This window comes from Phyllostomus discolor, chromosome 3 (assembly GCF_004126475.2).
Source record: "Phyllostomus discolor isolate MPI-MPIP mPhyDis1 chromosome 3, mPhyDis1.pri.v3, whole genome shotgun sequence".
Lineage (NCBI taxonomy): Eukaryota > Metazoa > Chordata > Mammalia > Chiroptera > Phyllostomidae > Phyllostomus > Phyllostomus discolor.
This window is the reverse complement of record NC_040905.2, coordinates 43,274,049-43,850,764: the sequence shown is the minus strand read 5'-3', so window position 1 is coordinate 43,850,764 and position 576,716 is coordinate 43,274,049. Positions and strand designations below refer to the sequence as shown.

Here is a 576,716-nt window from a genome sequence, read left to right as displayed (position 1 = left end):
CTGAATTTTAAAAATTAAATGTATAAAAATAAATATAGCTTAAACTGAGTCAGGTGTTGGGGAGGAATGTTATCCCAAATGATTGCCATATTTATAACTCCAAGGAGTTGGCTAATTGAGATAAGAAGCATCAACACCCGTTGATTTCAGGAGGCAAAGGTGTGAAGAGAAATCACTCTGCCTTATAATCAAAAGCAGAAAGTTGTTATTGTAGCTCTACACCATTTCCAAAGACTGTCAATTCACTGCAGAAAATGAAAGTCTGGGCAGAATGGCATTGTTTCTGTGAAAGATCCACTTTGTCTTAGTGGCATCATTTCCAAGGTCATGGGTGAAATTGACAGACAATAGCTGATTTATTTGGGTACTTTGTTCTAGTCACATATTTGTTTAGGAATAAAAAATTAACTTCAGTGAGAACCAGACAGAAATTAAGCATTAGGACAATTTCTGCCCTTTCCCCTTCAGACCTGGGAAAAATTACTGAAGTGCTTTTCCTTTACTTGGTTTTCATCCCCTGAAAACGGGATGGTGATGCTGTGTACCTAATCACAAGGCTGACCAAAATCTCTAGAGGGCTTTTTCAGAGAGACAGTCTCAATGCTTAATGATCAAAACATGGCTCACGGCTGAACTAGACTTTCTCTAAAGTAGAGTGAAACCTCTTATTTCATTATTATTATTTATATTTTCAATTAATTGATGAGTCTTTCAAACTCCTGGCATTTCCTCTGTAGAAAGATTTTGTATGCCAGTTTGGCTGCACACTAACAACACTAATTCCTCTGCCACGTGACTGTCCTAAAAGCATTTGAAACAGCTGTCATGTGTCCTCAAGACTCCTTCTCTCCAGGCTGAGCAAGTCCAGTTCTCTGCAGACCATGCCTTTAAGTGCTCTTGTCGTTTTGGGCTCTCTCAGACGAGTGGGTTTCAGTTAACAAAGTCTTTTCTAAAGGTGAGGTGCTGGGAGCAGAGTATGGGGCTCGCATGGTGGTCTGTCCCTGCAGAGTCTGGCAAGAATTGTTGCTCCTTGGATTCAGCCCACCATGGCTCTTTAAAGACAGCTGGGGCACGAGGCTTGCCCAAAATAACAGCTAGAAAATGAAATTCTGAAGCCCACACAAAATGTGTAGTCACAATGGTGGTATATTCCATGGGTATTTCTTTGTTAGGGTAATCTCAGTTGGATCTTTAGACTAAAAGTAGCTAATAAAATAAGTCACTCAAGTAGTTATTCAATCACAGATCAAGCACTTATCAGGATGAACCCAAAGACATACAAAGGGCCTAAAGCTTGCTTTCTTTCTTTTTACCCTTTTGGATTTTTACATTTTATAAAAAGCTGGGGATCATTTTAAGTGACTTACCTCCCCCTAAGCAGCATTATTTTCATTTTAATAAAGAATACCCTCATAGTTTGTACTGTATGCACCCTCATACTTTATCACCTGTATAGTGAACAACATTAGCAAATATGTGATCATTAAGACACGTACTTTATCTAACCCAGAAAATGAAAATAGAAGTTGACAGTCTCCAATGGAAGAGGATTTGTGGGGATGTTAGTTATGGAAAAGATAATAGTTGGCAAGAAAGGAAAATTACAGCAAAGGGCAAAGATTTAATAGGTTAAAAAATAACTGAAGTTGAATCAGTTATTTTTGGAGGTCACATCAAATCATTGGTGCCTGTTGAACTTGGAGTCCATTGAAACCACAAGTCCTGCCCCAGACAGTGTGGCTCAGTTGAACCGTTGTCTTGTAAACTGAAAAGTTGCAGGTTCAGTTCCTGGTCAGGGCACATGCCTAGTCTGTGAGTTCGGTCCTGGGTGCAGACAATTGATGTTTCCTGTTATGGGCCAGTTTTTTCATATCATGGAAGGTACTTTTTTCTTGGCAAGGAGATTTGAATACATTTAGGACAACTTACTATATATGTTGAATCTTTTTCAAGCTAACTATAATTTTATTTTATAAAGAAAATAGAAGTAAAATGATATCCAAGTGGTTTATAGGGTCTTCCACTCCATAATCTGCATTTTATTTCTTTTAAGCATCTGTCCTATCAGTAAAGCATATTAAATTATTACTTTTCAGTTTTGGGTCTGCTTTTTAAATTGGCATACACACCCTTCCAGTGTGAAATGGATGTAATAATAGAACATATAACTATAAAACCAGTGTCTTAGAAAAACAACAAGTTGAGAGATCGAGCTCCTACTACACTGGATATTTGCAAACTTTAGCATACAGTACAATCTAAATGGAGAGTATGTACCTTTAATTTTTCTGTAATTAAGTGCTGAACAAATAATAGCTAATCTGATTTTTCTACCAAGCTCTTACACTAAGCTGAGTTTGATATAGTAATTTAAAATGTTTCTTTTGCCTCCTCCTGCTTCTTTCCCCAAGATGGTCTCCAGGAAGGATGTCATGATGGCCTTTGTGAAGATGGGATGACTGGTCTCAGGCTGCTTCTCTCTACTGGCTCATTCTTGATTGGCCTCTAAAGTGATGGCTTGAGTACACTTGGCTTTTGACTTTCTGGGTGCTCTGGCAGCCTTCAAAGTTGCTATATATACGACCAGTGAACTTGTGATCTAGTCTTTTGGCTTACATGTGCTCCTAGGAAACATGCCATGTCTCTGTTGATTACTCAACCTTCTTTTAGCTCTCAGAGGAGGCAAACCCTAGGGTTTCTTTCTGTGACTTCTTTGTCCAGGGCCCAAGGCAGAGAGTTCATCCCAGCCTTTGCCCCCAGGGCAGCTTACCCAGCACAGTGGGCCTCATGGTTGGCTCTCAATTCAATATTCATCCCATGGAGGAACTGGGGTTAGCTCATCAGTGCCAAGCAGACCCTCTCACTGTGTTATCGTGCATTTTGACCTCTCCTCCAAGAATTTAACATGGGAACGGAGGGAAGGTAACTTTGCCCTTGGTGTGCCCCTCAATGTCTTTTATACCCCTGTTCCCCCAGGCCAAGGCTCAGAGAAGAGAATCAGGAACAGGTCTCAGTCTTTATTGTTTTGCTTTCTCTCGCTTCTCCCTCTGCCCTCTTTCCAATTTCTCCAAGCCAGGAAAAGGGCTGGCAATTTTTGATTTCCCCAACATTAAGACCTATTTCTAGCTCCAGCTAAGCTATAATGAATGGCAGCTATGAGTATCTCCTCCATGTTGCACTGTTTCTTCTTCTCTGAGCTGAGGCATGCAAAGTTCACTTGTTGATAAAGTGAGGAAAAGACAGAAGACTTTCAACAATTTTGTCTCAAGGCAGCAAATGGCCTGACTTTCAAGGCTATCTATGTTCCTGTTGCTTATTCATGTATATGTAAATATACATTACTATGTGTGTGTGTGTGTATATATATATATATATATATATATATATATGCATGTATGTTTGTATATATTATAACTTGTTTAAAGCTCTATTCCCTTGGCACTATCCTATTGGCGCTTGGATTAGATCCCTCTCCATGTGTCTACTTTGAAGTAGACAATAATAATTACTGTTAGACAAGGAACAGGAAGCTCCAGTATCTTTTCTTTAAGTGATAAACAAATGTATTTTGCTCTCATAAAAATTCGAATGACTCTGCTACTCTTGGGAAATGTATTTTGGATTCTGAGGGTTTACTTCCATAAGCCCCAGCAAAGTGCACTTGACTAAAGGGGAAATGGCTATGGGTCAAGGAAGGATGATAGACTTAGAGTTAGGAGGGCTGGATTCTCAACCATTAAGAGGGTAGTAACTTGCTGGTTGATTCATGCCAGTCATTTGATCACTGCCTGACTTTCTTCACTGTGTTTAAGGGGCACCAGAAATGCTAAGACGGTTAACACTTGCAAAGTAAGATGACACTAGGAAAGGAAGTGACTATGTGCTGCCTATGCTTTGCCCCATCATTTTTCCATACATACTTTGCCAGTTGCTTCTAAAAATATAAATCTGCTGGCCCCACAGTTCTAGAACCATGTGACTGTAATCCAAGTCCTGGACCAAACAGGGTGTGAAAATATTCCTCTCACTATTCTGTCCTCCCAACAATGACACGGTGGGTAGGCAAGGCCAAGATCAAGGGACTGAAACTCCTAGGTGATAAAATAAATTTGTTTCCACAAAATAATAGTAGAATTTGTTTATATATTTACAACATATATACTCCATTTCTTTTTTTTTATTGTTGTTCAAGTACAGTTGTCTCCATTTTCCTGCCACCATTTTCTACTGTCCCTGCTACCTCCACCTCCCACCCTCAATCCTTCCCCGCCTTGGCTTTGTATGTGGGTGTTTTATACATGTTCCTTGATGACCCTTCCCTTTCTTTCCCCTGGTTTTTAAAAATACATTTTATTGATTATGCTATTACAGTTGTCTCATTTTCTTGCCTTTACTCCCCTCTGCCCTACACATCCCTCCCACCTGCATTCCCCTCCTCCCCACCTTAGTTCATTGTCCATAGGTTGTACATATAACTTCTTTGGCTTTTACATTTCCTATACTATTCTTAGCCTCCCCCTGTCTATTTTCTGCCTACCATTTGCGCTACCTATTCCCAGTACCTTTTGCCCCATTCCTCCCCTCACCTTCCCTGCTGATACCCCTCCATGTGATCTCTATTTCTGTGATTTGTCCCTTTTCTAGTTGTTTGCTTAATTTGTTTTTGTTTTTTTTAGGTTTGGTTGCTGATAGTTGTGAGTTTGTTTTCATTTTACTGTTCATATTTTTGATCATCTTCTTTTTCTTAGATAAGTCTCTTTAACATTTCACATAATAAGGGCTTGGGAATGATGAACCCCTTTAACTTAGCCTTATCTGGGAAGTATTTATCTGCCCTTCCATTCTAAATGATAGCTTTGCTGGATAGAGTCATCTGGGATGTAGGTCCTTGCCTTTCCTGACTTGGAATACTTCTTTCCAGCCTCTTTTTGCCTGCAAGGTTTCTTTTGAGAAATCAGCTGAGAGTCTTATGGGAACTCCTTTGTAGGTAACTCTCTCCTTTTCTCTTTCTGCTTTTAAGATTCTCTTCTTATCTTTAATCTTGGCTAAGGTTATTGCAATGTGCCTTGGTGTGTGTTTTCTTGGGTCCAATTTCCTTGGGACTCTCTGAGCTTCCTGGACTTCCTGGAAGTCTATTTCCTTTGCCAGATTGGGAAAGTTCTCCTTCATTATGTTTTCAACTAAGTCTTCGATTTGGATGTTGGAACGTTTAAAGTTTTTCCAGAGGTTCCTGAGCCTCCCCTCATTTTTTTTTTAAATTCTTGTTTCCTTATTCTGTTCTGGTTGAATGTTTATTTCTTCCTTCTGCTCCAAACCATTGATTTGAGCCCTGGTTCCCTTCCTGTTACTGTTGGTTCCCTGTACATTTTCCTTTATTTCACTTTTCATAATCCACTTTTTCTTCTATTTTGTGACCATATACTCAATCAATTCTGTAAGTATCCTGATTACCAGTGTTTTGAACTGCGAGTCTGATAGGTTGGCTATCTCTTCATCACTTAGGTGTATTTTTTCTGGAGCTTTGATTTGTTCTTTCGTTTGGGTCATTTTTTTTTGGTCTGGGCATACCTGTTATGTAGTAAGGAGCAGGTCTTAGATATTCAGCAGGGTGGGGCTACCCACATTTCTGTGTTGTGGCCCTGTATGTGGGGGAGGGGTTTGAGAGGGAACAATGCTTCTTGTTCAGCTCTGGGCAGGCTTTCAGTCACTTCCCCTGCTACCTACAAGCAAATTGGGCCCTTCTGGTGCTGATTCCCAGGTGGGTGGGTTTGTATACATTCTAGTACCCTGTGGGTCCCTCTAATGAACTATCCTGTGAGGCTGGGAGTTTCTACCACCGCCTCACCCTCACAGGCTTTTTGTCAGAGGTTTTGAGGCTTTATTTCCCCACATTGGAACCCTGGGTTGCATGGTCAGTCTCACTCCCAAGTTGTTCCTTCTGGTTTATCTGCACACAAATGTGGGACTGCCAGGTCTGTCCACTGCCACCCAGCTTGCCATGAGTCCTCTCCACCTGGCTGCCCATCTCTACCCCTTCTACCGGTCTGTATGAATGTTTCTTCTTTAACTCTTTGGTTGTCAGACTTCCATACAGTTTGATTTTCTTGTCAGTTCTGGTTGTTTTTTGTTTTTAAATTTGTTGTCCTTTTGGTTGTGTGAAGAAGCACAGTGTATCTACCTACACCTCCATCTTGACCAGAAACACAACTCTTAATCTCTTTCCTTGGTTATCCTCCTGCCTCCTCCCCTCTGGTTACTGTCAGTTTGTTCTTTATTTCAATGTCTCTGGTTACATTTTGCTTGCTTGTTTGTTTTGTTGATTAGGTTCCACTTATAGGTGAGATCATATGGTATTTGTCTTTCATCTCCTGGCTTATTTCACTTAGCATAATGTTCTCCAGTTCCATCTGTGTTGTTGCAAAGAATAGCAGCTCCTTCTTTCTTTCTGGTATGTAGTATTCCACTGTGTAAATGTGCTGTAGTATTTTGATCCATTCATTTACTGATGAGCACTTAGGTTACTTTCAGCATTTGGCTATTATGAATTGTGCTGCTATGAACATTGGGGTGCATAGGTTCTTTTGAATTGGTGTTTCAGGATTTTAAGGGTATAATCCCAGGAAAGGAATTTCTGGGTCAAAAGGCAATTTTATCTTTAGTTTTTTTGAGGAAATATCCAACTGTTTCCCACAGTAGCTGCACCAGTCTGTATTCCCACCAATAATGTCCTAGGGTTCCCTTTTCTCTACAACCTGGACAGCACTTGTTGTTTATTGATTTGTTTATGATGGCCATTCTGACCAGTGTGAAGTGGTATCTAATTATATAGTTTTAATTTGCATCTCTCTGATGGCTAGTGATGTTGAGCATCCTTTTGTATGCCTCTGAGCCCTCTGTATGTCCTTCTTGAAGAAGTGTCTCTTCAGGTCCTTTGCCCATGTTTTAATTGGATTCTTTGTCTTCCTGGAATGGAGTCGTGTGAGTTCTTTATATATTTTGGAGATCAAACCCTTGTCTGAAGTACCATTAGCAAATATATTTTCTCATACAGTTGGTCCCTTTTCACTTTGCTGATGTTTTCTTTAGCTGTGCAGAAGCTTTTTACTTCATTTATTTCTTTTCTATTTTTAAAATTTGGGTCTACATGTAAAGATAGAAAACTAGAAAAAAAGTCCTATCATGTACAAATTATTATTAAGCCTTGGGTCTGTTGAATCACTGCCTCTAACCAGCATTCTGGGTCAGTTCTAGCTCCTGGACCCACCTTCTCTTGAGGCTGGGGGTCTACTTCTCACTGAGAGGGAACACCTGGGCTCCATCCTGGAACTCAGCAACTTTTCAGTTCACTTGAGAACTGGCACAGCCTGAGGCATTCAGGGTACTTGGTGACAGCCCTAAACACCCAAGGAAATGGAATTTCGGGGGCCAGGACATGAATTTTTCTCCTCTCAAAGTGAAAATTTAAGCATTGATTATAACTCCAGGTCACATTAGGCTGAGATAAAATCTTGGGAGCCAATGCAGGTAGCAAAGATATTTCACTTCTAGGTGAAGTCAGGCCACAAACCACAGCTCATGGTAGAATCTGATATGGTAACAGCCCCAATTTCCTCAGCTTCCAATCTTTGCACAGAGATATTATTTGTGGTTAGTGTAAGCCTATTCTTGTATGTCTATGCTCTGCAGTTTTAAAAAATAGTTTGTTTATTTATTTTTAGAGAAAGGGTAAGGGAGGGAGAAAGGAGAGAAACATTGATGTGAGAAACATCGATCAGCTGCCTCTCGCATGCACCCCAAAATGGGGACCTGACTGGAAAGCCAGGCATGTGTCCTGACCAGAAATGGAACCAGAGACCTTTAGGTTTGCAGGATGATGCCCAGCCCACTGAGTCGTACCAGTCTAGCCTGCAGTTTTTGATTGATTGTGGAAAGGAAGAGAAAACTATTAGACAAACAATTTAATATTTTTGAACTTTTGCTTATGTCATTATCCACACTTCTTCCTCTTAGTCATATAAGAAGGCCTTTTCTACTTATTTTCATCTGCAAGCTGGAGATCCAGGAAAGTCAGTGGTGCAGTTCAAAGGCCTACGAGCCAGAGAGCTGATGGTGTAGATTCTAGTCTGGGTCTGAAATCCTGGGAACAAGGAGTATGGAGGACAGGAGAAAATTGCTGTCCCAGCTAACGTGGTAAGCAAGAGAACAAAAGCCTCCTTCCTTTCCCTTTTGTTCTAGTCAGGCCCGCAGTGGATTGGATGATGCTCACCTGCACTGGGGAGGGCAATCTGCTTTACTCAGCCAACCAGCTTAAACACTAATCTCTCCTGAAAATACCCTCAAAGACACACACCAAAATAACGTTTAACCAGCTGTCTGGGCATCCTGGGACCCAATCAAGTTGACATTTAAGATTTATCAACTCACAGGGGGTATATTTGTTTGATTTGAAAGAAAATATTCTCTGTGCAAACCAAATCCTTTTCAAAATTAAGCACCAAATATAATATATCAGCCACCTGGTTTATTTACAGTTTGGCATTATCCACATGTCTGTGAATGGGTGTCTCTTGGTACAAATCCATGAACCCAATAAACTTTCTCAGCTCTCCCTGCTTAATTGATCAATGAATATGTCCTTTGAACACCTTAGCAGCAAGGTTAGGATCTTAAAGCAAAGGTAGTTTCATTTCATCAAGGGCACAGAGAAGAATTAAGGGAAAGAATTCAGTGCCGGGAGGGTCCCCAAGCCTCTTCAGTGATTACTGATCACCGTGCTATCCCTCAGCAGGTGCAGAGCTAAGGGACTTTGATTCTAACAACCCTTGAGTCCCTCTGGGGATAGGAGTCATCCCACTCCCTGGTGCAGAATTCGGGCTCAGTCAGCTTCTCGGGTGAACAAAAGAAGGACTGTGTCAGTGTGCATGGGCTTGACCTGTCCACTCCCACCTGGACTTGCTCCACCTCTTTTTCAGTCTTAAGTCTCAGTAACTTATTTGCTCAAAACAGAAAAAAAGTGGGTATAATTAATTTAATGAGTTAATGATCAAACCTCAAGTGCTATGACATCACTACACACCCTAGTGACAATTTATGGACCTTGAATCCTACTGACCAGCCACTGTCCAGTTGTGAGCAGCATTGACTTGAACCACGTATTCAAGTCTAGGGATTCTTTGCATTTACAGGAACCTAGACTGCAAAATATTTGGTTCTAATGACAGCAAAGAAGATTCAATAGGTTGTGTAATGGTATAGATTTTCCTTTGTTGTGCCTCTTTTTTTAAATTACAAAAGAACTGTTTTAGGCTTAAATTGTGCACCAGCCATTTAGAACACTTAGACGTACTGCATATTTAATGTTCCACTTTACCGATTGCTGAAAGAAATAAATGTGTAACAAAACACTTTGAAAAATGCTTAATTTTTCAACTGTTGATTTAATGTGTAATGGTTCAATAAGGCAATGAATCGCCCTGGTCTATAACTACTGAAAAATAGAAAAATTATTCACACTGGTATGTTGAATCTGTGAATATTAAGTTTGTCAATGTAATTTATGACTCGGCAGGTAATATACCGGTAATTTGCATACTAATTGCTATGGTGGAAGCCAAACGACTTTAATTCAGTAAATTAGTCTGCCTAAGCAGAAGCCAGCAATTGCCTCTGTGTTGGGGAGAGAGAGGAAGCTTGTTTTCGAGAAAATGGAGCTCCGGCCAGGAGGCCTCTCAGAGCTGGAAAGGCCCCCTGCTGGCAGGCAGGCCGCAAGGCTGCAAAGCTTACCTGCCCGGCTGAGAGCCTGGTGGTCTGCTGCTCCTCAGAGCCTAGGCCCAGTGGATTTCCACGAGATTCAATTCAGAAAACAGAAAACCGAGGTCAAAGGAGTTCACTCTGGGTAAAAACAATACATGCTTGTGTGTCCATAACAGAAATAAATACAAATTTGAAGGCAGAAAAACAATTCTTTCCAGTTTCTTAAAAGTGATTCTTTTAATGAGAGGCATATATTCTTTAATTCTTTAAAAAACAGATAAGATGCTCTCTTTAAAAAAAAAAACGAGTATGTCTGGAGAGTTGTAGGAGAATCAAATGACATTTTCAATGCTGTGGGAGCAGAATGCATACAGAAAGATGTTCAGCATCCTCAGTAATAACGAAAGAAAAACAAAGCAAAACACTGAAGTGTAATTTGCTGGCAAATACTAAAAAGATTAAAAGCTTTTATTATTGTAAAGAGTGTGGGGGAAATGAACATAACACATAGCACAAAGTGGGCAGTTTAGTGCTACCTACAAAGTTTTAAAAATGCACATAGGCTTTGATTTACCAATCCCACTTCAAGAAGTATATCCTGTAGAAATAGAAATGTATGGTGTGAACCATATGAAATTACTCTGAGTCAACCATTTTGATATACAAAATACGTACTTTCAAATGATTCAACCCAATACAAGGGAGTTCACTGTAGCATCTTGAAATGATGGCGGCTTGGAAAAAGCCTAAATATTTAGCAGTGGGAGACCGATGAAATCGATAGTGGTGCGTATCTTATGAAGCTCTCAGAAAGCACGAGGTGGAGCTCATCTGCCCGGAAAAGGAGAGGCGACCACAGCATATTAAGTAAACAGACCAGGTTGTGTGACATTAGGCACAATCCCATTTTTGTTTTAAAAAACTGTGTGTGTCTGTATATATTTGCATATAATATCGATATAGAAAAAGACTGGGCAGCTAAAAGTTAACATTCAGAGAGTGGCACTCAGGATAAGATCGGGAGAGAGGGGCATTCTCTTTGGCTTTTTTGTGCTGTCTGCATTTGACTCAGCCAATGTGCCCTTTCTGTAGCTCAGACAAACCCCCAAAAGATAATGAAAATAAAACATGAAAACTGCAGGGGATTTACTCAATTAAAAAGAACACTTTGTGAACTAAGTCAATAGTAATATATTTGCTCTGTGTAGCATGTTTAAGATTTTTACATATTGAGCTTTTTAATAAAGTGGGATGCACCCTTATGTGTATGTAAGTGCATTTTAAGAGTGGGGGTAAAAGTTAGGATAAATATTTTATTAAACGTAGTTTATGTGAATTAAATACGCTCAACAGCTTCTGCAGCACCCAGTACTAAACCTGGTCACTGTGACTGCATTTGCCACAGTCTGTTTCCTAAGCCTGAGGCAGGCTTGTTCTGGGGCTCTTTGGGGGCTTGTTCTGAAAGCCACACAAGAACACGAAAGTCATGAACAAGTGGACGAGACCACTACCTGAAAACACTGTTTTAAACTTTTACCGCATTTTTGGCTACTTACTAGTGCTTTATTGAAGTATAATTTATACACAGGAAACTTTATGAATCTTAAGTATAAAATTTGATGGAGTTTGATAGATATATTCAAGGATATGCTGGTAAGCTGGCTCTCTAGGGGAAAAAAAGCCTGATTTGTAACATTTGTTCATTTTCATAGTTTGAATACCCTGACCATAGCTGATTTCAATCTAGCAGTGGTTTAACACCTGCCTCACAAAATCATTGTAATTATTTAAGAATTGTCTCTCAGGAGTCTGAGGGCCAGACTCAGCCCACTATGTGACCATCACCCAAATAAAAATACAGAACAGTTTCATTATGCCAAAGTTTCCCTCACGGTCCTTTCCAGTTCTGCCAACCCTTACCCTGCCCCAAACAATCACAATTCTGAATTTATTGCCATCAGTTACTTTTAAACCTTATATAAATGGGGCTACAGAGAATATTGTTTGTGGCTACTTTTGCTCAACTAAATATTTTTGAACTTCATCTATGTTGTTGCAAAAGACACACTTTAAAAATTATTGTGTTTTCCTATAAATCTATTATCTCTATCTTTGTATGGGTCTTTGGTACATTACTGAAACAGAATCTGCACTTGAAGACATAGTTTTCCTCCTAGGACTCATGGGCATGGATAACAGTGTGGTGATTGCTGGGAGCGGGGTGTTAGGGGACTGACTAGTAATGGGAAAAATACAATAAAGATTAAAAATTAAGAAAAAAAGACATAGTTTTCCTTCTTCAAAACTCCTCTTTCTCATTTACTCCATCTGGTTGCTCAGTGTGGAATGTTGGCCACACTGCACATACGGTGTGAGAGAAAGCAGGAGATTCTACGATTCTTAATATTTCTACATTTCAGATCTCACATTTTATCAAAATGTGAGCCGAGTAGTAAAAAAATCATGGACTCTCATCAGAAGCTGTTCCCCATTTGGTTTCTCTTTTCATGGTGTGTGAGTGTGTGAGTGTGTGTGGTAAATCTCTGAATATGGTTACAGCAAAGCCTGGCTCTCATAGGATGTGCCAGCCGGGTGCAAACCTGAAAACAACCTGGCTTTGATTCACCAGCTGGGATGTTTTCCATGGCAACACCACAGACTCATCATAAAGCCACTGGATGTCAGAGACTAGGGACGAAGGCCTGTGGTGGCCAAGCAGAGGCACCAGGGGCTGAATGCAGGAACTTCCAAGGTAGAGTGGAGTCTGATGGCCATACTGCTGCACACTGTGTCCGAGATTCTCTAGGAGACTTTACCATTTTGTGGTGTTTTTAGGCCATTTTCTTGAGGTTATCCTAAAGAGTTATTTCTGACTGCTGTAGAACTGCTACTGTTTTTACAAAGAAGGAGGGAAACATGAGATTTTTGAACCAACAGGCATTTCAAATCATCTCTTCCCATTGGAAAAACCCACCTCCCTAAATGCTGATCAGCATTTACTTAAATGTGTCAGTTGGGGCTAGGTGAAAATTGGATGTGGATTTCAGGGAAGAATTTCAGAGCACTTGCATTGATTATGTTTTTATTACAAGTGGAGCTAAACTCTTGGGTTAAAACAAAATGCTACAGACCCAGTACATAGCCTTCCTCTTACCCCCATGACCAGTCTGACCGAGCCTTGAGATCCATGGACCTCGAACATCGGTCCAATGGTTGTCCTAAGTGCCCACGGGAGACAGGCTTTCTGCTGCTTTCTGCTTTCCAGACTTGGCCTGTCTCCTCTGCTCTGGTTTAGCTCCACTTGGATGTCTGGTTGTCCTTTCTTCTCTGCTTGGGGAGGGTGCTTGGCTGTGGCAGGACAGGTTAGACTGTTGAGCCCATGGAGACCCTGGGGGATGGACAACACCATTGCAGCATCTGCACTGAGGACATGACTCTGCAGGCTGCTGCCTGCCAGTGAATACCTGTGTGACACGGATACTAAAGCAGACCCGTTCTAGGTAAACACAGACTCATTTTCCAGACTGCTCTGGGCTCAAGGACTCCCAGAAGGCTGTGCTGAAATTTCCTTGAACTGCATGACAGTCAAGGGTGCTTGCACCCCATCTGCTCCCTCCTTCATTTGGGTTCAGAATTGCATTTTTGTGTTGCTCTCCTAGCTTTTCTCTGGCTCCCTTCCTATTTCTTTCATTGAGGTATTGATAAAACCTTTGCTTGCTTAATTCTTGCTCAATATCTACTTCTCAGAATATCCAGACTAAGACAGGGCACTCTAGCACCTGCGTGGCTACTCAGGGAGGATAGGGAAGGCGGGACTCAGTCACTGTGTGGGCAGTGACCTGCTGACCTATAAGGTCTCCCCCAATGCTGGCATCTGCACCCACTTTTCTGAGTGTCCTGTAGTGCCTGCCCTCCCTGTCTTTGGCCAAGGAGGGGCACCTCAGCAGCAGCAGCGGTCCTGGCTGCTAACCAGCTGATAGGTGACTGTGGAGGAGCATCCCTCAGTACCACCTGGTGTGGTGCCTTGCCCAGCATGTGCTCTCATCTCTTCCTTGTTCATGCCATCTCTGGGGTATGCAGGATGCCCCTAGATATTAAGGCAATCTGGACTTGAGAGAGACAATGGATGTGAGAATTTGGACTGATAGCCTCAGTTTCTCTAAACTCAGCCAGAAGACAAAGGAACTCTTTGCATTCACTGCTCCTTCCAAATGAGCACCACAGAGGACAATAAGAGAATTTGCTGGCCAGGTCAAATTTTAGCAATAAGCAGTCGATGCTGGAGGAGCCAGAGAACAAGAGAGAAGAGACTGAAGCTCTTTGCCTTTCTACAACACTTCTAGCTCTTAAGTTCATCCAATTATTGATAATCTTATAGGAAAGTAGTAGAGCAGAGATCCTAAAGCCAAAGATCTTCCACTCTCAGAGAGTCACTGACTCATTAGGTGCTAAGGATGTAGTCAGAATCAAAGTGGGTAAGGAAAGCTGCTTTCTTTTTGGTGTCCCTGCTCCACCAGAAGTGGTGATTCTGGTCCCTGGGATTCCTCCGGGGTTGGTTTGTTCCAATCTGGCAGGGAAATCCAGTTCCCTCTCCAGTGGGCCAAAAGCCCAGGTCAGTCCAAGGCCTTGCTGGAGACAGTCAGAAGAGAGCCACAGCTGGGTCCAGCTTTTGAGCCCAACCCAACCCAGATTATCCTCTGGGGACTGGGCAGAGTCCTATTAGCATCTGCAAACTGGAGCAGGATTTGGGCCTGGAAAGGGATGGATGATGTTTTCCAGGACTCACACTTGGACCTCAGAACAACCAGGCTATGCTGGATCACCCCAGACTCTCTCAATTTTGAAGTCTCTCTGGCTGTATAAGGAAGAGACTCTCGTGTCCCAGGCCATTGCCTTCCCCTCTCACTAAGGGTTTCATCAGGGCTGAATCTGCACACATGTAAACCACAGCAGAAATGTGCCCAGTGAAACTGTTGGTTTTACTTCATTTTACAAAACAAATAGGCATATTTTTATCAAAATAATGAGTTGAAAGAGGAAACAGAGAAGTTTCCAAATGTGGGGTACAGAGAAGGGTTATAGGTAAACCAGAGCAGCTTGACATGTGCTCAATAAACCATCAGACTTTGAGAGCAAAATTAAACTGTTCTCTGGACCCAATTCACAAGGCAACCCTAAGTACTAGAAACACACAGCTAACAGGAACTGGACACACTAAATTAGCTCCCAGGTGCACAGTCTAAACTATAGGCATACAATTTGAATACCAATTGTCCCTTTGCCAAACCAAAAAAAATAACAAGCCTTATTGGGGAAAATGATCTCATTTCAATTCATGCTGCTCTTGTAATCTTCACAGCCTGCAGAGACTTGACTTATCTACATCTTTCCTCCTCTCTATGTAAAAAAGTTGTTTCTAAAGCCAAACCCCTTGGCAGGGTCCTCGAGGTTGCTCTATTAAGGACCCTGGGACATCAATTAATTATCTCATATCTATTCTTCACACAGTTGCATGCATATGAATTCCACAGGTATATGCTTTTCACTTGGAAAAAAATGGTGAAGAAAGTGGGGTTAGACCTCGGAACAATTTGTTCCATAACCGAGTGAATCATCTCCCATAATGAGCAGTGTTGGCCAGAGCTGGAGCAAACACTGAACAGTCCCATTCATCAATTATTGAAGGGCCCTCTGCCTACCAAGGGTATTCACTAATGCATTGAGGATTGGTTCTCTGCCCTGCTACTTGCTGTCCATCCCAAGGATCTGGACTTGCTCGCCATTCTGACTCAACAATGGTGTGCATTTCTACTGAAGATAAGGGATTTAGTGAAGGAGAATTCTCACAAGAATTTTTCTTTCATTGACTGAGGACCCAGTGCCACATGACGTGAAGTCCTTTTCCGAGGACCAGAATGCAGAGGATGGGTATGCTCTGTGAGCCTATGTTCCAAGAGCCGTTCTTGTCCAGTCAGCAAGTCTGTGTGCTAAGTCTTTGCTGCACAACGTGTAACCTGTAGTGTCTACCTGAGAGCTTGCTGGAAATGCAAGTCTCACCTCCACTTGAGACCTACTGAACCAAAAATCTGCATTTTGATGAAAGTTTGAGAAGCACTGTAGGGAGTGAGAGGGCACTGAATGCTGGGGATACAAGGTGTCCTGATCACTGCCTTCCCAGAGAGTGCAGTTGGGAGGTGGGTGGAAGACTGATACATTGGAGAGAACTTCCATAAGGGGAGGACTAGGGTAGAGGTCTGCACAAAATGCTATAAAACAGAAGAGGTGGTAGTTAATTCCGTCAGGAGTGATGGGAGCCCTGGGACATGATGGCTTGCTCCATCACTGTCACCTTGATGCTTTAGGCTAGGCCTTGTGGTAAGAGTCTCCTAGCCTCCACTTTTTGGGGCCCCTCAAATTCACGACCTAACCTGACCCCTGAATTATCTAGCTAAATACAAGCTGTCCCTCCCCTGACTGAAGCAAAGTATAAACTCCGTAGTTGGCACACAGCCCTTTGTCTGGCATACCCAGACCTTTCCAGAGCCAACTTCTATTATTCTCCAGCCTGTTTCTTTCTGTCCACCCCTCCAGAATTGCCCATCAATACCCTCATATCACTTTCTGTCAGGGCTTCTCTGCCTTTTCAGTGGCTGTTCTGCCTGGACTGCTTTTCCTCCATGTTTATTTGGTGAGCTCTTCATCCTTCAAAGTCTTTCTCTGGCATTATATCTCAGTGAAGACTTTTATGAACTACTCCTAGAGGAAGTTACTAATTTCCTACTTTGCTCTACATCTGCATATTGAGGAGATATTATTTTATCTATTCTATTTGATTCTATAGGAGATTCTATTGTTATTTGCTTAAAGGAAGCTTTACCCTTGGTAGAGCTGTGAATTTATTCTCTGAAGGCTGGAAATATGTTAATTTGAATACCCAGAGTGGCATGTAGAGGGTTCTCAGTATTGTTTTTTGCCTGAACTATAATTTGGAAAATTCTTGAAATCATGAAGATGCTGGGCATATTGCAAGATCTCCAGTTCTTTCAGTCTGGCTTCAGTACAAAGGGAATGAGGGGTGTGGCTATTAACTGGAAAGGGAGGTCAAGCCTAAGTTGCAAAGTCTTTGAACTCTGAGAAATCACGGATATTACAGCAGGAGAGTGATGTGACTAGTCTTTGTTTGGATGTTTGATGGAGAACAGGTAGGATACGGGTGTCCCTGAGGTAGGAAAAACAGGAAGCAGTGAGACCAGGGGAGCTGCTTTTGCCAAAGCCTGGGTAAAGAATGACAGGGGCCTGAAGTAGAACACAGACTGAAAAGAAGGGGAAAGAATTAAGGCTTATCTCTCAGAAAAGTACCATAAAAATGGGCTTAAACAACAACAATTACTGTTCTGCGTGTTTATGGTAAGGCCACTGGCCACTGTGTTATTGGAGGGGTTCACTTTAATAGAGCATAACTTTAAGAAGCTTTGCTGAATTGGATTACACTGTAGTTTTTGAATACTGCAAGAATATTTCATCAACTTGTGTGTGTGTGTGCTATTCACAGAACGATATCTATAGAACAACATCTTTTCAATTTACTCTGCATTGTTAACATTTTCTCTATATATTTTAAGTCTAGACAAACAATAAAATAATAAACCAAGCCCTGAGGTATATCATTTTCTGCTTTCCATGGTGGAAATCCTCCCATCGTGACTGATTTCAAGCTACCAGTGTAACGTCACTGAATGTAGAGTTGGGAAGAGAAGTGCAGTAGCGCCAGCATCCCATAGTATTTCCACTACACTGATGCAATAGACAGCAATCACCCAAAGAACACAGATAATAGCAAAATACTTACATAATGATGAGTTTCGAATATTTATCAGCTCTGTTTTAAATAAAATACATTCAATTATAAGTTCATAGGATTTAATTATTAATAATGGCTGTGTTTAGCAACCAGCCTAAAATTCCAGGAAATTTTATCTTGGCTCTCATGAGCCAGTGTGAGTTGGCTTCAGCTCGCCAGTAGATGTTACAGTATTTAGCGGCTTATCGTACTTTCTTTTACTCTAAGACCCCGCCAGACACTTGATAAATATACACTCCCTGGGATTTCAACACTCTTCTAACGGCAAATTCTTCAGGTGGGGGTCTTAAACTTTGTGCAAGAAAAGATTTTTTCTTTGAGACTGTAAGAGTCACTCCACATTAAGAAAAATGGGAAAGGGTGGTGTTCTAGACTCTGAGACATTTTGAGAAATGTTGTAGGGCTTCTCAGAGACTATAATACGCTGAGTCCACATTTTGAATCTTTCAGAAAAGTATATGATATTCAGTTATATTATTTAGCAGCATATGGTTTAGAAAATGTCGCTAAACCATGAAGGGGCTTGTGATAACACAGCAGCTTCACCACAGCCATCTGCGTACCTCTCCCCCAGCACTTGGAGGCCCCCGAGGCCCTGCGGTGGGGATGGTGGGGATCAGTGCTCCACTCCTGCAGATCCCACACCACACCATGACCCTTGCCCTGCTTTTAGAGATTTGGGGGGCAACCCTATGTGGATCATATGGTTAACGAATCCCTGGGTTACAACCTTTATTATGCTCTCAGGACAGAGGCCTGGATCACACAGGCTCTTAGGTCACTGTGTTTGCTTGGGGACTGCCACATCCTTATCAAGAACCCTTCTTCATCCTAATACTTTAAGGGGAGCGTGTGTAGAGGAAGTGGTAGGGGAGAATGATTTACATCCCCCTGTGCCTCTTAAGCCAGTTTGCTTTCAGATGTATCAGGTCTGTCTGGAAAAAGTCCAACCATTGTTAATATAACATAATGGTTTATACAACATATGTGTAACCTGGCAGCCAAGGAGAGTGGACTGGAATGCATGTGCATGAACAACAATGACTTTACTGTACTAGTCAGTGGGAGTGGTAGATGCCATTGAGTGAGCATGTGTACTGTGTGGCCGCCACATCCAAAATGACTGAGTGAGTAGAGCAATGAATCTGCATTGAATTTTGCACTGAACTTGAACATTCCTCCATGGAAACTATTCAGACGATTCAGAAGGCCGCAGCTACAGGCAACTGGTAATTGTCAGCTTCATCACAACAATGCACCTGCTCATGCATCGTGTCTCATGTAGAGGTTTTTTGGCAAAATGTCAAATCACCCAGGTGACTCAGCCCCCCTACAGCCCAGATTTGGCACCCTGTGACTTCTGTTTTTTTCCCAAAACTAAAATCACCTTTGAAAGGGAAGAGATTTCAGACCATCAGTGAGATTCAGGAAAATATGACAGGGCAGCTGATGGCAACTGGGAGAACTGTGTGAGGTCCCAAGGTGCCTACTTTGAAGGAGACTGAGGCATCATTGTCCTGTGTACAATGTTTTTTATATCTTGTATCTTCTTCAATAAATGTCTCTATTTTTCATCTTACATGGCTGGACACTTTCTGGGCAGACCTCGTATACTTGGCCATTTCCCGGCTCTGCTCTCCATAACGGTGGGAAGGGTGCCATTGCTGAAGAAGAGAGAAGGCCACCAAGCCCCACAAGGCTCCATGTTCCAGTGGCCCTGTTCGCTGGCTCCCAGCTAGGTTTGGTCCTTGGCGGAAGACTGAAGGGAGGGAAGAAGAGAGAAACCAATGTGTTTGTACCTACTTCTGTTTTGACATGTCTCTGGCAGTGGATTCATCTTCTGTATCGCTTTCTTCTCATAGGACCATCCTTTTCTCTTGGCTCCAGCCAGGACCATGTGATTCCCAACCTAGGGTAATGGCTTCCCAACACTGTTTTTCTGGTCTAGAATTGGTAAACACTTTCTACTGTTGCTTCTCTCTGGGTGGCCTCACTCTCTTTTGTTTGGCTTCTTGGCTCTTTCATTACCAGTTATAGCAGACACAGTGGTGCCCTACCCTTATCTTCCAGGTCGGTGATTTTCAAACGTTGTGCTTTGGGAATGTTTCAAACACGCAATACCTAACTGTTTAGTCAGGGGCGCTGACCTCTTTACCCTTAGATTGTCAAATTAAAAAATGACAGCAGCCAACACAACAATAGCTGCCCAGTGTGAATGAATCAAAATTATACCTATAATTTTGGTCAGATCAACAAAAAATATATTTCTTGGTGTGTCACAGAATATTAGTAATTAGTTTATATGTGCCACAAGATGAAAAAAGTTGAAAATCACTGCTCTAGGTGTTTACCTTTACCAGCCAAACACTGTTTCCTGGAACACCTGAGACTGGCTGGCTGAGTCTGGTTCTGGCCAGCGGAGCACACTCAGCCTGGGTTTAGAGCAAGCGGGAGAATTAATGTTCCCAGAAGCAGCCGCAGCTCGGAAGGAGTGTTGATAGGTAAATATCCTAAGGCTGTTCTACACTGGCTCGCAAGGTTCTCTGCAGGATTGAGCACTCGTTCCACAGTGGGAATATGCTCGATAAACCTTTGGGTTGGCTTCATTCTCTTGCCCGTCTATCTAACTTCTCTGCTATTAAGTTTCTGGGACCACCTCCCAGCTAAACTAATTGCATTTGAATCCTTGTCTCTTTGAGGACCCCAATCAAGAAACATGTGTAACCTATTTCCTGCATTAAATTCTCTCTGCTTTAAATACTTGCATGATTTCTGTTTTCTTGGTTAGGTGCCAACTGATACACCTGCTCTCTGACACAGGACCCACCCTTGCCATAGCCCACCTTTCTACCCTGCTGGAAGGGGGAGGGGACCTGAAAGACCACTGTCCCTCAGAGCAGCCCCCAAATGTAGGCCTGGAGCAAATAGTGTAAACCGAGAATCTAACAGGGACAAAGAACCCCCATAATCAGCTTGTATGGCATCATTCAACAACTCTGCAAGGCTGATGGAAGCATTTGAATCTGGCCTATTTGGATTTCAGATTCTTTCAGATACTGTTCTGTGGTGATTCACTCTTCTAGAAGTGAAGCCTTAATGCTCATCTTATTGTTTTTTTTTGGGGGGGATTAAATAGGCCCATGCTAGCTCTCTGGTACGTTGGGCACTTGCCAGAGCATTGAGCTAGCTGCCAGGAGCCTTGTGGTGGGTTGCTCAGAGTCAGGTTACCCAGTGGGCAGACTACTCACAAGGGTATGGCACCATACAGAAAGCCCTGGAAAGGAATCTGTATGTGATATTTCAAATCAAGCATGAAAGCAATGATCAGGAAAAAAACTCAGGATTTTGTTGCCCTTTGTTACATTTGTTGTATGGCCTAGGGCTGTGTTTGTTTTTCATACATCTGTGCATCACATTGTGTGACCATCAGTCCCGTGTAATGATGCCCTGAGAGTTGTGTGGGGTAGCGGCCCTGGGAAGAAACAGGCACGAGCATAGTATTGATGCTGGTGATCTCTATAGATTTCACCCTGGTGTGGGGTCTTTAGTAAACGGGGAAGTAGAAACTAAGACATTACCAGTGACTGCATGGCACCCTGACTCCTAGGAGGTCAAAGGGAGTAAAGATCTGAACAAACAAACAAACACAAAAAACGAAGGTGTTTATTTGAAAAGGAGCCCTCCGGTCAACAGGCAGCAGGCTCGGTGAGGAGTACCCAGGAAAATCACCTGCGTGGGGCGCCAGCATATGGGGAGAGGCTGAAGAGAAGAGAGGGCCTTTGGCTCCCATAGCTCCTTGCAACAGAAGGAAGAGAAAAATAACACAATTAGCATGTTTTTCTCCTTCCAGAAGCAGGCAATCTGCTGTTTGTGCAGAAAGGCCACCGGGAAGGAAGGGATAGAGCATCTGTTCTGAGAAAGTGCTGTTTAAAAATTCAAGAAGTACACAAAGTGAAGAACAAATTCCCCACAGTGTAGGCTACTGGCTCAGCAGCAGGGAGAACAGGAGAGGCACCTGCGGAGAAAGCCTCAGGTTGGCTGGGTCCTGCAGTGGAGCTCTGCTGGCCGTGGGGAGACGGTGTGTCTTTCCTCCTGTGCAGTGGCTCTTGGCAGCGGTCTCTGGCTCTGACATCTAGTAAGGAATGCCCTTTTGCAAGGAGAGAAGTGCCACCCCGCCCCCTACCTCTGTGACCAGCCTCCTCACCCTCACTGACTGGTGCTGTCCATTTTTAGAATGAGCTACAGTACCCACCCTCACACCTCCTCCTCCGTTCTTTACCCAAGGCGCAATGGTAACTGTTTTTGATAGAAAATAAGGTAAGCCCGTGTCTCCAATGGGACGAGGTCACTCTGAATGCCCACCCACACTGCCAAGTCTGAAAAGCCTGCATGTGTCTAGAAGAATCAGGGGCCTCATTTGAAGGCACCAGCAAAACGGCCCACCAGCTGGGCCAAACTACCTGAAGCCCTGAGAATTACACTTGGCCTCTCACCCTCCCTCTCTCAGAGGAAGCAGTGGGCTGCAGAGCAAGGTTTCCTCGCCAGGCACCTCTGGCTGTCTTTGATATTCTCATTCACCACCTGAAAGGCTGTTGGTCAGAAGGCACACAGTGTGACCCAAGGTCTTCCAGGTACCTTTCCGATGGCATGGGTCGTCTTCCTCTGTTAATTTGTGGGCCAATAGATTGTAAGGTGTGTGGAAAGCAGCCATCTGTGCATTCCTTGGGTGATTAGCTTAAGGCTCTTCTCATAGTAGGTCTGGATTGCTATCTAACTTCGTGAATTCTGGCCCTCGGGTCTTGAACCAGTTACAGCAAACCAGCCATGCAAATAAGAACAGAGAATTGGAAAAATCTTTCATTCTGTGTCTCACGGGTCTTGGTCCCTCCTACTCACCTAGCACAGAGGATTATCTTCAGATCTATTTTCTCATAGTAAAACAAGAGTAGTAATAGAACCTTCTTACAAGGATTTAATAAGGTCAGGCACAAAAAACAGCATAGCATCTAATGATTGCTATTATTATTATCATCGTTACTATATTGTTGTTTTAAGATGAAGCATATTTTCTCTAGGAATTCTGTGAGCAAGTTGGGAGGCCCCCGGCTCTCCTCTTGAAAGGGAAGAGGGCACCCTACAAATGTGGCTGTGGCAGAAGGAACCTAGCAGTAGTCACACTGATATTCCATGGGCTCCTGGCAGCCACCTCTCAGTGAGGGAGCACTTGCATTCCACAGCCTGTCTGCAAATCCAGTGGAATCTGCAGGCGCATATCATTCCTTCTCTTATCACCATGGCCAAGCATTGCCAATTCCTTGAAAGAAGCACTGCCTGCAGCCCTGCCTTGGGTTAGGATGGGTACTCCCATTGGCTTTTGGCTTGATTTTTGGTCAAGACAACTCATTCTCAGGTTTTAGGCTGAGGAGACTATTAGCAAATGGTAAAGATTACCAACAAACACTGTGCCCGTAGCTGCACTCTGTGAAGCTGCAGCACCCACAGCCAGCTCTGAGCTTCATGTTGTCTGCAAGCTCGGGAGGAGAGAGGTCAGCCTGCATGACTTTGGTCCTGTGACTCACATTACAAGAAAGGCCTTTGCTGAATCACTACACTATTACTAATGTCGTGTCTTTTAAAATCAAGGGCTAATGTAATAACTGTCATTTGGAGAATGTTTATGTCTGCTACAAAACCCTCACAGGACACAGTATTATTATTGCCGGTGTTAATCTCCTCAGTCCCAGCTTAGTAACAATATCTTACATTTGTAATGTGTTCAGCAAGGTAAGTCATGTTACAAATAAATAAATGAGGTGAGAGATCTGAAGTGACGGTGTGAGGCTGAGCCGAGCCTCACATCCTGACATTCCAGGGACTCAAGCTCCACAGCCCGCCATACTGCCAGACCACACTGGCAAGCATGCTGTTCTGTGTGCAAAGCTCTCTAAGAATTAGGACCAGAAAAAAGCTTTAATCGCCTGTGACCTTGTATTAGCTGATCTTTTCTTTTGGCTTTGGTCTGACAAAACCATATCAGTCTAGGCTTTCGGATTACGAACTCCCCCATCCCTTTGTATTTATTTTTATTTTCTTTCTCTATTTTAATGGTGTGATGGTTTGTGGTTTTTATTTTATGCCATTTTAATCCTTTGGAGAAGTAAATAGAGGATGCATTTTGAGAGAGAAAAATCAATTAGCCACTATGGTTTCACCCAACAGGAAAAAGGACCACAAAACTTTTCCTTTATCCCAGATGTTTGGTTGCTCCACTCTGCTCACTAGGGAAAGGTCTAACCAGGGAAGGATTGCCAGATAAAATACAGAACACCCAGTTAAGTTTGAATTTTATATAAATAATTAATAATCTTTGTACAAATACGTCTCAAATATTGCATGCTATTTTTTATACTAAAAAGTATTCATTGTTTATCTGAAATTCAAATTTAACTGGATGTCCTTTATTTTATCTGCTAAATCTGGTAACCCTAATTCAGAGTGGCAAAGGTCCTAGATATGTAACTTGCTTTTTTGCACCCATGCATAAAATAGCTAAGGATAAAAGTACAAAATTAACACAAGATGATAATAATAGTTAAAATCTCTGGAGATGAGCTAGACACAATTACAATAAAATTTTGATCAACTGGCCCTTGGAAACACTTAGGTTCCCTGGCCAGGAGTTCACTGTCCATGCCCAGAGGTACATGCTCTACTACGGCTGGATCTGACTTAGGCCTAGGATCCTTGAAGACCACATGGACCTGCCTATGGTTTCCCAGGAGCCGTCAAGCAGCACTTGACTGGATCAACCTCTCCACCATGTACCAGTACAAGTTTTGGCAAGTTTTCTCAACCTTTGCTTTGGAATTTTTAAAGCACAAATTTAACTTCTACCTCCATATAAAAGAAGTCAAATTCTTTCTCTGCCCTAGGCATTAAAATGTCTGCCAGTTACTTCTGGGACACCTGGGCATGTTTATAGGAGCTCCCAGAGATCTCACATGTTCCCCCTCCATCCCCAGCCCCCTCATCACAGTCTGCAGCCCTCATTTGTATGAGGGCTGCCTGGCTGCTGCAACAGAGTCAGTGAGGAAAGCAGGTATGGTTGGTGGCTCCCTCTGCCACTGGGCTCCCAAGCCAGGAAAGCCAGGAAATGACCTCAAGATTTCTCATTTCCTCCGATCTCACCATCTTGCTGTGCTCCAGAGGGAAATGGAGAGGATCATCTTTCCCAAACTCTGTCCTACTACTAACACGTGGCTCCAAAGCACTCTGCTTGGGTCTCTTTATGCCATAGAGCATTTCAGCATGATAGCTCCATCTGCCTCTTCCTGAAGTCCTCTCCCTTGGGGCCTGGTGGGGGGACAGACACCTCACGTGTCTCTTTTTCCCTCCAGATAACAGTGTTCAATTCTTCCTCCCTATAACAGTAAAGTCCCCATGCAAATCAGCTCATGATATGGATTAGTCTTAATTATTTTCTAGCAATTTGCTAGCCATACTTAAACTTAAGTTCTGCAAGGATCAGATGCTAAAGCTCTTCTTGGCATGAACCATGTCTAACAAGGGGGCACTAGATGACCTTTGAGCACATTTGATCCCAATGTGCTCAAATCCGTGTTTCAAGGACATTGGTACAATAGTGCCTGTCAGACACTGTTTCCCTTTCTTCTCGAAGCTGCTGTTTTGGGGGACATGAAGTGCCAGATTTTTCAAGTTTCCCTCAACTATACCAGCAGCCAACAAGCAAAGCTGCTGCAGGAGTGATCCTGTGTCGAGAGGCCGAGTGTCCTGCTGAGTCGGAGTGTGTGCTCCCCACTGAAGACAAAGACAACTGGTGGCTAAAACCAGGCCTTTCCAGGGCACTCTACAATGGTCTCTCTTGTCCCTCCTGTGCCCTTCTCTCCCTGCTCTTACACAGGGATAGATAATGACACCAGCAGGACAGTCGAGATATTCCATCCCCATGTGCTAGAGCTGCACTTGAATTCAGCACAGGCGTTCTGGCCTGGCTTTACCCTGCAGGTTTCTTTGCTCCGTGTGACATTTTGACCTAAAGGTACTGAAAAGGATAACCACATGATACACATGTCCTTCCTAAGAAAGGTGCTTCTAATTTTCTCAGCAAGGTTTACTCAAGTGAATCTGCAGCCTCAGTGATAATACATGTGCCTCACTGGTTTGGAAGTCCCTGGGGGACAGGTTCTCCCAAAAGCAGATCCTGAGACAAGGATTTGGGTACAAGTAGTCTTTTTTGGAAATGATCCCAAGAAGCATAGTGAGCGGTTGAAGAAGCAAGTGTGGGAATGGAGGAGAGACAACAGAGGCAGCATTAGTGACATTCCTGCTATGGACTCGAGAACTGTGGCACAGTTCTGTTGGGACAGTCTGTAAAGAGCATACCTCACATCATCCCACATAAGAGCAAGGTATTGATTCACTAATTTCCCCCACTGTGGGCTGAGGGATTCTCTTGTGCATGGGCTGAGCGTATCACACCCAGAGGACACCCTGAGGCACTGAGGGGCTGGACGTCTTTGACCTGGACAGGCACCGTCTGCAGGTGACCTCCAGGATGGGTAGACTACGAGTGGGGCACAAACAGCCTCTGCTGCAGGAGCTCTGTCTTCTTCCTCTCTGCACCCTCAGTGCCTGCACAGTGCCTGGCCACTCACGGGTGTTCAATGAATTTTAGTTGGGCAATCAGATGAATGAATGAGGAGCACATGTGTACAAATATAGTTTAGTGGCTCATCAAATGTTGTTCCATGGTCAAAAGCCATTTGATACCTTTTGAGAACAACTCAAATGTCAATGATAGTGGTCAGTAGTGGGTATGTCAAGATAATCTGCCTTCAGTTTGACCAGAGTAGATGGGGAAGAAAAGCAAGGCCATCAAACTCAAACCAAGAAGGGGAATCTCCCTATAAAATAACTTGGGAATTATAAACTAGATATAAGTAAAAAATATTATTATGACCTCTTTTCCTGGATGTTTCTGGGCATAGGAGACTCAGCACCTCATTGGACCATCCATCTCATTGTTGTGTGGCTTTTTGCCAGTTAGACAAGTCTTGTAATATTGAAGGAAAATTTCCCTCTCGATTGCTCATTGGTTTTTAATGGCTTCAAATTTTGGCTTCATCACTATTAGCAGTGTGGCCATAGTTCAGTGGCTGAAGTTCTGTGTCTTATTTTCTTCACCTGTAAAACACTTATGAAAATTATGTACAACATTGTACGTAAGAGCTGGACTCTGATTTCCAACTGTCTACATTCAAATTCAGGCTCTACCATTTACTAGTTTGACTTAGAATGTGTTTCCTCATTCTCTCTCTGCCTTAGTTTCCTTGTCTGCAAAAGAGGGATAATTATGGTGCCTACCCCACGGAGTTATTGTAAAGCACTTGGTGTCAGTTATTATTTTTTCTCTTAGAGGTGCTATAGTTTATAAACAAGATCACACATGTAAAGTTTATGTAGAGCCCAGTGGCTGATTGGATTTAATAAATATCAGTCACTATTTTTTTACCACAGCATTATTAAAATACCTTGTCAACGATTTCCTTGTTCTACTTCCTCCCTTTTTCAGGCTAAACACCCATATCCCCTGCCATTCATAGCAGAGTTTCCATCTCTATCCACAATCTGACCTGTGCAACTGCAATGCGACCATCATCCTGCCCTCTCCATACACTGACCGTGCAACAAAACATTTCTGTGGTTAAGTAAAGTGTATCCTTCTAATTTTCTTCACAGTCATTCACATATCAATTATTGTCAGAAATGGCATCAAATTTAAACAGTTACAAAAAGACTAGAAAATAAGACTGCACCCTACGGTGTCTTCTGTGTCTGCAGAAACCCAGTGTTTTCTTTTGGTCAAATAGTCTCATTATTTTTGTCCAACAACTACTGCCCCATTGGCCCAATTTCAAAACAAACAATGGAACCTATGTTAGGAACTGATGGAGAGATTGCATACTAGATTGAGACTATGGTTGAATTGTGAGATTATGGGAGAGCAGGAGAGTAACAATAAAAAGAAAAAAGAGGAAGTTTGAGACTCTGGTGAAGGGTCATGATGCAGGGATGATATAAAGGATTCAACTTGAACAAGCTTCTCCTTGCTAATTTCTGGACACCATCATTTATCTGACATTAGCTTTCTTTGAGTTGCCAATCACCAATCACTTCTTAGGATTCCCTTTCTTCAGCTTTTCGATCTCTTTGAGACCTTAGGTCTTTGGGTTTATTAGCTTCAGTCACCATCTTGTGCTCTCACCTGCACATGGCCTCAGGCATCAACCTGGTGCCCCTCCTGTGCCTGTAGTAGCTCTCTCTCCAGTTCTCTCAACTGCCTGCCTCAAGTCTGAACATCCTCCTCTATTCACTTCCTCATTGACATCCATGCCTTTATCTACCATCCATGCTCCAACAACCCCAAAACTGAAATCTGTAGTCCTAGTTTCCCTGTAGTCCTAGTTTCCCTCTTCTCTTTGGTATTGGCCCACACATTTGTAACTTCTAACTAAATATTTTTATCTGGATTTCCTGCTGGTCCCAAAACTCAAAATATCCAACATGAAATTCTTTATTTCTTCCCACTCCCAACTTCTGTATCATGCTATGTTTCCTATTTTGGATAATTACACAACTATTGAAGCCTGTCACCTAAGAATCATTGCCTTTTCCACTTCAGTGAGATCCCACTGATTGTATTTACTGTGTATCTCTTGTATCTGTCTTGTCTTTTCCATGTCCCCTGTCATTGCCATTATTTAGACATTTTCCCACCTGGACCATTCAACAGGTTCCAAAAGATATCCCTGCTCCCCTCATCTCTCCACCTTTTCCACCTTCTAGCCCCATTCTCCAATGAACGTCAGAGTGCTTTTCCTAAGCTGCAGATGTTATTTTCTTTGACTTGGCATTTAAGGCTCTTCATCAGCTGGGTCCTCCTCCAGCTAGACACTCATGCCTAAAAATTAATATTTTATCTGCTCAAATCAACCAATTAAAAATATCTGTTGAACACCTTCTAAGTGCCTAATATTGTGTTAGGTCTTGCAGAGGACATAAAAGATGTTTAGTACATGATCTTTAACTCAAAAGGCTTCAAAACAAATGTAGAAATAATTATTATGTAGTTAAGTGCTTAATTGTGCAGTAGCATAGACTACAAAAGCAAATGAAGTATATTTGCAGGTTGGTTGTCTAAGGTTCATAAAAATCCACAGACGTGTATACATATCAATTATGCATGTGTATATTGCCCCAGTAAGAAGTTTGTAACACAAATTTGCCTTGATAATGCTAGTTATTTATACTGTGAAGGGGGAAGGAGGTCACCTCTATCAGGCAAACAAGCCTTCATTAGTTTGAGTGCTACTTCACAAAACTACTTATTTTATTGCATATTCATCCTATTCTCATTTCAGTAGGAAGGAAAATGAGCTGTGTAATTGAAACCACCCAAAATGGGCCATTGCTTACACTTTTTAGAGGGATAGAATTCAGATAGAATCAACATCAGGTCAAACAGGAAAAGTAAGGAAGAAAAAACACTCATAACTGTGTTATAAACTGCATGTTTGCTTCCCCCTAAAATTCATATTTCATAGACTAAGCCCCAATGTGATGGTATTTGGAGGTGGGGTAATTAGTTCATGAGGGTGGAGCCCACAGGAATGGGATTAGTGCCCTTGCAGGAAGAGACAGGAGAGAGATGATCTCTCTCTGCCACATGAGGATAGGGGAAAGTAAGTTATCCACAAGTCTGGAGTTAGGTCCTCAATAAACACCAGATCTGCTGGCACCTTGGTCCTGGACTTTCCAGTCTCAAGAACTATGAGAAATAAATGTTTGTTGTTTAAGCCACCGTATATGGTATTTTTGTTACAGCAGCCTGAGCTGCTTAAGATAAACTCTTTAGCATAACAACCTAAATCAGTATATTTCCCAGCTTCCAGATAAAGAAATCCAGTGCAAGGCAGAGAACCTCTCAAACGACGAGACCCCTCCACAGGTCTGTCTCTTCGTTATGAAGCCAGGATAGGGCGGCCCATTGTGAAGCTCCCATCTTGTCAAATCCCCATGCAGAGCTCCGCAGGGAGCCACAGCGCCCAGCTTTCTTTCTCCTGAAAATAGATGGAGTCAGCTTTGCAGAAAGGAAACCAATTTAGATGAAACATGGTGCTCATTACTTTCCCTGTGAAAATTGTTCTATGTTGAGATATCAAAAGTCCAGGGAAGTGATATCATCTCTCCTTTTTCCTGCTCATTAACAAAGGAAACTGTGCTAAGAGATTTAAATTATGCTGGAGGGTTTTCCTGAACTTCAGTCCTGGCTCTGCTGTTGTGCGTGCCTAATAAGCCCCTTAAATTCTTGAGTCCAAGGCTCCTGATTCCTTATAAAGCCTCACTGGCAATAAACACATTTTATGTGAAAACATTTCAGGAAGTTTGGGTCCTTGAAAAACACAGGGTACCTCAGACTCCCACTGTGACCCTTTAAAGTGCCCCTCAGCTATTTATATCTGAGGGTCATAATCCCTTGGTGACTTGCCTCTGTGCTGAGTTTATTCTGGAGAGTACCTGCTCACTTGTTTCAGAGCCAGCATGAGCTTTGAAAGGACCTATTGCATTAGCATAGTGTTTTTAACTTTTGAAAATGCTTTCACACACACCATTTCAGTTAATCCTCATAACACCTCTTTGAAATAGGCAGAGTAAGTGTTATTCTTATTCATATTTTATGGATGAGAGAGTCCAGGCTGAGAGTCCAGGAGTGTTTCACATCTTTTAAATCCTACCAACTCCCCAGCTTCTCTCTCTGCTTCCCATAAGGCTCACACTTCACATTTTCAGATCCTTCTTTATCCTCTGTGCCTTCCAGGTTAGTGCCTAACAGCTTAGGTTGGACTTCCCACTCCACCCTGCAGACAAAGGTTTCTCTTGTGCCTTTTAAGTCCTAGCTTTTCTACAAGTATATAGTGCCCGCCTACCTTCCGCCAGGTATTCTACCCATTTTCATCCTTCTTCCCTTCCTTTTTCTCTCTGTAACTATGAAAATCATCTATTTATTCAGCAAATATGCCTTAAGTTCCTCTTTTTGGCAGGACACTATTTGGATCTGTAGTAGTGAAAGTAGCAGTACAAACAGTGGGGACAGCTATTTGCATTTTTAAGTGATGTGTCTTTTATGATTGCTCTGTATTTCTCTACACTTGAAATTTCAGTCTTGGATTGTAAATTGCACAAGAATGGATCCCTGCATTTCAAAATCCCCCCTATTTTGTGCATGAAGAGAGATACTTCCACTGGGCATTTTTGTTTAACTCTGTGATTTCCACAGATATCAGAAGCCAGGACTGGTGGAAAGATAAAAACATAACATAACAGTTTCTTCACAAAGGAAATAGCTGAATAAATGGTGGCAAAGCCAAGATCATTTTAATTATTGAATGGTACATGTTCTTTAGTCACTATTTCTAACACTATACAGATCCTCTTACACCCAGTTGCTGGGTTAATGGAAATTCTCTACTAAGGACCAGCTACCTTTACAAATGCTCATTTGTGCATCTGCTGCATGAAGCCTGTAGTGAAGTGTAAGTTCAAGACCTTCTTAATTCATTACTCTGTAACTTACTGATTCTGAAAGCTATAGGCCCTGTGCCTTGTCATCATTTTTATAAAGCATTCCTCAGGGTAGTGTTCACTGTAAAATATTGAGCTTATTAAGAGTTTTTGGGCCTCTGATTAATTTTCACAGCAAAAGCTATGTTAAGTAAATTAGGTACCAAATAAATCTAAAACGATAGTGGAAAGTCATCAGCTAAATTAAGACTCTGACAGCTCACATAACAAGATGCAGAGCAATGGTAATTAAGAAAAATAATCACCTTTGCTGTTGAGAGCAAAGGTTTGACCCCCCAGTGAAGCTCCCAGGACATCTGTTTTCTAATAGACAAATCTTGCTCTTTTGTTCTGCTGTGAAGGAAGAGAAGGGGCAAAGCCTCTTTTTGTATTCCAATACTCACTACACACTGAGAATTATGTTTAGGAAATAATCTTGCTTGAGGCAGAAGGATAGATTCACAGAATTATCCAGGATCTCTTATAGCCCCACATGTGGCAGGCTCACAACTCTCTTCTCCCTGCTTTCCTGTTTCGAAGGGTCAAGAAAACAAAAAATTCACCTTTCTAGACTTACTACAGTTATGGTCATGTGACTAATGGGATGTGGGTGGGGTTACTGGATATAGGTTCTGGGAAATCTTTTCAAAAGGGACAGATGTGGCTAGCCCAACCAGCCTATCTTTTGCTCCTTTGTTCTTCTGTCTTCTTCCTGCTTGAGGGATAACCAGGAAAACTGGCTGCAGGTGCTTCTAAAGGTATAAAAAGAAGATGGGTTTTTTTGGCTCCTTTCACCTACCATGCTTTGGTTCTTTTATATAATCCTGGAAAATGAAGCAATGACAACAAAGATAAATCCAGACCAAAAGAAAAGGAAGAAGGGAGAGTGAGAAGATGACAAAACTTAACTCTTATGGGTTATGATCTCCTAGGTCACAATCTGTTCGTCATGCCCTTCCACACATACTTTAACTCTCCTTGAGCATTCAAGGAAGCAGACACTGGAAGGTGGAAGAGATGTGGGAAGCAATTGGAGAGGCAGGGATGCCAGGACTCCTGGATGGTAGGGAGAAGCCAGCTGAGGTTTGATCATTTGGGTCTGTTGGAGAACCAGCAGGCATGATGGCACAATGCCCTCTGGTCTCACTCAGCAAGCTGTGAGCTGGGGGACAGGAAGTGGAAAATAACAGCTGTCCACACAAATGGCCATGGCAGGGAATCTCAGGAGACTTGAGCCATCTGATTTCCACCCTGACTGATTGTTCTCATTACGTGGGGTAATTTCATTCCTTTGAAAATCACTGTGAACTTTGGGCTTACAAAAAATGGCATAATCTGTCACTTAAATATGTTGTGTGTAATGGGGAAAATATGAAAAGAGTTTGAAATCTTTTTACCAGTTCTTAACATGAACCATTTAAGATTCAGTTACTGATTAGTGCTGCTTCAGATGAAATGAATGATGTCACTGTCCTCTTTATTCCTCTTTATAATTCAGCCCACAGGAAATAAACACTTAGTTTTCTTAATCTTCCATAGATAGGTCCTATAATGACCTACATAAGCCAACTGCACCTTATGGGAAATATTCTCAAGAGTATAGGAAATAGTACTGGAACAGGGCTTAAAAGACCTGGGTTCAATTCCAGCTCTGCCACTATTTAAAGAACTGATGACACTGGGTGAGTCACTTAACTTCTCTGGGGCCTGAATCACTCATCTGTAAGATAGGAAACTGGATCATCAGATGCTCTCTAACGCCTTCCAGCTCTAACATTTCATGGTTCTATGATTTCCAGACTACCAAATCGCTTAGATTTTCCTCTGTGAGTGCCACACAAGTTGGACACTAGAGGTCACATTTAGATAACCACTCATAACACATCTGCCAGAGCCTGGTAAACATGCCCCATTTCCTTCAATAGATGGCCCTCAGCAGCTAGATGATGATTGGTCTAGTTTATCATGAAAAACATCCTTAAATGGAATTGAGTTGTTTTCCTTTCTGGTCAGCTGAGGATTCTGGGGGAAAGTGAGAAACAGATTTCTCTGAATCAGAACTTTCCCTTTAGGTTAATGCTATTTTCTTTCTTTTCCACAAGACCTAAAGGCAGGCTAATCATTCACTCATGGGCACAGATGAAGTCTTTCTGAAGCTCACATTTTTTTTCCTACTCCAATATTGTTTTTTGGCTGGGTAGGTGGTACCCCCAACCAGATCACTTTAAACATACCAGAATTGTCTTCATGGAAAATCATTTTTGATAGCTTCTCATTGAATGATCAGTATTTCTTCCACAACCTGCTTTCATGGTCTGTTTTGCTTTCGAGACAAGTTACCTAGAGAGAGGGGCTTCTTCCCCAATTTCATTGCCAGAAGGTCTCTGTAATCTTTCTTTATCATGTTCCAATTTAAGCATTCCTCTGTCTAGACTTGGATTGCATTTGCTTCATCTTAACGCTCATCTCTCAGTGGGAAATTAAAGTTATTAATCATCAGGGGAAAGGATAATGTTATAAACCATTTCCATACTTAACAGCAATTATTCTTTGCATTAATATGGCTTGAAAGTTTTCAAAATGTTTTTGCATATATTGTTTTCTTTAAATATCACATGTGTTCCTTACCTCTACCCCCATCTCCTTTTCTAAGAAATAAAACCCAAGAGGGACACAGGAAAGAAGGTACAGCAGAGAAGGCAGCCGGTTTAGCGAGGTGGGTGAGAACTAGTCTTGGCAACCTGGATGAAGTCCCGACTCTGTTTCTTAGTAGCGTATCTTTGGGCATGTCATGCTCACTTTCTGAGCTTGGATTTCCTGATCCGAAAATCTTGGGTATGAATGCCTACTCCATGTATGGGCCAGGCTAAGGTACAGTGTTTGCTCCTGGTCAGGGCTGCTGTGCCAGTACCCTGAGCTATGTGGACAGCCTGGAAGACAATCAGGAGGACCCTTTACTCCTAGAGACAGCAGGAGGACATGGTTCCCCATCTCCTCTCCTTTGGGCCACAAGAGACAGTCCTCTCCTCTTCCCTCTTGGTTTCATTCTCCCAGGAGCCCCCGTGCCTCCACCTTTAATCATCTCGTGGCCCCAAATCCCTCAGATCCAAAAACTCTGGGTGGGAAACTTGACTTGACTTGCAAGCTCTTTGCTTTTTCCCATTGATGCTCTATTCCTGCTGCTGTTTAGTGGTAACTCTTCCAGGGCAGAAAGATGTTTAATTTCCTCCAATCTTTTCTAGACTTTGAATATCCTCTTTTAGAGCAAAACATGGTGGAAAGTATTGGCATTGGAGTCAGGAAGACTTACATTTGGAACCAAGCTCTCTGAGCCACTAGTTGGGCAAGTTATTTGACCTCCCTGAATGCTGGTTTCCTGTCAATGCAAGCTTGGCAGAGTTTGGAAGCTCAGGATGCTTTTCCTGTTGTCCCAGAATTGTGGCTACACCAAAGGTGAGCAAAATAGGCACTAAGTACTCAGCATTCCTAGTTCAATGAATAACTGCTATGCTTGAGAGGAAAAGAAGAGGAACCTCCACTTTGTCTATAGTCCTGGAAGGATACAGGTGTGGATCCCTGTGTCCACATGAAGGAGTGGAAAGAATAATGTAGAGGGCAGAGCTCTGGGGCTGCCAAGTGGGTTACATGACATGGTGCCCAGCTCAGCAGAAGAATCGCAGAGTATGTGTAGGTCCCAAGAGGGATGCAGCTGCCCCTTGGATGCAGCAGAGGGGCTGGCGTGAAGCTAGAGATAACCCTAAGAAAACCAAGGGTCCACACCTTGAGTAGAACAGCCAGCAGCAGAGCCCACCAGGAGTAGGTCAGAGTTTGGTCCAGAGTCTGCAGAGTGGAGAATAAAGTTCTAAGGGGGGAAACCAAAACAAAACAGAAAACAGTGTGAAGAGCAGACTTCACTTACTCTCATCCCAGGACTGAGGAAGAGTTGAGATTGGAATGAAGTTTTAAAATAGGTAAGATTGAGTCTTAAATGCTGTAGTCCCCCTTATTTATGGTTTCGCTTTCTGTCGTCTCAGTTACCTGCGGTCAACCATGGCCCAAAAGTGGTAAATAGAAAATTGCAGTTTCAATTGTGCACTCTTCTGAGCAGCATGATGAAATTTTGTGCTGTCTGGCTCCATCCTGCCTGGGATGTGAGTCGGCCCTGTGTGCAGCCTGTCCAACCTGTGTGCACTCCCTGCTGTGAGTCTCCTAGCAGTCATCTCCGCTATCAGACTGGTTGTCAGAGGAAGAGGGAAAGACCACATACACAATACTTTTATTCCAATATGTTGCTATAAGTATTATATTTTATTACTAGTTATTATTGTTAATGTCTTATTGTGCTTAATTTATAAGTCAAACTTTATTATAGGTATGTACGTATAGAAAACACATAATACACAGAAGACTCAGTACTATTTATAGTTTCAGGCATCAGCTGGGGGTCTTGTAAGGTGTCCCCTGTGGATACGGGGTGACTACTCAATCAAAATGAGATGATTCCAATAACCTTAAGTGGTAAGAGTGTTACAGAAGCTGCCCTAAAATTATTTCTGGACCAACTACTTGATGGGGAAGGAAGATGCCAAAAGAACCTATTTAGGAGTGATGAGAAAAAATTTTAAATATTACATCTTTATGCCCCACTTAACTTCTTAGTAATCCAGTTATATCAGTAATTGGTGTTTTGTTGTTTGGGCGGCTGTTAGATTGTTCCTAGCTGCTGCTTTCCCCACCAGTGAGAATCTATGTTTCAAATATGTCTTCACTATTGCCTTTCCATTTGGTTATCCTACAACTCTCTATGCTTTTTTTTTTAAGCCCTATTTTGACTAATGCATTCTATTTCTACTGCGTCTTAATGAACATTCGAAACATATTTATTCTAAAATTACTTTCAGATTACCCTAATATTTATAGTTCTTTGGGTATAATTTCTCTTACTTTTGCACCAGCTGATCATCTCTGAGCAAACTGCATTTCCTTATTTGCTTTCAGATCATCTGCAGTGGCAATGATCTCCTCCGAGGGTCCTGTGCAGCCTGGGGTTGCAGAGTCAGCCCTGCAGCTCAGTGTTGAGCTCACCTCTGATAGGATTCTAAGAGGTTTGCCAATTTCTCAACTCCATTTCTCTCTATCTCTCTGTCTCTTTCCTGCAAAATCTGGCCACCCAGCTGCACGCAGAGCAGTGTGGGAGTTCTGATTTTTCAAGGCCGATGCTTCTACCAATAACAGGGATTGGCCCTTGTTTCCAAGCCAAGACCTTGAACTACAGAGAAAGATTTCCCCAACAACCAGCTTTGTCTAGGGAGTCAATTCAATTCCCCCCACTTGTGCAGGGACTGTGACCTCTGCTTTCGTCTGCCTTTCCCACATAACCCAGTCTGTACACTGTAAGCAAACCTGACATCAGGCCACAAAACCCCAAAACAAAATCCCTATTCCACTCAGCACCAAGGGGCCCCTCTTCATTTCTGGCACCAAAAGCTTTCTCTTGTTTTTGAACTTCACAAATATTGTTAAAATATTTACCCAAACTTCCCTGGTTAGTGTGGCTCAGTGGGTTGAGCACTGGCCTGTGAAACAAAAGGTCTCCAGTTCAATTCCTGGTCAGGGCATATGCCTGGGTTGCAGGCCAGGTCCCTGGCTGGGGGTGTGCCAGAGGCAACCGATGGATGTATCTCTTGCTGATCAGTGTATCTTCTCCACTCTTTTGGCCTCCTTTCCCCTCTCTCTAAAAATAAATAAATCTTTAAAAAATATTTACCCAAGATTTCTGTGTATTTGCCAGGGAGAGAGCTGAATCCACAGAATATTTTCTCTGTTTCACATTTCTCTAGCTGGGCAAGCTTGGGAAAAACTTTTGTCTATAGATTTTAGGGATCTGGTATCTTTAGAGGGATTTGGAGCAGAGATTACCAGCAGTAGTGACCTCATTTATCCTAGAATGGGTTTGAAATTAGTCTTGACGTATTTATTGTTGTGTTCTATAAGTTCTTGTGGGAATCTGGAAGGGTAGAAAGACAAGAAGTTAGGAGCTGTTTTAAGCATTGGACTGGGGAGATGTAACCTAATTCTAAGGGTAATGTGCTAGCGTCTTCTTGATTTTGGGAGCTATTTCAGTTTTTCAGCCTGCCTGGGTCTTTGAATAAGCTGCTGGAGAAGGAACTCGCAATCTGAAGAATTATGCACCCACCTCACCCTAGCCTGGAATAATCAAAATGAGAAAAATAACAGAAGTGTCTCAGGGCTTTATTTTCCTGTTTTAATCTATGAAAGAGTTGCTCATCCTCAGCACTGTTGACGTTTGGCCCAGATAATTCTTTGTTGTGGTGAACTGAGCTCTGAGTTGTAGGCCGTTGAACAGCTCCTCTGGCCTCCCTCGACCAGACGCCAGTAGCAACCCCCAACCTCAGTTGTGACTACCAAAAAATATCTCCAAAAGTTGCCAGATGTCCCTGTGTGTGCATGGGGCAGGGGCGAGGAGGGGGAATCTACTCTCCCTTCCCTGAGAATCTCTGATCCTTCAGAACAAGGGATTGTCCACCTTATCCAATTGGATCAGTCAGTCATCTGACAAGGTGTACTGAGAGCTCTCCAGGTCGCAGGCCCTGGCCCACCAAATGAACACGTCATACAAGCGGAATCTTACAGAATGTCTTTTGGTGACTGGCTTATTCACTTAGCATAATGTGTTCAAGGTTCATTTATATTCTAGCCTGTATCAGAATTCCTTCCTTTTAAAGACTGAGTAATACATTCCACTGTACACACATACCACATTTGCTTATCCATTCATCCATTGGCAGGCCCATGAGTAGCTTCCACATTTTAGCTGTCGTGAATGACTCCTGTGAGCAGAGTGTGCAAATATTTCTTCAAGACTCTGCTCTCAATTCTTTTTAGTATATACTCAGAAGTGGAATTGCTGGATCAAATGGTAATTCTGTTTTAAATTGTCTGAGGAAACATCATACTGTTTTTCACAGGGATTGTATCTTTTTATATTCCTAAACACAGTGCATAAGGGTTCCAATCTTCACCAAAACTTGTTATTTTCTGTCTTGTTTTTCTTTTATAAAACAAAGTAGTCATCCTAATGGATGTGAGGTGGTATACCTTGCCATATGGATTTTGGACTTGCCATAACTCTGTGAGATGATTCTTTACAGTAAATCTCTTGATAGGTATATATAGATACAAATACAGATATAGATATAGATTATATATAGATATATCCTATTGGTTATGCTTCTCTGGAGAACCCTGGCTGATACAGCTCCCCACAGTGGCACTCTCTGTACAGTAGTCAGAGGGAGCTGCTGCAGGTGAAAACCAGCATGCCACTCCTCTGATGAGAGAAACACCCTGATACCCTTCTGCTTCAAACAGCACAAAAGCCAAGTATTTACATGGCCTGGGAGGCACATTCCTTTTCTAGTGATGATTCCTTCTATTCTCCCTCTGAAGCTGGTTCACGTTAAAGAGTGTTGTTGTAGAGAAAGAGTGGGTTTTGTTGCAGAGGTACATGGACTATACAAAGACAGGAAACAAATGACCTGTCGGAGGCTTAATGGGAGTCAGATTTGGTGAGTTTCTCACTCAGGGACAGAGGCCACCCTTTCTGTCTCTCAGGGGCTCACAGCCTCTCTTTGTTCTCCTTTCTGCCCTACCCCCACATCTATTTTCTTCTCCTCTGTCCTCCTCCGCTTGCTCGTGTTGCCTCCAAGTGGCTGACTCATGCCCCAAGTCACCCAGTCACTCAGCAAGAATTAAATAAAGGCCTGTATGTGGCAGGCCCTGTGGATAAAGCTGTGAGGAAAGCCAACAAACATGTCTTTCTAAAGCTTATGTTAGAGTGTGTGTCATGGGGTGGAGGGTTGGGGGTACAGGGGAGATATAAAAATTAAGAAGGTGAATGTGCAAAGTATATATTATGTCACATGGTTGAAAGTGTTTCAAGAAAATAAAACTGGGAAGAACAGAGAAAATTGGGGGGTGGGGGCGTGATACTGTACCAGGTGGTAAGGGAAGAGCTCAGGGCTCCCTAAGACGACTGTAAGGAAATCTTCTGGAAGGAAAGAAAAGGCAAAGAGAATAGGGTGGCTGGGGAGAGTAGGGGTGAGGTCAGATTGCTGTGGGACAGAGAGCAGGGTAGGAAGGTCCCTGCAGGCCAGGAAGGTTTTGACTTTGACTTTGGGTGAGTTGGGGCATTGTTGGAGGGTTTTGAGCAGAGGAATTCTGTGATCTAATTCACATGTCAACAGGATCACTCAGACCGCTGTGCTGAGAACAGACCACAGGCAGACAAGGACAGAAAAAGGTAGTGCATGCATTTCAAAGGTGACTTCAATAGTCTGCCAGAGTGGTGGGGCAGCCAGGACAGTGTGGAGGCAGCAAGAACCTCCTACTGCGCTAGCATGGTTTGGAAATGGATTCTTTGTAAAGTGTCTATGGAATGGAGGGGCAGAGACCAAAACTTGATCAAAACATGATTAACAGCCCTGACTGGGTGGCTCAGTGGTTTGGGTGTCATCCAGCAAACAGGAAGGTTGCCGGTTTGATTCCCAGTCAGGTGGGTGTATGAAAGGCACTCGATTGATATTTCCCTTGCATATTGATGATTCTCTCTTTCTCCTTCCCTTCCCCTCTTTATGAAAATAAATAAAACCTTTAAAAATGATTAACGTTCTCTTTGAATAATCCCATAGATGGTTGTCATGCCATCTGTGAGCAGATAATCACCAAATTTGATCACTAAAACATCATGTGTCACCCACCTTGCCTGTTTCTTGGGTTATTGGATAGCCTTTGTTCTAAATGGGGGAACTAAATGTTAACAAATTTTGTTCAGTGAATTATTTAATTAGAAAAGAGCTTTTGCATAGCTCACAGGCTTTTATCTGTATTCTGAACTCAGTTGGTGACTCCTTCCAGGAGACCTAAAGTCCTCCTGTTGGTATTAAACAGATTGCACTCACCCTGGTGGATACAAGAGGAAGATTATGCTATAAGGAATTAACCTCTCACAGACCTCACCAGTTATCTAGTTGATGCAAAGTGCCTTGAGGTAATTTTAAAACTTTTTTCCATGTTATCTTAAGAAGATAAATGAAATGAACTGAAATACTGGAAAATTTGTTAAGATAGTTTTTGGATTCTGCAAAGTGAAAAAGTAGGATAACCTCCAAGCACTTCACTTTGGAGGATTCATCCGTGATCCTGGGCCTCACCCTTTTGTGCACAGTAGGGCCTGCAGGGACAGAGGGAGGACAAAGCTCCTCCTGGTGACTCATTATTTTTGTGCCTCTTAAATGGTGAGAGTAAAGCTGCTTCTGCTCAGTGCCTATAAGGAATAGAAGGAATCAGGCCTGGCGCCGACTCCAGACGTCCCAGAAGATACATCTGATTCACAAAGTCACCCCAACATGCCCCAGACTTTGGTGTTTTGGAGGAAAAGGAATAAGGCCTGATCTAGCTTGGGAACCAAGTTAGATCTAGGTTCATCATCCCTGAGCACAGACCAGTGATGGGCAGCATCCGGAAGGAAGCGGCCCACCTGTCCTTGCTAAGGTGCCCATGGTCCCATGTAGAATGGAAGATCAGAAAGTTGCCTCCCTATTGCTCCTTCCCTGACATGTGAATATTAACACTGGGTGCCTAAAAGGCGATTTTTCTTTGGCTTTGTTCTATTCATTACCATGAACATAAGTTGAAAGAATACACAGTCCCATAGGAATCCATGAAGCCACAGTCACTTGGCATGAAATAGAATGTAGGTTGTAAAGATATATAACTTTACCAAACTGAATCTTGAGCAAAAAAACTGTTGCTCACTCTGGGACAAAACAAAGACCCTGGAGATAAGTAAGGAGATTCAGAATGCCCCAGGGCTGACGTGGAGCAAAGCGCTGCCTGGGTCTCTGGTACCCACTGCAGCAAAGAGGCTATCCAGGTCCAGCTCTGGTCCAGTTGGATGGCTGGGTGGGAGACAAGTTCATCCTCACTGACAGCTTGTAAACAGTGTGTGTAAAAGCACTGTTAGCTGAACTGAAGGGACTTGGCCGTGGGGACATGGTCTACACAAAGAAACGCCAAACCAAAAGGCTAAGATGACTATGAAAGGCATATTGGAAACCACTGGGACAATTTCTATGGTAGCTCACTGGTTTGGGTGAGAAGGACAGAAAATGGGAGGAGGAAATCCAGCCTGGGTTCAAGCACTACGGCCTCAAACACAGCTTTTCCTGTTGAGTTAAATAGCCAGACTGAGCCTACGAGGCAGAAGAGAGAAGCTTGACTTTCTCCCAAGTGGCCTGCAGTGGGCTAGGAGGCAGTGGATTTTGTGACCACAGTAAGTACCTAGGATGCTCTAGAACTGATAATAAGGCTTGAAACCAGATTACTCATGCATCACTACCAAGAAGGCGAGATTTGCTGTCCCTAAAGACACAGGCTAAAGATCTCTTTTGTTCTGGGGGCTATATCTGAATGCCCCAAGGTGGTTGTGGTTCCTGGGGCTTGAGGGCCCTTTCCAGCATTGTTTCAGGGTTGGAGTCCCAGGGCTAGAACCAGAAGAGTGCATTTGGACAAGTTCAACCAGCAGAACTGAGGCATGTGTGGGAGCAAACTGGGAATGTCCACGCTGTCCAAAAGATAGAGGAGGCAAGAGCAAAAAAATGTGGGCAGGCAGGTGGAGTGGGACAGCAGGCTGAGCTCCCCAAAGCCTGCCTAAGTGGGCAGGCAGTCTGGTGAAAAACTAGAGGCCAAACAGGCAGTGGGTGCTTAATCCTCACCTGGTAGGGTGAGCTATTAAGGAGAAGCTTTACCAGTGTCAGTGTCTCCTTACTCTCCCCTCAGAAAGGGAGGTCCCACTGTTTCTAAAGGCCAAGTAGCCCTCACATCATGTGCCCAAAGGACACCCCCCAAGCCCCAACCCCACACAGGTGCACACATCTCTGGGAGGAGAGAGAAAGAACTTTCATGTTTTCAGCCCTTTGAGGAAATTCAGACTGGATAGTTCTTCTTGGGGAGTAAGGGTGTTAAGAGGGACAGAGGGTAGGTCTTGAATCTGGGACCTAAAAAGTATCGCTGGGCGAGTTCCCTGACACTGGGAAGATGGAAGAGGAGCAGATGGGGGACTGCAGCATGAGAAAAGGAACTGGATTTGCACTTGATCACCAGACCGACCCTTCTTCCCTTAGGGACACGTTCACTTTCTGCTACGCACGAACTCTTTCTCTGACTTCTCACTGAGCATTCAGGTTCCTCAGTTCAGAACTTAGTGAAATAACCATGATCTCAGGAACACAGAAGCTCATGACAATCTTCACAAACCATCCCTTTGTCTGGACTGCAAGCTCTACTTGTCAAAACCCAAGCATCTAAGTGTCAAAACCCAAGAACCTTTTTCAGGAGTAGCTGTCTTTTGGAATTAAGCCTCTCTTCATAGTTATCTTAAACTGAAGACAGATTCCAGCATGGGAATAAAAGATAGCCCTAGTAAAGCCAAATTCTCACTGGTTAGCACTTTCCAAAGTTCTTTTCCTCTTTTTCCCTTTGCAGTATAAACCTGGGTTTACGTATCATCCAGAAGTATTCTACATTAAATGATGGATTAAGTTTGTTTTCAGCCACAGTGCAAGTGTCTGAAAGTCTTCAGGCTCTCAAACAACTAACTTCTTTCTTTCTGCTATTCATATATGGAAAAAGAAATTTTATTTGATGCTGTTTTGAGTCCTCACCATAAAAATCTGTCATCTCAGTTGACTGACTAAAGTGAAAAACTAAATTGTTTGTTGATTTCCAAAATAAGATTTCTGTTCTGGGTTCCCAATGTTCACATGTGATCACAAGCCTTGTTATGAAATTAAACTCAAAATGCAAGTTCCTGCCCTGACCAGTTCCTGTGCCTCGGTAGGTCGGCCGTCATTTCCCAAAGGAAAAGTTTTCCGGTTCTATTCCTGGTCAGTGTACATGCCTGGATTGTGGGTTCAGTCCCTGATTGGGGCACATGTGAGAGGCAACCAATCAATGTCTCTGTCTTACATTGATGTTTTTTCCCCTTTTTCTACCTCCTTCTCCTCTCTAAAAATAAATATTTTTTAAAAGAAATATTTAAGTGATGTTATCTATAGCTAAAATTACATATTTTATACATTTTAAATTACTGAAAATAATCAATTATAATTTTTTATATTGCTCTGTTCCTGAATATTATAACTCCATGGAACTTGAAATTCACAATTTTTGAATTTCACATTAGCATGAACAAGCTGACCATGTGGTCCAGTTATATGTGAAAGCTGGCCAGAAAACCCAAGGTCACCACTCCTCCCCCATTGTCTTAGACCAGCGGCAGGTGTCCTGTTGGTTTTCACTCATAAGCGTCAAGTACTGAGGAGAATCTTATCAGTTGTCTTTGTACTCAGGTGGTTGCCATGGATGCTACTTTAATTGGCGCTCCATCATTGCATACTCTATGAGCCAGATTTCTTTCTCATTGCCCCTACTTTTGGGGGGTGTCTTCCTCATATTAAGACTTTACTTTAGCTCAACTATTTCTTTCTATGTGTTTAACTATTTCTGAAGTTTTGTTACAGCTTTCCACTGCAGCTTCCAAGGTCATTTGCAATTTGTGTGCTAGTGATTATTACCATTCTACTATAATGCTGGAGTAAAGGCAAAATTGTAATTCATTTTATATTGGCCTTTCTCAACCCTATTCCCCACAACATTAGTTCTTTTAAAAGTTAGCATGTGTCATGAAGAAATGTTCTATGGTTAATATGGTTTGCGTAATGATGGTGATTACTACACATTAGCATTTTAAAGGCTCCAAGCAGTCCTACAATACAGAACTTGCTTAATTTGGCTTAACCCAGCATTTCCCAAATTTATTTGCTGCAAACCCTCACAGACCCCTCTATGCCCCACTACTTTCATGAAGTACAGTTTGGGACATGAATATTCATTAATCTTGGATGGGGTAGACCGTCATAATCCAGACAACACAGATGAAGATGTATTTAGAAGCTCATAGATGAGGATGTATTATGACCCCAACTTCAGCTGAGGGTTGAAGACTATTTTCCCAAGGAAATCACTCTTTCGCTGAGGCCTGAATGGTGAAGGAGACGGCTACCTGCTGGTGGGGCTGGAGAGGGGTGAGGAGCCTTCCCTAGGCCGTGCACACCCTCCTTCTGTCTCAGTGGACTGGCTTCTAGGCTTATAGGTCTGTTCATAAGACAAGAATTCAGAAAAGATTTTATTTCTGACATATGGCCATCCTTTTAATTTCTGGTAACACTGAGATTTCCTTAGAGAGAGAAAAGGAAGGAACAGAGAAACCACTAAAGCTTTTTGGGTAAACAAAAGCCTCATAGGATTAAGAGACAGCTGGGAGGTGGGAGGTGGTAGCTGGAGGCAGTGAGGAGGGAAATGCCAAAGATAACACCCATTTTTATAACAAGACTTGGTTATTTTTACAAATAATTGCACAGATTGTTCAACTATGGTCTATGAAACATAGACTGTCACTCGTCAGTAGTTAAAGGATATTGTATAGTATAAACCTCAAGAGTTTAGCATATTTCCCATCATGCATTTGTTAATTAAATCCTGAAATTATCTACCTTCACCCATGAATGGACTAAACGTGGTGTTTAAAGGATTGAGGCCAGGTGCAGGAGGCATTCACAATTAGGGAAGTGATTATGGGTTTATTTAAAGGCCATAAAGTTGAGAATTTTTTCTTTGATTTTTTTAAAAAAGGTTTTCGGGGAAGATGATCTGAACATTCTTCTCCCTCTGGCAGAAAATATAGTTTTGAGAAATCTGGTATTCACCCTCTTCTAGGTTCCCCTAAATGTAATACAGTACAGTAAGCCAAACCTTACTGCATCATTAAGCAGATGGTGGTGGCTTGTTAGGAGTGGCATGGAGTTTGATGACTGACCAACAGTGCATAACTGATAAATGATTTACTTTAACAGGCACCTCCTGGTCTGTGAGGTCAGATAGTCTGAAATGTAGGAATCTAGCAGACAGAGCCGGAGAGCGAGAAAGAGAGAGAGAGAGAGAGAGAGAGAGAGAGAGAGAGAGAGAGAGAGAGAGAGAGAGAGGTATCAGCATGTATGCAAGAGAAAGTACACAAAATACTTAGACTTGGGTGTGTAAGTAAAATAAATGAATTATCATGAAAGGGTAGGGTCTCCAAGGGTTGAAGCTCAAAGGAGGGGCATAAGACCAAGAGCGCTAGGAAGAGACTGTATAGCTCTCAAACACTGGAAGCCTGCAGAGCAATGTGAGATTTCAACCTGCCTTAATGGTGCACACTCAGTGCCATAGAATTTATCATCTCATAGCAAATTCAGTTCCAGTATACTGCCCCTGAAGGTTCAGGGAGCAGAATCAGAGAAGGTAAAGGGTTGCAGTGCCAGAGGCAGCCCTTAGCCATTGACTTTTCCAGCCCCGTTTTGATCTGTGGGTTGGTGGCATTGTAAAGTCATGACTGTGAGCAGTGAAAACTTGAAGTGGGAATCCTCATAGACTCGCTCTGGGGGAAATAAATATCACTAGTTTGCAGTTGAAGTTGAGAGAATGTCTCTGTGGCTTAACTGTCAATTACAATGTGTTCTTCGGAGTGTAGGTTCTGGAATCAAATGGACTGAACTTTGAGTGCTGACTAAGCCACTTATTAAACGCTGTATCAGTCAGGGTCTGTTCAGGAAAACAGAGCCAGTTACTAGATGCCAGCTACTAGATGAAACTTAACGTGGAGAACTAAGTGCAGGTGGAATGAAAGGGCTAAGAAGCTAAACAGGAGACAGTGAGACCACCCAAAGACTAGAAAAAAGGAAGCTGTTTTCACCCCTAGGCCTGGAGGGTGGAAGGGAGGATGGGAATTCCTGGTGGGAGCTGGGAACATGGAGGAAAGGCACTCTTGTGGGATCTGGGACATGAAGGAGAGGCAGTTATTGCCGGAGATATCAAGTGCAGAGGGAAAAAATATCTTGGCTTCTCCATTTATCCTATTTAATTTCCTGCCAATGAACCTCGTGGTGAGTCAGAAGCCAGTTGGCAAGGGAGCCTGGGAAATATAGTTTGCACAGCCAACAAAGCAGAGGAAGGCTGAGAAATAGATGTGAGAGCAAATAAGCAAATGACCAGCCCAGGAGCTATGTAATCAGCTTCTTAATACTTTGTAGCCTCAGTTTCCCCATTTGTAAAATGGGAATATTATTCCTACCTCTTAGAATTGTCGGGAAGATTAAAATGACTTAACACATGTGTCAGCTGGGTTTTCTTGATTGTAAGAACAGTCTCATTCAAAGGACCTCAAATAATTGGAGTGGAGGAAGGGAGACAATTATTAAAGATCCCAGTGAGACCAAGGAACTAGAGGTCCAAGCCCACGACCAAGCTTCACAGTAACCAATGAGGAGTCAAACCAACAGCCTCTGGGAAGAAGGGCAGGAATGACTGCTGAGCTGGGTCTCCTGCAGGCTGAAGTCAGAAAGACCTTCACCTCCTCTGGATTTCAGTGGTAGGCATTGCAGACTTTCACTTTTCTTTTCTTCATCAATGTCAATTAAAATTTCTCTGTGGGTATGGTTTCCTCTTTTAGCTGTCAGGCGGTATCTTCAGCCGCCACTCTAAAGCGTATTCATTTTGCCGTCTCAGAGTTTCTGCTTCCACACGACTCTCTTGATGGTGATTCATCAGAGACCTTTGCCCCGCTGTGCCTCAGGATCTTTCAGCGCCAGTATTTACTGAAAATTATTTACTTCTCAACACATTTCCTGATCTAATTTCATTGGAACAAGAATCATCTGGGGACAGTTCTTTTACACTTGGTAGAACTTTTTATTCCAGGTCCCCCATAGGAGCCCTATTGCTTGGGTGCCCTGGTCCTCAGTCCAGTGAGCAGCTCTGGAGGGAGCAGAGCAGGGTGATGTGGTTCAAAATGTGGCTTCGAAGCACTGTCCCTTTAGAACGGGCTGTGGGTAGGTAATAGTCTGACGTCTCACATCCATCCCCACCTTCTCTAGGGGCATTTTGGCTCCCATAGCCCCACAGGAGTTAGAACCCCTGGCCACCTCTGCTTACTTATGGTTCAGACCCCAGTGGGTCCCACTTCCATTCTTCCCTCTTCCCATTCTAGCACATAGATATTTATCTTGTTTTGAACATGGCCATGCTTTTTCATTTTCTTTTTTTCTATTTTACAAATCATGGCCATTCTTTGGGAGCAAACTAAGCCTTGGATTTTGAACTTGCAACACCATCTTGACTAGAATTCATGCCAATAATTTCTAAAATATATGACCAGTACAGAGCTGAAAGTTATCAAAATTAAGTTTTTACAAGAAACTCTTTTGATAAGAATGAATGACCAAGTGGAGAAAAAGAGGAAAGAGTTGAAGACAATCTAGCTCACAGATTGAGAGAACATGAAGATGCCGATGTCACTGAAGGCAATTGAAAAATTAGAGTGTTGTGAGGAATATCACTTCAGGCACAGGCAGTTTTGGAGACTGGGATAAATATGGGCTCCTTATCCTAAAATCAATAACCTTCTCACAAAAACAAACCAGAGACAGAAACCCATAAACAACACTAAAATCAATATAAAGTGGGTGAGTGGATATGTGGAGTGACGAAGAGAAAATGAGCTCAAAGACAATTTTAGAATTGAGAGGAGGGTGAGACGTTTCATCTTAAAATCATCAAATCCTATTCACATCTCCCTACCATACACTGGCCAAAAATCACAAAGCAACCACCAACAGCAAAAAATATCAAGAACAGCTGTGGTGGGGGTGTGTGTGGAGGGATCGAGCAAAAAAGAAAAAGAACTCAGGCACATGGACAACAGTGTGGTGATTATGGGGAGGAGGGTGGTGGGTGGACATGGAAGAGGGTATGGGGTAATAAATGGCAATAGAAAAACTACAATTAAAAAAACTATTAGAGAATAAACCAGGATAAGAAATATATGGAACCATGTGAAAAAATGAACTGCATATGGGATTTACTGCTAAGTAAATGGAATTTCTAGGGAGAAAAGAATCACAGCGGTGGATTCCTCAGCGCATCTCAGTTTCTGCAGTGGACGTGGACAGAAAGGAGGGAGAGGCAGGCCTCACCCATTCAGCTCAGTCTCCCCACTTCAGGGTCTCTGCGGGTCCAGAGCAGTGCTCCAGACTGGCTATGAATGAGGATATGGTCCTCCCTCAACTCCCCTATGGCCTGTCAAGGTTTACACCTATTGCTTTCTCCACCAAAGCATTGGGGGCCCTCTCTCTTTCCGGAGTGGGGAATAGGGCAAAGCGAAATGAGAACGATCTGGCCTTGGCAGTGTCAGGGAGACAAAAACCAAAGTTTTCTGAGGATCAGCAAGTACACGGTGGGGCTTTCCCTAGCCCCGTTTCCACAGCTTGTCAGACTTACAGAGTGAACCCAGATTGATTAAGGAGTGAAGTAACTGTCTTCGGGGATGAGCGACTTCCCTCATTGAAAGTATTCTGGCTGGACTTGCTGACTGGAGAAAGGAGGCTCATTTAGTGCTGCCAGAAAAGAAACGTCTTGGCTGACATCTGTGGGGTTGTTGTTGTCTTCAAACCAGACAGAATATTGACTAGCTGCCTCCTGAACTATTGTCCTGGGGCTGAAAAGTAGGTCAGGCCCTGGTGAGTCAGAAGAGGCAAGCCAAAGCGAGTTGAACTGAGCATGGAGGAGTGGAAGGCTAGCTGGAGAGTCAAGAGACCTGGGACCCCTTCAGGGTCCTGAGACCCTCTCACAGTGGCTTGGAATTCTCTTTCCTCTTCAGCAAAAGGGAGGGTTGGATAACATTACTTTCAAAGTCTTTCTGACTCTAATATTCAATCACATAGGTGGGGTGGAGGATGGGGACTCACAGGGCATTGAGAGTGGTTTAGTTGGAAGCCGAAGGGACAATTTGAGTTTAAACATCAAAATGGCAAAAATGGCAAAAAGAAGAAAGCATCTGATTTCTCTCTTCTCAGAAAAATGAGGAGATTTTAGGCCTGACCGCATCAAAGTTTTTTCTTTTTTCTCTCACTCAAAAAACATCACACTATTTTACTTATAATCCCTTTCAGTGACTTTAATATTTCACCAGCTCTGTGTAGCTATTGGTTTTCACATTTAAGTTGGGAGATCTTCATTTAATAATCTTAAAAGCTTAGGAAGCTGGCTAATTGCCGCACTGGGATGTAACCAAAGTTATCGATGTTAAGCGATGTTATCGCTTCACTGTTTTAGACCCATCCCCTCACCTCTTATTCCAAATAGAAGAGTCCAGAGCAAACACCTTTTTAGATTCAAGATGTTAAATTCATTCAGTATTTATTCATCATCTGTTGAGAGCTAGCACTGAGATGCTGGTAACAAAGGATGGAACCAGAAGTGAACCCTGTCTTCACAGTACCTACAGATACGTGTGCGTGTGCGTGTGGAGGGGGCACAGCCTGGAAACAGGAAAGCAGAAGTTTAGTTAGGTAACTGTGTCTTGTGGTGAGAGTTGTGAAGTAGACAAATGCTGAGACATGGGAAAGGGCAGGTGACGTGCCCGCTGTGCTGGGAAAGGGCGAGGGGAGCTCTTCTGAGAGTGGTCAGGGAAGGTCCCTTGGCAGAGATGGCATTTCCTCTGAAACTTGACAAGGGGAAGCAGCCATGCCGGGAGTGCAGGCCTGATTCTAGGCAGAGGGAAAGTGCTGTGGCCTCTGGTGGGGGAGGATGACTAATGGGAGGAATTGCAGGATCCCTGGGGCAGCTGGGAAGATGGATGCATGTTCTCTTTTCATGTGCGGAATTTTCATTTGTAAGATTTAATTTAGCTGTTGAGAACAACTTCCTAGGTTTATATATATGAAACATTAGCAAAGGCTCCTTGAGACGCGTCTGGAACAGCTCAGCAGGCCTCACCTTGCTCAGCATAGGACCCCGAAGAAGTGGGCCTGGTGTGCCGTCTCTTTCAGCGTGAACACCAAACAAATTTGGAATTGGAAAAATCTCCACTTAAAAAAAATCTTTCCATTGACAGGAGCCCAGAGAATGGGAAGTGTATTCAAATGATAATAGTTAACCTTTATTGAACCTGATCTATGCCGGACTCTTTCAGATTGTTTTACATGTTTATTTTAAGACTGCTTCATTTCTGTGAGGTAGGAATCATTGTTACCCCAACTTTACACATCAAGACAGGCACAGAGAGGTCCATATGCTTACCCATGGTCCCTCAGTTTCGGGCCCCAGAACCCCTTTCTTTAACTGCTCAGCCATACTCTAGAAGGGTCAGTTTCACATGAGGACCTCACCTTGCATGACATTAGGAGAGATGGAGTTTTTGCTCTTTCAGGAGCTTTTTAAGAGAATACCACTTTTCCATCTAAGAGTGTGGAAAGAGTTGCTAAGCGTATCATATATACTCAATTAGAATTTCTAGGAATGAAACTCAGGAATCTGCATTTTTAGATTGTTGTCCAGTTAATTCTAAATGTTATCTGCTAATGTTTGAAAAACACAGATGTGGGCATTTACAACTATGGAGCCAAGAGGCCAGACTCTAGATTTTTCCAATAACAGTAATAATAATAATAACAACAACAATAATAATAAATGCGAGTTCTTGAGTGCCTTTTCTGGGCCAGATATATCGGTGTGTTCACATGTGGTTATGTTTGATCTTGATAACTTTGTATGGAGCATATGATTTTACATTTTACAGATAAAGGAATCAACTCAAAGAGATAATAAGTAACTTGTCTGAAGTCACGCAGTGAGTTGCAGAACCGATGTTCAAACTCCATCTGCCTGTTTATGTTCTACAACATCATATACTTGGTATCAATAATTCTGTAGGGTCATTTTCAGAACACAGAGTAACCAGATCAACCTCAAAAATTTTTCTTGTCTCATCTCAAAACATAACCAAATAATTAAATGAAACCTTTCCAGATATAAGTCCTTTGGTAAATTGTTTAGTCTCTCCTTTTCTTATTTGCAAAATGGGAAAAAAATAGTGCTTACCTTATAAATGTGTTGTAAGGATAAAATGAGACAATCTATGTAAAGTGTATAAAGAAGCACCCAGCATTTGGTAAATACTCAATAAATGCCTTTGCTGTTAATAGTACTGCTATTACACTGTCCACCTCGTCCTCAAACGAGTTTCTGCAATTGTTCTGTGATCAGAATTTCTGACAACCAAGATTCATTGCTGGTTTCCTCTTGGTCCTTTTGAACCTTAAAAAGCAAAAACAGAGTCCTCAGATGTTGTCTTTGACTATGCTTTGCAAGACATCCATCATGGCGTAACGTTTCTCAGCTCAGAACCCTCCAACGACCACTAAGGCTCTGGTTGTACATCTGCAAGTTCACCTTCTCATCCTTTTGTCAGATGAATTTCCACTTTTCACTAATCATTAACATCTTCTCCATCCATCCATCTACCGTCCAATATTCATTGAGAACTAGTGCCAGGCACTCCCTATTCCAGGCACTGTAGATGCCACAGTAAATAAAACAAAGATCCTGCCTTTTTGGAGCTTACATTCTAGGGGGGCCAAGAGAGTGCCATAAGCAAACAAATGCAGTATAAAGTAGGTTATGTGCTGATCAGGGGAAGGGTATAAGGAATGCCAGGGATTATAGGATGCAGTTTTACATAGCATTGCCAGGGAAGCCTTCACCAAGAGGGGAATATTTCAGCAAAGGCTTGAAGGCAGTGAGGGAGTAGTCATGCGGATTTCTGGGGGAAGAGTTTCTCAGGGAGAATTTCAGCAAGAGAACAGTCCTTGATGCAGGTATGTTTGAATAGCTGCAGGTGGAGTGCAGGAGAGAGTAATGGCAATGTGATCAAAGGGACCATGTAGGGACTTTTCGGCCACTGTAAAAGTCTTTGGCTTTTACTCTGAGTGAGAAGAGATGCCACTGGAGGGTGAGCTGATAAATATTATGCCATGATGACATTTTCACTCAAAAACATACTAACTCCTCTGTTGATAATAGACTGCACAAGGGCAAGGATTGAGTAGAACAACAATTATGTGACTGTCACAAAAATCCAGGTTCACTTAAGCAGAAAAGAAAATTTTTATTAAAAGGATATTGGGTAGCTGATCAAACATCTGAGGGATCCAAAACTCAGCTCCATCATAGTGTAGAACTGGCCCTGTGATGCCCTCCCACTGCCAGCACCACTCCTCTGTGGTGTAGCCTGCACCCTCCACACCTACTTGCTAGACCCATTGCTTAGTGCCATCACATGTCACTTCTGATCATTGACTGGCCTTCTGATTCTAGGTCTGGAGGTTACCTATGATTGATGGAGCCTAGGTCAAGTAGCTACTACGTCCATGCCCCAGCTACAAGGGCAGCAGGCAAAATGAATACTAACGCCCTTAGCCTCTGTAGTAGGAAGTGGGTGATTCCCACTACAGAGAGTTTGAATGCTCTCAATCAAACTATAGGACAGAGATTCAAAATGGTACCTGGCTAAAAGGAATGACAAGTCAAACACTTCTGTGTTCCTCCTGATCCTTAGCCCTTGCACTTCTGCCTGGTTGTGCACCAAATGGCACTTTGGGGTAAGTCTTCTCATGGTTTTTCCACAATAGCAGCAGCAATGGAATATCGTTGTTCCCATGGTTATCCACACCACACCCCTTTAATGCTGGGAATTCAGGTGTATAATGTGAGTCAGGCTACGAAGTCCCTTCCATACTTTTCCATTGCTCTGTAGCATGTTACCTATTTCATCATTCGAGGCATAGTAGTTGCCTCCCTCTGCTCCTTTCTGATCACTATAATTAACAGCTCAGCATCGTGAATACATGGGGAAATTGAAGAGATATATGAAGTCAGGGATGAGTAATAAACACCCTGGTATTCTCACAGCTGTCAATATTGTGACTTCAATCATTTTGTCATCAGTTAACTCATGTTACTGAATGGACCAAATGTTTGAGAGAAAGAGCATTTAGAATCTGCCATTCCTCATTATATTAGAGAGACTGGACAACCAGGCATTGTGTCACGTCCCTTAAAGACCCCTTCTCTCTGCCACCCATTTTCTACTTAAATTCAATATTAATAGGTACGCACTTGTTGGGAACTGCCCTGCCTGGTTTCGGAAGCAGTACCCCCCCCCCCCGCCCCCCATGGCTAAGGCTGAGGGAATGATCTTGGACCATAAACCACTAAGGAGACAAAGCTTATCTCCCTGGCAGGGGTGCTGCTTCTGCTCTTTTTACTTCACCCTGCCTGGCCCCCAATGTTTGGTCGGTTAGCTAATGATGGGTAAGATTCCCCAAAAAGGAATGATCTAAGATAGGCATGATCACATGGAGGCCCCAGAGAAGGACTTGAGGGGCTATAGAAAAAGGGGTTGATGAACCCTTGCCCTTGGCTTTGACAAAGCCTGAGTCCACATTCTGTCTGCAAGAAGTCTCCTAATCTCTTGGCTTCCTTACTTCCACTGCCTGACTTAAGCCTGAAACAATGACAGAGGGTGGTGCAGCCATGTGCTGGAAAGGGCAAGTTCCCTTGGGCGATCAGGCCTAAGAAAGAATATGTAAAATCCTGTGAAACCTACTTTGTTTAGAACACTCTCAATCAAACAATAAGGGTCCAAGCAAGAAGTGAGTTTGTTCCTCAAAGTTTTAGGACTCTTTAGCTGTCTGACCCTGACTCAAAATAAGCCCTCAGAGTTCTTTGTATGTTATCTATTGTTTGATCCTCACTGCCTGATAATGATTAATGAGATTTACCTGTATTCCTGTGCAAAATGAACCCAATAAAAGTCCATTGAGGAAAAGGCTCTTGGCCCTTCTCCTTTGAGAGACCTGCTACCTTTCCTCCCCAAGCAGATCATACCTTGGTAGACTTATTCTCATCGGTAGTGGCTGGGGGGGCCCTGCAGGTGGAGCCCCCACCACACCCAGTAACCCAGGAAGAATTTATATTACTTTCAAACCCAGAAGCTGAAAAGGCCCAAGGGCTAGTATTCATCCCTATTTGCAAAACTGTTAAAAGTTAATATTTGCTATTAGTTATTAAAGATTGGGAGTGCATTACCGTCTTACATGCTTGTTTGATATTATGCATTCGATTTCTCTCCTTGCTTAAACATTTTGGTTTTATAAGTAAAACCTTGATGAGATTGTAGAAGACAGTTTCTCTGATGAACTAACCTGGGGAGCTATTAAAAATGCCTGTACCTGGACACACTCAAGATCAATTAAATTAGACTCTCCAAGGCCCAGCTTCCCACCCCCTTCATTCTAATATGCAGCTAGGAGCTGAGAACCACTGATCTAGACCTTGGAAGCATTTGGATATTGAATCAAAGAATATCCAGATGGTGGCTCAGCTGGTAACTGAACTTGACTCAGACCAGACATAGGAATGTACCAGATGGTCTAACAATAGTGTAGGCTTTACAGCAGGGAGGGATAAGGTACTAACTCGGGGCTCTGAGGGGGCGAATTGGTGAGTTTGCAAGGAAAGCTTGTCATTCCTGACAAGGGCACATGGTTCTATTCCCCCAAAACAATTTAAAAGCTGAATTTCTCCCAAGGATGGAATGAGCTTAAACACAGGCATGTGGCTGTCTCAAATAAATTAAACAAGATAGAGGAAAATGGGTCAAAGAGGGTGGTCCTTGCCAGAGAGAGACCTACAGGGATGATAATGCAGAGAGCTATCAGGTTGGGCGAGACTTTGGTTTGGATGGCAATGCTGTAAGGGTGGTGTCCTGAGAAGTCTCTCAGATGCAGCAGCAGCAGCAGCAGCAGCAGCAGCAGAAGCCCTAATGAGGCATTGCTGGCCTAGGGTGAGTGGTGTAAACTCTGGGGTCTGTGCCAGCTGCTGCAGCAAGAGGATCTCAGGGAAGCACCTGCTGGTGTAATTTGGGAGACTTTCCTGGCTTCATTCCCTCCAAGCCCAATTCCCCAGCCTTCCTAGGGACTGTGGTCCCTCAGCCTCCCTCAGTAAATCACTGTTGCACTCAAGCCAGCAGAGGTAAGTCCACATTTACAATGAAGGACTCTGAGTGATAGACATATGTTTTTATTTAGTATCCATTCTATTCTATGAGATGAAAGATCTTATTCCTATTTAGTAAAAGGGACCGTGAGAATCAGAGAAGAAGCTTGTCCATGGTTAGACAACCAAAAAAAAAAAAAGCACAAAACCAAAGTCCAATTCCCACATGAATGGCCTCAGAGCCTCTGCCTGTCCCAGACTGGGAAGAGAGCCACAGATGCTGAAAGTGCAGGACTGGATGTCTTTGGCTTGGCATCCTTCCCCGTCATGGTTCAGCCAAGGGAAATGATCTGGAGCTCAAGGTTGCCTAAAATTTGCCAACAAATGTCTCCCTTTAATTGAAGTTGTTCAGAGGATGTGGGCTCTTACTGGATGCTTTTATGCTTTTGTGTTTTCATGCTTTGTGATTTCCTAGCAAAAATCTTTCTGAAAAATTTCTTCCTTTTCAGCATTGAACTTGTAGGAGAAGAGATTTCCCCCATACCTCAGCCAGCATGGGAATGGTCACATGTGCATGGCCTAGGGACCCAGTTTTAGAAGAGCTGGGCAGGCAGTGAGTGTCCAGGAGGGAAGAAATGAGGAGTCACTGTTGGCCCTTCCTGACTGCTGCTCACAGATGCCACTCAGCCGTGACCTCCACGAACAAAGCATTTAGACCCAGAGCCAGGGTAGCCGGAGCAGCTCTGTCCAGTCAACCAACTCTAGCTCCCCTTGGAAAGTTGCTGAACTGAAAAGCTTGAAGAAACCTTAGATATCTCATTTTGCAGTGACAAAACTAGTCCAGAAGGATTTTCCTGAAGTAATGCAATTAGTGGCAGGTGAGAGCCATTGCTTTGGGTTAAGCAAAACGGAAACTGCAGAAGCAATTTATAATCAGAAAGAAAAAGGAAAAAAGGAAAGCTTAAGAAAGAACATACTGCTCTTTTTGTGTTTTACAGTTTAACTGGGGAGACTTACTGAAAGAGGAGAGATGACGTGAACTGTAAATGTGCTGCAGGAATTCAGGATGGAGGGCATCACAAAGGGGCACTGTGGTCCGAACCAGCCTCACAGGAAGTCGGGGGCCGCAAGGAGAGCCTGGAAGCCGGTTCTGGCCAGGGGAGAGCGGACAGAGCAACTTGGAAGTGGGGGAGCCTGCTCTGCCTCCCCACCCTGTGCTAAAACCCTGGGTTCCGGAGAAAAATAAGAAAAGCTGGGGAGATGGTTCTAACTGGTGATCCCCGCTCTCCCAGAGAGTGCAAGCAAGTCCCAGGGTGACTTTGGGCTCCAGGAGGAGCTTTTCTCCATCCTGGCTGCATGAAGTTGGCTCCCAGAGCCCTCTCTACCCGCAGCCTTCGCCACCTGCTGCTGCTTTGCGGGTTCTGCGTGCACCCAGGTGTGGGACTACAGCCCTGCCACCTGGGCCCTGCAGAATGTCCTCCTCAGAACCAGCTCCTGTGCCCTCAAATCCCAGTTTCATCATATATTGCTTGTTTCCTGTCCATGGGACCCGCCACTGCTGTTCATGCTGCAGGGAGGAAAATGGCACGCTTCTTCAATCATGTGGAAAGAGCAGGTACACAGTATAAAATTCAAGAACCGGGCTGTCAAAAGAACAGGAACCAGACAAGAAGAAAACTGCTAAAGTTCCAGAAAGCAGAAGGAGCCTTGCCCTCAGGTCTGTGCTGGGCCTTCTCCCCCGCAGGGCAGAAGGGCTGGAGACCTCATGCTCTCCCAAACCCCACCTTTGCTTTCTAAGAGAGTCTTAGTCGGTTGTCCAAGTTTTGGTTGATTTTGCCTTTTGAAGCTCTCATTAGGAGCGGAAGTCCCTTCCAGGACAGAAAGCTTTATCCACTGGAGTTTTCATTCAATAGTTCCACAAATACTTGCCCAGTGCCTAATACGGGCCAGGCATCGCTCTAATGAACAAACCTAATATTTTTGCCCTCATAGGAATTTACATTCTCATGGAAGAAAGGGAAAATTTTAAAAGTAAATTTTAATTAATTAATTATATGGTAGAGGGTGATTTAAAAACAGAGATTAGGGTAAAGGGGATCAGAGTGTGGAGGGCTCCAATTTAAAATGAGGTGGTTAGCAGACCCTCAGAGGAGCGCGCAATGGAAATGGACCAGCCAGGAATGAGGCCTTGAGCAGATTAGCTGCCTCCCCCTCAGGGCAGCTCCTTCCGCGGGGGTGGGCGGGGGGGAGCTTTGTGTGTGCAGACTCACATAAAGCTGGAGAAGCTTGAAAAGGTACCCTTACTTCTAGAATAAAATGAGAGGTAGAGCATCAATTATTCATATTTTAATTGAGCATTATAGCTCTGACTTTCCCAGCTTCCATTCCTAATCTCCGGAGATCTGGAAAAGGGCGTGACTTTTGAAAATAGGTAGGGAGGTGGGGGAGGGGAAAGATCATCAAGTACAAGGAGTTCTGTGCTCAGATGGGCACAGGGGTCCTGAGGCTGGCTTCTGAGAGGGCTAGTGCCAGGTGAGCCCAGCTGTAGGGGAGGATAGAGCTGTACAGGGCACAAAGTCAAGGCATATTTAATAATCCTAAACTAGATTCTTTATTTGGGTTGTAAAGAGCAGCGAGAATTAAAATAGCTATTACTGAGTGCTTACTATGCTCTGGGCACTGCGCACGGTTTCATAGGTAACCTCTCAGTCTCTGGCTTTTCTTCAACTAGAACATGAAGGGGTTCAGAATAGCCCTCCCCCCACTCCAATGTGCCCCTTTGGCCTGTATATTATTTTGACCTGAAGGCAATCAATATTTACCTCTTCCTTTAAGAATTTAAATGTGGGGCCTTGCTCATAATAACAGTTATCATCAGAAATAACTTTTTTTGAGCTATGTATATGGAGGGCAAACTTCCAGTTACTGAACATCTGCTCTTCCTCTCATTCTGCGGTGACCTTCCTCCTCTTTGAAGCCCCGAGCCACCCTGCCTCATCCTTAGCTCAGAATGCCGTACATGCCTCATTTTCCCTTTCTATCTCTGACCCTTTCATGTACGTGGGATTTCTGAGTCTCTCGTGTGTGGGGGTTCCCATACATAGGTATACAGTAATTAAATGTGGTTATTTTCTCTTGTTAATCTAACCTGTCTTGTAAAGATTTAATTATTAGGCCCACCAAAGAACCTAGGATGGTAGAGGAAAGTTTCTTCTTCCCCCACAAACATCATGTAAGCTCCATGAGAAAGAGAACTTGATTCATTTCACTGCTGTGCCTAGAACAATGCCTGACACATAAATGGCACTCAATGGATAAATGAATGAATGAATGAATGAATGAATGATTGCTGTGGGCCTTACAGTGAGATCCTGAGGAGACTTTAGGTCCCTTATATTCTTTAGAGTATGGCAAATATAGTAATATATCTTTTTGTCCTTATTTTTAACTACTCTACATATGACTCCAGGCCTGGTTAGGGTGATGTTTCTTCTCTTTACTGTGTTTATCTCCTTCTCCCACCCCACGGTGGCTTGGTGGATAGAGGAAGAAAAGGGAGGATGCGGGGGAGGGGGGGAAACTTATCCTGCCATTTATCTATTACCTCATTTAGTTATTTATAACAACCCATTTTACAGCAGAGGAGACTGAGACTTAAAGAATACATGGTTGCCAAGGAACCTTGGACTATTTTGCACTGTTTCTATTGTCCTGCTTACCCCATTTCCAGGGGTAGGAGAGTGTTTAGGGCAGGTCTGTTGCTGTTTCAGGGGATATTTAAAACATGCCAAATCCTTAACAATGAACTCAAAGCAAGAAACTACATTATTTTATTTCTTGGAATGATCAGTGAACTGGGTTGAGTTCACTATTACATAGAGTTGGCTTAGTGTTTGAGGAATATTGGGCCATGAACATAATTCAGGAGCAGGGTTTAGGTTATCACTGTTTTGCCTGTTCACCTCCTCTGAGGTCATCAAGGAACAAGGTCATATTAGAGCCTGTTGTACACTTGGTGCTAAGGATGTCACGGAATGGCAGTGGCATGGCACGGAGTGGGAAATGGCAGCCGGAAGGATGAACTTGCAGTAGAAATCCTCCTCCCCAATCTGACTGCCCTGATGGTTGGCAGTTACTGAGGAGAACAATAAAAAAAAGACACTACTCAAAGAGCTTTGTTTTAATTGTATATACACATGTAAATTAATATGTAAACATATGAGTTCATATAAATACATATAAATATAAATTCATTTGCCTTTTTTTTTTTCATGTAAGGCTAAGACTTTTGCTTTGATCGTAGGTTGGCTGACTAGAGTTCTGTGTTGTCTTTCTGGAATAATCACATTCATGATGATGAATCTACTATTTCCCAGTTTTGGTTTCTTTCAAGTGAATCAGCTTCCAGACAGTTTTCCAGTATGTTCAGTGCAAAAAACTTGTAGATTTTTCATATATTTCCTCGTTTTTCAGAGTTGTCTTTATCACACCTGATTTGAGGCTTTAAGTGTGTATGAAGTTCAACTTTATGAGTCCTTTTAAAGCATTCAAATTAGTTTTTGTAGAAGCATATTTTTAAGTGTATTTTATTGATTATGCTGTTACAGTTGTCCCATTTTTGTCTCCCCTTTATTCTCCTCCACCCTGTACCCCACTCCCACCATCATTCCCGCACCTTAGTTCATGTCCATGGGTCATACATGTAAGTTCTTTGGCTTCTTCATTTCTCATACTATTCTTAACCTCCCCCTGTCTATTTTGTACCTACCACTTATGCTTCTTATTGCCTGTACCTTTCCCTCCCCCCGTTCTGCTGCCTCCCCCTGCCCACTGATAACCCTCCATTTGATCTTCATTTCTGTGATTCTGTTCCTGTTCTAGTTGTTTGCTTAGTTTGTTTTTGCTTTTTTAGGTTCAGTTGTTGGTAGTTGTGAGTTTGTTGTCATTTTACTGTTTGTATTTTTTCTTTGAAACATTTTATTTTATTTTTTAATGTTTAAAGTGTATTTTGTTGATTATGCTGTTACCATTTTTCCAATTTTCCCTCTTTACTCCCTCCCTGAATCCTCCAGCATTCCCTTCTTAGTTCTTGTCTAAGCTCGTACATATAAGTTCTTTGAATTCTGTTTCCTATACCATTCTTAACCTCTCCCCATCTCACTTTATGCCTACCAACTATGCTGCTTATTCCCTGTACCTTCCCTCCATCTTTCCCTCCCTCTCCCCACTGAAAACCTTCCATGTGATCTCCATTTCTCTGATTCTGTTCCTGTTCTAGTTGTTTGCTTACTTTTTGTTGTTTTTCATTTCTTTTTTCTTTTTAGATTCTGTTGTTGATAGTTGGGAGCTTGTTGTCATTTTACTGTTCATAATTTTTGATGTTCTTTTACTTAGATAAGTCTCTAACATTTCATGTAATAAGGGCTTGGTGATGATGAACCCCTTTAACTTGACCTTATCTGGGAAGCAACTTGATTTCCACGGTTTTGAACTCTCCATCAGGTAGGTTTACTATCTCCTCATTGCTTAGCTCATTCTCTGGCACTTTGATCTGTTCTTTCATTTGGGCCATATTTCTTTCTTGGTGCACCTGCCATGTTGTAAGGGGCGAAGCCTTAGGCATTCGCCAGAGTAAGGCAACCCTCTTTGCTGCCTTGTGGTGCTGCCTGTGGGGGAAGGGCCATAGAGGGGACAGTGTGGCTTGTCTGCTCATCTCTAGTGTACTTTTCAACAGACTCTCGTGTGAGACTGGGAGTTTCTCCCACTGCAGCACCCGCCATATTCCACAGTCAGCTCTGAGTCTCAGTTTCCTGTTCGGTCAGTCCCATCTGTTCAGTCCACCTCCTCACCTCAGATTCTTTCAGCCAGCTTCCGCCTCTCGGAGGGTTCTCTCCATCTGCCCATCTGCCCCGTCTCACTCTTCACCAATCTGGTTGGTCTGGTTGACTGTTTCTTTAATACATTGGTTGTCAGATTCCATGCAGTTTGATTTTCTGGCACTCTGGTTGTTTATTGATTTTAGATTGGTTGTTATTCTCCCTTTGGTTGTCAGTGGAAGTGAAGGGTTTCTACCTATGCCTCCATCTTGGCCAGAACTCTTTTTTTTAATGCTGTTCATATTTTTTATCTTATTCCTTTTTTAAAATAAGGCCTTTTAACATTTCTTATAATAAAGGCTCAGTGATGATGAACTCCTTTAACTTGACCTTATCTGGGAAACACTTTATCTGCCCTTCCATTCTAAATGATAGCTTTGTTGGATAGAGTCATCTTGGATGTAGGTCCTTGCCCTTCATGACTTGGAATACTTCTTTCCAGCCCCTTCTTGCCTGCAAGATTTTTTTTGAGAAATAGCTGAGAGTCTTATGGGAACTCCTCTGTAGGTAACTGTCTCCTTTTCTCTTGCTGCTTTTAAGATTCTCTCCTTATCTTTCATCTTGGGTAATGTAATTATGATGTGCCTTGGTGTGTGCTTCCTTGGGTCCAATTTCTTTGGGACTCTCTGAGCTTCCTGGACTTCCTGGAAGTCTATTTCCTTTGTCAGATTGGGGAAGTTCTCCTTCATCATTTTTTCAAATAAGTATTCAATTTCTTGGTCTTCCTCTTGTCTTTCTGGCACGCCTATGATTCAGATGTTGGGACGTTTAAAGTTGTCCCAGAGGTTCCTAAGTCTCTCCTCATTTTTTTTGAATTCTTGTTTCTTCATTCTGTTCTGGTTGAGTGTTTATTTTTTCCCTATGGTCCAAACTGTTGATTTGAGTCCCAGTTTCCTTCCTTTCACTGTTGGTTGGTATATTTCGCTTTACTTCACTTTTTCATAGCCTTCACTTTTTCCTCTATTCTTTGACCATATTCAACCATTTCTGTGAGCATCCTGATTACCAGTGTTTTGAATTGTGCATCTGATAGGTTGGCTCTCTCTTCATTGCTTAGTTCTTTTTCTGGAGTTTTGATCTGTTCTTTCACTTAGGCCATATTTCTTTGTATCAGCGCATCTGTTATGCAGTAAGGGGTGGAGCCTTAGGTATTCACCAGGTCAGGGTAACCCACTTGGCTGCTTTGTGAGGCTGTATGTGGGGGAGGGGTCTGAGAGGGAACAATGCCACTTGCTCAGTTCTCCACCAGCTTTCAGTCACTTCCCCTGCTACCCACAAGCAAATTTGGCTCTTGGGTCTGATTCCCAGGTCGGTGGTTTTGTGTGCTTTCTAGGAGCCTGTGAATCTCTCCAACAAACTCTCTCATGAGGCCGGGAGTTTCTCCTGCTGCCTCAACACCCACAGGTTTTTTTCATTCAGAGGTTTTGAGGCTTTATTTCCCCACAATGGAACCCTGGGTTGCTTGGTCTCTCTTGCTCCCCAGTTGTTCTTCTCTGTTTATCTGCACACAAATGTGGGACTGCCTGCTCCAACAGCTGCAGCCTTACCTGGCCAGGTCCTCCAGCTGCCTCCTTGCCATGAGTTCTCTCCACCCCAGATGCTGGTCTCTACCCTTTCTTGCCTGTCTCCACCCCTCCTACCAGTCTAGATGAATGTTTGTTCTTTAACTCCTTGGTTGTCACACTTCCATACAGTTTGATTTTCTGGCAGTTCTGGTTATTTTTTGTTTTTAATTTTGTTATCCTTTTGGTTGTGAGAGGAGGTAAAGCGTATCTACCTATGCCTCCATCTTGACCAGAAGAGAATTATATTTTTTCTCTTCACATGCTTTGAGTTTACCTAAGGATTAATTAAATTATGCAATTATAATGAAAAACACTCCTGATATAAACAGATAGGGGAGCAACCATATGCTTGGCAGGCTGATCCTTGGCAAGATGAGTGACATAACAGTTCGGGCTGAAGACCCCACAATGGTCTGCAAGTACACACAACTATGAAGAAGCAGTAACTATGATGAAGCAGCTAGAGTTGGCTGAAGGAGGGCTAAGGAGCCTATATGCAGAGAGAAGCAGGGTCTTTGGAAAGTCTATGATCCAGAAAAAGGAGGAAAAGCCAAATTCTTGAGCCACCTTACTTCCTGATAGCATTCCAGTTCTAAGTTATGTTCCAGTACACATGATTCTTTCAGTAACTTCCTTTTTTCCCTGGGATCATGAATGAATCTCTGTTCTTTAAAGTCAAAAAGATGGAAACAGAACAAAGGCCCTTACTAAATACTGTGGATAGGTCATCAGAGATCCGAGGTGTCTAGGGCAGGGGACCAATGCTACAGGTTCCAGTTTGCTCTGCTCTTTGGGCTGTACCACTCATCCTTGGTTGTTCTCTGGGTTTCTCCAAGTCCCTTCTCCTTCCTCTTGGGGTTCTATTTCTTCCTGAATCATCAGAGTTTCTAGGCTTTGCTCCGGCTTCTTTTTTGCCATTTCTCATTTTTCATCACTTTTTTCTGCTCCTTGTATTTTTCTAGCATTTAATTCTTTTTGACTACTAGGTTTTGACACTCTCAATGGTTGGCTTTTATAACCTTGTTAGATCCCTGCTCTCCTTGAGTGTGTGCTATTGTCTGAGGCAGGGAGAAATTGTTGCCTGGCACTTTCTGAACTTTCAAGGTTTTAATCTTCTCTGAGTGCTCACTCCCAGAGGCCTTTAGGGATATTTTCAGGTTTTCAGCTGTTGTGGTGAATAGGGTGTGCCAGAGGTCAGAATAATATCAGTTGACTCTTAATGTGTTGTTGTTGTTGTTGTTGTTGTTGTTATTATTTTGGATGTAAAATCTTGTGTTTGGAATCCTTTGCCTATTTTTTAAATTATTATTTTTTAAGATTTTATTTATTTGTTTTTAGAGAGAGGGGAAAGGAGGGAAAAAGAGAGAGAGAGAGAGAAACATCAATGTATGGTTGCTTCTTGCACACCCTCTACTGGGGATCTGGCCTGCAACCCAGGCATGTGCCCTGTCTGGAAATTGAACCAGTGACCCTTTGGTTTGTGGGCAGGTGCTCAATCCACTGAGACACACCAACCTGGGCTCCTTTGCCTATTTTTTAAATTAGTTAGCATTCTATGATCTCAAACTAGCAGAGCTGTGGGGGGCAAATGAGCCAAGATGTTTGTTGTGCTAAATTCAGGAAACAGTCAACTTGAATTAAAAATTGACCTCAGGTAATGAACAGAAAAAAATGTTGTTAGATAATTAAGAACTGATGATAATGCTGATTCTAACATTAGCTAGAAAATACCAGAACACAGTATAAACAAGCAAAATAGAATAATTCAGAGAGAGAATTTTCAACTTTACGAATGCCAAGTAAGCAAATATCCTATGAGGAAATTTCTTACAGTTCATTTCCTTGAGAGATTGGAAAACCTATTCTTTGTTTCATTGCTAGAGGCACATGGGTCTTTCACATCTGACATAAAGGTGGAACTAAGACTCATAGGTTGGCCTAATAGCATAAGAAAATAAAGTAACCCAACATCTTTAAAACACCACTTTCTCTGCATGGTTTTAGAGAGTGTGGAGTAAACTGGTCCAGGCAGAGCACAGTTTTCTATCTCCTCTTTCTCTTCTCCCACTGAAAAACTAGGAAAACAAACCTCTCACTGAATCCTGGATCTTACTGTGGAGCATTGTTACCCTGGAGTGTAAAAGACTGGGCGCCAAACAAATAAACAATTCAAGAATGGAATCTTTCTGCAAGAAAGCCATGTGAAAGCAAAGCAAAGAAAGCACTGGGAAGAAACATTGAAGGTGGGGCACTTTGTCTTTATTGAGGAGAAAAGATCATCCATCCATCCATCCATCATCCATCCATCTAGATCTAAAATTTAGATGTAATTTTTGCCAAGAGATGTGTATTAACTTGTTTATTTGAAATAATAAAAATAAAAAACAGCATGTCTGAATGAAAGTAAATCGGATTTTGCTAATTAATTTTTAATGAGGATAGCTATTAATTATATGAGCTAAGCTTATAGTTTCAAAGTTTAAAAAATTTTAAAGTATCAAATAATTTAAAATATGGCAGAAATTCCACTCTTTGCATTTATTTAAACTAGTGTTAAAAATTTAGGAAGCTAGCTTTAAAATGTGTGAATGGGTGTAGAGTTTTCCAGAAGAAAAAAATCACCTTGGGGATAACAGAGCGAAGGAATAGAGTATAACTGTCATAACGAATAGTTGAGGGAGTGATGATGTTTGTGTAGCAAAGAGAGGGGGGAATTGTGGAGGGTGTTTCATGCAATTAAACAAAATTTGTGATCACCTTCTTTTGTGCAGAACAAGGCGCTATAGGCACACAGAGGTGAGTCAATGCTGATGACATTGTCATGTCCTTAAGCCAGGTTAATTTTTATTTTTTAAAAACATCTATGCCATATATCACTTTGGAAGGAAGTAGGTGCCCTAATGAAATAAAAACATGGCATTGTAGCTGCTAAAACATTGTGAATCTTGGGAACAAATTATCTTCCTGGTAGAGAGGGTCAGATCATCAATAGACAGTCCTGCATCGAACTTTCAAAAGTTGATCTGGCATGTGCAAGAATGTTCACAGCAACACTATGCATGTGGTCACAAACCAGCCCAGCCCAATGTCCTCTTTAGTGGAATGCGTGTGCAAGTCCTATATATTTAAGCAACAGAATGCTTTATAACAATAAGCACAAGAGTCAACAAACACCAACTCTATACAACACGGTTGAATCTCATAAGCAAGGTGGAGTAACTAAATAACATAAAAGAGTATGTACTTTTTGATAACTTTTTATGCAAGTTCAGGAACAGAAAAATGGATGGCCATGATTAGAAGTGAGTCAGGGTCATGGTTATACCTGAGGAGCCAGTGGCTGAAAGGCACGTGAGGTGCAGGGCTCTAGGTGCTGATCAGGTCCCATCTCTGGATCTGGCTTTGTGTAATGCTCACTATGACTTGTGCCTTTTTCTGTAGTTATGTTACACTTCACAATATTTTAAAAAACAAACAACAAAAGAGAAAAATGAACAAAAAACAGCAGTAGTCTGGTGTTAAATTAGTCCTGGCCTATGTGGACAGCTCTTCCTTGCCTAAATAATTGGATCTGAAGAAAGAAATAGGAATAAAGATGCTTCAGATGGTAGGAGGCCGTTTTGAATAGACTTCAACATTTTGTGTGGATGTTCAGTTTTGTTGTTACTGTTTCTATTCCCTCAGTTGCAAACCGTAGTTTTTCTCCTTCGTCTCCCCACCCCATCACAAGGTTTTTCAGACCTCTGGCCTTTGGTTAAAGTGAAAATCGTGTACCATGTGTGGCTTCCCTGCTGGGTCAGAGGCGTGGCTGTGTTCCATTTCTACCTGTGGTCTCCTCAGCTGCCCTCAGGGCAAACATCCTTCCCTCCACTTTCAGTCCAAATCTGAATGAACCAGGAGAGAATTGGAGAGTGAGCTTCACCAGCTTGAGGGGCCTCATTAGAAATCCGTCCTAATGGAACTAAATGGAACCTAATGGATTCCCTCCTAATGAAACCTAATGGGAGGGACATAGGCACTTTAGCTTCTAGACACCCAGTGGGTGACCAGACAAGGGTTAGAGGATGACTGTTCCTGTGATTGGCAGAGTAGGGAGAGCGGGAGAAGCCTGTCTACCACGGGATGTAGGAGCAGAACAGTTGGCACAGGCAGGGTTGGGAATCCTTTTGAAAAACTGTGGCTGACTTAGTGTCTAAGACCCACACTGCTTCACAGCAGTACTTTGAAAACATGAGAAATCTTCTTCAGTATTTCCAGAGGTGATGTCACCAGATCCCGACTAGATGTCACTCCATCACATCAAAGCCACACAGGTCAGATGGTACATGTCCCCGTCCAGCCTTCTTTGGGTGGGACAGCGGGCTGGGAGAAAACAACACGCCTCAACGTGACAGTCCCCACATTCTGCACACTTAGAAGGGAAATCCTCTGGATTCTGACTGGGCTCCTGGGGCTCAGCCTGGCTTGCCCTGAGGCTGCCACAGGAAGGAAAGCGTGGACAGGCCTTCATGCTGCTGTCACTGACTCTCCAGGTGATCAGAGACTTGTCACTCCTACAAGGGTTTCGTAGCCTCTTTGTTCCTCCACATCCCCTCTCTGTCATTGCTGCTGATGCCACAGCACCCAGGGCAGCTTCCCCCACTTCTGCCTCAGCCACCCACCCCCACCCACCCCCACCCACTCCCACCTGCTTTCACTTTTTATGGTATATTTCAGCCCCATGTACCTGCCTCTCTCTACCCTCACCGTTACTCCAAGCATTGCTCCAATATTGCTGCTCCTTTAAAAGGGTTTCTTCCTGTTCCTTCCCCTCTCTACCGCATTCTCTCATGCTCTTCTCTTGTTTTCTTAGATTTTCATTTTCATTTTCCTTCCCTTGTGTACAAAGGCAGGATATAGAGGAAGGCCAGCAGAGGGCAAAGAGCATCAGAGCTGCAGTGGGAGACACATAACACTTTGGGTTTTGCTACTTGAGTCACGCATGCCAGAAACCCAGTGTTGTCCCAGTACTGGTACCATGGGGAATCTCCCTCCCTCTCTTTCTCTCTCATACACACACACACACACACTCATATCTGAAGGGCTGGATCAGAATGTTTCTTAACTCTGAGTCACTTTAGTAGCTCCTGGCCACACCCCATTTTGGTGAAATGGAGGTATTAACTCAAGGCTGATTTTTCTTTTTACCTTCTGTCCACATTATTGCTGGATCATCTTAGTGCTGAATACTACTATGAATCAATAGTTTTCACTCTACCTCATAAGCTCTTTGTCAAGATTGAGGAAATATATATAGCAAAAAGTTAGTATAGTGCCTCTTTAAATATTGTTTTGCTTTTCTTGTAAATCATTTACCACTGTTTTTAAAACTTCATTGGCAGCCCTGGCTGGCGTAGCTCAGTGAATTGAGCTTGGGCTGTGAACCAAAGCATCGCAGGGTCGATTTCCAATCAGGGCACATGCCTGGGTTGCAGGTCACGGACCCCAGCAACCACACATTGATGTCTCTCAATCTCTCTCTCTCTCTCTCTCTCTCCCCCCACCTTCCCTCTCTAAAAATAAATAAATAAAATCTTTAAAAAAAAACTTCATTGGCTTAGCGCATTTTAAAAGCTCTATTTAGATATAATTTACATATAATAAAATGCACTCAACAGTGTTTCAGAGGTTTAGTTGCTCCATATCCTCACCAATACATAGTAATTTTTCATCCTTTTTATTCTAACCATTCTAGAGGGTATGTGGTTGTATTTCATTAAAGTTTTAATTTGAACTTCCCTGGTGGTCAGCAATGTTGAGCATCTTTTCATGTGCTTACCTGCTATTCATATATCTTTTTTTTGTGAAGGAACTACTCAAATCTTCCCATAATTAACTGATTACTTGTCTTTTTATTATTGAGTTGTATCACTTCTTTATTCTGGTCCTTCATCAGATATGTGTATCGTGCATACTTTCTCCCAGTCTGTGATTTGTCTTTTCATTTTCTTAATAATATTTCCTAAAGAAAATAAAGTTTTGATTCTGATGAATTCCAACTTAATAAATGTTTCTCTTATGGACTGTGTTATATATGTCCTAAGAAATCTTTGCTTGCTACAAGCTTGTGAAGACTCATCTTGTGTTTTATCCTAGTTTTATATGTTTTGCTTTTATATTTAAATCTCTGATCCATTTTGAGTTAATTTTTGTGTATCATATGAGGTTAAGGTTGAGGTTCATATTTTGCCTACCTGATTGTTTTAGCACCACTTTTTGAAAAGATTATTTCCCCCATCAATTTGTCATGGCAGCTTAAAAAAAATCTATGTACCATCTATGTGTGGGCCTGTCTGACCCTCCATCCACCTGTATGCCTATTGTTCCACTGATACCAGCCTTGATTACTGTAGCTTTATAGTAAGTCTTGAAGTAAGGCAGTTAAATTTTCCAGCTGTGTTCTTCCTTTTCAAAATTGTTCTGGCTCACCTAGATTCTTATATTCCTCTTAATTATAGAATCACCTTGTCAATTTCTACAAAAAAAAGGCTGTTGACAGTTTGATAGAAATTTCATTGAATCTATCAATTTGGAGAGAATTTGCACAACAAAGTTGAGTATGCAATATTGAGTATGGCACATCGCTCTATTTATTTGGGTGTTTAATTTTTTTCTTAGCAATGTTTTGTAGATCTCAGTGTAGAGCTGTTGCATATCTTTTTATTTTCAAATCCTCTCTAATATCTGCTGGGTTTTACTTGCTCTTCAGTGCTTTCAGGCAGTGGGTTTTTAATATACTGTCTGGAGTTTCTAGTCATTTGCAGGAGAGTTGATTTAATGGGAGTTTCTCAGACATTGCTGGATGTGGAAGTTGTCCTCCTGGGAGATCCAGTCCCAGCAACAATGCAAGGAAGGTCTGAGAAGAGACATGCTAGTCTTTCTCACAGATCATAGGATAGCTCATGTCTAGGTACGTCTTGAGAATGGCTTTCCCCCTTAGATTTTAGAGAACACCTTACACTGAAACAAGTTAATTTCCTCTCAGAGGCCATTTGCAAGTACTCCTCGCTTAATTGCAGAAGAATGCCCACAGACTCTTCCCACAGGTGAGCCAGGCACAGCCAGCCTTCCGGAACAGCAGTCCCTTAAAAGAGTGTCACCAAAAGCAGACCCGAAAGCTGCCTCTCCTCTGTGCTGTACTGGATCTTTCAGTGGCTGCTACGTTCCCCAGGAAGCCTGTTTTTCTGGGCCCAGTTTTGCTGCCTGATCATTGGTTCACCCTGCTGGCAGAAGCATCCAAACTCACTCTAAGTGGCAGGAATTCAAAGCAGCTCTCCTGCTCAAGGAATGTTGACAGTCATCACAGACATCAGAGAGGGAAAGAAAGGACAAAGCTAATCGAGCCAGCAGAAGCACTGTCTGGGAGCACATGTTCTTCCCAGGATCCCGTATGTAGTTTTGAGGCAGGCTGTCATGTACAACACTATTAGACTGGAAAGAATCCACTCAGTATGCCCTACTGGCATCTTTCCACCCACAATAAACAACATAACACTTCCTCTCCCAACTTTCTCCTCTGCTTCTGCTATCAGAGTATTATTTGCTTTTTAATAAAGGTCAGGTCTCAGGAAATACACAGAGGGACGCCATTGCCATTTCCCACGTGTTACCCCTAGCCCTTCCATGCCTATGACAAAGGAAAGGCCAATCATGATTGCTCTTTGAAGCACATGGCCCCTCAGAGGAGGATGCACAAAATGGGAGTTCTATTAAAAAAGAAGAAATGTCCTGGCTGGTGTAGCTCAGTGGATTGAGCACAGGCTGGGAACCAAAGTGTCCCAGGTTCGATTCCCAGCCAGGGTACATTCCTGGGTTGCAGGCCAGAACCCCCAGCAACCGCACATTGATGTCTCTCTCCCTCTCTCTCTCTCCCTCTCTCTCTCTCTCTCCCTTCCCTCTCTAAAAATAAATAAATAAAATCTAAAAAAAAAAGAAGAAATGTTAACTGAAAACTCAGGTTCAGCTGCCTCCCGCAATGAAACCCAAACTTTCAAGACAGGTGCTGGTGCAAAAGGAGAGTTTTATTCAGTTGGCACATGACCTGGGAGAATGGTGGACTCCCATCTCAAAGGCCATCTTCCCTTCCTGCTCAAGCTCCAGGTTCTTATAGGGATAGGGAGGGGAGGGCATTTATTTCTATCCAATTATTTTGCTAGCTTTTGGTGTCATCCCTATCCATTCATCTTTCTAGCCTTTGGTGGCAAAGCGTAAGGACCTCCCCCAGTACCATCTTGGCCGATAGGGGAGACTCCCAGGGCTCCCTGACTGTCTTGGACGTCAGGGTCTGTGGGGAAGGTGGGCGCTGCTGGACCCCATCTGGAAGCCTGGAGATGCCGCGGCCCTTAGCCCCCTTCTTGACATTGGCTGTGGTGCCCTTGCCGTACATTCAGGGGAGCAGGTTGGAGTCCCCAGACATCCCTGGATCTCAGTGCACCTGCATCCTCTGTGCAGCACCCATGGTCCACCTCTCAGAAGTGGCCAGCCAGGCCACCCTCATCCTGCCCAGCTGCCTGTGCTCTGTCTACAGTAACAGAAGAGTAAAGAATTATTGAGAGATAGTCAACAGCATCAACTTCACCTGGATATTCTTTATTAAACTTATTCAGATATGAATCTGTTTTAAACTTGCAGGGGTGTTCAGCCTGTAGCCCACAGGCTGCATGAGGCCCATGATGGCTATGAATGTGGCCCAATACAAAATCATAAATTTACTCAAAACCTTTCTTGAAAATTTTCATTTATTTATTTTTAGAGAGAGGGGAAGGGAGGGGTAAGAAAGGGAGAGAAACATCAATGTGTGGTTGCCTCTCATGTGGCCCCCACTGGGGGACCTGGCCCACAACCCAGGCATTTGCCCTGACCAGGAATCAAACTGGAGACCCGTTGATTTGCAGCTCATGCTCAATCCATTGAGCTACACCAGCTAGGGGAAAACCTTTTTTTTTTTTTTGCTCATCGGTGTTTGTTAGTGTTTGTGTATTTAATGTATAGCCCAAGACAACTCTCCTTCTTCCAGTGTGGCCCAGAGATGCCAAAAGGCTGGATACCCCTGCAGACCCCATGAAATTTATGATGCCCTTGTTCTCAAACCTGACTGCACACAGCAGGCACCTCGGGAACCTCAGGTTATGCTCAAGGGTGGGCCCCTCCTCCAGAGAGTCCAGTTTAATGGGTCTGGGGCATAGCCTGAACCCTGGGATTTTTACATGCTCTGCAGAGGACTCTAGAAACAGGAAAATTTGACAACTATCATCATAGTCCATTATTATTTTATACATTCCACTTAGAAAAGAGAATTAGAAATGTAGTTGCAATTAAAAGCTAATGTCTATAGCCCCAGACTGATTTTAAAAAACTGGTGTTTTTGAATCTGCTGTAACCAGTATGTCTGGCTGGGTGTACAACCAGGGTTAAAACTCAACTGTAGTGATGAGATAATCACCTAAGCCCTCCCTCCCCTCTGGCCCCCATCCTAACCTGCACTAATTCATGGAAAATCCTACATCCTTCTGTAGGCCTCCCCCTCATTCTAACCTTAAATTGTCTAAGAAAACCCCTGCAACTAATGTCTGAAGAGCCAGTCCTTATTCTAAATAGCCCATGGAGAAAGCAATGCGGATTTTTTTCACCCGTCCAGGAGATGCTCCATCTTTTCCTCCATCTTTTCACTGGAAGCAACAGCAATAGCTTTTCGGTTACTATATAAATAATAAAGTTATACACACCAGGCACCCCCTATGTCTGTTTGTTCACTCTTCCAAACGAAAGGTTTTTGTTGTGTTGCTGTTTGTTTTTACTTCTGTTATGTTAGCCACTTAGATGGAACTTGAGCCAGAAAAGCTTGCTTTTGAAAGTTGTTACTGACTTCTTTGCCTGCCTGGGACTCAGGTCCCTTCTCAACGATCTAAACATCAGGTGACCAGGCACTTAATACCCTGGAAGGTAAAATGGCATTTGTGGCCTAACACAAACAAACAAACAAAAAGTTACTGCTCATCTTATTGGCCTTTATTATGCAGAGGTTCATTAAAGCACTAGGCGGTGGTCCGTAAACAGTTAAAAAAATTATAGGGAGGGGTGTGAAGATGCCTTCTGGGAAGAGGGAGGTACGATGGCCTCTATTTTGAAGCCTGGTGTGGTCCCAACTGAACTACACCAGCAGGAAAAGACACGGAGGGCCCTCTGGGGATAACTCACAGGGAGGAAGGGCAGTCTGGCCCATGACATGGGCCGAGTACCAGGCCTGGATGTCTCTGTGGGCGGAGCTAGTCCTGCTCCATGTGAGGCTCAGGCAACCTTGAATACCACATCCCCAACTCTCCAGGCATAAGGGGCTCAAATGGTTATCTCAGGAGCCCTAGCAGGAGACCCTACCTGGTCCATCTCCAACCCCCAGTGCAGCAGTGAGAGGGACAGTGGTGGGCCCCAGAGCAGCCTTCTGGAGAGCCCTCTGCATCTATAACCACCACCACACATGCCTTTTGACTTCGTGAATGTGCCGTGTCTGAAGAGAGGTATGTGCTGTAAGTGTAAAATGCACACTGGGTTTTGAAGGTTTCATATAAAAAACAGATTGTAAAATATCTTTTTTTATGTTGGTTGCATGTTGAAATGATAATGTTTTGCACATAGTAGTTTAAAAATATGCATTATTGAAATTAACTTATTTTTATGTAGCTACTAAAATGCTAAATGACACATGAGCCTGCATTGTGCCTTGCATCGTATTTCTACTGGACGGTGCTGGTCTGTATGATCACGTTCCTACTCCTGGAGCCATTCAGTACTACCAGTTAGGATGTGTTCATGTTCAAATAACGGCAACCTCAACTCAAAGTGGTATAAATAGTAAAGAAGTGCAGGATCTCACAGAGAGAACTATCAGAGGCTGGAAAGAATCAGAATTGTTAACGCCCCTCTGGCTCATTGATATCACTAGGACCTGACGCTTCTCACTTTTCCGTCCTGCTCTCATCTGACTCAGTTCAAGGTCAATATGTATTTGTGGAAATCCCAAAGGACACCTCCAGACATTTTCAATGTCCAGAGTTGCCTTTTGTTATTTCTTTTATTAAGAGCGGGGACATCTTTTCTAGATGTATCCCCTCTTGCTCTCATGTCCAGTTGTCCAGAATTGGGTCACTGGGTCCGTGCTGAGCTGGTCACTGGCTATGTATTTGGACACTGAGTAGCTTGGAGTGATCTGGAGTGAGACTCTGTTGGGCAGGGAAGAACAGGGACCATGACAGGGGAGATGGCTGTTTGGAACAAATAACCCCTGATGTTCTTGAACAGGCCTTGCGAGGGCCACTCCTGCTGCTATGATGGCAGCTGAGCTGATTCCATTTGAAACACAAAAGAGATGTTATTAATGTCTTATGTCAAGAATGACATAGTGTTTGTATCCCCAAGCTACTGAAACTTAGTGAATAAATAGCTTTACATAAACAGACAAATAAAGCCTCATATCTCAATGTTGGAAATGGAGAGAACACTGGATTCTGATCAAGAGAGTGGACTTTAGTAACACCTGGTTGTGGCACCTGTGGACCTCAGCGGACCCATCTGGATGTCAGCTGGTTAGACTTGTAAATGAATGCCAAGAATTCTGAGTCAAGATGGCAAAGTAATCACATGAATGCTTCTCCCTACTCTAATACAATATAGGAATAGTGATGTCAGTGGAATATAAAACATTAAAAATGCATGTCATACTCAGAATCAAAAGGAAAAAATAGCAAATGTTTGGAAAGTTGAAGTCATGAGACATGTGGAAAGTCAGTTCTGTCAAAGTTCTCTGGACATGGAGGCCAACGGAGTTCTGTGCGTTGTGGCAGACCATGTTTCCTGAGTTAAGCAGGAAGCTGGAACAGCACTTCAGCCTGGGCACTGTGACTGAAATATCTCTACACAGCCACCCACTGGTGGCTGCCATGTGACACTTGCGAGAGGGGCACGGACTGGACCTGGAGGCTCTGTCTGCCACCAGAGCCACAACAGTGCAGCACCCAAGCCTTCCAGTCCAAGGGCCTTTGGCTGCTCAGTCCCTGGTGGCCCTAGGATTCAGGTCACCTTGAGGTCAGCCCCAAGGATCTCGTTTTTAACGAGGCCTGAGGTCTCCAGGTTTCCTTGTTTGTGCAATGTACTCCCGCTGCTCTCATTTGAGCAAACATCCTCAAAATATTTGTCTGATTGTTTGTTTACCAATTATACACACAAGCTACATATTAGTTCATTACAGAAAACAAAACAAAACAAATTTTAAGAATGAAAAAATGTCGTAAATCATACTTTCAGGTTTCCTGCTAATTACGATGACCCCATTCTATCATGAGCTAATAATATCTAGGTTTTCATTGATGACATAGGGTTTAAATCTATATTTCAAAAAGTCTTCTTTGTTTTGCATTTGTTTTTTTCAATTACAGTTGACATTACTATTACATTAGTTTTGGGTATGAAGTGATTCCCCTCAATAAATCCAGTACTCAGCTGGCACTGTACGTATTATTGGCTATATCCCCTGTGCTGTACTTTGTATCCTTGTGACTATTCTGTGACTACCAATTCACACTTCTTAATCCCTTCACTTTTTTCACCCAACCCCCAGCTTCCTTCCATCTGGCAACCACCAGTCTGTTCTCTTTGTCTATTAGTTTTGTTTTTTTAATCAAAAATCCTTCTTGATGGTGGTGTACAGACTTTTAGCAGGCTTCTTTGCAGACCTGACTAGATTATCATTGTTTTTGCTTTGTGATATGCTTAAAGGAGTAGGAACTATGTCAGGTCTGCCATTTTCTTGTTCTTTGCTTGTGTTTGCACTGTTAATACTCTGTATAACTTGTAAAAGTTATTGGCAAAAATAACTTATTTGGCAAATTTCTTTTGGCAAAAATCTTTTAAATCCGTTTGTCCAAATTGTTACTTGGGAAAAATATGAGCTGTATTTCACTGCAATACACTGAAAGCCAATGAAGAATTTATGGTATGAGGGTCAACCATTCCCTGAGGTGAAATTCCCATTTTTCCCTGAGGATAAAATTTCAGCTTGTTTGTGACATGTGGCCGTCTTACATATGGACAAAGAGGGGGCACCAGTATCATTAGGTGTATAAAATGTTGATAAATCTGAATTTCTTATGGGGGGAATGCATATAAATAGCTTTGGAAGTTCTGCCCACCTTTCTCTGGAGACCAGTGAGTTGCATTTTTCATTTGCTAACTCAAATAAATCATTGTGGAAGATTCTGACATGAGTATGAACACTCATTTAAAGAGTATTTCTATTACCTTTAGCTATGGCCTCTCCACATCTAACATATACCATTTCCATAGGCCCCCTCGGGTATCTTGCCCAGTAGCAGAGGCTGAAGAGAATTCAGTTTTATCTCAGCAGAGGGCGTCCCTTCCTTCTAGGAATGTGACAAACCCTCAGCTGAAAGAGGCGGTCTTAAGACCTGGGACCTATGAATAGAGGTCACGGGAAGTGTCTCTCAGTTTATGAGGGTTGAATGAAGCTCCCTCACTCACACATTCTCCAACCTAATGGGCTTTTTTTCCCTGGGGGAGCCGGAGTGCAGAGAACTGCTCAGAATTCCATGGTTAGCTGATGACTAAACCAGCACCTGAACTGAGGCTTCCTCCCCTCAGCCCAGTGCATTCTCTGACATTCCTCACAGCCTTCTGATGTACTCACGTTAAGCAATAGTAAGGCTAACCCATTTCCACTTAGTGTAATTACTGACATATTTGAGATTTAATCTATCATCTTGTCTTATGATTTCAATATGTCTGACCTCTTCTATGATTCTTTTTCTTTTGTTTTCTGACTTCTTTTGGATTAACTAAAGTTATTTATTGTTATTTTTCCCCTTTCTTATTTTGAAAGATTTACACTAACTGTATCTTCTTTTAATAATTACCTTAAAAACTATTTTTTTCTATTAAATTATTATTAATTAGTGTTTAGCCTTGGATTGCTAACTTACCTAAATTTAATATAAACACTGATCTTTATCATTGGCCTATACAATTCAGAAATATAAACTTTAATCCCATTTACCCACAACCCACCTCATTTTCTATTGTCAAAATTTAAAATTGTGTATAACTTTTGAATTCACAAGATACTTTTTTTTGCTCTTTATTTCTTCTTGCATCTCAGACTTTATATCTGGATTGTTTTACTTCATCCTGAAATATGTATGTTAAAATTTCCCAAGCTTTCTCATTAAAAAAGTCTTTATTCATGTTTATTTTATATATATATAATCAATTATACATATATAAATTTACTAGAAATAAAATTCTAACCAAGTATTTGTTTTCTTTCAGTATATTGATGTCATTTTATTGTCCTCTAACATACATTATTAATTTTTAGACATCAGCTGTCAGTTTAATTTTATGTCTTTGAAGGTAATATGTCTTTTTCCCTATGGCTGCTTTTAAGATATAGTATATATACAGTTCAATTTCTTTGTGTTCTTATGATTTTACTGTGATATATATGAGAGTGTTGTATAGCTATACTATATAGAATCTATGGGTTGATATCTTTCATTAGTTCCAAATATTCTCAGATATTATATTTTAAAACATTAACTTTGGATTTCTCTTTTCTTCAAATAAGACTCTCTCTCTCTTTTTCAAACATGGCATATAATTTGTAGCTAGTAATTCCAATAGACATTATCTCCAGTGCTCACGGGCTTATTCAAGTTGTCTGTTGTTTCTACTGGCTCTTGCTCAGTATGTTTTGGTTCCCTATACGACTGATGATTCTTGATAGTATGTCGGACATGGTATTTTAGGCATTATTTGTGAGAATAATTTGAGGCTTGGCATGATAGCATCTTCTTCAAAGGATAATTTTTATTTTCCTCTACAGGACACCTGAGGGGCTACCAGTCTAGATCCATCTCAAACCAAGTTCAAAGCTTGAGGTTCACCGGACCACTCAGATGACATAAAGCTGGAAGGAAATCTTTGCAGGAATTGATTTACTAGTGATTGACCTTACTGGAAGCTGTAACTCTTTGGGAACCCAAAGAGTTTGAATAGAGGTGGTTTACTGGAATCCCCACTTCTGGTGGGTTGCAGGTCTGGCCTTTCACCCACTGACCCCAGGAATTTGTTCGGAGTGCAGCTCACTTTTGCAGCTCTTTCTTTAGGATTGGCAAATGCCCTTAAGGCAAAATCGGGTTTGACTATTAGTTTGTTCTCTGAGTTCTCCTTTTCTTCCTTTTGGTTTTTAAATTCCTTACTACTTTGTTAACATTTTGATGGTGTTAAGAAGATTTTTAAAGATATTTCATCCAGTTCTTTAGGTTTCCTTAGTGGGGAAGTGGTTCAAATTTCCTAATCATCAATTACAAGGAATAGAAGTGACAGGTTATATGTTCATGAAAGGACATTTTCCATAGTTCTCAATTTCTACTTCATGATTATCAATTGTTAGTCCCTATAAAGCACTTTCCATATGTCAAGGAAGTAATATAGCCCACAGAACAAAAATGTAACACTCATCCAATCCTTTTAAAGGACCCAATCTGGTATGATATAAAATAGTTCATAAGATAATTTTAAGTCCTGACTACTTCTGGCTTCTGGGATTTAGTATGTTGAATTTGTACCCTACCAACTCATAAAAACATGATGTGCGATCCCATGATCCATACAATAACCTACATATATAATATCATATCCTACTAAGGGCACTTACTCCTCCTACTAAATGAAAGCTTTTCCCCTTCCTTTGCCTCTTCCAGCTGTTTTCTCTTTGCTCACCTTTTCAATGAGGCCTTCCCTAAACATCCTATTTGAATTGCAAACTCCACTTATCCCACACTTCTTAATCCCCTTTCATCCTTCCCCTCACTCCCTCCACCATCTTACACACTATAAATTATGTATCCCGGCTCTATTTATCACCGCCTCTCTAGTTTTGATAAGTCATCTCAACCTCTAAATTTCTTGGGTTCTCAAGATATAAAATAAGATTAAGAAAAATATCCCACCATTCTTCATATGGATGTTTCACAGATGAATGTGGTGATAGATTAGAAAGTGATTCTAAAAAGCTATTTAAAAAAAAGAACTAAATGAAAATTATAGAACTGAAAGTTATAATACCTAAAAAAAATTACTGGTCGGCTTAACAGTAAAATAGAGAGAACAGGAAAAAATAGTGAACTTTAAAATAGTTCAATATGAGTGATCCAATATGGAAAAAAGAGGGAAGAGAAATTGAAAAAAAATGAGCAGATCCTCAGAAACCTGTGGACAATATCTAAAGGTCTGATGTGTGTTCAATGGGAGTCACCGAAGGAGAAGCGAGGAAAATGGGGCAGGAAAGAATATAAAAAACTGGATGAAAAATTTCCAGCTTTGCAGAAAGAGATAAATGTACAGATTTAGGAAGAACAGCAAACCTCACAGCATAGATTTAAACACACACACACACACACACACACACACACACCCCAAACATCTCAGAGTCAAACTGCTAAAATTAAGTACTAGAGAAAACAATCATCTCAGAGTCAAACTGCTAAAATTAAGTACTAGAGAAAACAATCTCGCCTTTCTTACAGATTCATTCCATACTGATTAAATTATTGCAGCTGAAGTCTGGTGAACTCAAAGCCCTAGGGAAATGTTTTCAATGGAGGAGAAATTGCTGCTTCGCACTACATAGCACACCCTGGACGTGAGGAGCTCATTGACAGTGAGAGTGGGCAAATGGAGGTGGTTGCTGGACCATTTTGGTCGGACAAGGTCTTCTGGAAGAGGCAGGATGCTGTAGGTTCTCTGGAAGACAGAAGGGTTTTTGATACAAATGACTCTAAAATCAGGGAAAGAGAGAAGTGAGATCCTCATGGTAAACTTGAAAATGGCCTGACCAGAAAGTATAGTGCTCCTTGGAGCCAGGGGGATTTTTGAAGTAGAATTAAAGGAAAGAAATTTGGGGAAAATGGGGAAGACCCAGAAGATTTTGATTATTTTGACAGGTCAAATTTTTCTCAGCATGCTTTTCTTCCTTTCTCTCACCATTTAACCTAACCCTTCTAGCGGGGAGGGCTAGGCCTCATGAGCAAGTGCTTTGGCGTAAGAAGGAAGATTCTTTCCCTTCCTTTTCACAAAGAAATTGCAGGGTTCTGGCAGCAGCTACAGAGAAATAGGTTGTGGCTCTGTTTTGGCAAATGCGGCCTCTTTAGTTCATTGGAGATGACTTTAGTGGTTGAAAACAATTAGATAAAATCTCCAGAGGTAAACCCAAAACTTGCTACTTGTAATTATATTTTCCATACTAGAATGAAAATAAGTTACAGTGTTTTTGTTTTTAATGTAAGCCTCTTTTCCGCTTCTTGTTCCCCCTTCCCTGCCCATCACCCTCCATCCCTCACCATCTTTATGCTTCAGGATCGATATCTCCCAGGGAAGGGAGAAGTAAGCACAGTCCCAGAAATAGCTGAAGGCTGGTTGCCTGAGCGGGTTCCAGGGCCCAGCGTCAGGGCCCAGGGCTGAGCACCGACAGGGAAAGGTACAAATGCCAGCAGCATCTCGGCAAGTCTTCCAGGCCTGTCTGCAACTCTTCCTGTAACCAGAGGCCTTTTCCTGTGTTTGAACTCTGCCACCAATGGCTGTCCTACCAAAGGTAAACAGCAGCAGTCTAAGCAAACTACTCTTTTTCCAAAAGAAAGCTTTCAACTTTTCTTTTGGAGAAAGCAGGAGGGGTTTGTTTGGGGATGGGGTGGAGGAGAGGAGGGAGGAGGTGAGACCAGAGGAAACACAAGTGACCCTGAGCCCTGCCCTGTGTGCTTTTTCTTTTCTTCTCTCTTTTTAAAATTTTCACCTCCCCCATTATGTTTGGCTGGCTCCTTTGTACAGGGCGCCTTCTATTCACTGACAGCTGCTTTGAACATCAGTCACACCAGGTCATCTGCCAAGCTGTGCGCCTCAGGTCACATCACTCTGAGGCCTCTGGTTTGTCAGCTTCAAAGTGCCTCACAAATGGTGACTTGCTGCCTTCGGGTTGAATATTAAAAGAAAGGGAAGCCTGGACAGCTTGTGACACCTCTGGAATTAAGGCTGGGAGCTTATTTTGCAGAAGCAGCAATCAGAACCAAAGAGGAGCTGTGAAGACTACTACCAGGCCTTGTGGCCAGTAAGTAGAAGGACGGGGCCGAGTCTGCTCATATCTGGTCCCAAAGGTTCTTCTGGTCCTTGCATGTAAAACTGTGTTTCTTAAGGAGTCTTAGCCTCCTTGAAGGTGTTTCAGAAATGACAATATTTGAGGGGGAATAGGGGAGTGGAAGGGAAAGGAAAACGCCCAGTGAATAGTACTTCACCCTCCTCCTCTAATGGAGCCCCTTATCTTTGGTTTCACTCATTCCTCACTCACTCACTCACTCACTCAATTCATTCATTCATTTATTCATTCACTCATTCAACAAATGCCTATCGAGCAACTTCCATGTGCGAGGTGACTTCCAGACACTGGAGATACAGCAATGAACCAGCAAAGCCTAGATTCCTGTGAAACTTACATTTTGTAGCCTGTATTAGTTTCTGTGTAGGATTATTTTTTTGCAAAATGTTTCTGTTATTGTTTTTTCTTTTAAATAAAATCCAATATTTAGCTATCAAAGGATTAACTGGTATACATCAAGCACTCACAACACTAAGTAGAGATTTTACCTCCACATAAAGCAAATTAGCTACTGATATTCTGACCCCTGGCAATTGAAAATCTGTTAAATAAAGATACCCAAAAAGAGAACTTGCCCCAGAAGCATCACCTCCACTCCCTGACAAGTGTGGGAGAGAAAGAAGAAACAAATCAATTGTATAGGTGGTGAGTTGAACTCATAGTCTGTTACATCCATGCCAGGGGTTATTACCACACTTTCCCCTTGGGTGTTTCGTGTAGGAGAGGTTAGGTGTGGGAATACTCTAAAGCTGACCCCCTTTGGTGGTGGTGTGGAGGTGGGAGTAGCAGTTACCAGCCTCATTGAGTTTCAGGGTCAAACTGTGATTGCTACCTGCAAATACTCCTGCCTGGGATTTTTTCAATTTGAAAATTAAGGTCAAAAGTTGTAAATTAGCAGCTGCCCCAATGCTAATGCATTCATTATTTTATGGGGTCTAACACATTACCCCAAAGTGTAGTGGCTTTTAAAAAGCAAATATTTATTATCTCAGAGAGTCTATGAGTCAGGAGTTCAGGTAGAGCTTAGCTAGGTGGTTTGGCTCCAGGTCAGAATGTGGTGAGGGCTGCTGGCATCGGAAGGCTTGACTGGGCTGGATGAGCCATTATCAAGATGATGCACTCGCAGGGCCATTACTCAGAACTCAGGTTCACATGGCCCTTTCCACGGGTTACTTAAGTGTCATCATGACATGGCAGCTAATTTCCCCCAGAGCAAGCCAACTGAGTGAGAGTGAGCAAGGAGTGAACCTCAGTGCCTTTTGTGACCTGGTCTCCTAAGTCACTCCCTGTTACTTTCACCGTATTCTTCTATTTTTAGGAATAATTCACTAAGTTGAAGTCTTTAGATCTCAAGGGAAGGGGAATAGAGGCTATCTCTCAAGGAGAGGACTATCAAAGAATTTAAAATATGCAGATTTTTTTACATATTAAATTTACTTTTAGACAGAGGAAAGGGAAGGAGAAAGAGAAGGATAGAAACATCAGTGTGTGGTTGCTTCTCATGTGCCCCCTACTGGGGACCTGGCCCACAACCTGGGTATGTGCCCTGACTGGGAATTGAACCAGTGACCCTTTAGTTCATAGGCTGGTGCTCAATCCACTGAGCCACACTAGCCAGAGCTAAAAACATCACATTTAGATTCTCTTTACATATAAAATATATTTTTTCTTGTACAATCTTAAAACAAATTACATTTTATCTGGTAATACTTCACTATGTATTTTTAAAGCAAAGCCACCACATCATTATCATGCCCCCCTCAAATTAATAACAATTCCATGATATCTTTGAAAGACAGTCCTTTTTAATTCTTAAACTTCAAGATACTTCACATTAAAAAATCCAGATTTTTTTCTTATTTTTTACAAAATAAGACAATCTGGTCACCTTAGGCCTCTGTTCTCACATGGTCACAGCCACTTTAAGTAGGACATGGACCCTTCAATTTGCCAGGTGGCCCATCACACTCTCTTGCAGTACACAGGGGGCACTGATTTGTGTTACTGGTTCATCTAGTATTTAATTTTGTCACTGGTCTAGGTACAAAGAAACTGAAAGGTGTGGCATTGGTGTTGAAGAAGGGAAAAGCCTGACCCCCTGTGTGGGCTAGATCCCAAAAGACTGGGAAATGAGACAGACTGGGGATTTTCTTAGTGTTGCGGAAATCTTGGGTCTGGGCATTAGTCAGTATGGCCTTGGAAGATCTGGTGGACATTCCTGAGACAGAATTTGGCACTGAGGGTATACAGCCAGGAGCAGAACCAGCCACCTCTGAGGGGATCACGCATTAGCCAACAGCAGTCCAGGCTCGGGGCTGATTTCCTAGGACTATGAATGTCCCGGGCCGGGCACAACCCAAGGAAGAGGTGAGAGCCAAGAGAAACAGTGATACAGAACTGTTAGATGACTTTCTAAGGAGGGGGAGCCCTAATGCTATTTGATTTCATGTGTAACATTATTTCTTGTCCCTTCTGTCACATATGTGTCTGCCACAGACACATACAATCTTAGGGTGCTTGTGAAGAGCCTGCGAGAAAAAGCCACTCCAGGGGAAGAATGTGAGAGAATGAGCTCTACTGAACTACGAACGTGAACACTGAAGGAGAATGCTTGCCCACCTCAGACCTGGTAATAAACCCACAGTTGCTTTTTAGTATAACTACTGCCATTCCCTAATTTAAAAATGCTCATGTGCTTGTATTAGATATTTGGAGCCCAGAATGCATTTTTTTGTACAGACCACACGTTCCTTGGTGATTATATCCACAGGCCAGTTCTTAAGACCCATAATATGCTGCAACTAAGTTGTAGCACTACCAATCCACCACAGATAACAGACTGTCCTTAGAGAATCTCTGCATGGGATTGAACGGGGAATGCCTGGGGTGCATATTCTTCAACCTTAGTAGTTCCAACACTGAGTTCTATTCCATCCCTCAAATTTAGCACTCCTGGACCAACTTTGAGGATGCGACCAGCTTTTCAGTAATGCACTGAGTATGTAATAGAGGAACACAAACTTTGTTGGCTGAATGTCAAGAAATTTTGGCATGGGTATATACCATAAGACAGTCATAGCAAGGCAAGTAAACCAGGAGGTTGGAGTGGGGCAAAGGCAGGTAGGTACTCAGCTTTGGAGGTTCTGGAATTGGGGATGGGGTGGGGACACGTAAAGATGTTGCCATTCCAAAGTATGAACTTCCATAAGCTAGTGTTTGTGTGCCAGGCACTGCCTATATTCATTCTCCAACAGTCTCCTGTACAACGTATCAGCGTAGCTCTCAAGTGCATCATCCCGTGATCTCTCTAGGCAACTAGCATGTCCACCTGCATCTCCTGATAGCCCTTACTGGCATGATCCGACTTAAGCTAGACTCACAACTCTTCATCTGATTCTGCTCTTGCCCCTCCACAAACCACTTTTTACATAATGATCAAAATCTGCTCTCTGAAATGCAAATCTCATCATGTCCCATTCCTGTGTAAAATCATTCGTGATTCCTCATTCATCTTAGGCTCAAGTTCAGAATCTGAATTTGGACTCCCCAGGCTGCCTCTTGCATAAGCTGCTGCCTCCCCATCATTGCCTGGAACATTCTACTTATTCTCAGGTCCCAGTTTACAGGTCAGTTTTCTTAGGAAGACCTTTTCTGACATTTTGTCCAGATTTGGTATCTTACTATAAGCTCTCTTAACTCCCAGATTTCCTCTTCAGAGCTCAGACCATAATTGCTTAGATCCTCAGGTATCATTTGTTCAACATGTCTCCCCTCTACCAGGCAGTGAAACCCAGAAGCACATTAACCACACCTAGCAAAGGGCCTTCCGGTCCATTAGACTTGGGCACTAAATCATCGCAGAATGAGCCTCTGTGCCGTACACTCTTATCTCCAGTATTACAAAAGGGGTTGTTCTCCAGTTTGAAGGACCGTTTACTGAATTTTTGCTGTGTGATGGGCAGTGTTTGTTCAGAGAGCAGGGCAAGTTAGCTTCATGGTTAAAAATTACTACTCTGAGCCAGAATTCCCTGGGTTTGGAATTTTACTAACTGTGTAATATTGGAGAAGTAGTGTAACTTCTCCAGGCCTCAGTTTCCTCCCCTATGAAGAAGAGGAGGAATAGAGGACGATAGTAGCAGCCACCTCATGAGGCCATGTGAGTATTAAATAAGGCATGCCATGTAGCATGTTTAGAACAGTGCCTGGTACATAGTAAGTATGTGAAAGATGTTAGTATTCTTGCTCTTTACTCCCAATACAATGAAAAATAGGTGTTCTGTTATTACCCCCACTTGTTGAATGAGGAAACTAGATTCATAAAACAGACTTTCTTCAACAACTTGTTTAAACAAATTCCTCACATCATCTTTTCATGCTAAAAAAAAAAAGAGCTGAAAAGGAAGAAAGAAATGAATGTTCTCACGTTTTGAGGGTTGGGACTTGGAGGATATGGGGGTTTGGCAAGGTGAAGAGAATAAATCTAAGAAACAAAGGAAGTGTCACAGCAGCTTCAGGCCCGAGCCTTGGCCATCTTCTCTGCACATTAATATTATGAAACTCAGCCTGCCGTGAGAAGCCCGGAGGAGGGAGGAGAGACCCACTTTCCACAGAATCTGGAAGCGAGATGGAGAGCCGGTGGAGCATGACTCAGAGCCGCAGGAACTAGCATCTCCAGGTTGCAGCCGGAAGTGAGAACGGTGTCTTCCAACTTCTTCCAAAGTGCCTCAGGAACTCTGCCAACATCTCCAAGGGCATCAGCATGTCCTCAGATGAAAGCCATTTGAATTTAAAAATCCATGTGTGCCAGGCATCCCATGTGAGAGCAGATGTGTGCCAGAGGAGGCCAAACAAAAAGGTTGTGAATCACTCACTGCACGGACGATCTTCCTGGAGAGAAGAGAGCCCCGCACCAGACTTGAAAAGACACCTGGCAGGAGCAGGAGTGTTCCCAGCAGCCCCTGTGACACAGCTGCGAACTGGAAACAACCCGCACGTCTGTCTTCAGGAGGGCAGGCGTTCGCTGCGATACAGTCATAGAATGAGAGCGAGTGAACTCCACCTACACTCAACCACAGGAGTGAATCTCACAAACATTGTACTGAGGCAAAGGAAACCAGAACAAAAAGTACAACTGGATGTCATTTGTTATGTAAATTTAATAATAGGTGATTAATACACATATGGGTCAGGCATAGGAGTTAGGACCCTGCGATCCCTGGGGAGAGGTAGTGGCTACAGGGCCATAAGGGATATTCTGTTCTGTTTCTGTTACTCAGATGTGTTCATTTTGGGAAAGGTCACTGGCATAAACACTTACTTTTTTGTACACTGTTCTGAACACATATTTCAGTCCACCCTCTCTCCACCATCCGCCATGATCGGGGGTTAGCTAAGTTCTGGGGTAAACAGGTAGCTCTGGAGTTCTGGGTGATCAGAAGCTGGACAAGTTCCAACTAGGATTCTTCAGAAGTGGGGAGTCATTTTGAGTAGAGCTAATATTTCTGTGGTTCTGAGCCTGGTCACTGCTTTGGTCACACCGAATTTTACACCTTGATGTTTCTGCCTGTCCCCTGATCCAGCGCCAGGGTCTTGCAGCTCACTGTCTCTGCTCAAATGATCTCTAATATCCAATGCAATGTGTGGCTTCCCTGCTGGGTCAGAGGCGTGGCCGTGTTCTATTTCTACCTGTGGTCTCCTCAGCTGCCCTCAGGGCAAACATCCTTCCCTCCACTTTCAGTCCGAATCTGAATGAGCCAGGAGAGAGTTGAAGAGTGAGCTTCACCAGCTTGAGGGGCCTCATTAGAAATCCCTCCTAACGGAACTAAATGGAACCTAATGGATTCCCTCCTAATGAAACCTAGTGGGAGGGACATAGGCACTTTAGCTTCTAGACACCCAGTGGGTGACCAGGCAAGGGTTAGAGGATGACTGTTCCTGTGATTGGCAGAGCAAGGAGAGTGGGAGAAGCCTGTCTACCATGGGATGTAGGAGCAGAACAGCTGGCACAGGCAGGGTTGGGAATCCTTTTGAAAAACCGTGGCTGACTTAGTGTCTACGACCCACGCTGCTTCACAGCAGTATTTTGAAAACATGAGAAATCTTCTTCAGTATTTCCAGAGGTGATGTCGCCAGATCCTGACCAGACGCCACTCCATCACATCAAAGCTGCACAGGTCAGATGGTACATGTCCCCGTCCAGCCTTCTTTGGGTGGGACAGCAGGCTAGGAGAAAACAACACGCCTCAACGTGACAGTCCCCACATTCTGCACACTTAGAAGGGAAATCCTCTGGATTCCGACTGGGCTCCTGGGGCTCAGCCTGGCTTGCCCTGAGGCTGCCGCAGGAAGGAAAGCGTGGACAGGCCTCCATGCTGCTGTCACTGACTCTCCAGGTGATCAGAGACTTGTCACTCCTACAAGGGTTTCGTAGCCTCTTTGTTCCTCCACATCCCCTCTCTGTCACTGCTGCTGATGCCACAGCACCCAGGGCAGCTTCCCCCACTTCTGCCTCAGCCACCCACCCCCACCCACCCCCACCCACTCCCACCTGCTTTCACTTTTTATGGTATATTTCAGCCCCATGTACCTGCCTCTCTCTACCCTCACCGTTACTCCAAGCATTGCCCCAATATTGCTGCTCCTTTAAAAGGGTTTCTTCCTGTTCCTTCCCCTCTCTACCTCATTCTCTCATGCTCCTCTCTTGTTTTCTTAGATTTTCATTTTCATTTTCCTTCCCTTGTGTACAAAGGCAGGATATAGAGGAAGGCCAGCAGAGGGCAAAGAGCACCAGAGCTGCAGCGGGAGACACAGAACACTTTGGGTTTTGCCACTGATGTGCATGACCTTGGGCAAACTGCACAGACTCCTCTCTGGGCGTTGGTTTTCTCATCCGTAGATGGTGTTGGGTCACCCAGGCCAGAAACCCCTGTGCTGTGCCAGTATTGGTGCCACAGGGAATGCAAAGAATAAAACTATCCTGGCTCTTGCAAACTCACTGAGTCACAAAACCTTTATGTTCTCTCTGATACGCAGATCAGATAGATAGATAATTAATGGAGGGAGAAAATTGTTGGGATACAAGAATAATCTTATAGGCCATGGTGCCCAATCAAATTCCTACCAAGAAACTAAGTTGCTCTTTCCTCATTATTACTTTAATTGCTTTTTGTTATCAGGTATAACTCTCCACACCCTTTTTCACAATTGAGCAAAATAAGGAACTACATTAACGCTGGTTTTTATTTTGCTGCCACAAAGGCCCACATAACTACAGGTTCCTGTTCATGGTGCAATGTTCTTAACCAAATGAATGAAGGGCATAAGACACACAGCACGAGTCAGAGAGTTTTAAGCCTTGTTTATTCCTAAGTGCCTGCTCCTAAACGGGCGCATGCCTGCTGCCCACTGAACTGCCAAGTGCCCCTAACTTGATAAAGAACATTCTCTCCATTTTCTCTCTCCTTCTACTCAGCACCCCCACCTCTTTTTTAAAAACCTTGGCAGGCTAATCTAAGACATACACTGTTCCACAGTATGTTGTGAACCTAAGAAGCATTTAAGAATGTAAAGGATAGAATAATATAAACAACCCTTCTGAGAAAACCATGTCCAGCACCAGTGTGGTAAGTTGCCTATAAGAAGTTTTGAACCATCAGCAAAGATGGAAGCTTGGCTTGGTGCACGGCATAAAGGTCAGGGACCGGTGCATGAATGTGCTGTTCGGTCCTGGAAGGATATGGAGGACCTAGGGCCGGGCTGAAGGATGGCAGCAGTGCGGGTGTTGAAAGGCCTAGGAGGGGCCACGCGTCCTGGCCGCCTGGCCACCTCCCGCTCCTACAGCTGCAGGTTTGCCTCCGTTAGCGCCACAGACCCAACTTTCCTTTGCTCGGAGTCGACATGACATGATTTGTTCCCTTTTGGCTGTGTCAGTTCTACAAACCAGATACCAGAGACTGCAGGCTCGGGAGAGCCTGTCTCTCTGGAACACCGTTTGTTTGGACAGGCCAGGCCAGTAAGGCGTTTCATCTCTTTAATGCTCCCAGGGCAGAGAGCATTTTTGAGGAATTCCTTTTTACACAGTTTTTTTTTTGCCCCTTCCAACATTTTGTTTAAGAGAAAATGAGATGTCTATCTTCTGTTTCCTTATTTTTTTTCAGGAAAGCAAAGGGTTGTTGACTTCCTCCCTCTCCCCTCCCTTCCTTCCTTCTTCCCGAAGGTACTCATCTGAGAAAAAGAGAACGAAGTATTGTTCCTGTTCTCTTTCTTAAGTCATTTGAAACACTGTCCCTGTGAGTTCTTTAAGTTCCTTGCAATCTGTACACGAGAGAGAGAGGGAGAGAGAGAGGGAGAGGCACAGAGAGCGGGGGATCAGGTAAAGCACTGGGGCTGCTGCAGCCATCCACTCAGGAGCTGGTAAGTCACCCATGCAATCTTTCTACTTCCACCTCCGTGTGCCTGGGATGGGTACTGCCGCGGGCATCTCCAACAGAAAGACCGTACTGGGTGTAATCCTTAATCACAGGGTATGACTGATGGATGGCCCAGCATTTAAGCTTGTACTTTTTAAAAAAGAGAATACTGATGCATTGCAGAGCTGAGGCTGGCAGATCTGGCAACAGAATTGCACTGGGGCTAAAGAGGCCATTGGGTTAAATCTGAATTTGGCATGGATGGTGTGGCTGGGTTAGCCAGGAGCCACTGGTGTGTGCGATGTGTCCCATTGCACTGGAGAATTCCTCTCTTGCTCAGTGCTCTGTCTTGGGACTCTTATCAGGGTGTCTGCTAAGACTCGTGGTTTGGTCTAGGAATTTGTTACCCGTCGTCTGGATTGAAGTGCCCTTCTCTTGTTCTTTTCTTTCCACTCTTCACTCTCCAAAAGAGAAATGTTAATTTTTGACTGTTATTCTGCATCACTGAGGGAGGAGGGAAGGGAAGAGGAGAAGAGAATGACACTTTGAATTGTACTGCATGTGGGGTGCTTTTGTGTTGAGGCTTCATGGGTGGGTTGAGTGTAAATTTATTGTCTGCTGTCAGTGGAAAATGTTATCTGCCCTACAGAAGAAGGCAAAGATTTGGGGGTATATATCTTTAGTTTCAGAAAACAACATGCAACAGTAATAGGAGGATTGAGATTGATTGCTTGTGTCAGGAGGAGTGAAAAACTAAACTATAGATGTGATTGAGAAATATTCACGAGCCTGGTTTTCCACACACCAATTAGGATGCAGTGAATGAGTCAAGCTTAAAAACATACAACTTGCTTTTAAAAATCTAAGTTTTTCAATTAAATTTGTCAGAAAGGATAATGTTACCATAAACTCATGACGGAAAGCCAGGAGGGAGGCAAGATCACATTGTCAAAGATAGGCTGGCAAGCTCTCTCGGAAAAACTGTGTAAATTTACTAATATTAATAATTTAATTAAAAGAGGTGTTGAATGGGTGAAAGACAAAAACCATACAGAGTTTTAAGATATTCCTTTCTATGAAATTTGCTGATTGAGGTCACCTGGGATGTGAAGAGTTTAATAAAATATCCAGCCTCTCATTTATAAATTAATTTGGCCAGACTGTACATTAACCACAATCAAGTAATTAATCTTTATACAAAATTGAGCCATCATCTTAATAAGAATGAGAAAGCATATGGAAGTGGATTGTTACATAGGTTTTGTTGCATTAGCAGACTTCTGTTCTCTTCTCCTTTTTTCAAGAGACTTTCCTTAGGAGCACTATAAAATGAGTAAGGTGAAAGAGACGTGATTAGTGTTTGCCTGCTTGAGGATGCAAAATCATTGTAATCACAGTTAAAAGTGGTTTCCAGCTCCCCTACCACTGACCCTAGTCACCCATTTCATAGATCTTCTGGTCAAAAGGTAGCAGAAACTGATGGGATTGGGCACTTTGCACCTTTTATCAGCAATCGTGACCCCTGTAGAAAACTCAGGGCTGCGATTTTGACTCGTTTCTTTCAGTTTCACTTTTCCTTGATAATGTATTTAATTTTGTGCCCAATTAAAATGACATCACAGAACACTCTCCAGTTTTGGTTATTGAGTAAAAACATCAGATGCAACACAATATAGAAAAAAAAACCTGACGGCAGAGTCACACCGACCGAAGACGAGGCAGGTAAAGGGCATCTGCCAAGGGCACACGGGGCTGCCCGACTGCCAGCCCGAGCCTTCACTGTGGCCCGAGGCTAAGGAGCTCAGGATGGATATGTACTTTTCTTTTAAAGAAAAAAATGTATGTTCAATATTTCCATTTAAGTTAACTCATTGCCATGAGAGTATTTGATGAGGGCAAAAAGTTTCAGCTGCCCAAAGAAAAAAGCCATTGACTAGTTTAGTCGGGTTAACGCCAAGCTGTCTTCACTCAATTCCAAGGAGTGAGCTGGCTGGCACTGGTGGAAACTTCCAGTGTGCGATTCTTCTCTGGGATCATCCCAGGCTCTTTTGTGATATCACGAGGGGAACTCCAGCTTGGAATGATCCAGAGTTTGACAAACGGGAGATGGTATTAATTAATTTGTGCCCATACTGTACAAATACTCTAACTAAATTATAAATTTGTCATATAAATGTTATGTTAGGATATGTCCTGTTTCTGTGTGCTGGGATGTGACTCAGGCTTCAAAAGGACAGGCTTCGTTGTTATACAGATTTGGGTTTGAAGTCCAGTTTTGTGACTTACTGACTGGGCCTTGTTCCCAGTAATTAACCCCTTTAAGCCTCAGTTTCCCCAAATGTAAAATTGCATCAACATAATATCGTTGTCGTGAAGATTAAATAAGATTATTTATGCAATGCAGTTAACACAATGTGTGGCAATTAGGAGGAGTCCATTGATGTCACTTGTAATTTGTTGAGTCGAATACTTAAAGGTGCTGTGTTTTTTTAATGTAGGGAATAGAATACATCTCTTATAAATTTGTGGCATAATTCTTGATCACTACTATACCAAGAGTCTGTCAGAACAAAAATTATTCCTCATAGCTTTCGAGTTAGGCACACATTGAGTGAGGATATCCTGAGCCCCAAATTCTTGTAAAATAAAGGAATGTAGAGACAAATATTTTGATACTCATCTCCGATAATGGCAGAAATGCCAGATTTAGCCACATTGAAATGCTAGCTGTATTCAGTAGTGCTCCATGCAGGGGAAAGTTTGTCTTGGGATGAAAGTTATCAATTTAGATGAGTGTTCGGAGATACTACAATCATACCGTAGACACTTCATTCTCCCTTTCACCCAGTTTCCCATGCTCCTGAGCTCTGTGTCTTTGGTGACCTTTTTCCTGGCTGTGGAGGGCTGGAGGCACTTTTGTTGGAAACCGTCGTGGCGGTTCCATGAGAACCAGAGAGAAAAGGACTTGAAGTAACGGGTTCTCCCACTACCAAGGGCTAAGTGTACTTGGAGGTCCTGCTCCTCGAACATTTAGTGTGGATCTACGGACCTTCACACCAATAAATGGTGTGGGGGGGGGGGTGTGATCCAACCACTCTTTTCCCCTCACTCTAAACTTCAAAATGTACATGCTAGTTAGTTTGTCAAGTAATAATGGTACTTTAACTTAGGTCTTAATTAAACTTCCCTCTATACTTTCCAAATGCAAAGCACACAACTACCAACAATCACCCAAAATCATCCAAATCACCAGTAACCAAAACCTGTGAAGTTATTTAGTTAGAATAAGAGGCTCTGATACAATTGAAACTTGTTTGGGCAAATTAACATTGGGAGAGCAAACTGAAGCTCAGTTATTATATACTTATATGCAAAAGATGTCTTTTACTGAACCTTAGTGCAACAGAACAAAACCGGACTAGGTGTCAGAACATTTCTCTGCTGTTCTGCCACCCCCTGTATATGAGGCTTGACAGCTTTCTTTGCGTGCTTGGACCTTATAGTTTTCCCACCTATAAAATGATGGGGTTTGACCAAATCAGTGATTCCTAGGGTGGGGCGTGTGTGTGTGTGTGTGTGTGTGTGTGTGACTGTGTATAAGAACTCACCTGTGGGCTTGTTTACACTCTTATTTTCTCCTGCCCACTGCAGTAGAAGATTTATGAGATTCGGACACTGACATCCTGTGACTCTCTTAAACGGATGGTCAGCATCTTGCCCTGTGTTCTTCAGGGTTGCTCTGACAATGAATTAAAATGCATGTTCTAAGAACCATGACTTGAAGTGGAATTCCTATTCAGCTTTGGACATTCTCTTTAAAAATCAGTGTTGAGTACATCGATGATATTCTACAAGAATTACGGAGTAAGGCCTATGCTAGTCAGTCAGGCAGTCTGATGAGATGGATTGACGTTCTATCACCACACGTAAACATAAAAAAGCAGTTCCTGAGACCTAGAAATATTATGATTCTGCATAAACAGCCCTTTTTGATGTATGCACTTCTGTATTATTTGTATCTTATTGTGAGCATACGTTCTTAATCAAAGAAAACACAAATACTGAAATTTTTTGTTCACTTTTTAAAAATGTTAGTGGTGTCAGTCTCATCAGTTTCTTTCAGTTTTGTTTTGTTTTTACCTTTTTACAACATGTGCTGTGCTGAGCCTGTTTTAGAAGTTAGATCCTGTCCCTTGGTTAGTGGTAACATGGAAGGGCGAAAGATTGATAATGGTATTTGAAAAACCAACACTTATCATGTTAAGTCCGCTGTAATTATAAGAAAAATCTGTAACTTACAGAACAAAAATTGCTTTGATTTCCCTGATTTCATTTCTACCTCAATCACTCAATATTTTTCCTCTTACATTTATATGGCCAATTAAGCAAAGCACCAGTAGGTGTGGGCCTCCATCTGACAGGAGCAGAGATGCAACAACCGTGCTGGTGTAGTCTCAGAAACAGCTAGCCAAACACCACATCCGTCTAGAAGAAACAGTGACATTCAGATAAAAGAATAAGAACATGTGTGCATCAGGAGTTATGTGTAACATAGAAGCTCACTAGAAAGCAAACATCATGAGGACAGTGACTTCGTTTGACCACCTGTATGCCCAAAGCCTAGAATAGCACACGGCATATACCAGATTCACACTAAATATTTGTTGAATAAATGATGTCATAAATAAGTGGGCTGTAGAGTAAACATGCTACCTTTATATACTGCCAAATCGGCAGTTAATAAGTAAAAAAGTGAGTCAAACTTTTTGGGCGGTCTGGACAATGCCAAATTGCCAGTCTGGTGTATTTATTCCCCTCTGAATGGGCTGGAATTACAGCTTGTTCCGCCATTACGTGCATGGGGCTGCTACATGTATGTGACCGTGCCATCTTGGAAAGGACGCCACCCACTTGTTCGTGGAGATAAACATTTATCAGATACACAGAAAAGACTGTTGGTTGCATTTTGTTTTTCATTTGTTTTCTGGGCAGATGATGGGTTAGCAGATTGTTTTTGGTGAGAAAGAGAGTGGTCATTTGTTTTTCCTTGACTAAAGGAGCTGTGAGCCAGGATTCAGCCTTGTAGGAAATGCTGAACGCTCCCTGTTTTTTTTTTAGGCAGGGCTGTAAATCCAAGTTAAAGGGATGCCTCTTGGGCTGAGTTTACACAAATACGAATAGGTGAATTCAGGGAGGGAAATGTGATATCCTTGTGGAGCACAATACCCTTTCCTTTATATAATTAGGCCATGGAGACAGCCAAATGAACAAATACTGGACTGAGGCAGTTTTTCACTTATTTGGCAAATTTAAAGTGGTAAGTATAAATACAACAACAACTCTGGGGTCTAAGGTTTCTGTTAGTTGAGGTAGAAATGGAAGAAGCTCTCTCTGTTCACATGGATAAAGCCTGTCCCTTTGGTGCCAAGCACCAGGGCCCACAAAGGCAATTCTGACCCATTCTCCTATTTTCCTTTGATACGTTCAGGCTTCACTTAACCCTCTCCCTAGGATGGCCGCTGATACTAAGTGTGAGAGTGAGATAACCAAAAGAGCACCACCACCTCCAATGGCCACATTTACAGAGGAGTCATTACCAAGTTTGGGGCCTGCTGAGAACTCTACATATGTCATTTCACTTACCCCTCCCATTCTAAGAAGTAGGTGCTTTATAAGCCCCATTTTAGAGATGAAGAAATGCAACCACCTTGTTCAACAGGTACACTAGAAGTGATGTTCAAGGTCACTAAATCTATTTATGTTGCTTGTTTATAGGTTTCTCATTAAGAAGAAAGTGTAATTAATATTTTAAAAAATTAAGTGTCCCTTAAGGCAGTACTCCTCAAAAGTATTCCAAGAACCAAAAGCACAGCATCACCTGTAAGCCTATTAGAATCTCAGGCTCTGCCCCAGACCTCCTGCATCAAAAGCAGCATTTTAAGATGATCTCCATGTGATTCAGGCCTCAACAACACTACTTTAGGCTTTTGTTCTATGTGTACACAGATTGATTTTGGAGTGTCGGTCCCTGTTCCAAAGAGCTACAAGGTTAACTTTGACCTTGACCGAGAACACATTACTCTCTCCTGGATAGTGGTGTTGCTGGACTGCTCTTGAGTCTATTCAGCTCTGAGCAACATTAGTTATGATTTCTGTGATCTCACTCAGCAAGTTAACTCCATCTTGAGGGATACTAATAATCTCAGACAGGAAAGGTCTGGGATATTGTTTTCCAAGTGTGTTCTTAACTCCAAACTTCAGAATCACCTGGGGAGAATTCCTAGGCCTTTCTCCAGATCTAATAAACTTGGGGCAGGGTCCAAGTCTCTGTCTAACCTACAAAATATTGGCTCAGAGTAAGAAAGTCCCAGTAGGGGCAGTGACAGGTATTTTGGGGATATCACCCGAAAAAGATGTTCTGGTTTTTTTTGGCAATTTAAAAAATATTTAAAAGCCACAGTGTAAGAGAGAATACTTCAGAGTCCTTCCAGGAAAAAGATACTCTGCCAGCTTTTTCTTTGAATGCTAATGAATGGGGACAAGAAACCCTGCTACCTGCTTTGTGTCTCTCAGAGAGAAGGGAGAGGGGTCCTGGGTCTCCAGCATCACCACCAAGGAGCAGATGCCAGAGCACACACCTCACTCTCCCCAGTTAGAAAACTCTGCGGAAAGAATCCTTGGAGTTTCCTTTGCACTGGGGACTCACCGTTCTTTCTTGGAACAGAAATCAAGAGGGGGCTATTGTTGGAGGGGTGGAGAAAGGAAGCAGGGCCGGAAGAGAGTGAGGGAGAGGACCGGAATCGCCTATGGTCTGCTTCAGCCTGGACAAAACTGGGCCTCTGCCTGGATGGAGATGATGGTATTCCCTCTTAGTGGAGGCAGGCCCTCTGGCCTTCTTCCACAGGAAGTGAAGGGAGAGGAAAAACTTGAGGTTTTCAGCACTGTTTCAGGGAACTCCCACCACAATGCACCACCACTTCATTTCTTGCTGTTTCTCCAGTTCATGCAGTTTTCTTTCCCACAACACAGTGCAACTTCCTCTTCCCCCATCACCCCCATAGACTTTTTCAGTTTCAAAAAAAATGTACAAAGAGAAGTCTTCCAGCACTATCCTAAAAATATATATGTATATTGAACACTTTTAAGGTGCTAAGGAGCGCTATACTTAATCTACAAAGATGGGGTTTCTGAATTACTAGAACTTTAACTCTCAGGATGAGGAGCATGCAAAAAATTCTACATGGTTACTCCTAGATGTATCGAGAATTCTGACTCCTACAAGGTTTTTAAAGAGATATGGGCATCGTCTTTCTTGAGTGCAGGAGATACCCAATAATGGAGCACGCAAGTTGGCGTCTCCTCCAACATCATCCTCAGCCCCCCTGAAACCCAGTCACTTCCTGGCACAATCACCCATCTATGACTCCATTAAGATGCCCAGAAATGCAGAGTTCCTATCTCTTGGCTGTAGCCACAAGATATGAAAAGTAATGTTAGAGAAAGGGTGGAGAGCCCAGTTTTTTGGAAAAGAAGGTACAGTCCAACACAACATCATTTTGAAGAAAACAATTCCATTTGGTGTGTCTTTACAACCTTTAAGTGCTCATACCATGGCTTACCTTGGCTCCTTTTTGCTCCTTCTGAGCCTCCTAGAAGAGGCATTTTAGCTTCACATATTTAATACATGCAGTTAGGGAGACACTGAACCATGAGCAAATCTTAGCCCAGAAGGATCAGGACATAAAATGCCAAATTTATTTGCTCTTCAACCAAGTGGAGTTGGGGGTAGGAAGAGTTGGTTAACTTAATAAAGTGCTATCTCTTCTGTATGTGGCACATCTGCCTTACACGTGTGTGTATAAACAGACACATACACAGCCTACCCCAAATTATGGCTCTTATGGAAGGAAACCATGAATTAGCACCAAATTGTTTGACTCAAGAACATGATATCTGATTTTCAGTCCCCTGTATTTCCAAACAGATTTACTGTCATAACTATATATTAATTAACAATGTTAAAAAGAGCTTCAATTTTGTTAGCTAATGGCAGTGGGGTAGAACATGAGAGATGATTTAACTATTACTGCAGGCAATTCATAAGCTCTTCATTCACTTGCTGTGTGTTGTTTAGAGAATGTTGCAGGAGAGAAGGCTAAACCTGGATTCAGTTCAGAGGTTTGAGTGTGCTTGTTGACACATAAAAATATGGCAAATCCGTGAATCTAAATGCATATGGACATGTAATATATGATACAAATATCATCGTATATCAAAGGAGAAAGTTGGATTATATAATTATCGATGTTTGGACAACTAATTAGCTATTTGGGAAAAAATAAACTTATATCCCTACTTTATTTTTTAAATTAAAATAAATTCCAGATTAAGGATTTAAAATCTTAAAAATAAAAACATAAAAGTACTAGAAAAATAGACTTATTTTTTTTGATCTTGGAATAGGGGAGTTCTTTCTAGTTTTACCCAGGCTTAGCATTTACTATACATTTTATTCCACTAAAAAAAAAGCTCCTACAGGACCCAACTCAATAAACAAGGTCAAAAGACAAACAAAAAACTGGAGGAAACACTTGTAATGTGTATCACAAAGAACCAAAATGAACAGAATACAAGCCAATGACATGAAACACACATTTCCCATAAAGTAAAATAGTTAGCTCTTAAATGTATAAAATATAAAGACACTCATCCCATTTCATAAAAAATGCAAATTAAATGATGACCCCATTCTTTACCTACTTGATGAAACAAAAGAAGAAACATTTATCAGCATGTATGCTTCCAAGGATCTGAAGGGTACTGTCCTGCATTGAGAGTGTAATGGTGAAACAGTAAAGCTTCCATAGAGATCAACATGTGAATGCTATCAAAATGCAAAACTGGCTCCTCTTTGAATTTATCCTGCAAATATAAGGTGCAAAAAACATATTTGCTACAGCATGACTTCAAAAGAAAAACAAAAGATCAGCCTTAAGATAATTGTCTATTGATTAGGGATCAGTTAAATTAAGCAAGATGCATCTATAAAATGAAACATTATGCAGCCCTAAAAAATAATAAAGGAATAGAATAGAGTCCAGGAATGAACTCTAAGTATATGCTCAACTGATTTTGACAAGTTGCAAAAGTAAAGGAATGACCATCTTTCAAACAAATGGCACCAGAACAAGTGAATATCTATATGCAAAAGGAAAACTGAATTTAGGCTCTTCATACCACGCACATGGATTAACTTGGAGTAGATCATAGACTTAAATGTAAAATTTAGAATTGTAATACTTTAAAAGGAAGTATAGGAGAAAATATTTGTAACCTTGGGTTAGTCAACACTTTCGTGGCTCTGACAAAATACACAAACAATAAATAAATAATTGACAACTTGGACTTCATCTAAATTAAAAACTTTTGTACTTCAAAAAAGGACATCATTATAGAAATGAAAACACAAGCCATAGAGTAGGAGAAAATCTTTGCAAAATAAATCTGATAAACACTTGTTTCCAAAATATATAAAGAACTCTCAACTCAAAATAATAATTAAAAAAACAGTTAAAAACTGGGAAAAAATTATGAGTGGATATCTTAACCAAAGAAGATATACAAATGCCAAATAAGCACATGAAAAGATATGCAATATCAGTAGATCAGGAAAAGGCAAGCCAGAGTCACAATGAGATACCCCTACACATCCAATAAAATGTCTAAAATGAAAAAGACAGAAAATACCAAATGTTGGTGAGGATGTAATGAAACTAGAGCTCTAATACAGAGCTGATGGGAATGTAAAAGGGTACTGCCATTTCGGCAAACAGTTTGGAAATTTCTTAAATAGTTATATGTATATATATCATGCAACATGGCAATTGTACTTCTAGGGTAACTAATCCCCCCAATTAAGTCAAATATCCACATAGACTCTTACATAAATGTTCACAGTACCACTATTCATAAAATCCTCAAATTGGAAGCAATTCAAAGGTCCACCAGTCAGTGAGTGGGTAAACAAAAGGTGGTATATCTATACAACAGAATACTACTCAGCAATAAAAAGAAACTCCTGTCATACACAACTTGTGAGCAAATCTCAAAATCATCATGCTAAGCCCTAGCCAGTATTATTTAGGGAGCCAGATATACAATAAATATTGAATGACTTCATCTATGTGGAATTTTGAAAAGCACAGAATTATGGAGGCAGAATTTTGGTGGTTGCCTGTGGCTCAGGTGGAAGCCGGGAGTGACTGCAAATGAGCATAACAGAACCTTGGGGGATGATAAAATTATTTCAAAATTGGATATTGGTAATGACTTCACAACTGTAGGCATTTTCAAAAAATTATCACACTGACACTTAAAATGCATAAATTTTATATTATATAATTTGACCACAATAAAACTATTAAAAAGTTGAAAAACAATGAGGCAGCCTTACATGTTCAGATAATGGAACAATCTCTAACCTGGATAGTTAAGTGAAAAAGCAAGATACAGCCAGTAGGTAGAATGCTATAATTTTTGTGTTTAAAAAAGAAACCTATTTTTGGCATGCCTATAGAATAAGCAGAAACTTATAGAGTATCTCTAGAAGGACACAATAGATCTGCTAATATGATTTGCCTTTGGGCAGGGGACCAGATGGCTGGGGTGGGGGAAATGTGTGTTAAGGGAAAAATTTTCACTATCCTTTTGTACTCAATCAAAAAGAATAATTGAGAGAGAAGAGAGGGAGAGAGTTGTGAGTTCCACACCGGCTCTGTGATCATGGGCAACTGCCTGAGACTCTATTTCCTGATCTGTAAAATGAAGGGGCTAGACAGTTGATCTTTAAGGATACTTGCGATTTTAATTTCCATACTCTGTGAATTTTGTTAAGGATGATCACCTCACACCTGTTTACATTCCTCTTGTCCTTTCCCTGCCAGCATGTCATCAACTGCCACCTAGAAAGCCACGGCCAGAGGCTTTGTTCTTTCTCACTCATTTGCCTCCCAACTTGTTGGGTCCCCATCCTCATAGCAACATGTAAAACAGGGGCATCCGCCAGGGTGAGGAGGCAGCCCAGAAAGCCTGCTGTGAGGCAGGGGCAAGACTGCACAGAGGTGCAGTTACGACCCATGTTTAGGGGCAACCTGCCGAGGTGTGACCCCGGGGTTGTAATTTCTTCATCTACAGGACAGGTATAAAATCACACCGCCCTCTCAGGCTTTGTTATGAAGCTAAAGAGTGATGATAATTCATGTCATTGCTTAGCACTGTGCCTGGTAATACTCGATAAATGTTACCCCTTTTCATTATTAATCTAACTCCTCCTGCCCATGGGCCCTGGGGCTTTCCTGGAGGCATCTGAGTTATTAAGCTGTGTACTCATTTACATGTGAACCAGGAGTCCTGGCGATGAAATGGCTTTTCTGTTTTCAATCCAACAAACCCAAGAGGACAGACTGGAGTAATTTCTACTGCCAATATCATTGAGGGACACTTCTTCCGAGATTGCATCCCCTGCAGGCAATTACATCCTGAAAATGTGATGGATGCCAGCTGTAGAATTGCAAGATTGTGACATTATGCTGGGGTTGAGCCATTTAAGTTAAATAGTGAGTTTTTTTCTGCATGATAAATGTGACTTGAATTACATTTAAATCAAAATAGCATTAAATATTAATATTAGGACCATTGTATAACTTCCTCTCCATGGTAGCCATTTAATAACTATGAGCTGCAGCTTCAAACCAAACCAAAAACTTCCCATCACCATCTTGTGCACATGCCCATTTCCCTGGCGTATCCTCAGAGCTGCACCGCGAGAGACGCATCTGCTCTGGCACCCTCTGGGGTCCTGAGGCTTCAAGCCTCTCAGCCATTGATAGCAGCCAAAAGACATCTATATTTACTTTTAGTGAGAACTCTTAAGTGAACTGAACTCCCTGTGTAAGGTGGTAGTGAACCCCTTGCGCGTGCACTCCCTGCCTTACAGATGATCAGATCACAGTCTAGAGCTAGATCCCAGAGGCATAGTTGAGTTTAGTGGGTTGCCCTGCTTACTAGTTCTTTCATGTGTGTCTGTCTCTCTAACTACATTGGAAAGGTTTTCACCAGGGTCTGTGTTTTTAACCATGTTTGTAGTCCCCAGGATAAGAGCTGTCCAAGTCCTTTCTGGTCTCACATTAATTCTGAGATCCTCTGAAAAACCTCTTATTATGTCCACTTAGAGGTGAGGAGACTGAGGCTCAGAGGAGAGAGTGAACGCGGCTGAAGCCATACAGCTCTGTGCATGTCCGAGGGTCTGTGGAGCTATGGCAAAGAGCTGGGAAGTCTGCATTTGGATGTAACATGCCTACTGTTCGCATACTGACCAAACAGTGTTTTGAAAATAGGTGATCCTCTGCTTTTCCAATCTGGCTATAGTGTAGTAGTTAGTAAAATATAAATTAATTTAAAGATGTTACTGAATTCAAAACAGCTTTTGGCTATTTTGTATCCTTTATAACTTACTGGAGATTTGCAAAATAAGTTTATTTATTATTATTATTATTGAAATTTACAAAATGAGTCCTCACGCTGAGAAGCCGGGGGACTGTTGCAGCAGACCAAAGCTGGGGTTCACTACTACCTCGTGGGGAGGTGCTTTGAATAATCATGGTCTTCTGGGGGCAATGAACTTTTCCATTCTCAAACTGCTTCCTAGAATAAGTCTGTGTATTTGATAGAAGTCTAGAAAGCATCTGGAAGTATATATCATTATTGTTTAATTTCTTCATTCCAACAGCTATCTACAAAAAAACCCCAAACCCTCCTGGTTCCTTCTTTTATTATCTGTGTGACCTGTGCAATTTGTTTAACCCATTTGTGTCTCTTAGTTTCCTCAGTGGCCAAATGAGGAAAGAGTCGTGCCTACCTCACAGGGATACTGTGGCAGTCATTTGAGTGAGCATAGGAAACAGTCAGCAAATGTCATGTTAGGCACCACTTGCCACTGTTTCTGACACAGAGTTGGGATGTGATAGACATTCTTAGAGTCAGTTAATGAATTAATGAAAATGTGACCTAGGAATCAGGGGCAGTTCTAGACTATGTAATTCTTTATCAACATGTCCTCAGTCACAGGCAGGCTGTTAGGGCAGCTGCTTTTACCCAAATGCCCATTTGGGAATATTCACTCCAGTGAGCTCAAGCTAGAGAGATGATAATGTTTCCACATCTTCTCGTCCAGCAGACTTTACAAGTCTATCAACTGAATGTACTAGATTCATCAAGACATGTGCTTAAGGGATCAGGCAGAAAAGATTTGGGCTTGGAACTGAGGTCAAGTACAGGCCTTAGTCCTCATTAACAACTATAGGAGGAAACAAGGCTAGTAGACCACTAGACAGGCAGAGAGAAGCAATGCTTTCTTGCTACAAACCGAAATGCTGAGGACCACAGTTACAGGAGGGTCAAAGGAAGTTAGAATGACCTTTGATAGCAGGCTCAATGTTTATCTAGCTTAAAATTTCACTTTCAGATCATTCCACAATAGTTTTTTAGCGTCATTACATAAACAACCTTTGAGCCTCATAGAAAGTTTTTTTTCTTCAGTGTTTTCAAAGTGTGGTGTTGCAGGTAGAAGAAGAGTGCTGGTCACTAGTACTCTGGGATGGGCTGCCCCGAGGCTTGCTACTGGCTGGCACAGTTGTTTTAACAAGGTCTCAGGCAGATGGGTCAATGAGAGTTAATCAGCTTCTCAGAACTGGCTTTCCCCCCTCCGCCCCAAGACCAGCCAGTGAAAATGCCGTCAGTTGCTGCTCCTTGACTATCCCTTGCGGATGAGGCCCTGTGCTGGCACCATGGAAACTAAAGGGAAGAAGATCCAGTCCAAGCCTCCCAGAGGTTTCCAGTAATTTAATGGTTATACTGAATGGAGATGAAAGCTTCCCTTGTCACCTCCCTCCACTGGCCCTGTTTCTACCTACTGGGGTCACAGGAAACAAATCCAGCTCATTCAAATGTCAGCTCTTTGAAGTATTTGAACAGGCGCTACCAAGGCCCCAGGCCTCCAACCCGCCTCCTTCATAACACTGCAGATTCCTTCCGCCACCGCCTCAGTGAGACATCCGCAGTTCGTCCCTCTCCACAGGGTTGGCCGGGAATGGCCCCTCTCCCCATCCCAGTGGTTTGGCCAGTGCACAGCAGAGCTGGGCTCTCTGAGGCCCATTCTCAGGGTCACAGAAGCTCTGGGATTCTCCCTCAAAAGGTCCAGATGAAGGGCCCTGGAGTGAAAACAAGGAACTTGGAATAAGAATTACTATTTTAAAAATCATGACTGTTTTAAACTTTATTTTATTGTTGACACTATTACAGATATCCCCCTTTTCCCTCACTTTGCCCACCTCCACCTGGCCCCTGCCCCTTCCCTCTGACCCTCACCACGCCATTGTCTGGGTCTATGGGTTGTGCATGTGTGTTCTTTGGCTACTCCCTTCCCCTTCTTTCAAACTGTCCCCCTCCGCCCTCCCCTCTGACAGCTGTCAGTCGGTTCCATGCATCCATGCCTCAGTTTCTATTTTTGTTTATCAGTTTATTTTGTTCATTGGATGCCAAATATAGTGAGATCATGTGGAGTTCGTCTTTTTCTGACTGGCTTATGGTACTTAGCATAATAATCTCCAGGTCTATCCATGTTGTTGCAAAAGGAATGAGAATTATTGATTTGCCTTATGTTTTTCTATCTCCCCATCCCTAACCTTGTCTTAGATCTCCCTCCTTCCTCTTCACAGCCAGGAGAATATCTTCCTACAAGGGTTGTTAGGGAGCCCAAATACCAGTATACGTACTACATATTTACTGAGTGCCTTTTTTTACATCAGAGGCTTTCTAATTTTTATTTTATGAAATCTTATAATAACCCTGTGAGTTGGGTTATTATTTTTTATTGCCATTTTCTATATGGAAATTGAGGCTCAGAGATTAAAGAACTTGTCCCAGTTGAAGCAACTTCAAAGGTTATATAGTTCTATCTCATCTGTATTCCATTCCTTTTTCCTTCCCTTCTCAAAATTTTCAACAATTTGGAGACCCACAGCTGTAATAAATGCCTTCTAAATTGATTAACTGAGATTTACCCTTTGAGTAAAGCTCAAAGACATGGCCTTCCAGAGTAATTTCAGGTAGGAACTGTTTTTCCTTCAAAGTAAACTTAAACACCCTAAGAAGGTATTGGGCTGGTGGCCTAATTGAATAAGTTGTTAAGTGATTAACTCAAAGTATTTACTCAAAGCAACAGCAGCAGCAGCCCAGCTGGCTTCCCCAAGTCACAGCCTGGATCAGAGGGAGAAAGAGACAGGCCTTTTAAGGGGCCAGTGAGGAAAAAGCTAAAAGCTTGAGGTCCGACCATCTTCATCATTCTTGCTGAAAAGAAAGCCTGGCACTCAGGAGGACAGAGTTCTGCCTCCGTCCAGGACAGATGACCTGCTTGCTACAGGAGAGTCAGAACTGGATCCCCATGGGACACCTGGGCCCGGATCCCAGCTTTATGATAGCAGCACTGTGCCGTGGGGTGGAGTGCTCCCTGTGGTTGGAAATTTTCAGAGTTCATTGGTTTTGCTTTCTGGACAATTTCTTTCATAAGACCCTTAGCTCCTTTCTCTTTTGTGCATTTCAGAGAATCAGGTTCTCTTCTCAACATGGGAATTCCCAAGCCAGGTCCATTGCAGGGGGCTCTCTAATTTTTTAAAAAAGGTATTAGGGAATACTTTAAGAGCTCTTAAAATAAAGTTCATTTTTGTTTTCCTTTCATTGAAAAACTCTGAAGATTAGCATAGCATAGGGCTGATAAGGAAGGGCTGGGAAGGATCACAAAGTAGAGAAATTCAGTGAGGGAGGAAAGACTGACATTGTTTAGCACTTGCTGTGTGCCACGCATATTACCTATTGGGTAACCCATTTTAATCTTCCTCCAGATTGATGAAGTAGTGTATTCATCAGGATAGACTAGCTTATGCTTTAACAACCTCCCTCCTTTTGTATGTTTAACAAACAACCTCCAAGAAAAGAGAGAAAGAAAACACAAGGGTTTATTTCTCGCTTTCCTTACATGCCCATTATAGGCAGCAGCTGTAGCTTTGACTCAGGTCCTCAGGCTCCAGGCTCATAGAACAGCTATTATTGGAAATGCTTGAGGTCGCCATGGCAAAGGGAAAGAAAATTATGTGGAATCATGGATTGCTTCTTGAAGATTCCACAGAGAAATGACACATATCACTTGTACTCACATTTTATTGGCCAAAAAAAGTCTCATGGCCATGTCTGCATATAAAGGGGACAGGGAAATGCAATTCAACCATGTGCCCACAACAGAGATATTTAATAAATAATGTTTAATAAATATTAAGAAATATTTAATAAATATTAAATATTTAACAAATAAAGTGTTATTAGGGCTGAGAAAATGGATGCTTAGGAAAGTCAGGAGGTGGTGGAGTCGGGACTCACAGCCTGATTTTCTGACTTTGTCTCCTGAGCTCTTTGCTCTCCTACAGTGGGTACATTCTACAAGCATGTCACATACATGGTTTTGTACCTTCTTGCCAAATGCTATGCTGAGCTAAAGTGTCCTCGGGGCTGAAGGAGATACATAGGCATGCGTACCTGGGTGAGGACAGGTAAAGCCATATCCTGGTTACTGTGGCTCAGCCTTTTCTTTATTTTACCCATTTCAATTCCCTTTAAAGGTCTTCAACATGAAATCATTATGTAACAGAAGTTTCATCTTTGAACACATGCCAGATTTTTCTTCTTCTTCACAGCCTCAAGTGTGATGGGTTTCCTTGTTTATTGCTTTTATTTGCTGAATAGTAAGAAAAGGGACACTCTGCCCTTGGTTTGGTAAGACTGCTGCCTGGTGGATGTTCAAGGACAGGGAAGAGCATGGTCCAGGTTCCCTCCATTACTAACAGTCCCCAGAAAAAAATTTCTTGCTCAAAGAAACAATAAGGTAACAAGATTGATTCCACTAGTCCTTAGAAAATCAGTCCCAATATTCCTTCTCCCTGGAGCCCAGAGGAAAGACTGTTTTTGTCAGTTCTTCTCAGACTTTGTGCATCTATGTACCCCTACAGGGACAGAAAAATCTAGAAAAGAAATCTTAAGTGGTCTACCAGAAGTGGAATTTCAGACTTTAACCTGTCCTGTTTTTTCTTTTTTCTTTTTTTGCATTCTGCTTCAGAACATATCTATATTTGTTGGCCTTTAAAATATTTTATATTACTCACCACTACTTAAAACTGATAGGTCAAGGAGACACACCAACTTATTCCAAGATTTTTACCCCCATTAGAAACTTGATCTCAAGCCTTCCCCATCCTTTCATAGCACCTGAAAGTGGGTCCCAGGAGGACATAGATAAGGGTCCCTGTGGGTTGGGAGTATGGTGGGTTCCCCTTGGTAGGCAGAGTATCCCAGAAACTGAGAGTGGATGGAAGCAACGAAGAGGAGGAGGAGGGGTAGGGAAGAAGGGAGAAGAACGGGAAATGGTTTCCAGAGACAGTGTGGAGCCAGTACAGCCAAGGGAGCAAGTCACAGTATGGCTTTAAAAAGCACAAAGAAAGAACTCAGAACTAATTTACTGATGAAGGCAGTTGTTATTGGTTATATTTTCCTATCCATTAAAAGAGACAAAGTACTTTGTCCTAAGCACAGCTAGCTATAGCCAAAGGCAAATTGTTTAACCTTCCTTGGTTTTCCAGCCATCAGGCATGAACTCAAGTGCTGCTCAGCTTAATGGAGTGTAAAATTTGCAAAACTCTTTGAAGGCAAAGAGTGCAATTTAAGTATTATGTATTATTAAATAAAATACCCGTTTAGGAAAAGAACTCTCCATTAGCATTATATGAGCCTTAACTAGCAGTCAACACCTGGTAGAGCTGGTTATCAATTTTTTTTTGACAGAAAAGACCCAGGTGTTGATCACTTAAAATAGAAAGTAAGAGAACAAAGAAACATGCCAAGGCAGTAAAAAATGGCATGCACCATTAAGGCATTGGCTTGGTTCAGAGAAAGGTTCCTGAGCTAAAGAAGACCTCCTTTACGGGAATGGAAAAATATAGGGGCAGGAAATTGCTCAGAGGTCTCTGTCTTTTCCTGTGCCCATTCAGAAGCACTATGTGTTGGCTACTGTTTTGGATCAGAATCTCAGTTTTAGAAATAGCCCAAGTTGTGTCCTTGGAAAGGGAGAAGGTTGTGTGGTATATTTGTGTGCAGTGGGGGTGGAAGAGGAGTTAGAGGGAGGATGTTGGAAAGAGCCATTTAGATGCTCTCTGGAGCCAAACTGCTTCCTTGGGCCTCACAGACGGTTATAGAAATGAGATGGGAGACTGAGCAGTTGATCAGAGCTTAGGGAGCCTCAGAGTCCCTGGCACTAGCTCCAAGGTGGAGCCCAGTCTGCCCCCTGACAACACAGGCCAAGTCTGCATGTTCACGCTCGATGGCTGGGCTCAAGCACATCAATTTTTTTAGGTGCATAAGCTGGGTCTTGGTCTTTTCTTTAATAAACATATATGGAGCAACCACCTCCTGGCAGACACTGTATTAGGCCCTGGGAGTGTATCAGGGAACAAAAGACAAAGTGGGGATGGAGAGAAGATAAGGAGTGCTGGGTGAGGAGGAACAGGGTTAGAGTGGCCTCATAGAAAATGTGATATTGAGCAAAAACTTGAAGGAAGAAGAGAGAGAGCTGAATAGGATTCTTGGGGAAGAGCTATCTAAGCAGAGAGAATAGCAGGTGTGAGGCCCTGAGGGGGACAATGCCTGGTGTGAGTGAGGAACCACTAGAGGCCAGAGAGGTTGGAGTAGAGTAAGCAAGGGGGAATGTGGTCAGGTATGAGGTCAGAGGGTTAACTCTCTCATGCAGAGCCTTGTAGGCTATTGGGTAGACTTTGGCTTTTACTCTAAAATAGAAAATCACTGGAGGGTTTTAGTCAGGGGAGTGACAAAATGTCACTTATATTTCAATAAAATCATTTTGACTAGTGTGTTGAATAGGCTAAAGGGAGTCATGTGTGGAAGTAAGGAGAAGAATTAGAAGGCTATTAGGAAGTGATTTTCCATCTAGTTCAGAGAAAAAGCCAAAGTTCCTGGGAGAAAGATGTTGTGGCTTGGACCAAGATAGAGGCAATGGAGGTGGTAAGAAATGGTTGGATTCCGGATAGACAATGAAAACATAACGCATAACATTTTCTTTTTTTTTTTTCAACATTTTTAATTTATTTTTTAATGTTTTTTTAATTTTAATCATTGTTCAAGTACAGTTTTCTCCCTCCACTCCCATTCTAGCCCACCCACCCAACCCTCCCCCCTTCCCCCCATTACCCCCCACCCCTAGTTTTTGTCCATGTGTCCTCCAAATTTGTTCCTGTAAACCCTACCCATTCCCCCCTGAAATTCCCTCTTCTCTCCCCTCTGGTCACTGTCTGACTATCCCCTATTTCAGTGTCTTTGGTTATATTTTGCTAGTTTTTTTTTTCTTTTGTTTTGTTGTTTAGATTCCTGTTAAAGGTGATATCATGTGGTATTTGTCTTTCACTGCCTGGCTTGTTTCGCTTAGCATAATGCTTTCCAGCACGCATAGCATTTTCTAATCCATACCCTGGGTTACTCAGGTGCTCTGTCAAGGGGTATGTCAATGAGCCGTGAAGGAATGCAGAGAGGTGTTCCCTCTCCTCTCAAGAGTATTAAAGGAAGAAGAGGCAAGATTCTTGTTGGTACAAACTGCCTTGCCTTTCTTCCTTTGTCCTTCTTATTAATTGAGGCCCTACTATGTGCCAGGCACTATGCTGGGAGACAATAGTGAATGTTAACTAACAGACTTGCTGCTCTGCTGGAGCAAATAGTCTACAAAGGGAGCCAGGCATTAAGAAATAATCATACAAATAAATGTAAAGTGACCACACTGATATACTCAGAGTGTCAAAATTGGTATATCTGCCCTGGCCAGGAGGTGCTGAGGGAGGGACACTGGAGCAGGGATCTGAATGAATAGGTGTCAACCAGGCGGAGAAGGCAGAGGGAGAAGAATAGTATTCTAGGCAATGGGAATGGCATGTCTGCAGCTTCTGGAGGGAGGGGGAGCATCATATGGATAAGGAACAAGAAGAAGGCCAATATGAGTAAAATGTGGAAAGCTCAGGGAACGTGGGCACGATGCAGCTGGAGAAATGGATGAGGGTCAGGCTATGCTGGGCTTGTGGGCCATGTTCAAATTTTGAACTTCATCCTGAAATCAGTGGGAAAGTATTGGAGGCCTTCAAGCAGGGAAATGGCACAGTCACATGCACTTGTTGAGAAGCTCACTACGGCTGCTTTGAGGGGGAAAGGTGACAAGAGTGCAGTAAGAGTAGTGTGGACGACCACTCATAAGACAAATGCTACAGCTCAGGTGAGATCATGATTGCTCAGACCATAGAGTTGGTGACAATGAACATGGGAGAGACATTTAGTAAGTAGAAGTTGGTTTTGAATTGGCCATGAAGGTTGATGAGTTCAAGAATATTTGCTAATGCTTTGTTTAAAATCCTTGTACAAGTGGATATAAGACTCTACTACTTTCATTTAATCAAGCCACAGAAAAAGAAAATTAATTTTCCTACAAACCTTTAAAATAAGATTTACTGCAGGATGATTTTGTTAGTGTCCAGCTTTACTGGAAAGGGGGAGTGGGAGGAGGACCTCCCTCAGTCCTCTCCAGCCCCACGGCCTGGTTGTATAATAAATTGATGGAATCCTTCATCAACAACAATCTCCAAACCAATTTTGTTCAATAGAAACATAATATAATGCAAGCCACAAATGTGATTTTATATTTTTCAGCAGTTTTATTAAAAAAGTAAAAAGAAACATATGAAATTAATTTAAATGTTAAATTAATTTTAATTTACCCAATAATTAATTTTATTTAACCCAATAAATAAAAAAGATTATTTAAACATGTAATCAATCCAATGAGTGTTAATGGTGTATTTTACGTTTTAAATAAATGTTTGAACTCTGGTGTGCTGTTTATATGCACAGCATGTCTCAGTTCAGATCAGCCAAATCTCCTGTGCTCACAGCCCCTTGTGGCTAGTGAGTGCTCAAGGGGACAGCACAGCTCTAAACCAGCAAAGCAGACACACAGCCCTGTACAAAGCAGTGGAAACATCAGTCCTTCTGTATTTAAAAGATAAGTATACATTAAACAGAGCCTCTTAAATGTTTGACCTCTCACCAAGACTTAGAGGGTAGGCACCCATTTTCACTCCCAAAGGAAGATCACTATTCATGCCCAGATAAAACAGCGTCTACAAAGAGAGAGAACAGTTCTCAGTCTGAGAACGTTTTCCTTTTGCATTTTCATCAGCCAAAGGAGGAATGAGTTTAAGGTACCAACATATGGCACAAATGTTAATTTTAAGGAAAATTTGGCACTCTCAACATGCTAAACCATGCTACTTTCTACACGTGGAACTTGGCTTCAGCATTGGCAATACAGTGCCAGATTTTCTTTAATGTCAGGCATTTTAAGAAACGATTTCTCTGAATTTAAAATTATACACACACAAAAATAAATGGAAATGCTACTAAGATGTTTCTAAATAAAATGAATTTGACCCCTGGGGGGAAACGAGTCAGCAGCTGACCAGAGGCAGCAGTGGACAGTTGGTTGACCATCAAACATCAGGAGAGTGTTATTTTAATTTCCAGGCAACTTATTGGAATTCCATAGCGCACTAACCAGATGATAATCTGCCAAGAATATCCAAATCTGTGGGGTGGAAGGAGCCTTGACAGTTTTCCTTGAGGATTCTTCCTGTCTGTTGACATAACTCACCTACACTACCTAAGTCACATGAGCAGGTGAGAATTACCCAGGGAAAATGATCCCTCCTGTGTCTCAGCATACCACTGCATGGGGCCATCCTCATGGTCAGAATCATCTGGTGAAATATTTTGAGCCCTAGATTTGTTCTTACCAAGTTTCCTTTACTTCAGTTTATTAAATCCACCCCCCAAGTTCAGACTTTACTCTTTCAACTTCATTGACTCATGGTCATCCACACGCTCTTAGGGTTTCTTTTCTGGGTCATCGTACACAGCACAGATAAAGTGCTCATTTCAAGATCACTCTGTCTCGCCTGTGAGTCTGGGTTCAGATTTCCAGTTATTGCAAATCCCCATGACAGGGAGAGATTGAATGGTGTACTTTCCAATGGAATGATAAAACAGTGCAGGGGGAGGAGGAAATTGGGAATGAGTCAGGGCCTTACAGGGACCAGCACAGAGTCAAGGTCACCAGTGGGAAGGTGATATATGAAGTGAGATTCCAGACACTTAGGCTCTAGAACTTTAAAACTCTCATATTCTCCCTGTGCCTCTGTCAGATTGAAACATTAATAAACTCTGAACAACATCATGTCTGAAATCCTCTCCCATGCTCCAAACATTCTACAATTAATTCTCTTCATCTCATGGGGGTTTTGTGGGGACTAAATGTAATAATAGGTATGAGAGGTTTGTGAAAATGTTGAGAATTATCTCAATGTAAGTTACCACAAATATCACAAAATAATTCTCTCAATGAAGCTGGAATTGTTTTTTATTCCTGTTACAAAAATGTTGGCTCAATTTTGGGAGCTTACTTAATTTCAGGTGGAAAAAGTAAGTAAAAAATACATTTAAAGAAATGAGTTCAATTCCCAGTTAGGGTACATGCCCGGGTTGCAGGCCAGGTCCCTAGCTGGGGGTGCATGAGAAGCAACTGATTGATGTATCTCTCACGCATTGATATTTCTCTCCCTTTCTTTCTCCCTCCCTTCCCCTCTCTCTAAAAGTAAATAAATAAAATATACAAAAAAAGAAGTGTGTAGTTTAAGTATAAATTAAGGATACCTTTATGGAAATTAATTTAGCATATGTATATATATTAAGACCTGAAATTTTATATCCTTTGATTTAGTAATCTATTTCTAGAGAATCTAATCTATGGAAATAGAGACTCAACCAAGATTTATATATAAAGTTGTCTACTGCACTATTACTTGTGCATTGCATACAGATGGATAGTAAATAGTGTTATAAAAGAAAGCATTTAGGCTTGAAAGAAACAAACCGAAGTATTAACAGTTGTTTTTGGGGGGCTATTATTATTTTCATTTTCTTCTTTAAACATTTCAGTATTAAAATTTACAAGTGTAATGAATTTATATTATCTAGAGGTCATTAAAAATAAATTGTGAGCCCTGGCTGGCGTAGCTCAGTGGATTGAGCACGGGCCGGGAACCAAAGTGTCCCAGGTTCGATTCCCAGCCAGGGTACATTCCTGGGTTGCAGGCCATAACCCCCAGCAACCGCACATTGATGTCTCTCTCTCTCTCTCTCTCCCTCCCTCCCTTCCCTCTCTAAAAATAAATAAATAAAATCTTTAAAAAAAATAAATAAATTGTGTAGAGTAAGTAGGTCCCCTTAATCTAATTCTGGTGCCGACTCATTTTGCCTTTTGATCCCTTCTTGATCAATAACAGCCACTTTTTCTCAACTGCTTTCCTGACTTCCTCCTTGTCCTGCTCACCACAACGCCGTGTACACAACACAGGACTGTGGCGTTCGGACTCTCAGAACAGGTCCACCAGTATCTTACTTGGCTTTTCCTCACCACCTTATCAATTTGCCACACAATTATTATTCAGTTTAGATCCAGCTATTCCTATACATTTTTACATTGGTTTGGAACATGTCCTTCACACTTTGGTGTTTGTCTCTATTCATGGAATGTCATTTGCATTTGGGTGATTTAGTTTCATGAATGGATTTTCCCCAGTGTGACTTTGCCTTAGATGAGCCTCAGGTCTTGCGTACTTCATACCAGACACTGTTGCAAAGCAGGAACGTGTGGGGCTGCTTCCATCTTCTCCCTAAATATATATACAGCTGCCCCTTGAACAACGCTGGGGTTGGGGGGCCAACATGCCATCCCCGAGCAGTCGCAAACCCACATATGACTTCTGACTCTCCCTAACGTAACTGCTAATAGCCTACTGTTGACTGGAAGCCTCAATGATGACATAAACAGTCAATCGAAATATACTTTGTATGTTAAGTATATTGTATGTGGTATTATTACAATAAAATAAGCTGGAGAACAGAAAATGTTATGAAGAAAATCTTAAGGAAGAGAAAACATATTTACTGTATTTATTGAAAAAACAAATCCATGTATAAGTGGACCAGTGCAGTTCAAGCCTGTGCTGTTCAAGGGGCAGCTGTGCATATTTCTTGCTCCCTTCTTCCAAATTCTCAGAGTTAAAATCTTGGTTATATTTGTATATGCTGTTTTCACAAATTTTAAATCTGACATTCAGTCCAATCCTTGTCTCCATTATCATTCTCTGAATGTCTCAGGCAGGTGCAAGTTTATTGATATAGATATTGCACACACCCATGTACACGTATATATCTTAAATATGCCAGCTATAGTCCTTTATGTTTTGTCAAAACATTTCCATTACTGGTGATTCCATAATAATTGGGTGTCTGGTGTTTCTTGAAACTATCCAAGGAAGTCTTTTTTTTAATCTGTCTTTACAAATTGTTCCTGTGCATTGCCTTCTTACAGCTTTTGGTCTATTTTCCATACTAAGTAGTCACTGGTGTGAATGATTTGTAGAAGCTCTTAGATATCAAATAACACCATCTCTATGTTTTGTGTTGCATTTTTCCAGTTTGTCATTTCCTTTTTGATTTATGTAATTTTTACATACAGAATTTTTTCCCTTATATAATCTAGCTATTCAACTTTCCTACTTTCTAACTTTTAGACAAGGGTTTTGAAAGTTCACAGGTTTAAGGCAAAGATACATAAAAGCCCTCACAACCAAAGAGCTGGAGCTGTGGGCTTTGAACGAAACTGGTGCCGTGTTTCCCACCACACTGTTGAAATGCCTGGGCAGGAGTTAAGTCAAAGAGAAAGGATTTACACTCATCCCAGGAAGAAAAAGCCCTTTTGAAACTAGAAGAACAGAAGTAGGAGAGTCTCTTGGGAGGAAGGTGGGGAGAGATGGCGATGACACTTATATGTGTGTTTATAAGAGTCATTTATGTGACTAGAAATTGGATGACTATTCTGTAACCTTTTCCAAGTTCCTAAGCTTTGGTTTGATTTCAGGGGATTTCTGGGGGCCAATTCCTTCCCAGACTTGGGCAATCTGAATGATTCAGTGGCTGGGGTCCCCTGGGTGCAGGGGAACCCTTTCAGTGGCCAGTAGTGTGGTGAGGAGGTGAAAGGACCTGCCTCACCACAACTGACCAGTTCCCTGACGATGCCAGCACCATACGTGCCTGGAAGTGTTTCATGTTTACAAGTGTCTTTCACATACTCTATCTACTTTGTTTGATTTTTACAGCAGCTGTATGAAGCAAGTGGGGCACACCAAGACTTCTTATTCTCCTTTTTACAGAGTAGGACTAAGTAGGATTTCAAATTTAACTGACTTTTCAAACTCTCTTAGTGATTGAGTTATGAAGCAAGGTGAGGCGTGCAGTCCACTATGAAGGGCAGTATGGCCTAATGGGAGGTGACCAGGCCCATAAATTGGGCACATCTGGGATGAAATGCCTGCTCAGCCACTCTGTGACCTCAGGCAAGTAACTTCCCTTCTGAGCCTCTCTTTCTCGCCAATAAAATGGAATAATGGCACCTGCCTTGCAGGATTGATATAGGGATTGAATATAATGCTCCGTTTTCTTAAATTCTTTGATCCTGTGGTGTGATTTTAGTGTCATCTTGAAACTTGCACCAAAGGAGTGGCATATAAAGACTCTCAGAAGACATGGGAGAGCGGGAAGGGCCCCCGCGCAGGGCCTGGCGCTGAGCGGATGCTGCAAAAACTTAACTGTTCCTCCACCGTGCCAACACACAGACCCCTGAGAGCTAAGATGCACTCAGAGGCTTTCTTCCTTGTATAGTTTATAGCCCACTCATTCAAAAGTCTTTTCCCATCATAACATTTAGTCTGTTGCTAGCACTTAGAAATATGATTCATTAAAAAAAACTCAATTTTACTTACTCAGTAGACCACTGTACAAGTAGGCTCAATGAGTGCTTGCAATAGCTCATATAGAAATGTAACAGATCTTGAAAGGAGATTATTTAAATAAAAGTTTCCAGCAACAAGTCTCAAGAGAGGGCTTAATGCCATGGCTAAGAGTTAGTTAACTACAACCTTAAGGCCAAGTGCAGGCCACTGGTTGTTTTTGTTTGTAAACATTTATTGAAATACAGACACTCCCCTTTGCTTGTCTAGCAACTATAGCTGCTTTCCTTACAGCAGCAGGGTTGAGTAGTTGCCACCGAGACTGTAGGCCTCACAAAACCAAAAATATTTACTCTCTAATTCTGTACCAAGAGTTTGCCAAACCTGGCTAAGAGCTGCTACTTCCAAGCTATGTGACCGTAGACACATCAGTTATAACCATTGTGCCTCAATTCCTTATCTATGAGACAGGGGTAATCATAGTAGTGATTGAAAGAGATAATCCGTTAAAAGCCTTGCAACACAGCTGTCATGGTGACTACTAATGCCATTGATTTATAGCAAAGTCCTTTGATTAAAACACTCAGCCTGACCCAGGGACAAAAACCTGATTGTCCTACCCCAGTTGCAAAGATTCCTCCCTGTGGTTATCAACAGCAGCTAGATCCTTTCCTGCCACGATAGCATTTTCTTTTTTTTAATATATTTTTTAAGATTTTATTTATTTATTTTTAGAGAGGGAAGGGAGGGAGAAAGAGAGAAACATCAATGTGCGGTTGCTGGGGGTCATGGCCTGCAACCCAGGCATGTACCCTGACTGGGAATCAAACCTGCGACACTTTGGTTTGCAGCCCGCACTCAATCCACTGAGCTATGCCAGCCAGGGGATAGCGTTTTCTTAAGCTCAGCCATTTCAATGCAATTCGTTCAGATTCCAGAGTATTACAAGTATACTCTACCTTTCCTATACTCTACACTTAATGCAGACATTTGAATGAGTGTCATCGAATATTTTCCAATAGTCTGTGTACCCTATCTAGGAGAGAGAAAATTGAATGAAGCATTTTGTTGGAATTAAATGTCAAGGGAACCAGCTGCTTCTTTCCAAAAATATGAGCTAGATATTCCAAAAGGTGTGAACCATCAATCAAAGTATAAAGGAGATTTTACATTTTGTTGTTTCTTTTGGGAAAAAAATTTTTAACGAAAACCATACAATGGCATTGAAAGCTATTAAGGAAGCTGAAATAACAGCAGCCTCTTTTACCTCCTAAATATAGTGGGGAATGCTTTCTCTATGTAAAGAAGAAGTCTTATACTATAGTCCAATCAGCATATGGAGGTGATTTCCAAGAGAGAAGTGAAAAGAAAAAAAAAATCCCACAGCTCAACCTTTCAGAAGTATCATAGTCATGCAGGAAGAAAATCTTCTTGCATCCTCTTCCTCATTGTTAAGCATTGTAGGCAGGGCCTTGGGGGAGGTGGAGGCTTGGGAGGAGAAAAAGGGGTGGGGAGGGGTCTCCCGTCTAAGATCCAGATGCACACAAATGGTGCGTTTGTGGCATCCACCCCCCACCAGAGTATAGCATGATCTGTCCAGGCTATACTGGACCCCCAAATCTCTTTGTGGATTACCTGGACCCCCAAATGGCCATTTCCATGGGCCATGCTTCATCAACTCAGCCTTGGGATGGAGGAGAATCTTCTTCTGACCCCCACACCCCATTCCTGGTAGCCTGGGCGAGTAGTGGGAAGACAGCAGTGACTGCAAGTCACAGAGCTTTATCCATCAGAATCCCTTCCCTCCCACCTCATGATCGCTCATGCCCGCCTTAGTGAATAGGTTCTGTCATTTACATTCAACAGAACTTTACTGAACACCTCCCTGAAGTAGCTGTTGACCTCTGTTGGCCATAATAATCACTATAGAGCTGTTAAAATACACCAATACCTAGACCCCCACCCCCAGAGATCCTGATGTAGTGTAGGTCTTGGGAGGCCCCCAGACATCACATTTTGTGTGTGTGTGTGTGTGTGTGTGCGTGTGTGTTTGTGTGTGGTGAGGGGAGTGTGGTATGTGTAAAACTTCTCAAGTGATTCTAATGCACTGATCTATAGTATTCAGGGCATTTTTCTGGAGAATATGGCAATGAATAGCATAGGCAGGGTACCCGGTCTCACAGAGGTCATGATCTAGCAGGTCAAGACAGAGAATGAATGAATGAATGGCCAAGATATGTTGCGATATTTCTACCAGGACAATACGCTCAGGGCTATGAAAGAGAGAGCTGGAAGATGGGGAGATTTCTAACTTTATGTAACTTTAGGTGAACAGTCAGGCCATCAATGTTGTGGGGTCATACTTCCTCTTTGCCCATTAGCTCTGTTATGAACAAGGATGCCTGCTCCTCGTTCACTGTGTTCCCGAAGCCCAGTTTCTACAGGCTGATGGAACGAGGGAGACCCTCTCTGATCAGATAGCCCGGATAATCACTGTAACCAGAAGCTACCTCACAAGGCGTGCCCACTCCCCAGTGTTTCAGTTCTAGAACTCACCCATCCTCTTCCCCTTTGACCTCATTGACCACCTCACTCTGAAGTGATATCCTATTGACAGCAGCATTTATCGAACACAATTTGCTGACTTGTCATAATGCCAATAGTAACAGCAAATTGAACTATACTTACTATGTGCACACACTCTGCAAGTTACGTTATCTCATTTAATCCACTACCAAGGGAGCATTATTGGCCCCATCAATGTGGAAACCAAGACTCCAAAGGTTAAGAGACTTATAATGTAGCTTACCTTTTTAGGCCTTCTAGGTCCCCTCCAACCCAGAGAATATCTTATTTTGTGCTCTCTAGCACACTTCCTCAACTAGGGGCAAGCTGCCTAAGGAAAAGAATTGCACTTTATACATCTTTGCAGGAGTGGCCCTTCTCTCCCCACCCCCATAACCCTTACTTGGGATGGCAATAAACTCATCAGAAATCTGCCTGTGGAGGCAGCTAGGCTGTCACTCCTGAGCCCCTGAACTTCTAGGAAGCCTTCAAGGCCCACAGGCCTCCATGTTGTTGCTCATAAACTTAGGCTCTTTTTATTTCAGCCTCAGGACTGCTCAGTGGGGTTCTTGCCTCTGAGACTCCTCTGATGGCCCCCAAAGCAACTCACAGACATTTATAAATGGTTCCTGTGGGCATTCTCCCCAAGGTCTATCCTATGGAAAATCCAAAATAAACAATTTTTTATGCTTTCTTTCATTTTTTGTTTGTATTACTAATTGAATTTTTTAAAACTGAGATTAAAACACCAAATAAGGAAGTCATTGCAATTCCTAGATTAAGGATCATTATTCTGAAGGCAGATTTGTGCTTTTTAATGTATTAGGAGAAACTAAATTTTTGAAGAGAATTCTCTCCTTTTTTCAGCTTTCTTGAGGTATAATTGACAAATAAAATTGTAAGATATTTAAAGTGTGCAACATGATTTTTTGATACACATATGCATTGTGAAAATATCCCCCCATCTAGTTAACCTACCCATCACCCTACATAATGCCCCCTCCCTGTTTTTGGTAAGAACATTTGAGTTGTACTCTCTCAGCAAATCTCAACTATACAACACTGTTATCAACTACAGTCACCATGTTATACATTAGGTCCTCAGACCTTATTCACCTTAAACTGAAAGTCTGTACCTTTTAACAACCTCTTCCTATTCCCTTCCTTCCCCAGTTCCCAGTAACCACTTCTCTGCTCTCTGTTTCTAAAAGTTTGACTTTTTATTTTAATTCCCATATATAAGTGATACCACAAAGTATTTGTCTTTTTCTATTTGGTTTATTTCACTTAGCATACTGCCCTCAAGTTTCATCCATGTTGTTGCAAATGGCGGGATTTCCTTCCTTTTAAAGACTGAATAATATTCAACGTATACACACACACACACACACACACACACACACACACCACATTTTCTTTATCCATTTATCCACTGATGGACATTTAGGTTGTTCCCACACCTTGGCTATTGTGGAATACTGCTACAATGAACATGAGAGTACAGTATTTCCTTGAGATAATGATCTCATTTCCTTTGCATATATACCCAGAAATGGGATTACTAGATCACATGGCAGTTCTATTTTCAGTTTCTTGAAGAACCTCCATACTGTTTTCCATAGTGGCTATAACTCTATTTTTTTTTTACTGTAGCACACACAGAGAGAATATGGTAATACTTGTGAGTGTGTGTGCATGTAAGTATGTTTATGCTCGAGACAGAGAAAAAAGGTAAGGATATGAATGTAGTTACATCTCAAAGAAGAAAAATTAAGGTAGAAAATTGAGAAGTTACATTAACCTTCATTTCTGAAGTTGGATATCCCTTCCCTGCACTGATGTCCTTTTTGATTTTCAGTTAAGTGCCTAAGGAATAACACAAAACCATCTGCATATAAGTTCTGTGATTATTTCAATTTCATAGAAGAGTGATTAAACCCTCAGAAGTTTAATCAATGGTGGCCTTTCTTTCTTTGCATTCCAAGGAGAACACCATCCTCCAAGGAGGCTTTTGCGCCGGATCTGCTGCTGTGGCCGCCCTGCCCTGGCTCCATGCAGGTGCTGGACAGCAGATCTGTGGCCCCTCACCCAAGCTACACCTTTCAACTGGCTTTTGCTCCCTTCTGAGACAGGGAGAGATGGGCACCAATGAGTCCTACTCTCATAATGTCTTAATGCTGAAAACTCAGCTTTAATGGGATGGAGGTTGATCTCCAATCCCAGTAAATGCTCTAGCAATGTGTGAATCCAACATAATGCTCCAGCAATAAAGAAACTACAGTGATCATGTTTGCTACTGAAAATTTCTCCCCATGGCAAATTAATTCTTACAGATTCTGAACTGCCAACCAATGATATTAACTTACTAGATGGAAATACAGCCTAAATTCACATGTGCTCTTAAAGCCACAGATGAGCCTGTTTTAAAAAGCAGATATAGCAATGCATACTAGCAGAATCGCCGCCAGGCAACGGCCCTGCACCGAGTGTCTCCATGGTGATAGGTATCATGTAAGATGAGGTGGGAGATAGAAGAATGTGAATCCCACATTGAAGGGAGCTTATTCACTGGCTGGGAAAAGAAAACATAACCACCAAATAACCAGAGTGTAGTACAGGGGAAAACAATGTGTTTACTTTTACCCATGGCTCTGCTGATAATGCAATAGGACTCAAGCTAAAAGAGAGATAATTGGGCATAAAACTAGGGAGGGGAGACTTCCAGGAAGAGTGGGATGGATCAATGGAAAATATATCCCTAAAAGCCAGCCAATCTAAGCAAAGGCAAAAAGGCATAAAAAGAATAGTGGAAACTTGGGGATAAGAAGATTTTAGAGACTAGGGGAATTGAACTGGACTTGCTTATGAAGGACTTTGAAAGTCAGGAAGAAGAGTTTATATTTGATTTGCTTTGTGCTTCAGGTGGGTTTATCCACAAGCCCCAGAACTCTGAATACACTTTCTTAACCAAGAAAAGGATTCATTTTCTCAAATAACAAGCAAACCAGCACAAAGTGGGTACAGTAGCTCCATATTGACACGTTCCCTCTTCCCCTCTACCACACCTGTGGGAGGCATTGCCATTAACTGTGTAGCTTCTCAGTTCCAGTATGACAGTGCCACCTCCATCCAGCCTCATATCCACATTCCAGGCAGAAAAAAGAAAGGCAGGAAAGCATACGCGGGTGGTTTCTGCATCAGGAATGCAAAAGCTTTCCCAGAAATTGCTAGTAGTCTTCTGCTTACATCTCCCTGGCCAGAACTGTGTCAAAGGGCAAGCCCTAACTGAAAGGATGTCTGGAGAAGCTAGTGGTTTTGCTGGAACATTGTCACCACAAGCAAAATCAGGGCTCTGTTTCTTAGGGGAGAAGGGGGAACGAATATTGAAGCAACAATTAGCTATCTCCACACTGTGTACAGCAGCAGTCTCTCCACATTATTATTGCAGGTTGCTGAACAGAGTTGTCTTAGAAAAAATGCTGAATTCCTAGAAGATGGATTTGGCATTAGTATTCGAGAGATATGGAAGGAGGGACAAGAAAGATCTGGAAGAGGGGATGGAAACTGGTGAAAGTAATCTAGGGGTGAGGTGGCAGCCAATTGAACTGAAGTTCTAGATATGGGAATGGAAAGAAAGAGAAGCTAATAGTCATTTCCAAGAAACAATCAACCAGATTTTGTAAAAACCATAAAAAATGAGTGGCTGAGGTGGAAGGTGTTGGCAAATGGACCGTTTGGTCTCTCCTTCTTTCCATGGATAACACTAGCATTTGGGGTGAATGGGAGAGAACATACCAGAAAAAAGAAATTGATAAAGGAAAATCCAAGAATCAGAGACATGTTGAAACAATAACAAATCCTGGAGTATAATTACATTTTAACAAATAGGCACCTGAAGCTCATAAAAGGGGTTAGCTAAGTTCAAAGTTAGGGGATTCTGGTATGAATGTGTTCTTTCTTGGGAATCTGAGCATTGCTTTCCAGGGCCATTCTCTAACCACAACACACCAGGACAGCCTCGAGAATACACTTGTGTTTAAAAAGCAAGATAAACCATATTTGAAAAAATTATATTCCTTTTGATGACTAATCCTAAACAAATAAACAAAAAACATTCCGCCTATCTGTTAGAGGGGAACAGAAAGAGAGGCATACAAGGAGAGAATTCCACAGGCTTTTTTGTAGTTGTATCTGCTAGTTATTGTTGAAGAACAGAAAATCATTTTAAGACTAGAAAATTATTATAATTTGAAAACTTATTATTAAAAATGGAAGTAAGTGCCAGTCATTATACATGACATGAAAGACACGGAAAGATTTAGGCTTCCTGCTTTGACATTTTGCGATTCTGTAGTGGCATAAATAGGTTTGCACTTTTATTTTAGACTGAAAGAAACTTTTAAGCAACCCAACTATCTTAGGGCCCTGGGGGAAGACCCAACACTGTCCCCCATCCAACAGTCTCATTCTTAGCTCCCCGGAGTTCCTTGTTGGCACCGGGGAAGGAGCCAAGGAAAACCTCAGGGAGAAGCACAACAGAGGCACTGGATTAGTCATGTTCGCCACGTGTGATTCTGTAATTACCGTGAACCTGCACAGCAAACTCATGTTTATCTGAATTTTCAAGGTTGAAAGAAATTTATTTTTGACTTACACACACCTGGCTTTCCTAATATAGTGTATGAAAGTTGGCCCCGGCTGTCAAGTCACTGAAGTCTCCCTCTGTTCTACAGAACACACTGACAGGGAAGGCGGGGGCCCTGGTTGGGGAAGCGGGAGGTTTTCCTTGCTTGCCTCACTTTCACAGCTATTCCTTCCCCTGTTTTGTGTTGTTTTAACCTAGGTTTTAATGATAAAAATGGAATAAAAGAGAATATCTTGAAAGAAAATATTTTATGTCAGTAAAAGAAATGTCATTCCCACTGTTCTTTCATATTCAGCAAATAACATACCTATTCAAGATTCTTCTATTGTAGCTCTTAGGACATATTTCTCCACATCTGTTTGTCACTTTCTTCTCCCAGGTGGTGAATTTCTTGAAACCAGTGTCTGGATGATTAAACATTATCTTTCTGATCCCCAGCACAGTGCAGGCACAGAGGAGGCACCTGGAGTGGTTTCCCAAGTGAGTGCATTGGGGAGGTTTCTTCTAGTCAGTCTTTTCAGTTGCTTATACTTATGTCCCTGATGATATAAGCCTGGGTCATAATGCTGTGTGCCCAATGTACAAACTATAGTGGACTCTGACAGGGGCATCAAAAGACCCTGGGCAGAGAAATTGAGTTGTCCAAAGAAACGCTTTGAGAGCATTCTTAAAAAGGAGAGAACCCAATACTATTTTTGTCTGAATGTTTGCTGTTTGAAAGCCTACATAGATTTTTAATTTTTTAATAGTATTTGAATAGTTAAGTCAGTCGCAGTGTATGAAAGCATAAGTTGAAAGGCTATACAATTAAGTCTCCATTCAGGGAACTGGTCAACAGGAAAGGCGCCTTCCTATAGATTATGGATTTGGGAACTTGGCTGCCAGGCTCCCAAGCCTTCCTCCCCCAGCCCTACGATATCCCTCACCAGGGGCAACCTGTATTACCAGGTACTTGTATTTTCTTCCAGAGATACCTTATGTGTCCACATGTGTGAGGGAGGGAAAGCAAGTTAGAAAATGGGTATTTGTCAAATAAATTTCCAAGTAATTATTGGGTTCCAACAACATATAGGGCACCAGGCAAGTTTTTGACTTCTTCATCAGATTTTGTTAGAAATATAAGATGCCAGCCCACAAAGAAAGGTCATGAGCAGCACAGGACCCTATCAATGAGTGGAACATTAAGCAAATGTGACAGACTTCAGAGAAGTGAGGGATTTTCTTCCAGCTCTGGTAGAAAGGAAAGTTTTACCTCTAGGTCTCTATAAAGCCTCCAGTAGACAAGGTTCTCTCCACCCCCTGCCCTGTAGAATCTTGAGGCACTTTGGTTGATATATCCAGTGAGAGCTATCAAAGAGCCCTAACCAGTGTGGCTTGGTGGGTTGGGCATTGTCCTGCAAAGCAAAGGCCACCAGTTCAGTTCCTGATCAGGGCAATGCCTGGGGCATGTACAAGAAGCAACTGATTGATGTTTCTTCCTCACTGTCGTGTTTCTCTCCTTCTCTTTCTCCCTGCTTCTGCTCCCTACAAAAAAAAAGAAGAAGAAGTATCAAAGAAAGAAGGCAGTTGGCTGCTCAGGTAGACTTCATGGGATAGCAGTGCCTGGTGGGGTTGCCATGACTCAGAATTTGGTCTGTGGGTTTGGAGATTCATGAGTTCCATTTCATAAGAGCACTCACTTAATCAGGCTTAAGGAATTTTCCTTAAGGGTGATCTATGGACCTGAATATCAATGCCAATCTATTGATTTACAGGAGGTAGGAGTGTATTTTCTAATGACCAGAATGATCTTGTCCACTTATGGTAGACTACTTTATAGATCAAAGAATGTTGGAGAAATTATTGTTTACTGAATGCAACCAGGGCCAAAGATTAGAAGACCTTGAAGGATAGCTTAATGTGCCATCCCTGCCCCACAATATCTTTGCTGAATAGACTACATACAAGAAAAAAAGCTGTCTTCTGCCATTACCTTTTGGATAGAGCATAAATTAATACTATCAATTCATATAACCCAGTTCCCTCTTTATAGGTCACATGCGTATTATTGGATGTGTTCCATAGACATGAACTGATTAGAGGATGAGTCTGGTCACCTTGAGTGTTGGACATTTCCCAAATACTCTCTATTACTCTTTTTACAATGACATACAAAGTATTATTTTTGTAAGTTTCTTTTATATTTTTAAACTTACTTTTAATGCACATACAGTAAAATTCATCCTTTGAGTTGTATGAGTTTTCAAATAGAGAAATGTGTAACCACCACCGCATTCAAGATATAGAACAGTTCTTCACTCCCTCCACTGCAAAAAATACTGCCTTGAGTTTCACTTTCAAAATAGATTCCTTTTACATATGGCTAACCTCTATTATGTGTTGATCCTTACCACTTTTACTTGCAGACACTCACATTGGTCAGATAGTTCTCATTGCATATTTCCTGGCATTATCTACCAATCATGAGGCCCACCAGACCAAATACACTGTCATTCCCAGAGGTGGAGAAAATGAGGCTTTTAATATGCATGTGTGTGTATAGCTGCTTAGCTAGCAGTAGGTATATCAAACTTTACTTGATCTATGAACTTAAAACAAAACAAAAAATTTGACATATATTATAAGGGCATTTCCCCCAATGAAAGTAGGAGAAAAACTCTAACATTCCAGTTGGGCCTCTATCCATAAGAGCTATAGTAGCTCTGAGAGTTGGGAAAGAGAACTGCTAAGTCATATCTACAATTCATTTCCTTCCTTTAAATGGGTCACGAGGACAGAGATAACCCCAACACACTAGCAGCTGCTCCGGTGCTCCAGTAATTGTACTCACTCCTGCTTTCCAGAAACTAGACCTAGGCATTAAGAACTTTCATAAGAGAAATATGCATGGATTTAACCTATGCAAGTGAGTAGCTGAATTTGTTGCTGGTTGTTGAATAAGGCCTCTTTAAAAATATGTATACAAAAATGGTATATAAGTATGCTATTATGGACAATTTAAGCAATGAAAAAATACACATGACTTTAACTCTATTATGTTTTGGTGGCATTTAGGAACTTAATTAAATAAATTATGTGAGTTCAATTGATTATTTCACCTATGAAAATGTCTCATTAATATTTCTGACAACCCAGGGGACTCAATCCATGCCATGGGTTGACAGATTAGCTTTTGTAATAAAATGAGAGGAATTTTGGTTTATAAATTAAATCATATCCACAAGAGCATCCAGAAGGGCTCTGGGGTCTGGCTACCAAGCAACTGGTCACTTCTTCTTGGCTCTACCACTAACCCAGGGGATGCCAGGGCAGGCCATTCTTTGAGAAAATACTTCTCTATGTTCCAGATGCTTAGAGAGACTGTCTATTTCTGCCAATCACAGGAATACAAGACTGAATGATTTTTTTTGCCAAATAGCTGAAGATGAAGAAATCAGCAGTATAGCTACATATATATTAAGACAATTATGTTGAATTATTAGAACATTTAATTCTAAGGCTCAAAGTTTCCTTCTGTTATCACAAATTCAGAAAGAACCAGGTGATACAATAAAATCCCACATCAGAGGAGTCTTAAAACAAGATCCTTGTGTCTCAACAGAGAGGCTGGCAGTCTGTCCACATACTTTCCCATCTTGCCTTCCTGTTGTCCTCCCACAGCTCCCCAAGCTTTGCTGCTCTTAGCACTGTTCCTTGTTCTTAAACTTTTCCTCAACTCTAACCTCTTCCTTTCTTCCATTTTTGTTGAGAGTAGACCACCTAAGTGAAGTGCCATTCTCCCAGATTAAAAGGGAAGCCAGTGTCTCCAATAGTAAAATGTAGCATTTTCCAATGAAACCTTGGAAATATTCAGGGAACAAAGAATATGAGAGATTTCTCCCCCATGAATTTCAGGATGAATAGAAAGGAGATAAATAGGTCTAGCCCTGGCATGCTGACTCACCATGACTCTTCCACTAGCATTTACTGAAATGACCTTCGATTCGAATGAGAACCACAAAATACCAGTAATTTTATCTGGGGAATATTTATATTTTGGTGCAGTAGGTGAATTCCCAATTAAAGGGCATTATTAGAAGCAACCTCCCCCCCCCCCAAACAAATGTAGTTTCATGTTGGTTAGGCCTTCATTTCTATTTGGTCATTATGGTTCAAAGAGGAGATTTTGTTTTTGTTTTTAAAATTATTCAATCACCACTTCCTCATAACTAACTGTTATGGATAATACCTGTTAAAAATACAATAAAAATCATTTTTTTTAAAAAAAAGAAGACATCCTGAGTCCCAGATTCCTCTAACAGATCAGCACAATATTTTCCTCCCCGAACAATTTGTTGCTGACGTAGAGCTTATTGGGTTTGGTGATTGAGTATACATGGAAGAACGCCAGGAACTTAAAACATTCTCTGAACATAGCAATAAAAATGTATGATTATTCTATCTAAGGCCTCTCCTTCCCCACCCCCACGTTAGTACAAAGGGTAAACTGCAACTAACTTCCTAAACATTTCCTTTGGGTGAAAGCATACATAAACCACTCCTGGTTTATGTTTTACATTCTCAGTCCAGGGGTCTTTCTCCCTGCTACTGCCCATTGGACTTTCTGGGCGTCTGTTTTACGACTGCATTGCAGAACCTTGTGGCACTTTAAGGATGGCTCCCTAGCATTAGTGAAGCCAGGAACCAGGGCCTTTCCCCGAATCTGATGGTCTGTTCAGAGAATGATGCCCTTGGAAACCGAGGAGGGTAAGCAACAACACACAACAAAGTGTGTGTATCAAATTCTTCCCCCAACAACTACCTGAGAATTTGTGACTGTGCCTGTGATCTGATTAGTGTCATCCCCAAAGTCACTTGCTATCTGAATAATGTAAGGTAAAATCATACATTTTATTTTTTCCTTAACTATTTTTTGTTGTTATTCTATTGCAGTTGTCCCAATTTTTCCTTTTTTGCCCTCCTCCGCCCATCCCTCCCCCTGCTCCCACAGTTAATTCCCACACTGTTGTCCATGTCCATGAAGTTCCATATGGAGACTTTAAAAACAAGAACCATTCGTTCCTTCACTTATCCCACAGCAGCTCACTGGTCCTCTACTTTGTGCTGGGCACTATGTGCAGGACTGGAAACACAGTGTGAATAAAACAGACCCAGTCCCTGCCCTCACAGTCTAACAGGAGTTGCAAGAGCCAGTGTTGACCCAGCACTGTCCCAGTGCCCGAGTCTTTGGGTTTGCCAAATGGTTCTCCTGTTCCTAGGACGGTGGCATTTGATATTAGATGAAGGGCAATTCTTCAGCTTCCCATAAACTGAATGAAATAGCTCACAGGACCACCCAATCCCTTTTGTCCTCACTTACCAAAGCCATTTGTTATTAATAAAGGTTCAGAGATATTATCTTCATAATAGGAAACAGAGCCATAGAGAAGGAATGAGGGGTATCTGCACACTGAATAAAGAGAATCACCCTGGCCTAACCTGCTGGCCTCACTGAGTGTGGGTCACATTCACTACTATGACAAGACTAACTCAGGGTAGATGGGAAAAGCCTTGGTTTTGAACTTGCAAAGCAGAAGCCCAGATGCCAGTTGATAGTGAAAAGAGCTTCAGTTTGGAAAACAGAGACCGTGTCAGTCAGCATCGTCCATGGATCGTCACCTCAGCCATCCACTCCTGTCCACTCTTTCTTACCCCTCAAGAGACCGCACTGTTCAGTTTCACATATACACTCTAATATTTTAGAGTCTTCATCAACCCAATGGGGATAGCCCAACCCTCATGTCATAGATGACATTAGGTCCTCCCCCAAAACGTGCTCAGTTCCCACAGCTGTAACACAAAGCCTGTGTTCCAACCCAGACCCTCAGGCTCCAAACCAACGTGCTTCCCACTATTCAGCAGCTGTGTACTTTTATAATTCTAGTTCTTCTTTCTTTTTGCCTATTGTTTCAGCATGTCCTAATGGGAAACTATCCTACAAACTACTGGTTTTCTGGGAGCAGTTAGATCATTGACCAGGGAGGGCCTGCAGCTCCCCTGCAGCTGCCCTGCCCTGTCCGAGTAGATCAGTGCTGCCCCCAAACCTCTTCTGCTTCCCATAGGAATCTCATAACTGTCACGGATGTCTGCAGACCTCCTCTCAGAAATAGAGGGGAGTACGTGGGTGGCACACTTGGAGGCTTTCTGGGTGTCAATGAATAGTTTTGCAGAGGCTGCTCAGAGTGTCAAACTGGCTGATTTCAAGATAAATTACCCCCTGAGGAAGACATCTTTTCCCTGCTCTTCCCTTTAACACTCCTCATCCCCAATATGGATTTGTTTTTTGGGTGCTTTTCTTTTATCCCCTGTGGCTTGGCCTTGGTACCCTGTGCTCAGAAGACAGGAACATTGATAAGTAGCAACAATGCTAGCTGATTTACCTCTTAAGTGGGCCAAGAGTTAACAGATCTAGCTTCTCAGCCTCTGTAGGGATTGGCCGTGCTCCTTAAGATTTTTATGCAGAAAGGGGCTGCTATTGTAAGATCTGGGGAAATGTCCATGGATGGATCCCAGTGCTTTTTTTAAACCTCCTGTGTTAATAACTACTAATTTAGGGTTGAGATATATATGCACAAGTTAAAAACTGGGGGAAATTTCTTATTATACTGAAATAGGGAGGAAATTAAAATGTACATATGTAAAGTCTCCAGGTTTGGGGGACATATTCTGCCATTTGTGTTAAAAAAAACATATTACTTCTGTTCAACAATCTTTCTTTGCTTTACTAGGTCAATGGTGATAAAATAAAAATGCAGACACTTAAATAAGTATGCTTTTGAAATGACCATTATATTATGTCACTCCTAATATAGTAAGATGAGTCAACTAGTAGACAATGTCACAACTAAAAACAAAAATGCTAAACAAAGGTGACAATCATGTGTATCAACTGAAATACCTTCAGTTTCAAAATTAGTGATCACATTCCTTTCCAATTAAGTAGCTTTCCAGTATAAGATACAAAACATAAAGATACCAGACATCATTAACCACACGTTTTCAAATACCTCCTTAACAAACAATACACAAAAAATTCAATAAGTTCTGGCCCATGTTCTGACATTTATACTGGAGAGCTTAATTTTCCAGTCAAGCTCTCTAATATAAAGTAAGAATCAACTGACTCTTTTAACCAGATCTGAATAAAACAAACAGGATCCATTTGCATTGGGATGGGCTCTACTTTGGTCTGCCATAGTCACTAGTAGCCTGGAAGAGTTCTCTCCGGTCTGAGCAGCCTTTTTACAAATAGGGTCTTATCTCCAAAGAGGGTATAAATCCAACTGTGGCCAAAATGAAATTCCGGAAAAAGGAGCTGCCATTTCCCCTCCATTTTAATAGGACACATTAGCCTAGTCCGAAAGTGAATTATGTCTATAGATGCAACAAATTCTTGGGGCAGGCCAGAACTTCTATAACGCTGTAGAATTTAGGGCTCATGACTCGCTGAATTGCAAGCCCAGTGACAATCTAGTAAATGTGAAAAATTGCCTGAGAGCTTCTGCCCTTTCTGCGCTGTCCTGGTCCTTTTGATAGTGACAGCACCACTCCCCTCATTTTGATACATCCCCCCCAACACACTCCTAGTCTCATGAAGCCGGGCATTTCGTCCTCCGACTGCACTTGTCCCTTCCTACCAGTGCCTGGGGCTTGAGGCAGCCGTGGTAGAAGGCCTAGCATTTACCTAACAACATCAGAAAGGAGCAGAAGAAGGGTGGGGTGCAGGGCTCGGCCTCCCTCTTGCTGGACACGCAGGCTCTCCCTCTGCATTACTCAGCCTGGAACCTGGGGAAGGAAGACAACACGGGCTGTCCTCCCACTCATATAAACACAGTGATTGATGGATATGATGCTTTAGTTCTCTAACACTTTCACATATCAACTTTAAATGAGGCCTAAATATTCATAAAATAAGGGCAGATAATTTTTCCCTCAATTGGATCATCTGTGCTTAGAATTGGTAATCCAATATAAAAAGTGCCATTTTAAAAAATTGTGCTGCAATTCTCAAACATCTCATAAACACACACATGCGATTTGGGAATATCTAGATACTTATGAAAACTATACTTACCTTACCCAGGACAACAGAAAACCCCTGGGAGTTGTGGACCTTCTCACCCCTGGGCCCTCAACCTATGTTGCTCAGCATGTAGCCATTCCCAAGGAGGGCCCAGGCTCCGAGTTAGTCCAGAACCCTACCCCAGCCCTGTCTCCAGTGACCTGAGGATAGACCTTACACCTGGCCAGGCTGACTGGCTCTGAGGAATCCTCTAATGAGCAAAAATGACCAATCCCTTTAAAACTGAAGAGATGTAGGTAGAAATGGCTCTCACTAGAACTGTGGAGTCAGCTACTTAGATCTTCCCACCAGTATCCAGGTGAGGAGGATAGAAAAATGGCAAGGAGACATGTGAAAGGAAGCAGGCCCCTGGTTTAGACTGTGGCCCCACAACCTCTCCCAGACACGTGTGATGTGGGCAGCCAGGTGGCGGTATCTGGCTCAGCTAAGAAATGTCTGTTCTGCAGGAGTCACCAAAGGCCATGCTTTACTCTGATGCCTGTGTGAAGGGGGAGAGGTGGGCACAGTTTTAGAGACTCACAATCCTGGAATTTCCCCCCGCACCTGCTTCAGGTGTTAGATTAAAATGCACAAATGCCAAGATGACTTTGTCACATTGGGTTACATGCTTTTCTTCATTACATTGATCTCATCTACTTGATATATCCCAGCAGCACACCTTGCTTGGGGTAGATACTCAGAAAACCCAAGATCTGAGTTAATCGTTAAAATCCCCTGTCCAGCGTGTCCTTGAATATCCCCTTCCCCCAACAGCAAGGTCTGCAGATACAGAAATCACTGGAAATCATGGGGAGCCCTTAGAGAAGGAACAACCTTAAAAGACACAGCTACGTCACCATCGGTGCATGTGATTCCCTCTCAGGCTGAAGAGCCGCAGGAGAGCGTGTCCCAGGTCTGACTCGTACATGGAGTGGTTGTGGGACTTGAGTGCGTCACTCATCTCCGTGGGCCTTGGTGCCCTCCACTTAAGTAGGGACAACAGCTCCACGGGTACTCAGGTTTCTTCTTTCCAATCCAGTCTGCCCCCCCAGCCCCCGCCCCAGCCCCTCCCAGCTATGGTTCTGTGGCCTAGGATTTGCTGGAGCCGGGGTGGCACTCCAAGGGGCCAGTGCTCTCCACAACTGTAACCAGGTTTGCAAAGGGGGAAGCGTGCTATTCTGAATAGCTCTAGGATAAATGAGGGTCAGTAGTAAGCAAGCATTACTCTTCATACATTAGTATTGACATCCAGCCAAAAAAACCATAATGGAAAAAAGGATTTTTTTTAAACAATAAGTTTCTTTCTTTTTAAAGGAACATTGCCAAGGATGCAGAAGGAAATGAAGATGATCAAAGATGAGGATGTGCATTTCAGTTTGGGTGTGAAGAGGTCCCCCTCCTTTCCCCACTACCTGCAGCAAGTGGCTTCCCGAGGGAAAGCTCCCCAAAGACACCCCTTTCCAGAAGCTCTCCGGGGGCCTTTTTCCCAGTTCCGGTATGAACCCCCTCCAGGAGACCTTGACGGATTCCCGGGAGTCTTCGAAGGAGGAGGGTCTCGGAAACGGAAGAGCGTGCCCACCAAGATGCCCTATAACCACCCATCTGAAGAAGCTGGTCTTGTCCTCCACTCTGAGGAGAGCAAAACCCACGGCCCCCCGAACTTCCCTCTGCTGTTTCCGCAGCCCCCGCGCCCCAAGTATGACTCGCAGATGATCGACCTGTGCAACGTGGGCTTCCAGTTCTACCGCACCCTGGAGCACATGGGGGGCAAACCCGTGAAGCAGGAGCCCGTGAAGCCCAGTGCCGTGTGGCCCCAGCCGACCGCAGCTCCATTCTTGCCCACGCCCTACTCCTACTACCCCAAAGTCCCCCCGGGCCTCATGTTCCCCTTCTTTATGCCCTCAGCCTCCCCCTTCCCCTTCAGCCGGCACACCTTCATGCCCAAGCAGCCCGCGGACCCGCTGCTGCCCGGGAAGGCCGAGCCCCAGGAGAGCGAAGAGACCAAGCAGAAGGTGGAGAGGGTGGACGTGAACGTGCAGATCGATGACAGCTACTACGTGGACGTGGGCGGGGCGCAGAAGCGCTGGCAGTGCCCCAACTGCGAGAAGTCCTACACCTCCAAGTACAACCTGGTGACTCACATCCTGGGCCACAGCGGGATCAAGCCACACGCATGTACCCGCTGCGGGAAGCTCTTCAAGCAGCTCAGCCACCTGCACACCCACATGCTCACCCACCAGGGCACGAGGCCCCACAAATGCCAGGTGTGCCACAAAGCCTTCACCCAGACCAGCCACCTGAAGCGCCACATGATGCAGCACAGCGAGGTGAAGCCGCACAACTGCCGCGTGTGCGGTCGGGGCTTCGCCTACCCCAGCGAGCTCAAGGCCCACGAGGCCAAGCACGCCAGCGGGCGGGAAAACATCTGCGTGGAGTGCGGCCTCGACTTCCCCACGCTGGCCCAGCTGAAGAGGCACCTCACCACGCACCGCGGGCCCATCCAGTACAACTGCTCCGAGTGCGACAAGACCTTCCAGTACCCGAGCCAGCTGCAGAACCACATGATGAAGCACAAGGACATCCGGCCCTACATCTGCTCCGAGTGCGGCATGGAGTTCGTGCAGCCCCACCACCTCAAGCAGCACTCCCTCACCCACAAGGTACTGCGCGGAGCCTCAGCCTGCGGTGGGGGCTGGGCTGGCGGTGGAGAGAAAGAGGAGAGCCTGGGGACTGGGGCAGGAGGCCTGCCCCGCTGTGCATTTCTGACAGGAGGAGCCGTGTAACCCTGGGCGAGAGGATCCCAGCTCCTGAACCCTGCCATCCTCTCACCTTGAAATGGGCAAGCAAAAGGAGGCTAGCGATCAAGCCCTCTCCCCTCTAGCCCTCTCGAGTCTCAGATAGGCCTAGAAATAACATGGGCCGCTTGGAGAAGAGGGCGGGAAGGATGAAGGAAACAGCTGGTCTTTGTGCTCTTTGCTTCCTAGCTTCCTAGAATTTCTAAAATTCAGTTTCTGGAAACTTCATCCAGGGCACTAGCATGAGTGTGTCATCAGGCTCTATCTACTCAAGACCAGCTCTGTGTCTGAGATATGTTAATCAGAGCCTTTTTCTAGAGAAGTCTCTTGGTCCCTTGCTGCTGAAGCAGTGGCTACCTTTCCGGCTGTTTTCTCCCTCACTGGGAGACCTGCTTCATAGGCGAGTGGCTCTGGAGACACAAAGGCTGCGTCCAGCAGGGTCTGTGCTGCCCCTGGTGGAGCCTCTGCCTGGTTGACTGCCGGGCGGTGTGGTTTGTGTTTAGGAGGCGGGAGAGAGCACCTTCTCTAGCTGGTTGGGTTTTATCTTCCCTCAGGCCAGGTCTTCAAGGAGAAATGCAGGCCCATGGGTCCTTGTTCAGCCTAATTTGTAATCAAAGCCCTGGAATCATTCAGGATCAACTAAAATAAGGGACTTTCCAGTGGTGTCCCTGAAATCGTACCCAGCTGAGCTGTCTTGGAGCTGCTTTGAAGCTTCTGAGAGGGGAGGTTTGCCCTGCTGACCTTTACCCTTACACCTTTGACCTCAAGTGGTTTTCTTGGCAGGAGAGACTTCCAGCAAGTCAGAGTTTCTAAAACATTCTTTAGTTCTTAAGGGTCAGTGGAGGGCTTTGCTCAGCCAAGATACCATTTATGTTCTGCCATGATGGGTTTCGTTTGATGCATAAAGACAAAGTATAGGGCATTTCTGGCTCTGCTGCAGAGATGAGCAATGTGGGTACCTCGTGGGCTCCGCATGCAGCTCCTGCCCTCCATGGGGCACCTGTAGACAGCATCCGGAGAGGAGAGGCCTGCCATGTGAGGGAACCACCAACAAAGAAACCAGCCTGAGTTTCAGCCACCGAGGGGATCATTTGCTGATTTCCTACATGTGTGGAAAAGGAATCAAAAGTGCACTTCAAAAGTGAATTTTCTAGATAGTAGAAAATGAAGTCAAAATGGCAAACAGCCTGGTATCTAAATGAGTCTCATTTAAATTAGGAAACAAAATGCATTTTAATAAAGGATGTCAGTGAATAGCGAGAGGTAGTATTTATTGAACACTTGCTATGTGCCAGCTGCTTTACTTTGCATTTAATTCTCTTCAAAAATGCTAGGAGCTGCTTACAGGTATCATTACTTGAAAATTGCAAATGAGACACTGAGGCATGTGGAGGTCACCCAAGATCTCAGACTCCAGCACCTGAGCTCTTGAACACTATTGACAAGACTTCCCTTTCTTCACCCCCTTCCCTCCCCTCGTCCTTAACAACCCCAGCAGGCTCCCCCTCTGTGGTTTCACTGATCCTTTTAAAGATACGGCAGCCTAGTGTGTTCCCCATAGTTGTGTCCAGGCTCCCATTCATGTGGGTTCTGGGCCAGCCCACATGTGAATTTTACTTGGAATTCTCTAAAGACAGTGACAAGTAGATACCTATTGGTCCCAGCACAACTGGATCATAGTCAAGTATAGAAATGAATTTTTTTAAGAGAGAAGGGAAGGGAAAGGTAGGGAAGGGAAGGAAAGGGAAGGGAAGGGAAAGGTAGGGAAGGGAAGGAAAGGGAAGGGAAGGGAAAGGTAGAGAAGGGAAGGAAAGGGAAGGGAAGGGAAGGGAAGGGAAGGGGAAAGAGAGGGAAAGAAACATCAAAGTGTGGTTGCCTCTTGCATACCCCTTACTGGGGACCTGGCCTGCAACCCAGGCATGTGCCCTGGCTCCATGATAATGAAAAAAATAAACCTCCTAAACTGATAATATCATTTCCTGTATGAAAATCAACATTCTCTTGAGTTCTCATCAATGGACTTGCAGGCAATCGAACCTGCGACACTTTGGTTCACAGGCTGGCACTCAATCCACACCAGCCAGGGCTAAAGAGATTCTTCAGAGCAATGATGCTGAAGTAAATTTTATAACCCATCAAGAAAATAGTTTTCATTAATTTCATAATTTTAAACTCATGGTTTGAATATGCAATGTATTTTTAAAATTCATTTTCTTAGGAGGGTAATAAAATGGAGATCTTCTCATTTGCATAAATCTGTACTCATCTGCAATAATCAAGACTAGAGAGCATTCTAGCTGGGAGAAGTCCCCAGCTTCTTATGGCTCACCCCTTCGGCTAGAGATGAGGAGGCCTTTGCCAGGAAAGGCCACAAGGCTTACCTGGGGCTCTGCAGCCAGTAAGTGTGGCTGGGCAGAGACCTGACTTCACCCTTTAGTGCCATGGGCTCATTCAGCTAAGGACATCAATGCTTAAGTTATTCAAACACTTCTCCGCAAACAGCAAGGAAACTAGAAAATGTCCTTTGGTCCTGCTGTCTAATTCAGAAAACTATCCTTCATCAAATTTCTCTATAAGATTGAAGCTGGCTTAGAAAGGAGGTTCCATACCCAAATCCCACAGAGGCCACTGTGGCCGGAGGGACCCAGGGGACCATCTCAAGAGGTGGTTATCAGGTTGTAATTTATTAAACTGTGGATATGAGTTGTCCTTCTGGGATTTTCAAGTACACTTGATGAGAACTCAAAAGAATGTTGATTTTAATACAGGAAATGATATTATCAGTTTAGGAGGTTTGTTTTTTTTCATTATCATGAAAGCCAGATTATAGACTCATTTGGCATAGCATTGCACTGTGCTCTTACCAAAATCCTGTTAATCCCTGAGAGCCATCACTGTAGAATTAACCCCAGCAGCAGCAGCAGGAGCAACAAAAGCAATAGCTTTCTTTACCTGTAACTTTATGTAGTTTACAGTTTTCAGAAGAAAATAAGATTATGTAATCAACATTTTTCAATCAAATAGCAGTACAAAAAGGTAAGGCCACACCATTTGGAACTAAATATCTATCAGCCAGCTCTTCATGGATTTACATGGCAGAGAGAAAAACAAAGACAACAACCCTGATGAAAGCCCATTACTTGCTAACCACTGCTTTTTGAACCTTGCCTCCCTCCAGGGCGTGAAGGAGCACAAATGTGGGATCTGCGGGCGGGAGTTCACTCTGTTGGCCAACATGAAGAGGCACGTGCTGATCCACACCAACATCCGCGCCTACCAGTGTCACCTCTGCTATAAGAGTTTCGTGCAGAAACAGACCCTCAAGGCACACATGATCGTCCACTCCGATGTGAAGCCTTTCAAATGCAAGGTGGGCAGGGGGCCCTGGGAGAGTGCAAACAGGGAGGCCTCAGAGGGGGTTGTGCAAATGCCCAATGGGGAAGAGTCTTCAGGGAACCTTCTTATAAGTTTCATCAGTGGGGCTACTGAGGCTCAGAGTGGGTCCACGGCCAACCCCAAGTTCATCTGTCGCTCTTTCCTTCTTTCCACCACACCTATGCTCACACTGACCCTCAGCTGTACAGCCAGGGCCCAGGGGATGGAGGCAGCCAGTGGGGGGAGGTCTGAGGGTGGAAGGCCCATTTGGAGAATGAGGTTGTTAAAGGGTGAAGGTGATGTGGTGAGCTCCTGTTCTAGGAAGGAACAATCCATTGTAGCCCTCTTCCCCTTACAAGCCAATAAGTAGAATATAGAATGGAGCTTCTATAGTCTAGCTTCTAGCACTACCCCCACTCCCATCGCACTCCTCCCCTCCTGATACTTGGGCTGAATAATGTACTTTAAGGGTAGGTCTTTCAGAGAGGATGACAGAGATTCTGAAACTAGCCCTCAGACGACCTCAGGAATGCTTGCTTGGGCCAAGGAATAACCGAGCACAGTCATCTGAAGCATTTCTCATTTATTTCTAAGGACTACAGAGCATCTTTGTGAAAATCTCTGTGTCACACTGACTTGGTTGGGTTTTTATTTAGTCAGCTGAGATACTGTGGGAGCTGCAGATGTGTAAAACCCACGGCACTGACTGGTGTCACTCAGAAATGCTCGGCCTTCCCAGGCTGGCCCCCGCCCCCACCCCAGCATTGTTTCCCTTCACTTCTAAAACGAAAAGGAATCTTGCTCACGATTGGGTAGTTTCATTCAAGGAATGTACTGACAAGCATTACCCAGGTCTTGAGGAGAAGGCTGAGGGAAAAGAAGAGAGAAATCACGTATCATTAGAGCCTTACTGTTTGAAATGGAATTTTGCCTTCTCTCTGTTACTGCATGTCTGGTGGGGTCCGAATGATATTCTCAGTAGACCCCTGTTTCTAAGTAGGGTGTCCTGCTTCCAGGGGTGCTCCTGCCCTAATGCCTCTGCTGCATTTCTCCCCACTTGAAGGAACCCCCTGTGAAGCTGACTTCTTTCCTGTCTTGGCCACTCCTGGATGGGGTGAGAGGGGTCAGGAACCAGAGCTTCCCTAGACCTGTGTGGGCATTCTCCGGAGGTAGGGGAGGGAGATTTCCCCCTCCAGCCCTTTTCCTGCCACCCACTTGTGTTTCCCCTCCTTTCCTTCAAGTTCCAGTGGTTTGAAAGTCAATTTATGTCCATCTTGAGTTGAAGGGAGAGGAAGCTGCTTGCAGAACCAGGTGCAAAAGGAAAATGCAAGGCCTCCTTGTTCAAATGTTATGAAGAATTTAAGATGGTAAATGCAAGGCATCATGCCAAACTCAGCACCCTTCTGAGTTTGGCATCCTGTGTGACTGCTCAGGCTGCCCGCACACCCACAAGCCAACTCCTCTCTCCCTCTCTCTCTCTCTCTCTCTCTCTCTCTACCAGGGGTGTCCAACATTTTGGCATCTCTGGGCCGCACTGGAAGAAGAAGAGTTGTCTTGGGCCACACATTAAATACATAAACACTAACAAAAACAAAAAATCTCATAATGTTTTAAGTAAATTTATGGTTTTGTGTTGGGCTGCATTCACAGCCATCCTGGGCCACATGCAGCCAGCGGGGTGCAGGTTGAACACTCTTGTGAGTCTAGACACCTCTTTGATTTCCTACCCACTTCACAGAACCCCTTGAACCCTTCACTTTTAATAGAGCTCTTCCCCCCTGCCAGGGGTTTCCTTTCTTCTGCAATGGAGGCACAAATGGGATCTCTTTTCCACTCTTCATTCCTTGTGTTGAGGTTACTCTTGGACTTTGAGCACATATTATGCTTTTATCTTATCAACTGGTGGTAGAGAACACATAAAATTATTAAAATATGAAGGGAGCCATTGCATAATTAACAGTCCCCTAAAAATTCACACCTGTGTAGTCCAACCAACTTCCACCTCCACTTCATCAATTCAGATTCAGCAGTACTGGTTAAAACAGGCCGAAAATGTCTCTGAAATGGGGGTTCTGTCAGGGGGTGGAGCCAATACAGGCTTGCAGGCTATGTGCAATTTGGGAGCACAGGGGCAGTCCTCTCTCTATATCAAGGGCCTCAGAGAGTCCTGGAGGATTTCTTGGCCTGGAGGTATCTGAGGATTCAGAGGGCTCTCTCAGTGGCCAGAAGACTGTACAGTGGAGTACGTCCTGGGCCCAATAATGTAGCGAGCCAGCCCAGCATGATGTTTCAGGCCTTTCATCATGAACAACTTCCCCCTACTCTGCCTCAATGATGGTGGACCATACGTGGTTCGAAGGGTGTCTGATGGCCAACTTTATGGTTCAGAAACTCAGTTTGACCTCTCCTTGGGTGTGTGTTAGCCTCTGGATGTCTCATCATACCACAAGAGAGGTGCTTATAGCATAAACTGACAGCTCTGAAATGGTGCACAGTTTCTAATCTCCAATGGGAGGTGGGCCTGGCACAGGAATGGGACTGATTTTGCTCAGGGTCACTTCTTCCTGGGGGTAGGCTCTCTCAGTGGGCCACGCTGTGGGTCAGGAGGCTGCCTAGGAGAGTGTATATATCGTTAGAACAGAAATCAGAAATCATGTCTTGGGTGTTAAAGGGTATCTTTATCAAACTTAAGTGGCCCTTCTCCACTCTTAGATGTTCCGGAAACAAGAGCAGGTGTCAATCACTTTGATCAAGAGCTCTCTGTCTCCTGGGAAGTTCCAGGTTCTTCCTCTATTTGTTCCCATCTCCTCACAAAGTGCTACCCTGCTGGGCATCCTTTTCCTGCTGTCACCTTCTTCATTTCAGAGGAATGTGAGAGCATATCTGCCCCAGATGGCACAGTGGATAGGCCATCTTGACATGATGTCCTGTGGAATTTGCTTCTCACCCATGTTGTGATGGAGTTTTGGAAATCTGGCCCTGGGCGGAGCTGGTTGGGAGTTTGGAAGTAGGGAGAAGAATGGAGGGTCCTTTGCTCATCGCTATGCAATCCATAGCCATCAGACAGGAGCGGCTGGCAGGCTACATAGTGAGGGTGGAGGACAGACCCAGGCTACTAAACCAGGCTTTACAGTGGTAACAGGACAGACTTATTCCTTTCGCATGGTTGGCATGGCTGGAAAAATAAAGGCAGGCCTTGCTCCAGCCATACTGAGAGTTAGCTCTGTCTCTTTTACCCCAAACCTTTCAAAAGAAAAAAAAATTCTTTAAGTAACAGATTCTAATTTCTTGGTACTCTCACCACTAAAAATCCTTCCTAAAATAAACCCCTCCCCCTGTTGCAACATGACCTGGTTCTCTACCGCCGCAGCCCATGCTCAATGGAAACAGCTGTCCACAACAAGCAGTAAAGTTCGCTCAATGTGGGATTAAGCATTAACAATAGAATGGAAAATTAGAGGAGGGGAAAGGTTTCCATTCTATGTGTTTTTTTCTTATAAAAAATTACTGCCCTTCTGGGCTCTTCTGCTATTGGCTCGACTTCTGGGCTCCTTGCTTCTTGGAGCCAGCTGGAGCTTCTCCAGGGACCTGCGCCTGTGCACTTAAGCTGTGTTTCTGAAGATGCTTCCCAGATTGTGCGTAAGCATGCAGGGGTGCACTTGGATGTTATCCTTGTAGCTGCCGCACTCCATAAGAGCAAAGAACCAGCTGCCGTCTTTGGGAAACCTGTCCAGGAAAAGCAGCCATCCAGAATTTCCGGGACAAATTCTCCTTTGAGATGGGTGAAGCCGGGAGCTGCCTAAGTTATGAATCACCAGGTCATCTGCAGCCCGGTCTGAAGCGGAGGCCTGAAGGCCTAAGGCAGAGCTGACAGAAGAGGCTGCGATGTCCTTGAAAGGGTCCCCACCACCTCTACCAAACAGGCTCCATCTTCCCCTTCCAGCTCTTAGAAGCTCTACATGTAGAGGAGAAACCACGTGGGACTTTCAGGGGCTCAGTACTTGAGACCAAGGTTCTCAGGCTGGCACTGAGGGGGTTAAAGCAGTGACCAGATAGCAGCCTTTTGGCAGCAAAGCCCTCCTCAGCAGAAGGAAGGATATAGCTGTATGAACTGCCTGCTTAACAATGCCTCACATGTCCCCAGGGGCCCGCCTGCAAATAGATTTCATCTTGCTTTCTCTTGTACTTTTCAAAGCTTCCTGTTTTCTCACGGCCCTTTTGGACAGTTTACAGTCTCTCTCTCCCTCCCTCCCTCTCTCTCCCTTTGAGGAAAGGAACACCCTTCTTACTGAGAGAGAGCGAGAGAGAGAGACAGAGAAAGAGAGAGGAGAATGTAAGGGAAGGGCAGTTCAGCGGAGGCCATTCTCCTGGGCTGCAGGCTGCAGCTCTTTGACCTTTGCTCTCAGAACAGGAAAACACAGGCATCCTGGTGCATCTCAGTCCTCAGGATCAGACCAGGCTGGCTGGCACAAAACAGTGTGGCTCTTCTTGTCTTTGTGGGCCTCTGGCCCCAGCCCAGCAGCTGCCTGCTGCTGTCACCCAGTCTGTGCACATAGCCGACCTGACTTCTCGGTGACTCTAGATGTCAGCATTGTCGCTGGGGCTCATGGGAAGTTGCCCAAGGCGTCTCTAGGCCCTGGACTGGGGAGAGAAGGGAGACCAGGAAGCTGGAATCTGGAACTCCTATGAGAAATAGGGCACCTGCCAGCTGTTTAAAGGGCTAAGGATCAGGGAGCCAGATAATGGGCTATCCCAAACCCTGCGATCTAAGACAAATCTTCTCTTTCCATCAGGCACAACTGCTTCCATTTCTATTATACCTCAACTAACCTGGCAGGTATTTACTCAAAGAGTTCCTCACTTCCTTCAATATCCCCTCCAAATAATTTAGTTTAAAAAGAGAGCACTCTCATCTTCAAAGATCTTTTTATTTCTGGAATATAAAAGAGTCTATGATATACATGATAATGATAGTAATAAAAGCTCTATTTATTGAGCTCTATTTGCAAACCCTTTACATAAATGATCTCATTTGATCTTTATAACAACCTTCATAAGAAACTATTATTAACATCGACATTTTACAGAAGAGAAAATGGAGCCAGTCCTCGATCCCTCTGGGGTCTCACTGTCACCTTTGTGTTCTGCTATCTCAAAAGCTAATGATCCGTGCAACCCGTTTTTAAAGGACAGTTTGAAACATTTGTTCTTATTTTCTATCAAATGTTGAAGTCCATCTACCTCTTAAAAAGTAGGCACAAAAGTGGGCCTCAAAGGAAGAGCTGAGATTTCATGTCCAGCTTACTAATATCCCTCCTTAGAGGAACTGAGAGTTCAAGGGGGTGGGCTGGTTGAGAGGACCACCTGCAGCAGGACTGCTGAGGCCTCACCACCCCAGCAGCCTCCTGCACCAACACCTGCCTGTATTTTCATCTCTGCAGGCCTGGGCGGGAGATGATTCAGCAAGTAGTGACTTGAGCAAGCTCTTAGCCTCCTGTGTCACTGTTTAAGGGGGACTTGACATAGATAGTTGCTTTTCTCAGAGAAAGAAACTAGAGTGTTGGCACTCCATCTCAACCTTTCTTTTTCCTTCCAGTCTAACTCCCCTCCTCTGGTACAGTGAGGATGCTCAGAGCTCATATCTTAAACCCCATCAAGGGCACCATCTTTAGTCAACCCAATCTTCTTCCTCAGGCTCCTCTTCACTAAGTGACTAAGAGGCCTCTTTCTGAACTTCAGAGACACAAAGTGTCTCCATTTACTCATGTGTTGTCGTGTGAGGACAACCTTCTGAGAAAGATGGAGGGGCCACATGTTCTAGGTAATAACCGAAGGGCTTTGTGGAAAGATCAGAGGCCAAGAGGAAGAAGCTAAAGGTACCAACCACTGAGATGTGAATGGTCCCAAGTACCTTGAGGCCTCAGTTAATTGTCTTTATTCTTCTACTATGTGGATTTTGGTTTGCAAGCTAGTGGGGATAGGGTTATACACATTGCAGTGATGAAAGGAAGACAGTGGTGATGGCTGCTTTTTGGAGTTTTTGCATGAGGTTGTGATATTTTCTTGACTTGTTTATTTATTCCCCCAACCAAATACCTAGATATTAAGTATCACCATATGTGTACCCCTTTGCTTCACGTTGAGGTTAGCCATGAAGACAAGGAAGGTACCTTAGCATTTTTGAAGATGGTCTCAGCACCTTTGAGTGCCCCAAACATCTTCCAGAGTTGACATACCTCCATTCAGCCCTGGGAAAGCTCTCCATTGGCTGGCCCAGTAAGACCATAATTTGTGAAGTATAACTCTAGTATATAAAAAGTAAAGTTTACCAACAGCACAGAAATTAGTCTCCTTTACCAGTCACACATCAGATAATATAGTTTACCAGTCATGTCCCACAGTGGATCTTCCTTAAAGCCATAGGCCTCGACTCCAGGGAACAATATCATTTTAATGTTCCAATGTCCCCATGTTCTACTGAAATGTTCCAGAAAGTTCAGTAGTGAATGAATAGAGCCAGAAAACATTAGGCTAGAAAAACATGCACTGGGCTATGATAAAGGATAATAAATGTTGCTTGCCTAAGTCTGAGGGTGATTCTGGAAAATGCCCAGTGGTAGCCATTGTGATGTGTGCACACCCGTGCATGTGAGGTGGAGAGAGGGGTGATAGGGAAGGGAGGTGGCATCTCAGGGCAGGTGAATTGCAGCATCTGCTCTGACCCTAAAGTTACAGCAGCTCCAGCAGCAACAAGCAGTTGATGGTGATCACAACAGTGGTAGTTACCTTGCCTGGAGTCTAAGATGGAATGCAGTATCTAAAGACATTTAATGAAAATACTTTATGCTTATGTCAAACAAAACAAAGGGCTCTCTACACATTCTTCAAAATTAGGTGAAAATTCCGTCTTCTTTATAACACCCTTGTAGACTAGTCCAGCTGCTAATATCTCTCTGTTGGGCTGCAGGATTATGAGACCCATTTGGGTTTGGATTAGTGCAATAGCCCAATCTTCCAGCCTCCAGCTCCTGTCTCCCTATGTATCTCATTGTCTCGGGGGGTGGGAAGAAGAGCTGGATTTTGCTCTCTTCGGATCTTTTGCTGCAGCATCACTCCAAATAGTCAGGAAGCAAATGAAACACACTTTTTCTAAAGTGACCCACTACTGGAAACATCTAATGCAGAACCTTTAGGTTCATAGCTTTTTTTCTTTAGCCAGAATGGAGAACTGCATAAACTAAGCTAATACATGGATCAAAAAGTTGCCAGAACTTTTTCGCACACATGTGCAAAACTAAACACAGGTTGATGATATTTTAATAAATTGTCTCCATTGAAAATAAAAGAAAGCAAGTATCCATCCCACATATAGGGCTCCAGGGGATGTTGGAATTAGACCAATTTCTCAGCCTTTCCCTTCTTGAGTCCACATTTCCAAGTGGTGTGCAGATACTCTGAACACTGTGTGTAGGACACCAGTATGCTGAATTCATACTTGCTTATAAGGAAGTAAAATGGGGAAAGTACTTAAAACTCACAAATGTGAATCATTTAAAAATATACTACCAACCATTCATTAGATTCTACAGGGTCCAGCACAAATAATGCCCCTTTTTATTACAAAAATCTTTTATTACAAAATCATAAGCACATAATTCAGTAGTATAATAGTATCACACTCAACCATATGATATTTTAGGTGAAATGTTCAAATTAAAACTATAAATTATTACACTCATATTAGTACCCTACCAACCACACTCACACAGGCATTACTTCTGCTGGGCCCTGTGTGTTGATTATCTGTGACAAATGTGTAATCCCAGGCTGGCTTGCTCCTACCACCCAGCATGCTTTTGGGCTAATCTCTTAAAGTTGCCATTTGTTGGGTCGACTCCTTCTTCCAAAGCCAGCTCAACTCATACCTCCACAGCTAGCTGAGGAAAACATTGCCGTCATTATTAAAAAAAGTCAATCCGCAATCCCCACCACTGGCCCTGAAAATACCTCTCAGTGAGAAAGGGAAACTGACGTCAGCTTCAAAGGATGCTGCACCCCAAGTCCTCTCTCTGTGTCATCTCTCAGTCCATTGTTGCCCTCATGCTTCTGAGGTGGGGAGAGAAGGAGAACCTTCCTCCCTCCTTTAACAGTCTGGACCAAGTGCAGACACAGAAATCCTCCTTTGTGTTCCTCCCAGCCCAGCTGAGGAGGAGCTGGAGTCTCCAGCCCTGTTCTGCTGAGGCGTAGGGACAACAAGAGCGAGCAAAGCACCTCGGAGCAGCAGCTCCTGCTTCACACTGTCCCCGTCTGCAAGCAGGGCCTTTGAAAAGACCGTCTCTCTTCTGGAAGAAGTTAGAGAGCCACTGCTGTGGTCCATCATGCATTTGCAACTTTAGTAGAAATCAAGAAAAATGACACAGAAAAAAATGAATAAAACCTGTTTACTTTTCGTATACCTGAGATAATATTTCCAATACTTCAGATTTCTACCCGGAGAAAAGATACATTTCTTCTCTTACATGCCTTCTTCTTCCTTTTAACTTTGAAATTCATTCCAATAATTAGCAAACTTAAAAATTAGAAAAGTATTGCCTGATATAGTCTAACAGAAGGGATTGTTGGGATGACGCAATATGATGCAGTGGTTGACCACACAGCCTCTGGTGTCCAAGGACCTGCATTTCTAACCCCCAGCTCCAGCACCCACCAGCTGTGTGCTTTGGCCAGTCCCTTCAGCTTACAACCTCAGTCTGTGCATCTTTAAAACAGAGTGACAACAGCACCCATCTCATAGGACTGATGTCAGAATTAAGTGAGATATTCCATGGCAGACTTAGGAGAGTGCCTTCCATATTGTAAATACTCCATAAATATTAAACAAATAATTACATCCTTATTATTCAAGTGAAGCACACTTTGAACAATTGCTTTTCTCAAATCAGCTTGTCACCTTTTTAAAAGGTTCAAAAGAAGCTTTAATAACTTTGTGATTTTTCCCTTGAGTTTAAATACCCTGTGCCATAGCACCAAGATCTCGAAAATCCATGCCAACCTGTTCCACCCTTGAGCTGGGCCACAATCCAGCCCCTTTTTGACTTCCATGGGGACATATTCTTTGGAAGCAGCTTCAGATGCCCAGACCCAAACAAAGGACCTCACACGGGCCCGGGTGCAGGTGCACATGGGCAGGGCCCCCTGCCTGCAAGTAACCCGTGTTCTCCTTGTCACTGTCTCCGACAGCTGTGCGGGAAGGAATTCAACCGCATGCACAACCTGATGGGCCACATGCACCTGCACTCCGACAGCAAACCCTTCAAGTGCCTCTACTGCCCCAGCAAGTTCACCCTGAAGGGGAACCTGACGCGCCACATGAAAGTCAAACACGGGGTCATGGAGCGGGGCCTCCATTCTCAAGGTAATCGCTCTACCGTGAAGTCCCCAAGCCTGCCGAGGCCAGTGGGTAACAAATGCGAGGTGACCTTGTTTATAGGAGCCTGTATTTTATTCTTACGGTCAAAAAAGAGAGTGCAATTTTCGAGGCTATAGCAGGGTAGCTGGAGCACGCTGTGTTACTATAACAAACAAAATGCTAAGATCTGAATAATAAGTAAAAGTGAATCCTACGTAAGTAAACTGGAACATCGTAATGATGCCAGTCCATACCTTTATTAGTTTTTTGTTCCGGACGCTGCATCAGGAGCCTTGCCCCCTTAAATGTTCACAGCAGCTTCAGGCTGGAGGAACTTCTGTTATCCCTGTTATACAGATGGGGCAACAGAGGCTTCAGGGTGTTAATTTGCCCAAAGTTGCTCAACAGAAAAGTGGCAGAGTCAGAATTTGAACACAGACCGTGCTGACTCTACAGCCTGTATTATACCTACTTTATCGCACAGCTGTTTAAGGTCATGCAGGTTTTCTTTCCTTTCGAACACACAGGTCTGCCGGCTCTGTTGTCAGCAGAAGCGTGTCGGTAGCAGGTGAGGCCTCCTCTCACCTGCTCACAACCAGATATCTCACTCGAGGGCGAGTTTCCTGCTCCCTGGGACTGATCAGCCCGGGATGCAGAGCAGGGGCTCACGTGTCCCTCCCTGGGAGTTTTCACCTCATTTACTTTCTCAGTCCCAGGGCCCTCAGCAGGGAGGAGTTCATGTTCCAGATCTCCCGAATTTGGCAGGTTGCTCCTCAGTCACCTAATCAGGCAGTCGTTCAACAAACAGGCAGTAAGTGGCTCTGTCCAACGCGGTGTGCTCTGAGCTGTGCAGAGAGGGGAGGAAAGAGACCATCTTTTCTTTTTTTAAAAGATGAAAGTGCCTCTATTATTGTTTTATTTTTTCTTATGCTTAAATACATGCTCACTGAAAATAATAAAATAAATACATTAGAAATAAAAGGAAAAAATGTCAAAATCACCTCGTTTATGAGATTTTTGACTTACATCTTTCATTTTTTGAAAGAGACAAAGAAGAGAGAATGAATGAGTTGGGTCTACACTACAAATATATGGAATAAATATGTTTTTGCTTAAAATATATAGAGAATCCTTTTTTATGATTATTAGGTGTCTACATCTTCCACACACTATCATTTTATGGACGTACTATTATTTATTTAAACAAACCTGTCATAGCTCCATTATAAAAATCGTGGTGATGAGCATCCTTATACACAGATTTTGTGCACCTGCCAATTTTCATAATTTAAATTCTCAGTGGTGTAATTGCTAAGTCAGAGCTAGGCTTATTTAAAGCTTTTGGTGCTTGTTGCCAAATTCATCTTAAAGGCGTTAGACTCGTGTAGACTCCATCTGAGGCAGGACCCATCGCCACATCCTTTCTGGGAGTTTCTCTATTTTTAAAATGCGAAATTAAACTACACTAAACGTCCCTGAGAACCGTGCAACCACCCATTTTCAGAGGCTCTTCCTGGGGCCTGACGGCTGCCTTTACTCTCGCAGGTTTTGGAAGGGGGAGACTTGCCCATGCGCAGACGGCAGGAGTCCTGAGGAGCCTGGAGCAAGAGGAACCCTTCGACCTGTCCCAGAAGCGCCGGGCGTTCCTGTCCGATGGGGACAGCGCCCGGGGCAGCTCCTGCCACGAAGAGGAAGATGAGGACAACTGCTATGAGGTGGAGCGGGACAGCCCGGGCCTGGCCCCCCAGAGCAGGCAGCTCTGCGTGCCCCAGGATCTCTCCACCAAGCCCCAGCCGGCGCCCAGGGTGCTCCAGGAAGACTGCGAGGAGGAGGAGAAGGAGGAGGAGGAGAAGGAGGACGTGCAGAGAGAAGACCGCCAGGAGAAGAGCAAGGACAGTCTTGGGATGGAGGGCGGCCAGGAGAGAGATGGCCCCCTCAGAGACGAGTGTCCCCGTCTCAGGGCGCTGCAGAGCGCCCGGCGGGGCGCCTCCTTCTCTGATTACTTGTACTTCAAACACAGAGATGAGAATTTAAAAGAATTACTGGAGAGGAAAATGGAAAAACAAGCAGTGCTTTTAGGTATCTAAGTGGACAGTTTTAGAAGTACATTTGGGAAATGAGAAGTAGGCCGTTCAAATATAGCTTTGCGCATGACTGTCATTTGCTGCAAACTGGCGGGTGGCGCGCATCTTCACAAATGGCTCAAACTAAATGAGCAGGGACCATCCTCAGTGATGTAAATGCCTCTCAGGTCATTCCGGGCCCTTGATTTTTAACACACAGGCAGCGCCTTCTTCAGTGTTACTTTAGGCATCTCCAAGATAATAAGCTGTACATATTCTCCTGGATATCTAGTTGTAAGCTGATACTGACAGAACTGAGAAATTCTATTTTTCCTTGACTAATATACAACACGTGGTAAATTTCTTTCAAGCTGCAAAAATATGGTGCTTGACCTGTTACCTTATTAATGACTGTAGTTGAATGTGTGAAAGTTACAATATTTTTTCCAGATAGATGAAAATATGAGTAATTGTATATATAAAAATTGCCTTTATTAAAAAATCAAAATACCAGAAATGACACAGGAGGGCAGGTTATTAAAAAGGGTGTTCTTTCATGGTCACTGCAGAAATAAGATAAAATTTCAACAGAAAAGAAATAATCTTGACTAAGGAAAGCCCAGCCACACTTAGATTTCTGCCTAGGCCTGCCTTGCTCTGCTCCAGCTACCTTCACTAGGTGTGGCATTGAGAGCACATTTCGGATGACCCGACGGTGCTCAGCCTCGTGTCCTGAGCAGAGCTCCTCCCAGGAGACCTGGCTCAGAGGCCTCCTGCCCCACACAGAAGAGCTGGCTTTTCCTTGGGGCTGGAGCTGGGGGAGTGGGGGAGGACTTCTTCCTGAAATCTCAGGTCTGACTTGTTTGGAGTATTAGAATAACCAGCAGCTACTCACTAGCAGCAGAGAGTCTGGGCTGTTCTCCATGTGCCTGCACATTAGAATCAGCTCAGGGAGCCTCTTTAGAAATACCTAAGCTGAGGCCCCACTGTCTGAGATTCTGAGTGACTTGGTCTAGAGGGGAGCCCAGCATTGGTTAGTTTGTAAATGGCCGCATGGTTCTTCGGTGCAGCCAGGGCTAAGAGAGCCTGACTGGGCTAAGCTAGTCTCACAGAACTCCACCCAGGGTCTCCATAAATGTTTCTGTGTCTGGCTTCAGACTCATTAAGATTGAGAGCAGGAGACCTTGAAATCCTGCCGCTAGCTTAGGCTTGTTACCTGTTCTGTAAGAGCCCCACAGGCGGACACGCGCGCACAGTATAGACACACACTTTCTGTATTACAAGATGATGCCTGTGAGGTTTATGGTCACTTAATATGTTTTAAAATACATAGCCAGCTATAGTGACCAATTATTTCTTCCCAGACACTTGAATCATGATTCCAGCCAGTGACGATGATTATAATGGGTAGGTGGAGCCCAGCAGGTAGGCTTTCTTTGGGCATGAGCACCAGCTTAAGCAGTACAGACAGGATGTCACATACGTGTGGCTGACTGACCGTAAGCAGGAGCCCTCTGGTACTGTGTCTGTGTTTATGTAAAAACTGCCTCTAGGTTGGTAGCTTCAACTCTTCTTTGTAGTGCTAGGTACTGTTGATTATTTTGCTTCCTCTCCTCCCAAAGTCCCCAGCACATTTCTTCAGAAGACCTGGCCCACCTCTGAATGCTGGATGCTGACTTCTTCTCTTGGTCAAGGTGCTTCCCCATTAGCCTCATCCAGTTCTTATCATTCACCCGGCTGCTTTGTCAATTCCTGGTGCATTTCTCCTGCCACTGTGCTTAAAGCTCCTTCCTTCAGTTTCACCACCACAAAGTGCCAAAGCTGCTTGGGTTTCCTATTGCCACTGCACAGGGAGGGTGAAGGGAATATTGTGGTTTCTGCAATTACAAAACCAACTCTGGGCCCAAAACCTGCTTTCCATGCATTACTAATATAGCTCATCAATGCCCTGAAGAAATCACCCAGGAGGCTGAACATGTGACCTGTGAGGTCCCCAGCTCTTAGGGTCCTGTAACATATTCATTCTTTTAGCAGTTATGTGTTGAGGACCTACCATAAGGGTTGCAGACTTCCAGTTTGTTCTGGGCCTGTCTAGCTGGAAAAGGAGCCAGGAAATATGGAATAGCAAGCTCTCGTCCTTTCCAACCAAAATGGATCATGGGGGAACATTTGAGGAACAAGTTAATGTTGAGACAGAAAGAGTGTGGTCTTAAGAGTGGTTTGAAAGCTGTCCATGGAGGAGCCAAGGTCCTACCAGGGCCCTTCCTGGGCTGCAAAGAGAGAAATAGAGACTCTCAGTCCTCATGCCCGTGTCACTGAGTGGCTCAAATGTCATCTGTTTGATATGTTAGCCTTCTAAGTAAAATTTCATTTGGAGGGAGAAAAAGGTCTAGGAAAAGTAATAAAAAGTTGTTATGGGGTACATTCTAAAGCCTGTTTGTAGCTCTTGACTCTGGGTATGAGATATTTAATTAGATCTAACCCCATGGGTAGTATACAGCAACCTTCTGAGAACCAGGGTTACAATGTTGGTTTTGTATGTTGTTGAGTGAGCAGCATCCTGGTTTGCCTGGGACAACCCTAGTTTATGCCTGTTGTCCCAGGGTAATTGCCAGTTGTGTCACCTAAACTCTCCAAAGTGCCCCAGTTTTGGTAGTAAGTTATATGGACAGCTATGCATAAATGCAGAGCTCAGGAAAGGGTTGGCCACCCTGCCTAAAGCGCTCATTAACCTGCATGAAAACTGGAGGGAGAGCCTTTGGGGCCATCCTCAGAGAACTAAGGGATGAAGCCATCCAAGGTTACCAGCACTCCAGGGCCAGGACAGCATGACAGTAATCACATTGTGACACTGAAAATAGGTTACTACCACATGATTTTCAGGCTTTTGACCACTGTCACATTGAACCAACCAACCAACCAGCCAAGTGACATATTTTTCTTTCTCCTTTCAATTCAGGCCTATGACCACCCCTTGTATTGCTGTTCAATTCTTTTATTCTTTAAAAAACATTTCACTCCCCATTGGCCATGAGACTGAGGCTGACTTTTCATAACCCTGCAAGGGTAACTGGTGAATTTCTATTTAAGTAGCTTCCCCAATGTGCATACTATATTTATTAAGCCCTGAAGGCATTTAATAAAATATTAACAGCGTGTTTTGAATCATAATCTTTGTCTGCTTTGCTGGAACAAAAAGTAATGGAGCTAACATTTAAAATTCTTCACATGTTTGGACAACATTACACCAAGTGTTGATTTTGTACAGAGTTCTGGCTTGCTATTTAAAAATTAAAACTCTGAGTGTATAGCAACCCAAGTTGTGAATATTGCTTTCTGCTTCAGTGAAAAAGCAGTTTACCTGAAAAGAGCATGTAACCTATATTTTGTTAATTTAAGCAAATAAAGATATGTTGAAAAAGCTGTGTTAATTATTTGCCAATACCCAAAATTTTGCAAAGAAGCTACCATCGTTAGTGTCTCAGTCCTGCCCCTGCCCTTGCACCCTCTGCCGGGTGACTCCCATTGGCTGGGGCCTCAACCTGGGGATGCAAGCATTGGATTCTCCCTCCTCAAGGTTTCAGAAATTATTATGACCCCCAGCCCATCTGCAGGCAGGTGACATCTTCCTCATCCTCTCCATCCTTCCTATTCAAAACACTCAGGTCTGGAGGGGTGTTATGGGGAAGTGGGAAGTCAGAGGCAGGGTTGCCTTACTCCGCATCAGGTTCTTCACAGAATAAAGTTCAGCCAAGAGGCAGTCTCCACTAGTAGGCAAGAGAACTGCTTCTGGTGCCAGGTTCCTGAATTTGAAGCCCAGCTCTACCACTTCCAACCTTTGGGACCTGAGACCAGTTTATGACCTTCTCAGTGCCTCAGTTTTCTCACTTGTAAAATGGCACTAAGAACAGCATCTTCCTCGCCAGGTTATTGTGTGGGTTAAGTGAGTTAATATATGTGAGACATTTACATGGCTGGCTCACAGTCCATGCTGTGTAAGAAGTTGTCATCAATGAATCGGCCAGAAAACAGAACTCAGGTCTCCTGCCCCAACAAAGAACTCACAAAACTGTGTCAGCTTGGGAAACTGTCCATTTCTGTGGGCACTCCCCTTTTAAACGTTACACACTGTTATATGCTGACAACTGTGCCAGGTGATTTACGCACTCGAGCTCTCTTAAGCCTCACACAACTCTGAGAGGCAAACATCATTATCTCCATGTTACTGATGCAGAAATGGAGGTTCCAGAGAGTGAAATAGCTTGCTTCAGATTATCTAGCTAGTAAGTTCCGCCTTTGCCTTCAAGGCATTTCACCCATAGCGGGCTGAAGTCTCTGGAAGTTGTGCTGAGACAAATGTTGAGTGCAAGGTGCTTATTTGGGGTTGGCATCAAGTTAAAAGAAGGGTGAGAAAAGAAGACTGAGCAAAGAGAGAAGCCAAGCTGTGATGTGGGCCCCACCAGGCCCTGACAGGCAGTTCCATGCAAGGACCACCCCCCCAGAGCTGTGCTGCATTGGGCAGAGGTGTCCAGGCCCTTGCATCCCCGCCAGAAGGGTGTAAGCTCAGAAAGGTGTGACTCTTCAGCAGGGGCAGATTATGGAGGAGCCCGTGGCTGGGGCTGTCTGCTGACTGCCCTCCTCACGGGTCAGTGCAAGCCTTTCCTCAAAGAGAGACTGGGTGACATCTCTGTGTCCGCCCCGGTCTGGCCCTTGTCTCATTTCCATCTGTGTCTTCATGCACAGGCCTGGGGCAGCTCGTCCAGGAGTCTATGGGGCCTCTCTTCAGGAGGGAAAACCTAGCAGACCAGAGTTAGCAGGACAAACTTCAGCCCCCGCTGTGGCAATTAGCCTCAGAGACACAACTGATACTCATTTTCTCCTTTCTCCATTACCTGTCTAGATACCTCTCATCTTGCCAGGTGGTGTGACCTAGGTCCTCATGGCCAAAGGATCTGAGCCCTGGTCATCATCACATTGCTATGGACTCAATGTTTGTGTTCCCCCAAAATTAGGAGTTGAGGCCCTAACTCCTAGTGTAAGAGTATTCAGAGGTGAGGCCTTTGGGGGGTAATTCGGTTTAGATAAAGTTGTGAGGGTGGGGTCCTCATAATGGGATTCATGTTCTTGTGAGTAAAAGGGGAGGTCAGAACTCTCTCTCTGTCTGCTGTGTGAGGACACAGTAAGGAGGCAGGCATCTGAAAACTGGGAAGCAGGCCTCGCCAGACTCCGGACCTGCCGGAACCCTGATCTTGTACTTCCCAACCTCCAGGACCGTGAGATATAAGTGTTTGCTGTCTGAGCCACCCAGTCTCTGGTATTTTGTTGCAGCAGCTCAGACAGACGTGTGCCCTTGTCAGAATGTGGTTGCTATACTGTTCATTTACAGGCACAAGGCGGGGAAGAAGTACCAAGGAAACCCAAGTGGGTTACTGGGTTTGCTCAGACTCCTCCCTGACCCATTGCACAATGACAGCCCTGCCCCTCCTCATGACCAGCAGAACACAGCAGGAGAGAGACCGATGCAAGGCGGGGCTGACATGGAAAGCCACCGAGCAGAGGGTGATGTGATGAGACTGACATTTTCTAAAGCTCATGCTGGCTGTAGTGTGGAGGATGGGTTGGAAGGAAGCCGGGATGATTCGGGGAGACCATTCAGAGGCAATTTTAATAGTCTGTGAGAGATAACATTGGCCTGGATTAAGGTGGTAGCGAAGAAGAAGCTAGAAATGGGTGGTTTAAAATCTGTTTTGGGGGTCCACCTGACTTTTCTACCAGAGGCAAATTTTAATGAGCAGATAAATGCATATATTTCTAAGTACAAAATAAAATCACAATGTAAGGTTCATCTCCTCATACGACAGAGGATGGTTTAGATGTGTATAGCTATCATAAAACTCATGTTCTTTACTTGGTGGTCAGAGAGCGTATTTACCAAGTACATAATGCATGTAGAATTAAGTCCATCTTGGCTTCTCTCAGTTTTGTTCTGGGTTACAACTGGTAAAGGAGTCAACAGTCAAGATTGAAGAGGACCGTGAAGCTTCTCAGACACAGGTCCTGGGACGAAAGAGCAGAAGTGGGAACAAAGGAGCACAGAGTTAGAGACCAAAGAACCAATGGGGAGGGGCTGGAACTCCAAGCCCATAAGGAGAGTCTGCAGAATCCTTTTCATCCCTGAGAGACAGAGAGCATCTCTGGTCCAGCCAGTAAACTAATATATGTTCATGATAATGAACTTGCATGGTCAAAGAACTGTTAGTTAATGTGCACCATGTTTGTTAACTAAATGCACTCCAAGTGCATTTTCACTGTAAACTGTTCAGTTCTCAAAGGGTGACAGTCTGGTGTTCTGGAGAATGTTTATTCGACACACATGTTATTCTGTAACAAGGCAGAGTAGATGGATGTAGTCATACTTTAAGTCCTACAGTGAATTGGCCCATTGGCACTACAGACAGCACCTTGAGAAGAAATCAAAAACAAAACATGTGGAAAGAGCACGTCCCTGCCCTCAAGGAACACACAGTTCTCAGCAGGCCCACGGGGGCTGGCAGGAACATGGCTAATGATGTTTCACATCTCCTTTCTCCTAATCTCCAAAACCTTAAAGCTAAAAACTGTCCTCTCTGTGAAAACCCAGGTGCGAACACAGCCGGTTCCCTGAAGCATTGTGTCATTTCTTTTTCTTTTTTCTTTTTTAACACAGCAGAGCTGAGCCAAAAGTAACTTCCAGTCCCGTTACTAACTTGCGCTACAAGTGGAGGAAGACGTGCTCATTTGATAGCTGGGGAGTGACTCTCAGAGGGTCCCTGGGGACCCAGTATCAGTGGCGCTCACTGCTTCCTCTTCCCTGGATGCAACAATATATTAAGAGAGAGAAAAAAAGGAGGTTGGCTCTTTTCATGATTTTCCTTTTTAATTTTTGTTGAAAATGGAACTGTGTTCTCTTGATCCTTCAAACAAATGGAGGGGAAGTGGAAGCCCAAAAGTTTCTCTTCGGTTCCCCAGAGAGGGGGTCTGTGTTTGTGATGTGATGTGGGAAAAGTCCTGTGTATCTGCTTCATTGTCCCTAAATACCAGAGTGATTTGCGGTAGGAAGTGTGGGATGAATACAATTTCTATGTAAGAGAAAGTGATGGAGCCACAGCCTTTGAATCAAAGATTCAACTGGCCCTTCATCTGTAAGATGTGTTTCCCCTGACCTCCACCCTGCAACTTTATTAGAGGATGAAAGAAACATAAGAACTCTCTCTGAACTTGACCCAAACAAGGAGTCCAGCCAGAAAGCCTTGCTATTCAGAATGCACGTGGGCAGGGAGGGGGAGAGGTGGAGGGTGCTTGGAAGGACAGGCTAGAGATCACGGGCAATGTGCAGGAGGGCTGCTAAAGCTTCTGGCATCATTCCTTATACTGATGTTCGAAATGTGCATTGTGAGTTTTTTCACAGGGCAGATCTTAAAGTGGTCTTTGGAAGGAAAATGGAGAGATACATTAAGAGACATCTAAAAGGATTACCAGGATACTTCTTTCATTTTAGCAATTCATCATATTAAGATGTTGGCAAATAATTTTGTTTCTTCTAGAAAGCAGTATTAATGAAACCGGTCTCCAGCCTGTGAAGGATGAGGGGGTAGATGAGGTAAAATCTATTAATCATTTGTGACTTGCGGAGACTGTGCTATTTGTCATCATTGAAGGACAACTTCCCTTCCAACCTGCTGCAAGTCTAGTGAAGAAAACAGCTTCACTTGGTGTGGCGGCTTCTCCAAGTCAGAAAAATGTTTAAAATCCTGAGCTGTGGTTGTACAAGACTGTACATAGAGCACTGAGTCTCACTCCTGGAAAACCAAGGGAAAAGAAAAGAAATGCAAAACCCCAGTAATAGCAAAGTCATTACAGGAGGAAAAAGAAAAAAAAATCAAAGCAAGGTGATGCAGAGCCTTAGAAACAGATAATTACAATGCTGGCATCCCAGGGGACGTTCAGTAAACAGTCATCAAGTATAATGACGCATCTCTGAGAGGCGAGCTCTGCCAACAGGGGCCAATCCCTTCAGAAGTCACACTAAGCAGACACAGGTGATTTTTGTGGATTTCAAAGAGCTCGCCTTTGCTAAAGCTCTGTGTTCTCCTTACTGCTAATCTCCTTACCTTCCTGAGGGACACTTTACTTTTGATCTCAGGTTTATGTAATTAAATGCTTCATCTTGTTCAGATTAGTCGCTCTCTGAGCCCAGGGCTTGGCCACCAATATGGCATCTCCAGCAAGTTTGTAGACAGATCGGATATAGCCTTGGGAGACTAGGAGAGGGGTGTAAGATTGACACATGAACTTACCAGGAAGATCCTTCACGAGGACCTGTACAAAACGCTGCTGTAAAAAATATGCATCTTTCCATTACAGTCAATTAAAACTCTACAGAGAAGGAGGGGCTTCCGGAAAGGTAGGGTGAAGATCCCAGGGAAACCTCACCCCCAGAAAGACAGCTATGAAACTGGTCAAAACTAGGAAAGGCAATCATCTGAAATCTCTGGAGTGTGACCAAAGGGCTGACAGCCATTTAAGAAATATTTATTCAGTGACATGGACAGAAAACCAGTAGGAGTGATGGAAGGCACGGCAGCATCCATCCCACACGCCCAGACCCATGGTGTGGAAGGTCACAGCAGTGGGCGTGACTGCCCAGTGGCAGCCCCCATCTCCCCAGCTTCCTGCAGAAGACCTCTCTTTGTGGGGGAGGTGGTTGGCCAGGCACTCGGGCAGTTCCTCACCCCAAGCTCCTGCTCAGTAAGGAGGAGCTGAGTGGGGCAGCTGGTGAGGAAAGTCCCTCCTTGAGGCCCGTGTCATGGAAGAGCGATGACAGTGGATTTCCAAGTGGATATTCCATGTGGCAGCTCCCGTCTTCCCCAGTTCCTGGGGAAGGAGAGCTGTTTCAGGCCAGCTGAGCGGCCAGGGAACAGCAGCAGAACCATGCCCCTGACTGTGCTGCAGGGCACCTGTCCTGGGGGCGGGGGCGGCAGCTGGCGGTGGTGTTTGTGCAACACTGTGAATGTACTTAATGCATTCTCAGGTTTTATAATATGTTCTTTTTATTGTGTAAAATATACATAGCATAAATGACCATTTGAACTATCTTGAAGTGTGAAATTCAATGGCATTAAATACATTCATAATGTTGTATGACCACCGCCACTCCAGAAAATTTCCACCATCCCAAACAGAAACTCTGTACCCACTAAGCAAAACTCCCTACTCTCCCCACCCCCTAGTCCCTGGTAGCCTACATTCGACTTTCTGGCTCTATGAATTTGACAGCTCTAGATAACTTAATCTAAATAGAATCACAGTATCTGTTCTCTGTGTCTAGCTTATTTTACTCAGCTTTATGTTTTCAAGGTTCATCCATGTTGTAGCAAGTATCAAAACTGTATTCTTTTTAAAGACTGAAAAATATTCCATCATCTATATCTATATCTATCTATATATATATCGTCTACGTCGCCACACTTCATTTATCCTTTCATCTGCCTTATAAGGAATATTTGGGTTGTTCCTACCTCTTAGCTAATGTTTACAGAGTGATGCTGCTGTAAACATTAGTGTAGAAGTCGCTGTCTGAGTCCTGATTTAATTCTTGTGGGTATATCCCTGAAAGTGCATTGCTGGGTCAAATGGTAACTCTTTGTTTAAATTTTGAGGAACTGCCAACCTGTTCTCCACATCAGAAGCACCAGTTCACGCTCCCACCCACAGTGCACAAAGGCTCCAGTTTCTCCCATTCTCTCCAACACTCGCAATTTTCCATTTTTTGGATAATAGCCATCCTAATGGGTGTTAAGTAGTATCTCTTGATTATAATTTTTAAATTTCTTCAATCTGTTCAGCTATTAATGCTGAGATCCTTACCTAGTTTTATAATCTTTTTTTTCTCATGAATAGAAAAATAGAAAAATAAAAGATGGATTGGAACTTCCTCCTTACAAAGAGCAATTGAATGTCTCAGTGATTTATCTGGGTTTAATTCACATTGTCTTGTACCTTCAAAAGATAAGGACTCAACTTCATTTTTTAAAAGAAGTATGTATCCGTTGTTTTATTCCATTTTACCAGTCCATTGTGGGGGTGATCCTGTTTTCCCTTGACCCCAAGTTGCCAGGTGACCTACTAGCTATAGCAAGCTGGCTATACCCTTGGCTGGCCCTTGTAAAACTTGTACCAAAAAAAAGACTGGGGTTGGTCTTTCCTGGGACTTGTCTGTCCCTGGGAGGGGAGAACCGCCTCTCCCACACAGGGGGCGGTGACGTGAGTGCGGAAGAACTTGTATCCAATCAGGACTCAAATCGCTGGGGACTGTCTATCCCTCGTCCAAGCCTAGATATTTTAAACAGTAAAAACTTAAAAAATGTGAACAACCCAAACCTCCATGAGACTTTGTTTGTTTGTTTGTTTGTTTGTTTGTTTAGAGAGAAACAAAACTAATATGGCCAGTTTAGTACTAATATGAATCATTTAATGATCAAAACCTATACTTAGCCTCAAAACTATAGAACAGGGTTTGTTCATCAAAACCTTGACACTCTTACAGCTAAAAATTCTCCTGTAGTAAACATTTTCCAGCCACTATTTTCCCATTTAAAATTAAAAAGGAAAGGAGACCAAAATCTTTACTCATACATGCAATGACTGTTGACTGAGCACCTGCCGCGTGACTGACACCGGGCCTCGAGGCCGTGCAGATGCTGGGATGAGCGCCGCAGACACAGGCACTGTCCTGAGAGGCCCTGGGGGCCATTATATGAAAAGGCCATTCAGACGAGTAGCTTAATAAGTAACAGTGTGTAAGTAATACAGAAAGTTCCCAAATTATAAGCAGAATAATCACACTCCTACTGAGGCAATGATGATAGCATTCTGCTCATGCAAAATAAGTACGTATAATATTAACAACTATTAACACTATTCCTTAAATGACTGCAGTGGCATTGGTAGAGGTTGCTAATCTAGACAGCTTCCTCTTCAACTAAATTTTAAATGTCTTCCCTGGTGCTAGAAATCCCTTTCCTGGAGCTTTACATGGTACAGTGGAGGAGAACCAGGGTGCTAAGTATTCTAAGAACTATGCAGCATGGTTCCTGCCCTTCTCTGCTTGTTTCTATTTATCTAAGCAACAAAGTTAACACCGATTTTGGCCTCTCATAAGGTACATGGGTTAAGAAGGAAATTTAAGAGTTAAGTCTTTGTGTCGAACTGAAAAAATTTTTAAGTCCTCACATCTTTGTGGTTCAGATCTTTAGAGAACTCCGAAATGTCCCCAAGCTTACACTGTTATCTGTCTAAAGACGTAGGATGGTTTATGAGACCCACCCCCTCATCCTTCACCCCTGGCCAGCTTGTGGAGAATCAACAGAGAGTTCCTCAACAGCAGCCCTGGGGGTGTTTCACCCAACCGTAGGGGCTGGCCTTCCTGGAAGAACCACATCTCCCCTTACATTACTCCAGGCCTCTGTGGGCTTAGGATGCAGGAGTGCTGAGCAGTTCTAGTGAAAGAACACGGTGTCCAAACAGACTCCAGGCGAATCCCGGCTCTGCCACCTGTCAGCTGTGTGACCTTGGACTGACCACCTGACCTTTCTGAGCCAGTTTCCTATCTGTCACATAGAGATGGTACAGGGTGGCAGTGACAAGCACAGGCTCTGGGCTCGGACAGACCTGGGCTCTGGTCATTCCTCCATTTTATACCAGCAACATAACCTGGAAGAAATTATTCTCCCTCTTTAAGCTTGTTTTCTCATCTGCAAAATTGGGAATCACTAGCATTTGCTTCATAGGATTGTGAGGCTTAAAACAAAATAAGCCCTCCATATACATTAGTTCTTATTACGCTGACTACAGTGACCACAAGGGGATGTGCCTGGAGCAGGGCCTGACACATGGGTGACTGACAAATCATGTTGATGTCACTCTGCATTCTCCTGAGCCAACCTGAGCACAAACATGGGGTCGTTAGCGCTGCTCTGAGGGTGAGGGCATAAGACTAGGGCACATTTCTCCACACCTGCACCCGTTTCCTTGCCTTCGAGTTTACTCCAGTCCCCTGGTCTCCCCACACAACAGGTCACTCTTCTGAGTGACAGAGACACATGCCACTCTCTGCCATGTAACCTAATAGGCTACAGGGAGACAGATTCTTGACCAGGGCTGACGGGCATTTGCATTCTCTTCATGGAGCTGCAGGAGAGGCATCTGGAGGGAAGTACCTCTCCAACTGTGACAGACAGTCAAGCAGAATGACAGAGCCAGGTGCACTTACTGATACTCCCATTCCCAGTACCAAATCATAACACGTTATTGCCAACTTCTGAGACAGTCTCAGATTTATGTTGCTCCCAGTACATTAGCAAGGATATCTTTTAACTTTTAAGAGAACATTTTAGTAAGCAGACAGCAAAGGCTTTTAAGATTTTTACTACACAATGCAAACACCTAAATTTTACCCCAGGCCTGTGGGGTGGCATAGAGAGCAGTGTTTTTCAAACTACAGGTAGCAACCCATTAATGGCTCATAAAATCAAGGGGTTGAGACCTGCATTTTTAAAAATAGAATAGACTAAAATAAAAACTATCTGAGAATATTATGCATAATAAGGCTTAGTGCTTTGGGTGATGATAGATAGATAGATAGCAATGTAAATGTTTTCCTTGCTGCTGGTGATGGTCAAAATAGTTTGAAAGCCACTGAAATACTAGATGCACAGAAATAACATGTGCATTTTTTATCAAATAAGTGAAAACGCTCAAGAATAAGACAACTGAGTCATGGCAAAATTATGGATTTCCAGATTAAAATGTTTTTGCATTTAAAGGGGCTTTTTTAGATTCCACATATAAGTGATATCATATAGTATTTGTCTTTCTTTGTTCAACCTATTGCACTTAGCATTACACCCTCTAGGTCCATCCCTGCTTGATTTCACTCTTTTTATGGGATTCATGATCCACTGCATATACGTACCATGACTTCTTTATCCACTCGTGTTTCAATGGACACTTATTCTGCTTCCATGTCTTGGCTTTTGTAAATAATGCTGCAGTGAACATAGGGGTCTATTTATCTTTTCAAGTTAGTGTTTAGATTTCTTTGGATACCCAGAAATGGAGTTGTTGGGTCATATGGTAGTTCTATGTTTAATGTTTTTGAGGAAACTTTGTACTGTTTTCCATAGTAGCTGCAACCAGAAAAAAAAATTCATAGGTACAAAGAACAAGCTGCTGTTTGCTAAAGCGGAGGCTGTTGGGGAAATGGAAGCAAAGGGATGGAGATTAAGAAGTACAAACTTCCAGTTATAAAGTATGTCACGGTAAAATCAGAAGGAGCTTACATATATCTTATTTTAGATAGAACATGAAAGAACTAGGTATCACAGCAGTTTTTAAAATGCTTCCTTGTTGAAGATTCTGTCTTCAAAGGAAGATGGCCGTGAGGAACGAGCCGCTAGCTCCATGACTGGCAGGGGCTCCTGGCAGACGTTCTGAAGGAACATACTGAATAGGATAAGAGTGAATGACATCCCTGAAACTGTGTGCCGGGAGAAACATTCTAAGATAAACCAAAACATCGAATCTTATGAAGGTCACCAGGTATGAAAGAAAGATGAAAGAGTATCAGGAAGTACACAGTCGGTACCCATATAGAAAGGGTTATTAACGTTATTAGGGAGCAATTAATAATTTTCAGGAAGAAATCATGGGATCTGAACAAATATTTATGATTTTCAATGTTTATATAACAAACCTAAAATAGGATTGTTAAAGTAATTCAGTATTTTAATATGAGGTAAATGTTTGTTGATACATCTTTATGAAAGATTTGGGACCACAACAGGAATAGAATCTCAGAGGTATTATTAAAATCGGCACAGAGATTACCTGTATTGCTGGGACTTCCACTCTTCAGGTACCTGCAGGAAGTCTCATCTTCCTCATAACAGAGCATCTCATAAATTTCTAATTCCTGTTGCTAACAACATCTTTTATTAGAAGCAAATGGATCAATAAAGGCAACAACTGCCAATGCTTAATTCTGAGAAAAAGAGGTAGAACTTATTGGTAAAGAAGAAGTGTGGTTGGGAGACAGTACCTAGAGGGCATTTGTTCTTCAGCATTCTGTCATGCATTCATCCTGCTGCAGGTGACTATGCCCTACTTCCCTCTGGAGAGATTACCTCCCCACAGGCCAACCAGGACTCCCTGCCATGTCCCAGCCAAGGGACAGGTGCTGGATTTAGCTAGGCCAATTAGACACACTGTCTTTTCTAGGACTTTTAATCTAAAATAAATTACTCAAAGACAGACTAATTCCTGCTGAGTGAACTCCTGGAGCCAACCTGGTTCCGACAGTTTCAGAGCCTGGTTCTGAATCTTCTTATTAGTCTGTGAGCTTCCTGATAACGCACCCAACAAATTCCATGTTTGTTTAACTTAGCCACAGTCTGTTCTTTCTGCTACTAACTTTATAACCGTATTGAATATAACATTCACACACTATTTATTGAATATAACACTTCATGTCATCCTTGTCATAGCCCAAAGAAAAGCAGAGGGCACAGTGAGGCATCTATCTGAGATTTCAAAAACTCAAAGGAAAGATAGGTATGTTGATATAGCTAGAGTCAATAAAGGGAGAAGTGACTTTAAAAAAATAAATCTGAAAATATAATTTTTTAAAATGATCTTGGGTAAAAGAATTAAGCACGCACACACACACACACAAACACCCTAGTAGACACAGACAACCCCATGGTGATTACCAGAAGGAGGAAGGGTGAAGAGAAAGTAAACAGGGTAGAGGGGGGATAAATGGTGATGGAAGGAGATTTGACTTGGGGCGGTGGACACACAACACAATATACAGATAATGTATTATAGGATTGTACACCTGAAACCTGTATAATTTTATTACCAATGTCAGCCCAATACGTTCAATTAAAAAGAAAAAACTTTTAATGATCTTGGTGTGAAGGAAAAGAGAGAGGAATGTAAAGAAGAAATGATTGACTAGTGGGCCACCAATGAAATCAGATTATAAAAGACCACACACACACATCACGATCAGAGAACAGTGAATTACTAAGGGGAAAAAGGAAGACTGTGTAAGGGTACAAATCACAGCTGGTAAACTGGAGCCAAGAAAAACATAAGCCGTAGCTTATGAAAAAGTGTTGAGGCATCACAATGGTCCTTTGGTAGATATGCACATCACAAAAATGGGCAGGATGGTGTACTGCAGCCGATGTTCTAAGGCTAATGGATGACAGGAGGGAAATAGAACTTCTTCTCAACTTTTATTTTGCTTCATCTTCTTTATGAAAGTGAGAGATCTGCAAACCTGGAAGTGTGGCATAAACATGGTTAGGAGGTGACTGAAGTCCAAGGCAGGAGCCAAGGGAGTGGGAGGACAGGAAGCCTCCATCAGAGACTTCACCCTTCAGGCCTGGGTGGATGCTGCCCCACGGCTCTGAAAACCAACCTAATTAGGTGTAGGGTCACTGCCAGTAATTTGGGGAAGATGAAAAGAGTGGAAAATGCACCTGAAAATTGAAAATGGACAAATGACTATTTCTGAAAAGAGGTAAGATAATATAATATTCAGCTTGGGACTCTACAAATAGCCGACTTAATGTGAAGTCTGGTTGTTTTTAGTGTTCTTCTTTTAGTTTATATTTTATGACATTTTTGGTAATAAACAAGTTATTCACTTTATAATGAATAGAAAAAGACATTTTATAATTAAGAAAAAACAATAAAGAAACTTATTACAAAACAATAATCCTTTGGCAGAAACAATATAAAAGCAAACCAGATGAAAGTTAACCAGAATAACTATAAAGCCCTGTGTCAAAGTTAAAAAAAATTACATAAACATAAAATGAAGAAAGATATTGGTGGTTTGAAAACAGTTTATTTGAAAAAATGTTTGGCAGTCTTGGGACCAAAGTCAATATGTGCCAAAGAAGTAAAAGCAATTATAAGCAGTATGAATAGAATATAAAAGACTGGGATCTGACCACGTTCCAATGTACTGTGGTCAGATCCCACATAGCACTGCATCTAGTCCTGAGCTCCATACACTAGGGTGGGCATGGACACCTTACAGAATGGCTAGAAGGGGTCATCTGAACAGTGAAAGGTTTGATGACCATGTCACCTGAGAACGTATGACCTAACCTGATTGTCCCAGGTCAGAGAAGACTTCAGAAATGACAGCTATCATAGCCACAGCTTGCTCAATAATCGGAGAGGACAGGGTAGAATCCACAGAGCAGATAAACCTACCACGTGACTGGGGACGTCTTTAGCATCTGGAAGGTAGGTGGAGAACAGGAACATCTTGCAGATGACATCCTTGCAGAGGGCCAGGAAAACAAGTAGCGTCTTGGCATCTGAGAGTAGAGAGTGGGGACCCAGTTATTTCTGGTCCTTGGAGCTTTCCATTTCCTGTGGAGTTGGGGTACCAGGCAGGTAACGAAGCAAGAAACTCAAAAATGGGGATCAAAAGAAAGGTTCGGGTAGCACCAACCAATACTTCTAAAAATGTGTCTCTCAGACCAGCAGCACAAGCAGCACCGAAGAACTAGTTAGAAATGCAAATTCTCGGGCCCAAATCAACTGAAATTAGAAACACCCAGCAATCTGTGTTTGAAAAGCCCCTGTGATTCTAACTCATGCTCAACTCGAAGAACCACTGGCTTAGTGATTAAGTCCATGGACTTGAAAGACAGAATTCCTGGGTTTAAATCCCAGCTCTGCCAGTAACTAGCTGTGTGCTCTCAATGTCCTTGTCTATAAAATGAGGATAAAGATAATACCTACCTCATAAGGTAGTTTTGAGAGCTAACTCTCTCTCTCACACACACACACTCGAAGTATTTAGAAAGGTGACTGGCACATGTGTTCACCAACATTGCTCGTATCATGAGTCATTAGAACTCGGGTGTTCTGGTGAAGTAAAACCGACCATCACCTTGCTTGATGCGGGAGCACAGAGGTTTGAATTCAAGGGCCGTTTCACCTGGGTCCCTGACTGGCCTGCAGCGAGGAGTAAGCAGTACTGGCTGTGGAAACCGGGGAATTCAGGGAGCTAGGTGGGTGAGTGTACTAACTGGCTTTAAATGCTTGAATACTCTGATGCTCCATTACTTCTAAAAAGCAAAACTAAGGCTAAACCGTGGACTGTAGAATGTCTGTAAGGTAAGGAAGAACTTCAAACCCTGTTAGAACTGACCAGGAATGGAATGAGCAACCTGCAGAAGAAGCAGCCTCTTCCTGCCACACGTGCACTGTGGTCTCAGACTAAGTGGGCGTTCGCACAGGGTGTCGGGAAACGGATTTCTAACTTGGAAGGGGAGTCGGTGTCTCCACGAATCATTCAACTTTTTAGAATCGAAGAGCACAGATGTTTGAGCATTTAGATTTGCAATAGGCCCTGCCTCCTACCCTTGTGAATGTCGCTTCTATTAGCATAAACATCCCCTTCCCATCTCCACTGTTTTCCTTGATTCACATTTATTTCAGCTTTAAAATCCAGATGTGACCTGATTTTGAGTCTGCAATGAATTAATATGTAATAAGATGAGTTATTGTAATGTTAATTATTGCCTTTTTGTTTGTTTTTTTCCCCCTCTTTACTCTAGACTTTTGGAAAGAAACAAAGGGGATTTTACCCTCCCGGCCCACAAATAAAGGCTAGGCAGTTGGGCCTTTATTCTCATTGTCAAGGGGGAGTTACCCGTGGTTTTACATGGCTCCGTGATGTTCCACGTGTGCGCTTGCAAGCACACACAGACACACAGAAGGAAAGCCGCAGACCCTGGGAAGACAGCTGCAAAGAGACCTTATTTTCAAAGGCCTGAGATGACCCTGCATGGAGAAAAGCTTTTGTGTTTCGAAGGTAAAGGAGGAGACTGTTTCTCACTGGTGTTGCTGGTTTCCAGGATACTAGGAGAGACCAGGACTCATGAGCTCCTTGTGGCACAAGGTCCAACCTGCAGGACTGGATGCCTGCAGAGACCAGGCCCCAAATGCCTCTGCTGGCCTTCGGAGCAGAGCTGGGCCCACATATCCTGACCCCCAGGGGAGGTGGAGACCTGCAGGAGCCTGTCCAGAGTGGCCTCAGGGACAAACAGGGCAGCCCCCAACAACTATGGTGTGCCGCAGAAGGCCAGTGATGGTGAGTGACCACAGCGAACTGAGACCCTGCACACACACACACAAACACACATGCTCACACATCCATACCCACTCTGCACACAAACATGCATGAGCTCATACATGCACAAGCATGCTTTGGAGAACATCTAGGAGGAGCCATTGTCCAGGTACAAGGCAAAGGAAAAGGAAAACATGGAAAATGACAGGTATTAGACTGATGCTGACCCTCCCAAGTAGGATGTTGGGGCCAGAATGTATTGTTGAAGCAGTAGCAGTCTGATACAACTAGTGCATGTTATAAAGTGGTAATATCTTTCCTGAGTACGTAGGAAGAGGCATGACATCCAACATGACAGTGGATTCTGCCTGTCTCTTTTGGAAAACAAGTGTCTGGAAATTATTTCAAAGGTTCAACCAAGTTGCAAAATGCCTCCTATCCGTTATGGTGGTGCTTATGGGACCTTTCTGTCATCACTTTAGTTACATGGGGAAAGGAAATGCAAAGCCACATCCAGTGGTGGGAAGGCAGCCTCTGCCTTCGATTTCCCTGAGCCCCTGAGACTGTGAGCCTAGGGCTGGGTGCCAGGGACGAGCACTGACTCAGTTTCAGCTGTCTGCAATGTGAGCAAGATGCTTCCTTTCTGCAGGTCCTGTAGGCTTTTATTTACTTGCTGCAAGGCTGTCTTTTGGTCTGAAACCTGGATGTGTTCCTGTGTTACTTTACTTTAAATCAGATTAGACACAGACCTAGGAAGCTGCCTTGCCTGAGGAAGGGTAAACTCCAGTATTTCAGGGCCTGAGGCAAGTCTCCTGTTTCTGAGAACACTGCCAGGGGTGGTAACTTTGTGTTATTCTGTGAGAAAATGATTCCCCATCTTACTTTGGAGTTTATGTAATACTGTCTATGCTGGCGTGGTTCATTTCAAAGACGATGCATGTGCACTCACTCTCTCATTGTTAAACACACACAGACACAGGGGACAGCTACTGGGAGCCTTGCACTGGGTGGCACTTGGGGATATGAAACTGAGGAGGAAAGGCCTTCCAAACGCTTGCCACCCAGCAGGCTGAGTCACTAAGCCAGGGAATCTGAGGGCAGAGCCTGTGGGATTCCTCTCTGGGGTTTTGAGCTGCATCTGCTGTATATTCTGAGAACAAATGCCAAAGAGAAGCTTCAGTGTTCAGAAAGAAAATGGACGCTCTGGTCAAAGCAACTCCCACTTTACGTGAGATAGGGCGACCCATCCGTGACAGCCCTCAGGTCCTGAGCGCTCGCTGGTGAGTGTGAGGCGTGTGTCAACAGTGGCTGTCGCCGAGCGATAAAGTTAGAGGGCATTTTAATAATTTTCTGTTTGCTTGTCTGCTTTCCAAATGATATGTATTGCCTTTGAAATCAGACACTGTTACTTGAAACGTTGAATATTACAACTGAAAGTGTTATTTATTACATTTAGATCATCAATACTGGCCTAGGCATTACTTATTATTGTGAGTGTTGGTAGACACTTTCTGGAAAGCACTGGGCAATGTAGCAAGACCTTGAACTTCTGCACACCTGTGCCAGTCCAGGTCCATTTGCCCTCAGGCTACCTCCTCCGCTGCCCCCGGTCTGCTCTGAAGGAAAGAGGGCTGGTCCCTGTGGGGCGCTTGTTTCAGACTCCCTGGTCACCTGGCTTCAGAGGTACTGGTGAGAGCCGGCGGAGGGGGGGGGGGGGGGGGGGGCGGGAGGTGAGGGAAGCAGAAGGCAGGTCCCCCACCGGCCCTTGAGTGGCACATCTGAAAGCCGCTGCTGGGGATTCACTTCCTGCCCAACAGGCCTGCCGTTGTTCTGGATCCCATCACATGCCTGCAAGGGTGGTTGTGACTTTGCCTCAAAACTCTGGGCAACCTCATCACCCCTGTTGGCTCCTCAGCCTCTTCTAGAACCCATGTAATCCATTTTTTTGCATGAATTCCTCATTGTTATAAAAACTTAAGAGTATTGTTTGTTTTCCTGATTGGACTCTAATTGATACTCCATCTGACCCATGACTCACTTCCAGTAACATATCAGAGACAAATAACCACAGAGGGTGACACCAAAGATGTATATGAAAGAATGTTTGTTGTAGTATTATCATTTGGAAAAATTATACACAACATAAATCCCCAATGGGAAGTGTGGATTGAACTGTGTCCCTCAAAAATACATGCTGACTTCCTACCCGCTGCTCCGTGTGAATGTGACCAAATTTGAAAACAGGGTCTTTACAGATGTAATTGAGTTACAGTTAGTCATATTCCACTAGGGTGGGTCCTAATGCAATAGCTGGTGTCTTTATAAGAAAGGGGGGATAGGGACGCAGACACGTGGGAGAGAAGGCCATGTGACAGTGGAGGCAGAGACCGGAGTGGGGCATCTGCGAGCCAGGAAATGCCAGATTGCTGGCAACAACCAGAAACTAGGAGAAGCAAGGAACGATTCTTCCTTTGAGCCTCTGAGGAGACATGGGTGTGGCGGCACCTGGAATGTAGAGTTCTAGCCTTCAGAACAATGAGAGAGTACACGTGTCATCTCCTGTCACCTAATCTGTGGTATTTGTTTCAGTAGCCCTAGGACACCGGTGCATAGTAAGCCAATAATTAGTCAGTGTTTCAAAACAACTAGAATTACCTAAGATAACTGATATACATATATATGTATATGTATATACATGTATATATATAATTTAAATTATATGTATAATCTAAATTATATATAACCTAAATTATAGATATAATCTAAATTATATATATAACCTAAATTATGTTTATATATAATCTAAAACATAACATAAAATAGGTGAGACAGCATGTTTAAAATACATGTTCCTGGGTCACAGAAATTCTGTAGCTATCCCGATGCAGTAAGTCTGCTTAGCAGCCACTCCTATGTTCTAGAAATCTTAGCCATCATCAGGGGGCAGGCTCCTCAGCCACCTCTGGCTGGAGTCAGTCACAGCTGCACCTTAATCTTATTCCCTGAGATGTAATTTAGGTAATCTGGGAGAGAAGGGCAGGGCAGAGAGAAAGAGAGAGAGATCACTTTCCCAAGTAGTCTCAGACTTCAATGGAGCCTTAATTTTCAGCTAATTAACCTGTCAATCTTACTTGGAAGAAATTGGCTTCCTTCCGTCAGAATTGGGAGGGTAGCCCTGAAGCTTGAAGAGGTGTTTCCCAGCTTTCTGTCAATCTTGTATGAGGCTTTTCTGATCCCAGCTCACAGAAGTCAACCCTAGCCAACTTAAACAGGCAGGCAGGTAAGTACGTAAATAAATAAATAAACAAGGAAGCCCAGGAAAATCTGAACAACCAGCCTGAGGGAGGGCTGGGCCCAGGGCAGACTCAGACATCCGCATCAGCAACATTCCAGGCTGCTGTCCTCACTCAGTAGCATACATCCCCGATTACCTGTTCTTCTCACCTCACACTTCCAAATGCCTCAGAGACCAATCTGATTGGCACCACTGAGGTCAGAGAGTCCTGTGGACCTATCAGCTATGGCGAAGAAAGAATGGCCCAGGGTCACGCAGGTTAGACGGGGCAGGGAAAGAGTCTATCCTTGTGAAAAGGGGCCAGTTCTCAGAGCAGGCAAATGAGAGTGGGCGTCGCCCCACAATGCAGCCACTCCCCTGGCTCCCGGTCCCCCCACCCCCACGCCAGCTCCTGCCCTTGGTTCTTCTCTGAGGGCAGGTCTCCATCCTTTTCCTAGGATAGGCCATTTCTGTCTTGTCTTCCCAGTCCACACTCCATTCCAGACCAACCTGTTTCTGAAATGCCTCCTAAGTCCTCTTTCCCCACAGGCCCCACCCACGTGAAACGTGGATTCTCGTTTATCAGCACACTTTCACTTTTCTGTGAATTCCCCTCTCTGGAGGAGGGGGTTCACTTAGAATCAGTGAAATGCTGCTGCTATGTGGGTAAATGACACCAGGAAATCAGAGCCAGTAAGTCCTGCTCTGGGTTATTTTTCTAGGGCAGTGATAGGTCAAGGTGACTCATCCATGCTAGTTCCCCCTGTGACCAATGTCACACATTGAAGAGCAAACTGACTGACCAACTGGGGGAGAGCCTTTGGCAGAGGGCGAAACAGAGCTTTCCTCCACAGAAGGCTAGGCGTCCAGCACAGGGAGTGAGAACTTAACCCAGGCATGACAGCACCACAGCCTGAATGGAAGGGGTTGTCAGTGCTGCAAATGACTTCGGTTAGTCAAGTCAACTCTCCTCCCCCGATCTCTCTCCAAGGGTGCGCTGACCACACTGTTAGAAATCAAAGCAGCTTCCTTGTATACCTTCATACTCTCTGTCTTTGCAGAAAGTACCCCGGCAACCGCATTATCAAACATTAGCTATCACAGCACAGTTAGCTCTTCGAGTCATGGCAAGGTGCCACAGAGCTCAGATATGCTGCCCTCTGGATGAACTAGGGAAAACGCCCAATGGAAATGCTCAGCTTACACTGTGTGCCATTTTGGGGGGCCAGTTACATAATCTCTCTGTGACTGTTTTCTCATCAGTAAGATGGCATAATAATAGTCCTTCCCTTGGGGGATTGTGGAGATGATTAAGTAAGTATTAAAAAAAATTAGAGCAGTTCCTGGCATGTGGTAAGTGCTCAATAAATGGTAGTTATTATAGCCACTTCCTGAGGCCCTCGGGTAATGTTTGGTACACTTTGTCTCTACAAGAGCATCCTGCATTGTAAACGCTAGTTTATAGGTCTGTTCTTGCCACAGACAAGGACTCCAGGTAGGAGCCCCCCACACTTGGATCCCCAGCATCCAAAGGACCAGTCATGCGGGGGCATGAGTGAATGGTTGCTGGAGAACCTGGGGGTGACACCGGGACTGAGGTGTGTTAAAAAGAACTGGGGCCCCAAGTTCCTGTAGCCTGTGTGAGGAGTGAATATGTAAAATGAGGGTTTGCCCAAAGATCATAAAGAGAGAGTAGAGAGGACTAGTCGAGGAGTTTCCTGTGACCTTGGGCTAGCTATTGAACCATTCTTAGCCTCAGTGTCTGCATGCGGAACACAGGGATTGGGCTCACCTCAGAGCACTGTGTGAACTGAATGCAGTAACAAGGGTGAAATGTTTGCATACCATAAGCATAAGTAATAAGGACTCAAGAAAAAAAATAGTTACACAATTCATAGTTTGCTCACCAGAAGTGGTGAGTAGCTCAGTGAGCCAAGCCAACAATACCCCCCAGCAATGCCTCAGACTCTGACCCTGTTTTTACCACCTGACCTTCTAGGTAGTGATTTGGTTCCTCAGGCAGACTCACCTGGAGGAGGGACAGGACTCAGCAGCTCACAGGGCCACTGGGCCCTTTTCAGTGTTATTTAAAATGGGCATTTGTAAGTTTTCTCTGAGAATCCCAGGGAGCTGGCGCAACACCTGGTGACATAAAAGGATGTTTCTGGACCTGCAAAGGTCAAGATCATGGCAGCCCCTCTTGTTCAGCCACCAGCTCAAGTGTATTCAGCAGGGGCACCAGCGCGTCTCCTGCTTCCCCCTCTAGCAGCAAGAGCCCGACACGGGGTGTCAGAGTCAAGTATAATGGAGCTCATGACTGCGGCACTGTTTCACAGAAGGGCAAGTTACACGGCAACACTCTTTTATTCTGGAACCCTCTTTCGGAAGGTACAATGGTGATTCTGAATCAGTTTTATATAAAATATACTGTCAGTGGTTTGAAAGTTATAGCGTTAGGCTTTAAAAACTATAGTATGCTGAAAACCATTTAAAATGTTTAAGTGTATGAACTATCTCTAGGAAGATTTATAATGAACTGATTCCCTCGGGAGCCTGTGGCTAGAGGAGTTGAGTGGTTGGGGGATGGGGTCAGGAGGGAGACTTCATTGCGTGTCCTCTCAAATACTTTATTTTGAACCATGTAAATATATTGCTTGCTCAAAATCTATATTTTAAAAATGTTAAGACATTCAATGAAAGAATCCATTTATGCCACATTTAGTAATTTCCTAAAGTCTTCTATACTTATGGTTAATTTTTGTTCTTGGCCTTATGCAGTTAGTTCAAAAATTGCATTTTAGTCATTCCATTCTTAAGGATATTTATTTTCTAATTCTTATTTTGGTCTTCTGTCACTTGGTTACTGATTTCCACTCACTCTTTTTTAAATCTCAACATTTTTGAAGGGAAATTTTAATTTGAAAGGGAGCAAGTGGCTCAGATGATGTCCAGACAGTGTTTTCTGATGGGGGATGTGGGAAGGTGAGTTAAAAGAAAAAAGGAAAGGGGAACATTTTTTAAAGGTACATTTTCTGTTCCCATTTATTATGAGATCATTCTGATATTTGATTGAACATTTTATTATGGAACTTGCCCTAAATGTTTGGTCATCTAAGTAAAATAAAGAAATGATTCACTTGGATGTTTAGGAGACCCTTTGATTTACAGAAGCCTCTCCTGGCACCACTTGATTCCTGGCATGGAGTGTGGGCGCCACCGGCATCCTGCCTGGAGCCTCAGAGTGAGATGGACAGAGGGCATTTGAGTGAAGGTAAGCACTCTGAGATCTCTCCCCCTTTTCACGGTGCCTGCTGCCTCAAGCTACCCCTTCCCTCCACCACCCAGGGTCCTCCCCACGACACAGACACACACAGACACTCACACCCAGTTCCTCAGGTCTACAGCAAAGGTTGTCACACATAAGTGTGCATCACCATCACTTGCAGGGCTTGTTAAAACCCAGATTTCCACCCTGGCTGATGTGATTCAGTTGGTTGAACATCTTTCTGCAAAGCAAAAGGTTGTTGATTTGATTCCCAATCAGGACAAATACCTAGGTGTGGAGAACAAGACCAATACAATGGCGTTGATCCAGTTAAGATAGGATAAAGTATATAAAACAAAGCAGAGTCACTCATGTCGACCAAGCTAGCTGTCAGTCAGCCATGACACTTGGGTTCAAGAAGGAAACTACCTAAGTTAGAGCAGACAATTCTGGCAAGGAGACACACCTAAGATACCAGCACACGTGATCAAAACAGCCATGTTCGCACAGCAGGACCGCCCACAGACAGGCTTCTGGGGAAGTACCCCATTTGCCATCAGGTGTGCCAAGGCATTTATCAGAGACCCAAAAGGGTGGAGCACACCACTTTCAAGGTATAACTGAGGCAGGCTTCAGGACGCTGCTGAGGCAGCTGAGCTCCACACCCCAGAGTGCTGGTCCATGCCATGCTGACCTCCCTTGGCATCGGCCACCAGAGGCTCTGCCCTGCTGGACTGGGGACTTCACCTGCCCTACTGCCCACCTGGCTCCGGAAGTCCTTCCTTGCAAGAACCTGACAGTTCCCTTGCCCACTGTGCTGTCTCCCAGACCTGTAGGCCGAGGTTCTGGGACTCTAATTCATTATACCCCATCGATTGCTGTGTGTGTTGTATTTCTCTTAGACTGTTAGAGTGTGAGTAGTATATTAATGTATGTTGATGTTCGACTTGAGTGAACCTGCATTCAATAAAAGCTGAGTGAATAGCATAGTTACCTTGTGTGAATCTTGTCTATTCCTTGGTGCCGGGTTGCTCAGTAGGCAGCTTGCAGAACAATTGCCTGGATAACTTACAGGAAAGACTGTATTGCAAATATATGTTCGTGACACTGGGTTGTGGGTTCAGTCCCCAGTTGGGGCATGTGCGAGAGGCAACCAATTGATGTGTCTCCCATTGATGTTTCTCTCCCTCTCTTTCTTCCTTCCTCCCCCTCTCTCTAAACATAAATAAATAAAATATTTAAAAAAAACATTCAGCTTTCCAGACCCCATTGCAGAGTTTCTGATCCAGAAATCTGGGGTGGGGCCCAAGAGTTTGCCCTTCTTACAATTTCCAGGGTGGGGCTAAAGCTGCTGGTCTGAGGCCCACACTTTGAGGGCTTATTTATACATTTCTCTCCTCTGCTCAAGGTTGGGTCTCCGCTTATGGACACTTAGAAAGGATCCATATCTAATTAATGGGTTAATTCCAGTCTAGTGGCAAGAGCTTGGCACCAAGAGCATTCTCTAACCCTCACTCCCTGTCCTGATGTGTAACAGGCTGAAAGGGTTAACCCTGCAGGAGTGCCCAGGATGATAAGCGCAATTACTTCTGTTTGTACAACTCTTCACATTTACACAATTAGTCAGTATACATTATCTTCTGAAGGAGGCCTGAGGATCTACATTGTTAACAAACCGCCAAGGTAATTTTCATGGTACCAATGTTCGAAAGCAACTAATATCTCATTTAGTCCTCACAACAACCTGAAAGATGGCAGGACTCATCAAATTTTATAGATTAGAAACTGGAGCTCAAAGAGGTGACTTGCCACAGTGACACAATCCTAAGCCTCTGGATCATGAACTCAGTTCTTCAATACTAAGATAAAATCTTTAACAGTGGTATTATAGTCACCTGAGACCAGGAAGTGAAGCAGATATTTTTGCTTATAAGACTATTCTTGGCACCAGCTGATTGATACCTGATGGGTGGTTTGCATGGGAATTTGAGAGGCTGACTGATTAGTTCACATTTGATATTGTGGCTCCTGTACCACTAAGGTAAGGAAGGCAGCACCTGATTCGGGTGTCCTGGGGCCTTTCAACTCTGAACGGCTGACTAAGTGCCATCTGGCTTTCTGGAGTAGAGTATTTGTGACCCTGCTGACAGACAAGATTCCCCCCTTACCATTCCTTCTTTTAATGCAGTTGCTCCTAAATGTGATTCTGAAAAAATCTCAACCCAGGTAAAAAAGAATTTTGGCTTGGGCTATTACCATCAGCCAACACGCCACCAGGGGGTTATCTATACTTCAAGAGGAAATCATTTACGTGTAAGCTACCACCTTTCAGCTTCTGCCTAATCTAGAGTGTGCCAGAAACCAAAAGCTGGAGTTGAAATTAACAAAATATTTAGTGGACATCCACATGGCTTCTTATTATAATAGCAAACTTTTATGCAGTTACCTATATTATACTCGCTGTTTAAAAAGCCATCTTCAATTGAGATGGACCTGATTCCTTCTCTGACCTTCTGATCCCAGATCTTCATTTGCTTTTAGAACCACTCTCGCGCTCCTGTCTAAGGAGTGCCCCTCAGGCCAGCATGGGAATTTTCCTTGTACTTATTTACTTTGACAAAAGGATGTTTGAGACACCAACATAACTCTGGATAAGGGCACTGCAACTAGCCAGGAGGCAGATTAATCCCTAGTTGGTAAAGAGTTTGGCAACAGAGAGATGGGTTTCTTATACGTCAGGACATTCTGACCTCCAGGTTGAGGCAATAAAATCATGTAAGTAAAAACAAAAAAAATCCCCATGAACTGTGGCAGGCAAATCCCACTTTCTTATCAAAGAAATATAGTTTATCCCCTTCTGCTTCCACTTAGAAACAGAACATGATTTTTCTTGTTGCTGATATCCCAATAATTCACAGTAAGCCCCACTGGGAACATGATACCCAGAATTCAGCAGTTAGAGCCAGTGCTTAAGGAAAAGAGGTAGAATAGGGTTATTGATATCAGACTGTGAAACTACATTTAAAGGGTTTAAATGTACATTTTCATTCCTTTTATAGGTGAGCCTGAGCCTAGGTGGAAGTGGGCAGTAACGGACTCCCAAGGAACTGGTAAATGTGAAATAGGCCATTTTCCCATTGTAGACATGGCTAATTTGTGGTGTTCACAGGCCATGATGCAATCAAATCAGAAACATTAAACAATTTCTTCAGCCTAGCTAAAGACTCAAAACTAGAGTGTATGAGAGAATGAACACAAAGGTGCCTTCTGGGAATATTCTTATGATCACAAAAACATAAATCCCAAGCCATTATTTTCTTTGCACATTATGAATTTCTCCAATTGGGAATGGAAGTTTTTGAGAGAAATATCAACCAGTTCAGTCATTTGCTGTCCAAACTAGACCTTGTCTGCCAGACGTGGTCAAGGCCATTCACCTTGAGCCATCTCCCTGCAGGCAGGCCATTTCTTTTTCCAGGCAGGTTACATCAGCCTCCAGAATCCTCAGTCAGGAGATTTAAGACAATGGGTGAGCCGAGGCCCTTCTCTATCAGCTTCTGTAGACTTACTTGGTGCTAAATCTGTAGTAATTTGTTCTATAGAATTCTGGGCTTAAACTCCAGACCCAAGTAAACATGATTCATGCAATGATAAGGAAGACAAAATTGGAAAGCCTGGGTGTTGTGGCAACATGAACAATTTATGTGTAATTCATAAGTATAATTAATCGAGTTTGTTAATTTACTCATTTGTCCTTTCCATAAGTATAGGGGTGGGCAAAAGTGGGTTTACAGTTGCTTCTGTGGAAATCATGATAATAACAATAGCTTTATTATCTCTGTGTTTTGTGTACTCATGACTGCAAACCCACTTTTGCCCATCCCGTACATATTAAGCTCCTGATCAGAGGGGCACCGTACAACCCTCAGGGGTGCCATTCACAGATGCTTCCATGCTCTATGTGAAGCTCAGGCACACAAGGGACAGTCCAGCCCTCAGGAGGCTCACGTGCGGTGGGAGAAAGGCACAAAAGGTTAGGCAATTGCAATACAAAGAGAAAGATGGAATGATTGGCAGCAGCAAACCAGGGAGCTCACAGATGGGACACTTATCCCAGCCGTGGGGGGTGGAGGGCAGCTACCTGGAAAGGGCTGCACCTGAGAAGACCCTGAAGGAGCAGACAAGATGTAGCCAAGCGAAGAGGAGTGAGCATAGTCCAGGGTGAGGTACAGCACATGCAGATTCAGAGAGAGGAGGAAGAGAAGGCGCAGTATCCAGAAAAAGCCATTTCAGACAGCTGAGTAGAGAGAGGAACACAGACAGTTGCCAAGAAAAGGAGAGAAGAGAAGGGGAGAGGAAAGGAAGAAAGAAAGGGGGAGGGGAAGACAGGGGAGAGCAGGACAGAAGGGGGGAGAATGTAGCCGGAGCCGAAAGCTGCCTTGTTCTCACTCTTCCTGCGGCTTAGTGACCACATTCCCTGGGTGTCAGCAAGAGACCACACTGTTCCTTACTATCAAGAATAACAGGGGCTGTTGCTAGTCAAGAGCCTGAAATGCAGGTCGGGGATTTTTTAGCATGCAGCTGATTGGCATGTGACTTACAAAAAGTTGTTCCATTGAACTGCCGTTTTAGTTTAGAGCCCCTTGCCTGGATTCAAACAGCTACTCAGGACTGGAGGGGGAACATGTAGCTTTGCCCCTTTCTATTAAGCACTCCCTCTGTTGTCCTGGCTTCGGCCTCCCACCTGAAGAAATGCTTGCTCTGAATTCTCCCTTCTAGTCCCTAGGCTCAACAGTTAAGCATCCATCGATGGGTTGCTGACTTTCCAAAGTTAGATTTCCACCTAACAATATAATATATTGGAGGGGGGAAGAAAAGGCTGTAAAAGAAGTTTAAAAACATAAATAACAAAGTGTTACGTCTTCCTACATATCAACTTTTATCTTCATAATTCCTATGCTTAAAAAATAGTTCAACAAATAATAACTCCTGAACAAGAATAAGAACAAAAAAAGCTTAACCTTATTTTGACAAATTTATCCTCTTCTCGCCACTTGGCCACTTCCTATTCAATTGTCGTCTATTAATTTTTTTCACACCACATTCAGAAACTGGTAAAACAAAGTTACCGAACATAAACATCTCTAGCCCACCTCTTTCTGATAGTTTTGTTCCTCATTTTTCTTCTCACTTCCCCTTAAGGAGGATTTTTCTCTCTTTCCTAAATGGGCCCAAGCCCATAATTAGTCCTGTGAAAGCTTGCACAGGATCCTATTTTCAAACGTTTTCGCATACAAAATGCCTTTAGGGTTTTAATCTCAACATAATGATTTCCAATAACACGGAGGCTATTTTTGAGAGAGAAAAAGAGAGATTACAGGACGCCTAGTTACAAATCAGTAATAAATAGGCTTTCTGAACAGTTGTCAACATAAACAAACAAACAAACAAAAAACCCAGGTTTTCTCTTATGCCCTACTTAGTAAACATCAATGGTCTTAGATTTCTTAGTCATGCCTTCTAATTATAATCATCATCTGTCAATTATTAAAAAAGAAATGTACTACTGAGGTCTTTAATGTTCCTCTTCTCATGTCATGTTTTTTGCAGTCTGCTTAGTATTTTCTTATTACCAACCATTTTTAGTCCATATCCAATCTTTACTTTGCCTCTGTGCAAGATGGATTGTGCCCGAGGGCTTAAAATTGAGCTTCCAGCAATCAAATATCGCCAGTCGTCTTCTTCATGTGCTGGCAGCCCTGGGGGACCCTGTCACCGTCCTGCGGGCGCCCTTCACATTCCCTTCAGTGAGCGTTTCCCATGGTGTGCGAACCACACTCTATCTCTACTTCTCTCTCACAGTTTCAATTCTTAAAACATGCTAATACTGAATCTTTTCTTCATTTCCTCCCAAGAAAAATGAATTCCATTCTAGGAGGTACACTTTTCTCTCAAAATTTTTTTCACCTTGACTCTTACTCTTTTTGCTGTCCCCTTGATAAGACTCTTTCCACCTATGAATCCATCTCGAGTCAGTGTTAACCCTCCCTGCCAGTCCAGCGTGGGCGCGATATAAACTAATTCTCTCTCTTTGAGTCTTTTTCTTCATATCTTAAAAACATCTGAAGAAAATCTTTTCCAATCTGTTAAAAAATGTGATTAAGCAATTGTTACCCCTGAGTGTGGGATTGGGGTAGTTTGGAGATAGAGACGGAGAGGAGAATGGGGATCCCTACACAGGGTCCAGCACAAATAACGCCCCTTTTTGTTACAAAATCATAAGCATGTAATTCTGTAAGATAACAATACCACACTCAAGCACACCATATGACATTTTAAGTGAAATGTTCACATTAAAACTATAAATTATTACACCCATATTATTACTCTACCAAACACACTCAAGCAGGCATTACTTCTGCCAGACCCTGTATTTTATTTTACCTATTTTTATTTAAAGTTTTTAAGATAATAATATATTCTTTTGTAATGAAAAATATTTCTCTCATTCAAAAATATCTTTATAATATTCAGAAGCAAAAGGATTCCCACCTAATGCTTTTTAAACCTGAAATTATGGTTATCATGATTTTCATAACTAAATAGTTATTCGTTGAGAAGAAGAGGGAGCAGAGATAGTGAGAGACTGTGAGCCCCAGAGAGACAGTAGTGTTCAAAGTCAACATCCCCGTGCCTGCGATTCACCTGGGAGCATGTGACTGAGTTCTGTGAGCATCCCGCTGGGAAGGCTGCGCACAGAGAGAGTTTGGGTGAGTCTGACATAAAGCAAGGTAACTTATGCTGACGTGCCTTTAGGAGCTGAGGAACTTCTGATTCAAAACAAAAAGGTGGCTCTCAATTTTTTCTCTGTACAGTTTGGCACACTCAAAAATAACACACACACATACACACACACCAAACAAAGTTCCCATTCCCCTGAGGTTGATCAGTTTAATTAAGTTTCTTCCCAAATGCCCAACACAGCCATTAATGTACACCATAAACAAATCTGCCTGCTGGGGCTAAGCTGCTCGGTGCTCACAACCAGATCTGCAGGCCTAGAGAGTTAAGGGGAAATTAGCCCTGACTGGTATGGTTCAGTGGATTGAGTACTGGCCTGTGAAACAAGAGAGTTAAGGGGAAATTGCCAGTCTCTGAAATACTCTTCTCGGTGATAATGTATTTAACTGTAACTCTTGTGGGTCGTGGTATTTTTCCAGGCCCAGGCGTAGGTTCAGGCCCTTTAAATGATCTGCCTCTCTATTGCCTTCCTGGTTCTCATAACCTTTTTGCAAATCTCCATCCTTTCCAAACTTAATTACAATGTCTGACATGATGTGAAAGGTACTCATCCCCAGCATCACATTCCAAAATACCAACTTTTTCTGGATTTCCTATATAAAGGAGGTTCTATTTACAGAACCAAACCTGTCCTCAGTGTTTTCCACACGTTCATTTTTAAGTACTGGTGTGTGCCTTAAGGTAGTAATTCTTTATTTCTGTTTTCTTACTGTATTCAAAACACCTCTGCTCTTAAGGGACTTTTTTTGGCAGCTCTATCTTATCAACCACCTTAAAATCTCTTCTGACAACTCTCCTCTGGCAAGTACAGCCTCACTTCCATGAAAAGCTTTTCCTCATGGTGGAACCATAAGCAAAAAATAGCCTCAGAGGTTATCTGTGCCGATCCCTTCATTTGACTGATGAGAAAAATTCTTCCTGCTTTTTTCTTTTTTAATGACAGTACTTAGATTTCAACTAATCTCTTCCTCTCCCATTTGTTCTCCTGTATCATTTATCTTTCAACTGGAGTCTAAGATCTCCCACACCTCTAATAACTCAAGATAAAAACAAACAGAAAAAAATATGAGGTTTCTTTCTCCCAGAGAGCCTTTCCTATATTCCACTCTGCAAATCCAATTACTGTACCAATGACATTAAGATCCTGTCTCATACTGTCTCATTAGGTTTACAGCAGGAATGTAGAATTTTACCGTGAATTGCACACTCTTGCCAAACCTAAATATGCTTTGTCTCAGGGGGGTTGAGGGGGAGTAATGTGACAGCTGTAATAGCATAATCAATAAAATATTTTTTAAAGAAGAGGAAAGGGCAAAAAAAATATGCTTTGTCCTTGTGGTAGATTCTAGTGGGTTCTGATTGTGCAACAGACACATTCACAAGCACTACCCCCACAACACACACACAAAGCTGATCCTCGCAGCCCCTTGTGATGTGGAATTATTGTTCCCATATTAACAGAGAAGAAACAAAGACTTTGAGATCAAGTGTCCCAAGGCAATGTAGCTAGTTGGGGGCAGAGCTGAGATGTAAGCTTGAGTTTTCTGACTCCAACTTTTACATACCATTATTTTCCTTATACATTACTGAGTGCTTGGTTTTCCTTCCTCTTTTTGACACCCTACTAACCCACTCAATCCTGTGTCACCAGAAGAGCAATGAGAGAATGATGGAGAAGGAAACACCACTCGTCCCTCCCCTGGCCCAGCTGGGGTCAAAGTCACCAAAAAGCTTTCTGTCTTTGTCTTAGTATCCCTGGAAAAAATCAGTACATTAATTTTTAACCACTTCTTCCCTCCTGCTTTTCCCCCACCCTCTTATTAATATTAATTTAACATTAGGTGTACTGTGAAATTTCTCTACTAGTAAATTTCATGCTGTGTTTTAGGATTTTTCCCTCTTTATTCAACACAACTCATTTTTCTCCATTCTTGAAACAATCTGTTAGAGATTTTGCCTGCCTGAAAACTCTTCCTTATCACTCGTTTGCATCAGTAGAACACTCCTGGGCAGCTTTGAGAATATAGCAAATGGGACAGAGGAGAACGTGTGTTCCCATGAACAACAGCCCCCCAAAGAAGCCAGTCACACCAAAACACAATCCATAAAATAAAAGGATTTCATCAAAACTAAAAACATTTGTGCTTCAAAGGACCATACTAGGAAAATGAAAAGTAAGCCATAGACCAGGAGCAAATATTTACAAATCATGTCTCTAATAAAGAACTTGTATCTAGAATATATAAAAAACTCTCCCAACTCAATAAGAAGACAACTCAATTTAAAAATGAGTAAGTAAATAAAAAATAAATTAAATCTTTAAAAAACAAGTAAGTGATTTAAATGGATATTTTACCAAGGAAGATATATACATATTTCATAAACATATGGAAAGATGCTTTATGTCATTACTCACCAGAGAAATGCAAATTGAAACAACAACGAGTTATCTTTTCACCCTCACTAGAACAGCTAACATCAAGACAGACAAGGACAAGTGTTAGGGAAGACGGGGAGAAATGGGAGCCTTACACATTGCTGATGGGTACATAAAATCGGAGAGCCACTTAAGACAATGATTTTATACTTTCTTAAAAAGTTAAACATAAATTCATCCCAGCAATTCCAGCAATTCCACTCTGAAGAGTCTACACAAGAGAAATAAAACCACACTTCTGCACAAAGACTTGCACAGAATGTTCCGTGCAGTGTCATTCATAATCACCAAGCATTATGCCAACTAAAAAAAGCCAGATGTACAGAAGAGTACAAATTATATCCCATTTATATGAAATCTACAGAGACATAAATTTGATTAGTGCCCGAGGTTGAAGGTGGAGTGGAGATTTACTGCAAAACAAAAGCGTAAGAGAACTTTTGAAACAATGGAGAAATTCTAAAACTCAGTGTGGTGATGGCTACACAACAGCCAATTGGTTAAAATAATTGAACACTTACAGTGGGTAAATTTTATGGTGTGTAAATTAAAGGATCATTGTTTTCATTTCAAATTTGCTGAGTTTTTATCTTTAGCTTTATTGACAGTTAAATCAATAAGCCCACCCTACATTGTCATGCATTTATTCATTTCTGGGAAAACTCTAGCATCACATAGGAGAGCATATGCAAACACATTACATTGTCTCTTGGCACCATTTACCTTGTTTGGCAACTGAGCAACATAAACTACAAATAGACTTTAAAGGGTGTGTTGATTTCCCTTAGAGGGTATAGCAAATTTTGACAATGTTAGTTAGTGTCTTCAAAATCTAACATTGAATAAACAGACACATTTGCAAGGCTGACTCTTAAACCAGAAAGAATGGTTTCACTTTGCTTAGTCAGTGTAAAGATTTGAAAACAAGTGGTGAAAAGGAGCCACATATTTTGCCTTTATTAAGGTCAACTTTTTAAAATCAAAATCTGGGTCCTCTGTTATCCATCTAATTGGGCTGCTTCCTACAAAGAGAGCATTAACGTATTCTGGTTTCATGTTGGGAGAAACTCAAGAATGTCGCTCTGTGTCCTCACCCATTCACACACATGGCCGCTTTAGAGCTATGCTATTCTAGGAATGAGAATTAAAGGACCAGAGTAGCTGAAGAAACCAGAGTAGAAGTGCCTAATGGACAGAATCTCCCTGTTTTGGTTTTCATGAACTGGAATGAAACAATCATTAATTTTACATGGGTTAGAACTGGGCTCTGGCTTCGCACCTGGGGCAGTTTACCCGTGAGGTACAAAATGTGCTTTAATCTGTTAAGGTAAGAAGTAGCGTGACCCTTTGCAACACTAAGATAACCATGAAAAATGAAAGAAATTAGGTTGCGATTCATTAAATGACTCTAATTGAAATGCTATAGTTTGCATGGATTCTCTGAGCGCTCACAAACCTGAATCCTCCGTATGTCTGCACAGGCCATTGGTGCATTTGGAAATGAAAAGGCTCTGATAGGAGTGTCTCTAGAAGCACAGCCAGCTAGCTGCCAAGAGACTCACAATAAAATATTTACCTTGATAATTTAGTAGGACTTGGGTATCAATCTTAAAACTAGAAATTTTATCAATCCATTGCTTGATGATTGACTGATATTTAGCAGACACCAAGAATAGACACCCTCCTCAGGGACAGATGCACATTAACCAGGCTCACAGGGACTGATACACACGAACCAGAATGCCAGTCCATGAATTTACTGCGAACCATCAAGTCATCCCGAAGACTGGAAGACTTGTATTAGCAAAGGAATGTGTCCCACTCTCACTTCCAGCGATGGGCTGCCAACTTATCCAAAAGTGAGGATGTTATCCTAACACTGGCAGTTAATCGATCCTAAGAAACATCTCTCCACTAAAGAGAAGAGGATGCCCTTTCACCCATCAGAGGGACAGTTTGCCATGGAAATGGAAACATTTTAGGCTGTTGGGCCAAGAGCCTCACCCCCTGTGCTGAACTGGGATAGGTGTCAGCCTGCTCTCCCACTCTCCTTTGTCTTTGTTTCCATGGAGACCCATCCAGCTCCCACTGGTGTACTCAGCTAGGTACAGTCATCTCTTCAGGGCATGTGGGTTATCTCTACTATGTAACATGATGTATTGGTTTTGGAGGCTAATTTATAATTGACATATTGAACGAGAACAATTCTTAGGATACACTCATGAAGCAGCTTGCTCTTTTGTCTCCACCAGCTGCTTAAATCCACTCTGGGCTAGTTCTTCTCCAGTCCCTGAAAGAAATCTCAAACAATCCTATGATGTTTCTGTTCACTCTCTGGAAATAAAAAATAGTAATTTGTGGTCTCAATTCAGTAAACAAAATATCTAGCTTTATATATCGTGAAAATTATAAGTATGGCTTAAAATTGAGAGTTGTGTCTCCTTCTACCTAGTGACAGTGAGACAGTGGAGGGGCCTTAGCTGGTTTCTCACTATGTGTGTTGCCTCAGGCTGCCATAACAAAGTATCATGGACTGGGTAGTTCAAACAACAGAAATTGATTTCTCACAGCTCTGTAGGCCAGTAAGTCCAAGATCAAGGTGCTGGTCAATTCAGTTCTTAGTGGAGACTCTTCCTGGCTTGCCGGCAGACACCTTCTTGCTGTGTCCACACAAGGTAGAGGAGGAATCTCTCTGGTGCCTCTTCTGAAAAGGCCACTAATCCCATTGGATCAGAACTCCACCCTTATGACCTCCTGTAACCTTAATTCCCTCCTTCGGCTACACTGGAGGTTGTGGCTTCAGTATATGAATTTGGGGAGACACAATTCAGTCCACGGCACTCACTTTCATCACCTTATATTCTTTCCCCCTTCCCCTCTTATACATAGTTCTTGGCCCATGAATAGGGGAAGAGATTTAAAGAAGCAGGACCGTTTATACTTGTCTGAGCTGGTGTGAGCCTTCAGCGCACTCCCCATCCCTGGCTGAGTGTAAACTTGATTCCTTTTTTTAGAAGAAATGTCTGTCAATTCTTGGGGGACCTCCTAGATATAGTTGCTACACTCTCCTTCTGCTCCATGCCTCCATGCTTATGGCTCTTTCCTCAGTCCCTAAGCATTCCAGGGCTAGCCTCCAGCCACTCCTGCTGTAGCCCCTGCTCCCCTTTGGATACCTACCTGCACAGACGTGAGTGAGCCCCACACAGATCTCTCAGGAGTGTGGGCCATTTTGTCCATTGGAGACCCTCGGGCTTCCTTTTACTTTCTTCCTCTGAATCCCAGACTCTGGGAGAACAGGCCAGCCATGATAGTACCCAGATTGCCTTTGCTCCTGGTAGTCAGAACGTCTCTCATTTTCAGATTGCTCAGGCAGGGATCAGAACATGTTCCCCCTCCTTCCTCCCAAATTGCATAGGACACATTTCTAGTTCTCTGAATAGATCCCTGAAGGTCTTCTCTCTTGACCTCAGGGAAGAGGGAATCACCCCCGACCCCTCCCCAGTCCTCCCTTCTACAGCAGATGTGAAGAATTGGTCCTTAGCATCAATTCCAACTGCTTCCCTGTGTGCTCTCTGGCACTACTATGAGGGAAGAAAGAACTTTGCTCTACCCTTCAAAGTTCTTTCAGCTGCTCTAATAACTAAATCTACATGAGAGAGTAACAAGAGAAAATAACCATAGTTACTTATGTATAGACAAGTGAGAAGCCCACATATGTGAGAGGGTCAGAGATCCTGCCTACATGAGAGGTTCAGGGACAGAGTTAGAATGAGGCCTGTACGGCATTCTGAGCTAAGGATGAGGTAAGGGGCCTTGGGGCTTCAGAGGGGAGGAAGGTCACTGCAGGATGATAAAAAGAGCAGATGTTCAGTAATTAGATGTTTGCCCTGCTCTATAGATAGGTCATAGTCATTTCTGGTGATAACTCTTATTATGGGCAAGGCCCCTAATTTAAATTCTTCTAGGTAGTTAAGGGGCGGAGGGAGGGGGAGGAGCAGAAATTTCTCTTGAGCCCACAAAGTCTTGGTTGCCTTTAACTCAGAATAATCCTTATACCACAGAAGCACATCTTAGGGTGACTTGTTCTGAACCCTTACACTACAAAACTGAAAATAATCACTTTTCAGGTTTCCTTGCAGTTAGGGTCTTGGATGCAAATTGGTTCTGCCAACTGATGGCACTTGAACAAGATCTGAAAGGAAGAATAGAGAAGGAGGGCGGGGAGAAGGTTTGTCCCACTGCATTCAAGGCCACGGAGATGCAGATGGGACTTCTCTGCACCCGTGACCCAGTGTCCAACAGTTATTTTCATGGACAATAAGAAGCACTTGCATCAGTGATGACAGAGGTTTCCTTATCTCTGGCCCACAGCTCTGGTGGTAGGATCTTGGCATCTACAGTGCTGGGTTGTGGTCTCTCGACTGCTCACCTCTGGATGGTGGCCAGAGCAGCAACTCCCCGGGGGCCCCTGCAGCGGTCCTGCTCTGAAAGTCATTTCCTCAGGCCTGAAATCTACTCCTCCAGCCCTTCTAACATTTTCTAAACCCAAAATTCCTTCATTCTGATGAAAATATCTAAGTGGTTCACTGTTTCCCAATGCTGCTCCCTGACCGATCGATACACCTCCCCTTAGGAAAGGGAGTGGGGAATGACAGTCACTGGCACATACACAGCCAGCCTGGAATCCCCACCTTCCCTCCTCTGTCCACTCCCCTAGGGCAGTGCCCACACTCAGCCCTAGCAGAGCCCTTCGCAGAGACCCTGTGTCCTGGTCCAATGGGAAGGACCCAGTGCATGTAAAATAACATACTTCCCTCACAATGAAGATAATGTCTCCATTTACATATATTTACATATTCAAGAATTTATCTAGTATGTTATTTATTTGACAAGTGACAATGTCATTTTCCCACCCTTAAAGCACTGACCAAATCCCTTGACTCTTGGTTGGCCTGGGCTCATGAACAGGGTGGACGGATGTCAGAATTTGGGAAGAGCAACTTCTCTTTCCGATACTCACTCCACCAACTAACATTGCCCCCAAAGAGGTGGTTCTTTGGCTCAGGTTTTGTTCAATGCCCTGACAAACTGCAGATAGCTCGGTCATCCTGACAGGTGAGCCTATGCTCCAGTCCCAAGTTCATCCTAACTGTCCTCAGAGCAAGTTTTGATGAGGCGGGAGCAGAAAGAACATGAGGATGTGGCCAGCAGTTTAAGGGAAGGAGTGTGTGGCCTGGGAGAGGGTATCTCTTCCTTTGTTTCCTCAAAATACCTCATATAAAGTACGAGAAATATAGTTTGAGGTGAATAAGTAACTTTCTCTTAATACTATTATTTAGAATATAAATAAAAACATCTTTTGGAAACTTTGCTGTTTGACTTGCTTTATACCATATTCAAGCAAAAAATGATTTGCTTGCCCTACAGATGCAATTTCAAGATTAGGCTCTAGCCCTGCCCCCTACTCAGACTGCTGTCCCTAAGTCCCTCTGCTGTAGAAATTCTGGAGTTTTCACTGTGGTTCAGGGCATTAGAGAGGAGAGGAGGCCCTTCAAGGTGGGAGAGGCTAGAGGATGGGGGCATGGGGCTCCAGATGAGGTTGGGGCCTCCTTTGCAATTTTGCCTGATGGTGCACACACCATTTCTGGAGCCTCTATCGTTGACATGTTTCATCTCCAAAATAACCACATGAAAAATCCCTCCCCTCCCAAAACTTGCATCATACCTTTTTATTCCGATCTGAGTCATGGCAATGTTCTTTGAGTCCTCTGCCAGGATTTAATCAAAGCTTTACAATGTCCTTCCTACATGAATATTTTCTGGCTTCTTCCTGCAATTTTACTTTGGCAACAGAACACCCTTTTGAAAAAGTGGCTCCAGGGTCCTGGGCCTTCCAATGAGCTCCCCACAGTTCCTCACACTCTCCTGTGTCCCCCCTCTTCACTGCAGTGGTGGGGGAGGGGGGTAGGTGGGGTGGGGTCCCAAGGTCACCACCTCCCTCTGTCCCTTCTTCCCTTCCTGCTGTGTCACTTCCCTGCCCCCTTCCTTACATTCTTTTCTCCACTCAAATCTTCTCCCCCTCCCAGTGCCCTTCCAATCCCCAGGGAACAGTGCCACTCCCTGGGTCCCGGGCTGAGAAGCAGGCAGATGGCTCAGTGTCTTACAGCCTTAGGCGAGTTCCCTGATGTCTCCTAATGCCTCAGTTTTCTGTCAATGAAAACAGTTCTCAGTTCATATCCATAGTTGGTTTAAAGCATCTGGATGAAAATTATACCACAGCCTCAGTACATTCTACCCTTACCTAGAAAGAATCCTTCCGCTACATAGAAACTTTCTTTTATTTTTATTTTATTTTCAATTAAGGTATAGTTGACATACAATATTATATTAGGTTCAGGTGTACAGCCTAGGGAGTCAACATTTATATGCCTCATGAAGTGATCACCACAATAAGTCAAATAACCCTGTTGCTACTATGCAAAGTTATTACACTACTATTGGCTCTATTCCCTAGTATGTACTTGCTCCCCATGACTTGTTTTATAACTGGAATCTGTACCTCTTAATTTCTTTCAGCGTTTTTGCCCATTCCTACCCCCTACAAAATTTTTCTTATTTAAAAGTAGCTTTCTAAATGTTCACCAACAGGATACTGGTAAAATAATGGTGTATCCCTAAAAAAGCAGGAGGTGCCTTTTAAAATACAGTGTCTGGAGAGTAAAGAAAACCATTTGCAGAGTAACCTTCCAGTATCGTCTCTGTTTTTAAATACATGTGCTGCCTGCTTTGTGTTAGTGTCATGTTATTGATCAAGCATAAGTTTGTGTGTGGTTAGAAACAATCTGCAAGGATAAGGGCCACACATAGCAGTGGCTGCTTTGGGAGGAAGAGGGGGTATGGGGCATGGGGAAGGGGCTATTCGCTTTTGATGTCTATTCTTCTGAAGCATTTGAAATTTTTACAAGTATTTCTTCAATAATTAAATGGCCACAATTTCAAAAAAATTGGAAAATATCTTCTATAGCCTGGAATAGAGCTTTAATAATAGATGTAAAATCTTATAAAATAAATGGTCATAAAATAAGCATTTTGTCCCCATTCACAAAATGCCATTTGTTCTTAAAAAATAAATTCATTATTTGACTGCTCTGCTCTGTGGAAAAGTGAGAGCTGAGCTGCCCCCAGTTTTGGGCTCTGCCCCCAGGTAGCAGCCTCCCTTCTAGTCTTCCGACCCCTCCCCACACAAACGTTTCAGTCACCCTAGGAAGCCACAGACTGCGGCACTCCACATGAAGGAATGGCGTTTAAAGCTGGGGGAAACAGAGGTAGTGAGTTGTCCTTTCTTTTATTAGGTTCAAATCAAAGAATGCTGTTTTTATATGATTGATTTATTACTCAGAGTATGGGCCCAAATTCTACCTCATAGACTGTAGACTGATTTTACCAAGTTATTTATTTCAAGCCTGTTGTAGTTGCTACCAAGCAATTTAGATGTGACCTGAAGTTGACTATGGTGGGCTTTTACTGATCTTATGTCACCAGATAGATAAAGCCCTGTCACTCTGAACCTGTCCACTAATGAAACTTTGTGAACTTGTTTGTAGCTAGGGTGAAGCAGGAACTACCAAAGCAGCAAGACATGCACATATGCGTGCTTGATCTTCATTCATTATACCCTACCAGGATAACCTGCTACATCTTTAATAATAGAGCCCCTCTGAACCCAATGCCCCAAGGAGGAAGTTAGTAAGAACAACTTGGGAGTGATTTCCTCCTTCTTCCCTCATTCTCTCGTCCAGCCTATTTTAAGACAGCTCTACATAAACAGGCCTGATGCCTGCATGACTCAGCCCCTGTTAATCATGGAAAACAGGAGCTCGTTTGGCAGGAGAATCAGCCACCATCACGGGCTCCTGTGCCTGTGGCTGATGTGGGTGCTCTCTCCTGCCCAGGCGTGAGGATGCAATGAAAATGACATGTCAGTCCTATGTATTTATGTGGAAATTGAACAGTAATTGTGCAATAATGTCAGTCTTTCTTGGGGACAACATCAACATTAAAACACTCAATTTTCATCATTGTTAAAAACTGTATTTAACTATCCAATATCTTTACGTATGCATTTTCAGATCTACACCACCTTTCTTCATAAGGGCACCACTGCCACGAGCCCTGGAGAAGCCCGCTGTCATTGGACTGCTGCAATGCCTCCTACTGGTCTTCCTTCTTCTGTTCTGGCCCTGCTGTGACCTGATCTCTCCATACAATAATCACTGAAAAATGACAATCAAGTCCAACCCCTGCCTGGTAATATACCCTTCAATGGCTCACCACTCTACATGGAATAAAACCAAACTTCTTCATGCTCTGGATCCCAGCTTCCTCTTGACCTTGGTTTAGGGTGTCCTCTCTACATTCCAGCCGTGCTGCCTTTCCCACACTTCCAAGACCACAGCAGCCTGGTCCTGCCTCAGCGCTTTACACTGCTCACCTCTGCCCACACAACCCCATCCCTCCACTTCTTCCCTTGACTTCTCTGTCTGCAACTCAATGTCTCTTCAAGGTGCCTCCCATGACCCACTTTCCAAAGTTGTCCCTCCTTATTCTCCTTTCCAGCTACCTATTTGTATTCTTTTAGTACTCATTATGCTCTATAATTACTTGTTCATTGTCTTCCTCTCTGCCACACTGTTGACTGTGGGGGTGGACCATTAGAACTTGCATTGTGAATGCTTTGTCCAGGGACCAGCCAAAGTCTCAAGGGGTTTGGGCAGCTGACAAAGATTCTTTGCTTGGCCAAACTTTAGTCAGCCTCCTGAAGCTTTTCCTGGGCTCCTCTGTGTACTTCTCTGTAAAATCCAGTTTCAGCAAGAATCCATCTAAGTCACTTTAACCGGAAAAATCCCACTCTCAACCAGGTGATGTCTAATCACCCTGACTGATCTTTAGCAAAGGTTCCTGTGTTAGGTCAGTTTGGCCAGAACTCCTGGTATTTCCTCTAAGTAATTTTTCATCCACTGACCCCTCACCATGCTGTATTCAGAGCTGAGCTTAATCTCTCTCCTTCACTGCAAAATCCCATTGTAGTGGTCCCTATACCTATTGAGGTGGTGCTGAGTAAAGTATGCTTCACCATCCTTAACAAGTGTCACTGAATATATTTTTCTTTCACAGAGCCCACGTTATAAACCTCTACCATACCATCAGTGTGAGTCATCACTAGCAAAATTTATTTAAAATTCTTGTCAACATCAAGTTCATTTTATTGAACAGTTTCTCAACATTAGTTTAAATCTGTTAACTCTTCTCTGGTTAAAATCTGTAAGTACAATTTTTTAAGTCAACATTATAGAAATAGGGTAAAGATCAGGGAGAAGTTTGATGGGACAGAATCCAGAAGCATGACTCAGCTCTCCCAAATCAAATCTTTTCACAATGACCTTACTGTTTTATTTGAAACAATGAAAATTACATGATCACTGGCATATCTTTACTCAAAAACAGTAAGGAAAATATTTAACCTCCTCTCAAAAGCCTCTGTGTCAATGCCTCCTTCCATTCATGTGTATAATCAGTATGATTTTTAAAAAAATATATTTTATTGATTATGCTAATACAGTTGTCCCATTTTCCCCCCTTCACTCCCCTCTGCCCTGTGCACCCCTTCTCACCCACATGCCCTCCCCTTAGCTCATGTCCATGGGTGATACATGTAAGTTTTGGGGCTTCTACATTTCCTACACTATTCTTACCCTCCCCCTGTCTATTTTCTACTTACCCTTTATGCTACTTATTCTCTGTACCTTTACCCCTTCTCTCCTCCTCCCACTGCCCTGTTGATAACCCTCCATGTATCTCCATTTCTATGGTTCTGTTCCTGTTCTAGTTGTTTGCTTAGTTTGCTTCTGTTTTTGTTTTAGGTGTGGTTGTTAATAATTGTGAGTTTGCTGTCCTTTTACTATACATGTTTTTTCTTTACCTTCTTTTCTTAGATAAGTCCCTTTAACATTTCATAAAATAAGGACTTGGTGATAATGAACTCCTTTAATTTGACCTTATCTGAGAAGCACTTTTTCTGCCTATCCATTCTAAATGAAAGCTTTGCTGGATAGAGCAATCTTGGATGTAGGTCCTCGCCTTTCATGACTTGGAATATTTCTTTCCAGCCCCTTCTTGACTGTAAGGTCTCTTTTGAGAAATCAGCTGACAGTCTTATGGGAACTTCTTTGTAAGTAACTGTCTCCTTTTCTCTTGCTGCTTTTAAGAGTCTCTCCTTATCTTTAATCTTGAGTAATGTAATTATGATGTGTGTTGGTGTGTTCCTCCTTGGGTCCAACTTCTTTGGGACTCCCTAAGCTTCTTGGACTTCCTAGAAGTCTATTTCCTTTGCCAGATTGGGGAAGTTTTTCTTCATTATTTGTTCAAATAAGTTTTCAATTTATTGCTCTTCCTCTTCTCCTTCTGGTATCCCTATAATTCGGATGTTGGAATGTTTAAAGATGTCATGGAGGTTCCTAAGCCTCTCCTCATTTTTCAAAATTCTTGTTTCTTCATTATTTTCTGGTTGGATGTTTCTTCCTTCCTTCTGGTCCACATAGTTGATTTGAGTGCCAGTTTCCTTCACATCATTATTGGTTCCCTGTACATTTTCCTTTATTCCACTTAGCATAACCTTCATTTTTTCATCTAACTTGTGACCAAATTCAACCATTTCTGTGACCACCCTGATTACCAATGTTTTGAATTGTGCATCTGATGGGTTGGCTATGTCTTTGTCACTTAGTTGTATTTTTTTTCTGGAGCTTTGATCTGTTCTTTTATTTGGGCATTTTTTTTTTGTCTCCACACATCTGTTACTAGTAGGGGCAGAGCCTTAGGTGTTTAGCAGGATGGGTAACCCACATTGCTGTGTTGTGGCACACTATGTGGGGGAGGGGTCCAAGAGGGAACAATGGTGGTTGCTCCACTCTCTGCTGGATTTCAGTCACTTCCCCTGCTTCCCACAAACAAAGTGGGCCCTTCTGGTGCTGATTGCTGGGTGGGTGGGTTTGTGTACATTCTGGAACCCTGTGGGTCTCTCCAACAAGCTCTCCTGTAAGGCTGGGAGTTTCTCCCGCTGCCTCCTTAACCCCTACAGGTATTTTCAATCAGAGGTTTTGAGGCTTTATTTCCCCACGCTGGATACCTGGGTTGCAAGGTCTGTTTTGCTCCCCAGTTGTTCCTCCTGATTTATCTGCATGTGAATGTGTGACTGCTTGCTCCAGAATCCGCCACCTTGCTGGGTCCGCCAGCCCCACAAGTCCTCTCTGACTGGCTACCCATCTCTGCCCCTCCTACTGGTCTGGGTGAGTACTTCTTCTTTAACTCCTTGGTTGTCAAACTTCCATACAGTTGATTTTCTGTCCATTCTGGTTGTTTTCTGTTTTTAAATTGTTGTTGTCTTTCTTTTGGTTGTGCGAGGAGGCACAGTGTATCTACCTATGCCTCCATCTTGACCAGAAGTCTCAGTATGATTTTTTTATATGTTCATACAAATAAAGGCATTAAAACAACCAGAGTTTAAATTTCTTTAGTTTTCAACAACAAAATTTTTGGTTTATTTGTGGAAATTTAGGCAAAGTCACAGACAAGAATTATCATTATTTCATGGGAACTTAAATTCAAAATACAAAAAAATAAGCATGAGGCTACTACATGACATCCATCACATTTTTACATAGTTATATGGTTTTGAAACAAAACAGCTATGGTTTTTGCCACTGACAAAAACAGAAGGATAGCAGTTTGGAGTTATCACAAAAATTTAACAATGGAACTGCTTTATGACCCAGAATTTCCACTTCTGGGAATATATTCAAAGAAATATGACACACGAAACACTAATTCAAAAGGTTATGTGCACCCCTATGTTCATTGCAGCACTATTTATAATAGCTTAGATTTGGAAGCAGCCCAAGTGCCAATCAATCGATGAGTGGATAAAAAAGCTGTGTAACACAGTGGAATACTACTCAGTTGTAAAAAAAGAAGAAAATCTTACCTTTCAAGACAGCATAGATGGACCTAGAGAGTATTATGCTAAGTAAAATAAAACAGTCAGAGAAAGATAAGTACCATATGATTTTATTTATACATGGAATCTAATGAGCATAATATACTAACAAACAAAATAGAAACAGCCTCATAGGTACAGAGAACAGACCAACAGCTGTCAGATGGGAGGGGCATTGGGGACTGGATGAAAAAAGTAAAGGGATTAAGAAAAAAACAGACCTGGCTGGTGTGGCTCAGGGGACTGAGTGCTGGCTTGTGAACCAAAGGGTCACCAGTTCTATTCCCAGTCAGGACACATGCCTGGGTTGTGGGCCAGGTCCCCAGTTGACAGTGTGCAACAAGCAAACATACATCAATGTTTCTCTCCCTCCCTTTCTCCCTTCCTTCCCCTCTCTCTAAGAATAAAGAAATAAAATCTTAAAAAAAAAAAAACCTTACAGACACAGAGAATAGCATGGTAATTACCAGAGGAAAAGGGGAGCAGGGGGAGGTAGAGAGGGTACAGTGGAGACAAATGGTGATGAAGAAGACTTGACTTGAGGTGGTAAACACACAATACAATAACAATACAATATACACATGATGTATTACAGAATTATACAACCTGAAACCCATATAATTTTATTCACTAATATCACCCCAATAAATTCAATTATAGACAAATAAATAAAGGCTAATGAATACAACGGTCTGTTGTGAATCTCATATAACTAACCAGTTGTACTGACATATGTTTACTGAGCTCTTCTTATGACCTTAGGAAGTCTATACCAATTCCCAGCCTTCAAGGCTGGGAATCCCAACCACATCCCAGGATACCCCTCAGTCGCACACAAATGAAGATGGTTGATCATCTGAGTGCTGAAAAAAGCATGAGCTGAGGTGGAACAGTGGCAGTGGACAGACTGGAGAGGCACCTAGGACATGAGTTGACAAAGTCTGGAGACTCATGAATGGAGGGTGGGAAGGTCAGCAAGTGGTAGAGACAACAACATTACAGATGAGCTTTCTGTATCTGGAGTGGTATGAACTAACACAAACACCATACATTACTGCAGAACTCAAACTATCACCCAGATGTTCTAATACTTAAGGTTTTTCAAATATACTATATTTCTTTGATTTGTATAAGATCAGTTAAATGATGGAACTTTGTTTTAGTTTATAATTAACAAAAGGGTATTCTTTGAAATTGGGGGAGATGGTTTGTTGGGTTTGATAATCTTAACAAAAATAAAAAGTGTAGGTTTCTGCCAAAGTTGTTTTTCTGTTTGGTTGGTTCTCTAAGAGTTTGGGCAACAACTAAAGCTTCAGCTTTCATTCCATGGGACTAAAAATACCCAAGACTCCTAACCTGAAATTTGGAAGTAAGCACCATCTTACTGGCAAATCACTAGCAAAGCGTCTCCTCCTTTTCCCGTCTGTCTCACTCCCTCTGGCCTACATTTTCCTGGGAGACTTTAGGTTTCCTGGGATTTTTTTGTCCGCATATGGGTAATATCTATTTGTAACTGGAGGAATTTATAAGGCACAGAAAGTAGCGATAGCTGTAGGGCAAGAGGTAAGATCCGATCACTTTATATTTTAGTCGTATTCTTTCCATTTATAGTGTTTTTCTTTAATTATAAAATAATAAAACATTATTTTCATACTTAGAAAATCAAACATGTAGTAAAGTATGATGCAGAAGGAGGAAATACCCTGACATGTTGGCTTCAGAAATATCCACATTAATGTTTTGGTGTAACTCTTCCAGATTTGTACACTAACACAGAATTAAATTAGGAATTAACCAGGTAATGAGCCAAGGGCCAGGGTTGCAGGCAGAGGGAGAGCATGTGCTCCTGAGAGGACCCAGGACAAGTTAGAGAAGCTGGACACTCAGTATGGCGCTAGAGCAGCACATCAGGTGGGTGTGGCGAGATGTGCAAGAGGGAGGGAGGCAGGGACCTCGTAGAGTGCTGGGTGGGCACCTGTGCAACCTTGGAAAGACATGGATGACACTGCGCATTCTCTTCCAAAACTTTTTTCAATTGTTTCCCACCTCAATACATTTAGATCTAACTCATTCTTTCAAAAACAGCTACGTATTACTATAGTATTCAGGTGAACAAAGTTTTTTTTAGTCAATCCATTGATATGAATAGTTTCCAACTTTCACTATTAAGAGCTAATGAACATTCACTATTAAAAGCTAAAAAACAGTCTTTTTAGAAAAAAATAGGTTTTACTTATTTATTTTTAGAGAGATGGGAAGGGAGGGAGAAAGAGAAGGAGAGGAACATCGATGTGAGACAGAACATTATTAAGTAAATATCCATAGATTTTTGGATAGCTTAATTTTTAGGACTGATATTGCTAGGTCAATGGCTATATATATTTAAAATTTTGCATTTTCTATTGTATACAAGATTGGCTATTTCCTTACACCCTTAGCAGCACTGGATGCTATTTATTTGTTGCTAATTCAACGGGCAAAAAAATTGTCATTTTATATTTTATTTTAATTATTATTGAGAGTGAAAATCTTTCTTATCTTTCTTGCTTATAGGTATTTACTTTGTGAATTACCAGTTCACACTCATTATATCTGATTACTTTAGATTAACTGCCTCTCTGGGCCAATACAAAGGTGGCTGTAGAGTTTTGTGCTATCATTTGTAGCTAGAGCACTTGTCGTGTTGGTGAAACAATGACAGTCAATGGTCCTTGGTATCTTCAGGTCATTTGTGACTCTCTGTTTTTACTGAAATTGCAGGGTGCTAATTTTTTTTTATTACTAGCCATATCTGTTCCTGGCCTTCTTCTGTTCACCTCTACCTCCTTAATCTGTGGACCCCAACACTCCTAATTTTCACCAGTCAATTTAATCTTTTTAAGAGGAGACATTTAAAATGACCTTGAGGAATGCTTTGGGCTCCATGCCTTCATTTTCTACTAATGGATTTATGGTTTTCTGGGAAGGAGACACATTTCCTTTTCCATATGGCCTGTGTTCTCATTGAAGCTTCACAGCCCTCCAGCAGCAACCCGGAAGACTTGTGCCACAGGGAACCTGAATTGGTCCAGCTGTTCTCACTGGCATTGGACTGAACCATACCAGAGTTCCCTCCAAACATTCCTTTTTAGAAAGAATAAGGTTTTACTTATTTATTTTTATAGAGATGAGAAGGGGGGCAGAAAGAGAAGGAGAGAGGAACATTGATGTGAGAGAGAAACATCGAGTGATTACCTCTTGTACGTGCCACCTCCGACAGGGAACCCAACCTGCAACCCTGGTGTGTGCCCTGACCAGGAATCAACTAGTGACCTTTTGCTTTGCAGGATGACGTCCAACCAGCTGAGCCACACTGGTCAGCCTCCCCATCCCCACAAACATTCTCTATGCTTAGTCTATAGCTGCACAAAATGAAAGAATCAGTTCTCCTAAGAATTGCTGCACAGATTGCTGTCTGGATCATCAGGGTAGGACAAAAAAAGATAAAGAATTTTAAATACAGATGTAAGGAGACATTGGAATCATGGGTTGGGGATATTTAGAAATCATAGAATCATGAAATTTGGAGTGAAAATGCCATTTTGATGAGGTACAAACCAACTCCTTTGTTTTATGGGTGAGGCCTAGAGGGGTCTCATGTGCTGCTCAAGCTAGCCCAACCAGTGAGGGGCAGAGAGGAAATGCAGGTGTCCTGACTCCTGGTCTGGAGTCTTTCTTTTCCTTGTAAGCTGCCTCCTTTCTCATCTAATGGGAAGAAGACATTCACTAAAAAGATTAATACATTATTAATTCCAGAAGTGATCATCTATCACAAGAGAGGAAACTGCATCTCAAAGAGATGAAGGGACTTGCTTGGGGTCACAGGGCCAGTAGGTGTACCATCCATCAAAGGACACAGGTGGCACATTTTCTCATTTCGAAAGTGGGCTCTCTCTATCAGGTCACCATGGCATCCTGTGCCAGGATGGTCTGAATCCTCAAGGCAGGCAGGAATACTTTTGAGGTGTCAGATCATGGTGGCTGCCCTCAGAAGTGAATTAATAAGAGGCTACCTCCTGCCAATGCTCTGAGAAAATGGCAGTCGGTCCTTTAAGGTAGCATAAACTTTCCAATTGGCTATAAAATAGTGTTTATATATGCGAGTAAAGTTTAGTTGCTGTACAGGTGTCATCAAGGAACTGGCCGGGTCAGGAATGTAAAGATCACAAGATCCTCTCAGGATGAAGCTCAGATGCCAAGGCACATGGGCCTTGTATTTCATTTAAAAATAATCCTGGCAGTCCTGTTGGTAACACGACTTGTGGACAGTGTGTGTGTCCAGAGTAGGTGTATTTACATTTTCCTAGTAGTAATACATTGCACTGCTTTCCTACTGTCAAAGTCAGATTCTTTGTTTATAATGAATACCAATCTAAGTTGGTCGAGACAAGGGGATTTCACTGCAGGAACTGAGATAGCTCCGAAGACTGAGGTGGCCTGAGGAACTGGTCACACCCAGGGACCCTCTGCTCCCTCCATCTTTTTCTCGTGGCTTCTTGCTTCTCCTTGTGCTTTTACTCACTTCTGTTCTCCTCTGTCTACTAGCTGGCTATTTCTGCAGATGAGAGGTTTCTGGACTTTCTTGACTCTGGCTTGCTCATGGCTTTTGCTTGCAAAGTCCCTGACTCTCCCTTAGGGAATCCTTATGGCTTCTGCTCTTGTTGCTCTGGTCTCATTCTTTCTGTGTTTCCTACTGGAACTGTGTTCCAGTTCTTGAAAGACGGGGAATCTGATTGGCTCATCTTTTCATTAGGACATAAGACATAGTTACTCTCTAGCCTGTCTGATTTGTTGCCCTTTGGTCAGGTGCCTACTACACCTGCACCAATCAGATGTGCCCAGAGAAGGTTTCCAATACAAGACAAACTACCTGCCAAATTAAGGCGTTGTTGGTGGGCCAATTTCTTTCACAGGGGCTTAGGCATCATAAACACATCTAAGGCGTCATTTTTATTCAAAAAATTATGATTCAAGTATCTTGGAACTCAGTCTGTTCATTGGCATCTTTTGTAAATTTGAGAGAAATTATAAAAATATGTTATTCTGGAACTCTTTCAACTATCTAACAGTGAATCACAGTAATGCTACAATTTCTCATTAGTGAACTGATTGACTCTTTCCCAAGTATTTGGTTCCATTCCCTTGAAATTGAAATTTCAGTGTGTCCCTGGCAGAGAATGGACCCATGCAACTTGGCCCCTGAGCTTTGTCCTGAGAAGATCTTTGATCTTTACATTTCTGGCCTGGCCAGTTCCTTGATGACACCTGCATAACTCCTAAACTTTATTTTCATATATAAACCCTATTTTATGGTCAATTTGATAGAAATTAGTTGATTGAGAAGCTTGGGGAGGTGCACAGGAGTTGAGCAGACATGCAGAACAAAGGAATTCACCTTTACTGAGTATCTACTGTGAAACTGATGTGAACATTCTCATTTTATAGATAAGGAAGCTGAGGTTCAGAGAAGATAAGACATTTGCCCAATGACAAGCAAGCAGGTAGTAGGGCTAGGCTTTAACCCAGATCTACCTAACCCCAAACTCCACCTCGAGTATCAGACATACACTGGAATTGATGGTTGTGAAGGAAAGTGGGAGGAAGAGACTATTGCAGATGAAGAGAATGGGGACATCCCAGGTGAAGGTTTAGAAGTGGGCAAAAAGAAAGCAGTGTGTAGGCTGTTGATTGGAGTGGCAGATTCCTGGTGGGGATAGAGGGAGATGAAATGTCAGTGGCAGCCAGATTCTTGAACAGTATAAAAGCCAGCCTAGGATGTATCTGACATATTTGAAGGCCTTGGGGAGTCACTACAGACAAGGCATGACATGAGCAAGGCAGCTGTTTAGATTAGGAGGATTAGCCTGGAGACAGGTGTCAGAAGATTGGGATAGGAAAAGACTCGAGGTGACTTAGGCACGCAAAGCTGTGCGGGCCCAGTAATCTTAGGGAATGTTTCACAGCTGGCTTCATCGTCTCCGGCAGGGACCCCTTTTCAAGTCCTCCCCCTCCTTGTCTTCTCTGTCACAATCACACACGTGGAGTTGCCAGTCTTCTAGGAGCTGAACTCTGCTTTATAACATCACCTTTGATGCAAAGAAACCCGTCTCGTAATATATCCTATATGAAGTTTCCAAATGTTGCCTTTTAAAAAATTTTTAAAAACAGAACTACTCTGAGGGGTAGTGAGCACTGGGAAGCTGAGACTGTGGTCTAAATTTCCCCTGAAAGTCTTAACCACGGGTGAGATTTTGTATATGTATCAATCATACCATTTCCATCCTCATTCTCTGTTCCTGTCACTCCAAGTGTGAGAAGAGATGGACAACTGAGACAAAGGAGAAGTTCCTGGGACTTTACCTTCTATTTCTCCTTTTTCTCTTCCATAGTAAAATCACCATGACATTACTTGTAAGAAGTTGCAGGCAATTTGGTTAGGGCACTCATGGATTTGTCCTGGGAAGAGTAAACTCCAGTAAATTTTACTGTCTTCTCTGTGTTTTTCAGCTACTGAGGCTGATTGTGTAACTCAGGCATGCCAGTAACATAAATAATGTTGGCCAAGAAACATGTCTTTTTGTCACTGGATATTGAATATCAAGTTCGGAGGTGAGCTAGTCAGTTTTATTGGTAAGAAACTAAAGAGGGGGGAGTTTCATGCCTAAACCTTGAGGAAGTCAGTAATAATATAGGTAGAAACCCAGCAGGTAAAAAACGGTGACAGGCCAACCTGCCTTTTATCTGCGCCCCAGGCTACACTCGGAGCCACTCTTTTCTGACATGGCTGACTTCGTAAAACAAACTTGCAACCTTGACGAAACAGGGAATAGGTCCTTTGTACAAACATTAAACTGGTGTTTTCACCCACCCAGTGAAATATGAATGACTTTTTTAAAAAGCCCTTAATTCATTGGATGCCCTAAATGTGGAACCCACCACGCTGGAGGTGACCACAGAGTAATTTCTTCTTTGGTCTAGGGACAGAGAATTTGCACGCTGTCAGGGCCACAGTCCACACTGAGACAGCTGAGTTGCTAAAATACCAGACTTTGTTTGCCATTCTTCAGGCATACCCTCTGCCCAGCAGTTTCTCTGCTGACTGCTGCAGTCCACTCACTGAGACCCCCAGTGCTTAAAGCAGAGGCCATTCGATGTTTCACACCATAAGATGCCCGTGGATTCCTGAAAAGGCCACATGCTCTGGGGACTGTGTGGATGTGAAAGTAGGCCCTGGCTAGCAGGTCATGGGCTTTGCTGTCCGGCACGGACCAGGCCAGTACCGGCAAAGCCTTCGAGTGGTCGGGCAGCGAAGACCATCATGTCCTCCTGTGATCCCATCACAGCTGGATGGGATGAGTGGATAAAGGTTTAGGTGGCAATTATGAGAAACAGTGCATATGCACCAGAATGGAGTGGGTCAGTGAAAGCTCTGTGCACAGTCCTGCCGGCATCTAATCCGGGGTGGGTCTTGGTGGTCTCATCTGTATATGTTTGTATCTCTCAGAATTCTGGGATCGGGGCAGCCTGGCCACAGTAGAGCTAATGACCACAGGCTTTAAGCCCCCGGGAGGATAGAAGGAACTTTAGGGTTCTCGAACAAAGAGAGGAGGCTGTGTCTGTGTCAGCCTCTCTGCCATAAGAGGAAGTGCCCCAGGCGGGCAGATAACTCTCTGAGTTGGAGGAGGGACAAAGCTCATATTCCCCATCTGAGACTCACATTTTGCAGAGTCCAAGAATGCTTCTGAGTACAACAAAGAGCTGTATCTTCCTGCTGGAGCACTAGTAAATTCTTACATCAAGGCTGCCTCATGGGGACTTAAAGTTTGTGGTCACTCAAGAGTCAGACAGTTCAAGGTTATTGGACAGATAACCTTGTATTTGTTTGGGATGGAGGCTTGGGTACAACCCTTTAGTTTTGAGAGAAAGCAAGCAAAGCAGGAACTGCAGGAGAGCTGGGGATGATGGTAAAGAATGAAAGCATTTGTTGAGAAGTGGAATGCTCCAGAAGCAGTGGCAAATACTCTAGGGAGGTACTAGGGACCACTGGGAAAGGGAGGGGCCTGGGGGTTTAGCATTGCAGTAACATAACCGTGTGGGAGCTCAGAGCCAAGTACCTCCGTGCCCATCATCCAAACTTTGACTGTTGCCAGGGCCTGTGTGGCCTGGAAAAAACAAAGGTTTCTCTCAATACTTAGTCAAATATTGGCAACTTTTAAAATGTCACTATGTTTATTAACATTTTGTGGTGTGAAAGGCTTGGGAAGGCGAATACAAACAAGGGATTGGTCTGGTGGTGTGCGAGCCACTGGAGGCCCGAGACAGAGAGGGGAGTCTGAGATTCGCTCTTGGGGTCAGAATTGTCTGGCTGTTTGGAGGGATGACTTACACGCCTGACACAGTGAAGTAACATTAACATATCTCATTCAGTGTCCAGTAGCATTCTCGGAAAGTTCGTTGATGTGACAAATAACACCAAAGGGACCTTCTCACCTTCCTCAGGTCAGTTGCTGAGAATGTCTACCTTAGTTACCTCCTCAGTTTCGGGAAAGGGGTGTCCCGATTTGGTCAAACCCAGGCTTCCTACCTCGCGGCTCCTGCAAACTGAGATTAGTCAAGAACAAGAATTGACCAAGTATCTATTGATATTTATACAATTATTTATATAATAAAACCATATTATTTACTTACTGTTCTGTAGTTAATTACCCCCAAACTTAGAAGCTTAAAACAACAATGACTATTTATCTCGTTACAGTTTCTGTAGATCAGGAATCCGGGAGTGGCTTACCTGGGTGTTTCTGGCTCATGATCTCTGATCAGGTTGCAGGTACCTGAAAGCTTGTTTGAGGCTGGAAGATCAGTTTGCAAGGTGCAGTGCTCACAAGGACAGCAACTTGATGCTGGCTGTTGGCAGAAACCCTTGTCCCTCACCGTGTGGATTTGTCCAGAGGCCTGCTTGGGCGCCCGCCTGACGTGGTGTCTAGCTGCCCTAGAGCAAGTGGTTCAAGCAAGAGGGAGCAAGCCGAAGCCTCCATAATCTGTATGATCTAGTCCCATAAGTCACATTCTGTCATTTCTCTCATATCTTTTTGTCACATAGCCATCTCTACCCAGTGTGAGAGGGGACCACACAAGGGTGGAAATACCAGAGGAGGGAGTCGCTGGGGGCCATCTTGGAGGCTGGCTACCACAAAGAGCTGCCATCTATTGTGAGATTCCAGTGAGAAAGTCACCTTCCAAGCACTTTTCATATGATAACCTTCAAGGTTATTGTTCTCTCATTACCCTCATGTTAAAGATGGGGAAACGGAGTCTTTAGGAGAGTTAATGACTTTCCCAAGGGTTTTCCAGGCCCATCTTGCCCTTGATTTGTGCCCTTAAGGAATAAAGTTCATGCCGTCTTTTTCATTCAGCACACAGGCAGGTCAGGCCTACTATGAGACAGGCACTGTGTTAGGACCTGGAAATGCAAGAACAGCAAGGCCCCGGCCTGAGGACATGGAGGAGCTACTGGCACAGAGATAGCACTGTGCTGAAGATTTGGTGGCACTCACCAAAGGAGCGATCAGTTCATCGTGGGGTGGGAGCAGGTGGATGGTTCACCAGAGCCTTCTTGCAGGTGTGATGCTTGACTTAAGTGTTAAAACAGATCAGGCACATTCTCAATTGTTAATACATCACCACCTTCAGGCCTGGGGAGTTCACCTGATTCCTGCAGAGCATGACCACCTTCATCTCCTAGCTTTGGGCTTTGTTTGGTGAAGCCACAATGCACTTTACAATATGGCCTCCTGACTGGGGTCTGGAATCTGGAGACTCGGATTCTCTCCTTGTTTTCTCACTAACCCTCCATAAGACCTCAGACAAATTTTTAATGTGCATATGCCTTGGTTCTAGTTTCCATTGAATGAGGACAAGCAATCTTTCCTTACATTATAGAGGAGGGAAGGTGTTTGTAAACATCAAACAAGGTAAAAGATCTAAAATGCTACTGAAAATTTCAAAGCTCTGCTTTCAAAGTGATCTGAGCTGGTTCTTTGCACATATGTTACCTCTGCCACCTGAATTGTCACCTCATTTTCATAATGTTCATTTAGCCAAGGAGAAGAAGAATCAGCAGCTCTTGAGGATGTTTGATGCACTAGGCTACTGTTGTTAAAGTTCAGAGATGCTCCAATCATCCACCTGGTGTTATGCTCCTGAGAAAGTTGGATGATGGGGATGAAGAGAAAGAAGTATAATATTTGGGACCAGGACATCATCCATGTTTTGTGCAGCTCTTTCAGGATGAATATCGACACTTTATCGGCACATGACACTTTATGACTCTCATTGTTGGCATGCATTTCATTCTTTGAGAAGCCAAGCATTCTTTTGTGGTGCGATCATCCTGTGGTTTATTATTATTATTGCACAAGCAAATGAGCAATATTTTCCTGTGAATGGTTCGTTCATGTCTATCTAAACCACAGCCTGCAGTTCCCCTAAAAAAGAGAAGAATGCAGAATACCCTGAAAGGGATGCTTATTGGGTAGACTTCTAGATAGAGGTTACCACTAGCTTCCTATACAAACCATGGGCCTCATCCTCATCATAGATCAACAGACTAGCTATTTCAGATGAATAAAAAGTCCCCTGCGAATACTGATCATTTCATGTACACATGAATCTGGTGATGTTATTCATATGCTATTGATCTCTTTTAGAATCAAGTCACTTTCATCATTCTTCTCTGTTTCTTCTCTCACCTGGAGCCTTGCAAAGCCAAGCTTATACCCTTAGGTTCGCCTTTCTTACCTAGATGGACCTTTTCCACCTACACAGGAATGTCATACCAATGCAATGTCCTGACAATATCTGCACATCAAAATATGTGGGCAAACCCACTTCGGTATACATCAGTTCTGAAAACATTTTCTCTCTTCTTCCCAAGGAGGCCCAACTAATTCTGGGGTGAAATTTAGTAACCCTGGACTGGGAAGTGAAGATCACCTTGTTCTCTGGAAAGTGAAAGAGGAATTGAAGCAAGGAAGCTAAGACTCTTCATGTAGTTCCAGAATATCTACTTTCTTTTATTACCATGCGTGTTCAAAGCCTCATTTCCTGGTACCTTTTTAAAAATATGAATTTAAATGCTTTACTGTGGTTAGGAGGCATGTAAGTATCAAGCTCCCACCATCTTCTTCAGGAACAACTATTTAAAAAAAATAGCACACAGTGTTATGAGTTTTAATGCAGGAATAGATTCACATAACCACCCCCTCCGTCTGGATACATAAGAGTTTCCTCACCCCCCAAATTCCCCTGCTGCCCCTTTGCAGTCACGCTGCCCCCATTCCAACCCTTGTAACCTCTCACCTGCTTTCAGTACAGTTCTGCCTTTTCCAGCCCATTGTCTAAATGGGGCCAGACAACCTGTACCTTTCTAAAATTGTCTTCTGTCCCTCAGCATCCTTGTACCACTGAGATTTGTTCATGTTGTTACATTTGTCAATAGCTTATTCTCTTTTATTGGTGAGTAGGATTCTGTGGTCCGGGTACATATTTAATTTTACATTTATCAGTGTAACACAGGCCCCGTGAGTCCCAGAAAGAAACGGCATTTGGGTAATCAAGTGAACAGGTAGCCAAGGTTCACTCTTCAAATTCCACGGTTACTTGTCATAATCCCATTGGGTGATCAGGAGATGAAAAGAAGGAGGCAGTTTTATTCCCAGAGGCTCCATAACCCAGGCTTCCAGACGTCACTCTACCCAGCATTCACAGCTTGTTGACACATTTCATTTCACATTGCCCAGTGTGCTTTACAGGCACTGTCTGGTGCAGTGGTTATCAGGAGGGGTGCAGTGCCCCTCTGTGAACAGCTGATGATGTCTAGAGACATTTTTGGTGCCACACTTGGGGAGTGATACTGGCATCTAGTGGGTAGAGGCCAGGGATGCTACTAAACCTCCTATAAGGCCCTGGACACCTCCACAACACAGAATTATCTGGTCCACGTTGTCAGCAGAATGAGGTTGAGAAACCTTGTTCTAGTGTTTCTGAGACATCCCTTCAAAACTCACACTTAGTGTGTTTTGTATGGGGCTGAAGACAGCGGCAGAAAAGGGACAACCTTTTCATGAAAAAAACATTATTTTCCTCCAAATTTTAAATGACAACCAAAGGTGAGATGAGGGAATTGACTATTCAAACTCGTGAAGAAATTGTTCAAACCCTTCAAACAACTCTCCTGTTCCAGACAACTTGCAGCTCCAGAGAGAACTGTGGTTACCTACCTCTGGCCGGGCACGTTCCACTGTCTGCCTGCGAGCTCTTCCCGCATCCCTGCACTTGAAGAGCTCACCCTTGCCGGCCACCGTCTTTGGATGCCTTGGTCAGGTGACCCTTCTTATGGCTCCCACAACCCCTGGCACCCACGTGACATTCCTCCTAGTGCCTTTGAATTTATTGGTCTCTCATCATTATGGTGTCCTCTGCAGAGTCCAATGCCTGGCACAAGTTGGTGCTCAATTATTGTTGAATTAAGAAAAGAATTTTCTAGATACATTTGGATATTCATTCATCCAGGTGTTCAATCATTTAATAAATATTTACCAAGTCCCGACTGAGTGCCAGGCAGAATTCTGAGTGCGAGATACAGGAATGAGCAGAGACAACGAACCTACCCCCGCAGGACTTACATTCTAGAACAGGGTTGGCATGCTCTTTCTCCAAAGGGCCAGATAATACATATTTTTGGGTTTGTTGACCACACAGTCTCTATGGCAACTACTTAACTCTACAGTTGTCCTGAGAAGGCAGCCTAAAACAGTATGTTACCCAATAAAATTTTATTTATAAAACAGCAGCAAGTATGATTTGGCTCTCAGGCTGTAGCTTGCCAACCCTTGTTCTAAAGAGAAGACAAACAATGCAAATATATAAAATTCAAATAGTAAGGCAGGATAAGAGAGGAGGGAGGTGCAGTTTAGATTAGGTGGCCAGGGAAGGCCTCAGGGAGGAGATGGCATTTGATCAGATATATCTGAATGAAGTGAGGCGGCAAGCCAGGGGAACAGCCAATGCAAAGGGATGTGCTGGGGTGTTCAGGGAACGGCGAAAAGGCTCACACAGCAGGTATGGTACAAGTAAAGGAAGAGCATGTGAGCTGAGGCCGGAGGGAGCTCAGCTACATCACTCTGCAGACTTTGGAGCTGATTCTCTGTGAAACAGGAAGCCCTTGGAGGTTTTGCGGGAGACATGCTCCGAGGTTTTACCATCAAGCTGAAGGAGACGGGGAGACTTCACAGCCCCCACTGATCCACACAGTGGGTCTGGGTGAATTAGGAAAAGATGCTTCCTTTAAGTAGCCTTGATTTTAGCCTCCACTCAGGCCCTCTTCCAAATGCCCTTGGTTGGTACAACTCATACCGCTGTACACCGTGGTTGGTCCTTGGTCTTCAGGGCTGCTGAGGTTATTTAAGAAACTCCAAATCAAATGATGGTCTCGAGACTTTCTAGGAGCTTGATATATTTGGTATGCAAATTAATATCAGAATGGTCAAAGTTTCTGGGCTCCAGCTCAGTTGTTCCGAGCAAACAAGCAGGTGCCCACTCCTAGGGGTGCTCCTTGAAAGTAGTTGCAGCCAATTCCTGAGATCTTTCACCACTGGGACACGCACTTCTTCATTTTGAGGTGCTCCAGAGCAGTGTAGATGAAGAAACTAGGGCAAAGAGTAAGCAGCAGAGGTACCTCTCCAAGTTATGGAAACTCCTGTAAAAGGAACCTTGTGGTGATAATGATGGTTTTCATTTCCTATTCTTTGTTGAACTACAGGTTGCCAGGAAAGCCTTGTCACACGTAGGCATGCAGGTTAAATTTCTCAAAATCTGAGCCACAAGTGCCTAGTAGCTGCGGGGAATGTGAAACAAAGCCTTGTGCAGGGCTGCTGGGCTGCTGTCGTGGTCAGCAGGTCCATTTTTTTGGCAACTTGATGTGGTTTTATTGGATCTAAATGGAACAAATCCAGGCATGCACTCAAGGTTTGTTAGTCAGTCTTCCTTTTTTCTTATTATTTTGGACAGGAAATCTAGTAGACAAAGTGGAGAAACAGAAGGCATTTTCATCATCACCTTTAAATACCAATGATAGGAGACTCCAGGAGCTTCCAACATAACTCTAGACAAAGTCACCATGGACCAGCATCCTTTACTTTCCTGTGTGTTTTCTGAGGTTTTGACACCAAGAGTGAAGCTGTGCTTTCCAAACAGAGCGGATTCTGCCTAAGTGTTGTCAGCTGAGCCATCGTGAGCATCGTGGTTCATTCTGTTCCCGTTGTTGTATTAAGTAGACAATCTTCCCTGACTTCCAGGCACAGTCTTTGACTTTTCACCCCAAGGTTGGATTGAGCATATTCTACTCATTCATTTATCAATTTGTAAGAATGGGAAAATAAGATAAACTTAAAAATAAATACTTCTCTCCTAGTTGCTATGGACAAACACAATTTGGTTGCTTCAAATTAAAACAATAAAGATAAAAGTGATGGTGTAATATTATTTATTTTGCAGTAAATAGCATCTTCCAAGCTCTCACAGAGGATGAGGGATGTAATCCCATAGCTGGGCTTTAAGTCTAGATCTGAAGTTCATGGTTGTTAGGAGGTAGCTGAGTGTCAGGTCTGGAAATATTGAACTGCAAAACACATATTTTTAATGTGGCCTCTGTTTTCTAGGCAAAGTGGGTACTTGCTAAATATTCTCTGTTGCACAAACTGAAAAAGTAGAAGTGTACCTTGTGTTGCAGTAAAAGACAGTGTTAGTTGGTTGATCTTGCCATGCCCTACTTGGAGAGAACTAACTCATGTCAGGATGCTGGGCCTGGAGACATATTTGGGGAGCAAATGGGCAACTCCCAGTGGTCTTGTTACTGTCTACAGAGTATAGCTCAAGGGCATGTGGTGAAAAAAAATGGCTTTTGACCTGACTGATGTGGCTCAATGGGTTGGGCTTAAACCAAAAGTTTGCTAGTTGAATTCCCTGGTCAGGTCACATGTCTGGGTGGTAGGTCAGGTCCCTGGCTGGATGCATGTAAGAGGCAACAGATCAATGTTTCTCTCCCTCGGTTTCTCCCTCCCTTCCCCTCTCTCTAAATAAATAAACAAATAAAATGGAAAGAAAGAAAGAAAGAAAGAAAGAAAGAAAGAAAGAAAGAAAGAAAGAAAGAAAGGAGGAAAGAAAGAAAATAAATGGGTTTTTAGTCGTATTGCTTGGTTTTCTCACTTGGCTTATACACATCTCCTCCGTGGAAATGAGATTTCATGCCAGGGGAAGACAGGACTAAAAGCGAACCTCTGGTTTCTCCTGGGTTCCAGTAAGCAGCCTCCACTCTGAGTCAGTGAGTGAAAGAGTGAGAACACAGGAAGCCAAACTCCGTCACCAAAGAGCCCAAAAAAGGGACCTAAAAGACTTTTTTTCAAAGAGAGAAGCATTAACAAAATGATAGGGAAGATACAAAATAGAACAGAGAAAGAAGAAAGAGGAAGTAGTAGAATTCACCGTAGAAAAAAAACTAAGACATCAATTTAATGAAATGTAAACAGAAGGCAATTATACCCAACCTACAGTATGTTTGCCAAAATTATACCTCAGAGACACTCGTATCACCTGTTTGTCTCGGAATCTTTAAAATGGAGTCAGGGGTAAGGGGATTGAGAAGTACAAGTAGGTAGTTACAGAATAGCCATGGGGATGTGAAGCACAGTATAGGAAATGGAATAGCCAAAGAACTTATATGCATCGCCCAAGGACATGAACAATGTTGGGGGATATGCCTGAGGGTGTGGGGGTGCGGAGTGGAAGGGAACAAGGGGGGGAATCAGGACAACTGTAACAGCTTAATAAAATATAAAAATAAATAAAAATGAATAAATATAAGAGTCAGGAGATTAGCTACTTACCAGCCGCAGTGCTGTGCTGGTTATCTCTGTTCCATTCCGTATCCATCCAGGTGCCTGGCACATAAAAGGATTTCAACAGAGTGAACTCATCAGTAAGTAATTCATGTCACGTCTACACTGGCAAAGTGAAACGTGGAACTGAAAGGAGAAAGAGAGATTTAAATTAAAAAGACCCAAATAGTCCATATGAATAAGAAGATTTATTATACTTTCAGCCAGTACCATGGTCCACTGAGTTCAATATTTTGCCTCTGAGGGAGTAACAAAGGCTATGGAAGGCCCGGGACAAGGGATCCAGAGCAGCTATTCAGTCCGGCTGGTTGGCCGATGAACTGCTCACTTCTCCACACTGTCAAGACAGATCCTGCATGAGTGAGCCTCATGCCACTGATTCTTTTACCTGCAATGCATAACGTCGGGCACAGTGGGCCCCTCGCCCCCTCCCACCCCGGTGCAGCACAGTAGAACTCCACCTTCACACAGCTCCTCCGCCTCTGTCTGACAGCTTAATGGAAACGGAGACTCAGTTCTGGCCACTTGACTCCAGACTCCTAGAGGAATCCTGCAGGAATTTGACTAAGTGGCCACCAGCAGGTGTTTATTTTTTTGTTTATTTTTGTTTCTTCTTTTTTTGTGAGCTAAATTGAAGAAAGTATGAGGAGAATCTCATCTACTATAGGATTTTTCCCCCGAGCTTTTTTTTTTTTTTTAGTATCTTTATCTCTGAGCTGCTGTGCCCAAGATGGATTTGGGCCACATTTAGAGTAATTAACAGTTTGTTTCTTTTACCCCCACCAGTTGTGGCAGGATGTCCAGTCACACAGAACCTCCTCCAGGTGTTTCTGGTGATTCCCGAGAGTTATCTATTGAATTCTCTAGACCCGTTGTCTTGAGCAAGGGCATCTGCCATTGCCCTCAGGGCTTAGGTCTCTGTCAGAGACCTCTCACCAGAATCCCAACCCAAACCCATTATAATAATTAGGATTCTGTGAAGCCTCAATGGATATTAAAGGTTCGTGATCATGGAAAGTCGATCATTGACCTATTCCTAGAAATGGGCAGGGACAAGCACACCAGGACACTGGAGTCCCCCTCATGTAAGACAGTCCCCAGCCTGAGCACCTTCCCGAGGATGGCAGGCAAGGAGAGGCTGCTACCAGCTGATGGGTTTGAGTAGGATAGGAAGACGACAGAAATAATGAACAGCTCAAGTCCTGTTCACTTCTCCCGCATGACAATGTGATTTTAGAAAACGAGGACAAACAATTCATTGTGGGATTTCTTCTTACTGTAGGGGGAAACTCTTCCCCAGGTGAGACCAAGGACCACCCTTTTTCTTTCATAGAGACTTGAGTTGGATGTTTTCTCATGAAACATCCACCTAGCTATGCACGTGCACACTTATATTGGTTAGTATCTGCAGAGGATCATCCTCACCGGTTCCTCGCTCTTCCAAAAGCATCCTTTTGAAGCTGGATAATTCTTAATCTGACTGAAGGAAATATTCTGTATCTTCCCTGAAGCCTATCTATAGCTACCTTTCCTGTGGACCTCTGTTCTCTCTCAGTTCCAGAAATGGAAGGTGCTTCTGAAAAGTAGCACCTTTTAAAAATAGTGACTCTGGGCGCCCTCTGCTGGGTACTCTAAGTTCTTCAGCTGTATGCTAGTGACAGAGCAAAGCATACAGCCAGCCAGGAATTATTGGAAACAAACATATACACACATTTATGTATGTGTGCATGGCTGTGCAACATGCATATGTATGTATGTATGTGTGTATACATGCATATTTTAACCGTTTTTGTTCAGAGACCCCTTTGGAGAAAGGAGTAGAGGAGATGATCCCGCAGAGCATTTCCCAGGCAAGGCTGCAGGGACTCCCAGGGCATCGTCCTCCGGAGCTGATGGAACCGCTGTTGAAAGGAGACCTCCTCTCCCCAGGCAGCCAGCCAGGGAATGTTTCAGTTGCATGGCAGTGATTAGCAGTCAAGCTTAGGGTTCTTTATTTCCCTCTGGGCCTTCTCTCCCCAACCCCACCTTTAATCACTGTGACAATGCTGCTTCTGAGGCCCTTGAAGGTCACAGCTCTCAGAAGGGTCGACTGAGCAAAGCTGGCAAATGGGTGGGGTACGCAATGCAGCAGTGTTTTGATCTTTCATTAACAGCTTGGAAGTTTCACCGGGAACCCTGGTGCTCTCCCTCTACTTCACTGCTTCCTCCCCAAACCACTCTGACTCAGATTAACTGAATGCTTGGAAATAATGGGGGGTCGGGCGGGTGACAATTGGGAGAGGGGGATTCTGGGCCTCCTTCTCAGACATCCCACTTCTCTGGGTCTTTACTCTGTCATTCATAAAACTGGGATAAAAAGAATGACCAGTTTATGAAACCCTTGGGAAGTCCTTAAAAGCATATCATGGCAGACTACACATATTAACTAATCTGCCATTAATTAATTCACTCTTACGACAAATACTAAAGCCCCATTATAGGTATAATATGCTACACAGGCACTCTGGGGTCATGTAAACAAAAGTAGACTACTTCGGCCTTCAGGGGACATGATGTGAATAGGGGGAAAACTTCTGGACCAGCACGAGGCAACGCGTGGGTCATGTCAAAGTCACTGACGTGCATGGTTGCTGCTATGAGGCCAGGAAAGGCCCTCCTCTAACTGTGAGTGTGAGCGTGCGTGAGCTCACCACTTGCTATCTTTGCCACAGGGTGGTGTGAGTATCACCCGGGGTTTATTACTTATCCTGTTGTGATCACATGGTCGTTTGCACAGCCACTTACTTAATCTCTGCTCCTCCCACACAGTGCAGGCTCCAAAAGGACTGAGCATTTTTCAATCCTTTTGTTTTGACTCCATATTAACAAATAAAAAATATTTCAATCAGAATTACACCAACATCAATTCTTGTTCCTTAGATATTTTTTAAAGTAATGACATTAAAGTCAATTTTGTTCCTTGATCCATTTTTTATGCAAGATTTCCTTTAAAAAATTTATTTTCATTTTCTGAAATCTTTCCATTGAAATCAGTTCACAATGATTTGCTTCAGCACATATTTTTAATGTATAATGCCTATTAAGTTTGACTAATCATAGCTTCTGCCACTGCAATTTTTTAAATGGATATTTTTATACTGAGTTTCCTTTTCCCAAATCTGTAGATAGAAACATTATAGTCTGAATCTTGGGTTACTTCTGTCAAGACCCACTATTTTGCCCTCTGGAGCCTCAGTTTACATGTGTGTGTATTTGCCGGGAGATGCGGCCGCAGCCTCACTGAGGCCCGGCCATCAGTTGCCAGGAATACGTGGTGAGGAAGCCCCTGAGGCGCCTGCAGTCCCAGGCATCACCTGACCGCACCCACATGAGAGAGACCCTGTGTAAGGACTGCCTGGCTGAGCCCAGTCAACTCTGCAGAGAACGAGAAATAATAAAATGATTGGTGTGGCGTCAAGCCACCAAATTCTGGAGTGTTTCTGACACAGCAACAGATAACCAGGACCCCGCCTGTCCTGATATCACCTAATTAAAGAGATATGTGTTTGTCTTTTTTTCATACTGTGCTGTACTCACCAGGCCGACTTTTGGATTCTGGAGCAGTAGAGATATACAAGTGAGGGCGATCTACACAGGCACAGAGAGCTGGGGAATGAGATATCCCGTCCACCGGAATGTTCTCAGTAGCAGAGTAGGCACAATACATGCCTCAGGCAAACTACTGAAGAGTAAATAGAGGCTTTAGGCAAATTATTGAATGCAAAGAAACACCACTTTTCAAAGAAAGAATAAAATGCTAACAATATAATGAACAAACTTCTTCTTTGACAATTTTTTTTAGCCTTTGGAACCGCCTATTATTTTGGGGAGAATGTCACACACATCAGTTACATCTGTCCTAGGCTGCCCCTCAGCAGGACGGCTGGTGCAGGTCATGCAGCCCAGTTCTCAGTTGGCGGAGCGCTGGGTGCCCACGGCTCAGGGCAGCAGGACTCGGTCACTGCTATTTCTCACTCCCAAAACTCTCCTCTGTCTTGTTGCTAATGAATGGTTGTTGGCTCTAACAACCAGGGCCACATCCACTCAGGGCGTGACAGCATTACTGTGTGCTCTTTGTGCACAGTGGGGAAGAGAAATGATGAGCGGGGGCACAGGAAGTGTGCCCTGTTATTCCCGAAGACTTTGAAGGTGGAGAGATCTTTTTCTTTTTTTTTTTTTTTTTGCAAAACACAACATGCAAGATGCAATTAAGAGTCTGTGAAGGCAAAGAATTTTCTTTAAAGGGGGAGACTAATGTTTCACAGAGCATAAGCCAAGAAGTTCTGATATTTCTGAGCAGGAGGAAGAACTCATTTGTTTATGTAATTCCTCAACAAGGTGCAACATTCCAAATGTTACTGACAACTACAGCAATAGTTAACATTCACACAGCACTTACTCTGCACCACGCGCAGTCCTGCTTGCTTTAACTCACTCCATCCTCACGCCAAGCCTAGGAGGCGGGTACTACTATTATGCCCATTTAACAAGTGATAGAACCCAGGTGAGCCCATGCCACACAGCAGGTTGGAAACGCCCTGAACACTCTGCCTCCGAAGAGCTTCTCCCTGTTCTTCTCTGCAGAGACAGAATGCAGATAATGGGAAGGGTACGAGACTAGAAGTCCGAATCTGAATTCCAGCTCCTCCTCAAACTACCCCAATTTGGACAAGCCATTTCCTCAACCTGAAAGATGAGGGAGTTAAATTAGAGGGCTCAGAAGATTCCTCCTCCAATAAAATGTCTGACTCTATGAACAACTCTTGCCTCAAAATAACAATAAAGTTCAAGTTGGCACTGAAGAGTCTGCAGCACGCTGGGGAGGCAGCCGAGAGGCTGGAGCACCACCCAGGGCTTCAGAAACACAGGGCACAACCCTCCAGGGGCTGTGTCTCGAACCGTAAGTAACGGGTATCAGTGTGAGAAAGCTCTGACCTGCCATCATGACGCATTCATTTTTACCAGAAAATAAAACATTCAAAGAAAGAAAAAAAGAAAACCCATTAACAAACAAAAATTTATGACCCACATAGGGAACAAAGCAATGCAGAGAACATTATGTGGTTTTCACTGGCACTTTTATTTTGAAAAGCACATGGTTTGCCCATGACCAGAACAGTAATCATTTAAATGCTGGCTCATTTACCAGTTCTGAGAGCTAAATTCTGGTTTTGTTTGTGCTGCTAAGAAAACACAACACAATCCCAAGAAGTTTGGGGAACCTGTTTTATTTTTCTTATTTTTTGAGAAAATGTGGCCCTACTGAACCTTGAATGAAAATTTCAAATCAACATGCAGATTCACATAGGCACTGCTATCTTGCGGGTGGAAAAGCGAGGGCTCAAGTATCTTCTTTGGGGCTGCAGTAAGTGACGAGAGAAACAGAGGGAAGACCCTGGGCCATTCCCCAGCATCGCCACAGCACAGGGGCTCAGACCATCTGAAGTCATCGAGCAGCCACTCCCCTGAAAGGGGGTTGGGGGTGACCACTTACAGTGCAATTCCTTCCACCACGGCTTACCGGAAACTCTGGTACCAGCAGCCGGACTGGACACTGTGACCATGTTCCCTCAAGGACCCTCTGCAGTTTACCAGCGCCAGCCTACTTTCTGAGGGAGCTGAGCTTTCTGCTTGCCTCTACCTAGACCTTCAAAGTGGCACAATGCATTAACTTCTCGGGTCAGCCTGCCAGCACTCAATGAACACGGAGATTAGGAGGAGACCAAGTGGTAGTGCAGTGTCCACTGGAGTTTGGTGCCTGATTTCTTAAGACGCTGCAGAAACTCACTGGAAGCAGCCCCGTCCAACTCAGACCCACCCCCTGGGGGGCTTGGACCCAGGGTTACTCAGCCCACAGGGACTGGCTGAGTGGCTGGAAGGTCCTATGGCTGGCTGTCCTCTTGTTGGACAGAACCACGTGGGACTTCAGGTCCTTGGGGGTGTGGCAGAGCAGAGCATCCAAACTGTAAGTGGTGACCTGGCCATTTACGTGCAGTTTCCCATAGAGCTCGTCAAATCTGGCCAGAAGGGCCGGCACATCCTTCAGTTTTCCCCTCACTTTGGCCAGCTGGAAAATAAAAGAAAAGCAAATCATTATACCTATGCAGGATTTCTCCCTTGTTCTTTCTACCCTCCAGGAGGCAGGGACATACATGTGTAGAAATGCACAGTGTACACCTAACGTGGTAAAAACCAGGGTACTGGGGCACACGGAGGTGTGACTAGTGATAAAGGATCCCACAAGCCACACACAAAATTCAAAATTAGTCCTTGAAAATCTTACCTAATATCTTTTTTTTTAATGCTCACCCAAGGACATTTTTTCATTGCTTTTAGAGAAAGGAAGGGAGAGAAGAATGGAGAGAAAGATCAACTGGTTGCCTCCCACATGGGCCTAGACCAGGGACTCAAGCTGCGAACTTTCCGCTACGGGATGACGCTGCAAACGACTGAGCCACGCTGGCCAGGGCCTAATATGTTATGAAAGGGGATGTGAGTGGCACACCCTGGATAATGACACATGCCAGGAAAAGGAGCTCAAACAGCAACAGACCAACTTTGGCCAATTTAATGACCAGAGCAAGAGGCAGGGCCAAATTATGTAGGGCTTTATTACAACACATAATAAGGTTGTTTGTTTTCAGAGATTGGAAATCTTTTTTTAAAAAAATGTTTTGTTTTAGGTTAGGAACACTTTCCATTCTGGCATTTTTCAGAGTGTATTTGAGGGGACAACGAATGCATCTTCCATCTTGAGACGGGCTGAATGTGCAGATTCTCGTAATGATGGGTGAGGCCCTGTCCCTGTTAACTAGCGTCCTGTCAGCCATCAAGTTTTGGTAATGGCAGAACATAAGTATGAGGGACTCCGTACTCCAGAGTCCACGCAGCTCCACGGGCCACTTGCTTCTCCTCACATCCTCTTCTCTGGCTAGGTTTCCTCTTCCCTCTCACGGCAATCATCCCTTGCATGCCGGCGCTGGTGTCAGGCATGGTAAGTTCTTTTGGAATTTACTCTAAAAGCCATCAGAGGGTCCACACTGGGGCGTGATCTGGTCTCGGTATACAGAGCTGTGTGGAGACGTGGCGGATACGAGTCTGCCCCGGAGGCCCCACCGCCGCCCCAGTGAGGGGATGATGGATGGCTACGACTGGGAAGTATACAGAAAAGATGGATCGGCAGAGGTACATAAGATGTACTTTAGATTTAAACTTTTAAGGATTCATGTTGAAGGGGTGCAGGAAAGGGGAGGCATCAAAGACATCTTCCCAGCTCGGGCTTTGTAACTTGGTTAAGGGTGATGTTGTGACTGCGATGGGGAGGAAGAGAGGACCGGACCTGGAGAGGGGACACCAAGAGCCCTGGTACAGACATGATTCCGGTGCCTGTGAAACAGGGAAGTGGACGTGCCAAGAGGCTGTTGGATATTATAAGGAAGAAACATGGAGGATAGGCCCAGACCAGAGGTATAAATATCAGAGTCACGAGAATATGAATGGCATTTATTTTCCAAAAGTGGGTGAGCTCTAAATTAGAACATGAAGCTACTTTCTGAACAAAAATCAGCATTCTGCATAGTTCAATCCTTATTACAATAGAACCTAACAATGTTTCTCAATGAGATTTAATTGTAATCAAAGTCCCTAACTACCCTTTGGTCACCTTCTAATACCTCATAACCCTACTAGTTACCTGCACACCTTCTGTTCAAACATGGGCTCCCCAGTGAACTGTCAATAAAAAGTTTAAGCACTTCTTAATGTTCTCAAAAAGGACAGCTTGTTCAGTCCTCATGTTCAAGGTAAAGTGACTTACTGTGCAGCACGTGGTTTCCAAAAGAAGTGAAGCAAGCATGCCAAGCTGGAGGTATTCATATCTTTGCTCCAGCTGCATGTGTGACACCAGTCCCCCTAACACCACTACAAAAAGTATTACATGGTATCATTAGGACCATGCTACAATTTCAGCAGAAAAGAGATCATACCACATTGTTTGCTATTTCAGTTTTAAGAAAGAAGTCAGTGAATAAACAGCTGTTTGAGTGGTTTCAGTCCTAGCATTGCAGAAAATAACAATTCTCTCTATTCCTCTAGCGGCATACCACCTTATCTCCACACGTGAGACATGGTTAATAACTGCTGGTATAAACACTAAATACAGCAGTTGTGAACTGCAGGGCTTTACAATGCAAGACTCTACATGCAGGCTCATGGACATATTCAGAGCTGGCTCAAAAGCTACCTTACAGGATCGCTTCATTTCACAATAAGCAGCTCCCTGGGTGTCTCACAGCAACCAGGGAGACAGGCCGAGCTGGAGGGCGAGCTTCCTACATCAGTCTTACAGCTTCAGGGGGTGCATTTCAGATAAAAGCAACCAGCATTTTTCAGTGTGCAGTTTGTCTGGATGACAGGTTCTTCAGTCGTAAAGTTGGAAAACATATCGACAGACCAGATCTGAGGGATGGCTGGTTAACGTGTGTCTGTACTGCACATGCATGCACACGACTGTGTACTTGAAAACCTGTTCGAATTTCCAGGGCTGCTGCTTTTCTATCATGTTCCAAAAGGATCTCAGCAGGTCATAACCTACACAGACCTAAGACCTCAAACACAGGGAAGCTTTAAATTGAGTCAGATCCAGTTAGTGTTCTGTTCCCTTTAACAGCAGGAGGAAGCCTTTGGGTGGAAGTGAGGAAACAGAGTAGGACTGGGAGGCAACAGAGGGGAGAGCAGCCACCTGCCCTCTGCTGTGGTCCCGCCGTCTCAGACACCAGGTGAGACCAGCACTATGAAAGGCAAGGGAAGGAAGGAGAAAAGCAGAGTGGGAGGACCACCAATAGGCCCCTTCGTGGTCAAAATGACAGCACCAACCAGTTTCATTACTAACGATATCCTTACACTTTTTTTCTTATGCTCTATACTACTAGCAATGTACAAATTACCCAATTTCAAATAATTTATAATTCCTCTTTGTGTGCTTCAAGGTGACACATAGGTTCATTTGTTTCATTTTGCTTTCAATTTTTCTTTCTTTGTTTTTATTTAATTTTGGTTTAGATTTGCAAAGCATTTATACAGTTCCATTAGTTGATTTATCAGGAGCTAAAACAACAATTCTAATGACAGAAGCTTTAGTATGGTCTAATAACTGGAGTTAAGTGTTCCTATCTAAACTCCTGTTGGTCTTTTCTTTTGTTTAAATAGGGGAGTTTTTTTTTTTAAAGACGAGAGATACTACAGCCTATTGTTTGCTGATGGGAATGATCCCCAGGGAAAGGGATGCTAATGATGCTCCCAAGAGAGGGAGACACCTTCTGGACCAACGCCCTGGAGTGGGTCAGAGGGGACTTGCTCCAGGACACAGGCGGGGAGCAGGGCTGAGCAGGCAAGGAGCAGCCAGAAGGCAGCTGAGGGGCTGTGCCTCTCTCGGATTGCTTCCGCTCCCTCCATGACACAGGAAGCGAGATCACTGACTGAGAGTGAGGAATGGCGAGAAGGCACTGGAGGCTTGAGGAAAAAGGAAAAAGGAAGAGACAGCCAGGGCCCGTGAAAACAGTCTGGGGAAAAGACTAACAAAGGGAAGAAGTTTTGCTAGCATTTTAGAGGATATTTTGTGTTTGAAGGGAAAAAAATCTTTGCACCCACACAGAGAAAGCTTACAACAGGAACAAAGAGAGTTTGCAAATTCGACCATCTCTCTAAGGAGGTGGCCTTTTAAAAGAGTGCCCTTCCCCTTTAAATGATTTCTGTAGCAGCCACACACTCACCACTTCTTCTGAGAATTTAAGTTTTTTCACAAATCTTGACAAATTTCCCTCTGCGGTATCCTTTAGTATCTCCATCACGGTTTCCAGCATATTCGACTGGATATGGATCATAAGCTGAATAGAAAGAAGACACAGAAAAACAAGTCTGAGCCAGCTTTCAACTGAGAAGTGTACCAGAAGATAAGCCTAAATGTATAGGCACCTACTCCATTTTCATGCTATGTCCTAATTCGTTTGCTTGCACAAGTTCAAAAAAATCCTTCAAACGTATGCTTGCCAACCCAAAGCTTGTTCGCCCATGGCAAATCGAAATGCCACTACTGCAGCGCTTGTGTAAGAACAGAACATGGACTTTGGGCTGGGTTTCCAGCACTGGCAATTATTAGCTCTGTGACTCTGGCAGTACTTAATCTCTTTCATTTTTTTTTTAAAGTGAGGGAAATACCTCTACATTTCATATTTTGAATTATTGTGAAAATTAAATAAAATACCAGCACATGGGAGGCACTCAGTGAACACTACAGTTCCTTCCTCCTTATTGCCTCTAGATTCAGAGGCTATGACAATCAGATGATCTCATAAAATGGGCTCTAGGGTAAATACACCTTTACCTTTTTTATTTATTAGTATTTTGGTTAAGAAATTTCAGGCACATAGGTTGTTGCAGGTACCTGTGGGAGCTGGTTAAAGTCTTAGTGAAGCACTTCTATTTAGACTGCTGCTGTTAGGGAACTTTCAAAACTGGGTACTGTACTTAGCACTCAACATGACTTTACTAACCACTTCCCATCAGACGGAACAACACAAGGAAAAAAGAACACATTTTTCCCCTCATCACCAATGTGCACTAGTACAATTTCAAAACATACAAAAAAGTTTAAATAAGATAACTCAGAATTTACCAACTAATGTTACCCATTGTTTATAATTTCATAATATCTTCCAAATGTATTAATTTTCCCCAAAGTTTGATTCTTTTTGTCAATTATTATACGATGAACATTTTCTTGTAACATTAAAAAGAAATCTTAGAAAAAAGAGAATATCTCTTTTCTAATGATGAATGCATAGCAATCCATCATATAAATAAAATAATGCATCAAATAAATACCATCCTTTGCCATATTGATAAATGTGCACACATTTTTTAAAGATAAATTCAATTTCTTAGACTTAATTCCCAGAAGTAAAATAACAAACTCAAAGGGTGTGAACATTTTTAAGGTTCTCGATCCTTAAAAAAGGTAGTTTTATTGGAAGAGATATTTCTTTTATACACCAAACCAGCTAAGTTCTCTCAACAGTCCATTTCATAACATGTTATGTTTGCTGAGCAGTTGGCTAGGATGGAGGGTGATCTCTGGTCCTGCAGAACAGACCGAACCGATCCCAAGCAGACTGATCCCAGGGCCCCACCAACATTCAGTACTCTAAAGCACAGGCCAAATCACAGGCATACCCACTGCGGGGAGACCCCTCCACAGGTTCCCAGGTTTGGGCAGAAGCGCTGACAGCCTTTATTCCAACTTTCTCAAGGATATCTGTACAACCAACAGCCTGGGAAGCGAGACTCAGTGCCTCATCCAGAGCAAAGGGCAGGAAAGCTTACTGCCCATTACAAGAGATTTGGGTTCCCCCAGATCATCTTAAAATGTAAGCCCCTGTGCATGCAAGAGGCATACAGATCTCTTCACGTCATCCTATGGGAATCTCAGGAACTAGTGCAAAACTGCTAATACTCTGGCTACTGCTATTGCTGTGAGTAATAAACTATCCTTCATTCCTTGATGTCCTGTATCTCTACCAGTATCCATGAAATGTGTTAGTTTGGAAGTAGGGTAAAATCTCTGATCTAAACAGTTCTTAACATCCTTGTTTAAAAAAAAGTTTGGATGGCAGTGGACAGTCCTACTGAAGTCAAGGACAAGTCTACTTTTGTTAAATGCAACATCCCCAGTGGCTGGCACCTTGTAGACCTTCAACAATAATGAAAGAGAGGGGAGCACAGCAATTTTCAAGGATAAACCTCCTGGAGCTCCATGTTAAAAACTATTAATGATGTGCTCCTGGAAGATTTCAGTTTTTCTTCCTAAGTTTTCTCAACTTCTCTCCTTGCCTCCAGCAACTATCTCTGATTCAGTAGGGATTTCAAGACTACGGTCAATGCCTTATGAATATACTGATGAGGAGCAATATAGATGAGGCAGTTACTGATTAAAGGCAAAGAGAAAATTTAAAGCTAGGAGCTTGTCTCAAACTGATGTCTCAGGGTGCAATTAAGAAAAGCTAAATTAGGGTACTGCACATTGCTTTAATCTCACAGCTTTCAAACAAAAGGCTAGGAAAACTGAATTAGCAAGGAGCAGGGGGAATTTTTGGTAAGAAAAACTATTAATAGAACACATACTTCCTACCCCTCTGATTTTCTGAGGCCTCAGGAAATGCTGACAAATCATCGGATACCTCCAAACAAAAAAGAAACCCTAAACATGCTAGAAACTTGCATTTTTGGCTTTTATTTTCTTTTAAAGTTGTTGCATATTTGAAACAGAACATCACAGTGTGGAAGAGACTGCTAGTTTTCTAAACAACGTCCATTCTCCCCTTCTTTCTTTGATAACAGGACTCCCGAATTTTAACTGATGCTATCCATGTGGAACTCGGAGGCTCTGCTTGTCAGGTTCCTTTGCAAACAGGTGAGGCTAGGGGATTAAGTTCTGGCCGATAACATATAAGACAGTTGGGAAAGCATCCTTAAAGGGTGCTAAATTCTGGCCAGATACTCACTTGGCTGGAGTGTTATCCCGATACGCCAAGGTTGTGGGTTTGATCTCCAGTCAGCATGTGTACCAGAAGCAACAAATGAATGTGTAAACAGGTGGAACAACAAATTAATATTTCTCTCTCTCTCTCAAATCAGTAAATGAAAAAAATTTTAAGGTGCTCAGTTCTTTGCCCTCTCCATTCTTCCTACTTCTTGCTGGAATAGCAATACAATCAATAGACGGGAGTTGCGTGCTTGGGATGCTGGTGTGGAAATACGGAAAGAAGATGGGTCCTTGAAGGTACCATGGAATGCCACACCAGACCTAGACTGACTGTCTCTGTTCTCTACGTGAGAGAAAAAGGAAGCCTCTAATTCATACAGACTCTTGTGGTTTTGGAGTCTACATTGCTCCCACACAAATGCAATTCTTTTCTTTCTTTTTTAGCCTCACTCTAGGATATGCTTATTGATTTTTTAGAGAAAGGGGAAGAGATGGATAGAGAGCGGGAGAGAAACATTGGTGCAAGAAACATCGATCGGTTGCCTCTTGGATTCACCCCAACTGGGGACCAAACCTGCAACCTAGGCATGTGCCCTGACTGGGAAATGAACCCACAACCTTCCAGTTTTTGGATGATGCTCCAACCAAGTCACATCAGCCAGGACTCAAATGCAATTTTTAACTTATACATACAGGTGAGACGCTGCCACAATGGGATTTAGAAGAAATGAGTCCTTCCTCCTTTCTGACTTGTGCAGCCTCAGAGTCTTTCCAGCATGAGCTAGAACTTTAGGGTGACCTTATGGGTAGTAGAAAAGGGCATTAAAACATTCAATTTTGTCAAGAAATAAATGATAAAAGAAGCAAAACCAAACACTTGTCAATTCCCTTGAAAGGTAATTCAATTCCAAAATGAGTCTCCATTTGGAGCCTGCCAGACTTCTAGAGAAATTATTAGAAATAAAATAGAATCAGTGGATAGTCACCCCGAGTTAGGGTCTGATACTTTCAGACATATTCGGAAGTAGAAATTGATCCTTTGATATTAAACAACATGGCTAAAGAGGGGGCCATAGCTGTTTGGAGATTGATGGGTTTAAATTTAGAGTAAAAGGGCAGAGTCAACATGCATGTGCTTTGATGAGATCATTTGCTAGCTCAGTGCAGTGTTTAACATGTATTAGCTGGAAAATGGGAGGCCAGACCCTCTGGGTCATATTGGCAGCAGGAGCAATTTCAGTGAAAAGGAAATTGTGGGGGAATAATTGGGTAAGTGCAAATTCTAATTCTCAACAGGAAAAGATTTATTTTTTTAAAGTATTTATTAATTTTTCAAGTAGATCAGGAAAAAACTTCATTTATTCCTGCAGTACTGACTGAACAGACTCTCTACTCAGCCTACTTGTCAGGTTTCCATTTCTCACAAATGAACAAAATGCCCGTAGGGATTCCCAGTAGATGACTCAGCCTTGGAAAGGCGAGGGCCTATTACATTACATTTTTTCGCCCATTACATTTTTAAAAACCTGTTCTAATAACAGAGACCCAGAACCTGAAAGATTATTAAACCTGAGAATGGTAACCCTCTCTTTTTCATCATTCCTGAGGGAGAAGAAGCTGGCCTAGGCTGAAATATGAGACATTTAGATTGGACATTGGGAAGAATTTCCTAAGTAAGAATTTTTAAACAGTAAAACTATCTTTAACTTTCCTGACAATGGATAATTCTGTGACCCAGTTCACGGAGAGGATGATTCATACTCAAGATCAGCTCCAGGTTCCTGACATAGTCCTTGCCTGATTCATGCCCACTCCGCCACGGTTACCAGCTGCCCTTCCTTCCCAGCTCCCAGGGGAAAGGAGCTGGCCTGGCTGCCTGACCCGGAAGCACTCTTCTCACCGTGCTCTGGATTTCTCCTCCCACTGTGAGGGGCAGCTCCACTCTCAGAAGCTCATGTTTTATTTCCACCAAAGCACTTTCTCATTTAGAAAAAAAATCATTATGACATTCTCATAACAACTGTTAGAGCCAAGGATTGAAAGAGACGAGGAATCTAAATTCACAGGCACAGAATATGTGCACTATGGCAGAGTCCATTTTTGACATCCAGTCCTGCGTCCTTTTCATTATCCAGGAGGAGCAGCTAGTCCCTGTCCTGGAGAAGAGACACAATCCTTATCCCTGTAGGTCTGCAGTGATGAGGAAACTCTGGGCTTTGCAGTCAAACAGATTTCTTTGTGTAAAAACCACTCTGCTATTTAATGACCTGCAAGAACTCGGGTAATTTACTTACCCTTTGAATCTTCATCTTCACATCTATGATATGGAGACATATTGTTCTGACAGTGTTATATAAAGTGAACCAACAAACACAAAGTATCTAGCATGGTACCGTAACTAAACTATATTAAAATCCTGCCAGTCTCACTCCCTTTAGAGTCTCACCATCAATCCTTATAGACTGACCCCACAACTTCACTTCAACTCTAGGAGAAGCCACTTATACTCCATGTAAAACCCCCCTCACCACTCACCTGTATCTCTTCCCTATGATGCTCTGAACCACTTGGAATCCTAGTAATTCTACTTCTGTCCAATCATGAGATGAGTGCATCTGCAGGCCACACTCTCTCTCAGGAGCAGATGCACACTTGGGATCCCCAGAGCTTCCACATCCAGTAGGGAGCACAGAAGTTACCAGATGTATGGCAGTTGCTGAAAGACGAGGGCCCCTAGTCTGTTTGGCTTGCTGGTGCTGCTGGCTCAAATGACCTGAACTCCTGGACTCGGGACCTTTGCCACCTTGGCCTCCCAGACCTGCTTGAGCCTATGTATGAGCTTTTCAGGCTGACCCACCCACTCTCACCTACAGTTTCTGCCTAGGTGCCCAGTCCTGGGACAGGAAGGGATAGGTGACTCTGCTCTCTGGGGCAGATGGTAGGCTGGCAGTGCAAGAATGGAAATAGGTAACATTTACTGAACAAGCACTTAACCACATCAGGCACTGTTTTATGCACCATAGTTATAGTGACTCCATGAGTTAAGTAGCATGAAATGAGATGCAATCAGCACACAGGTTTCTCGTGAGTCTTAATGAAGAGACTGGAGGGCCTACCTCCCTTCTCTCTACAGCTACCACCTTCTGCAGCCATGTGTTATACCTGGAGCATTTATTTGCATCTCATATTTGAGCATATCTACATGTCCCACCTATTTGTAAACTGCTGGAAGCACAGGCTGTGCTGACTCCTCTCAGGGGGCTACACTGTAACTTTCACACAGAGCTCAATAGATGAGTAAATTGAATGCCCTTGGGAGATCAAAAGTCATTGTACAGACAAAAAACCCTGGGCATGATTTTAGTACATTTTAAGCCTTTCTTTAAACCACAAAGAAGTCACTTACATTTAAATTAGTGCAGATTATGTTTTCTGGCTTCATGATTTGAGAAAAAATGGATGCAGCTTTTCCCACCTGGTTCTGGAAAGAAGAAAAACAAGTCATACCCTACATCATATGAACACTACTCTGCTATCATGAAGACCACTTACACATGTCAGAATATTCCTGTTTGTGGTACACTGGGGTTTTGAGGTACACAGAGACAAAAAGTATTTTGGCAATCAAGAATGAATATTCTATTAAATGTGTCCTATAGTGTCACGTTACTAAATGTTTTCACGCATTGCCTGAGTTCCAGTTTTTCAGAGGGAGGCCGAAAGTTGACATCTCCCCATCTCCTACTGGAATGAGCAAAAGGAGGGAAGGAAAGAAAGAAGGAAGGGAAGGAGGGGGAGAGGAAGACAGAGAAAGAAAAGAAAGAGAGAGAGAGAGAAGGGAGGGAGGGGGGAGGGAGGGAGGAAAGAGAGAGAGAAAATGAACCAAACACCTTTGACACAACCAGAGACAGCAGAAACCTCAACCACAGAAGAGGGAGCAACGCTGCAGCCGGGGCACAGGCCAGTCCTGGAGAAGGCCATGCCAGGAGAACACCGCTGCCTGTCTCAGCAAGAGCCTGAAAAATACTTCTCCCAGGTGAGGGGCACAGCCTGAAGTGCAAAACATAAACTCCTGTCTACAGTGATGGTAACAGAACTCAGAACTAGTAATGAGAAGTTCTCTAGATCCTCTTGGTGGCCAAGGTGAAGTTAATCAAGGATTTACGCAGATAAGCCATACTTGCAGGAAGCAGTGTGTCACTATGGCAGCAGCACAGATTTTTTTTAAATGAAAACCAATCCCATGCCTATTTCCAATGGCCAGGGAGAAATAAAGCCTATGCATATTTGTAAAGTATTACACATTTTCTTAGGATATCCTGAGAGGGGCCCTTCCAGAGGGGGGTGCTCCAGGGTTCCAGCTTTGACAGTCCTTCACTGAGATGTGCAGGGGGTGGTCTTGTCTTCTCTCTGGGCCTCAGCTGCTCCCACATGCCCAGTGAGGGGGGAGGGGGAGAGATAACTAAAGTCTTCTAAATAAGAGCATTGGGGTCCATCTGTGAACTATATGATGGACCCCATTTCTACAACAGGCTCACTGCAGGAGTCCTCAGTCACCTGTGGTGAATTCAGCGTTGGAGAGCATTACATTAAACTGTTCTGAGAACGTAACACAGGAAACAATTCACATGAAAATTTCATTTTAATTACTTCGAGAAACTTCTCTCAGAGGGCAGCTTCCCTCACTGATTCTCTGCAGGCTCTTGGCCTGCCCCTTCTAAATAAACAGCAAGGCATGTTATGTCCTTAGCCGGAAGTGGAAACATTCTTTGGAGGCAGAGGAACAGATGCAGGTTGCCATGGCACCAAAGGCATCGGTCTCTTCGTGGAGACATTTTCTTTATGATATAGTCAGGAGAGAACAATACGCAAATAAAAGCAAGAGATGAAAGTGGTGACCTCCGGCCGGCCCCAGCTCACCGACGTGCACCCCAGGCCCTCACCTGGTTCAGAGCGAGAGCCACAGCAAAACATGACGCTCTCCTGGAGAGGACTTCTCCTCTGATTAGAGCTTCTTCCCTCAGCGCAGTGCAGATTTTAAAAGACTCAGGGCTATTCTAGAAGGAGGCAGGATCAATCAGTAAATGCATGCTATGAAGCTTTGTGTTGAATAAAGTGATTAATAGGGCTCCGTATTTCGGATTTCCTATTCCAAGAATTTCCCAGAGCATACCCCAAGCCTACTGAATGATTCAGAACCATATAGGAACTATTTGCATACAGATCAGGTTCTGTATATGTTAGCAGCTCAAGTCTAAATTAACTTTATTTTTAAAGCTCTTTGTCCATTTTCTGACTAGGGGCGATTTCAGCAGCAAACACACAGACCTCCCTGTGTCTGGGTGGGCTGGTTTCTAGACACAAGTCCGGTCAGGTGCAAGTATTAATATAAAGACTCAGCCTGCTACCACTGTATTAAATAACAGAGTAAAGCTCAGCAATGTGGGGAAACGTTTCCTGAGGAGATTTCCAGTGTGCAAGTACCCACGTAAGTCAAGTCTCTGAAAACACCAACACTAATTTGAACACTAATCATGAAAGAATTCCAGAAAACGGAAACCTTAAAAAAGAAAACCCTCCAAGACTGTGAGTGGCACGCACACCCACAGATAGCCCTGGTGGAAGTGAACCCGCCCCTTCGCTCACGCTGTAGGTGGGTGAGGTTTATGAGCGCTGAGCCAGCTTTGTGTCCACATGTATCTGTCATGCCGCCACTCAGACTCAGATCCTACAGCAGAACCTGAACGTGACGAGAGGACAGTTCCCAGAACTGGCCTGGGACTCAGAATGGCTGACCAGTTCAATTTCTCAACTCGATTTCCCTGAGTGAAACAAGCTACTCTTGGACACAATCCAGGGAAGAACAGTCCTCCGGCTCTCCCTAAGTGGTAGAACTAAATTCTCTCCTCTTCAGCATAGACTCAGGGAGGTCTCTCTAAGAAGGTGGGAAAACTGGGTGTCACAATGCTGAATAGCTGACACTCCAGTTTGGGGTTTTGCTGGCCTTCCGTGTCACAGAACCACAGAGGGTGCGCTCGGAGAGGAGCACCGAATAATCCAGGGATCGGCGAATTCTAACCCTGAGGCCAAATCCAGCCCACAGCTGACATGGTTTCTACCCTTTTAAAGGTTGGTAAAAACACAAAGAGTATGTGACTGAGATCACATGTGGGCCCCAAAGCCTGAAATATTTACTATCTGGTCTTTTTATAGAAAAAGTTTGCTGACCCTGAATCTAACCCCCTCATTTCACAAATGAGGAAAATGGCCAGTTTAAAGCCAGTTAATGCTGAGGTTGAGACTAGACTCCAAGTTTTTCAATTCCCACATTAGTTTTCTTTCCACTGTAACCCAGCTTCCCCTCTTGTTTTGGAAAATTGGTACTGCTACACTTTTTAGGGAAGTATTTCAATGCCCATGTTCTTCTACCTTGCTTGGTGTTCCCTTTGTTTTCAGCATTAAAAGGTGTTTTAAGTTTCCAGAGTTTAAATGGCTTGAATGACTGTTATGTATGAGACCTTGGTCACTGTACTATTTAATCACTTGTTCATTCATTAAATCATGCAAAAATAGTTTCTCTGTGCCAGAAACAATCCTGATACAGTAATGGCACAGGGACTTGTAAGTCATGCTCTCCTCAAAGAGTTCATTTTAAAGGCACGTACATCTGCTGAAGACTGGTCGTGCCCAGGCACTCTGCCAGGTGCGGGCCTGCCAGGAGGCCTCCCAGAGCCTGCCTACACTCTGGTGGGGGGATGAGCCATGCATGTACGCAGGATAAATTCAGGCAATGTCACAAGTGCCACATATGTGAACCAGACAGAGTGCAGTCAAGGGATGCTGGAGAAAACCCCAACTTAGGTGAACACAGAAAAACTGGGAGAGGAGGACAAAGCAGCCCTGGAGTTTGCCAATGAAGGAGCCACGGTTTCCATGGGAGAGGCCCACAGAGCAGACCAACCCAGTGGAGTCTGGCAGGAGCCTGCTAGCAAGACCACTAGAAAGCAGTCTGAACCCAGCACACTGTTTCTGGTTCTATCTATGCGATTGCCAGGGAAGGATGACAGATGATAAGCTTGCTTTTTCCATGATAAAACTGTCTGACATGGCTAACGTGAGTTTTCTAAAAATGGAGACATTTACAATGGAGATGTCTGCACCAGATGGAAAACAGACTTCTGAGGAACTGAATTTTATTGCAGAGAAAAAAAAATCCTCTTTCAAACACTATCCACAATGCTCAAAAGATTAATAGGAGATAGTCTTACCAGTTTGTAGCAAATTGCAAAAGCAAGGACATAGGTATCTTTGCTGAACTTCACATCTTGGTTTTTCATCTCAATCAACACTTCCAATGCACCTGCCAAAAGTCAGGAGTGGGCAGGCAGTGTTGAATGCAGGCGAGTGAATTCGGAGCCTTCTACCGCTCATCCCCAGAGTTCTAATCCACGCCATGCACTCAAAAGTGTATTTAGCACAGTAAAAGCTATTTGTCAAAGTCATTTAGCAATGAACTAAATTTCAAAGTTAATGATCAGGTCACACAGGAAGAACTAATATTTAGAAAGTTGTTACAATTTTGGTATAAGCAAAATCTGAGGAGTTCACTTGGGGCACGACATATGATGAAACAATGCTTCACACTCGAAGCAGCGGGCCTCCCTGACTCAGGTGCTCACCAGGGGCGGACGGATCACTTCCGCCTGGCCCGCTGTGTTTCTGACTGCTATGCCAGCAAACAGAGCGGAATTTTTCAGCTAACACAAATTGCAATACTTACTTTTATATTTCCCTTTGATGAATAACATATCCATCAAAATATTAAATGATGTAGAGTCCGAGAAGAAACCTCGTAAATGCTAATAAAGAAAAACAATACAGTTTGGTTAAAATTAAAACTCAAGGGATTATTGTTCTACTGCATCTTATCAGTCCGGGACTTATTTTTGTGTGGATCTTATTCAATTGACCTCCTGAGTTCTCTAATATATCTCAGATATACCACGGATTTCTTTTTCAAAAAAATTAAAATACTGCCTACTCCCTTGGGTGTTATGCCTTTGGCAATGCATGCACTCAGCAAGAGGCAAGAGGAACAGTAAGAGATCTCTGGGTTTCCGAAATGCAGTGAAAAAATATCTTCATGAAATGGGGTTTTGCTATGCTTGAGAGAAAAGAAACAAGCCAATGAACCCCGCTGCTGGGACCTGGGTGCAGCATGTTAACAGGGAATGGCAGCTGGAAGAATAGTTGAGGACTAAGGCAGAAAGTCTGAAGTAACTGTGATTTTCTTTTAGGAAACAAGTAATACAAAATTGATTATTCATTTTTCAAATAATTCACTTTAATAATCATTACTTAGTGAATAATAATTCATTAAAACATTTTAAAAATGTTCTTGTATCATTTTGTTTTTTAACATTATACTCACGGACATGATTTATTACAGTAAAACTTTCATTTTCTTTTAACTATAACATTAACACATGCTTACTATAAAACAAACAATACAAAATATATAAAGGAAAAAGTGAGAATTTCCTATAATTTTACAGGAATTTTAGATACTGTGTATCCCCTAAAGATACATAATGTCTGTCCTTCCAGGTTTTTAATACATACATACTGAAAGGTAAATGTGTACATATATCTTTTCTTTTAGAAAAACACAGGCTCAAACTAGCCCGTGCTGTTCTGGAACCCCCTTTCCTCTGCTTGCTAACACACTGTGGCCGTCTTTCTGATGCACAGGTTTCCTTAGCCAAGGGGCAGCCGAGAGCCAAGGGCTCCATGTGGACAGTACCCTTGACATGGAAACCAGCAAGAGGCAGGAGGACAACTTTGTTATGGCAGCCCCCCAAATTCTAAAGTGTCCCAGGTGGCCAGCTCCAACCCCCAAATTTAACCAATGTTTCTGGCCATGGATAAAATTATAGTGTCTCAGAGTCCTAGCTTCCTCATCTGTAAAATGCAAAAAATACTAGTAGCTGGCTCACCAGGGCCATTGTGAGAAACAAATGAAATGAAACATATAAAGTACTTAAGCTGAGACACAGTAAATATTCAATAACTAATTTAAAAATAATTATTGCTATTACTGTTTTTAGGAAAAGGAAATTCAAGCATGTGAAAGCATTTTGAAAATCGAAAGGCACTTTACAATGTAGCCTTCAACCAGAAGTAAAAATAAGAAAACAGGAGAAAAGCACAGGGGAAGCACGGGAAAGGCAGTTTGAACAGCGCCTGTCTCACACTGTCCCCCCAGTACAAACTCCTCAAAAGCGAGGATGTCAGTCCCAGGGGGACACACAGCCAAGGCAGGAAGGTACCTTGTAATCTGTACCTGCCCCTCTTCCACACCTGGTCTACACTTCTGTATAAAGACATTCTTTGTGGGAACTGACTCCCAAGAAACCTTAAAAATGTGAAGAGCTCATCCATGCAGCGCAGCAGCTTTTCTCTAACAAGATGAGCACAGGGACATGCCTCTCCTTACATTATAAAAACACCTTCCCAGACCTGGCTGGCGTAGCTCAGTGGATTGAGCACAGGCTGCGAACCAAAGTGTCGCAGGTTTGATTCCTGGCCAGGGTACATGCCTGGGTTGCAGGCCATAACCCCCAGCAACCGCACATTGATGTTTCTCTCTCTCTCTCTCTCCCCCTCCCTTCCCTCTCTAAAAATAAATAAATAAAATCTTTAAAAATAAAAAAACACCTTCCCCTCGGCACAGGAAATCAGGTTGGTAGGGAGGGCCATCAGGATACAATCACCTGGTCTCTGATGAGCTCCACTGCAGAGCCCTCAAGATCCAACTCGTAGCACAGTCTCATGAAGAGTGGTCCAAACTTGTATTCCCCCAAAGTGACGTTTCTGTTCTCTGCATGGTACCTGGTAATCAAAGTGATCCAGTGAGCCAAATGGTGGGACACAGAGAAAGGGCAGACAGACCATGCCATGCACTCTGCCAGGTGCTGGGGGCCCAGTAAAGAATGGGGTACTCTCGTAGTTTGGAGGGGAAGTCTGGAGAGCTGAAGATAATCAGAGGAACCCTGGAGTACAGAAATACACCAGGTATTTAAATAAGCAAGTAAACAGAGGAGGCTTGTAGGAGGCCCTCTCATCCTGCAAAATCAAAGAGAGGAAAGTATACATTATAATCATCTCCATTTACCGAGACCCAGTTAGGACTGACTGAGAGTGAGCACACCCTATGTCAGGGAACACCAGGGGTCTTGCACCTGTAAGTCCCGCAGAACGCGCTGTCTCTGTATTGCATTCCAGAATGCTGGGCCCTACCTAGAGAGGAACAAAGGAAAGGGGTGGGGTGATGCTCTGTCCCCATCATGGCTGGCTTCATCTGCACCTAGGGTAGCAGATAACCAAGAGGTGCATTTTAGAGTTTATACCAACCACTCTGTTTTCCTCAGCTTGGAAAGGCATATGCAACTACAATCACCTAGATGAACAAGTTAAATGCTGGTTTGAAATTTTAGTTTTCGGAAAAGGAAAATTTCAAAGAGAGTGACATCTTATTTGTGGCTTGAGATTTCTTCCAGGGGCCAGTCTGTCAGTCAGAACTGCAAAACTGCAAAGTGCCAGCATCATTTTACTTTCAATAGCCAACTCTCCGCGCTTTAGACCCTAAGAAGACAATCTGGTAACAAAACAAGGACTTCATGATTACATGTAAATGAGAGTTTAGAAAGACTCATTCCTTATGTGAATAAATCCCAAATACTATGGGGACAAGTTCCAACTTTAAAAAACAGAATACTTTTTAACCTGCTGAAGTCACTGAGGAGAGCACAGGAGTGTAATGAACAGAGTCCATCCTAAACATATGCGCTGCCCACTAGAACGGAGACACCTACTTTTAAACATCCATTTCAAATTCCAATTATAGAAGCTATAAAAAATATTCACAGCTTCATTACAACTGCTATGAATTAAGTTATTATACCAAAACATCAAGTTGTTACCTCTTAAATATACAGTCAAACCTCACCATTTCTCAAACATCTCAGTTCTCGAACATTTTGGTTCTCTACCGGAACCCAGTTGTTCACAGAAGAATGTCTCAGTTGTTAAACAAAACTTTGGGTCTCAGTTCTCAACCCAACACCCCTTTCATGCTGATACTCGTGTGATCAGTCACAAGTCTCTTGGGTGACAGACAAAAGAGATTCGGGTTGAGAACAAATCTCTTCTCAATCAGTTTTCTAGAACAAATGAAGTTCAAGAACCGAGGTTCCACTATATATAATTTTTGTCAATCACACTTCAATAAAACTAGAAAAAACTAAGTTATTAAAAGGTAATATAGCATAGTAAATAAGGATTTTTAGACTCTCCCTCCAAACTAACAGTTTAAATCACAAGTCTCCTGCTTATTAACAGTGTAACCAAGAGCAAACTAATTACCAGTAACCACTGCACGCTGCAGTTTCTGTATCTGTGCATGGAGGTAAGAGGAGAACAGACTCTTTGTGAGGACTGAATGAGGTGACATCCCAGCACACAGCCAGTTTTCCACATATGTTAGTGCTTACAAAATGTAAGAATGCTGAGGAAAGCATCTTTAGAAGTCAATGTATTTCAGTAAACAGACTCATGAGAAACTTATGCCAGATTAAAAACAAAACAAAGCAAAAGACTTTCCAATTTAAATAACATTCGCACTAATTAAAACTCCTAGAAAGCCACAGAAATAATAATCACCTTCTTGACAAGAAACGTTCCAGTCAGAGGGTGTAAATCAGTGTGGTCAAGGTTAGGATGGGATTAAGTTGCCCCTTATTTCTGGCTCAATAAAGACTATTTCAGCTCACTACTCTCCTTCCCCAGCCACAGGCTACCTATCTCAGGAAGAGAGGGAACAGGCTGGTGACACCCTGGCCAGCCCAGCTGTCCAGCTGTCCACGAGCAGAGAGAAGGGCAGCAAGTGAGCAGAGAGCTATTAGCATCAAAAGGAACGATGAGTCATACTTTGAATGTTTAGGGGAAAAATAGTGAAGGAGTGTTCAAAATTTTATCCTGATTCATAACGCTTTTTTTTTTTTAAAGATTTTATTTATTTATTTTTAGGGAAGGAAGGGAGGGGGAGAGAGAGAAATAGAGATAGATATGTGCGGTTGCTGGGGGTTATGGCCTGCAACCCAGGAATGTACCCTGGCTGGGAATCGAACCTGGGACACTTTGGTTCCCAGCCCACGCTCAATCCACTGAGCTATGCCAGCCAGGGCTCATAACGCTTTTAAACATCTGATAGCTTTGGGTAGTAAAGCAGGCCAGAGGGTCTTAAATGATTCAACTTCATGAAACTGAAATAACAGAATTAGGTTTACTGACACAGTGTGACTGTAAATCAGTGTAACTCTTTTGGAAAATAACCTGGCAGTTTATATTGACAAGTTTCAAAAGGTTCATACCCTCTGAACCCAAAAAGGAAATAGAGTAAGTTTTATGCATAGAGTTGCTCGTCACAGTATTATGTATACTTGTGAAAAGTTAGAAATCACTTAGCCTGAAAAGTTAGAAATCATTTAGCCACTCAACAACAAGGGCACAGTTAAATGTTCATTAGCCCTGGCTGGTGTGGCTCAGTGGATTAAGCATGGGCTTCAGAACCAAAGCGTTGCCAGTTCAATTCCCAGTCAGGGCACATGCCTGGGTTGCAGGTCAGGTCCCCAGTGGGGGGTGTGCTAGAGGCAACCACATTGATGTTTCTCTCCTTTCTTACTCCCTCCCTTCTCCTCTCTCTAAAAATAAATAAATAAAATCTTTAAAAATGTTCATTAAAATATAATTCCTAAGTGTATGATTAACAAGCAAAAACATTTATTCTATACTACTAATTAGAAAACAAGAAAATATCATTATACAATATATACTGTAATAATTATAACTGTGTAAAGACAAACTCGATCAAATCATAAAATCTTTGCATGAAAATGGTAAGGATGTATATTCAATCTGCAGTTGGGAATCTGCAATGCTAATTTATAATCTGTGATGTTAACTTTTAAATTAAGTTACATGAGAATTTTCGGCGCCCTTAACCCCTATAAGGGTAAACAGTGTATCAAAATATCAACATCGGTTTCTTAGAAGTGGTAGATAGGCCCCAAAGATGACCACCATCAAGTCCTTCCCTCCCTGTTTGTGCACGCCACTCCAACCATCCAGAGTGGAAGCCTTCCTCCTCCCCGTGAATCTGGGCTGGCAGGGTCATTGGCCTTGACCACGAGGGCCAATTCTGGGCAGCTCCACAAGGCCTGCAGCTTCCACCTGGGCTGTGGGCTGGTGCAGCTTAGGCTAGACTCGTGAATGGTGAGATACTGCAAGGAGAGAAAGGGCCACATGGAGGGGCACTGAGCAATCAGAAATGCAGGTGATGCCTTCTTGGACCTTCCGGCTCAGCCCAGTGACCTGTAGATGAGCAAGTGATGTTAGTGGACACAAAGAAAGAACCTCCCAGCTGAGACAGGCCTCGATTCCTGACCCACAGAATTGTGAGAAATAATAAGTAATGCTTGTTTTGAGCATCTGAGTTTTGGTGTGGTTTGGCATGCAACAACAGACATTTGAAACAGCGCAACTTGCAATATGTTTGTTCTACTTTCTTGGCATTTTTCAAATTTTCAATGCATTTTCTGTAACTGTTTTTTATTTTCCTTTTTAAAAAATAACAATTTTTTATATTATAAAATTATTAGTGTCTACTATACAAATTGGAGAAATCAGAAAAGTACACATTTAAACAAACAAAAAATACAGAATGTGTAATTCCCAGAGACCCGCAGTTACCTTCTGACATATATTCTTCCATTATTCTATATATGAATACCTTGTATTTCTCTATAAACATACAATATAAATGCAGGTCCATGTACAGAAATATATCTTTAAAGGATGGTGAAAAGAAGCAATGAACTTAATTTCCAAAATGAAGCCGGCTGATTTTCTCCCAGGGAAGTGAAACCTTTGCTGGGTTTCCTAACAGCAGACTATGACTTTACGCACGTTCCTTCTGACGTGTAAAGCCCTGACAATGGGTCAGACATGACAGAACATGACAGGCTTAAGCCTGGAGGAGGGAGACTAGTTAGGAATCCCCTGCAGTGATGCAAGTGACAGACGCTGAGGCCTGAACTAAGACACTTGGAACAGGGCAGAGAGAGGAAGGCGAGAGATGAAAGACACCAGGGAAGTGGAAGCAGTCGAGGTCTTATCCTGCCAGGGAGGAAAGAAAACGCGATTAGAGGAAAGAGTCTCCCTGGTATCTGTACTGAGCGAATGGCCCATACGACAGAAAACACAACAAGAGAAAGAAATTTGTGTAAGTTCAATGTGAAGTCCTAGGGAACATGTGAGTGGAGTTACTGCATAGCTGGTGAGTTCTTGGGGGAATGGACTATCTGTGTTTCTACCCTGGCACCTGGCATGCAGCGGGAACCCAACAAATGTTTGCTGAAAGAATGGAGATCAATGTCTAGAGCTCAGGGCAGTCATCTGGACAAAAGGCTCGGCAGTCATCAGTGTACAGGCAACAGCCGAAACCGTGGAAGCAGATAAGATTGCTCAGGAAACAGAACAGAGTGAGAAGGGACAACGGCTGGCCGGATTCTGAGGAAATGCCTCACCTGTAAATGACATTTTTAGCCAGTTCCACATCATCCCGGGACTCACACAAATGAAGTAAGGTTCTCAACTCCTCCTTCAAGATGAGCTTGTTCTGGGTCAATTTCTCTTCCAAGTGTCTCAGATAGGTTTCTGGAAGAAAGCACAGTGGAATGGCCATCACTAGGCTGACTGGGGCTGTCCGAGCCTGACCTCAGGGAGCAGGGGAAGCCTGAACCTGGCCCGCGGCAAAGGGGCACTGGAGAGGCTCATGACCACCCAGCTCCCTTCACGGGCTGGCCCCCTTGGCACAGAGTCAGAGATACATGACACAAAGCATCTGTGTCATGGGGGACAAGCCCAGGCCCCAATCAAGACTTTCTCATGCAGAGTCTCTGAGGATAGGAGCAAAAGAATATGTATTTCTGACTACCTGGGTAATCTTCATGCACACAAAAAATTGGAGAATATCCCAGAGGTTTAGCCCAAAGAACTGTATTACAGGTGACTCCGGAGGGGAAAAAAAAGAAAGAAAGAAAATGTAACCAAGGTATCCAAATCATCAACTAGCAGAGCACCTAGCACTAAAACTGAAAGGAAAATGGGAACTGAAGATGGGTTTGCCCACGGTGGCTGACTCACATGACTCAGAAATAGTTTATGTCTCTTTCATTTGGTCCAGCTTTACCTCTCCCTCATTCTTCTTGGTTTCTCTCTACTGTTGCTGGAAAGTATGCCACGAGACTACATAATGCACAGGGGACAAATAAAAAACAGTCACTCTACCTTGGCTGGGTAGCTCAGCTGGTCAGAGAATTGTCCCCAATATGCCAAGGGTGCGAGTTCAATCCCCAGTCAGGGCACATATAAGAATCAACCAATGAATGCATAAATAAGAGGAACAACAAATTGATGTTTTTCTCTTTCTCTTTCACTATCTCTCTCTCAAATCAATTAAAAAACAACAACAACAACCAGTCACTCTTTTCAAGGTGATCATACTCTATCGCTGTCCCTTGTCTTATGTCTGATCAACTGTGGGGACAAACGCCCTTCCATAGCTTCTTAGCATTAGGAAGGGACTGTATTCCCAAAAGAATGTGGGGTGAGATGCAAGGCAGGCAGTAAGCAAGCACCTGCTCTCCAGAAGGCACAGCTGTTCTCAGGAACAGAATGGCCAAGAAAAGTCTACAGGATTTGCTCCAAGGCCCAGAGCTTTAAAGGAACGCTGCGTAGAGGGTGGCACAGCATACATTAAAAATGCATGATCTGGAAGCTGAGGCAGACACTACCCTAGATTTACAACAAAAGAAGGCCCACTAGGTTCAAGATACTGTAGTAGACTCTCCAATCTTTACTTGCAGAACCACATAATTTAATGGTTAGTTTCAGAGAGAGAAGGAACTGGGATGAAATCTAGGCTCTGCCAGTTGCATGCTATCGGGAGACCCTCCTCTGTAGACCAGAGTCCTCATGTGTAAAGTGAGGACCATGACACCTACCTGAGGGTATCCCAAGATGACTGATGTACATAACACATTAGCACAGAACCTGGCATAGAGCAACTGCCAGTTAATCACAGACATTATTGTTCTTATTTTCATTCCTTCTGACACCTCTTAGACTTAAGAGGATTTGTTCTATTAAATATTTCAAAATAATTCCCAATATAAAAGATTTTAATGGGATGACTTTACAACTTCATCCTTCTTAATAAACTTTTAGAATCCAAAATTTCAACAGATATAATTTGTATTTTAAAACTAATCCACGAAGATGTAAGTGCTTATCACATATTCATACTCAGAGGTATGATTCCTGCTCTGAAAGAGCATAAAGTCTATTTAAGAAGAAACGATGTATTTATAGAAAGCTATTTGAACACAGTGATGGAGTAGATGGCACATGACTGACTATTAACATAACATTAGAGAAGGGAAAATCAGAGTGGCAGGAACAGGCCAGGCCTGGTGGGAGGGGAGAGGTACCAGAGAGGAAGGAAGGGGCTGGATGGAGTTGGAGAAACTGCAAAGTGGGGGGCATTCTAGGTACCAGCATGAATAACAGCACAGAATCTGCGGCAGGGGGAGGTGGTGAGGAGAGAACTGTGACTAGATGAACAGGAAATCACACTGGATTCCAGAAAAGGTAATGTCCATTATGGAAGAGCTAGGAAGCCAAGGGTAAGTTTGTATGATGTCACACAGAAGGCAGTAGTACGTACCATTGTAGGTTTTTACAAGGATGAAAGGTGGACAGGATTTTATAAATACCAAAGCTAACAATGCAGTACACTGGCACTCATTATATTAGCTGTCTTTCAGAACATATGCACAAATATCACAGCCTTAGAAAGACTATGACAATTGGAAAGCACAACTAGAAAATGATATGGAGCCCTAATGTTGCAACCCCACATAGCTCCAAAAGACCTTGTGTAAAAGAAAAAGACTGAAGCAAAATCTAGATTGAGTCTACTAAACTGGAGATTAATATATTCTCTCCCCCACATTTAAGGCTTATTTTCTTGTTCTGCAGGTGAGATTAGTCAACAAAGTGATTAGCAGAGCAGCCAGGGAAGACATTTCTGGAGGGCTGGACCCTGAGTGAAGAGAAGCGAGAAGGGTTAATGAGGTGTTCATAAACATTTGATAACAGAGGAAGGAGAGCTGAAACAGTCAATAAAAGCAAATAAAAGAGTTATTAAGAAAGAGGAGAGTCTTGCTGTGCTTATAAAGAAATTTGAAGGACTGGGAAAAACTCAATGTACAGGAGAGAGAGAATGAATGCAATGAGATTTCCCAGATGCTGAAAGGGAACAGGACCTACATGGTATTGTTGTAATTTTTGCTTTTTATAATAAAAAATTCCAAACATACCTGAAAGTAGAGAGAACAGTATACTGGAACCCCCACCCCCAACATCCAGCCTCAACAATTGTCAATATTTTGCTAATTTTTAAAAGACATCTTTGTTTTGGCCTATTGACTTTTCTAGGACAGGGTGGAAACTATGGAAATACATCACCATACACAGCACTGTTTTGTTTCATTTCATTTCACTTATATGCATATTTGTATGTGAATAGTGAAAATTTAAAATAAAATGTATTTTTTTTATTAAAGGTTGCATCAAAAAGTTTGAATGCCAGTCATCTGGAGCAATTCTCAGACTTTATTGTGCGTAAGAATTGTATGGGGCCTGAGGTTTAGTATTTCTATCCACCCTAACCCCCCGGTTGCTGCTGACCCTTGAACCTTTGAGTGGCATGGATCAGGGGAGGACTGGTTGTAGTATTTCTCTGGGATCCTGGGTGAAGGGACAAGAGGACAGTTGTAGGCCCTGCAGGTGAAGAATGAGATGAACAGCACATTTAAGGGCAGACTAGGAAATTAAAAATAAATCATCTCAACTTTTCCTGAGACATACCTCACTAGAAAAGAGACTGAACAGGGGTAGAGACAGAGGAAACTTAAATGACAGAACAATGAATGGATTAGCAAAATACGTTCAATTACCTTTGGTGCCAGGAAGACTGTGTGCAATAGCCACCTTCTTATGCTGAAATTCTCTTAATTTCACAATATTATCTGTAAGTAGATATCTTTTAGCTAAAAATTAGAGAAAGAAAAAGAATAAAATCATTTTGACTGTTTTATACTTAGTAAATAACCTGAGTAGAGCTTGTCTCTCATAACTGATCTTATCTTCATTCAGTATAAATACTCCATCTAGATAGGTACAAATATACCAGCCACCCTAGTCAGAAAAAAGCCTCCAACTACCAGAAAATGCAAATCCTCAGCAAGACATTATGTTGTGTGCGTAAATGAAGCTAGTGATTGTGTGTGGGGATGGGTTGCCAGGAACCTGGGATTTGAAAGACACAGACATTCACCATCTGGTTAAGAGATGATAAGGGAATTTTTAAACAAACTAAAGGCTATTGTTTATGCAGAATAGGAATATCTAGTTTTGGTATACGTAGGTAGAAGCACAGTGTAGTGGAAAAAGCTAGAGTGTGACCATTGGAATTCCCAGTTCTGTCACTTGTCAAATGAGGAGTATTGCCTCTCAGATATGGCTTAGCAGTATCCTCAAAACATATCAGGAATCACTGATCACAACTTAGTAAAGATGGGTTTGGGGGACATCATAATTTCTTTACTTTGCTGGGCTGTGGAGTGGAGCGTGACCAAAGCACCATCCACTAAGAGCTCTGGGTACTGCAACAAGGTAACAATAAAAATTGCTATGTGGAAAGCCAGTCCAGAGGAGTTACAGTGGGACTCTATGAAAGGTTGCCTGTTGTCAAGTCTCTTCCCTACCACTTCCCTTTGACCTTAAAGAAATGAGGTCTGATTTGCTGTTCCCTCCTCTGTAAACAGAGAAAAGATTGGTACTCCATCACTTGGTGTCGTGACGAGAAAAGGGATGTGTGTAAATGCATTAGAATAATGCCTGATACAAAATGTTACGTATTTTATTACCACTCATCAGCATTCTGAACTTCAATCATCTTCATAAAGATATTAATGGATAATCTTACAAACGAAGAAATCTGTTCAAGGTCTTTCAGATTGTTAGCTGCAGAGCTGGGCTGCAGCTCCCAAACTGCGGGACACTACAACCAAAGGGGGAAGGGGTGTTTTTGGACAGCAACGTTGCCCCATCCAAGGGAATATACAGCCCCAAGGTCAAGACCCCAGCCCGGCTTCTCTGGTTCTCAGGTACGTGGTTGTCCACGGCACTCAGGGGCCACCGCTGCACCCACGCGCAGCCGGAGGGCAAAGGCAAGCTGGGCTGCTCCAGGCCAGTAAGTACCTGCGGCGCAGTTATTTCTCTAAAGTGATGTCTGCTGAGGAAAAAAGGTCCCTTCTTCCCCATCCCTCCCTCCTTCACGGCGCGAGGCCGCGGATACCTCCGAGAGGGCAGCGGCAGCAGCTGGAGCCTGAACCTCCCACCCTCGGATACACCAAAGACCGCAGAGCCTGCAACACGGCTAGCTGCGACAGCCGAAACGCAGCAGCCATTCCGTCCCGGGCCGCACCAACTGCGGAGCCGGGGGCGCGGAGAGCCAGCCCAACTGGAACTCCACCTCTTCCTCTGCCCTTCCCCCCCCCCCGACCGGTGTTCTCCTTGGTATGCTCCAAGATGGCGGCCCCCATGGTGCGGCGCGGGTTCCTGCTGGCGGGGAAAGTGCCTCTGCCTCGTCTTTCACTGGCAGGTTGGTGGCTGGCTGCTGCCTTTATTGAGTTGCTTCATTAGATCCCTGAACTCTGTCCCTTGAGTGAAGGGGGCGATGAGCTTTCAACAGGAGAGGAGATGCTTCTCGGATCTAGTTGCCAGAGAAAACACTTGGGGTGTTTGATAACACAGTAAGGGGAGAGAAGATCTCTGACCCATCTCCTTTTGTAAATAATGTCTGCCCATCTAAAGGTATAAAGAGCAGAGCAAGTCCAGGCGTGGGCGTTTTTACGTATGATTTGTGTTAGGGTGATTGTCTTTTCCGACTCTGAAAAGCTCAAATGTGTCCACTTCTGGGGCTGTGAGTATTTTCTCCCTCCGGAGGCTTCCTTGGAGGAGCGTCGTAAGCGTTCTCCTCCACACCTAACAGTTGGCCAGAACCATTGGTCTTCACTTGGTGGAAGAGTTTTTCAGTGTACTAATCTCATTGTACCTGATGACCTTGGACACATTTTTTGACCTTCCTTTGCTCCAGTTTTGTACCTATAGACAAGGAACGCTAATAATTACTTCTAAAGTAATTTGATTATCTCAGTGAATGGCAGCCTACTCAAACCTGTTTAATGATCTGTTGATAAAGACATGGGGAAAAAGTTCTTACATTTCCAGAAGCTAAATCGACAAGTATATATGATTATTTTATTAAAATGCAATAATCACAATTGATGTTCCCAATGCCTTTTATCTCCTCTTTCCAACGTTCTTCCTCTAGCCCCTATAAAAAAGCAACACATACACTCTTGCTGACACTTTTTTAGGAACAGCCATTAAACATCAAATGGAATTACAGAGTTGGTCACCAGAAGTTTTCTGAGGATTAACTGATTGACCTAGCTGGTGAAAATACTTTCTGCCACATGTTAGGTAAAGTGGTATGCACAGTACCTGGCACCTCAGTAAGAATTAGTTGTAGCTATTTACAAGCATGTTTAGTTATGGTTGGTAAATGTTTTGATTTAAATAAGACCTTAGATTGTCTATTAGGGAGGATGTTGTGGTTGCCTAGAATGTTTGGGACAGTCATTCCAACAAGGGAATGGAGATTAGGTAAAAGTGAATTGAGAGAATTTTGGTCTTAGTTTGAACTGGTGAACTTGTGGTAGGTTGTACACCTGTGCTATTACATTTAGTAGCTACTAGCTGTATATGGCTATTTAAAGTAGTGAAGATTAAATGAAATTTGAAGTTCAGTTTCTTGGTTACACCAGCTACATTTTAAGTGCTCAGGAGACACCTGGGGCTAGTTGCTACTTTGTTGGACAGCTCAGAATTGAACATTTCCATCATTATATCAATAGAAAGGTATATTGAACAAGCACTGGGTTAGATCATAGATGAAAGGAGCCTTGCAATTAGGAAATGAAGGCTGTAAGGCAAGTAATACAAATCAGTAGGATAGTGCATTATGGACCACTCAGGATTTGAAAATGCTAAGGATCTTGACTTTAAGTCATCAGAACATCTGGAAACATAAGACAAGAGGAAAAAATAGTCTACTTTGTACAAACTCGGGACAAATCAATATTTGAAACACTTTGATGTTTCTATTGATTCTCCGTAATTACATCAGAGCCAAAGGAAAATTTATTGAGATGAACCAAAAAATGACTTCATGATATGAAGAGGCTAGAGGAAGGAAACTTAACTGGGCACCTACTACACAGGAGATGTTAGGCTAAACACTTAGTACTGCGTGTGCATTCATTTCAATTGTGGTACAAGGTAGGCATTATTTCCTCATTTTACATGTGGAGAAAGAGGCTCAAGACCTGGTGTAACTTGCCTGTATTTATCAGCAAGGCTAGGATTCAAACTTAGATTTTGTGATTCTAAAGTCCATCTGAGTCCACAATCACACTGCTTCCCTTTGGAATCGCTGGGTTGTATGCAACTTCATGTTTATATTTTAAGGAATTGCCGAACTTTTCCAAAGTGGCTGCGCTATTTTACATTTTCGTTGGACATGTATGAAGGTTCCAGTTTCTCTACATTTATATCAATGGCTATAATCGAATACTAATGGCTTATTACCCAATTATAGTCATCCCAGTGGGTGTAAAGTAGCATTTCAATGTATTTGGCATTTCTCTAATAGCAAATGATACTAAACATCTTTCCATGCACTTGCTGGTCATTCATGTGTATGTATATGTTTGTGTGTGTACATCCTTTTGTTTTTTGAGAAACAGTTGCTCAAATCCTTTGTCCATTTTAATTTGAATTATTTGTCTTTTTAAATTTTGAGTAGGAAGAGCCTTGGCTGGTGTGGCTCACTGGATTGAGTGCCGACCTGCAAACCAAAAGGCCACTGGTTCGATTCCCAGTCAGGGCACATGCCTGGGTTGCAGGCCAGATCCCCAGTTGAGGACGCCCAAGCAGGAACCACACATTGATGCTTTTCTCCCTCTTTCTCCTTCCCTTCCCTTCTGTCTAAAAATAAATGAATAAAATCTGTTTAAAAAATAATACATTTTGAGTAGGAAGAGTTATTTATACATTTAGAATACAAGTCCCTTATCAGATAAATGATTTGCAAATGTTTTTTCTTTCTGTGAATTTCCCTTTCACTTTCTGGATAGTGTCCTTTGAAGCACAAAATTTTTTAATTTTGATTAAATGGCCATTTATTCTTTCTCATTCATTCTTTGAACTCATGTTTATTGAGCACTGTCATATGCCAATCATTGTGTCAGGGGCTGGTAAAACAGCTGTGCCATCTTGTGAGTTACCTCAAATTTGGCGTATTGGGTTTCTCTTATTTATCCCTCTGCTGCTGGTGTACTGGGTAAGTTATTGCTGTGCGCTTTATGTGAAATACAGGTAAACGTGCCAGTCTAAGTCAGATGGAAATGTTTTGAGAATGAACAAATGATTATGAAACATTCGATTAATGAGTTAAGCAATAGTTCAGCCAGATTTTCAGTTTTGCGCATCTTCTGCTTGTTAGACGATGAATGCATCTTGTCAGGAACTGAATTGTTAACTGTGCAGCCTTGGTTATAGTAGCATGTTAGAATCTTTGAATAATTTAGTAAACTGAACGTACTACAATGATGTTAATAAGACAGACATGTAAACTGAACCTGCTGTGAAATCGTGAGTGTTGAGATACTATCCTTTTCCTCAGGCAAACGATGCCTCCTTTCTGCAGCGTATGTAGACAGCCACAAATGGGAAGCAAGAGAAAAAGAAGATTGTCACCTCGGTAGGTACCTACGTGTCATTTTCAGTCCATATGTTCGTGATCATATAGTCACATATTCACATGATGCTTTTATGATAATCCAATTCAGATAAGTACATTTGGGTCTTAAAAACAATTAGACTTTTGTTTCACATCAGGCAGAATCATTTTTGCTATCCTTCTGGGGTTTTTGGGTTTTGTTTTGGTTTTTTTTTGCCTTGATGAGTAGTCTTCCTAAATTTTGTAAACAATTCTTTTTTTCCTGTTTTTATTGTATAGTCAAGTTAGTTACCCTGCAGCCTGTTTCTGTTTCACATTATCTGCAAAGAAAAATATATTTTATACTTTTATCTTTTTTTATTGTCATTTCTTAACTTCAGAAAGCGTTTTGACTCTTCTCTGTTTCATTGCCAGGTGACAGGTGGATTTGAAAGCAGTGGTATAATCCCATATGAACCATTTAAGAAAAATAGTTGGCTAACTTCTCATGCAGTAGGATCCTAATTATAGGCCCCTGTTCCCTATATTACATGGTTAGCAGCCATTCTTTTATAAACTAACAAGGCCTAAAAGAAACCACTGACCCTATGAACATTTTATAGAAATGTACATGCTACATATAGATAATATTATTTCATTTTAAGATTTTTTTATTGTTATTCTATAACAGTTGTCCAAATTTTTCCCCCTTTGCCCTGCTCCACCCATCCTACCCCCCACTCCCACAGTCCATCCCCACACTGCTGTCCATGTCTGTGGGTCATTCATACACGTTCTTTTAACTTGTCCCTTCCCCTTCTTTCCACCATTATTCCCCTCTCCCCTATATAATATTATTTTATACACATAATATCATTTTGAATAAGTCAGGTGATTAGTGACAGTTTTATGGGAATAATGTAATTTTTGGATCAGTTCCAGTGTTGATCTAATATTTTCCCCAAATTTCTTTCTCTGCTTTTTTGGGGCTTATGCTAAATAAGAAGAAAGTCCCCCTGTGTTTATTGATTCTTCCAATAGCTGCGGGGTGGTGGAGTGGGATCCTGTTATAGCTACTTATAATAGCTACCTTGGGAGCGGCGGAGGGTGGGGTGGGAGTGTTCAAAGAACTCATTTTCTCCCTGACTGTGATTGCAGGAGCACATTAAAGTTGGTCTGTGAGACCTGAAATTGGGTATATGGGCAGGGCCCAGCCGAAACAGCTATGGAGAGTGGGAAGATAGTAACTATGTGTTTGCACTGATGATGCAGAATCACTGTGAACAGCAGATAGAAACGCACATGAATACAGATTTGGCGTACTAGCAAAATCAAGTACCATTTGGTATTATCGTGACATTATCATAAGTGACACAGTTTTATTTACAAAATGGTCAACAACTCTTGGTAAAGTTCTAAACGAATCAAAGTGCTGTCTTCTTTCCTCAGTTTACCTATTACTTACATTTATGGAAAATTCGTCCCCCCCAGAGTATTTTGTTTTTATATGTAAAGTTGAGTTAGTTTTGTTAATTAGAGACAAGTATTCTTTTAATAGTGTGAATGTCTGCCATGTCATACATGGCTTAGTATGTGGACCAAATATTTTAACTTTTATTTGGAAATAATTGGAAATTTACAAAAAATTATGAGAATAATACTAAGAGCACCTTATACCCTTAACCGAGATTTATTTTTCATCACCATTTTGACCCCTTTGTTTTTGCTTTCTCATTCTCTGTATGTGCACATTTTTTTAACCTTTTAAGTTTTTTTTTTCATATATTATATATAGGCCTTTATCCTGAATGCTTTAGTATATATTATCTGACTTTTTTTTAAAAGAAGCCAGTCCCTTTTTTTAATAGGATATTCTTCTTTTTGGGTTTGTCTGAGATATCATGATTAGATTCAATATGTGCTTTCCCAGTCAGAATATTGTCAGTGACATTTCATCCTTCTCTGGGCACCTCTAGAGACACCTGTTGCCCATCTGCCTTCACTGGCGATGTTAACCTTGACCACCCAGTCAAGTGTGTCTGTTTTCCCACTGGAGAGTTACTATTTTTCTCGTTATGACTAATAGACATTCAGTGGGGAGATATTTTAATATGTAAATATCCTGTTTATCAAAAGCTTCCCCCTAGATTTAGCATCCATTGAGGCATCTTACCTGAATCAGTCTTGACTATGACAGTTGCAAAATGATGGTCTTCCAACTCTGTTAATACATCCACATTTACTAGTTAGTACTCAGTATTTTAACTATAAGCAAGAACCCTCCCTTTTATCCCATTTCTTTGAACTATATTTATCTGTGCACTATTGATATGGTCTTCTGGATTGTGGATTTCCCTTGTTTTGGGGTTTTTTTACCCATGTTTTGGGCCATTCATTACCAATGAAGCATGGATAATGATTCATTACCATCCTTAATTATTTGGGTGATCAAATTGTCTCATATTTGGCTAGTAGGAGCCCTTTCAAGCCAACTCCCAATGTTCCAGGCTTATCCTGTACCTTTCCTGCTCTAGCCCTGGAATTAACTATTTCTCCAAGGAGTCCTAATTCCTTTCAGTAGGGAATGGTATTAGATGCCAAGATCTATGTGCTAGATGTCCTCTTATCACTGTGAGGCTTTTGCTTGTCCCATTCAGTGGACAGAGCTAGGAAAATATGTGTCCATATATACACAAATAGACAGATGTGCACATCCATGCATATATGCATGTATGTGTATATTTTACAAATAACAAGTTCATGCTAAAACCACTGATTCCAGTGCATCCCCACAGGTTCTTCCTTGCTTTCCCCTAGTCCATATTTGTGTCTCCTTTCCATACTGAAAACTCTGCTCCCCAAGCACTCCCCAACTCTGCTCCCTGCTCCAGCAGGGACCATGTTTTGAAGTGCTGGATAGTCTCCACCTTGCAGGTTACCGTATTTTTCAGACTATAAGATGCACCCCCAAATTTGGGGGGAAAGTGTGGTGCATCTTATAGTCTGAATGTAGCTTACGTGGCTCGCTTTTGGGGGGGGTGGCAGTGAAGCCAGGTCACAGGTTATTAAATATTTTACCACAATTTTGCCTCAAAAATTTTTTTTCTATTTTCCTCCTCTAAATCCTAGATGCATCTTATAGTCTTAAAAATACGGTACTTAATTTTCCTTTCTTCTGCCCATAAAGTGCCAGTAATGCCCCACTGACTGTCAAAAATATCCCTGTATATTCTAAAATGCCCTCTAGGGCCATTAATACTCCTTTTGGAAACACTTTTGTAGTGATGAAACCAACATGAGCTCAGTTATATTGCAAAGCTTGTTATATACAAATTAAAAGAAAAGTGCTATGGCAGTACAGAGAAGAGAATGAAGAATTTCGGGTAAGCTATTGTTAACACTGTCTTAGGTATGAAGGGAAGATTAGTAAATGATACCATTATTGTATTTGGCACCTCGGATGGAGTATAGGCAGCTGTCTTTTATTCTGGGACCGATATAGGGGAACATTCTCATGGATTCCTGAATAAGAAAAAGCTGTTTGCTAAAGAATGAGCATAATAATCTGCAACAAATTAAGTTTATGGGGGTAATCATCTCCTTGTCTGTTAAGATTAGCGTACTTGGAAAAGCAGTACCAGCTACCATTTATCAAATACTACCTGACCTAGAATACCCTTTGTACCCCGGGAATCCTTACCCAGTCAGAATAAATTTTCCTCGCCCTCTGTTCTCACAACACTTGGTTATGCGGTGTGATGTGGTGAAGAGTCTGCACCTGTGGGATCACATTTAGGTGTGAACCCCAGCTTTGCCAATTTTCCAAAATTATGTCACTTAACCTCTGTTCCTTTACCGATAAATTAGGGATGATGGTAATGCCTGCCTCAGCTAATACCCTGACATAGGGCAGGTGCTCCAGAAATAAGTGGAAAGAACAAGCCCTAGCCCCTTGATTTTACCTCTATATAAAACGTAGGGGTGAGTAAGGTTTTGAAACTCGAACTGGTTGGAAGGAAAAAATGCTATTTGAGACTATTTTTCTTCCTTACTCTGTAATAGAAGGTGATTAAAACATACATTCACTTCTACGAGCTATTACTACGTTTTCCCTAAGTCACAATTGAGTGGGTTGGAATATTGGCCCTGAGGGGTGAGGGCAGCGCGCAGCCTGGGAGGAGCGTGGTCAGAGCTGCTGCGGCCAGCGGAGGATCAGGCAGTAGGTGGCAGTGCGGCCTCTTCGGAGACGGCTGCGCAGCCGGAGCAGCCGGCTTTGGATCCGAACCTTTTCCCGAAGCCTTTCCGAAGCCGCCTCGTGCGTGTGCGTAGGGGGCTGCCCTCAAGCACGTGGAGTGCTGTGATTGGGCGTGGTGATCTGGTACAGGCTCGCTGATTGGGGAAGGCTCGATGATTGGGGGGGAGACGATGTGAAGCTTTTACTCCACGTGTCCCCATTGGAGGGCGCTGCGTGGAGTGGAGCTCGGTGGGGAGGGAAGAGGTGTGGGGCTGGGGCTCGGTCTGCATCTGCATCTTCCATTGGTTTGAGTGATTTCCTCCGTCCGAATACTGTGAAGGAGACGGTCTGGGTTCCCTCAGCTAGGCATGCAGCTATGGTGACTCCCCTCTTCAGTCTCATCATAGCCTTCAGGAAGAGCTGATGGGGATCTGTCCAGCTCGCAGTATGAAGGTAGTTTCTTACCAAGGAGATCTTGATTAACACCAGGAGTGCTATTTAGAGTAGGGTACCTGCACTGCAGTCTAGGGGGCTGCAAACAGGCCATGAATGCAATGCAGGTCCTCGGATAAGAATCAAAAGACAGCCTATGTTAACTAGTTATGTGCTGGTTCTGTGTAAAGCATATCACGCGCATCATTCCATTTAATGCTGAACAACCAGTGAAGGCAGCTGCTTTTATTCCCCTTCAGAGATGAAACGCCACATTCTGACATGTGTTTGGGGCCATACTGTATTCTATTGCTTTTCCACTCAAAAATCCCTTTCTCAGTGATTGCTGTAGTACCTGCAGTTCCACCATGGAGTCCTCCCTTGCATCGAAGCTGTGGATTTCTTGCTTTAAAAACAAAACAGAACATATTTTTATTGCAGTATAATATATACTGAAAAGTGCACAAGTCATAATATGTGGATTGATAAGTTACCACAAAGTGAATAAACCTGTGTAGGATAGAACATTCATTCCTAACAACCCCGGAAGCCCTTATTGCAGCCCTCGTCCTCCCCTTCAAAGGCAACCCTTATCCTGATTTATAATGCCATAGGTTAATTTTTTAATGCTTTTAGTGGCAAATCTAAAACATATACAAAAGAAGAGTGGTATGAGGAATCCCCTTTACTCATCACCTGGCTTCACCCGTTCTCAGCCATGGCCAATCTTTACTTCCTCTCCACTTTTCATTCCCCCATCCTGAGCCTTTTGGCAAATCCCAGGTAGCATGTCATTTCAGCCATAAGTAATTTATTATATTTTAATAAATTTACTTTTGTATACCTCTAAAAGATAAGGTTATTTTTAATACCACCATCACACCTAAAATATTGGTAATTGTTTAAATATGAAATATCCAGTCAGTGTTCACATTTCCCTGATACTCCCATAATTTTTTTTAATGGTTTGATTGAATCAGGATGCACATAAGGTCTATCCAGTGCAGTTGGCTGTGTTGTTGACCCCTCCCTTCTCCTGCCTGTTTTAAAGTCTTTTTTTATAGAAATATGCAAAAGTAGAAGGAGTAGTATAATGAGCCCCATTTACTGTCTCCCAGCTTTAGCAGTTATCAATTCCCTGCCAGTCTTATAACCAAATGCAGGTCTGGCTGCTTGCCCTGTGAAAGCCAGTACTCTAGAGGCAGGTGCTGATGTAAAGGAAGGTGGTTTATTTGCAGATGCCGGCCATCCAGAAGGTGGGGGACTCGAGTCTCAAAGCCCATCTTCTGGAAGATGGGGGCTCATGTCACAAAGTCCATCTTCACCTCTCTTTGGAGGCAGCAGTTGTTTTATGAAGAGGGAAAGGGGAACAGAACAAAGAGATCAAGGGAGGGGGTTAAAGAGTTCTCTATGTGCAGAATAGCACAGTCCATTCTGATAAGGCAGGTGATGGTCTAATGTGCGTCATCCTGGTTTAGTCATGCTGGCTTCACGTCATCCTGGATCCCAGGTTAAAGGTCAGCAAATTTCCCAGAACTGGGATGCTTGAAGATGGGAGTTTTTATCTTTTGAAACTAGTTCCTAGGATTCTTATACAAACATTCTGTTCATTTATAAGCCACATACTAGTCAGTGTCAGCACTTACAGAAACAATATCAGAAGAATGGGGGGGTTACAGTTTCCCACTGTTACAGTTTTGCTGTTACAGTCTTGTTTCATCAATTCCCTATCCCATCACCAGATTACTTTTTAACAAGTCCTTCTTATCAGATTATTTTATATGTATTTTGATTGATATGTACCTCTAAAAGATACAGGTATCGTTTAGATACAGATATCTACAAGATATTTTTTTTAAAAAATAGCTACAACACCATTCTCATGTCTAAAAATTACTTATCCCTTAACATCATTATATATTATATTAATGTTCACATTTCCCCCAAATATCTTACAAATTTCTTTTTAATTTGTAGTTTGTTGAATGGGATCCAGATAAGGTCCATGCTTGTAATGTGTTGAAAGGTCTCTTTAAGTATCTTTTAATCTGTAGGTTTTCCTCTTTCTTGTAATTTATTTGCTGAATAAAACCAGGCCTGTTGTTCTACATAGGTTCCCACATTCTGAATTTGCTGGTTTATCCTTATGGTAGTTTTAATGTGTTCCTCTGCCTTCCATACACCCTATAAAACTGGCAAAGAGGAGGCTTGATCAGGTTCGAGGTCTCTCTGTTTCTGTTTTTTCTTTGGCGTGAATACTTCCTTCGTGTTGTTTACTTTTGTCAGGAGACACACAGCACGTGGTTGTCCCTTATGTTAACGGTCATTTATGATTGCTGCTTACATCCATTATTTCACTGGGAGGTGCAAAATATCACTGTCTTAATTCTACCATTCCTTCCTCATTTATTACCCAGAAAATTTTTGTAAAAGAATTTCCTTTTATCATCAGTTCAGTTATCCTGAGATACACTTTGTATGAAAGGGACAGTTTTCAGTAATAAGTTGAAAACTGTCCTTACCGCCCTCCAAAGATGATCAATAAGGTTTTTTGTTTTTAAATATCATTATGAATTCATGGATTTAAGTACCCCACTCGTTTTAATCCACTGGGGTCTGTCTGTAGAAACTGAGGTGTTCTTGGGCTTTTTCCAACACAAGTCAGATGATTTTAGGTTTAGACTGTTTCTGTACTGGGGTTGCCTTGGTTGAAATAAACACTGAATTAAATAAAGCATTGCCTCTGAATTCAACTAGGCAGATCTGTTGGGGAGGTACAGGGTGAAAGTTATTAGCATTAGCCAGCTAGCAGCTGTTGATTTTCACTAGGACCCTCAGTGGGTAGGGTTTAGCAGAAACCAGCTGTGGGGAACTGGGTGTGGTTCGGGTAGACGGGCAGGCCTGATGGGGGAGCTCTCTAGGTTCCATGGGAGGAAGTCTGCTTGGGTCACCCTGCTAGGGATACGGGCCCTGGTGACTTGAACTGAATTGGATTCCTGAGCCCTGCTGACCTAAATATTTTATTTCTGATTTTTCAGTTTATAAGTAATCATAAAGTAAGGGACATCTTTGGGTTTTGGTTGCTTCTTGTGTGTGTGTGTTTTAAATTTTTTTAAATTTCATTTATTTATTTTTAGAGAGGGAAGGGAGGAAGAGAGAGGGAGAGGGAGTGGGAGAGAGAGAGGGAGAGGGGGTGGAAGAGAGAGAGAGAGAGAGAGAGAGAGAGAGGGAAAGAGAGAAAGAGAGAAACATCAATGTGTGGTTGCTGGGTGTCATGACCTGCAACCCAGGCATGTACCCTGACTGGGAATCGAACCTGCGACACTTTGGTTCGCAGCCCGCACTCAATCCACTGAGCTATGCCAGCCAGGGCTTTAAATTTTTTTTTTTATAATAGAATGTTTATTTAAAAAGTCACAGAGGTAGAAGAAGTAAGTTATAGAAGGAACGGACTCAAGAAACAAGTTACAGAGGCAAAAGAAGGGCCCTTGGAGCTCAGGAAAGAGAGGGAGACAAGGAAAATGCTCTGGGGAGAAGATGTGGGGAAAGGCATTGGCATGCTCCATCGGGAGATTAATTAATGAATTTAAGAACTCCCTTTCCGAATCCAGAGTGAAGCATACTGTTGACACGTTTGCATTCAGTTTGAATCTGAGCACTGTGGTCATGTCTTACCGATACGTCTTCCCTCAGCCAAGCTTCGATTTGCCGTGGCATCAGATCCTGCTCTTGAAGCTTGACGGAGATTTTGTGACGCCTGCCTTCCTAACCTTGGCAGTTTGGTGTTTGCGTCTCTGTGACCTCTCTTCATCTTCCCGGTTTCATATTTGCTGTCTGCTGGCTGTTCTGGAGATGGCCTCGCTGTGCACATCCTCCTCCTTCAGGCTCATTTTCTCAGTGTGTGTGTGTGTACAAAGCTTGCCTTCACTTTTGTCCTTTACTGGAACTATTTGTTTTAAAGTTTCTGGTGACGTACAGAGAGACAAATAGGAGTTAATCTAAATATCTATATTTCAAAAGGTTCTTAAGTTAGCTTTTTCTCCTTGCTTCTATTACTTCTGTACACTCTCCATGTTACCTGTCCTTGTTTTTCTTTTTAAAGGTGGGACACAAAACCATGTTTCTGCCTGTTTTCCAGATCACTTCTTTTAGGGAGTGCCATAATGTATATGGTCCTTTCTTACATGAATTAGATTAGGTGCACAGATGCTCCTAAGCCCAGAAAGAGCTTACTGTTGACTGAATGGATAACAATGATGTACAGTTACATAGGAATCATGAAAAGCGGAAACCACCTAATAGTTTCTCACCTGAAGTTCTCAGGATTCAGCAGAGGATTCATCTTTGCTTTAATGAACTTCCTCTTTACAGCTTTGACCTAGATAACACCTAGAAAACACTTCTTTTATAAGAGGCTTCTTTCCTACCACATCTCTACTACAGATTTTGTGATCATTAAGGAGATTGCGCCCCTCCCCCCCAAGGATTTTATATACTTTGAAGCTGTGATGCTTTGGTGAACACCAGGTTGAAATGATCTTATGATCTTCCCCCCAAAATGAATTTTTTTATCATTATATAATGACCCACATAATGTATAAAAAAATGCTTTTTACCTTTGAGTCTATTGAGTCTGATACTGATCCAGCTACACCGGTATTCTTTTGGCTGCTGTTTGCCTAGTGTATTTTTTGCATGTTCATTTTCAACTCTTCTGTGTACCTGTGGTTTATAGAGCTAGATTTTGTATTTTTAAGCATCCGACAGTTATCTTTTAACTAGAAAGTGTAGTTTATTTACATTGCCATAATTATTGGCATATTTGGATATACTTCTATCATATTTTGATTCTTCTTTCATATGTTCTTTTGGATTGATTGATTACCTGTGATTTTGTTTTTTACATTTTCCCTTCTACTGGTCTAAAAATGATAGACCCAATTTCTACTCTTTTATAGAAGAATGGTGGATTCTACCATTCTTTAAACGTCTTTCTTGCTCTGTGACTCTGACACGCACATGTAACTTAAAATCCAGTGTTAGTCACACTGTACATCCTTTAATCCAGTCACACATACACCCAGCCATATGTTTTGTCTAATATTGAAGTTTTATCTTTTAAAATACACACTTATAAGACATTTTTAAAAGATTTTATTTATTCATTTCTAGAGAGAGGAGGAGGGAGGGAGAAAGAGAGGGAGAGAAACATCAGTGTGTGGTTCCCTCTCATATTCCCCCTACTGGGGACCTGGCCTGCAACCCAGGCATGTGCCCTGACTAGGAATCAAAACAGTGACACTTTGGTTCACAGGCCGGCACTCAATCCACTGAGCCACACCAGCCAGGGCAAGACATTATTTTAAACAGTCAATTCTCCCTCAGATTTAAACAATTTTATTTACTTATCATTCCTTCTAGTATCTCAAGTCTTCTTGAAAGGATCATTTTCTTCTAAAAAAAAATACTACATCCAAAAAGTTCCTTTAGTAAGTGTGTGTTGCTAATAAATTCTCTCAATTTTTGTTTGTCTAAAAACATCTAACTTTTCCCATAATTTTAAAAGAGAAGATTACTGGATTTGTGAATCTATGAGAGTATATATTCCCAGAATACTATTCTACTGCCTTCTGTTGTTCCTACTAAGAAAACACCCATTGGTGTAGTTGTTTTTCCTTGGTAAGTAATTTATCTTTTTCTTCTGGCTACTTTTAAAATCCCCTTATTTTTCATGATGTGAATCATGTGTATCAAGATATAGGTATAATTTTACTTAATTGACTTGAGATTTTATGTTTCCTGGGTCTGAAAATTTGTATCTTTCATCAGTCCTAAAATTTATGTAGCTATTATCATGTACCACTTTTCTGCATTGTCTGTGTTTAACTTCTTTTAGAAATTCAATTAAAGGTAATTTAGGCTTTATCCTATGTTCTGTTCCTCTTTTATACTCTTCCTCTTGATCTATCTTTGCTGAGTTCCGTGTAATTTCTTTTAGATCTTTTAGTTCACTGACTCTCACCTCACCTGAGTCTAACCTGTTCTTTAATTTACTGACCGAGTTTCTATTTATTTATTTATTTATTTATTTGCAGAATGTTAAGGTTTTATTAACACAGATACAATGTGTACACAATCTGTCTGTTCATTTTCCTTGCTGCACAGCCTGGCATTGGGACTGGTGGCTCTCATGGCCAGTGGGTCTGCTCCATCCACAGTGACTTTGTGGTTCTTCGAGGAGACGTTGTGAGCAATCCCGGCACAGTAGGGTTTGTTGCACATCAGCAGCACTTCAAGCTCCTTGACACTGCGGACCAGGAACTTCCCAGAGCCGCTGGGCAACACGTGCGTGCTTTGTTTTCTTGTTGCTCCCTTATCAGTGCCTCTGGGTTTCTGTCAGTTCCGCTTAATTTTAATTTTGACATAACGGTCAGACTCGTGCCGAATGAGCTTCTTGGTCCTCTTTTTGATGATCTCAGACCCCAGGGTCTGAGGGCAGCCATGGTGCGGAGTAAGAGATGGCTGCCACCTCCATAGGCAGCACCAAGGAAGTCAGTTTATTTTTTTTATAGCTTTGTTGTGGCCTTTACATAAAATAAACCACACACATTTAAAGTATACAGTGTGTTAGGTTTTGACACATGTACATCTGTGTACGTCCGTGGAATCACCACACAATCAAAATAACGGGCACGTGTGCCCCCTGTCACCACCAGGTTTCCTCTTACACCTCTGTAACCCTCCTCTCCTGCTTCCGCCCACCCTCCCAAAGTCCCAGGCAACGCTGATGTGCTTTCTGTCATTGTAGATTAGTGTGCATTTTCTAAAATTTTATGCAATAAAATCATGTTTAAACCACTTTCCACAAAATTCTCAGGTCGGTGTGTCTTGGATTGCATGGAAAGTGTGAATTAGGGCCTCAGAGGTGTGAGGGCTGACTTAGTAGTTTGGAACCTCAGGGGTAGCATCCCAGCTGTTGATCTTCGCCAGGTGCGTTACTTTCTAGTCAGTTCACCTATTCACTGCAAGCGTAGCCCTAGCTGGTCCTGACTTTACTTGAGGGTCTCCGAGACCGTTTGTTATCTCACAGAGACCTTGGTCTTATCCTCTGTCCCCTGTGAGCCAGTAAAACCAAAGCTCTGGGTCCCTGGGGACCTGCAGTGCCCTTGGGTGGCTGCTACCATCCCTGCTCCCTTAGACATTCACGCTTTATGCTTCTGTCTTGCCTCTGGCCTCTGACAATTACATCCGCCTTCTTGAAAGCTCAGAGATATATATATATATTTTTTTAATAACAGCTTTATTGAGATTTATTCACACACCATAAAATACACCCTTTCATATGTACGACTTCATGGTTTTAGAACATTCACAAGCTGTGCAACCAAGCTCAGTCCTATTGGAAAGAAACTTTGGAAATATTTAAGTGTTTTTATAGTAGGAGGAATGTTTTAAAGGACATTTAGTCCCGCCTTATTCCAGAAACAAAATTCCGTTTAATATATTCTTCAAGCTTAGGAGGAATATCCAAGACTTTTTTTGTGTTCCCTCCACGGTGTTTTTCAAATATAACCCCTCTAGGCCATGGATCATGAGCAGCGCCCCACAGTCTCCTGGGGCTTTGTTTAACAATCTCCATCCCTCTGGTGTCACCTCAAACCTACAGAATTAGGATTGCCCTCTGGGCGTGAGGTTAGGAATCTGGAGTTTTAAAGCCCCTCAGATGATTCAAATCCTCAACCAGGTTTATGAAGCATTACACCCCTATATGTGAAATAGTGTAGGGCCCTCAACGTGTATGTCCTTAGATCACCAGTGGTATTGTTTTCTCCAAACAAGAAGGGCATTTTGCACTGGTTTACATGTCATTTTCTGGACATAATCTACATTATCTGTACAGCTTTTGTGTTTTGTTAAATGAAGAATTTTTCAGATCCGTTTTCTGTATAGTCTTTGTCATGTGTACTCCCGAGGAGCTGGATGACAGGCAAGAAAGCATCTTCTCTAGCACATCCCTTTGAATGGAACCTGGGTGCCTGCTGTCCCCTCAGTGAAACATGAAGTGCGCCTTTGACTGTCGAAGCCCACAGTCCAGAAGCCTGTGGCGCTGGCCCTCTGCGGGGCGCAGCTGCCGCAGCTCTCCTGGCCAGCCCTGCTCCATGCAGTCTTCTGCCTCGTTCATCACGCCAGCACTATCATCTGAGGTGATTGGTCACCTATTCTATTTAGCAGCAAACCTTCCTCTGACTTGCAATATGCAGATGTTATTCATCAGAGGCTAGGCCTGCAGCTGTTGCCCTTTTGAGGCCCCAGCTGATTTCACTTGGCTGAAGATGTCTTGGCGTGAAGGCTTAGAATGGAATCTTGAGTTACCACACTGATCCAGCGTTTAGGTCTACATTGTGCCCTAAGTGAAATCCACAAGGAAATGGAGGCCGTTTTAATTAGGCCAGTAGATCCTGATCCACATTTTTTGAAGTTAAAGTTTAAATTTGGAGTAAGGGTACATAATTTTTTATAATGCCTATCATCTCAACACAAGGGCCTCTGTTATGAAGGGATTATAAAGATTTGGTATCATGGAAGTGCTGTTTCATGTTCTGTGAGCAAATAGATGTAACAGTGTTAATTTGCCTTAGAGTGAAGAGGTTTTAGGGACACCTTTGTGTGTTTGTGTGGCTGCGGGGGTGGGGGAGGTGTCTTTACCATTCTTTAATCACTTGGTGTTAATGCCTCTAAGATAGTCATAAGAAAAGCCAATTACTTTTATATCATAGTAAATTTTGGGGATTTTGAAAAGTTGGTTTCCCCTAGTAGCTACGTAATCCTTGAGATCATTACGCCCAAGAAAGGAGAGGTAAAAGGCTAAATACACTGCAGCAGGGGCTTCAACAAATACGTGTCTATTGATTACCTCTGTCTCCTTGTTACTTGATGCTGGTTTCTTCCACTAGGGAGAAAAAACAATAACAACAGAAAAAAAAAACATAAAAAAACCCCTTGGAAATCCAGTTACTTCTTTTTCCTTCCTCCCACTCGTTTCCATTCTTTTCTTCCTCCCTCTCTCCCTTTCTTTCTTATATTATTCATTTCTTTAGGTATTTATTAGGTACCTTTTTATAAAATATTTTATTTTATTTTATTTTTAGAGAGAAAGGAAGGAGAAAGAGAAGGAGAGAAACATCAGTGTGTGGTTGCCTCTCAAGTCCCCCCTACTGGGAACCTGGCCCACAACCCAGGCATGTGCCCTGACTGGGAATCGATCCAGAACCTTTTGGTTCACAGGCTAGCGCTCAATCCACTGAGCCACACCAGTCACTGCTGTTGAGTGCCTTTTATGGAGCTGTTACAGACTGAGAATTTATCACTCAGTCGATTCCTTGCCTTTATGGATTTTACTTATAAGCATGAGAGAGAGAGAGGGAAGGGTGGGAAAGAGGGAGGGAGGGAGGGAGGAAGGGAAGGAAGGGAGGGAGGGAGGGAGCGAGGGAGGAAGGAGAAAAGAAGAGAAGAGAAAAAAGAAAAGAAAAATACACAGACCAGCTTATAGGCATTTGCAAGTCATAGGAAATATTTTGTATTTTATTCTAAGTTTGATAGTGTTACGGGAGAAACTCCCAGAAACTGAGTTCTTCTCGCCGATGCGGTAAAGAATTACAGGCCAGCAAGCCTACAAGCATGCATGCAAAGTTCATTAGCACTAAGTTCTAATAGGAAAGCAAAGCAAAGGTGCTAGAGCAGGGGTGGCAAGAGTAGGGTGGCCAGAGGCTGGATGGCCAGCACCCTGATGGCTAGAGGCAAGGTGGCTAGAAGCCGGGTGGTCAAAAAGGGTAGCCAGGGTCCCCACCACTGGCCAGAGGCTGGCTGGCTAGGGGTCTGTCCCCTGTGGGGCAAGAGAGCCACGAGACCAAGAGAAAAGGCCAGGAGAGGAGGCCAAGAGAGAGTCATTTGATCTGAGGACTTAATATATTTGAGGTGGGGGTGAAGAAGTTACATATTGATTGATGGATAAAGGTGGTGCCAGCTTCCCCAGGGAGATGTGACTACCCAAATGTAGGTGTGAGTGGGGGGTCTGCTAGCCGGAATCCTTATCTTGCTCTACAGTCTGTGTGTTCATTTTGCATAGGTGATGAGAGGCAGGCAATTGACCAAAGTCGTTTTATGGTTTTTTTCTTTGGGTACTGCAGACTCCCTCCCTGCTCCCTTCCAGGCCTCGGGGTAAATACACAGTCTCAAGGTTTTCCTTTTTCCAGCCAGTGGAAGTGATATACACTTTCAAGGGCTCCCCCACACACACTATCATAGTTTCACTTGTTGTTCCAGACGCCTGGCAGCCTTATCGGACCAGGGTCAGGATGACTGGGTCATCATGTGAGCTTTTGCTTCCAGCCTCCTGTGTTAAATTCTTTGTTAGAGTGTAATGTTGAGGTCCCTGCCTTATTTCCCCTCTGGCTGCTCATTCCACCCTAACAACAAGAGGCTATTAGCTGGTTAAGAAAAGAGAATGACAGGATGTGATTTATCTTTTTTTATAATATATTTTATTGATTATGCTATTACAATTGCCCGATTTTCCTCTTTTGCCCCCTTCCATGAGGTACTCCCCATTCCCTCCAGCAATCCCCCCTTAATTCATGTCTGTAGGCCATGCACATAAGTTCTTTGGCTACTCCATTTTCTATACTGTTCTTAACATCCTCCTGTCTATTTTTTCACCCTCTATTTTTTATTGTTCTTCAAGTACCATTGTCTCTGTTTCCTCCTCACCACTCCCACCCATCCAGCCATCCCCACCTCCCACCCTCAATCCTATCCCCCTTTGGCTTTGTCCGTGTATCCTCTATACATGTTCCTTGACAACCCTCCCCACTTTTCCCTCTGTAATCCCCTCCCCCTCCCCTCTGGTTACTGTCAGATTGTTCTCTATTTCAATGTCTCTGGTTATATTTTGCTTATTTGTTTTGTTGATTAGGTTCCACTTACAGGTGAGATCATATGGTATTTGTCTTTCACCACCTGGCTTATTTCACTTAGCATAATGCACTCCAGAGGATGTGATTTATCTTTTAAAAGGCTATGTGGTGAGGTGACTAGTCAGGAGGGGAGAGATGTTGGTGGCCTAGCAGTGGTAGTGGCAAGAAAGAATTATATTTCAAATCTGGAGCATAAAATTTGCTGACAAATGGTTATAGAGTATGAAAAACAATGGGGTCAAAAATAACACCTAGATCTTTGGCCTGAGTGAACCACTGAAGGTAGTAGTTACTTACTGAGATGGGAAAGGCTTGGAGAAAAGCAGGTTCAGAGTGGAAGGCTGGAGAATGAAGAGGACATGTAATGTTTAGTTACCTATTAGACACTCAAATGGAGATGTTACCTTTGCTGTTGGAAATACATGTCTGGAGTTACAGGCAGGAGGCAGGATAAACATGTAAGTGTGGAGTCAGTAATCTATAGATGATGATTAAGGCTCTTGGAGTGTGTGAGTGAAGAGAAGAGTCAACTGTTCAGACTTAGGGTAATCTAACATTTAGGACTCAAGAAGATTCAGGGACCCTACAAAGGAACCCGAGAGAGAGAAAGGAGTATTTCACAAAGGTCAACTATATCAAATGCTCATGAGCAGCCAAGAAAAGAATTTGCCACTGGATTTAACAATGGGGAGGAGGGCACTGGGATTAGCAGTGGTGGGAACCAGAATCTGATGTGAGAGAGTTCAAGTGAGAATGGCACTAAGGAAGCAGTCACCGTTGTATCGGGTATGACTCTTTTGAGTTGTCTTGCTGCTGACAGGGGCAGAGCACAGGAGAATTAGAGGGAGGAGATAGGATGTCAAGGGAGGTTGTTGTTTTTCGGTTTGCTTAATAAAGTTTATCCTTTGTAAAAAAAAAAAAAAAGAAGAACAAGAAGAAGGAAGATTATATGGGCTCCAATGCTAGTAGCCTGGCAGAGTTGGTGGTAGGAGAATGAAGTTCTCCTTTGATTGTGTTTTGTACTCAGAAATAAGACGACACAAAATCAGGAGCTGAGGGTGAGAGTGAGGGGAGGGGGGGGAAGTATGTTGTAAGTTAGAGAAACAATGTAAAGATGTGAAACAATCAATTTGGAAATACATGTTGCCTAGGATTTTAAATATTTTTAGACTGAGATAACAGCATAGTCTCAGGAATACCAAGTATTCGTGTGGATGTTCTACTAAAAGAAACTACAATAGGATTAGTCCAGGCTGAGAATCACTAAGTGTGGCCTGGGTGCCTTCTCTGATTTGTTCAGGGAAAATATAAGTCTTTTGATAAATTCCAATTAAAAAAATTTTTTGAATAACTAATTATTTACCTGGTTCAAAATGCAAAAGGAATTAATATGCAAACAGTGAAGACTACTCTTCCCTTGGCCTCTGACCGCATACTCCTTCCAGTAGAGTCTGTCAGTAATAACACTTTCTTGTGTCTCCTTCCACAGACACTTTATTGATACATTTTTTAAAAACTAAATATGTGCTAGCATTTTAAACATTATCCTTACCACACTTAAATAAATCAGTTTTAAATGTTACTAATATTTTTATCCTCTTTAATTTATACAAAAATAATGTATAGAAAGAGCAAGAAAGTGCATCTGTTCTAATACTGGTTCCATAATGGCGGCAGCCATCTGGCAGGAGTTGTATCTGTTAGGTTTTCCATGGTGAACATGTATATGTAACAAGCTTCTTTTTTCTTCTTTGTCTTCGCAGCTGATCTAGCATCTTTAATGGATAAGACATATGAGAGAAAGTTGCCGGTTAGTTCTTTAACAATAGCACGGGTAAGAAAACTTAAATATATGTATTTTTAAAGAAGAAGGTGGGAGAAAACAAGAAAGGTTCTTTATATAGATGAGGCTGTGCAAGTAAAGAATATCTTTCATAGGAAATATTTTTCCAGAGCATGGTATGTTTTTGTAGTTACTAATAGATATTTTATGATGAAGTAACAAATTTCTTTGACTGAAATAAAAGCTGATTTACCAGATTCTGATGTCAGTGATCATTGTTACATATCTGATTTATTTTAAGTTTTCCGGGATATGGTATTCTGTCATATAATACCATGATTTTTTTTTTGGCTTGTACACCCATCAGAGGAATCATATTTATTTGTTAATAGTGGGAGTTATTTTTGGCTGAGAAAGTCTTTAAAAGAATGTGTGTTAATGCAGAGCAATGGAATAGAGAATAATATTAGGCTAGGAATCAGGAACAGTAAGCGATAGTAACCATTGCTGAACACCTTCTATGCCATCTATTGTACCGGTTTCTTAACATACATTATCTCATATGTTAATTTTTACAGTGCCGTAGGTGACAGCATTATTATCTCCTTTTACATACAAGACTCAGAATGATTGATACATTTCTCAAGTTCACCATGGTCCTAAGTGGAAAAATTGGGATTCAAACCCAGGTCTCTGTGACATTGAAGTTTTTTCCCCTCAAATAAATACCTGAGCTTGTATTTATCGTGAATTAACTTTGTGACATTGGGCAGTTGGGCCCCTCTCACTTTCTCCATTTCCTAAATGAGGACAGTAGTAATCTCCCTTGCAGGGCTGATGCAACACTAAAAGGAGATCTTAGTTGTGAAAGCTCTTTGTAGGAATTAATGGCACCATAAAATTCAATGTTATTGTTAAATCTAGAAGAGGAAAAGGAAAGAAACTATTGTTTTTAGTCTGGGTTCTTTCTATTTCCTGATATTCTCCCTTTAGTAGGGGGAGAGGTTAACTATGTCTAAACTTAACTTTTATGGATTCAAAATGTTCACATTGAAGGGGAATGGAAAAACCATTGGTTCTTCCCTTACATGATGGATAAAATCTCTGTTGTCATAATACCTGATACTGGTTTAGGCAGCTCTGCAGAATTGAAAAAGCTTTCATACACATTTTCTCATTGGAGCCTCAGACCATTGAGGCAGGTGCCTTTATTCTATCTGTGCAGATGGAGCAACTAAGTTCCAGAGGGGCCATGCCATCTGTTTAGGCCACACAGCGAGCCATCAGGAGAGCTAGTCCTCAACCTCAGGTGCCTGTGTTTGCACCATATTTATCCTCCCCTTCATGGGATTTCTCAAACAAGTAAGTCGGAGGCATTTTTAGAAAGTCTGCCCCTTTTTACTGTCCCTCTTTATGAGGTTTTAATTCTACTTACCACATGCATTACCTTCTAAATCTGTCTTTCTGAGTCTCTACTTTAGGGTAGAATCTATCCTTGGAATAGCCCTTTGTGTTTGCTTGTTTGGTTTAGCACTAAGGAGCACACTCACAGATTTTATGGTGCAAAGGGAGACTTAGTTCGTTGACTGGTCCATAGCAGAACCTAAGTGAGAGTAAGAAAAGTGGTTCCAAGATTGAGTTCTCTAATTTAGATTTTCATCTCTTGAGCCGTATTTTTTAGCCATTAGAGTTTTCAACCTTTCAGATACCAGTTTTCGACCTTTAGATACATCTTTTCATGACCAAAGTTGCTCTATACGAAGAAAAAGATAAACCACTGGGTGTTTTTTGTTTGAATTAGCACAAAGAGATTTCAAGGATGGAGTCATACCATGTGAACCTTGTTCCAATAGAATAGGTGTTTGGTCTTTTTTAAGATTATTGTGTGAATTAGGCCCAATATATGGCATAATTTGTATTCAACCAAAAGTTTCTTTTTTTGTCTTTTAGTTTGTGGACAACATTTCATCTCGAGAAGAGATAGATCATGCAGAGTATTACTTGTACAAGTAAGTTTGCCATTTCATTGGGCTATGTACCCTCCTATTTCCTACCTCCTTTTAACACAAAAGGTAGTATGTATTATATATAATTTTCAACACCTGGCTTTTTAAGTATATGTTTTGGAAATTTTTCCCTATATGTATATAGACAGCTTCCTCATTTTTTATATCTACATAATATTCCATACCATGAATATAGTATTTAAATCAGTCCCCTGTTGATGGGTCTTTAGTTGTTTGCTCTCTCTTTTCATATTATAAACAATGTAGTAATTAATAACCTTATACATATGTAATTTTGCACATAAGTCTCATAAGTACTTATGTTTGTAATTTCAGTAACTATTTCCAAATTGCTTTACTTTGCAGTTTTAACCAGTTTATGTTCTCACTGGCAGTATATAAGGGAGGCCCGTTTTTACAGCTCAGCCAATAGGAGTCACACTTTTGGATTTTTTTTGATAATCTGATAGATGAAAAATTATATATTTATCTCTTCTTTTTTATTCAGAGGTAAATATACTCTATATGTACTACTTGGCACCTGTTATTAATTAATACTGTATTTAAAATGTTTCTGTACTACGAGTTACTTCATTCTTTCTCTCAGCTGTGAGCAGCCCTACTGTGAACTGCACACAGATACACCCACCCATGTGCACAAGAAGCATGTTCAGTACAGCACCATCTACAGCAGCAAACGCCTGGGATAACCTCAGACTCTTTAAGTGACTGGCCAAATAAATGATGGCTTATCCTTATAGTTGATATTCCACCTATCAAATACCTGTCTAAATTGTACCTTACAACTAACTTTTTATTGTGTTTCCTTATTGTGATTTTAAAAATCTAATGTATGGTTTGTCCCAATTCTTTGGTTCCAAAAATAGCCTCCGGTTGAAATTTAAAGTGTTTCCAGTAAGCATTGCATTAGAATTTCCCATTTGATCCTACTTTGTTTTGATCAAGAAAGTTTCAATTATGTCCATCTGGGTGCATTTTTAAAAGCTTTTCTTATATTAGTGAAAACTTACTCAATTTTCTTTTATTTCATTTTCAAAATAGTAATGAGACTTTTTTTCCTGTCTGAATTGGGTGAATTCTACCACCTTTTTGCTGTTTTCAGTTTAAATATACATGTCAAGTAGATTAGATTCCATGCTGTAAAGAAACCTTTATTTTAAACCTAAGATTGCCTTTAACAGTGTCCTAAGTTTAAATTCTAGGTCCTGAAGTTGTAACTGTAAGTGCCCTCCTACGCTTCATTAAGATAAACATGAAAGGATCCTTTGATGAGAGCAAGCCTTGACTTCCTTCAGTGGTTCTTTGGCCTTGGTGGGCTCCTTTGATAGTTATTTTTGCCTGTGGCGAAAGGTGTATTTGGACTGGCATCTGCCCAATTCTCATTCTTTTGCTTTATTTACGGCAAATGGAGAAAATAGTTCGAACATCCAAGTAGAAACTATTTCGTAGAATTCTGTCCTGTGGGACACAGTGCCACAGTCTTGGAAGAAATGAGTACTGGTTTTCTTCTGTCCCAAAGTACCTCTGTAACATATCATTGGTTTCAGTGGTTCAGCATTCAGCGCGTGTTCACTGAGCGTCTAGTGGGTGCCCAGCCTCTGTCCGAAGTGCTGGACATACAGTGATGAGTAAGTGATGAATTAAGTGTTAACTGAGAAATGTAAGCCCTACCCCTAAGGTCTTCTGTAAGTAAATCATCACATGATGTCCAGTTTCATATGGCCCAGGGTCTTACAGAAAGTTCCACAAAATCTCTATTTCCTATTTTCGTGTAGATCATACAAAAGACTTTTGTCCATCTTAAATCTGAGCCTCTGTTTAATTTGTCACCCTATCCTTTGCTTAATTAAAACTAATGTTTTAACTGTGGCATCACTTTTTTATTCCTATTCTTTCTTCTCCTTCCATTAAAGAAAATTAGCTCTCTTTTCCTCAGCATATTTTTTAAAGAAAGAAGTATTTTATGACTTCTTAAGATGAATATGATACATATGTAAGACTAAGTGTAACTCCATAAAGCTGCATACAGATGTAGATAATGGAGGTTGGATGGATTCACTCATTAGCTAAGAGTCTCATTCCTGCTTTCCAAGCTCAGAGAATAAATACAAAACACAGTAATGCCTCAGCAAAATGAAAAGTTACAGTTGTGAACCCCAGTCTTGGGGTTTACCTCCATTAGCTGCAATCAGGAGGGTTAATCCTGAAGACACCGAAGGCCTGTGCTGTTTCTACCTGCTAGGTCTTCGGCATGCCATGGTTGCAATGCCAGTGTCTCTACATGGGATGACTTTACACATCTCAGCGTCAGCTTACAATCACAGGTCTAGAATGAAGAGGAAATATAGAGGCTCTTTCTTAATCCTACAACTAGCCGCTTTTTGCTGATCTGCCTTGAGGATTTCTCATTTCCCAGCCAGTACCAGCCTGAGGGTAAGGCCGGCAGCAGGACTTCGGGCTGCCACCTCTGTCATTAGCTCAACTCTTTCCCGCCTTGGTCTGTGGAGATCAGACACTGCACACCCAGTGTAGCTGCAACAAGGTCGTGTCTTCTAGTGATCAAATCTCCCCAGTGATTATGTAAAGAGCATTAGAGCCAAAGAGGTGTGGACACCTTGAGTGATCCTTGGAGAGCGGATTGTGCCTCTGCCATTGTATCAGGTGCTCAGGTAAGCAGTTCCAGGTTCCAGCAATTCAGGATGCTGCTGACATGTGCCAGCTTGTTATCCCATGCTGTCATCCCAGGAGAGCTTTCAGCTTTTGAATCCCCTGAAATCTGAAGGTTTAAAAGTGTAGGGGCTTCAATATTTAACAGTCCCAGGGATCTTTTAAGGAGAGCTGGAAAGGCTGCTTTTCAGACGGCAGGAGGGAGAACAAATATGTAGCCACCTGTTTGGGCCGTTCTGTGCGCTGCTGGCTGGAGCCCACTGCCCTTTGATCCGCTGCGTCCTGCTGCTTCTGAGTAAAGCCTGGAAACTCCAAGAAAAAGGAAATGACCCTTTAAAAAAATTTTATTTATTTATTTTTAAAGAGGGAAGAGAGGGAGAGAGAGAGAGAGAAACACCAATGTGCCGTTGCTGGGGGCCGTGGCCTGCAACCCAGGCATGCGCCCTGACTGGGAATTGAACCTGCAACACTTTGATTCGCAGCCCGTGCTCAATCCACTGAGCTATGCCAGCCAGGTGGAAATGATCCTTTAAACAAAAGAATAATGTGAAGTAAAGATGATTAAGGCAGTTAATAGCAGAAACTATACAGGTTGGCAATTAAAAAAAAACCTGTTAATACTCTACATAGTCTAAAGGGAAAATAAACCAAGAGTAAAAATGATTAAAACTGTAAAAAGGCTAAATGGAAGTAAAATAAACAAAATGTGAAAGCTAAGAGACAAGAAGGCAAGGCATGCTAACAACTGTTAGGCTGCAACAAAATACAGAACATGATTAAAATAAGAGAATAAAAACATGGTAAATAAATAAAACGAGATAAGAAGGACCCGATCCAGGAACTTCATACAATATGTGTAGACATGGCTAGGCGGGTGGGAAAACAGGCCAAGAAGGAAACAGGGAGAGTGCACCTGAAGGGCTTGTATGGGACCAGAGCAGGACGAGAGCACCGTGGAGCAGGAGGGAACTGAAGTGAGGGACTAAGAGGAAATCCCATGTATCTCGTTGTTTGTCTTCTAAGAACCATCATCTTAGCTTCTCCCTCCACAAAATATCCCCTTTTGGGATCGGTCAGCTTGAGGCTGTGTTATTTTATAGTGAGCTTATCTAGAGTATCCCTGTATCATTTTGTGGAATCACTGTTCTGGGCCACCTACTTGATTGTACTGAGCTCAGCACCTCCCAAGCCCATGTGTGCAGAGAAGTGAGCCCTGAGGCAGGCTCTGTGTCTCCCTTTTTAGGAGATAAAACTGCATGTAAAATTGTAGCATCAGTAAAATCCACTATTTCCATGATTATAACAAGCTTTAACAGATCCTTATAAGAATATTCAATTATTACATTAATAGAATGCAAACTCAAGCCATAAAAATTCCATCTTTCCTTGTGGTATCCTCCTCTTCACCAAGGATGTTTGCAAATTACATTGTGAAAGGCTTATTTAGACTTTCAAATCATATTGGGACCACGGCAGTTGAGAGATACATGAAATTAAACATGTTCCTTTTCCTATCAGAGCACCAACAATCAGAACTGGTAATTTAGTCTGCATCATAACAGTCATTCCGAAAGGATAAGTGATAGAAATCTAAACATATGTAGCATATTCTGTCTTAAGAATATAACATTTTTTAAAAAGTGGGCTTTTGGTTTTTAGCTGAATTAACTGTCATGCAGTAAAAAAAGATTGTTGCCGAGCTCCATAGGAAGGTTTCTCTTCCTCAGAATACAGTTCTGTGTTGTCATGGAGAGTGGCATGCCACCCATTAATGAGAGGAAGTCAAGGTTGCTTTGCAGGCTGTGTGCTGCCAATACATTCATCCAGGCTGTGCCTTGGCCTCGGGCATCTTTCATCAGTTGTTCACCTGACCTGGCAGCTACGAGGCATCCCTGGTTGGAGACGGATGGCAGGTCAGGAACAGCTGGGGTGAGGCAGATGGCAGCCTGCGTGTCTCCAGGTCCCAGTTGGCAGCGAGCCTAAAAAGGAAGAACCAAAATAACTTCACTTTAAACAAGCAAAAATATTCTGATGCTTCCTTGGAAGGTGAGCATACTACCCTAAGGGCCTGTATTGTAAGAATGCACATCTGCTTGTAGAGAGAGAGGAGTAAGGGGTTTACTGGGACAAAACAGCATTCATGAGTTGAAGCAGTAATAGTTTTCCTTTGAGGGCATCGAAATTGTTTGTGTGTTACAGCAATGAGAGGAAGTTAAAGTGTTTTCTGTTAGCATATTGCTAGCTCTCATTATGTTTGAACATTATTGGGAAACGAGTAAGAGTCTAAGGGGAGTTAAATGACTCTTAGAGCATTTTTAGAGACTCTAATATTGCCAAGTGCTTTATTTAGCTCTTTGCTGATCCTTACCTTGGGCCTGGGAGAGGTTCTTAGTGTTAATGTGCGCTAGAGAATAGCTGATTGCCAGGGGCATTGTCCTGGCCTTGTCAGAGGCTCAGTGGAGCTTTGTGATGGGAGTTAGAGTGAGAACCCTCAGCTTCCCAGCCTTTAGACTTGGTACTTCTCTCCCTACTGCTCTTGTTTCATCGTGGAGCCCAGCCATGGAAGGCATGTAAGGAGTGTAGGGGGAACCTTCAAGGGTATTTTCCTGGCTTTAATTTTAACATTCCACCTAATTTCCCAGAGTGGTCTCACACCTTGGATAGCTCCTCTCTTTTATTCCTCCAGTGCGATGAATGGGTCTCCTGAAGGTTTTGATCCTAGGAGTCCATAGCAGTCCACGCTGCTGCAAACACCTGTGTACAAGTAGGGACGTATGTTTCTATGAGACGAGGGGAATGGTAAATAAATATCTAGAACTGGAATGGCTGGAACATCCGGTAGTATGTTTTCAAAGCTCTTTTCCAGAGTGGTTATACCCGTTACAATCCCAACAACGGTTTCAGGTCCTCCACGTTTTTGCCAGCACATTTAGCTGTGTTGATAGGGTCTAGTGGTATCTCATTGTGATTTGTGTTTGCATTTGCCAGATGACTAGTGATGTTGAGCATCTTTTCATGTGCTTGTCTGCCACACATGTGTCTCCTCCGGTGAAGTGTCTGTTCACATCTTTTGCCTTTTACTGTTGTTGAGTGCTCAAGTTTTCTTACTGAGTTTTGAGATTTTTTTTTCTAATAGTCATGTTTTTTCATTCAAGTAACAGTGTTTTTCAAAGTGGTTTTTATTTTTGATGGAAGTATAGTTTGTCAGTTTTTTTCTTTTATGGATTGTGCTTTTGATGACAACAAAGGCATTGTTGCCTAACACAACATCACATGGATTTTTCTCCTATGTTTTGTTTTAGAAGTGTCATAGTTTTACTTTTCAGTTGGAACTGTGATCCATTCTGAATTGCTGGTTTTTACAGTATGAGGTAAAGATCAAAGTTAATTCTGTAGCATAAGAATTCCTAGTTGTATCAGCACCATTTGTTGAAAAGAATATTCTTTCTGCACTGAATTCCCTTTGAGTCTCTGTCAATAATCAGTTGTTCATATACCATTTGTGAGTCTATTTTTGGTCTGTTTTGTTTAGTCTCTCACTCAACCTTACTGACTTAAATGGTGGAATTGAAGTTTCAGCCGCATTAACTGTGAATATTGAAAGAAAAAACTAATAGATGTTACCAGACATGGGACTTAAAAGGATTTGAGAGCTTAATTAGATGGATTTTAATAACTGCACAACCCTTTGTGGACTAAACCTAGAAATCTCCTACAGTTTCATATAAACTGATATATCCCAAGTCGTTTTTTCCACAGTATAAAGTCCTTTGATCCAAAAGTCCTTTTACTGGCTATTGTCATGTCTGTGAAATCACGACAAAGGTAATAGGAATTATAGTTGTAGAGCAGAGAGAAAGGCATAAGTAAATATATTGTCTTGTATTTCCTAAAGAGACCAGTAGGGTTTTGAAGATAATTAAGAGATCTTCTCAGGAGCTGGTGCACTGTTTAAGGGACAGATGAGTAGAGAAACAGAAGCTTCAAGAAGAGGTTTGTGGGGACAGAAATTTCCGTTGTTTGCTTCCTCGGTTTTGAGGCCCCTGGCAAATCAATCCCAGAGTCGTTCCAGATGCTGTGTGTCTAGGCAGGAGGACGCTGGAGGAACAAGAAGTGTTTGATGTGGCTGCTGTTATTCCCAAGATAGATTTCAGTTTTGTTTTTCTTTACCAGACAGATTTGATGCTTTTGAGGTCTCTTCTGTCTTTCTCATAGCAATGCTGATTTTAAGACAAATGGAATCACAAATCACATGGCTAGTAATGAGCAAGGCTGGGACTCAAACCCAGTCCTCCATTCCAGACCATTAAAGCACATGGACAGCGTGGTTGTTACCCACTGGCTGTCACACAGCCCAGTGACGATGCTGCCAGGAGGCGAAACTCAAGTTGGTCCTTAGTCTTCATTAATAAAAAAAGCCTGGGCAGAATTTTGATAGAACCCAAAACTATTTGTTAAAATGAGAATTGTGTGTGTCTCGTACATGTAGGTTACTGGAGCCCTCTGTTTGCTGCCTTAGCAGATAATCACAGTGGGCACGTGGGGCCTCTTACACAGTCTCCAGCTGGATGGGCTGCTGTTCCCAGAATGTTCCCCCAAGCCCCCCCCCCCTTCGCCCTGCCATCTTCTTCTGACAGAATATAACCTGTCTTGTGAGACCAGTCCCAAATCCTGCTACGTCCATGAACTTGCACGATTTTCACTGTTTGAATGTGCTCTCTCTGACCCCCTTCTACAGAATTTTCTTTAATCTAGTCAGGGGTGCTTACTTTGTTGTGTTTTTTGACTAATCAAAAATATGTGATTCTTTTTTTATTTTTTATTTGATAAGCAGTATATTACAGTAGATAAGGGTATGGCCAATGGAGCCAGTCTGCCTAGATTTGAATCCTAGATGTATCTTTATTAGCTATATGGTTAAGTTACTTGTATTCTCTACCCCTCAGTTTCCTCACTCATATATTTGGGGGTTGAAATCGTGCCTGTGCTTTGGGATAGTAATGTACAAAGAAATGAATACTCAAGGCCCTTAGAATAGTCTGGGGACAAAGAAGGACAATGCTCAATAAATTTTAGCTTTAATGTTGGCTGTACTAGATGGAACATCTTGAAAAACAAGGACTATTCCTTCCCATATTTCTCTTCTTAGGGAAAATGTACTTTAAGCTCCAGTTTTGATTTCTAAGACATGATAGTCAGTCCCCAGTTGTCTCCCCCACCCCCACCCCCACCCCAAGGGCATGAAGGTACAAAGATGGTCAGGACTCGGGACAGGGAAGAATAGGTGTTCATGAACACTAGCAGCTCAGCACCCTGATGAAAAGAATGTCATGTTTTAGAGGAAGCTGCCTGGCCCTAATCAACCGTCTCCTAAGTGTACTCGTGTTACTAGGCTTCCAGCAGCCAGAAACCAGAAGGGGGCAGCAGAAAGTCATCTGCTTCCCTTCTGTGGAGAGAAAGAACAGAAAGAAGGCCATTCCCACTTAGAAACAATCGGCACCAAAATGAATTTCTGATAAGATGTTACTGAATCAGTAATCAAACTGTAAACCAGATGCAAAAAGAGAGGTCTGCTGCAAGGACTGGGAGCATGACAGGAAAACATTTAAACAGTTGAAATGGAAATGGAGGGACTGCTGTCAGGGATTTTAGCTCCGCTGTCTAAAGTGCGCAAGAACAGTTTAGAATGTCTAAAGATGTTTAGTGTTACTGCCATTCCCCATTATTTATTTTAACTTATTGGTTTATTCCCTGCTACAGAAATTAAGAATTTCTATTTGTGTTGCCTATTGTTATATAAAAAACTGAGCTCTTAATGGCCCTGCAGGATAGGTTAAAACATACAAATTTTCCCATATTTAAAAAATTACTTTTTACTTATGAAAAAAAAGTACCACATGCTTTTTTTTTCAACTTGTAAAGGAAACATCACTCACTTTTTAGTGTTTCCTGCCAGCTTTTTTACTACATATTTCCATTTTATTTGTTTTAAACCATTTGACTCTAACTCTCAGATTTCATCTATAAATGCAATGCAATTCCAACCAAAATCTCAGCAGAATTTTTTGTGGAATCTGAGAAGATGACTGTAAAATTCAAATGAAAGAGTAAATGGCCAAGAATAACGAAGCCGGTTTTGAGAAGACTAAGATAAAGTGATTGGTTTACCAGACAGATAACAAGACTTAGAAAGCTGCAATAAATAAAATAAGATGTTGGCTCAGACAAACAGATGCGTGGAACGGAACAGAGAGCCCAGGAATGGCTCTGCACATGTACGGGAGCTCAGGTGCTCTACACAGATATGGAGGGGGAAAGAGTGGATGAGTCCATAAATGGTGTGTGGACAACTCATTATATACATGGAAAAAGTTCCTCAAACACACATGCACATTTTTAAAAGTAGATTAAACACTTATATGGAAGAAGCAAAACATAAAACTTTTAGAAATATAGGAGAGTATTTACATTTGTATGACATGTAAAGGTTTTTTTGAACAAGATACAAACATAACTAACTGATAAAAGATTGATAAATTTTGATGCATTACAATGAAAAGTATACCACAAAAGACACCATCAACAAATTGAAAGACAAGCCATTGACAAGGGAAACATTTGCCTTACATCTAACTGGCAAAGGTTAGTATCTAGACTATATCTATGGATCAATAAGGTAAGAAGAGAATCCAATAGAAAAATGGGTAGAGGACCTATTAACTCACAGAATAAAAAAACAGAGTGGCCATAAATATGTGAAAAGATGTTCTCCTTAGTGATCAGTTAAGTGGCAGTTTAAAATGCTACATATGTTCCCATTGATCAGAAACAAAAATGAAAGTCTTGACAGTCATAATTATGGCAAAGAAGAGGAGCAAGGGGAGCTTGGATTTAACTGCTGGTGGGAGTTGAAGGTTGTGTAGCCACCGGGAGGAACGGCATGGCAAGATGAAACAAAAGTGGGGATGGGCCTGGCGTTCTACTCAGTAGTGTCCTCCTAGATGGATACCTTGAAGAAACTCTGGCATGTACAAGGAATAAGTTATAAGAATAAGAATATTCCTTGTTACATTGTTTATGATAATAATGAACTGGAAGCACCTTTCCTGTTTGCCAACAGGAAGACAGACCAAGTGTGATGGACTCGTACAATGGAATGCCGTACAGCAGCAAGAAAGCGTGAACGAACTGCAGCTGTGCACACCAGCGCAGTGACCTCAAAATCATGATGAGGGGGAAAGAAGCGTGGGGAAGGATCGCTGTGCAGAATGATACCGTTTGTGTAGTTTGAAAATATGTGCAGTTCAGGCTTATATAGATACACATATAAAGTGTGAAAGCATAAAAACACGCCCAAGAATAATAAACAAAACATTCAGGGTATTATTTACCTGTGAAAAACTGGGGTAGGAATAGCATCAGGAGACGCACAAAGCGGGGCTTCAACTGTATTTATGGTTTTCTTGGTTAAAAAAGAAAAAGTCTGAAATAAGTGTGACAGGTTTTAGAATTTGATGAAGGTAGCAGTTGCGTACGTGAGTATTTTGTTCTCGGTGCTTTCCTGAGTGTTTGAATACTTTATACTGTTCTAATCTCTTTTATCATAGCAGAGAAAAAAAAACTTGTTTCCACATTTGTTAAAATACTTATTTGAACAGGTTTGAGGCCATTTCCTTCTCACAACCTTCTTGAAAAGTCCTGAGGTAAGACTGGCCACACTGCCGTCAAAGTCCACTTTGGCGAGAAAAACAGGGTGATGGGTTTGGGCCGGATGACTCCCCCTGTCTAGGTCTCAGGCCTGATACGGCTGTTTTCTGTGTTGGACCAGACACACCAGCTGACAAACGAAAAGCCATTCGCAGTTCACAGGCTGTGCAGAAACAGGCCACAGGCCAGACAGCGCCCTTCAGCCCTAGTGATCTCTCCCCTCACCTACTTCCCTTTTCTTAACCTGTTTGGAGGGAAAACTCCCAGTGTGTCTTCTCACTCATCCTTACTACTTTGTTTGGTTTTGAAGGGGAAAAAACCCAAAGACTGAAGAAGCTTCAACTCCCAGACTATCTGATTTTGCGACCTGTGGCTTGAGGAGGAACAATGAGTCGGTGGCTCTTTTGTATCCCCACATGGACATGAATAGAGTCATCGTCAGCCCTGGAGCAGGCCGTGCAGCATGTGTTCCTTTTTCTCGCAGGTTCCAGAATAAGACAGGGGACCCTGTTAGCTGGTAGACACCTAACTCACAGGAATATATTTGGTTGATACTGATAATCGGACTTTTCATTTAGGTATTTCTCTTACATAACCGCTATACAATGATTAAAGGCAGAACATTTAACTGTAATACAATACTATAATCTTATGCACAGTCTGTATTCAGATTTTGTCAGTTGCCTAATTAATGTTCTTTATGGACATTTTTTTTCGTGGTCTAGGGTCCAAACCAGGATCGCATGTTATTTTCAGTTGTCATATCTCTTTAATCTCCTTTAATTTGGAAACTGCCCCACAGCCTGTGTTTCTTGATTTTGACGTTTTTCAAGAGTGCAGGCCAGTTACTCTGTGGAACGTCCCCCAGAGTGGTCGGTCTCTCTGGTGTTCCCCAGGAAGGAGGGAGTCTGTGGGCAGGAGTGCCGCAGAAGTGATGCGGTGTTCCTCCCAGTGCGTCAGCATCAGAAGGTGCGTGTTGATAGTTGGTTCCTATGTTGGCAGTGTTAATTGTGACTGCCTTGTTAAGGTGGTATCTAAAAGATTTGCTCACTATAAATTTACTGTTTCCCCTTACAGTTAGTGAGTAATGTGTGGGGAGGTACTTTAAGATTATGAAATATTATTTCTTAACAAACTTTCACCCACTATTATTGGCATTTGATGATTTTTCCAACTGCATCATTCCCTCTGTATTTTAGTTAGCGTTCTACTGTAAGAAAGAACTTGTCCTTTTTCCTCTTTTATTTATTTATACATTCATTTCTACCATAAGGACTCATGATTTTATTTTATTCTATTCAGTAAGTTATCATATCACTCTAATGCTCAAAGTGTCCCGGATTTGATCAGTGGAGAACCTGACTCTTGCATTGTTTTGATATGCCCCCATCATCCTTCAAGCATGTTCTTATTCTCCAGCACAAAGATGTGTTTGAGTCTCACTTTATCTGCCCCAGCCCTGGAATCAGCCATTTTTTCAAAGAGCCCTGGTTCTTTTTAGAGGAGAATGGTAGTCAGAAGTCAAAATCTGCATGTCACTGTGCTTATTGCTATTGGAGTGTCACTGTTCCCAGGCTTTCTCTGTGGGCAGAGCTAGAAAATCTATCTGTCTGTCCTTCATTTATTCACCCATATATATGAGGGGGACCCCAAAAACCCAGAATTATTTTCTGGAGGGCAATGCCCTTGCAGTACAGGCTTCCCCACTAGGTGTTTAGGAAACCCTTTGTACCGTGTACCAGCTGGTGGTGTTGTGAGAGGCTGCATGGAGCTTCAGTAAACTTTTTTGAAGACTTTCAACGCATTTGCCCATGGCATGACGGGTGATTAACGAGTGTACCTGCCCACACTACGCTGAGTGTTCAGCACTTTTCGACCAAAAATCAGTGTGACCCTCATGCCGCACCCTCCCCATTCACCTGATCTCACCCAGGCAATTTTTTTCTTTCTCTGGATGAAAATGTCCTCAAAGGTAAATGTTGGAGCAGTGAAAAAAATGCCTTGATAGGAGTATTGCATCAAATGGAGAGTACTTTGAAGGTGATTGAAGTTTAAACATGTGAGAATAAATACACAATTCTTTATTAAAAAATTCTGGGCGTTTTGGATTCCCCCATCGTATATTTTACCAGGGGTGTCAAACTGATTTTCCCCGGGGACCACATCAGCCTCACAGTTGCCTTCAAAGGGCCGAATGTAATTTTAGGACTGTATGCATGTAACTACTCCTTAACTGTTAAGCAAGAGCTCAGCGCTGCTGCCGGGTAGAAACGAGGTGCCTGCCGGATAAAACGAGGTGGAGGGCCGGATTCAGCCCATAGGCCTTGTGTTTGCCACCTCTTCTAAACCATCTTCCTGGTGCCTCCTATTTCAGTCTAATGCTTCAGGTTTCATTTTAGTTTTAACTGGTCCCTTATTTTGTAATCCTTTCTCTGAGGGTAAGAAATCTGATTCCCATTCTTTTCATATATCTGTTTTGTAGATATTTTCTCCTAATATATGGCTATTCTATTTTGTATGTTTTGATGAGTAGTTTTTAATTTTGATGAAATCTAATTTACCTATTTTATAATTTATGGTTCTGTGTCCTAAGTAGTTATTGCCTGCCCCTTGGTCACAGATACTCCTCTGTTTTCCTCTTTAAAACTTTATCATTTTAGATTTTATGTCTCAGTTTAATTTTATATCTCAAACCAATTCTTGTATATGGTGTAAGTGTTGATATTCATTTTTTTCTATATGGATGTTTTCTTTATTTTTTTCCATTGATCTGCCTTTCTTAATGTCGATACCACAGTCTTAATTACTGTAAGTCTTGAAGCCAGATACTGTAAGTCCTTCAATTTTGTTCATTTTCAATATTGTTCTAGCTACCTTAGGTCCTTTACCTTTACATACATATTTTAGAATCAGATTATTAATTTCTATTAACTAGAAATTGCCCCTAATTTTGATTGGGATTTTGTTAAATCTAGAGATTAGTTCAAGAATCAGCATCTTAATTGGGTGTTAATAATGATGATGTCATAAAATATTGAGTCTTCTGGCCTGGTCGCATGGGGCAGTTGGTTGGAGCATCATCCCACACACCAGAGCCTCACCGGTTTGATTCCTAGTCAGGGAAGCAACCAGCCAATGGTTCTCTCTCACATTCCTCTCTCTCCCTCTCTCTCTCTCTCTTTCCTTTTCTCCCCCACCCCTTCCTCTCTCTCTAAAATCAACAGAAACATGTCCTTGGGTAAGGATAAAAAATTAAAAATAAAATATTTTTTTTAAATGGAGTCTTCTAACCCATGAACATGGTTTAACTTTTTTTCAGGTTTTCTTTACTTTCTCCCAGCAGTGTTTTATAAATTTCAGTGTAGGCTTCTTGCAAGTCTTTTGTAAATTTATTGTGAGTATTTTATGGTTCTTGAAGTTATTTTTCAAAATTTTATTTTCCAGTTGTTTCTACTAGAAATGCAACTGATTTTTATATCTTGTGCCTGTCTTGTGAGATTTTGATTAACTCATTTATTAGTTCTAAAAGCTGTTTATAAATTCTTTAGTGTTTTCTGTATATCTAATTATGTTGTCTGTGAATAGAAATGCATTTATATCTTCCTTTCCAAGTTTTAAGCCTTTTAGTTTCTTTTTCTTGCCTTATCACAGTAATTGGGACCTCCAATATAGTGTTGAATAGAAGTAGTGGGAGCAGATATCCTTGTTTTTTTCCCAGTCTTAGGGGGAAAGTGTCTAATATTTCACCATTAAGAATGATGTTAGCTGTGGGTTTTTCTTAGATGATCTTTATTAGGCTGAGGAAGTTCCCTTTTATTCATAGTTTGCTGAGTTTTTATGGTGAATGGTTGCTAAATTTTTGCTAAATACTTTTTCTACGAATGGAGAGATGATCATGTGAGTTTTTCCACCTTTATTCTGTTATTTTAATAAATTTCTTTGATTGGTTTTCAAGTATTAATTCAGCCTTGTGTTCTTGGTCCCAAGAACGTACTATCCTAATGTGTTCTTAAAGTTAATTTGTTAATATTTGTTAGAGATATTTATATTTATGTTGTCAGTAATATTGGTCTCCAAATTTCTTTGCTTATAACGTTTTTGTGTGGTTTGGGCATCAGGATCATGTTATGTCATAAAACATATTGGAAACTGTTCGCTCTTTTATTTCTGAAATTTTACAGATTTATATTATATCTTCAGTGTTCGTTAGCATTTACCAGTGAAGTCATCTGGGCCTAGAGTTTTTTTAGAAGATTTTTAAATTACAAGTTAATATTTTAGAACAGATAAGTGGCTTCTCAAAGTAGTTTTGTTTTGTATATTTTATTATTCATGAGATTAACATGTTCTGAAATGCTTAAGAGTCACACTTTGGTGAACTTTCTTTTATTCTTTCTGCTGGATTGTTGGTCTTTCTCTTACTGGTTTGTAGAGCCTCTCTTAATCTTTAGAAAATAACCTTGAATTGATAAATATTTTTCTTATTTCTTTTTTTTAATTACTTTGGCTTATGGTAGTTTTGCTATATAAACATTTTTATTTTTTATGTAACTCAATTTGTCAGTCTCTTTTTTTTAAGGCTTTTGTATTGGATTAAGAATGACATTCTCCATCCCAAGAAATTTTCCCGTATTGTCCTCCAGTGAATGTATGCTTTCATGTTTAACATGAAAGTATACAATTTATCTGGAGTTTACTTTGGTTTAATGTGAGGTACAGATTCCTAAGTACACGTGCTCCTGTAAAATCATTAAACAAATAGCTATTCAGTTATCCTAATGCCATTTATTGAATAATCCATCTTCTGCCTACTGATATGACAGGCTTGCTGCCTTATCATATGCTAATTTCTTGCTTGTGTTTGGGTCTGTCTTCTGAACTTCCTGCTCTGCTGATCTGGTTTTTCACTCAGTGGCATCATACTTGTTTTAGTTACCATAGCTGTCTACTATGTTTTATCTGAGGAAAAAGGCCACAATTCTGTCTACCTTTTTGCTCAACCATTTCTGTGTTTATTTCATTAATTGTTAGAAGTATTATCCAGCCCTGACTGGTATAGCTCAGTGGGTTGGGCATCGTCCTGCAAACTGAAAGGTCACTGGTTCAATTCCCAGTCAGGGCACATGCCTGAGTTGTGGTCCCCAGTCAGGGTGCGTGCAAGAGGCAACCAATTGATGTTTCTCTCCCTCTCTTTCTCCCTCCCTTCTCCTCTCTCTAAAAATAAATAAATAAGATCTTTTAAAAAGAGAAGAAGAAATATTTTCCAATATCTTATTTAAATATACATTCCCTCCTCTCTTCCTAGAGGGAATGCCAAAGTGATAGTTGAAAGTCTCAGATGTGTGACCAGGATCTCAAATAGCCTTTAGGGCATCTTTGTGCAATAAGGAAAAAACTGCGTTTTCTAGACAAATAAATTAGGGGGAAAGTAGTATTTTCTGAAAGATGCAAACCTATACCTGATTATACAGTTACTAGGGCTGAATTTAATCCCTAGTCACACATTCAGGCAGTGCTCAGAATGAACCACTTTCCCAAGAAGACCTGTTTGAAATGGTCTTGAATTGGAGCACACCGTACAAACAATGCAGGTCAGTGAAAGAATTACCAGAAAAGCCAGATGCCCATTCCTTCCTTTGCCCCCGCCTTCCCGTTGGAGCTGCTAGCCCCAGAGCTGCTAATTACATCATTCAGCAATGTGCTTCCTTAAGTGGAAGTACAAATGGCTGTTCACACTAATTCCCTGCCTTTGGGAATGCTTAGTCAGATTGGAGTGAGTGAACAAAGCCCTCAGAAGTCCAGGGATTGGAATGGCATTGTGGGTCATCAATATAAAAGTTAAACAGTAATAACTACTGTATCTATACAAAAATGCATTGTCATGTCATTTTTGTTTATCATCCTGCAAAACTGAAAGGACAGATATTGTTTTGCCCTCTTTTGTAGATTAAGGAAGTAAGCCAGAGAGGAAGATTTCCAAGGCCAAATAGCCAGTGACAACAGAAGGCCTTAGGTCTTCTGAGGTTCAGAGTTCTTCCTCCAAGGCTGAAAGAACACGTTTCCCATAATCATCCAGTCTCACAAAATCATTGTCAGCCCCACAAGCATCCAGGTCGGTTAAATTTAAATCATCATGAAATTGTGGTGATGTGTTTCATCCTCCTCAAAGTATATGCTCATATTTCTGGCATGTTCATATCCTCTTCCCTTAGTGGTGCCAAAACACTGTACTTCCTATCCGGAAACACTCATGCTGCAAAAATAATAGCATCTTTTCAAGGACAAAGGCAAAAGTTGCCTAGTATTTGTTTTGACTTGTGAATGGAGGTCTATAACACTCTGGGCATTTAGGGTATTGAAAGACAGTGATTTTGAGAGTAAGGTTGTATTGTGATACAGTCCTATGGCAAATTAAGTTTGTCATGTTTATCATCCCAAAATTGTATTATATTTTAAGGAGTTGACTTTTATGTTGTTTTATTTAGGGCAATCTTTCCCTAACATAGAAACAAAGTTAGCTTTCAGCTCAGGATACAATACAGATTTGAAACTAAGCAGAGAAACTGCTGGGGCTGATTCTGGTGCCCGTGTTTATTGAGGTTGGGAGTCACTGTGCAAGTGTTGTAGTTTTTAATGCCTTCAGATTCTTTTTTCTTTTTTCTCTTTGCATTTCTAAGTATTACCTGTCTTTGCAGATAGTAATCATTGGACTGTACTGTTAGATCTTCTTGGCAACATATTTTATAGTATTTCACATAGTTCACCTGGATATTTGTTTAGAAAGCAACATCTGAGCACACATTTTTATTTTTTAAAGATCTTGATATCTTATTACTGCACGATAGTACAGATTCTTTTTAATTTGTTTTGATATTGACATATTTGGCAGCAGTAAATTTGATTTTGACTGTGGGCATTTTGACTTGGACTAAAATGTATTTCTGGAAAACCGCCAATCTAAGGTGAACTTTTTAAGGATAATGATGATATCTTACTTGATTTTGTATTCCCAGCATTCAGCCATGCCTGTAACATATCTGAGCCTCAGTGAGTCTTTGCTGAATGAATGATAGAAGTCTATAAGCAAATTAATGTTAATTAAAATTCTTAGTGCATATCCATTATCTTCCTCTGTTCATACATTGTTTGGACCTGTTTTCTAAGGAAGTTTCAAATAAATCTCATTGCAAAGCAGAGTTACCAGTCTGGGGGAGTGGGGTTGGCAGTGAGCCACAGACTGGAATTGGAAGTTCCATGTGGTGCCACCAAAATGAGTGTAGTGTGATATGGGGCATGTCACTTAGCCCTGCTGACCTCAGACAGCCTTGCTATCCTTTCTCACCTTTCAAACAACAACAGAAGTTGTGTACGAATCACTCAGCTCATACGTGTAGAAATGCTCTAGAAAGGTTAAAGTGTCTTATATGTGCAGAGGGCTGTGCTCTTTGGAAGGCCTTCCCATGAGCCCCACTTCGGGGAGGCTTGGAGGCCCTTTTGCCATAAAATAAACATGATTTCTGCTTTGTGAAAAGATTCATAAACCTAATGGTGACACATAGTACATGCCTGGCTCCCTCTCTATTTCTGCTTCTCTTGTAATTCAGTAACATTTTCCTTGTCATTTCTGTCTGTGACTAGGAACTGAGGTGGCAGCAGGTGCATAGAGCATGTGAAACACACCGTGCCTCTCTGGGGACTTCACTTACAGTCAGACCCATGCTGCGGGAAGGCTGCTGCCGAACCCCTGGGCTGAGATGAGGCCGTCGTGTGGGCCCTACAGGGAGTGATCCTCGAAGGGAGCTGATGCAGACACCCATTCCATAGCACGTTAGGAGTGGGATCAGACAAGGAAGCTGTGGGTCTTAGAGGTGGCAGGAGGCCGTGTGGGTATCTCATTTTCTAGGCTCGGTGTCTTTTGGAGAACAAAGGAACTGCTGCACAGGTAGATAGGTATATGTACCCTTCTAAATTGCAGCCTCTTTCTTCCTGATTTACTTTTTTTAAAAGATTTTATATTTATTTTCTTTTTAGAGAGGGAGAGAAACATCGATGTAAGAGAGAAACATCGATTGGTTGCCTCTCGTATGCGCCATGACCTCAAATCAAACCAGTGACCTTTTACTTTGTGGGACGACACCCCACCCACTGGTCAGGGCCATGATTTACTTCTAATACCCCAGCAGCTTTGGTTTATGTTTTATCTACTCTACCAGGGCCTGTTATTTCTCCCTCCATATTCAGGTATCTACCCCCTCTCTGTCCTGTGGAATGTCATCCTAGGTCAAGGTCTAACCTATTTTCTGTTTTTGTCTCTAGTGTCCTTGTTCAAATTATGTTTATAGCAAAACTTCAAAGAAGAAAAAATATCATTAACAAATATCAAATCAGAATCCTCTTTTATTTCAAAAGTCTAATCACTAGTTTAAAATAAGGCATTTGGTCTTATTTTAATGCAGTAGATCTACTAGAAGTCACGTTCTTGGTTTTCACAACAGAACCAGGCTCCTTCTTCAGTCAGGACACTAGACATTGCTTTTGTTTTCCAAGTTATATTCATGGTTTCTTGTATTTACAAGGCCCAGTTGTAAAATAGAAATGTGAACATCATCATTCACTTATTTTAAAACTCTTTGACATGTCTGTCCGAGTCAACTTTCTTTATGGAGGTGATAAAGCAGTGTGACTCACATGTACTGACAGTTATTAGTAGGTCCACTATCATTTACTAGATTAGAAGTTAGAGGAGCAATAAAATGATTACCCGGCCTCCCCATCCCCTAAAGCTCAGTCCTGTTCTGATGCCATATATTTCAAGGATAGCCCAGGCTGTTTATATAATTTGGTTCCAACTTAAATTTCTAGCCAGATACTACTAATCTCTAACATAAACCCTGCATTTATGGGCTTATCTCTCCTGACTCATTCAGTTTTGCTCAACAAATTTTAGTTGAATTTCCTCTATAAAGAAGGCCCTGCTCTTGCCCTGGGGATTAATTTCTTTCCCATAAAAAGTCTGCCAAATTTTAAGTGCTCAGACTCTATGATGCCATTTCAGGTCACTCCAGCCAGCACTGGCCCCTTGACTCACACTTAGTTCGAGTCGCTGAGGTTACATTGGTCACATGTAGCCTGCCTTTGTGATATTATCAGTTTGTGAAATTATCTGCATTCTGAGTAAACCTTGTTTCATAAAACAAGATAATTAGCAAAGGACATTTAAAATGAATTCTCAATTATCAATAATAGAAAGATAAACATTAAATAGAAAAAAATTAAAAGGGCAATTCTAGAAACAAAGAAGGCAAGTAGACCATAAACATGAAAAGATGTTTAGCCATACCACTAAATGGAATATGCAAATAAATAACCAAATGAAATGCTTTTTGCTCATCATGTTGAGGAAGACTAAAAGTTTATCACTACCCATTCTCAGGGCAACAGACATTCTCAGCAAACTGGTAGGAATTTAAATTAGTGCTTTTTTGAAAGAATTTATTCTGAGGAGAAACAAAGATGTTCAGGAGGTCTGATAGTAGAATTCAGAGCACAGATTTTTCTGGATTGGGTGATCTTAGTGATAAGTACATAGGTCAAGAAAACTAGTAATTTGTTTATACCAGTGAAGGTGCCCATCATTAGGGTTAGTTAAATCACTAGAGGATTAGTTAAATAAACAATGGAAGACTAGCTCTGGGTGGTTAGAATTCAAGTGGTTTTTCCTTTTCTGTACTTTTCTATAATGGTTACATTTACAGGAAAATTATATGTATATCAGAAGAGATAGCTGGCAATTTAAAAAAGGGGGGTTTCAAAGGATGTTTGTAAACAAGCTCCTGGGGGGACTTGGATTTCTTAACTGGGTAGAATAGAGACTAGCAGGTGGTCGGGAGGTCTGGTGGTAGAGTTCAGAGCATGGAGTTTCCAGGTGATCCTAGTGATCTTAAGTGGTATTAGACCGTTGGAGATGAAGAATATAGAAAGTCTAAGAACCGTGGTTGAGGAAAGGAGGATAGGAGCTAGAGTAGAGTCTAGGAAGCAGTTGAATATATGGGTCTGAGCTTTGGGAGATACTTGGGCTGGAGAGGTGGATTCAATAGTTAACCTGCAACTAAGCTTTTTTATTACCTACATGTCCACCCAGGGTCTTTAATCATTGAAATCATAAAGACAGACTGGTTCATATTTAGCCTGGATCATGGAAAGCACAAAATTTGTTGACTCCTTTTGTTTGATAAGCCTCTAAAAAGTCAGAGAATATAGTAGGCTTCTTTGTATCACACATTAGACATCAGTGCATTATGGAACAGCAGGTCCCTCCACTTTGATGCATGGGCTTTCCTGGCAGCTTCTCTGATTGGAGATCTCTGATGTCAACTCTCTTTGTCATGTACTCTTCTTGATCTTTGAAGTTCTCTCCAGGTCTTGACCAAATCCTTGGGTGAATAATCAGTGCATTGAACTACTTTATAGAATCACGAAATCCTATCGGAAGTGAGACAGCCATTTCTAAAATCTCTTTACTACCACCACTCCAATTCATACATCATAAATAACAACAGTGAACTATCACTTCATTTGGGATGTCCTAAAAATTCAATTCTTATTCTTTCTCTCCCACATAGCCTGGAATATGAAATTTTGGTCTTCTGAAACAGACCACCCATAAAATCCATGCACATGAATTTCCATGGGAACAATGGAGCTCCCACAAGGCCAGGTTTCATTGACTCAGGCTTGTGGGTGAGTGTAGCGGGCATATACCCGTCAATTTCTCCCTAGCAGCCCGTAGTGAGAGGAGAGAAGAAGACTTGTCAGCCCGGGAGGGAAAAAGCCTGCAGTCATCTTAGTGTGGGGAGAAAAATACAGTCTAAGCATTGTGGACCTCCAAAGGCCAGGTTATATAGATTCATAGTCTATTTGAGCTGTTCAAATTACTCTTATTTACAGAGATGGAAATGATATCAGAGAATTAATGAAAGACTTTCCCTAAGGAACACAGCTATTTATAATAGGGTACAGTTCTATAAAATTCCCACCAAAAGTCATTACAATTATTTTAAAAATTGGCAGTGGGGGAAGGAATCAAAGCTGAACCTTCAGGTACCTGGGGCACTTTATGGGTGGCTTTCCTTTCCACATACAGTGATATGCAGAGGACATGTCGCGCAGCCACTGAACTTATTCTTACATTTGTATCTTAGGAAATCTTTTTTTTCTTTTTATTTTAAATTTTATTTTAATCATTGTTCAAGTACAGTTTTCTCCCTTTTATTCCCAATCCAGCCCACCCTCCCAACCCTCCCCACTTCCCTCCCATTACCATCCTCTCCCTAGTTTTTGTCCAGGTGTCCTTTAAATTTGTTCCTGTAAGCCCTTCCCATTGTCCCCTGAAATTCCCTCTTCTCTCCCTTGTGGTCACTGTCAGCCTGTCCTCTATTTCAGTGTCTTTGGTTATATTTTGCTGGTTTCTTTGTTTTGTTGTTTAGGTTCCTGTTAAAGGTGAGATCATATGGTATTTGTCTTTCACTGCCTGGCTTGTTTCGCTTAGCATAATGCTTTCCAGCTCCATCCAAGCTGTTGTAAAGGGTAGGAGCTCCTTCTTTCTTTCTGCTGCATAGAATTCCATTGTGTAAATGTACTATAGTTTTTTGATCCATTCATTTACTGATGGGCATCTAGGTTGCTTCCAGCATCTAGCTATTGTAAATTGTGCTGCTATGAACATTGGGATGCATAGGTTCTTTTGGATTGGTGTTTTAGTATTCTTAGGATAAAGTCCCAGCAGTGGAATTGCTGGGTCAAAAGGCAGATCCATTTTCAGTTTTCTGAGGAAGTTCCATACTGCTTTCCATAGTGGTTGTACCAGTCTGCAGTCCCACCAGCAGTGCACTAGGGTCCCCTTTTCTCCACAACCTCTCCAACACTTGTTGTTTGTTGCTTTGTTTATGATGGCCATTCTGACCAGTGTGAAGTGGTATCTCATTGTGGTTTTAATTTGCATCTGTCTGATAGCTAGCGATATTGAACATCGTTTCATGTGTCTTTGGATTTTCTGTATGTCCTCCTTGGAGAAGTGTCTGTTCAAGTCCTTTGCCCATTTTTTAATTGGATTCCTTGTCTTCTTAGAGTGTAGTCATGTAAGTTCTATATATATTTTGGAGATTAAACCCTTGTCTGAGGTATCATTGGCAAATATGTTTTCCCATACAGTTGGTCCTCTTTTAATTTTGATACTGTTTTCTTTAGCTGTGCAGAAGCTTTTAATTTTGATGAGGTCCCATTTGTTCATTCTTTCCTTTATGTCCCTCGCTGTAGGGGACAAGTCAGTAAAAAAGTTTCTGCATTAAATATCTGAGATTTTTCTACCTACGTTCTCCTCTAGGACCTTAATGGTGTCACGGTTTATATTTAAGTCTTTTATCCACCTTGAATTTATTTTTGTATAAGGTGTAAGTTGGTGCTCGAGTTTCATTTTTTTTGCACGTGGCTGTCCAGTTCTCCCAACACCATTTGTTGAAGAGGCTATTTTTACTCCATTTTATGTTGCTGCCTCCTTTGTCAAATATTAATTGACCATAGAGATTTGGGTTTATTTCTGGGTTCTCTGTTCTGTTCCATTGGTCCATGTGCCTGTTTTTATGCCAGTACCAGGCTATTTTGATTACAGTGGCCTTGTAGTATAGTTTAGTGTCAGGTATTGTGATCCTTCCTACTTTACTCTTCTTTCTCAAAATTGCAGCAGTTATTTGGGGTTGTTTATGATTCCATGTAAATTTTTGAAGTGTTTGTTCTGTCTGTGAAATACACCATTGGTACTTTAATAGGAATTGTATTGAATGTGTAAATTGCTTTGAGTAGCATGGACATTTTGATGATATTAATTCTTCCAATCCATGAACACGTTATATGTTTCCATTTGTTTGTGTCTTTCTTGATTTCTTTCCTGAGTGTTATGTAGTTTTCTAAATATAGGCCTTTTACCTCTTTGGTTAGGTTTATTCCTAGATATTTTATTTTTCTTTTTGCTATTTCAAATGGGATTTTTTCCTTGATTTCTGCTTCTGCTGTTTCATTGTTGGTGTACAAAAATGCCTTTGATTTCTGGATATTGACTTTGTATCCCGCTGTTTTGCCAAATTCATTTATTAGGTCAAGCAGTTTTTTTGTGGAGTCTATAGGATTTTCTGTGTACACTATCATGTCATCTGCAAACAGTGACACTTTTGTTTCCTCCTTTCCGATTTGGATGCCCTTTATTTCTTTTTCCTGTCTGATCGCTGTGGCTAAAACTTCCAGTACTATATTGAATAGAAGTGGTGAAAGTGGACAGCCTTGTCTTGTTCCTGATCTTAGTGGAAAAGATCTTAATTTTTGCCCATTGAGTATGATGTTGGCTGTAGGTCTCTCATATATGGCCTTTATTATGTTGAGGAATGCTCCCTCTAAGGAAATCTTCTTAGGGACTGCCCTGAATCCTGAGCTTACCAAGAATGGTGTGTCTCCTTGTCCTGCACAAGAACACAGCACAGAGAGCATCCTCTAAGAACAGCAGTATCCTCTGATGGTCAGTGGAGGAATGCATTAGGCTTTAAGGAATCTCATAATGTTTCCATCTTATTCTTGTGATCTGATAGCGAAGCATGAGTCAGCATAGAGGCACTGACTGCAGAACTGGTAGACATTTTATGAGGGAATGATCATAACAGACTTACTGTTTTGAGGATCACTCAGGCAAAAGCCTAAAACCAGAGCACATGGAGTAACTCCCACTCCTCGGTGAGGCTTCTTTCCGAACCGCCCCCACTCCGCCTCGCCCCTGTGTTTCACCCGCTGCAGTGCCAAGTGACGTTGGATAGCTGGGGGAAAAGAACGAGGGCGACATGTTAGGGCTCAGATAGTATAATTTACATAATGAAATTTTGAAGGAGCTCTTGGCCAAGTTTGCATAAGCATTCCAAGCTCACTTTTTTATACTGAAGAAAGTGAAGGGGCTGAGTGGATAATCGAAGAGTCTCTTTCCAGCTCTAGAATATTCCGATAATAGGATGCCTTGCCACTGAGTCAGCATGGTTCTTTCTCTCACCTATGCCTCCTCTTAAATTTTATTTTACTCATTCTTCTGTAAATACCTTCAGGTATGTAAATTTTTGTAATAGCTGTAGTTCTGCTTCTTAAATATGAGGTGCATTTTATCCATTTAATAGCATTTCCTATGTGAATGTATGTATAAATCTGTAAGGGAATAAAATAATTCATTATGCATGGAAATATATCAGATAGACACAGATACGCATGTCTGTGATATCCTTCAATGCATGTAGTCCTTGGGGAGATACCATAACCACTGGTGACATTTGATTGTCATTAGTAAGTAATAGTGGAAACTCTAGGGCTCATGTACCTTACTAACCATTTTTTATAACACTTTATTCCAGGATCAGAAGAGAAATGACAAAGACTTTAATACAGTATGATTTGAACCAAATGATTTTATCTCTCACTTCTGAAAGGCAAGGTTTTCTAGCCAAATGCCCTCTGCTAAGAGGGTAATCTCAATTAGAATAGTACCTCCCATTCGTTGTTGATACCTGATTAGAACTTGAAGAGCTGTCAGGTTTTGGTAGAAAGTTAATAAAGACTGCCCCTAAAATCACCTTTTGTAGTATCAGGCAGTATAGCTAGCTCAGTGATCAAGAGCTCTGGAGTCAGACTACCTGGATTCAAATCCTGGCTTTGTTTTATCTTAACTGTGTGAACTTGGGAAAGTTATTCAATCCTTTGATGTTCAGTTTCCTCATCTATAAAGTGGGGATAATAATAACTTACCTTATGTATAGTTGTTCTCATACGTAAAGGAACACTATCGTTAGAAAGTGGTTTATTCCAGTGACTAGAATAATGTAAGAGTTGAAAAAAAATGTTGGGCACTGATTTCGTCATTGAATACATCGACTGTGGGTTGTCATCTGCAGTTGCCTAAAGCAAAAAGAATTGTTCAGGTAATCGCTCAGTGAGTGTGTACATCGGGGCTAGCTGGACACTGACTTAATATATAGACTCTTAGCCCTTTTCCACATCCGCTATCCTTATTTCTGTATATTGAATATATATAAAAATGTATCACTTTTATTGTTTTTTTTCTTTTTTAAGAATTAAATTTATTGGAGTAGCATTGGATGACATAGAAGTTTCAGGTGCACAGCTTTATAAAACACCATCTGTATATTGCGCTGTGTGCTCATCCCCAAAGTCTAATCTCCTTCCATCACCGTATAGGGTGTGGCAAAGTAGGTTTACAGTTGTAAGTATGCAAAACAAAGCTCATTCTTGTATTATTATGTATTAATTACTGTGTTATTTTCCATACGAACAAGTATAAACCTACTGTTGCCCCAACCTGAATTTGACCCCCTTTAACCCCTTAATTCTCCCCCATTCCCCTTCTCTCTGATGCTCATACTGTTGTCTGTGTGTATGAGTTTATTTGTTCAGTTGTTGCTCTGTTTTATATTCCACATGTGAGTAAAATTATATGGTTCTCATTATTTTCCGTCTGCCTGATTTCACTTAGCTTAATGTTCTCAAGATCCACCTATGTTATCACAATTGGCAATATTTTTAAATACTTAAAAAAGCAAGCTGTTTAGTAAGTGTCCCTTTTATAAGCATTCATTCACTTATTCATAGAAATATAGTTAGTACAAGTATTGCTAATAATTTAGCCTTTCCTGTGGTTGCATGGGATTCTAGAAAATTCTAGAAATGATCAAAATCTGTGGTTACTATAGCAATAGCTCACTCTCTCTTTGCACTTCTCTCTCTCTTCCCTATCTTAACACAGGATCCTAAACAAACAGTTAGTAGTGGTTAGTTTGAGTCCACATTTCCTTCCAACACGAGAAAAATGGTTACATGTTTTTCATAGATATTTCATTCACTTGGGGACCCCTTTTGGTCATGTGGCTGCTGTCAGGTGCTTTCTCCAGGTTGTCTGAAGGAAGGGCTGAGGGCTCCATTTGGGTTGGGGCTGGAATGGGGCTTCCTCTTTTGGGGGTACCAGTGGTGGATAAGTGATGACACAAGAGGGTTTTTGGCTGCTCAGGGGGTGCAGAGATTGCAGGTTGGGATAGCAGCTTGCTCATCAGCCAGTGCATCGCCTTTGTTGTTCTTTTCCTTTATTTCCTGGGCTTGAGTAGGTAGCATGACCTACATAGATACTAATACCTATACCCTTCCTCTGGAATTCTTTCCCAAGCCTAGACAGAGCCATGAGCTTTGCAGCTTCTCATTTGGGTGGTCCAGTTCATCTTCAGTAGATGTCCATTCTCCTTAGCTGTTGACTCCAATCAGGGGCTGGTGGACACTGAACAGACAGAGGACTCGGGCATAAACTCTGTTGTGTCGTAACTGCCTTGCCAAGCTTACGGAAACCAGACCAAGGGCAGAAAAGCACTAATGGATAAAATAACTCCTCATTAGGTCACCTCGCAACTCCCTCCTCCCTGTCTGGACCTTCTTCTATCATAAGAAAGATCAGAAACCCTGCTACCAGTCATCAGACTGCCTGGCACACCCTGCTCCGTTTGGCCTTGAGCTGTTGTGATTGTGAAAAGCCTCTCTGTTGTTCCCTCTGCTCCACCATCCAGCTCCCCATTTGAGATCACCTCTAGAGGAATGAGGGGCATGGGACTCTTTGTCCTCTGAATGACCCTGTCCTTCTCACTCTGTCCCATCCCAGGTGGCCAGTGGCAGTCATATTTGCTGCATGCATGTGCCCAGCACCATGCAGGTCACATCCCATGTGGAGGGAAATAGTCCTGAGCTCACATTGAACTCAGTGACCCTTTGCCTGTGGCTGCTGCCAGCTGCTCTGTCCAGGCTGTCTGAAAGTGCTGTGTGCTGACCGTTGTACAAGCAGTTCACATGTCCTATCGCCTTAGTCCTCATGCCAGCCCAGGGTGTACCATAGGAAGTGGGTACCACTTTTATTCCCATTTTACAGATTGGGACCCTGGGGTTCTACTATCAGTTTCCTGGGGCTATACAGTAGGAATGATGCCTGCTGCTAACAAGTAGATAGACTGTAACAATAATGTTACTTGTTTGTGTGCATATTTCTACTCTGGTTGGTTCCAAAAGGGATTAAAAATTGTCAGAATACTTGCCTAATTCTCCTCCGATTTCCATGAGTTACCCACTGCTGAAGATACCATCTGTCACCTCTATTTTATAGATGACAAAACTCATTCTCACGCCGACTTAACCAAGTCTGTGAGTCAGGGCTGGGTTCCCATCAAAGGCAGAGAAGCCAACACTGCTGGGGACTCCCCTGGTGGCCGTGCTGATACATTTCCACAGTAAAGGTGGCCTCGGAGCCGCTGCACATCTGAGACAGCAGTTAACTTTTGTTTCTGCCGCCCCTGGAGAAGTAGGCATCACTGTGTGCAGCCCAGGTCGCTATCGGACAGGCCCTTAGATGCAGGAGTAAAAGGCATGTGCGCCTTAATTAAAGGATCCAACACAGGACACATCTCCAGTAATCCAGGTATAAAAACATGTGTGAGTGAGGGACACCAACTTTTCTCCGCTGGAAAGCAGAAGGAGGCGGGAGCAGCTTTGTTTACTCTGTAACATTTTATTTCTTAAATGTATCCAAAGAGAACAAACAAACAAAAAGACAGATTATTGGGAAGAGGAAAGAAAAGTTGAAATCACTTTTCTATTGAGAGCCAATTTTTTAAAATATCGTGCCAGCATATTATGAAAGTCAGTCAATGTTATATAAATGAGGGATTGCATATGATGCTTCTGAATTAATCTCTAAGCTTGTTTTAGACACCCACAAAAATACTTGGTTTTGATAATCCAAATCTAACCTCATTGAAGGCAAGGAGTGTGTGTTTGTCTCTGTTGCTCAGTGCCCAGCACGTTGTCTTGGTTCAGAGCGGGTTGATGAAGGACTGCACGCAGAGCAGCTCTGCCCTCAGCAATACTCCCTTCTGTTTCTGCATGATTCCCTGTAGGTACCGGAGTGGAGTTATTCTCTCTAGTTTAACACCCAGTTTTTCCTTCATGTCATTCTATGTTTAAAAAAATTTTTTTTAGCTAGCTCCCTTGCTTTTTTTGCCTAAAGTGATTGAAAAAGTGTTCCTGTTCACTTGCATGCATTGTAGCAGCCACATACACATGCATGGACAGCCTACAGCTACTGCAGTTGGGATTCCACTTGATTGCACTCATAAAGGACGGGCTTCTGCTCTCTCCAGCTCAGTGAGTTGTGCAGCATATGAGCTAATGATGTTTAGAAGCTAGGGGAGGGGCAGTGTTTTCATGGCTTGTTTCCTCTCCCACAAAGTGCAGTCATCACCGGGCTGACGAGCAGCAGGCCCAGCCCTTTGCTGGGTGCGGTCTCTGCACCCGTGGCTCACAGTGGCAACAGCAGAGGCTTCAGCAGTGATACTTGGCTTCCCCGGTGTTCAGACTTCTTCAGTTAAGCCTGTCTGGGGTATTTTTTACTATTATCCATCAATGCTTTACATATATAATAAAATAAAAGGGAGAGGGAGGGTGGAAGCAGAGGAAAGACTGTGCTTTGCTGAGGAGCACTCCCCTCTCCCTGTGACTCAGACTTAGAAAAGCAGAGGGGCTTTGGAAGGCTGCTGCAGTCACATTGAGGCAGGCAGCTCTCCTGGCACTTTCAGACATTTAAAATTTTTTTCTCATGCAGTAAAAGATGTTTTTCAAATTGTTCATGCTCTCCTTCTGGGCCAGCCTAGGCGCTCTTGTTTAGCTGTAGCACGGCAGTTTATGGAAGGTTTGCCAGCAGAACAGGTGAACCTGGACCTTTGTATTTGGTATTTTACTAAAGAACTGGCTCTTTCCTGCTTAAAATTCATAATCATTCTTTCTTATGATCGTTAACATATAAGAGGGAATTGTCCCTGACCTTCCAATGGCTTAAAATTTGCGTTTGGTCACTCTAGAGGGTTTTTTAGCATATTTGTTTGTACAATTTCAAATATTCAGGTTTTTATAAGTTTGGTTTTGGTATGGAAGGAGTTGGCTTGAGCTAAATAGAGGAACTGCTTATTAAATGCAGTTATCATAATTTTTATGATTTGGCAGAACAAGAAAGAAAGGTCACCTTAATTTTTTCTACCTTCATGTATAAATAAGGGTTTTTGGTAAGTGGTAAATCAAAGCTTCCTGAAAAACAACTGGACAAATCTAAATCTCAATTTTTAAATGTATTTCCTTTTTAGCTACAAAAAGTTGATTGTATCCTTTTATGGTTCCAGAAACTGGCACATAATTTCCTAGTGTCCCCATGTTCACCCCTATCTCATGCCTCCTTTTTCTTAAGGGTTCAGCTGTCGCTGCCCTAGGCCTTGCCAGATAACAAGGGTTTCATACCAAAAATAAGTAAAGTGTGGTGGGGAACTGTTGGGTGATTGTGATAGCTTGCACTGATTTACTTAAGGAGTAGAAGACAGCAGCAACATATAAAACAATTTGTGTTATATAAGAAAGTTAATTTGGATGGGTGACTTTTAGATATAAATTGAATACAATGAAGTATTCATTTGAGTGGAAAATACTTTAAAATTTTATTTCCTACAAAATTTGATCTCCAGTTTAAATCTACTCTGGGACTTGAGTTTAACTTTAGCGATTGTATCATTTCATCTTGAAATTTTAGATGCCAGTTGGCAGGGTCTGCTCATCCCGTAGAAATCTATGTTCACCGCCCAAACTGGGCACAGTGACGCTCGCCTGGTAGGGGAACAGAGGATGGGGGAACACAGCAGAGTAAGCTGTTGGCTGACTGGTCACTTGTTTACCTTTGAGTCTCTATTCACTTATTTGTTTCACTGCCTTTTTTCTGGTTCAGCTGAGATGTGTAAATAACTGATGTTTTAATGAGTGGAGGAGGCTTTCTGTTCTTTAGGGTCATTAAACTTGCAGCTGGAAGTTTCGGGGTCCGGTGTAGTCCACAGTTCTGCTGTATAGTTTGGCCCATATCATATGTTTTCAAAAACAGTATAACTGGGCAACCAGTTCGCTTGGTGGTGAGACAAGCAGCTTCGCACCCATTGTCTTACATTCTTCCTGCGTTTGTGTTAACTGACTGACCCCTGTGGACATCCCAGTTCGTGATCCAGGTAATCCTGTCTCTTCATTTTACAGTTACAGGAACCGAACCCCTGGAGGACTGAGTGACTTTCCAAAGTCAAACAGCACATTCAGGATAGTTCAGAACTGTTGCACAGCCTGAGTGTTTTTCCCTGAATTCTGCTTCTTAGTTTGGGAGAGATGTTATTTCTTTTTCAGCATATCAGAGATCTTGGTCAGACTACAGGGATGCTTTTTAAAGATGCCTTACAAATAAGATAAAAGAAGTGAGAGGCAGTGGTGGGACAGTAAGAGTAAAGAGTCTAGCTTAGGTCCTGTTGCTAACTGCTTATCTTGGGCAAATCATTTATCTCGCTGGACACTAATGTTCCTCATCTATAAAGTAAAGGGATTAGACTAGACAATTTCACATCACCCAGTACAGGGCTTGGCAAATAGTGACTTTTCAATAAATATTTCAATAAGCAGTGGATGTTGAAGGTGCCTACCAACACTAAATTATAGAATCTTTAATTCTGTGTAAACTTTCTTCATCCCCCATCCTCAATTTACTTGATGCAGAGGGCTCTCAAGGTCACTTCCAGTCTTGAGAGAAGCCTAAGTGTTGTGATTTAGAACTTGTTAGGGGAGTTCTTTGGACCCGTAGACTCTGTCCTCATCTTTTTGGTTTCACTGTCCTATCAGTTTGTCTGTTCCCTGAACTTACTGTCCTGCAGAATCCATGCATCCCTTTGTGTGTGATGGGAAGGAGGCAGCAGGGGGGAGTAGTGAGGAGGTAGCTGTCCATAGTGACCACATCCCCTTGCACATCCTCTGCCATCTCTGCTCTCCTCCTTCCTGGTACAGAGACAGCATCTCCTCCCGGCTTCACCCATTCACAGGCAGGATGATACTTCAAAACCAAGTGGATCACTGTTTCAAATATAAATAATACCCATGAACTTCAATACACAGGGGTAGGCCTAAGTAGGTTAAATTTCCAGCCATCATTACCTAATAGATAAATTATAAATAAGGATAAATCATAAATGATAATAATAATACAAATAAAAATACAATAATAAATATAAATAATAATACAAGAATAAACTGTGTTTCACATGCTCACAACTCTAAACCTACTTTGGTCCATCCCTGCACAATACTGGCATTCATGCAGTCTTAGTAGTCCTGGTCACTGTCACCATTCATCAGGTGGCTACTATTGTAGGACACAGAAAGACAGAAAACGTGTCTCCTGCCTTGTGAGAGCTTAAAGGCTTAACAGAGGAGTTTGTAGAGTTACAGAAAGTAGACACAAACTTGGGTTGTATAATTGAAACTAAGTACAGTCTTACCTTTTGCTATAAACAGAGAATCCTTAGGAATTCAACTTCTCCATGAATTAGAGAATCAGAATGTTTAAAACACTGAGATGCATTATTAAAGGGAAAAAAGTCTGATTCTTAAAAAATACAGATTAGTGCTGAGCTTCTCTTTCCTCAAAAAAATCCTTACAGAAATCCATAATCTCACACACAAACCCATAAATCTGCTCAGACCCAGCTCAATTCTCCTGCTTTTATACTGCTGTGCTTCACCCCGGGGCCAGGCGTCTTTGCCTGCTTGTTTCTTTTTTGGCAGACTTAATCCTGACAACTTCACTAAGCCTAGAATATACTCCAGAAATTCTGATTTCTAGTCTTTTGTTTTCCTCCTTTTTTCTTTCTGACCTTTCTTTTCCTCATAACTGTTCAGATAGACAGCTTCCTGGTGATTAACCCGTCTTAGTCACTATATTACTCATGGTTTTGTAGACATGTTATCTGAAGTTCCTAGCCAAAAGTTTAGAAGACACCAGGAAATGTTTGTATCTTATTGAAACTGGTTTTTCACTGTGCATAGACTTCCTACACAAAACCAGAAGTATTTTTCTTATTTCTGCCCAAACTAAGCAGTTCCCACAACTTTATGTTCTTTTATAAATAAGACTGGTTCCCAAATCCAATTTTTCTTGACTTCCTGCTCTTCCTAGCTAAAGGCTCCCTTTTTTAAAACTTGACAAAAATATAGTCATTAGAAAATGATATCATCAAAATTTTATTTTATTTGTGGTAGGTAGGAACAACTAGTAATTGATGAAAGCAGATGAAAACAGAATTTCCAACAGGATGCAAAAGACTTCATTATCTTTATAGTGGGTGGCAGTGATTGAATCAGATTCTGGTTTAAATCATCACGTGACACCCGCTTTGGTTCTGTTCATGATGCACTCAGACCTTTTAATGATTACATACTTTCCTTCATTGATGAGATTCCCAGTTCACATTATAGGCTTTGGAGCCAGCTGTAATTTTATTTCATTTTGTTTTGTTTTATTTTGTTTTATTGTTTTTTAATTCCCACCTGAGGATATGTTTATTGATTTTAGAGAAAGAAGAAGAGAGAGGGGGGAGAGAGAGTGAGAGAGGGAGACAAACAGACAAACATTGATGTGAGAAACATTGATCAGTTGCCTCCCGCATGTGCCCCAACCAGGGATTGAACCTGCAACCTAGATGTGTGCCCTGACCAGGTATAGAACCCACATCTTTTTGGTGTATGGGACAAGGTTCCAACCAACTGATCCACCCAGCCAGGGCTGGAGCCAGCTGTATTTTCTTCTTGGCATTCTTTCTTTCCTCCTTCTACCCATTTACTCATCTCTCCACGTCTGCCTGGCTCAGGGACTGAGGTCACCATCTGTAAAGCCTGTTGCCACAGGATACAGAATTCGAATTCACTAGGGGGAGGGAAAGCTGCATGTGCATGTGTCAGGGTGGTGGCTCTCATGAGCAGATAAACGTTGTGGAAAGCTTGCTCATTCATACGGAAGAGCCGGTGCTGCCGCTAAATGGTGGAGCAGATGAGCTCCAGGCTCTGGCATCTGTGCATCGGCCCTGCTCAGCCAGGAGTGCTTCTGTCCGTCACTCTGAGAGAGCTGATGAGCATTGCCACTTTTGCCTTCCACAGCAACCTTTATTTGAATCCCATGGAGGAAAAGCTCGATCCCACTTATTTCTTTAATGAGAGGATGAAATGTGTCACAAATAGGAAATCCCATGTGACTAACACACAGTAAACTGCCCTCTATGTAATCGTAGCAAGTCTCTGGTGTTTTTCCCTTCACTCTTGACTTCTTTTATGTAACAGCTCTTCCCTCCTGAGATATCTCGAAGGCATCAAAGACTTTTGCCCCCTTGTCAGTTTTGTAGCCTGTGATTCTGCTCTACTTCCTTCCTGTCGACATCAATCTTGAATGAGCAGCCGTGCAGGCAGGTGCCCTGAAGAGTTGAATGTAGCCTGAGTTTTGAGGAGAGGCAGCTTCTCAGTTCCTGCCATTTCACCGGGCATGGTTTGGCTTCCTCGGGAGGTTCTGTCTTCACCTGGCAATCCCACTTAGCACCGTGGACAGAGACCCCTTCAGCCCTTGGTACCCAGCTTTTGGAACTCGAGCTAGGACTTGAGAGCGTACTCCTTCTTTCCTCCTTTTGGAGACACTCCTTCCTCCAAGAAATACTAGTGTCTTTAAAATTGTTGTAAGTTTACTTGTATTGTATAAGCCGGGAGCTCAGAATGCCTCTTGCCCTCATGAGCACAAACAGTGTTGGGGTTACTTGGGTTGCGTTTATCTTTTCCCCACACACAAGGTTTGCCTAGCGTGGCAGCCTGCTGGCCCAGACAATAATAACGCTCTGTCGAGGAGAGCAAACAGCTGATGGCATGGGGCACAGAGGGGACTCCTACGTGGCTGCCTGTAATTTGGCAGGCCGGTGGTCAGAGCAGGCGAGAACAAAGGCCAGTCTGTTTGCAGGCAAATTGGAAAGCCAGTATGTGAGTTGTGTTCTTGTCTCTTTGCCTTTCTCCTGGCTGGAAGGGCAAATGCTGGTCCAGCAGTCTGCAGAATCATTCCAGGCAAGACCCATTCCTGAGACTTACCTGTCTGTCATGTTACCCCTGGCAGTTCTGAAAAGGGCCCAAGTTTATGTGTCTGAACTTCAAAAATCACTGATGGAGGAATTCTTTCCAGACTCACCATCTGAAAGTGGGCCCTACCATCTCAGTATTTTGAGTTGTTTATTTTCTAAATAGCTACTCCCATACATTGTGTCCTAATTTCTTTTTAAACTGATGGGGGTTTATTTGCTGCCTGGCTGAGAAATTCAGGGATTTCATGCTGGGCAGCATATTTCATAATGTATGCCCCATAACCTTCTTATTCCTAAACCAATTTAATGTTGCCACTGGACTGAGAATGTTCTGGTCGTGGTTGTGTGTCTGGATTATCAGGTTTAGAGAGCAGAGATCATCCCCAGCAGCCCTCCCTGTTCCAGGATGGAAGACAGAGCAGACTTACCAACGACCCCTGTGCGTCTGTGGACACATCTCTCAAAGGGCCGCTGTGCAGTGGTTTTCTTGGACGTGGGAAGCCTTGAGTAACTGTCACTTTAGGCTTCCGAAAAATAGAGGGTGAGAAGAAAAGACTTTCTTTCTGTGTGTTGAAGTTAGCCTCTCAGAAGGTTAGCAAATGTCTTTAAACAGATTTTAATTGAATCTCTGAAGCTCTGTAGCTAGGTCCTTTCAGACTTTGTTACTCTTGTTCCAAGCCTAAAAATGGTCACGAATGAGAGAAAAGGGTGCCTGGTTGGAAATGGTCATAGTGCTCTTATGTTAAAGTCCATCAGAAAGAAAAGTCCTAATTGTCGTGGTCATCGGAGACATCCTAATGCAGACAATTAGATTATAAATGAGGAATTAGGTTTAAAATAATCTTGGGTAAAGGAAGTAATTGACATTTTTATTGTGTTCTGTGTTTAAAAGGAAAAATGTACAGAACCTAGCACCAAAAACACCTCTTGGCAACTAGCAGTGCCCTTTTAGCATTTATTATTCCACCTTGTGAAACTGTTAAACTTTGTATACTTCATTTTTGTAGTGAGATTTTAAATGCCCCAAACAGGGAATTTACATTTCTTCCTACAATAGACGGTAGCAGAATGATCAGTACATTATAGCATCTAACACACGTGTTGATTAAAGCTCTGTTTTTATTGCTGAAAACCTGCCATGGGCCTTGCATCAGCACGTCAGGCACTGAGGGTCGGTGCCGATCACATCACAACAGTCCTGCCCGGGCCGGCCCACCCGGGGAGGCTGCAGGCTCAGGAGGAAGCATCTCTATCACTCAGGCAGTACACCTGGCATGCCACGACTTTTTTTCTTTAAAAACTAAAGTTAACTTTTTATTGGCCAATACACTTTAGATCTCAGATTTTTCAGAGTACTAGGAGAGGAGCCCAGATGGCTCAGCAATTGATATAAAAATGTGAGGGGATGCATGAAATAATAAAAGACATGTTTTGTTTGACTTCTGTGCAGAGGGTCTCATTAGATCTGGTACCTAGGGCCCTGGTACAACGCCCTTCTGGGGCCAGGTCACTCTCAACCTGAACTTAATTTGACCAGTTTCTACCTTTATGCCTTTAAAGGGGTTAATTCTGCAGAGAAAGACAGTGAAACAGACATTTTCTAGCCAAATCTAAGATATTCAAAAGACTGGAGAGGGCCAGGTGATTCCAAATCCATGAAAAATCTTCAGGTTTTATTTTTGCCAAATCTCTAACCAAAGCACTAATAAATAGCCTAAATTAAATACTACTTCTCACTTTTCCTCTCTTCCTCTGCTCGCTCTTTGGCAAGAGAGCCTGTTCAGCAGGAAACGTTCCCAGCAGCAGATGGCAGGGCGTAGCAGGTGGCAGATAGCATAAGCAGCCTCTGGAAAACTGATACAAGCCCACAGCCCGACTCAAATCTGGCGCAAAATCCTTGTGCTCCAAGTTTTCGTCTTGCCTTTTTGTTTTTAAGAAAACAATTTGATTTTTGTAGGGCCCAGAGGTTTACCTAATTCTGTCAGGTTAAAGAATAAGTGGGCACGTTAGCGGACACATGATGTTTGAGGACCCATCCCAATCAGAACAGGCAAACAGAGAGCGGGCTGCTGAGCCCTGTGTACCGTCTGCTCCCACTGGGGCTCGTGGCCGGGACTGCTGGCAGCAAGAAGCAGCGCTCAGACCCAGCGTGTGACCAGTGTGTGCAAACTCAAGGCAAGCTTAGTATTGCGAATTCCTTTCTTTGTGGCAACAGTGTTACCATATGCGCATTAGCTGGGACTGCCTTTTAAAACCCCACAGGGGGCGGTGGGAAGCCAGAGGTGAGGCCGAGGAGCTAGAATAGAGCCATGAAGAAGGCAAGCGGGGCTGTGGATCCTGAAGACCTGAAGAGCCTGAATGTTAAATTCTGCTTAATTTTTATAACTTTTTCCTCTTTTTTTTCTCTCGGTTCAGTGAAAGGTATCCCAGTCTCTCCTGAGCACCACAAGAAATGTCAATATAACACAGAGCTAATTTCCCTATAGAGTTGCTATTCTGTTCTGTTGTTCTCTGCTTCATCTGTGTTGTTGTGAACTCCCGAGGTGTCAGCTTCAGCTTCACACCTCTCTTCTGCTGGAGTATGAATTCACATAACACCGTGGTTAGTATTTCTTCCAAATCGTTTTTCATAAACCTCATATGAAAACAGGATGTTGATTTAGGGGGTATTAAATAAGGAATACAATTTTTATATTTTTGTTTGTTACTTACTATTTTGCCTTCTCTTTCCCACTTTAGGCTTGATAATTAATGAGCTTTATCCTCCCATTTTTGTAGACTGTTGACTGTTACAACTTCGGTCACATGGACTGCACACCTGTAAATACCTAGGAGAAGTACCTGCTGGTGAAAGACAGAACTTGGCATTGACATTTAAGAGTTAACACCGGTTTTCTCTTTTCTTATGTTTTATTTAGATTCCGACACAGCCCCAACTGCTGGTACCTGAGAGACTGGACTGTCCACACCTGGATCAGGCAGTGCCTAAAATACGGCGCACAGGACAAAGCTCTGTATACCCTTGTGAATAAGGTGAGTGCTGTCCTGGCATTTGCAGCCTGTTCCTTTGAGTCTAGATGATACAATGTTTGAACCTGTTACAGTACAGCAAAAATAGTACAAGAAATGACTGAGTTGGGACTGTGGATCCTGTTATTTAAAAATAACTTTTTAAAATTATTTACCCTCAGGTAGCCTTTTGAGAATGGGGCGGGGTGCAAATTAACCAACGGGTTAAAAGTAAAAATTCCCGTGGCTGCCGCTGTTCCCAGTGTAAGGACACAGAAGCGAATGGGCAGAAGCTCAGGCGGTCCAGCCGCGAGGACTCCACATGGGCGCTCGTTCATTCCTGACCCAGAGCCTGCGGTTCCATGCCAGGTCCCCTTGGTGACGTGTAGGGGGATAGTCGAGACCCTAGTATTCAGACTCCCTTACACATTTTTATTTTATTTATTTTTTAAAATGTCTTTTTAAAAATTTTTTAAGATTTTATTTCTTTTTAGAGAGGGAAGGGAGGGAGAAAGAGAGAGAGAGAAACATCAATGTACGGTTGCTGGGGGGCCGTGGCCTGCAACCCAGGCATGTGCCCCGACTGGGAATCGAACCTGCAATGCTTTGGTTCGCAGCCCACACTCAATCCACTGAGCTATGCCAGCCAGGGCCCCTTACACATTTTTAGAAAGACCTATTCCTGGTCACGCAAAGCATATCTCCCAAATGCGCTGGCTCCTCCCCTCAAGCGATAAAGTACAAAATAAGCAAAAGTTTAGCACATTGTTGTTGTGAGTCTTAAGCTACAACACTGTTAGGACCTATAAAAAGAGTTTAACAATATTTCCATAAAAATGCATTATTCCTAGTATCATTGGACCTTTGTTGAAACTCAAAAGGAGATACTACAAATGGTTGTACATTTTTTTAAAGGAAATACTAATTTTGTTTGGGGGAGCTTTTTTCCTCACGTGAGCTGGGCCCAGTTCAACTTAATATATGTTGCAGACCGTTTGTATGTGAGGCATTGCCTTGGGTATGGCATTGTCCACAAAAACTAGCAGTATCTTATCCTTACCTTCAAGAAACTTATAACATAACAGGCAGATAAGCAGGGTCACTGATAAATCTAATATTAGGCTCCAGGGGAAGGAATAGATTGAATCCTGCCCTCTTTGGTGTGATGACAGATTATACCAAAAGAAGAAGATGCCTGTGAAAACAAAGCAAGAAGGGTCTGGAAAGGAAGAAAAGTTTGTCTCACTTTCTGCTATTCCTGCTTTTTTGTGGAAAGCACCCTGGGCAGGAGTCCGAAACCCAGGCCGTAGTCCCGTAAACTTCACTAGTTAATTGTAACTGGGGGCGAACAGTCGACCCTTCTGGGTCTTAGTTCTGCCAACTCCGAGTCAAGGGAGTGGCACCAAGTTGGTGGTTTCCAACCCTGCTGCCCGCTAGAAGGACAGAAGTGGCTTTTAAAATGTATGATGCACCCCCAAGATTTTCATTTCATGGATCCTTCTGGAACCCAGGCATTAGTATTTTTAATGGGTTTTTAATTTTTGTAATAGAATTTTTTAGAGCAGTTTTAGGTTCACAGCAAAATTGAGAAGGTACAGAGATGTCTTGTCTGCTCCCCGGCTCCACACTGCACAGCTTCCCCCGTGTCCACATCCCCTACTAGAGCAGTGCGTTTGTTGCCATTGATGACCTGCATGGACACATGGTAGCCACCCAAAGTCCACAGTTGATATCAGGGTCATTCTTGGTGCCGTACGTTCTCTGGGTTTGGACGAGTGTATGACGTGTATCTACTATCACAACACCATATGGAGGAGTTTTACCGCATTTAAAATCCTCCGTGTTCTGCTATACATCCCCCGCATTGGTATCCTTTTAAGGCTCCCACGTGCCTTCTGATTTGCAGCCTGAGCTGAGACTCACTGGCTAGTTGATTTCTAAGGCTCCTTCCAGCTATAGTGATGTATCATTCTAAAACATTTTATTTCACCCTGCCCCCATGATTAATGCTAATTTGGATGACAGTTTTGAGAAATGCAGATGCCACCCATGAGCTCCAACCTTTCAAATAATGGCTTACTAATGTTTTTCCATTTCAGCACACCTGAGACATCTCACACAGCCTCCAACAACAGTGGCTCAGCTTGGCAGTGACTCACTGCTGGGGTGGGGTTGGGGGTGGGGGCATTGGTTAGGAGCATCTAGGTGTCCCAAGAGGATACAAGAGGATGGTGTAGTGTGAAAAATGTCCTCAGGCAATTCTGGTGTTTGGTGGGGGAAGAATGGAGCAGTGTGGAGGATGGTGCATAGGCCTACTGACGTAAGAATTTAAAACAAACAAAAATATAACCACAGTTTAGATCATTATTAGTCAGCCTTGACTGAATGAAAATCACCTGGGCAGCTCACTAAAACTCCAGGGTTCTGTGCCTCATTCCTAGAGATGTTTGTTCTATATGTCTGAGGCTTAAGAATCTGCCCTGTTAAGTACATGTCCAGAAAATCCTGGTGCCGATGCTGAGTAGTCCACGTTTGAAGAAATCTGGGTTCTCAGATATTCAGCTGCTGGTGAACAGAACGTCTGAGGAGATTGATGAGTAATATTTTATTGGCCTGTTTCTTGGGTCTTTAAAAACCAGAGAGACAACAAAGGGGGTGCTGGTACAGATGTGGCAGAAAGGGGGCCCTTGTGCACTGGGTGGAGATGCCTCAAGAACTTAAAAATAAAACTGTGATGTGATCCAGTTGTCCACTCCACTTCTGGATGTCCGAAGGAAATGAAATCACTGTCTCAGAGATACCTGCAGACCCGTGTTCATTGCAGCATTATTCACAAAGCCAAGACATGGAAACAACCTAAGTGTCTATTAACTAATGAATGGATTTTTTTAAAAGTGTGGTCTGTATACACAATGGAATATTATGAAACTATAAAAAAGGAGATTCTGCCATTTGTTACAACTTAGATGAAATTTAAGAGCATTATGCTAAGTCAAATAAGTCAATCAAAGAAAGACAAATACCCCATGATGTCACTTACATGTAGAATCTAAAAAAACAAACTGAAAAATGAAGCATAGAATGGTGGGTGTTGGGGCTGGGGGTTGCAAGAAACGGGGAGGTGATGGCCAGAGTGGACAAACATTCAGTTGTAAGATGGTAAGTTCAGAGGGTCTGATGGCCGACATGGTGACTGCAGTTAACAGCTCTCTCCTGTGTAATGTGTGTGACGGGGGTGTTAGCCAACCTTGTCATGTAATCACTTCTTCCTATAACATGTACTAAATGATCCCGTTACACAATGTTAGATGCCAATTATATCAGTGGAGTTGAGGAAAAAACCATCCAAGGACCAAAAAATGCTGCATGCATAAGAAGATAATGTGTGCTTTCTTCTGAGAGTCCTTTTCTTTTAAATGACACAAATTTGTTATCTTAGATTTCTGGACGTTAGAAGTATGAAACATTTCAACAAGCTAAAGTCAACATAGTGGCAGGGATATGTTTCTTTAGGAAGCTTTTGGGGAGAATCTATTTCCTTGACTTTTTAACATGGGAGTCCATTTTTTTATGTGGATATTCATACCTTAGATTAGAAAAAGAATCTCTGAACCCATGGAGTAGGGGAGTGGGTAGGTATTTATTTCTTGCGCTTTGATGTGTTAGAATTGAGTTTGTTTCACACATCAGTGGTCTTATATCAGACCCCTCCTCACAACTTCCTCCCCCACCAGCAGTTCCAGTTACCAAAACTTCCGAGTCACAGCGTCTGTTTCACTGTCACAGATGCTGTGAAATGACAGGCAAATACTGTAAAGCTAATGGTGGCAAGCTCTGTCCTGAATAATACATAGGCATACATTATAAATCAAAGTGGAGATTTTTCTCTTATTTTCCTTTTATTTCCATTTTCATTGCAGGTTCAATATGGAATTTTTCCAGATAACTTTACATTCAATTTGCTGATGGATTATTTCATAAAGAAAGACAATTACAAAGGTAAGAAACCAAACCCAGGTCCACTGATAATGGGGTTTCAGCCCCCAGAAAGAAGTAAATGTGGTCACTTTCCCTTTTATGTTTCTTAGTGACATCTCCTCACATCACTCAGAAATAGATTTGCAGTTGATTTACCATGCCACTTGGCCAGAGAGGAAAATTATGCCCAGGTTTTTCCCTCTGAGTTTCTCAAGTTTATTTGTTTGTGTCTTTTTAGGCAAAGGACAGTGAATTTAGTTAAGCAAAAAACCCTGCCTGAGCTTCTGTGGCTAGTTAAGATAATGGTAATGCTGTTTTTAGCTTACCCCCTTTTTTGACAGCATTTGCTACCTTTATTTTATTTAAATCAGACTTGTTGTATTATGTAAAATATAAAACCATAAAATCAGTTGACTTCTCCTGGAAAGAGCAGTACCCTCATTATGAAGGAACATCATTTTCCCTTCCTATAATTTTGTTAGTTCATCTGTAAGCAAGTGGATCCGTGATCTCTGAGATCTCTTTACCCCCAGATCCTTCAACCCTGTGAAATTAGTTTAAAGTGGCTTCTAACCTCAGCTACAGTAAGGGAGGCCGAGGAAGCTGGTGACTGCAGCTGACCCTGCAGAGCAGCAGGCGGGAGCCTGCCAGGCCCCAGTGGACAGGGAGTGCAGTGGAGCATCCTTGTGCTTGTGGCTGTGTGGGCACTCAGACAGGAAGGAGGAGGCTTTGCCGTTGTGTAAAGACACGCACTGGCTTTCTATGTCCACCGTTTCGCCAGGCTGGTCCCCAAGACCCCCGAGGGAGCCACGCCTATGTTAGGGCAGCTGCTACCTCAGGACCGTGAATGTGGACTGGGGTCACTTAGGAACTCTGGGCGTTTTCTGTTACCGTGTCTCCCAAATCCCTGATTCAGTCTTCTGCTTCATCTAGTCTGCTGTGGATTCCTTCTAATGTATTTGCTCATTTCAGATATCGTACTCTTCATTTCTGTTTTTTTTTATGGTTTCAATGTCCTTTTTTATGCCTACTATCTCTTTGTTGAAGTTCTCACTGAGTTCATTCATCCTTTCTTTAAGTTCCTTGAGCACCCTTAAAACCATAGTTTTGAACTCTGCATCTGGTATATTGCTTGCCTCTATTTTGTTTAGTTAAAAACATGGAATCCTTCACAGATTTGCATGTCACCGCGCACAGGGGCCACGCTAATCTCTGTCTCATTCCAGTGGTAGTGTATGTGCTGCTGAAGCGAGCACCGGTGGTCCCTTATGCGTCTTTGCTGTCTGGAATCCTGTCTTGGGGCTCCATCCTGCATGCCAGCGCCCTGAGCCTTCTCCACTGCATCAGCAGTCAGTGATTGGGCGGGGGATTGGCCACTTCTGCCCTTAGTGCGGGTGCCCGCTCCTTTCTTCTCTCTGGATCTCCGCTTCAATCTTCTCTCTCACAGGCTCACAGTTGCTCACTGCCAAGGGGGTGTTTACTGCATATTATTTTTCGAAATGTTAATTGTCCCTTGTTGTCCATTTCTTACTCAGTTTTAAACATGCACTTCCTGAATTCAATTGAAAGATAATTTGCTTTCACATAATCTAATTTTCATAATCTATTCTCTGAGCATCAGATGTAAGAATCTGCATTACTATATCACTGGAAAATTATGTCTTCTTCCCTTACTCTCTCTAAAAGGTATGCTGGGAGGATCAAAGCAGATTTTTTTTTTCGGAATGCAGAGTAAATAATACTGAATTTTTTAAAGAAAGTTTTGGTAAAGATGATTAACATTTATGGCAAAACTTAGAAAATAATATATCTTTATTGCTGTTAGGATAGGAAATATCAAAGTACATAAATGATTGTGGAGGAAAATTGAATTAGTTATACAGGCCAATCTAATTTTACTTCCCAAGATGACTGAAATACGGAATATAAATAATGAATGACAAAGTCATTTTAATATCTTTTTCATGTGTAAATTTTAGATTCAGTAGTAAACAGTTGCCAAAACTAAGTTTGTTAAAAGTTGTATTTGTAGCTTTAATTTTTTTTTAATATTGGTTTATTTAGCGTGTTTTCTCTTTATATATCTTCCAGGTTATTACTTTGCTACTGACTAGATGACTTCCTGGTCTGTTTGTCTGTCTCAGTTTCCCTATTTGTAAAGAGAATATGGGAATTCTTGCCTGTGGCCTCATTGCAAACCATGACTGGTACAAAACCAGGAACAGCTGCAGATCACTGCTAGCTCTTGCAATCATGAGTGTAAGCAAAGAGTGGTTAACACAACAACTCAGTCAAAAATATTTGTGCCTGTTACATGCAGCCACCACATTTTTCACCAACATTCTGTTACAACAAATATTATGAAAAGGAGATTGACCCTGGCCAGTGTGGACCAGTTGGATGGAGCATTGTCGCATGTACTGAAAGTTCACAGGTTCAATTCCCAGTTAGGGCACATGGTTAGGTTGCTGGTTCAGTCCCCAGTCGGGGCATTTACAAGCGGCAACCCATCAACATCTCTCTCTCACATTGATGTTTCTCTCCCTCTCTCTGTCTCCCTCTCTCTAAAAAGTCAATAAAAGAATGAGTATTTTTTAAAAAGAAATCAAAAAGGACATTGTTTGAACTTGATTTTCTTGGCTTCTGTTTCTTCCGTGGAATAGTGAGGGACACTAAAGCTTGCTCCAGGTCTGACCTCCGATGACCAGTGTTCGTGTGGAAACAGATACATTGTGTATGACACCCAGGTGCTTGTAATTTATGAGCAAGTGTTTTCTTTTCCCTTCATTCAAGTCTTTTAAACTGAGCTCAATTGTCTTTTTTATGTTCATTAGTTTTTTCTTGTCTTTGAAATGACACCTAGGATTTAAGATTGCCTCTAGCGTTTGTCCTCTTTTGCCCCAACAAGAAAGCACGAGAACACGGAAGGGCGCAGGCAGCCCAGCCATGCTCTGCTTGTCAGGGTAACCTGGAGCGTACAGGGGCTGGTGGAAGGAAGGCCTGCTCAGGTGTGGTTGGTCGGGTGATACTGTGGGTGTAATAACTATTGTTTTAATCTGAACATTTCACCTAAAATGTCATATGGTGTGCTTGAGTGTGATGTTGTTATGTTACAGAGTTACATGCTTATGACTTTGTAACAAAAGATTTTGTAATAAAAAAGGGGTTGTACGTCTGCCTTTATATCTGCTTGTATATCTGCCTTTCTTCTATGTGTCTTAGCTCTGCCACCTGATAGACATGATGCCTCCGGTCTGCTTCTCAGCTTATGAGGCATTTTCATGTTATCTTGTCGGACTGTCCCACAGTCTTTTGAAGTAGATGGGACACAGGTGTGGTGCCATGCGGGAGAGGAGACTGGGTGACACTGCGTGGTCTACTCGGTGCCCCTGAGGGCAGTGGTGCCGTCGCACCTGGTGTAGTAAGTACACAGATGTGCAGCAGAAGCCAAAGGCTTGGGAAGAACAAGGACCAGAGCCCACATTTCTTTACTTCTTACTTCTGCTTATTTTTCCATCACCCCCAATTTTTATGAGTGTTTATAGTTAAACACAGACACAGTGATGTTACCTGCAGCTAATTTGTTCTCATTTGTACTTTGATCTTCCTGCCAGATGCGTTATCCGTGGTCTTTGAGGTCATGATGCAAGAAGCCTTCGAAGTGCCTTCCACCCAACTCCTCTCCCTGCACGTCTTACACCACTGCCTGGCGAAGAAGGCAGACTTCACTGTAAGTGACCCACCCTAGGCAGTCCCGAGGGCCTGAGGAAAAGCAAGTGGTGGGTGCTCAGGAGGGATGAGGCGGCCAGAGGATGCCCCGGCTGTCAGAACCTGGAAGGAGCTGTCTGATGTCCGGCTCCATGGCCATGGCCACCCAGAATGAATGTCCACTCTGTACGCTGTAGTTGCTGGTCTCTGACAGAGTGGCCTTGGATGTCCTCCACTCACAGGAATCCCAAGTGAATGTGCTTGTGCGCAGTTTAAAACTTGAGCCGGTTCCAGTCCTCCTCAGACCTGCAGAAAAGGGTAACTGATAGTGAGAGCCGGACGTGGCATATCAAAGAAGCGATTAGGTGCTGACTTAGACCGCAGCCTTGGGTATTAAATACCAGTTACTTAATTTATGTCAGTGTTTTCCTAAGGTTACTCCGGGTCAATCCAGAATACCGGGTTTTGGCGTTATCCCTTAGGTTAGGTACTTAGTCATTACTTATTGCTGTCCTAAGAATAACAACAGTGATAACAACTATAACTAATATTGAAAGAGCATTTACTTCGTACCAGGCTGTGTTCTTGGTATTTTAAATTTATTAATGCATTTAATCCTCACAACTCTATACAGACGAGAAGCCTGGGTGGGGCACAGAGATGTCAGTTAATAGCATGAAACCACTTCATGAAGGAAGTCCTGTGCCATTATCTGCCCCTAATTCAAATATAACATTAAAAACATTCCAGTTGGAGTAGAAACTGAAAATGTCATCTAGTCCAGCCTTCATTCTGGAGAGTTTACGGTATGCTTTGCATTTCTGAGGTGAGGGTCACAGCCTGTGCAAACACCGCATTGACTGTCTCACTAAGTCTATATTAAGCACCTATGATGTTCTGTACATGCTCGCACAGGTGAGCACACCTTTCCTGCCTATAGTCTGAGAGGAATAGAGGCATGTAAGAACAGTGGGACACACAGATGCAACATTATGACTATGATGAGCGATGCAAAGATGTTGTCCATGAACAACAGCCTATGTTATAGGGAATTTTTGTTTGTATTTTAAACTTAGGTTAAGAAAGGCTTTCTTAATAAAACAGTTCTGGGGTTAATATTTGAAGGATGAATAGGAATTAACTGACTGAAGAGGGGAAGAAAATCCAAAAAGAGGAAATAACATGTGCGAAAGCCCTGTGGCAGAAAGAACCTGGCAAGCAGAAAGGGGCTGGAAAAAGAAAGATACTCAGTGTAGCTGCAACCGAGGGAATGGTAGGAAGGCCGTCGATGGGATAAGGGTGGAAACTATAGAGCATGCTAATTTAGCTATTTTGTCTTCATCCTAAAACGAGTGGAAAACCATGGAAAAATTTTCAGCTGAGGGGGTAACATCAGATTTGTGTTGTGAAAAGATGCTTCTGGCTATAATGGGCATCACAGATCAGCGTGGGTCCGGCGAAACTGTGGGCAGAGCACTTGGGAGGTGGCCGTGGCTGTCTGTGCAAGAGGTGGCAGTCGTTCAGGGACCCGGGTGTGGGGGAGTTGCACAGCAGCTGGTGAACGTATCCGGGAGGTAGGTAACACGGTGATGCACTAGATGTGGAGCCAGGGGATGGGGTCAGATCTTATCTCCTCAGTCTCTGACTCGTGTGTTACATCTGGACAAAAGGGTTTCCGTGTGTCCACAAAGGAAAGTCTGGAAAAAGAAGAGGTTTTATGGGGAAAATCATTAATTTGTCTCTGAAGAGTTTGCATTTTGAGACAGTCAAGAGATTGCACAAGTGAAATTAGGATCATAATGGAAAAATCTGGGCTGCTAATAAAATGTACACATCCATGTATAAGTGTCTGCAAATAGCCAAAGAGCAATGGGAGAATTAGGGGTGTGGGGCCACAGAATCCACAGGAAGAGAGTGGTCTACATTATAGCCTGCCTCTGAGTAAGTGAGGACTTTTGAAAAAATTGTTAAATCTAGCAACAGGAAGGCACTAAATCGTAACCTTTGTTTATGTAGAATAAGGGGCAGGAAACCAAATTGGAGTGGATTGTGGAGCGAGTTAGAAGTACAGAAGGGATACAGAATAAGCAAGTCTTTTGAGATATCTAGCTGAGAGGTGGAGTGAAGCAGGGGGAAGAAGGGAAATGAGGGTTTGCTTTGTATCAGTTTCAGAGGCAGAAGCATAAAATGGAAAGACCTACAAGAGGACATTGGTGAAATAGCACCTGGCTAGTCCGTACATACAGCAGAAGCTAGAGGCTTAGGACAGATCTAGTATTTAGTAGTGGTTGCATTATTCTCAGACTATTTGAGGGAGGAACTTTCTAAGACATTCATTTATTTTTCTTTTCATCTTTTTCAAAGTCCTTTGGGAGTGTCACCATTCCTGTCGCCATCACCTCCCTGCTGGGCTCCTAGCTCAGAAAGGGTACTGCTTACTTGGCCGTTGGTCCTATTGCATTCTCATGCTATAGATCATTCATTTTTTTTCTTGAAGAAAAGAAAAAATGTTTTGAAGGCTCCTTATTTATTATTCACCAGGCCCCTTTTCATGCAGTTTATGCAGGGGGCCTTAGAGTGATTTGCTTTTGCCAGTGGAATGACCTGGTCCTTAATTACCAGCAATTTCACTTCTCTGTGCTGCAGAAGTGCCTGGAGAGGTTTTGTTTTCCTCCCAAGATCTTTGCTTTTTTCAGACCTTCAAAAATGACACTTTCCTTGCACAAAGGCCATCCCCAGTAAAAAGGTTTGGGTGCCCATTACCACCCAGGTGCCTCACTTACACTGGGCTGCAGCTGTAGCCTGCAGACTGCATTCACTCTCCACATCCTCCCTGACCTCTGAGCATAGAGACGGATCAGTGCAGTGCAGCCTGAGCTTTGTGTGCTGTATTTCCAAGCCGGAGCCAAGGCCCAGGCTCGCGTGGACTCAGGGAGCACCGAGAGGATCACAGCTCTCGTGTCTGGGGAGTTGCCAAGGCCCTCCTCTGGGCCCCGCCTTTCCGGGAAGTCTCTGTCCCTGGTCCCTGCCATTACTGTTCTGCAGCAAGCTGATCCATGCTTGTGGGTTTGCCCCGTTTTTCTCTTGTCTCAAAAGGCTCTAGTTTTATTGAAATGTAATTTTGCACCCTGGGTTGAAAGAAACAATCACTAAGTGTTTCTGATCGCCTAATTTATTTTTGAGAGGCACAAATCTATCTAAAAGCAACCTAATAGTGGTATTTATTTTAACACTGTCAAGTAGGACTCTTATCATCGCCAAAGTGTTTAAAATTCAAAGGCCTGCTCCGTCGTGTCATGGCCACGTGAGTGAGCGCAGGACCATCAGCCTGTCAGGCTTTGGTGGTCCGAGGCAGTGCTGGTCCACGGCACACTCTTCAGTTTTGTTCTGTTTTACTTTCCTGATTATATAAGGGACTCTTATTCATTGTCAGGTTTCTGGAAAATAAAGAAAAGTACGAAGAGGAAAATCAAAGTTACTCGTAATTTCCCTACCCAGAAGTCTATTAACATTTAGGGTATTTCCTTTCTGTATTTTTCACTAAACATAAATACCTTTTACTTAAAAAATTGGGATTATAATATACCTATGGCTTTATTATGTTTCTTTTTTAACTTAATGCTATAACACGTTCTTTTTCTTCCATGTAATTAAAAGTCACACTTTTGCATTAAGTAGTCATTGTGTGTCTGGACTGTGACCTGGTGCATTCTGTTGCAGTGGGAAGAGGAGAGGAACTTCGGTGCGTCCCTGCTTCTCCCAGGCCTGAAGCAGAAGAACTCAGTGGGGCTGAGTTCTCAGTTGTACGGCTATGCACTTCTTGGTAAGCAGAATGATCCTCACAAATTTTGTTTTTCATGGGTAGAACTAATGCATTCTTTACTTCATAATAAAATTAGAGGTTGATTTAAATTGCCTAGTGAAATCCCTATACAGCTTTCATGTTTAGGCACACACACAAAAATAGACTTTGACGGCTTTACAGTTACGACATAAGAAAATAAAGAGGGTCCTAAGACCTGTCCCTGACTTGCAAGCTGAGAACCGGCGCTGGTGGCTGTAGGTTGCACAGCCAGTGTGAGGAAGGGATAGAGAGAGGAAAGTTCTGGCCCTCCTTTGGGAGAACAAGCCAGTAGAATCTTTCCCAGTACCAACAAACAGCTTTCTCTGTCTCTAGATCTGAAGTCCAGGGAGAAATTGAGCGTTAGGTTTGAGGTTCTCTCCTTGGTCTTGTTTTCCAATGAGGGAAGAGAAACTCAGCACAACTGGTGGCACTTTGGGGAAGCAGAGAGGGGCTCGTGGGTGCAGTGTGGCTGTGCCATGCGGGGGGTGGGGGGGTAGCTTTACATTAGTGCCCTGACTGCATTGTAATCAGGCAGGTCAGCAGGACACAGCCTTCTGAGCTGTGGCCTCAGAACCTGGTTGTGTGGACTCTGGGCAAATAACACTCAGTATTAAATATGCCGTTTTTCTGAAGCTTATTAAATGCTTATTATTTCATTACTCTCTTATTCTCTGTCTCAAGTGACAGGCATGTGAGAAAGCACCTTCTCTCAATTAGACATTATTCTGCTTACCTTTGTTTTTTGAAAATCATCAAAGTTATAGAAGTTTGGCTGCATTTGAAGTTGATTCGTACTGATTCTGATATAAACTGACTCAGAAGAATCTCAGAGTTCACCAGACTGACCATCAGACTAACGAAAGAGTCCACCACTCTCTTAAAAATTATGTTCTCCTTATTTGCCATCTACTTTCAATGCTGATTTATGTGTTTTCCCTCAGATTAGCATTCAGGACTATTATACTGCAGGAAGTTGTCCGGGCTAAGAAAACGTACTTAGTTACTCTTGTTTCTGAGCAGAGGCCCCGGTGCACTGGGACGGGCAGCTGCCACATCAGGAGCTCTTCTCTCTCGTTGTGTCACCTGCTGGGCAGTCCCACTCAACCCTGATGGAAGCGGCTTCCCAGAATGTGGCTGCAGTCTTGCCCCAAGCACCTTAAAGGTCTAAAATTAGCTGTCACCTGATAAGCTTTGTCTATTTATGCCCTACTATAGCTCTTCCAAATCCTCCTTCCCAGGAAAGATAAGTGAAGGTGGATTTAAGACCTGGCAGCTCAAGGTGACCTTGCTCATTAGCACAGGGAGGGCTTCTGTGCCACCGGAGTGGAGGCAGCCCCTCCCCCGCCAGAGGACCCTGCCCTCCGGCGTCCACATCTTGAGTTCCAGGGCTGATGGTTTGAGAAACCGGGAGAAACACTCATGTCCTGAGAGGCAAAGGATGATGAAGACTTTGTGCTTGAAGAAAGATAAAGCTCAAGTAAAGAAGGAAAAATAAAAGGAGTTTTTCTTTTTTTCAAACTGACACTCAATGGGATGCTTGGGAGCACTTTGAAAAATGGCCCACGTCCGTTTCTGGCCAGGGCCAGGTGTCCAGTGTTGACAAGACTTCACCGTAGGGAAGCTGTGGGATCTACTTTGCTGAGGAAAATTTTGTTCCTAAAACAAAAATACTATTTTCATTGTTTGACTCACTTCACAAGGGTGTCTCCATATAGAGGCAGATATACCAGCCTCTCTGAACCCCCCTCAGCCCTGTGCTTCAGACATCCTTGTGACAATCCCTGCCAGCGCAGATGGAAAAGAAAAACGAGTTTATAAAAGTGTGTTAAAAAATATGCAGTGGATTTTACCACTTTCCCGTCATCCATCTGAAATGCCACCAGGTTGCTGGGTGGGACCGGGCCCTCAGGACAAAGGCGGAGCGGTCGCTCCCTGCCTGAGAGCTGCCGGGTGCAGGCGCACCTGCGCCTTGGAGTCCTCCGCAGCAGACTCGGGGCGGCGGGGCTGAGCTCCCTCCATCGTTCCTTCCGGCCACAGGGAAGGTGGAGCTGCAGCGCGGGCTGCGGGCCGTGTACCACGACATGCCTCTACTGTGGCGACCGGGCTACCTGGACAGAGCCCTTCAGGTGATGGAGAAGGTGGCCTCCTCCCCGGAAGACGGGAAGCTGTGTGGAGAAGCGGTACGTCCTCGGTCCTGACCCCATGGGGTTCAGCCGTCTCCTGTTTCTCCTAAGTTAGGTTTTAGATCTGTTTTTGTTTTCTTCCCCCGCCCCCTACTCTTTAAAAAAATTTCTGTAGAATCATGTGCTTATCCAGTCGAATGAAAAACCACAAACCTTCTCAATGTTACTGACAAAATGTCCTAGGAAATAAGATTAAGCTGGCTGTGGTCTCTGCTGGTTTTCCTTTCCCCTCCCCCAGGTCCACATGGATAGAGGAAGAAAGGCGTGGAGGTGTGGGTTGGGAGGGGGGCCTCTTTTGTGTCCATCAAGCATAGTTCTTAGATTCCTACCTGGTTGATTAAAAGTAAAATCAAATGCCATTCTACTGATTTATATATAAATCTGAATTTGCTAATTTGTGTCGTTTGTTTCATTCTGAGTTTTTCATGCCGTCGGACAGGGTGTTTCTAATGTGAAATTTCTAATGTGAAATTATAACCATTTCCATTTTCTATAATTTGATAAGACAACTCTTCTCACAACTTTTAGATCCCAGATTTCCTCCCTCTCCCTTCTCCAGCCTGCTCTTCATGATGGGCTTCCAGGGTCACTGGCTGATGAGGCCTTGCCCCCTTTCTGCCCCACAGCTCGACGTGCTGGACCGAGTCCTGAGGGCTCTGACTGCCCCGGCCCCCGAGGCTTCAGAGGAGCAGCCCCGAGAAGGGGAAGACAGCGGGGGCTCCAAGGAGCTGATGGAGCAGCTGGACTTGGAGGAAACCGAACAGTCCAAGCTTCCCCAATACCTGGAACGATTTCAGGTGAGTTGCAGTGGGACGGAGGCCCTCTCGGCTGTGCATTAAACATGCTGCTCTGCCCTAGTGATTGACAGGCGGTGCTTTCATGCATTAATGTCACACACAAAGACATTTAAGACTGACGGAAATTGCATTTTTATTGCTTCACACAGAAAGTGGTCTTAAAAGAAACAAATGGAATTTCTCCATTCTTTTTTGTACTTGAGCTAATGGGCCACAGTTCTGTTCCCTGGGGCAGCATGTCATTACCGCCTCATCCCTGACATGTGCCTGATAGGTGGGTAACGGCTTGCCTGCTCCTGACAGCCACCTGACTCCAACCCTGGGTGGAAAGGATCTGGCGATTTCCCCATCTTGCACTAAGCATGCTTGACAGCCCAGAAATGCAGGTAGAAATTACAAAGCCACGTTTGAGGGTGGTGGAGGTAAGGTGCAGGCACCTGCCTTCGCCCGTCCTGGCGGCTTTGCGATGTGCACTGGGGCCATTAGAAGTGCTCTCTTGCATTACACAGAGGATGGAGACAAGTGTCTGCTGGTTCTTTTCAAAACAGCCCCGGCTCTGCAGCTGCCTTCAGTAGCTGTCAACTATACACCCCAAAGGGCTCTGTGGTCATCAGGGAAGAAGGGCCCTATTCAAGGCTTAAACCCTTGGCCTCTTAAGAGAAAGCAGTGCTGCCTGAAGGAGAACTCTTTGTATGAAGCAGAAAACATTCTGGCCCATGCCAGCTGACCCATCATACCACTTGGGGACAGAGTGTAAATTTCGTCAGTATATTTTACCTTTAAATCTTCTCAGTAATTACATTGAATCAGCTATGGGAAACCTATGACCCGCCCCCCCCCCCCCCCCCCGCTCCCTACCCCACCCCAGCAGAACAGGGATTCTACTGCACTTTTAGCAGCTGTTTCTCCCAGTACTTCTTTCTGTGGGGTCATCACTCAACCTCCCTCTCTCATAATGTGAAAACCGAGAGAGGAAGGGTAATCGGTGTTCCCAAGGCACTCAGAGAATTAGCAGCAGAGCAAGCTACATTCCTGTTCTCTCCTCCTAACTTGGCATAATATCGCAGATTTAGAAAGGCTAAATAAAAAACAAAAAGTTGTCATTTCCCATATTCATATTGACCCAGGCTGTCACACCGTTCCTCAAATGACCACCTCTTTCTCGTTTCTTTTGTATTTAATCTCGGAGAAGAGAAATCTGCACCTACAGTAAATTCTTGGCCCTCACTCTTCCGAAAACACTTTTCTTTTAAAAATCAAGAAAAGACAAGAGGCAAATTTTTATTGGCTGCCAGCTGTGCATGAGACCCCACCGCATTCCTCTGTCCTCACGTAGCTCTGGGTGGCCGATCCCGCTCGCCCACGGCACACGGCACCAAGGCTGAGAGAAGCCAGCCCTTAGGTTTGAACGAGTTGTCGGGCTCAGAGTTGTGCCCTCATTCCAATGTCACAAGCCATCTCCTGGGCTCAGACCGCGTGGATGGTGATTTTCATTTCACATTCCCTTTTCTTTCTGTTGCCTGACATCTGTTAGTCTCAGGCTATTTGTCTGGGGCCCGTTTTGATGACAGACCCGTCACACTATGCCTCTGGCCCCCTGGAAGCCCATGGACCGCCCGCATTCCGCTCCCCACGGGCACAGTCCCCACCCCCTGGGCCGGGGAACCGCCTTTGTCTGTGGGGCAGGGGAAGGGGGCCAGAAGTGGCTCTGTCTGATGATCTCCACCTCCAAGCACTTAAGTAGATTAGCGTTTTTCGTACTTCAGTTCTCCGGGAACACAGTCCAAGCAAACCAAGCTGCCATTTCAGATGGAGCTGTCAGCAGTCAGCTCGCAGAGGCTGACCTTCTGTGCGCACAGCAGGCGGGAGCCCACAGTGGTGCGAGCGCTGACGGCGCTGTTCAGCGTGCCCTTAGAGCGGCGTCCTTGAAATGGTTTCCATCTGCTGAACACGCGTCAGGCAAACACTCATCTCAGTTGTTCTGAAGGGAAAGATGTGGATGGGCTTCCCGTTTTTCAGCTGCTGCTGCCATTTTGTGTGTGTCTCCGAGTTCTTTGTTCTTGGGGTTTGCTGCTTGGTTCAGTGCAAGTCAGGGTGGAAGTGCGATTTGTTAGACATATGTTGTCTTTGTGATTTACAACAAGCAACTACAGGGAATCACAGCATATGGAGTTCCATTTACTGTTTGTAAGTGAAGGGGGGAAATCACACGTAGTGCATCTTAGCAGACCTGCTAGGCTGGAAATGAAAAGGACAAAAGCTAACAGATCTGCCTTTCATCCCAGCAAAGTGCCTTTTCCTACAAGTGGAATATGTCAAGATTTTGCAAGCAACATAATCTGTTTTCCTCTGTAGTCTTCATCCATCTGCCCCCATCCTCTCCCCACACACTCCCTTCTCTTTTTCTGTGCCTTTGTTTCCAACAGGCCTTACATTCTCAACTCCAGGCTCTGGGCAAAGTCGAGTCAGGAAGCCTTCTGACTCTGACCACCCAGCTCGTCAAGGAACAGCTCCCGGCCTGTGAAGCAGAGGACGTCACCGCCTATGAGCAGAAGCTGCAGCAGTGGCATCAGGAGCGGCTGTACCTGATCCAGAGGGAACGGGAGCAGAGGGAGAGGGCGAAGCAGGAGCACCAGGCTCGGAGAGCGGCAAAGGCATCTGCCTGACAGGACCCCGTGGGTCCCAGCCCACCACGGGGACTTCCCTTGCCCCCATCAGGGGACTTATCGTCACCGTGGTGGCAGCCTTGGCTCCTCCATCCGACTTCTCCTTTCCTAAAGCAGGCCACTTGTGCTGTGAAGGCCGGGATGCCCTGTGCATGTAGCCCTGTGACTGCCCATCCATGTAGTTCCAGGGGCTGTGGGACTGTGACAGTGGCTAGTGCTCAGATTGCAGCCACCAGCTGAGTACCTTAAAAGGAGCTCTTGAGGCCCACGGTGGGGCTCCTGAGGGACGGGGCCAATTTCGAATGTTGAAGGTTCCTGATGCCTAGTGATGGTGGTGGGAGAGGCCATGGTTTAAGTATCGGGTCTCAAGCACAGGCTTTTGGATTGTCTCTCTCCCTCTAGCCAAGGCAAATTGTACGTCCTGGGTCTGACCTTGTCTCCCTTCTCTCTAGGGCAAGCAAAGCACTCAGCCTGAGCAGGGTGTGGGTGCCCACTCATCCCCACATTTCCTTCCCCCAAGTCTCACCACCAGACTCAAACTGGGAGAAATGCAGTATAGGCACAAACACAGGACCCACTGGCTTTCACGTGTCAGGAACCTGTAGCGGCATTTTTGGAATGTAAGGACTTTGGAGGAGAAAGCTAACCTCTTTGGCCGGAAGTTTCTCTCCATTGTGTTGGTGGAACTCCCAATGCGTCGTTTCAGCTTCCTCACTTAAGTAGGTCAGTTGGGCCTCCTGCACATGTGCAAGCACACACGGACAACATGAGAGCACATGTTTCAGTCAGAGAAGCTGGGGGGAGCAAGGGGATGGGGCTTCCAGCGCAGAAGAGAGACGGGTAATTACAAGAGTCCCAGGAGGCAGAAAGTTCCTGAAGTTTCTTAGTGAAAGGGGTTGGGGACAGCTCGTGCTTGCTGTGTAATTTTGCCTTTAAGTACAGTGGTGTAATTTTATTCAAGATTCTGTTCTTTTATCAGGAACCTGTGGAAATAAATGTTCTAGGATGTTTTTGATGTATTCATTTTTTTTTCCTTTTACTATGTCCCTTATCCTTTGGGAAAGGGAGAAAGACACGGGGAATCTCGTCGTCACAGTAACCATGGTTTTGAGCAACATGTTTCCCCCTCCTCCTTCCTCCGACCATTGGCTTTGTAGCAGCAGCCACCAGCACTGACCGAGGGCTCCAGCAGCCCCACGCAAGCTTGGAGCCGGGAGCCCCCGTTCTGAGTGAGGACCTGGAACTGTTCCCTGTGTGTGGTCCGGCTGCTGCTGGCCCTCACCCTGCGTGTCGCCCCCGAGTGCCTGCGGTTAATCCAACACGAGCCCTGTACCAGCCAAGCTGAATGTAGCTTAGGGAGAAGGTTGTGACCGAGTCTGTTCTGGCATTTTAGGTTATTAAGGGCAGCAATTTTTCAGCCATTCCCTTACTGTAGCAAGAGGAAGGTACGAGATAAATCACGAGGCACCTTTGGCTCAGGAATAGCCATCACGGATGAAGCATCTAATTAATATTCAGCTCATAATGTCGCCTTCATTTTCCCTCCCAATGCATCTGAATCACGCTACTCCAGTCCTACCGAAAGAGACCACTTCTCCCCTGGGCTGCTGCCCGGCAGGAGCGGTGCTGCGCCCCCTTAGGTTCTTTCTGCACATGGGCCTCGCTCCCTCTCGGGAACTGTCCCCTCTGGGAGCCTTTCCCCTCCAATCTACCACCCTTTCCCCAGGCCCTTCCCTCCTGAGCTATGGGGCATACTTCCACGTTCCTGGATGATAGATCTGAGCAGTTGTCCTTTGTCCTTTTCCTAAATGCCACCTTCTGTATTTCTTCCACATGGATGGAGAAGCTGCTTTCAGTGCCCTGGCCTCTGGAATGACCTTCACTGAACAGAGTACCTTCCCTCTCGCTAACCTTCCGTAGTCAGTGGCCAAACCTCGTATCACTAACCCAAGAGCTTAGAACCTGAAGTCTCATTCTCCCAGTCTCCTCTGACTCTTATCCCACGACTGCTCGACCAGCTTTTCCCTTCAACCCTTAGCCTGTACCCTGTTGCTCACACCTTTGATCTCCAGAATTCAGACCCTCCTTGTGCTCTCACACTGGGCCCCATGGTTGGCCGTCCCACCAATGAGCTCAGTTTCTCACTCTTTACCAAGGCCCCCTTGCCATCCCTGGACCCACCTGTTATGGGGTGGATTATATCCCCCCAAAAAAGATATGTTGAAGCCCTAATCCCCAGTACCTTAGAATTGTTCATTGGAAATAGGGGCCTTACAGAGGTAACCAAATTATATTGGGATTATTCGGATGGGCCCTAACCCAATGTGACTGGTGTCCTTATACAAGGGAAGTTTGGACAGACACACAGGGAAGACAAGGTGAAGACACACAGGGAGAAGAAAACCACATGACCAGTGTGCCCTCCTGCAGACACTTTGGTTTTGGACCTCCAGCCTCCAATGCCATTCTGTTCTCTGAAGCCACCAGTTTGGGGAGCTCTGTTACAGCAACCCCGGGACCCGGTCCATCACCAGTCATTTCTTCCTGTGTGCTTCCGACGACCAAGCTTCCTATGCAAAGCCATAATATCAGGCTAATTGATTCCTCTAAAACTTGCAGCTACCCTCCTCAACTCAACAGTCCTTTTGTTTCTTTCACCGGCTCTCATCTTTACCTCATTCGCCTTTCTGCTCTGCTGAAGCCCCAGACTTTTGCCCCCAGAACTCAATGGGTGTTCCTAACTCCTGCTTTATCAGGAAAACTTGAGCCCTACCATGTGACTGCAGTCCCCCCGTTTCCAGCTCAACAGTTCTCCATCCCTGCCGCATCTCCCCTTCATCCCCCCTTCCAAGTGAGGTGAACCCCTGCCTCCTTCGCAAAGTTAGCTTCTTCATTTGTGACCTGACCCCTGCCCGTCTGCCTATTCCAGAACCAGCAAGCCTTCCCTTCCGCAAGACTTTCTCTTTTACAAACAGAGCCTTTATCCTGCCATCAATCAAGCTACTACCTGTCACTCTCCTTCGCCACCAAACTGCTTTAAAAAGGTATCCTCACTTCCTGGCTCGCTGCTTATTCATTAGACTCTAAAAATGTGGCTTTCACTTCACTGTATCTCAACTGCAGTGACCTTTTTCCCTCTTCTCCATTCGGTATCTCGGCCACCCCCTTGTAAGCAAGGTGACTCCAGCCGACTGTCTGTCTCTGTTCTAGCACTGCTTCTAGGTGCTCACAGCATTCGTTTGGCATATGCTGTGTGCAAGGCACCATCATAAGTGCTGTGGAGTTTACACAGATCCTACTTTCAAATAACTTACATTCCAGTGAGGGAGAGGAGGCAGGCATTTACGCAACTGCCAGTGCACGGCTGAAAAGTATTGGAGGGAGATAGACTGATGTGTATGTTCACAGGAAGAACACGTCAAGCCCAGAGATGCAAAAAGCTCCAATGAAGGGAAATCACCACTTTGTGAATGAGTCACACAGGTCTGTCTCACACTGTCCTGGCTGGAAGCGGCCTTCTCCCCACGGAGTCTGAAGAGATATTACTTTACATTGAATTGAAATGAACAGTTCAGACTGAACCTATTTTGGCTCACAACCCACACCTACCTTGGGGAACAAATGGTAAAAAGGCAGCGTTGTGGAAGAAGAAAAAACAACAATGGGGTTCACATACCTTACTCTCCTCCCCTCCAAGCTGTGTTAGCTTGGCACCAAACTGCACTTGTTTTCATACCTTGCAGCTGGCTGTGGATATAAGATACGTGAGTAGGAAGGTTGCTATAGATTTTACAAGTAGTCGAAGGCCCTAAAAATTAGTTTATTAAATGCTTGTTTTCACTTTGAATGACATAACGTCTAGTGAGTAGAGGCCCAAGACGCTGCTAAACATCTCACAGCGCACAGGAGCATCCCCACAACAAAGAACTATCTGGTCCCAAATGTCGACAGTGCCATGGTTAGAAACCCAAGCCTAGGGTATATGACCGGGGCAGCCAGAGGAATTTTTGCAGTGATGTTGATGAGACACTAGAATAATGCGCATGCAAATGGCTCATTTACAAGTGACATTTATCAAGCCAGAAACATAACATTGGGTTCGTATCTAACTGAATGTGAGTATAAAATTACTGGTGATACAGGGTGGGCCATTATTCTTCCTGAGCAAAGTCCATTATGGAAAAGGGTAAGTGGTGATTTCTATGACTTCACTGTCTGGGGACATGTAACTGGGACCAGGAGTTGGGGCCCAAATGAAGTTGCTATGGTGTGACCTCCAGCAAGTCCGTGGAACCGACGCCGTTGTACCCAGTGATCCGATGGGCCTGCTGGGGTGCGGGAAGGCTGGAGTTTTACGTGGGCTCAGAGGGGTTAGGCTTTAGCAAATCCTAAAAGCAAACTATGTGGTGTGATTGTATTTTCATTAAATGGTTAGAGCCCAACTTTTCAGAGTTCTACTTCAGCTGAACTTTTCAAACTCTGAAAATAAATTTTTAAAAAATCACCCTTTAGAAAATGGGGAAAGGAATTCTTTCCAACATAGTTATGTCAGGAAAATGGCCTTTTATTCTAAATAACAGCTTCTTGGCTTGAAAGTAACCTTTCCTTCCCCGCCCCACCCCCACAACCCCACCCCACCCAATTAATTGATTTGGCCTTTTTGCTGACACTGCAGATGACCCTGAGGATGTTACCACCTTCATGTAACAGGGAGTCCAAACAGAGGACAGGGCAGTGCCCCTGGGACTGTGGCAGTTCCCACTGGGGTCTTTGTTTAACCCAAGACAGCCACTTAGACTGTGTGCTCATTGTGCGTGAATGTTAGGGATTCCAGATCCGCACTGGACATGTTCAGAAAACAGTTTATTCTTGCAAAAAAAGCATCTGCAAATAAGTTCCATTACGGGCTTTAAAAGCAAGGTCAAGGACACGAGGAGTATTTATGATGGTTCTATAAAAGGGACCTTGTATCCTGATACAGGAGAATTTTGCTTGCTCCTCTGGTTCCCATGACACGTCATCTATACAGAGTTCAAGACTGAATCCGCAGAGTGCCCGCTAAAATTTCCTCCAGTGACAGCATGCGGGGCCACTGCTGGGTGTCGATGTTTCCCAGGCTCTGGCTCACAAGCAATCACATGCCCAGCTTGATTACAGAAGTTTTATTTAAAAACTCCTCTTTGTGACTGTCCTTTCGTGCCTAATGTAACACATCCTCCCTAATCCCCACAACAATCCTGCAGGACAGGATTTATTACACTCATTTTTCAGAGTACAAAACTGGGACTTATGTGATTTGCCCAGGGCCACACAATAAGTAGCCGGGACAGTATTTGAACCCAAGTTTGTCTTAATTCCAAACCCATTTTCCAACAACTCCACCCACCGTGTAACCCCTGTGCCAGCCTGAAACTAAGTACCTTGATACATTCATTCGACCAATATTTATTGAACACCTACTACCTGTCAAGAACTGTTAAAATAGTCACTGAGATACAGCAAGGAGGGAAATAGACAAAGATCCCTTCCCTTATGGCATTTACAGATAATAAGTATGTAACAGGACATAAGGTGATGTGTGGTATGGAGACGAAGCATGGAGAGTGCTGGCTAAGTGGTGGAGGTTGCAACTGAAAACAGGGAGCTTAGGGAAGGCCTTGCTGAGAAGACACTTGAACATAGACCCACAGGGGGAAGGTGAAGAATCATGGAGTCGCCTGGGGAAGAGCCACAGCCAGCCCTTTGGCCCCATGTGGAAGCACCTGCAGAGAGTCTGAGGAAATGGCAAGGAGGCCAGTGTGGCGGGAGTGGAGTATGTCCGTCAGGGGGAGAGTTGCAGGAGATGAGGCCAGAGAGACAACGGACAGATGGTACAGGGCCCCTGGCCCCTCGTCGGGGTGGTGGCTTTCATGCTGACTGGGGACCCATTCGGAAGTTTTGAGCACTGGATGGCATGATGTGACCTAACATGTCTACAGGATTAGCCTAGCTGCTCTGTGGAGAATAAATAGGAGGGCAGAGAAGGAAACGTGAAGATCAGTTGGGAGACTGCTGCAGGGATCCAAGAGAAGTGACTGGTAGGACAAAGGCGGGTCACACTGCATGTGAGGGGAAGGGGTTGCCCTGCATATATTTTGAAGGCAGGACCACTGCCTAAAGAAAACAATGTACTTTTTTAAGGTGAGTTTAGTAGATGTAATTAAAATCCTTTGGTGATGATTTCCCACCCTCAGTTTCCACATGTTTGCTTCATACTTCAATTTCTGGAGGAATCAGAAATTGAAAAATACTTCAATTTCTGGCAAATAGTGACTTCTAATGGGACAGGCCCACGACACCCCATGGATTGGAGGCGCAATATAAGATCAAAAGGAGTGCATGCGATAAAGGAATGTTGTTGACTCAGGACAGGCTGCACTGGCCTTTTGAGGCCAAAAGACTACCTCCGAAGACTGCCAGGCCGCATCCTGGGGCTCTACTGAGCACTCCATGGGGACATTTTCTGCAGCCACGCGGAGGGAATCGAGACACCAGGCCTCCCACTCTCCCCGCTGCCATTCTGAGCTCTCTGGGCCCCCGACACGCCAATCATCCTCTCCTCTGAGCTTCCGTGTGAGCTGTTCCCTCTGCCTTGGATTTGCTTTCTGTTCAACACACACACACGCCAGGTCTCAGCGTAGACATCACATCTGGAGCTTTTTCTACGTCACCAAAGCTTACCTTTGACTTTTGGGAGCCCCTGTTACCCCAACTAGGGCAGTACTTGTGTTTCGTTCACCTTTAAGTCCTCACAGTATTGCCCACTGCTGAGTATAGATAGAGGTACAATCATTGGAGACTAAGGAATTCCTCCTTTTTTGAGATACTTTCTTATTTGTAATCAAAATAGCTTTTCTGAAACAACTTTTTTAGTTCTTCAGTGTCAGTCAAATCCACAGAATACTACGTTACTTATATAGAGCGTGTTCTGTTACTGAGCAAGAGACCCCAAGAGAGAAGATATTGGATGTAACCACTGAGTATGATGGCCTTGTAGAGCCCCAGAGAGTCAGCCTTGCGAGGGACCATCCAGTGTTACCATCTATGTAGTCAAATCCTCTCATTTTACAGGTGAGAAAGGAAACTCTAGATGGGGATGAAGTGACAGAGGTCATGCAGCCAGGTGTGGCAGAGCTCAGAGGGACACCTGGTTTGGGGTTCATGTTGTGGTTCATGTAGGAAACCCTTTCAATACCGCCCCTCCAACCACTCTGGTACATGTTATTTTTCTTTTTAAGCAACGTTCATTGTCTCTTTCCCTCACTTCCCAGTTTCTGTCCTAAGACCCCAAAGTCCTCTAGGGCTTCGTTATACAAGATAATGAGGTAGCAGTTAGAGAAATAGTATCAGGACCATCTCCAAGGTTTGCTACTTCTCCTGCACCCCATGGGCGGCAAATCCCAACTCAGTAACACAAAACATAAGACAGCACATACATGAACTTTTGCCACTTTTGTATTTTATTGTGGAACTGAGTTTTTTTTTCTTTTACATCAAATATCCTCAATGGAAGAGGGGATATTGCACACAAATATCATAAAAGCACTACATATTACTTTCACTGGAAACTAATTTTCTACATTAGATATGACTGGATAGGATAGAAGTGATGCAGGATTATAAGACATAATACCATACACAGCTGCAGACTGACACAAACACCATTCAGAACAAGAGAGAGGAGTGGGAGGTGCCTCTCTGCTGGGCTCAAGGCCACTTCTTTCCAGGGCCGGAAAGAGAAGGCTGCATTCAGCGTGGTGAGCGCACTCAGACCTGCTGCAGGGTGTTCTAGAAAAGGCAACCTGGTCTTGATGTCTCATCTCGATGGTTCCTACTTGGGGAGCTCCAAACGAGTGCAGAGAAGCTATTTTTTTTCCCATTTTAGTTTTCGATGTTGCCTTTTAAATCAACTTAAGAAAGTCACAGAATTTTAAAACAGTAAATCATTTTTAATACCAGGTGAATAACCTAATTGCTTTCAAAGAAATGCTCATTCCTAGGCTGCTTTTGGTGTGTTGTTCAGTTGGCTAGAAGAGAAAAGCTTACAGTTCCTTTCAAATGGAAACAGGATCTTTTCTTCTAAATCTGAGCACAAAAAAAAAGTTATTAATCTAACTCACAATATCATCACTGAGCAAGAACCCCCTGTGACTAAGAGAGGCAATTTCAGAATCACAGAACAGCTCCTGAGAGCTGGGATTTGGTAATACAGGAAAAATGGAAGGTGGCAAAATTTCCAATTAGCAAATGATTTAATCTTATTAAGTGAGTACTGAAAAGCTCCTAAACTGCATAAGCTATTGGAGACACTTAAAACATTCATATACACTGGGGAAACCATTCACTATGATATGTAAGGTTAAGAAAAAAAATTTTTTTTAACTCCATGGAAATGGCATTTGGGGGAGGGGGGGTTAGTTAGTCATTGTACCCAGTCCCACCACAAGACTGAGAAAGCATGCACAAGGGTTGGGTTTGAGAAAGGGGGGAGAATTAGTTCAAATTGAAAATGGAGGATAATCTCTAACATTTAGTCTCTGTAGAATTTTGCTTAAGAATACTACCAAAAAGGTCATGATCATGAATGCTATCTTGATGGAATCCCATCACTTAAACAGAGTGTAAATTCTTTCCACTCAGATATTCAATCTACGCAATCGGATTAAGTAACCGGTATGAATACAGCTCCTCGAAGTCTGTGTTAATCTTTAGCTCTCACCATGAATGCACACAGTACGTTGTGATGGCTGTTACTAAACTAATTGTGTGTTTATGGAACTAGTAAAATTAGGTTAGTCACCCAGGTAGAAAAGGTTTCTGGAAGGTCAGGAACAACCTGTAATGCAAATACTGGCTTTCCTGGTATCCTCAGGCTCTGTGGTTGTCACTGAGAACAGTGGATGGGGAAGAGGACTGATATGTTTCATAGGAAAAAGAGCCAGCTGACTAGTAACAGCTTTTGTATATTTTCCCTATTAAATCCAACAGGAAGGAAGGAAGGAAGGAAGGAAGGAAGGAAGGAAGGAAGGAAGAAGAAAAGAAAAGAAGAAAGAAAGAAAGAAGTGGGATTGAATCATTATAATTGAAGACTGGCTATAATTCTCCTAAAATGTTTGCATTTTTTAAAAGCAAAAGAATATACATGTTAAACAAATTGAATTTGAGGAATTGGAGAATAATTTCATCTTCTATCAAGGAAAAATCAACCAGAGGTCTGGATTTGGCAAAAAGACTGGAAATCTGTTTCTCTTCCCATGCATTATGTAGGCTAACTCAACAACCAATCATTAGATAATTATCTTGGGTATCTTAGGTTGTCTAATTAAATAAGTTTGAAGTAGACAAGTTTATACTCAATGAAATTCAATGTTGTCACAATGAGTTTTCATCATGTGATAATTTTTTGTACCCTTAAAGTGTTGTTCTTAAGGACTTGAAAAAATGGAGTAATAAATAAAAGCTGAATTTCTACAGAAACCTAAAAAAATAGAATATTAATTTTTTTAAAATTAAACATTTGAATAATGTAATTCACAGCATTAAATAGACTGCATAGGTCCTCAGTGAAGGGACCCCGAAGAAGCATTGGTTAAACCCTCATAGCAGTTAGCAGTGCAAAACATACACTTTATCAGACAAAAATAAACTAAAATGTTAACTTTGAAATAAATAACTAACACAGAAAATAAAATGAGGTCATTGTTCACTACTCCGTGGATCTTAGAGTCTGCAGGAAACGTGACGTGACAGCACAGCACAGTCGTCACTGAGAAGTTTGCCACATCTGAATGCCGGGTGCACTGGTCTGTGGCTTGCGACTTGACATAAATTTTGAATCATGATCTGGCTTCCCAGATTCATAGTTCAATGATGACAATCATGGGAATGGTATCTGAACTCTACATGATGAACAGTAGGAGTTGGAAATTCATTTTCTTTCAATGTATTATTTTTTTTCCGGGAAAGAAATCCCAAAGCAAATTTTCGCTAGGGTTCTTTGAACTTGACTTGGCCCTTTTACCTCATGGTTGAAGATCTTGAAAGAAGAATGTAGGATATCACTGGGTAATGTACAGGCCTGAAAAAGTAGCCTACCACGCCATTCTCCCGCACTCTCAAATAGCACATACTCAGATTTTTACATTATGGGAATCAAGGGGTGGGAGGTATCAGTCACTATTCCTGGTAGTTATGGGTTTTAATAAATATTATTACTGCATTATCAGACTTCAATCTCACCAGAACTTCAAAAAACATTATTCATTTTTTTGTCTTAGGAAACACTTAAAAAAAAAACTGTCACTTGAAAATTTTCTTTGCATTTTCCTGCAAATGAAAACATTTGTTAAAAAGTTCATCTATGAAAAGTTCTGACAAATCTAAAAAAAAAATTCTTCTGTACACTTGTTCCCATAATTATACTGAAATTAATGGAAAATTTAAAAAAAGCCAATGTAAGACAAAGGAAGCTAAAGACTGTACACTTGCTGCGAACCTCTTCCACCATATGATTCACTGTTTTCCCAGTTCTGATCATAGAAGCCATTTCAATCTTGAACTTGCAGTAGTGAAGAAGCTATGAAAGGCTCAACTCGTTTGGCTGAGGGGCCAGAGGGGCACTGAGGTGGCACTCCGCAGGCATGACCCAGCATCAAACCGTTGCACCGTTCAGGTCGGCTTCCAGCACCCCACACGCGCACACACATGCTCCTGTAACTGGAGTAGCTATAATCCTACATGGATGTTTTATAAACTTGCTGTCTCACATTTAAAAATAATAAGTGCATCAAGAATCTTTGTACATTCAAGTCACTTTCTAAGGCAAATTGTCTACCATATGTACTCCCAACTGCTTTGGTATTTGCTTGTTGATTGGGGTGGACTTGGGTGTTTCCGCATGCAGGTTAATTGACTCAGAGTGGGCTAACTGGGTGCACAGATGCTGGGAGCATGCCTTAGATCAACCTACTTGTGTGTTTGAAGAGTCTGAGAGTTCCGAATGGGGTTCAAACCACTTGTGTGTCCAGCTTACACTCACTATGTTATATGTCAATGTGCGGCCTTCACACTGAGGGTGCTTAATTAAGGCGTGAAAATCTCACACACCCTCATAACAAGTTTTGTTCTTTTTGAGTTCTTCCAGCCAATTTGTTTTAGAAAATGAAGACCTTTTTTGACGACTCAGACTGACACCAGTTGAAAACTTTGCCTGTGTGGACTACAGAATACAGACTGGCTGAGAAGATGCATCCCAAATTATTGTTTCTTTTCTCTTCCTTACCCCACCCTGTTCTCTCCTTTTCTCTCTGGGTATCTCACCAGCGCTCTCTACCATTACATCTCCTTCTTTTGCGTTCGTCTTCCTTTTCATTCTCTCTTTCTCTCTCTCTCCTGTGTTCTCCCTCTTTGTGTGCGCACTCTCTCTGTCTCTCTCTGTCTCTCTTGCTTTCTCTCTCTCTATAAGACAAATGCCTCTACCTAGCAGAAGTCAGTTGGGTTTGCTAGTGCTTGTTTTCCAAATGGTCAGCAGAGATGAACTGGGGTAGGTCATTTTGCAGTAATTTGAACCCTATTGTGGGAATGCTGTTACTTCCCTTAGCAATCAGCAAAAACTGAGAAATGTTAGTGACTCGCACCACCATGACAGAGTATAGCGTTTGGCAGGTGACAGTTCAGCAACTTATTTAGACTAATTGACTTTTTAGAAAAGGTAGTTTCAAATTGAAGAATTTCTGGAAACAAAGTTCGAAGCCTGTGGTGTGGCTGGCCTTGGTCTTTACAGTTCAATCTTGCATGCAGGGAAGGATTCATCTTGCATAACCACAGTGCTGCTGCTTGCCAAGACCATGATGTTGAGGTCTTGCTGTTTCTCGTGGGTCTCCTGGTACCATTCCCTCATCACCTCTGAGTCATGAGTCGGGATCAGAGTCACCTGCAGGGATGGAGAAAACAGCTGTTTAAGGGCAGAGCCAAAAATCAGATTAAAAAAAAAGAACAATAAGGTATTAATTAGACAATTAGAAAGAAGAGTAAAGAATGGAAAATTTATCTTTTCCTCAAGAAATGGACAGGACTTTTCTTCAACTTATAATTTCTAGGAACCAGAACAAAACTGCAAAAAAAAAAAAATCAAGTGTTTTGCAGGGGCAAGTTGAAGACTGGAACCAGAAACAACCAATGACTAGTCAATTGGTTCATCCATATTCACCATCAGTTCAGTCCTTTAGTTTTAACAGAAGTGCCTCAGTTAAGGTGGGATTTCTTGTATTTCCTTTAACACACCTGGTACATTTTGCATCAAGGACACTGCATATTTGACCCAAAGAGCACTGGTTATTAATGCAGCTCACAGCTCTCTAGTGTGTGTAATTCACATTCTGTTCTGAGCACAAAGATTTGTAGCTTTAATTTGTACATGTGGTTAGGGATAGAGGAGCGGGGTGGATGGGCGGGTGGGTACTGGCTTGAATAGTAAAATTCCATCCAGTATTCATTAAGAGTCCCCTGGGGCTTCTTGTGAGATTTCATATGATTAACAAGTCTTTCTAGTTAGTGTTATGCAAGTACAGTTTACTAGGTGACTCTGTGGACAAACAGAACTTAGATAAGCAAAGATCACAGCCCAAGTAATGAGTGGCTGGTGGCCTGTCATGTTTGTGAGTTGGGGACATCCTCTTGGGGACCATCTTCAGCGATGCCCCTCCTGTAGAATTCCACATTGACAGTTAATATGTAAACAGCCATACTGCTAGCTTTGGTCTATTCATGAAACAAAAAGGAGTAAAGGCAATCCCTTAGCAGCTCTCACACAGAAATATGAGAGCTTTCATATTTCATATGCCCTTCCTGCATATTGTCAAGAGTAAGCGTGTACTTTCATTTGTACACATTTATTCTTGATATATTAGCAGGAAGGGCAGGTAATCTTGGGCTGCCTGAGGGTGGTAGAGTGGCTTTCCTCCCAGGTCATGGCTGTTATTAGTACCCAGAATGACATTTTAGGCTATCTCCTGTGTGTGAAATCCACTTTGTCCTCGAGGTATTTCACGTGTGACGGGCCCTCAGGCATCTCATGTGGATGCACAAGCACATCGATGCCTCTGGAAACACAATTCCTGCCCTCCACCTGCAGGCACGGCCCTGGGTGCAGTGCAGATATTGTCCTGGAGCGCTTACCTGCATGTTGCTGCCCCACTGGGCCTTCCCTTCCAACAAGGCATCCAGGACAGCCCGGCTGGGCTCCTCAGCAGCAGGGTCATTCCCACTCACCACGTAGTAGGACGACCTCACTCTCTTGAAAAATTCAACATCAACATTCTTACTATTGCTGTGGTTGGGAATATAGCACAGGTCCAAGTACACAGGGGGGCCGGGAGGCACAGCTGAGGGTTTGGCCGTCTTGGTGGTTCCTGGTCCTTTGGTAAACGAACAAAGGGAAAGCCAGGGTCATAGGAATGCAAAGAGATGCCCAGCTCCAGTACACCTCCCTGCCCATCCACAAGAAGGTCCACAGGACTTGCAAAGGAGAGATGGGGCACTTCCCTCTGGTATGGGGCATTTCACACCAGCGACTGAGAAGATGTAACGTTTGCTGTCTCACCAGGAGAAATGAGAATGGAATGGTTTCCCTCTGTGGACAACCAACCCATGAGGAAATAAGAAGAGTTTCAAGGCCTTTCCAAAAGACGGAACTAGATGACAATAATACTCTTAGTCAACTGCTAATATGCATCTTAATTTGAAAAGTGATGTAAGAAACAGATTTTAAAAGTCAAAAGGAAGCATCTGCACTTGGTACACCATAGTTAAGCGATGTTAATAATCCATGTCAGGGTCTCATTTGAGAGCAATGTTGCTCACAGCTGAGCATTATACCCTAACATTTGATCTAGAAACTGGTTCAGATCTGAACTTCATATGATTTCCAAGGTGTGTGGCACCTTAACCTCATTCACAAACTGATGAAAGGCTGCTTTCTCTCCTCAGCACAGTAGGCTGAAGGTGAAACACCTCTTGCTAGACAAGACTGTATACCAAACTAGAGTGAGAGGAAGGCTCTGAAAGACGGTGCTTTCTCTCTGGCCAATCAGGACATATAAGACTGGAGAAAGGGGCACCTGGTTGCCAAAATCCCTGGTCTAAATTAGAAGAAGCCTGGGCAAAGCAAAGATTCAGAAGACCCCTAAGGTTTCTTGGCACCTTGTTTGGTGAGCTGACTTTCTGACTTGTTCTAGGTGAAGGTTTAAACTTTTTGAAACATTAATAGAACTACTATTCTAAGGCAGTGGTTCTTCACACTGGCTGCATAATGAGAATCCCTAAAACTTATTAGTACTTAATGCTTAATACTGATGCCCAGGCCCCACACCCCAGAGCTTCTGACTTAATGGGGTTGGGGCGGGGGCCTAGGCACCATCATCTTTTAAAAGCACCCCAGACAATTCTAATGTGCAACTGATTTTAGACCACTGCTGTTAAGTCATTTATGATAAAACACCAGCTGGATCCCGTATGCTAAACCCTATTTCTTTCTCCATAGGTTGTTTAAAGACTGGCATCCCAGAGTCCAAACCACCAGTGAACTCCCTCACCTGTCCAGTTTTTGGAGTTTGGGGGATTGATGAGAATCGGCCAAACTGATATTTAGATAATAAATGTTATTATCTAATATTGACTCATAAAATGACTCATTTTACAAGTACGTTAACCAGCCATTTGAATGAACTGAGCTGAAAGCCCTCAGATATCCACGTACAGGCCTCCCAAGAACTCTGACAGTAGAAGCCTGTGAGTTACGTTGTCTTAATCATTAAAAATGCCTGCAATTTTCCCTTATAAACTAAATCACTATCATCAACACCAACTGAGGATCTCTCATACAGAAGCATAAATTGAGGAAACTGCCAGAAGTTAACCCAGCTTTGTTTTAAAAATCAATTAATAGTACAATTCTGTCTTTTGAGAAATGTATTGGAAAAGCATCTTCTAAGTACATTCTAATTAATTCATCTTTATTTATTACTTTGCCTTAAAATTATCTCTTCAAATGACAAAAATGTTTTTAAAAAATCAATTATGTGGGCAAGATGGATAGCAAATTCCAGTTGGTTATTACCTCTTTGAATAAATTTCACATTTTCTCCCAAGTTCCATTAAGTCTAAGCATGAATGCAATTCTTCCATTTGCATGTAAAAAAAGGAAATCTGATGAGGAGCCTTGGCATTGATCTTCCATGTTGCTTACAGTAAAACTTTGCAGTTGTAATACTTAATAAAGTGCACTGAATTTGAGAGTCCCAAGGTTTATCTATCAAATTTTCCCTTATTGAACTTATTATTTTGCTTTATATATTTGAGTCAATTCATATTATTTTATGAACTATAGTCTAAAATCCTGGAATATCTACATAAAGTGAGTAAAATGTATTCATGCAAATTCCTGTGATGGGTTTGAAGAAACAAAATAAATCTGGGCTGTCAGAGACCTGTTCCATCAAAAACCCAGGTACTGCTGAGGATGTGATAAGTCTGGGAATTGGGACCAAAACAGGAATGATCAGGAGCTAGGGATATTGCTCCTGATAGGCGACTACAATCTGAAATAGGATTCTGAGTCTGTTAGTGAGGCTGTGGGTTAAGAGGGGTGTGAGAAGAAGCTTCGATGCCCTTCTCTCAATTTGCTCAGAATACCCACTGGACAACTCAAATTACAGTATTTGTAAGCCAATTAAAAAAAAAAAACACAGAGCATTGCCTTTAATGGGGATGTAGCTCTAGCATGGTAATTTCTTAAAAATTAAAAATGTCATAATTTTTCATTTTAAAATGTTCTAATTTTATTTTTTTTAATTTTATTTAAAAAATGAAATCTAAATTTTTGGCCCTATAGTTGTCATTCCAGGGTTGGCTTGGAACTCTGGCTCTCTCTCCCTAGGCCTCTGGGAGTTCGTGGACTGTGTCACCTGAGCTTCGTTCTAGGGTCAGCATGGCTGAAGCCACTGCCACACAGTCTTCCGAAGGAGCTTGAAACACGCCTCCTTGGTTCTGAAGATTTAGAACACAGCTGCAGTTGCTGTGTTGCTGAATGGGCCCACCCAGGAACCTCATCTGGTGAATCAGAGCTGCTCTGGGCCACATGCTGAGCTATCCCCACGCCTGCGGACAACACTGCACTGAAACGGAAACCTTTTGGCAGAAGAGAATAGTAAAAGGAAGGGAGCGCACCAACTATGCCCTCTCAGCTCCCCGGGGCAAAGTGAAATGGAAACTCAAAGGCTCCAGGTAAAAGCGTAACCACTGTGGATGCCGACCCTGGCACCTACCTGCAGTCGCCGTCTTGACCGATTTGGATGTGGAGGCGTTGGCGGCGTTCTTGGTCTCCTTGTCTTTCTCTTCCCCACGTGCAGCTTTGACCTCGGGTGTGGTGGTGGGTTTTGTTGCTTTTTCCACAGACTCCTTCTTCTTAGGAGAAGCCACTCTGGACACCTTATCTGAGGATTCTTTCAAGCCCCCTGGTTTTGGTGAAGCCGCAGAGGGCTTGGACTTCCCATCGCTCTTTTTGACAGGTGAAGAGGATTTGGTCTTCGTACCTGGCTTTTTGGTTTTAGTCTTCTCTTTCAGGTCTTTCTTCAGAGCTTTGCCCAGGTTCTGCTCAATGGCCAAGGCCTCCGGGTCCATCATGGACACGTCAGGGTGACGTGGAGAAGGGCTGCGGTCTTGCATGGGGGCTGGAGGTGGGTCCATGTGTTTGTAGGTGACAGTTTTGTCTGTGGGGATGGTTTCAGATTCATCTTCAGAGTCGATGTTCGCATCGGCTGTGATGGAGGGGCACTCTTCAGTCTCTGGGGGAACATCGGAGTCAGTCTGCGATGGGGCCGACTCACTGACTGAGGTGGGAGGGGTTTCATCACATTGTCGCCCCTGTGGCTTACCTCCGGGAGGTGGTGGGGCTCCCCCGGACTGGGTGAGGGGCTTCTCGGACTCTTCAGTGGGCTCTTCACTGGCAAACCACTCAAGAGGATTGGGATTGATGAAGGAGGGTGACAGCTCTGTCTTGGGGTGCTTGTATTCACAGGAGGACACAAGGCATAAGTCGACATCCTGGCGAGCCTCTGAGGGGGACTTCTTCTCTGTGGTGTAGCCCTGGTCTGAAGACTCATAGGAATATGTAGACCCCTGGGGGGTTCTAGTGATTTTTTCTGCAGTCTCATAACAGTATGCGGAAGCATCGGGGCTTCGTGTCGTTTTTGTAGAAGTCTCATAGGTGTAACTTTCAGATTCAGGGTAACTGGCAATTTTCTCCGTGGTCTCATAAGAGTAGCTGGAGTCTCCAAGACCGCGGCCACCATCTTCAGAGTCGTCATAGCCATTGCTGATGTCATCTAGCAGTCTTCTAGACCTCTCGGTCTTCTCGTAGCTGTAACCACCCATTTCAGGGGTTCTTATCGTCTTCTCACGTATCTCATATGAGTACCCACCCTCTTCGGGGGTTCGTGTGGTCTTTTCAGTAATTTCATAGGCATAGCCACCATCTTCAGGGGTCTTGGTGGTTTTTTCAATGGTCTCATAGGAGTAGCCACTGTCACACGAGGATTTAGTGGCTCTTTCTGTCTTCTCATAGTAATAGCCACTAACATCCGGGGTTCGGGTGGTTTTCTCATACGACTCATAGTCATAACCTTCTTCTTCTGGGGACCTAGTTGTCTTCTCAGGCTTCTGATAGGCATAGCTAAAGTCACCAGGAGTCTTCCCTCCATTGTCCTTCTCCACACTAGATGTAGTCAAGTCTCTATTCAAGGCTAGATGGTGTTGCATTGTATCAAATAGCATAGAGGCACGGAAGCTGTAGGACTCTGTGGATGCTGCTTCCGCTGGTGGAGGAGCAGAAGTGTGGCAAGCTGCTATGTTCTCTTTGACTGCAGAGGTAGAATCTGAAAAACTGGGTGAATATAAAGGAGAGGTCTCTCTTGGGGTGAGTGGAGAGATATCAGATTTTGGTGACAGTTTCTCTCCTTCCAGACTTCGTACTTTTTCAGAGGTGAGTGAGGCATATAAGGATATATCTCTGGGAGGAACAACATCGGATAGAGTATCTTCTTGGAGAGGAGAAGCTATCTGAGAAGGGGTATGTGCAGAAGAGGTGGATGGGGAGGCCTCGACCTGAGATACTGAGATGAGCTCAGAAAGATCATTATCTTGGGTGTAGGATGGCTCCTCCATGGGTGGTATCTTATGTGATAAACTAGAGTCCTGCATGTCAGAAGGACTGTAGTCAACCTCAGTTGGCCCGTTCTCAGTGATGTGAAGCACACTTGCACCCATCGTAGGGTGGTCTGGAGACTGTCGACTAAAGTCCATAGCAAGGGAGTGCTCAGGGGATTCTTGACCAAATTCAATAGACATCGAGGATTGTTCAGATCTATGATCTTGAACTGGTGTCCTGGATTTGGCTGTTTTAGGGGAGAAGTCTGGTGGAGAAATTGACATTGGTCTTGGGCATTCTTCTTTCGATGGAGACATTTCTGTTTCCTGAAAAGTGGTAGGCGTTTGTACGACAGACACGGAAAGGGAGTCGTCTACCTCTGTGGAATGGGGGGAGCCAACCTCAGCATGCAGAGAAGGAGACACATCATCTGTTGTTGGCTCTGGAAATGAGCTTGTAGCCACAGAAGCTGTCGAGACTGAGGCCACACCCTCCATATGAGAATATGTGTCCTCTGCTACACCTTCGTCAACAGGAGTAGCTGACTTGTCTGAAACAGTTCCTTCGGAGATGGACATCTTCGTGTCTTCTTTAAAAGATCCAAACTGACTGACATCTATTTGTGTAGGAGAAACATCTCCTCCCAATTTCCTTTCATCCAAAGCCAGTCCTGGCTGAGAACTCATGGCTTCGACATCGTCAGTTTTCTTTTGGTGATCAAATCCTTCCTTTATTGGTATAAAGTCTGTGCTTTTCCTTTCCTGTTTGTCTTGGAAAAGACCAGTGGAAGTCATGTCAGAAACTGGGCTTATTTGGTCTGGAAAGCCTTGTTTTCCATCCTTTCCTTCAAAGGGGCTTTCGGTACATCTACCAGGAGCCTTGTCATCGGCACTTAGAAAACTTTCGTATGCAGACTCGGATCCAATTAGGGGAGGGCTCCGTAGAGGAGACAAAACTTTTTCAATAGGAGACTCCGAGTCAGGAACAGGTTCATCCATGGGGCTTACGGAGGCCCTTTCATTCTCATCTTTGGCTTCACTGAATTCAAAGCTTGCTGGAACCGCCGATGATTTTCCGGTGACTTCTGTGGGGAGGTGACTAGACTTCTCTTCAGTGGGAGATTGGTAGTAAGGGGTGTGGCCAGCACTGCCAGTCACAGACTGAGATGGGGACACCACTTCCAGGGTCTTATCCTCAGGACTTGCGCAATGTTCCTCGACTATTTCCTGGGTCACCTCGGGAGACACTGGGGCTGCTTCTGCCTTTTCTGAGACTTTAATCTCATTGGGTGTCAGAGAAAAGTTCACACTGCGTTCACCCAGGGGGGTCTTTTCTATGGGTGATGGTGGAGATGGACTCAGGGACGGGCTCTTGGATGGACTAAGTTTTTCATCTGAAACCGCTGTGACAGTGTCTTTGATCTCCAATGAGGCACTGGCTTTCCTGTCTTTCTCTTCCATGCTGTAAGCATCACGTAACACAGATTTGCTAAATTTGTCTTCCTCCATGGATGAAGGTGGTGAGATGGTGGAGGCTGAAGCATTGTAATCTTTCCCATCAGTGGCATCTGTTTTGGACCCGTCAGACAAGCCATTGAGTGACGTGACAGCAGGTTTGGCGTATTCCTGAGAATACAGTGAAGACTCGTATTTGGTGATGTTTACAAATTCTTGAGATGGGGATTCTGTCTCTTCATTGTTGGTCTCATCACTCATCACATCGCGAGGAGTAGACATCTCATCCATTGGGGTGGGCTCACTGGATATCTCAATGGTAGACTGAGTGTAGCCAGAAGTGGCAGTGAATTCTTCAGGTTGGTCTTCTCGATTCTCCTCATCAGAAGCAGTGGCCTCACTTTCTGAGCCTCCAGGTAAAGTCTCATCATGAATTGAAGATGCAGGTTCCCGGGCAGGAGACTGGGCTCCCAGTTGCTTGGGTGAAGTGGTGAGGAATCCGTACTGATCCTCAGCACCAATGGCCTCTGCAGCCTTGTCGACCACGGCCATCACATAGTCTTCAGCTTCAGCTTTTTCAGGCTCATATTCTTCCTCTCTGGCATCCTCCGCTTTGTCCTCCTCATCACCCTCCTCCTCAGACTGTTCAGTTTCTCTCTCCACTGCCTCATCCATGTCTTCCTCTGCTCGGTCATCGCCACTGGCCACAGACTCCCTCTTCTCCTTGATGTGCACGTCGGCCTCTGCCTTGGCACTTTCCTCGTCCTCCGCGAGGCTGTGCTTGGAGGTGCTCACACATATGTTTTCTTCACCATCCTCTTCTGGCTCCTCAGCCTCCTCAGTTTCTGCCTTCTCTTCATAGTCTCCAGTCTCTGAAGATTCTTCAAAACCTGCTCCTTCGTCTTCAAATTTTTCAATGTCGTCCACCCCCTGCTTCTCAGCTGGTTCCAGCTCCTCGGGAGTTTGCTCACATTCACCCTCCCCTTCAGTGGTGGTGATTCCCTCATCCGGGGACTCGGCAGGGCCTTTGATGACTTCTGTCTCTTTCTGAATGACGTAAGCCTCGACCGGCTCAGATGCCTTCAGTTTCTCTTCATCTTCAATCAGCTCCAGCTGAGGCTTGATGTCTTTTGCTACATCGACCTCTTCAGCCTTCAGCTCTTCAAAGTCCTTGGTTAGATCCTCAGGGGACGACATAAGGGACCTCTCAGCTTCCAGTTCTTTGGCAGGGCCAGTGGTTGCTATTCCGGCTGCTGCCACTGCAGCTGCTGCAGTGGCCACAGTGCCAATGGCTGCCGCTGCAGCCTCAGTTGCCTTGCCTTCCTTCTTTACAACTTTAATTTTCCCCTTCTCCTTTGGCTTTCCAGCAGCAGCAGAATCTTTCTTGACAGATTCTTCCTTCTTGGGTACTTTTGGTTTTAATGCAGCAGGTTTTTTTGCTTCTGATAGAGGAGTAGATGATTTCTTTGTGTCTTTAGGAAGTTTCTTAATTTCTTTTTTGGGTTCTTTTTCTTCCTTTTTCACTTCCTTCTTGTCTTCCTTCTTAACTTCCTTTTTGGCTTCCTTCAGTGGTGTTTCTTTCTTAGCCTCCTTCTTGGATTCCTTTTTCTCTTCTTTTTTGATTTCTTTTTTGACTTCTTTTTTCACCTCTTCCTTTTTTGGTTTTTCCTCCTTCTTGATTGGTGTCTTGTCTTCCTTTTTCACCACTTCTTTCTTTGGCTTTTCCTTCTCCTCTTTCTTCTCTTCAGACTTTGCTTTCGTCTCCTTCTTCACCACCTTCTCCTTGGTGACTTTGGGTTTGACATCCGTGGCTTGCTTTTCAGCCGCCTCAGCTTTGACCGGAGTCTGTTCTTCTTTGCTGGGCGTTTCCTTTTCCATCCCTGGAGGTTTGCTCTCTGTTTTTACAGGCTTGTCTTTTTTCACTGTTACTTTTTCTTTGCTTTCAATCTTGGGTGGCTTTTCTACGTGGTTGACTTTTGTGACCTCAGGGGTTTCTTCTTTAGACTCCTTTCTCACAGATTTGCTGGCAAGTGTTTTCGTGGCTGGTTTCAGACTTTCTCGGCTATCAGCCCTCTGTTTCAGTTTTACCTGTTTCACAGCAGGAGCGGCCCCCTGGCCAGTTAGATCCTTCTGGGTGGCCAGTGGCTGTTTCAGGAAGTCTAAATGTTTGAGCTTCTCTAGTCCTTCCAGAATATTGTATTGGGTGCTGTTTCCAGGAAACAGGACTCGGATGATCTTCTCTGCAGGGTTTGCTGGATGCCACACGATCAAAGATGAGACGGAGGTTAAGTAGGAAATCGGAATATCTATTTCTTGACCATTAGGCAGGATTAGGTCAGCCTTGTCTTTGTTGGTGCCAGTCCACTGCTGCATAAAGTACTGCATTTCCTTGCTGCTCTTGACTGGGTTAAGCACGTACATCTCAAGTTTACCAACTCCCATTTTCTGGAAAAGAATGACAGGATCGATGGTATTGCCCACACTTCTGAATAGAGGTTCTGGTTTCATGGACAATTTGTTTAGGTACTGGAGGGTGAAACAAGCCTCTTCTATGCTTCTCTTCATCTTGATGTTTGGCTCTGGGTTTTTCAGATTTTCCGGGACGTTGAGAAACACAACTCCTAAGTCAGGGGAGATGAGGTTTTTCATCCAGTCGCTGTTGGTGGTGGAGCCCTGGGACTGTTCCTCCTCCAGCTCTGCGATCTTCCGCTGCAGCATGCTGTTTATTCCAGGCAGGTTGTCGTCCCCGACGTGGGTGAGCAGGATGGAGTCTACTCGGTCCAGGTGTCGGATGAGCTTCCAGAAGCAGGATTTTCTTTCTGACCCTCCATTGATGAGCATATTGAATCCGTTCACCGCAAACAAGGCAGAATCGCCCCTCCCTCCTGGAAAAATGTAGCAACAGGGCTTGGAGAGCTTTAGAAAGCCCCCCGATGTGGGAGGTTCCAGGATGTCAAAGGGAGAGGGGACTTCCACGGATTCGGAGAGATACTCAGTAAACTCGGAAAGTCCTTCCATTTCTGGCAATATAGAAGCTGAGTTGAGTTTAATATTGATGAAGTCTTGGAGGTTGTGTCTGTCAAGATTGGAGTTCTTCCAGTCCCCTTCTTCAGGGCAGAAGAGGGTTAAACTAGCTTTGTTGGCAGGATGGGTGGTACTCAGTAACTCCCCAATCTGGGATTTAAAAAATAATCACAAAGAAAGAAAAGGTTTAAGTGAATGTAATCACTGATTCATCATCTCTATCTATTAGTAGGTATCATGAGACCACTGGATGCACAAAGGGCTGATTTCAGAGATGCTGGCAGGTGCATAGCCTCTGTCCTGACCGCCCCCCCCACCCCACACACTACTCCTTTACACCTCAGCCATCGCCCCAGCACCTCTCCATTCTCTGTTCTTGTCCAGCAGGAGAGCTGCAGAACTCTGCTCTAAGCCAGTAACCATTTGGAGGATCAGGGCCTGTGCCACGGCGCTTATGAAATACTTTGAATAGTACCCCTAGGTACCTGCCATGCAAAAAAAAATGCCCTTTAAAATATTAAACTGTCACAGGGGAAGGCTATGTGAGTCATTTTACCACTGATATAAAATGTTTTCTGTTATTCTACTAGGCCTGGCAAAAAGGCCTGGTTGATACACTGGAGGAATTTAGTACAAAAGGGCAGCTACCAAATAGTCACAGGGATGTAAATAAAGCACAGCATAGCAGTAGAGTCGACCAAACTGTAATAACTATGTATGTTATCAGGTGGGCACTGGAAATACTGCAGGAGCACTTTGTAAAGTATGTGAGTGTCTAAGCACTCTGCTGTACACCTGAAACTAATACAAAATAATATTGAATGTAAACTGTAATTTAAAAATAAGTTTTTTTCATAAAAAATAATAGTCAAGGATAAACCAGGAAAAAAAATTTGGTTCAGGCATTGTTCAATACATTGCTCAGTATCTCCCATCGGACAGGAATGCAGAAGAGCAAACCAGGACCAAAACAGAGGGTGGCTCGTGGACAGTGCTATTTTTGTCTCACTCCACATGGTGGCCACATGTTTCATGGTCTCAACAGTGAGGAAGAAGCATGCCATCAACTCCAGGCTTCTTTTGGTAGCAGCAAATCTCATAAATCAACCCAGACATTCAACGGACAAGAGCTTTGCCCTTGATGGTAAAGGATGAAGGGGCAAAAGCAAAGACTTCGTGTGGTCCATATGCCCCTGAGCCGGCAGGTCTGCACTCAACTTCTAGTTTTAGAGTGGCTTCCTCTGTCTTATACAGCCTTCGGCTACCAAACTCTGAGGCCACCAGTGCGTGTGCTAAGGGTCATCTATAGAATCTGAATTTTTCTACCTGAGATTGCAGGAAAACAGACATTTTTGTTTTGTTTGCCTATTTGTCCTATGTTTCATGTGAAGACTCACAAAAGAGCAGAATAACAAGTCTTGGGTTTTACTGTTTCCTCTGACTTGACAATCTCCTAGAAAGGGGATAAGAATCAACTATTTTGGAAGCTAAGAAAACTGAAAAAGCAAACGGTAACCATCCCTGGGTAGTTAGTTGTTGCTCAAATTGTTTTCTGACCAAAGCAAACATGACCACTTAACATGGTATGTTGTACAATAATTAGCACGGATCTTCATCGCCACCACTATAGCGCAATTAGGGTTCTCTCAGTGTAAACTATTCATGTTGTATAATCCATTTTGGAGAAGAAATCTAGGACAACTCAACTGCCAAATTTTTAATAGTAAAATTTTTAATTTTAGTCTATCTTAATTTTTGAAATTCCGCCCCAAGGGGTATGGCAGCCAAGCGTGGGATCCCACTGTGTGTGCTTAGTCACAGGCTCTTTATGCGGCAGGCGCAATCACCAGGTTCAAGGAGAAGGTGAAAAGATTGGAGGGATACCTCCCCACTTTCCATCTTTCCACCTGTATCCGAAGAGTTCTTTTGAAATGAAGAAAATGACCCCAAAAGAAAACAAGGTTGCAAAAGATTCTGAGGAAGTCAAGGGTAATAAAAAATAGCAAGGAGGCTGGTGACTGGAAAATTATGATTTATGGGGAAAACAAAGAAAAAAGTCAACATTGCCAGGCAGGTTTCTTCTCTGGGAGGGAAAACCTGGTCCCTCCGGATAAAGAGCAGCAAACTGTGCAGGATGAGACAATGCAGGGACGGGCTGGGGAGAGCCCTTCAAGAAGGAGAGATGAATGGAATTGAGAAGGGGAGAAAGTGCCGCAGCCTTGAAGCCATAAAAAGGAAACAAACCTCCCCACTTAACCACCCCTGCTGTCTCCAGGCCTCTACTCCCACACACACCCTAGACACTAAGCACCTCAAGGGCACGGACTGGCTCTTACAAGTGTCCAGCCCTCAGTGGCACTTAATCAACATTCATTCAATGAACAGATGTGAACAATAAGGAGGATCTAACAAGGGAGCAGTGCCAAGGAAACTTGCGACTAAGTCTTAGACTTGGAAACTGAGGCTTCTAAAAATGTTTGGAAATCATCATCGCACTAAATGGTAGCTCTTTTAGCCCCTTAGACTAAAAGTTCCTAAATATGAGGAAATACATCTTCTATATCTCTGTATCGTAGCTACCTCTGTTTCCCCAGCCTCCCATCAGGCTTCCTGACGTTTGCGGAACTGCACTGAACTTGATCGATTCAATACGCGCTGTCCTGCTGGAGTGGGCACTTGGGAAGTGACCTGAGCCTGCTCATACTTCTCAAGCACATGGATTGCTACCCTCCCCTATTCTTACAAAGATGGAAGAAATATCACTCCGGGCAAAGACAGTCTTTTTTGTCAATTTATTTTTCTAATTAAATGCAGTCATACTGGAAGAGGAAGGAAGATAGGGGAAATAAATGGCTTTATTGCAGATAACATTAATGAAATAGGATTTGAATTTCTAAGCCACAGCCTACCAACTGCATTTCCTTTTTTGATTAGGTTACTCACTTGGCTAATGAGGGACTACAGTAAACCGCATTATCTCTGGGTTTTAGCAAGACATTGAGCAGGATCTCTGAACAGTGTAATAGCAGAAATGGGTGGGTATGTAGCAAACCATGTACACAGCACTGCTTAGTGTCAGCCTGGGAAGGGGTCTGTGGTGGGCTGCCTCAGGGTCACTTATGTCCTTGGACAAATGAAGACATGATTATCAAATCTGTGAAGGCATGAACACGAGAGGCACAGCAAAATGAAGACATTTACAAAAGCTCTGGATGTTGGGGTGACGACAGCTAAGGCGACTCTAACAGAAAGAATGCCGTTCTGAAAGGACAAGGGTAAGGCCCAGTGAACCAGCTGGGCAAAGGGCAGGACCTGGAGATGCGGCTCACCAACATCCATAGAAAAAACTCAGGGATTTTATTTGACGGTCAAATGGATTTATCATAAAGCTAAAGAAGCTTCAACTTCAAGGTCCCTCACTGGCACGGGTGTCTCTCAAAGCCCTGCACTTAGCTGTGTATTAATAACTTTGTTTTCTTTTACTTAAAGGAAGCCCCCAAATTATGTGAATTATGGAGCTCCTCAAAGCCTGCATCCTCTCTCCACTGATATTTAATTGTGAATGGTAATAGTCAAAAGTTACTTTTAAACCTACTTAAGAAAACACAGTAATGAAAACTATAGAAATCATCAACTCTCACAGTCCTAACCTGGTCAATGATCCTGGAGTCTGGTGACCAGTGTGAGTCACAACATTGTCAAGTAACTAGACCATAAACAAACAAGCGAATGTACTGAAATGAGTCTCCTTGCTGGCTCCTTTTTCTTGGCCTTAACCTTGAAATGCTAGACTTGAGCCCTTTCCTCTTCGAATACATTGCTCTTTCTAGACAACTTCATCTTGTTCTCATTTACAATAATACGATACGATATATTAATCTGGAAGCTGATGATGGCTTCTGAATTAATATATCCAACCAACCCTTAGTTCCCTGAGCCCTGGACCTATATATCCAACTTGGTATCTGGTAACAAAAGCACTAAAGCATGACCAAGACTGAACTCCTGAATTTTCCCCTCACCCATTCCATCTGCCCTTCCCACCAATGAAACACGTCTGAAGGACAGTGACCAGGGACTGTAAGGAAGCTTCAACATCTCGGTCTATGAAGAACAGTGGGTGGAACTGAAAATAGTTAATCTGGAAGAAAAAAAAGTTGGCGGCATTAGGAAAGGGTACCTAAGACACTGTCAGGTGGGATGGAGATCACATTTCTTCCTTGAAGATACAATGAGACAAATAAGGAAAAATTTTCTAACAGAAAGACTGAAAAATGTCCCCAGGAGATGGTGATTTCAGCATCCTCAGATTTCAGGGAGGGATGGGTTTGCCAGATGACTGTTTTAACTCTAAATTCTAGTTTCGTAGATGACCTCCCGTGACTAAGATTCCCAAAAACCAGAAGCTCAAAATGCAGTGATATTTCTATTTTCAAGTTCATTTTTTTAAGATTCTCTCATCCAAAAATGTATCATTTTTGTGTTTCAAAAATTGTTTTCTAATTTCTCTGGAGTGATGAGTATGCACTGAGACAGGATAGTGAGAAGCTAGGAAAATTCCTCAGCGAGTAGAACAGGGAAACTGAGACAGACAGCCGAACACTATGGCAGTTTATATGGCAGTATGGCAGTTTATTTGCACCGAGCAATTTACAGCCAGGTGCAAATGGTCACCAGGCAACCCCCTCCCAAGGCCAGGCAGGGGGCAAAAGTGGGAAAGCAAGGACCTCACCTCCAGGGCAACCTCTCCTCCCCTGGGCTTTTCCTTCCTGGGGATAACATCTAGGCCTCAACTGCATTTCCACTCCAGGCCCAGAAAAGCAGCAAAATCAGATTATACCAAAATAAACTGCAATGACTAAAGACCCCCTGCCCTGTCACTGACCAATCAGGGGACACCATGACCCTAAAAGAGCACACCTGGAAAACTGATGAATATTCTACTGAAACTGTCCCCTGAGACCTCCCCTAAGATTCCTGCCTGCAAAAGAGAAATAAAAGCCCCAAGACATGGACACAGTGAGCTCTGCCCCATTCCCTTTCCCTTCTTCCTCCACTTCTTTCCCCACAGGCACGTCCCCCCTAAACTCTAAGGCAGTGGGCAGCTGGCAGCTTGTCCCAGGCTGATCCCCTGAACCTGTCCCCAAGGCCCCCTTTTCTCTGACTTCCCAGTGAGTTCAGGCAGCCCAGCCCAGGCTCTCCTGTTGCTTCCTCTGTGCTAAGCCCTTCCTTGTTCCACCGCCCCCGGCTCTAATAAAGGTACCCTCACAGTCACCCGGACTCACGCTGTGAAATCTTTCCTACACAAAGTCAAGAACCCACACACTCCAGCTGGCCCTGGGCAGCCCCACTCAGGGCCAGGCCCCTGTCTGGTAACTCATATCAAGGACTGGATAAAAGGAACAAAACTGGACACCAAATGGCCTTTAAGGTCCCTTGGTTACCGAGTCACTCTGTACTCAAACCCTTCTTGCAATGCAATCACTGGCGATAGTAGCTCTAAAAGGCTGGTAGCTGTTGCCCATGTCCAGCGATTTTCGACCCATTTTAGCTGTGCAGCCCTTCTTCAAAGTCCACAATGCCAAAGGGATACAGGCTGAGTTGGGCGGGTTGCAGCGAGAGGAAAAGAATGGCGAATTCGACTCAATGTTCTCCCCTTCTCTTGCCCCGTCCCTCCCCACACCACAGATCTAGTCTGGCCAGGTAAACCCCAGAGATTCTTTCCCACATGTGTTGGATGGACATCACTTTCCCCAAAATATTTGGGTGGGGTTATGGGGTGGGCAGAGGAGACCATGACAGAGTCTCTGGCCTACCGGGTACCAGGCTGAGTATAATGAAAGTACATGCTCTTCAGAATCCACTCCAGGGATTGCAAGCCCTGAGGCATCTGCCCTTCCGCAGAACTCACGTGCTTCAGTTACGGCCAGTTCTTTTTCTTAGGGGTAAATTCTGATCGGCACACCATTCATTGAGCTAAAAGTCTACTTCTGTGGGCTAATAAAAAATTATTTAAGCACAATTTCACAACATTATGCCCCACTTAAAGAGAGAGAGGGGTATTATTTGGAGTCTGGATGCATGAATTGTGATACCTCCTTATTTAAAATTTAGGCAATGGCAAACCCTTTTCTTTATATTTATCCTCTCTTCAGTTTTACTGGGGGGTGGGGGTGGCGGAGGTGGAACAATGACATGGGACAGAAACCAGTCACTAGAAACTAACTGCAGAACTGCACAAGAATGTAGGGGAAGCAACCATGCATATAAATGAGCTGAGGGTTCAAGGCTGAACTCAGAGTCTACCAGCAGGCCAGCTAACCACCCACCAGTGTTACTAGGCCACAGGGCAATTTCCAGGCCTCTGCAGCTCTCCCCCTTCCCTGGGGAAAGGTGCTAATAGTGTGTGTGACCTCTGAGCTAGCAGACTAACCCCCACCTGCCCTCAGGCACAATGTGCACATGGGGACACAAGATTTTGACTTTAAAGTAGTCATGCACCAATTTTCCGGGCAGCGGGTAGAGTGAGCATTGTAGTTCTACCTTGGGAATTTCAATGCCAATGGACAAAGGTTTCCTGGGCCTTCACAGTGTGGGGACGCAGTGGACATGAGATGGAGGACGACAGGCCTTAGAGGAAGACAGACCCCGGCTCTGGAGAACAGGGCCCTAGGGCCCCTTCTCACTGTGAGCAGCCAGGACCACATGTCTCAGGACCCGGGTGATAATGCTAAGTAGAACATTCCTTTTTGCAGGTTTTCATCCCCACACCCCCAGTGGGTGGACAGTGAAACGTGGTGATGTCACCCGACCAGTCTTTTTATAGAAACTTCCAGGTGAGCCGAAGGGAGCTGGACAGTTTATTTACAGCTCTTGCCAGTGACGAAAGGTGCACAGAGACCTCTCGGGGAAGCACAGTCTGGGGAAGGTTACGTGCAGAAAGACAGATGGCCTTTCACGACACCCCTGAGACCGAGAGGCCGCCACCTCAGGAAGTCCCCAGGAAGATGGCTTTAAATAGATGTGGTGACGCGTCCTGTCGGCACCTCTCCCAGCCTCCCCATGGAAGTCTGCTATCAGCTCCGGGCAGGCCCCAACCTGCCATGGGGACAGCCCTGAACTGCCTCTGTAACTACTACAAACAAATCACCAAATCGAAAGAGACACATTCGTTTGCAAAGAGAAGTTGCCCAGCCAGAATAAATTCTCAAGCAGAAATAACCAAATTAAAATCTTGATTCTGACATTCCCAAACACCACTACTGTCATCTAGTTTTCAGCACTTCACACATATCATCCTCGATAAGATGAGTTCCTTAGAAACATGAATGATCCAGCTCAGTCCAGCTACTTGAACCCTCTTTTTGCTGGGAGCATGAATGCGAACCATGGATGCGCCCCTTCTCCTGCAGGCATCCCTTCCTCGAGCCCTCTCTTTTTGGAGCTGTTCACACAGTCCAAGTTCAAACACTGGGACCAAACACGAGATCAGGCAAAGTACACTCCAGTAATGAAAGAGAGAAGGGCGATTAAATCCAACCAAACCTCTAAGAGAATTTTAGAATATTCAGGAAACAGGAAACTTGAGTTTTCTTTTGGGCACTTCTTTCAAGTGTTTCCATCATTTTTGCCATCTGTAAAATGCTGACTGTTCCAACCCTCCTCCATCTATATCTTGAGCCATTAAAAATGCTTCCAATTAATTATAGATGAGGGCTCTAAATTCTTTTGGTGATGAGCCACAGAATTATAGTATGCTGGGTCCCGGGTTTGCTCATTTCAAAGGCAGCGTGACATTCCCTCCCCTTCCTCCATCTCCCCCGAGCGCCTTCAAAGAGCAGCCTGAGGCTACCACAGTAACAATGCAACTGTAAAGCTTAGACACTCCCAGGCAGGAGCCCACCTCTTGATCCGTGAAAATCTCTATGAAGTTCTGGAAGGAGAAAGAGCCGGACTGCAGAATGAGCTCCCCAGTATTTTCAAAGCACTGGCCTGTCAGCACGAGCAGCTTGTGTCGGGCAGCGTCCGTGATCATTAAGCGCACCTGAAACAAAGCACAGGGTACAGGACATGAGTCACAGCAGCACCACCACGCTGCACCCACCACGGGGCGCGCCCTCAGAATGCCTGACGTTTGTTACCAACAGAAATCACTCGTTCCCTGGTTATTCAGATTCCCTCTGGAGAGGGCGACAGAGCTGATGACTGTGGTCATCTGATTGCCCATGAAGGCCATTTTCCAAGTTTGGTTACAACCGAGACAGTAGTGGAAGTTGCCTTTCTCCTCTTACTTTCCTTGTCTTTTTCAAAGCTGTCTCTGTAACTGGTCATCATTTGTTCCACAGCTGTGTCTGCTAGCAGCATGTGGGCTGAGACTTCATGGATATCTCACAGGCTGAGTCACAAAGTACAGTCCAGGTCCCCCCAGCTGCAGCCTCAGGAAACAGAGGTTTCCAACTAGGGTCCCTACTCAGCCCCTCCTGTCCACGATCCCTTTCCTTCCAAGACACACACCCAACACACAGCTCCAGTTGCAGCTACAGTGGGATCAGCCACATACCTAACACTGAACACAAACAAAAGGCTGCCCCTGAATGGGAATCTTTTCAGTAGAACTGTAAATGGTTTGCACTAAAGAGCTCTGCAAACTTAACATGGCAGGATGCCAGCCTGTCCTTAGCAGAAACCCTGCTCTAAGCACCAAGGTATTCATTCTTCCCCGGTTCCGCTCAGGGAGCACACAAACGTAAACAGGCTTGAGTATCCACCGCTCCAACTACCCCACCACCCAAGCAAGCAAACACACAGGGGCTGAAGTAGCTGTGCCAGCCCCACCTGCTGCAGAGGTAAAGCCTGGATTCCTTAAAGAAATTCCTTTTTTTTTTCTTTTTCATTTCTTGCAGCTGTTCCAGGCAGTCTGGCTGGATACATATTCATCCTCCCGCTTTCTTCACATCATATTTACTTCCTGGTTCTGTTAGTCACAGAGAGAGGCTAGCCTATCACTTGCCTCAACTGAGTACCTTCAGGGACTGTCAGAGAGGTCCAGAGGTCCTGCTAATCTGAAGCAGGAGGAAGTGGGGTCAAAACCGGCTACACAGTGACAGCCAAAAAGTGGAAGCAAACCCAGTGTCCATCAACTGATCAGCAGAGAAACAAAATGTGGTATATCTATACAATGGCAGCGTACTCCGCCATAAAAAGGAATAAAGTATTGATATATGGATGCTACAATGTGGATGGATCCTGAAAACATTATGCTATGTAAAATAAGCCAGACACCAAGGGCCACATATTGTATGATTCTCATTACCTGAAATATTTAGAGCACGCAAATCCATAGAGGCAAAAAGTAGGTTAGCGGTTGCCAGCTGCTGGGGGGAATGGGGAATAAGTGCTAATAATTTTAGGGTTCTGGGGTGGGATGTTTTGTAATTAGCGGGGATAGTTGCACCAGTTTGTGAACATACTAAAATCCACTGAATTACATACTTCCAAAGCATGGATTTAGCGGTATGTGTGTGGTGTGGTATGTAAAATATCTCAATTTAATGAAAGAGGCTACAGTCACAGAGATGCCCAAAGCACGGGCAGAAGAGACTCTCCAGGTAACGGAGGCCCCCAGGGACTGTGGCTACTTCAAAGTCCAAAAAGCATCTCAGTCACAAAGGTGCTAAACTGTAATGAAGGAAAGGGTAAATGGAGATACACCGTCTCATCTGGCCTGGGTCAGAGACTCCTGGCTTCAGCCAAGTCCCTACCTGAAAGCGGACTCTGGAACACCCTGTTGCTCTGTCTGGCAAAAATTTCATTTGGTGGAAATAGTAACATTAGCAATAAGAACAGCCAACATTTACATTCAGTGGCTATGTGCCATGCTGTGGTCTAGGTCATAAAAATTAAATGTAAGCGCTGTATGACCTCCATCTTACACAGGCGGAAATGGACACAAAGAAACAGTAAACACCTTGCCCGAGGCCACCAGCTAATGAGAAGAACTGAGGCAGTCTGGCCCCAGAGGCCACGCCCCTGAACACCATGCTATCCTGCATCCCACTGTGATCCGTTGGACAGGATGGGTCTGAAGGGGGTTTGCGTCTGAGATGCCCTTCCTTTCAAATTTGGGTCCTGGATGTCCCGGCCCAAAGGCTTGCATCTATATTTCCCCTGCTACTGCCTAGCAGAATCCAGCCCAAGAGAACACCTTCCACATACAGCCAAGATTTCTACCCACTGGCCTGGATAAAATATCCCAGTTCTGGAATATTCTTCCATTTTGTCCTTATTGGGAAGAGCAGTCTGGGGTGCTGCTGATAAAGAGAACAGCCACCGACTGGACCCAGCATCCTGGACCAAGAACCCTTCTCTCCTGAGCCCCTCTCCCCAGCTGGGTCCTGCCCACGGTGTGAGGCTTGGCCAGAGACGCTGCCGCTGAGGCGCTGCACACATACCTCGGTGCTGACTGCTTCATCTGAAGGGTTGATCAGGACCACTGTTTCTAAAACGTCACTTCGGTGATGAAGGATCTTTTGTCCTGCAGGCACAAAAACACAGACAAAAGAGGAGGCCTTTAGCTTTGCCAGATTAAACCCTCCCCGACAGCTTCTGGGGCAGCCGAGGCGTTTCTGCTTCTGCTGAGGCACCGGGCACCAGGGCTCTCCACCTCATCTCGGGAAACACAACTGCTGTTACTAAGCAAGAGTGTGCAGAGCTCAACAGGTTTCTCCAGCAATCGGGTCCGTGTGGTCCGGGGCTCCTCACGCTCTCATAACCCCCTCATTTCCACAGTGGATCTCCAGGCTGTCTGAGGGTTAATGGCGGCTTTCATCTGAGACAGGGGTGGAAGCCAGGAAAACTCCACGGGGCTCTTGACATTTCCTTTCTCATGGTAATCGGGGATGTTTCTCCCTATCAGCCTTTCTTCTGGTGAGAACGGTGCTGAGATTAATTAGGAGCCTTATTGTGAAATGAATGACATCCAGAAACCCAGCTAACAATTAGCCCAACAACCAGAATGGCTGTCTGAGGCAGGCTTACAGGCTGTCGGGGTATTCATTAATTCATTCACTTGCTCATAGAAAAGTGGAGACTCTGTGAGAAATGCAAGGTGCAGAAACTCTCCTGCTGGACAGGGAGGCCAAACTGGCCCCTAAATACAAGCCAAGTGGAGAGAGAACAACAAAGCAAGGTGTGGGGGAAGGAAGAAGCCTATCTAAGGAGGGCTGGGATTCTGCAGTGATTTTGGCTCCACATCCCTGATTTCCCACGCCTTCGAGACTCTAGGGACATCCTGGGCCGAAAGCACCTCCAGAAGCAGTGGACCAAGGCCTATGGATGACCCACAAAGGCTCCCCCCACCTGCTCAGACAATGAGAGGACAGGGATCAGGCAGTGTGTGGCCAGAGTGGGCGATACAGGCTCTGCAGGTGGAGGACGGAAAAGAAGATGCGTGAGTGGGAGACGCCTGGTTGGGAGGGGAGATAAGAACGTGTCTGCTGATTGGAAGCACAATGGAACTTGGATAACGGGAGGAAATGGGATAGAACCTAAGGAAGACAGGCGCCAAAGGAAGAAACACAAGAAGACAGAATGACCAACGAGCAACTGTTTTCCAGGAAAATAGTCGGGCATTTCTTCAAAAAGCTAAAAGAGAATTACTACATGACCGAGCTATTCCACTCCTAGGCAGACTAAACGTGGGCACTTGAAGAGACAGTCGCATGCCAGCATTCACTGCAGCATTCGTCACAACAGCCAAAAAGTGGAGACAACCCCATGCCCACCTATGGATGAAACAAGCTGGTGTGCCCGTGCAGTGGATGTTATTCGGACACGGAAAGGAGTGAAGTTCTGATATATACAACGACACGGGTGAGCTCTTGAGGTATTATGCTAAGTGCGATGAGCCGGACACAGAAGGACAAACACCGTACAATTCCACTCCATATAACATCTAGAACAGGCAAGGTCACAGAGTCAGAGAGCAGATGAGAAGGTGTCAGAGGCTGGGAGAGAGGGAACGGAGGCTGGCCGCTCCGTGGGCACAGAGTTTCTGTCTGGGGTGCTGAAAATTCTGGAAATTGAGGTGATGGCTGTACAACACTGTGCATGCAATTAATGCCCCTGGACTGTACACTTAGAAATGGTTCAAATGGCAAATTTTATGTTTTCTATATATTTTACCAGAACTTAAAAAATTAATAATGTAATATACCAAAACCTATCGAGCAGTCCACTTTCAATGGGTGAATTGTATGGTGTGCACATTGTAATCTCAATACAGAGGTTTAAAAAAAAGAAAAAGCAGTCCAGGCACACAGCTCAGGGCTTCTCTCCTTCACATCACCAAGGACCAGAACTGCTACGGCCCTGCCCCATGCTGAAATACCACCACTGCATCATCAAGCCTGTTCTCTTCCATTGTCTCACCTTTCCCAACAGCCAATGTTTACCAACAGACCCACGTGAAACGTGGAAGAGGCCCAAACAAACATGAATGGTGTCGGGCACTGTTCTACGCACCGCACATGTACTGCGTCACTTACTCCCCGGAAGAGCTCAGTGGCTGAGGTACTATGTTCCCTTTTACTGTGACAGCAGTGAGGTCGACCAAAGACCATTAACCAGCCCTAGGTCACACCACAAGTCAGAGCCAGGACTTGAACAAGGCACACACATTAAATGCCAAAGAAGCGCTAGGGGAAAATCCAGAGGAATAAAATCAGAAATGTGCTTAAAGAAGCAAGAAGCCAGAAAACATCAGGAAAAGAATATTAACAAAACAAACAAAGCAAAAACAGAAGAAGAAAAGCACAGGTGGCAGAACACCCACATAAAAGAGAGTAAATTTAAGAGAAGGTGTGTGATTCTTTACTTCCAAGGCCTGAATATGAAGAAAACCCAAAACAAAACGACGACACCCAACTTGAGCAGGTGAAGGACCGAGCCTCGGGAAAAATAATTCAACTCAGCCAAAGGAAAAAATGTTCGTGTATTAATGCTGGAGTCTGTGGTTTGCTGAGCACCGCTTTTGGGCTTGGCTGTGTTTGCTTTTGACAACCATATACCTTTAAAGCTCAAGCAAAAGAACATCAGATGAAATAAGCAAATGATAAAAGGACAACCAGCCAAACACAGAAAACAAACTGTCCCCTAAGTCCTTTTATTAGTAGCCTCTGGGAAACAAAGACTTCAGGGCCTTTGAGAGCACTAAGCAAGAGCCTAAGACCAAGAAACGAATGGTCATTTCCTTGATCAAACTCCTGGCCTGACTGTTTCTAGGCAGCCTAATGCCACAGTATGGCCGCCGTCACTACTACGTTCTGTGGGAGCCCACAAAAACAGACTTGGCTCCTTCCCCAAGAGATGGTAAAGAAATCAGAGCCCCCTCTTCCCTGCATGGTCTGCACACTGCCCCAACCCCGCTAACTGCATCCTTCCAGAGGCAGCACCTAAGCAACAGCCTGGCCAGCGCAGCGGGCCCTTCCCCAGACACGCCCCGGCAGGGGACTTCTTACCATCCACAAGAAGTTCCTTTTGTCTGTGGTTTCATCACTCACACAAACAAAACAAACGCCATGTGACAGCGGCCGTGTACCTCTACTCCTTCCAAGTCAATTTTCAGACCTCTTTGCTCAGGAATTCAACTGAGGATGTTCTTCTTGTCCATCTTTGGAAATACTGACACAGCCGTGCACCAAGATGCTGGGGCTGCTCCTTCAACAAAGGCCTTTTGATAGGAATGGATTTGAATGAAGGAGGGGATTTAAAGAGAGAGAGAAACTTCAAGCTCTTGTCATAGCCAGGCCGTGGGCCAGATTCTTCTCCTGACGACGTAACCAGGGGCCGGGCCTGCCTGAGGGGCCCAAATGCCTGTCTCACCCCTGGCGTCCCCGTGGGATGCCAGCTCTTCAGGCAGCAGGCTGCTCCGGGCCCTGGCTGCTGGGACGCTTACAAAGTTGCATATTTGGGGAATGTTTCACACTGGGACACAGGCCAGGCATTCTGAAGGAGAGGCCACCACCCTCGCCTGCAAAGGTCTCATTCAATTGCTTCAGAAAATAAGTTCCCAGGACAGAAAGACAACCCAGGGGCAGCCTCTCTCTCCACCATTACAGATTGCGTTCTGCAGAATCAGCTCACAGGGGAGGCACCAGGCAGCCTGATGAGTAGGTGCCTCCCCTCAGCTCTGGTCGGAGGGAAGCAAAGGCAGGGCTCTGAGACGGAATGACTGTCACGACTGCTTGGATAAGACAGTCTTTGAGGGCTCCCTACAAACTCGGTGTAATTGCAAAGGCTCCACCTCCGGGAGGGGCGAGGGGACTGTTATGTGACACAGAAAAAGGGGTCTTACTCCACCTTAGAAACAACAGACGGTGGTCTGGGGACCCCCTGAGGCAGCAGGGTCCTTGCAGACAATGAGACTTCTGTCTGCATACTCCCAAAGGCCATGCTTGAAATTCAAATAAGCCTGTGATTTTCAATTATTGCTGGGTCTGTTTTCCTTTTTGAACATTGCATCTATGCCTTTTAAGGTTGGGCTCGTCTGGGGACTTATGTTTTACTATACTATTCAGGTGACTTGAACATTGCTGAAAACAAAATGTTATTTTCTGGGTGTATAATTTGTAGGAAGCTTATGGGCTCTGTTCTTCACAGAGTTTACTATTCCTCTCTCTCTCTCGCTCTCTCTTTGTCTCTCTCTCTCTCTCTCTCTCTCCTGGTTTATGAAGAGGCTAACCACAGCTACATTCAAAGACCCAGTGCTGAGGCACAGCCACAACCAAACCTCCGTAAAACTTGCACACAGCTGACTCTTCCCTCTGACACACACCAGCCCCAGAACACGGTGCCTGAGAGGCTGTAACGTCTCTGCCGCGGCCGGAGAACGCCCGAGCCAGCCAGCCCAGCGAGGCAGCTGCTGAAGGAAGCAGCCTGGCACACAGGAGAGAGCGCTGGGCCTCGAGTGGCGACTGGGCTCAGAAAAAGGGAAAACCCCGGATGAAAATAGTAACTAATAATGCCGGAGCCTTTTAAAGTGTCTTTAAGTGAATGATAACTCTGTATGTCTTAAGGATAAACATTTAATTTGTTTCTATTAATGATCACAATCCAGACATTTATTTGTGGAACTCCCTTTTCCTGAAGAGTGAACACGGTGCAAACATAACCTAGAAGTAGAAGCTGAAGGATGAAGAAGATCTTCGATGTGCATTCAGTGTGGAGGGGGGACGAGGAGGAGGGCCCCGCGCCGCTGATGTGGATGGAGTGGGAACCAGAACCGAGGCAAGGCTGAGGCCTCCCGCGGAAGGGCCGCCACGCCCACCTATCTCCGCCCCTCCCTCCACCAGCTCGCACCGCTGCTGCCCATCTTCACCCACCCCCTCCTCCAGCCCCTTGCCCAGGGGAAACCAGAGAGGATTCTTTTCCAAAAAGGCATTTAACATTGTGACTCAGCACTTGAAAACCCTCCAAGTGAAGAAGCAGAAATCTTAAGAGTTAAAGAAGTTTCTAGAGTTAGAAAGGGAAATGCATGGGGTAAAGAAGGACTAGGATTATTTAGCTAAAAGTAAAGTAAAGGTAGATCAAGAAAAGGCCAGATGCACAAAATGTCCCGACATGAAAGTCTGTCTTCATTGGGAGGGGGAGAAGGGAGGGTGGCGGGGAAGAAAAATGAGAGCAGTGAGAGTTCTTCAACTCTCCCTCTTCACCAAAGTGCCCGTGCAAAGGAAACAGCTCACCTCCAGCCCTACATGCAAAGAACACTCCCCAGGCTAAAATTTAGATCAACAGATGAAGGCAAGAAATGAAAAGTGCTCAGTGCTGGAACTAAAATTAATTAGCAGCAACTCTCCCAGCAGCTTTTCATAATAGCGTTTTGTCTGCAATAACATCCAGGCTTCCTTTCTGCAGGAAAGCCCATAATCACGTCAAGCCAATGTGCTGAGAGGTGGGTGAAGCCGGAAGAGAAAGGATGCTGGTGTGGCCGGAGGAGAGACGCCTGCACCAGCAGTTTTCTGGTGATCCCCTCCTCTCCCAGAGCCCTCACAGATGTCCCCTCCGTCCCTCACAACCAACGCTGGGTGCAGGGCAGGCCCCAGGCCCAGCCCCCACCAGCAGGCCTCACAAGTAGCACCAAGGGCTGTTCCCAAAAGCCTTTATGATTCTTCCCGTCTCCTTCTACCCCACCTCATCATTTCTAAGCAAGAAAAACAGAAAGAGAGAGAAATGGGGGTGAAACTGGCTTGTACAAGGCCACAATTAGCAGGTCTTTCCCAGGTGCCCAGAGTATCCTAGCCTAACAGAAGCGTCCTCTGGTTCCTTTGAACATGAGACCACCTCAAACCTGGGGGAGAACATGACCATGAGGCAAGGCCAGACAACTTAGCCCCTGGTGCCTGCCACTGAGGCACTCTTGAGAAAACACCGGGGCTGGAAGACTTGGTGTCTCCTGGTTACACAGGTCCCCAAAGGCTTGGTGTCAATGGAAAGCCAGCTGTCACCGGGAAACGGTGCGGCATCCCCCTCCGGGAAGTCAAACTCCTAGCTGGAGGGGGTTTGTCTTCCCATCATCCCTCACACATCAGAATCAACTTGTTATCTGCCACATCTCTCAGTCCTCTGGGCTCTCAGCCCGAGGCTGGGACAAGGCGCCTTTCTAGTCTGTCAGAGGCAGGGAACACCGGGAGGAAGATGGCAGAAATGCGCTGGTTTTCAGGTCACGCACATGCTGGGGCACCTTTCGAGTGCTTTGTGCTCTTCTCCCTGGACCACAATAACATCTAAGTGCCAGATGAGTGCCTGCAGGTGGTGTGACAGTGCCCAGTTCTTTGAACACCAGAGGCCCATCACAAGAACATGGCAGGACACCTGACCGGTGTGGCTCAGTTGGTTAGTGTCCTCGTCTTGTAAACCAAAACGTCACAGGTTTGGTCCCCGGTAGGGGCACATGCAAGAGGCAGCTGATGGATGTTTCTCTCCCCCCCTCCCCTCAAAACATGTCCTCAGGTGACAATTAAAAAAAAAACCAGCAGGAAACCCTTCTCTGTGTAGACAGACTGCTTTAGACTGATCAGTGCATTTTGTCCTTTGGGTGCTACCTTGTTTAATCATCCTGACACCCCTGTGAAGTGGTGGGGACAAGAACTATCGCCCCTGCTCGGTGGACCAAAGTTCTGAGATCTAGTGACATGCTCAAGGCCTCACAGACGAGGTGAGAGAGCAGACGTGGCTCATGGCCAAGGCCGTCATGCTATGCTTTTCTGTCTTTTCCTGACCCACCCTCATCCAAAACTAAGGTTTTCAAGGTGTGATGCCAAGACTCCCCTTTGTGAGAGGCACACACGCAGCCGGGGTCAGCTGCTGGTCAGCCATTGCCTGCTGAAATCACTCACTACCCCCTCCAGCGGGCAGGCTGGCCTCCCACGCCCACCCCGAAGCCAATTCCCTCTTTGTTTCTGCTGAACAATCAGAGCCCAGTTCCCTCCCACTTTCCCCCTAATATTACTGGAAAGGCATATCTTTTCTGTTGGAGATAAACGTTTTTTTATTTCTGCATTTGTTTCATCTGTTGATGTATGTCCCTGCATGTCACATCACTCTCCAGTTTTCGGTGCTTGTTGTTTTAAGAGAATAAAAACTTGAGTTGCATTATAAACAAGTTCAGGAGACTCTGTAAATAATGTTTGTAATGTAATAACTCGATCACTGCTTTAGAGTTAAACTTTATTTTGTACCTTAGATATCTTTTTGTTACAGAGAATTTAGTTGTTACAGAATTTGAGCCTATGAACTATTTTCCCTTTTTTGTTGTCACTGGTTAGGTTTTTCAGGTGTCTGCTAGCTCTTCCACCCCATCCTTCTTTCAGTGTCTCTGCCACCCTCTAATTTACATTTCCCTGTCTTGCCCCCCAAAACAAACAACTAAACACCTGTCCTCAACGTGTTCACTGCACACAGAGAGGAACCAAGCCTTCAGGTGCCAGGCAGGCTGGCTTTGCTCGAGGTGGTAGAAGGAGGCTCTTTTGCTTTCCACATCCCCTCTGCCCTACCGCTCACCCTGGGAGAACTGTGGGGGGGTGGTAATGCCAGGTGACAACGGGTCTGAGGCCTTTTGCAGGGGTCTCATTGCACCCTCTTTACCCTCTCTTCTGGGTTTTTCTCCCACATAATCTCATTCGGTATGTTCTCCTCTTCCCTTTCCCTCTCCCTTTCTTAAAGTCCTCAGAGCAGAGGGATGACCACGCAGGCCACCAAGGTTTGGAAGTGGAAGAGAGTGGGAAAAAGAAGTTTCGGGAAATGTTTTTTAATCTCACTGGTCTTCTCCTGCCTTTCTAAGAGATGCTGTATTTCCTGTTTGTTAAGACAATGTGAATTATTTACAAAGGACACAGTCTTCTGGAGTTTAATTCAGGTAAATTAGTGCTACCTTCATACACTAGCGTCAAAATTAAAACGTAAATACAAGGCTCTCCCTATGAAGAAAAGGAAGGTTAATGGGGGGCTGAGAGTTTTGACAGTTACCTCATTTGGGAAATGCAAGTGGGAAGTAGCATCTGATACACAGCAGGAGCTCAGTCCATATCTGATAAAGGAATGACTAATAAAAATGGCTAAGGTATATTAAATACTGGGCCCTGGGTCAGGCCCCAGCCCACGTTCTCAATGGGCAGTCATCACATTTATTCCGCACATTAACCCCATGAGAAGAGCACTAGTCCCATTTCACAGGAGGAAAATGAGGCATAAGGCAGTTAGGCAACAGCCCGGGGGGCATGTAGTGGGGCTAGGATGGAAACTGGGTGGTCAGTGCCCAGAGGCCCGGCTCTTACCTAATAAACCATTTTAAAAGGGAAGATGGTAGACAGATGAGGGTGAGTTCGATTTGGGGCACACTTTGTTGGAGGGCCCTGTGGGAGAGAAGCCGATGGCTCTGTCCAGTGGGGAGGCAGAAGTGTGGGCTGATGCTTGGGCAACAGGCCGGGCCAGAAGCTCCGCTCTGGGAGGCATCAGCATGTTTTTAGGTGGTGCTCTAGGAGAACACAGGAAGAGCCTTTTGCTGAGAACAGTCTTGGGAAACACCGTCATTTAAAGGATGCACAAAAGCCGGGAAAGCCCGTGAAGGTGACAGAGAAAAGGCAGAAGTGACGGTGCCACGCCTCCCGTGTGTACCTTCACCCCGCCCCGAGGTGCCACCGAGGAACCGCAGGGCTGTGCGGATTTGCAAACTTACACCACCTCCGCACACAGGAGAGTCCAGGCAGGCTATTCCAAAGACATTGTATAATCCAATAATAATTCTTACCTGCTTTTCAAATTCAACCCCAAACCTACTCACTTTGACCTACATATCCGCTTCTCTGAAACACTGTTTAGCCTGTGGACACAGCTTTATTTTCCGTCGGGGAGACATCTGCCTGCTGGGAGAGAAGGACTAGAGGCTGGCGGGTCTCGGAAAGTGACAAGCCCCACGATCCCCGATCCCCGATCCCCAGAGCTCCTCACTCAAGTGCGGATTGCAGGGCCACCCTCTGACCAGAAGGTCCATCTGATTCAGGAGGCGGGGGTGGGGTCTGAGACTGCATTTCTGCAACCTCTCAGGCGATATTGATGCTTCTGGTCCCTTCTTTGAGAGATGAGACAGTGTGAATGATGAATAATACATTACTGATCAATAACAACACAGTAAGTCACCTTATTTCAAGTCATCCTCTCAGTGTTGTTTATGTATCACCATCCTAATGTCTGAATCTACTGCTAGAATTATTTCCCTCGGGAACAATGTGGCCATTAAGGGCTCAAACAACTTTTCCCGCTAAGTATCGATTCTTGGCTCATTTGACAGTTTTTTATCTGACATTTAATTTGCCATCAAACTCCTGCCATTGATCAAATCCAGAAAAACGGTTGACCTTTCTCCCTCATCCGTGACTGTTCAGAACCAAATCATCACACTATTCGCCCTCAAAGCCAGCTAAAAATCAAATTAATCCTTTTGGCGCTGGCTATTGAAAAGAAAAAGGGAAATGCAAACAGCTGACATAACAAGTATTACACCTCGTATCTAATAAGTACCAACCCCCTGGAAGCCTTTAGCCCTAGGCTGGAGAAAAATGTCACAAGTCCCAAGAGGCAATGCTACCCAACAGTGGCCGTCTCAGGCTGGGGCACAGCAACCAGCCTGGTGATCTGCCAGGAAGGGGTTTCCTAAGGTCGGGATCCTGACCCGGGAGGATGAGGCTCCAGGGACCCGAGATCTGGTCTTTGCTGAAGCGGTGCCTCGGCTGCCACCCTCTGTAACAAGTAATGGGAAGGTGGATGGCTACTCAGGTCCCGTGTTCCAGCTGGTATGAGTAAACCTGATATCCCTTCAGATATTTGGCAAAATGCCCTAGCCCAGCCCAAGGGAGCTGTGATTTTTACTGTTTGGTTTAGTTTCGTTTATTTATATACCGCCTCATTCAGCAGGGGGAGGTGGAGATGGCTCGTTCACACATGCTACCGGCACATGTATGTTTCCACTTTCCACTGTGCCGAGTCCTCCAGTCACCGCTCGGTGCTTGGAGCACACCAGTCCCCATTGACCTGGGGCTTGCCTCTCCTAGTGCCGAAGAGCAATTCAAACCCCACCAGGGCCCCGATTCCTCCTTACTTCCCCGGACTTTGCTCAGTTATGTGCACTGTCTGCTGACCCAAAGTGACGTTCCACTTAGAGCCTGGCTGTCGAATCCGGAATACATTCTTTCCATTTTTGAGGCCTTTTCTTACAATTCACAGTTCCGAGCCAGTCTTTCACGTTCTCCACCGCAACCTGATCCCTTGCTGTCCTCTGACAAATGGCCCCAGAGGAACCAGCATCCTGGCTCACGTGTTTTCCTGCTTGGTAGGCTCCTTCTCTTATTCTAAGCGGAGAGGTGAGGCTCTCCAGCCCCTTCTGTGTTATCCTTCTCTACCCTTCGTGTCCCTCAAACAGGAGAAGGGTGCCATTGCCGAAGACTGGGGAAGATGAAAGAACACAAAGCTTTCAGTAGATATTTTCACCCTACTGACTAAAAACTGAAGACCAGGCCACAAGGTCTGGCAGATTAACTGCTCTGTCTGGTCTTCAGAGAATGCCACAGACCCCGAGCCCGTGCACGGGCAGTTCCAGCTCCTCTCGGTGGGCACAGACGAAGGAAAATTCATCAGAACTTTCTCCAACCAAACTTTTCACCTCTCCTTCCTCAAGCAAATCCAAGCCCTGCATTTCAGTAGTAAAATATTTATTATAAGGACGAAGTAAACTAGTTCAGTATTATCTGAGGAACACCATCCACAGAGCTGACCCTCCAACCGTTTTTCATACTATATCTTCTTTTTAGAGAGGAAAGAGGTATGGAACCCAGCTCACTGCTGACTCAGACCCAGTGCAGACTTGCACTTCAAAGGAAGGATGCAGGCCCTTGGCGTTCGAGTCAGCCAAAGTGCTTTTCCATTTCACCTAATAGCATTCAACTTCAATCAGTCATACTCTTACAAGTTTACATGAAGTAAACTGGTAATTTACAATAGTGATGTGTTCATTTAATTCACACTAAGTCACCTAAATTTTCAGTATCTCAGATATTCAAATTGGCCTAAAGGTTTTTTTAACTAAAGGGTGTTGTTTAGTGATACCATTTACTGTGCCATAAAATAAGGTATCATACTTACTTAAATCGAATCCATTCCTCACAGGTCCAGCTCACATTTCATTTCCTCTAGGGAAATTGCCCTGTCTACTCCAATTCTGAGTTGTCTTTTCCTCCAAAATTCTGATAGTGATTCATGGTCCCTATACCATATAACTCAATTAGCAGAAGTGCATAAAATTTATATGAGCTATTGCATCCAATTAAATTAGAATGTCTTAGTTACTTTCACATACAATATCTCATTTGAATTTTCTGTGAAATTGGCAATTTCTATGTAAATCTCACGGAACCTTCTACCTATAGGCATTCAGGTGCTGATGGTTTTACAAAATAGGACAACTGAAAATATAGATATCCACACTTACACACAAATAGCCATTCAATTTCTAAGTAGGATTTAACATAATAGTCTGTATTGAAATTCAGCCTATAGCAATGAGCCAATCAAGTACCTACTTTCAGGATCTGAAAAATACATGCTGGCGACATCACTAACAGGAAGCCTACTGTCATATATAAAGAAACAGGAAACACTGTTTAGCTCTTTTTATGTAATTAGGGGGGGAAATGTCCAAAAGTGTTAGGAGTTATGTTTGTTTTTTGCGCAAGGACATTGAATTTTGCCTCTGGTCATCCAGCATTTATTATTTCCATTTCGATTTTATACTTAATTACAAGGTCTTCACAAGGTCATTAGGAACAGGGTGCCCGGCACGTCCCCACACCGCACTTGACCTCTCCTGGGAGACTGTGACTGAAGGACTGCATCTGCAGACTGAGGGACACTTAATGCCGGAAACCAGGGAAAGGTGCAGAGCCATATATTTGATTAGTATTTGTGTAACAAGCAGAGATTTCCATCAAATCTGACTATGGGACATTTTCCAGGCATTGATAAATGTGTTCTGAAACGTCTAGTGTAGCTCTCCTGAGGAAAAAAGGTCCAAAATCTATGATGCAGAAGTGATTCAGACGAGCAGTCAGGTAAACTCCACCCTCTTTTATCTTCTAAGAAAAACTGAAATTCCAGTTTAGAAGGAGTTTAGAGAGGAAGGCAAATAAACTGGGGACTCTGGAAAAACTTGCTCCAGTGAAAACCTCCAGATTTTAATTTCCATGGGAAGTAATAGAATCTCATAAGAAAATCAGCATGCATAAAACCACTTTCTACATTCCTATCTTGCATTATTCTCTATTGGTTATTTTTAATGTATTTATGCACTTGGGATACATGCAATTATCCATACGTCTGGCAAGCAAAGTTGTTATGATGCATTATTCTGTGCTCTCTCACAAATAAAAGAATGTACATTGGGAGTATGTTTTGTCCCAGTAAAAATGCCAACAGGTAAGGAAGGCAGCTCTGGAGAACCAACCAAAGCAGGCTCTGCCGTTGGAGTTCCGGAGTATTAGACGGAAAGGCAGAACACCCGATTCTGCTTCTGCTCCGGAAAGCAACACTGAATGCTTTCCCATTTATTTTGGAGCAGAGGCTGTCACTGGAGAAGCTAGAAAGGTGAGACAGCACACTCAGGTTGTAGCAGGCACTCCCAACTCGATTAAACGCAGATATCAGGCAAATGCAAGGAGAGGCAGGATTGGGACCTCCTGAGCCCTTGTCGGCAGGAGTCGAATGGGGATGGGAGCCACACGGAGGTGGGCAGCGCTTGACGTGTTTTCTAAGGTCCAGTGTTCTAATAAGAGCAGAATCTAACCTTGTTCCTGACTGCCAGCTCCTTCAAGGACAAAAGGACCCCAAACCAAGGAAACTGTGATGTGGGTCCTGGGTCAGGTTTCAGAGAATCTTTTCTAAGAGAGTCTAGAACACTCTGCCATGATCCTAATCATGAGGTTGGCGTGCACACGGCCAGAGCTCGGAGTGTGCCGGTCATGAGCAGGTCCCTGGCTCTCTCCCCAGTTTGCTTTTTGTAATCTTCAGTACAAGGTTAAACCAGTTACACAGCCAGGTACCAAAGGGTCTGCTGTACTCCAAAGAGTTATTGCGCAAACCACACTGAAGAAAAGGAGCACTGTCCATCTTGTCTTCAGGCAAATCCATCACAATCCTCTCTTTAAGGCCTGACCTTTTTCCAATGAAGAGGGTCCAGAAAGGGTAGGACACCTCCCTCTTCCACAGAACTATTCTTTTTAAAAAAATATACACACACATATATTTAATTTTCATCTGAGGAAAGAGAGGGGAAGGGCGCAAGAGAGAAAAACATAGATTTGAGAGAAAACATCAATTGGCTGCTTCCCTAAGTGCCCTTACCAGGGATCGAACCCACAACCCAGGTGTATGTTCTGACCGGGAATCAAACAGGCAAACTTCCGGTGTGCGGGATGATGCTCCAACCAACTGAGCCACACCGGCCAGGGCACAGAACTATTCCTTATCAGGCTCTGGACATAGTTCCGGAAGCAGCTTCCTAACTGAATTCTGATCAAAATTCCAGCTCCAGAAGTAGTAGATGCTCTTTTTCTTACAACTTCAGGCTTCACAAAAAGAATCTGCCTTCAGACAGCTAGGACTTGGGTAGAAAAAAGACCAGGAGAGGATTTTACAATATGAAATAAGGACTTCCCTCTACTGGCACTTGATTATGTATTCAGTACCTTCTCTGTAGTGTGGCTAAATGTTTGCTCTGGGGCAAAACGTTATATAGGAAGCTTCAGACATCTGGAAAAGAAGCTTAAAATTTATATTACTTTTTTTCTCATTATTTGTAAATGATATAAGCTGATGCTTTAATGTGTTTTTTTTTTAATACTGTTCTGGAAAATATCTGCGTCACCTTTCCGTCAGATCCAGTCAAATTCATTATGAAATTTCCTAAGTATTTCATGTCTATAAAATTGTTTTAAAAATAAATTACATCTTTTTTAATTATATAAAAAATTAAGGGTTATCAGGATAATGACAAGAAGTCCACTTAGCAATACTTCAACCCTTGGGATTTTGAAGTCAAAATCGCAGAACAAATATATTTCTCTTCCCTGGCCCATTTTTTTTCCAATATAATGTCTGCATATTTAGATAAGCTTTATCAGAGAAGCCATTATTTTAATATGTTAGTCTGTTTTTATTTGATTTAAACAACAGTCGCGCATGGGTAGCTAACGGAAGGAGCCTGAGTTATATGATTTGACAGGTAAAGAAGATATGCTGAGCAAGTCTCTCCTGTGAATGAACAATTATGTTTAATGGGCCCAACTGTGTGCCCTCCTCAGCCTGCATCCGAGTCCTACTGTGTCTGGTCCAGAAGAGCCCTCTCACCCGTTCTTATTAATATTTACTGGGAGCTCTAATAACTGTTCTGCAGTTTCATCTTGCTTACTTTCTAGTCTTTCCAGAGGTGGAATTTTGCTTCTAGTTAAAAAAAAAATTGGGGGGTAGGAAGGATAGGAAATGGGACAGCTATAATAGCATAAACAATAAAGCATTTACAAAAATAAAATCAATAAATTTAAAAATATTTTAAAATAAATTTTTAAAATTCCACTAACCAATCTCAGACTAGGGGACAGATGCTGCAGAGAGCATCACACGTCGGAAGCCACACCCTCTGCTCACTGCTTTTCCGGAAGGTTTGCATGGAAGGGAGAGGTGCTGACTGAGCCGAATGCTAAGCCATTTTGTGAATTCAGATCCCACATTTCCCTTTGTTTCTCCTCTCTTTTTGGTAATGGCCACATTTTGGCCTCTTCGGTTTCAGAGCTTTACAACAGAGCATTTCCCGTGGAGGAAAAAAGGAAATAGAGCAATTAGCATACATTATGTAGCTGCACCAAACCAGTCTACTTACAAACACGTCTGTGTGACAGGCAAGTCGGCCCTGTTTTGTCTGGTTTCCTGGCCGGCCCCGCCCTGCTCACAGCCTGCAGTTTGCCAACTAGAGATGCTGCCCCTTCCCTTCCACTGCTTTCCGCTTTCCCAGCCCCTGCGCAACCTGCCAGCTTTACTAGCTCAAAGAATTTAATGAGTTTTTAATTCAGTTTTGGCTCTGGAACCCAGCCAGCTGCTGCCGCCTGGGGCTTGCATCTCCCTTTACACATTATCAGAGAACTGCCATAAAGACAAGTCATGTCACCGCTGGACTTTTCCAGGAGGATTTGCTTGCCCTCCGGTCGTCACAGGTCTTGTTGACTGCAGACAATGGAGGAACTACAGGCAGTCACCTCAGAGTGCCGCAGGCAGAACGAGAGAGGTTCCTCTGGGTGCTGGGAAGCAGCTTCTAGGGAGTGAACACTGCTCTGTAATCGCTGCGCCTCAGTCCAGCAGAAGAGAGAAACAGATCACACTGAATGCACTTTGGGCCAAAGTTACACGCATTTTTACACCCAGGTGCCCATCATATAGCAAGACCCTGGAATACTCTTCGCCACCACAATTCCAATGGCCACAGCTCTCCTCTCAGGCACTGGAAATGGATCCCCATGGTGTCCTCGCCTCCCTGGACTCGTGTGTGGACCACGAAACAGAGGTGCTCCTGGTAGGGAGGCTCTGTAGGAGCCACAGCAGCTATTACTCTAGGAGAAGACGTTAAGAAAACTCTCTGAGACTTAAAGTGCTGGGACATACCTCATAAATTATGCGCTTTTCCCTACATTAGCCAAACCAAGGATGTTTCAATCTGTTCTACCCAGCCTTTCTGGGTCTTTGCATATGCTGTTCCCTGTGTCTGGACACCTGCCCTCTCCTATGAACCTGGCTGCTCCCTATTGGTCCTTCAGGTCCTGGCGCGACACATCACCTCGGCAGGGTCTTCCCGGAATGCCCTGTCCCCAGAGCAGCTGGTGCTCACTGCCATGGTCGCAAACACGCAGCTGCTGTGCACGGCCAGCGCTGAGGCCACTCTGATGTCAGAATTCAGGTTTCAGGGTGGAATCTGTCATTCCCTTGCAGATGAACGTTTGGCGTTTATTTATTATTCATCCGTGGAGATGGCTGAAAATGTCTCCCTCATTGAAACTGTAGTTCAAGGTTTTGAGAAGCGCTCAGCAATATTGATCGAATGGGTGCAGGAGAGTTGAAAGGAGGCTTTGTAAATGCAGCAGACAGGAATAGAAACTGATTTAAACTTACAGTCAGATATTTTAAAATAGCTGTATCAATGTTTCCCCCCAAGCTATGATTCTACCTGCTCATAAATACCAAGAGCAAGATGTTAAAAATAGGTACCTGATTCAATCTAGTCATTAAATAAATGACTACATTTTACCTACAAATATGGGTTTTAAGTCCCATCAACCGATAATTTAAACCACTTAAGGGCCGAGGCACATTCCCAAAGACTGACTAAACAGGGTTGGTTATCTCACGAGCCAGTGAAGCCCCTGCTGAGGAGGTGGACAGGAAACCAGGAGCTGGTGGCGCACCTGTCAGCAGCTGTAGAGCGCTGGTTCCTTGTCCTGCTGAGCGGCAGAAGCACGGGGGATAGGCATTAAAATTGCCCACGGCTGAGCCCGACCTAGACCTATGGAATCGGAATCTCGAGAGTCAGGGCTGAAGTCTGTGACTTAAACTCTCTGTTGATGATTCTGATCACTAGGCAGATTTAGGGACCTGTTTTACTGCTGGGTGACCTCCCTAAAAGCTTCTTGAGGGACCCCTTTCACACCTAAGTTTCAGTGATTTATAACTATATTTGACATTGTAATAAGCAACTCCATTGAGAAAACTCTTGTCAACATATGAACATAGTGATCTCTAGGATTTGAAATGTGAGGTAATCATAAGGGACTTTCACAAGTTAGAAAATAGGAAGAGAAAGAGGTGGCATCCCAGAAGGAAAGAAAAAGATCTCCAGCCAGGAGGAAGCCCAGAGAAGGAAGAGGAAACATTATGGAAAGGCCATAATGGAGGCCAAGGTGAAAACAAGAGCAAACCACTGGGCAGAGCGGTCTTGCTTTACTTCATGACTGGGTGTAATTCAACCACCAAATACCGGCAGACGGCTGCCATGGGCATGTCCCTCAGAACTGTTGTTTGTGGTCAGCAAAAAAAAGGACGGCCCCTGCCTTGTGGGTCCATACACACCATGGCAGGAGAGAAAGTACATAAGAGAGCACAGAAGACAGTCGTGGGGTGACAGGAGAGTGCAGGAGGGCTTCCCCGTGAGATGGCATCATGAGGATGGTAGATAAAATGAGGCAAGAAGCCACACAACAGGAACGCCACAAGCCTGCAAAACAAGCCCTCAGGGAAGGCCCAGAGCCTGTAATCCAGGTTCACAGAAATGTGAATTTGGACGGATCTATCCCAAATGTTCTACAGACACAGCCATGAAGGTTCAGAAGGCTAAGTGGCCTGTCCAAGTCACACACGATGGTGGCAGGAACAGGAGTAAGGTGTGGACAGCCAGACACGCAAGCCTCTTCCTCCCCAAAGGACCACTGCAGAGGCCGGGGTGGCTCCTGGAGGTCCTCGTGGCCTCGCAGCTCTGGGACCCAGAGGCCCGCACCCATGAAGCGGTATCCTCTCAAGAGACATAAAAGGCGTCTTTGATTCTTAATCTAGATATTGCTCAGATTCCTTATTAGAAGCCAAAGATGGGCTACAAAAGAAGTAGTTTAAACTTAATTCTTAGGTTCCTTATTTGGGTCAGCGATGGCAAAAATATGGAATCTCACCCATTTAGGCTAAAACTGTTGGCTTATAGCTGGTCACCCATTCTCCCTTCTTTTAGAAAAGGATTAGACTAGAAAACATAACTGTTTTATTCACCAAACAATTAGAGTAGAAGCAGGGAATTCTAACACAGAACGTCCAGTAAGTTACCTCTCTTTTAGCTCTTCTAGGTTTTACTTTTACAGAGACCCCTCATGGCAAACTCTGAGGGATGGATGAAATGAAAACCGTAACTCTGACCAAAGTGGCCCAGTTGGTTGAGCATCCCACAAAGCAAAAGGTCGCTGGTTCGATTCCCAGTCAGGGCACATTCCTGGGTTATAGGCCAGGTCCTTGGTTGGGGATGTGGGAGAGGCAACCAATGGATGTTTCTCTCTCACATTGATGTTTTTCTCTCTCCTTCCCCCTCTCTCTAAAAATAAAATAAAATAAATAAATGAATGAATAAATAAAATCTTTAAAAACAAAGAAAATCCTCATACACCATACTGGAAGGCTCCACCCGGGCGGCATAATCACCACTGGGCAACGCTCACTGTGCTGCAATAAATATTCCACCCCGTGCACTCATGAAAGGTCTCACAGTACAGTGGGAAGAGTTGTTAATGATAATGATTTAATATTTCCAAAGCCCCTACTGTGTTGGGTCCCTCACAATACATGTGAACAGCAAAGCCCGTGGGCTCTGCTGAGGTGACAGAACCTAAGGAAGGAGACGAAGATGATGTGAACAGCCTTACATTTCCTTAGAAAGAGCTCAAAGCACAGCCGTAAAGCAACACCTGCCACTTGAGGAAGTCAGGCAGTACACTGTTTATAAAGAGTGATTTCTTTCAGGCTTTTTGTTGACTTTTCTTTTTCTAATGACATTTTTTTTTATTCAGCACCATTTTATTTTCATCTCTCCTCCAAGGACGAAGAGAAAAGTAGGGTGCGGGGGGGCGGGGCAGTATAAGATGCCCTCCCCATTTTTCAAGTTAGTCACCACAGAAAGATCGCAGAGAACATGAGAAGGTCTTTAATTATGAGAGCTACATTGACAATGACTTTCACAGGGAAAACAATCCTTCTGCCTCCAGTTTTGGTCCTTCCCTTTCTCCCCCGCTCAGACACTCGGTGTGTCAATCACACCGGATTTGCCAAGAGACACACCGTATCTTTGATGACGGAATGTTAGGTCTTAAATGCCGAAGAATCAGTCCAGTGCCTTGGCACCTGGGATGGCATGATGTCACCCACGGTGCTGCTGTCCCAGACTTGAAGGCCCTTTTCACTCCTGCTGATGATAACTTAGTACTAGTTCATCATAAGGCCTCTGCCCTGGTGACCTGTCAATTCTGGTTTTGCCACACCTATTTTTTTTGCCACACCATCAGCAGAGCCTCAGCATGAGCTGAGGGTGCAGAAGTCACTAGAGGTAGAAAAGAAGGGCAGAGGAAGCCAGGAACATCACCATCACTCTTCACTGACGGCAACTTACCCTGTCCGTTTGTCCGTTTGCCAGACTGCTGGCTATGGTGGGCAAGAGAGTGTATTAGCTGAGAAGACTGTCAGAGAGAGAAGCGTTGTCAGCTCATTCATCCCTTCCCCATAACACCAGTCCTGTGCTGGTGTCCAGAGGAACCACACAGCCACCACTTACTGACTGTTCGTTATATGTTCTTTGGGGATAACATTAAATCTAACCCTCAACAAGAGCTGTATGATCAACTTCATTTTATGTTCAGAACTACAAGGAGAGACTGGGTACAGAGACATCAAGTGACTGGTCCAAAGCCATGGCTGGTGAGTGACAAAGCTGGGATTCACACTCAGATGCATCCAACACTGCAGTTCACCTCTCCTTGGCCCCCTCAGTACCACCCTGGCCAAATCAGGGCTGTGCTCTTCTCTGTCCTCAGTCCCGGACCTGAAATTCTTGAAGATGGAGATACCAAAGCCTGAGGGAGAAGCAATATGTTCTCCCCAGGGCCACTGTGGTGCCAAGGCCCAGGAGCACAGTTCACGGTTCACAAGGTGAAAATGGTGTGCCTTGCAGATAAGACACCCAGGTATGTGCTCTGCGGCCTTACTGGTCTATGAAATCCCAGCTCTCTCTGGGCCTAAGGCCACACTCACTCATCCATCCAGGTACTACTTCAAGGCCCAGGGCCGATGAACACTTACTGAATTCTGTGGTCAGTCTAGCTTGCTCTTGAAGATCTCCAGGGACAAAGACTCCACAACAGCCTCTAGCAAGTCACCCAGAGGATGCTGGCCCCTGAGGTGGAGAGGACAGGAGTCCTACTGTTTGCCTGTTCTTCGCTTTCTGAAAATTAAGAGACTTCTTACAAGCCTTTCTGAGGCTGCCTATATATAATACTTGTCTCAAGGAATAGGGCTAGCCCTGTTCTCTCTATAACAGACTTAAAAGAATATAGTCTAGAATAAAATGATTGCATTATGAGGCTCCTGAATTGATATAAAAGAAGGCACCATGGAACGTCAGCCACAAGAACATTTATAAACCCTCTTACATGAAGAGATTGCAAAAACAAAACAAAACAGGGCTTATTTCTAAGCAGTGTAATCAGCCAGGCTATTCCCAGCCTACACTCAGTTCCTAGACAATAGTCATAGTTGCTAAAATAACTTCAGCTATTTCTAGCTTAGCAAAATAAATATTGGCTCCAAGAAAATTATAACTTGTAGTAAAAGACTAATACTATTGCTCTTGATTAAAGATGTTATATCCTTCCTTTTCAAAAATAGCTAAGTAGTGGCTGCAGAAAGTTTTTAGGGGGGGTCAGTTCTGAACTTGCTACTGACCACCCCCCTTTTCCCCTGTCCCTAATCCACAGTAACATCTTCTTCCCTCCTGCTTCCTGATTCTCATTCATGCTCAAGTGAAAATGGAAAAACAAAGGAGATAAATGAATGGGTGAAACCTTCCCTTGCTCAGTTCAAAAACACATGTTTGCCCTCCTCCAGCAAATCTGGAACAGTCCTCACATGCTGGCTCTAGAAGACACCACAGAAACTAAGGCAATAGAGAAGGAGCAATTCAGATATAATTCTGATGGGGCCCCATCCTCTACTGAGTCAAAAGTATAATTTCATGTGGACAGAGAGAGGATGCACTTCTCAAGTTTAAACAACCACAAGTAAGGCCTGGATCTCACACTATTTATGGAAAACTGTTTATGAATTTGGTATGAAACTGGAGGGCCTCTGAAATCCCTGCTGAAACTTAATAAACGTTCCTTTATTTCCATGACTCAATAACTAGATTCATCAATGTCAATGTTTAATGAACATTAAGGGTCTGGGAAGCACTTCTTCCTCCAGGCCATAAGCTAAATCACTGGAATAATGGTGTTTATCAACAATATAATACAATATGTCGACTTAAGCAAATAATTTCATATACACAGCCAAGCTAGGAAATGGCCTATTGTTAATTACTTGCCAGTCCTTAGGAAGTAAGCACTTAGTAATACTCTTCAAGGTGTTAACATATATCTTAACTGCCTTTCCAGGAGCTTCCGGATACTGAACACATTCTTTTTCCAGTTTTGATTGCATAGAACTCCTTCTCTCCTAGAGGCAGTGAAAGAAGCTATGGAGACAGGCAGACCTGGATTCAAATCCCAATCCTGCATTTTGCTGGTGATGACCTCGAGCAGATTATTTAATCTCTCTGACCCTCAGGCTCCTCATCAGTAAACGGGAATGACAGGACCCACTCCTTGCAGAGCTGCAGTGAGGATCCAATGAGGTCTTGTTTGCAAGGAGCCTGGTGTGCAGATGCTCAGTAAATGGGTGTAGCTATAATGACTATAATAATGAGACGTGGATACCTTGCCCAAATCCCTAACTTCCTGCACAATGAACCCTTTCAAAAACTGAAGTATAGACACTTATATAAAACCTCCCTGATCCAAATCCCTCTCCTCCTCTTGGACATGCCACCGTGGTCTTCATTCAATGTTGCCAGCAGCGCTTACTCCTAAACCGCCCGCCGTAGAGTCCTAGAGCAGAGACAGCACAGTGCTTCGGACTACGTCAATGGTAACTGCCGTCTTCCTTTCTCATGTCTGCGTGCAGCAGTTTGGATCTCAGCAGGAACGCACTGAAACTCTAAGCTGTCATTGCTTTACCAATCAGCACACTGGTAGCCCTGTCCAATTAGTCATCTACGAGCCATAAAACCAAAACACCATTGAAAGCTTCCCCCATTCAGCCACATGACCTTTCCTTTGTGTTTCCATATCTTGAAGGGTATTTGGTCACATTTTCTAAAAACCTTTTTCTTCTTTGCAATTGCTTTAGTCATCTAAATAGTTGTGTGAAACTGGGACAACATTGAAGGTCCTTTTAGTTTTGCACCATTTTAGAATTTCCCACTATCCCTTACTAACACAACTATACCATAATAGAAATCAGAGGCAGAGTAATAAGAGCCAACATTTGGTAACTGCCTTCTTTGAGCTAGGCATTGTTGAAAGCACCCTGCATACATTAGTTCCTTTGCCACGGTCACTTCCCATAGTCCAGAAGCAATTACTGGAAGGCTGGGATTTTGCTTCTCCAGCAACATCTATTAGAGGTTGGCCATGAATCTTACCAGGCAGGTATGGGCTACCTAGTCATTTTTCCCACTTTCAGGGATTGAGATAAGTAATTCCTTGTAGGTTCTGCTGCCCACTTGCCCCAAACCCTCCTCCCTTTCCTATAATCAAAGCTGTCCTCCCCAGTCAGTCCTGAGGGAGGGGGGAGGCTGTGGGAGCCCAGGCCTGCTGTCCCCAGGAACCCCGCCTCCATCTTGTCCCTGGCTCCCAGGTCTGCGACCCACAGCTGCAGCTGCTGACCTGTGTTTGCTGCTATTTGCATTTCAAATAAGTTAATAAAAGCAATGAACTAAATAATAAAATGGAGATTTGTGTCTAAAACAATGATAATAAAGGCCTTTGATTAACTTCACAGTACCACAGAACAGCAACTCAGTTATACCACTAAAGGTGATTTATATACATACAGGGCCTCTCAGCTGATTGTATCAGGATTTTTATAAATACTACCTTCTCATGCAGAGTGAAAATATCATCTTTGGGTAGGAAAACTAGGTCAAGATAGATATAAAAATGATTTGCATATGGTTACAATTAAAGTCAGTGAATCATTCACACATCTGTTTAACACGCATTGACTAAGCACTCGCTAAGTGCTGGTCACTGGGCCTCCAGCCATTAGGGAGGTGTGGGGAGCTGACAATACATTGCTCCATTCACGTAACCGTACAGTGGTTAGGGGCTGCGAGGACTGCAGGTCTGGCCCATGATATGCTGCTTCTCAGCTCTGACTCACAAGCTTTCCCTGGGCCTCAGTCTCCTCATCTATAAAGTAGGGACAGACGGGGAGGGAGTCGGGGCTGGCTGCTCTTGAGAGTCCCTTTCTGCTCTGACACTCAAAAGTAACTCAGGTCCTCTGGTCTTGCTCTGTGTCCCTGTGTATCCGCACATAACGTTGTTTCCCATGTTGTGCACGGAACCTGAAGAACCATGCCAGAGTCCCTAAATCTTACCAGGTCCTGGTGTCCTGGTATACAAAATGCAGACAATGACAATTCTTATCTACGGAGCTGATCCGGGACGGCAGGAGAACCGCGTCAGAAAGCCCTGCAGAAACATTGGGTTACCACTAACATCCCCGAAATTTAACAGCCATCTTCAGGACCAGGAATGGAAGGCTCACCCTTCTACGGTGCTCAGGCATCTCTGTGTTATTTTCAGCTTTGACTACGCAGTGAGCACACAGTGGCTTTTATTATGTGGCCACTTCACCCCACTATCAAGTTGCCTGTATTTTTGTTAAGAAGAGATTTTTAAATTTCCTGCCTTCATCTATTTTCTTCGTGGTCTCTAAGTAAATGCTCCATTTAGCCTGGCAGATTTCTGTTTTCTCTCTTAAAATGTATGATACCAGGGGCTTAAGAAATTCTGTATGAAGGTAAGATGACCAGCAGGGAGTGGTGGGCGTCGTGGGCAAAATCTGCTCCTTCCAGGCTGGCGCTCTTTCCCTGCCTGGAGTTGCAAGCGGGTCGGCAAATGCTGTGAAGAAAACTCAGTGTTTCAGGAGCAGAGGAAATAAAGGCAGGGGAGGGAGGGCAGAGGCGCAGCCTGGGGAGCTGGATGTGTGTTCAAAATGAAAATCTTACAACCCCCTCTAGTACTCTTCCTGTCGGATGCTCTACCAAAAGCCTATCAACAGTGTGGGGAAAACTGTGAAGAAATGAAGTGATTCAGGACATGTTTCAGAAACGGCCACCACAGAGCAGAACACCACTGCTCTCTCCCGACACTGCTGATGCTGGGAACGCTCGGGCGTGGAGACCCCGAAAGTGGCCGTGGGACCCCGTGATGCAGGTCATCGCCCTCGGAAAGACTTGGCCACTGTGTCCTATTTACAGCGAGATTTTCATTTACTCCAGCGCATATTTTTGTTGTTCGTGTGTCTAACTGCCAGCAACTTCCAAGGACAAGAATACACAAAATCACAGCCTCTTTGTTTTCGAGCCAACACGCTCTTACTGAACCATATTCTCGGTCACTGCTTTTGTTCAGTTCACCCACAGCTCAGGAACCACCAATGGTTCCCCAGGTTCCTCAAGACTAAATTCAAGCTCCTCAGCCTAGAATTTAGGCCCTTTCATAAACTGGCTGTTCACTATATTCTGGGGGGGGGGGGGGCAAAATGTACATAACAAGGGATTACCACTTTTGAGCAGTTCACATTCTAGTCGGTGAGGCCAGATTTCTGTATATAAAACATTTAGAAAATAATATGCACTAGTGTGTAAGCAAGTGCTAAGGCAGTGAAGGGACACAATGTGTAAGGATGTGGATTCACTTCCAATTCACAAGACTGTCCAGTCTTCCATTTCTACTCTTTTTAGAAAAAGGTCTCACTCATTAGCCAACCTGGAGTCTAAAATAATCTTGGCTTTGGAGCATCCTGATAACATTAAAAAATTCCCAGCCCTGGCTGGTGTGGCTCAGTGGGTTGAGCATCAGCCTATAAACCAAAGGGTCGCAGGTTTGATTCCTGGTCAGGGCACTTTCCTGTGTTGCGGGTTCAGTCCCTGTAGGGGTGTGTGCCAGAGAGGCAGCCAATTGATGTTTCTCTCTCACATCGATGTTTCTCTACCTTTTTCTCTCCCTTGCCCTCTCTCTAAAATCAATCAATACATTTTTTAAAAAAAATCCAGTGTACCTGGATTTGTCAAGGCAAAAGTTCCCCAGCTAAAAGATTCCCAGTTTAGAAGCCACTCTCGAGATGGGCAGAGGCTGCAGGAGTGGTTAGGATGCCCGTTCACAGCGCGTGGAGGAAGACCCCAAGGGGAGGGAGTGGGAAAGCTCAATTCCTACTGGAATCCCCAGAACCAGTGGGTCTGGGGAACAGGGTTTCTGATGAACAAAAGCAGCTTCCAGTTCCCAGAGTCTGGTCACACAGAATGGTACACAGAATGGGACAACCGCTAGGCCTACAGGCCTTGTTCTACGATCACCTCTCCATCTGCTAGGGGCCCTGGGTTTACTTCCTCGGGAAAACCTTGCCTGGCAAAGATCAGGAGCTCAGCTGGGGAGGACGCTGGGCACAGCTGAGTGGGTAAGCCCCAGTGCTCCCACATTTCCCCCGACTGCCACCTGCCCACGGCCATCTGCATTGGCCAAATTAACTAAAAGTTGTCAAACCTCCCCTCATGTTGGACAGACATTACCACTGTGTTTGTTTACAAATAGAGAAAGTGTTAACAGCAAACTGGAATGGGACCAGAAGCATTCAATTGGTCCAAAACTCATCAGCCTAACATGTACTTGGAGGAAAGTCCCCGAGTCTGTGTGGCCAGCCAGGGGCACTGAGTGGGAGCCATCTGGATTCCCTGGTCCTAAACCATGTCCCTTCTAGTCATAAGAACACCTCATGTACACACTATTTCTAGAGAATCTGAGGGTGCCATGTCCATCGTGACAAACACACAAGTGTGAGCTAGGAATAGGAGGCAAGTAATAAAGTGGAAATAGAAGCAAAACCATGAAAGTAAAAATAATCCCATAACACTTGTTTTCTTTTTGCTGGTGTTCAGAAAACATGAGGGATTTGCAGGGCGTTTAAATCAAGAACTGCTTTCTGACTCTAGTCCCAACTGCAAGTTTTAGTCAGAAATTGTGTTTTGAAGATCATCTTGTCAACCAAAAGAAAAGAGGTTTTATTTGTTGTTTTTTGTTTATTTGTTTGTGTTGTTTTTTTGCAACAGCACAAGGTCTGGGGAGGGACCTGGTACAGCACACCGTCCGTAAGGGCCCACAGCTCAGCAGAGCTCGCCCCCGGTATCTACACGGAGGGAAAGGAGTCCCTCCTCTCCCCTTGACTCATGACCAACCCAGGGAATATAAAAGGGAAAGCAAGCTAATTTAGACATCTTCAAGGATTTATATTCTTAATACAAAATACAAAATACAAAAATACAATACTATTGCATCTAACAAATATTTCCAGATTGGAGCCCATCAAAAGACCTTCACACGACCAAACTTCACTGAGCAGTTCTTGCCAAGTGAGAGATGGTCCCCGCAAACTTGAGAAACAGTTTCCAGCAGGGAAGATGACACGGGCTGGCACATCCACAGCCCTCCCGGCCCCTCACATGAGCACCCAGCTGTGGTGGGCAGCAGAGCCTGTTGCCCTGTAACACAGTAAAGCTAACATGTGGCCTCGTGTGTGCAAAAGGGAAGGAAAGAAAGACCAATCTGTGCAAAAAGATTCAGCAAAAACTTATCTGAGGCGAATGCAAAGTAACTCAGCAAATACTTGTCTATCGTCTGGTCAGAATTCATAAAGCCAGACGACAGACCTAGTCATAGAGCAATTTCCTGACTGCATTTTGTTTCCTTATACATACTCCTGGGACCCTAGACATCCTTCTTCTCAGACTTCAGACGGCCTCGGTTCCCCTGTGGCTGCTCTGGTGGAGCCGCGTTGCTGCTTCCTGTTGCATCAGGCCGGCCAGCAGCCGGGGCCGCATGGCAACCATATTGATTCCAAAAGCCTAGCTGTACAATGCTCTCACTCAAAATGGTGTTTTTCAACAAAAACTGTATATATAAAAAAAAACCTGGTTGATTTATAAGAAAGGCCATAAAAGAGCATGGGTATCTAACATTTTCCTGTGAATCTAAAACTATTAAAAAATGAAAGAAATGTCAAAGTGATTAAACACACACTCAGTCTAGACAGGTTATTTCCTACTTGAAAGGCAAGGGAGGGAGTCGTGAAGACCAGAGAGGGACAGAACCAGGACCCTGGGGTCAGGCCAGCCCATGCTGTGGGTTGGGAGCCCAGCTGCAGGAGCAGCCAGACCACACCCCCTTCTGTCTCACAGAGATGGTTTTTCTTAACCTTTAACAAACTATGGAAGTATCAAAGAATGCATGCCTCTTGGACAGTTTGGATGACACAAAGGAAGCAGCAGCTAGCATTCACCTATAATCACCTTTCCCCCAAAACATTCGTTACTATTCATCTTCCACCGTATTTTCTCTTGTCTCCACACATGCATCTTTCACAGAGTTGAGGGCACACTGCAAACACAAGTATGTGGTCCTGCTTTCTTCACTTAAAGGCCTACCATAAATGACTTCCCCGCGCCAACCCCAAATGCTGCAAACACAGGGTTTAACGGCTGCCCGCCTCCCCTGTGCGCCGGGTCTGCAGTCCCCCACCCAGACAGTGAGAGCTGGCATGAGGGCACAATGAGGTTAGGCTGTCTGGTTGATGCCACAGGATGGCTTAAGGGAAAAAATCAGTTCTGTATCCAGTTCTCTCTGGCCTTCTGTTACTCCTCACTGGTAAATTAGGCAGAGGAAATTGTTCTAAGAATGTTTGGGTGCATTTTGGCTCTACGGCCAGTTAATAAGGTTAAGAATAAAATGCCAGTCACTACCAGAGAAAATATTAGATCATGAGAGAAGAGAATGTAAATTAAGTGCCCTCGATAATACTGACACAAAATCTTAAATGGATCTAAATCAGTAATTAGTATACAACAGTGATTTTCAACACTTTTCATCTCAGGGCACACATTTACTTGAATTCTACGACACACCAAAAAGTATAATTTTTGCTGATCTGACTAAAAATAGGTATAATTTTGATTCATTCACACCGGACAGGTATTGTTTTGTTGGCTGTTGTTATTTCTTTTATTTTGACAATCTAGGGGAAGAGAGGTGGGTGCCCCTGACTAAACAGTCAGGTATTGAATGTTTTAAAAATTCTTGCAGCACACTGGTTGAAAATTGCTGGTGAATACTAAAAACAACAGACATCAAGATCTAGAAAACTATGGTGTTGTCTTAACAGGCCAAACTGCTTGTGTTGAACACTAAGTCAACGTATTCATTTTTGTAAAAACTAAGTGGGAATAAATACAGCCCAATATTAAGACTGAGTGAACACTTAGGATGCAGGAATAAAGATGCAGGAACAGCCCAGGCCTAGGTCCTACTCGGGAAGATGGGATCCCATGTGATACTCTCAGTCAGACACACACACACACACACACACACACACGGCCAAATCCTCACATAAACCTAATCCTGCCAGGATTTTCCTCGTCATGGAGCACTCAAGTGGCTACAATATTCAGAAAGAAAAGCCAAACATACACAGAAATATTAGCTCTCAAGAATAAATTTAAATTACTATTTGAATTTCATTTTCCTCATTCCTTTGTTCTGGCTACTGGGTGTATCCAGAAGTGTAAGACTTTCCTTTTGCTCGGTCCCCTGTCCTCACCCCCATCCCATTTTCAGTTCTAACCCACTTGTCTCCATGGTTCTGAATAAAAGTACAAGGGAGTTAACAGGAGAGGACAGAGGCATCCCCACTGAGCAAAGAGACTCTGTCCAGAGTGCGTCCTAGAAGGCTTTCAACGATCCGTTGGGAAAATCAGGATCTCCAATCTTAGGAAGCTGCATCAGTCTTACTAATAAGCTAACAATCTTTTCAACAAAGGCAACAAACCACCAAACGCTTCTTGTCCTGTGTAGTGTTCATCAGATATACGAGGTCCGTCTGGAAAGAATTCAGTCATTGTTAATATAATGAGAATTGTTTGCACAGCACCAATGTAACCAGGCAGCCAAGGAGAGTGGACTGGAATATGCATGCACGAACAATGACGACTTCACTGTACTGGTCAGTGGGGGCAGTAGACACCATTGAATGAGCATGTGTACTGTGTGGCCATTGCTTTCAAAATGACTGAGCAAGTAGAGCAATGAATCTGCATCAGGTTTTGCATTAAGCTTGAACATTCCCTCCACAGAAACTATTTGGATGATTTAGAAGGCCACAGCTATGGGCAACTGGTGATGGGCAGCTTTATCACAACAATGCACCTGCTCATGCATCATGTCTCATGCAGAGTTTTTTGGTGAAACATCAAATCACCCAGGTGCCTCAGCTCCCCTACAGCCCAGATTTGGTGCCCTGTGACTTCTGGCTTTTCCCAAAACAAAAATCACCTTTGAAAGGGAAGAGACTTCACACCATCAATGAGATGCAGAAAAATATGATGGTAATTGGGAGAACTATGTGAGGTTCCCAAGGTACCTGCTTTGAAGGGGGCTGAGGTGTCCTTGTCCTATGCACAATGTTTCTTGTATGTATCTTCTTTAATAAATGTCTCTATTTTTCATTTTACACAGCTGGATACTTTCTGGACAGACCTCGTATGTTGAGAATATATAGTGAAACAAATGTCAATTTTGAAATAAGAGAAATTAGATTCTACTTATCACCTCTCCTATACCTCAACATGGTTTAGTAGTACATTTTTCCAATAGGAAATAACTCATTTGGTGAGAAACAAGAAATTTCTTCCAAGTTAATATGAAGGAACAGTGATGCTAAAGACCTTAGGGTTCATCTACTACATTCTTGATCCTGTAGCCTTCTCTAGCCCAGAAAGAGCTGCAAACGAGCAGGATAACACTGAGGGCAGGCAGCTGGTCCTCTCTCTCCTAGAAGCTGCCAGCAAAGGCCTCCCTTCGTGTGTGCCCTTCTTCTGCAGGACTCCCCACTGGTCTCTGCGAATGGAGCCTTTGGGGTGTCCTCTGAGTCCTCAGGGGACAGGAAGGAGGGAGGACTGACTTTCGGGAGCCCTGTGCAGCCTCAGGGTGAAAGATAAAATCCCATGGAATGAAACTTCAGAAGTGGCTTAACTAAGCTGGATGCGTTCTTTGGTTCCACAGAAGCATCGTGAAAGAAATGTTTTATGAAATAATTTGTGTTTAAAAAATCTTTATACCTCTGGCAACTACCATCAAATTTATTTATAATTAATATGGATCATTTGCTATAAACTGGGTGACAACTTTACCACCAATTGTTCTTATGTTTAAGGAAACCTTCCATCTCCCTAATGTGGGTGATGTCCCCTCCTCTGCAGCCGAGGGGAACGTTGGAAGCCGCTGCCCCGAGCCCACTTTGTGCAGACTCCTTCAACTTCTCACACCAACTTCTCCTTTGGGTCTGGGAAGGAGGCCTTGCTCTTCAGTCTATAAATCCGTCAGCGAACACAGAGAACTGGATCCTCCTCGGGCTCACTTTGTAGTTGGCAGCGTCTCCCAGGCAACGGCCACCAACCCTAGCCCATTGAATAGTCACCCATTTCCTCCCTTGACATCTCCCCCGAGTCCTCCCCTCCCAACTGGCCAGCCACACCACACCACTCATCTTCTCTCCTCCGTGGGAGGCGAGGAGGGGCCGTGCTAGGGAGGACATGTGAGTCCAGCTAATTAATCACCCAGCCGGTGTCCTCTGGGGTCCTCACCCTGGGCTTCCACCCTGGACGGAGCAGCTATACCAGGGACCTGCCTTTCCCTCCCAGACATCTCCCCCCGTTTCTTTTTTAATCACTGGAAGGGATTCCTGCAGTAATTCATATAAGCTGGAATATAAATAGTACAGAGAAGGTGATAGGTTTTCTTCAAGATCTTGGCCCAGGTACAAAGACATGCCTTTCTCTGATACAGCTTTTTTGGGAAAGGTGCCAGCAGTAGTGTTGATTCTAGGCTTTTCTCTTTTTTTTTTTGTTGCTGTTAAAGACTTTTTTGTTTGTTTGTTTGTTTTTACGGTTTACATTCAATATTATTTTGTGTTAGTTTCAGGTGTACAGCATGGTAGTTGGGCAATCATATACTTTACAAAGTGTTCCCCCTGATATTTCCAGTACTCACCTGGCACCATACAGAGTCGTTACTTTATTTCATGCTGTACTACATTATTCTTCTTTATTAAATGTATGGGGGTGACATTGGATGCTGAGACCACATAGGTTTCAAGCATACACTTCTATCATATGCGACTGTATACTGCACTGTGCGCCCCCCACCCAGTCAAAGGCACACGTCGTGAAGTGTATGACTGTCGAACCACTACGCTGTACCCATTACTTTTTTTTTTTAAAGAGCATTCTGAGAAAAGACATTCTTCCATCAGCTGTGTGTGACTATCCTTTAGCACTTCCCATTGACAGTCAGGCTCTGCTTTCAGAAAAGGTTTTAGGTGCCCCAGAAAAGGGCCGATGCTACGTGTCAAAAGCAAGGTCTTCCTTGTGCTTGGATTCCATCTGCCCCAGACCAACAGAGTCCTCAGAAACTCTGCCTGGGAACAGGAGCTCTTTAACTAAGGAACGCCTCCCACTGGTAACCGAGGGTCCTTAGAGTGGAATAGCAGGTCTGGAGCCTGGCTGCTGGCGTCAGTCCCACCTCCACCACTCGCCGGCTGTGTGACGCAGGGCAGGCTGCTTAACCACTCTGTGCCTCCGTTTCCTCATGGTCACGTGGGGATAACAACAGTACCTTCCCTCCTGGAAGGCTGTGAAGATTACCGTAGTTAGGACATGTAATGTCCTTAGAACAGCGCCTGGCACACGATAAACATTCAGCAAGTGTTGGCTATTGAATGTTATTATTATTAGCTCTCATCAAGAATGCAGATCCAGGCAGGCAGGCTTCATGGAGGGACAGGGAACAGCCCAGACTCAAAAGTCACTGGCTCCAACGAAAGCAAGGATTCTTCTCTAGAATGTGATTCATCACAGAAATCCCTAGGAAGGTGGCCTGCCTGAAATTATTTTTAGATTTAATAAAAAGAAGCAATCTAATCCAAATTAGATGAGCTGGTAACTGAGATCCAGCCCTGGGGCACTATTCAGAGTTTTGGCTCTGGTATCATGCTGAGCTAGAATAAATGGATTTAAATGAGCTAATGCAAAATCTAGTCCTTCTCTCTGCCTCGAGTCCTGCCAGAGCTTCTAAAACAGCTCAACCGAACAAGCTTCTTTCTTGTAACACAGACTATCTCCTTCAAAAAGAAGAGTGTACATTTAGTTTATGTAGCTCTTCCCAGTGTGTCCCTGACTTGGCCCATCCCTTTATCCAGCTCAGCCTTTCAGGGAGGATTCCTGGCAAACAGCCCATGTTTCTGGGTCTGACGTTACTCCTGAATGGAAATTAATGGATCTGGCTGGTTCATTACTAGATCCATGCGGACCAATATAGTATCATGCTTCATGCATAATAAATACATGACATCCCTAAAACAATAGGGATAACTATATCTGCCATCTAGAACAAGACCTTCTAAGTGCTCCACTGGGCAGCCCCATAATCAGCTAGTGATTTAGAATAACTCTATTTCCCACTGCTAACGCCTCGAGCTTGTTTTAAGGAAATCCACCAACATGTCATTGTCTCTTGGAGGGGATGCTTGGAGACTGAACGTAGTAAGGTCAAGTGAAATCAGGCTTCTTCTGAGTTGTGCAACATTCCCCTTCCAAATCTTGCTGATTATACAAACACTGAATAATTACACTGAAGCATGCACTCTATTTCATCAGAATGACAAAGCATTCTCACTGGCACCCCGTTCCCTCTGCTAATGAAAAGCCCCAAGCAGTTAAGACCGCCATCCATCAAGAGACAAAAAGCACTCATTCACAGTAATGACAGGTGTGCAACAATGGAAATCGGTTTTTTCTTTTTATGTCTGTGGGCTGCTGCCAAAGATGAAAATCACCCTGTGTTTAATATCACTCTCTCGCTTCCTGTTCCTCTGAGGTTCAGTATTTTCTTTCGGCAGAGAAATAAAAAGGTTGATGCGAGAGATCCCAAATTCTCGGGAGACTCTTTCTATAATTTCACACTGTGTTGGCGAACACTTTCCACTGGGGTTTCCATCATTTTCTTTCAAGGCCAATGCCCTCGCCTTGAACAGTCCAGGGGGGCAAATCTGCATCAGGGTAGTTCTCAACAAATATTAACACTCTGAATGGAGTGGGGCATCTGTCACCCAACAGCTGTACAGAACGTGACCTGCACCGACACAGAGAGCGATTCACGGGCGGCAGCAGGGACAGGCCGGGACGGGCCCTCCTTGAAAGTCACGCACAAGGGCAACAGTCTTCAGCAGCTCAGATGGCCACGAGAAAAGAGGGATTTTGTGTTCCAGCTGTAAGGAGGAGGGTATGCCAGCGCCTCTCCCACACAGCCTCTCCTCACACATTTCTGGCTACGGCCGAGACTACCTCTCAGGAGCATGACACAGCTCTTTCTCCCCACTCCCCAAGCACCCTAAAAAGCACTGCCTGAAAGTCCAGGCACTGCATGTCATGTGTTCAGAAGTTCCTTATCCAGCAGTCTCAATGGTAAGATATTCAGCCCAGAATCCAGTTTTTAAAAGGTGGGGGAGGTCCCCCAAACAGATACCACTAAGTCAAATAGGCTGAGGTCGAATAGGCTTAGTTGCTGAATTTTAAATCTATTGCAGATTCAAAAGAACAAGATAGAAGGTACTGGTTTGCACGGTGTTCCCCCCAAATTCATGTTCTGCCCAGAACCTCAGAATGTGACCTTATTTGGAAACAGGGTCTTTGCAGACATAATTAGTTCTAATGAAGTCATGTCAGATTAGGGTGGGCCCTAATCCAATGACTAATGTCCTTATAAGAACAGAAAACAGAGACAGAGAAAACAGACCATGTGGCGACACAGGCAGATTTTGGAGTGATAAACCAAGATAAGCCACATATTGGGAGTCTACAAACCAAGGAACGCCCAGGACTGCCGGCAGCCACCAGGAGAGCTAGGAGAGAAGCGAGGAACAGACCCTGCCTCGAAGCCACCAGAAGCAATCAGCCGATCTGTGATGTCTGGATTTCAGACTTCCAGCCTCCAGACGTGTGAAAGAACAGTTTCTGTTGTTATAAAGCCACCTGGTCTGTAATTCTTTCCTACAGCAACTCTAGGAAACAAACATGAAAGTCTATTTAGAAACAACTGAAGGTAATTTAGAAAGAAACAACCTACAGCACTATACCAAGAGAGCAAACAAAAAGGACATTTGTTTTCCAAAAGACACATCAACTAGAAAACCGTAGTCAGGACCAACAGGACACTGAAGGCATAATGACACAATCCAATTGTGGGTGGTCACCACGGTCACCTTGAGCGGATTTTTGAAAGGCTGGACTCTGTTCCGAGTGTTCAGATGAGGCCTCACTGCACTGCCCCACCCCACAGCCCTAGTAAGGAAATGTGTTTGTTTGCCTCTTGGTTTGCACTAAACGTTCTCTTTTATAGTTAGCATCTCAACATGGCAGTGTATTCTTTTGTTACTAAATTCTCAGGTCCAGTGTTTTTTTCTTTTTTTCCCTGGGAATCCTTGTCAAACTATACAGCTTCTCTATGGTTTGTATAAAGATTTTCTACACTTGGTCAACAGTTCTTTCCATAGCAACTGCACAAATACACACACACACCCCTTACAGACACAGGAATCCTCCCTTACAACTCTTAACATATTGACACCTGAGCAATACAGCTTTACACTCTGGGACTTCACACGAAAACCAGAGCATCTTATTTCTCAAGGATGAACTGTGCAGTTGGGCTTAGAATTATTTGTCATGTGTTCAAATCACTTAAAAACTCTATGCTTCCCTCCATACCTCCCCCCATCTGTTAAGTAAAAAATAGAAAATAAAAACCATAAGTTAAAAGGGTTTAATACAGACTATAAAAATGGCCCATAATCGTTCTAATTCAGTCTTTGGTGCTCTACCTGAACACCATGTGCTGCAGGCCGTTTACTGGGGTTTGGGTTTTTTCACTGGAACTTATACCGGGAAATTTTTCTTGTTCCACTTGAGGAGCTTTTTTTTTCCCCCTGAGAAGTCCCTTTTTCTTTATTTCAAGTCTCTTTAGCTTGAACAGCGCTAAGTCTCCTCAAATAATCTTTGAAGATGAGAAGTGCACTTTATGTAACTTCTTTTAGGATGCTCTTTTTAAGGTTTGATAGTATATTTGTTTTCATGTTACTATTTCTCAATCGGGTCCAACGCCCTGGTTTGGACACGCAGTTTCCAACTGTGGATGGGCAGTGTCTCCCCTGGCCATGCGGTTCAGGGTGAAGAGCTCGGAGGTTCTGCAGGAAGCCTCATCCTTGTCTTATAAAGAAGATGTGGGTGTGGAAAAGCAGGCCCCGCCAACAGATGGGTGGACCCCATCTGCACCGTAGGCAGCACCCAACCCCCCACCCACCGCCCCGACCCCGCTTTAAGAGAGACTTAAATCACTCCCTGCCACCTTGGCTTTAAAAGAGGTCCAATTCGCCCTCTACCCTCTGCCATCTTAGAAGAGGTGGGAGGCCTGAGGGGTCACATGTGGGCACAGAGAGGGTGGCCCAGCCCCTCAGCCAGTCCCTGCTGCTGTCACTCACGCTTCCGGGCATGGAGCCAAGGTGGAAAGGGTTAGCAAACTGTCGCTGGTTGAGGTTCCACGTGTCCCCTTTGCTTTTGCACTGTCAGCACTTTAGGATTTAGGGCTGGGGGCTATGTTCCAGAAGCAATAAAAACTACCCATCTGCAGACGCAAGTGGCAGGCTTTACGGCCCCGCAGCCTCTCGGCAGCCCATGCTGGGAGACTCGGGCAGACAGTGTCTCATCAGGGAGGGCTTCCTCCTCCTAAGCGCTGGAGACACAGGGGGAGGTCAGCCAGGACCGAAGCAAATGCTGGATTTGCTCTCACCCCCACAGCAACCCAGTAGGATGGTCGAAGTGACGGGAAGGGGTATTTTCTTTTCTGATCAAGCCTCTTAGTAATACGATAGGATTGGTTAGGCTTTTCTTTCTTTTCTCTCTCTTTTTTTAAACCATAATCCTCTTACAAACCAAACATAAAATAGTCTCAGAACCTCTCCATATAAGGAGTTTCCAGACAGGCGGATTCTACCCGTAGTTCCTCGGGTTCAATGGAGAAAGTCATTCTAGGGCCCTTTCAAGCTTTCTGAGTCATGCAATGAGGGGGGCTGAGAGGACGGCTCACACAGGAAAGGGCTTAACCTTTCTTAGCCCCAGACCGGCCTTGAGGGAGAAGGGTCACTCTGGCTACTGGTTCCTGCTCCGAGTGTTAATGATTTCAAGAGACTCACTCAGCCTGAAGCAGAGCTGGCCTGCAGTAGAATGCCCAGCACAAAGGCTCTGAATTCAGGTCTTTTCATCTATTTCTAACTGGGCATCAGAAGCCATGAAACACTGGCTTTAGAAATGAAAGGCCTGTGGCTACCAAGGCCTGCTGGAGGAGCTCCTACCACTTAAATCCTGGAGCCCATGGTGACAAGTGTTCAGCTCTGCAGGTCGTGCTCCGAGGTTATGTCATAGTCACTGGTGCCATGGGCAGATGAAAGGCAGAGGAGAGGAAAAAGCAAGAAGAAACAAGGAAAGAAGCTAGAAGCAAGAGAAGAGCGAGATGCAGGAACAGAGTGTGGGGAGGTCACGGTGCCAGTGAAGCCCGCGGGTGCAGGGTGCTCCGTCCTTCACCGCCCAGGGTGATGCTCTGGCAGACACAGACCCCAGAAGAAGCACACGCCATCATGCTGACTGTGAGAGGCAGTGGGCATCTCCAGGAACGAATGATGGAGTGGTCCAGAAGGCGGGCGGGAGTCAGGCAGTGCACTCTCCCCCGCCCCAGGGGCTGCTGCCTAGAGCTGGTTTATTGTGTGCTTATGCTTCCAATCCCAAGGGAGAAAATGTCGTAACACATTGCAGGTAATAAGGACAGGTATTGTTTTGGGAAACTTTCGTTTCCTTTTTATATATATGCATGGGTCACCATATACCTTTTATACTGTGGTTAAAAGTTTAAAAAACGTTCCTGTACCCTGTATCTTTAAATATAGCTTTGCCTTTAGGTTAGACAATAAAACCTCCTGCACTGGGCCCTTCTCATGCACCAGCGCACTGGATGCAAACCCGCTGCCCCTCAAGTCTCAATTCTGAAACCACCCCTATCACTGATGGAGTGAAAATTAACTTGACAATAACTACAAACTTGAATTTTAATGTAGGAAAAAATATATTGTTAAAGCATATACCAGCTTTGTTCATATTCTGGGACATACTGCTGCTTTCATTTTGTGATCTCCAAGAGAATTCAACTGCCTTTCTTACTTACCCTCAGATGCAGTCCTTTTCCAGGACTTACGTCATGGTAATTTACTATTGACAAAGTGATGGGACCAGGATGACATCAGATGCATCCGATCCAAGGGTGTGGCCCAGAAGGAGCCTCTATCTGCCTCAGCATTGGCCAGACACCATAAGAGACTCACCTCTCACTTTGTGGGGCTCAAACCGGCCTCAGAATGCCAAACTTCAAAGAGAGAACAAACATCCAGCCCTGGAAGAAAACTTAGACTGCAAAAAGTTTGGTGACATGCCCAAGGTTAAGTACAAAATGTATTAGCAGAGCAGCCAGCATGACAACCCACGATTCCAAGTCCAGCCCCAGTGCGATGCTCTCTGATACAGATTAAATATGGAGGAGGCACACACTGGCCGCAGAGGTTTCAGAGCTGGAGGTGAGAGGTCAGTGAGTTCTCGTCTCCGTGGGCTGTTTTACGCATCTCCTCTAACCCCCTCAACTCAAACGGACATCTGTGGCTTTCCGTGCCATGTCGTTGTTCCACTCCATACTAGCTGGAGGTTTCCGAGGCTGTACTTATGGGAGCGTTCCAACCTCTGACTCAGAGGAGCTCCATTTTCCCCAGACATATAACTTACTTTTGCATCTCATTCCCATGAGAAATACAAAAGCAGCAGTGATTCATGTCTCCAATGCTAGGCTCACCAATTTTGAAAATGCTTTTATCTGACTGTAAAATAAAATGGGTCTACTGTATAAAAAGTAAAAAAAATAAATAAATAAGGAAAAAGATTACAAAGAAAATTAAAATAACTTATTACTCAGTAATAACCCAGATTAAAATGCAGGTGTATTTTGTCTGTTAATATACAAAATTCTTCTGATACAAAATTGTGATTAAAATGAAATGGAAAAAATACCCTCATACATCCTGCCCTTTTCACTGAATATTACACATCAGTAAAGATTCTTTAAACATATGGTTGATAATGTGAGCCAAATATTACATCTTATTGACGAAGCATTACTCATCACATCATTCACTATTATTGAGGATTTTGTTTTTCTAGCTTTTCACATGTGTAAGTAATGTGGCAGGAAGCTTTTACATAGTTGTTTGTGCATTTTTGCTTATTTCCATAGAATAGATTCTCAGTAGGGAATTGCTGGGTCAAAGTGTATAAGCATTGTTAAGATTCTTCATAAATAGCAAAAAACCCTATTTTAGAAAGGTTGTTTATATCCAAACAGCAGAACATCTTGTCCTCTGCCAGTGACAAGTAGTATAATTTTTAAAGTCTTATTTACATGTAAAAATTTGTATCTGGTGTTCATTTACATTTTTAATTGACAGGTTAAACATTTTTCTATGTTTTAGTTTACTGGCCGTCTTTTAGTCTTTCACTCTCTCCCAGGCCCCTTCCCACCCCAGCCGTGTGTGTCTGTGTGTCTGTGACTGCCTGTATGTGTGTGTGTTCCAACCTGGACCCATTTCTCTACTGAAATGTTACAGTTTTACTTTTTTACGTGTAAGAGTTCTTTATATAATAAGGATACGAAACTTTTGACTAGGCAAACACGTTGGAAATCACTTTTTGATTATATAACAATGTAAAGTGACAAGGTGCATTGGTTTCTATACTGTCACCAACACAGCAATAACTCAAAGCACCTGCTAATAAAAAAACAAAACAGATCAAAATAGACGGAAAACTTCAAATTTCCAAGATAGTATCAAAATAGAAGGAAAACTTCAAATTTCCAAGATAGTATGCAGAGATAATACTTCCTCCATGCTGATATACACGTGGATCCTGTGACTAAGAATCTCTGTTCACATTTAAATATGTTTAAGGTTACTTTTCTTAAATGGACAAAAGAGCTTTGACTCGTATTAGACATTATTAAAATAAAAGTTGAGTTCTGAATCATTACAAAGCCATTTCTGGTGCCAATTCTGTACACAGGTATGCATGTCCTGTCATAAAGAATCGTAAAAACTGAAAACCCAAATTTAACCATCAGATGAATGAACTTATTCTTACAAAAGACATTTTTTCAAAAGAAACATCACACCAGAGTTTTTCCTACACACAAGTATGCTCTAAGTTGTAGATCATTTAAAATTGATAGAGCCCTGATGTGGCCAGGTAAATTAAGGGTAGCTGCTGCCACTGAATTTGGCTGAAGATGGGTGTAACCAGCCGCAGATCAGAAGGTTTTCATGCAGTGCAGCCAGAAAATGTGCTTTAGTGTGTGGCTCACATAAAGCGACAGAGGTGAAACACACTTTTCCCAATATGCCCCTAGTACACTGAGCTAGGAAATACAATGCACTCAAAGGTTCTACACAAACAGGCTGTCAAGATGATCAACTGGGTATAGCAACCGGGCCAATGGGTCATTGATTGCACTCATATTCATGGAGGTCAACAGCCGAGCTACAGCATCTATCACCAATTGGTCCGACATCCCTAGGAAGATAAATGGAAGAGCTCCTTTGTAAAAAGCCACCCTAATGAATGAACTGAACAGACTTATGGTGCTGTGAAGTATTACTCAGCTCTTGAGAGTTCTGAGGTAAACAAAACTGTCAATCACTCCAATAACCCTGCTGATTTGTGCACCATAAACATGCCCTTCGGTAACAGTGAGGCCATGGGGTCCATTGGGTGGAAGAAGGAGCAGAAATCTGAACCTCTCTACAACCTATAATGACCAAATATAAAACACTCAAACTGAGCTAGTAAATTTTTAATAAATTTTTATATTGTCCTTGCCCACCCCTCCAAAAAAGAAGATTCGCATATTGTTCGCTCATCTTAGCAAACTCCTTGCTGACGCACTTGGACTCAGTAGGCAAAAGCTTTGAAGTTTGTGGTTTACAGTCAGGGGAGAATGTAAAACAACTCAAGAACATACTCTATTTGGAGGGGACAGGAAGAGATGGCCAACAATTAAGTAGAGCAAACAAAAAATGAGCCCAGCTCTGAGTTGAGACAGGACCTGACAGAGGACAGCAGTAAAACAATTACAGCCTCCAATGAGAAGCAAGAGAATGGCTCCCTTTTCCCACCATCCAGTCTGTGAGATACTGGCGCGGGTTGGTGGAGAACAGATATTGAAATTATTTCAGACAAACAAACCCACTGGTGAACACAAGCCATGGTTGACTCAGCCACCTGGAGGAAGAGCATTTGGCTGTCTACCAGGTAGCAATTTCAGCTTCCAAAAGCAATTGCTGATTTCCTGTTTGTAGTGTTTCTATAAATTCCATCCACATTTAGGTAACTCGTGTTAAGAGAGCTGTCCTGTGCTGCAGATAACCTGAGAAGTGCTGGGGGTGGGTGTGGAGGACACAATGACAATGTTCCATAAACTCAGGAGAGAACTTGGGAAACTCAAAGAGAACGCGTGCACACAGGTATGTCTAGTGAGTAACTGGCACTTGCCACAGCAGGTAGGTGCTCAGCACAAGTTAGTGCCTCCCCCCTGCTTCTCATTCCACTGGAAGGCAACAGGACAGGTGATTCAGATGACCCAGTCCTTTCTAGAACACTCACACAGAGCTTGGTACATCCAGGTTTCCTTCCAACCAGACAGCAGAACACACTGACCTTGAACTGCAACTGAAGACTGTTGGTCAAATTCAGTTATGCTATACCTGAAAACCAAGTGTGATGTGGTATCTTATTTCTAAATACCATTCTAATAAACAACAATCCACTAGGAAATTGGACCTGAAAATTCAGATGAGGAAAGAGAAATAGCTCACCGCCTACCTTTCAAGGCAAAACAAAAATGGAAATGGAAAGGCCCCAGGGCAACCTGGATGAAAACTCATCACCTGGCAAGAGGACCTGAGCTGGACTGGAGCCACCCTTCCTCACAGGACAACTCTGTTCCAAAGAAACTGGAGGCTAAGAAAATTCTGGTGTCCAAACACAGAAAACTGAGAAACAAGGGTTTGAAATCTCCCAAGAAAAATCTGTGGACTTTTAAATAAATTCTTCTAATGCCCTGGCAAAATTATAAAAGACTGAAAGTCCAGAGCCTATATCTAATCCAGAGACCCTCAATCTTGTAGCTGCGAGGACCACTCCCCAGGGAGAGAATCTAGACTGGCAAGAGTCAGTTCCCTTAACCGTGTCTACAAGACAATGACAGAAATGGGAGAGAAAAAGGGAAAAGAGGAGGTTGCTACTTTTGCTCACTGGAGTAACAATAATAAGGTCCCTTCAGAACAGTAGCCTGTTTCCTGCTAGTGTTTTTGGAGATGAAAACCAACAACAGGTACCAAGCACGACCTATGATCTGTGGGCACTATACAGATGGAGAAACAGAGGCTCAGAGCAATTCAGTTGCCCAAGGTCACAGAACTAACGAAAAGCTGCAGTGAGAATTTAAACCCAGTTATCTCAGGCCGAACTACTGGCAGATTGCTCCGCAGGAGGACAGGACTCCTTTTCCCCCAAGTCTGATCGTGGTATTCTTCCTGTTTATTTGTGTTGGAGGCGTTGGAAAGGATCGATATAAATCATGTTCTTCCATGGACTCGGCTCTGAGCTTGAAGCACCTTCAACATCAGGCCGCTCTCTCTCCCTGATATATTATTGCTATTTTTATTATTTTCGTATGGGAAGGGAACTGAGAGCTCTGCCCGGAGATGTGACGAATGAGACCTCCAGGCACACTCCATCAACGCCATCGTGAAAAAGGAAACCGCTTCCGAGGCGACGGGTCCTTTCACCCAGCAGCGGCCGCGGTCTCTGCTGCCCTTTCTCAGGGACACCGTCTGCAGCAGGGCCCAGGCACTGCGGGTCTCGAGAAGAAGGATATTCTGCTTTTGTAAGGAAGGGAGATTTCCCAGGCACGCTTTGTGTCCCAGACTCTTGCGCCGATTGACAGAGTGGCGCTGCAGAGCACACTTCCACTCAGACAGTCAGCACACGTCTGCTTCTACGTTCTCAAGTTTATCTTCCCTTTTTCCCCTTTAAAAAAGCTCTCCTCTGGAGTAAGACAACAGTTAACAAAATGAAGTAAAACCAAATTCTTCTTAATGAAAATGAACGTGCCAATAGGATTTCTCTCTGCGTGCTAATCGCTGTTTGACTTGCAGTGACATCATTCCCCAGAAGCTGGGGACAAATGCGGCGACCACTGTAATGACAGGCTTGCTGTGCAGGAGGAGGGAAGGGGCTGAGGGGCGCAGCAAGCCCTTCCCACCGGGCACCCCCGGGAAAGACAGTCGGACCCACAGAAGCAGTGGTGGAGTCCGGCTGTGACGATCTTAAAAGAAGCTGAAATCAAAGCACTGACTTAGCCACGGAGTCAGGCTTGATTTTCTGATGCAAACTTTATATCCCCAAGTGACCACTTAAATAAAATTGCATTTTTCTTATTCATCCGAGTCAAACTGCTGTGTCACAAAAGACAATATGTACACACTTAAACTCTCACAAACATGCAGAAACGAAACGTAAAAAAGGAAGCTATAATTCGTAAGGTTTTTACCCAGTGACAATACAAATGACTGTGGCACTTCCTTTAGCAGAACCCAGAAGTCGGGGAAAAGATTATGTACAGTACCCTAAAGAAGAGAGGGATTTATATAAACCTTTGACATGTGTAAAGTTCTGATTAGATAAAGAGAAATGGAACTTCAGATACCAAAAAAAGCCTGACAATGCTATAAAGAAATCGTGAGTCTGAACAAATTATTGTTGAGGAACGGTGTAGGTTTTCTAAAGCAGCAACAGTTAGACGGGTCACTTGAAAACAGCAACAAGATGAATCAGCTCTTCCTGCTTAGCTACCATTCCTCATTCATGTCCTCAAACAGGTTAAAAATCTTAATCATTAACAAAAGTTTTCTTAAAAAAAGCATTTTATCTAAAAATCTTTTTACAAGAAGATAATGTACTTGGTAAACTATTGGTTTATAGTACAAAATATCTGCGCATTATTTACAGTAAGAATGGTATGCTGTTTACCATGGAACCAATAAAGTTGACCAGAGAATGTGTGTTTTTCAAATGACATGTACGATTAAATACACGATTTTGAAGTGTATCCAAGATGCCCAAATGGCACTACATTCTGTAAGTATTACCGATTGTCACAAATAAAGCTGACATTCCATTAGGACTTTGAAGAGGGATTAGGAAGGCTGGTGGGTTGATAGGGCGGCAGAACAGAAGAGAAAGCCTAATATATCCTTATCCAAATCTATGAATTTCTGAAATAGTCATAAAAATACAGAAAACCAGAAAAACTGGCCATGGTGATTTAAAGCAAAGAGGCGGTCACATGCCAAGTGGAGGGTGGAGGAGTGCGGCAGGGGGAGGAAGAACCGCCCCAAAGAGAACTGAAATACGCACTCTCGAACACCTGGACAATGTGCTCCACCCCAGAACAGTACATATGTGGACAACAGCTAACGTGTGTAGAGCACTGAACATGTTCTAGCCACCCTCTCAATGCTTTCTATGTCCCATAGCCATGTAGGTTTACAGATGAGGAAACCGAGGCACAGAGAACTTGAGCACGAGGTGAATAAAGCTTGTATGTGAACTTAAGCACTTTAGCTCTTGAGTCCCCATGCTTCACCATTCTGCCAGACGTAAAGAAGGCTGGAATGGTTTCGACTCACTCTTCAAAAGCCTGCCCCTAAGTCTAGGAGGATGTAAAGACCAGGAAAAGAGGGCTCAGTCCTTCACTGCTGGTAACCGACTCTGGGTTCCCAGCGCTCGTCGCCCCTCCTCCAGCACCTCACCTTCAGGACCCGCAGAGGCTGGGGATGCAGGAAAATCCCAGTCCTGCCTTACAGCCTGAGCACACTGGTTTCTCAGGAAAGCACTGCTAAGGAGAAGAGGAGAAGAACCCAGAGAAGAGGGCATGCTAGTATGTGGTCTCCTAGCATCTCATCTGTGTGAAGAACTACAGGTCCCACTGAACTCCCTCTCAGAGGCAGAAAGTTGGACAGCATCCCACACCAGATGAACGCCTGCTGGACCATGGACACAGGGTGGGGGACACGGACCTGAATCTGACTTCCAGGTTTTTGTTACGAAAGGGTGGACGTGCCAGCCCCCATGTGAGCTGGGAAAGGCACTGACGAGTCTCTTCAACCCTGTCCGTTAGCAAATGCTGAGCCTGGACAGACCTCTCCTTGTACAAGGAGAAAACAAACCCAAAATGGGACCTCTGAAAAGGTTTTGCAGCACAAGGCAAAAATGAGCATTCTCTTGAGGCTTGGTCAAAAACCTGTCTCTAAAAATGACTTTTCACGGGGAATAAAATAAAATCGTAAGAAATGAGACTTGTTATCCACAGGAGGTGGCAGACGTGGTTGGCATCCACAGCAGCAAAGACCAGAACGGACACAGCAGAACGTGTGCCACACTGGACAGATGCGAGGTGCTCACCAGAACACAGGGAAGACGTCAAGGACAGCACGACGAGACAGAGGATGAGTCTAAAACAAGTCTGAGTAAGAGAATTACATGTATTTTGAAGGCTGAAATCAGAGCCGTAAGAATGGAAACAATGAAAAGGACATATATGGGAAAGAGCTTTGCTGTCCGAGAAAGGACCAAGGTCTGCAGACTGAAGGTGTGCAGAACATGACAGGAAGAAAATTAATGAGAAGTATTTCTACCTCTGCATTTCTTTACAATATACTTTAATTTCAGATAAGAATCAGGAGAGTGGACTAGATTTGGGAGCAAACAATTGACCGAGAAATTTCATCTGCATGCGACTAAATTTTTAGCACCTTTACATAAAATTCAATATAGAACAGAAAAGTCAGTTTTGTGTCAGATTTAATTGGCAAATCCAGGTTTTATTTTTTCCAGTAAAAGGCACAGGTTTCAAATAATATGTGGACTATTTGCTTCAGTCATATCCTACAAAAATAAAGTATTTTTCTGTACAAAAGTTGAGATTTTTAGATACATTACCAAGTCAGGCCAAAAATATCAATTGCCAGGGAAGAGGAGGGGTGGACATTTAAACTGGAAGGTAAATGACAAATGGCAAGTGATGAAAGATGTGATGCGAGAAAGCTGCTTATAGGCCTGGCCGAGGGGCTCAGTTGATTGGACCATCGTCCTGTACACCAATAAGGTTGCAGGTTCGATTCCCAGTCAGGGAGGTAACCAATGGATGTTTCTCTCTCCCACTGAAGTTTCTTTCTCTCTCTGTCTCTGTCTCCTTCCCCACTCTCTAAAATCAATAAAAACATATCCTCAGGTGAGGATAAAAAAAAAGAAAAGCTGCTTATAAATTGTCTAAAAAAAAAGATGACATCAGTAAGAGATGACTAGCCTAATGGAGCCGTGACACTTACCAGGTGAGTATCTCTGAAGCAGACACAGGGAAGTTGCTGGGAAGAAGGAACTGAACCTCTAAGCACCATGTACATAGGGCATGTTCCAGAGGGACTCAGGAACCACAGTTAGATTATGACAGAAACCTTCGAATTCTGATCCAGACACTTTGGTTGCTTCACCTCTCTATCATCGGGATTGTTGTAGCCCAGAAACTCTGTAATTAATCCCATGCCTTTAAGAGGCCAATGAAAATTCAGATAGTGCCCTTTTACTTTCATTCTTAACTCACAGCAAAGTAGTGGAATCCTTACAAGAATGATGACATCTCCATAGAGATATTTCTAAATCATGTCTATTTCATTGTTCCTATTTCCTAAGAAGTGTGCTACTGTAACCTCACTTTGATCCCTGTGAAATTCAAGAAAGATCTGTGTAGTCTAGAACTTGTGAAACGAGGCTAAATTGCTACTGTTACATTAAAAAAGGAAACATATATAGTGTCCAATGTTTTAAATATAAAATAAAAAGCTTTCATTACAAATCTCAGCTTTAAAGCTCTCTCACTTTCCCCCTTACTAAGTTAGTTTCCTCTTTTATGTCCTTATATAGCTCCATACTCTCTTCCCTAGTACTCTCTTCCCTAGTACTTAGCACAGATTGTGAGACATATTTGTGTGACAGTTTGATTAATGTCTGCCTCCTTACCTTGACTGAGTGTTCCATAGGAGACCATGTAGGGACTGTAGATTATTTATTTTGCTTATTACTGTTAATCTCAGTATTTGACACAGTAGCAGATCCAGTAAGACAAACAATACGTATTTGTTTAATGAGAAGACTGAGTGTATGTGTTTTAATTCATTGTTCAGCCAAGCAAGTAATTTTATCCTAAGAATTCCAAAAATCTTTACATAGATAATTCATCTTAGCTTTGCATATTAGCTATGCTTATCAACTTTGCATGAAAACCCCGTTTAAAAAATACTAGAATGACTTCTTTCATTATGGGTTGATATTATATCACAGAATATCAAATATAAAAGGAAACTTAGAGATAATAACACTGTAGTTCACAAATAGTAAATAGTTTGTCCACAATAGCACAAATCTAAGCAGTAGAATGGGGATTAGAGCATAGATTTTCTACCTCCACCCTCACCCCCCAAAAGTTCTGTTCACTGCTTCTCAACACACTGGCTCTTAACCAGAACTTCCAGGTTGCCAAGCCCCTGAAAGTTTAATCAATAGTTTGTAAAGAAACATTTTGCCACATCTCAAAGTTTAAAGAAAATTTGTAATAAAAAAAACATTGTTTGCAATATAACCACTGCAAATTTTTTAAGTTGTTATGCATCTTTTTAAAAAATATTTTGTTCATTTACTTTTAGAGAGGGGAAGGGAGGGAGAAAGAGAAACAGCAATGTGTGGTTGCCTCTTGTGCGCCCCCTACCACACATGGCCCCCTGGGTGGGGGCCTGGCCTGCAACCCAGGCATGTACCCTAGACTAGAAATTGAACCAGTGACCCTTTGGTTTCCAGGCCAGCACTCAATCCACTGAGCCACACCAGCCAGGGCTTATTTTTAAACATAAGAGCTAATTATACTTTCTCAAACCCGTAACACCTCATCATTCATTGTCATATGTGTACTGGTGCCTGGTGCCAGGCACTGTTCTAAGACTCTTTCCCAAAGAACATGAGCCTAAGGCCTCCTTAGTTCTGTGGTTAAGACTGATTGGTTTTTTTTCTTACCATTCAGTTGCAATAAGGAAAAAGCCATTTCTGAAAAGTCAAATTCCTGAAAGACTGAAAAACCTAGCCCTGTGATTCAAGCTCTTCCTTTGGTCTCCACTTTTCTCATTTGAAGCAGATTTTGGTTTGGTTGCTTGTTTTTACTTTTCCTTCTTTTTAAGTTGTAAGTTAGAACCTTTGGGGGGCCAAGGGCAACTATTTTCACATTTTTGATGAGTCTGTTTACGACGCACAGAAAATCCATGCTCTGGCTAAAGGACTCTAGTAACAGAAATTTCTATGTGATGATGGAATCATATTTCTGGGCAACCCTGGAGTGAGTCAATCTGCCAAATTATTCCATTTATATTTACATGCTGGAATGTTATTCCAAAGGCTCCAAATAGTCTCTGTTCTACATATAAAACAATAAAACAAAAATAAGACACAGTATAATATGCATAACTAGTACATAATGTAATGATTCTTTAAAGCAGACTCCAATATCATTAAATAACCCAAACCAGCTTCATTTGCAGAAAAGAAGGCTATGATCGAAGAGAGTAGAGAGGGTGTATTAGGAAAAAGGGGGAAGACGAAGAAAAAAGAAACAGAAGGGAGATACCGTAGACGACATCATGTGCGGGGGAAAGGCACAGGTAATGCAGATGAGAAAACGGGAAGGGAAGGAGGCCCACCCACATGCAATGGCCTTCTTCATCATGAGACATTTACGTGGATGTTCTAATGCTTCTTTAAAAGGGAAGATGGTTTTGCAATAATATAAAAGCTAAGTCATTCCCACACATATAATTACACATGGTCACGTAAATGTCAACAGAATTTTAGCTGTACAACCTGTCTCTTCCTAGGATGTAAAGTTGTCCTGGACAACCGTAAAGTACAGACAATATATCTTTAAAAACAATCTCAATTCTCATCTCTTTTATCACTTGGTTGGGTTTTTTGTTTATTAGCTTATTAGGAGGTAAGACGATGCATGGAAACAACTATCTACTTAATGGTTGGGCCTTAGGAGTGGAGTGCACTGGTTGTACATGCAACAGGACAATTAACTGGGCTAATGCATATTTGAGAAACATTTGAGATTTTTTTCAAAGCTATCTAGAGAATTGCCATTATTACCTTATCCACACTTCTCCTTCTCTATAGCATTCCTGAGTTCTTTCGCAATATCTAGAATAAATGACTCATTTTCAAAAGCAGTATAATATCTTATGCAAGATATCCACTGTTCTAGGTAGGAATAACAATCATATTAAAATTGAGATGGCCATTTAGCCAACCCCAATATAAAGACTTTGCTCACAAAAGTCTCGGGAATAAGGACTCGCTTTATTCTAATCACCAAGCCCCATTTCTGACAGCGTAGTCACCACTAGCCTTCGTAATGAGGACCCGGGGCACAGGGACCTAAATTAGATAGTTCTGAGTCTGGGTTCCAAGAAGGTGGCAAAATGCCTTCTCTTGTGTGGGTTCATCTGTCTCGGCCTGTGTGCCAATAAAATGCCAGTATTCACCCAAGGAGTGCAACATCTCCTTTTTAAAAACTCCCTTTGAAAACATCACTCAACTTGGGAAGAAGAAAGAATAACAGATTTCTAAGTACATGTTTTCTACAAATAGTTTAAATATATCCTGGGCTAACATATAAATTTGGTTTAGCAATTATAAGTCAATTCTAGATAAATTGGAGGTGTTTATAAGACAGAAAGGACTATATCATTGAATTCTAAAACTTCAAAAAATAATAAGCCCACAAGAATTACTGGCAACTCTTTATGAACTAGAATATTTGACTAACAAGCCCACCATACTTCCCATCCATAGAGCTATTATTGTTAATGTTACCATTGTGCATAGATTACTTCATTTGGGTTTTTAGAACATTCTGTGAGGTTTGATGTAAAAATAATATTACATGTAGGTTTTAGTGAGTGAATTAAACACTTTTTGCACACATGATTAAATTAGGGAATAGGGCAAGCTGAAATTGTTAAAGGTATTAGACGCCAACAACCATATGATGTGTTAGCATAAAAATCACTTTTCCTTCTGGACAGTCACGACTCTCTGGTGATGATTGCCTTCATGCAAGCCACACACCATCAGCAGTGACATGATTTGCGCACTTCTCCCCAAGGGAGGTCATATCAGCATGTTCTGACTTGTTACTCGGTGTTGTGCTAATTGAGGGCTCACGTGACGAGATGTGCACAGCTGATCACGCGTATCAAAATGCAGGCCGTTCTCAATGAGCCGTATCGAACGCTGTCCCCGGCACTTTGAACACGTCAACCTGGGCGTGCTCCCCAGAACTCAGGAGATTTCATCTTGGGCCTCCTTCTAAAGATCTGGGACTAAGGAGCTGATCCGTGGCTCGGCACAGTGCCAAACATCAATGTGGAAATTCTAATGATAATGGGAAAAAATGCAGCTATTTCCTGTTTGGCACGATGTAGATAAAAGACTCAGGAATTGGACTTTTCAAGTGCTTTCCATGCAGGTGTTTGGCACTGTGCAACCGCCATTAAGTTCTGTCTGCTCTGGTTCGTCTGCAAGGTAAACACAGAAGGAAGAAGCTGAGGGCCAGGAATTCCCAAACTAGGAAATCAGCCCGAGTGTCATAAAGCTGTGCATACTCCCCTAAAATTAATAATCCTATCAGATGGAATTGGCAGATTTTCTAAACTAAATTCTTTCATTGGTATTTTAAAACGAGGATGGAAAGCCATTTTAAGCTAAAGAGAGAATAGGACAAGTTTCCTTCTGTGTCAGCGATGAGGCAGTTTAGTAGAAATTCATGCTCGTATGGAAAATACTACAATAAATTAATAATAATACCAGAAGAAACTCCGTCTTTTGCGTACTCACTACTGTAAACCCACTTTGCGCCACCCTGTATAAGCACCGGAAGAGACTCAGAGTTTCTTTAGTCCACAGTTTCCAAACTGTGTTGTAGAGAAGGCCAGATCCCTGGGACAAAGTCCTGGGAGAAGTGACTCGGCAAATAGGTTAAGAAAATTTATGGTTACACAAAATTAAATAAGTTTATTTCTATGCAGTTACTTACTTTATGACTCCCGAAAGAGTCAGATCTAGTATGCCTTAGTTACTAGATTCATTTCACATCGAATTCTTTCCCACTGACTATCTATTAATATTTTACAGAACTAATAGCTAGCAAAACAAAGTTTCAGGTACTGAAACTGATCTAGTCCAAGCCCTTTATTCTGCAGAAACAGAAGGCCTCTCAGCAACTGTTCAGGGGGCCGCAGGGGAAACAATAGCCCTGGGGGGCCAGAGCTGCTGCATTGGGTCAGGCATCCAGGAGGGGCCGGGGAAGCAGCTCACGACACTGGTCCCCTCCCTGCTTCCCCTGATACAGGAACAGCGGAGTCAGAGCTCTCCAAGTGTCCACTCCATTCTAGCCCCAAGGCAGTGAACCAACCACTTCAGGTTTATTTCCGTAATGCCTTTCCCGTTCACAATCTCTCCCTCGTGTCTTCTGAGTCTGCCAGTGGACAGTGTTCCAGCACTCAGAGATGAAGACAATTTTGAAATCAAGCCTGTGCATTCATTTCAGCGGTCTTGTTCTCCTAGGCTTTCAGGAGGAATAAATCCTTAAAACAGTCATTCTGTCTCCTCACAATTAAATTAAAGAGTTTAGCTTAAAATGTAGTTCCAAACTAGGGAATAATTAATTCAACTTATACCCAAAATTCCTTGGTCACAAAGAGAATCTAGTGCATTAGATTTGTTGTAGTTACGCTTAATGTGTGTAGATAATATGATTTTAGTGAATATTTTTTATGTATGCGCATTTTTACAATATCCTGAACAAACAGAATTTACAGAAGTATCCCCCTACGAAATTCTCATTTGGCACGTACACTAACCTGTTCTGTTAGTTATCTTGTTTCCATGCCCAGTTGTAAACAGCTCTCAGGCCAGGGTTACTTAATGTATCTCCCAATAGCTGGCAGAGCTCGGAACGGGAACTGTCTTGCTACAGGAACTACTACAAAAATATTTAATGACAAACTAGGGCTGATCCTAGGGCACCTTCTAAAAAGATATACCGTATACTGTGAAAAGATTCTCTCCTACCAAATGGATTAGAAGATAAGGTATCCCTTCCTTTGTCCTCCTCATTCTAACTTTTCTCCCCCCTCCCACAAATCTCGTCAAAACTTCGGGGTAACAGCCTAGACGGCAGCAAACACCTGCGCACAGCAGCTCCGGAGCTCTGCAGCACAGAGGGTGCGGGGGCCTGAGTGTAGAATCTATCCCATCCATACTTTTACTGCGGTCACAGGACCTTCCCCCATGTGACATTTCCAATGACTGACGTTTCCGGAGCCCAGTCACAGCCGGTTTAGGGAGTAGTCTCCTTGGGGCAGGTAGCTAGACCGTGGGTGCTGCTGCCCCAGGGCACCCGAGGCTCCTTCCCCAGACCGGTCCTGTGAGGCGAAAACTAGGAAGTCTGTGAATTTGGTTCAGAATGCTCCTCAGTGGCTCCTTCCTCAGAGCCCCCAGTGAAACCTGTTTGATTAAGAAAGGGCCGGCTTAAGGACTTGGCAAACCAAGGCAGTCCTCAGGGTATTTTTACCGCAACCCCTCGGGGAATTACACCCACAAGGCAAGGTTTAGAGGCAAGCCCAGTTTGAGTCTCTAAACTGAGGCAGGATAAAACTATGGACAGGGGTCACACCCGCTAAAATACAGTCTTCCCTAGGCTTTTTTTTTGGTTGTTTTTCATTTAATAATTTCATTTTTAAACCGTGTGTAGACTCTCCTGCTGCATTTGCTGTAAGCAGTTATCTCACTAGTCCTGAGTAGAGGCAACCCTTGAACATAGGTAGGACTAGTTCACTAAAACAACATTATTTTTGCCTTGTGTTTATGTTAATTTCCCAGTTCCTATGGTCACTTTTCAGTGCACTTCCCCAGGGGGCCCTTCTTTCTCTCTCACACTTCTCCAGGACCACGGAAATCTGACTTCCCAGGCAATAGAAATCACCCATGGACCACAGCAGGGAAAACAAAGGCGTAAGCCCTGGAGTATGACGTTTGGGGAGACTTGCCTGTTGCCTGGGTAGCATTTAATGAGGCCTGGGTTGCAGCTGGGGGTGGGGGTGCTGGTACCTGGGTAACCTTTGTCACCGGCACTAACTCTGTGGCTGAACAATCAAAATGAAACGCTGGTTGTGCTCGCCATTCTTACCCCTTCTTTTCTTCTGGAATCTGAGAAAATCTCTCTCTCTCTCTCTCTCTCACACACACTCACACACACACACACAAACGTTTGTAAATTAAGAAAAACACTCTTTGTTAGTGTTTTTATAGCTGTGAATGACATTTTTCCAACTAGATTATAAACAGTGGGGACACCTCATTCTTCTTTCTACCCTTTTATACTTCCTTGCTTATTAACAAGCACTCAAAAGTAGTACTTGACATTTAAAAAAATAAATCTGTTAGTTTATGCTTTATTCCTCATCGTCCACCACTATTGCTAGCATGCTTTCATAAATGCTGAACAAAATGTCCCAGAAAGATGTAAGAGCAGGCAGTAAAGAGTAAAGGGACTATAGTTGCTCGGTGGTTTGCCGATATTAAGGGCTTAAAAAACAAACAGACAACAAAAACTCTACTAGCAGAGACCACGGCTCTCTCTGGTCTTTGCGATGAAGACAAAGGCTGTCCTTGGCTGGCAGTGCCAGCAGCTGCTCTGGAACGCACTCAGTTGGATGTAATGGTGGGTACTGACATTTCCCCAAATGGCTATTGGGCCCAGGCAAACAATTTTCCGCCACCTTCCTGCCTGTGCATGTCTGTGTTGAGTGGTGCCACGGTACCCATTAGGAACCGCTACAGAGCCATTACAGTCGGTAGAGTAAAACATCCTTTTTACTCAAAAAAAAAAAAAATGAAAGAATCGGTATTTCCAGGGTGCTCTGAAAGAGCCATCAACACCCCCAAGGAATGAAGGTGGCCAGCGTGGCACCAAAGCACCACGTTATTCCTGTCAGTGGCCAAGCCTGTAGCAAAAATATGTTAGTGTGTGAGGATCTATAAAGAATTCCCCCGTTTTAAAGTTGTGCAAAATGCAAACCTCGCAGACTTTAAAATTCCAGTTATTCTCTTTGGAAAGTTTGGCCTTTTCATCGTTTCAAAGGAATTCCAGTGGACGCAACCAGGCTGAGGACTGCTCCAGTTGAATGGGAGCCCTGGGCGGGAGGGGCCATTGAGCACCCCACCAACTGCAACCCACCGGCTGCGGAGGCTGAGGGCAGAGGGCAAGGGGAAGAAAGGCGAGTGATTTGCATTACAACGGGAGTCTCCTTCCCAGGCCAGCGGCATTGGCCTCAATGGATGTTAAACAGAGGTCTGGTTACTTCAACAAAAAGAAGGCCTTTTCTTCTAACAACCTCAGATGGCGGTGAAGTGAGTGAAGATGAGCCGAGCCACACTAGCATGGGAGCAAGTGCCTTGTACCCGTGTGTGTGCACCTGAGAGAGACAACGGAAGGATAAGGTTCCTTTTGGAATCTCAGGTTCCTCGGGGGTTAAGTCAGCCTCTTGGATGCAAGTGAACGTGTATTTGTGTGCTTTATTGTTTAAAGGTCGGGAGCTGGGCTGGAAACACACTCATTACTCCCTGTCATAGAGCAGTTGACGCATTCTAGGCACATACAATTAGGCTATAATTCTGTACAACAACAGACTAAACACACACGTCTAGACGGAGAAAGGAGACGACCAAAAATATCTTAGACCTTTGCTAAAGGCGTTTTTGCATTTTCTTATCATTCTACTGGCAAAAATTGCCTCATTAATGTCAAACGGAGTAGAGGATTCGCATGACTTAAATTCAAGGGTCTTGATTTTAATTCTCCATCAAAAGCCAATCTCCAGGCCAGCTATTTTTAGCAGTCACTCAGCACAAATCTGACACACTCAGCTGTGGTTTGTTTATCTTTGAGAGAAAAGGCCTGAGTTCTTAAACAGAACCACCCATACACACGTTACAAAATCAATCACACTGTATGAAGGTTTGTGTGAATGCGATGTAGGAGTTATAAAACTAGTGACAAAATGTAAACACGCCAAGGTCTTACTATTTATTCAGCTGACTAAGAAAACAAACCACAAGAAATCTCCATGTCTTAGAACTGGCAAAGTCTACAGTCACCTGCTGACTGGAGAGAGCAGAAGAAAGAATCATGTAGTAAGTAGAATGGAGGGGAAGAAGTGGCCCCTGGAAGGGGAGCAGAATATGTGACCCCAAAACATGCCACTTTGGCATGTAGATTTTTTTTTTAGCTGAAGGCAAGACCCAGCAGACTGTAGAAAAACTTCTACTTCTCCATTAACTACCTAGAAGAATTTAATCAGGGGGCCTGACTCACAGAAAGAGCTATGAACAAAGATAACTTTTGCATGAACGGCCTACCTGTATGGCAAGGCAAACATCTAATCACCAAACACCTGCTCTTCTTATTGTCCCACAAATTACCCTCCTCCCCTGGAAGCTCCAGGTCTTTATTACATTCCTTAGCTCAGGGTGGCATAAAACCCTCAGCTGCCCAACCTGCCCTTCCTTGGGTCTCATTGTCTTTGTGAGGTTTTTCTCCTGTGAATCAGTCTGAAGTCAATTTAATTACTAGACCAGCTAACAGAACCTGGAAAGGTAAATAAAAATATTTTCCTCCCCATAGATGAAAAGATTGTCACAATGAGAAAGCAGACTAGCACCCTCACCCACATCAGCATCCTTCCGTGGGCCTAAGGGACCATTCTGCAAATGGTCTCCAGCGATGCCCTCGGTTCTGCTAGGCCAGCACCATAATGTGTCGCCTTCTGTCTGCTCGCACACCCAAAGGGCCTGCCCGAACTCACTCGTGGGATGTTGCTGCCCCTACACATGATCACAGCTGTGTTCCTTCTGATAATACCAAAGGCAGTTGTTTCTCTGAGAAACATCTTTACTACGAATTGTAATACCATTACAAAAAGGAAGTAAGCCAATATCTAAAGCCAGTATTTCTCACAGAAAATAATAATCACCAAATATACAAGTCAAATAGGCTTTCAGCAAGGGAGACAATTTTCGCACTAGCTTATGTTTATTATTTTTTATGTTTATATTTTTATTATTATGTTTATTATTTTATTAAAAACATGCTATACTATAGAAACAGGACAAGTACTGTTTCAGGAGCCTTACATGCGTTAATTCATTTGACCCTCATGAAAATTCTATAAGGTAGAAGCGATTGTCCCTGTTTTATAAATTTAGGCATAAAAATGTTAAGTGACTTGTCCAAGATCCTATAGCAGATAATCATCAGAGCTAGGATCCAGAATCCACACTTTTTTGAAAAGGTTTTATTTATTTATTTCTAGAGAAAGGAGAGGGGAGAAAGAATGAGAAAAACATGAATGTGAGAAACATATACACCCCAACCAGGGGCTGAACCCATAACCTAGGAATGTGCCCTAACCGGGAATCAAACTGGTGACATTTTGCTTGGTGGTATGATGCCAACCAACTGACCCACCCCAGTCAGGGCCAGAATCCACACTCGTGATCAGTACGATATGTTGCTGATGAGGATTTGGGTTCTCAAAATCTTTAAATTTTTTTAATAGGCAGAAGTGACACATTGATGGGGGAAAAAAGAAAATTAAAATTAATTTTCCTCCTGACACCCCTTGTCCCAGGAACAGTTCATATGTATTTATTTGTTTTGAAATGATGTCTGTCTAACACTGATGATCATGGAGCACTTCCTACAACATACCCTCCTCTCTTCCATGTACGTAGATCTAAAGTTAAATTAGGGAAAGAAGCAAGTAGGAATGGACAAATAGGCATGGTAAGCCTATTTCTACTCTTGTGGTAAGACTTATGAAAAATGTTTTTCATCCAGCATGATTAAGATACAAAAAAAAACATGCTATACTATAGAAATAACTTTAGGATAGTATTTGAATTCATAAATATCAAGGAACATAAGGCTGTTACTCTAATTTGAAAAGGCACAACTGTTCAACATTCATTTGAGTGATGAAGCCTGAGGAGGTCGGTGAGAGAACCTAATGTTTTCTCTGCAGATAACTGGTCTGGCTGGAGCCCCGCTTAGATGTGGCCGGGAACGGTTTTACATCAGGGCAAACGGGCAGGGACCTGCTCTGGGCACACAGTGGCTGTCTACGGAAGGATCTTCAGGGAAGGCAATGCCACAACAGCTTTCAGAGAGAGGGAGACGGCCCAGATGACCAACCAGGCCAAGAATCACAGCAAGCCAGCAGCGGGCTGGGGCTCAGTGAACCCAGGGCTCACGTTCTCGAGATCTGGGGCACCTACAACCTCACTATTCACATGAGACGACCCCCACCTTATGCAGAGAAGCATCCGAGTCCAGGTTCCTGCTTAAAGGATATTTGTTCAAGATGACTGACTAAGCCTTTCAGGGTGGGCTTGAATGAGACCTGCATTCCTGGAGAAAAAAGCACACTGAACCTCAAAACCACGTTTAAAAATGAATACCAAGTCACAAATCTGGTTGTGCAGCCTGCAGGAGCCATCAGCTGACTTTGAGGTTATCACTAGTCTTTTATAAGTAATCTCCACACACACTGCCCAGCGAAGCACTGACACCACTAGATAGGTGACCTGCCCTGATTGTAGGTGACAGCAGGAAAAAGAAGGAGAATGGTACGCTGGGCTACAGTGGTAGTTTGGAGAGGGGGAACTTGACCTTCCTAGTCCACTACAGTAATGTAGGTCTTTGGTCCAAAAGTAGTTCACGTGTTAGCCATCCTCACAGTCTTTCATTTCGCAACACACAGCTGTCATCCTACACAATCAATCCAAGTATGAGTGAACGCAACGGGAACCATAGGCTTTGTTCCCTGCGCCCCCAAAAGCAGTCTTACAAACAGTCATAGTGAGAAAGCCAGAACAACCTACAAAGGATAAAAGCTTGAATTTACACTTTGAAACACACTTGTTGGAAAAGGGTACTTCCCTTATTTTTCTTTTTGTAAGATGGGTTTGAAAGTTATGGAGATACGCAAGACATAATAATACAACAGAGCAACGAGAAACACAACCGCATACCGTACCTTTGCTTCAGCAAATCACGTGTTGTGTGGCCATCTCGACATCGTTCTCTTTTCTCAGTACACAGGCTTTGCACGTGGCTCTGCAGCACGTGCAAAGTTTGACTTTTAAGGGGCCCATTCTTGCTCTGTTTTTCTTAGCACACAGACTTGAGTCCACGCTTCAAGGCTCCAATTCATTTACTAACTCGAATATATGGGATTTTGTTCTAATATCAAACTCAAACAGAAGGACGGGACTGCCTCGTGGGCATACTGCTGCAGCCAAGGGTGATTCCTGAAGGCACTGACATTCCATGTACAAGTGGTTTCCAGCCTCAGTGCAGACAAGGCCAGCCAATGTGCTGTGGCGGTCAGTCAAAGAAGGCTGCACCCCATCCCCGATTTTACATCAACGCCCATAAAGTTAGCAATCGTACAACAAAATCATGCAGACAGAAAGAGTATCCTCTGCTCTATTTTATGTAAAATTTAAGTGATATTCAAGAAATAAAGTGTAATACAGTATTTATGACTCATCGATGGCAGAGCTTCAGAGAAAAACGTCCCAGGTTTGGAGTCTTTATGGGCCCATAACTCTGCTCGTCATCTCAAATGTGACCGGCTGGGAGAAATACGGGTCCCTGTTTACAAGGGGAAGACCAGATGGGTGAGTCTGATGATGACGACATCCCCAGGCCTAGGGGCCACAATGAGGCAGGACAGTAAGAGGCCGGGAAAATTCCTTGCCAGGCAGAATGGAGAAACTGAGACAGGCCGCTGAACAGGTGGCCAAGCAATTTACAGCCAGCTAATAAATCAAAAGATCTCATCTTCCCTAACCAAGGACATTAGGAACAAACGGTTTACGCCTTTTACACTGTGCCAGGACAGACCCACCTGGGTCCGGGTCCCCTTCCAGTGACAGCCTTTGAAGGTGAAACTGACCAGAGAATGACCCTGACCCCTCTGTACGCTCATTTTGATGCATCAGCATATCAAAGGACACGCCTGGAAAGCTGATGAGTATTCTATTGAGATCCTCCCCCAAGAGCTCCCCTAAAATTCCCCACATTTAGAAAACAGATAAAAACCTTTAAGACAAAGAACCTGGAGCATGGTCTCCCTAAGGCATGCCCATGTCTTCCCCCCACTTCTTCCCAAAGGCTCGTGTCTTTGCTTTCTTTCTCCTAAGCTCTAAAGGTTCCCAGCAGACATGAAACCAGGGGAGCAGCAGGCAGTGGCAGCTGGTCCCGGGCTAAGCCCTTGAACCTGCCTCCAGGAGCCTTCCCTTTGCCTCTGTTGCTGGTTTCCTGAGGCCATGCAGCCCAGCTGGCTCACTCCTTCTGCCTCTGTGACTTACTTTCCGAAGGGCCAAGGCAGCTCCACCTAGGTTCACTCCTGTGGCTACGATCTTGCTTCTTCTATCTTAAGCGCTTCCTGTTTTCCACTGTCCCCAGTTTTAATAAATGCACTCTCATAGCCACCTGGACTCATGTCGGGAAATCTTTCCTGCATGAAGAACCCACACACTCCAGGCCTCAGTGGGGCAGACTGCTGCGGCCTGGTCCCTGCCAGGGACAAGGGCATGGCCCCCCATGAGGCATCTGGGTCGTGGGAGCCTCTTCACATTCAGGACACATTGTGGTGTTCTTACCTTTAATTTTTCTGCAGTATTCTTTTTCATCTCTGAAAGAAAGGCTATTTTAACAGCGGTTGGAATTTCAGACTTTTTTTTTTTACCAACACTAAGAAAAGGGGGTGGCATTGCAAGGATGAAATGATGATGTAAATCTCACTTGGAAATGCAAATGTTTCTTTTTTTCTTGGGAGGGAGGGGCGTTGTGAGATTCTGGAGGCATCTGATTTATATTCATAACTTCATTTGAGTAAAATTAACATTTAAATAGTTTGCAATCCCTTAAAGTCAGAGTACATAGAGACAACAACAACAAAATTATCCCACAACCTAAATACTTCTCACTAAGAATCCACAAAATACGAAAGCCACACAGTGACAACTTAGAGTTGACTTTCTTAAAACATGGCTTCTGGCTACCCTAGTAAATACTAACAAATACAAAGAATCCTTCAGCAATAAGAAAGTCTTTTTGATGCTCCAGGGAGAGCTTTCCAGTCAATGGTCTATTCCCCCATCCCGTCAAATTCTAAGTTAACCAAAACTGAACCCAAGCCTCACCTGGGACCTCAGGAGAGAATCTTGCAGAGTGTCGAGATACAAAAAGCTTCAGTTCTTGGTCTAAGTTGCATTCAATCAGGTTTGTGTCCCATGATCGGATTCCTAAGGAGGGAGAGGAAGACAGTTGACAGACTTCCAGTCAGTCATTTCAGAGTGGTTTGGGAAACATCAGTGACACTTCCTAGGCTTTAAGGGGATGTGGAAATTCCTTTTCTGAAGAGCTTGGTGGTGAGCAGGATGCCCACAGGATGGGAGGCTTGGGGGGGTCTCTCCACCAGGCCACAAGGGAGGCATATGTGGCCATGTGGACTGAACTTCCGCCCCTCATAAAGCATAAATGCAGCTTTTCTGGGAGAGTCAAAGAAAACAGTTATTAGGAAAATGACAGGCTTTCTTCCAGGGAGGGAACAGAAAGGACAGAAAGATGGTGAGTTCTGAAGCTGTCCAGAGGCCACCAGGCCATCCGGCTTGTCCATGGTCCACATATAAGTAGCAAGAGAATGTAGGGTGAGGGTGGGAAGGCCAGGCACATGGGAGCTGACGCTCGAGCCCAGGCCTTCGCCTGGAGTAGTGCCCCTACACAGTTGGCGTGCACACAGTTTCTTTTCTTTACCCGTCCCACTTTTTGACCTTGGTTTCTCAACCCCTGCATATCAATCCAAATGTGTGTGATCTTTAATAAAAAGGCTGGATCTCAGTCTTCAAGGCTTGGCCCTTCGGCCCTCCCAAGCACTGGTTTTACCTGACTAGCTTGGCAGGCATTTCTTTCATTCACAATTGTTAGCTGTGCTGAATTTTCTTATCCAGAGGCAAAGAAATACGGCAATTTTTTATATTTTATGAACTTTCTACAGAGTTGCAAGGTGTACACTGTTTATTCCCACAGAATTCAGGTTTCCACTCACTAGGCTGGAAGCTGGGGTGAGAGGAACACCAGGGCAAGGACCGCATATACCCTGCCTCCCTACCTCCTCCACCCTGCCCCTCTGCCCTCTGCCCTCCCAGAGGAGAGGGCTGCAGTGGAACCTGGAGGACTTCACAGAAGGAAGATCTGGGGAGCCAGCCTGGGCAACCAGGCAACCACAAAACTCTGGAGTGTGGAGTATGTCTTTTTATATTTTTTTAAACACATGGCCACGGCAGAGCCAGTATATAGTGTCCATAACTGTCCCTTTGCATGGAGCATCCACAATGGCCAGGAACAAATCTCTGGAACAACAATCATTTATCACAAAGCTACTAAGTTTAGGGGCTTGAACCTACAGGTATAGCTCAGCTGGTAAACTATCATTTTTGCTGGTCGTTAGTCCAAGCACAGACTTGGTAGCATGTACGATGGGGTGTTATTTCACACACCTCTAAAGCCTAAGTGCATATCCAAGTTTACTTCCACTTCTCTCTTGTTCAGGCTTCCTATCTTGCAAAGAATTAAGGTAGATTAGATAGATAGATAGAAAGAAAGACACATATTACAAAAAGATTCTGGGAACTCAGTTGACTGTACATCAAAAACACCTTTTCAACCATGAAGGATATTTTCCAAGAGATGTATACCACTAAATGGAGGTGGAAACTTCTCCTGCAATCCATGGGAAGAATTCAGGTGTGAAAGAGTTAACATTCCTAAAGAGAGGCTAAATTATAAGGGAGAATTTTATGGGTCTCCCTGGAAACATTAATGGTCTCAGTTTGCATTTGTGCTAATGGAGTATTTAAATTTTAACAAGAAAGGCATGTTGAGATTTTGTGGATCTTTCTAGTGCAGAAATGATAAATGGGATCTTGTTGTTTCACAGAAAGCTTGACAGGTTGAGAGGTCTGAATTCATTAGAATATTTTACCTCAACCTATATGCTCTCTATTCCCATCCAGTGTGGAAAGTCGTGGCGCTCCTGTCTGCACTGCATAATTAGGGGCTGCTGGGTGGGTTCTCTGCGCTCCGGGTCCGAGCTCCACTTTGTCTTCGGGCTTGTCAAGGTGGGTCAGTAAGTTAATAATGAGACGTGTGCATTTAAATTAAATTCATACTATTTTTCTGCCTTTGTTCTGAGTAATGTTCAAATTGCCACATCATTTGAATGACTTTATCGAGGGTTATACATAGCCCTGCTCGTACGTTGTCGTTGCCATTTTTCCCTCGCCTTCAATTAACCTGTCACGACAGGTGCAGTTGAATGCTTGCTCTGTATCTCACAAACTCCTGGTTGTGTGATTTGTAATTTAGCAAAGGAAAAAGTATGAAATAGCAGAAAAAATATTGAGTAATTTTGAAATTACACTAGTAAACAGATGATAAAAATATGCCTTGGTTTTATATACCCAATGAAACTAAAAAATTAAAGTGCTCTTTTCAAGGAAGCAATTTTTAGCCAAATTATTTCTTAACAATGCATAATCACTACTACCACTTATAAAATAAAGGTTATAATGGACTTACTGGTTATTTTAGTTAGAAAAGAAATTTTTGGAACCAGGCCACTTTCTATACCAATTTTAGAAATAAAATACTTCGTAATTATTTTGTGCCTCCTACTGGGTAACATTAGTAAAGGGAAACAGTCCTTCTCAATGAAGGGTGACGCTGCATTCAGCAGGTTTGTGTATCTCCCCTTTATGTCTGAGAGGAAGCCATCAGTGGGCACTCTAGAACTCTTAGGACAAAAACAAACAAACAAACAACCTTCTTTGGCCCTTCCGACATTTTCCCCTATGAATTGATGGCTGGAGAGGGCAGTGGGGTGTCAGCTTTCAGAAAACAGGTCACTCTGAAGAGGCTTTCAGAAGCAGGTCATCCAGTCTTCCATAGGTTGTACAGAAGCCAGGGTAAATTCATGGCCCTTTTTCTGACTTACCCCTGCTCCCCAACCCCCACCCCCAATAAACAGCAAGTTAAGCTCTTCCTCATGGCTTTGATTCTCCAGCACTCTATGAAGACTGTGCCCTTTACTGGCTTACCCAGGTGGGGGCAAAACAGAACAGCTCCACCAACTGGAGGAGATAAACCTCTACTTCTTGAACTTCTGGACCCAAAGGCCATCAGTCACCCCTGGGCAGCTGGCCTGCAGCCAGGCATCTTGAGAACCCTCCCACCCAATCTGGGGCTGTCCCCCCACCCCAGAAAGGAGTGCCCTTACTCTGTCAGCCCGTTTCCCAGCCAAGGAGACCAGGGATACCAAAAGGGTTTCTCCCCTCAGGTCTCTGACCCCAGGGGAGTAGTACACAAAGGGGAGGCTAGAATGCACAGGAAGTTTTTGGTGGAAAAAGGAGAAAATGTTGTATATGATGTGTGTGTGCGGGGGGGGGGGGGGGTCACCACAGGAGAAGTCAAGACAAATGAATGAGGAGCTGGGGTGCCCAGCTTTACACAGGTCAGATCTGACCAAGTTTACCAATCATGCAAGCATTTTGCAGGATTATTTAATGAAACCAACAGTTTTTTTAAAAAAAATCACCTTCCATTTAAAGGCTAAAATCTATATTTCTAAAAGAGAAAGCAGACTGAAGAATGCAGAGCACACTGGCCATGGGTTTTCCATGTTGGCACGGCACGTGGCTTCTCTCTGGCAGCTCTTTGGGCCTTCGACAAGCTGCTCCCCCTCTATGAGCTTCAGTTGCTCCCTCTGAGAAACTGGCTTTTTAATATTTTGTACAAGTGCCTAAATGATCATCCTATACCCATGAGGTTCTGTTTGTAAAACCACGTGAAAAAGTGATCTGAAGTCAAATTAGTATCATCAACCGAAGAAAGAATTAAAACAAAGGAATTGCTAAGTTCAAGGTTTTATTTCGAAGAGAAAATTTTCCCTATGTTTTTTTCCTTGACCTAACCTTCGATTTACATTCTTCCTTTTTTTTAAAGCCAACAACTTGGCGTTCATAATATATATGTTATGTATAATGCTGACAGTATCTTACATACAGAGCTCATCATTTCAAATCATTGCTGATGAGTAACTTAGGTTTTGGATAGCATTTCACATTAGAAACAAACAAAATAAGAGATTTATAATAATTTATTTATTGTAAAGCTTATTTTTAAAATAAGCATTTAGAGAAGACTAACAATGATTCATTAATTCAATGACCTTGCATTTGGGGACTGGCTTATATTTCAGCATGGACCATAGGACCCTTAGATAATACTGATTAAGCAGTGCAAGCAGAAATCCATCTGCCTTTTGACTTGGTAAAGTATACGGATGACTACAAATTTAACCCTCTAACATTTATTTTAATCACCACCATGTGTTGATTTTTTTCCTGTTGAAATAAAAAGAAGACCAAAACCCAAACTTTCCTGGGTTCTTAATTCTCTTAGCCATCTTAGACTGCAAATATTCAATAAAGTGACCACAAAAAGTTACAATATATTCAGCTAAACTTACATCTAAAAATCCAGGGCAGTAGTTGTGATACACATGTATCTTTCTATGAACAAATCTTGCTGATTCCCAATGTTACCTAGAGGAAAGTTGTACTCTTTAACAGTAATTTAAAGCCTTACATGGACACTTAGTATCCCTTTAACACAATAAAATGAAGCAATGAAAATTCCTCTCACAAAGTTCTAGGACTCCGTTTGCAAGGCATGGGTCCATGTAGTCCACATCCTAAAACAAACTGGCGAGTGGGGGCTCTGCTTATAATGGGATGGCTGTGATGTCCACATTGGGGGCGGGTATCAGGAAGGGGGGCAAAGGAGGTTCCAAGGACCAGGAGTTGGTGGTAATGACACTGGTTTGGCATAAAGTCCTGCATAACTAACTAAATAAATCTACACCAGTCTGAGGAAAGACTCTTGTTTCAAACTTAAAAAGAAATGACTAAACCCTACATTTTGCTTTTTGAAGTTGAGGAAATGCACTCATTTTCTCTTGCTTGGTTTCAAGAAGCATTTCCAAAGCATCTATATTGGGATGTTTCAGGCTTGGTGATTTACTGCGTTACCACCATCTTCCTACAGATTGATTTTTCTAGGCTTCCTAAATAATTGGATGGCAAAAATCCAAGTCACCAGGGTCTCCAAACCCACAGAGCATCAGCTGAGGTAGGAGGGCAGATTAGGAAGTAAGAGTAACAGATGCAGAACTGCTTTCCCGGCCGCAGCACACAATCAGAGCCCCAGCCCCTGGAGCATCTCCATCTTGCTTCACCCAGTGTGGCCCACAGGCGCCAGCAGCCACAGTGGAGGTACCAGAGTGACCTCTGGAGGAGGCCCTGCTGGGACCTGAAGGCAGAGGCGGCAGCAGCGCGTCAGGCTTGGGGAAACAGAGCCAGCCTGCCGTGTTGCTAAGTCATCCCACAGTCTGGAAAGCTGTGGGACCACTTAGCACTGGAAGGCTCTGCAGCTGTAGCTGCATCCGAGACCCCAGGACTCTAGAGAGCAATCTCCAGAGGAAAAGCAGCATCTGTTACTGAGTGTAAGGAAGTGGCTCTGTTCACTCACTTGGTTGATTCTTAATGGGATCGATACAGCCATTTCAGTTTCATGCAAAAACCTGATGCAAATTAGGGAATGAAAACTAGGAAGGCGTGGTGATTAGAAAGGGAACACGAGGGGGCTTCTGGGATTCCAGTAGTATCAGGGTCTTGATCTGGGGAACATGGGTGTGTTCCTTTTGTGAAAATTTACTGAGTTCCTCATCTATGATTCTGGCCTTCTCCTCTCTATCTACTACTTCATTAAAATGCTTAAAAATTTAAAAAATGTCAGGAAGACAAATCTGAACTTTGTCACTAAGTGCTAGCAGTGTAAAAAAGAGTAAGGACAGAGAGCTCCTCACACTAGTCCTTGAACGCATCTGCTTTATCCTCAGACGGAAGCTTGAAGGAACCCCTTGAGGAATGGGGTACTGGAAGCACGACCCGCAGGGTAACAAAGCAGGAAGATAATGACAGTGGGAAGGTGATTTCTGAACCACCTCCCAGCAAGGGCTGCAGCCCACAAGTAGATGACTGTACAAAGACAAGCTCTGAAAATTGCTGCTTGATATTAGCAGCAATATTGCTGCTCTGATACTAGCCTGCTCTGCACTAACCTAACGACAGGGCCGACACACCAGTGATGCTGCAGGGGCGGTGTTTCTGTCACTTATAAGTGCTGTGACCTTGAGCTGGTCTCCTCATCTTTCCTGCCTCCCTAGGCCCTCATCTCTAAAATGGGGCTGAAAGCCCCTCTCATGGTACCACACCGTGTGGTTATAAAAATTTTATAAATAGAAAAGCACCTCCTAATGTATTGTTATTCCCTGCCAATGGTGCTGACAAAAAAAAAAATAATAAAGCCAAAGTCATTGATTCATACCAAGCCACACCTAAAGTCAGTACTTGTGAAATTTTCCAAGGAGAAAATGTGCAAATACAATAAATTAGGACAGATCAAGTTAAAGGCCTATAGTTTGAAAATAAGTGTTATTGAGATGCTCTAGTAAGGCATTTCACTATCGAAATCTTTTATTCTTGATTTTTCTCCTGAATAAAACAGTCTTCACACTGCCCACATTATTATTTTTTTTTTAGCTTAGCTTAAAGGGGAAAATCTGTGCTTCAAAGTTAAACAAAAGAACCAGGTCTGCAACTCCAGTCCACACCCTGCAGCCTTTTGTTCTGGGGACAAGCTGCCGTTTGCCAGTGCAAAGGCAAATGAGTGACAAGCGTTTACTTTCTCATCTAAAATAAGGTTTTCCTTTAGTCCTTTTTGGTGGGCGGGGGGCGAGGGGGAAACGAAGGCTGAGTGAACGCCCTTTGTCCGCCTCGGGCCGCCGTAGAGACCGCACTGCGGACTGCACCACGCCCACCCGCGGGTGTCTCCTGGCAGAAAGGATTCAGCACCACCCGGGAGAGCCGCGGGCTGGAGCTGTGGGGGGACCTGGACACCTCTGTCGGGGGCGAGGGGTGGTCTGGGACAGCGAGGGTGAAGGGAAAGGCAGAGACCAGGGCTGTCCAAATGGTGACTTCGAGCGCAACAAAGCTGGGCTGAGGAAGAGGAAGGGGCACGCAGCACCCCCAAGCCCGAGGCCCAGGCGGGGTGCGCCCAGTGGGGGCGCCGCAGTGCGGAGGCAGGTGGAGGCACTGCCGCAGCCCTGGTGGGGCCCAGGGGCGGGTCGGTCCTCTGACCCGAGGCTACTCGGGCGCGACCCTCCCGGCCCCGCCCAGGGTCCCCGGCGAACCGCTATTCGGCCTCTGCGGAGCGCAGAGCGCGCTCTCAGTGCGCGCACGGGCAGAGGCGCGGGCCCTGCCCACCCACCCTCTATCTGACCACCCCCCCCCCCCCCCCGCGCAACCCATCACTCCCGAAGCTGAGACTTTTAAAAGAAGAAGCCCCACCCCACAACTTGGGGTCCCATTGTCCTTTCTCAAAGCTGTAACCAAGGTCCCAGGGGCGGTAGCGAGGCAGGCACGGTCCGGGAACCAAGTGCAGGCGGCTCTCCATCTGCGTCCCGGGGGAGGGGGGAGGGGGGTACGGGCGTGGCCCTAGGACTAGCCTAGTCATTCCCAGGAAAGAAAAGATCCAAAGGTTCAAACCAGGAGAGGCATTTCTCAAGGGCTGAAATGGCTGAGGTGGTGAGGATGATTCCCACGCGGGCCTTGGCACATGGTGCTTCAGCCTCGGGTCTGATGGGGAGGAGGGGTGTCTATTATTTCGTGGGGGTGAGGAGGGGGCTGAAAGGAGCCGCTGCATAAGACCCCCCCCCTTTTTTTTTTTTGCTTCCTGCGACTGCGGCTTTATTGTGGCTTCTACTCCTCTGACACCTGCATTTCATTCAGCGGGAGAGATTGGTGGCTAGCTCGGATCTGCAGAGCCAGCCTGGTGACAGATCCTTCAAGGTTAGGATAGACTCTCCTAATGCGGGTCTCAGTCAAATTCCCATTTTTCTATGAAATCACCTCAGAAAACAGCCCATACCGTGTATGGGAGGTGGTGGGGAGGGATGGGTGTGGGGCGAGCCTGCAGAAAAAGGTGGCTGTTGCGCCCTGGGTGGGGTCGCGTTGGTGCGTCTGCCGGAGTGCGTCCCCTGGGGGCGCAGGGCCTCTTACCGAGCTCGATGTTGCCTATGGCGCGTCGCAGGTGCTCCTCGGTCACTATCTCGCCGACGACCACCAGCAGGTAGAACTTGCTGTCGAGGAAGCGATGCGACAAGCTGGGCGAAGTTGACGCCGCTGGGTTGGCGATGCTGCCGGACAGCTCAGGCTCCGCGGCTTCCACCACCACGGTCGCCATCCTGCCGGCTCGCTAAGCCTCAGCGAGGTGTCCCGCTCCAACCGCTCCTCTCTTCTGCCGCAGGAGAAAGGATTATCTCCGAAGGTGCTGTCTCTGCTCCGCCCCCTGCGTCCCCCCTCCTCCCGGCGCTGCGCGCCGCCTCCCCCTCCGCCCTCTCCTAGAGCGCGCGGAGGAGAGGAGTGGGGAGTGAGATCGGGCGGGGTGATGCCGCTTTTATATGGAGACTAGGCAAGGAGCCGGGGAGGAGGAGGAAGAGGAGGAGGAAAGGACCACCCGGCACATCCTCACGCGGTGGCTGCCTCCTCTCTTCCAGCCGTTGGCCCAGGGCTGATGTCATCTGCAGCAAATCATCTCACTCGGGCCCGGAAGCTGGAGGGACGAGGTGTGCGGACAATGGTCAGGGCAGGGCCGACAGTCTAAGGGTTCGGGAACCCTGAGGCCCGGGCTGCAGTGGTGAAAACACTCCAGCCTACATCCTCACATACCCACTGACCGCTCGAGCCCCCACCCAGCTTGTGCAGGAGCACAGGATGGGTTTCCATTTGCCAAATGGGGATGTTTCCCTCGTCCGAGGGGCGCAAGTCAGGCCTCTGCCTTGTGGCCTGCGATGAAGCCAGGTTCTCAGGAGCTATGCCAGCCTAGCCGGCATCAAGTCCAGGGCAGCCCGCCCAGGAAGACAGAACCTGCTTTTACTTTGGCTTTGTGGAATTAAGAAGACATACAGTACTTAGCAATACTACTCAACTTCATTTAAAGAACACATTTAAAAAATGCAAAACCTAAACCTATTGTTTAGGCTTTGGACCCTACTCCGCAAGACCCAGTGATGAAAAAGTACTGGCTTTGTGGTATTCATAGGAAATGAGAGGAATACAGATGCATTAGCCTACATACGGATTTATTTTCTTAATAATATGCTGAAGAGACAGTATCAGACTTAGCAAAGAATAAAGAGAAGATACTGCCTCTACCCAGCAAGATTACAGTGACTGTAATGTACTTTTCAGTTCCTCAGGGAACACACAAGCAAAATTATTTCATGTGACAGTGATGTCTTTTAAAATATATGAAGCATTGGGAATTTTTATTGCCTTTGTCTATGTTTAGAAGAACTCATAAAAGTGTTTAAGGCAGCCCATCTACAACCATTTCTCACAAACATACTGAATATGGCTTCCGTCCCAGAAAAGGGATATGGTGGTGGTAAGGCAGGAACAAAATGTGCAAACATGGTACCATCAGAAAGGACTGGTGGGGGGGGGGGGGGGTAGGAAAGAGGAATGGAGGGAAATCAGAGCAGTTAATACAGTTTTAATACTAGAATGAATGTTAGTTTTAAAAAATCACCTGGATATGCTAAGATTTCCAAAATAGATTGTTGCCTTAGGTATTAACAGCCCTGGCTCATTGGTGATGTATTTTTAGCCCCTAGCTCTTCCCTGAAACCCTGGCATGGGAGACATATGGGCAGCCAAAGGCTGTGGCCCCATCCTACACGCATGCGAGTCTGATCAGTGGGGAATAAAGATAACCATCTGGCCTGCAGCGCTCGGGATCGGGACAGGCTCACTGGTGAGGTGCACTCACCAGTGAAGAGTGACACGGAGTTTCCAAGGGAAGTAAAAGATTATGTCTTGGTCAAGAGAAGGTATTCAGTTGCTGTTAGAAAGGTGAGGCCAGCACCGAAGTCCCTGCCTGGGGGAGAAAGTACGGTGAGGAACACTGGTTTCCGAAAGTCAGCTATCAGAGCCCGATGTTGCCTAGTGATTATCCTCCATTTCTCTGGACCACCATCACTTTTATTTATTTTTAATTAAAATAAATAAAATTTATTTATTTTCAGAGAGAAGGGAAGGGAGGGAGAGAGAGAAACATCAATCAGTTTCCTGTCATGGTTGCCTCTGACACGTTCCCCAACCAGTGGACCAGGCCTGCCACCCAGGCCCGTGCCCAACCTGGAATCGAGCCAGCAACCTTTCGCTTTGCGGGAGGATGCACCACCCAGTCAGGGCGCCATCACTTTTATTTATGTAATAGTTTCCTTTAGCTCTAGTTCTTTTACTTAATTTTATTTTTAAGTGACATTCTTTGTTACTGTATAAATGGAAACACCGATATCACTTGTAAATAGAAAGGATCCTTAAGATTGAGCACATCCTGCTATACACCACTGCTATCTGTGCCGGACTCGGACCCCAGGTGTACTCTCTAGGTTACAAATGGAGACCCGCAGTGGTTAGAGAGGTGTTAAGGACATACTAGCACCCGACTGATTTGTTCTCCAGGCCGTAAGGGAAGGTTGAATGAAAACGACCACAGAGCTCTCTTACTGGGTGAGGAAGTGCAATAAATGCCATGACCACGAACCACCTAACTCATCACGCACGTGTTGAAAAAAAGAGGCATTATGGGAGAACACAAACTGGAGCCGCTGACTGCTACTGCACAGCCTTGTAACTTTGGGCGGGCGACTTACCCTTCTTGATCTTCAGTCTCTTTATCTACGTGCTGGGAAGAATAATAACTTTGTAACTTTGTAAGAAGGGAGTAGATGGCATACGGTGTTTTGCTGCGTATAACGCACACCCACATTTTTGACCCAAACTTTCAGGGAAAAAAAATCTTTGTTTTAATTTTTTAATTCATTCATTCATTCGTTCATTCATTCATTTATTTATATGTAGATACTTGTTTTTTATATTATAAAGGAATTTTCAAGTCCACTGAGATGCTTTTGCACTTTGTGTAACATCGGCTTTTCAGTGACCAGAAACAAGCAAAGCTGTTTTTTCTTAAGTACCTAGTCCTACTCATGCAATATGTATCCTAATTTTTCCCTCAGAAATGTGGGCACAAAAGTGCACATTATACATGGCAAAATATAGTCATGAATATAAGTACTTTGTGCAGTGAGAGGAATAGAGTAAGCACTCAAAGCGGGGCTGAGAAGTAGACATATTTGTCCCAGTGTCCCAGCCGATGGATTAAAAGCAGCGTCACAACGGGTGCAGGTGACATCAAGTTGGGTTCAAATGCCAGCAACTCTGAAACAAGAAGGGAATATTAAGTGATACTAAAAGCGAGAAAAGGAGTACTCCCATCCCAATCTGAGGAAGAAAAAGTACAGTTCTAGGAGCAGGAAGGGGAAAACAAACAGAGTCTCACAGAAGTAGGCTTACAGTTGCTCATGGGAAAAATAATACAGCAACTAATAACTAACAGTGTGAGAATGAACTCTGTGTCTCGCATGCTCCCAACTACATACTCACTTTGGCCCGCCCCACATGCCTTGGTTTCCGCATCAGTGTGGAGGAGACAGGCGCCCACCTCACCGACAGGTGGACAGTGTACGCCTGTGCCGTGCTTAGCACAGCGCCTGGCATGTAATGAGCACTCACTGGAACTTAGTTGTTTTTGTTGCTGTTAATTATTACTTAGCATTTTACTATGGAAAGTTTCAGACATACATAAAAGTAGAGAGAATGATAAAGTAGAGAGAATAATACTGTTCTCTCAGGCACCCATCATCCACCACCAAGTGATTCCTTACCATTTGCTTGTTGAAATCGACATTCAAATGAGGTCCATCTGTTTTAGATCATTAATATGTCTTAAATCTCTTTTAATCTATGGGCTCCATCTGATTTTTATTTTGCTTGCAACTTTTTAAAAAGATTTTTTATTTATTTATTTTTAGAGAGGGGAAGGGAGGAAGAAAGAAAGAGAGAAACATCAATGTGTGGTTGCCTCTCACGTGGCCCCCACTGGGGACGTGGCCTGCAACCCAGGCATGTGCCCTGACTAGGAATCGAACCTGCGATGCTTTGGTTCGCAGCCTGCACTCAGTCCACTGAGCTATGCCAGCCAGGGCTTTACTTGCAACTTTTTGATGAACAGTAAAAACATTTGTTCTTCAGAATTTCTCAAATTCTGAATTTTGCTCACTGTTGTGTTATCTAACATGTTCTTCCATCTCCTGAATTTTCTGTGTAATGATACTTGGCTCTAAAGGCTTGTTCAGATACAGGTTTGATTTTTTTCATTTTTGGTAAATTTACTCCTTAGATGATATCATGTTCTTCCATCAGGAGGCACATGAAGACCCTGGTTGATCTCATTCTGAGATCTTCTCAGCCATTGATGGTCATTACCTAGATTTATTATTTAATTAAGGGTTGGAAAGTAATAGTTTTCTAATTTTATTATTCTTCCTTCATCTGACACCTGAACATGTCTGTTAGGAGAAATATCTCCCTGTCACTTGGTTAGCCTAAGGTATAGTTTATGCATGAAAGAAAGAGTAAATACATGATTTTTTCTCCTTATTTACTAATTTTTAAAATAATGAATTAATTCCTTAATATCCTCTAAAGGTGATTACTATATTATATTATTAAAAATACAACAGGAAGTCATGTTCATGTTATTTTAGTTTTTCTGTCTTTGGCCAGTGGTATCATCAGATGTTGCTGGCTCACCTTGTACACGTCTGGCCTCAGAACCTGGAATTAGCCACTTCTCCAACCCTGGCTCCCAAAGTGGGACATGGTGTTTAGAGACCATAATCTGGATATCAGAAGTGATTTGTTACTCTCTTGGTCATTGTTTCTAGATATTTTCAGTGGACAGGAATAGGAAGTAATTTTTTTAGAGATGAAATACAATTATGAGTTCACTATTGCCGACGCAGGATGAGGACTACAGGGGTTTTGCTTAACCTTTAAGCCTACATCAGTGTTTCCTTAGTCTCATGCCAAGATTTCCGGTTCTGCAAGACAACCAGGGTGATAGAAGAGAAGAGCAGATAATTTCTCGTTTTCTTTACCCAACAATTACACACAAATTGTACTTACAGGAGTCCCAGGTAAAAATACAACATTTTTACAAACAATAGAGTTACCAAAAGTAGTTTATGATTACTTTTGTTCTTCAAATGTATCACACCAGAGAACAAAATTCCCAGTTGCCAAAGACACCAAAATGCTCATTTTAATTTTATCCCACAAGCCATGCATAAACATCTCAGAATAACAATAAAAATGCTACTGGTAGCAATAGGGTAACTGAAAGCAGTTTAGAAATTTTTTGCTGCAATTTTCTTTGTTATCACATATATCCCAAGGGATGCAATTTTAGAGTCACTTCAATTAACTCCCTTTTTTATGATAATGCCACTAACTCAACACCTAATTAGGTTTATTTGTTTTGTTTCATTTTCAGTTTTTATGAATATTGATTTTTTTATACTTAATTTTGCTTTGTAACTATGTAAACTATGTGGTTTCCCAGGCAAATCTACAAAACAATTGCATTCAAAGGCCTTCAGTCTCTATCCCCTTCTCTTCCACCCTGTTCCCTGGCTGTTCCTATAAATAACTCTTCCCTCCCTCCTCGACCTTGGCTTACTTCGCCTTCCATTTTAAAAATGTTTATCTTTTAGATAGCAGCAAATACACACAATTTTTCTACTTTGCTTTTTTGAGTTAACAAATATCCTGGAGATAACATCATAATTACATGAAGTTAATATTAATATTCTCCATTCATATTATCTCTATTTACTGCTATTTACTTCATCAGTCCATTGTTGATTGCAGTTATTGTTGAGTTATTTCCAGTTCAATTTTGATTACGAACTCGAAGTGGTTGTAGCCATTGTTTTCCCTGTACAGCAGCCCAAGTCGTCTGCTGGCATCAGCACGTCCGCACCCCATGCATGCTTCACTCCGTGCGTGGAGGGCGATCTTTTCTGGCCTGGTTATGTCCCCTCACCCCTATTTGATCCTTTCAGAGGCTTCCCATTGCTCTTAGGATGAAGATTAAACTCTTTAGGCCAGGGGTGTCAAATTTATTTTCACCAGGGGCCACATCAGCCTCACAGTTGCCTTCAAAGGGCCGAATGTCATTTTAGAACTGTATACACGTAACTACTTCTTAACAGTTACAGAAGAGCTCTGCACTGCCGCCTGGTAGAAACAAGGTACCAGGCCAGATAAAACCAAATGGAGGGCTGGATTCGGCCCCCAGGCCTTGTGTTTGCCACCTGTGCCTTCGGGTAACCTGCACAGTCCCACAAAGTCTGGCCCCTGTTTGTCTCTCCAGCTCTATCTAGCGCTCCAGTCAATTTTACTTTGCAGCGTCAGCCACACTGACCTTCTGTCAGGCTGTGCTCCTCCCAATGCAAGACCTCTTCCCACTCTCATGCTTACTGGTTAGCCTCACCTGTTAATGACGTCTGCTTGTCTGCGAAGAGCATCTCACTACTCTCCCTTAGGGGAAGCCCTCTCTGTCCTTCCTCACCATGTCAGTTAACCTCTTCATATATTCGCTTTTAGCCCCTTGTCCAGTTCTTATTTGTAGCACATTGGCATCGCTGCAATATTGTATGTTATATGTAATCATTAAAATTTGCCTATCTTCCCTCGACTCTCTGCTCTGTGGAGGCAGGAACCACGTCTCTCCACCCACACTCATGCCCACTCACCAGCCCACCTGAGGACTCCCAAAGCACACAGCCTGTACTCAATAAAAGCATGTCAATGGCTACATGAATGGCTTCTATAAGCCAGGTTGCTATGCTCGGTGCTTTATGTATAGGGCTTCACGGAGTTCCCTTAAACTTCCTAAGAAGTGGGTATTGTTATCTTTTTTATGGCTTTAAGGTGCCTTAAATTTTTGGTCGTGGTAATTTGTATTCTCTGTCTTGTTGTTGTTATTCAATCTTGTTTGGGTTTTACCAATTTTAATAATGTTTACCAAAAAATACATTTGGCATTACTGATAATTTTCTATTCTACATATATGTATGTATTTTTTATTGATTCCATTCTTATACTACTTCATTCCTCTGATTTTTTTACATTCAATATTATTTGATATTAGTTTCAGGTGTCCAGCATAGTGGTTAGAGCACAGGTAGCAAACACAAGGCCCGCGGGCCAAATCCGGCCCAGCACCTTGTTTTATCCGGCCCGGCACCCTGTTTCTACCCCGCGGCAGTGCCGAGCTCTCGCTTCACAGTTAAGGAGTAGCTACCTTTACACAGTCCCAAAATTATACTCAACCCTTTGAAAGCAACCGGGAGGCTGATGTGGCCCCCCCGTGAAAATGAGTTTCACACCCCTAGTCTAGAGTATTAGAGAAGATTTTAAAAGTGTAATCTATATGCTAGGTCATGGTGGGTGCATTAATTCTCTACGGGTGTAAGATAAGTGGGTCTCACTCTCAGTAGTGGCTCTTTAGGTCAGTGGTATCCTTCATAGCCAAAGAAAAATGCTTCATTCTTACTTCTGTGTGTTCATTCTTTTTTAAAGTATATTTTATTGATTATACTATTACAGTTGTCCCATTCGTTTTCCTTTTCCACCCCCTGCCTCACACCTCCCCCACTAGCATTCTGCCCCGTTAGCTCATGTCCATGGGTCATACATGTAGGTTCTTTGGCTTCGGCTTCTCCATTTCCTATATTATTCTTAGCCTCCCCCTGTCTATTTTGTGCCTACCAATTATGTTTATATTTCCCTGTACCTTTTCCCCCCACTCTCTCCCCTCCCCCTCCCTGCTGATAACCTCCATGTGATCTCCATTTCTGAGATTCTGTTCCTGTTCTAGTTGTTTGTTTAGTGTGTGTGTGTATGTGTGTGTGTGTTGGATTCAGTTGTTGAGAGTTGAGTTTGTTGTCATTTTACTGTTAAAAACATGGTACGCTTCACGAATTTGTGTATCATCCTTGCTCAGGGGCCATGCTAATCTTTTCTGTAATCTTTTCTGTATCGTCCCAGTTTTTAATGTATGTTCTGCCGAATGAAGCAAACACTGTTTAATCATTCCTGATTCAGAAAGTGCCTCTTCTCTTCTTTTGTTGGAACATGGGAGAAAATATCACACCGGGCAGCCAATTGGCTGAGATCAGATTTTGTCTAGCTATGTGAGCTGGGTCCATCCATCACCACCTTCCAACAGCAGCCAAACAAACAAAACCTTATAAATGTGTAGAGCAGAAAACCAAAGTTGCTCCTTCCCCACCCCTAATTCTACTCCTCTTTCTAGAGGTAACTACTGTTATATTCTGTGTGTGTACTCTGTGTGTATATATACAGCTATACCCTGCATTTATGCATATAGCTGTCCCCCTATACACAGAGTAGTTTACATTCTGTACTTCAATGGCATTTTCCCTTTATCTTTTCTGCAAATATGTAGAAATCTGCCGTAGTTTTTAGACTACTACCCAATATACCATAGAATGAATTTACCATAGTTCTTGTATCTTTTTCTCATTGGTGATCCCTTAAGAGGTCTTTTCTCCCCATTATAAATAATGTTGCGATGATCATGCTTGTAAGTGCTAAGCGTGTCTGTGTGCATGTATGTATCTCTGAGGACAGGTGCCTGGCAGCTGAGTAGATAGATGGAAAGTGATACATAATTTTAACATTTACTGACTCCTGCCGAATTACCGTACAAAAATAATTTAACAATTTATGTTCCTGCTACATTATTTCCTGTTTCCCCACACCATAGTATAAATCTTTGTAATTTTTGCTCATCAAACAGAGAAACATAAAATTGTTATTTAAAATTGAGCACTTTTACTTGCTTTTATTTATTTTTTAACTAACAGCATTTTTTTCTTAACATATGCCTCTTTTTCTATTGGACTTGGTGTTATGTGTGTTGGTTCCAGGAGCTCCTCTCTTTCTCCGTCTCTCAGGAATACAACTCTGTGTACAGGTTTATGGTGGACACATATTTCCATCTCTCCTGGTTAAATTCCTAGGAGTGGAACTGATGGGTCATATAGTAACTCTACGTTTACCTTTTTTGAGAAGCTGCCATAGATCTATTCGTATAATCTGGATAGTAAGCCTTTGTTATCAGTATATGGTGCTCCATTGTTTAGTTTGTGTCCATTCATGATGTCTTTGACCATCTAGAACATTAAATAAGTATCCTATAAGGTTAAATCAATTGTCTTAATTTATAAATTTTGGGGGGTTGTCTTGCTTAGGAAGGATCTCTTACCCAAAACCTTAAAACTATTCTAACAATTTTACAATTTTGTTCAAGTGAGAGTGTATTTAATTAAGAAGATCAATAAAGATTCATACAGGAAGAAATATTTGAAATTTTCCTGGAAAAACTTTTTTTCAGTAAGCAGAGGTGGAGAAAGGGCAATCTACTCAGAGAGAACAGCTGAAGCAAAACCACCAGAAGGACTACACTGTTTATTCTTGAAAGCAGCCAGTAGCTTACTCCTTCCGTCTTTGAAACACAAAGACAGTCCGTGAACACGCTGGTCTGTGCCTTGGTTTTGTTGCCGAAGGTACCTTAGAAACGTTTCCATGCTGTCATAGAGAGCGTCTCCCTTCCTCTTGACCTAGGCATCGAGTCCCACTGTGGGCAAATATAATAACTTCTCGGTCTGCTATTTTTCTCATTGCTCTATGGACGATCACTTTCAATCTTTTGATCATATAAACAATGCCACAGAAAATAAGGTTCTATATATGTCATTTCCCGTGGGGTGGAAGCCAACCATAGGATGAATTCCTAGCACAATTACTGAGTCAAAGGATATGCGTGTTTGTAGTTTTGATAGAGGTTGAAAGTTTACCCCCTACAGGTCTTGTGTACCCATGGGTACTTCTACCAGCAGCAGATGATGAGACTTCTGACTCCTCACAATACAAATGTTTTCAAACTTCGTGAGTTTTGATTTTGAGTTTTGATTTTTTAAATTTAGCTGCATTTCCCTTACTATAAATAAGTGAGGCTGGCCAGCTCTATCTACATTTCTTTTTCTGTCAACTTTTTATATTTTTTGCCTATTTTCCCATTGGGTAGCTAGTGGTTTTCTTTAACTGATTTGAAAGTATCCTTTATACATTGAAACTTAGCCTTCTTCTGTGATATGACTTATAAATATTTTTTTCTCAGTGGGCACGTGTTTTTTCACTTTATGAACTAGATTTTTCTCTGAGAGATACTTTTTTTCATGTAGTTAAATTTAACTATTGTTTCATTTGTGGTTTATGGATCCTGTATTATATTTAGAAAGGTCTTTGTCATCCTGAGATTCTATAAGGAAAATTCTCCCAGAGTGTATCTGGTACTTTTAAGCTTCATGTTTCATATTTCAGATTTATCCAAAGGATGACTATTAGATATGGATCCACTTATTTTTTCCGTTCCACAGCTCTCTGCTGATGGATTTTGCAGAATTTTTTAATGACTTGGTAACTTATCTCTCTCCCCAGTTGATTTTGAAATGTGTCCGAGCAGAAGCTTTGATTTCATGTGTGCATCACCTCACCAACTCTGCCCTTAAATCCACTTCAACTTCAGCCTCAAACTTTATCCAGGGTCCACAAAATTAAACAATTCTCACTTTTGCATTTCCTGACAGCTGGGGAAGTAAGAGTCCACCTGGGTTGAGGCAAGGGATCCCCAGGGAGTGGCTGAAAATGAGCCTGGGGCGTTTTCAACCAGTGCCTTTTTATTAAGCTCAGGCTCTCACCAAGTACAAGTTCCAAGTGAGTCATGCCGACACTCGTAGAGGATGGTGTCCTGAGGGGAAGAGAACCATAGTAGGAACAGCCGAACCTGCATGGACCTGGGGTGTCTCGGCCGGCACTGCAGGTGAGCAGCCCCTGCCACAGCAAACAGCAAAGCAAATAACAAGCCTGCTCTCTCAAGGCGGGAAGCGACTGGCGTAAATGAAGGCTGCCTTCCCAGGCCACCGAGAGCCCCTGGGGACAGTATTTTCTGAATGGGCAACCATTGTGCAGTCCAGCCAGCTCACAGGAAGGGGACCCAACCCTCAATAGTGGAGGTGCTCTGGGCTGAGGACAAGGGGTCCTGGGTCAGGACTCGGGAGCAGACATCTGGAGGGCTGGCACCAGGCCCTGGGAGAAGCGGCTCACGGGTCCTCTGTTGAGCACTAGCGGTAACAGCTGAGCACCTGCAGCCTGCCACACTCTTCTAGGTCCCAGGAGGGCACAGAGAGTTGGTTCCTGGCTCAAGTTAGTCAGGAAGGTAACATGTACACATGCAAATATGGTGCAAGGTGGCAGAAAGGAATGGCCTAGAGGATTAGTGTTGCTCAAAGGGGTGTGGAAGGAGAAGCAGGTGCATCCAGCCTGGAAGACCAGGAACACCCAAACAGAGGGAGGAGGTGACAAGGAAGCCTCCAGCAGCCTGTGAGCATGCTCAGCTCTGGGTGAGGGGAGGACCTGCAGGCTGCTTTATGAGGCCATTAGGAAGAAAGCAGATGGAGTGATGGGGTAGACGCAGTGATGGCCCTGACAGCAGTCACACCTGACCCCTGAGGTCTGTGAGTATGCTACCTTTCCTGGCCAAGGGGCCATTGCACGTGGGGTTAAGTCATGGATTCTGAGATGGGGAGATTACCTTGATGGGCCCAAGATAATCACAAGGGTCCTTTTACGAGGGAGACAGGAGTGTCTGAATTAGAGCAGATGTAATGATGAAAGAGAAATATGATGACAGGAGAGGAAGAGAGAGACAGAGAGAGGCTGAAATTTGAAGGTTCACTGCTCGCTCTGAAGATGGAGGAAGAGGACCCCCAGCCAAGAAATGGGAGTGGTGGCTAGAAACTGGAAAAGGCAAAGAAGTGGATTCTGCCCCACCCCTGGCCCCGGACCCTCCAGAAAGAATCAAACCCTGCTGACACCTTGATTTTAGGACTTCTGGCCCCTGGAACTCTAAACTAATACATTTGTGTTGTTTTAAGCCACCAAATTTATGGTGATCTTTTAACACTTTGGAAGATACTATTTATTCCTCAGGTAATTCCTCCTGGGAAGTTGCCATATAGCCTGGCATTTTGGGTGGCTGTGCCCAATCCCGCCCCCCATTCTGGGCTGGGCTATGGGGAGAACTGGGCTGGGACAGATGGAGGGTCGGAGGATCGGGACTGCCGGTGAAGCTGCCCAACTTGACTTGGCACTTCTCACCTGCGTGCTTCTCACAGAGCACCGCCAGGGTACGTGGTATTCCCCCTCTCGTGGGCTGGGGCTGGGCAAGAACTTCTGAAAGCCACTGGATTTAAAATAGTAATACAGTCAGAGTCACCCGTTATAAAACTGGGGCCGTGGTCAGCAAGTATTTGATTTCTCATTTGATGGTATTTCAAGTTCTGCCATTTCTGGAAGGAGCTTGGTTCTCTTTAGAATTCTACGGTTGTTTATGGATTAGTTACATCAGAGATAGATTCTTTTTGTGTGTACGTGTGAGCATGTCTACAAGGTGGTAGGAGAAAGGAAAATCATATACAGAGGAGAAGAAAGGTTTCCAAGCTGCGATACCAGTGCACGAAGAGATGACCGTGTATTTGGTCACCCATGCACTTGCTCCGTCGGCACATCCTGAAGGAACACCTGCCGTGCACCAGCTGCTGTTGCAGTTCCTGGTGCTGCCATGATAAGAAAAACTCAGTCCCTACCCTCAAAGAGCATACTTTTCAGAGGAGAGAAGCACAGATAGGGAAAACCAGAGAAAGTGGAGAATGGCATTTTAAACATTCTTTGGACAAGATAAAAGAAGGTTCACTGGACAAAATGCAACTGAAAGGATCATGCAGTGACACAGTTCCACGTGGCCTGAGGTAGCATCTTGAACACCCTTGAACCACCGTTCCTCCACCCACGCCAGGGAGTAAGGAGCTGGCCACCAGTGGCCATGGCGTCAGAAAGCCTGAACTGGCACTAAAGAATGTTCAGAATCTGCCAGAACTGAGGGAGTGTGGGATGAAGACCAGGCTCAGAACAGTGTCCGTGTGACCGGGCAGCTGCACTACCCTCCCAGTGTGTGGCAGCCTTCAGAAACATTGTGTCTCTGAATCTTCATGCTTTCATTTCCCAGAAAACAAACCAGCAGGGGAAGGTTGTGACAACTGCCCCTAACAGATATTATGACAACCTTGAGGAAACATGACTAAATTGCCATTTCTCATCCTTCTAAACCATATGCCTTCCTGTGGTAAATATAAAAATCGACTGCCTTGTAAACACTGGCAACTTCAAAATACATTAATCATCAGGATTTAAAACAAACCAAAGCGAAGGGAAACTGTAAAAGCAGGTCCGGACTGGCACTGGAAAGGCGTCTTACTTTCATCGTGACAGCAGCGTGACGCAGTGGCGCGCAGTGTGCCCTGTGGGGAGGGTGCTGCTTGGGTCGCTTGAACATGAAGGCCACTGTCCTCACCCTCTAGCCTCACATACCACCCCCCAACTCCAATCCACCACTGCCCTCACTGCCACCCCAGGGGGTAGGAGGTGGCGATGATCCCAGGAAGTGATTACTGACAGCAAGGAAGTACCAAATTTGTGTACCTGACTTCTCATCCTGAATAATAATGATTAAATAGTCAATCAACATATCTGATGGAAAAAAAGTCACACTACCCAAACATAAAGGATAGGAAAAGAGTGTAAGGGCAGCAAGAGGAGCCACCTCTGGGGTATTAATCGTGCACCCCTGGCTTCTCTAGGGCACTCTCGGTGCTCTCAGAGCTTCCCAGAAAACATGTCTTTTTATAGACACTGAGTAAATTTTTTTAAACTTTTCTTGAAATTGGGGTTTCCTGTTCATTGCTCTTTTCTGTCCGTACTACCTCCCCACTGTGAGACACTGAAAACTCCAGAGCACGTACTGCCGGCAATTCTGAGTCTTGAATGGAAGTCGGCATTTTCTGCCCTTTTACCTGCATCCCAGCTCTTCCCAGTGACACTGGTCACATGCAGGGCCCTGCTCTCCCTGAATCGGGCTATGGGATCGGCAGAGGTGCCAGTTCCATCAAGAGCCTGTCAGGGGACGCTGCCCCAGGAAGGCTGGGCTGCCTGCCTCAGCCCGCGCTGATGCCTTTCTCCCGGGCACCGGTCAGGCTCCAGCCTTTCTCCTTCTGCAGCCTCTCGTGCCCACGGGGAATCCCTGATGTCCCTTCGAATCTCTTTCTCGCCAGCCTTGAGCCCTAAGCACATTTTCTGAAATGACCTCCTTTCTCAACATTCTACTGTGATTCTGAAGTTAGCCTGAGTCCCCTCCCTTCTGAATATCCCTTTGCCCTGTGCCCCGGGAGCTAAGCCAGCTGGCCATGCCAATGCTTGGACTGCACTGCTGATTCCCGATCCCCCCCTTCTCAGGGCTTTTGCCTCTGTCCATGTTTTTATCCTTATTTTATTTGGCTTCTGATAAAACTTTCCCTGACCTCACCCTTACCCGCTCTCCCTCGACTTTGGGAGGGAATTAATTTTATTTCACAATGTCTTTCAAACATAGTTACAATCTAATCACAGAAAAATTTGCATCATTAATAGAGTGAACAGCAAGGTAAATGTTGCAAGAAGTGTCTCTGTTATCCCAGGGTAGGAAATGTAGTCTTTGGAAGGGAGTAACCAACCTCTGCAGCTGATGGGTCGCAAACAGAGGCTCTGAGTTCGTTCTGGTTCTTGGACTCAGCAGCAGACATGGCCATGGGCCAGTTGCTAAACCCCTCTGTGCCTTATTTTTCTTATCTCCAAAGTGGGGTGATAGTGGTACTTATTTCACACATGCACTGAATGACATTGAAAAACAATGCACATAGCACAGTCGATGTCAATTACGGTTGCAGGAGATGCCTAGAACGTCTCTTCTGTTAGCTCAGCACCTTCCTTCCACAAGCCTTGGGCAGTAGGGCTGACTTCCCTTAACCTCATTTTTCCCTGGACTGGATCCAGTACCTGATGTGACTAAGTCCCCACTACACTTTGATGATGGGGTCATCGTGGAAGTGTGCATGCAGCTTTAGAGTCTCCCTGTCACCCAGCCTGTACTTGGAGGTTGTTTCTAGATTGCATAACCCAGCCAGCTGCAGGGAGAAGAAGCGAAGTCCACTTTTCCAAGCCTCTGTGTTGGTCACAGTTCAGCAGAGCCTGACCAATTTGATCAATTTCAAGCCACTTAGGTTTCTTATGGATTCTATATTTGGATCTTTCATTACACTCTGCATACTGTGGTCAGCACGGATTTTCTCCCCAAAATAACCGTGACTTACCCGTGTTCCATTTTTCCACATCCCCGTTTTCGACCTTCAGCGTTGTTTGTTTTCACTTTCTCGGCGTGCTGTTAAGTAGCACAGGAATTCGGTTCAAAGGATCTGCTATTTTTCAGGGACAGTCTGCACCCCAAAGAAAAGCAAAAAGTATCTTTTGCCTCTAGGGTTTATTTATACTCTAAATAGAACTCCATTTTTAGAAAATGTCTTCTGCTTGAACCTAAGTGTTCTGTCTAAAATAACCTTACCTATTGCTGATTTTCCTAGGCTCCTGAAAAGCTATTTAAAAGCCTGTCTGCCCCTGTTAGTGTACAAGCTTCAGGAGGCCCGAGCAGAACGAGGGGGCGTCTGAGAACCAGATCTGCCTAATTCAGTGTGTCTCCTAGGTACCTGAGTACCTGCCTCCGAGGAGGCTCTCAAATGTTTGTTGAATAGATATGTGCAATGTTAAAGATTGATCCTTCTATTTTAAAAAATACCCTCTGCTTGAATATTTTTATTACTTAGTCCTCTGACAATCCCATGAACTAAGAGTGAACAGGCAGTTTTTTTAGATGAATCCAGGGGGGCCAGAGACAGTCAATGCTTCCGTCGGGAGCTTCATGCTTGTTCGATTTCTTGATCTCTAGATGCATTTTCACTGGTGAAATTATTCAGTGCAGAAATGTTAGAAGCTATAAATATTCAAGTCCAGAGGAATTAAAAATCTCACACTGAGTAAGTAAAGCCCCCACTGGAAAGCTGATAGATTCCTTAGGAAAAAATTAGAAGATACAAGAAAAGATGATTAAATCTGAGCTAATAATATGTTGGACATTTTTATAGAAACAGTCTGTGTGCACGGCAAAGGAGTTCACCAGTTTTATTAACCTTATTATTCAGTGTGTTGAGTTTACAAAAATGTAGAACGCTGATAACAGTAATTAAGCAGGGAAGCGTGGCAGAGCAGAGTGTGTAGGTAAGCCGGGAGGATTCAGGCTGAGTGGGTTCAGCCACCCGGCGGGGATGGTTTCCCAGGAGGGAAGGAGGGAAGGAGGGAAGGAAGTGGAACAGAGGGGGATGATTTGATTTGCTTCCAGCCATGGAGTTATCTCTTTTCATGCATCTTGTCTCCAACCTACAGCCTTAATGACTGGCTTAGTTTTAATTACATTGAAAGACATCCTGGACTGGCCATTTCCTTGGGCTCAGTAATTGACCAAGTGGACTAGAGTGTGGCTGTGCAGTGGGTTTCCCAGGCCACTAATCTTCTGTTTCACTCTTGACAGAGGACTCCCCGGGCTCCCTCCATCAGAAAGCAAAAGTCACAGACCAGAGTGATGAGGATGTAGGAGAACCTACCCCCGGGTCTGATTTCATTCCTCTCTGTTGTGTTCCCTAAAGTGTATTTTACAGAACACTTACCCCAAAAGGTTCTCCATGAAAGGAAGCCTTCAGAGAGCCAATGATCTGTGCTGAGAAACAGACCAGTGCATGGGGTAATAAAATACCTTGGAGGAAATACAAAGTGGGGGTTTGGAGATGCGAGAAGGCACACACTATTTGGAGTCTAAGAAAAGGCAGTATTGAGAAAAGCTTTGAAAGGTGCATGTTTTCAAAAGATTGAGATGGGACATGTAGGGAGGGAGTTGAAGGCACAGGGACACTTGGAAGCAAGTAGCCACACGTAGAGGCCAATGTAGAAGTCATGTGGGGGACAGTGCACTAGGGCTACGGACAGGGATGCGGCAGCCCCAGTGTAGCAATGCTTGCGTGCCAGATTGTGACAGTTGGCTAGATTCTGTGGTTACTGGTCAGCCACTGAAGGCTTTTGAGTAGGGGAGTGATTTAATGGGAGCCCTGCTCTGGAAGGATGGGAAGCTATGACAGCTATGAAGAGGATATGTCAATAGATAAAGGGGGAGAAGGATGCCAGGTAAACTTTTATTTGAGTAGAAGTCAAAGGGAAGGGTAATGAGGCCCTAAGTAAAGGGCACTAATAACCCATCGGTGGCTCCCCGGGCCCAAGGCTCCCCATGGTTTGCCTGCTACCTGTCTCTCTGTCTCTCCAGCCAAATATCTCACTGTCCTTTTGCCTCTTAGAAGTTTACACTGCTGGAACATGTTAGGCCCTCTCTCACCTCCAAACCTTTGTATTCTCTGACCCCCTCCCCTAAAATAATGATGAAGATGATGATAAGCGTGATAGCTGGCACTTACACAGTGCTTCCTATGTGCCTGTCACTGTTCTCAGTGGTTTCTTTTCCAGAGAAATCTTCATGTTTGAGATGGTGCTATGCCTTCTTTTGCCTTCCACTGAGGGGCTGGTGGCAAAATTGAGATGGCAAGTATGGGGTTTCTAGCCATGCTAATATTTTTGAGGGGTACAGCTTATTGTAACTGAAGTTTATTAGAAAGTTAAAAGACTTCTATTTTGTTTTTTTGGGTGTATGTTTCTGTGTCTATTTTTAGAAAAAGTACAACAATACTAAAAATGACCAGGAAATGACCTCACTGTGTTGTGAAAAACCTAAATGCCTTGTCATTAGCTACTTTGTTCACCTTCGTCTGTATCCGCAGCATATAGAACAGTGCCTGGCTCGTAGTGAGAGCATGTGCATCTGTTGAATGCTTGAAAAGCTGAATGAGTGAGGGAATTAATAAATTAATGAAATTTCTGTAGAGTTACGCTGTGGCTCCCGAGTCAGCTCCTACCCCTTAGGCCTGCCTCTTTTTCTTTCCTCCTCAACCCATGTGGTCTTTTGTCCTGTGGTCTTCTCTGAGGGTCACAGAGAATATGGCAGGACGAGGGTAGTGACCTCAGGACACCATCACCGTTGGTGCCTCCTCTCTGTGCCTGGACCTCCACGCCCAGGATGTGGTGGGACACATGAAATACCCCAGAGGACCGGCCCTGACGGAGAGGGTGTGGGGCAGTGGGAAAGAGCAGTGCTTGACACGACGTCACCAGCTCTTGCCATGGAAGGCAGCCCTGAGAGTCTAATTCTAAGATGCTCTAATGGAGACTTGAATGAGGGGATGCAGCCTCCGCTGTCCTGGGTTTCGGGGACAGAGGCCTGAAGGCCACTCTCTTCTTTGTAACCAACCCAGAGTTTCAGATGTCAAGTGTTTTACCAGGGGATGGTGAGAGACGTGGGTCAGCAAAGACACTTGGGGTTGAAGTGTGTGGCTGTGGAAGAGTGTGACCATGGGGGCGAGGGGACGAGAGGGGCTTAGAGATGGAACCAAGGCATGTGGGGGAGAGAAGCTCTCAACTCTTGTTCAGCTTCCTGCCAAGATCTGCCAAACAGTGGGCACACATCCTTCCGTGAACAGGAGAATTTTGACTCAGAGGGAGCCCGTTTCACTCATACATTTCTATTTTACTCCCCCAAATTAGAGTTATGATTATAGGGAATCTGAAAGGACAGTTTTATTTCCAGTGCTGGATGGGGAGAAATATGATAGTGACTGGAAGTAAAAGATGGGAAAAGGTTAGTGAATTCAAAGGAATACTTCTTACATGGGAATAAAAAATGTAAGTTTTAACATGGCACTAATTCACTTGGTCACCTTAGTAAAATGGAAAATAGTAAATAACCACGTTCAGAGAAAACCAGCTTTAATATTTTTTATATATATCCTCACTAACTTGTGTGTTACAGCATGTTGCATACGTATTTGTTATACTGTTTTTTAATAGAATTTTCCATTTGGAAAATAGAATCATGTTTATATGCTATAGTAGATATAGATTTTGTGGATCTGAAGCTTATAAAATTTGGAGGTTTTCTTTAATAAAATGTTTCAAAATTCTGAATATAAACATATGTACAGGGCCTTGAAAGAGGCCAAATGAGTGAAGAGTCCCAAAGTTTAAGCTTCCTTATCATCTCAATAAGTTTCCCTCTGTATGCCCTGGTTTGATTTCTTCCCCCTCACCTGACAACACCTGGCCAGCATCCATAAACTACTTTCTCACGTCCCCAGCGAGGCCACAAGGAACAGCTCGGTTCAGTAAGCACCCACTGAACACCTAGCGTGTGCCTGGCACTGGGGCTGCAGTGCAAAGAAGCTGGGTGCCTGGCCTCAGCTCCTCTCCGTGAAGGAACCATGGCAGACAGGCAACGCGGCCTCTCGGCTGGTGTCTCCCGATGGCCTGCGCATAATCTAAAAGCAAGTCCTGTGAGGGCCACCGCACAGCATGTTCTCACTGAGAACCCCACCTAACAGCTCGTCCTGATCATTTATTTCCAGGGGAGCCCTCCACACCGTACTTCACAGAATGTGGCCCACCTGCTACCACTTCCCACAGCCGCATTGTCTTTTCCCCGCTGTAGCACAGGTTCCGAGAGCCTTTGTTTGCATGATATGGCTGATGGAGCATGGTCCTAGGGTCTATCAAAAATAGATGTTATTATAATAGTCAGTGACATAAATAATATAGTTTCGAAAAGGGAGCAAATGGATTTGAAAGCTATAATCAAATACAGTTCAAATATTGTTTAAAGCGAATCACTATAGCTTCAGTTTGAACCTTTTAAGGTCCAAATTAGAAGGCAATTAATCTTTTTCTACTGCATTTGAAATGCATACCACCAGGCAAAGGGACCGTTACCCTAGTCAAGTGCGATGGCGGAACAGAGCAGATGCCAGATGCATTTTCTGTTTTAATGCATTAAGTGTAGTGCTTTAAAAGCAAATGTTAAAATGACCCTCATTTAAGCACACGTGGACGAGTATCTACATTATTATCAAGTACCATTTATTAATGTTTCACATGCACTTTTTAAAATGCTGGAAAAGTAGGTGAATCCTTGTTTGCAGCCACCCCGTGCATTATGTCCTGCTGTGGAGGATTCTGAGGACCAAGTTCTCAGCCATCTCTTCAGCTGATACTATTCAAAAGGAACTCTCAGGGAACCTGTCTCTCAGGTAGTATTCAAACGGCCATACGATGAGAACTTATCTCATGTTTGAATACCTCCAAATAGACAGATTCTCAGATGGTCTCAGTGACTAGTCCTGATTTCAATAGACAAACCATAGGCAATTATCAGTCAATATTAGGAGCAATCTTGAAAGGAATAATAGTGCATTCACTACAGGGAATACTATGCAGCCATACAAAAGAAAAAGGCACTGTATGTACTGATATTGAAAGAGCTCTAAAATATACTATAAAACAACAACAAGCAAGGTGCTGAATATAATGGGCTGCTGTTTGTGGGGGAAGTGGGAGCAGATGTCCACTTGCTTGCGCATGCGTAAAATATACCTGGAAGGACACACGGGAGAGGAAGCTCAGGGGCTAAAGAACCAGGAAGGGTGGGAGAATTTCCACTGTATAAACTTTGAATTTTGGCTCATGTGATTGTATTACTTGTTCGAAAGTTAAATTAAAAATAAAATCTAATGAATCACTTATGAAAACCTACATTTCTTATACTGTAATTCAAAGCTGGTTTCTGGGCTTGAAAGTCTGATGTGTCTACATGTTCTCTGCGCCTTTCCTGAGAAAAACAGGCCAGTGGTGCAACATTCCCTCTTGAGTTTCCTCCACAAAGATGGTCTTCGAGAAGTTTCTCTCTGGTAACAAAGTTAACAGGAAGGGAATTTAGGGTGCATAGTATCTTTGTCCTTGAAAAAGGAACCTTTGTTTTCTGGAGAATTTATTCAGTTTTCCCTGCAGAAGGAAAGATGGTGAATGCAGGCTTGTCAGGAACTTATTGGGTTGGCCAAAAAGTCTGTATGGGTTTTTTTTTTCATAAAATAAAAAACATATTTTTCATTTTCACCAATAACTTTATTGATTTGGATATTTTGAGTATGTCAGCTATCTTCCACTAATGGCTTCTAGTGGGTAGGGGCCAGGGGTGCTGCTAAACATCTTCCAATGCATAAGACAGCCCCACAGCATAGAATTATTTGGCCAAAATGTCAATAGTACCAAGAAACTTCACAAAACACTTTTGACACATTTGATCAGTCACAGCATCTTTTCCATATACTACACAAATCTTTTTTTAATTTCAGTTATGTGTTTACTTTTCTTGAAATAATAAAACATGACATGCCAAAAATGTTGCATATTTTCTTCCATTTTCAATATTAAAATGTCTGCACAAAAAGTCACCAATTCTGATAAGTTGGTTTTTTTAAAGATTTTATCTATTTATTTTTAGAGAGGGAAGAGAGGGAGAAAGAGAGAGAGAGAGAAACATCAATGTGTGGTTGCTGGGGGCTGTGGCCTGCAACCCAGGCATGTGCCCCGACTGGGAATCGAACCTGCGATGTTTTGGTTCGCAGCCCACGCTCAATCCACTGAGCTACGTCAGCCAGGGCAAGTTTTTTAAATGCATGCTTATATGACAGCTATCACAATACAACCTAACAAAATTGTTTCAAGTTAAATTAAAGACAACTAAGTGCTATGAACTTTTTGGCCAACCCGATAATATAAGGTACCAGCAATAGACGTCAAGCTAGACACACAAATCATTTTTGTGAGCTGCTGTAGTGACAGGCAGCCCCCTTCCACACACAGCACTCACTCACACACACACACATGCTGCCCCAGAGATGGCAGGGGCAGGGCAGTGCTCAGGCAGCTGCCCTCTGACCCCTCCAGGAGGGCTGCGGAGTAACTCCATCTGAACCGGTGGGTGGGGCTGCTCAGCGCTTGTGGGCAGGAGTCGGCGTCCTCGAAGGAGACAGGGCAGGAGGAGGCCAGTGCCCCAGCTTACATAGCCCTGATGCCGAGCAACATCGTTTCAAAATTTTAAATCTCTACACAGCAGATGCAAGCGATAAACTTTTTTAAAAAATCTGAGATCTTGGATATGAAAAAGTCCCACCAAAAAGTACTAAAACAGGGCTGCAATCATCTTATCAGTTCAGAGAATGGTCTCCCTGAGGACAAGTCAAAGCGCTTCATCATTGCTCCTCTTCTGTTTTTGTGGGTGTGGTGGTGACGTTTGGTTCTTGTGACCTCTTATCCACCTAAATAAATAGCGAAAGATGACCATGTCGATGGAAAATAAAAGACATTTCAGTCCATTAATAACGGCACAGTGATAAAAATAGGCACTGAGTAGCCACTGCTAGAATGTGCGCTCGAGGTCGGTGCTGGGGGCGGAAGCGGGCTCTGTGGCCGGCAGCTCCTTCAGGCGGCCGTCCTCTGAAGAGCCCTGCAGACCCGAGGCCCTTCTAAGCAGCCCCTCATTTCAACGCGTCTCAGGAGCGCTCCCAAGCTCAAAGATGATGCCTGCCTTGGGCAGTAAAAAAGAAAAAGACCCCCTGCTCCCTCTCCCCAACACCCTAGCATCCGCTGCTGACCTAGACCTCTGATCACCAGATGCTGACACCAGCGCAGAAACTGATGTTCGTGGCCCATAGGTCTTGGTCATTTCTTTCAGTGACAATTTAAGCACCAGCCCTAAAACGTTGAAGTGGAGAAGGCTGAAGATCAAGCCAAGGCCTTGTGGGGGCAGGGGGAGTGAAAGTTGAGGAAGAAAAAAGAAAAAAGAAAAGTTCCAATATTCTGCATAGCAGGAGCATCAGGCTTCTATTTGCGTCCCAGCCACTTCTTGAGCGAATCGCCCCATTTCCATACGTCAGGCTGCTCACTGGTGAAGGGAGGTAAAAATAATCCATGTCCCAGGGCAGTTGTGAAGAGTAAATGAGACAATCAATGCCTGTAAAACGCGTAGTCATTTATGGCACAGAGAAAATGCTCAAAAACTGGGAGCTATGATTAGTATGCTTGAGGAAGAAGCAAAGTGTAAAAAGTTCTTAGGAGCTTTGCCTTGGAAGAAACCAGTTACATCAGAGATGGGATCACATTTTATTTTCCCAAGGGCAGACCGGGAAACTGAATGGAAAAGCCGGCAAGAGGATGATTGTGCTGCTCTGATCGTGCCACCGGCTCTCGGCAAGGCTGTCCCCCCCACGCAGGCCGTAACTCCTGTGGGAGCCCCTCCCTGCACTTGGTACACGCAGCCCTCCTTGTTTATCTGCCGCTCTCCGACAGGCTGTCGTCTAGGTTATTCCAGAGTTGATTTGTATCCAACATGACTGTAATCGACACAGTTATCACACCATAAAAGCCGAGGTCGCCGGAAGGTGAAGATGGGCTAAAGAATCTATTACGTTCAATGAAAATAAGATGAATAAATCATCTTGATTTAAAATAAAAAGGGTATGGGAAAACACATAAACTCAGGTCACGCCTCACTTTTTCGAGGCACTTGATGACGGGCTCCCCTTCCTTGAGGCGCAGGGGCGCTCCTTGCCCGAAGCAGGGATCCTCTTCTGTCTTGCATAGCAGCAGTGGAGAGCGCTGTACCGGGAGAATATTTAGGGACCCATGTAACACACACCATGAGACCATGACGGGTTACAGTCACAGCATTTCTTAAGAGACAGGCGGTTGCTGCTGTCAGCTTTACGGGCGCAAGTTTCTTTTCCCCTCTGAGAGAAGTGAAGACGCGGTCGAGGATGGGTTTGTTGTCCTTGCTCACGAGCAGACGGGCACCCGACCAGAAAGGGAGACGGTTGTTTGGACAATGTAAAGGCCCTCTAAGGAAACTGGCAGCAGTAATTTTAAGATCACCAGCTCTTCCACAACTACTTTGTATTTTGAGCACCCCGGCTCTCCTTAGTGCGATGGAACTGGTGTCCTGCAGACAACACCCAGCCTGGGTCCACAGACACAGAAGCCCAGTGTCCCGGTTAACATGGCAGAGCCCAGGCTGGTCTGGACGGTGAAGACAGGCATGCCAGCTCGAACAGGGTTAACTGGCTCGTGAGACACGCAGATTTTCTGAACTGCCTAGAACAGTCCGAATTGGGTTGGGATCATCGAGGCCCAGTCTTTGCCTTTCTGTTGCCTCTGCCCCAGAATTCCTGCCAACTCCAGTCTCTCTCTAACAAGGTGATCTCCTGCACGGAAGAGTCCCTTTCATTAGTAAATAGCAGCAATGTAGGGAATAACACCTTATTATTCTTTCTTATCATATCTTACATTTTATTGTAAGAATACTTACTATATATGAGAGAGATTTAAATATATCTATATTACATGTTATATATAACACATTAGTTAATCATTAATCTTATATTTTAGTAGTCTTTCATTATAAACTAAGCACTTTCACATGTATTTGCAAAAGACTTCAGAAGCATATCATTATCTGTGCTGTTATTGCCCCCAAATATTTATGTGCATTGCCACAGTTCCAAGATGTCTAGAGGGTCTTATAGTTTGTTTGAAAAGCTGTTTTACATGAATACAACAGAAGGCCAATATAACAAGGTAACCAGACTGGAGCATGCCCCTGATCAGCCATGCCCCAGAAAGATAACTGTTACATAAGTAAGCATTTCACACTAGTGTTAGTTCTACCTTCTTACTCTGGAATTGCGTAGGTCTGCTTCAGCGTTTTGGCTTTCCGCAGCACTTTCTGTTGAATAATAGCTCAGCAAGGAGTTCAGATTGTGGACTCTTTTTAAGGGTCAATGTCTTCTGCAATCCCCCTGACTCCAGCCTTCTGGCTTATGGGGGACTTTGGGTAAAGTCTCTAGTCCTGGGGTAGCCAGATAGTGCTATCTTTCCCCATAGTTGGGGATTCATCTTTATTCGTTGGCTTTGAAAGGATTTTCATTTCTTTGTGGCATTGTGCTCCAGGACCTAGAGTTGCCTTTGGCAACAGGGACTGAACATTCCTCTTTCCTTATTAAGCATGCAGGTGAGAAAAATGACAAGCTGGACAATTTTATCTGTGTGACTAGACATCTGACAAAATGTCTCTCTTTGTGCATTTGCATTGGTGCAGGAGTTTTCTTACAAATGTAAGGTCCTTAAGGGTGGACAGAATCTCTGGCCTATAATGTAGTTATTATTTCTGCATAAATGATCTCAGCTAGCAAAATTTGGTGAACTGTCTCTAATTTTGAGGAGAGGTATTCTTGCAAATATTCTGGCAGGAATGTGTTAGTAAAAAATGTATTAGTTTTCCATTTTCCGTGAGCATGCGTTCCTGTTTTATTCATGGCTCTTAAAGGGCCACAGAAAATTTTAACCTCAAGCAAAGAGCCATGCCTCCCTGTGCAATTCAGGGAAGACGGTGTATGTAGTGTAACCCTCCACTCTGCTCGCCACCACGAAGGGTCCCCTGCGTGGGGAGGTGGCAGCAACACCAGGAAGAGGAATTCAAGTTTGCCCAAGTCATTATTAATTACAATAGTGCTCTTCCCTCATTTAAGAAAATGATAACCCAAAATAAAAAGCCTAATGACAAAAACTGATATTGCAAAACAAGTAAGTGATATTACATTACCACTGTATTTTTCATTTTGCAAAAGAATTTGGCATCTGGATCTCTTACAGTGCGCTCTTCCTATACAAGGAAAACCACATTTAATTTTTAAAAGATATTTTACACACAATGCAATTAGAGGTTATATTGTCTAAAGTTTGAAATATATAAACTCATATGTATGTAATATATGTGTTTAATGTGTATATTGAGAGGTGACATTTTTATTATTTATGTGACACTGCACACGAAGCATTATTCTAAATTTTCAATAACATAGTTTACCATCTCTATAGCTGTATTGTGTGCGTGATGCAGAATAACATCCCATGTTCTAGTAAGGTGACCCTCCTGCTGACATTAGGCAAAGTCTACTTAACCTCTACAGCACGACTGACATACCGGATGGGTCTGCACTGAGCATTAGTACTCTGCTAACGATGTCCTCAACTGCACACGGTATCGATCTGCTTGGGTTCCAGCTCACTAACCCCAGCTGCTCCCAGCATCCAGGAGAAGATGCTGATTAAGCAAAGAAGGAATAGGCGAAGGGAGCCGTTTTTTTCCTGTTCACTCTGGATGGCTTAGGTAACCCTCAACAACAGCATCTACAAAAATTGCACAGCAAACCTGCCTGGGGGAGAGTATTGGAAAAGTGAATGCTGGATAGCACCTTGGCCGGGGCATGGGGCCACAGTGTCAGCCCCTGACCCAGGCCCTTCATTTACCTCTGGTGGCTCTTACGACAGAGCTTCCCAGAGGAAGTTTGTTGCTGTGGTTGTTTGTATCTTTGTCTCTCCATGAGAAACTTTTGGAGGGCAGGCATTCTGAAGACCTCCCTTGGCATCTCTCAGGGCCCCGTCTGCAGATGGATAGGACCCACCTACCTGCTGGGTTGTTGTGATGATTAAATAAAATAACATCTGTGAAGTGTTCGGCATGATGCCTGGCATGGAGTTACCATGCATACATATTCACTGTTGCTGCTGCTTTGACCCTCGGCCTCTGAGCTGATGATGTAGGGCGACATCCAGAGCTGATGGCGGCCCCAGGGAATGGAGGAAATGAGAGCTTCTCAGACCCCCTTGCTGATTTGTCTCTGTTTCTCTATAAAGGGGTGGGAGAATGTGGGGGCTCCTTTCCAATTAGACTAGAAGCCTCCAAGGGCTAGAATATCTGGGGGTTTTTCCCCCCAAGGTCCTGCACTCACAATCTGCCATGGTAGGCTTTACTGTTTCATACCTCAAAAAATTTTTTGTATGTTTTGAGCTGGGTATTTAGTCTTTGAGCAGTTTTGTATAGAACAGCATTAAGGGGCAGGGGGTGGGGGGAGGGAATGAACACATACATACTCATGTTCCCAAGCAGTTAACTGGCTCGTGAAACTGGATATGAGCAAACTCAGAAATATGATGCATTTTCTGCTTAAAATGAGACTGATGCCTTGATTCAACATTGCAAACACTGCACTGTTGTTCAGTTGTTGGGAAACCTAGAAATGTGCATCTAAAACTAGAACCAAGGTGTATTCGATGATTACTATCTATAGCCTTTGTAAATATGAATGTTTTCTTTCCCTCCAAGTGGTTAAATCTGGAGAGATGCTGAGATTGAAGAGCGCCATGTCTTATTGATGTGACAGGCTCTAGCTCAAGAGGTGTTTAAGACACTGATGGATTGAGAGCACATTTCTTTAACTGTTCATAGCAGATTAAACAACTGACTGTCTTCTTCAGCCTCCTTAAAAAAAGTGTGAAATCCAAAGTTAAAGTCCTAAAGTCCAAAGGACTGACCTGGATGCCTTGATTCACAGCTGGTGGTTTCTGCCTCTGCTCAGGGCAGGGGGCTTTTAGCTGTCTCCCTCAGAGGTTGGAGTAGGGGGGTGTTTCTCCTACCATCTGTACATCTTGGTTTCATGTCTTTCTCCTATTTCTCTTCTTACTTAGAACCCATCTAGTAAACCCAATCTCTGCAACCCAGACAGCATTATTTGAAGCCACAGTTCAGCTTCCTATAGCAGGAGAGAATGAGTGGGGGTGTTTACATCCTAATGATGCTCCGTTAGTCAGACATTCGATCCAGTGCTTTCCAGATAAGGGTATGTACTGAGACCATAGGAATGTTTGGATGTGTGGTGGTGTTTTGGGTCATCTTCTGACCAGGGCATCTTTCCTGAAAAAAGGCCAGGGGTGGCCAACCTCTTGCAATGCATGGGCAGTCCACACAATGAAGGGCTGTCCCAATGCCAGTAGCATCCCCATTGCTTCTGGAGTCTTCTAGACTCTCTCTAAGTCACCCTTCTTTCAGTCACAGGCCTCTCATCCTTTACCTGAGACTGACCACTAAGGCCACTGACCCCTCTCTTCAGAAGCTCCCTCCCAGCACTATTTCCACCAGAGGCCTAGGGTGAGCTCCCTGTGTGGTAGTGTTAACTGTGTACGTAATTTCGGCATCCAGTTTGGGCAAGATCTAACCATAATGCTGGACCTCTTGCTGAGGACATTATCATTTATGGCCACAGAATGAAAACAGGACTAAGGATGGGTGCCTGACTCTAGTATCTGAGTCCCCAATCCCTTTCTGCTGGTGCTGTTTCCTCTGACCCCTGATCTCTGACCTCTGGCCACAACCCACTGCCTGACCAGCTGCTTGCTTCTTTCTGACTTAGCTGATGGTTACATCTGCTCAGGCCTTAGCATGAATCTCACCTCTGGCCCCTAGTCCCTAAGCCTATTGGTGCGGTGCCCTTTTCTCTAACAGTGGAGAATTTCCCTGCCTAGACTCCAAATCTACCATTCTGAGTTTGGGTGAGAAATGCTTCCCTGCTACAGTTGCCTCTGAGTGGAAGGGTTACAGTTGGTTTTTGTTTTCTTCTAGTTACGTGATTCTAGTTTTATTTTTTTAACAGTGGGTACACATAGTGTTGTATCCTCTCCCCTTTGTCTTTTATTTATTTTTTATTTAATTACATACGGCATATATGAATACATTTTTGTTGTTTAAAAAAACAACACAGAGGTATTTAGAGTAAAAACAATCATCCCACTTCCCCCAATCCCCATTCAATTATCCTCCCCAGAATTTGTTATCAGTTGGTATGTATCATTCCATGACTTTTCTATGCATTTACCCATAAATATATGCACACATCAGTTACAAACTCAGAAAAAATAAAGGTAAGAAATGGTTATTTCCTGACAATCATGTAGTTCACCATCTTTTTTGTCTTTTTTATCCTCATCTGAGGACATGCTTATTGATTTTAGAGAGGGGGAAGGGCTGGGAGAGAGAGAGAGAGAAACATCGATTGGTTGCCTCTTCTACATGCCCCAAACTGGGGACCAAGCTGTAACCTAGGCATGTGGTTTGACCAGGAATCAAACCCGAGACCTTCTACTTTATAGGACAACATTCCAACTAACTGAGCCACACCGGCCAGGGCTGCTTCACCATCTTGGTTAGTCCCCATTATCACCCTTTTATCCTGAGGTTCCTTCTCTCCCAGTTCAAGTTCATACTGTCTACTTCAGGCCTAATTGCCCTTCTCTGGATCTATTCTCCTGGCCACACTCCAGCCTAGCCTCTGCTTCTCTCTGAAGTCTTTTCAACTTTTCACAGCCTCAGTCCTCTGCTATACTGGCACATGTGATTGATCGCTCCCTGTCCATGTCACTACCAGGTTCCTTTCTAAGGAGGGGGTCAGGTGTCAGATGTTCTAGTATTAGACAGTAGCATACAGGTAGGTAAGCCCTATCTTCCTCTGGGTATCTCAGTATTATACATTATAAGATAATTAAAACAATATGTATTTCATCACATACTCTGTATCATGGTGCTTCAATCTTGACAAGTTTCAGGGGAGATGAAAGACATTTTCACAATTTACAAATAATAAAACTATGTGGTCAGTTTTTCATCCCCAAGACAGACCTTGTCCCCTTAGACACATAGTTGAGCATCTGATATGTGGAAAAATCCAACTGAGAGCAACAGCTAAAAATAGAATTCAGAGAAGCAATGAGTCATGGCCTAAATGAACAAACACATTAAACAATATATTAAATAGAACAAACTCGCCAAAGGAACATTGAGGCTGGCTTAAGGTAACCTTCCGCGTCTCAAGATCTAGATGTTAAAGGGGCTCAGAGATATTGGGGATCATGAACACTTTTTCAATAACATTATTTACATGTTTTTCCCCCTTAAAAGATGTGATCTGCCTCCCTGCCTCAACACACACACTTATTTTAGTCCTAAAATAAAGATTGGTTCAGACTGATGTTTTTTGGCCCTTAAATGACCACAAACCTATCTCAGAGATAAACAACCTGGCTCTATGGGTTTAGCAAGACAGTGACATCTATGCTAATCCCTGATCAGCCAGGTGCTTGCCCCCTGGGTGACCTTCCAGTAAGACCAGCCTCCCTTCTCTTCCTGTTCTCCAGTTACTTTGAGACAGTAACATTAGCATGATCCTTTGCTCTCCCAGGCTGCCGCTGTGGAGTAGGCTAACAAATGAAAGCATGGGAAAGCCGTTTGCAAAAAGGAAGCCTTTAGTGATACAGTCAGGACTGGGAGAGACAGGTCAGCTCAGACAGGAAGCTCTAAATCCTGCCTCTGGCTCCATCCCCAGTCACAGCCCAGTCACCCAGAGCTGGGTATCAGGCTCTGTGCTTGCAGTTGGGGGAGGAAAAAAAGCCAAAATAGCCCATCTAGCTGAGCAGACCTGACTAAATCATGTGAAAAATCAGACAATGGTACTAGAAAATAAAGAGTGTCATCACCAAGTGTCACAGGGTGTAATTTCTGTGCTTGGAGTTTAGAATATCTCCCGTGCAAGATTTCCCACCTCCCAGGCCCTGTGGCTTCTCTGACAGCAATGCTCGTTTCCCAGGGCAGCACTGATCCCAGCCCACCTGGACTGCCATCGTCTCATAAACGCTTGTCTTCCCGTCTTGTGGGAGAGTCTCCACAGGCATCTTAGTCTTGAGCAATTCAGAGACGTTAATGGTTTCTCTCTCTTTGTTTTGAAATGTAATGTGTATACCATACAATTCACTCATTTAAAGTGTACAATTCAATGGTTTTTAATGTATTCACAGAGTTGCAAAACCATTACCACAATGAATTTTTGAACATTTTCATCACTCCCAGAAGAAACGCTGTAGCCTTTAGCTTTTAATCCCAATCTTTCCTGCCCTAGGCAACCACACTAATCTCCTTTCTGTCCCTATGGATTTCCCTATTCTGGAAATTTCATGTAATAGGAACCCCACAATATGTGGTCCTTTGCATCTGGCTTCTTTCATAGCATAATGTTTTTGAGGTTCATTTATGTTGTAGCATGTATCAATACTTCATTCTTTTTTATGGCAAATAATATTTTATTGCATAGACATGCAACATTTTATCTATTCATTCACAAGATTACTTTTACTTCTTGGCAATTAGGATAATGCCACTCTAAACATTTGCATACAAATAGACACATATTTTAATTTCTCTTGGAGTATGTAGCTGTTACCGAACTCTAGGGATTCACTACCTGGGGTTCTCTATCCCAAAACAAGATATGGTTCATGCAGGTAGTTTTATTTACCGGCAAAAGTAAAGGAGACAGGGGATTCACACCTAAAGCTCTGTCTCTCAAAAGAGGGGCCTAGCCCTTGCTTATATACACTATTTGGTCAATTATACACGGATTTCACTTGGAGACACTTACTGGATTGAGTTCTTGTCAAGCTCATCCTGTCTGTAGCTGGTCTGCAAAACATTACTGTGTTACATTTTAGCATTTGGCAAAAATAGCATTTGGTAAGAATGGCCCAGACCTTGAGACCCTTGCCCTATCTACCATAGCTAGAAGTGGAATTGCTGTCCAATGGTGACTCCATGTCTAACCTTTAAAGGACTGTCAGCTTGTTCTTCAAAGTGGCTGCCCCGTGTTGTGCTCCCAGCAGCTGTGGAGGACAGTTCCAATTTCTCCGCGTCCTTGCTAATGATTGTTGTTATCTGACTTGTTGATTCTAGCCATCCTAGTGAGTGTGAAGTAGTATCTCATGGTGGTTTTGATTGACAGTTCCCTGATGGCTTATGATGTTGGGCATCTTTTCATATGTTTAATGGCCATTTGTATATCTTCTTTGGAGAAATGCTTTTCAAATCCTTTGCCTTATTTGTTTTTTAGTTATTGAGTTGTAGGAGTTCTTTATTTTTTAAATATAAGTTTCTTATCAGGTAGATGATTTGCAAATATTTTCAGGGAGTTGTCTTATTACTTTCTTGATAATACCCTTTGAAGCACAAAAGTTTTTAATTTTAATGACATTCAATTTGTCTGTTTTTTTCTTTTTGTTGCATGTACATTTGATGTCATATTGTAAAACTCCACTGCTAAATTCAAAGTTATGAAATTTACCTTTATGTTTTCTACTAAGAGTTTTATAGTTTTAGCTCTTACATTTAGATCTTTGATTCACTTTGAGTTAATTTTTGTATGTGATTGTAATGATCTCTTAACACACGGCTATTAACTGTTCATTTATTATATAACCAAAAAAAATTCAAGCTGAATTTTGTCATCCATTAATCATTCAATGAGTATTTATTAAGGGCTTCTATTTGCCAAGTAACTGAGACCCGAGAGTGGGTAAAACAGCTGAACCTTGCTCGTACTCTGTTCTAAGTGCAGAGGGAGAGACAGAGAGCAGCGCCATCTCACACGCAGCAGTAAGCACTACGAAGAGGAAGTGCAAGGTGGTTTAAAGGGTTCAGCCTAGGGACCCGATCGAGTCTGGAAGTGAGGGAAGGCAGTGAGTGGGGGTGGAGAGAAGAAGAGGGAGGTAGGCAAGTGTAGAGTGAAGGTGGGAAAGAATGTTCTTATCAAAAGAAACAACACAGAGAGTGAGAGAGGGGGGTGGGAAGAGACAAAATTAGAGATGTTGACAGGGGGTAGAACAAGCAAGACTGTTTATTAAACACTGCCTATAGGCCCAAGTGTTGTAAGCTCTTTTATATGCTGCATTCTTTCAAAGAGATTTCATTCCAACCATGAGAGATAGGTTCATTATGCATTTCTTGAATGAGGAAAATAGCTCAGGGAGGTTAGGTGACCGCAGAATCGGGACACAAACCCAGGGCTATGTAAGTCTATGCCCTGCCCTTATGGGTCTGCTATATTGCCTCTGCTCCAAACTGGAGTCAGGAACCTCTGAGGTTGAGGTTTTGGAAGAACAGCCCTCATTGAGATATTTCAGTAGAGGATCCTGATGCACTAGTCTGGGAGAAAGAGACTAGGGTGCATACAAATAAGGCTGGAGTCTCCTGGCCATGAAAGTGTGAAAATGACAGTTGCTGGGAAAAGCCTAGTCACCCCCAACTGTCACTTTTATGCACAGAAGACATATTCTAGGTCAAAGCCCTCTGGATCCTCTGTACTCAGCTTGGTGGTCACAGTACCTCCCTGGGGGTGTTGATGTGAGATCATTCTCTTCTTACCCTAAGGAATTCAAAATTTGCACTGAAACAGTGAACCACCTCAGGATGGTTCATGCCTTGCCCACAGAAGCTGATTCTTCTGATTAAAGAAAACCATTAAACTGTTTGATTGTCCTCCCCTCCCCAAAGGCACCTCAGCCTTTTAAAGAGCAGGGTTGCCCATGCAGACACAGTGGGTCTGAACTCTGCAGGGCCTGGAGAAGACTGATATAGCAGGAAACTCTACACGCAGATGAAATTTCCCACCTGACTACCCAGAAGCAAGCAGCCTGGTGTGGCTGTACAGCCATTAAGGCAGCCAAATGCCCACCTTCTCTGCAAGTTGCAGGCTTTTAGCTTTCGGATTCTGTCCAGCTGGAAGCTCAGGCGGGGATGATAAAGCAGAGCCACAGCAAAGCTTTATGAAAAGCAATCTGTTAAAAGCAGACAGGACGGTCGCTTGTCTCAGACTACAATGCTTCTTGAGGTTTCTGTGCACCTCTCCCAGCTCTCCTCTGCTTATCTGTGAGCCTGAAAAGGAGACTAGGGATCGACTGGCCTCAGCAATGAATGTTTTGTTCTTTGAGTGTGTGGCTGAAGGCAAGGACACTTGCTGCTCGTGTAACTGGGCCTTACTACCTCATTCCTTGATTCCAACTCTTATCCTTAGTTTATGCTTTATTCTATTTTGCATTACCAGAGGCAGTGTCACAATCCCAAAATGCCAACAAGGGCCAGGAAAGTTCCATAGGTAATTGAAATGGGCTATGAGTTAGGCAAGAGGAAGCAGTATGAGCTGAAGGAAAAAAAGAAACCTTCACTCAGTGGATTGAGCACGGGCTGGGAACCAAAGTGTCCCAGGTTCGATTCCCAGCCAGGGTACATTCCTGGGTTGCAGGCCATAACCCCCAGCAACCGCACATTGATGTTTTTCTCTCTCTCTCTCTCTCTCTCCCTCCCTCCCTTCCCTTTCTAAAAAAATAAATAAATAAAATCTTTTAAAAAAATTATAAAAAAAAAAGAAACCTTCAGGGGAACAGGCAGTTCCCTCTCTAGAAGGGGCAGCAGCTACTCACTCCCAGTTCATTGTTGCCGTGCAAAACTGGGACCAGTGTTGGTGGATCTTACCATGTTGTGCTTTTTTTTCCAGGACAATCAGAAATCCTGAATTTTATTGGACATTCCTGTATTCTAAAGCAATGTGGGGACCAGGCACCTTGAAGGGTAGAACCAGCTTCATAGGCTGCCAGCTTGCAACCTCTGCAAAAGAGCATGGGCCTTGAAGGCACAAATTCAGGATCCAATGAACTAAATTGGCATTGTGTGCTAACAGAAGACCTTCACTAATTATCTAATCTTTTATTATCATCATCAATTAAAAATTTACCCATTGAGAATTAAATGTGCTTAGCATCTGTGTATAGTAAACTCTCAACAAAGACTATTTCCGGTCTACCTTGATTTCCTTTGAAAAGACAATTCACTATCCTTGAAGAGCAGGTTTGCAAAGACGCCTAGTGCTGAAAACTGCCTAGCAACAGGCCCTGCTGGGAGTGGGGAAGCTGCAAGCTCAGTGAGCAGCTACTGGCTTTCCTGCAGCTCATCCATGACTAGAAACCCAGCCCCTCCCCCACCAGGCATGCCCAGAAACTATAGATCCTGCCTTAATTACCAGCAATTAAGCTAGCTTCAGCCTGCAATACAGGATCAGGCCCCACACAGTGGCCTCCTGAGGCCCTTACAGGAACAAGACACAGCCCTTCCGGAGCCTCCTCCACCCCCAACCATTTATTTAGCCCCTGCCTTCCCATCTCCCCCACCGAAACCTCCCTGCGATCAGGAACACCCTGAGCCAGAGAAATCTGAAAGCCTGGGTAAGGGCCCTGCCTTAGCTGCATTCTAAACCTCCACATCCAGACAGGAGTTCGTCCACAAGGGCAAACCACAGCTCTCGAGATTCTCTTTGGATTACATAACAAAAGATGGAGGCCCCTGTCTTCACCAGTACATTTTCTTCATTTGCTAAAATACATTTGTAAGAGGGAATTTTAGTACAAGCAGGAAGGAAGTAATACATTCACTCCTGTGTGTGTGGAGGTGGGGGAGGTTGTTGAGAAAAGAAAAATTAAAGATCTAGCATGAGAGAAAAGCAGAGTAGCAATGGCAAGTGTATTTCTTTAGGGGAATACCTTCTCTGTAGAATTTGAGTGAGACAGTTCTGGGGGTGTGGATGGAGGGGAAGCTGAGTCATCAAGAGAGTTCTACAGACACACCCTCCCTGGTCTCACCTCTGCAGACCTTAAATGGCATATTGACGAGAACCTCAAGACTCAGTCTTGGAGGTAGACTTTGACGAAAGTGCCTTCTGGATCTGAAGTGCTCTCAGACACAGGCATGTAGGAGATGCTTGAATAAAGAAAGCCGGTTTTCCCCTTCTTGTGGAGCTCTGCAACTGACTCAGGAAGAAGCAGCAAGGAAAGTCCTCTTTCCCTGCTTTTGTCTGCAGCCTGAGCCTCCAGGCTGCTCTTCCTAGCCCCTAGGGAGACCAGGCATGTGGCCCACACCTGCTCTTCACCCCGGGGCCCTGAGGCCAGATGAAGTTGGTGCTCAGGGCAGCTGAGCCGCCTCCATCTGAGACCCGAGGTTACAATGAGCCTCTGGGAGGGGGAGACAGGAACTTTCATGCTCTCCACTGCACAGATGGCTTTGTTCTATTTACAGATCAGGAGTCAGTGGCATTTTGCAATTCACTAGTTCAGTAGTTATTAATGTCTGTCAGCCCAGTTAAAAAACACACTTAATTAGAATTTAACAAAGTTTTGACATGAATATTTAATGTAGCTTCCTCACATATATAACTCTTATCTCTTAGGCACATCTGTATTTACCTAAATAATCCAGGCAAGGAAAGCACCCACCAGCTTAATCGGTGTGATTATCTATGTCAGCAGACTCTTATTCTTTCTTTTTATTTGTAAAAATTATTCAGATTATATAGCCTGAGCTCTTACTTTACTGAATGTCTGCACAACTGATCACTGGGTGCTTTACCCCCTGTTCTGCAGTCTCTTTAATTGTATTATACCAAATGGCAGATCTGTAGCCTCACAGAGCATGAAGTCAACTACACGTGGACAAAAATAACATGTAAATGCATACCAAGCTCTTTCAAGTCCCAATCTTTTAGAAATTATGACAGACCCCAATTAGAAGCTTGACAAAATTAATAAAAAGTAGTGATCATTTGCAGAGACCTGGGAAGTTGGGGTAACACTGACAGCTCCATGACACTTACAGATATAAAATCCAGATTGGGGGTGTGAGGGGTAAACTCATTGCACAAGAAAATTCATGTGCAAACCCAAGCATGTTTCTGAGGAGGCTTTTTCACTGGGATGGTAGATGGGGCCCCATCATGAGACAGAATTAACTGGTGGAAAGGTCTGTCAGAAATGTTAGGAACAGTCCCATTGGGCTAGCCCTCTTTCGTTTTATCCCACCCCAGATTACAGCAGGTCCTGGACCTTTGCTAGTTATGAAAAACTGGCTTGCTCTCTATTTCTGTTTCCTCAGTTGGAAAATTAAAGAATTGGACTAGATACTTCCTGAAATTCTTTCCAGTTGTAATACCCTAAATTCTAGAACATCCTGTCTTTATTTTTTTAACTCCCCAAACCTCCCCATCTATACCTCCTGTGATTGTACAAGTCCAGGAGCCTCCACTTATGAGTCATCCAGTTCAGAGGACAGGATCCCTTAGCCATTGGCGTTTCAGCACCACGGAGAGCGACACGACGCTAACCTACCCCACCCCCCCTGGACTATCAAACCCCGTGAGGTGATCTGCCTATGTCGAAAATAACATATAATACACATACCCAATTACATCAGGACCCTCAAGCATTAATATATTAGACATTTTGTTATATATAATTTATATTGTATATAGTATTGCATATCATACTGTATCTAATTATAAGTATTATATATTATATAATATAATACAGCGTGGGACAAAATTAGCATTATAGGTGTGAGCATGCAAAACAGTTTATTCTTGTATTATTATTTGTTAATTATTGTATTATTTTTCATACAAACAACTGAAAATCTACTTCTGCCCCACCCTGTGTAATGGTTAATAATTTTCCTTGGAAATGTATGACATTACATTATGTTTTAGATCCATGAAAAACCATTAATAGAAATAAAGTCATTTTAATAACTACATCCACTCTATTAGCTCCCTTAACCTTAACTCAGTCATCACATAACAGAAACATTTTCTTGTGTAGCCAAGCTCCTATGCCGTTGCAGAATGTTAGAGGCCAGTGGGTATAAGCTTCTCCCAGCATAGGAAACTCTTCTGCAGCATCTCTGATGCATGGCTCTCAGGCTTCTTCCTGATTAGTTCCAGGCACAGAAAGCTTAGTATCTCACTGGAGGTTATAAAAACTCTGTTAGAAAGGTCTTTCTGTTATTCAGGTGAAAGCTACTTGTTGATAACAATTCTACTTCATTTATGTCCAGAATATGACCACTTCTCACCCCTCCACCACTAGCCCTCTGGTCCTAGTCACCAGCCTGTTTCACCTTGATTGCTGCAATAGCCTCTTAATGGGTCTTTCTGCAGTTGCCGTGGCCCTTTGCCGTCTATTCTTCACAAAGGATCCCTTTTAAAAGAAGTAATCCTTTAAAAATCTAAGTCATACTCATCTCACTTTACTGCTTTATACCTTCCCATGGCTCATCATTTTTCTCAAAGTAAAAGTTGAATTTCTATAATTACCTAAAAACCCTTTCATGACTTGCCTGTCCCCCGTCATCCATTTCTGACCTCATTCCCTACCTCTCTGTCCTGCATTCACTCTGTTCCAGCCATGCTGGCCTTTTTTGCTGTCTCTTGAAAGCAAGCACAGTCCTGCATCAGGTATTCTGCATTTGCTCTTTCCTGTGACAAGAGTGCTCTTCCCTCAGATATCTGTGAGGCTTGTTTTCTCATCTCTTTCTAGTCTTTGCGCAAATGCCACCTTAACATCAAGGTCTTCCCCAACCACCCCATTTTAGGCTCCACATACTCTCCCTATCCTTACTGTACTCTTAGTTAATTATTGATAAATGCTGGTAAATATTTAGCAACCCATTTTGGGTCAGGGTCCTGATTTGTAGCATTTGCTGATTTTTGTGATGTAAATACTTCCACCATGGCCAACTTCAAGCTGGCAATGTGAAGTTGGAAGTGGAAGGCAAAGCTGGGAAAGGCGAGAGCCAGCTGTCATCACCGAGTATATGCCAGCCCAGTGCACTACTGCAGGTAAAGAAGGGATGGAAGATGCTGCATTCTCCTGGGGGCTGAGTGCAACAGTGGCCATGAGGGTGGTTCAGGAGAACCCCAAAGGAAGGGAAAACATGTGGAGAAGGAATTTTGCTGTTGTAAAGGGAAACATTCAGCTTTGCATACCTTTTCCCAGCTGCTTTTAGAATAGGTAAACCTGGATGTCTGTTCAGTTTTTGGATGCCACGTGTTAGAAGTCAAAACCCTCACCTACCTTCTGAATTCAGGGGACCACAGTTCTCCTCATCTTTGATCTCTTGTTTTTCTTTGCCTAACACCTGCACACCTAGCAGTGCTGACCCTGCAGGATGAGAGGAACATCATGTCCTGCAGGATTAATTTACCTTCACAGCCTGTGAGGACATGGAAATACCCACAGAAAGTGGAGCTTATCAAGAACTGTCTGGTTTTCCCTGCCTTCCATACTCCTCCTGCCTTTGAGGGCTCTGGGAGCCACTGAGTCAATGTTCTCCATGGACTTATCTTAGAAATAAGTTATAAGAGACACAAGTATTTTTTGATTGTCCAATGGGGGAAAAAAACCCAAAATGACAAGCTCTCTTGGCTTTTCTAGGGAATTAGAAATATATTTGTTCTTTCTTCTCACCCTGATCAAGACAGTCCATTTTTATGTGTGACCTGTTTTGTTTTTGATGAGTAACACTGCTCAGCTGACTGGACAAGGAACTGCTAAATACATTAGTTTGGGTATGCCAAGGAACAGACATCAAGATTAGATATGCAAGAGATTTCTTGGAGGATAGAGCAGGAAAGGCAAGGAGAGCTTTCAGACTGCAGCAGAGGTCTGTCACCTGTGGAAGGAGAGAGGGTAAGAAGAGCTCAGAGTACAGTGGAGTTTCAAGAAAGATTTAAGCCTATGGGGAGTCTGTGATGCAACGTTATCCCTAGAGGAGTCTGCCTCTCACAGAATGAGCCTACTGTAGTACCCTGGAACAGCTGGGGGTAAGCATGGCCTTGGTGTGAGTGTAGTGGTCAGTGCAGGGGGGCAACAGCTGGAGATATCAGTCTTTCATAGCAGGAGATTTGAGCAGTGCATTTTCCTGGCCACCAAAATAGGTCACTCTGTTGACCTTGAGGAAGTCTCTTGTCTGCTCCAAGTCTCCATGTCCGTCACTGCAAACTCTGTCCTGGGCTACTAGTTGTTTCTGAGAAGCCATCTCCCCTGGAGCTTTCACCAGCAGCCCTGATGAAATGGTCTCATCTGATGCCTCTCAGAAGAAGCACCAACTCCCCTCTCTTCTCCATACTCCATTTAGCCAGCCAGAACAGTTTTATTCTTTGTGTCTCTCCACATTCTCTGGTATTCTGAGTGGGTGGAAGTGCCAACTGCAATGAATGGCTACCCTGGTCTTTTCCAATAATTTGAAGTCAGTGCTGCTACAAAGTCTTCTGGGTGAGCGGGGGTATGTGGGTGACCTTATAAACCAAAGAACAGCACTTCATCAAGTGGCATTAGTTCCCAGAATCCACCCTTGCCTTGCCTTGTGTTTGGTAAAGAATTTATTTTAAAAATATCCTCTCCAGAGGAACAAATACAGCTTTTGTATGATACCACCTCAACCATCTCAGAAATTCTGGAGCCTGAAATATTAAAAGTTAGAACCAATCATTGTTTTTAGAAGAAGGGCTTCTATGAGTGGATTCCTCATCCCCTTAGTTCCAAGGTAACATTACTTATATCTGTTTTTAGCTTTGCTTAGATTGTCTTATAAAAATAATGCTATCCTACATTCCCCTGGGTGTGGTCAGACATGCTACCCATGTCTGGCTCTTCTTCCAAGCCTGATACTAGCAGGAAGAGTCAGGCTGCAGAAGTCAGAGATGGGCTCCACGCTGTGGTGACAGCGTTCACCTTGATCATGGACATTTTTCTAGAAAAGAATTATTGAAGGACAATCATGGGGGCATGTAGAAAAAACACTTAGTCATCATTCAGAAACAGATGGGTTCAGTGTGTCAGTCAGTAAATTACTAAAAAAAATTATTTATCTCGTCTCTAGGATTACCATCCAAACAGACATGGTTTTTACCACACTGGCTCTCACTGTCTGATGGGGGAGGGAGACAATAGCACAAACAAGCAGTCGTAGCTAGCCCAGTGCCTTTTCCAGACTTCTAGTTTAGGCAACTTTGCTGTGCACGGGTTTGACAAAGTGTCTTACAATGTTCTGGAGGACAAAATGGCATGTGGACTGGATTCTACTATAGTCTTATTTTATACTTGAGTCAAAAAAATATATTGTTCAAGAACAGAGGTGAGGACATTGGGCCAAGACAAGATTTCTTGGGGGAAACTTGGCAAGTCTGGGAAAGGAAAACCAGCATAACTCAGCATCGCTCTGTGAAGGCCCAAAGCCGCTGCACCCGGAGCCTGAGTACAGGGCATGAAGGGTTAATGACAAACCAAGTTGCTGCAGCCAGGGACAGCTGGCCCAGGGGGATTGCTAGTGCCACCTAGGAAATGCCAGCGACTCCATTAGTTGTGGCCTGATCTACGACCATGGGTGTTTAAGTCACTGTCTAATTAGAGGGTTGCTATCTAAACACACACTGAATATTTTTAAAATTCTACTTTCTTGGCAGAACAACAAAAGGAAGAGATCACACAATATTGTGCATGCCTAGATTAAAGTAACGAACAACAATCAAGATTTCACAAAAAATTATTTGTTATCATTAACAATTAAAATTAGATCCAAATGCTTTTATTTTATTTAGAACAAAAACAAGAAAAATATTGAGCTGGGCAATATTGAGGGCTTACTATGCACCTATTGCTTAATAAACACGGACTCCTGTAAGACTCAAGGTCAATGCTACTATCCACGTTTTGCAAGGAAGACATTGTGTGCTGACCAAGGCCAGGAAGTGCTAAGTCAGAATATGAACCCAGATCTGCCTGGCTCCAGAGCTTACTCTGATGTCACTAAACAACACTGCTTCTTGCAGGTAATTTTTTTCTTATAAATAATGACATACACAACATCAACTTTTAAAAACGAGAAGTGTGTTTTAATAAACTGTGTAGTATAGCAAACATTGTCACATATTTTCATCAAGTCTATCCTTTTTATTTTTAGCATTATAAAAAATTCTGTTTTTAAAGCTACCTTGCAGAAAAGTAGTGACAAATAGCACCTCCATGATTAGTAATAGTCTGATACACTCAACACAGTTAAACCCACTAATTGCCTTATGGAGTAGTCCCACATTACCACAGGGATATGTTCTAAGACCGTCAATGGATGCCGGAAACTGCATCAGTTGGGATGGTACCGAACCCAATATGTACTATGTTATTTCCTGTATATACATACCTATGACAAAGTTTAACTTATAAATTAGCCACAGTAAGAGATTAACACCAATAACTAATAATAAAATAGAACACAAAATAATACACTGTTACAAAAGTTCTATGAATGTGGGCTCTTTCTCTCTCTCTAAGTATCTCATCGCACTGTACTCATGCTTCTTCTTGTGAAGATGGGAGATGACACAATGCCTAGTGAGGAGACGAAATACTCAGAACGGTGTGCAATTTAAAACTTAGGAATTTTGTATTTCTGGAATTTTCCATTCCATATTTTTGGACCTCGTTTGACTGCGGGTAACTGAAAGTGAAACCAGGTAAAGGGAAACTGTGAATAAGGGAGGACTACTGTGTTGGATACTTAGTCTCAATTTTTTTAAAAAATCTAAGTCCATGGTTATTTATTTTTTTCTTTGTAAAATACTGTTTTTTGTTGATTTGATTCCGAAAGAATTTAAGAACAAGACCTGGCTTTTCATTTAAGACTTCCTTCCTTAGGGTCTGACCCACAGGAAGTGAGTTGTTGTGATCTACACACTCAGTACACAACAACTCACGGCACTCCATCATTGCTGTTCGCCCAGAGGTCTCTGTCCCTGAGTCCTTCTGCTTGGGGGAGACAATATGCTTAGATCCATTTCACAGATCACAATTGTTTTAAACCAGTTGCAATAATCCTTCCCTTTTCTCAGATACTCGCTCTCCCAACCTCATTGCAGCCAGCAACCCAGTTTTCACCAATGAGATAGATGAATGGAGTGTGCTAGCGGGGTTAGTACAGACTTTATTTTCAGATAAGAGGACGGACACAAGAGGAAAAGCTTCCTGGAGCTGTGCCCTATCTCCCTTCTCTTGCTCCTCACGTGAACACATTGCCTGGAAAGGCAACCTCGTGTCATGTGCCCATGAGACAACATGCTGAAAACACCTGGGCAGAAAACCAGAAAGACCCAGGCCCTTGGTCTGGTCCCTGTGCAGCTGAACCAAACCTACCACTGCCTACCCCTTGAGTATTTACTGATCATGTAAGAAAGCCCAATTTTTAATTGCCTCAGGTAATGTTAACCAACTGAGTTTTCTACTTCTTTGTATTAAAAGCCTTCTTAATTATTGCACACTACAAATATCTGTTAAATGCAATGTAAGAGACAAGGGGCCCCAATGACACATGTTCACCTTGGTCAGTGCTGCTAAGATTAGAAGTCACATGCTCTCACATTGGTGATTTCTTCACATTGTTGTGTATGAAAGACCACTTCCTAAATGTTGGTCATCACATTGTAATAGGAACAGCTATATAAATACACTTAGCATTTTTCATATGTATTCAATATGAAATACACTTTAGAAGAAAACCTAGTGCTGGCATGGATTTATTCCTCCTGTGGACACCTGGAGGCTCCTGCAAGGGGAAAGGCTGCCCCAGCAAGCTCCTCCCCTCTGCCCACTCAAAGCCGTCCCCATGACTACAGCTCCGGGGATGGGCATGCTCGCTGATCACCGAGAATGTAGCTGGGGTGGAGTGCTTATTAAAGGAACCCAGACATGTTCAAAAACACAGTTCCTGAAGGTTGGACTTAAGGACTAACCGCGAAGCAATCACAGACATGATGATTGTTTAATTAAAGCTGCCACAACAGCTCAGACTGGTGCTTTAGACCTGGACCGGCGTGCCCAGGAGGGTGGGTGATGCAGACTCAGGATGATGAAAGGACTGGGGCACAGGATGCTTCCTCACTCACCCCAGGGAAGGCTTGCAGTGATTCCCTTGTGAAAAACGGTTACACTTCACATCTGAGCCGAACAACTTGTTACTTGCTATTAGACACAATTATGCTTAGTAACTTCTGAGCAAAACTACATGTGCTTCCTTTTTCATAGTATGAGGTTAGTCATTTTCAATGAATCATCTTTTCACCTTTGTAAACTTTCAAGTGAAAGAGGCTTGAGGGTGACATCAGGAATAGGTAGACCCAGTTGGTGATTTCAGTCAAAATTCTCATTCCTAGAGTGCACCCTAATAGTGAGCAGAAACACCACCTTCTCCCCCATCCTGCTTCATAGGCTATTGCTTATAAAGCACCTCACAGGGCCTGCTCATGGTAAACACGACAGACAATAGCTTTTTCTTCCTGCCCAGAAGGGATTCATTCTCAGCACTGCTTTTATTTCCCACAAATAACTATCATGGTCATTGACAAGGAGGGTGATAGCCACACTGTGTTCACCTCTGGTGAGATCAGAACTTAAAGCCGGCAGCACACTGTAAGACAGACACTAACAAACTTCTTCCCACCAAGACTGAAGATTCCTGTCTTCTGAGGAATTTCTGATGTACCAGGGATGTTTAGCTTGCATTAAAGAATCTTTGGAAGAACTGCATTTGATAGATGTCTTAACCTGTATGAAGGGCTGTCGTGTTGAAGGAGACTTTGATTCTGTCCAGGCCCAGAGGATGAACATAGGATCAATGATTGAAATCATGATGGAAATTATTTTTTATGTCTGCCTGCTCGAGCTGTGTGGTTCTCAGGAATTCTAGGCTAACTTGAGATAGTACTGACACTCCTAGTGTCACGCTAGGATAGTACTGTTGGTTTGAAAATTTAAAAGACCCATACACCTGTTCTAGCCCACATCAGACCATGGAGATTTCATGAAGATCTTAGAAGCTACAAAATTCAGCCCTGCTCTCATTTAGTCCCTGTCCTCACCATGACCTATGACGGAAGGGTCAGGAGGTGTCTCTAATCCTAGCTTTTCTGAGACCTTGTTTCAACCCTTGATGTTGAAAGATTTGTAACTCCAGCACAAGGCTCAGTATTATACTTTGAAGAAGCAAAAACCCAAACCTTACATATGCTTGGACAGACTACTAAGAGGAAGGGTCTGCTGGAAATAACAATGTTATTCTAAAGCAATTTGTTGGGAGTAATAAAAAAAAACTAGGCAAGCCATTATGTAAATAAGAGGCTGCTCAGAGCAATTCACAACTGCCTGCCTTGGAGGAATAATGTCAGTGGAGGGGAGATGAAAGTCATCCTCCAGCCTGAGTTACTATCCCTCCTTGTTAATACCAGGCCTGTGTGACTGTTGATGCTATTTCCCACCACATTAGGGGAGGGCACTCTTTCCGCTGCTTCACTGCTAGGTGTTCTTCATCCTTGAAACCCCACAATCTCTAACACCCATCATGCCACCAATGCCCCTCTGGGCTTCAAGGGAAAGTCATGGGCTCACAATGACAGAGAAAGAGGTAATGCTCTCATGAGGATGGGATGGGATAGTGCTGGGGGAGATGACCCCTCTTCCTGATCTCTGGCCAGTTGACTTGAGACAACCAGGTGTCTGTCCACTTGGTCACTTCTGGGAGCAGCATCTGAGCACAACTCTGGCCGCCTGCAGTGAAAAGCAAGGCGAAACCTCTCCCCTAAGGAAAAGTCCAGGAATTTATTTAACGTTATAATGAATATAACCTCATGTGCAGAGTCTTTAAAAATATAAATAATAATAATGATAATAATAATAATAATAATAATAATGACCACAGTCAGATAGTAATTTTTAATTAACAACTTTGTTGAAGTATAATCTTCATACCATAAAGCCACCCATTGTAAATCTACAATTCAGTCATTCTCAGTAAGGTTCCAGTTGTGCAGCCATCACTACAATCTAATTTTATGGCATTTCCACTGCCCTCCAAAGAAGTCTCGGGTCCATTTACAGTCACTCCCCATTCCTCCCCTCAGCCCTAGGCAACTTCTAATCTACTTTCTGTCTCTAGGGTTTGTCTGTTATAGACACTTTATGTAAGTGGAATTATAGAATATGTATATGATTTCTTTCCCTGAGTAAAATTTTTGAGGTTCATCCATGTTGTAGCATGTATCAATACTCATTTCTTTTTATTGCCAAATAATGTTCCATTGTGTGGATATGCCACATTTGTTTATCCATCCGTGAGTTGGACATTTGGACTGTTCATTTTTTACCTGTTGTGAATAATGATGCTACAAACATTCATGTCAAAAAAATTTAAATTATAAGGGTTTATCTAAAATGTCACCCTATCTCTTTTATCCATGGGCTAAAATAAATTGTTGCAAAGATCCAGAACTTCCACCTGATTGCCACCACTTGAATCTATTTCCTTCTCTGTATCTTCCTTCTCACCTGCCTTTGCCCATGCAGAGGCCAGCACCAAACTGCTTGCTCGTTCTCCAGAAGGCTATGTGGAATCCTCCAGCGCACCTACTTTCAATATCTTATTTCAGACCGCGTTCCAACTCTCAGAAAGTTCTAATAACTTCTTTTCATGCTCTCCTAAGATCTGCAACCAACCCCCTCAGCCCTGCTCTTGTGAAGTATAGTACAAAGGTCTGTTCCCAAGACAAAAAAAAAAAAACCCCACAAAATAAGGCCTGGTTCTTAGTGACTTTTAGGTGCAAAAATCAGATTCCAGAGAGGGGCAGCCCTTAGGTAAAACCAGCCACACCTTCTCTAACAGTTTGCTTTTTTAAAAAAAATCCTCACCTGAGGGTATTTTTATTGACTTTTTAGAGAGAGAGACATTGATGAGAGAGAGAGTAACATCCTGGTCCTATGTGCCCTGACCAAGGGATAGAACCCATAACCTAGGTATGTGCCCTGACCAGGGATCCAACCTGCAACTTTTCAGTGTACGAGACCAAATGAACTCCCCGCCAGAGATCTAACAATATTCTTTTCAGCTAATTCAGTAACTTGGATTATCCCAGCACTCATGGTTGACAGCTAAAGATTTGATTCTACTTTGGGGGGGGGGGAATACTCATTTAAACATGTAGTAACTTTAAAACTGAGCAATATTTCTATAAAAATAGTGTGGAAAATTCCCACTTTTATCCAGATCTCAAAAAATAATGCACAGTCACACCTTGTATTTGCTACAAAGAAAGTAAGATTTCCATTTATTCTAACAAAGACTCAGTTCATAATGCATGTCAAACTGGTAAACTTCACATCTTTGACACTTCAAGAAATTGGCCTACAATAGCTAAAGGAAAGACTGACTTCTTTATTTCATGCCTTGGCATGTACACAAATACGTACACAAAAAGTGCTAAGTCACTGACCTTTTTCTCAGAGAAGGATTCCTTAAAATTCCCTAAATCAAACAACCAGTTCAGCCTGCAGACTCAAGGATAACTCTTCAGGCCCCACCGCCCTTGTGTAAAAGGAAGAAGTTGGACACGTTTACAGGCATAGCTTCAAGTGTGGAGGGAAAAAAGCCTGTGCCTAAGACCCAAGCCAGGACATTTTCTCCCTGGTCACCCTTGCCCACTTTGGATTTCCATTCCCAGCAGTCAATGGGTACGTTCCAGAAGGCAAGTTTTCCAGCAACTCTCCAGAGCCCAGTCCCTCCCATGAAAAACATGTGGTGTCCCCAAAGCCCTTATTTCTTTAATTAACTCATTCAAGACATGAGGTTGGCTCCTCTCAGTCAGTTTCTCCTTTCCAATATTTCTGGGAGTAGACATTTTTGTGAGTACTGCCAAGGGAGAGAGCAATCTAACCATATACCAATCAGCAGTGCCCTTTTAGTAAAATTGGGTCCCTGGGAGCTAGTGAACTTCCCATCAGTGGTGTGTTGTTCATGGAGGGAAAGGATGAACCTCAAGCAGTCTCTGCAGATGCAGCACAGGGAATTGTGGGGCTTGCTAATGTCAAAGGTTTTCTGAAACCTCATGCCTCCATAACAACCTCTAGTCTCAAGTGGCAAAAAGAAGACAGATGCAAACAATCAATATGTTGATCCACTTTTCATTCACTCTCTGGGTTCTTTGGGAATGTATTCTCTTTTTTCCTCAGTTTCATTGATTGTGTAATTCTGGTTCCTTTGGGAAGTCTCACAGTTCATCAAACCCTGTTAGCAATTTCTTATGAATACACTGCAATTGCAACTAAAAATATTGACAGAACAATTTTTGTCCGAACCCCCTGAACAGGCCTGCTTTGTGTTGCCTGGTGAATAGAACTTGCTCGGGGAAGATGCAGATGGCAGTGCTTTCTTTTGCCTTCAGGAACTCCAGGCAGTTTCAGTTCTAGCCCAGGGAGCTTTACTGTTCTCTGAGCTAATGGTGCTTCAGAAAAGGAGTTCTGAGGATCTGCTTTGTAAAGGATCTTTTAAAGCTTTTTGGCTATAGTCGATGACTAACTGAAATTCAAACGTAACTTTGATCTCATTCCATTAAAAGGCCTTTTTGAAGATTACCATCTGATTGCCTGAGATTAAAACACATTGATTGTCCCCAAACTGAGATTGGGAAGGCCTTGTGGATGGGGCTGCAGCCTTTGGGGAAGAGTGCGAAGAACCCCTGCTTTGTGCCTTTCTCAGTTATCACACGCCCCATTTTAGGCAAAGGAGGAGAGTGGCCTGGAAAACGTGACTTTCTCCCCTAAGGGCCTCCCGTTTTCCTTCAGCCCTGCTCCTCTGGGTCTTTCAGACTGACGGGTCCCTGGGCCTGCCTGAGCCAGGACTCCAGCCCTCCTGAGCAAAGGCATTTTCAGTGAGTATTGGCTTGGACAATAGGCCAAAGAGCCTATTTATTTTGTGTGACGAGATGGAGGAAGGAACAGGGGCATCCTAATCCATTTTTTAAATAAGCATTTGGGTTATTGTTTTCCCAGGAGATATGACTGGAGAGGGCAGGTTAATCTTAAAACAAGAGTGATTTAGATGAAGTGTTAGGAAGATCTTTCAGATGCATGGTGTTGAACTGCCTCCCCCACAAAGTGCAGACTTCCTAGGAAGAGTAGACGCAGTTCAGTGCTGTTTGGAGGTGGGAACTATATCACCATTTAGGTTTGCTTCAGGCTTTAGAGCTATATAATTTATTTCTGGCTATGGTTTCTATTTTTGGAGCAGTAGAAAGATTTGATTTCAAATACAGATAGAAAAGCTGATTGGGGGTGAGCCTCTGGGGCCGGAATTCTTCAAGTGAGGTCCCTGGGCTCTAGCTGATTGGCATCAGAAGCCTATGAACTCCCTGAAATTGTGTCTCCATGGATTTTGTGGGGAGAGCATTCATAGTAGCCATCGACTTCTCAAGAGAGTCCAGGATGAAAAAAACAAAATCAGTAAAAAATCCTCGCTCCAAAAGAAGAGTCCATTCAACGAGGAAGGCAATTTAACGCTGATCCTGGCTGTTCCTTCAAGAACATTTGCAGTGTGCTGGGAAGATGAGGACAATGGCCGGGGAGGGTGGGACAGAGCCCTCTTCCTTGATGGAGGGCTGATGTGCCGGTGCCTCCACCCTATTCACTCATTCATTCGTTTAACAAATATTTATTGAGCACCTACTATGTGCCAGGCACTGTTCCAGGCACTGCAGATGTAGCAGTGAACAAAATAACAATTCCTGCCTTTGTGAAATGTACATTTGGGGAGGTGGCAGATAATAAGTAATAAACACAAAATAAGTATATTATAGAGTGGAATCAGCTAAGGGGGGCTCACCATATGTAGGGGAGGGTCAGGATGATGGAAGGTGGGTAATGGGTACTATTACACAGGGTGAACATCTAAGAGAAGGTGTTAATCAAAACCTTGAAGGAGGTGAAGGAATTAGCCTTGCAGATGTCTTGTGTCTAAGGGCAGAATGTCCCATCAGCGGGAACCAGCAGCGCATCCCTAAGATTGGAGGGAACGGGAATGTTTGACGAACAGCAGAGAGGCTAGTGGGGCTGAAGCAGGGCCAACACATGGGAGAGGAAGTAGAAGAGGTAACTGGGGGGGAGGGGAGGCAGAACCGGTAGGGCCCGGTGGTCCATTCCAGGAACTTTGGCTTTTACTCTGAGGGAAATGGACATTCATTCACTGAAGGGCTTTGAGGAGAAGAGATATCATCATCTGATTTATACTTTAATAGGACCAATCTGGCTATTGTGTTGAGAATAGATGATAGGGAGCAAAGGTAGGAACAGGGAGACTAGTAAGAGGAGATCCAGGTGAGACCCTGGTGCAGCAGTGTAAGTGGTGAGAAGAGACAGGACTGTGTGTGTATGTTGAAGGAAGAGCTAGTAACATTTCTTTATGGGTTGGGTTAAGTCGTGTATCCACACTTCCCAGCTTCTCCTCCTTCATGCCTCCTCATCACTGGGCTGAGCAGACGGCCTCTCAGCCCTTTCTCTGTCCCAGGGCAGCCCACGGTCCATACCTGTTCAGTCTTGCACAGTAGCCGCCAGACACAAGCAGCTGCTGAGCACTTAAAGTGGCTAGTCTAAACTGAGGTGTAAATTACACACTAGATCTTGAAGATTTAGTACAAAATAAGTATTTCATTAGTAATTTTTAAAATACTGTACATGTTGAAATGATATTTAGGATATATTGGGTTAAACAAAATATATTACTAAAGTCAGTTCTATATCTTTTTACCTTCTTAATATATAGCCAGTAGAAAACTTAACATTACACGTGCAGCTCGCATCATATTTGATATTCCAATGGGAGGTGTCCAAGTTGTCTAGAAGGTATTTCAGGGTCCAATGATTACATTTGGATCCAGAGTCCCTCCAGGCTCATTGTTTTAAAAAATGAAGAAGTTGATTTGAAATGTCTGCCTTAGAGTGATAGAGGGCCATAAATTTCCAAAATATTTGTTCTGTAAAACCTCACATGCTGTTTTTTAAAATAAAAATAAACAAGTCTTTTGCTCATGTGCAAAAACCCTGAGGTTGACCCATCCAAACCTGAACAACCAGTGACTGGACCTGGCTTGTCTGTGACCTTGAGAGGTCACTGCACCAGCCAGCCAGAGCTCGAGTTTCCCCTCACTGCAGCAACCCAGCGTTAACCTCGCCGTGGTGATTCCGGGGGTCCAACACCGTGAACTCCAGCTTGGAATGTCACTTCACGTTGCCTTAAAGGCTTCCTGTGACTCTCTAACCCCCAGTGACTGAGTGGCATCTCAGCATCTCCATTGAAAACAGATGCAAGTTGGAGCCATGCATTTTTTAATTCTTTCCCCGACAGGTCTTATTGCTTAAAGAGACCTTGTGTATACTCTCCTCTGTTTTAGAGACAGAGAAAATGCTGCATACTGTGGCTGCATACTGTGGCTGCATACTGTGATTAGTAAAAAGGTTTTCACTGGGGATTCACATTTTTATCGGGCTTCACAACCGAGTTGTGCAGTCCCTGACGTTGGAAAACTGCCACAGACACAGGAACAGGGTTGTGGGTAGCAGCTCCCTTCTTCCAATCAACAACAGTCTGGTCTGTTGATTGGAAGCTTTATTTCAGCAGCTTTATTTCTTTGGGGCTTAGTCTAACATGTCTTCAGTTAGTGTGCGTGTGTGTGTGTGTGTGTGTGTGGAGAGAGTGAATCTAACAATAGAAGATCAATATGAGTGACCCTAACAACAAAAACCTCAACCTGTTTTTATTGTCTGGGAGGAAAATTCCACCTGAGTCTCAGGCAGGCAGTTCCCTGCTCCCGCCTGGCAAGCCCAGGCTCCGGAGGTTTCTCCTCCTCCTCCTCCTCACTGCTGGTGGCCTAGAGCCACCGGGGAGCAACAGGGGAGGGTCTGCTTGACCCCTCACTTGCAGTCTCCTTATCAAAGCTCTGGTCTCCCACACTTCTACCCTCCCCTGAGCCCTGCCAACTTCTTTTCAATTCTTTGTCTCTAGCTGGAAACTTCTTGAGGGGACAGCAAACTGTGCCCTCTCGGAGTGTGGGCACAGGAAATTCAATCCCACACCCATTGTGCTGCTCAGCAACTGGGGCCATGAGCCTTGCACAGCACACAGAGCGCTGTGGCGTGTGCTTCCCCTGGGCTGAGTCCAAGCAGCTCCCCATGGCCCCACACCTCCCTGCCCCCTTTCCTTAAGGTCAGAGTCTTCGGGGACACGTGACTTTGCCTTTCTGGGGTGAAATGGCCCATGGAGCCTCACTCCCCAAACTGGTTTGTTTACCTGAGTTGCATTTCTCAGGAAATAATGCAATAAGCAGGCAGCATGAGAGTCTTTTTACTCCCAGTGGGCTGACTTGGAGCACGGTCCTAATTGCAGTGCTGCAGCTCCCTTTACTGAAAACGCTGATGGTCTCATGCGGCCTGAACGACTTGAGAACAGGAACCCGTCTCCCTGAGCTGGAGTCGAGGGAGCCAGGTGATTGGGGGTGGGTGAGGTGGGTGAGAAGGAGGTCTGGGGGGCACTCTGGCATCTGGGGGAGGGGAGCTGTTCCTGAGCTCTGGTAACTCCTTGATTCTCTGTCCTGCCTAAGAGGAGCTCCCTGCCTGGCAGTATTCTCAGTGGGGGATGAAGGACTGTGGGGAAAAGGGATTCTTCTGGGACCCTGAAGTCATTCACAGGTGAGGGTTAGTAGATGAGACATGGCCCACATTTTATTTATTTCTCTCGTAGCCTTGCCATCAACAATCTCAGGACCAGTACGTGAAACATTTCCCATTTTGTGAGATTATCCTGCTTTTTAATAGTTCTGACAGGTGTCTTAGGGGTCCTTCTGGAGTGGCAATCTGTCCCTCTCTTCTGTTATGCAAATGTGCTCACCCTATTTTTGTTGTCAGGGAGAGGATCAGAGATGAAAGACGTCTCTGGAACCAAGCTCTGCTGTCACTGGTGGATTAAAAATACTGCGAAGCATCCGAACGGAGCAGGCCGACTTCAGAGCCTCGCCCTTGCATTGCTTTTCCCGCAGAGTCTCCTTCCTGCCTCTGTTGTAGCTTTGAGAGTGTTTATTTGTACTTTGGAGCTCTCTGACTTTAATATTTGACCTTCGCCGAGACGGACAGCACGGGAGAGAGCTGGCCTGTCGGGAGGCGCGGACGGGGACACGGGGCTGGTGTCAGCGCAGAGTGTGTTCTCACCCGCAGCATCTGTATGGGATTATGTTTTAAATTTAAATTGCATAAGATTAGAATATTTCTCACAGCCAAACCATTTTTTGCCTTTAAAGGCTAAAGCAGGATTTCTGAGACTTTAAGAGCTAAAGGGCTGGAAAAAGAGAAAGATGTGTTGGCAGATCACCAGAGCATGGAGTTAATTATGTCTCTTGTACAAACCTGTCAATATTTCCCTTCTCACATTAAAACCACACTTTCTCTTCTGAGACTATATGGATGATATTAACCCATTGTGCCCCTTGAGAGGAGGAGGCAGGGCTTTAGTTTGAGGAGAGCAACACAAATGCAAAATACATAGGGCAGGAATGACAAGCTGGGTCTCACACACAAATCACTTTGAGCAATTTGGCTGAATGGGAGGTCTGTGAGAAGCCAATAAGCCTGCACCTCATCACTGCTTTCTGTCCTTGAATTGTGGTTTAAGGAATCTCAGGGTGAGGGGAACCTGAAGAGCCTCCAGTGCCTCCCCTCTGTCCCCAGTCTTCAGCCCCCTTCACCCCTGGCAAGCATCTCCTGGGCCCAGCTTGGCCATGCCCAGGCATCAGAAACTCTAGAGTTAGCCTTCATACGGAGAGGAAATCTATCATCCTACAGCTCCCACCCTTTGGGGCTCCCATTGACTCGAGGAGGTCGGGGATTATACATCTCTGGCAGCCTGTGATGACTAAACCTCGGATCAGGCTGGAGTGGATGCCCATTGTACCTGTGGAACTCCCAGGAGGACATGTTGATTCCTTAACCCTAAGCCCGCAATCATTGCCTTCCTTAGCTTCAGCCGAAGTTAGCACCATCTACACCCCTGCCCTTCCCAGTGTGGACCATGCACCAGAAACAGCAGCAACCCCCAGAGCTTATTAGAAATGAAGAATCTGGAGTCCCCACCCCAGACCTGCTAAAAAATCACTATCTGCATTTTAACAAGATCCATTGAGCAGCTGTTTGTCTGCATATCCGAATGCACAGCCTCACTTCCTGTGTGGTTTGTGAAGGACACTGGCAGACCCTGACCTGTGTGCCTGACTTGGGGGCCCAGGACATTGGTGCCTCAGGATGTTGGTGCCCAACATCTCTGGGGACCTGCGACTCCATCTAGGAAAACTGGACTCCTACGGGGCTTTCAAGAAGGACACCTTGAAAGATGACAAAGCCATCAGGTGAATGCTTCGAGGACAGGGTCTCAAGGAGGTGAGCTTGAGAGGAACCCTGAGAGGTGCCCCCAAGACTGGGAGACACAAGCTGCCAGAAGCTCTCTGCCCTTGCTCTGGGGCAGGCTCTCAGGCCTGCTGACTGGGAAGAGAGCCAGCTCCATGACTAAGGGAATCATTAGATTCTGGAGCCTTTGTCAAGTTTCCAAGTATGTTGTCACTGTTCTTAGTCTCTATTTGCTCCTATCATTCGTTTTTTTAAAGATTAATAGCAGTAAAAACACAGCAGGAGCTGACTTCCCAAAGATGACAGGGATCAAGGAAATGATGGGTCCGTCTATCACTCAGAGCCAAGCTTGCAGAAAAGACAGTGTCAGTGCCATGAAAAGGAAAAGGGGAGGCAGGCCCTGAAGGAAGGGAACTGCAGAGGCCTGGATGTGGCCACCTACTGACCATCACCTCAGGGCTTAAGTGGCAGGAGGACCATGAGGTTGACTAGTGAGTTATGATAAGCATGCACCTTAAGGTACTGGAAGGCAGTGCAGTATAGTTGTGGAGGGCATGGTGCTATCATCCACATAACCTCTCATTTTCCCATCTGTGCAACACAGATTATATAATAGCATTTACTCTGTGGGAGCCTTGTGAAGGTCCATGTGAGCGTATTTATGGTGGAAGTGGTTGGGTGTGGCACCCAGCATCCATCCCACCCCAGCTGCTGAAGGCCCTAAAAGTTCATAGGACCGCATCTCCTCCGTAGAGATTTGTTAGGAATGAGCAGGTCTGAGCCAATTTGGATCTCTCCTAACAGGTGCGGATGTGGAAGTTTGCAGCCCCAACTCTGTGGCATTCTTCCAGTGGTGTGTGCACACAGTAAGACAGAAAGATAACAGGAACCTTGGGACTTGGCTGATATTGTTGAGCTTCTGCTCAAATCAGTCCTGAAGGCTATCAATCTCCAGACTCCAAGTTATGTAATATAACACATTTCTTTATTGTTGAACTAATTGTTGGCGTAGAGTTTTATGACACTTGCAGCTGGAAGTGTCTGTTACTCTATGATACAAAGCTCTGTGTAAGAGAAGAGAGCCAGCTCCATGACTAAGGGAATTGTTAGATTCTGGAGCCTTAGCATAATGCCTAGCACATAATAAGCTCTTGAAAAGTTAACTCTTGTTTTTATTCGTGTTATAGGCAGTGTAGAAGACACAGAACTTTGCTGGAAACAGCACTGACCCAAAAGGGGTACAAAGAATGAGACATCTCTCTATAGGAGGTTTAAAAATAGCATCTGATAACCTACTGTAAGCAGGCAATAGGAAAAATGTCCCCAGCCCCACCGCCTCACTTTTCACGTATGAGAAAACTAGCTGATGGGAAGGACCCAGGAAACTTGCATCAGCAGTGCTTCCCCAGTCAGGCCGGGCCTCAGTTGGGCTCCAGGCCCACCCCTCTCCCTTGCTCCCTTGCTCCTTACGTCCACACAATAGAAAGAGCTACTTCCTACCAGCCAGAGGACAGGGAACTGGACCAAATGTTATCTTCTTGTTCGTTTCTGTTCATTTTTTGAGAAGTTTAAAACACAGAAAAAGGCAAAAACAACATAACAAACTCATGTTGTTTTAACTTCGCGTGATAAACTGAAAGTTATAGAAAATAGTTCGAAGACTCTTTGACCAATCCTGTCTTTCAGCCAATGAATATGAATATGAATGGGTTTGAGTCATACTTTTACAGCTTATTTTTATTCACGAATCCATGAACAGACTATATTATTTTTATTTGTGCTTTTAAAATCACATGCATGGTAGGTTATGATAAAGTTCTAAAACTTGTTTTCATTGAGCACTGTGTTTTTAGATTTATCCATATTTATACACATACATTTAGTGTGTTATTATTTTGTATACTTTTCCACATGACATATAAGAGATTATATTTGTCCATTACCTTGTCAATGGACACGTGGTTGTTTTTAATTTTTTGCTGTTATAATTGTGGTAACAATGAACTTCCTTGTATGCAATCCATATCTTTAGATATCTTTCACACTGAAATCTATAGCTCAAAGCCTATTGCATAAAACATTTGACTCATTAACACATATTTATTAAGCCTAATTAGTAGTAGAGTAAAAAATTAGACCAGAGAATCTTAATTAACAGCCCAAACTTGTACAAGAATGTGGTTTATAGCTTAAGGAATTGTCAGTGCAGTTACGAGTAAATGTATATATCCAAGAAAACATAACTAATAACACAAGGCAGAAAATGCTAGGTATTGAATTAGAAGTACAGTCAATGCTGATAGAATTTAGACAATACAGCTTTGAAGTGAGATGATCAGCAAGCAGAATTCTGGATCTTGAAGGATGAGTAGAATTTCAACAGGCAGGATATTCAAAGCAAGGTTAATGAGATGAGCGAAGTAAAGAGGTGAGAAACACTACAAAGTCTAGGCTGCAGGTAAAGGGAGACACCGGAACTCCAATTCCCTCTCTCCACCCAGGAGGAGTTAGAGATCCAATTGGTCAGGTTCAGGATGATGGCAGGACCATGCCGTTGTGTTGGGTAAGAACACTGAAATTTTTTAAAGCAGATGCAAAAGTTGGGTTTGACACTCTCTTCTACCTTTTTTCTCATGTGGCAGGAGGGGAAGGCCAGGGATTGCTCTGGCCTGAGAGGAGCCATCTTGCTTGCTTTCATTTCTCTTTGGTCAGAGCATTTGGGTTCTCTGCCTTATTCCCTTCAGGTGGGTGATTGCTCTTGAGCTTTAAGTTTGAATTTAGAGGAGGAAGAGGCCCCTTATAGGCCTTGGGCCTTAGTTCCATATCCAGCCCTGTTCACCAGTCAGAGCTATATACTGGGTAGACAAGTTGACTAACAAATTTTGTGCAGAAGATAAAAGAAATTGACTGGAAGTGGTAGTTTTTGGGTCAGATTGTGGTGGGCATTGCATGCTAGACTGTGGACTTTTGACTTATTCCCAAGGACAACTAGGTGTCACTGAAGAGTTTTGAGCAAGAGGCTGTGAGGTTAAGGGATGTTCTAGGAAGAACAGTCTGAATTAAAGGGGAGTGAGTTAAAAGGCTATGAAAGAAAGCCAGATGTGTGACAATCTAGCATGCCATTTCAGGAAGTGGCAGTGGAACGAGGGGAAAAGAAGGAATGGCTATGAGAATTTTCTTTTTTTAAATTATATTCTATTGATTATGCTATTACAATTATCCCAAATTTCCCTCCTTTGTCTCCCTCCACTCAGTAACCCCCAACTCCCTCTGGCAATCCCCACACTTGTTAATGCCCCATGGGGCTGGGACTCCTTGCTCCTGAGATAGCCCTCCGGAATTTTTATTCACCACACGTGGATATGGTACCATCCACTTCCGAGTTGCCACATCTCTGCCAGTCTGGGTGGATGTAGTTTCTTTAATTCTATAGTTGTCAGACTTCCATTCAACTTGATTTGTGGTGGTTCTGAGTGATGGTTGTTCTATATTTTAGTTGTAATTTTGATGTGGTTGTGCGAGGAGGCGAGCCATGTTTACCTATGCTACCATCTTGACTGAAAGCCCTCCTGTGAAAATTGCAGGCTAATTGGACATAGAAGAGGATGAGAAGAAATATCATTCAGATGTTTTAGTGTAGACAATAATTAGCACAAAAAAATCAGGAAGGGGATCTGGGATTGATTACTGATGAATTTGAGCTATTCACATTTCAATCAGGTGATAGTATCCATTAGGCTGTAAGAAATGTGAGCCTGGAGTTCAGAAGAGAGACGAGGAAATGCAGGGTAATCATGAATGGAGAAATGTCTGCCATGTTGCCCCGCCCTCCCACATATTCCACATAAGAATGGCTACACCTACTGAGTGCTGACTATATGCCTGTCCTCCACCATTCCAAGCCCTTTATGTATACTGACTCGTTTAATCCTTACAGCAACCCTAGTAGGTAGGCTCTGTCATTATGCAATTTTGCAAATGAAGAAGCAGAGGTTCTAGAATCTTAGGTACTTGGCCAGGTCTCAAAGCTGTAGGTCAGTCAGGGTACAAACTGAGGTAGTTTGACCTGAGACTGTTCCTAACTACAGTCCCCTTCCGCAACCCTCAGACAGCCTTATAAATTGCACACAACCCTGTTATAACCATAGGACAACTCACTATTACTGAATATCACTGCCTCTCCTGCATGATGTTAAAAAGTAGGAAAGTAAGAAAATACAATTATTTTAAAGATTACTCAAAGAAAATGATCCCATTTTTTGATCAGTGCAGCTAATAAGTAGTTGAAAGAGGTTAAAAGAAGTTTTTTTTTAAAGAAGTCATTTTACAGGTATTGTTTCTTCTTCTTGAAAGAGCCATTAAAAGCCCTCTTGCTCCCTGCAGGCCTGGGGTGAGTGAGGTGGTACTTTGGGGTGTACCCCCTATGCCGGCATTTTTCTACCAAGTCTCTATCAGACGGTGAGGCCCTGTAGGATCGAGTACTTACTGGCACCTTTTAAGAAGGCTGAACAAGATGATTTTTTTAAACAAATAAATAATTGACCACTCATACATTTGATATGGGATATCCCAAACCTTGGGTATGTGTCAGGGGAAAGCTTCCTAGAGTTGATGGTATCCACGTTGGGTTCTGAGGGATGAGCTGGAGTAGCTGGAAAGAGACAGGACAGGGTTTCTGGGCAGAGGCACAAGCTGATGCTATTAAGAGAGAGGGTGGCATACCCGGGGACCTGCCAGCCATCAGTGTACCACTCAGGTTGACGTGTGCACAGGCCATGTGCCATGTCCCAGATCAAGTTCCAGAGGCTTCCTCATGCCTTGCATCCATCAATACTCCTTTCTTAAAGTAACCACAATTCTAAAAGCTCTTCCCAAAGGTTAGTTTTGCCTGCTTTTAAACTTTATATAAATGGAAATATACAGTACATTCCCTTTTGAGGCTAGTCTTTTTGTTCAACTCTGTCTTTGAGTCATCCTTGTTATCGCTCTAGTTTGTCCCTTTTTATTGCTGTGAATATTCCATTGTTAGAACATATCTGAAATTGTTTACTCATTCACCTATCAATAGGCAGTTAAGATGGACCTAGAGAACATTATGCTAGGTGAAATAAACCAGTCCAAGAAAGACAAATTCCACATGACTTCACTTATATGAGGAATCTAATGAACAAACTGAACTAATAAGCAAAATAAAGACAGACTCATAGATAGAGAGCAGGCTGACAGCTGGGGGGTGGGTTAGGAGGTAGAGGAATGGAGCAAAAAGGAAAAAGGACTCATGGGCATGGACAGCAGTGTGGTGATTGTGGTGGGGAAAGGGGATGAAGGGGATAAGGAGTAATGGAAATAATACAGAAGAAAATAGAACAAAAATAGGGAGTTAAATTGAGTCCAGATTTTAACACAATTATGAATAAAGCTGTTATGAATATTCTTGTACATATCTTTGGTGAGCATATGCATTCATTTCTGTTGGGCAAATGCCCAGGAATAGAATTGTTTCAGGTTCTAGGTTATGTATAAGTTTGGCTTTAGTAATAACTGCCAAGCTGTTTGCCAAAGTAGTTTACTTTCAGCAACGTTTTGAAAATTTCTGCCCTGGCTGGCGTGGCTCAGTGGATTGAGCACCAGCCTGTGAATCAAATGGTTGCTGGCTCGATTCCCGATCAGGGCACATGCCTGGGTTGTGGGCCAGGTCCCCAGTTGGGGTGTGTGAGAGACAGCCAGGGACGTATCTCTCACATATCAGTGCTCCTCTCCCGCTCTTTGTCCCTCCCTTCCTGTCTCTCTAAAAATAGATAGGTAACATTTCTTTTAAAATAATGCCCTGAAATTTAGTGGCTTGAAGAAGTAGCAACAATCATTCTAGGATTAAAAAAAAAGAAAAGATTAGAAAATCCCTGCTTCTCCACATTCTCATCAACACCTGGTGCTGCTTGAATTTTTCATTTCAGCCATTCCAGATGGTGAGAAGTCATATCTTGCGGTTTTAATTTGCATTTTCCTATGATTAATGATGTTGAGAATCTTTTTGTTGGCCATTCATATATCTTTTGCTAAATATCTACTTTTTTTTACAGGTGTGCACTTTTGCCCATTTAAAAATTGGATTGTTTGCTTTATATTGTTATTGTGGAGTTACTGATATATTCTGGACACAGCCCTGGGTGAGGTACACGTGTTGCAGACATTTTCTCCCAGTCTGTGACTTGCTATTTCCCTTACTTTATACAGTCTTTTGAAGAGCAAAAGACAGAGTTTTAATTCTGAGATATGGTTTTTAAATTTTTTCCTGTGGTAAGTATTTTTTTCTGTGCCTTGTTTAAGAAATTATTGCTTCAGCCATGAAGTTGAAGATATTCATTTTTTCTTCTAGAAGTTTTATGTTTTCTCCTTTGTATTTAGATCTATGACTTATTTCAAACAAATTTTCATTATAGTATTCTCTTTCCCATGTAGATACCATGTTGTTTCCATACAATTTGCTGGAATTCCCTATTGAATTATCTTGGCGCTATTGTCAAAAATCAAGTGGCCATATATGTGAGTCTGTTTATGGACTCTAATATGTCTCACTGATCTATTTATGTATCCTTATGCCAATACCACACAACTGATTGCTGTAATTTTATAGTAAGTCTCACAATCAGATAACATGAGTCCTCCAGATTGGTTCCTTTGTCTTCAAAATTACTTTGACTATTTTTTATTCTGAGTGTGTCTATATACATTTTAGAATTTCGGCAATTTTTGTTTTTAAAGAGCCTGCTGGGATTTTGATTGAGATTGCATTTCATCTGTACATAAGTTTGGGGAAAATCAACATCTTAACAATGTTGAGTCTTCCACCACATGAACTTGGTATGTTCATCTATTTTTTGAGGACTTAAACATTTCTCTCAAAACTATTTTATAGATTTTCATATGGAGGTCTTAGGCATCTTATGTTAGATTTACTCCTAAATGTTTTAAAATGTAAAATGGCATTAATTTTAAAAACATTTCTAATTGTTTGTTGCTAGCATATATAAGCGATTTCTAAACAGTGACCTCGTATAGACAGATCATGTTATTTATTAATTTTAATGCTTTTTCAGTTGATTCCTTTGAATTACTTATGTATAGAATCATGTAGCCTATAAATAATGCTAGTTTTATTTCTTCCTTTCCAATCTGTATACCTTTTTGTTGTTGTTGTTAAACTGACTGTACTGGCTTGTGCCACAAGTATAACAGGGAATACTAGTGGTGAAAGTGAACTCCTTTGTTTCGTTGCTGAATGTAGGGGGAGGCACGTAATATTTGCTTTCAAGGAAATGTATGCTGTAGAACTGTTCCTGTTATTCCTAGTTTGTTGAGAATTTTATTCTTATCAAGAATAGATGTTAAATTTTATCAAATGTTTTCCCTACACCCATTGAAATAATTATATGATTTTTCCTCTATTTTATCAATATAGTGAATTATACTGATTGACTTTGAATGTTTACTCAATTTTACATTCCTAGAATATAACCATTAAGTGTTATTGTTCTAATATATTGATGAATTTAATTTATTAAAGTGTTGTTTAAGGTTTGTGCACCTGTGCTCATATGTAAGATTGGTCTGTAATTTTTCTGTCTTGAAATGTGTTGGCACTACCTGGGGAAACCAGGGCAGATATATATTTCTTATTATTTCACAAGGACATGGAAAGATTCAAATTAAAATGATGTTAAAGGTTCACTGTGCAACTCAAAGACTCATGTGTCTACACCAATTTCACACAGAAAAGACTTCAGTCAAGAGGTATTACTGGGTATATTCGGCTGAAAAGATTAATAAAATTAATACCTCTCTAGCTAGATTAATACAGTAAAAAAAGAGAAAGCAAATTTTTATTATGACAAAAGGGTCAATTCAACAGGAAAATTCTAAATTGTATGAATTTAATAACAGCTTCAAAATGTGCAAAGTAAAAGTTGACAGACTAAAAGGAAATAGACAAATGCATAATCACAAAAGAGGATTTTACTATAACTGATAGAACAAGTGGACCAAGAAAAAAACATTAAGAAAACAGAAGCCTGAACAACGTAATTGGACACCTTGACCTAATCGAACATTGCAACAAACAACCTCATTACGTATTTTTTTCAAGTACCTATGGAACATTTACTAAATACCACATGTTGGGTTAAAAAGTAAAGATCACTTTGACATTAAAAGAAAGTAAGAGTATATTATTAGCAATTTTATGCCAACAAACCTGACAATTGACAAGACTGATTTTTAAAGATGGAGTAACATGGCCAGACTGTCAGCAAGATCACTCTGGCTACAGTGTGGAGCTGGATCACACAGGGGCAAGACCAGAGGCATGAGGATGTGGGAGCTTACTGCAGCACTCTCCGCAAAGATGACGGTGACCTAGATCAGGAAGCGGTGGTAGGGAGACTGAAGGAGGGGTCAGATGGAACAACAAGTAAGACAGAAAAGCCGACCGGTGATTATATGATACTGCAAAACATCGATACAAAAAATGTTTATGGAGCATCTACTTTATGCCAGGCACTGTTTACAATAGTCAACAACGCAGATAAAGTCCTTGCCTTAGTGATGAAGTTCACCTGTGATTGGTATCAGAACCAGAGTTTTATTTAAGAGTCTTAATTCCAGTTCCAAACCTAGTGAGCTTTCCAGCACATACAGCAGCCCAGACTTCCCCCACTATTAGAAGACTCACATTGTCTATTGCATCTGATGTCAGCATAACCATCCTTGTCTTTGCCTTTTGGAGCCACCAAAATAGCCAGGTCCTTCCAGGCAGCACTTTTTGATTTAAAATTTTATAAGATTAGCTGAGCTCTCATAAATTTCCTTGGTTTGGCTCAGAGTTACATACACTAGGAGATGACTATTCCAAAAATCGATGTGCTTTTCTTTTAAAATGAAGCTGGGGTCTTCATCACAGCGGCATTTGCAATCTGCTGGGCATTAATCAGCACCTTCTTCCTGGGATAGGGCAGGCCAAGGTCTGGTGAGAACAGCTTGCTTCTTCAAGCCACTTCAATCACTTTTGTCAAAAGCAAAGGATGTGGGAAGCCTGACAGTCTGGATTCATCTGGTTATGCTTTTAGTTCCTCCTCTCAACTATAGAACTGTAGAACCATGGGGCAGGAAGGAATTGCAGAAAACATTTAATGCCAACCCACACATTTTAGAGAAGCAGAATCAAGGCTCAGAGAAGGAGAGAGACTTTGCAAGTCACTCAGCTCCTTTGACAGAGACCCAGGACCAGAACCCAGGTCACTCCGGTGCTCTTTCCTTTAACACCAGCACATCTGCACCGTAGCATCAAGAGCCAGTGGTTTATTCTTACCTGCTTTATATTCTGAAAAATAAAGCTTTACTTTTTGCTCCAAATGACTATTTCTAGTTTAAATCCCCTTGTCTGTTTTCATCCTGTGTTGCTCTTCCTCGCTGTCTCTGCCTGAAGGGAGGCCAGAATCTATGCTATGCAGAGCCGAAGACGCAGGTACAACTTGGTGATTCCCAGGAAAGGGACTTCTTCACACCTGCTTTTAGGTACCTAAACTTTCTGAAAGATGAAAATGTTTTATTATACAAGGAGCTCTGAGGACTATGGTGCAAGGACTATGGCCCCTGGGGACAAAAACGTGATGGCTTCAGTTGACACTGGATAGCAAATAATTGATGTTGGATGCCTTCCTGAAGCATTTTTGGATTGAATGGAAGATAGTGTGAAAGCACACTAGAATCCTCAGGAAAGACAGAGAAGTTTACTGTACTGGAAGGAATAGAAGGGGTATGTGTGAGGGGGGTGCCCGCACATGCACAAGTGCTGTAGACTTGGAAGTGGGAGCTTCCAAGGGCACACTTTGTCTACAACGGCTACTCTCCATCACAGCTTGGCCCAGCCTTGGCCTACCTGTCAGTCTGAGGTATCGACATCCTGCTCCTGAGTCAGTGTGTCTGAAACACTTCCATCCCAGGTGTTAGCACCAAGGAATGCACCCAGCCAACCGTGCAGCAGAGAAGAATCCCAGACTAACAGCAACTCAGCCTTGTGATTGGATCTTTGTCATAGGAGTTGTGAAGACTCTGTGCGAGGACTTTTAGGGCAGTGAAACTACTCTGCCTAGTGCTATAATGGTGGATACACATCTTCATACATTTGTCCAAATCCTTTGAATGTACTCCACCAAGAGTGAACCCTAATGTAAACTGTGGACTTGGGGCAACTATGACATGTCAGTGTGGCTTCATCAACTGTCACAAAAAGCCACTCTGTTGGGAGATGTGGATAATGGGGTGTTGAGCATGTGTGGGGACAGGGAACAGATGAGAGATCGCTGTACCTTCTGCTCAATTTTTCTGTGAACCTAAAAAGTAAAGTTTATCAAAAATAAATTCTCAGTACACAGTATCTGGTGGATTGGCTGGGACTTCCTTAGGGGCCATGAAGCTGAGGTAGCAGGGTTATAGCAGGGTTAGACCAGGTCCAGGGAATCTAGGCTCTGCCACTACCTAGGGGGCCTTGACCTCCTTGCTCCACTGTGAAATGAGGAGGACGGGCTTGGGAGCCCACAGCTGCATTCTGATTTTATGGTCTAGGTTGTCTTCTTGAAGGAAACACTGTGTCCTGGCATAAAGGATGCAAGGAGATGCAAAAGAAGGATCTTATTTTCTCAGTGGAGACCCTCAGGGCTCTCCCTCTGGTTTTGTTGGCCAGGTTCAGAAATTATTGCCCTGATCCAGCCAGAGTTTTGTCCTTATCTGAGGAGGTCTCTGTGCTCTGTGCTTATCAGAATAGGGGCTGGGCTGCTAACTGAGGGATAGACGCTCTTCTGTGCCTCCCACAAGCTGGCCTCTCACTCAGAAGGACGTTATCTTCCTGGGAGGAGCTTTGGCCAGGGGCCTGAGCTAGGGAATGGGGTGCTGATATTCAGGCCTGAAGGTCATGTTGCCTTTACCTGTGGTTGTTCTTTCCTCCCTTCTCACCAGGCCTCCCCAGGAGCCATCCTTGGGTCAGGGGGAGCTTCAGAGATGTGTTTATATCTTTCTTTTGCAGCTCCCAGCTGACAACAATTATTTTTAAGCTCAGCCAGCTGGCTCCCAAGTCTCTCACCTTCTGCCTGGGGGCTCATGTTTGCCATCCATTCTCCGTCAGATCTCAGCACCCCAGTGTCTTCCAGACAGCGGATAAGCCTCACCCTGATGCCTGCTGTGTCAGGATTCAAGACCAAATCCCTCACACTGCCTTTAAGTGCAGATAAGTGTTTGTTCCTCGCACTTACCATGCCTGTTTGGTAGAAGCAGGAGTTAAATAACTCTGTCAGCTTCTAAGCCTTTAATCAACAAAAGCATTGCATGGAATCAAGCACGTTTTCAAGGTTTTCTTCCTGCTTCTGAGCAAAACAGACAACCCCAGCCCTGTATTCCAGACCACAGTCAGGACATCTCTGCCCTGACGAGCTGCCGCTCCCTCGCTGCAGAGAAAAGCCTATGCATTTTGTGCCCCCTGTAACTGGAAGAGTGACTTATCTCCCTTAGTCTCTTTCCATTAAACCCACCGATGACATCTTTCTTTTCCTTCAAAATGCTTTTATACCATCTTCTCCCCTTTCTGCACTGCCCAAAGCACATACCTCATGGGCTGGTCCCAGGATATAGGAGGTGAGAGATACAGATTCAAGGAGTTCAAGTCCTACAGGAGTATCACAAGCCCTCCTCCTCCTCCTCCTTACACACACACACACACACACACACACACACACTACTTCCACCCCTGGGTCAGCCCTGGCAGTGGCCTTGGCTCAGTGGGCACTAGGCCAGTGATTACATCTTCAGGGGAAGGGCTGCCCAGGTTCTGCCCTCTGCCCTCTGGGACTGCATCCTGCAGGAGCAGGCAGCCAGGCTGAGGACAGGCGGCACAGTTTTGCCCGGGGTCTTTTCTGGGAATTTACAGCTTGGCAGCAGAATGTTGAAAAAGATCTAATTACATGTGTCAATGTTAAAAATGTTCAAACCTGTGGAGAACTTTTTATAAGAGTTTATTTGAGCCAAACTGATGACATATGCCAAGGAACAAGATCTAAAATGCTCCGGGAAAAACAGTTCTACGGTTTCTTTTATGCATTTGAAATTAAGGAGGGAACTAAGGAAGGTTACATGTTGGTAGAAGAAACCACGGCCAGGATTACATTACAAACTAGATAAGATTATGTGTCTCACATTTCAGAATGGGTCTGAAAGGGGGAATTTTAAAGTTGTGTTCAGATTTCTGATCAAGATGGAGGCATAGGTAGACACGCTTCACCTCCTTTCACAACCGTAGAAAGAATTACAACCAGATCTCAAAACTAATGGACAGTCAGAAAATTGAGCTGTAAATCCTTGGTCCAACAACCAAGGATTTAAAGACACATTCAACCAGTTGGGTAGGAAGGGGGGAGCCACGGAGATGGGTGGAGAGGTGGTGTGGCATAGAAAGGCAGTGGCAGCAAGACAGATGGGGAGGATACCTTGGGAGCTAGCGACCTCAGCCCCAGGCCAGACCGCACAGCCCAGGGATCCTCCACTGGGAAGATAGATTCCCGTTACCTCTCGCTGTAAAAACTAGTGGGGTTTGGGGCAGCGAAAAAAACTGATGGATTTTTGCCACTTAAAGGGCCAGCATGGTCTTAGAACATATACAAACTCACCCACTCCAGGATTCACCACTGGGGCAGCAGCTGGAAGGGTGCCAGGTGCACACAAGAAGGCAGTGAAGTGACTGGAAACAAGGCAAGCACCAGGCAAACTGCCAGCAGCCAGGCAATAGTATTGTCCCCTCTCAGAGCCCTCCCCACACAGCCACAAAGCAGTGAAGTGGGTACCCCACCCTGGCAATTACCTAAGGCTTCTCCCCACATAATTTATAGGTGCCTTTTCAACATAGGCCACACTACTAAGACAGGGAGTCAAAGCAGCTCTACCTAATACACAGACACAGGGAGGCTGCCAAATTAGGAAGACAAAAAAAAATATGACCCAAATGAAAGAACAAAACAAAACCCCAGAAAAACAACTACATGAAACAGAGATAGTCAATCTATCAGATGCAGAGTTCTCTGGGCATTATAAGGATGCTCAGAGAATTCCTTGAGTATGACCAAAAAAATAGAAGAAATGAAGGTGACACTAAGTGAAATAAAGAACAATTCACAAGAAACCAACAGAAAATGGAAGGAAGCTGGGATTCAAACCAACAGTTTGGAACATATGGGAGAGATAAACATTCAACCAGAGCAAAAAGAAGAAACAAGAATTTTTAAAAATGAGGATAGACTAAGGAGCCTCTGGGATATCTCCAGATGTACCAACATACAAATCATAGGGATGCCAGAAGGAGAAAAGAAAGAGCAAGAAATTGAAAATTTATTTGAAAAAATAATGAAAGAAAACTTTCCTAATTTGGCAAATGAAATAGACATAGAAGTCCACAAAGTTCAGAGAATCCCAAACAATTTGGATCCAAAGAAGACCACACCAAGACACATCATAATCAAAATGCCAAAGGTTAAAGAAAAAGAGGTAACCTTAAAAGTAGCAAAAGTAAAGGAGAGAGTTACCTACAAAGGAGTTTCCATAAGGCTATCAGCTGATTTCTTAAAAGAAACTTTGCAGGCTAGAGGGGACTGGCAAGAAGTATTCAAAGCAATGAAAAGCAAGAACCTACAACCTAGATTACTCTACCCAGCAAAGCTATCATTTAGAATGGAAGGACAGATAAAGTGCTTCCCAGATAAGGTAAATCTAAAGAAGTTCATCACCACCAGGCCATTATTATAGGAAATGTTAAAAGGACTTACTTAAGAAAAAGATCAAAATGTGAACATTAGAAATGCAACAAATTCACAACTATCAGCAACTAAATCTAAAAAAAACAAACTAACTAATTAAAAAAAAATTACCAGAACAGGAACAGAATCATAGATATGGAGATCATTTGAAGGGTTATCAGCTGAGAGGGGAAGGGGGAAAATGGGAGAAAAGGTGTAAGGTTTAAGAAGCATAACTAGTAGGTACAAAATAGATAGGGAGATGTTAAGAATAGTGTAGGAAATTGATAAGCCAAATAACTTAAATGCATGACCCATGGACATGAACTAAGGCAGTGATTACTAGAGGTAAGGGGAGTACCAGGAGGAGGGGGACAAAGGGGGAAAAATGGGACAACTGTAATGGCATAACCAATTTTTAAAACATGATATGCTCACCTAGATGCACAAGAACAATGGACAGGGCTTGCTTAAGGTAAAGATAAATCTTTTACTAACAAGTTGTAAGCCTGGGGTGTGACTGCCTACTGTGACCTGCCCAGCTAGGAATTTGTGATCAGATCACCCTGTGAGGTTACTTTCCATAGAACCCCTTTTTCTTCCACACATGTAATAGAGCAAGGGCATCCAAAGTTGAAGGTAGTGGTTTGCTATGCACATAAAAAGGAGAAGAACAACTCCATGATAAGGAAGTGTGACCCAGCAAATGGAAGTTTGGCCATGTGGCACCATGACATGTGATCCAACAATTAGTATTGAAGGAAACAGATTTTTATTAACAGGATTCCAACCTTGAGGAGACTGAGAGCCTTGTTCCTCTGTAAAACCCAGTACTTCTCTTGCTCCCCAAAAGGCTATAAGCCAAAACCATGCCCAGAAGTTCCCCATATCATTATCTGCTTTTAAGCTGGCTGCACAAACAACTCTCCATCCTCTCTGGAATGTGCATTTGTGAGTTTCAGAGTCACCATCCTCTGGCAGCAGCTCTCTCCTTCAGGATCTGGGGCACATTTCCTCAGCCTCCACATAGTGGTCGAGAAAACATGTGCCATGTCACACCGGATCATGGTGGAGTTCAGGGAGGCACACATCCCAAGGGAGCGGCTTCCCCGTATGTCCATAGAAGCAAGAGTCAGCATTCCCAGTCACAGTTCAGTTCCAAGCATCTCCCACAAATCTGTGCTTGGTTAGGCAGGTGCCCACACAGCTCCATCAGCCCTGCTGCTGTCTTCTTCAGGCACGCTTCCGAGTGAGTCTCCTCTCCTACACCAGACCTCGTAGCAGACTCTTTCCTACACACCAGACCTCGTGATGTACCAGGAACCTGTCCTACACCCTTTCAGCTCTCATGGCTACTTCTCATGGTGGACTCCCTCCTCTCTTTCAGCCCACCCTCATTTTAAATGCTTGGCCCGGAACTTCCTATGTAAACTCACATCCGACCCCTCCAATGATGTGCCACTTTTGCCAGTTTCTTTTACCTTCTTTTGGCTGCCATCTTTAGTCAGGGGAAGAGTTCCCCGTGACACATGGACATCCAGGGTGGGCATCCACCTCCCTGGCTATGTCACAAGTCATGTATACACTCTTAAAGTCATGTATACCTTCCAGCCTGGGCAGTAGCCCTCTCAATTCAAAAAAGGCACAGCTATTAACTTATTATTATGCAAAGTACCTTAAATGCTGTACCATCCATCTCCCCGTTACAGAAGCACTTTCCTTCTCGGAGGCTGGCCAGGCCCCATCCTACACTCAGCACCTGCTCTGTGTTGGGCAGCAGCTGGTACCTGGGCCCTGCTGCAGGTGGCAGGCCCAGAGTGGTACAGCCCTGAGCACTAGACAAGCCAGTGGAGAAGGAGCCCAGGGTGTCTGTTAGGTTACTTTCTTCTCCAGTCCATTTTGTGTCATCGGAAAGACAAAACCTGTGGCAAAAAGTGCAGGAGATGAAACTCCATCCAGAAAGGAGCCCATGGTGGGGGGTGTGCCTATGTGGGGATACTTGAATGTTGGTAGTGTTAAAGTTAAAGAACAAAATTCAATTGAGTAAATTTGAAGATCTAATTGGCTTTATTAAATGAATTTAGGCAGCATTCCATTTGACAACTAGAATGGTGTTCTGATGAGTTGTAACAAAAAGATGGGAAGAGAGAGGGGGGCTGAGAAGTTAAAAGAGTGAATTAATTCAGACAAGAACACCTTCCCTTAGGGAAAGCAGGGGGATTTATCAGGGAAATCACCTCACGAGTGTTGATCAAAAAAATTCCAAACTAGTTTAAAATTCCATTCCTGGGAGAGGCTAAAACTGCAATTAGGTTAGTTACTAAATTTTGGTTTGGTGACTGTGGCTCAGCAAAACTGACTCCATTTTGACCTGTTGTTTCATTTTTAAACAGTAGCTTTTATTTTAAGGCAATGGAACGTAGCTAAAAATTGTCTCTGCTCTCATTCTTCTCATACACATACACTCCCGTGAATGCTCACTTTCATATTCATTCTTTGCAAAGGAAACTGTACTTACAGCTCTGTGTCAATCCAGCGGGGCCTTCTAGTGCCTCTAATTCAATGTCTTATTTTCCTTAATATCCAAGAAAATGTTTGGATATACTCCCGGGACCATAAGAGGATGCAAAGAGCTTACAGCACCTTCCTCCTCTCCCAAGTCCACGCCTCAGTGGCCTCCAAGGAGTCAGTCATGAAAGAGAAGATGAGGCTGTCAGGGGAGCTGAGAGCTGGATGCAGAGTTCAACCTGGGGTCAGGCCAGGCAAGCTAAATGGCTGAAGCTCTGCCTGGAAGCAGAGGTTGAATCAACAGCTCACGGTCAAAGTGAAAGGGTAAAGATGAGATGGTGCCTGGGAGAGTGACAGCTGTGGCTGGTCTACTTCTCAGAAGAAAGTGCTGCAGTCAGAGTCCCCTTTCAGCTTCCACATGGCATTCTGAATCTCCTCTCTTCCCTCTGCCAATGTATTCTCTCTCCCAGGGTCATTTGCATGGTAAGCTTTAGCCCCCAATTGCAAAATAAAAGCCATTTCACCTTATAAAGGACAAATACGCATCAACTTACAGAAAGGAGAGAAATTTCGGGGGCAGGAGTGTTTTCTGATCTTTGGAACTTTCGTTTCCATCCAACTCCAGTCCTGCTCAGGAGACAAATAGGAGGCTGCTTCCAAGGTTGGAACTCTCTGAAGAAAACCTCTACTTTCCTTCAATACTACCTGCAGTTTTCACTATTTATCTCTTAAGGTGGAAGCATTCCCCTGCAAAGCTACTTTTTCCTGAACTGTCCCTTAGGACAGGGGCCTTACAGTGCCTGGACAAAGGACAGCCATATTCATTGTCACATTATAGGTACCTCTCAGACCTGGAAAGGACACAGACAAGTTTATTCATATGTTCAGAAGAAGAAAGCAGCATAATGTAGAAAGAGACTCAAATTTAAAGTCAGGGTGAAACTGGAGAAGTTGGCATTCATGCTGCCTGTCACTGCCAGAACCAACAAGTAGAGACAAGCATTGAATCTTCAGAAGCGTTTCATTCAGATTCTGGTGACCTGAGAAGACAGCAGGTCATCTACCCACAGAGACTTTCTTACATCTCATCTCAGGCCGACCTTCTGATAAGGAAAAGAAAAGGGTAGGTAAGAGGTTTGGAAAAAAAGCCTAATTAGATAACAGTTGCACTCCACGAAGATTTTCCTAGTATTTCTTTATCTCCTGATCAATGATTCTTTATCTGCCTCACAGAGGTCCCTCCAGCGGAACACCATGGCTGATACCTTTGCAGACCCCCTGGGGCACAAAGGTTGGATAGCTAGTTGACCTCCTGGAGTCACATATGTCGCATATTCCAGCTCTTGGAATAACAGCCTTCCACATGCATTAATTGCTTAAGCCTATCAACTATAACTATTGCTAAAATCCTTAACTCTCGAGTTCCCTTATCAAGGAGACCTGGGTCCACTAATAGTTATATTATCTTGAATAAAATAGCTAATCGTTGATATTCTATCTGCAAAGTGAAATGCAAGCTATTTTTCAAAAGATGGTTGTAAGATTCAAAATAAAGTATATGTGAAAATACTTTTAAAGTTGCAAGTCTTTTAAAATGTAAGTTATTGTAATATTTGAATTTGTAAGACATAACTTATTTGTCTTTTCAAGGCACTGGACCTGCAATTCAAGTCCCTGCCACTAGAGGGACGGTGTTATCTCTTAACCTATGAAAACCAAGCATTGCCCACTGCCTTAGGCACTTGCAGCCCGAGTCCAAAGTCAGTTACCTAGAGGATTCCTTGCGTGCTCAGACCCCAGGCTTGATTAGCGACCTCTTCACAGTAGGTGTGAACTTTATTTGCTGTACATCAGGACCTGGAACTATGTCTGTACTTTTCAGAGCCTTAGCCTAGTCCCTGAAAGTGGTAAAGGAGCCCAAGAGTACGTGTTTTTAATAAATCAAGTCATGAACTCCTCCTGATGTCATTTTGATAATTGAGTTCCCTTAGAGCCTGAAAATGAGGCTACAGGTTCCATCTTGCTCTTGGTTTCACAAAGCCAGAATGATGTACTGCTGTGTATTTCTTCCCAATTCTACATTCAATGACATCTCATTGGCAGCTTGAACATGGCCTTGAAGGAGATATATTTATACCACAGAAATCAGCAATCACTACTAATCACCCTCGTTTTCTTGCCCAGAGCTGGTTAAACGTTTTTCAGCACAGCACTACAGGAGGTCATATAATGGGGAGGAGTCAGCTAGCCTGGAGGTGATAGGTGGAGAGATAACCAGGGAGGGTATAGCAGATGCCCCTAGCTACTGAGTTGGCCAAAAAGTTCATTTGTTTTTTCCCGTGAGATGGCTCTAGTAGCACTTAGCTGTCTTTAACTTCATTCGAAACAATTTTGTTAGATTGCAGTGTGACCACTGTTGCATCAGGTTGCATTAAAAAAAAACTCATCAAAATTGGTGAATTTTTGTGCAGCCATTTTAATATCGAAGATGAAAGAAAATATGCAACATTTTCAGCATATTAGGGTTTATTATTTCAAGAAAGGTAAAAATGCAACTGAAACAAAAAAAGATTTGTGCAGTGTATAGAGAAGATGCTGTGACTGATTGAACATGTCAAAAGTGGTTTGCGAAGTTTCATGCTGGAGATTTTTCACTGGACAGTGCTCCACAGTTGAGTAGACCAGTTGAAGTTAATAGCAATCAAATCGAGACCTTAATTGAGAACAATCAATGTTATACCATGCAGGAGATAGACAACATACTCAAAATATCCAAATCAATAAAGCTATTGGTGAAAATGAAAAATGTGTCTTATTTTATGGAAAAAACCATATGGCCTACCCAATATTTTCTCATGCTTATTCTTAGCTTTGTCCTTAAAATGCAGCTACTGTTGGCAATTTATTCAGATTAAAAAGCACATATCCCAGCCTACTGTGGGGTTAGAGTCACATGAGCTAGTTCTGGCCATTGAGACAGAACTAGAAATTTTCTGGGAAAGGTCTTGTTTCTTGATATGGGCACCACCTCTTCCTCTGTAATTTCTGCTGCTTCTTTGTTCTTCCTGGAATGATGACTGGAGATGGACCAGCCATCTTGTAATACCATGGCAGGATCTTTAGGATGAAACATTCAGGAAGGGCTGGGCATGTCAACAGAGGAAACCAGAGCACAGGTGACACTGTGGAGCTGGCAGCCCCCTGAACTGCCCACTTCTGGGCTCCTTGTTAGGGGAAACATAACCCCTATTTATTTAAAGTCCTCAGTTGGTTCTCTTTACATGCTGTCAAATACAATCTCTTATTAAGAAAGAACTTCCATTACAAACTAATGTTTATGCTGATTTGACCAGAGAGGCAGGAACTAAACGTCAGCTAAGTGGAGCATTTACTTTGTGTGACCTAAAAGCTCTCAGATTTGCACCCCCTGAGCTCTTGACCTCTCCTTGCCCAAAGGAGCTGGCATTTGTCAGGTGGGAGGGAAGACCATCATAAGTTTGCTAAAGCAATCACAGTTTTCTTCTGTCCCTAGGGTGTCATATCCTGGATTAACTGGCAGTGGTGGTGAACCCCATACAAGAGGCTGGAAGATGGATTCTGGCTGTACCAGCCAGCCTGCACAGCAAGCAGCAACCTCTCCTCCTCCCTGTCACTGTGCTAGTCCACCAACAGCCTTCAACTCTTACTTCCAGATTCTCAGCCCCCAGGAAGACAAACCCACCTTTCCCTGCCTAGCCCAAAGCTGCCTTCCCAGGAAGAGGCCTTTTGAATTCAAGTACAGAAAATCCTCATTTTTAAAAAAAAGCCTTCAACCATTGCTAGCAATTTGTGTATCTTGCTTACCTAGCTTTCCTAGGGAAAAGACTCGTCTCTATAGAAACTTTCACTTCACAGGGGCTCCTACAGCAGCTCGGAGACAGGCTGTCTCTTCCAGGACAGGCTCCCTAGCAGAACGTTTCTCACTTAGGTGCATGCTGGGGGACTGGGGAGAGAGGGCACTGGACTCACTGGTGGCTTTAAATCAATCCATCTCTCTCCTCCCCTCTCCTCTCCTCTCCTCTCATCCCCTCCCCTCCCCTCCCCTCCCCTCTCCTCTCTCTCTTTCTCCTTTCCTCCCTTTTTAGTGCAAACAAATGGAGGAGACAATTCCAGTAATAAAGAATATTTCTCTGTGTAGTTGCACTTTCCTTCTTAGGCTCTTACTTGTGTGTGTGTGCGTGTGTGTGCGCACATGTGCCCATGTGTGCACACGCGCACACACACACACACACACTCCATCCCAGTTAGGTCAGTGGTTGCCTTGAGGTGGTGCATTAGATGGAACACTCAGGGATCCCATCTTGCCTGGGACTCACCACTAACTTAGGCCCACTTTCCTAAAAGCCCTTCAGTCAACCTAAGGTAAGTTTGGGTTGTGGGGCACTCTCTTGTCTTAGAGAGGAATGCAAAGTCATCTAGGCAAAGTTACTGTCCTTCAACCCTAAAATACAAGCGAATCCTGCCTTATAAATAGGGTGATCATAGAGTTTATCACCCAATCAGGACATCTATGAGGGGAGCTCTCAATAATCCTGCTGAGGCCCTGGCCAGCCTGGCTCGTTTGGTTGGAGCGTCACCCAGTAACCAAAGGGTTGCTGGAGGCAGCCAATTGGTGTTTCTCATGTCAATGTTTCTCTCTCTGTCTCCTTCCCCCTCTGTCTTGACTAAAAATAAAATAAACCTTTAAAACAATTATACTGGGGCAATAGCCTCACACCAGGATTGCCTGGGAACACTGAAACTTTGACCGCTCTGCTTTGCACTTGAAAACGTGTGTTTTGCGGACCACACAGGACATGACGGCTCCCTGTGCTCTGCTTCCCGCCCCCGAGGCCCCGCTGCTCCTAAAAACGGAGAAATTTGGGAACTTAGAAGTTTCTGAAGGCCATGTGGATTCAGAAGTAAGGAAAGAAATGACCTTTAAAATGATTAGAATATAGATTTTTCAAGAAGAAAGATTTGTATATACAGGATGGGGCAAATGTAGGTTTACAGTTGAGAGTACATGAAACAGAGTTTATTCTTATATTATTTTTCATTAATAATTGAATAATTTTCCACACGAACAACTGTAAACCTACATTCACCTCACCCTGTACAATATTTCATATATTATATCGGAGGGTAAGCACCTACCTTCATACACACCCTCATGTACATGTGTTTTCTTGAATCTTTTAAGTTGTTGTCTCTCCAATGTTGCTTGGAACTAAATTGTTCTCCTCAGGTCTGGCCCCTCCTCCTCTGCTCACAGTCAGACTTTCATCTCCTCAAAAAGTTGGGGCTGATGATGATGACAAGCACAGTGAGTGTGGGCCACCTGAGGGGCTGGGAGATAGAAGGAGCTAGCTTCTTCATCACACGGAGAAAATCCCAGAAGGCAAATCCCCCTGATGCTCTCCTTTCTCAGTAATTCCAGCCTATTCATGCTTGTTCATTCTTCAAAGCAAACTTTAGCATCAGCTAATTGCTTCCATTTATTTTTCTTGATGTATTGTTTTGGGGTATTAACATAAAGGTTAACTTAGGGGAAAATGACAGCCCAATGTTGTTAAGTCTTGGTTTACCTTTCCACTTTGTTTTCTTTTGTGTTAGGTTTTTATTCTTTTTAAAATACAAACCCTTGGACCATGACGCTGGCAATCTGATTTAGTATTTGGAGATGGGCCAGGGCAAAGGGGCTCAGAGGAATAGGGAAAGAGCCCACAGGCTCAAAAGACAAGCTCAATATAGTCCATTTCACATGTTAGATCCTAGATCATCTCACACCCCATCTGAGTGTGCCTGAAATCCTGAAATGGGGAGGCAAATACTGTTCCTAAATTGTGGTAGTAATAATTGCAAGTAAAACAGCCTTTTATGTGTTGAGCCAGGCAGCGGGCCAACAGTGTTCATGGGGAAGGAGACTGGTCTTAGAGTCCCAGGACACGGGTGAGCGGTCTGGCTTTGCTGCCCTCAGCTCCTCCGTAAACGTGAAAAACTTGACTTAGTTTCTCTTTTTTCCCACTTTCTGGAATGTAGACGTCTTACCCCAAATTGTTGTGAGGATCAAGTGAATCACATGTCCGTTTTTCATGAACAGCTGAACAATATCTAAAAGCAATAAGATGATTAAAAAGTGAGACGTCATTATTAGAGGTTTTTCCAATGGGAAATTATATTTTAAGTCACAAATATCTGAACATAGCTTTTGAAATTCAGCATGCTCTGGAGCTTGGAATTGTTACAGACTGCAAGAATTCAGGCTGTGTTCCCCACCCGATCACAGTGAGGTCATCTTTAAGGATCTACCAACAGAAGAAGATTACCTGGGCACACAGCTGATTGTTTAACACAACCGGGGAATTTCAGAGCAAGAGACTGTCAACTCAGTACTGCAATAGCAATACATTTGTGGGGCACTTTTTAAAATTTAAATGAAATTCACTTGTGAGAAACTAAAGATTCTTTCAAAACTGACACACACATCCCTTCTCCCATTTATTCAATGGCTCAATAAATGAACGCCAGCGTTTAGCAATCCAAAGTCCTACCTTCTGCCAAAGGCTGGGCATGTGAAGATCATTTCACACTTTTCTTTTGGGAAAGCTATCTACACACTCACCAAGGGCACATCCAAGTGATTAAGAAGAAATGGGAAGTGTATGAGGACTGAAGTACCAAAAGCACCGCTAGTAAAACTCCATGACCAACAGGCTAATATGTGAAATGCCCTGGAAGCAAAAGGGAGAGATATTGTCCTCTTTCATAGACTAGCCTCATAACATGAGCATCTCCTGTTGAAAGATGAAGAGACATCCTGGCTGGTGTGGCTCAATGGACTGAGTGGTGGCCTGTGAACCACAGGGTCATAGGTTTGATTCCCAGTCAGGGCACATGCCAGGGTTGCAGGCCAGGTCCATGTAGGGGGCACGTGAGAGGCAACTGCACATTGCTGTTTCTCTCCCTCTCTTTCTCCCTCTCTTTCTCCCTTTCTTCCCCTCTCTAAAAATAAATAAATAAAACCTTTAAAAAACATATTGATGTATTCTTTATGTTTTTCAATGCCCCTTCTGATCTCACCTCACAGGTTTCAGGACTATGTACATCCTGTTTGTAAAGCGCCTTTAAAGCTATTTTTCATGCCTTCTGTCTCTCTCAATACTTCTCCTGTCCTACCTTTCTCTTCTTGAAAACACAAAATTCTGTTTTATTTTCTCTTAAAAAGGATCACCTCCACAACTATAAAGTTGTTCACATACTTTGGAAGTTCTAACAATGTTATGTGACAAAAACACACAACAGTCTTTACATTCTTTGAGTTCTTAGTTTTTACCTTGGAAAATGGTTCCAAAATAACAGCTCAAATGCAGAAAAAGAAAAAAGAAACTACATGTAGAAAGAAAAGGCATTTATAGTAAAATATTGGAAAATGCCCAATGATCAAGTCAAATGAACTTGTGCTGAATTTAAAAGTTAAAATATCACACAACTTTAAGGACAAGAAAGGCTTTATAGAAACATTTCAAATTGCTTATGATCAATGAAAAATACAAACAGAAAACAGTATACATATTATGATTACATAGAAATTACGTTAAGAACTGGAAAGAACCGAATAATCGACAGAGCGCACAGAGAGAAGAAGGGGCACAGCCCCTCAGGGCGCTGCTCTCACAGCAGGAGCAACGGAGAAAGACGCTCCCATTGGCTCCCGCCAGCCGCTCGCCCTTCCTCCCCACCTTCCCAGCCCATTCCAGAACAGCGTAAGAAAAAAGAAACAATTTGCATTGAATAATATTAAAATTTATATTTGCTAAAGACTAACTACGAGCTTTTGACAGCCTCACACTGTCAGTCTGTCTGTCCCAGCTGCCACTAAGCTGGGATGGCTCTACGGTTTCCTAACAGCATCACACGGGCAGTGTTTAACAGAGGTATTTCGATCACTTAAAAAGTATTGACTTGATTTCCCTACAGCAGAACACCTCCTCAGGCTTGAGAGAAGGGGTGAGGGGGTGCGACATAGCCCTTATTTCTATATTTAAAATGTTTTAAAAATGTCAATAATACTCTTTCCAAATTTTGGCAAAAAGCAGGGACAGATTGTACCAGTATGTCAGAGCTCAGACATAAATAGTTTATTTGTCCAGCCATAAACTTAATATTAAAAAAAAAGTAACCTACTTTAAATGGGAACAAAACCTAATAATTAAAATATTCTCTGAAAGGAAGAGATGCATTTATTCTGCTCAAGTTCTTATTGTTGAATCATATTTTTTTCCCTAACTACTTTGTAAGTTCACATCTATTCTGTTGTAGGTTATTTTTTCTTAAGGCTTAAAATCACTTATCTACTGTCTGGGCCATGGACTCTAAAAATCAGAAGACAATGTTGGGGTATCACTGCAAAAGCACCCCTCCGTCCTTAAGCACTGCCCCCTCCCCTCAGGGGGTTTGGCCACAGCTGCCAAGCTTGTCGGTCCCCTAGGGGCACAGTTGGTGGCACCAGGCTTTACCCTCAGACAGCCCATGCACATGTGTGCTGGGAGGCATGACGCCTGGTGCACTATGTGTGATAGGAACAGACACAGAAATCACCTGAAAGCCCATCACCAGGAGAAGGGGTAGTCAACTGTAGTGTATTTATTCCTACAGTAGATATTATACAGCAGTTAAAGTGAATGGACTAGATCTATGGGCATTCCCATAGTTATACCTCAAAATACACAATTTGAGCAAAACCACAATTTACAGAACAAATATGAAAGCGATCTATGGTATAATACCATTTATTTGAAACTTAAAGTATGTAAGTATGTAAAACATATTTTATTTATAGATACATATAGTTGTAGTAAAGGATAAAGAAATGCATGCAACAACAGATACTATGTTTTAGATACTAGTAGCTCTGGTGAACATGAGGGAAATTATTTATCCAATGTTTCCTTGAACTGGATATGTACATATGAATATTGTATTGTTCTCTATACTTTTTTGTAAGCAAAAAAATTCATAATTTTATAAATGGAAAAGAGAAGGAAAAATACACTAAAATATTTCCAGTGGTTATTCCTAAAGGGTAAGATTATAGGTTAAATTCCTTTACTTTTTCTTTAAAAAGTCCCCCTAATTTGTCTATTATGACATTTTATGACAGAAAAAGGACAATTGATATATAAGAAAAAAGTCTGAAAAGTTTTCTAATCAGGCACAAATGAGAATTAAGCTTATTTTATGTATCTATGTTTATATATAACATATATGGAGTAAATACCATACTATGTATACACATATATATAAAGTATAATGTATATGGGAAGCTATACATTGGCTAAACTTCTTACTAAGATGCAAATGACTGACACATGAGTTAGGAACAGCTGCAGGTTGAGAAGGGAAAGATAGGAGCAAGAGAATATTGAGTGACTGAAAAGATTGTTTCTATGTTGAAAGATGGAAGGTGAGGGGGTAGGAGCTGAAATGAAAAGGAAAATCAGAAACAACTATCACAGTTAAGAGGAAACTAGCGACTCCAAGAAAAAGTGTACTCCACTACAGGTGATGGGCAAGCCCATGGCCCCCACGCATCAGGTAGGGCCCTGTGGTCTGTGTACATGGAGATTACCAGCCATGCTCCCAGGACGGGAGTGAGGAAATAGAGGCCTGAGTTTGCTGGGATGGCGTCCCTTACCTCCCAGGACAAGGACAGGCTAGCTTGTGTCTAAGTTCCTTGCTGCCCCGCCCACTGAGGCCTGTGACACCTAACCAGGATCTGCTGCTCCAGAACTCTTTGGCATAAGCATCTCTTCTACCTTCAGCGCTGTAAACAGAAGCACTTGACTTTTAATTAATGGAAGTGGATGCATTTCTTTAATACACACACAAGTAAAAGATTGATTTATGTTTTTCGAACACACGGAGGAACAGCTTAATTTAATAGCACCGAAGGGGGCCGGGAAAAGGTCTTAGCAAGACCCATCTGGCCCAGCTCCCATTTAGCACGGATCACTTCCCACTCACGGCAGAGATGCTAATTGTGAGCGCTACTTCCCAACACCATAGGATGTGGTGTAATTATACTGCTCATAAAAGAATTCCAAATAGGGCTCTGTTTTGAATTTGATGAAACATAATGAGACATCTCTGTGGCAGATAACAGCATTCGTCTTTCAATTAATGGGGTACTTGCTCAGAGTCATCCCAAAAACCATTAGGCACCGATTAGAGAGATTTATGGCCTCTAAAAGGACCAAACACAAACATTTTTTCAATTAGCAAATGCAGTAAAGCCATCTTTTTGGAGGACATCGAGGAGGACATTTATTTAAATGAAATGTGAGAAGACAGAAGAATTGCCTAGAACACCTTCCATCCAGATCTGAAAGTCAAATTACCCAAATGCTTGTCTCATTAGGCCATTTTGTGGAATTTTCTTTTCTTTCTCTCCTTCAGTCATTCATTTGTAAAAATAATCCAACATATATTTATGAGACATTACCGTGAGTAAGCAGGGGTGTCCAAACTTTTGGCATCTCTGGGCCACACTGGAAGAAGAGGAGTTGTCTTGGGCCACACATTAAATACATAAACACTAACAAAAACCGATGAGCAAAAAAAAAAGTTTTAAGTAAATTTATGATTTTGTGTTGGGCTGCATGCGGCCTGCAGGCCTCAGGCTGGACACCCCTGGTAGGGCTTGCCCGTGTTAAACTGTAATGATGAATCAGAAGGGGAACTTCCCCATAGAAGGAACTCTGCGTGTTTGAACGAAAACAGATGTGAAATTAGAAATCCTTAATTCAAGTTCAAGCTTTACACATTTCAGGTAAATGACTTTGAGTGAATCATGTAACCTTTCTGACCCTGAAAGTCCTCAAAATGAAAATGAGAATACCGACCTTTCAAACCTCGTAGAATTGCTCTGAGTACAATGGTGTACACAAAATCTGACATCGTAAAGTTCTACATAAATCAATAGCAAGAGGCTATTGGTATTCAGAAACTCACTGCCCAGGAGGGGAGATTTAAGGCACACACACACAAAAACCTATAGTATAAGGCAAAAAAGCCAGTGCAGCTCTGATAAAGGTATGCATTTATTCATTAGTTCAAAATAGCTCTTGAATCCTGATGAGCTCCAGATGATGCTCAGATGAAGTGCGAAGGAGTCCAGAAGGGACTGAATCATCTGCTTGCTTTCTCAATGCTCCCTCCACAAACACTCCCCCAAACTCACAGTATCCTTACAAGTGTTGGTGTGCCTCTCATTCTTTCCTGTTACCATGAAGCACACTGTGCACAGTTTGATATCCTTTCACTACGAGGATCTGCCATTGCTCTGAAAACTGTCTTACCCTAGTCTCTCCCTGTCCTCTCCCCGCCCCTGCCCCACTTCTCACTTGAAGAGGAGAAGGTGAGCAGATGGATAAGCTTTAAAGACACACACACCTGCCTGTACTCGGTCTTGTCCAAGCCAAGTGACCCAGGGAAGACATCTCCGTGTCTCAGTGATCTCCTCTGCACAGGGGGTAAATTATACCGACCTTGCAGTGCCCTGTAGGGCGAGAGTAGCTTATGGAAAGCTTCTGACACACTGAACACACTCAGCAATTGCAGCCATTTTTATTGTAACAAAGGCTATTTTGATCTGTTCTTCTGGTTTCCTCCATTCATGGAATGGCTCAGGTTTTGATAGAGAAGTTAATTCAGCTGAGTCATAGATGTTTTCTTTTTGCTTTTCTTGATTTGAGAGAAGAAAATGACCATGGTTCAAGTTTTTCTTCAGTACCCTTTAAGTCAGTTATTCAAAAGATATGGGCACAAGAAGATGGCGTGCTAGATGGAGCACTTGCTGCCTCTCGCAGTCACAGAGCTACAGTTCTCTTCTCTCTCCGATCTATTTTTAGCCTTGTTTTTTTCTCAATCATTTTTCATATGGTCCACTTTATATTTCTTCCATCAAAGGCGGGGGATGCCACATTTTTGGCTCAGCCTCTCCAGTTGCAACAATTCAGTTTACCATTATATTTTACTTTAAAGCACATAATAAAGCAGAAGTGGCAAATCACCCAATTTCTAAAAAAGAAAAAAAATGGTGTTGGCAGAGCCTCGCCTTCACCTGGTGGGCGGATGATTGGAAACAAGAAGATGGGTACGGAGGGCTCTGCAGTCCACCCATCAGCACAAGCTATGAAGTGCAGCCTGTTTATGCTTTTCACACTGATGATCCCCTGTGATCCCAGAGAGACTGGAGAGAGGTAAGTTGTGGGCCAGTCCTCATCCAATCAAGATTCAGGACCACGAGTTCAATTATTGCCCTTGGCCACTCAGCAGGGAAACGTTCAAACCACAGCAGAGGACACAGATTTGATCTGACAAGTCTAAGCGCTTTCACACAAGTTAACAGAACTTGGAATTATGGAGACACTTAAAAATAGCCTTTGACTAAAGATTTTCTCCATGACATTTATTTGTTTCTTTGCATTTCTGAAAATGTCCAGAAAGTAGATATTTGAAAGCCTTCCTCAATGACTTTCTCATTCAGCAGTAGATAGGTTTATTTTATTTTATTTTTTTAGTAGAGGAACTTTGTTTACTATTTTCTGAGGCTCCTGTGCTACTGTAGGTCCTCCGAGCAGCAGGCCCACCCGGAACAGAACATGCAGAAGGGACAGGTTTGTGAAGGGTGCGGGGGTGGGGGGTGGAGCAGGAGTGGGCTGGCCGGGAGAGCCTTCAGACCCCTACACAGGGCTGATAGCTGTGCAAGGAGAGGGAAAGTGGAGAGCTGGGCAGGAGGAGGTTCACAGTGCAGTGAAACACTGATAAAATCTCAGCCAGGCCAATAAGGAGCCCCATTGCAAAGACGGCCAGTTAGAGGAAGCCCAGACTGGGCAGATATGGCCTGGCTCTAGTCTCCCTACTGTGCTTGGCTACTGGGTAGGAGTAATCCATGGAGAACAAGGCCTCAGCATGAATGTGGCATTAGATCCCACGTTGCCCAGTGGGAGGCTGCCCATGAATGATTCACTTCATCACAACTTCTCTTGAAGGGAGGTGAGAGTAGAGCACCTCCACACTGCCCTGCCTACTGCTTGTGCCACACACGTCTGTTTCCCCACACATGTTCAGCAAGCAGCTCCTCCCCAGATCCCATGGGTGTCTCTTGTAGAGGAGACACTGAGGAGAGATTAGTTGTGCAAAACTCAGTCCCATCCCTGCCCTTGGTCATTGTCTCCCTTCTCCAATTCCATCATTTGGCTTTGGGCCCAGCCAAAATGATGGAATTGGAGGAGGGCCCAGAGTTCTGCATTTCAGTAACAAAACAAAATCTTCTTGGTTGCTCAGAGCCCTCCAAATGTATTGGGGTCTTCTACCTCAAACCCTCTCGGTGAGCTTGAACATGCATCTGCTTTGGTAGGCATTCAGGACCAGTGTTGAGTCCTGTGGCCATGGCAATGTGCTATCAATGTGCCATCTGTGCTGGTCCTCAAGACAGCCTCATTTTTATCCTGCTTCCATCTCATCGTAATGACATTTTGGAAGATTAGCAAAGCATCTTAGGCATTTAAACTTGCCTGCACACTGTGAGGCAAAGTATGGGGCAGTGACCCCAACCACTAAAAGTGAATGAGTAATGATTATATGTACTCAAGAAACTTTGTTTTTCACACTGCCCAAGCTGCCCCTGGTGATAAGCAAGCATTTTGATTCCTCTGAATGGTACTTGGCTATCCCAGTGTTCCTTAGGCCTTTGTGCCTCTGTCTACACTGTGTTCTAATTGGAAACGTGCATCTCTCTGTTCAAACCATCATCCTTTAGCCAACTGGATATTTTTCATCTATCATTTATAAAAATACCTTCCACATGTCAGGCTCTTTAAGCATTTATATTACGATATATAAAACAAATAGTCATGGTTGTGGAGATTCTGAGAGCTTAGTGGAAAAAAATGAAAGACACACACAGTGGTTAAGGACATGAGCTTTGGCATCAGAGGACATGGGTTCAAATCCCATTTCTGGCATTTCCTAGTTGTATTTCCTCAGGATCTAGCTCTAAACCAGACAAACAACATCCATCTCAAGTAAAGCTGGCATTCAGATGTCAACAAACATACTAATAATGGAACAACAGATACACAATATGTTAGATAATAGTGTTATGAAGAAAAATAGAGCAGGGTGAGATGGCAGTGAGTGGAGGATGTCACTGTGTTAGATCAGTTAGGGACGCCTCTCTGAAGAGGCAGCATTGGACAGAGATGTAGGTAAGTTGGCAGAGGGCTCAGGTAACAGTCTGGGCAGACAGATGAGCAAGGCCCTGAGGTGGGCGCATGCCTGGTGTGGCCAAGCAATAGGAAGAGGCCAGGGTGGCTGAGAGCTGTGAGCAAAGGTGAAGGCAGGGGCAGGGTCGGGGGGACAGGAGGAGCTGAGGCTGGGGCCAGGTCACGTTTCACCATGTAAACTAAGCTAAGAGCAATATTAAATGGGGTTCATAATAGCAGCTTCCTTTTAGGGTTGTTGTTTGACTAAATGAGATCATGAATGCTAGGCATGTGACATTCAATGAGCACTCAGTATACATCGGCCATCATATTCATGGGAAGTGGACATCAGTGAAGCTCTGAGCCCACCATCAAGAAAGCACAGCAGAGGCTCTGCAGAAAGAAACCAAAATGAAACAGTTTATGCCCTCACAGAGTTTAAGATCTGATAGGAGAAATAAAATGAGAATCTACATGCACGCCTATGGTAGATACAACAGGGCATGAGCCCTGGGAAAGCTCAGTCGTCCGCATTTCAGGAATGAATACTGTGATTTTTTCCCCTTAAAGATCATCATAAGATCCACGAGAGCAGCCATGGACCTTTCTTACTGCAATGTCCATGAGGCCACCACAGTGCCCCGCACATAGTAGGTACCCAATCAGTACAGGGTGGGGCAAAAATAGGTTTACAGTTGTAGGTATATGAAACATAGTTTATTCTTGTGTTATTATTTATTAATTATTGTATTATTTTCCATATGAACAACAGTACACCTACTTTTGCCCCACCCTGTGCTTGTTGAATGGTTCTACAAACTGATTTGATGAGAGTAACCACACATGAGGAAACATTTTTAACTTTTTGGTATTGACAATATTGGTTTCTTAAATTTTCAGATACAAATAAAATGATTTTTTTTACTAATTCATGGGCTAATGCATTAAATGTTTAACTAGGTCACAGGGATTCTTGAAAACTGATGACAAAGAATCCCTTTAATGCAGTAGGGTAGTACTGAGGAAATATCAGTAGCCCTCAGAAAGAAGGTGGCAAGTTTCTTATGAGACGCTTCCACAGGTTTACCCCCATGGTCCCTAGCATTGGTGTCCCCACCTGGTTTGCTTTGTCTATAGGCCAAACTCTATAGAGCAGTTGCCCTCAGAGGTCTTTCTAGCCAGCTCTCACAGCGGAATGCTTGTATTGTGAGAGTAAACAATGGGAAGATTTAAAAAACAAAAACCCAGAACTTGTCCTCCATAATTTCCCAGCCCTACCCTGGCCAAGGACCATTATTCCTAGTCCAGATGCAGAACTGGGGATCTGTCCAGATGTGACTACAGGGCACATGATGTCACCAATCAGCCAGTAGAGATGCTGTTCAATTCCTCTCTCTCTTGGTCAGGAGCAGCCCTGGGGAGGTGGGGGCTCTCTGAGTATCCATCAATGAGGGTCAGAGTATGGGGGCAGGTGACTGAGGATGAGATGTGTCTTAGGGATTCATGTAGCTGATAAAAGAGTTCTTCCCAAGCTAGGGTAGAAATTCAAAAGCTAAAGAAGGAGAAAGAGATTAACCCAGCAAAGTCAGCATCAAACTGAGTTGCTAGGAAACAAGAAGACCTTGATACAGTGGGATCCTGGGAATCAATGCTAAGTGAAACAGGAAGAGGTAGGGGAGGAAATAAAACATGAATGATTTCAGGAACTTGCAAGGGAAATGCTTGAATTGCCAAGGTGCCAAGCTCAGTTTTTAAAGTAATACCAAAAAATGAAATAGAATGGGGCATTTGCAAAGATATGGAAAAATTGAACAGAGATGGATGAAAGGTCAGCTTGAGCTTGTAGAGGGCTCTCCTATTGTGCAAATGTGCCAACAACTGCCCTCACTCTCTCCTGAGCAGCCTGGCCCCTCTCTTACCCCCATGACTAGAGACCCTGATAGTACTGCTATGGGAATTCTTGTGACAAACCTCAGAGCCTTGTGAATCTCTGAGACTGGTGTTCATAAAGAATAGAAGATGTTATAACCAGCTATGGGAAGCTGAACTCCAGAGTACAAAACCAACTGGACCTGAAATCTTGCCCACAATACCCCCTGAACTTTTCTGCTCTGCAAAATAGCCACCTATGCTGCCTGAAATTCTACTGATTAAAGATACATGTACATCACTGTGTATCCTCTTTTAAAAAGACAAAAAACTCATGGGGATGTAAAGTATAGTATAGGGAATATGGTTAATAATATTGTAATACGAATGCATGGTGTCAGATGGGTACTAGACTTATCAGGGTGATCAACTTGTAAGTTATATAAATGTCTGATCACTGTGTTGTTGCTTGAAACTAATATAATATTGTATGCCAACTATAACTCAAAAAGTTTTTTTAGAAACAATTGAACAAAAAGACAAGAAACTCCCAGAATGTTGTTAGAGGTGTTGGCTAGTCATTCACACATTAGCATAACTTAGTCTGTCCACTTTTCCTTTTAACATCTAGCTAAGAACATTTGCTCTAAGAGAAAGAGAGTGTTCATTAAGGATGAAAAGTTAATCAGTGACTCTTTATGTTTTCTCATGTACCTTTTTACTTTATATTTCTGCTACTTTCTGAAAAGGATTTGAGATAGCAAATATTCTTGAATTTTGAAGATCTTATGAAATAAGGCTGATGATTCTACTCTCCCTCCCATACACGCACATAAATGATGACGCTGTCTATAGTTGACGGTATAGTTGGAATATGGTTTGGGGAGGGAGGGTTGGAAACTCAAATTGTAGTGATCCCTGATAACAAAGAAATTAAATTGTTTCCTGCTAGTTAAACTACAAAATCCACACATGTTGGACTGGAACAGAGTGAACGGTATTACATCAATTTTAAAGAATCAGAATGGCTCTCAGGCCTACCAATTTTGTCTGTAATCTGACTGAAGAAGTCGCCACAGTTAGACCAAGTATACGTCTGGCAAAGGGCCAGGAAGTCTAGGAAAGGGGGAGTGAAGGAAGCAAGCTGCGAGTTCTGATGATGCGTGCTGTGGCCAGAGGAGGGAAGAACGGGGCTTAAAGATGTCCTGCTCCATCCTGTGGCGTTTGATGCCATGATCTAAGTGAAGGCTTCCACTAGCTTTCTGATCCCTCTCCAGCTTTCCTTACAGATTTGCTTCTAAGGAGGAAATACACTGGTAGTGACATGCTTATCCACAGGGCTTGATGGCCAATAGTGTTGTGAGTAACCTGACATTCTGGTGGGTACATCAAACTGGTATACGTTTATTTAATATAGATCAGACCTGATCTGCAATTATTTCTGGCTCTAAGGTCACACTAGGCTACATGCATAAGACCTCTTTATTATAATCTATGGCCAGGGTTAGAACTGCCTTAATAATGAGAAGGGGTGGGAAATCCCATTGCCCCTCTCATCCTAGTCCTTGATACCCTCCTCTCTACCACACAAATATTTTGTACCTAGATCCCTTATATGCATTACAATTCAGCTTCATCATGGAGTATCCTGAGCCCCCCACTCCCCCATTGTTCTGACAAGAAAGACATTGTTAATTCCAATGGCTGATTCCAAAGTGAATTTTGGACCATGACCCAGTGATAACTTGGGGACATTCTGTTCTTGTAAATTAGTCTTTCTAGCCAGCGTCTGGGAGCTGGCTGGGAAATGCACTTAGTAAATCACTCCCAGTGGTTTGGAGAAGGACAGAGAAGGTTCTAGAAGAGATGAGTCAGGCTAGGGGGGTGGATCATGTGGAGGGGAAAGGAACAGGGAGCCAAACAATATTCTGAAAATGGAATTTGTACCCAGCCAGAAATAACTGTCTGATCAGGTCTGGCTAAAGACTTTCTGAAATGATGAAGCAAGTATTAACAGAGAAATCTTTAAAAGCCTCTCTCAGGGAAGATTACATTCTTCTTAGTGATAAGGTGGTGGGTTTATAAACAACGTGCTCTGCCAGGCAATCTTGATAAGGCCTAATCTCCCTTCCAGAGCTGGAAATTGAAGTTTTATATCTCCACGAGAATATAGCAGCTGACGCAGTGTCTCACCCAACTGCTCTTGCCCAATGACTGGGATGAGCTCAGTGATGTCACACTGGCTCTAACAAAACAAAAGGATAAAGATCAGCTTATTTCCAAGCCCCTAAATGGAAATGATGGGCCTCGGTGAGAATAGCCCAATGCTCAGGGGGCTACCTAGCTACTGTGTGAGTATAAGTGTGGAGGCTTCTGTTTGGCAGCCTCGGGAGGAGTGTGGGCTAAGCCAGAAGCTATGGAAAGAGACAAAAAGCAGAGCAACGTAGTTGCCACAAGCCTTCTATCCTGAAATTAAGCATGTGGCTCCTTTTCAAGGGGATTACAATAGCAGTTCTGTCAGAGTGGCATGGTTCTACATATTAAAAGCTTCATTCATTCATGCAATCATTCATTCAACAAATATGTATTGGTTGTCCACTATGTTCCAGGCATTGCTGGCCCTGGAGAGGCAGCAGAAGGTACACAGTTGCAATTCTGTGGGAAGAGGGAGTGTGTCCGGGGGTTTCGAAAGCACAAAGGACAAGCTTTGTAGGGGAATGAAAATGAGAGATGGCCCCAAGGCGGGTTTAGTCCCACATGGTCAATCACAGAGAGAAGGGCTGTGCCTCCAAAAGGATGGGGCAGAAAGGCTGAATCACATTCTGTCTAGGCAAAAAAAAAAAAAAGAAAGAAACAAAAACATTCAAAACTGAACCTAAATAAGCCACACCAAATAAACAGACACACAGGTGACTGTCTTGCAATATGCATGTGTGGGAGACCAGATGATGCCCAAAGAGACAGGGAGCTGGAGCCTTCACACAGAGAGCAAGGATTGGCCTGACCAGCAGAACACACTGCTTTACTGACAGTGCCTGTCAACGGTGATTTACTCAGTGCGTCCTGCACTTGAGAGAGTTGATGCAGCTTCCCAAAGACTCTGAAGCTGGCAGCGCAGTCCCAGAGCAGGAGTGGCTGATTTCAGCTTGGATCCAGGACAAGCGACCCAGCTACGGGCTTATAGCTGAGTTTGTAGCGGAGAGCTATGCCAATTTCTGACCTCAGTGTCCTCATCTATAAAATGGGGAGAATAATTGATACCACCTCGCAGAATGGCTTCAGAGCAAGGATTACATAAAATTGCTATACCAAACTTGGCACATAATAAGCGGTTTGCATACATTAGCCATTACAGTTACCAGCAAGAAAGGAGAGCTCTTCATTTCTACTTGGTGTCTGGGAAGAGGGTGCTGCCCTGGGCATCACGGGATGCAGAACTGCAGCTTTTAGACATGACAGAAACAAGCCAGGAAGGGGACTGCATTCCCACCTCTGGGGCTCCTCACCTGCCCAAAGAATTAAACAAGGAAGGGTGATCATTTAGTCTAGGGTCTTGCGAGCCCTAGACTAAACTGCTGTGGGTAGGGACTGAGGTAAGGAAGGAGAAAAGGAAAGCAGCCAGGAGGGCTCTTTTTGAAGAAAAAAGAATTATTCTTAGTATGGGGGAAGGAAAAGGGTGAAGATTTGGCAAGACAACGCCTCTGCAGATCTAACACACCACCATAAAATGAGGGCAAAGACCTCCTGAGGTCTCTGAAGAGAAGGGAAACTGAGGATTGGGAATGAAAAGGACTTCAGTCCTGTTAAGGGATCAGCAGCTGGTTGGCTGACAGGAGCGGCGTCCTAGCCAGGCCACATCCAGCGTTCCTGTAAAGAGCCACAGCAGCAGGTCAGGAATTGTCCAGAATGTAGAATTAGGAACACTGGGGGAGCCGGTGGAGAGAAATGCAGAGAATCTGGGAAGCATTCAGAGGCGCAGGCCAAAAATGGGGAGAAGACAGGGAGAACGGGTGGTAAAAGGCAGGACCAGATGGTCTCCCGCAGTGAGTGGTCAGGGGTGGGCAAGGACAGGTGCAGGCAAGGACAGGCGCAGTGGGAGCACCCACGCACATTCAGAGGAGCAGTGGAAACACAATCCATGCTAATGAGCCTTCGGGTGCACTTTTGAATGAATTCATTTGAATAAGAATCTCCCTGATCGTCTGGACATTAACAGCAGACACAGGACGTCAGTCGGAACCAGCTCAGACGGAGCATCTCAGTTCACTGTCCTGCTTACAGCCTCTGGTCCCCACCCCATTCCAGGGAATACAGCCATCACCTCTCAAGCATTGCCAACACCTGCCCAAGCAGAACCACCCCGAGGTGTTATTGTCTGGCTGTTCAAGCCCCCTGAAGGAAGGAAGATGGTGTTTGGACCCATGAGGTCTTACCCAGCATACCTTAGGGTGAGGACTGGGGCCTTTTGACCCTTCCATTTATATCTTCTAACAGTCTGAATACCCTGTTAGGACCAAGCAGCCCAATCATAGATGGCCGAAATGTCAAGAAGTTAGAGACCTAAAGATGAAAGTTAGGGTTATAAAAATCAAATGAATAAGTGCTATGGATGGCCCCTGATTTATGTTTTTTAGTCATCTCTCATAAATTCCTGTTTTTTTCCCTTAATCCAAAGGCTGTCAATCAAGGTAAGAATGTTGACATAGAGATTCCTAGATAGAAACCTCTTTATCAGGATTCAATGGTCAAAGAGAAACCCAGTATAACCCTCCTGTCCCACTGTCCCCTCTGCCCCACATCTGTCCCAATCGTAGGCTCTTTCTTCCGCAGACTTGGGAAATGTTTGTGGTGAAAAATAATGGATGGATTACATTCTTCTGGAACTGATCCTAAACACCTGACCTTTGCTGGGACCTCATAATCACTCCTCCTGGGGGAGGCAGAGCAAGGATGGGTATCTGGGGTGCTCAAGGGACACCTACAACAACTAATTAGCGCGAAACTTTTATGCCCGATTCTCTACTCGCAGTTAAAGAGGAGAAAGCGGCCCAGATTTGTCAATGAGTGCTCACATCTTGTCAACATTCTCCTCATAGCTGTTCCCAAACACTCTCCCTCTCCCACTGTTTGTGCAGCGTGGTACCATGGGAACTTCTCAGTCCTGTTGCCCTTTCCATGCATCTGGGCATGATACAATAGTTGCTTAACTTTAATACAGTGCAATACATGGGCATATTTGGACAATTTGGAGCTCCAAGGAACCAGGAGCTGATAGGAGTAGCAGCAGCAGCAAGGTGCACCTGGAAGGTGAAACCTTCCTAATACCGTTTTTACCATTACATCAAAATTTTCGGAAACAGTAGAGAGTTGATTGTACACTCAGAACTAGCATGTTCCTTGGAAATATCTCTTCCATCTCATGCACCTTAAAATAGAAGCTACAATCTGCAACCCGAAAAAAGAGATTCTTAAAAGCAGAACCCTTGTGATAGAAAAGTTAAGAAACTCTGATTATTTTAAATGATTGAGACACTTCAAGGTCTTCTTGAGGAGATGCATTGTCAGAAAATATTCTGAGCCAAGAACACTCTGCAGAATCCCCCGGCAGAAGACGAGGTATGTCAGACACCTACAAACAGAGAGCAATCAAGTGTAAATAATTTAGAACTCCTTGATATTATCCTGCCTACTCGCTATGTACATCTTTAATAATTAAATCGGCTTGGTCTTTAAAGAAATTCTCTCTGTGTAACTTAAATCATTCTCTGTTTTGCCTGTGAAAAGCAGGGTAACGGTTCCTGTTTGGAACTCATGCTTTCCAAGTGAGGAGCGTTTATTTGCAAGGAGACATTTTCCTGCTGTTGTGGGTTTCCATGGATGTGTTCCGCACATGCTCAGTGAGCGTCGTGGCTGTGATCGGAGCTCTCCTTAAGGTACTCACCTTTGTCAGAAACTGTGTTTTATGTCTATTGACATTCCCCCTGCAGTCCTATTCTATTATTTCTCTACTTCACAGATGAAGCAAGTGGTTAGCTAACTTGCAGAGAAAGCTCCATTCACACCTGTCTGCCCCCTACACTGATAGATCACCGCCTGGCACATCACCATGGGAACAAGGCTGTATATAACTCACTGTGGTGTTAACTGGGTTAATTTGGGGGAGGGAAAGAAATGGTCTTGTTTTAAAAGGAGCTGGTCCCTTTAACTATCTGATTACTGAGCCCTGCTAAATCATTCACACCCAGGAAGCCTTGGGGGAGGGGGAAAAGGATGTGACAGGGTAATTGAAAATAGCTGAGGAACAGGGCCATCCGATGCTTCCAACGGAAAAGACAGAGGGGCACTGGCTGCAGGAGAAGATTTAGAGGTCTAGGAATGCGAACTGGAGCATGCTCACGTTCTGTGGACTACGGTTTGCTTCAGAAGTGGGCATTATTCCAGGAAGGCTGGACAGAAGTTGGTGTCATAGATGGAAAGGCCAGAGTGAGGAAGAGACCCCAAGACCCTCAGAAGAATAAAATCAAGTAAATTCGCAACACAGTGACACTAAGTAACTTAATAGCAAAGTAGGATTTACAGTAGTATTTATGCCCTGAGGCTTTGCCTCCTAAAAATGGCTGAGAAGGTCAAACAAAACACAGGTGTCACGTATTAGGGAACTACATAGTATTACTATTTTATTGTACACTTTCATTTTCTGTTTCACTTGCCATATGCTATTTATTTGGTTTTCAATTACAGTTTACATTCAGTATTATTTTGTGTTAGTTTCAGGTGTACAACACAGTGGTCAGACAATACTATATATACTTCAGAATGGCCCACAGTGGAACCTGCTATTTCCAGTACCTGACTAGCACCATACAAAGTTATTACAACATTATTGACCATATTTTCTATGCTGCATTTTACATCCCTGTGACTAGTGTGTAACCATCAATCTGGACTTCTCAGTCCATCCACCTTTTCCACCCAGCCCCCCAACTCCCGTCCCCTCTGGCTGCCACCCATCAGTTCTCTGTATTTATGAGTCTGCTTCTGTTTTGTTTGTTTACATCATTCTTTACATTCCACATATAGATGAGATCACATGGTATTTGTCCTTCCCTGACTGACTTATTTCACTTAGCATCATACCCTCTAGGTCCTTCCACGCTGCCATAAATGGTAAGATTTCATTCTTTTTTATGGCCAGTGTTCCATTGTATATAGTATGCATCACAGTTTATTTTAACCCACTTATCTATTGATGAGTATTTGTTTTTCTAAGTGAGACATAAAATAAAAAAGCATGAAATATGTAAAGCATACAAATCCTGTGTGTTTAGCTTAGTGAATTTTTACACACACACACACACACACACACACACACACACCAGCATAGACCAACGCCCACCTGCTCACACCCCACAACCATGACTGTGACCTCCATTATCGCCTGTGGTCCGCGCTGCTGCCTGGGGACCCCTGACACCATGTTGGGCGTGCAGAATAAGAAAGCACAATGGAACCTCTTGAACCTTCTCTTTTTATTGTCCGGGGATGGTGAAACAAACAGATGACTCATTTTGCTTTTAAGAATAATGAAGCAGTTTTCAAAATTGGGCATATTAATAACCTCATTTGTTCTTATCACTTTCAGAAGAAAATAGAATATTCTCTCTGGATGCAAAGGTGTTGGTGGTGCTCATTTTATTGCAGGAAGCAATTTTTCTCTGAAGTACGGTGTCCCTTTCTGCCCTCCAGGCCTCTGCAGCTTTCTCTTTCAGGCCACCATGTCCTCGCACTTTCTCTCAGGTGTCCGACCTGAGCACTGCGCCTGAGCTTCATTCTGTGACTGTGCATGCTAATCAGCAGCCTGCAAAACATCTCTGCTCTCCACTCTGGAAGGAACACACTTGGTGGTGTTTTATTACAATTCATTCTCTTTGCATTTCAACTGAATATTGTAATATCAGAGAAGGTCATCAAAACAATGCAAGAAGTGGCTGCTGCCTTTCCTCTCTCAATCAGAGTTATGGAGGTGAGGGAGAGGAGAACTGAGGGGATTCCTAGGGTGGATGTAAGGGTACAAGGAACAGAACATTTCTACGTTAGCTTGGGTAAGTGTGGGACTTGACTGGGAGACTACACATTGAACAACAATGGAGAGAGAATCTCAGGAAGTTTGAACAAGAAGTACCTGGGGCTAAGCTTCATGGACAATGGAGATGAACGGCAGTTCTGGATCCCAGGGCTACTTGCCCCGCTAGGCGGGCTTCATGGATCTTCACTCTACACCTGCCTAGTTGTGCCTTAAGGACACTGAGCTTCCCCTGTTTTTGCTCTATTTTTCTTTGTATTTCTACTTATATAACTCTGTAAGTTTCTGTACTTCGTAGTTAAATTGTGGAGGGATTTGATTGGCTGGGCTAATAATCACTTTTTTTTAGGCCAGCCTGTGGATCAGCGGCTCTTAGGTCAAGTGTCTGCCAGATATTTCAGAGGTAGCTGGGAGAAGTTGAGTTGTTCTATGTGACTTCATATGTGGCTGCCTAGGTCTGCCCCCTCCCCTCAATGAGTCTATAGGTGTGGCAGTCACCACGGTTGACGTGGTTGACAAGGAAAAAGAGAGATGAGATGAATAAGCAGTTGGGTTTCTCTTCTTCAAAGACCAATTCAAAAGTGGCTGTGAACTGGGGCTGCAGTAAACCGATCTGCTCCTGACCCACACAGGTACATATCGCCTGTCAGCTGATGGCTATAAGATGGCAACTAAAATTTCAAACCACATCTGTGAAAGTTCAATTTACATTTCCCATGTGGATGCACCAGCTCTTTCTATAACACTGCTGCATAACCACTCCCACAACCTCAGTGACTTAAACTACCAATATCTATTTCTCATTCATGCATCTGAGTTGTGGCTCTGTTGCACTTAACTGAACTGACCCGGAGGGACATAACCCAGGCATGGCCCTCAGCTGCTGGTCAGAGTCAAGTCTGCTCCCTGTGTCTCTCATCTTGGGATATGGGATAAAGAAGCTACTGGGGGCCTGTTCCTTTCATGGTGGATGCAAGAACTGCAATAGACAGAACCAAACTCTGCAAGGACAACTCAGGTCTCCACTCATATTGTATCTGCCAGTACTTTAGGTCACATGGCCAAGCCCAGCAAAGGTGGGGAACTACACTCTTCCCATGGGCTGAAGGTATAGGGGAGAGGGAATATTTGTTGAATGATAATGTAATCAACTACCTGGGGAGTCTAACCTTTTGGCATCTCTAGGCCACATTGGAAGAAGAGTTGTCTTGGGCCACACATTAAATACACAGATACTAATGAAAACTGATGAGCAAAAAAAAGGTTTTAAGTAAATTTACAACTTTGCGTTGGGCCACATTCATAGCCAGACCATGGCAGTCCATGGGCCATGGGTTGGACACCCCTGGTAGAACATATATTTCTGTCTGTAGACAGTATCTACAGTCCCAAGTCACAGTTTCATTGCCAATAAGACTGTTGATGGCACATTGGCTGACACTGTAATCTCCTTAAAGGCAGAAACCATATCTCAACTTCTTTTGGGCCTAACTTCAAAGTATCTAACCGTAGGTACCAGTCTCTGAAGGTGCTCAATAAAATGCCATTTCATTCATCACAATTATCAGAGCTCTAGACTAGGATATGCGTCAGCCAACATGTGACTGTGGCCAAGTCAGTTAATATTTTCTCTACTTGAAGGCCTGTATATATAATAGATAAAATAGCAAAATGTAGTAGTCAAAAGCATGGGTTCTAAAGTCAAAAGGCCTGGGCTCTAATCTTAATTCACAACTCCCTAGCTGTGTGACTTTGGCCAAGTTGCTTGGCCTCTCTGTCTCAGTTCCCTCATCTATAGAGTGGCAGTAGCAATAGTGACTGCCTGACAGGGTTGTTCTGAGGGTTACATGATATGTTCACGGAAAGCCCATCGAGGAGGGCCTGACCCAGGAGAAGTATTGCATTGTTGTAAGCAAGCTTAAAAAAAATAAACAAGCCATGTCTACCTTTTAAGAGAGGCAGGATCATAAAGCAGGAAGAGCTGGAATTTGGAGTGAAAAAACTTGTGTTGAGTCCCACCTCCTCTAGTCACCCCACCTATGACCTTGACCAAGTCCCAGTTTCTTCACCTGGGAAATAATGGCTCCCTCCCCTGCTGAGATGAGGATAGGGTGACATGTGCGAAGACACCTTTGCAAAGTGAAAACCATCAGAAAAATGTGAGCTGCTTTTATCAAATTATTTTGTTTTTCGCATTGCTCCTCTGATGACAACTAATGGACGGTAATGGGGTTCTCTGCTGAACGTTCCTACTTCCATTTTTAGAGACGGGCCAGCAACACGTGCATTTCCCTGGAGCTCTCGGTTGCACGTGTCATCATCACCTCTCTAATCCAGCAGACAACCTGCAAGCCAGTCCTCACGGGCACCCATAAACAGAAGGGTGTCCCCCTTTCCCAAGTCACTACTTAAATTTTTCATAATTCCACAACATTGACAATGGACTATTTTGAGATTTTTGCCAAGTATTTACTTTGTGCTACTGTTTGGCCTGTACCTGTTGTCTTCACTTTCTCCACCCCCAGCCCCTGCCTCTCGTGGGCCCCCTGCATTTCCACTGCAGCGGCTCTGGTCAGGACCACGGGTCACCGCAGCATTGCCACACCCCCGCTCTGAGACCTTCCTGGCCTCTCAGCAGTTCTGATGTGGTAGTTGGTTATACCTCCCTCTTAAAAGACGTTCTTCAACTGACCTGGGAGACACCAGCCTCCTGGTTCTCCTCCTCCCTCCCTGGCAGCTCCTTCTCTAGCTCCTTCGCCATCCTCTAAACTGGAGGCATGGTCCTCAGATCGCTTGTCATCTCTGTGGACACGCATTCCCTGGGTGAGCTCATTCAGCCCAGTGGCCTTAAATACCATCTTCTTGTTGACACCTTCAAGTTTTAACTCTTTAGCGTAAACATCACCCCCCACACAACAGAGTCATAAATCCAACTGCCCGTTTGTCACTTCCACTTGGATGGCTAAGTGACGTCTCAAATGTGATGTTGTGTCCAAGACCAGCCTCCTGCTGTCCTGACCTTGATATGCTTTTCTGTTTTCCCCTGGTCTGTCACTTCTTGGGAAAACACAGCTCCATTCTTCTTGTTGCTTAGGACAAAACATAGGCATCATCTCGCTCTCCTCTGTCTATAGCCGACATGCAATTCATCAGCAATCCCTTAGGCTCTGTCTTCAAGTTACATCCAGAACCTAACCCTCCCTTTTTGTAACCACCTCTTCCATTTGCAGCCTCACCTGAGCTGGCAAGGGAGAGCTGGCATCCTCTCTTGCCTGGATTACTGAAATGACCTCCTGTTTCTATTCTTGTGCTACCCTTCTCCTCCCAAGGAGCCAGGTCATTTTAGATCAGTCACGTTTTATCACTCCCTTGATAAATACCCTTCAGACACTTCCAGAATAAAACCCCCCAATCCTTACTCTGACCTGCAAGAAGCTCTAAGTTCCAGCCTCTGCTTATCTCTCCAGCCTCGTCTCACATTCTCGCTCCGGCATTGGCTTGCTCTGCTCCCAGGAGGCCCCACTGGCCTCCCTGCGCCCCCTGGGGCACACTCAGCTCTCACACAGAGCCTTTGCACTTCCCAACAAGCACTGTCCCTCCTCACTGTCAGACCAAGAGAGGTGCTAGCAGTGTGTGTCTCCACAGGCAGGATTTTCAAATTTATTCTTTTCTCTTTTATGCTTTTTAAACCTTTTCTGATTTTTTCAGTGACCACTGTATGTTTATTTTATAATCAGAAGGCAAATTTGATTTAAATCAAAGCCAAAGTCATGAAGGACAGTGCTGTGTGTTTAAATGTTGTTGCTTAGCTAACTGCACTGTGAAAAGGCTGCCTGGTCAGTGCAGGCTCCTCCTGCAGCCAGGCAGCGGATCTGCGGACAGGCCCCGCCAAGCCCGAGGGTCTCCTCTGGGTCTCATTCCCCCGAACTCTGTGCCTCTTTACATTCCCCCAGTTAATGAGCTTCACACGGGGATGGTGATAACTGATCTCCAGGTAAAGATTCTGACTCACCAGATTAAAATGAAATAAAACGATTTTTAATATGTAACCTAGCCTGATGAGTAAATTGATATTTTCCCCTTGTGAGTGACACTGCCTGTCAGTCTAAAAATTAATCTTATTTAAGAGATACTAAAAATATGGAACAATGGCACAGTTCTTCAGCCCAAGCTGTTAATGAACAGTTTTAATCTGTGTGAGTGATGACTCTCCATTCTTTCAATGCTATTTTCCTTTCAAGCTGTTAGTTGTTCTTTTTTTTTCCCTTCAGTTGCTACAGAGGTTTACCTTCTGACTTCACAGCATTCTCTCTGTAAAGGGGAGAGAATGTTATTGGCCTAGTTAAATTTAATATAAATAACCAAAAAGTTCTTTAGGTAAAGTACCTGATAAAGGTCGGGGTAACATGGTTGAGGGAGTCTCCCTCAGGCTTCCTAGGTGGGTGTCCAGAGCATATAAAAAAGGTGACTCCAACTTCCTTTCAGCAGCAACCGCGTCTTCCAGTAACCCACCAAACTGACTAACACAAGGGGAAAGAGAGGCACCTGCTCTATGTCCACCAGGCCTTTTAGGGAACATGCAGTTGTTCCTCTGGCCACAGGCTTGCAAATCTGCAAGAGAGATGACGTCATAGACACCCAGGGAATGAGCACTGTTCAAACAGGAATGCCGCGCCAGTGTTCCCATGGCAACACTGGAGGAGTCCGCCTGCAGTTGTCATTGTTGCAAACAAGCAAGTGAAGGGGCAAGATTCTTGCCAAGAGAGTTAACGTACGTATTGAGCACAGTCAGCGCTCTAAGAGCCGAGACAGCTCCCTGGAACATGTGAAGGAAAATGATCAGAAAAAGAAGGAAGCCGAAGGGAAAGGTTCAACAGAAGCGTCAGCCCGCTCCACCCAGGGAAGCACGCTTTGTGGGAACCAATGGGAAGGGGACTGTGCTACGGGAACCCATTCCCTGGGAATTTGTGGCACCATAAGTGCAAAATAATAAATAAATAAAAGACCTCTGTGCTGTTTTAAAAAGTGGGACTCTTGTTTCCCTTGGAAGAAAAATGATTTGGTGTGCCAGTCATCACAGCATTGCTAGCAACACTAGTTTCAACTTCATTTTAAAAATTCACATGTTCCCTAAGAGATAATTAGACAATGAATTGTGGCAGGAGGTAAGAGAGGGAGAGGAGAGATCATTTATCACAGATTGTATTATGTGTTTCAAACCTTTGTGTATATCTTTCAGGCTCCACAGAAATACAAAAATGAAATCTGCTTTTTCATGTCGGTGGCCCTTGTACCCCTCTGCAGTTTGTTCTGTCCCTCAGAGAGGTCTGCAGCCTCTCTGCAGAGGGTCAGACTCTGTTCAGCTTCAGACCGTGTCCTGTGTGTGCACTTGTGCCTGACTCTACACGGCCCCATCCAAGGCCTGGGAGCCTATGACATAGGAAAGCAAAGCTTTTGCTACGGTTAGCATGACTCAGCTGTCCTGTGCTGAGCAATGGAATGGATGCACGGTGAGGGACCAGCCCTGCAGTTTACAGAACCCCCATCTGACTTCACTAAAACGTATCGATTCTGCTTAAGATAAACACCAAATTTGGAGGGCTTGTCTTCTTTTCTGCAGAGAATTTGACCTTCACCCATTGTTGGTAGCCTCGGAACTTGTACTTTCTCTTTTTAGAAATGGCGTGTGCTCCTACCTCCCCTACCATAACACCAGCCAACTGTACCGTGATGGCCTATCAACAGCCCAGGGGCCGTCTGTCTTGTGCTCTGTAGTAACACAGCCAAGTACAGAGTTTGGCACATGAAAATGCTCAATAAATATTTGTTGAAAAAAAGGATGGGTGAATTAACAATGAATGCTGTCACATCCCTCTGCAAGTCCCAGCAAATGCTTCCTTCCACTTTCCCTCCAGGCTGCCAGCAGCTCCATACTGTGTTCATACCCGACCCATTGGAGGAGGAGGCTGGAGCCCGACCACTGCCCACACGAGCTCCACCTCACCGTGGGCTTGTCCTGTACATTTGCAAAAAGCACTGGCCCTGGCCCTGGAAACTTGCCCAGGCCCTGGAAACTTGGTGTTGTGGTTCCTGATGAAACTAAAACACAAGCCAGGACTTCGTAACCAGGCATGCGATATGCTAACTGACTAATGACCCAGAATGTCCTGGCCATGTACCACCTCGCACTGCCACCCAAGTCCTTACGGTTATTCCTTCTCATGACCACAGGTGGCCGCATGAAGATGGGGCAGTCCCTGGGCTGTCATGAGGTGGAGCCACCCACGCTGCTTCGCATCCTACTCTTGGTTGTTTGCCCCTATTCGCAGCTGGACTCTGTGTATTCCTGAATTTGCATTGCATCCTGGACACTGGGTCTGTCCTCTGGTGTTCACTGGGCGCCCAAGACCCACTTTGAACGTGTTTGTGGAATGACAGATGCTCTGGTTGTCACCACACTGGGTCAGCGGCACACATGGAACGCTCATTTTGGCAATCTCCTTCATTCCTGTGAGGTCCCTCAGACACTCAATCATGGCTTGTGGTAGCTTGCAGAGTATTTTGTCAGCCAAACACTCTTAGGCTGGATACTTTCTTTTTATAATTAATAACAAGTACAGGGTTTTATTTATTACTAAGTAGGAAACACCTTCACTAGTTATATACAGAAAAACAGCATAACAATGCCATCAGTAGTAATAGCCAGTACTATATAGCACTTGCTATGTGCCAGACACTATTCTAAGTCTTTCACATATTAACTCATTTATTTCTCATAACAATCCTAACTATAGGCATTATTGTAATTGTCCCCATTTACAAATGAGTAAACTGAAGCATGAAGAGGTAAAAATAACTTGCCCCAATATAACTAGTAAGAGGCAGAGTCAGAATCTAAACCCAGACAACCTTAGTCTAGTCCAAGCTGTAAAACCCTGCCCTTCTATACGTACCTAAGACAACATGTTATCTTACTGCCCCACTCTTAAATCTTAATGTCTGTAACTACACATGGTCTCATTACCCACGTCCCTCCCCACCTTCTCAGATGTTATCAATGACACTCATACTCACTAATGCTTATGGCGCACTCACTGTGTGTCAGGCAATGTGGCAAAAACTTAACACCCAATGTCTCATTTGGTTTTCTGAATTACCTCTCAATAGACACTGTTTTTGTCCCTCATTTCACAGACGAGGAAACTGAGGCCCAGTGGGGTGATGTAACTTCCCTAAAGCCTCAGAGTGGCCGAGTGGTGATTCCAGCCCAGGCCTGAGCAGCCCGAGCAGCACCCTGCTTTGTCCGCCTAGTGGAGCTTTTGGAACCACTCCCTCGGTACCGATTGCCTACCTGCAGCTCTGGGACAATCTGTCCTTTGTCACCTCTCTTCCTATTTACCTATTTCTTCATAGCTCATTGAGATCGTTTCCCATTTGGATCTCTTGTCCCCAGCCCCATTCACCACACCCATGCTGTAAGCTACTAGGAGGCAAGTCCACTATCTTTTTTTTTTAATTGCTTTTATAGTCCCTCCCTGGACAGTGTAGACAGAGTGTCCCCACCATGTACATATACTGGCTCGGTCACTTGGCCCTGTCAATGGACACAGTCCAAGAGAGCCAGCTCTTCTGGGATGCATCTTCACTAGGGCACCGTGGTCTTGCTTTATCGGTTTTTCTTCCCTTGGCTCAAGGTCTACCTTTACTGTCTGGGTAAATATTTCCTTTCCTTTGCTGCCTGCACAGCTCCACCCAGTGGGGTCAGTGGGCTCTAGCCAAGGGCACTGGCCATCTCCCCCGACCTGAAGACTTTACTGGAAGCACCTGGTGTTCTTCGCTCCAAACTTAAGTCAAGCACAGTGGTAAGAGCCATTCTTCTTCAAGGAGGAAAGTCCCAGGGGAAATCAGCCCTGGGCTCCACATGTGCAGAACAGAAGAAAGCCAAGTTCCCCCACTGGTCCCCACTAGCAAGAACAGAATCAGCCAATACACCTCCAACCAAACGGTGAGAGTGGAGCGTCCACACAAGATCTGCCTGGCAGCAGCATTTCCAGGCAACCCCAAACCAACCCCTTTAGGAAATCTCATGTTGCAGATGCTCTGGGCTAGACACATGGCTGAATTTCAAGTACTTCCGTGTACATAGGTTCATTTCCTTCCACTGATGCTGCCAGTGGAAGGCATAAATAGGTAAGAGTTGAGCTGCTTTGATATGAGAATTTTATATTCAGCAGTTCATTCAGCCAACTTGATAAACTTGCTAAGTCTCATAGCCTTGTGCCCTCATTCTGGGCACATCCCATCCTGTCCCGGTAAGTCAGCCTTTCAGCTGATCCACAGTTCATATTCTTCTTTACAGCTTATTTAGGGGTATGCTTCTGCTATATTTATAAGATACTGTCAGTTGGCCGGGCTGTCCTTACTGATGCACCATGAAAGTAAAGTCACATTCCATGTCCTTTCTTATGACATCTATCTGATAAAGGTCTTGCTGCTGCAGGTGAAGCGAGGAACGTTGGCTGATTTTCCGGGTACCTTGTAGATGTCGATAGACTGAGGAATGGCACCGTATGGGGCATTTAGAAAAGGAATCATTACTCCAGCACGGCCTATTTATCTCAGCTTATAAAAATAAATATTTACCCAATAATATGGCAGGTTTATGAGCTGCATTTAATACTGTAATGAAAAAGTCCATCATTGCATGTGAGAGAGAAAAAGGAGAAGAGTTAAGGTTGCCATGGGAGCCGTTGGCACTTCTGGACCTTTATGATTATGAACAATAATTAGATGTGATGCTTTATGGTCATGAAGCACTCCATGGGCTCCTGATAATTGTAAAGTGTTTGGCAATTAACTCACCCTCCCTGAGATTCAGGTTGGTGTAATTAACCCCACGGGGAGAAATAACCCCAGATAATGGAGTCACGTGGGAAGAGCCACCCTGCTCTGCAATGGCAGTCCTTGCCTGGAACCACCGTTGCAAATCTCTGCCATGGACCCCCTTCTTGTCCTGAGGCACTTTGCTCAGATGGCTGGGCTGGGTCATGAGAGTGCTTGGCTGCGCGGTGGAAAGGTGGGTGGGACCCAGGCCCAGGCGTCAAGCCCTCAGTGTTTCATTTCGTCTGGCGTGGACGTGCCATCTGCACAGCTGTGACGAGAGGAATGCAGAAAGGCCCCTGGGGAAGGCAGAGCTGGAGATGTGCTGCTTAGCTGCAATCAGGTAGCCCTTCATGGAATCAATACCTTCGTCCTCTCTTCCCAAGCACCTGGAATCTGGGGTGGGTCCTTAGCCTGCCAGCTTTTCTATGCCTTGTCCCATGACACAAACATGCTCTTAGGCACTTATAGGAAGCTGGGGAGAGGATGGATAGTCTTAATGCAAAGTGTTATTGACTATACATACATGACATACATGTTATATTATGTGATTATATCTAATTTTATAATTATATATTTAAATATACTATGAATATTATGTATGGTATAATATATAATATACTATATAATATATATTATATATAAATATGTACACATTATATAAAATATGTATATATTTGCAAGTAAATTCCTGAAACAAGTGGGTTATATGCTTGGGCTCTGCCATGTCAATCAAAAACTAGGTTCCATTTTCTCCAAATGAAAAACAAAGTATAACTCATGAAAACTTCAGCCAACACCCTCTTTTGTTTCAACTTAAGTTTCCATGGATTAATGCAAACATTTTATTTTCTGGCTTGAAGGCTATTGCATTCTGTATGCTGACAGACTCTCGTGAGGGAATGTGTTGGGTCACTGCCATGGACAAGCCCCTTTCCTCATAGCCCTGTCCAAACGACCTGCCACTCCAACAGGGCTTGGTAATGGACTACAGCGTGGACTAGAGACAGGCAGCGGGAGATATGTATGATGTGCCCGGAGGACCCTCTTTGCCAGTGCTGTGCTGGATGGGAAGACGCAGGAGTGTTTTCCCTCGATGCAGTGGTCTCGTTAACACCTGCCCCCAGCAGGGGTAGCACCTGACCCCATTAGAGGGCACAGCTGCACGGGCAGCTGAGCCGGGAGGGCGGAAACACACAGGAAGCCATGTCTTTGCTTGAATCTGTGCATCATGAAGCCTCTAGTATACTTTGAAAGAGTGTCCTGTACCATAAAAGCTAATTCACTATGATTAGTTCCATTACAATTATGAGATTGTCGCTGTATGTTTTCTTTGGGAGGCAGGTTAGGGTCCGTTCAGGTGATTTTCCTCGAGGTGCTGACAACAACAAAACTTGCAACCATGAATAATACTCCCAGGGCTTAGGAAATAGAAATGCTTAGGTGCCATGAAAGTAAAAAAGAGCTTCGAGTCATTTACAAGTCGCCCAACAGGCAGTCAGTGGGTAGGGGAGGGAACTGGAGGGTCACAGAGAAATCAGGGGCAGTGTGAGGCCTGGCAGGGCAGTGGGGTTGTTGATGTTTTCCTTGACATACTTCTGTACTGTTTGGAGTCTTCTAAGTCTCATTTTGTTGGTGACAAGAGCAAATGTTGGTTATTTATGATCCCACTGCTTGGAGCAGCTCAGGGAGTATGCCGTTTGCTGAGCTAGTGATGAGAGAGAAGATCAGGCTGAAAGAACAGGGCCTCAGCCAACTCCCAGTTCAAGTGGAAAGAAACAGAGATGTTCTCTGCAAAGCTCTCAGAGAATTAGAGGCTTCTTTGGGAAGAACCAGAGAGAGGGCGATCCAGTGACCTAACTTGAGATATAAGACTTGAGAAAAGCAAGACCCTAATGAAGGCTTTCCTCTCCCCGCCCCTCCCTTCCCCCTCCCGCCCTTCTGTCCCTCAGGTCTGACTGCTGTGCCACACAGCCCCTCTCTGGCCCACAGTAAATCGTTAGTGAAGTCTACATTTCTCACTAATGCCTTGTGGAGTGAGTTTTTTTTTCAAGGGATGTAAGAAAATGTTAACTCCTGCTTTGGGGAATGGCATGAGGGAAATGGAGGGAACCGGCACATACATATTCATTTGATTCCTACAGCCCTGAAGGCTGGGTGGTGGGAGTGATGAGGTGGGGAAAGCAGATGGGAGTTTGGAAGGCTGGCCCCACATTCCTTTACACCCTAGACTTAGCAGCCCTGACCTCTGTCTACATTCTGCAGTGCCCACCAGTCACCTCTTCACCTCCCTCTATTTCAAGGGAAGCCCACCCACACGGTCATCCCCAAGGCAGGGCCCAGGACTGCCCTGAAACCAGGAGAAGGCAGTCCCCTCCAGCACGCTCTCCCACGCTTCCAAGGGAGCCAGCTGGGCCTATCCTTGCCACTTCTGCACATCATCATTAGGCCCAGACTCAGGTGGGAGCAGGAAGTAGGAGAGCTGGTCCAAGTGCAAACGGCAGTCCTTCAGGCCTTCAGGGGGCTAGGAACAGAGGACAAAGGCTCTGTAACTCCCTCACAGGGTGTGCAGAGGCAGGTGTTCAAGGAGGCAGCACCCCCTGCATAGTCTTAACACACTTTTGCAAGACTTGAGACCTTGCACATCCACTCATGGTGCTGATCCAAAGAGCTTTTTTGAGAGATTAGAAAAGAAAAAAACAAGCGTTCACGCATGCAGTCTTCCTAATTAACACCGCAGGCCCAGAGTGAGAGAAAGCACATCGGATTTTTTTTTGAAGCAGCTGCTTTCCCAGCAACAGTCTCTTCTCAGGAAGCGGCAGGCTACTGCTCTCTTATTCTGTGAATTCAGAAGAGGCCTCCAACAGCTTCAAATGGAGGACAGGCTGGTATCTGGGGCAAAGTAATCATCCCCAGCATCATGCACATGGGCAGCTGGAATCACGGAACCCAGAACCCACGAGGGCCATGTGTAACACAAAACCTGTGCCAGGCCCTGTGCTAAATTCATTACCTCTGCTCTCTCATTTCATCCTCCCAACAACTGGCAGTAGCCCCCCTCGCCAGTGAGGAAATGCCACTGCCAGAGGTCACTCAGTGAGGAGACAATGGAGATAAAGCTCAAAGACAGGCTTTTCTGAACAAAGCCCATGCATCCATCTGCATTCCACTGGTGTGCTAGACTCCCGCCTCCTGGCTTCCCCTTCTCTGGATGCTGGGCTATTTCTGGTGCCTGTCATACCTGGGATTGAGTTCAAGCTTGATAATTCTGAAAATGACATTTTGCTTTTGGCTGTCCCTTGTGAAGCCATCTCTAACCCCAGGCCCCTCCTCTGTGCTCATGACACACCCATGACTGACCCAAACACGGCGCACATTGCCCTTGCTTGCAGTTATTTACTCAATCTGCTTTTCCTGTAACACTGTGAGCATCTTGGTGGGGGAGGGGAGCGCCTGGCACAATGGCCGATACACAGTAGACGTTTACAGAATGAGCGCGGGACCTAAAACATTTCCTGAATAAATCATACAACAAAATAACAATGGGAAGAGCACCGTGTGGAATCAGAAATCCTGCCCTCAAGTCTGGCTCCCTAACTTAATGGCTATTTGCCTTTGCACAAATCATTTAGCCTTTCCAGGCCTCTGTTGCCTTGTCTATAGAGGGAAGCAGGGGGACTTGAGCTCCTCAAGGTCATATCCAAGGCTGACATTCCATGAGTTCAAGCTGAGTAGAGTCCATGTAGCTCCTTTATGAAGCTGTCTGCTCAAGTAAGATGCTCCAAGCTCAGCATGAAGAAATGCTCTTCCTCAGACCCTGAGTTCAAGGCCTTATTTCCTGGGCTGGGCAGCTCAGAGCTCTGCTCTCCCCTAAAGCTCTTGGTCCCTTTGCTACTTCTATGCCCTGGGACAAACTTGTCTACCACATCCCTTCAGCCTGATCCTCACGTCAGGGTCTTTCTCGTTAACTCGACTTCCTCCCTAAGCGCTCACTCATCTCCTCCTACAGACACCCCCGCCCCAGGTGTCCCACCCCTGTGGGCAGGACCCACTTGGGAGCTTCAACACCTCTAATTAGAATCTCAGCCTCCATTTTAAAACAATTCCCTAGACTTGTAGCCTATCAGGAAACATTCTTGAAGGGTTCATTTTTCATTTGCCACGTGAGAGGGCTTATTAAGGTGTTTGAGCAAACAGACTGCAGGACATGCTGCAATGTAGACATTACTAATTAACACCATTCTAGCATGCACACTATTAATTGGGCACTTCCTATTCTTGAGCCCACTCCTTCCACCATGTGGCCTTGAGAAGGGAATGTGAGAGTACCGTGTGAGGGAGACTGCAGGGCGGCTGAGCCCCTGCCCAGCGCAGTGGCAAGCAGCTGGGAGGGCAGGCAGGGAGTGCTTCAGACACAGACCCACCCTTTCTGCTGCTATTGCATGTGCCTCTCCCTAGGCCAGAAGCATTCTGCAGTGAAATGAAGGCAGAGGCAGAGCAATTAAGTCAGCAATAATGTGGGAATTCTGGTTTCCTAACCTGATATACTTGGGAAGAAATTATTTAAATTTGTCTTTAAATAGTCACCCTGAGCCCTGGCTGGTGTGGCTCAGTGGACTGAGTGCCAGCCTGCAAACCGAAGGGTCACTGGTTTGAATCCTGATTAGGGCAAATGCCTAGGTTGTGGGCCAGATCCCCAGTGGAGGGCACATGAAAGGTAACTACACGTTAATGTTTCTCTCCTTCTCTTCCTCCATCCCTTCCCTTCTCTCTAAAAAATAAATAAATAAAAATCTTTTTTAAAAAGTTAGAAGTTAGCCTGAGGCTTATTTGCAAATGGCTTTATATGGCAAGAATAAGAGAAAACCACAGACACTGAGGATGCATAATCTGGAGACAAAAGTGCCCAGGTAGGGGATGCCAGGCCCTCACATACGTGAGAAGTGGCATGAGGCCCAGGAGCCGGTGCCCCCGGAGGGCCGAGCAGTACAAGGTAGAAGGCTTCGGCTCCGCGTGAAGGAGCACTTGAATGATTGAATGATTCGAGCTGCCTGTCCTGGTAAGTGTTTTAACTGAGCCTGAATGGCCACATGGCAGGACTGTCACAAATGGGCTTCAGTGACATGGACAGGCTTGAATGAGGTGAACTTCAAGCTCTAACCCTGGCATTTAACCAGATTTGCTTGGCTTTGTAACTGCAAGAAGGCTGTGCTGAGCTGACAAGTGGTTGGAGCATGTGAGTCTATCTTGGGCTTGGAAGTTCTTGTTTTTATTTTATTTTTTTTCACATTTTTACTGTTTCTGGCAGATATTTTGGTTCCTAATGCCCTTCCCCCTTGCTTAAATCTTTCCTTATGGAGATTGTAAGAGTCAAGTCCTTGCTTCTCCAGGCCCCCATGCAGCTGGAAGTGCCCATATGACCCAGAGTTTTGGAGGAGGGAGGAAGCTTGTGAGGCCTGAGACTAGGTCCCATTAGAAAACAAAGGGCACACCCAAATCAGGCTAATTCGAGGAGGATTCCACAAAGGAGCGGCGTACAGAGGTGTGAGCAGGAGAAGGAGGCCACAGGCAGGGTAGAACCATAGACTGCTCCCGTCCCCAGACCAAAGGGCTAAGGAGAAGGAGCAGCGACCAGACCCAGAAGGAAAGAGTGGTGTGGACAGGACTGCCTGGAGAGGAGCCGCAGCCTTTGGTTGAGGAGCATACCCAGCCTCAGGCACCTCCATGACCTTGAAAATAAGGAGGAGGACCTGGCAGAATCCTCTCTCCAGTCTGGTGGGATCATGGCTTGTCAGATGGCTGCATCGGGACAGGAAGGCTGAGGACCTGGCCCTTCTGATGGGAGAGTGCTGCTGAGTCCCTCACTAGGCACAGTCGTCATTTGTGTCCTTCATTCACAGAGAGTACACGTGTGTCCTTGATACCTTTGCCAAGGTAACAAGGATACCTTGATACCTTGATACCAAACACCAGACAACTACAGTGTGTAGTAAACAGTCCTGGCTGCAAATGGCTTAAAATCTAGGGACATAAACCAGCATGCATGCAGAAGAGAATTCAAACATGAAACCTTATGGAAACAGCCATAAGCGCTAGAAATTAAAGGTAAATATTGGTCAGCAGGTGCAGGCAGAGCAGAGACAAAATTCCAGCCCCTCTACATATTAACTAAGGGACCTTGGACAGTTGTTTAATCTTTCTGAGCCTCACTTTTTTTTAATCTGTAAAATGGGAATAATAATACTTACCCTTCAGACTGTTTTAAGAATTACAGATAATATATAATGATAATATTCCTATAGTATTTATTATATGCCAGATATGTTACATAGATCAATTCTATGAGGTAGGTATGGTGATCATTCCCAATATTTAAGACAGGAAACTGAAGCACTAAAATGTAAGTAACTTGCTCAAAGTCACCAGAATGTGTACCCAGATAGACCAGCTAGAAGCAGTCTTACCCACTACTGGGCTGTTACCATAGGTGTTTGGTAATCTGCCATTGTTTCTGCTAGGACCACCACCCCCACCACGACCACCATCACCAACATCACTAGAGTGGTCTAGACTATTGGCAAATTTTCCATCAAGAGTAGCACTGAGGCCTAAAGGTTGGAGGGAGTTTTGTTTAGAAATCACACTAGCTTGCTCTTCTTTGTGGGAAGAATACGAGCGGACAACCCAGGTGAAGGACCAGCAGGAGCGCAGGTGGGAGCAACCCTGGTCCCCTGAGGAACAGAGCAGACCAGCCTGCTGCGAGCACAGCACGGGCTGGGGAGCAGTAAAATGTGGCCCAGATCGGTGGCACTGAGCCAGGCCTTGGAAGCTCCTGAAAGGCATGCAGAAGACTCTGGGCTCCGTGACGACCCTGGGAGGCCAGGCCGGTGCCCAGACTGAGCAAAAGGACTTGTTGGAATAGCAGCCGTGCTTTAGAAAATCAGCTGAACAGCAGCGAGGCCAGCCTTCACAGGAAGGCCAGCAAGGACACTGTTGGTGATGGCATCTCAAGTGACGAGAGCATGAGATTGGAGAAGAAAGGCAGATGTGAGTGTCACTGTGAGGGTCCAAGCTTGGTGAAGGAGACAGAGGAGAGAACGAAAAGGAATAGGGAAGGAAGCATTAAAAGACACTCCCATAGCCCGCTCTCGTGTGGCTCGTGGCTTGGGCATCATCCCACCTATGCAAAGGTTGTTGTAGGTGAATTCCCCATCCAGGCACATGCGGGCTGGGTCTCCAGTTGGGGGCGTGCAAGAAGCCTCCAAAATCCATGTTTCTCCCTCTCTTTCTCCCTTCTTTCCCCTCTCTTTAAAAATGAAAAATTTTTAATCTAAAAAAGATGCCCATTTTACCAGGTATAACCTCCAAAGAGCTCTTGTAGCATCCTCAGCTGTCATTCCCTTGGGTGGTCTCCCTTGACCCCGGAGGTGCATTTACAGAGCGAGTATGTCATGCCAGCCCTGCACGTGATGGGCACCTGGGAAATGTGCACCAGGCGGAGGACTCTCTCCTCCTCCTGGGAAGAACGCACTGTGCTACGGCTCTCTGAAGCCCTTCCAAGAAATGGCTGCGTATCTGCAGTGACAGAGGAAACATGCACTGTCTGAAAATCTTTTGTTAACAATCCTTTTATTCAGTAATCACGATAGCTTGCTCTTTTGATAGGACACCCACACCCACACAGTTTTTAAAGGAAAGAAGGGGGGAAAGCTTGTCCATTCACATCCAAATAAGGTAAAAGATGAGAGAGTTGATGTCACTGCCACTCTTCATTTCTGCCCTTGATGAGACAAGAAATGGGCAGAACATTCCCTACCCTCAGAACCTGATTGCAGGGTCAGTTGTTGCAAACTCAGAGCCCATCTGCAGATCATTTGTGGCAAACCCCTTGGCAGTCTATCCCTGTCACCAAGCATGACACCAGCTTGGGGGTTTTGAGTTTGATTGGAGGGTTGAATGATCCTAACTTTAGGCAGAGGGCTGAAGCAATGTGGGAAATGCCTGGCATTAAATAAAAGGGAATACACAACAAGTGAGAAACTTTGTTGGGTCTCAGCTTGTTGGTATCTTCTGCTCTCATTCCTTTATGGTCTTATCCCCCTGGGGCAGCACTCCCCTCCTGGGGACAAGAGAGGCTGCAGAAGCTCCCTCCAACCTGGCAGCAGGCTCTGGAGATACAGCACCAGCAGAGACAAGGGAATGTCCACCAGCCGAGAGGCCCTGCTCTGCCCGGCAGAAACGCCCACCCAGTGGTCTGTTTCCTTCTAAACAGTCAGGCCCAGCGCCCAGACAGGGAGAAATCAGATTAGTCTGACAAGATTTGTGCTCTCAGAAAGCAAGCTTTATTTTTACCCTCAAGCCTGTGATCTCCTAAGTGTCTGTAAATTGGGGAATTATTTTTACCCACTTTGCCTTCCTGCCCATACTTCCCACTGGGCGTTGGGGCCGGCTGACCTCTGGAGAGCCCGACTGAGCTGGAAGCTTGCCCGCGCCCCTTCCAATGTTAGTCTGGGCTCAGTGTTTTTGTTTTTTTTTTCCCCTCTCGAGCTGAGTCTCCTTATCTGTAAAACACACAGGGTTAGACTGGATGGCCTCTCTGCTGTGAAAGAATAAAAGGACAAAGGTTCCAAAAACCACATCTATCTTAATGCAATCTGTTTTGTCCTTTCTCCTCCCCATTTATTAAAATGGTGACATCTCATTTCTGCAGACCTGAGAACATTTGCCACATTTTGGAATTTTATTATCTTTACCAAATAAAGGAAATGAGTAATGGAGGAAAAATAAATAAATTGAAGAGTACAAGAAATGAAATGGCCTGGTTTGCAGAGAGTATATGGATGATCCAACCTTTAGCTTCAAAGGCCCAGCTTTGCGCGCCCCACCCGGCTCTCTCATTTACCTGGCCCCGTGCACCTCTCCACCATTAGCCTCTGTGGGAAGCACCATCTGAAGCCCCATCTCTCAGGCTCTCTCTCTTTCCAGTGACTTGACACCTTCAGGGTTAAGAGCAAAGAATTGAGCTGCAGAGGATGTGAGATGGTCTTGCTGGGCCTTCTGAGGGGAACAGTGGCAGGACAAGGATCTGCCCCCCTGACCAGCACACGTGGAAGAAGAGCATGAGGAAGGGACTTGCAGTAGGTACCGGCTTTGTGGACAATCACCAGCAGTTCAGAGGTGAGCAGCCAGGAGAGCTAGAATGGATGTGGCACAGGAAACACCAACCTGCACCCCCAAGCCAGGAGAGAGCACGTTTCCTCCAGCAACCAAGCTAGTAGCCCAATAGCTCATTCATGCCGCTCTTCCGCTGAGACTCGCTGAGACCCTCTATGGCCCAGAGAGTGGGATAATGAGATGAATAAAGCAGGATTCTGCCCTCCCAGACACTCCTTCTGGTAGGAAAGCTTGCAATTTACTACATAGCTAAAGTTCAAGTACTTTACTTGAGGGAAAATACCTGGGCCCCTCACTAAGTACCTAATTACTCCTTTTAAATATTAATTTTATTGAGATATAATTTACATGTCATATAAATTACTAATTTTAAGTATATAACTCACAGGTGGCAAACACAAGGCCCATAGGCCGAATCTGGCCCTCCACCTTGTTTTATCCAGCCCGGCACCTTGTTTCTACCCTGCAGCAGTGCCAAGCTCTCACTGAACTATTAAGGAGTAGTTACATTTACACAGTCCTAAAATGACATTGGGCCCTTTGAAGGCAACCACAAGGCTGATGTGGCCCCCGGAGAAAATGAGTTTGACACCCCTGCTATAATTCAATGTTTTTTAGTAAGTTTACAGAGATGTGTAGTCATCACCGAAATCCCTTTTTAGAACATTTTCATAATTTCAACAAAATCCCTCATGCCCATTTGCAGTTAATCCCTGTTTCCATCCCTAGCCAACCAATCGTCTACTCTCTATCCCCATCTTTGCCTTCCCTGGGCACTCCAGATAAATGGAGCCAATTATGTACTGTAGTCTTTTGTGTCTGGCTTCTTTCACTTAGCATAATGATTGTAAGGTCCATCTATGTGGTAGTATATGTCAGTACTTCTTTCCTTTTTCTAGCTGAATAATGTTGCATTGTATGGATAAATCGTATTTATCCATTTACCAATTGATGGCAATTTGGTTTACTTTCACTTTTTGGCTTTTATGAATAGTGCAGCTTTGAACATTAAGGTATAAGTCTTTGTGTGAACATACAAAGCCTGTCCAGAATGTATCCAGCCATGTACTGTGAAAATAGAGACATTTATTGAAGAAGATGCAAGAAACATTGTACACAGGACAATGACGCCTCAGTGCCCTTCAAAGTAGGCACCTTGGAACTCATACAGTTCTCCCAATTGCCATCAGCTGCCCCATCGTATTTTCCTGAATCTCAGCAACAGTCTGAAATCTCTTCCATTTCAATGTGATTTTAGTTTGGGGAAAAGCCAGAAGTTGCACACCACCAAATCTGGGCTGTTAGGGGGCTGGCTCAGTTACCAAGGTGATTTCATGTTTCATCAAAAAACTCTGCATAAGATGTGATGCATGAGCAGTGTGTTTTTGTGATGAAGCTGCCAATCACCAGTTGCCCATAGCTGCATCCTTCTGAGTCATCCTGATAGTTACCACTGAGGAATGTCCAAGCTTGGCACAAAATTTGATGCAGATTTGTTACCCTACTCACTCAGTCATGTTGAATGCGATGGCCACACAGTACACATGCTCACTCAACAGCACCTACCATCCCCACTGACTCATACAGTGAAGCTGTCATTGTTCACACATGCACATTCCAGTCCACTCTGCTCGGCTGCCAGGTTACATCGATGTCATGCAAACCATTCTTGTTATATCAACAATGGCTGGACTTTTTCTGGACAGATCTTGTATGTTTTTATTTCTCTTGGCTAGATACCTAGGAGTAGAACAGCTGGGCTGTGTGGTAAACTTATGTTTAAATTTTGAAAAACTGTCAAACTGTCTTCCCAAGTGGCTGTACCATTTCACATGTTCACAGCAATGTAGAGGAGTTCCTATTTCTCCACACCCTCACCAGCATTTGCTATCATCTGTCTTTTTGATTACAGCCATTCTAATAGGTATGAAACTGTTTTAGTTTGCATTCCCTAATGTTTAAGGATGTTCGACAACTTTTCAGGTCCTTAGTCATCACTCATATCTCTTCTTTGTTTTAATGCCTATCCAGGTCTTTTGCCCATTTTTTAAAAGTTGGATTGCTTATGTGATTATTATTGAGTTGTAGAAATAAGTTTATATTCTCAATAGAAGTCCTTTATCTTGTTTTTAATCTTTTAATTTTTGAAATATGTTTTTAAATCTTTTTTTCTTTTTTACTTAGAATAACACAAAAGTATTATCTTACAGTTCTGGAGGTCAGAAGTCCAGAATTAACCTCACAGGGCTAAAATTAAGGTGACAGCCAAGCTGTGCTCCTTCTGGAGGGTCTCGGGGAGCACCCATTCCTGACCTTTTCCAGCTCCTAGAGGTCACCCACATTCTTTGGCTCAAGGCTCCATCCAGCAATCACATCACTTTGACCTCTGCTCCATTGTCACATCTTCTCTCACTTTGACCCTCCTGCCTCCCTGTTGACTATATTAGGTCCACAAGGATAATTCAGGGAAATCAACCCATCTCAGGTTCTTAACTTAATCACACCTGCAAAGTCTTGAATATTTACAGATTCAGGATGTAAACATCTTTGGACAGTCATTATTCTGTCTATTCTGTGGGATTCCTAGCATAGTAGTTAAGGGCTTTTTTTTTTTTTCATTTTCTTTTTTAAAACAGTTTATTTTTTATTGTGTTTTTTCCCATTACTATTTATTCCCTTTTACCCTCCACTCAACCCTTCCTCCCTGCCTTGCAATCACCATACTGTTGTTCATTTTCTTAATGGGTGTCATTATAAACAAAAGTTTTTAATTCTGAAGAAGTCCAATGTGTAAATATTTTTCTTTATGGGTATCTTTATCCACATGGGCTCCTGTAACAAAATTCCATACATTGATGGCTTATAAACAATAGAAATGTATTTTGCGGGAGGCTGGGGCATCCAATATCAAAGTGCCAGCATTGTCACGTTCTAGTGAGGGCCCTCTTCCTTGTGTATAGCTGGACCTTTTCAGTGTGTCCTGAGGAGGGCTGGGGAGCTCAGTGGGGTCTCTCTTATAACAGCACTAATCCCACTCATGAGGGCTTCACCTTCATAACTTAATCACTTCCCAAAGAGCTCACCTACTAATGCTACATCAACTTTGGGGATTAGGCTATCAACATATGAGTTTGGGGGGACACAAACATTTAGATCATAGCAATAAGCCATACTTTTGGTGTCATTAGTTGTGCCTAACACAAAGTCTAAAGATTTTCTAGTCTGGTTTCTTCTAAGATTTTCAGAATGTTTTTTAGCACTTATATTTAGGTCTGTGATCCATTTTGAGATAATTTAAAAAAAATTTTTAAAGATTTTATTTACTTATTTTTAGAGAGAGAGGAAGGGAGAGAGAAACAGAGGGAGAGGAACATCAATGTGTGGTTGCCTCTCATTCACCTCCACCAGGGACCTGGCCTGCAACCCAGGCATTTGCCCTGACTGGGAATCAAACCAGCGACCCTTTGTTTCATTGGCTGGTGCTCAATCCATTGAGCCACACAAATCAGGGCAATTTTGAGATAATTTTTGTGAACTGTGAGAAGTAATGGTCTAAGTTCTTTTTATTGCATATGGATATCCAATTATCATAGTGCCATTTATTGAAAAGACTATTCTTTATTCATTGAATTGCCTTGCACTTTTGTTGAAATCAGTTGTCTGTAAGGGTTTATTTCTGGACTCTTCATTCTGTTCCATTGCTCTGCATGCCTACCCTTATACCAGGGCTACACGGTCGTGATAATTTAGCTTAAAGTTTTGAAATTAGGAAGTGAAAGTGTTCCAAGTTTGTTATTTATTTCCTTTGACAAGTTGTTTTGGTTATTCTAAGTTTTTGGTTTTCCACACAAATTTTAGTAATAGCCTATAATTTTCTATAGAAAACAAAGGAAGGGGGCGGGAATTTTTATAGAAATTATAGATCATTTTGGGAAAAATTGTCATCTTAACACTACTGAGTCTTCCAAACCATGAATGTGAAATGCCTCTCCGTTTATTTTGATCTTTTGCAATTTCCCTCAGCAGTATTTGTAGTTTTCAATGTACAGTCTTACACTCCTTTTATTGAATTTATTCCTAAGTACTTTATTCTTTTTAATAATTTTGTAAATGGAATTTTCTTTATTTTTCAATTGCTCATTGAACATTTACAGAAACACAATTGATTTTTAAAATCTGCATCAGACCACATTGAAACACTACCCAACCCCCTCCACAAGTGACACACTCAGTGGGAAGACTCAGTGGGCACCAGAACTGGCTGAAGTAAGTCCTAGTCAGTGATGTTGGCCACTGCACAGCTGATCCCCCGCAGTGGTCCAGGCCAGTCCTTGCAGCCAATCGGTCCAGGGGTAAATTCCTCCCATTCATGTGCCAACAGCAATCAAGGCTCAACTACAATAGGAGGGTGTATACAGCTCATATGGGGGACACACCTGGAGTGGCCAGCTCAGGTGAATGGAGAGGCTGTGCCACTGGACTCTACAGGACACCTACTACATTAGGCCACTCTACCAAGCCCAGGAGACATAGCAGCTCTATCTGATACATAAAAACAAACACAGGGAAGCAGCCAAAATGAGAGACAAAGAAACAGGTCCCAAGTGAAAGAACAAGAGAAAGAATTAAATAAAATTGAGGCAAGCAAACCAACAGACATAGAGTTCAAAACAATGGTAATAAGGATGCTCAAGGAACTTAGTCAGAACTTCAACAGCACAAAAAAGGACATGGAATCCATAAAAAAGAAGCAGTCATAAACGAAGAATACACTAGCTGAAGTGAAGAATAATTTATAGGGAATCAGCAGAAGAGATGAAATCAAGAATCAGATCAGTGATTTTGAATATAAGAAAGCAAAAAAAAAAAAAACCAAAAACACAAACCCAATCAGAACAGCAAAAAGAAAACAGAATCCAAAAAAATATGGATAGTGAAAGGAGCCTCTGGACAACTTCAAGTGACCAACATTCACATCGTAGGGGTGATGGAAAGAAGAAAAAGAGAAAAGAAATGAAAACCTATTTAAAAAAATAATGACAGACTTAGAGCCAAGATGGAGGCATAAGTAGATATACTCTACCTCCTCACACAACCAAAAGAAGAACAATAACAAATTTAAAACCAAAAAACAAACAAGTGCCAGAAAATCGAACTACGTGGAAGTCCGACAACCAAGGAGTTAAAGAAGAAACATTCATATAGACCGCTAGGAGGGGCAGAGACAGGCAGCTGGATGAAGAGAACTGGAAGACAAGGCAGAGGCTGGAGGACTCAGGTGGGCAGTGGCTGGTGGAGCAGGCAGTCCCATATTTGCATGTAGATACACTGGGAGGAACAACTGGGGAGTGAGACAGACCATGCAACCCAGGGTTCCAGTGCTGGGAAATAAAGCCTCAAAACCTCTGATGGAAAAAAAAATGTGGGGTTTGAGGTGGCAGCAGGAGAAACTCCCAGCCTCAAGGAGAGTTCATTGGAGAAACCCACAGGGTCCTAGAATGTACACAAAACCACTGACCTGGGAATCAGCACCAGAAGAACCCAATTTGCTTGTAGGTAGTGGGGGAAGTGACTGAAAGCCAGCAGAGACCTGAGCAAGCAGCATTGTTCCCTCTTGGACCCCTCCCCACATACAGCACCACAACACAGCTGGGGTTTCCCCCACACTGGCGAATACCTAAGGCTACACCCCTTACTATGTAACAGGTGCGCCAGAAAAAAAATGGCCTAAATGAAAGAACAGATCAAAGCTCCAGGAAAAATACAACTAAGTGACAAAGAGATAGCTAACCTATCAGATGCACAGTTCAAAACACTGGTAATCAGGATGCTCACAGAATTGGTTAAGTATGGTCACAAAATAGAGGGAAAAAATGAAGGCTATGAAAAGTGAAGTAAAGGAAAATGCACAGGTAACCAATGGTGATGGGAAAGAAACCCATCAAATCAATGATTTGGAGCAGAAGGAAGAAATAAACATTCAACCAGAACAGAATGAAGAAACAATACCAAAAAAAATGAGGAGAGGCTTAAGAACTTCTGGGGCAATTTTAAATGTTCCAACATCCAAATCACAGAGTGCCAGAAGAAGAGGAAGAGCAAGAAATTGAAAACTTATTTGAAAAAATGAAGAACTTTCCCAATCAGGAGCTCCAGGAAGCTCAGAGAGTCTCAAAGAAGTTGGACCCAAAGAAGAACACACCAAGCAACATCATAATTACATCACCCAAGATTAAAGAGAAGGAGAGAATCTTCAAAGTGGCAAGAGAAAAGGAGACAGTTGCCTACAAAGAAGTTCCCATAAGACTATCAGCTGATTTCTCAAAAGAAACCTTGCAGGCAAGAAGGGGCTGGAAAGAAGTATTCAAAGTCATGAAAGGCAGGGACCTACATCCAAGATGACTCTACCCAGCAAAGCTATCATTTAGAATGGAAGGGCAGATGAAGTGCTTCCCAGATAAGGTAAAGTTAAAGGGGTTCATCATCCTCAAGCCCTTATTATATGAAATGTTAAAGGGACTTATCTAAGAAAAAGAAGATCAAAAGTATGAACAGTAAAATGACAACAAATTCACAACCATCAACAATTAAACCTAAAAAACAAAAACGAAAACAAATTAAGCAAACAACTTGAACAGGAACAGAATCACAGAAATGGAGATCACATGGAGGGTTATCAGTGGGGAGGGGGAGATGGGAGAATGGGGGATAAGATGCAGGGAATAAAAAGCATGAGTTGTTCCTACAAACTAGACAGGGGGAGGTTAAGAACATCATAGGAAGTGTAGAAGCCAAAGAACTTATATGTGTGACCCATGCACATGAACTAAGGCAGGGGGGAATGCGGAGGGGAGGAGGGTGGAGGGTGGAGGGGAATGGGGGAGGGAATGGGGACAACTGTAATAGCATAATCAATAAAATATATTTAAAAGAAAAAAAATGACAGAAAACTTCTCTAACCTGGCGAAGGAATTAGACATACAAGTCCAGGAAGCAGAGTCCCAAACAAGATGAACTCAAAGAGGCCCACACAAAAACACATAATTAAATTGTAAAATGTTAAAGATAAAGAGAGAATCTTAAGAGCAGCAAGAGAAAAGCAGTTAGTTACTTACAAGGGATCTCCCATAAGACTGTCAGCTAATTTCTTGACAGAAACTTTGCAGGCCAGAAGGGAGTGGCAAGAAATATTCAAAGTGATGAAAAGTAAGGATCTACAACCAAGATTAGTCTAGCTAGCAAAGCTATCATTTAGAATTGAAGGACATACAAAGAGCTTCCCAGACTAGCCTGGCTGATGTAGCTCAGTGGATTGAGTGTGGGCTGTGAACCAAAGGGTCACTGATTCAATTCCCAGTCAGGTCACATGCCTGGGTTGTGGGCCAGGTCCCCAGTGGGGGCCACGTGAGAGGCAACCACACATTGATGTTTCTCTCCCTCTCTTTCTCCCTGCCTTCCCCTCTCTCTAAAAATGAATCTTTAAAACAAAAAAAAAGTGCCTTCTTAAAAAATATTTTTTAAAAGGAGCTTCCCAGACCAGAGAACTAAGGGAGTTCATCATCACCAAACCAGTATTATATGAAATATTAAAGGGGCTCCTTTGAGAAGATAAAGATATAAACAATAAATTGGCAATAAATACATACCTATCAAAAACAGAATCTAAAAAACTAAACAAAAAAGCAAAACAGAAACAGACTGGTAGACACAGAGAACATTTTGATGAGTGCCAGAGAGGAGGAGGATTGGGGGGTTAGGTGAAAAAGGTGCAGGGACTAAGACATACCAACCGATAGTTACAGAATAATCATGGGGATGTAAAGGACAGCAAAGAGAACATAGTAATGTTTTAGTAACTATGTATGTTGTTAGATGGCCAGAAGATTTATTAGGATGATCAGTTAGTAAATTATAATCACTAGGGTATATACCTGAAACTAATACAATATTGTATGTCAACTGTAATTGAAAAATAAAAGATGATTAAAAAAAGACACAGAAATTTCAGCTGCTCAGTATTCTATAACTATTCACGGTAGGAGTGAGCCTCACAGAATATCTCAAAGACACAAACCACGCCAGGTATCAGCAGCCTGTGATAATTAGCCTCCCAAAACAGAATTAAATTATGTTCAACACCTGCTATTTGAGAAAACTGCAGATATGTGTGTCTATCCACCTAAATGGTAATATTTTTAAAGTTTGACATTTGCAAGAACACATTTTTCTCTTCTAGAAGTTTCACTCAGATGCTCTCTAAGGTATTGCTATCTTCTCTCTCCCCTGAATCCAGTGTCACGCCGGTTGCCACCAGGGCCCCCAGGCATTTTCCCTGTGGTTCCTGGGGTCCCCTGTGTCTTGGAACCTGCTTGAGTTAATTTACCTCAGAAAGTCATCGCTGGCATGGAGGGGTGGGCTAAGCCCAGGTGGAGGTCTGATGCTGTCTGCCTGTGTTAGTCAGGCCAATGGAGAAAATTATGCAGAGGAAATTAATACTGTGGAAATGGCCTCCTAACTCAGGAGAGAAGGAAGTCAGGCTGCAGCCATTAAAGTGAGTAAAGTGCTCCAGCACACAGCATTTCCCCAGCCCCTGGGGCAGGCTCTCTCTACCCGCTGGCCTAATATCAGCTGTAACAGATGGGCAGGGCCTGAGGGACAAGGAGGCCCAGAGTGGGCAAGAAGCAAATGCAAGCTGGTCCTTTGCAGAGCTCCCAAGAGACTGCCCGAGAAACATCCCCTGGGGTAGGGACAGAGAGGCCAGCTGTTCCACATGGTCCAGCGACACTTTAGCCGTACACCTTAGAGGGGCAGGTAATAGCCAAAGGAAGCCCTCCTGTTTCCTTTTGTGACATTTGCAGTATGAGTAAGGTGCTGTTCTGTCACTTTGGATTGCATTCCTCTGAGGGGGAGGGAATAAGAGAGAGAGAGAACACAAGGAACAAAGATGTCATGTCATCACTGATCCTCCAGGCAGGCTCTGAGCTTCTGCTGGCCTGGAGGTCCTGGGAACACACTTAGGCCTCCTCCCACCTCCTAGTCAAGTCTGACCCCTATCTCCCCAGGCCCATTCATACTCTAAATTCCCCCTCTGACTCCCTTGAAAATTCATTTTCCCCAGACACTTGGCTTCTCACAGGCATCCCAAAGCAAACAGCCAGGGCAAATACCAGATAGCTGTTCACAGCAACCCATGTGAATCTGAACGACTCACCCACAAGGAGCCACTCCGCCTGCCTGGATCCCCGTCAGCTGCTGAGCCACGTTTAGGCAGAACAAACAATGGCTGACTCTGGGCTGCAGGCTCTGGCACCCAACCCAGGGGCTTGGGAACTTCGTGCTGCCTTGCCTCCTGCAGGAGGGGAAAGCCACTATCTGGGGTGGGGTGGGCGCCCTTTTCCCAGCCGTCAGCAGGCCCTGAAAGCCCCAGCTGCACCCTTCCCTCACAAGCCAAGCTCCATCTGTAGTCATCCCAGGGTGCTGGCTGAGCATTTATTTATTGATGGCCTGTCCTCTGGGGTCAGGAGAGGCAGGAGGGAGTGCTAGTGGCCAGGAGAGGAATCAAGGACATCACAACCAGAAACAGAAGTAGTCTAGATTCGAACCAGAGGTCTTAGAGAAAACCAGAAGTTAAAAACAGTTAGGAATGCAAATAAGACACCAAGCTGACAGGTAGACAGATTTCCTTAGTTGTGACACTATAACCACTGACCCTGGGACCCTGGGCTTGGGGACCATAGAAGGACTGGACTGGTGAAAGCACAAAATATTAGTTCTCATATGTTTGAGAATGACGGCTGATAGGGACCAGTGGCAGTGGGGCCAGGCCTGCCAGGGGCAGGGCAGGTGAAGCATTAGCGTTGGGCATCGGTGGGAGAGCTGACTATGGGAGCTCAAACAGAAGCACAGCTTGTCCCCTACCAGGCAGCCAATCAGATTTCTCTAAACAGCAGCTGTTTCAATTACAATGTAGGAATGTTTCCAGCTTCCAGGATTGCAAAGGACCAGGTTGATCTACATGGTGAGTAAGATCTCCTTCAATTGGCAAAATGTTTCCACTTTAATGGCTTTAAATACTATCTTCCAGATCAACAACCAGGGCTCTTATCATTAAACTGAAAAAATAGTCACGAAGCCTGTGATTCCCCACAGCTCCTTTATGCAACCAGTGAACATGCACTGGTGTGCATGTGCTAGGTGTGATGTGCTAGGGACAGACACCAGAGCAGGAGCGAAAGTGCCTCAGGCATGAACTCTGCTGTCTAAGAGTGTATGGGGTAGTAGAGAACATAAGTTGTGAACACAAACAACTATAAAGTAACATAGATGGCAGCATCCTGCAGGCAATTTCGTATAGGAGAGCTCTGAATGAAGTGCCATGAGTATACGTGGGTTAGTAGCCCTGTCCTCTGAGAGCACCTAGATACAGTGACATCCTGATAGCCACAGGCATGCCCAGTGCCCAGATCTTGGTTTCTAAATATCTTTTCCAGTGAAAGGACCCCAGGCTGATTGGGAAAATGGCTGATTCTAGGGGAAAAAGAGGGGGGACATGTCAAAAGAACACAGGAACTGTCCTGAAAGACCTCTCAAGAGCTACAGCTAGAACAATTTTAGCCACAGAATAAATAATGATAATGTTGGATTGTAACCTAAGAACAAAATAAATATTCATGAGCTCATTTTGATATGAATGAATTAATAAACAGGAGAGAAGGAACAAATCTCTCTTTTTTTAATTTTATTTCTCAATTACAGTTGACATTCAATATTATTTTGTATTAGTTTCAGTTGTACAGCATAGTAGTTAGATAATTAAATAACTTACAAAGTGATCCCCTTGATAATTCTAATACTCACCTAGCACCACACATAGTTATTACAATATTACTGATGACATTTCCTATGCCATACTGTACATCCCCATGGCTATTTTGTGACTTCTTCATTCCTCCACTTTTTCCCTAGCCCCCCAAGCCCCTTTCTACCTGGCAATCATGTTCTCTGAATCTATGAGTTTATTTGTTTTATTTGTTCACTTATTTTGTTCTTTAGATATCATATACAGGACCCAGCACAAATAATACCCCTTTTTATTACAAAATCATAAGCATGTAATTCTGTAACATAACAATATCACACTCAAGCACACCATGTGACATTTTAGGTGAAATGTTCAAACTGCTGTCCAAGTCGCATGAGACGTTCATGTACCCTACCAACCACGCTCAAGCAAGGCTTACTTCTGCCAGACCCTGTATAAGTGAAATTATATGGTATTTTTCTTTCTCTGTCTGACTTAGGCACAAATCTTTCTTACAGAAGAGTTACAATGAATAAATGTCAAAGGCATAAGCAAACTAGAAAAACCACCATTAGAACACCATAGTAATAGTGCTGCAGCAAGGAGCCACTCTGATCCATTGATGAATGTTAAAATTAGTTGGTGAAATTTTAAGGGAAAACATAGCCTCATAGTTTTGCTTCCAAAATTTACTAATTTGCATAGTGGTTTTAACATATGATCACAGAGTCTCTGATACCCTGCCTGCCCTCCAGGCAGGGATGCTTAGTTCCCCTCCCCTGGGATAGGAGCTGGAAGTAGAGACTCGCTTCTAACAAGTTATTAGTGGAAGGAGAAATGTATTAATAGTAACTTTATAATATAGAAACCAGGCACATAGCATTTTAACAAAGTGGTCAAGGTTAACATCACAATAATAAATCACGTTGATATTATGTGCCCGTGAATATCATGGGGTGAGAAGAGCACTTCTCCTCTGATGTTTTTCCAAAAACCAGCCTACTAATGAGAACACAACAGACAGACCCCAACTGAGGGACGTTCTCTAAACTATCTGACCACTATTCTTTAAAAGAGTCAAGGTCATGAAAGTCAAAGAAAGACTGAGGAACTATTGCAATTGGAGGGAGACTAAGAAAACATGATAAGTAAATGTAACGTGGTACCCTGGAGTAGATCCTGAAACAGAAAAAAAAGAAGACATTAATGGAAAATCTGGGAAATTTCAATAAAATTTCTAGTTTAGTGAAGAATATTATATCAGTGCCAATTTCTTGTTTTTAATTAACGTACCATGGTTATGTGAGATGGTAGCACACATGGAAGCTAGGTAAGGGTATACACTTCTATGTGTGAAATGGCACAAATCCTTAGCTCACAGCCAAGTATGCATGTGTGGAGCATACGCCAAGAAGCAAAAACTTTGAGAACTGAAAACCCTGCAAATTGCTGCTCAAGTCCCAGGCTACTTACTGAGTGGTATATGCAAGGGACCATGCTCCACCCCTGCCCCCACAGAAAGCCTAGCAAAGTCTTTGAAAACTGTGTGGGCACTGAAAGCACCACTCTCAGTAGATAAGACACACTTGCAGTCTAAATCTAGCTGGCATCACTGCCTGCTAAAACAAAAAGCTCCCCCATTCTCCAGGGGAGTTTAACCAGAGCCAGAGTCTCACAACTTAACATACAAGCTGGCCTGGATAGCATCTAAAATTACCCAACATACCAGGAACCGGGAAAAGCAGATCAGTTCTCAAAGAGAAGGGAGGATCAACAGATGCCAACACCAAGGTTATATAACCCAGATGTTAAAGTGATCAGATAAAGACCTTAAAGTATCTATTAGAATCATTTTCTATGAGCTAAAAGCGAACACTCTTGAAATGAATAAGAAGTTCTCTTCAGAGAATCAGAAACCATAACAAGAGAACCAGGTAGAATTGTATAATGAAGACGTTATCCACAATAAAAAATCACTAGAGAGACTCAGATAGGTGGAGTCTGTCTTCAAAAAAGCAGAAATGACCAAAAAAAGTCCATTAAGTTGAGGATGGATATAAATAGAAGTTATCTGATCTGAAAAACAGACAGAAAGGTTGAAACAAGTTGAACAGACACTCAGGACCTGCAGGACAATGTGAAAAGGTCTGTTGTGCTTGTCACTGGAGCCCTGGGGAGACAAGGAAGGTAGTGTTATAGAAAAAAATAATGATTTTTTTAAGGAATAATTACAGAAAATTTCCCAATTCAGTGAGACAAATTTGTGGCTTGACAAAACTTAGGGAACACCAAACAGGATAAATCCAAATAAAACCCATCATAATCCAATGGAAAGCAAAAGGCAATGACGAAATCTTGAAGGCATCCAGAGAAAATGGCACATTTTTCGAGTAAGAGAATAAGAATTTGATTGACTGAAGATTTCTCATAGCAACCATGGAGGACAGAAAGAACTGCCAACTCAGAATCTTATCCCATGAAAATATCCCTCAGGAATAAAGGTGAAATAAAGACATTTTCAGACGAAGGGAAACCAAGAGATTTCACTGCCAGCAGACATGCTCTGAAGTAAATGTTAAAAGGAGTTCTCAGATGCAAGGGACATGGTCCTAGAGGGAAAATTAGAACTTCAGACATGAAGGAAGAGCAACAAAAATAGTAAACATTTGAGTAAATACTGTAAAACTACTTTACTCTTCTAAAGTTTAAAAATATGTATGACTATTGAAATCCCAAATTACAGCACTGTTGGAGGTAGGGGGCTCTAATGTATACACATGCAATACATGTGATACAGATGGAACACAAAATAAAAAGGAAAATGAACACGTATGGTTGTAAGATTTCGATATGCTACTTGAAGTGGTCAAATATTACATTTAAATAGGGAGTGAAAAGTTAGGTGTACACATTGTAATCCCTAGAGCAACTACCAGAAATAAGTCTGAGGACCCCCCAGCAGGGCCCCGACCTCTTCCCAGGTCCGACCCAGAACCTCCCCTCTACAGCAGGACGAGTGGCTGTAGCCCGAGACTCCCAGACCTTCCCTCCGGGGGCCAACCACAGGCCCTCCCACTGCCACATTTTCTAATTCCCTCATAGTTGTGTGGACAGAGGTGGCTCAGAGCTCAACCCACATCCCAACGCCATAAGGCAAGGAAGGGTGTGAGGAAATTCTTGTCCCTCCAGTCCCATCCTCCGATCCTACAGACGAGGAGACTAAGGGCAGAGAAGGAAGGTCGCTGTGTGCTCAAGACCCCACACGAAGCGCTGTCAGAACCAGGCCTGGAACCAACCCCCCAGCACACAGTGGTGAAACCGCAGCTCTGAGGCTCCCCACCCAGCTCCTCTGCCCTCCCCGAGAGGAGTTTTTATGTCCTGCTGTCCTCCAGGACCATTATGAATCACTGATACATAAGTAGACTTCCATTGTGCCAGGCGTTATTCTAGTTCTGTCTGTCTGTCTGTCTGTCTATCCAGCCTTCCTTCTATCTGTCTACCTATCTTTCCTTCTACCTGTCCATCTTCTGTTTTTCTTCCTTCTCTGTCTGTCTTCTATCTGTTGAACCTTCTCTCTTCTGTTACCTGTCATCCATCTTCCATCGCCTCTCTGTCTACCCATCTACACTAAATCTTCACATTGCCTCCATTGGGGCAGGCACTATTATTCTTCCTGTTTTATAGATGGAGAACCTAAAGCATTGAGAGGTTAGGGAACTTCCCCAAGACAGCATATCCAGTGAGTATTGGCTTCAGAATTTGAACCCAGAGCAGAGCTCTCTAAGACATTCCATGGCCCAGAGAAAAATGTACCCTGGCTGCCTTGACCCTTATCCTACACCCCCAGGAATATTTCTAACCAGGGGACACTGGGCTAAGAGGCATGTGAAGGGCAGTACTTAAGGGGAAAATGAGTGAGTAGGAGATGACAAGAGGCCCCAGCAGCCTGAAAGGCCTGTGGAGAGAGGAACAGGGCACTGTTGCTAGGCAACCTAGCTGGGGCCTCCCAGACGGGAGAGTTTCCTCCTTCCAGCTTGCTGCCCCCTGAGTCACTGCAACCCCCCATCACATGGGGAAGCAGCTTGGCACTGCTACAGGACCCCTGGTGGGAGCCAGATAAGAGCCTTCAGTCACTCTGGAGTCCAGCCTCACTCCCTGGGAAAGTCCAGTCTCCTGTGGCCGCCATGTAAGGAGGCCCCAGCCGGGAAGGGGGTTCTGCTGAGCATCAGCAAACCACTTTACAGCTCAAGTTCCATCCGAGCAGGGGGCAGTGACTGGCAGCGGGCTGGTGGGATGAAGAGAGTCTCCTTGTCTTGTTTCCCTGTCCCCCTCTTCAGAGGCACTTGCTGTGCCATCGGTTCTGTCCAGGGATCAGCAAAGTGTCGCTGCTGGCGGGGCCTCACAGTCTGCCCCTCGGACTCGCCACGAAGCCCCACCGGACACAAATGAGTCACACTGCTTTCTATACTCTGATTTGTTGGAGGCAAAAGACTATTTTCACTGCTGACTATAAAAAGCCAAAAACAAACAAAAAAAATGAGATCACTGTGACCCAGCAAAGAGGGGCAGAGGCTACCCTCCCCCAGGAAAGGCGTCAAATGTCCTTGAGCATGCAGGATGCCTTCTCTGCCAACAAGTCCACTTGTGTTGGCGTGATTCATGGGCCAGTCTCCCACCACGGCCTCCCCGGCCCCATCCTTCTCCCCAGTGACATAATGGAGAGGCCACTTCTTCCCACCCCTCCGCCCCATTCAGCACACATGCCATTTAGCAGCACAACCTCCAGTAAACAGCCTCACTGGACGCCTCGTATGGGCCAGATTCTTAACTTCTATAATCTGTGTGTGTCACAGCTAGCTGCATGCTGGGAATCACTCTCTTGGACTTAATGTCATTGGGAAACATACCGATTGTTTTGCGCAGAAAGGACCAAGAAGGGGGGGGGCAGGAAAACAGCTCCCACATTAAGCACATCTTGATGACTCAAATACCACTATGCAGAGGTACAGGATTTAGGCTGAGTCTTCTCACCAACCAGTCCTGAGAAGGCCCTGAGAAGCCCACAGCTGCATTCTCTTGAAGGTTAAAAGCATCTTTCAGCTCCACGCTGTCATTTCTCCCAGGCTATTTCCCAAAGTGGGGCTCCAATGCCAGGGTCACCGGGGGATGTTAAGGGGACATCAAGTCTGCTCCCCACTCACTTCTCTTGAGCACATCCTGGAACAGAATCCAGAGCCCCCCTGCTGGCCCTTCAAGGAAGCGAGAGACACACGGTGGAGGAGGCAGAGGGACTGTCAGAACTATAAATGTCTCCCTGCCACTTGATGCAGCAGTTGTGTTTCCAACATATTGTTAATTGTCCAGAAACCAGCAAGCAACTGTTTGCCATTCCCTCACCTGGACCCCAGGGTTGGACACCTGCCTCGAGAGAGCTGGGCTCCTTCTCCCCAATCTGTCGGCCGAGTTCCCTGGGGAAGTGAACAGATCACTCATCATCATTCCATGCTTCTGGCACAGCACAAAGAAGGACTAGTTTGTCTTGGTGAATGAATCGTAGAGTTCTTATTTGGTGACCATCCCTCAGAAGAGGTTGTGTTGGGTCTAGCGGTGTTGAAGTTCGGGGCGGTCATCCTGAGTCACTTTCCACTAGGGCAGAAGGAAGGGGATTCTAAACGACTGCTGAGTGCAGAGAAGAGCAGGGGAATTCTTTCACTCCCCACCCCAGTAACACTCCCCTCCCCTTCCCATCACACAACACACACCAACACACATGAACTCACCGTACCAAGGAAAGAGGAAATAGAAGGAATAATACTGGAGTATGTGCTCTTGGGAAGCTTACCCATGAGCTTCAAGAAGCCCCTCGGGCCCTGGAAATAATGTGTTCCCAAAAGAAACTGGTCAAATTGTGTCCTCAGATAAACCCTCGGGTTCCTCAAGGTCCATGTACCACATTCTCAGCTGCTGGTGGCATTGGATTATCTTCCCCAGAAGAGTGACAGGACATTCGGTGAGAAGCAGCAACATCCCCTACTGTGTCTGATTTTCTGCTTGGTGTTGATGATGAAGCTTAGGAAGAGGTATAAGCAGGAGGGAATTCCTTTTATGAAGATTAATAAAAATAATATTGTTCCAATTACCAATGCTGCATAACAAAATTTAGTTCTTTAAGACAACAATGATCATTTAATTTGCTCATAAATCAGCAACTTGGACAGGGTTCAATGGAGCCTGCACATCCCTCTCCACTCAGCATCAGCTGGGGCAGCTTGACCAGAACTGGAAGGTCCAGTCCTACGATGGCTGGCAAGTTGACGCTGTCAGTCCTCCTCACACAGACCTCTCCTTGGGGCGACCTGGGCTTCCTCAGAGGACGGAGGCGAATTTTCACGTGTGAGCATCTCAAGAGAAAGAAGCAGAAGCTGTATCATTTCATATGACCTAGCCTTAGAAGTCACAAAGTATCATTCCCCCATAGCTTAAGGTCCACCCACATTCATAAAAAGACAGCCCTCACCTCTTGGTGGGATGAGAGTTACAGTTGCATTGCAATAAGAGCATGTTAGATGAGAGACACTGTGGTTACCATTTTGGGGAAATACAACCTGCCACACACTTTAGCTATAACTAAAACATATTGAGTCTTTACTATGTTCTAGACTCTGGGCTAAAGTGTTGAATATGAGTTCTCCTTTTAAATCTTACAATGTGCTGACAGGGCAGGTATTAGCATTATTCCATATTACTGATGAGGAAACTGAGGCTTAGAAGGACATCAATAAGTAACCTCCCTCTCAAATACAGATCCACTTGGGCCAAGTGCCGCAGCTCACAACCACAGAGTACACAGCTTTCCAAACTGGCACCCAGATGTGGTTTAAGGTGGATTCATGTAGCATGATGGAAAGAAAGCAGGACAGGACTTGGGGCTAGGAGTCAAAATGTTTAGCTCCAGTTCTGCTACTCACAATTAGAGGTACCGCTTATTATATGTCATGTCCTATGTTAAGCATTTTACATGCATTATCTCACATATTCCTTATTAAAGTATGCTGTAATGCATGTATAGTATAATGACCATTTAACAAGGGAGAGATTCAAGGTTCCAAGAGTCGAAGTAATTTGTCTAAGTTGCACAGACGTTAAATAACTGAACTGAAGTTTAAAACTATTTTTGTCTTTCTCCAAGGTTCTTAATCACCACAATCCAAGCCCTGAGTCCCTGGACAAGCCCCTTCCCTCTCTGAGCCTCAAACTCCTCACCTGCAAGAGGTGAAGCCAATGATTCCTGAGGTCCTTTCGGCTCCAACGACTCCACTGGGTGTCCCAGGGCCCTGGGCAGCAAGACCTCCAGTGTTAGATCCTTTTAGGGCATGGCTTCTCTACTTCAGCACTGCCGACACTTCGGGGTGGACAGTTCTTTGTTACGGGGCTGTCCTGTGCATTACAGCAGCATCCCTGGCTCCACTCATTAGATGCCCGTTGCATCCCTTCCCCGAGTTGTGACAATTCAAATGTCTCCAAATGTTGCCAAATGTCCCCTGGTGAGCACTCTTGTCCCACCCCTTCTTCTCCCCCCACTGAGAACCTGTGTGGTAAGATGACACTACAGTGGCCCAATTACAAACCTTTATCGAGGTTCTGGTGGGCAGCACCTCCTTCCTCAGAGACCCCTGTCCTCTCATTGGTACCATCGCCAGCTGGGAGGACCAAGGAGGGATCTGATGGTACAACAAACCCACTTTTTTTTCTTTTGGGGGGCTATTCCTTTGTCTTAGACTCTCATCAATTGAGAAATTGGTGGTGCTTAGATGCCAGCAGGTTCCAAATGCCAGACCTTTCCCCCTCCCTCCTGTTACCCTGCCTTCAAATATCTTTCCTCTTCCAGCCCCTCCACCTGCCTCCTCACCCTCACATCCCTCTCTCATCAGACACTGGCAGAGCAGGTGCAATGCTGTGGCCAGGGCATTGTTTACCTTCTTGGGCAAGCTGCTTCCCAGCAGGCATTGCCTGAGAGCCAACTACCAGTTCTCCGCACCAGGCAGCCCCACACCAACGGTCCAAGCTAGGTAGGCATGGCCTTCAGTGGGTACTTGAGCCTGTGCAGGGACCTGACTCCTTTGCTCACACTCCTTTCCCCACCCCCTCTGGCTCTGATCACAGAAGCGCTCCTGCTGTGAACACTGAACACCATGGGGGACGTGCCTGGAGCAATTCACAGGATATCACAGGACCTCTTCCCTCTAAAGCCTAGAGCACTACTGGGAGTGGGGCCGGAGCAAGAAAGAAACCCCCTCCCCGCAGCCTGAGGCCTCCACCCTCTGCTCCTGGCCTCATGCTGGGACTTGCCCATAGGTCAGTCCTGTTTGTGTTTAGAGCCTGAATCTGCAGCAGCTTTTACCCTTGGGCCCCACGTCTACCCTTGTGAGAGTGACACTGATTCTCCTTCTGCAGGAGAGCCCCTCGAAACATCTGATGCATTATTATGTCTCTCTTTCTGTCTCCAGAGGTTAAATACCGCAGTTCCTCGGAATATCGACCCTGTGATATGATTTACAAACACAGCACTAGCCTGGAGGTGTTTCCTTGCCAGGGTCCCCATCAAAAGACACATATTCAGAATAAACCCACACATTATTCATTTTTACCATTCCTCTATTGCAATTGATACCAACAGCTTGTATAATAAATGAACAAGACATGGCTTATTTTTTTCACAAGCCTCATCCTGTGATACAACTGCTCTTACACAATTATTTCAGGTTTGTGTCACCTTCGGGACACTGGGATTTCTCCCTATGTCCTTAACCAGTGAGATTACTATTTCTCTTAATTCTGAATCTCTATTTTTATTGACATAGCTGATGGTAACATTAGCTTCCCGGCAGCCATGTCACATTAATGACCCCCAGCAAGCTTGTAGTTAACAAAAGCTGTAAGGTGACCTTGATGTCGGTGACTCCTGTTAATGTGGTCAATGGTCACCAGTGCCAGGTATGTGCAGTTTATTTTTTTAGCCTAAGGACTTAACATTTTTCTCTACTCAGTGTTACTTTCTCTCTGCCCTATAGGTTTGAATCTCAGTTTTACCTCCCAACATATTTGTTTTCATCCAAGGTCTACATAATCAGTGTATTTGAAAATCCATATTTCTGTGTCTTCATTAGGTTGTTAACAAGTATATTAGCCAAGAGGATGGTGGTTTTTGAACTGTTTATTGGAGAGATCTGTCCACACATAAAAGAGTTATTTTGGGTGTAGCTGTCTGAGCAGCTCTGAATTCATCTAACCACAGTACCAAAGAGCATGGCTTACATATTTGATGCAGGGTAGCCTGAGGAACCATGCGGAGAGCTGGCATGTTGGAGCATGGCGGGGACGGGTGGTTGTCCAAGAGTTGCTATGGAGAGATCTGAGCTGAGCCATCAGAATACGAACCGGGTGGGCAGTGGCAGCTCTGTTTGAGAAGGTGGAGTCCAAACAGGGAACTGCAGTTAGAGAGACACAGAGCTGAACACCCAGTGCAAAGCAAGATGGGACAGACCTCAGTCCCTGGATCTGAAGCCAGATGGAGCCTTGTCACCATGGCAACTAGTTCTATGGAATACACAAGAAATGATGTGAGTGTGGATGGTGTCTAAGGGGGATGGGAAACAAGAGAAGCCACCTGGTTGAATCCAGAGGCTAATCTAAATGATCAGGTTTCTCAACAGGCCTCTTTCAAAGGGTGGGGTCATTTTTCCTTAAAATGACTTACTGGGCAGATGCTCAGGATGCAGAATCCGGTGTTGCAGACCTCTTTGTCTGCAGTTTCCCCCCATGTATCTGCAGAGCAACACTCTGAAAACAAAAGACAGAGCAGAGACTGACATAATGAGTGTCCGGAGGGCCTGTGCTGGCCTCTGGTGACCACTGCTCTCTAAGTTCTGCCAACTTGCCTGACTTGTGCATCTCTTCTAGGGTTTTGCAGAGGCTTCATGTCTGTGGTTTCTAGAATCTTTTAAAAACTTAAAAACAGGAGATTTGCTTGCTTCCAGTTATTGGCCACCTCTTTTTCTGTAGGCTAATCAATAACAGGCTCGTAACACCAATGCCAATTTTGGGTGCTCTGTAACATAGCACATCGGGTCTCAGAGTTGCACTCACTGTGCCAGTTCAGCCTGCCTGCCCAAACCCTCTGTGTTTGGATGGTGTTTTCTCTGAGCATATTTATGCGGCAGACTTGCAGTTTGGAGAAACTTCTCCCTGATGGAGTAGAGAAGAAAAGCAGGAAGTGATGAGCAGTGATGCTTGCCTTGTCATCTGTCAACGTTACATCACCTGCTCCTGGACTTTATTTCTTCATTGTGTTTAATCCCTGTGTGGGTTCTTGAAAGCCTTTGCTTTTGCCCTCACCGCAAGCCTCAGCTTGTTCTGTGATGTCACCTTTCTGGCATGACTCCCTCAGGTTTGGGTCACCTCTTTGTGTGTGTCTTTGACTAGATGCCCATTTATTTTTTCCACAGAATAATATTGTACCACTCATATTTTATTTAGCAGCCTCTTCAATCCCTCCGAACTGATGTGTCTTCACTCTTAGAGCCTCTGGCAATGAGATCTTACCTCTGTTTTTCTGAGGGTAGTCTGATCCTTCATAAGCCCAGACCACACACTAGCAGGGCAGGTCCCGAGGTGCAGAGAACCAGGGGGTGTGGCTTGTAAACAGAATCCCAGCCCCAAGTGGCTGTGAGATTTAAAAACAAAACCAAGCAAACAAAAACAAAAAGGAAAATAACAGCAATAATGAAAATTAGGGTACTTAAGAACTCAAAGTCTCCTGCTCACCTGGATGTTTGTGGAAAATGCAGATTCTAGGCCTCATCCTGGACCATTTCATCAGACGTTCCTTATGAATACCAAAGTCTGAAAATCACTTCACTAGAGGCCAGAGAAAGGAGAACAGAGTGAGTTTTGATGACTGAGATGAACTGGAAAAATCAAAGCCCCTTATTTCTCTGTGCCACGACATCACAATGAGTTGAAACCGACCAATTTCAAAGGTTCTTTCAGCCTGGATCAGAAGGGAATTGAACATTGGAAGAAATAAAATCCATCTGAAGTAGAAGGGAGAAAGTTTCAGGGCTCAGTTGTAGAGTTACAATTTTGTGCTGACATGAGAATAGTTCTTTTTGCTCTGTCTTCTTAAATCAGCTCCCTTAAGTAGGACGAGGACTCAATGAGCACACGCTGTGATGAGTACAGGGCACTGGACGGTGGGAGCCGGAGTCTGGGGCCTGGCAGACCCGCGTGGGTGTGCGGTGTCTTCCACTCAACAGCCAGCAACCTCATCCAGGTTGCTTAACTATATGCAAACTGAGGGTAAGAACACTAACCTGGACATTTGGGGGGGAAACCACGAGTAAATGACACGTCTATAAAGCACCTACGTCATATTAGTTGCTCAGCCGACACTCCTTTCTCCTCTCCTCTAAGGAGACTGTGTGTCCAGATGCTGCGTGCCTTTCCCCCATTCCACGAAAAGCTCGTAAGGAAAACTTCACTTCTAATTTAGCACAAAGCAAAACTGCTGAAAACAGCCAAAAGCTTCAGGATGAGAAAGACTGAGTTTGTCCTAGGTGGAGTTCTAATTTAAGGCTTGACTCCAATTAATTATTCATTACCTGTTCAAATTTATTGTTGCTATAGTTGTAATTTCAAAGCGTGGTTTCCCAAAAAGCATCTAAAAATTAGAAAACTCTCTGTTTTACGATATATCTTGGAATTCTCTTCATGAGAAAATGCTTTTGGAAGATGATGGCTATGGAATTTTGGAATTCTCCTTCATATAAATTCCTTTCTTTTGAGTAATATTTTAACCTTTGCAAATACAGTGTGCAGTATCCTGAGAAATTGTATCTTTGATTATGGTTTGTTTTTTTCTTTTTTAACTAACTACACTGACCCAGTAACACTTAGGGCTTTATTTATCCATCTACACATCTATTTATGAGCTACATAGCACTTAGTTTGACTTGATGAATCACTGCTCCAAAATTCCAATGACCCCTCCTGATATGTGTTTCCAAATTGCCAGAACTTTTCTCAGACCTCTTATGGGGAAGCTTTTCTGTTCCTAGGGACTCAATAAAGGCTTTAAGTTTGTGATCACATCTTGTATTTACATAATGACTCCTTAGATCATAAGTCATTAGAAAGGAATCCAAAAATGCAATACTACCAAGCCCTTCTGTGTGAGTAAGAAGGCCTCTGTTGTGGAGGGATGATTACTGAGGTGACACCTAGTTAAGGTGCTGTCATTGAGGTGCTGTCAGCCAGCCATTTTTATTAACAGGTAAAGGAAGCAACCAACATTTTTCCAGGCATACTGGAGAAAAGCAAAGCTGTCTTTAAACATTAATTAGTAAGATCAGTACTTAAAGCAAGTCCATAAAGCAAGAAAGGAGAAAAAAGAAGGAAGGAAGGAAGGAAGGAAGGAAGGAAGGAAGGAAGGAAGGAAGGGAGGGAGGGAGGGAGGGAGGGAGGGAGGGAGGGAGGGAGGGAGGAAAGTTGGTACCCTGGCTGGTGTGGCTCAGTGGATTGAGCACCAGCCTGCAAACCAAGGGGTTGCCAGTTCGATTCCCAGTTCAGGGCACATGCCTGGGTTGCAGGCCAGGTCCCCAGTAGTGGGTGCATGAGAGGCAACCACACATTGATATTTCTCTCCCTCTCTCTTTCTTCTCCTCTTCCCCTATGTCCAAAAATAAATAACATCTTTAAAAACAAAAAGAAGGAAGGTTGGTTCCGGTACAGAGTGACCTGGGGACCACAGCAACAGGGGACCCATAGAAGGGGATGCAGACTGGATTGCCCCTGGAGCACAGATGCTTCCCTTAACCTCATTTGTTCAGAGTGACAGTGGTCTATAGTGTGCAGGCACTGGAGACATGTGAAAATCTGCATGTTCTGTCAAGTTCTTGTAGTTAACTTTGTGTGCAAAATTGTATCTAAATTCCCTAATGATTTTAGTCATTTTCAACTATGCCTTTCTACATTTTCATGAATCCCTTTGAGTGTGTTCAAATGGAAGTACATGGCTAAGTGACTCCCACTTGTTATAGTGAAGGCTCTAATGTCAAGAATAGTAAAATTCGGGCAAGCTGAGCCTTCCCACATCCACCTTCAAACTCCTGTTTTAAAGAAACTTAATTCTCAAGATCCTTAAGTCTTAGAATATAAAAAGCAGAAATGTTCAATAAAACCAACAGGGGCTCCCAGATGATGATTTTGGTTAATTGTTTCTCAAGAACCTTTCTATTTTAACATTATTACTGATTTCAAAAGTTTTAAATAGGAAAGGGGAAGCAAGAAAGGAGTGTTAGTTAAAAGACGTGATCAAGATGGCACTAAGCATTTGGAACTAGCTGCTGCAGCAAATGATACAGAATGCTTTCAACACTGTGCAGGTTTATTTACCTCAGTTCAAGGGGGTTGTTCCTTCTCAGCTGGCGGTTGGCCTGCCTCCGTCACCCCAGAGTCATTTGAGATTGAGGCTGACAACATTCTGCCATCTTTATGGCATGGTTTCTAAGGTTACTATAATTATCTCCATCCCAAGGGAAACAGTATGAAGGATTGTTACAGGAGGTTTCTATGGGCCAAGCTAGAAATAGGATGTATGACTTTTGTTCACACTCAATTGGCTAGAACCTAGTCATGTGGCATTACCCAACTGCAAGGGAAACTAGGAAATGTAGTCTTAGTTATATGCCTAGGAACATGAGGAAACAGGTTAGTCAATAGTTATCAGTCTATAATACAGAATGGATATTTACTACCCAACCCTCTGCCCCCTGAGACTAGAATACTAATGCTTCATTTCCAGGACCACTATAGAAAGTCAAGAGATAGTTATATTTACTATAATAAGAGTAAGGTAAGAGCTACCATTTACTGGACACTTAATGTGTTTTAGTACCTGTGTTAAGTGCACGACCTATCACACCAACCCTGATTTGCAGACAAGGAGACTAAGGCTGAGAGAGGATGAGTCACCTACGCAAGGTCACAGGAACAGAGCTGGGGTTTGAACCCAGGCTCTCTGACTGATGGCCGTGCCCCTATCTGCTTCATTATGCAACCATTACCATATCACAGAAGGGCCCAAATATAAATTGCAATCTGCTTCAAATTAAAGCCAGCGTTCTTCTGTTTTCAACACCAGAAAAGGGAGGACGATCTTCAGATTCTCAAGTGAATAACTTGAAATAGAAAATCAGGAAAGCCTTTGGCCAAATTTAGAAATCCCTGGAACTCCTTGAATTCTGCCACTGAACCCTCACTGGAGCCGTTCTGGTTTATTTTTAGTTCTCACCAGACACGATTTCCTGGACCAGCGAAGCAGGTTTAAACATCCTTATGAGGGTTTTAGACATAAGTGAGACTTTTTTTTTAACCTAATGTGAAAAAATGCAGCTAAACCATAGGACAAGATATATAAAATAAATAGAACATTTGAGCATCAAGAGGACATACCTATCAAAGCCCGCTGGGCTTTGCTGGGGCAGGCCCTCCTGAAAGGTTGAGGTCCCCAGAAACCTTGCTTGTTCCTTGAGACTTGTCCCCAGCCTGAGACTGTAACCTAAGGGGCCTGCAATCTACCAAGCATCCTTTTTCAACATTGTCTGAAACCTTACCATGGACAATGCAGATCCCTAAATTCTGCAAACACTCCTGTAATCTTTGTGGTTTGGCCAGGACTAACTGTCCATATGGAATGCTACATCTTCATTAGTCGCTCAGGCCAAAATCAGGAGCTGAAACTAGAGATAAGTACCAGAAGTCCCAAGTGAGCTGGGCAAGTGAATTGTACTCACCACTATCCAGTCAGTAGCTTTTGGTTCCCGTGAGAACTGGGGCTAGGTATTCCCTTGGGTTTACACTCAGAGCATCATCACGGATGAATAGTGGTCCTCATGGTGGGCCAACTGTCCTCCTTCAGGCACCTTCCTCACCTTTGGAGGCTGTTTGGGAAAAAGGATCATCCTTCACCTCTCCAGTGAATCCTCCAGGCACTGCCTCTAGCTACACGTGTTAACACGGGTCATGCTGTGAACCACACTGTGAATGGAGTCCTTGCCTCCCATGATAACCATGGAAAGAAAAGAGGTAAAGACCCATTTACCCTGCTGCCTACTGTGACAAAAGCATTCTTTTCTTTCATACAACCATTTCTTCATGAAAAGAAATAGAGTGAAGCAAAAACATGACTGGAACGTGGCAAACTGTTTATAAAGTTGGGTGGTGAGTACAAGGGTGATTATAATATAATTCTGAGCAATCTTTTTGTGACTTCTAACATTTCATAATAAATCAGATATTAAAGAGATATCATCTGAACTGAGTTTCTTGTTTTTATTTCCAGCTCTGTCACTCCCCATAGGGTCTTAGGTTTTGCAAACCCCAGATGATGAGTAAGGCTGGAGTTCTCTGTTGAGGACAAAGAGGTGACTGCCCCAGCTGCCAGATATGTGTCAAAAGGAATTTTCCTTTCCACTGCTCTGTGCCTTCCTCCAACTATTGTAGGTGAGCTTGGGTGCCCCAGTTCACCTCCCAGTCTATCCCAATATCATTTTGCCCAGGTACAGCAATGGGTATAATCATTTTCCTGTTAATAATTTATAGGTAGTCTAACAGGGCAATACTTGGTTACTGAGCTGGGGAGAAACTTTCCTTTCCCTTATTAAATGTTTTATGAAGATTACTCATATCTCTCATTAAATTTAATCAAGGTAATCTTTTGGATGGCATCAGAATGATATCTTTACTGAAGTGAAAATCCAGGTAAATAGAAATGCAATTGACTTTTGAATATAGAGTTTTTTTAAACTGGTAAACTTGCTAAACTTTCACAAATTACAACAACTTTTCTTTGATTATTTTTGGTTTATTTTCTGTGAAAAACTATACCATCTGCTAACATTGATAACCTTGAAGCCTTTTATTTCTTTTTTCTGTCTTATTTTACCAACCAGGACCTCTAGTACAAGGCTGACTAAAAGTAATGATACCATGATTGAGCTTCCTTCTCTCATTTATGATTTTTTAAAAGTCAGGTGTATTGGGACATAATTTACACACATAAAGCTCATCTCTGTAGACCTGCAGGTCTTGGTGCATCTACCGCCCAACCACGATATGGCCGAGCACGGGCACCCCTGAAAGTCTTGCACGTTCCCTGCACTCAGCCCGGCTCCTGGCAATAACTGCTCTGAGTTTCGTCCCTGCTGCTTTGCCTAAACCAGAGCTTCCCTGTTTTGTATAACTGAGTGTTTTTCCATTTTAAGGATGTGCCACAACTTTGCTTTTGTCCATTCACCTGTTTATAGACATGTGCGGGTTGCTTATTTGTGGCAATTATGAGTAAAGTTGCTGTACAAATTCATGTACGGGATTTTTGTGGACATATGTCTGTACTTATTTTGGGTAAACACCTAGGAGGAGGACATCCGAGTTGCACAGTAAGTGTATGTTTAACCTTGTAAGAAACTACCAAACTGCTTTCCAAGTGTCACTTTGCTGCAGTGACATTCCCACCAGCAATGTATGGGAGTTCCATTGGTTCCACATCCTCATCAACACTTGGTGTTTTCAGAGTTCAAAGATGGCGGCTTTACTCTAGGCAGCGTGTTTCTCAGCTTCTGTGAAGAGGAGGGAAACTCGAGGTTCAGTGGAGAAACAGAGCAAGTGGACTAGGTTACCGAATCACTTTTGAAAGCAAGACATCAAAAATTATTGCGATCATTGAAAAACCAGATGGTAAGGAGACTGCTTCAGGACTAAAGGGACCCAGGGATCAGCGTGGGGACTAGGGGTGTGCAGTCCCTAGCCCCGGTGCTCCAGGGTCTGCCTCAGGGCTCCTGGGAGAGGGGAGTCGCTGCTCCCTCCCCCGAATACGGGGGTTGAGCAACTCCAGGGGAGAACTTGTTGCTTGAAGGCACAGATTGGCCAGCTGGACTGGGAAAAAATCGCCCAGGGACTATGAACACCCACCCAGAGATGTGGGGGAAGTGAGGGCCTCCAGCCCGCACGACCAGGGGCAGCCTGGAAGAGTGCCCGCACCCCTAGCCTGGCGGGAGTGCAGATTGGTGGAAAACCCCGAGCCGGGAAGGGTGCAGGCGTTTTCAGGTCTCAGGAGCCTGCAGTTCTGATCTGGGGAAGTGCATGCCCCATCGGGAATCCTGATTTGTGCACTGTGATCCCGGAAGGGGCGCGGTCCTTAGTGCCTTCCTACAGCCCAAAACTCAAAAATTTCCAGCCAGCCCGACCAGGGGAGGCCGGGAAATGCACCCGCACCCATAGTCCAGTGGGAGTGCAGATTGGTGGAAAACCCAGAGCCGGGAAGGGTGTCCTCAGGTCTCGGGAGCATGCAGTTCTGATCTGTGGAAGCACTCACCCCATCGGGAATCCTGACTCATGCGCTGTGAACCTGCAAGGGTTGCGGCACTTAGGGGGTTCCTAGAGTCCGAATCTCAAAAGTTTGGTGGAGGGGCACACCCTTTTACGACTCCCAGGGAGGGCGCAGTGAATCCCAAAATGTCGAGGGTGCCTCCTGAGATCATAGAGCTGGAACTCTGCAGGGACCCCGGAGTCCGGAAGAACGTGGCAGTGAGCTCCGGAGAGCGAGTGTGCTCGGGAGCACCCAGGGTTCCTGAGAGACTTGCTGAGATCTGGCTGGGAAGAGAGAGAAGCATTTCAAAGGTCTCTCAGCCAGCTGAAGCCAGCAAGATCAGAAAAACTGGTCTGGCCAGTTAGAAACCAACAAGAGTTTTTTTTTTTTAATTTTGTTTTCTTTGATTTGGTTTGGTTTGGTTTTTGTGGCTGTTGTTGGTTGATTGCTTTTATCTTGTGTTTTAAATGACATTTTATTTTTCAATTCTTACTATTTTTATATCTTTCAATCCCTTGTTTCTCTTCCATTCATCCTAATTATATTCTTTCCACTCCAAATTTATCTCTCCTGTACTCCATCTTCTGCTTTTCTTTTTTTTTTAATCTTGCAAGTTACTGTAAATTTGTATTATCTTTTTCTCACTTTTCTGACATTTTTTATTTTAATAATATTTTGGTATTCTTTTTCTTTCTGTACAATCTTCTTTGCTTGGCTGGTTATACTGTCATTTGATAGGTTCCCCCTGGTATCTCAGTCACAATGTGTTGATAACTTACTATCCTTCATCTGTGTTCCATAAATATACCTCTCAAGGTTCTGTACTCTTTATTCTTGTTATCTAGATCTCATCAATTCTGCCACAAGACTGTCACTTTACTATTACTGTTAATAAGACCTAGTCCATACAATTGTAAATACTACTCAATACCCCTACCTGATCTCAGCCCACTTTGCAATTTCCTGAACTATACTATTGCGGGAGTTGTCTCTATTCTTTTACACACTACTCCTATATACTAATCTTTAATCCAACCCTACCTTAGAATCTGAACTCCCACAGCCTCACAGCTTTCTAGATACAACTATCAATCCTCTCGTCCCCAATGAGTCTTACCCTCTTTCCATCCTTTCTAAAACGTGGATAGGGGGTGGAGGATCACAGTTAACACTATAAGGAGCCAAAGGATAACCCATCTCTTCTCTACTGGCTGCTAATGTAAATATCATAGTACACTGTCTTGCTGTCTTAAACCATTTCGCCTTACTCCTCCAACTGATCACAAAAAAAGAGTAGAGGGAAGCTGTGAACACCAGGATACACGAAGGAGATTGCACCACTGAATCTCACAAGTATTCTACCACTGAAGTTCACACCATAATTACAGGGAACCAGAACAGATCAATTTAAGAAACAGAGGCTAACAAGAAGAAACCCATGAACAATGAGAAAACAAAGAAACAACCCCCAATTGAAGGGAAATGAGGAAGCCTCAGGAAAAATGCTAAATGAAATAGAGGCAACTCAACTATCAGATAGTGAGTTCAAAATAATGATTATCAGGAATTTCAATGAACTCACAATGAGCTATCAGAAATTAGAGGGAAACTACATCAGTCTCACTGCAAACTATATAAACATGAAAAAGGAAATAGAAACTCTCAACAAAGGCCAAGAGGAAATGAAGAATACAATTTCTGAACTGAAGAACACAGTAGAAGGAATGAAAAGCAGGATCGATGAAGCAGAAGATCGGATTAGCGAGCTAGAGGACAAAGTAGAAAACAACATCCAGAAAGAGCAAGAAAAGGAAAAGAGGCTCAGAAAGAATGAAGAGGGATTAAGAGAAATGCAAGACAATATGAAACGTAATAATAACCGTATAATAGGGATACCAGAAGGAGAAGAAGAAGAACAAGGGACCGAAAACCTAGTTGAAAAAGTAATGAAGGAGAACTTCCCTAATATGATGAGAGAAAAAGTCACACAAACCCAGGAAACACAGAGAGTCCCAATCAAGAGGAACCCAAAGAGGCCCACCTCAAGACACATCATAATTAAAATGGCAAAATTTCAAGACAAAGAGAGAATCTTAAAGGCAACAAGGGAGAAACAGGAAGTAACATACAAGGGAGCCCCAATAAGGCTAACAGCTGACTTCTCAATGGAAACACTTCAAGCCAGAAGAGAATGGCAAGAAATACTCCAGGTAATGAGAACCAGAGGTCTGCAACCAAGGCTACTTTATCCAGCAAGCCTCTCAATCAAGATAGAGGGCCAAATAAGAAGCTTCCCAGACAAAAGAAGTCTAAAAGAATACACCTCAACCAAACCAGCTCTGCAAGAGATTCTAAAGGGACTGCTTTAAGGAAGGGAAGGAAAAGAGAGAGAGAGAGGAACACATGTACATAAAAGACAATGAATAAGTACCTATCAATAATAACCTTAAATGTAAATGGATTAAGTGCTCCAATCAAAAGACATAGAATAGCTGAATGGATAAGAAAAAATGACCCACATATATGTTGTCTACAAGAGACCCACCTCAGGATAAAAGACCTACACAGGCTGAAAGTGAAGGGCTGGAAACAAATCTTCCAAGCAAATGGACAGGAAAAAAATAGCCGGGGTAGCAATACTCATATCAGACAAAATAGACTTCCAAAAATGGTCCATAAAGAGAGACCCAGAAGGTCACTTCATAATACTCAAGGGAAGAATCCACCAAGAAGACATAAATATTGTAAATATATATGCACCCAACATAGGAGCACCCAAATACATAAAGAAAATCTTAGAGGACTTCAAGAAAGATATGGACAGCAACACAATTATAATGGGAGATTTTAACACCCCACTATCAAAAATGGACAGATCTTCCAAACAAAATATCAACAAAGATATTGTGGCATTGAACAATACCTTTGATGAAATGGACTTTACTGATATATACAGAACCCTCCATCCAAAAGAAGCTAAATATACATTCTTTTCAAATGTACACGGAATATTTTCAAAGATAGACCACATGATAGGAGACAAAACAAGCCTCAAGAATTTCAAGAAAATTGATATCATACCAAGCATTTTCTCGGACCACAAGGGACTGAAGCTAGAAACCAACCAAGGAAAAAAACCCAAAACACTCAAAATCATGAAGATTAAATAGCATGCTATTAAACAATGAATGGGTCAAGAATGATATTAGGGAAGAAATCAAAAGGTTTCTGGAAACAAATGAAAATGAACTCACAACAACCCAAAACTTATGGGACACAGCCAAGGCAGTCCTGAGAGGGAAGTTCATAGTGATACATGCCCACCTAAAAAGGTTAGAAACATTCCAAACAAACAACCTAACCCTATGTCTACAAGAACTTGAGGAACAACAACAAAGACAGCCCAGAGCAAGCAGAAGGAAGGAAATAACCAAGATCAGAGCAGAATTAAATGGCATAGAGACTAAAAGCACAATTCTAAGGATCAATGAATCCAAGAGCTGGTTCTTTGAAAAGATAAACAAAATCGACAAGCCTTTAAGCAGACTCATCAAGAAAAAAAGAGAGAAGACCCAAATAAACACAATCAGAAATGAAAGAGGAGAGATTACAACAGATACCACAGAAATACAAAGGATTGTAAGAAATTACTACAAAGAGCTGTATGCCAAGAAATTTGAAAACCTAGGTGAAATGGACAAATTTCTAGAAAAATATAATCTTCCAAAACTCAATGAAAAAGAAGCAGAAAGCCTGAACAGACCAATAACAGCAAAAGAAATTGAAGCAGTAATCAAAAAACTCTCAACACACAAAAGCCCTGGACCAGATGGTTTCGCAGGAGAATTCTACAAAGCATTTAAGGAAGAGCTAACCCCTATCCTTCACAGACTATTCCAAAAAATCTAAAAAGATGGGGGTCTCCCAAACTCTTTTTATGAGGCCAACATCATCCTAATTTCAAAACCAGATAAAGACACAACAAAGAAAGAAAACTTCAGGCCAATATCACTGATGAACATTGACGCTAAAATCCTCAACAAAATACTGGCAAACCGCCTCCAACAATACATTAAAAAGATCATACACCATGACCAAGTGGGATTCATTCCAGGGATGCAATGATGGTTCAATATTCACAAATCAGTAAATGTAATACATCACATAAACAAAAGCAAAGACAAAAACCACATGATCATATCAATTGATGCAGAAAAAGCATTTGATAAGGTACAGCACCCATTCATGATAAAAACACTCGGCAAAGTGGGAATAGAGGGAGCAATCCTCAACATAATAAAGGCCATATATGAGAGACCTACAGCCAACATCATACTCAGTGGGCAAAAATTAAAATATTTTCCACTAAGATCAGGAACAAGACAAGGCTGTCCACTTTCACCACTTCTATTCAATATAGTACTGGAAGTTTTAGCCACAGCAATCAGACAAGAAAAAGAAATAAAAGGCATCCAAATCAGAAAGGAGGAAACAAAACTGTCACTGTTTGCAGATGATATGATAGTATACATAGAAAATGCTATAGACCACCAAAAAACTGCTTGACCTAATAAATGAATTTGGCAAAACAGTGGGATACAAAGTCAATATCCAGAAATCAAAGGCATTTCTGTACACCAACAATGAAACAGCAGAAGCAGAGACCAAAGAAAAAATCCCATTTGAAATAGCAAAAAAGAAAAGTAAAATATCTAGGAATAAACCTAACCAAAGAGGTAAAAGACCTATATTCAGAAAACTACATAACACTCAGGAAAGAAATCAAGGAAGACACAAACAAATGGAAACATATACCGTGTTCATGGATTGGAAGAATTAATATCATCAAAATGTCCATACTACCCAAAGCAATTTACACATTCAATGCAATTCCTATTAAAGTACCAATGGCATATTTCACAGACATAGAACAAACACTTCAACAATTTATATGGAATCATAAATGACCCTGAATAGCTGCTGCAATTTTGAGAAAGAAGAGTAAAGTAGGAGGGATCACAATACCAGACACTAAACTATACTACAAGGCCACTGTAATCAAAACAGCCTGGTACTGGCATAAAAACAGGCACATGAACCAATGGAACAGAACAGAGAGCCCAGAAATAAACCCAAGTCTCTATGGTCAATTCATATTTGACAAAGGAGGAAGCAACATAAAATGGAGTAAAAATAGCCTCTTCAACAAATGGTGTTGGGAGAAATGGACAGCCACGTGCAAAAAAATGAAACTTGAACACCAACTTACACCATATACAAAAATAAATTCAAGGTGGACAAGAGACTTAAATATAAAACGTGACACCATTAAAGTCCTAGAGGAGAATGTAGGTAGGAAAATCTCAGATATTTCACAAAGAAACTTTTTTACTGACTTGTCCCCTAGAGCAAGGGACATAAAGGAAAGAATAAACAAATGGGACCTCATCAAAATTAAAAGCTTCTGCACAGCTAAAGAAAACAGTATCAAAATTAAAAGAGAACCAACTGTATGGGAAAACGTATTTGCCAATGATATCTCAGACAAGGGTTTAACTCCAAAATATATAAAGAACTTATATGACTACACTCTAAGAAGACAAGGAATCCAATTAAAAAGTGGGCAAAGGACTTGAACAGACAATTCTCCAAGGAGGACATACAGAAAATCCAAAGACACATGAAATGATGTTCAATATCGCTAGCTATCAGAGAGATGAAAATTAAAACCACAATGAGATACCACTTTGCACCAGTCAGAATGGCCATCATAAACAAAGCAACAAACAACAAGTATTGGAGAGGCTGTGGAGAAAAGGGGTCCCTAGTGCACTGCTGGTGGGACTGCAGACTGGTACAACCACTATGGAAAGCAGTATGGAACTTCCTCAGAAAACTAAAAATGGATCTGCCTTTTGACCCTGCAATTCCACTGCTGGGACCCTATCCTAAGAATACTAAAACACCAATCCAAAAGAACCTGTGCATCCCAATGTTCATAGCAGCACAATTTACAATAGCTAGATGCTGGAAGCAACCAAAATGCCCATCAGTAAATGAATGGATCAAAAAACTATGGTACATTTACACAATGGAATTCTATGCAGCAGAAAGAAAGGAGCTCCTACCCTTTGCAACAGCATGGATGGAACTGGAAAGCATTATGCTAAGCGCAAGAAGCCAGGCAGTGAAAGACAAATACCATATGATCTCACCTTTAACAGGAACTTAAACAACAAAACAAAGAAGCAAGCAAAATATAACCAAAGACACTGAAATAGAGGACAGGCTGACAGTGACCACAGGGGAGAGTAGAGGGAATTTCAGGGGACATTGGGAAGGGTTCACGGGAACAAACTTAAAGGACACATGGTCAAAAACTAGGGGGAAGGTGGTAATGGGAGGGAAGTGGGGAGGGGTGGAGGGGCTGGACTGGGAGTAAAAAGGAGAAAACTGTATTTGAACAATGATTAAAATAAAATTAAAAAAACACTTGGTGTTTTCAGATTTTAAAAAATTATATCCATTCTTGCAGGTATTCAGTGATTTTTTTCTTGTTGTTTTAAAGTTTTTCCGCACTGACTCAGTGTTGAGCATCTTTTCATGTATTTAGTTGTCATTCCACTCTCTTATTTGGTAAAGTATCTACTCAAGTCTTTTACTTCCTTTTAAAAATTAAGTTTTTTGTTACTGAGTTTTCATAGTTTTTATGTTTTCTTAATATCAGTCTTCCTCAGATCTGTTTTTTTCAAAATATTTTCCCCAGAATGGCTTTCATAATATTAAATCAATAAACAAGTGTTGGCAAGGATGTGGAGAAAAGGGAACCCTCATGCACCTTTGGTGGGAATACAGATTGGTGTAGCCACTATAGAAAACAGTAAGAAAGATTCTCAAAATAAAAACAGAACTGCTCTATGATCCAGAGATTCTACTTCCTGGTATATATCCAAAGAAACCCAAAATACTTATTTGAAAGAATATATGCACCCTATATTCACTGCAGCATTAGTTACAATAGCCAAAATATGGAAGAAACTCAAGTACCCATTAATAGACAAGTGGATAAAAGGCTGTGGCACACATATACAAAGGAATATTACTTGGCTGTAAAAAGAATGAAATCTTACCATTTGTGACAGCATGGATGGACCTTAACAATATTGTGCTGAGTGAAATAAGTCAGACAGAAAAAGACAAATACTACATTATTTCACTTATATGTGAAATCTAAAGAACAAAATAAATGAACAAACAAAACAGAAACAGACTCACAGACACAGAGAAGAGACTGAAGGTCCCAGAGGGGCCAGGGGTGGTGGGGCTGGGTGAGAAAGGTGAAGGGTTGAGCAGTACAAATTGTAGTTACAAAATAGTCTTGGGGAGTAAAGCACAACATATGGAATGTAGTCAATAGTATTGGAGAAATAATGTATAGTGCCAGGTGGGTGCTTGAAACATCAGGGGGATCACTTCGTCAAGCATACAATTGTTTAACCACTTTGCTGTACACCTGAAACTAATACAAGCTAATGTTAAATGTAGAAACACCTAATTAGTGAAAAAAATAAAAATTAAAAGATGTATTATTTTCCCCTCTGGTTTATCTTTTTATTTTCTTAATAGTATCTTTCAAAGAGTAAAAGTTTCCTTTGTGACTAAGTTTGTTTTATCAACTTTTTCTTTTATAGTTTGTGCTTTTATCTCCTATAAAAAATTTTTACTCGGCCTAAGTACACTTTCCTATCTTTTCATCTAGGATTTTTATAATGTTAGATTTTAGTTTGGTATATAGCCTTTCAAGTTAATTTTTTTATATGGCAAAGTTATAAGTCAAAAATCTTTTTTTTTGCAGTGGATATCCAATTTTTCCAGCATCATTATTGGGAAGACTCTATTGTATTGCTTTTGCAGCCCTGTTACAAATCAGTTTTATAGATATAGATACAGGTAGTTTGTGAAAACACATGTATGCACATGTAGATGCTCTATTTGGTTTCATTGACCTGTTCCCATTACCACACATATCAATCACTATAGCTTTATATTAAGTCTAGAAATTAGGTAGTATAAATCCTCCAATTTTATTTTATTTAAAAATTACTTTGGTTATTCTAGTGCCTTTGCTTTTCTACATAAACTTTAGGGTCAGACTGCAATTGCACAGTGAAATATAACTGATACAGTGTTTACAAGAGGCTAGCTTCCTTTGGATCATCAGTGTCCGAGAGCTGGAGGGTTTACAGAACCCTCTTGGGCTCCAGGGCCACTCTCAGAGACTCTGATTTAAGTGGGGTGAGCTGTGGCCCATATTAGAATTTCCTAAAACTGCTTAGCTAATTGAACCACTGCAAAGGTAGTTTTTTTCATGTTTCCCTTTTTTTCAAGTCTTTTTTTTTTTTTGGTCATTTTCCCATTCTCTCCTATACATCACCTCACTTCTTACTCACTGCAGATTCCGTGGTCCTCCTCCGAATGCACAAGATCCTCCCTTCCCTGGTGCATCCCCAGTCTGTAATGCTGTTCCAGTTGAACAGCACCGACAAACCCAGACAGTTTAAGGGTGTCCATAGATTTTGGTGCTTAGAAAAGGGATGAATGGGGCTCTGTGGCCCCTGCACCTTCACCCAATGGTAACAGTGCCCAGTGGGGAGTTTAGGGTGGTAGCATCTGTCAGGACAGGAGTTGGAAATCTGGGATGAAATATTAAATTTTTGACCCACTAGTGACACATCTTGGCACTGTTTAAAAAGTTGCAAGATCCCTGGCTGGTGTGGCTCAGTAGACTGAGCACCAGCCTACAAATCAAAGGATCACCAGTTCGATTCCCAGTCAGGGCACATGCCTGGGTTGCAGACCAGGTCCCCATTAGGGGGCAAGTGAGAAGCAACCACACATTAATGTTTCTCTCCCTCTCTTTCTCCCTCCCTTCCCCTCTCTATAAAATAAACAAATAAAACCTTTTTAAAAAGTTGCAAGAAAACATCAAATATTCTAGCTTAAAAGTATGACAGGTGATAGAAAAGCCATCATCAGGACACAGTAAATATTAGGTCTGGAGGGGGATCACATTGCAATGTATATGAGTGTCTAACCACTATGCTGTACACCTGAAACTAATACAAAATATTAGTGACTGTAAACTGTAACTGAAAATTTAAAAATAAAAATAATAATAATATATAAATACTAGGTCTGTGTCATTATCATTCTGTCAATGCTGGCTCTGAAAATTTTTAAGAACACCATGGCCTGGCTTCCTCCCTTGGTAAATTACCATGCAGTGGCCAACACGTCCTCAACGCTGCACTTATGGACACGCCTGGGTGTCACACGCAGTGATGTCAACTGCTGTTATTTTTACTGGTTAAGATGGCTGGTGGCTGACTTCTTATGATGAGTAAGTGTGTTTCTGATTTGTCCTTGCAGCATGTCACAGAGGACATGGCAGGAATCCGCCCAGAGCACTGTGATTATTATATTTATGGTTTGGAGCCTTGAGGCCCCCAAACCACAAGGGCACAATAACCCGACTTGGGGGAGAAAATCCTGCCCTGGCTGGAGGCCAAGGGGACAGCTGGCAAGGGACAGAGCATGCACGCGTGCAACCGGCTTCCTGCTCTGCTCCATGGAACAGTGCTCGGCTGATCGCCGTCCCGGAAGACCAACCTCACTGCCCGGCTGCCCATGGGGAGCGGTGCTGCCTCCTCCCCGCAACCCTAGCTGCTAAAGTATCCTGGGGGTTAGACATTGATTTATTGCTTGTTTGCTGTTAAAACTGGCCTATGTATAAAGGAAAGCAATTTTAACGGTTCCTTGCTGTGAAAGTTTTTATCCCTTCTTAACCCTTCCCTCAGACAAAAGAGCCTTGCAATTAAGGCAGCAGTACACCTCACTCCCCACAGAGCTGAATGGCACTGCGCCCCACCCAAGGTGCCATCTATCAGAGGCAAGAAAGCAGGGCGGATGGGAACATGCCCTTTGGCATTAATCGAATGAGATCTCCCAGCTCTTCCATTTACTAGCTTCATGGCCCTTGGACAAGATGCTTAACCTCTCCAGGCCTCTGCTTTCTCATCTGCTCAGCACACACCCTGGCATGTGTTAAGTGCTCAATGAATGGGGGCTATTATCATTGTTATTTATACTTTTTTACCCAGAGCTGCGATCAGTCCAGATACATATTCACAAACTGGGTTATGGTCCAGCGAAACTGAAAAATCATTCTCTCTATCCCCACCTGTGCCCTCAGTGAGGCAGTCAGTCCTAGGATAGTGGCTTCCCTCATTCTTAGCTACCTATCCATATTTTCCTATATGTAGAGGTTAAAAAGAAATCCTTATTTCTTTTTAACAAGTACCTATTGCGTGTGCTTTCATTCTGAAGGAGAAAAACACGTAAGAGTTGTGAGATTGGTAGTGGATCCCTCTTCATTTAAGCTCTCAGATGAGACCTCGGCTCTGACTGATACCTTATTACAGTCTCACAAGTGATCCTGAAGTAGAGTTCTATTGAATTCCTGACCCACAGAAACTGTGAGATAATAAATGTGTTGTTTAAGCCACTAAGTCTAGGGTAATATTGTTACTAGAGGCACCTGTCTATAGTAACTGTAAGCTAGCTGGGAAAGTACGGCTGGCTTACTATATGTTAACCCACGGCAGGAGGGAGCATTGGACAAGTGGTACAAAAACAGGTTTAATTCCCAAAGTGATCTGGGCCAACCACACATGAAATTCTTACTATTGAATGATAACTGATGAGCCCTAAAATATAGTATCAGGGGTTAATTGTGTGTATTTAAATTCAAATGATGACCGTTACATATATTTTAAAATGGATAGCAAGTAGGTATTTGCTATCTTTAGTCATCCATTAAACATACGAAAGAAAAAGATGCGTAAGGTAAGATGTTAAAGTCTATACCTGTGGAAATTTTACTATTACCATAGTATTAAGTTTGGCTGCCCACAATGTCGGGGAAAAGCACAGTTTTGATTTTTTTTTTTGACTCATCAACCATTGTTTGACTACCCATATGCCTGGGTGGGGTCTGAGCCATGGAACTGTGGCGTCCACGTTGAGGAGCAATGAGAAAAGAAGCCCTCTTATTGTAAGCACTTGGCCTCGATTTGGGCCATGCAGAGTGTGATGACTGGCCTCCCATAATCCTCTGCTAACTGTATTATGGAAATGATGGTAACTACTTCAAAGTCCCTGGTGAGTCCTGTGTCTTTGGTGCCATTCATTGTCAATTCACCTCAGCCAACCAGCTGTCTCACGGACTTACCTTTTGTACCAGACCTTTCATGACACTGGCATTTGTGTCAATAAATGTTAAGCCCATCTTGCTGAGATAATTATCTGGGTCACTCAAATTTCAGCTACCTCAAATAATTATAGCCTTTGAGCCTCAAATTTAAGGTGATGATTAAAGAAGAAGGAACCAGGGGTCCCCATGCCAAAGTCAGTTAGGTGAAAATGCAGGCAGGTCCTGGCTCAGGCCTCGGCTTTGAATGCACAAGCCTCCAGGCTACATCAGGGCCTCGTGCAGAGTAAGTCACTAGTAAAATACACATTTGTGTGGCTGAAGCATGATCTAATTTGCAAACAATCACCCCATCCTACCTCATGAACACACCAGAAAGACTGCTTTGTGGTGCATGGCACTGAGCACCCACAACCGGAGAGCGAGTCCATGCTCCCTAAGAACAAAGATTACAGCGAAAGTCACTGTACAGATTTCAGAGCCAACCACGTGCAGGAGCTAAAGACGAATATTACAGCCCCACTAGATTTTTTTCCATGGCTTGGTAAAATTTCAAGGAATCAAGGGACTTTTGATCCCTTAATATATTTGTCTCTATATTCTTAATGTAACAAAACTCACTAATTACAAAAAGACTCGTGTTCTCATTTTGGTCAAAAGCTTGAAATGTCCAAGAAAAGAAATATCTCTGGAAACCAAGAAATCATGACACTTAAATCCCTGTCCTTCCAGGGACTAGAAAGACAAAGCCCTTTATTAATCACCCCCACCCCCACTTCCATCTCCACCTGTCAATGTTTAAAACTGGAGAGACTAATGGTAGTCAGGCTTCTCCTGCAGATCGTAATTGCCTTTCCAACAGAGAAGCTATCTCCAAAGCAACCAAGATATAAGCTATGAATTCAAGCTGTGCCTCTATGTAAATTGCTTGCAACGAAATTGAAATTTCCCAAAAGAAAGCTGCACTGTTAAAGTCTATTAAATGCATTCCTATCTCTGGTGCAGGGATGTACTCTAGCAGATAGGAAATTGTCCATACTTCGTACATTATACACAGAGATAAGACCCAAGTGCTTTATAACCTGATCTTAAATTTAAAAAGAAGTCCTGTCATTATTGATAATGTAATTCAATAATCGTTATTCATTATTTAAAGCAGCCTGACTGCCCACAGCTGCCAACATGAGTCCCAAAATGAAATAATGGTGTTTTACAGCCCCTCATCTCACATCAGCTTCCTTTTCTTCCACATTCGCTTTGTCATGTTTTTGTGCAATAGGTTTTTGGTCTTTGGCACACCTTGACTATTCAATATTACATGTTCCCATAAATTTTCCTGTTTTGTCTTGTTTTGTTTCCTTAATATTTTTTGCCATAAACTCCTCTACCTCCAAAACAGGACCTAGTGTCAGATCATGTGCTATTGTCCTAAGTAACACGATTACTGTTCAATTAACAAACAGCTTACCTACACAACCCTGACCAGGGCATGAGACATGTAAACGCACGGGGGCACAACATTTGTTGAGTACCTGACATAGACTTCCAGATCGCTGAACTGCTCATGCTTCATGACGTCCACGTGTGCCTTCATTGGTCATTACCAGCCCCACTCTCTCTTGGGTTCACCTTATTTTCCCCAACCAACATACTCGATGTCTTGAGGCTTCCTCAAACTCTTTATGAAAATCAAAGAACAGGGAAATAAACAAAGTAAACTCGCTCTGGGGCAGAGTATCCTCCAGTGTTCATTTGCCCCATCTTTCATTACAATACAATCCCTGATTTTTATCTGGGCACCTGGCTGCCTGGAATATAATTAAGAATAACGGGTGACTGGTTTGAGCCAATGGCATACAAACAGAATTTCTTTTCAGCAATGTTTGGAAAATTCCATTCAAATGTATCTGGCCTGAACCCTTTGCCCCCTTTCTTCTTTGTGCTTTTCTCCACCTTGATGTCTGAGAGATGTGGCCAGAGTTCCAGCCACACAGCAGTCCAAGAAATCGAGGGCCACACTCAGAGGTGTGGCAGAGAACTCTGTGGAACAGAGCTGGCACACTAGCCCTGGACTGTCTATTTGCAGATCTTAATGTGAGAGAGAAATGCACTTCCATCGAGTTTAAGCCACAATTACCTGTGATGCCTGTTACTTGCAATAGAATTTGATCTTAACAATAGGCACTCTGATTTTGGTTACTAACTCTGTTACTCTGATTTTTCTGGTACTAACCAGGAGCTGATTCTGTTTGTGTCTGCATTCAGAGCATGAATTTTTTAAGTACCTGGTGGGATCACATTCTTGACAAATGTTTGACAAACTAATTATAAGAGTAACCCATTAGTAAACAAAAAGCTCATTTTATTCACTCATTTAATGCCAAAATATCAGAATTTTAACAAATGAAAAGCCCAAAACATAGCATGTCTTATTTTTGGTGAGTGACTTATTATGGAATATAGAATCTAGGTTCAGAAGATTGCTTACCGACTGCTTGATTCACCTTTTGGGACTCGTTTTGCTCCTCTGTGAAATGGGTCCCTCATCTCAGGGGGCTGGGAAGTGGGGAGGGAGAGGGACAAGGGGAAAGCCCAGTGTGTGTGCCTCTAGCTCTGCAGGCCTCTGGTTCATCCAAACAGTTCTGCATTTAAAATTCCATATAAGATTTTGTGTGTCACCAAGGAAATGAGAATCTTAAAATTTACTGGACCAGATCCCTTCCAGTTATAATAGTTTATGATTAGAAAGACTCCCACATGGCCAGAATGAGGCAGATAGCGGCACTGCTATGAGCTGAGTCAGACTGCGAGTGATGTCGCCCTGATGTGTGGGCAAAGGCAAAGCCTGAGTCGCAGAAGGCTGAACCAGGATGGGAAGGTGTCAGATCAGCAGGAAGGCAACAGTTCAGAATTGTTTGTTTCTGCTCGGTGCCAGCTTTGCATTAAACACAAGGACAAGTACTACATGTTAAAGGATGGGCATTTGCTTAATAAATGCACAGTAAGGGCTTTGCATTAACACTACAATTGAACAGAGTAAAGGTTCCTGCATGCATCTCATCTCATTTATTCATGGGATTTTGAAGCAGAAGAAAGGAGTGGCAGGTATGACTGGTGTAGATCCTCCACAAAGAATGCTTGCTGTGTGGGGAGCCTGACTGGAGATGTTTGCGCTCCCGGGCAGGGACCTGGGAAAGTTCTGCCAGTTCCACTGCAGGCACAAGATGGGCACTGGTCCAGGAGCCAGGGGATCTGTCCTTGTCTCAGCTCTGCCTCTCTCCCTAAGTCTCAGTTCGCTCCTCTGTATATGAGGAGGTTGGTCTACATAATCTTTAAACTACTTTCAGAGTTTAGCATGTAAATGTGTGAAGGGATGGAGGAAGGGGAGAGTAGAATGCTTCTTCCCTGCTAGTGACATGTGTCTGGCTAGAGGAAACTGCCCCATGGGACTCTCTTTACCCCTCAATTTACACCACATCTGTGGAAGTGGGGACCTATCTGGTTGGTCATTTTTGGGGGGAATGCATGGGCATGTTCAACTCCATCCTTCCTGCTTGGCACCAGGGGCAAGTGGTTGGCCTCCACTACTGCCCCAGGAGCAGCCCGATATCCGTAGGGGGTGCCTGCCTGCATCCAACAAAGACTAGGACAAGGTAGGTGTTCCTCACCTGGGGCGTCAGCACCAGCCAGCCCTCTTGGCTGCATTCCTAATGATGCATCCTTCAACCCGACCTAGGTGTGACTTCATTT

At 43.4% G+C, this 576,716-nt stretch overlaps 4 protein-coding genes, 1 long non-coding RNA gene, 1 other non-coding gene and 2 pseudogenes across 11 annotated transcripts; 2 read left to right on the top strand and 6 right to left on the bottom strand.

Moving 5' to 3' along the window:
* Positions 1-89,097: 89,097 nt before the first annotated feature.
* On the top strand, positions 89,098-151,800 carry ZNF366 (zinc finger protein 366). Its single transcript, XM_028528894.2, has 5 exons — positions 89,098-89,373; positions 132,052-133,397; positions 136,711-136,902; positions 146,148-146,322; positions 147,862-151,800. The coding sequence occupies exons 2-5, from the start codon at positions 132,066-132,068 to the stop codon at positions 148,401-148,403; spliced, it is 2,241 nt and encodes a 746-aa protein (XP_028384695.1). The 5' UTR covers positions 89,098-89,373; positions 132,052-132,065; the 3' UTR covers positions 148,404-151,800.
* Positions 151,801-215,505: 63,705 nt separating this feature from the next.
* Positions 215,506-242,679, bottom strand: PTCD2 (pentatricopeptide repeat domain 2). 4 transcript variants are annotated; one of them, XM_036020389.1, is made up of 11 exons: positions 242,526-242,549; positions 241,123-241,215; positions 240,830-240,946; positions 237,628-237,757; positions 232,756-232,873; positions 230,763-230,841; positions 230,251-230,342; positions 227,926-228,039; positions 226,389-226,463; positions 220,215-220,328; positions 215,506-216,511 (listed from the first exon to the last, which is right to left on the bottom strand). In XM_036020389.1, the coding sequence occupies exons 5-11, from the start codon at positions 232,813-232,815 to the stop codon at positions 216,287-216,289; spliced, it is 759 nt and encodes a 252-aa protein (XP_035876282.1). In that variant the 5' UTR covers positions 232,816-232,873; positions 237,628-237,757; positions 240,830-240,946; positions 241,123-241,215; positions 242,526-242,549; the 3' UTR covers positions 215,506-216,286. The 4 variants fall into 4 exon arrangements, with proteins under 4 accessions (XP_035876282.1, XP_035876283.1, XP_035876281.1 ...); XM_036020390.1 differs by lacking the exon at positions 242,526-242,549 and adding an exon at positions 242,429-242,448; XM_036020388.1 differs by lacking the exons at positions 220,215-220,328; positions 240,830-240,946 and having other exon boundaries at positions 242,526-242,679.
* Positions 242,680-242,703: 24 nt separating this feature from the next.
* Positions 242,704-321,117, top strand: MRPS27 (mitochondrial ribosomal protein S27). The gene is made up of 11 exons (XM_028517877.2): positions 242,704-242,831; positions 245,979-246,056; positions 263,417-263,487; positions 265,387-265,445; positions 302,836-302,950; positions 306,847-306,925; positions 310,519-310,634; positions 314,333-314,435; positions 316,494-316,636; positions 317,266-317,436; positions 319,863-321,117. Exons 1-11 carry the CDS (start codon positions 242,759-242,761, stop codon positions 320,100-320,102), a joined length of 1,248 nt encoding a protein of 415 aa, XP_028373678.1. The 5' UTR covers positions 242,704-242,758; the 3' UTR covers positions 320,103-321,117.
* Positions 256,769-257,183, bottom strand: LOC118499461 (annotated as a pseudogene).
* LOC114514091 lies at positions 308,058-308,160 on the bottom strand. Its single transcript, XR_003685908.1, has one exon. It is a non-coding gene; the product is annotated as a U6 spliceosomal RNA (small nuclear RNA).
* A 6,480-nt stretch (positions 321,118-327,597) lies between the features above and the next one.
* MAP1B (microtubule associated protein 1B) lies at positions 327,598-421,724 on the bottom strand. Of its 3 annotated transcripts, XM_028509610.2 has the most exons (7): positions 421,090-421,724; positions 413,053-413,154; positions 353,273-353,355; positions 350,725-350,865; positions 336,464-342,971; positions 333,318-333,556; positions 327,598-332,073 (listed from the first exon to the last, which is right to left on the bottom strand). In XM_028509610.2, exons 1-7 carry the CDS (start codon positions 421,271-421,273, stop codon positions 331,918-331,920), a joined length of 7,413 nt encoding a protein of 2,470 aa, XP_028365411.1. In that variant the 5' UTR covers positions 421,274-421,724; the 3' UTR covers positions 327,598-331,917. The 3 variants fall into 3 exon arrangements, with proteins under 3 accessions (XP_028365411.1, XP_035876279.1, XP_035876280.1); XM_036020386.1 differs by lacking the exons at positions 413,053-413,154; positions 421,090-421,724 and adding an exon at positions 356,339-356,745 and having other exon boundaries at positions 327,618-332,073; XM_036020387.1 differs by lacking the exons at positions 413,053-413,154; positions 421,090-421,724 and adding an exon at positions 356,419-356,745 and having other exon boundaries at positions 327,618-332,073.
* A 7,241-nt stretch (positions 421,725-428,965) lies between these two features.
* On the bottom strand, positions 428,966-429,087 carry LOC114513892 (annotated as a pseudogene).
* A 1,475-nt stretch (positions 429,088-430,562) lies between these two features.
* Positions 430,563-500,909, bottom strand: LOC118499460. The gene is made up of 3 exons (XR_004901945.1): positions 500,893-500,909; positions 462,254-462,259; positions 430,563-430,579 (listed from the first exon to the last, which is right to left on the bottom strand). It is a non-coding gene; the product is annotated as an uncharacterized LOC118499460 (long non-coding RNA).
* Positions 500,910-576,716: the final 75,807 nt, after the last annotated feature.

Excerpts from the sequence above, each read along its gene's own strand:
- MRPS27 (XM_028517877.2), top strand. The coding sequence starts at position 242,759 with ATGGCGGCCCCCATGGTGCGGCGCGGGTTCCTGCTGGCGGGGAAAGTG. Across the intron at positions 242,832-245,978 it reads GCCTCGTCTTTCACTGGCAG|GCAAACGATGCCTCCTTTCT; the intron begins GTTGGTGGCTGG and ends CCTTTTCCTCAG. Across the intron at positions 302,951-306,846 it reads TGTATACCCTTGTGAATAAG|GTTCAATATGGAATTTTTCC; the intron begins GTGAGTGCTGTC and ends TTTTCATTGCAG.
- ZNF366 (XM_028528894.2), top strand. The coding sequence starts at position 132,066 with ATGCAGAAGGAAATGAAGATGATCAAAGATGAGGATGTGCATTTCAGT. Across the intron at positions 133,398-136,710 it reads AGCACTCCCTCACCCACAAG|GGCGTGAAGGAGCACAAATG; the intron begins GTACTGCGCGGA and ends GCCTCCCTCCAG. Across the intron at positions 136,903-146,147 it reads TGAAGCCTTTCAAATGCAAG|CTGTGCGGGAAGGAATTCAA; the intron begins GTGGGCAGGGGG and ends TGTCTCCGACAG.
- MAP1B (XM_028509610.2), bottom strand. The coding sequence starts at position 421,273 with ATGGCGACCGTGGTGGTGGAAGCCGCGGAGCCTGAGCTGTCCGGCAGC. Across the intron at positions 413,155-421,089 it reads CATAGGCAACATCGAGCTCG|GAATCCGATCATGGGACACA; the intron begins GTAAGAGGCCCT and ends CTCCCTCCTTAG. Across the intron at positions 342,972-350,724 it reads AGATTTTCACGGATCAAGAG|ATTGGGGAGTTACTGAGTAC; the intron begins GTGGGCTCCTGC and ends TTTAAATCCCAG.
- PTCD2 (XM_036020388.1), bottom strand. The coding sequence starts at position 242,637 with ATGGCTGCTGCGTTTCGGCTGTCGCAGCTAGCCGTGTTGCAGGCTCTG. Across the intron at positions 241,216-242,525 it reads CTGCCGCTGCCCTCTCGGAG|CTAAAAGATATCTACTTACA; the intron begins GTATCCGCGGCC and ends TCTAATTTTTAG. Across the intron at positions 230,343-230,762 it reads CATCAAAGGGAAATATAAAA|GTGCATTGGAAGTGTTGATT; the intron begins GTAAGTATTGCA and ends GACTTTTGGCAG.